At 46.2% G+C, this 467,461-nt stretch overlaps 5 protein-coding genes and 2 long non-coding RNA genes across 22 annotated transcripts; 2 read left to right on the top strand and 5 right to left on the bottom strand.

Moving 5' to 3' along the window:
• Positions 1–20,096: 20,096 nt before the first annotated feature.
• KANSL1 (KAT8 regulatory NSL complex subunit 1) lies at positions 20,097–242,238 on the top strand. Of its 10 annotated transcripts, none has more exons than XM_003942421.4 (16): positions 20,097–20,154; positions 21,713–21,847; positions 75,006–76,383; positions 158,303–158,444; positions 171,080–171,181; positions 189,780–189,898; positions 190,702–190,897; positions 214,341–214,512; positions 225,868–226,050; positions 226,532–226,720; positions 227,062–227,210; positions 232,298–232,419; positions 233,425–233,482; positions 233,693–233,805; positions 234,563–234,815; positions 235,157–242,238. In XM_003942421.4, exons 3-16 carry the CDS (start codon positions 75,095–75,097, stop codon positions 235,382–235,384), a joined length of 3,315 nt encoding a protein of 1,104 aa, XP_003942470.1. In that variant the 5' UTR covers positions 20,097–20,154; positions 21,713–21,847; positions 75,006–75,094; the 3' UTR covers positions 235,385–242,238. The 10 variants fall into 10 exon arrangements, with proteins under 10 accessions (XP_003942470.1, XP_010328571.1, XP_074244892.1 ...); XM_010330269.3 differs by having other exon boundaries at positions 232,295–232,419; XM_010330270.3 differs by lacking the exon at positions 20,097–20,154 and adding an exon at positions 20,586–20,688 and having other exon boundaries at positions 232,295–232,419.
• Positions 48,600–51,999, bottom strand: LOC120366834 (uncharacterized). The gene is made up of 2 exons (XR_005581367.1): positions 51,834–51,999; positions 48,600–48,960 (listed from the first exon to the last, which is right to left on the bottom strand). It is a non-coding gene; the product is annotated as an uncharacterized LOC120366834 (long non-coding RNA).
• LOC141581881 (uncharacterized) lies at positions 214,519–222,973 on the top strand. The gene is made up of 2 exons (XR_012514683.1): positions 214,519–214,825; positions 216,439–222,973. It is a non-coding gene; the product is annotated as an uncharacterized LOC141581881 (long non-coding RNA).
• A 101-nt stretch (positions 242,239–242,339) lies between the features above and the next one.
• Positions 242,340–365,762, bottom strand: MAPT (microtubule associated protein tau). Of its 5 annotated transcripts, XM_010330263.3 has the most exons (14): positions 365,534–365,759; positions 302,047–302,166; positions 293,130–293,216; positions 290,556–290,642; positions 286,448–286,513; positions 282,394–283,458; positions 279,187–279,242; positions 276,536–276,733; positions 275,049–275,175; positions 270,070–270,335; positions 255,626–255,718; positions 251,842–251,923; positions 248,515–248,627; positions 242,340–242,754 (listed from the first exon to the last, which is right to left on the bottom strand). In XM_010330263.3, exons 2-14 carry the CDS (start codon positions 302,147–302,149, stop codon positions 242,539–242,541), a joined length of 2,559 nt encoding a protein of 852 aa, XP_010328565.3. In that variant the 5' UTR covers positions 302,150–302,166; positions 365,534–365,759; the 3' UTR covers positions 242,340–242,538. The 5 variants fall into 5 exon arrangements, with proteins under 5 accessions (XP_010328565.3, XP_010328567.3, XP_010328566.1 ...); XM_010330265.3 differs by lacking the exon at positions 276,536–276,733 and having other exon boundaries at positions 365,534–365,752; XM_010330264.3 differs by lacking the exons at positions 290,556–290,642; positions 293,130–293,216 and having other exon boundaries at positions 365,534–365,762.
• STH (saitohin) lies at positions 259,238–269,671 on the bottom strand. The gene is given in 3 exon segments (XM_074388792.1): positions 259,238–267,117; positions 267,119–267,398; positions 267,400–269,671. Coding segments are annotated over 3 exon segments (453 nt in total). The 5' UTR covers positions 267,528–269,671; the 3' UTR covers positions 259,238–267,072.
• A 33,337-nt stretch (positions 365,763–399,099) lies between the features above and the next one.
• On the bottom strand, positions 399,100–401,258 carry SPPL2C (signal peptide peptidase like 2C). The gene has a single exon (XM_003942417.4). It carries the CDS (start codon positions 401,236–401,238, stop codon positions 399,181–399,183), a length of 2,058 nt encoding a protein of 685 aa, XP_003942466.1. The 5' UTR covers positions 401,239–401,258; the 3' UTR covers positions 399,100–399,180.
• Positions 401,259–411,646: 10,388 nt separating this feature from the next.
• Positions 411,647–463,335, bottom strand: CRHR1 (corticotropin releasing hormone receptor 1). Of its 3 annotated transcripts, XM_003942414.3 has the most exons (13): positions 462,983–463,335; positions 440,256–440,343; positions 430,713–430,832; positions 425,375–425,460; positions 418,164–418,270; positions 417,276–417,396; positions 416,927–417,080; positions 416,583–416,643; positions 414,199–414,271; positions 413,873–413,958; positions 413,579–413,714; positions 413,380–413,421; positions 411,647–412,843 (listed from the first exon to the last, which is right to left on the bottom strand). In XM_003942414.3, the coding sequence occupies exons 1-13, from the start codon at positions 463,061–463,063 to the stop codon at positions 412,703–412,705; spliced, it is 1,296 nt and encodes a 431-aa protein (XP_003942463.1). In that variant the 5' UTR covers positions 463,064–463,335; the 3' UTR covers positions 411,647–412,702. The 3 variants fall into 3 exon arrangements, with proteins under 3 accessions (XP_003942463.1, XP_010328563.1, XP_039332826.1); XM_010330261.3 differs by having other exon boundaries at positions 416,927–417,396; XM_039476892.2 differs by lacking the exons at positions 440,256–440,343; positions 462,983–463,335 and adding an exon at positions 426,293–426,445 and having other exon boundaries at positions 416,927–417,396; positions 430,713–430,796.
• Between the last annotated feature and the right edge of the window lie 4,126 nt (positions 463,336–467,461).

The following is a 467,461-nucleotide window of genomic DNA, read 5'->3' as shown; positions in this document are numbered from 1 at the left end:
TTTTTTTTTTTTTTTTTTTTTTTTTAAGACAGTCTCACTCTGCCCCCGGAGCCTGGGGTGCATTAGTATATTAGCTCACTGCAGCCTTGAAATCCTGGACTCAAGCAATCCTCCCACCTCAGCCTCTCAAGTAGCCAGGATGACAGGCATACACCACCACACCTGGCTCATTTTGTATTTTTAATCTTTGTAGAGACAGGGTATTACTATGTTGCCCAGGCTGATCTCAAACTCCTGGCCTCAAGTGATCCTCCCACCTAAGCTTCCCAAAGCACTAGGATTACAGGCGTGAGCCATCTCACCTAGCCCTCTCTTGCATTTTTAAATATATAGTCTATTGTAGGATAACATCGATGCCCAAGTTTTACAGAGGAAACTTTATCATCAATTATTTAGATCTGTTGTATAATCCTTTGTTGGGGCTTTGATCTATATACTGCTTCTATACTCTTCTGGCACTGAAATTGGAATATATTTTTCTTTTTTGAGTGACTAGAATTTGCTTTAAAGTAAGAAAATTATAAATCTTCAATTTTCTTTCAGTTCTTGCATTCTTTTTTTTTTTTTTTGAGACGGAGTTTCGCTCTTGTTACCCAGGCTGGAGTGCAATGGCGCGATCTCGGCTCACTGCAACCTCCGCCTCCTGGGTTCAGGCAATTCTCCTGCCTCAGCCTCCGGAGTAGCTGGGATTACAGGCACGCGCCACCATGCCCAGCTAATTTTTTGCACCTTTAGTAGAGACGGGGTTTCACCATGTTGACCAGGATGGTCTCGATCTCTTGACCTCGTGATCCACCCGCCTCGGCCTCCCAAAGTGCTGGGATTACAGCCTTGAGCCACCGCGCCCGGCAGTTCTTGCATTCTTATTAACAATTTCGGCCAGTCACGGTGGCTCAAGCCTGTAATCCCAGAGCTTTGGGAGGCCGAGGCGGGTGGATCACGAGGTCACGAGGTTGAAAGATCGAGACCATCCTGGTGAACATGGTGAAACCCCGTCTCCATTAAAAATACAAAAAATTAGCTGGGCATGGTGGCACGTGCCTGTAATCTCAGCTACTCAGGAGGCTGAGGCAGGAGAATTGCTTGAACGCAGGAGGCGGAGGTTGCGGTGAGCCAAGATCACGCCATTGCACTCCAGCCTGGGTAACAAAAAGTGGAACTCTGTCTCAAAAAAAAAAAAATTTCCTCTATCACAAGGATTTTTTTTTTTTTTTGAAGACAGAATCTTGCTCTGTTACTTAGGCTAGAATGCAGTGGCATGATCATGGCTCACTGCAGCCTCCATCTCCTAGGTTGAAGCAGTCCTCCCACCTCAGCCTCCCAAGTAGCTGAGACCAAGAGGCATGCCCCACCACTCCCGGCTAGTTTTTGTATTTTCATAGAGATAGGGTTTTGCCATGTTGCTCAGACTGGTCTTAAACTCATGGGCTCAAGCAGTTTGCCCACCCCAGGCTCAAGCAGTTTGCCCACCCCAGCCTCAAGCATTCTTTTTTTTTTTTTTTTTTTTTTTTTTTTTTGAGAAGGAGTTTTGCTCTTGTTACCCAGGCTGGAGTGCAATGGCACGATCTCGACTCACTGCAACCTCTGCCTCCTGGGTTCAGGCAATTCTCCTGCCTCAGCCTCCTGAGTAGCTGGGATTACAGGCACGTGCCACCATGCCCAGCTAATTTTTTGTATTTTTAGTAGAGACGGGGTTTCACCATGTTGACCAGGATGGTCTCGATCTCTTGACCTCGTGATCCATCCGCCTCGGCCTCCCAAAGTGCTGAGATTACAGGCTTGAGCCACCGCGCCCGGCCTCAAGCATTCTTTTAATATTCAACACTGTTAAAGAAAAATGTGGCCGGGCATGGGGGCTCACACCTGTAATCCCAGCACTTTGGGAGGCCAAGGCGGGCAGATCACAAGGTCAGGAGATTGAGACGACCATCCTGGCCAACATAGTGAAAACCTGGATCTATTAAAAATACAAAAATGAACTGGGCGTAGTGGTGCATGCCTGTAGTCTCAGCTACTGAGGAGGCTGAGGCAGAATAGTTTGAACCTGGGAGGCAGAGGTTGCAGTGAGCTGAGATCATGCCACTGCACTCCAGCCTGGTGACAAAGCAAGACTCTGCCTCAAAAAAAAAAAGAAGAAAAATGTAGGCCAGGTGTTGTGGCCCACACCTATAATCCCAACACTGGGTGGCCGAGATGAGTGGACTGCTTGAGTCCGAGTTAGAGAGCAGCCTGGGTAGCATAAAAAGACCCCATGTCTTTAAAAAAAAAAAGAAAAAAGAGAAAGAAAAATGTAGGCTGGGCACCGTGGCTCATGCCTGTAAAGTTAGCACTTTTGGAGGCTGAGGGTGATGAATCACTTGAGCTAAGGAGTTCGAGACCAGCCTGGGTAACAATAGTGAGACCCCATCTCTACAAAAAAAATATGTGTGTGTGTGTGTGTGTGTGTGTGTGTGTAAAAACTAGGCAGGCCTGGGGGAGTGCACCTCTGATTCCAGCTAGTTGGGAGGCTGAGGTGAGAGGATCACTTGAGCATTAGAAGTTGAGGCTGCAATGAGCCATGATGGGACTGCTGCATTCTAGCCTGGGTGGCAGAGCAAGACCCTCTCAAAGGAAAAATGTATTTATGACACTTGCTAAAGATCATAAGGCACAAAAGGGGGCCATGAGCATAGGTATAGGGCCTACCACAGTGGGGTCTTATGGTATGGGAGACAGACTGGACTCTGATTAAACAGGGACAAGTGGAGATTTATATCCAAGAAACAGTGGGGTCGGTCGATGGAAAATTACTAAAAGAAAACATCAAGGATAAGGGGTTTCTGGCTAAACTGACTTGATAGGATTATACCTGGAAACCAACTATGTTGTTAAGATATCAAAGATGGGAGATTTTTGCTAAAATGATTTAACAGGATTTTTTTTTTTTTTCAAACTGTATGCTACAAGGTCAGAGAGGGAAGCCCAAGATCAGGCCTAATCAGAAAGGATTCAGGAGCCTGCCTAAGTTTTGGTGAAAGGAGAGTCTTGTCAACATCATTGACACAATTTTCAATTGTATTTGAATCCCAAACAAGTTTAGGGGAAGGAAAAAACTGTATTAAAAAAATCAAGTTCCTGAAAATGCAAAATTAAGTTTGAATTAAAAAAAAAAAAAAAAAAAAGGAGCCGGGCGCGGTGGCTCAAGCCTGTAATCCCAGCACTTTGGGAGGCCGAGGCGGGTGGATCACGAGGTTGAGAGATCGAGACCATCCTGGTCAACAAGGTGAAACCCCGTCTCTACTAAAAATACAAAAAATTAGCTGGGCATGGTGGCACGTGCCTGTAATCCCAGCTACTCAGGAGGCTGAGGTAGGAGAATTGCCTGAACCCAGGAGGCGGAGGTTGCAGTGAGCCGAGATCGTGCCATTGCACTCCAGCCTGGGTAACAAGAGCGAAACTCCGTCTCAAAAAAAAAAAAAAAAAAGGAGTGCTTTGGGAGGCTGAAGCAGGAGGATCCTTTGAGGCCAGGATTTCAAGATAAGCCTGGGCAAGGTAGGGATACCCCATCTCTACCAAAAAAAAAACAAACAAACAAAAAAAAAAATTAGCAAGGCATGGTCAAACGTGCCTTTAATCCCAGCTACGTGAGAGGCTAAGGTGAGAGAATCATCTGAGCCGGGGAAGATTGAGGCTGCAGTGAGCCATGATTATGCCACTGCACTCCAGCCTGGGTAACAGAGCCAGCACTTTGGGATCATGAGGTCAGGAGTTCAAGACCATCCTGGCCAAGATGGTGAAACCCAGTCTGTACTAAAAATACAAAACTTGGCTGGGCAGGGTGGCAGTTACCTGTAATCCCAGCTACTCAAGAGGCTGAGGCAGAGAATTGCCTTAACCCGGGAGGCAGAGGTTGCAGTGAGCCGAGATCGCGCCACTGCACTCCAGCCTGGGTGACAGAGTGAAACTCTCTCTCTTCTCTCTCTCTCAAAAAAAAAAAAAAAAAAAAAAAGGTTTCCTGTGACCAATTTTGATAATATTTATTTTTAGCCAAGTTTATTGACCAAGAATGACCAGTTTAAATAAATCATGGTCCAGCCCAATTTTTTTTTTTTTTTTTTTTTTTTTGAGATGGAATTTCGTTCTTGTTACCCAGGCTGGAGTGCAATGGCGCGATCTCGGCTCGGCGCAATCTCGGCTCACCGCAACCACCGTCTCCTGGGTTCAGGCAATTCTCCTGCCTCAGCCTCCTGAGTAGCTGGGATTACAGGTACGCGCCACCATGCCCAGCTAATTTATTGTATTTTTATTGGAGATGGGGTTTCACCATGTTGACCAGGATGGTCTCGATCTCTTGACCTCGTGATCCACCCGCCTCGGTCTCCCAAAGTGCTGGGATTACAGGTGTGAGCCACCGCACCTGGCCCCAAATTTCTTCTTCTTCTTTTTTTTTTTTTTTTTTTTTTGAGACGGAGTTTCGCTCTTGTTACCCAGGCTGGAGTGCAATGGCGCGATCTCGGCTCACCGCAACCTCCGCCTCCTGGGTTCAGGCAATTCTCCTGCCTCAGCCTCCTGAGCAGCTGGGATTACAGGCATGTGCCACCATACCCAGCTCATTTTTTGGATTTTTAGTAGAAATGGGGTTTCACCATGTTGACCAGGATGGTCTCGATCTCTTGACCTCGTGATCCACCCGCCTCGGCCTCCCAAAGTGCTGGGATTACAGGCTTGAGCCACCGCACCGGGCCCAAATTTCTTCTTAAAATAACATTTTAAATGAATAAAGTAAAGGATGTATACTCAACAAGTTAGGAACAGAAGGAAACTTCCTCAATTTAAATAAAGAGCATCTATTAACAACCCACAGCTAATACTTTTTTTCTTTTTTCAGACAGGGTCTCATTCTGTCACCCAGACTGCAGTACAGTGGCTCGATTTCTGCTCACTGCAACCTCCGCTTCCCAGGCTCAAGCGATTCTCTTGCCTCAGCCTCCCAGATAGCTGGGATTAAAGTTGCACACCACTAGCACCGGTCTAATTTTCGTATTTTTAGTAGAGATGGGATTTCACCACGTTGGCCAAGCTAGTACTGAACTCCTGACCTCAAATGAACCACCCACCTTAGCCTCCCAAAGTGCTGGGATTACAAACTTCAGCCATGGCGCCTGGCCCTTCAGCTAATACTTAATGATAAAAGGCTAAGTTTTTGTCCTAAGATCAAGAAGAAGAAGAAATTCACTCTTGTCACTTCTATTCAGTATTATACTTAAATTTCTTTCTTTTTCTTTTTTTGAGAAGGTGTTTCCCTCTTGTTGCTCAGGCTGGAGTGCAATGGCACAATCTTGGCTCACTGCAACCTCCACATTCTGGGTTCAAGTGATTCTCCTGCCTCAGCCTCATGAGTGGCTGGGATTACAGGTGCCGTCACCATGCCCAACTTATTTTGTATTTTTTAGTAGAGATGGGGTTTCTCTGTGTTGGTCAGGCTCTAACTCCCTACCTCAGGTGATCCACCCACCTTGGCCTCCCACAGTGCTGGGATTACAGGCGTGAGCCATGTCGCCTGGCCTACACTTAAATTTCTAGCCAAGACAATTAGCAAGAAAAAGAAATAAAAGGCATACAGATTGGAAAGGAAGAAATAAAGCCATCTGTATTTGCATAATGACATGATCTTGTATGTAGGAAGTCTAAGGAATCCATAAAACTGTTAGAACAAGTAAACAAATTCAGCAAAGTTGCAGGTATGAGAGTGATATAAAAAAATTGGCAGGGCATAGTGGCTCACGCCTGTAAATCCAGCACTTTAGGAGGTCGAGGCAGGCAGATCACCTGAGGTCAGGAGTTTGAGACCAGCCTAGCCAACATGGCAAACCCCATCTCTGCTAAAAATACAAAAACTGCCAGGCATGGTGGCTCACGCCTGTAATCCAAGCACTTTGGAGGCCAAGGTGGGCAGATCACCTGAGGTTGGGAGTTCAAGACCAGCCTGACCAACGTGGTGAAACCCTATCTTTTTAAACAAAAAAAATAATTAATTAATTAATTAAATTTTTAAAAAAATTATCTGGGCATGGTGGTGGTAATCCCAGCTGCTTGGGAGGCTGAGGCAGAAGAATCACTTGAACCCTGTGAGGCAGAGGTTGCCATAAGCCAAGATTGCTCCATTGTACTCCAGCCTGGGAGAAAAGAGCGAAATTTCATCTCAAAAAAATACAAAATACAAAAATCAATTGTATTTATATACACTAACAATTAGCAAGCTGAAAATGAAACTAGGCAAATTCACTTTATAAAGACAGGAATAAATTTAACCAAAGTGCTAGACTTTTTTCTTATTTATCTTTTTGTTCCTAAAGAATCCACACCAGGGCCGGGCGTGGTGGCTCACGCCTGTAATCCCAGCACTTTGGGAGGCCGAGGCAGGTGGATCACAGGTCAAGAGATCGAGACCATCCCGGTCAACATGGTGAAACCCCCCCGTCTCTACTAAAAATAGAAAAAAATTAGCTGGGCATGGTGGCGCGGGCCTGTAAGCTCAGCTACTCAGGAGGCTGAGGCAGGAGAATTGCCTGAACCCAGGAGGTGGAGGTTGTGGTGAGCCGAGATCACATATTGCACTCCAGCCTGGGTAACAAGATCGAAACTCCGTCTCCAAAAAGAAACAATCCACACCAAAAACAAAATAAAGCAAAATCAGTAGTAATAAATTAATTTTGCAAAGTTGAAGGATACAAGAGCAACATATAGAAGTCAGTTATTTTTCTTTTTTTTAAGAGACAAGGTCGCACTATGCTGCCGAGGGTAGAATGCAGTGGTTTTTTACAGCCACAATCATAATGCACTTAGCCTCAAACTCATGGCCTCAAGCAATCTTCCTGACTCAGCCTCCCAAGTAACTGGGACTACAGGTGGTGCACCACCACACCTGGCTCAGTTGCATTTCTATACTCTAGAAATGAACAATCCCAAATGAAATTAATAAAATAATTCCATTTATAATAGCACCACGAAAAAAAAACCCTTAGGAATAAATTTAACCAAGGAAGTCCAAACTACAAAACATTGTTGAAAAAAAATTAATACAAACTTGAATACATGAAAAGACATTGTAGGCCGGACAAGGTGGCTCATGACCATAATCCCAACACTTTGGGAGGCGGAGATGAGCGGATCATGAGGTCAAGAGCTCAAGACCTGCCTGGCCAACACAGTGAAACTCAGTCTCTAGTAAAAATACAAAAAATTAGCTGCCTGTAATCTCAGCTACTCGGGAGGCTAAGGCATGAGAATCGCTTGAACCCGGTAGGCAGAGTTTACAGTAAGCCGAGATGGTGCTATTGCACTACAGACTGGCGACAATGCGAGACTCCATGTCATAAAAAAAAAAAAAAAGAAAAAAGACGTTGTGTGTTCATGGATTGAAAGACTTACTACTTACTGTTCATATAGCAATGCTTCCCAAATTGATCTACAGACTCAACACCATCTCTCTCAAAACCCAACTACCTTTTTTGCAAAACTGGACAACCTGATTCTAAAATTCACCTTAAATTGTAGCAAACTTCAAATAGTCAAAACAATCTTGAAAAATAAGAACAAATTGGAAGACTTACACTTCCTGATTCAAAATCTAATTCAAAGTAACAGTAATTGAGACCCTGAGCACTGGCATAAGAATTGACATATAGATCAATGGAATAGAATTGCAAGTCCAGAAATGAGTGCTAACCTTATGCTCAACTGATTTTTTTTTTTTTTTGAGACAGTGTCCCACTCTGTCACCCAGGCTGGAGTGTAGTGGCATGATCATGGCTCATTGTAGCCTCCACCTCCCAGTCGCAGGCGATCCACCTGCCTCAGCCTCCCAAGTGGCTAGGACCACAGGCTAGTGCTACATGCCTAGCTAATGTTTTTTTAAATTATTATTTTTAGAAATGGAGTGTCCCTCTATTGCCCAGGCTGGTTTCGAACTCCTGGGCTCAAATGATCCTCTTGAATTGGCCTCCAAAAGTGCTGGGATTACAGACGTAAACCACAGTGCCCAGCCAAGGTCAACTAATTATTAACAAATATGCCAAAACAATTCAATGAAGAAAAATGTAGGAAAAAAGAGTCTTTTTTCAAACAATGGTCCAGGGACAACACACAAAGAATGAAGTTGAACCCTCATCTCATACTACCTACAAAAATTAACCCAAAATAGGCCGGGCACAGTGGCTTATGCCTGTAATCCCAGCACTTTGGGAGGCCGAGGTGGGTGGATCACCTGAGGTTGGGAGTTTGAGACCAGCCTGGCCAACATGGTGAAACACTGTTTCTACTAAAAATACAAAAATAAGCTGGGCATGGTGGTGGATGCCTCTAATTCCAGGAGGCGGAGGTTACAGTAAGCCGAGATGGAGCACCGCAACCTGGGTGACAGAGTGAGACCCTGTCTCAAAAAAAAAAAAAAAAAAAAAGCCAAAATTAAAAAGTCAATAGGAAATTTGAAGGTTAGAGCTGGGCGCCGTGGCTCACACCTGTAATCCCAGCAGTTTGGGAGGCTAAGGTGGGCGGATCACCTGAAGTTGGGAGTTCAAGACCAGCCTGACCTACATGGTGAAACCCCATCTTTAAAACATCTTTAAAAAAATAATAATAATAAAATAAAAAATTAGGCCAGGCGCAGTGGCTCAAACCTGTAATCCCAGCACTTTGGGAGGCCGAGGCGAGTGGATCACGAGGTCAGGCGATCGAGACCATCCTGCTCAACATGGTGAAACCCCATCTCTACTAAAAATACAAAAAATTAGCGGGGCATGGTGGCGCGTGCCTGTAATCCCAGCTACTCAGGAGGCTGAGGCAGGAGAATTGCCTGAACCCAGGAAGCGGAGGTTGCGGTGAGCCGAGATCGCGCCGTTGCACTCCAGCCTGGGTAACAAGAGCGAAACTCTGTCTCAAAAAAAAAAAAAAAAAAAGAAAATTTAAAGGTTGAATGAATCTCCTAGAATGTAGTATTTAAATTCTTTCTTTCTTTTCTTTTGAGACAAGGTCTTGCTCTGTCTCCTAGGCTGCTGTGCTGTGGTACGATTCTGGCTCACCGAAAGCCTCAAATTCCTGGCCTCAAGCAATTCTCCCGTCTCAGCCTCTCTAAGTGCTGGATTATAAGCCTGAGCTACTGCACCTGGCCAGAATGTAGAATTTAAAAGGTTAATAAAAAATTGAAAAAATAAGAAAGTTGGAGGATTGAGACTGATTGAAGGCCGAGGCAGGAGGATAGCTTGAGCCCAGGAGCTTGAGCTTAGCCTGGGAAACACAGATTCCATCTCTACAAAACAAAAAACAAACAAAAAAAAAACACCTTTTTTTCTGTTTTGTCCTTTTCTTTTTTTTTTTTTTTGAGACGGAGTTTCGCTCTTATTACCCAGGCTGGAGTGCAATGGCGCGATCTCGGCTCACCGCAACCTCTGCCTCCTGGGTGCAGGCAATTCTCCTGCCTCAGCCTCCTGAGTAGCTGGGATTACAGGCACACGCCACCATGGCCAGCTAATTTTTTGCACCTTTAGTAGAGACGGGGTTTCACCATGTTGACCAGGATGGTCTCGATCTCTTGACCTCGTGATCCACCCGCCTCGGCCTCCCAAAGTGCTGGGATTACAGGCTTGAGCCACCGCGCCTGGCCTGTCCTTTTCTTTTTGAGATGAAGTTTTGCTCTTGTTGCCCAAGCTGGAGTGCAATGGCATAATCTCAGCTCACTGCAACCTCTGCCTCTCAGGTTCAAGTGATTCTCCTGCCTCAATTTCCCAAGTAGCTGGGATTTCAGGCACACGCCACCATGCCCGGCTAATTTTTTGTATTTTTAGTAGAAATGGGGTTTCACCATGTTAGCCAGGCTGGTCTCGAACTCCTGACTTCAGGTAATCTGCCCACCTCAGCCTCCCAAAGTGCTGGGATTACAGGCATGAGTCACCGTACCCAGCCGTTTTTTGAGACAGTCTTGCTCTATCATGCAGGCTGGAGTGCAGTGGCACTGTCTTGGTTCACTACAACCTCTGCCTCCCAGGTTCAAGCAATTCTTGTGCCTCAGCCTCCAGTGTAGCTGAGATTACAGGTGTGCGCCACCACACCCAGCTAAGTTTTGTATTTTTCAGTAGAGACGAGGGATGAGGCAGGTGATGGGGTATGGTGCAGAGGGGGCGACAGGTTTTACCATGTTGGCCAGGCTGGTCTTGAACTCCTGGTCTCAAGTGATCCACCTGCCTCAGCCTCCCAAAGTGCGGAATTACAGGTGTGAGCCACTGTGCCAGCCTTCTTTTTTTTTTTTTTTTTGAGACCAAATTTTGCTGTGTTGCCCAGGTTTGAATGCAGTGGCACAATTTCGGCTCACTGTGCAACATCTGCCTCCTGGGTTCCAGGGATTCTCTTGCCTCAGTCCCCCAAGTAGCTGGGATTACAGTTGCATACCATCACACCTGGCTAACTGTATTTTTAATAGAGGTAGGGTTTCACCATGTTGGCCAGGCTGCTCTCAAACTCCTGTCGTCAAGTGATCTACCTGCCGCAGCTTCCCAAAGTGCTCGGATTACAGGCCTGAGCCACTGCACCCAGCCACAACTCCAGATTGTGAGTTTCAGAGCCAGGCTAGATAGGATTCAGACTCAGATCTGTGGGATTTCTGCAGCTCAGGCTGTTAACCGGTGACTCGTGGTCATCTTTTGAAACTATTTCTGATGTCCCATAGACATTCCAAACATAAAATGTCAAAAGCTATACTTAGCCGGGCGCGGTGGCTCAAGCCTGTAATCCCAGCACTTTGGGAGGCCGAGGCGGGTGGATCACAAGGTCGAGAGATCGAGACCATCCTGGTCAACATGGTGAAACCCCGTCTCTACTAAAAATACAAAAAACTTGCTGGGCGTGGTGGCGCGTGCCTGTAATCCCAGCTACTTAGGAGGCTGAGGCAGGAGAATTGCCTGAGCCCAGGAGGCGGAGGTTGCGGTGAGCCGAGATCGCGCCATTGCACTGCAGCCTGGGTAACAAGAGCAAAACTCCGTCTCAAAAAAAAAAAAAAAAAAGCTATACTTGCCTCTCAAATCTTCTTTATACTCTCTGTGTGATAGCTACCCTCCTTCCCATTTTCCTTCCCTTCCATGGATCACTCAAAGCTGAAGACCTGCAAGTCATCTCAGCCTCCTGTCCTGTATCCCACGGACAGTCATCACGCCCTCTCAATTCTGGCTTATAAATACCCCGTGGGTTTGGCCTCTCCTCTCCATTCCTCACTGACTGTTTTATTTTAGGTCCTAATGATTTCTCGCCTGGTTTTCTGCAGCAGCCTCCTAACTGTTCTCCCTGACTCCAGTCTTGTCCTTTCTGTTCCATTTTTCATATTGCACTCAGGGTGATTTTTCTAAAATGTAAATGTGACTGTGTCTCTTGCAGGCTTAAAACCCCTCAAAGGTTCTTCGCCCCCTCAAGGGTGCAGCACACACCTCCCATCACAACATGCAAGGCGCTCTGCAAGTTGACCCCACCCTTCTTCTCCATCAGTGGTCCTCAGAGTGTGGCCCTCTGAACAGCACTTGCTGGCGGGCACCACTCTGACCTGCTACATCAAGATCTCTAGGCATGGAGCTTGGGAGACTGTAAATAAGGCCAGTCTTTTTGTTTGTTTGTTTGTTTGGAGACAGAGTCTTGTCCTGTCACCCAGGCTGGAGTGCAGTGGCCTGATCTTGGCTTACTGCAAGTTCCACCTCCCAGATTGAAGCCATTCTCTTGCCTCAGCCTCCTGAGCATCTGGGACTATAGGCATGTGCCACCATGCCCAACTAATTTTTGTATTTTTAGTAGAGATGGGGTCTCACCATGTTGGCCAGGCTAATCTCAAACTCCTGACCTCAAGTGACCTGCCCACCGACCTCCCAAAGTACTTGGATTACAGGCATGAGCCACCACGCCCAGCTAACGAGGCCAATTTTTATGCACATTTAGGTTTGAGAACCACATTGCAGTTAATCTCATCTGGTTTCCTTTCTTGAACTCCATGCTTTAGCCTCATTGAACCATCAGTTTCTGGAAAGTGGTATATTATCCCTCACCTTCTAGAATTTGCACATTATCTCTACCCTTAAATAGTGGCAATGGCTTTGTCTGCTTTTATCCACATTCCTCACCTCTGTGGAAACTTGAAGACAGGGGCACTGTCTTATTCATCTTTGCATCGTTTGGGTCTTAGCAGTACCTGACACACAGTAGGTGCTCAGTAACTGTTTTTCCTCTCTCTCTCTCTCTCTCTCTCTCTCTCTCTCTCTCTCTCTCTCTCTCTCTTTTTAGAGACAGGGTTGGCCAGGCATGGTGGCTCATGCCTGTAATCCAAGCACTTTGGAGGCCAAGGAGGGCGGATCACCTGAGGTCGGGAGTTCAAGACCAGTCTGACCAACATGGTGAAACCCCATCTTAAAAAAAAAAAAAAAAGACAGGGTCTTACTCTGTCACCCAGGCTGGAGTGCAGTGGCTAAATCATGGCTTATCTCAGCCTCAACCTCCTGGGCTCAAGCAATACTCCTGCCTCAGCCTCCCAAGTAGCTGGGACTACAGGCACACACCACCATGGCAGGCTAATTCTTAATTTTTTGCAGAGCAGGGTCTTGTTATGTTGCCCAGGCTGGTCTCCAAATCATGGCCTTAAGTGATCCTCCTACCTCAGCCTCTCAAAGAGCTGGGATTACAGGCATCAGCCACTGAACCTGGCCATTCAAGAACTATTTTCTTAAATTAGTTGAGATGAGCAGAAACCTAACTGCTAAAAGCAGGCAACATTCAGCTACCAGGATCTATGAGGGAAAACACAGTAAACTGTGCTATTAACTTAGGAATACCTAGAGTCAATGTATATTTACTTTCATTTTACTCTAGCCCCTCTGGTGTTCTGTCCGGTGATCTAACTAAATTGATGACAGTGGGAATGAAAGGAAATCATGTCTATGTATTATTGTAAAGGAAAACAAATGCAAATGAATGGGTACAGGGATAGTCTGTACAATTCAGGATCTTATCTCTTCATATATATGTATACACATGCATATACATGCATATAACATATAACATTAAAATATGTATGTACATACATGTATGTATACTTATATATGTATACATGTGTGTACATATATTTTTTTCTTTTTTTTTTTCTTTTTGAGACGGAGTCTCTCTCTGTCACCCAGGCTGGAGTGTGGTGCAGTGGTGTAATTTTGGCTCAATGCAAACCTCCACCTCCCAGATTCAAGCGATTCTCCTGCCTCAGCCTCCTGAGTAGCTGGAATTACAGGTGCCTACCACCTCGCCTTCCTAATTTTTTGTATTTTTAGTAGAAATGGGGTTTCATCATGTTGGCCAGGCTGGTTTCGAACTCCTGACCTTGGCCTCCCAAAGTGCTGGGATTACAGGCGTGAGCCACCGCACCTGGCCTTATTTATTTATTTTTTTGAGACGGCGTTTCACTCTTGTTGCCCAGGCTGGAATGCAATGGTGTGATCTTGGCTCACTGCAACCTCTGCCTCCCAGGTTCGAGTGATTCTCCTGCCTCAGTCTCCTAAGTACCTGGGACTACAGGCATGTGCCACCATGCCTGGCTAATTTTGTATTTTTAGTAGAAATGGGGTTTCTCCATGTTGGTCAGCCTGGTCTCGAACTCCTGACCTGAGGTGATCCACTTGCCTTGGCCTTCCAAAGTGCTGGGATTAGAGGTGTGAGCCACCACACCTGGCCTTATTTTCTTTCAAGACAGGATCTTACTCTGTCACCCAGGGTGAAGTGCAGTGGCACAATCTCATCTTATTGCAACCTCCACCTCGAGAGCTTAAGTGATCCTCCCACCTCAGCCTCCCAAGTAGCTGGGGCTACAGGCACCTGCCACCACACCTGGCTAATTTTCATATTTTTAGTAGAGATGAGGTTTCACAATGTTGGCCAGGTTGGTGTCGAACTCCTGACTTCAAGTCATCTGTCCTGCTCAGCCTCCCAAAGTGCTGGGATTACAGGCACGAGCCACCATGCACGGCCTTATATTTTAATCCAGAGGGCAGAGTCCTAAGGGCTGAACAACAACAGCATTAGCCAGTGTTTGTTGGGCACCTACCAAATGCAAGACTCCCGCCTGTGTTAACCTTTACAGTAACCCTGGGAGGGATAAATTATTATTGAGAAAACTGAGAGTATTTGTCCAAGATCCTACAGCTGCACCATGGTAAATCCACTGCTAGTGGAACTTCCTGTTAAGTGAGTTCCACGGCCCCAAACTGCATCCCCACCCCTGTTGCTCACAGATTGGTCACGATGGTGGCTTACAGTCACGGGCACAGGTTAATGGATTAACCATTATTTTTCATAATGATTCAGGGGTATCATCTTTGACTCAAAAACACAGCTGTTATTATCTTTGCTGGCTACAGTCCTCTGCTCTACCAGCTGAACTATCAAAGGGTGCACAGCTGTTATTAAATCACATTTTTTTTTTTTGAGATAGGGTCTCATTCTGTGGTCCAGGTTGAAGTAAAGTGGCTTGATGGAGGTTCACTAAAGCCTTGAACCCCTGGGGTCAAGCAATCCTCCCACCTCAGCCTCCCAAGTAGCTGAAACTACAGGCACGTACCACCATGCCTGGCTAATTTTTGTGTTTTTTGTAGAGATGGGGTTTCATCATGTTGCCAGGCTGATCTGTAACTCCTGGGCTCAAGCAGTCTGCCCATCTTGGTCTCCCAAAATGCTGGGATTTCAGGCTTGAACCACAAGATCTAAATGGTGGTCCTGGAGCAAGAAACTTGGAGACAGAATTTGTTTTCCAAATATAGGCCCATGATAACCTGAACTTCTGTCACCCTAATTCTCATCATAGTGTATTATAATTACTTTTTTTTTTTTTTTTTTTTTTTTGAGATGGAGTCTCGCTCTGTTGACCAGGCTGGAGTGCAATGGCGCTATCTCTGCTCACTACAACCTCCACCTCCTGGGTTCAAGCAATTCTCCTGCCCTAGCCTCCCAAGTAGCTGGGATTACAGGCGCTTGCCACCACGCCTGGCTAATTTTTGTATCTTTGGTAGAGACAGAGTTTCACCATGTTGGCCAGGCTGGTCTTGAACCACTGACCTCGTGATCTGCCTGCCTCAGCCTCCGAAAGTGCTGGGATTACAGGCATAAGCCACCACTCCCGGCCTGTGATTACCTGTTGAAGATGAAATTTGATTTTCCTTTTTGCTGTTACTTTTCCAGCACAGCACCTGATATGTGGAAGGCACTTCAAACTAGGGCCAACCTGGGGCTAGCTAACCTGTGACTGGTGCGAGCTCCTTAAATTCACCTGGTCAAGGGACACTTGTTCACAGGATCTCCTGGGGCTGTCAACACACACACACACACACACACACAAACAAAAAATTCACCTGGTCTGTCTAGTCACCAAGATTTCCTCTAAAATTCCACAAAGAATTCTATGTATGGAAATTTTTTTAAAATAAGGAAAGTTCAAGTTTACTTTAGATACTATAGTTTAGAATTTAAACTCCTAGCCGGGCGCGGTGGCTCAAGCCTGTAATCCCAGCACTTTGGGAGGCTGAGGCGGGTGGATCACGAGGTCAAGAGATCGAGACCATCTTGGTCAACATGGTGAAACCCCGTCTCTACTAAAAATACAAAAAATTAGCTGGGCATGGTGGTGCGTGCCTGTAATCCCAGCTACTCAGGAGGCTGAGGCAGGAGAATTGCCTGAACCTGGGAGGCGGAGGTTGCGGTGAGCCGAGATCGCGCCATTGCACTCCAGCCTGGGTAACAAGAGTGAAACTCCGTCTCAAAAAAAAAAAAAAAAAGAATTTAAACTCCTGTCCTTATTATGGAATGTCACATTAGATACCTCTGTGACTGACTGAAGAAAAAGAAACTGTAACTGATCTTATCCCCTTTAAATTAAAAAAGAAATCAGCTAACAATTATCCATTTAGTCTTCTGTGCATTGTGTGAAATAAAATATAGACCGCTAGAAGACAGTTTCTGCCCTCACGGAGCTTATGTGCTTTTTGTGGATTTCTTTTTTTTCTTTAGACAGGGTCTTTTTTTTTTTTTTTTTTTTTTTTGAGGCGGAGTTTCACTCGTTACCCAGGCTGGAGTGCAATGGCGCCATCTCGGCTCACCGCAACCTCCACCTCCCGGGTTCAGGCAATTCTCCTACCTCAGCCTCCTGAGTAGCTGGGATCACAGGCACGCACCACCATGCCCAGCTAATTTTTTGTATTTTTAGTAGAGACGGGGTTTCACCTCGTTGACCAGGATGGTCTCGATCTCTTGACCTCGTGATCCACCCGCCTCGGCCTCCCAAAGTGCTGGGATTACAGGCTTGAGCCACCGTGCCCGGCCTAGACAGGGTCTTACACTGTCACCCAGGTTGGAGTGCAGTGTTGAGATCTCGGCTCACTGCAACCTCTGCCTCCCAGGCTCAAGTGACCCTCACCTTAGTCTCCTGAATAGCTGGGACTACAGACATGCACCACCATGCCCAGCTAATATATTTGTGTGTGTTTTTGTAGAGACAAGGTCTTGCCGTGTTGCCCAGGCTGGTCTCAAACTCCTGGTCTCAAGTGATTCACCTGCCTTGGCTTCCCAAAGTGCTGGGATTAAGTCATGAGCCACTTCATCCAGCCAGTCAGGCACTTTTAAAATCCATCATATGTATTCACTAACTTAATCTTCACAACAACTCTAAGGGGTAGGAGCTATATTTTTGCTCCATTTTACAAATATGAAATAAGGAGCTGTGTTGAAGGTGTTTTCTGGGGTTGGGTTTTTTTTTATTTTTTTTATTTTTTTTTTGAGATGGAGTTTCACTCTTGTTGCCCAGGCTGGAGTGCAATGATGCGATCTTGGCTCATTGCAACCTCTGCCTCCCAGGTTCAAGCAATTCTCCTGCCTCAGCCTCCTGAGTAGCTGGGATTACAGGCATGCACCATCATACCCAGGTAATTTTGTATTTTTAGTAGAGATAGGGTTTCTCCATGTTCGTCAGGCTGGTCTCAAACTCCCAATCTCAGGTGATCCATCTGCCTCGGCCTCCCAAAGTGCTGGGATTACAGGCATCAGCTACCGTGCCTGGCCTTGGGGTTGATTTAAATAGAATTAATAAACTCAGAGAAAATTGATAAGGTTTTAATTGATAAGGTTTTCCTTTTATAATTTGTTTTTCTTCTTGGGAATGAATGATACTCCATCCTGGGTTCCTTTTCCTCATCATCTTAGATCTGTAATATACTTCAACCTTTCTCTTTTTCTTTTTTCTTTTTTTTTTTTTTTTGAGACAGAATCTCACTCCATCACCCAGGCTGGAGGGGAGTGGTGCAATCTTGACTCACTGCAACCTCCACCTCCCAGGTTCAAGTGATTGTCATGCCTCAGCCTCCCAAGTAGCTGGGATTACAGGTGCCCATCACCACACCTGACTAATTTTTGTATTTTTAGTAGAGATGGGGTTTCATCATGTTGGTCAGGCTAGTCTCAAACCCCTGACCTCAGGTGATCCACCTGCCTCGGCCTCCCAAAGTGCTGAGATTACAGGCATGAGCCACCGCGTCTGGCAATTTTTAAATTTTTTGTAGGGATGGGGTTTTGCTATGTTGCCAGGCTGGTCTCTAACTCCTGGCCTCAAGTGATCCACCTGCTTCAGCCTCCCAAAGTGGTGGGATTACAGGCGTGAGCCCGGCCCTTTCTCTTTTTTTCTTTGAAGGAAGACAAGATGTACCTATGCCTTCCAACCCTCACTCATATTCCCTGGCTTCTTGTATCACAGGGATGTGAGACACCTGTAGGCAGGATTGAGAAGCAGAGTGTTTGGAGCCTGGTGAAGGGAAGAGGGACGGGGATGAGGGGAAAGGCAGAGTCACAGCCCATGTGCAGGGCAAGGTTTCTTTTTCCTCTCTTCTTTTTTTCTTTAATTTTAAAAATTGTCTTTCCTTCCCCACTTTTTTGTTGTTTATTTAGGTCTCCCTCTGTCACCCACACTGGAGTGCAGTAGTGCAATCATAGCTCACTACAGCCTTGAACACCTAGGCTCAAGCCATCTTCCTGCTTCAGCCCAGGATAGGGTTCCTTAACCTGTGGTCCACAGACTAGGAAATACATGAACTTGGAATAGAAAAAATAATCTGCCTTTATTTTTGTGAAAGTTCACAGGAAATTGGCATTTCTTTCCTTTATGAATGGAGACAACAAACTATAGCAGTAATAGCAGTACCTGTGATATTGTCATGAATAGAAATCACAGATATTTTCATAGACTACAGTTGATCACTTCTCAGCTGATTGGCTAAGATCAAGTGTATGGTATAGTTGTTGCAGCCATCATAAAATAATATTTATGCTCATTTATGACCTCAAAATTATGGTGGTCATTAGGCCTGCTATTAGATTATTTAATACATTAATTAAAATATTACACTTCTAAAAAATATTTTGAAAATCGTATTTTAGTATAGTTGGTTTTCTTTGACTTTCTGTGTATGTTTGCTATATATCTAAAAATACTCTAAGGAGGGGTCTGTATGTGTCACCAGACTGTCAAAAGGGTCATCAGTGTTGTGAAAAAGGAACCTGATTTTTGGGCATTTTCTTGGCTTTCATTCTTATTGTCCCATGGTTAGCAGAGCCTAAAGAGGTAAGACACCTGTGAAGCTCTCACAGTTTGTTTGTTTTTGTTTTTTTCTTTTTTGAAACTGGGTCTTGCTCTGTTAACCAGGCTGGAGTGTGGTGGTGCGATCTCCGCTCGCTGCAGCCTCCGCCTCCTGGGTTCAAGCAATTCTCCCACATCAGCCTTCCCAGTAGCTGGGATTACAGAAGTGTGCCACCATGCTGGATAATTTTTTTTTTTTTTTTTGCATTTTTATTAGAGATAGGGTTTCACCATGTTGCCCAGTCTGGTCTTGAACTCCTGACCTCAGGTCATCTACCCACCTTGGCTTCCCAAAATGTTGGGATTACAGGTGTGAGCCACCGTGCCTGGCGTCTCTCATAGTTTTATTATTCTATTTTCCACAGACCCTTCCTCCCTTAATTTTCATGCCTCTTCAACATTCTGTGTCTCTTACTTCACTGACCTTCTTTTTCATCCTCCTGCCTTTTATTATGTGTGTCTTATTACACTTCTTTGGGAGTTTATCCTTTAGCATATCCATGTCATAGACCACTATCTTTAGGCAGGGAACCCTACATCTTCTTTAGTCCCGATTGTCTACCCTCTCTCAAGTCCCATAACTTCAGTTGCCTCTGGGACACCTTCACTGGTTTTTACAAAACCCTGTTACCTGGAACTGAACATATTAAAAACTAACGTTCCTCCCCAAATCTGAAGGTCGCGCCAATTTTTCTGGCCAATTGTCTCGTCTGTCCCCTGGTTTTGCGACCTTATTTTAACATTTAAATCAATTAATTTTTAAAAATTGGAATCTTGATGAATGGTACAGAAATCAATGGATACAAAGGATATGCCGCGAGATGTTAAGTTTTCCTTCCACTGCTTCCCCAGGCACTCAGTTCCCCTCCCGGGAAGTAACCACTGTTGCCAGCTCTTAAGAGTGATTTTTGATTCCTCCTACCAGCTCTATCTCAAGTCCTTCCCTGTCTGTGAGATGTGTGCTCTTTCCTTTCCAGGCCCTAGTGAACTGATAACTGGTTGAGTTTATATATTGAGTATATATATGTGTATATTTCATATACATATATAACATCTCTTCCTATGGCCTTCCGGCCTGGAGTTTTCATCACGTCGCTTCCTGGATGAAGGAACCTAGAGGGGTGAGGGGCAGGGGTTGGGGGTGATGGAGAAGAGGACCTAAAGGGGATTTAGGTAGAGGGTTCAGAGTGGCCGACTGGCGTGACGCTTTGCCGGGATAACTATTCCTCCCACCTCAGGCCTCCTTCCAGTTTTCTCATCCAAAAGCCTCTCGTTTCCAAGGGCCAAAGCAGAGACAGAGACAGCGAGATACACAGAGACAGAGACGCCAAGGCACCAGCATCCCTCTCCCCCTTCTGTCCCGCCCCATCGCTCTGACGGACACTACCCCTCAGCCAATGGCGCCCATGATATGCGCTGGAAGGGCCAATGAGCGCCAGAGGAGGGCGGAAGATTTCCCCGCCCCCACTTCTAGGCTTGGTTGAGCCGTGCAGGTAGGTCCGGGGCTGGGGGAGCTGCCGTTGGCACTGGTGCCCCTGGGGTTGGGGGCACGAGTGGGTAGGGGTGATGGTGAGGCAGAGGAGTCGGCCCCGACCGGGGGAGTCGGAGGGAGCGGCCCGGCTGGGAGGCCAGGGGCCGAGGGGCCCGGGGAGCGGGCGCCGCCAAGGGCCCTGGAAGCGGCGGGGCTGGGGGAGCGGGGACGCGTGTGTGGGGCACGGGGACCCCCGCCCGGCGCCCACTCGTAGGCCTGGGCCGCGGGCTGCGGGCAGAGTGGCCCTGGGGCCTGGCTGCCCGGGGGGCGGGCCGGGGCCGCGGCCGGGGGCGCGGAGCAGAGCTGGGGCGCCAGGCCGAGCCGAGGTGGGACGGACCGACGCTGAGAGGAAGGGAAGCGCATCCCGCGGGCCGCCCCTCCTGAGCGAGCCGGGCAACGGCCGCGGGCGCTCTTGCCCTGAGCCCACCTCGCGCTCCCCCCTCCCTAACAATGAGAATGGGGCAGAAGGAGGCGCCCCACTGCTGGGAGGTGAGAGGTAGGTTTGGGACTGGGGTCCGCCGTAGGGGGAGGTGCGATCTCGGGCTCTCGCCTCTCCGCTCCAGCTGGCTCTGGAGGTGGGGGCCCCGGTGGGGCTCTGAAGCCCGCCTGAGACTTGGGTCAAGAGTCAAACTGCCGCCCCCTCCCCCCCTCCTCCCCTAAAATCCGGTGAGCAGTAAGGAAAGTGATGCCAAGTCTTCGAAGCCGAAGTGACAAACGCATAGCAAGAACACATCCACTCCAGAGGTGTTTATTTTTTATTTTTTTTATTTTTATTTTTAAATAAGGGTACTTTTCGCCATTTATTTTTAACGAGGTGGGTGCTGTTATTTTTGTCCCTACGCGGGCAAGCCTCCATTTTAAGTGAAGCAGTAGTAACTGGTTAAGCTGGAATTGTATTCAGGCCTAGGACTTGAACAGGGATCCTATCAGAGGTCATTTAGTCCATCCTCCTGCCTCCAGGCAAATTTATCTTCCTCCCACCCTCAAAATTAAGTTGTTGGTTTTGTTTTTAATGATCTCTGGAGAAGAAAGGTCTTATTATTTGTTTCTAGTACTTTAGTCAAGAATAGCTTTTACTTTTCATGTGGAATTGACTCTGAAACTTAAGCATAATCTTGGGACAGTCAGGACGATCTGAGAGGTTTACTTTACTAAGTACAATTGAATGTTGCAAGGATCTTTTTTTAGATGTTAGTTAGCAAATCACCTTTCAATAGTGTTTATGAAGTACCCCGGGAAATTACTTTATTCTCTTTGGGATTTGGGATAATTGTTTGATAAGCGATTTTACATTATCTAAAATATGTGTTACATATTTATTTCTCTTTTTATGTAAAGTATGTTTCTACACATATATATGGAGACACACACACATTTGCCCTTTTCTAGAGGGGACCGTATTTTGTATACTTTTTTAGTGTGGTGAGGCAAATAGTACTTCAAAATCCCTGCCCAGGTAGCTTAAACTATTTGCATTTTCTTGATTATTTTTTAGTCTAAATGAAAGTCCTTTCTTTCAGATACCTTCTCAAAACAAGATTTTCCTACCTGCTCATACTTGGTGACTGAGGGAATTACTAAGACTTCTTGCTCATTTCTGACTGTTGTCTTAACTATATCCTGACACTATGAATCCTATTTGGATGCCTCCTAAGGTAAGATGTGTTATTTTTTTCATTACCAGCCTCATTTTATTCAGAATTGAGAATATAATTTTTGAATTTGCTGTTCTTCAGTGCCTTTACATGACATTTCTCTTGCCTCTTGTGTTTGCTTCCTAGGATTGATTGGCTATACCTTGATTGTCGCTTCTTGATTTTCTTTGTATTGCTACTGTACTTTGATTATTGGTGTGAACATTTTAATGAGTGTTCAAATTAACTTCCATTATAATGAAAGGCAGTGATCTTTTTAACTTTAAATTATGGCAACCTACATAGTTGTAAAATTCTGTTCTAATCTTAGGATGGGCTGGCAATTCAGACATCTAGGTACACTTTTCAAACAGGTACTTCAGAGTCACAGGTACTAGGGTGTGTCCCACTCTTGCAAATCAGTAGCTGATTCATGTGTTACAAAAGTTGTGTCATTAACCATTTGTTTACTCTGAAACTTCATGTGGTATATTGGAGCATTCTAAGCCCTGCTGGTTTACATGTATGACTCTTTCAGAGTCCTCCTGCTGCACCCTAGCCCTTTGTGTGACATTTCACACTTTTTCTCAACAGGTAGCACTTATGCCAAGTTTTATCTCGCAGGGTAAACCTCATTTGGACAGTGTGGACAGATGACCTTTAAATGAAAAAGCTCCCATGGATGTGGTGGTTCTCCAGTCTCTTTGGCTCCTCTAATCTCTTGTACCTAGATGGCCAAATAACTCTCGATTAGGACAAGCAAAGGGCAGAGCTTAAGAGTTAAGTAGGTGGCTTCTTTGATTTTCTTGTGAGTAAAAATACATTTAAAAGATGAAATTAAATAAAAACAAACAAAAAAGACGTAGGGAGGGAGGAAGGACAGAGAAGGATAAGGGGTCTTGGAAACCCTCCACCAGATTCGCCTTTCTTCAGAGTTAGGTACTAGCTTTGTTAAGATGGTTGTGTGCTAATCTGCTCTGTGGACTTCTAGATTAATGCAGAAGAGAAGTAAGACAATAATGTCATCTGTGTAACCTAAATAACTGGACTTGTGGGAAATCTTAGGTAATGTAGACTGAGTTCTCATCTTCATTTATGTTTCAGCTGCCATTGCTGGATAATGAGTGCTTATATTAATATACAGGAAGCCAAAGTGACACAGTTTTTCTGGCATTCTCCCTGTGGAGTTGTAGGGGTTGCATGGGGAACGCAACCGGAAGTCCTGAACCCATTAAAATTTGGAGGACCTGTGTAAGAGTGTTTCTACTTAGCAAGTGTTTAGCACCAGGACCTGGTGGACTCTGTCCTCTTTAGGAAGCAGGCAGGGGGATTGAGATCAATATACTGGATTTCATTTTATAGTTTCCTAATGAATGTGTTTGGTACACAAAGCCCTGCTTTTTAAGGTATTTCCAATGTTAAAGGTTTTACCTCTAAATCTCTCTGAACCTGGGTTATAATATAGTAACCTTGGAAGTTCTGCTAGAGGTCTGTGGCATGGCAGGAATACAGAAAGAAAGTCAGCTTCATACTATGTGAGTTACCACCTGTCACTACTTGAGAATGTAGTTAGGTGGCTGCCTTAATTTTATGTTCCTTACAATCCTTTGATTTTTGGGAAACATCTAAGTGTAAACCATTATCTTTTTGGTAATGTTTTCTTCCTATTTTTATTACTTAAAAACCTTAAAAATTATAGTGTTCGTCTGGTAGAAAAAAAGGTACTTTTTGTGGGGAGGATAGCACTGAGTTTGCAGGCTGGAAAATAAAAGTGGAGAGAGGGTACTTTATTCTCTTTTTCATTGGTGAATATTCTTAAAACATTTCTGAGATGTAGTTTCAGATTGGAGCTACTTAAGTAAAAAGAAATGATAGGTTAATTAAAGTGCATCTTTTGGAGCCCAAATGTTAACTCTCTATATATTTTGTTTCCAATTTTCTTACTGTAGAATGAGCTCTGTAGTTCTGTTAGGCATTGCTTAAATATTAGACTGAGTATGCGCTTGTTTCCATGTATATAGAAAATAGTGTCATACTGACTCTTCACAAACCAAAGTGTCAGAGGAAACAGAAGTAACAAGAATAACTCCAGACCAAAACTCCTCAATTTAAGGCACTCATCTTTTTTTTTTTTTTTTTTTTTTTTTTTTTTTTTTATTATTTTTTTTTTTTTTGAGACGGAGTTTCGCTCTTGTCACCCAGGCTGGAGTGCAATGGCGCGATCTCGGCTCACCGCAACCTCCGCCTCCTGGGTTCAGGCAATTCTCCTGCCTCAGCCTCCTGAGTAGCTGGGATTACAGGCACGCGCCACCATGCCCAGCTAATTTTTTGTATTTTTAGTAGAGACGGGGTTTCACCATGTTGACCAGGTTGGTCTCGATCTCTCGACCTTGTGATCCACCCGCCTCGGCCTCCCAAAGTGCTGGGATTACAGGCTTGAGCCACCGCGCCCGGCTAAGGCACTCATCTTAATTAGAAGTTCTCGCCGGGCGCGGTGGCTCAAGCCTGTAATCCCAGCACTTTGGGAGGCTGAGGCGGGTGGATCACGAGGTCGAGAGATCGAGACCATCCTGGTCAACATGGTGAAACCCCGTCTCTACTAAAAATACAAAAAAAAAAACCTAGCTGGGCATGGTGGCACATGCCGGTAATCTCAGCTACTCAGGAGGCTGAGGCAGGAGAATTGCCTGAGCCCAGGAGACGGAGGTTGCAGTGAGCTGAGATCGCGCCATTGCACTCCAGCCTGGGTAACAAGAGCGAAACTCCGTCTCAAAAAAAAAAAAAAGTTCTCATGGATATTATTATTTATCCCTTTTTCTCTGTATTAGGGGTCTGCTCCTTTTTAAAGCCTGAATATTTTTAGCTATGACTAAGCAATATCAATGATGTTGCTAAGTCTAGTTGTCACGGTTGGGGTTAAGGAATGGTGAGATGGGAGAGGAGTACGGAAAGGATGGAGAACTGAGTGTGTTGCAGAAAAAAGCAAAATGAAGATGAGGAGGAGAAAAAAGATACAGGGTCTTTAGTGTGTAGCAATGAGCCATCATCAGTTGTCTCAGGTAGTTCTTAGGAGCTGCCGGGTGCCTTGTGTTCTAGACTAAACTATGGTGAAATCAAGTAAAAACTGTTCTTGACCAGCAAAATGAGAGAATTAAAATGTAATTTTCTTGACCAGCAAACCGAGAGAATTAAAATGTAATTTAATATGATATGGAAAGATCTGCAAGATAGACAGTTAAGTGACAAAAGCAAGATGCAGAAATAGTATGTATGATATGTTATGATACCCTTTGTGTTTTCTGAAAAAGAAAAGGAGAAAAAGATAATTTGCATCAGTGTATATATGTTAAAAAAAAAAAAACCTTTAGAAGAATAAATAAGAAAATGGTGACATTGGTTACCTTTTAGATCTAGGAATTGGGCAGATAGAGGACAGAGTGGGAAGGAGACTTCTTTTTTTTTCTTTTTTTGAGACAGAGTTTTGCTCTTGTTGCCCAAGCTGGAGTGCAATGGTGCGATCTTGGCTCACTGCAACCTCTGCCTTCTGGGTTCAAACGATTCTCCTGCCTCAGCCTCCCAAGTAGCTAGTACTATAGGCATGCCCCACCACACCCAGCTAATTTTTATATTTTTTAAAGTAGAGACAGGGTTTCACCATGTTGGCCGGGATTCAATCTCTTGACCTCTTTGGCCTCGGCCTCCCAAAGTGCTGGGATTACAGGCGTGAGCCATTGCGCCTGGTGGGAAGGAGACTTCTCATTGCATTCTGTCTTTCTACACCTTCTGATGTTTGTATCAGATTTTAAAAATTAAATAGAAAATAAAAAAAAATTTAAAGAACAGAATCTCAATTCCTTCTCTTTCTGTATCTGGAAGTCAGAGAAATGTCAGGAGTTCTAATGGAGAGGGCAGTGTAGTTCTTGAACAGTGGTTGAGGGGATACATATGCAAAAGGTCCCATAATCTAGGACACGTGCTCTCTTGGGATCTTGAAGAATTTTGAATTCATAGATGTATATTTCTAGTATCGAACTGCAAAGTCAGGTATTAAAAAATTTAACTTGGGCCGGGCGCGGTGGCTCAAGCCTGTAATCCCAGCACTTTGGGAGGCCGAGGCGGGTGGATCATGAGGTCAAGAGATCTAGACCATCCTGGTCAACATGGTGAAACCCCGTCTCTACTAAAAATGCAAAAAAAAATTAGCTGGGCATGGTGGCACATTCCTGTAATCCCAGCTACTCAGGAGGCTGAGGCAGGAGAATTGCCTGAACCCAGGAGGCGGAGGTTGCGGTTAGCGGAGATCGCGCCATTGCACTCCAGCCTGAGTAACAAGAGCGAAACTCTGTCTCAAAAAAAAAAAAAAAATTTAACTTGGCCAGACACAATGGCTGATGCCTATAATCCTAGCACTTTGGGAGGCCGAAGTGGGCGGATCGTTGGAGCACACGAGTTTGAGATCAGCCTGGGCCACATGGCAAAACCCATCTCTACTAAAAATCCAAAAATATTAAAGCCGGGCACAATGGCTCAAGCCTGTAATCCCAGCACTTTGGGAGGCTGAGGCGGGTGGATCATGAGGTCGAGAGATCGAGACCATCCTGGTCAACATGGTGAAACCCCGTCTCTACTAAAAATACAAAAAATTAGCTGGGCATGGTGGCACATGCCTGAAATCCCAGCTACTCAGGAGGCTGAGGCAGGAGAATTGCCTGAACCCAGGAGGCGGAGGTTGCGGTGAGCCGAGATCGCGCCATTGCACTCCAGCCTGGGTAACAAGAGTGAAACTCCGCCTCAAAAAAAAAAAAAAAAAAATCAGCCCGGCGTGGTGGTGTGCAGCTATAGTCCCAGCTACTTGGAAGGCTGTGGTGGGAGGATGGCTCTAGCCTTGGAAGCAGAGCAGAGGTTACAGTGAGCTGTGATTGTGCTCCTGCCGTCCAGCTTGGGTGATAAAGCCAGACCTTGTCCCTTGTCTCATTTAAAGAAACCAATAATTTTCTCTTAAAGTTTTAGTTAAAAAAGGTTTTCATTGTATATTCCCTCAAGTTAACAATTAGGTACAATCTCAGCAGTCTTTTTTTTTTTTTTTTTTTTGAGATGGAGTCTCGCTTTGTTGCCCAGACTGGAATGCAGTGGTATGCTCTTGGCTCACTGCAACGTCTGCTTCCTGGGTTCAAGTGATTCTCCTGCCTCAGCCTCCCGAGTAGCTGGGATTACAGGCGCCTGCCACCATGCCTGGCTAATTTTTTTTATTTTTTATTTTTAGTTAGAGACAGGGTTTCACCAGGTTGGCCAGGCTGGTCTTTTTTTTTTTTGAGATGGAGTTTTGCTCTTGTAACCCAGGCTGGAGTGCAATGGTTCGATCTCGGCTCACTGCAGTCTCCGACTCCTGGGTTCAGGCAATTCTCCTGCCTCAGCCTCCTGAGTAGCTGGGATTACAGGCATGTGCTACCATGCCCAGCTAATGTTTTGTATCTTTATTAATAGAGATGGGGTTTCACCATGTTGATCGGGATGGTCTCGATCTCTTGACCTCGTGATCCACCCGCCTCGACCTCCCAAAGTGCTGGGATTACAGGCTTGAGCCACTGTACCCGTCCAGTTTTTTTTTTTAAAGACAAGCCCGGCATCAGGCTGGTCTTGAACTCCTGACCTCAGGCGATTTACCCGCCTTGGCCTCTGAAAATACTGGGATTACAGGCATAAACCACTGCGCCTGGCCTAATCTCAGCACTCTTGACTGTGTGACTTTGGGTGATTTTCTTAATCTCTCTGAAATTCAGGTTCGTCCTTCATACTGGAAATAATAACACGTACTTCAGAGGACTATTGTATCTGTAAAAGACATGGGCAGTATTTGGCTTAGTGAACTACTGTTCTTACCGTATTTTTTTTTTTTCTGTTTTCTTTTTTTTATTGAGATAGAGTCTTGCTCTTTCACTCAGGCTGGATTGCAGTGGCGCGATCTCGGCTCACTGCAATGTCCCTATCACGGGTTCAAGCAATTCTCCTGCCTCAGCCTCCCAAGTAGCTGGGATTACAGGTGCATGCTACCATGCCCAGCTAATGTTTGTATTTTTAGTAGAGACGAGGTTTCACTGTGTTGACCAGTGGTCTCAAACTCCTGGCCTCAAGTGATCCACCTGCCTTCATCTCCCAAAGTGCTGGGATTACAGGCATGAGCCACCGAACCCAGCCTAAATTTTGTGTTTTTAGTCGAGATAAGGCTATATCATCTTGCCCAGGCTGATCTCATCTTGCCCAGGCTGATCTCCCAACTCCTGACCTCAAGTGATCCGCCCACCTTAGCCTCCCAAAGTGCTGGGATTACAGGTGTGAGCCACTGTGCTTGGCCTCCCTGTGTATATTTCTCTGTGGCCATAATTTCCCCTTTGTAATAAGGACAACAGTCATTTGGGATTAGGGTCCTCCCTGATAATCTGATTTTAACTTTATGACCTCTTTAAATATCCTCTCTCTCTCTTTTTTTTTTTTTTAAGACGGTGTTTCACCATGTTGGTCAGGCTGGTCTTGAACTCCCGACCTCAGGTGATCTGCCTGCCTTGGCCTCCAAAGTGCTTGGATTACAGGCATGAGCCACCATGCCCGGCCAAGACAGAGTCGCTTTCTGTTGCCCAGGCTGGAGTACAGTGGTGTGATCTCAGCTCACTGCAACCTCCTCCTCTTAGTTCAAGTGATTCTTCTGCCTCAGCCTCCCAAGTAGCTGGGATTACAGGTGCTCGCCAACATGCCCAGCTAAGTTTTGCATTTTTAGTAGACACAGAGTTTCACTGTATTGGACAGGCTGGTCTCGAACTCCTGACCTCAAGTGAGCCACCACACCTGGCCTGAAGATGCCATCTCTAAGATCACATTCTGAGGTACTGAACCTTAGGAGTATTACATCTCTTTTTTTTTTGAGACAGGGTCTTCCTCTATCATCCAGGCTGGAGTGTGGTGGCATTTGGATCACTGCAACCTCCAACCTCCACTCCCTCAACCCAGGCTCAAGCAATCCTCTCACCTCAGCTTCCTGAGTAGCTGGGACTACAGATGCGCACCACCATGGCTGGATATTTTTTTGTATTTTTAGTAGAGACGGGGTCTTGCCATGTTGTCCAGGCTGATCTTGAACTCCTGAGCTCAAGCGATCCTGTGGCCTTGGCCTCCCAAAGTGCTAGGATTACAGGCATGAGCCACTGTGCCCAGGCCCCTGGAGTACTACATATCTTTTTTGGGGAACACAATTCAGCCTAGAACAGGTATATGTCATTTATCATGGGTACTAGACCCTCAACACCTACACATAGGAAATGAAAATTTTGGTGCAAATCGTTAGCATGACTTAGAGAAGTAGATTATTTCTTTCTTTCTTTTTTTTTTTTTTTTTTAAAGAGACGGCATTTCACCATGTTGGCCAGGCTGGTCTCGAACTCTTGACCTCAAGTGATCCACCTGCCTCAGCCTCCCAAAATGCTGGGATTACAGGTGTGAGCCACTGCTCCCAGCCCTTATTTCTTTAGCTTCCCGTGTATTTATCTTGAACAAGATTTTTGTTTTATCTTTGAAACTTTTTTTTTTTGAGACAGTCTCACTCTTTCGCCCAGGCTGGAGTGCAGAGGCACGATCTCAGCTCACTGCAACCTCTGCCTCTTGGGTTCAAGTGATTCTCCTGCTTCAGCTTCCCCAGTAGTTAGGATTATAGGCACTCGCCACCATGCCTGGCTAATTTTTGTAGTTTTAGTGGAGACAGGCTTTCACCATGCTGGCCAGGCTGGTCTCAAACTCCTGACCTCAGGTGATCTGCCCGCCTCAGCCTCCCAAAGTGTTGGGATTACAGGCGTGAGCCACCATGCCCAGCTCATACTCTTGGTTTTCTTTGCAGACTTTTTTCTTCTTTTGCTCCTAAAAACAGTAATATTTGCCTTCTCTTGACTCTTTTTCCTCTCACCCTGTGCAGTTTCTGAGGAACGCCTTAGATAAGTTTGTGCTTTACTTGCTGTCCATATGCTAATGATTTGCAAATGTGTTGTTTCCGGCTCTGACTAGTTTTATGATCGCCATTGTCATATACACAATTGCTTCCTGGACATCTCTACTTGGATGTCCTATGGACATTTTAAAATGATCTTATCCACTTCCCTAAATCCAACCTCTTCCTATATTTGTATCCTAGTGAGTGGTTTTATCACCCAGCCAGTGAGTCAAATCAGGGATTTGAGAGGCCTCTGGGTTCCTTGTGCCATTCTAGTCACCACATTCTTGAGATCCTAGCTCATAACGTTTTCCTAGTCATCCTACTTCTCCTGAGTCCAGACCTTCATCCCCATTTTGGCTACATGACCTTCAATTGCTTTGTAATCATTCTCCTTGATTGCTTTCTCTCTTCCAGGTTGTTGCCAGCATGATCGTTGTAAAATACATGTCCAAGTATATGATCATGTCCCTCTTCCACAATGGCTCTCCTAGCTTTGAGGACAGAGTTGAAATGTTTTGCCAGATCATCTCCTCCACTTTTTCCTGAGCATCCTGTACACAGTAGTACAGACTGCTTGTGCTCAGTTCTTTCTGTGGACCCTGTTTTTCCTTGTCTCTGGGTCTTCACACAAGCAGTTACCTTTGCTTAAAATGGACTTTACCCTGTTCTGGAAACTTAGTCCCCTAGTCTTTAATAACAGTAGTGGCTGGCCCAAGTATAATGGTGTTTACTATTAATTGATCACAGCCAGTTACGGGTTTTTTTGTTCTTTTCCACTTTCACTGCTTCACTTGATTAGCCTAAAAAAAAAAAAAAAAAAAAAAAGGCTGGATATGGTAGCACACACCTGTAATCCCAGCACTTTGGGAGGCCGAGGCGGGTGGATCATGAGGTCAAGAGATCAAGACCATCCTGGTCAACATGGTGAAACCCCGTCTCTACTAAAAATACAAAAAATTAGCTGGGCGTGGTGGCACATACCTGTAATCCCAGCTACTCAGGAGGCTGAGGCAGGAGAATTGCCTGAACCCAGGAGGCGGAGGTTGCGGTGAGCTCAGATTGCACCATTGCACTTCCAGCCTGGGTAACGAGCGAAACTCTATCTCAAAAAAAAAAAAAATAGTAATAACAGTAGCTGACACTGAATGCTTCCTCTGGACCCAGGTATTATCACTGAGTGTGTGTGTATGTGTGTGTGCATATGCAGACCTAGCACTTCTATTGTTCTACTGATTGCTGGTTTGCTCCACTTTGATCCCAGCTAGTCTCTAGGTTCTTTGAGAGGGAGGGCTGGCTCTTGTTTTTTTTTTTTTTTTTGAGATATAGTCTTGCTCTGTCACCCAGAGTGGAGTGCAGTGGTGTGATCTTGTCTTTTATCCTCACTGCTCGCTGTGTTTTTTTTTTTTTTTTTTTGAGATGGAGTTTTGCTCTTTGTTGCCCAGGCTGGACTGCAATGGCGTAATCTCAGCTCACTGCAACCTCCACCTCCTGGGTTCAAGTGATTCTCCTGCCTCAGGCTCCGGAGTAGCTGGGATTACAGGCACGTATCACCACACTTGGCTAATTTTTTGTATTTTTAGTAGAGATGGGGTTTCACCGTATTAGCCAGGATGGTCTTGATCTCCTGACCTCGTGATCTGCCTGCCTTGGCCTCCCAAAGTGCTGGGATTACAGGCGTGAGCCACTGTGCCTTGCCTGTTTTTTTTTTTTTTTTTTTTTTGAGACGGAGTTTCGCTCTTGTTACCCAGGCTGGAGTGCAATGGCACAATCTCGGCTCACCGCAACCTCCGCCTCCTGGGTTCAAGCATTTCTCCTGCCTCAGCCTCCTGAGTAGCTGGGATTACAGGCACACGCCACCATGCCCAGCTAATTTTTGTATTTTTAGTAGAGACGGGGTTTCACCATGTTGACCAGGATGGTCTTGATCTTTCGACCTTGTGATCCACCTGCCTCGGCCTCTCAAAGTGCTGGGATTACAGGCTTGAGCCACCGCGCCCGGCTCCTGTTTTTTTTTTTTTTGAAACAGACTTTTGCTCTTGTTGCCCAGGCTGGAATGCAGTGGTGCAATCTTGGCTCACTGCAACCTCCACCTCCCAGGTTTAAGCAATTCGCCTGCCTCAGCCTCCCAAGTAGCTGGGATTACAGGCGCCCGCCACCACACCTGGCTAATTTTTTGTATTTTTAGTAGAGATGGGGTTCCACCATGGGGTTTCGCCAGGTTGGTCTTGAACTCTGGACTTCAGGTGATCTACCTGCCTCAGCCTCCCAAAGTGCTGGGATTACAGGTGTGAGCCACTGCGCCCTGCATAGTTCCTGCACATTAGAAAATATTTGTCCCCCTTGACTTCTCCATCACAGCTCTGTTGAGTTTAGACACACAGTATTTTCAAATATAATTTGTATTTGTAGCAGCAGCTCAGAAGATGGGCAAGCTTACAGCTGTAGCCCATAGTTTATTTTTACTGGGCACTTGACAGTGGTGGTAATTTATTGGTCAGCAGGGGGAGCTGCAGTTGCTGATACTTAAATGATTCCATCTCTTCTGGCTTTCCACAAAAAGCTTATCAGCCAAGAGAAAGAAAAGCTTTACTGGCAAAGAACATGATCAGAGTTCATAAAGAAGAAATACGAATGACCAAAAAGCATATGAGAAACATTTTTATTTTGTAATCAAAGGAATGGAGATGAAATGACATATTAATTTTTACTTAATTAGATTTGCAGTTGACTGTGCTGTCAAAGATAGTGAGGGGACAATTTCTGAAACTGCTAGTGGAGTGTGCATTGCGCCTAACTTTTTGGAAGATATTTTGGCAACATATATTGAAAAAACTAAAAATGTTCTTTAATTGAGTAATTGTACATCTTGGAATGTATCCTAAGTGGGAAAAATTAAGGTATATAGAAAGATTTGTGAACAAAGGTATTTATTGTAGCATTATTCATACTAGTGAGAACTGAGAATAAACCTAAATGAGCAGCAAAGTTTATAGGAAAATTATGGTATATTTAAAGATGGATATTTACAACCATGAACTAGTATTTTAAAAGAATTTTTAATGTCTTAGGATATTGAGTCAATAATAAATGAAAAATTCAGGGTACGAAGCCGGGCGCAGTGGCTCAAGCCTGTAATCCCAGCACTTTGGGAGGCCGAGGCGGGTGGATTACGAGGTCGAGAGATCGAGACCATCCTGGTCAACATAGTGAAACCCCGTCTCTACTAAAAATACAAAAAACTAGCTGGGCGTGGTGGCGCATGCCTGTAATCCCAGCTACTTAGGAGGCTGAGGCAGGAGAATTGCCTGAGCCCAGGAGGCGGAGGTTGCGGTGAGCCGAGATCTCGCCATTGCACTCCAGCCTGGGTAACAAGAGCGAAACTCTGTCTAAAGATAAGGAATATATATATATATATATATATATATATATATATATATATATATGTATATATATATTCTTGTGTAATATATATGTATATATTACACACACATACATACCAAGGTAAAAGAATAGAAGGAAGAAGTATATACCGGGCGGGGCCGGGCACGGTGGCTCAAGCCTGTAATCTCAGCACTTTGGGAGGCCGAGACGGGTGGATCATGAGGTCAAGAGATCGAGACCATCCTAGTCAACGTGGTGAAACCCCGTCTCTACTTAAAATACAAAAAATTGGCCGGGCGCGGTGGCTCAAGCCTGTAATCCCAGCACTTTGGGAGGCCGAGGCGGGTGGATCACGAGGTCAAGAGATCGAGACCATCCTGGTCAATATGGTGAAACCCCGTCTCTACTAAAAATACAAAAAATTAGCTGGGCATGGTGGCGCGTGCCTGTAATCCGAGCTGCTCAGGAGGCTGAGGCAGGAGAATTGCCTGAACCCAGGAGGCGGAGGTTGCGGTGAGCCGAGATCGCGCCATTGCACTCCAGCCTGGGTAACAAGAGCGAAACTCCGTCTCAGAAAAAAAAAAAAAAAAAAAATACAAAAAATTAGCTGGGCATGGTAGCACGTACCTATAATCCCAGCTACTCAGGAGGCTGAGGCAGCAGAATTGCCTGAACCCAGGAGGCGGAGGTTGCGGTGAGCCGAGATCGCGCCGTTGCACTCTAGCCTGGGTAACGAGCGAAACTCCGTCTCAAAAAAAAAAAAAAAAAAAAGAAAAAAAAGAAAAAGATGTTACTCTTAGAAATTTAGGGCCTCACCTCAGATATCACTTCTATCCTGTAGGACCCCAGAATGGACCTAATATATATACATTTATCTAAGCCCTTGAATCTATTTTTAACTTACAGAATGTGATAATACGTTCCACAAGTTTCTTTTATCTGTTATAGAAAGAAATATTTTTAAAGCATAAAACATTACTATATTGAGATTTGGTGAATAAATTAGTATTTACCATATTGATATGTTTTTCTGATTTTGATCATATTGCCCCTTTGCTTTACTGTTTCTACAATTGAAGATGCTTGATTTTTTAATTTAATCTCCAGTGAAACATCCTTCCTGGATCTTTGTCAGCATTGCTTTCCCTTTCTGGATTTATGGTAACTACTCAGAACTGCATTTTAGTTATAACTACACTGTGATTTGGTAGAAGGATAAGAAAATATGTTCTATTCACAGCAAGCTTATCCAACCCATGACCCGTGGGCCACATGTAGCCCAGGACAGCTTTGAATGTGGCCTAACACATATCCACAAACTTCCTTAAAACATTATGAGATTTTTTTTTTGTGATTTTGTTTTTTAGCTCATCAGCTATTGTTAATTTAGTGTATTTTATGTTTGGTTCAAGACAGTTCTTTTTCTTCCAGTGTGGCTGAGGGAAGCCAAAAAATTGAACACCCTTGATTTACAGATTTTTTCTTGTTACCAATAGGATTTGGCCCACCTGCCTCTCCTTCCTCCCTCCCTTTTATTTCCCTCCCTCCCTCCCTCCCTCCCTCCTTCCTTCCTTCCTTCCTTCCCTCCTTCTGTCTCTCCTTCCCTCCTTCTCCCTTTTCCTTCCCCTCTCCCTCCCTCCCTCCTTCTCCCTCTCCCTCCCTCCTTCTCCCTCTCCCTCCTTCACCCTCTCCCTCCCTTCTTCTCCCTCTCCCTCCCTTCTTCTTCCTCTTTCTCCCTCTCCCTCTCCCTATTCCTCTCCCTTTCCTCTCCCGCTCCCTCTCCCTCTCCTTTTCTTTTCATTTTTGCATAGATCATTATATTGTTTTTAGGGAATATTCTATAATTATTCAAAAACTTCTTTTTTGACTGAAAGGCATGAGTCTTTTCAGTATAGCTTAGATTTTTTTTTTTTTCTGTAAATGCCTTACTTTTCATTTGTCCATGCTGTTGTATACCTGTCATTTCCTTGCATGTAATGTTTTAACCTCTTTTATCTCAGTGGGGTCTTAGAGGTAATCCAAGGTAAGAGTCGCCTTTTCAGTTAGGTCTGATGGTTGGAAAGCTTGAGTTGAGGCTGGGTGCAGTGGCTCATGCCTATAATTGCAGCACTTTGGAAGGCCGAGGCAAGCGATCACCTGAGCTCAGGAGTTCAAGACAAGCCTGGCCAACATGGTGAAACCCTGTCTCTACAAAAATTCAAAAACTAGCTGGGCATGATGGTGGTTGCCTGTAATCCCAGCTATGTGGGAGGCTGAAGCAGGAGAATCGCTTGAACCTGGGAGGCAGTGGTTACAGTGAGCTCAGATTGTGCCATTGCCCTCCAGCCTGGGCAAGACTCTGCCCCTCCCCCCAAAAAAAAAAACACCTTGAGTTGAATTGTGCCCTTCTGGAATTTCTACTTTGGGCCCAATTTTGTCTGCATAGGAACGGCTTAGAGCAAGTCTAGTTTGTCTTCTGCTGGTTAACCCTTCAGATATTTAGACAGCTTTTATACTTGCCAAAAGTGTTCTCTAAGCTGAATATAAATCCTAGTTTTTGCAAGTGTTTCTCATTTGATGCTTTTAGAAAGAAACCCTTTCCATCTCTCTATTCCCATTTTTTTTTTCAACTCGTGGTATTTTATTATTAGGAATCTCATCATTCCGTCTGCAAAATGGGAAATTCTCTGTATATTTTTTGTACAAATATACTAAAATGTTAAATGTAGCATTTCTAAAACATTGCCAGTCTCTTACCAAATATCAGTCTTCTGTTTATACTTCCTTTGGGGAGATATCTCAGCTCTAACCATAATTTTCTGTGTCTCAATTATGTTCAGTCTACAGTAAATGTTCTCATTCTGTGGTCACTCAGGTTTTTAAAAAAATAATCTTTTTTTCTTTTGAGACAGAGTCTTGCTCTGTTGCCCAGGCTAGAGTACAGTGGGACAATCTCAGCTCACTGCAACCTCTGCCTCTTAGGTTCAAGCGATTCTCCTGCCTCAGCCTCCCAAGTAGCTGGGATTATAGATGCCTGTCACCATGCCTAGCTAATTTTTTTTTTTTTTTTTTTTTGCATTTTTAGTAGAGATGGTGTTTCACCAATTTGGCCAGGCTGGTCTTGAACTCCTGACCTCATGATCCACCTGCCTTGGCCTCCCAAAGTGCTGGAATTACAGGTGTGAGTCACCGTGCCCAGCAAAAATAATCTTTAATTTAGAATCTTATCAAGAGTTTTGTTAAAGCTCACATAAATTATATTCACACATTTGTTTTCTTGGAGAATTTGGGTGAACTGGTGTGGTATGATTTCCCCTTTTAGAATCCATGTTGTCTTTTCCTCAGAAGGTTATTCATGCTGATGTGTGTCTTCTGAGCCCACCTTCTATTAGAGATTTGGCAGTTTGGGCAGTTTGAAGTTACAGCAAACTTGAGTAGATGGGAGTTACTTTGATGACAGCATTTTTTGTTTATTTTTGTCCAGCACATATTTATTGAGTGCCTAATAATGCCAGAAGTTGAGTAAGGAAAATGTTGATAAAGGAAAAGTGGATTCTGTCCTCCTGAGATTTAGAGAAGGTCACTCATATGACTGTTAGCTAAAATGTTCTGCCCTGCAGTTTCGTAATTTGTACTTAAATGCCTGAGAAACACAGAAAATGGGCTGGGTGTGGTGGTTTACGCCTGAAATCCCAGCACTTTGGGAGGCTGAGGGGGACAGATCACTTGAGGTCAGGAGTTTGAGACCAGCCTTTGCAACATAGTGAAACCCCATCTCTACTAAAAATACAAAATTTAGTGGGATGTTGTGGTGCATGCTTGAGATCCCAGCTACTTGGGTGGCTGAGGTGGGAGAATTGCTTGAACTTGGGAGGTTGAGGTTGCAGTGAGCCAAGATGGCGCCACTGCACTCCTGCCTGGGTAACAGAGTGAGGCTCTGTCTCAAAAACCAATAACAAAAAACCCATAGAGACTATTTTGGGTCTTCATTACTACCTGACATCTTACATATCAGTTTGAGGAATTTAGTATATTTAATGATGTATTTGATTCACTATTAGTGATTTGTATGCTTTAAAGAGTAATTTAGATAGCTTTTCCCTTCTGTCTTCCCCAGTAAATAACGATGCAAGTAAGAATTATGTAATCAGCTGTCTTGCTTTTTATCACTGTTTATATCCTGTCTATCAAGTGACCCATACATTTTTATTTGGCATCTAGCTTTTTATATATTTAAACTGTTTCTCCGGTGGCTTTGCATTTTCTTTTTTTTTCTTTGTTCTGAGACAGAATTTTGCTCTTGTTGCTCAGTGTGGAGTTCAATGGTGCAATTTCGGCTTACTGCAACCTCTGCCTCCCAGGTTCAAGTGATTCTTCTACCTCAGCCTCTGGAGGAGCTGTGACCACAGGCGTGCGCCACCACCTCAGGCTAATTTTTGTTTTGAGGCGGAGTCTTGGTCTCGTTGCCCAGCCTAGAGTGCACTGGCACAATCTTGGCTCATTGCAACCTCCGTATTTTTAGTAGAGACAGGGTTTCATCATGTTGGCCAGGCTGGTCTCAAACTCCTGACCTCGTGATCCACTCACCTTGGCCTCTGAAAGTGTTGGGATTACAGATGTGAGCCACTAGGCCTGGCTGGTTTAGAGAGAGTGTTTCACTATGTTGGCCAGACTGGTCTTGAACTCCTAGACCTCAAATGATCCACCCCTCTTGGCTTCCCAGAGTGCTGGGATTACAGGCGTGAGCCACTGCACCTGGCTTGTATTTTCTTGTAAGGTTTTTTTTTTTTAGATCGAGTTTTGCTCTTGTTGCCCAGGCTGGAATGCAATGGCATGATTTTGGCTCACTGCAATCTCTACCTCCCAGGTTCAAGTGATTCTCCTGCCTCAGGCTCCCAAGTAGCTGGGATAACAGGGATATGCCACCACACCTAGCTAATTTTGTATTTTTAGTAGAGACAGGGTTTCGCCATGTTGGTCAGGCTGGTCTTGAACTCCTGACCTCAGGTGATCCACCTCCTTCAGCTTCCCAAAGTGTGAGCCACCACGCCTGGCCTCTTGTAAGGTTTTAATTGTTGTTTTGGCTGCCTAGGTCTTAGTGTCCCTGACCACTTTATGGTCTTTTATTGTTTTTCCTCATTTGCATTGTTCTTCTATTTTGAGGAAAGTTTTTCATTCCACTTCCCCCTTTCTGTGCTAGTTAGCAATTTAAGATCTTTGGTTGAGGCTGGACATGGTGGATCACATTTGTAATCCCAGCACTTTGGGAGGCCACAGCTGGAGGATTGCTTGAGGCCAGCAGTTCTAGACCAGCCTGGGCAACATGGTGAAACCCCTGTCTCTACAAAATATAAAACAATTAGCTGAGGATGGTGGCGCATGCCTGTAGTCTTCAGTACTCAGGAAACTGAGGCAAGAGGATCACTTGATTGAGCCTAAGAGTTTGAGGTTACAGTGAGCTATGATCACACCACTACACTCCAGCAGCTTGAAGATAGAGTGAGACCCTGTCTCTAGAAAAATAAAAATTTTGGTTGTGCACCTGTTTTGATCTATTGCTTTGAGTAAAATATTTAAAAGTCCATATTTATGCTTTGTATGACACATTTGCTTTTTTTTATTTTTATTTTTACTTTTGAGACAGGGTCTTGCTCTGTTGCCCAGGCTGGAATGCAGTGTTGCAGTCATGGCTCACTGTAGCCTCAACCTCCTGACTCAAGTGATCCTCCCACTTCAGCTTCCCAGGTAGCTAGGAATAAAAGTGTGTGCCACCATGTCCAGCTAATTTTTAAATTTTTTTGTGTGGAAATGGAGTTTTACTGTGTTGCCCAGGTTGGTCTCAAATTCCTGGGCTCCAGTGATCCTCCCACCTCAGTCTCCCAAAGTGCTGGGATTACAGATGTGAGCCACTGTTCCCTTCTAGTTTTTTATTTTTTGTAGAGATGGGATCTCCTTACGTTGCCCAGCCTGGTCTTGAACCCCTGGGCTCAAGCAATCCTTTCTCCTTAGCCTCCCAATGTGCTGGGAGTATAGGTGTGAGCTACTGCACCTGATCCTAAACATTCTTGTGTAATTTTTTGTTTGGATACCTGTTTTCATTTCTCTTGGGTATATTCCTAAGACTGGAATTGCAGGGTGATATGGTAACTCTAACTTTTTGAGTAACCACCAAAACTATTTCCCAAGGCAGCTGCACCATTTTATATTTCTAGCAGCATATGAAGGTTCCAGTTTCTCCACAGTCTTGCCAACACTTTGTAATTGTCTCTTTTTTAATGTTTTGATTATAGCATCCTAGTGGATATCAATCAAGTGGTATATCATTGTGGTTTTGAATTGAATTTTCCTGATGACTAATTATAATAAGACCTCCCCCACCCCACCTCCTTCCTTCTTATTTTGGACAAAGTGTTGCTCTTTAGCTCAGGCTGTAGTGCAGTGGCCTGATTACAGCTCACTGCAGCTTCGACCTACTGGGCTCAAGTGATTCTCTCACCTCAGCATCCTGAGTAGCTGGGACTACAGGTGTGTACAACCACACTCAGGCATTTTTTTTTTTCTGAGACGGATTCTCACTCTGTCACCCAGGCTGGAGTTCAGTGGCATGACCTCGGCTTACTGCAGCCTCCGCCTCCTGGGTTCAAGTGATTCTTGTGCCTCAGCCTCCCAAGTAGCTGGGATTACAGGCACATGCCACCACGCCTGGCTAATTTTTGTATTTTTAGTAGAGACCGGGTTTCACCATGTTGGCCAGGTTGGTCTCAAACTCCTGACCTCAGGTGATCTGCCCACCTCAGCCTCCCAAAGTGCTAGGATCACAGGCATGCGCCACCATGCTCAGCTAATTTGTATTTTTTGTTGAGATGGGGTTTTGCCATGTTGCCCAGGCTGGTCTCAAACTCCTGAGGTCAGGCAATCCCCCCATGGCTTCCCAAAGTGTTGGGATTACAGGCCTGATCCCCTGTGTCCAACCCGATGAGATCTTTTCATGTGCTTATTGGCCATTCATATATCTTTGGAGAAATGTATATTTAAATTCTCTGTACATTTTAATTTTATTTTTATACATCTTTTTTTTTTTTGAGACGGAGTTTCACTCTTGTTACCCAGGCTGGAGTGCAATGGCGCGATCTCGGCTCACCACAACCTCCGCCTCCTGGGTTCAGGCAATTCTCCTGCCTCAGCCTCCTGAGTAGCTGGGATTACAGGCACACACCACCAGGTCCAGCTAATTTTTTGTATTTTTTAGTAGAGACGGGGTTTCACCATGTTGACCAGGATGGTCTCGATCTTTTGACCTCGTGATCCACCCGCCTCGGCCTCCCAAAGTGCTGGGATTACAGGCTTGAGCCACCGCGCCCGGCTTATACATTTTTTTTTTTTTTTTTTTTTTTTTTTTTTTTTGAGACGGAGTTTCGCCCTTGTTACCCAGGCTGGAGTGCAATGGCGCGATCTCGGCTCACCGCAACCTCTGCCTCCTGGGCTCAGGCAATTCTCCTGCCTCAGCCTCCTGAGTAGCTGGGATTACAGGCACGTGCCACCACGCCCAGCTAATTTTTTGCACTTTTAGAAGAGACGGGGTTTCACCATGTTGACCAGGATGGTCTCGATCTCTCGACCTCATGATCCACCCGCCTCGGCCTCCCAAAGTGCTGGGATTACAGGCTTGAGCCACCGCGCCCGGCTACATTTTTTTTTTTAAGACAAGGTATTGCTCTGTCACTGTGGCTAGAATGCAGTGGCCAATCATATTTTTATATATCCTCAAACTCCTGGACTCAAGGGATCCTTCTGCCTTAGGCTCTTGAATAGCTAGGACTACAGACATGTGCCACCATGCCTGGCTGATTTTTTTTTTTTTAAATAGAGATGGGGTGTCACCATGTTGGCCAGTCTGGTCTCGAACTGCTGACCTCAGGTGATCCACCCATCTTGGCCTCCCAAAGTGCTCGGATGGATTACAGGCATGAGCCACCGCACCTGGCCCTGGCTAATTTTTTTTTTTTTTTTAATTTATTTTGTAGAAACATGGTCTTGCTGTATTGCCTGGCTGGTCTCAAACTCCTTGCCTCAAGCAATCTTCTCCTTTTGGTGTGAGCCACTGTGCCTTTGCCCATTTTAAAATTGGATTCTCTTTTTATTGTTGAGTTGTAAGAGTTCTTTAAATATACTAGATACAAATCCCTTGTGAGATATGAGTTGCAAATATTTTCTCCCATCTTTGGATTGTGTTTTCAATTAATTGATGGTGTCCTTTAATGTACAAAATGTTATAATTTTGATTAAGTCCAATTTACTTGTTTTTTCTTTTCTTTTCTTTTTTTTTTTTTTGAGACGGAGTTTCGCTCTTGTTACCCAGGCTGGAGTGCAATGGCGCGATCTCGGCTCACCGCAACCTCTGCCTCCTGGGTTCAGGCAATTCTCCTACCTCAGCCTTCTGAGTAGCTGGGACTACAGGCACTGGCCACCATGCCCAGCTAATTTTTTGTATTTTTAGTAGAGACGGGGTTTCACCATGTTGACCAGAATGGTCTTGATCTCTTGACCTCGTGATCCACCCGCCTCAGCCTCCCAAAGTGCTGGGATTACAGGCTTGAGCCACCGCGCCCGGCCAGAAGTTTTTAATTATTTAAAGTATCAGTGAGTAGAAAGGATTTTTCTTAACTACCACATAGCTTATAAAGTGACCGAGTATTTTTTCCTTAGAGATTCTACAGTGTTTAACATTCATTAGGTATTCAGTATGTTTATGAATGAATATATATTAATCGTAGGGCTTTAATAGGGTCTTGTTTTACTGAAAATTGAAGAAAATCATTCAAATTTGGATTATAAGTATTTGTGTTATGTTATAAAAATTTAATGCCCTGGCCTAAATATTTACAATCATGGTCATATTTTGGTATTGCCACAGTAGGTATTCTGGGAAGTGTGAGTAGTTGTTTTTTTCTACCCTCTGTGCTGAAGGACTTTTTTTTTTTTTTTTTTTTTTTTTTTTTTTTTTTTGAGACAGAGTCCTGCTTTGTCACCCAGGCAGGAATGCAGTGGCATGATCTCAGCTCACTGTCACTGCAACTTCTAACTCCTGGTTCGAGCAGTTCTTCTGCCTCAGCCTCCCCAGTAGCTGGGACTACAGGCGCATGCCACCACGCCCAGCTAATTTTTTGTATTTTAGTAGAGACGGGATTTCACTGTGTTGCTCAGACTGGTGTTGAACTCTTGAGCTCACCCAGTCTGCCCGCGTTGGCTTCCCAAAGTGCTGGGATTACAGGGGTGAGCCACCGTGCCTGACCTGAAGAACTTCTTGTACTGCAGAAGATACAATTTCATTTAACTATTTTATTTTTTCCACTGGTGGTTAAAGTTGGTTCAATTGGGACATTTCAAATGTGATTGTGAGAATTAATTTGGAATATGGTTAGAAATACCGAATGTTAGATTCTAGATTTTTTGTCAGTCTAATTCAGAAACAAAAAACATTGTGGTTGAGAAAATCATACATGATTTCTTAGTAAGTTAATTACAAAGATAAGACAGGACCTTCAGCATTTTCTGAATTCCAGTCGTGTTCTCAGTAGCTGATGGTCTCTTTTATAATATTGTACCCATCACAAATTATACATTAGATTTTAGGTTTTATCTTATGTATAGGATTATATTCAGGGGTTATGGCCATGCATAGTTATCTATAAATGGTCTAAGTAAGTGCTTCTTTAGCTTTCCTTAAAGTACTTTTCAGGGTATACTGCTGTTTGGAGCAGTTTGTTACAAGCAGGACATATCTCGCTGAAGACTCCTTTTCTAGCTTGAAACAATGAATATTGCATTTTGCTCAATATACATTGAGTATCCCTTATCTGAAATGCTTGGGACCAGAAGTGTTTCAGATTTCAGATTTTTCAGATTTCGGGATGTTTGCATGTACATACTGTACTATCTTGGAGATGGGACCCAAATCTAAACATGAAATTCTGTGTTTCATATGTACATTATATACTACACATATCCTGAAGAGAAGTTCTTTTCTTTTTCAAGATGGAGTCTTGCTCTGTTACCTAGCCTGGAGTGCAGTGGTGTGATCTTGGCTTACTGCAACCTCTGCCTTGAACTTGGTTCTATGTACACTCAGAAACATACAGTTACAAACAGGGGAGTAATTGAAGCCACTGAATATATATATATACACATTCAGGAGAAGTTCAAGAATCCAAGAATTAGTTAAAAAGTAATATTCATGGCCGGGCGCGGTAACTCACGCCTGTAATCCTAGCACTTTGGGAGGCCAAGGTGGGTGGATCACGATGTCAATAGATCGAGACCATCCTGGTCAACATGGTGAAACCCCGTCTCTACTAAAAATACAAAAAATTAGCTGGGCATGGTGGCCCATGCCTGTAATCCCAGCTACTCGGGAGGCTGAGGCAGGAGAATTGCCTGAACCCAGGAGGCGGAGGTTGCGGTGAGCCGAGATCGCGCCATTGCACTCCAGCCTGGGTAACAAGAGCGAAACTCCGTCTCAAAAAAAAAAAAAAAGTAATATTCCACGCCCAGCGCGGGGGTTCAAGCCTGTAATCTCAGCACTTTGGGAGGCTGAGCTGGGTGGATCACCTGAGTTCAGGAGACCAACCTGGCCAGTTTGAGACCAGTTTGAGACCAGCCTGGCCAATGTGGTGAAACTCCATCTCTACCAAGAATACAAAAATTAGCCGGGTGTGGCGGTATACACCTGTAATCCTACTTACTTGGGAGGCTGAGGCAGGAGAATCACTTGAACCCAGGAGGTGGAGGTTACAGTGAGCTAAGATTGCATCATGCACTCCAGCCTGGGCAACAGAGTGAGACTCCGTCTAAAAAAAAAAAAAAAAAATAATAATAATAATAATGTTCCTTTCCAAGAATGGCATGCCCCTTCATTGGAGGAAACAGGTCTGCCATCTTCCAAAAATCCCTAGGTTTGCCATGCCATCAGAACAAGATTTTATAAGTTAATGATAACTTAGAATCAGCAAGTGTGTTTTGCCTTGTACACCTGTGCCTCCTTTTCTCTTTGAACACTTTTCCTTCTGACTCACTTTTATCAGGCCCTCCACAACTTGGCTGCTCACAGTTGCCTTGAAGTTCTGCATATTTACCTTTATGTTTCCTTTGGAAAAGAACTCAGGTAGTTTCTTGGTACATTTTGGGCAAATTCTGACATTCAACTTTATTATCTGATAAAAGGTTTAGGTCCTGCATAGATTGCTTCATTTGACATCACTTCATTTGTAAAATCAGTATATTAGAATACTCCTTCTATGTTTGGTCATTGAACTTTTGGGGTTCACCACACATTCTAGTTACTTGAGAATTTAAAAATATTCTAAACTGAAGTTAAAAGCTTTAGAATTAACTAAAATTCACCAAAATAATCTGTGTGTGTGTGTGTGTGTCTGTGTGTCTGTGTGTCTGTGTGTGTGTATGTAAACTCCTTGAGGAACTTTATTAAAATATTCATATAAAATCCTGGTTAAACTGCTTGCACTAGAAATCACTGCTAGTAGCTGCTATTAAATCCGCCACGGTGGAGAAGACGACCAACAATCTTGGGTGTTAGATTTTAACAATACCTAATGGCCTGAGAGAACCTGACTTGTTTAAGTGATATAATTGAATTCAGTTGAGCTTTAATGCTGTCTTCTGAATTATCCTAAAGAAAATTATTTCTAGACTTACTAGTGCATTTAGGTTTAACCTATTACAGTATTGTTCTCATTACTAACACAGTTAAATCATAAGGCTGCCTAAGAATTAGTTTTTCTTTTGTATGAGTTACTGGATCAGTTCTATGGTAAGATGGTAAAATACTATATTTATGTAAATCCTGGAGTTTGTATCAGTAGTATGAGGAGGAAAATTATCTTGTTAGGTTGGATTGAAATGGAGTGCTATGCATTCTTGTAATACTTTGCCATTTATGAAATGCTTTCAGATATCTTAAGTTGTTTAATCTTACTGAAAGTTTGTTTCTACTGGATTTAGTACATAAAAATACTGTATGATATTTTGAATCAGTTAAGGCCTCCATTTAATGAAAAAAATCTTGATTTCCGAGCTTTGTAGTCACTGTAATCATTGTGAGAATTTTCTTCTACTTGCATTTGGCCAAATCTTTATACTGTGAAATAAGCAGTATTGTTTAGGTTTAATGCCTTTCACATGTTTGCACATCCTGTTCAACAAGTGAGTAGCACTGGTGATAGAAGTGGGAAAAGTGAGAATTGAAGCCTGAAAGACCCTGATCCCAGCTTTGAGGCTTCAGCAGTCTCTTAACTGGCTTCTTTTTGTTGGCCTCATTTTCATGCTAATAAAACGTGGAGGCTGAACGTATTCCTTCTACATCTCAAATTTTTTGACTTAAATTTCTTAACTTTGGTTCAATTTACTCTGGCTTTCTATATAATATTTAGCTGGTTAAATATTAATGTGAGAACATGCCTCAGTTTCAGCTTAAAGATGTTTCTTTCATAATACAATTTTAATAATGGTTTTCAAATAGGTTGATGTGTTCATTTCTGTGATATTTAGAATAAATTCTTGAGCTTAATAGGTACTCACTAGATTTTTGTTGAATTAAATGCATTTTAAGTATTTAACGTGGCATTTGATTTATGATTATAAATAATCTTTCTCAGAATTAGAATATGTTTTTAGGGAGATCAGAGTATTTTTATGTATAGTGTTATCTAAGTTCATGAATGAAAACACTGTTTGCCAGAGTCTGTAGACAGGGATTTTTTTTTTTTTTTTTGAAATGGAGTTCTGCTCTGTCACTCAGGCTGGAGTGCAGTGGTGCTATCTTGGCTCACTACATTCTCCATCTCCTGGGTTCAAGCGATTCTCCTGCCTCAGCCTCCCAAGTAGTTAGGACTGTAGGCATGTGCCACAATACCGGGGTAATTTTTGTATTTTTAGTAGAGACTGGGTTTCAGCATGTTACCCAGGCTGGTCTCAGACTCTTGGCCTCAGGTGAGCCACCCTCTTTGGCCTCCTGAAGTGCTGGAATTACATGCATGAGTCACCCTGCCCAGGCTTTTTTTTTTTTTTTTTAATTAGGTCCAGGGATGTGGCTCATGCCTGTAATCCCAGTACTTTGGGAGGCCGAGGCGGGTGGATCATGAGGTCAGGAGTTCCAGACCAGCCTGGCCAACATGGTGAAACTCCATCTCTACTAAAAATCCAAAAAAATTTAGCCAGGCATGGTGGTGGGCACCTGTAATCTCAGCTACTCAGGAGGCTGAGATAGGAGAATCGGTTGAACTCAGGAAGTGGAGGTTGCAGTGAGCCAAGATAGTGCCACTGCACTCTAGCCTGGGAAGTAAGAGCAAAACTGTCTCAAAAAATAAATAAAAATTAGGTCCAAGTTCCAAGTAGATAGGTATTTGAAGTTTGAGTTAGGAAAGAGGTGCTGAGTTTTGGTTAACTCAGATTTTTAACCTTTAAAGTTTAGAACTGTATATAGCTTCATTTGCTAATAACAGTAATAGAAGAGGTAGGTGGTATTATCATCTCCATATTACAGAGCAGATTAAGTACTTTGCCCAAAGAAACACAAAGAATAAGTGAGGGAAGCAGGATTAAAATCTGGGGCGACCCTGGGTCCTGTGTGCTTAAGTATAACACTCTACCTTTTTCATTTATTCAGTCAGTTTTTATGATATGTCTCTTGTGCCAGGCTCTGGGCTAAGTCCTAGGTAACAAAAATGGGTCCTGGTGCTTTTGAAACCAAATGGCCTAGGCTTTATGACTTGTCCTTAGTTAATATATAACAGTTGGTTCTTTTTTAAGTGCAAAAAAGGGTATTCATTGTCCTTTTGAGATTAGTTTGGACATATACGATACTGAATTTGTGAGAGAATATTCTGTTTAGGAATTTCTGGCTTGTTTAGAAGGTCTGTGGTAGAGAAGGTAGAGAGTGCCTTTTGGAGTATGTTTATTATCTGTAGATGAGAGTTACAGATCTTAAATAAGAACAACCACAGTTCCTGCCTGCAAGGGCTTTCAGGCTAGCTTGAGGTGGCAAGACTGGTATATGAAAACAATCTCAGAGGAATTACAGAGAGCATTTAACCAGGGGTAATGTAGTGCCAACTCTGTACATTATTGGTTCTTTTTTTGAGACAGAGTCTCTCTCTGTCACCTAGGCTGGAGTGCAGCGGTGTTAGCTCACTGCAACCTCTGCCTTCTGGGCCCAAGTGATTCTCATGCCTCAGCCTCCTGAGTAGCTGGAACTACAGGCATGCACTACCATGCTTGGCTGATTTTTGTGTTTTTAGTAGAGGCAGGGTTTTGCCATTTGGCCAGGCTGATGTCGAATTCCTGGTCTCAGGTGATCTGCCTGCCCTAGCCTTCCAAAGTGCTGAGATTACAGGCGTGCGCCACCTTGCCCAGCCTACGTTATTGCTAAGTGAAATATGCAAATGATAACAGTGTGGTGGAATGTAAGAGGATAACATGAGTTGTAGGTGGATTGGAGAGAGGAATGAATAAGGAATGGTGGTGACGAGGGATGGTCTTGTTTTTCTAGGTAGCGAGAATATAGACAAAGATGGATAGGTACAGAGTTGTGTATAGAGGGAATACTTTCCTTTCCTTTCCTTCTTTCTTTCTCTCTCTTTTCCTTTTCTTTCCTCTCTCCATCCCTCCCTCCCTCCTTCCCACTCTCTCTCCCGTCCTTCCTGTCTGTTCTTTTTTCTTTCTTTCTTTTTTGTTTTTTGGAGACAGTCTCACTCTATTGCCCAAGCTGGAGTGCAGTGGCATGATCTCAGCTCATTGCAGCCTCCGCCTCCTGGGTCCAAGTGATTATCCTGCCTTAGCCTCCCCATTAGCTGGGGCTATAGGTGCCTACCACCACACCTGGCTAATTTTTGTATTTTTAGTAGAGACAGGGTTTCACTATATTGGCCAGGCTGGTCTTGAATTCCTGACTTCAGGTAATCCACCTGCCTCAGCCTCCCAAAGCACTGGGATTACAGGTGTGAGCCACCATGCCCGGCCTTCTTTCTTTTTTTTGAGACAGGTTGTTGCTTTGTTGTCTGGGTTGGAGTGTGGTGGCATGATCATGGTTCACTTCAGCCTTGACCTCCTGGGCTCAAGTGATCCTCCTGCCTCAGCCTCTGAGTAGCTTGGACTTAGAGGCGTATGCCACCACACCTGGCTAAAAATTTTTTTATTGCTTATTTTTTGAAGAGACGAGGTCTTGCTATTTTGTCTAGGCTGTTCTCAAACTCCTGGGCTCAAGCAATACTCTCACCTTGGCCTCTCAAAGTGCTGGGATTATAGGTGTCAGCCACCATGTGTGGCCACAGAATGTCTTTTCTGAAGAAGAAATAAGATAAGTTATATAAAATACCATTATCATAAAGCAATATACAAATACTAAAAAACATAAGAACTCAATCATTGTTTTTTGACTTCATGTATGAGGAACCTGACTCAAATTGGCTTAAATAATTAATACATGTTTAATGTTACATTATTCTAATGTGGCTGGAAATCCAGAAGTCATGCAAATTGTCAGACTGGTTGATACAGTGGCTTAATGCTATCATCAAGGACCAAGTTTCTTGCCAACTCTCTATTCCCTTTGAAGTTGGTGGCATCTTCAGGCTTGCTGCAAAGGTGACTGTAGCAGTTTGAGGTGTTACTGTCTGAGGAAGAGGGACTGTTTTTTCCTCCATCATCTTTAGGATTGAAGAACCTTTTCTCACAGTTCTCTTTTGGAGGCTGTCTGGGAGCTTCTACTCACATCTCATGGCCATTCCTTAGCAGGAATGGCAAAGAGAATGTCATTGGCAAAGAGAATGGGTTAAAACTAATTAGAACAGAGTGGCTATTGGAAAGTCAACCATGACTATTCCAAGAGTGATTTGAAATGTGATGGTGTTTTTATTTTTTATCACTTTTCATTTTGTGATGAGGTCTCACTCTCTCACCCAGGCTGAACTACAATGGCATGATCATGGTTCACTGCAGCCTTGACCTCCCAGGGTGAAGCAATCCTGCCTTAGCCTCTAGAGTAGCTGGGACTGCAGGCACGTGCCACCACACCTGGCTAATTTTATAATTTTTTGTAGAGATAGGGTCTCGCTATGTTGCCCAGGCTAGTCTCCAACTTCTGAGCTCAAGTGTTCCTCCCACCTTAGCCTCCCAAAGTCCTGGAATTACAGCAGTGAACTGCTGCACCAGGCCTTTTTCCTTAAATCTTTTTTTTTTTTTTTTTGAGATGGAGTTTCGCTCTTGTTACCCAGGCTGGAGTGCAATGGCGCGATCTCGGCTCACCGCAACCTCCGCCTCCTGGGCTCAGGCAATTCTCCTGCCTCAGCCTCCTAAGTAGCTGGGATTACAGGCACGCGCCACCACGCCCATCTAGTTTTCTTGTATTTTTAGTAGAGATGGGGTTTCACATGTTGACCAGGATGGTCTCGATCTCTCGACCTCGTGATCCACCCGCCTCGGCCTCCCAAAGTGCTGGGATTACAGGCTTGAGCCACCGCGCCCGGCCTGTCTTTAAATCTTTTTTTGTTTGTTGTTTTATTTTGTGTTGAGGCATTTTCAGTCAGCCTTTTGGACATCCACTTTTTTGGGGGGGAAATTAAAGAAAATTTATTTCTCTTTGTAAGATTTTTGTGCAGTGGCTCATGCCTGTAATGCCAGCACTCCAGTCCAGGAGTTCAAGACCAGCCTGGGCAACATAGGGACACTCTGTATCTACCAAAAAAAAAAAAAAAGGGAGACTGCAGTGAGTTGTGATTGCACCACTGCACTCCAGCCTGGGTGACAGAGAAGAGCCTGTCAAAAAAAAGAAAAAGAAAAATTGGTGCCTAGGAAGAAAGATGTGTGATTTTAAATAAATTATAAAACAGGCTGACTAAGTGCATATACCCTGTGAACGCCTGACTCTTGCACTAAGCAGTGAGAGAAAGGGGAAGCTGGAATTTATATTTTCCCCAAATACATGGTTTTAAAAATGAACATTTTCCATCTTTCTCCTAATCTATTGGGAAAAATGTATTTCATATAACCTTGTTTATTTGGTTGCCTAATTAAATCTGACAGTTGAGTCTTAAAAATTTGGAGCAGTAGTAAGATTATTTTGTTATGGTGTATCTGAATTTAATATTTAAGTACACACTGCAAAGGGCTTTGCCTTATTTGGTGTTTTTCATTCTGCTAATTTAGATTTCAGAAACCTCAGATTGGGGCTCTAGTTCGCCATCTATTGGTCCAATACCCTTCTGCTGTATTTTGGAATTAACTATTTATGTGTGTATGTGTGTACATTTAAAAAGTCAATTAAAGTTTTCCCCCAGGGTCGTAAATTAAAAATCCAAGACTAAGGACCTCTTTTGGATGTGTATACAAATATGTATGCATATATTAGTTTATTATTTGTGTAATTTGATCCTATGACTCTAAACTGCCTGCTTTTGATATTTGAGAACCATGGCTTGACAGTGTGATTTTAAGAGTATAAATGGAAACTCGCAGAAACCTAGGTGCAGATTTTGCAGGGGCAGGTGAGTTAGTGTAACTTTGTGGGAAGACTAAAACCGTTCTGTAACGACTGGGTGTTTTTTGATCAGCAGAAGTGACGTATAATGCCGGATATTGGTTCTGGTAAGCCACAAAAAAGTGTGAAGCATTTTGCGCCTTCCTTTTTGGTAGTAGAACATGATTTAATGATTTGAACCATTTTTTTCTTAAGTCATTTAAGCTAACTTTGATGAATCCTAGATTAGTCTTTTAAAAAGGTACTGTACTCATCTTTTGGCAGCTTTTTCTTTAAAGGATGGTAGAATTACACTTTGTGTAAGTGTGACACCTTGTATTACATTGTGTTTCTGAATTCTTTTAAGTCTAGGAAAGATTCCATTATTTTAAGGCCGTATTTTGGGAACGATATAAAATTCTGTACTGACAAACTGGTCATGAGAAATGATAAGGTGCCACCACTTTAAACCAACTCTGGTTACAAGGTGGGGAGTTGGCTTTTTGTTGTGAGATTTGTGTTTTTCTATGGAGTTCTTTGTTAAACTTTAGCATGGCAGTGAACTTCCTTTTGGTGGCGGCAGGAAGCATAAATACTCATTGTGTAATGCCATTTGCCTGTTTTGGCTGATCTGCCAAGCCATGACACCCCAAACAAAACGCGTGTTCACGAAAACTACAGTTCCCAGCGGGCTCGGCGCTGGCGGGGCCATCACCTCTCCTCTGGCTCCCGGCTGCCCCTTCCCGGGCTGGCCCGGCGCGGGCCCTGGTTCGCGCCTGCGCAATAACTACGTGCCCCCCCCCCCCCCCCCCGCCACTCTGGTAGCTGCGGAGCGCGGTGTTGGGGCTAGTGCCCAACAGTGCTGCAGTGTACGGAGGGAGGCTGGCTGCTAGGACAAAGGGCGAGTGGCGGAAGCCGCTGCGCTGGTCGGGGCGCTTTCTGCCCGTTTCAGCGTACGGTTAGCCCTGGAATAGAGTGGCGCCGACGGCCTTAGCCTCTTTACTACACAGTGCAAACAGTTCCTCGCTCAAGTCCTCTCGCACCGCGGCGCCGGCCCGCCCTGCCCCTCACAGCCGGCGCGCCGCACCGCCGGCCCCAGCACGGAGGGAATGTGACGGCGTCAGTGTGCCTCAGGTTAGCCTCACCTTGGCTGCAGCGAGGGCCGGCTCCCGCCTGCCGCAGTGCTGCGTGCCGTCGCCGCACGTCCGGGGCAGCTGGGGCCGGGCGCCGCGGCCTCCGCAGATGGAGGCACAAAAACAGCGGCCGCGGCGAGGAGCCATGACTGAGGCGGCGGCGGCCGCGCCTCCTGGCGGCCCGCGGGGGCGGCGTGGCGGGCGCCCCCTGGCGGCGCGCCGGGGTGGAGCGGCCCTTCGCCGCCGCAGCCGCAGCCGGCGGAGGCGCTGCTGTCCCTCCTCCCCGTGTCCCCGGCGCTCGCCCGCTCGCTCGCTCGCTCCATTCTCCCTCCGCTTCAGATTAAAGGGGGGGAGGGAAAAGGAGCTCGGCCGCCATTTTCCCAGTGCCGCCGCCACCGCCGCCACCGCTCGCCGAGCCGGCGGGAGAACCGAGCACCATAGCGAAGCCGACTCGTCTCGCCGCGGCGGCGCGAGGAGCGGCTGAAGCGCGCTCCCCGGCTAGAAAGAGGCGGCCGGGGGTGGCGGCCGGGGTGCGGGTTCGGGCTGCAGACGGCGGTGCTTGTTTGTGCGGGGCGGGGGGACGGCTTCACCCTCTGCCCCCGCCCGCCAGCCCGCCCTGCCTCCCGGCCGGGCTGCGGTCCCTGGCCGTGCCCGGGCCCCGCCGGAGCGGAGGAAGACCGAGAAAGGGCCCGAAAGAGAAGAAAAAGCAGCCGCTCCCCGCCGCCGCCTTCCCCTCCCCCTCCGCCTCGCCCCCCCCGCCCGGAAAGTCAGGGCGGCTCCGGGCGCCGGGGGGGAGGAGAGCGGCGGGCCCGGGCCGAAGCCGCAGCCGCGCGCCCCCGCCCGCTGGTGGCCCTCGGCGCCCAGGCCGGGGGGCTGTTTGCAAACTGCGCCCATTTTGTGGGGCTGAATCCGCCCGGGCTACGCTCTTCCATCACGTGGTAGGTGCTGCTGCTGCTCCTCTCCTCCTCCCGCTGCCCTTTCTCCTTCTCCTCTCTCTCCCTGTGGCTCCCATTTCTCTCTCTTTGTTAGTTGTTAACTAGAAAGGCAGGGCAGGGGAGAAAAAACCCCCGGAACTTTAAATGGCCTCTCCGAGCTTCCCCGCTGCGGGTCCGGGCTGGGAGTCGCCCCAAGGGCGGGGGTGTGCGGGGGCCCTTCCCCAGCAGCTGCCGCCTCGTTCGCCAGCTTTTCCTTTGGCGTTCTATTTAAAAAGGCGGCCTGGAGAACATGATTTATCCCCGTACAAGAACCCCCAAACAAACTCTGGCTCTCGCCTTGAACTTCTCTTGACTGCAAAAGGCCTTTCTCTCCTCGAAACACGTATCTTGCGCTTTGCATGGTTTGTATCACAACTCTGATTGTTTCATTTAATATTATTGTTGCCTGTAAATTCAGGTCACTTACGTTTTCAGATGTAGTCTCCCTCAGGCCGACGTGTTTTTTGTTTGTTTTGTGCTTTAACTAAAAAGGAAGAGGCATTTATTTGCTTTTAAGTGAGTTGGAATCTTACTGCCTTTTGGGGGGCCTGTTTTCCGGCTGACCGTCTTTTGATTCTTAGCAAATAGTTTAATTATTTTCCATACGGTAAACAGCCCTACTCTCTTGTTTTACTTAAAAATCCTCTTGTTTTCCAATGTTGGTATCCCAATGTGGATTTGAAGAGAAACATGTTACTTAACTATTGCTTATTGATTGCCTTAGGGGAGAAGGGGTGACATGATGGCGCCACTTTAAATTGCTCTCTTTCCTCTTCCTCGATCCCCCCCCCCCCTTTATCCTGGAGGTCACTGGAGCATTTTGTGACCTATTAATAAAACTACTTGAGGGTGTTAGCAGCACAACTCGTAGGGGCTGGAGTTTAGTGCCCCTAGGGTCGAGAGACCGACTCCCGCGGTCCCCAAAGTTCCCAGAAATCTCTCTAGTCCTCCAGCCTCGCCTCCCTACCCTCCATTCACAATCCTGGTGTTGCCATCTCCTTTGTCACGTGGCTAACAATCATTGTGTTTTTTTTGTTTGTTTTGGGGTGTGTGTTTATATTTTTAAATTGCAGCCCAGAGGAACCTTTCCTCTCCGCTTTGGAGAGATCAAAATGTTTTACGTGTTTTAGTTTTAGAGTCGGAGAACGTTTTAAAATAAACGATAAAATTACATAATCTTTGCCTTGCATAATCATGATATAGTTACAGATTGCTACTGAACTTCGTCTTCAAAGTCCTTTCAAGTATGGAAACTAGTACGTTAGAATATGTTTTCCATTTGTCAGGATGGTCTGTAATTTCTATTTTCTCTGCTTTTTGGGTCATTTAAAGGACCATTATTTACAAAGGCTTAAGTGGGTGTGTTTTCCCTTCCCCCTTTTCTATAGGCTGTACTTGGTTCCTTTTCTAGCATACTGTCTGACCAATTTAGAAAATTTCAGTTGTCTGCAGGCGTTGTCAGTTAAAACTATTGTTTTTTTTTTTAACCTTCTATCAACAGTGAATACTTTTGAGTAGTAATTGTTTTCTGCCTAATGCTAAGTGTGTTTCGTTAGCATTTCGGTTTTTGATCTAGAAATTTTTACTTTCAATCCTGTAGTTGTAGAAGTATGTTATTTCTGTTTCTTCATATCAGTTTTCCACATATTTGGGTAAATACCTGTTTTATAAAATACAAAGTACATTTCTGATTTTTCTACATAGTTTGCTAGACATTTTTTCCAATTTAAAAAAATCTATTGTGAATTAAACGTATTTTTTAAAAAATAAATATGAAATGTGATTCTTGAGTATGCATTGATCCTCTTACCATGCACATTGTCAATGGTTTGGACCATTTTCTTTGCTAACAGTTACATCATGTCATGTGATATGTGCAGTGTGATGTGTAGTTCTAAAAATAAGGCAAGGTAAAAATGCTCATCCCTTGGGAATTTAAAAAATGTATTATAAATGTGGAATAACTACCTACCCTCAGTCATGAAATTCAGAATTGGATTTCCACTAGGTGTATGCAACAAAGTGTGCGGTTCCTTTGATCTTTAACATAGTTGGCGTATTTGTTAGTAACTCATAATTTGAGGTGGTTGACTTTATTTCTTGAACAACTTGGAGAGAAACATTAAATGTTACAAAGGTTCTTAATGTCTGTATTATGGTGAAGATGGCTGTCACTCATGACCACCTCATTTGAGTATATGTAAGTGTCTGTGATTGTGAACAGTTAAAAGAATGATCAGTTAACAGTTACTAGAGCCTTTGTGATAGGGTGGAATTTTCGATCTTTCCATCTCTATGAATCTATTGAAGTAAAGTATTTTAGAAGTTTCCTTGCATCTTTTTTGAAAGCCGTATTCAGAACATTCGTATTTGACTTTGGTGCCTTAACAACGTGAGATGTTTAAGTTTTTGTCTGGTTTTCTTCCTGCCTACACACGTTATTTCTCTGGTTAAACCTGCAGAGCACTTTTTGTTAGGTGTTTCCTGTTGGAAAATTCTGGAAGTTAGAAAATGAGACCTTAGTTCACTTGTGAACTTATATTAAGGTGAGAAGAAAGTGAAGTAACTACTAAACTTTTTTCTTCACTGTCGCTAAGGCTACTCTTCCATCTCTAGTAATGCTACATTGTAACCAGCGTCTCTGCATCTTCTAAAGAGTTGGGTTGACCACAGATTTTAATTGTATTTTAAAGTGAATAGCAAGTTTTAGGTTTGTTCTGTTTAATATGACCTGATTCATGTAATCTGTAACCATAGGGTTGCTGTGGTTGTTTGAGAAGGTATTTTATTATTGAGTGGTTCTAATTTGGCCCCTTTGTGAATAGAGCTTAGTTACCTTGTTATATCAGACAAGCAATTTTTATTTATTTATTTATTTATTTTTTGACATGGCCTCGCTCTGTTGCCCAGGCTGGAGTGCAGTGGTGCCATTTTCGCTCATTGCAGCCTCTACCTCCCAGGTTCAAGCAATTCTCATGCCTCAGCCCCTGGAGAGGGTGGGGCTACAAGCATGTGCCACCACACCCAGCTATGATTTGTGTTTTTAGTAGAGATGGGGGTTTCACCATGTTGGCCAGGCTGGTCTGGAACTCCTGACCTCAAGTGATCTACCTGCCTTGGCCTCCTAAAGTGCTGGGATTACAGGCCTGAGCCACCATGCCTGGCCTAGACAAGCAATTTTTAAAATGTGCTTAAAAAAAAAAAAAAAAAAAAAAAACTAATCCACATTGGCTTTTCTAAACAATAGTCATAGTAAATGCTGTGTTTAAAGAATAATGCTTATTCCTTAAACTTTTTTTTCTTGGTGTCCGTTAAGACACAGAAGTAAGCGACTTCCTTTCTAGATAGGTGTATGTATTTTTAAGTTTATTGCCCCTTCCCACCCCCAACAAAGGAGATCTCCATTCCATCCCTTGAGTTTAGAGGGGAGGGACTTGGCTAAACTGAATATGTGGTTGTCTGTTGATTGCCCCAGAGTAAATCTCATTGAGTGGTTTAGAGATTTTGTTTCTTTTTCATTTTAGAGATGGGGTCTCAGGGTCTTGCTGTGATTCTCAGGCTGGAGTGCGTAGATGTAATCATTGTACACTACAGTTTAGAGTGCCTGAACTCCAAGGCTCAAGTGATCCTCCTGCCTTAGTCTCCTGAGTAGCTGAGTTATGTGAACATATAACCTTGCCTTTTTTTTTTTTTTTCCCTCCTCCACTCTGTTGCCCAGGCTGGAGTGCAGTGGGTGATCTTCGCTCACTGCAACCTCTGTCCCCAGGGTTCTAGTGATTCTCCTACCTCAGCCTCCCAAGTGGCTGGGATTACAGTTGCCCGCCACCATGTCTGGCTAATTTTTTTGTATTTTTAGTAGGGCGGTGTTTCAACTTGTTGGCCAGGCTGGTTTTTCCTGACTTCAGGTGATCCACCGGCCTCAGCCTCCCAAAGTGCTAGGATTAGTTGTGAGCCACCATGCCCAGCTCCTTGCCTGTCTTAGAGTTTTGAAGCAGCTTTTCATTGTACTCTTTCTTCATTTTATATACCTCAGTTGATTTGATTATTCTGTGCCTTGGGAAGCGTATTTTGCCTTAGTGCCCCTTTACTTGCTTACCTTAAGAAAGGAGTACAGGGCAGGTTCTTAAGTAAAATGGCCCCAAACACCTGGCTTGCCTACTGTGTCAGTGCAAAGAATACTTTGACCTTGTCTTTTTTCTTTTCTTTTTTTTTTTTTTTTTTTTTTGAGACAGAGTCTCACTCTGTCACCAGGCGCCAGGCTGGAGTGCAGTGGCACAATCTCGGCTCACTGCAACCTCCGCCTCCTGGGTTCAAGCAATTCTTCCGCCTCAGTCTCCCAAGTAGCTGGGACTACAGGCGCACGCCACAACGCCCAGCTAATTTTTTTATTTTTAGTAGAGACGGGGTTTCACCATGTTGGCCAGGATGGTCTCTTGACCTCGTGATCCGCCCGCCTTGGCCTCCCAAAGTGCTAGGAATACAGGCTTGAGCCACTGTGCCCAGCCGACCTTGTCTTTATTCTAAAATTGGACTTTATAACTGTTTTTTGGAAGTCTATATTAAGACTTTTCTCATGTTGCTGCTTCTGAAGATGTATGTTTAAATTATAGTTTGTATGCTAATAAATTGCATGTAAGTCTCTGGGCATACTAAAAGTTGTGCAGAATAATAGTTCATAACACAAGATAAGATTTCCTCATCAGTACTTCCCATTCCCTGAAATGTGAGCTCAAAACTCAGGTGAACCGGCCGGGCGCGATGGCTCAAGCCTGTAATCCCAGCACTTTGGGAGGCCGAGGCAGGTGGATCACGAGGTCAAGAGATCCAGACCATCCTGGTCAACATAGTGAAACCCCATCTCTAAAAATTAGCTGGGTGTGGTGGCGTGTGCCTGTAATCCCAGCTACTCAGGAGGCTGAGGCAGGAGAATTGCCTGAACCCAGGAGGCGGAGGTTGCGGTGAGCCGAGATTGCACCATTGCACTCCAGCCTGGGCAACAAGAGTGAAACACCATCTCAAAAAAAAAAAAAAAAAAAGAAAAGAAAACAACAACAACAACAACAAAAACTCAGGTGAACCACGCTGTGGCTGTAAAAGACAGTATGAATTAGAAAAGACAAATATCCACTGTACTAGAGTTCAGTGTTTGAAGGCTATCAGAAGACGTAGGAGATAAGTGATATTCTTGAGTGTCACTTGCAGATTGAGGGGAGAATTGTGGGTCATAGGAGATGACTAGTATGGTGGGGGGTAACTATTATTATTTGTTTCTTTGTTACGCCCATGCGCCTTTTAGGATGTAGAGCAAAATATATAGGAGCAGATAAGCCAAAAGGTATGATTTACCAAAATACCTGGACTCCAAAAAGAGCTGCAATATATATTTTTCTTTATGTATTAAGCATTTTTTGTCTTTGGTAGATTAAAGGGTTTTTTTTGTTTTGTTTTTTTTCTGCCCAGTATCACAGAAGGTAGAATAAAGTTGAAGCTAAAATAGTGTGTGTAGAAACTGACTTCACAAAAGTAGAAAACACAGCTCATATTTATGAATGAGAAACAAATGAGTTTGGGCAGTCTGAAAGAAAAAATTAAACATTTTATTCGAAGATTTTAAACCTTTATGCCAAGAGTTCCTTTAAGATGGAGGAAACCTTTTAAATGTTTGTTTCCCCATTTAATAGCACAATGTGGCAAAATAGTTTAATAAGTGTTATTTTCTGCAAGCCTTGCGTTTCCAAGATTTTAAGCTATTTCCATAGAGTGTTAACATTTGAAAGCTCTCTACTAGGAAATTATTTAGCTATGTATTTTATTGTTGTTGACTGTGAACTTGCCTGCCTTTTTTTTCCTGGTTGTAATTTTTTTTACAATTGAAGTTTCTTTCCAAGATTTTGAGAGTCAGGAGCTGTAAAGTGGAGGTAGATTGAGTGCAGTTTTATCTAAATGGTTTTTTTTTTTTTTTTTTTTTAACGGAGTTTCGCTCTTGTTACCCAGGCTGGAGTGCAATGGCGCGATCTCGGCTCACCGCCACCTCCACCTCCTGGGTTCAGGCAATTCTCCTGCCTCAGCCTCCTGAGTAGCTGGGATTACAGGCACGTGCCACCATGCCCAGCTCATTTTTTGTATTTTTAGTAGAGATGGGGTTTCACCATGTTGACCAGGATGGTCTCGATCTCTCAACCTCGTGATCCACCCGCCTCGGCCTCCCAAAGTGCTGGGATTACAAGCTTGAGCCACCGCGCCCGGCCTCTAAATGTTATTTTAAAACTCTGGTTCTTGTAACTTAAATCAGGAATCCAAAATGAGATCTCACTCTGAATTTTAATTGCAGCAGATTCTGCTCTTAGTTGGAAAAACTTGCTTGAGTGACATCAGACTTAATGGATTCCCTCACCTTTTAATTCCTTTTTTTTGAGACGGAGTCTCACTGTCAACAAGGCTGGAGTGCGATGGTGTGATCTCAGCTCACTGCAACCTCCACCTCCTGGGTTCAAGCGATTGTCTTGCCTCAGCCTCCGGAGTAGGTGGGGTTACAGGGGCCTGCCACCATGCCTGGCTAATTTTTGTATGTTTGGTAGAGATGGGGTTTCACCATGCTGGTCAGGCTGGTCTTGAACTCCCCACCTTGGGTGATCTGCCTGACTTGGCCTCCCAAAGGGCTGAGATAAAGGCGTGAGCCACTGTGCCTGGTCTAATTCCTTTTAAAAAGGGAACAGCTTAAAGCTGGGCGCGGTGGCTCAAGCCTGTAATCCCAGCACTTTGGGAGGCTGAGGCGGGTGGATCACGAGGTCAAGAGATCGAGACCATCCTGGTCAACACGGTGAAACCCTGTCTCTACTAAAAATACAAAACATTAGCTGGGCATGGTGGTGCGTGCCTGTAATCCCAGCTACTCAGGAGGCTGAGGCAGGAGAATTGCTTGAACCCAGGAGGCGGAGGTTGCGGTGAGCCGAGATCGCGCCATTGCACTCCAGCCTGGGTAACAAGAGCGAAACTCGGTCTCAAAAAAAAAAAAAAAAGGGAACAGCTTGAGGTTAGACTTGGTTAAAATCAGTTGGAGGGTAAGTATTGGGAAATAAAAAAGATGGATAACAGTTTTGTTGTTAGGATATTAAACCAAAAATTGCTAAGAACTTATATCTAGACTTTCCTCTTGCTGCTTGCTATTTGGACTTTGACTATTTGTTAGCACCTCCACCAGAGGGTGTGAAGGGAACAGGCAGAAAGCTAAGTACTGTAGTTATTTTCTGGTTTGCTACTATAGTAGACACACTTCATGGAAATACTAGCGTGGGCCGGTTGTGGTGGCTCACGCTTGTAATCCCAGCACTTTGGGAGGCCAAGGCAGGCAGATCACCTGAGGTCAGGAGTTCCAGACCAGCCTGGCTAACATGGTAAAACTCTGTCTCTACTGAAATAAATAAAAACAGAAAAAATTAGCTGGGTATGGTGGCACATGCCTGTAATCCCAACGACTCAGGAGGCTGAGGCAGGAGAATCACTTGAACCTGGATGACAGAAGTTGTAGTGAGCCAGCTTGGGTGACAGAGCGAGATTCCATCTCAGAAAAATAAAAAAATACTAGTCTGATAAGTCCAACTGTAAGGAAAGTTTCATTAAACTTTCCACATGTTACCATGGAGAACTGAAGATGTTTGAAGACCTTAAGCATGTATCCAGAAAATTGGACTGCGTTTTTTTGCACTTAATGATTTACCCCTTACCTGTTGCCTCCCAAGAGAATGAAAAATGGATGTTAGAGTTGATTTAACATGTTATTGGCATTGTAAAAATGTACTCTTAAAAGTCATTAATTCACTTTTCTCTGAAGGGATAAAGTGTGGGTTTCAGTGGGATCTCAGGAATTTGGCCATGGACCCTCCCAGAATAACCTGTTTGCTTTAGAATTTTTAAAATCTTCAAGAAGTCTCTGATTTTTAGGATTGTTCAGGAGCACTTAAACCATTAGGGCTTGTTGGAAAGAGGTAAGATAAAAAGTGCAATTTTTTTCCCTCTTTGTCTTTTGTGAGCAAGACTGGTAGGAAATTTGAATTCAGTGGTAGGATAGAAATAGGATAAACACCCTTAATAGTTTGATATGTAGACATCTTTCAGAAAACAAAGGTTTTTTGAGATGGTATCTTGCTGTGTTGCCCAGGCTGGTCTTGAACTCCTGGGCTCAAGCAATCCTCCCACTTTGGCTTCCAGAGTAGCTAGTGCTACAGGCATGAGCCATAGCGCCCAGCCTATCTGTGTGTGTGTGTGTGTGTGTGTGTGTGTGTGTGTGTATCTGTATCTATATATACATACACACATATATAAAAAACACAAATGGAATCATACTTGTTATATGGCTTGATCTTTTAAATTAGGGTGTTTTTTGTATTATAGTTCTTTAGTGAAAGCATTGTGTATACATCTTGGAGTACCTATGAGAATATTTCGGTTGAATAGATTTCTAGAAGTGCAATTGCTGGGTAAATGTTTGAGCAATTACATTTAAGATTTTGATAGCTATTGCCTTTATAATGCTTTTATAATATTGCCTTTACAATGCTATGTAACCAAATTTAATAATAGCTTAAAAAATGTAGTTAAAAAGTTTGCCAGTCTAGGTACAGGTGCTTGATCATGTAAATAACTGGAACTTGTGGTGGGTTCAGTTGATGCCTTTTCTTGTTAGGTGGTTGATCACATTAGACATTCCCATTTACATCCTAATGGATCTTCGTTTGATGGATTTAGCATAGAGTGCTTAGTTTACTTACTGTGTGTTGGTTCGCTGTCAGCCAGGCATTGTGCTGCATGTAGGGAACGGAGGTAAAACCAGCTATAACCCTCCTTTTAAGAAGTATATAGTCTAGGGAAGACAGAGACAGGCAAAATTGTGAATTTATATTATACCATAAGCAATAATCAGGGTGTCATGGGAGTGCAAGTAAGAGCCTAGAGGGAGGGACCCCATCTCAACCTGGAAGGAATGGGGAATACTTGAAAGAGCATGTGACTTTGAGCTAAACCTTGAAAGAGTAGCATGAATAAAGGTACAGGGGCATAGAAGAGCCAGGAAACATAAGTTTCAGGTGGCTGTAGTGAGGACAGGTTGGAGATGAGGTTGAATGTAAAAAGAGGGCAGATGATGGTGTGTGGGGAATTTGGATTCATCCTTACTCTGGAGTAACTGAAAGATTTTAAACATGGCCAGATTTATGTTCCTTCCCTCCTTTCCTTTTTTCTTCCCTTTGTAATAATCATTTTGGTAGTAGACGATAGATTATAGGCTTGCTGAGACAGGAAGAAGGAATAATAGTTGGGAGATTATTACTGCCTGAATTACCTGTAGTACATAATGAGGTTCCGCACTAGGGCAGTGGCACTAAAGATGGAATGAATGCACCTGTGATTCTGTGTGTTGCCAACTTTCACCCTCCGTGTGCTGACTCACCCTTCAAAATTCAGTCAGTATGACATCACTTTTCTAGAAGCCTTCCTTGACCCCTTCAGGTATTTCACCTGTACTTTATCAATCTAGACTACCTTCAGGTATTTCACAGTACTTTATCAATCTAGACTACCTTCACAACTAATTTATATTTTACTATCTTGTATCTGGCATTTAGTAGATGTTGAAGTGAAATATTTATGATAAAAGGTAAGTTGGTGATTTGAGGTCATGATTCATGTAGACCATGTTGAGGGGCAGGAGGAATTAGTTTTGCATTTGGTGTTGGGGCAGGGAATGGGTTTTGAATATGGCATGCTTGAAGTGGTTATGTATAGGCAATGCTGAATTCGATTTCTTTTATTTCTGTTTTTTTTTTTTTGGTTTTTTTTTTTTTTTTGAGATAGAGTCTCATTCTGTCACCCAACCTGGAGTGCAGTGGTGCAATCTTGGCTCACTGCAGCCTCTGCTTCCCAGATTCAAATGATTCTCGTACTTCAGCCTTCTGAGTAGCTGAGATTACAGGCATGCACCACCACACCCGGCTAATTTTTTGTATTTTTATTACAGTAGAGACGGGGTTTTGCTATGTTGGCCAGGCTGGTCTGGAACTGCTGACCTCAAGCGATCTGCCTGCCTTGCTGGCATTACAGGCGTAATTTACCGCGCCTGGCCCTACTCCTTCCCTCCCTCTTTCCCTCTTTTCTTCCTTCCCTTTCTTTACTGTTTTTTTTTTTTTTTTTTTCTTCTGTTTTTGAGACAGAATCTCATTCCATAATCCAGGTTGGAGTGCAGTGGAGTGATCACAGCTCACTGCAGCCTCCATCTGCCAGGCTCAAGTGAGCCTCCCGCTATGTCCAGCTGATTTTTATTTTTTAGATAGTGGGTCTCACTATGTCGTCTAGACTGGTCTCAAACTCCTCCTGGGCTCAGGTGATCCTCCTGCTTTGGCCTTCCAAGGTACTGGGATTGTAGGTGTGAGCCACCATCCTCGGCCGTCATTTTTTTAAAAAACAAATTAGTTTTTTTGTTTGGTTGGCTTTTTTAGATGGGGGCTTGTTGCCTAGGCTGGCCTTGAACTCCTTGGTTAAAGGCATCTTCCTGCCTCCTGAGTAACTGGGAATACAGGTGCCGACCACTGCTCCCAGATCCTACTCATTCTTTAGGTTTCAACTTAGATGTTCTTTTTTCTGAAAAGCCTTTTCTGACCCCACCTACTTCTTAGCCTATATGAAGATTGTCCCCCCCCTCCCCTAAATCTCACAGCAGTGTCTGACTTTACTGCTGCTTGTTATCCTTGTAGGTACTTACTGTGGTGCTTTGAATACTCCAGGCATTTTAATATTTATTGGAGATGCTCAGTAGGTAGTTGGTGTTCCTTCATTGACTTTCCTCTGAAGACTAAAATTCAGAATTTACTGTCAGGCAGTTACCAGTTTAAACCTTAAACTCTCAAGTGTAGTGGTTAAAAGCATTGGCTTTAGCATTATGGATCCTGCCCTGCAACTTTGTAGTTGCATGATCACTGGCAAATTACTTAACTTCTTTGAGCATCTATAAAATGAGGACAGTAGTGCTTAGCTTACATTGTTATTATGAAGATTAAATAGGAGAATATATGTAAGATATTTAGCATAGTGGCTGACATAGTAAAAGCCTAATTAATGTTAGTGAACAACATTTGTAGTAAACTATCCTGCACTCAGGAATAATTGTTTTAGTAATATAAAGCTTTTTCAGTTAAGAAGCTGTTTGGCCTAGGAAGTTGATGATCTTGTGGGGTGATACACGTTAATCTGTTTTATAGTAAAAATTTTGTCTCTCCCTCCCCATTGTCTTCCACAACAAATATACTTTTGTTTATATGTAAAATAAATACTTCCCAGTGTATTCCATAATGTAGCTTGCAGTACTTCATTACAGATCACTATGTAGCTGTTCTTTTCCTCTCTTTCTCTTGAGAAGCTGTACATATACCACCTGGTTCATGCAAGTTCTTCTGTGGATCATGCCCCACATTCTTCCCATTATTTTGATTGTGTCAGTTTTTTGATTTTGTATTTCCTCCTCTTTGTCTTAGTAAAATCTTATACTTGAGGGCAACTCTCACAAGGCCCTTTTGACTTCTCTAGTCCAGTCATTCAGTGCTTACAGTGCTTACTGTGTACCAAGCTCTGGATAAAGTTAGTGAGCATGCTGAAGAAGGATGCTGTTAAGGAAATTTGGTTGTCTCTGAAATAGTTTACAATTAGGGAAAATTCAGATAATTTGAATTGAATGACAGTGATTTTAAGTGTATTATACAATTCAAGCAGGAAGAAAGTGACATGAATTGGAAGAGTGTAAGAAGTTTTTGTGGAGATGCTGTGTATTGAAAAAATCAGTAAGTTTTGGGACCAAAAAGAATTGAAGAAGGACCTTCCAGGTCGAGGTAGTAACATAGACAAAGATATGGAGTTGGGAATCTGTGGGGAGTTCTGGGTCCATATCAACTGATGTACTTGCTCTGATGTTACTTTAAGTTTCATCTTCAAGAATTTGAACTCATTGAAAAGGTGTGAGGAACTCGTTCAGAGTAGGAAAGTGAGATGATAAAAAAGATAAAGGATAGTTTGGGGTACTGAGGTACTAGTCAGGAAGCTGTTGTAAACAGCAGCTGAGTAAGATGTAGGTTGGACTGAGTGTGTTAGGAATATAGAGAGGATATACCAAACCCGAAAAGCTTTTTGAGAAATGAAGGATTTCATCACAAAGGAGATTAAATTATGAAGGAAAAGAGAGCTAGCTTTCTTTCCACTCCTTACAAGCCATCACATTTTTGTTGATATCAAGTATTTGGCCTTTTTGTTAGATTTTAGCCCCTTCACGTTTCTGGATTTAAGCTTTGGTGGAGATTTTGACCATTATATTCTGATTGAAGTTTTCATTGCATCCTATCTGGATTATTATGGTAGTTTCTTCATTGGTCTTTGCCATCTATAGATGCCTTTTTGCTTTATTTTAATCCATCCTACCCAGTAAAGCACAGTCTGATTTGTTGTTCCCATTTAAAAAATGTTTAATGATATTCTGCTGTCCTTATTATATATATAGATGTATAATTTTTATTTTTCAGAGGAGACTTAATCTTGCTGTGTTGACCAGGCTGGCCTCAAACGCCTGTCCTCAAGCAGTCCTCTTGCCTTGGCCTCCAAAGGGCTGGGGTTGCATGTGTGAGCCACTGCACCTGACCTCTCCTGTCTTTTTGAGACATAGCCTCTGTCACCCAGGCTGGAGTGTAGTGGTGCAATCTCAGCTCATTGCAGCCTCTCACTTCCGGGTTCAAGTGATTCTTGTGCCTCAGCCTCCTGAGTAGCTGGGACTACAGGCGCTTGCCACTATGCTGGCTAATTTTTGAAATTTTTATTATTTATTTATTTATTTATTTACTTATTTATTTTTTTTGAGACAGAGTCCTGCTTGTGTCTCCCAGGCTGGAGTGCAATGGTGTGATCTTGACTCACTGCAGCCTCCACCTCCCCGGTTCAAGAAATTCGCCTACCATAGCCTCCTGAGTAGCTGGGATTACAGGTGCCGGCCACCATGCCCAGCTAATTTTTTTTTGTATTTTTAGTAGAGACAGGGTTTCACCACGTTGACCAGGTTGGTCTTGAACTCCTGACCTCAGGTGATCCACCTGCCTCAGCCTCCCAAAGTGCTGGGATTACAGGTGTGAGCCATTGTACCCAGCTGTTCCCTCTGCTATCCTTAAGTTTGAATGAAGGCTATTTAACTGCCCATTAACGATCTGGCTTCAAACTGCCTTTCCACCTTCTTTCTACTATTTCCTCTATTAAAATATGCCTTATATTAATATGCAGACTGTTCATTTTTCTTTCTTTCTTTTTTTCTTGAGATGGAGTCTTGCTCTTGTCACCTAGGCTGGAGTGCAGTGGCGTGATCTCGGCTCACTGCAACCTCTGGGTCCCAGGTTCAAGTGATTCTCCTGCCTCAGCCTCCCAAGTAGCTGAGATTACAGGCCCCTACCACCATGTCCTGCTAATTTTTTGTGTGTGCTTTTTTTTTTTTTTTTTTTGAGATGGAGTCTTGCTCTTGTCACCTAGGCTGGAGTGCAATGGCGCGATCTCGGCTCACCGCAACCTCCACCTCCTGGGTTCAGGCAATTCTCCTGCCTCAGTCTCCTGAGTAGCTGGGATTACAGGCATGCGCCACCACACCCAGCTAGTTTTTTTGTATTTTTAGTAGAGACGGGGTTTCACCATGTTGACCAGGATGGTCTCGATCTCTCGACCTCGTGATCCACCCGCCTCAGCCTCCCAAAGTGCTGGGATTACAGGCTTGAGCCACCGCGCCCGGCCTTTGTGTGTGTTTTTAGTAGAGATTGGGTTTCACTGTGTTGGCCAGGCTGGTCTCAAACTCCAGACCTCAAGTAATCCACCTGCCTGGGTCTCCCAAAGTGCTGGGATTACAGGTGTGAGCCACCAAGCTGGGCCCAAATTGTTCATTCCTTCTAACCTTCAGAATGTCCTGTTTTCCCACACAGCCTTGCCTTTTCTCAGGCTATTTCCTCTTAATAGAAGGCCACATTACCACTCTCTTGTCCTAGCCTTTTACATAATGACATTTTAGCTAATTTTCATTTTTCAGCTAAAATTGTGACAGCTTCATGGACACTTCCCTAATCATCCTTCTTCCTGTTTCTTTCCTTCCTTTGTGTAGTAATGAGGTAATGGTGAAGGAAGAGGTTAGTAGAAGCCACATTATGGGCAAACTTTTTTTCCCCATCTGATTTTTGCTTCTGTTTTCAGTGCAAGTGCGGTTGTGATACTTGGCTTGTCAGCCACCCAGATGACCTATCCCTTCCCCTTGGTTCTCTGCAGCTGAACATTTTTACAAGGTGGATGCTTCCAGGTTATTCTTGTATATCCGTAGTGTTGTCTTGGGAATTTACCAGGAACAAATGAGGTTTTCATTTGTGGGTGTGGAGTTCTGACTTGCAGTATTTGAAGCAGCTGGATATATGTGTGTATAATTTTTCTCTCTAGAAATGGTTCTCTATTGGGAGGTGTGATGTTTGACCCCCCTTCCCCACCCCCATATTTGACATGTCTGGAGACATTTTTGGTTGTCATAATTTTCACAAGGGTACTACTAGCATCTAGTGGGTGGAAACCAGAGATGTTGCTAAACATGCTACTGCTATGATAGCCCACCCCACCCCCCGCCATGACAGATTACTCATTGTGAGATGTCAGTAGTGCTGAGGTTGAGAAACTATCCTAGAAGTCTATTTTTGTTTCCCAAGTGCCACTTGTGTTAGGTAGAAGTTTGTCCTTGGACCGATAGTGCAATTTAGAATAATATAATTAATATAGGAAGGGACCCTAGAGGTCATGTATTTGAACTTAATTAGTAGATGTAATGGGAAAAGGTGCTTGTTAAATAAGTTAAACATAAGGTAAAGGTAAACATTTGTGTATTCAATATGATGGGGTACATTGTGAATCTCCATGCGGGAAGTTTTTCCCAAATGTGTTTGCTTGCTGAGTGCATTTAACATCTTCTAGTCCCTAAAATACTTCCTTGAAACTGAGAGAGAAATTACTAATTATCTAGCCCAACCTTTTATAGCTAAATGATCTTGAATAGGTAGGCTTTTCTTTTATCTGTTCAAGCTTACGGCAGAATCTTAATTTATTTGAGTGACAGCAGGTATAGCAGCTCCATCTCTATTTATCAAATAATAGTTTGCTTACTGGATGAACTAAAAATTGGGATATTTGGGGCTTGAATTTTTATTCTGAATGTACAGTCTGACTTTATCCTCACCAGTAAATTAGAAATTATAATCCTAGCCCTAATTCTACTACCCAGGTTGTTATGAGGATTAATCAGTTAATTATAGCTTTTAATGCTTTGTATTCTTTGAGGAAAGGTGATTTATTAAATAAGCTGTTGTGCTGTTCTTGTAGAACTGCTTACTTTTTTTTTTTCTTTAGCCCTGAGCTTGCTTCTCTTAAGAACTGCTTAAATTTGACAATCTTTACCTGCTTTACATTGTCGAAGATTGAAGCTTTTGGGATTTTGTAGGGATCAAGTGGTATAGGAATCATTGTTTTGCTCTTGAAGCTTTTGGGATTTTGTAGGGGTCAAGTGGTATAGGAATCATTGTTTTGCTCTGTATATTAAATTTAAGAATGTTACTATGATTTTGTTTTACTTGGACTTTTGGGCTCTTTAAGAATTTCCATCATTACTCTTATTTTTGCTTCTCTCCCTTTCATTGTACAAGCAATACAAGTTTATGGTGGAGACTTTACATAAGCCAAGAAACAGAAGACAAAAAAATCTTACTAATTACTTTTTAAAGCAAAAATGAGATGATACTGTGTTTTGTTTTGTAACTTTTTTTCATTTAATAATGAAGCAAGCACTTCTCCATGTTAGTAAATATAGCTCTGCAACACTTATGGTTGCACAGTATTCCATTGTATGAATATTTCGTAATTTAAGTGTTGGGTTTGGCATTTAGTTTCCTTTTTGTTATAAACAACATCATGAAATATTAAAAATAAGTCTAGACGTACAGGGGAAAGAGTTAAAAAAAAAAAGTACTAAACTTAGATGGTGGTTTATAAACCCAATTGTAGCTAATTGCAAACTAGGGTGCAATTAGTTGCAGTTGGTATGTGCTTTCTGTGTTGTGTGTGTGAGTCCTCAAGTCCAGTGACATTTTAGAGAATCATTTGCTGTATCATTTTTCCTGTGCATTAAAAAGCCATGGAAGTTTGTTACTTCTGTGTTAGCTTTTTGTCTCCAGTGTAATAGTGCAAATAATAATGGGTGGTTTGTGCCAGATACATGGCCAAGAAACTGGAAGTATTTTATTTAATCATCACAGCATCCTTGTGGGGAAGGCTCTATTATTTGTAGATGAGGAGACTTAAGGAACAGAATAGTTAAGTAACTTACAGGAGGTGGAGCTGAGATTTGCTCACTTGAGCCAGTGCTTCTCTTACTTAGAAATATCTTTGTGGGTGATGTTGAATCTCAGCATAGTATTTCAAGTCAGTAAGGGGAGAGGGGTATGGAGTTAAGTCTTATTTTTTTCCCACAATGGTATTTTTTCGGTATAGAAACCTAAAGACTTAGGAGTTAGGAATGGGAATTTGTTCTGAAAAAGTAGTCACTTGTTCCTCTTCTCTCTTCTGCATTCTCCCCCACCTCATTATTTAGATCATGGTTTTAGTAACTACACTGTGCTGTGTGTCCTATGGGGAGAGCGAGACCAAGGAGAGAGTGCAAATCAAACTACTGCCTTTGAAATGTATATGTTAATGTCATGTTCATAGACATCATTTCAGAGAAGTCTTGGAGTCGATGGTTTTTTGAGGCAGTCTCCCTCTAGCAGTCTTGGCTCGCCGCAACCTCTTGTCATCTGGGTTCAACCGATTTTGGTGACTCAGCCTCCTGAGTAGCTGGGATTACAGGCGCTTGCCACCATGCCCAGCTAATTTTTGTATTTTTTAGTAGAGATGGGGTTTCACCATGTTGACCAGGCTGATTTCAAACTCCTGAAGTTAGGTGATCTGCCTGCCTTGGCCTCCCAATGTGCTGGGATTACAATTGTGAGCCACCCCGCCCAGCCAGAATAGATCGGATTTAAGCTAACATTTTTCTTAAAGTTGTAAGCTTTAAACAATTGAATAATTCCAAAGTAAGTTTGGAAATTTTACTACTTAAGCACGTTCTGGTGTGATGTTAATTATGACCTTTTTTATGTGTGCTGGAGTGAGCCTGGATTTTCCTAAGTTTTATGTAAGTTGTATAACATCTGTGCCCTTGTCTGGCTCTTCGGAGGGAAGCTGTTTACTGCCATTGCTAAGTCTTACTGTAGTGGTGCAAGCCAGTAGGGTACAACTATCTTCACATGTTGTATTAATCATCTGGCACTGATAATATTCCTCCTTGCATTGCTCATAACAGCTACTTATTGACATTCAAAAGAGGAGGAGATTGAATTGATGCAAAATATCTGGTAGTGATTTTTGTTTGTCCATGAGAAAAACCCTTTGCATATTGGAAAACTGACTGAAAATATTTTGAACATACTGGCCCAGCTGTCAACTGATCTATAACACAGTGTTTAATAATATATTAAGATTTAGTATTATATTTAAAATTGGAAATGGGAAAAGACAGCATAGAATAATTTGTGCCACACAAAATGCCATATGCCAGAAAGTGCACAGGATAAAATTCTATAAGCCCTGAAAATCTAGTTCTTTTATAGAATGTTAGTTAAAATACAACCTTGGCCCAAGAAACCTTTGGTATTAATAATTATATGGGGCTAGGAGTGGTGGCTCATGCCTGTAATCCTAGCACTTCGGGAGGCTGAGGTGGGTAGATTACCTGAGATCAGGAGTTTGAGACCTGGCCAACATGGTGAAACTCTATCTTCAGTAAAAATAAAAAAATTACCTGGGCATGGTGGCCAATGCTTGAAGCCCCAGTTATTTGGGAGGCTGAGGCAGAAGAATCGCATGAACCTGGGTGGTAGAGGTTGCAGTGAGCTGAGATCACGCCACTGCACTCCAGCCTGGGTGGCAGAGTGAGACTCTGTCTCAAAAAACCAAAACATACAACCCCCCCCACCCCGACACACACACATACACAGCACTAGATAGATTTGACCTGTGTATTGGTGCTTTTATAAATAATGTTTTCTCATTTATTTTTTTTATGTTAATGGTCTGAATTGTCATGAAGATGCTTACTACCATCGTATGTTGGTATTGCTCCAAAGATAAAAATTTTGGGGCTGGGCACGGTAGCTCATGCCTGTGATCCCAGCACTTTGAGAGGCTGAGGTGGGTGGATCACCTGAGGTCAGGAGTTCAAGACCAGCCTGACAAATATGGAGAAACTACTGGAAAAAAAAAAAAAAAAAAAAAAAATTAGCCGGGCGTGGTGGCGCACACCTGTAGCCCCAGCTACTAGGGAGGCCCGGGCAGGAGAATTGCTTGAACCTGGGAGGTGGAGGTTGCAGTGAGCCAAGATCTCACTATTGCACTCCAGCCTGGGCAAAGAAAAAAAAAAAAATATATATATATATATATATATATATATATTTTTTTTTAAACTAAATTGGGGATTACCCTCTTTGGGGACAGAGAGGGGGGTGCTTAGTCCAGTGATTTCACAAGGATTTTGATCTCAGAACCCCTTTTTCACTATTAAAATTTGTTGAGAATCACAAAGAACTTGTTCTTCTTAGAAACTTTGAGAAATTTAAAAAATATTTAATAATCAATTCAGGCTGGGCATGGTGGCTCACATCTATAATCCCAGGACTTTGGGAGGCTGAAGCCAGGAGTTTGATACCAGCCTGTGCAATAAAATGCTATCCCATCTCTACAAAAATTTAAAAAATTAGCCAGGCATGGTAGCATGCACCTGTAACCCCAGCTACTGGGAGGCTGAAGCAGGAGGATCACTTGAGCCCAGGAGGATCACTTGAGCCCATGAGGTTGAGGCTTCGGTGAGTCATGATTGCCCCACTGCACTCTAGCTTGGGTGACAGAGCTAGACCCAGTTTCAAAATAACAAAAAAATGGTCTGTCTTGCACTTACTTTTACTCATGCATGATTTCCTAACATTCATTGGATATTTGTTTGTTCACTGAGTTATGCAGATCTTTCAAATGTTGACACATTACATACATTATATGGAATCAGAAATTCACAATATTGCAAATGTGTTAAATCAGAAATGGTTTTATAAATATTGGGAAGATGTTTAAGTTTTTTTTTTTTTTTTTTTTTGAGATGGAGTTTTGCTCTTGTTACCCAGGCTGGAGTGCAATGGCGCGATCTCGGCTCACCACAACCTCCGCCTCCTGGGTTCAGGCAATTCTCCTGTCTCAGCCTCCTGAGTAGCTGGGATTACAGGCACTCGCCACCAGGCCCAGCTAATGTTTTGTATTTTTAGTAGAGACGGGGTTTCACCATGTTGACTAGGATGGTTTCGATCTCTTGACCTCGTGATCCACCCGCCTCAGCCTCCCAAAGTGCTGGGATTACAGGCTTGAGCCACCGTGCCCGGCAAGTTCATTATTGTTGATGCAAGTTTTCAAAAACAGTAATTTTTACTTGAATATTCAGATTTTATTATTGGCAAGAAATATCATCACTGGTTTTCCTTGAAGTGTGGTGCCTGCTAGTGAAGCAGGTTTCAAATAATCATAGTTTGTCAGTCATTCTGCCAAGTAAAAATAGAGTTTCATGAACAAAGCTCTAATCTAGTTCATTTTGCAACTCAGTTGTACTTTGTTTTTTCCTGAACATTAATAAAGCAGCAGAGTGCTTTATGCATACTTTCCCTTTCATCATAAAGCATACTTTTTAAGGCTGGGTGCAGTGGCTCACGCCTATAATCCTAGCACTTTGGAGGCCGAGGTGTGTGGATCACCTGAGGTCAGGAGTGTAAGACCAGCTTGGCCATCACGGTGAAACCCCATCTTAGAATACTCTTTTTTTTTTTTTTTTTTTTTTTTTTTTTTTTTTTTGAGACGGAGTTTTGCTCTTGTTACCCAGGCTGGAGTGCAATGGCACGATCTCGGCTCACCGCAACCTCTGCCTCCTGGGTTCAGGCAATTCTCCTGCCTCAGCCTCCTGAGTAGCTGGGATTGCAGGCATGCGCCACCATGCCCAGCTAATTTTTTGTATTTTTAGTAGAGACGGGGTTTCACCATGTTGACCAGGATGGTCTCGATCTTTTGACCTTGTGATCCACCCGCCTCGACCTCCCAAAGTGCTGGGATTACAGGCTTGAGCCACCGCGCCCGGCCAGAATACTCTTTAAAAATGCACTAAAGGGTCAAGATAATTAATAATTTTTGCTGCTTCATCATGGACATCTTAAGTGGACACCCCCCACCAAAAAAAAAAAAAAAAAAAAGAAAACTAGTGGAGAATATAATGACTATTAATGTAGTTTGGTGCCTCTGCCTTGATTTCTGCTAATAATGTACCAGCAGGTTTGTTCACCTTTGTTTTTGTACTTTCATTACAAACGTAAAAAAAGGCAAATAATGTTCTAGTATTGCTATGAAAATACCTTTGATTTCACGAGCCTCCAGAATAGTCTGTGAGATCTCCAGAAGTCCAGAGACCACATTTTAAATAACAACTGGCTTAGTTCTTTATGTACGTTTCCCTTGGCTCCCAGACCAAATAGATCAAGGGGATCAAACAGAGGCAAATGACAGGTTTTTTAGCTTGGTTACTAAATAAAAGGAGTGCCATTACCTAAGATAATTAAACAGGTTGTGTGGTAGTGTGCTGGAAGAAGAAACTGAATTACGAGTTTTTGGGGGTTTGAGGAACATAGATACAGGAATCTTGATTAGCGCAGCACAATAGTTTTTCTAGGGTTAGGAAACCTCATCATACGGTTGTTGAGAGAGAAGAGGGCAGAAGGGACTTTGTGCAGCACCATTTAAGGGTCCAGGAGGAAGAGAAGACGGTAGTAGTACAAGGACATCTGGAAAGAATTAGAAGGTGGTTGGCATTGTCCAGTGCTTCAGAGAAGTCAGATAGAAAGGAGATTGGTACTTGACCATTAGATTTGATAAGAAGATTGCTGAGCCAGGCGCGGTGGCTCAAGCCTGTAATCCCAGCACTTTGGGAGGCCAAGGCGGGCGGATCACGAGGTCAAGAGATCGAGACCATCCTGGTCAACATGGTGAAACCCCGTCTCTACTAAAAATATAAAAAAATTAGCTGGGCATGGTGGCGCGTGCCTGTAATCCCAGCTACTCAGGAGGCTGAGGCAGGAGAATTGCCTGAATCCAGGAGGCGGAGGTTGCGGTGAGCCGAGATCGCGCCATTACACTCCAGCCTGAGTAACAAGAGCGAAACTCCGTCTCAAAAAAAAAAAAAGATTACTGGCGGCCTTTGCCAGAGCAGTAGGGGTTGAAATCCAGATTATGGAAGAGTGAAGAGTGCAGCGACAGTTACTTCTTAGAGAAGTTTGGGGTAAAGGGAAAGAGAGATGTTGGGCAATTGGTATGAGAAAGGAGCTGTACTGAGGACAGAAGATACTTGAGTCAGTTCTTGGGCCGAGAGGAAGGAGCCAGTAGAGAAGATATTGACGAGCACTTTGATCTGAAAGAAAACTGATGAAACAAGTTGGTATTATTAGATGTGGCACAGTTAGCTTTGTAGTATCATCTGTACTTCTAGAGAAGTGAGAAGCTGATGAAAACTGGATTCCCTGGCCAGAAAAATGTACTGACCTGTGATATTTGGCATCTGTTTTTTTTTTAGTGAACATGAGAGTTCCTTACTAATTTTTTTTTGTGTAATTATTTAGTTTCATATGTCTTGCTTTAAATCCATTCATTTCAACAAGTTTAAAGAAGGGTTTCTTTTAAATGCAGATGATTTAATTTTAACAATCCGTGATTCTCTCTTGAGTGGAACTTGTGTTTTGGCAACTTTCAATCTGTGGTAACAAATGGCAGAAGAAGGGTGCAGTTCTTCTTTGTCTTCTGCAGGGATTTTCCCTCCCCCCCTTTCTCCCAATGAAGGATACTTGGGTCACTAGAATAACTGTGGTACAGTTAGCTCTAGAAGCTCCAGAGTGTTTTCTTTCTGGAGGCAGAATTTAGACAACAGTCTCAAGTAGTGCTTGTGTTAAAAAATATGTGTGTTTTTAAATGTGCTTGTATTTCTAACTTCCTTTTCTCCTTTCTCTTCTAGTCTGTTCTCTGGGGAGGCAGTAAGGGGCCGTGGAGCTGGCCTCGGCCTCGGTATCGAGAGAGGCTGGACTTCCTGTCTCTCTGTGCTGAATGGCTGCGATGGCGCCCGCTCTCACTGACGCAGCAGCTGAAGCACACCACATCCGATTCAAACTGGCTCCCCCATCCTCTACCTTGTCCCCTGGCAGTGCCGAAAATAACGGCAACGCCAACATCCTTATTGCTGCCAACGGAACCAAAAGAAAAGCCATTGCTGCAGAGGATCCCAGCCTAGATTTCCGAAATAATCCTACCAAGGAAGACTTGGGAAAGCTGCAGCCACTGGTGGCATCTTATCTCTGCTCTGATGTGACATCTGTTCCCTCAAAGGAGTCTTTGAAGTTGCAAGGGGTCTTCAGCAAGCAGACAGTCCTTAAATCTCATCCTCTCATATCTCAGTCCTATGAACTCCGAGCTGAGCTGTTGGGGAGACAGCCAGTTTTGGAGTTTTCCTTAGAAAATCTTAGAACCATGAATACGAGTGGTCAGACAGCTCTGCCACAAGCACCTGTAAACGGGTTGGCTAAGAAATTGACTAAAAGTTCAACAAATTCTGATCATGACAATTCCACTTCCCTTAATGGGGGAAAACGGGCTCTCCCCTCATCTGCTCTTCAGGGGGGTGAAGTGGGAGGATCTGAATCTGGGGACTTGAAGGGGGGTATGACCAATTGCACTCTTCCACATAGAAGCCTTGATGTAGAACACACAACTTTATATAGCAATAATAGCACTGCAAACAAATCTTCTGTCAATTCCATGGAACAGCCGGCACTTCAAGGAAGCAGTAGGTTATCACCTGGTATAGACTCCAGCTCTAACTTGGGGGGTGTCAAATTGGAGGGTAAAAAGTCTCCCCTGTCTTCCATTCTTTTCAGTGCTTTAGATTCTGACACAAGGATAACAGCTTTACTGCGGCGACAGGCTGACATCGAGAGCCGTGCCCGCAGATTACAAAAGCGCTTACAGGTTGTGCAAGCCAAGCAGGTTGAAAGGCATATACAACATCAGCTGGGTGGATTTTTGGAGAAGACTTTGAGCAAACTGCCAAACTTGGAATCCTTGAGACCACGGAGCCAGTTGATGCTAACTCGAAAGGCTGAAGCTGCCTTGAAAAAAGCTGCCAGTGAGACTACCACTTCAGAGGGACTTAGCAACTTCCTGAAAAGCGATTCAATTTCAGAAGAATTGGAGCGATTTACAGCTAGTGGCATAGCCAACTTGAGGTGCAGTGAACAAGCATTTGATTCAGATGTCACTGACAGTAGTTCAGGAGGGGAATCTGATATTGAAGAGGAAGAACTGACCAGAGCTGATCCTGAGCAGCGCCATGTACCCCTGTGAGTAGACCTCATGCATGATAGCATTCTTGAGAAATGTTGGCACAAGGAAGAATGAATGAATCCCTGTTACGGAGAGAATGTGATTCTTAGTACATAGGTGTCTAGGTTCCATTTGTTTTTTTCCTAATTTTAGGTAGGTGAGTGTGTATACATGCTGATGTGAAGAAATGGAAGTTATTTTTGTTGTAGTGTTGGGTTGTTGTAGGCTAAATGGTGGTAATTTCCTTTTAAAGTCTTACTAAGGAAAAAACTAAGAGACATCCTATTTGTAAAATTGTACTAATACTACTTTAAGAGTGAATGATTAGAATTCCTTTGAAACTATATATAGGACATGATAAGTTAATGGTCTGATTGTTCAGATTTTGTTGTTTCCAGTAAGTGGGGACCAAGGTTTAGTTGACCTAGTTACCTTCGTAGGAAATTACAGTTGCTTTTGATTGAACTTTCAGCAGAGAACATACCCAGTTTTCAATTTTAACACTTGAGATTTTCTTACATTTTAAGGACTGACTGTTAGAAAATGCTTCAGGGCCAGGTGCAGTGACTGACTTTGGGAGGCCCAGGCGGGCGGATCTTGAAGTGAGGAGATGGAGACCATCTTGGCTAACGTGGTGAAACCCTGTCTCTACTAAAAATACAAAAAAAACTATCCAGGTGGGGCGGCCTGTGCCTGTAAACATCTGTAATCTTAGCTACTCGGGAGGCTGAGACAGGAAAATCTCATGAACTTGGGAGGCGGAGGTTGTAGTGAGCCCAGATCGCGCTACTGCACTCCAGCATGGGCAACAGAGTGACACTGTTTCAAAAAAAAAAAAAGAAAGAAAAAGAAATGCTTCAAAATATTTAATACATTGGCCTCTAAGCACAATCCACTTTCACAACCTCTCTTTATATAAAAGCCCATTTTAATAAAATTTGTCAGCTAAGTGAAGTATTGGTGTATTTGGAATAAATTTTTTTTTTTTTTTGAGACGGAGTTTTGCTCTCGTTACCCAGGCTGGAGTGCAGTGGCGCGATCTGGGCTCACCGCAACCTCCGCCTCCTGGGTTCAGGCAATTCTCCTGTCTCAGCCTCCTGAGTAGCTGGGATTACAGGCACGCGCCACCATGCCCAGCTAATTTTTTGTATTTTTAGTAGAGACGGGGTTTCACCATGCTGACCAGGATGGTCTCGATTTCTTGACCTCGTGATCCACTTGCCTCGGCCTCCCAAAGTGCTGGGATTACAGGCTTGAGCCACCACGCCTGGCCTTGGAATAAATTCTTACTGGTTTTTTTTGTTGTTGTGTTTGAGACAGAGTCTGGATCTGTCACCCAGGCTGGCGTGATTTCGTCTCATTGGAGCCTCAGCCTCTTGAGTTCAAGAGATTCTTACGCCTCAGCCTCCCAAGTAGCTGGGGTTACAGTCTCCCACCACCATACCAGGCTAATTTTTTTATTTTTTATTTTTATTTTATTTTATTTTATTTTTTTAGTGAAAGAGACAGGGTTGGTTTCACCAGGCTGGTCTTGAACTCCTGTCCTCGTGATCCGCCCACCTCATCTTACTGGTTTTTCTAAATCTGTTGGTTTGAGAAAATTTTACGTAAGCTTTTTATGGGTGGCAATCCAAATTGGCATGGTGGAGACAGAGGTGTTTGACTGTTGTCATTTCCAGTTGAGCATCTATGTACTTAAAGAAGTACTGTATTATAACATACTTAAATACGTATCTTAAATAAGTGCATTTATCTATTTAGGAATATCAGACTTGAGAGAGATAGCATGAGGAGTTGGAAAAGAGGGGCAGGAAAGTTGACTAGTAGATCCTCTTTGATTTCCTCTTTGTTGGAGGCTGGTTTACTAGAGAAGGGTGAAAAGGAGGGATATGCGGGAAGAATTGGTGTTTCCTTGACTGTATTAAAAGGTGACTAGGATTTTCACTGGAGTGTTTGGTTGTTGAGACAGCGATGATTGTAAACTGTAAATTTCCTGGTTTCTCAATTTTGTTTATGTTATCCAAATGGATAATATTGTGTATCTGAAATGAAACTTAGTTTTTTTGTTTCTGTTTTGAGGGAAGAAGTGGATAGTTTTTGCTGAATTTCTTCCTTTTAGACCTGGTTCCATTATCACTTGTTAGTTCACTGGGCTCAAGTCCACTTCTTTATTTAGATTTAAAGCAAATATGTTTCAGAGGCTTCTTCTGTAACCCATCTTTCTTTAAATGGATTAGTAGCTTCATTCAGCTTGCTAATGTTCGTGGCATTATGCCCACTAACTTTGCTGTTTAAATCACTGCTTTAAAAGTACCTTGGTTAATGTTAAATATTTTGTGCTTAAAGGTATAATAAACACTGTAGTTAAGGCATTTTAAATTGCATGAACTTATTTTGTGTATTTAACAGAAAAGTACCTGGACTCTATAAGCTTACTGTTTTCAGAATACATTGCTTTGAAAACATTTCTGTGTTTTGCTAATGTTTTGGGCAAGTGTTCCGATCCAATGAAGTAAAAATATGTGAGATAATTTTTATTATTTGACAGGATAATCTAGTGACTTGAAAAAACCTTGGTCAGTTTATTCACTACTTAGTTCTGAGCATTCTTCTCACATAATGGTGTGTGGTTTGGAAGGGTGTGAAGTGTGTAAGAACAGCCAAAGGATCGCTTTTAGGAAACATTTTTGGATCAGTTGAATCCTCTTGCAATTAAATTAACTGAATGATACTTTAAAAAGTTGAATTTTCATGCGTTAGATCATATTAAAGAAAATTTGGGGCCGGGTGTGGTGGCTCACGCCTGTAATCCCAGCACTTTGGGAGGCCAAGGCGGGCGGATCACGAGGTCAAGAGATCGAGCCCATCCTGACCAACATGGTTAAAACCCGCTACTAAAAATACAAAAAATTAGCTGGGTGTGGTGGTACACGACTGTAGTCCCAGCTACTCAGGAGGCTGAGGCAGGAGAGTTGCTTGAACCTGGGAGGCGGAGGTTGCAGTGAGCCGAGATTGTGCCACTGCACTCCAGCCCGGCGCCTCTGTCTCAAAAAAAAAAAAAAAAAAGAAAATTTGGATACTGAAAGTACTCTGAAGTAAATACTCTTATTGCACATTATAATTGTATTTAAACTAAAACCACCAATAAAGCATAAATAACATTCTTGTTGAGCAAGATCACCGGGTTGATGTTTAAGGCTGGTATTTATTTAGCCAAGTGTTTGTTGAACTTCAGAGTATTTTAAAGGTTTTCAGCAGTTGGCCAGACGATGAGAATGGAGGCATCGCTTTAATTTGGAAAGAAGAAAAAGTTGTTCTTTGATGCTGAGAAAATGAGTCCTAGAATGAATGAGTAGTTAGTTAATTGTTCAGGAACTTGACCCAGTTGATGAAGTTTGGCTTCCCCACAGCCTGCTTCCAGTAGCTGGTTTGTATTTTACTCTTTTGCCCAAGATACAGTGGTGGGCTAGGTTTCATCTAGGCAGCCCTGATGAAAATATTTAGTAGAGGGGACTGTTGGAATGAACTGTTTTTAAATGATATTGCTTAAATTACAAGTGGATGGTTCTGTGGAAATTACAGTCTCTTTCTTTATTAATAATTCAGTTGTTTTTTCTTTCCCACCTCCCAGAGGAGAAACAGTGATCTATGTTGTTGGCACATGCTAGCTATAGAATGATTAATTATTGTAAGTTGTTGAATGTTTAGCAAATTGTGTGTTTATCATTGTATTATACTTGACAGTAAATTATGTTGCTAAATCAGACTTTAGAGAGGGATTTTTTTTTGGTTAATTTTTATGGTTGACTGATTTTGTGTCTGGTTTAAAACTTATCCTTTTTGTATTAAACTCTGGAAAATCTTCATGAAATATTTCACGTATCTTCCTTCCTTGGTACAGTGGACATGTAACTGCTGCTTTAAAAATTCTGCAGTACCTTGGGTTTGATAAGATGTCACTAAACAATGATGTAAGTCATCACTGTGGAAGGTATAGGAATTTAAACTTTATCTCTTTGATTATGGGATTAAGAAAGAAGCTATATGCTTCCATAAATACCTTAATGTTTGATACTTAATTGTAGATGTAGAAATAAAAGCATTTAATTATCATATGTATGTAATATACTTGCTGAGTTGTGCTTACTCTTTTGTTGTTTTTTATATTCTCTGTTTTTTCGTCTGAGAGTTTTTTTTCCCCCTCTGTAATTTTGTTTAATTTCTGGACCCATTCCACATTTTGCTAAATTTGGTTTTCATTTTCTGGGCCCTGTGCTTATAAACTTCGATATAGCAAGTAGTTGTTAAAATAATTTTTTTTTTTCCAGAAATTCTCTTAATTGTGATCTTAAATCAGCAGTGTTCTGGGTACCTGGACCACATTATGTAGGTATCTCTCGCCTAAGTGTTTTTTTTTTTTTTCTTTTTCTTTTCTACCCAATGTTTTTTTTTTCCCCTCTCCTGTCCCAACTGTTACTCTAGGCTTATCTTGAGGTTCAGTATAAAAATAATCTTGTAAACAACATTTCATTGTGATTATTGAAATATTGTTGAGGATATTCTTTGTATTCTGCAATGCCTTCTTTATAAGGACCTCAGGGAGAAAGATGTGCAGCCAAGAATAATTGTGTATTTATCTAAACTTTTAGTCGATTTTCATTACCTGGGTGCTGTTTACTAGATTTCTGTTTTCCTATTGACATACGAAAGTTGAGAGCTAAGCTTGCGGATCTTTTTGATGTGTCTTTTTAGTAGCTTCATTTTGTTTCCCTATTTTTATGTTTTTATTGCTGGTTGAATTTATGCTAACCTGTGTTTTGTCTAACAGCCTCCTGAAGTCTGTTTCAGATCAGGGTTGGGTAAAAATAAACTAAGATGCTCAGTTCGGTGACACTAAAGCATTTACTTGAATTTTGGATGGTCTTGATTGTGATGAGTTTTCTCCCTCTGGGGAATTTTGTTTTTTGTTTTTTGAGACAGTCTTACTCCATTTCCCAGGCTGGAGTGCAGTGACGTGCTCTTGACTCACTGCAACCTTTGCCTCCGCAGGTCAAGCGATTCTTCTGCCTCAGCCTCTCGAGTAAGCTGGGATTACAGGCGCCCACTACCACACCTGGCTAATTTTGTATTTTTAGTAGAGACAGGATTTCACCATGTTGGCCAGGCTGGTCTCGAATTCCTGACCTCAGGTGATCCACCCGCTTCAGCCTCCCAAAGTGCTGGGAGATTATAGGCATGAGCCACGGTGCCTGGCCTTTCCTGAAGAATTTTATCTTTTTGGAGTTTATGAAGACCTCATGGTAAAATGAATTACTAGTGTGCTTAATAGGTTTTCCTTTTTAGATACTCTGGAATGTTCTATATTGTAGCTCTTGGCTCGGCACGAGTCAGGCGTGGTGGTGTACTCAGCTACTCTGGAGGTTGAGGCATGAAAATTACTAAAACCCAGGAGGCGGAAGTTGCAGTGAGCTGAGATTGCAGCACTGCACTCCATCGTAGGTGGCAGAGTGAAACTGTCTCTCAAAAAATAAAATATTGTAGGCCGGGCGTGGTGGCTCACGCCTGTAATCCAAGCACTTTGGAGGCCAAGGCTGGCAGATCACCTGGGGTCGGGAGTTCAAGACCAGCCTGACCAACATGGTGAAACCCCGTCTTTAAAATGAAATAAAATATTGTAACTCTTGAATGTATTAATTTATTAAGAATACACAGATGATGTTGCCAAAGTGGCAGTCAAATTGGTTTGTCATTTTTCTACTCATTATTTTTATGTATTTATATATATACTTGAGACAGTCTCGTTCTGTCACCCAGGCTAGAGGCAGTGTCGTGATCTTGGCTCACTGTGGTCTGTGCTTCCCAGGTCCAAGTGATCTTCCTGCCTCAGCCTCTTCAGTAGCTGGGACTACAGGTGCTCACCGTACACCTGGCTGTCATTTTTGTACTCTTTCTTTTCATAGACTGGTGGGTTGGGAGGAATATCAGCCAGGATACCTAAGTCTTCTCAGCCAACCCATTCTCTGCTAAAAACTAGCTATAGGACTAATTATGTAACCATTTTTTCTAATTAAAGTGAGGAAGGTGACCCTAGATGACCTTTAGGTCTCAAACTACTTTGAAATGTGACTGTTTAACATGAGTGGAACTATTCTCATCACCATTTTTTTGCATTGGGGGAAGCTGAGGCAAAGGACCTAGCAAGGCACTGGTATAACTTGAAGCAAAACAGGTTTCTTGACTTGTGACTTAAAGCTTTGACTCTTTTAATGCCTTAATTTCTTTGGTTTATTTGCATTTCATAGTCCATTAAAGTGATTATCTTATTTCTTGATGTATAGGATAGCAGTGTGGGAATAATTAATTACATTGTACAGAATTTACTTCAGAGCTGAGTAAACTTTCATCGCTGAACACCTTTGATTTAATGCCCCTTGGCTTTTCTACTAATCTGCACATGACGTCAAGTGGCAGAAATAGGAACTTGTGTTTTTTTCTTCTATTCCCTTCTCATTTTTTTCCTGATACGTAGGTAGTGGAAATTATTCTTAGTGCTTGTTGTGGGATTCTGAAGAAGGGAACTTAGTTAGGCCACAGCAATTTTGGGGTTACCCATTTACTGTAGATCTAGTTGCTACAGTGTTTTCTGCCACCTTGTGATGGGTGTTTTTGGTCTCTGAAATTGAATGTACTCTTTTTATGGTAGTGTTAAAGTAGTCATGTAATAAGAACTTATTTAATGAGTAAATGTGTAAGACACAAGAGATAACAGATGAATAAGCTAAGTGTCTAGCAAGAAGTTTAAAGAGTGAAGGGAGTGAAGAATGTGGTAAGACAAAGATGAATACCTAGAACAGTACCTGGCACTTAGTATATATTAGAAATGAGTCTTGAAGGATGGCAAAGATTTTGATAGACAGTTTTCTTTTGGTTGTGACCTACTAAGAGGTCAGTATAGGCAGAAGGTGGAAGGTACACAAAGAAAACAGGTTGAAAGGTATAGGGCTTTGGTGGCCCCATGGGAATGGGATATGTTGGAAGACATAGTATTATAGGTACAGGTGATAAATGTAATGTGAGAAGGAAAAAAGATAATTCCAGAAATGATGTAAGGTAAATTGAATGGGATTTAATAACAGTGATGGGTGGGGGCAATGATGGGAGGGATCATCACAGGTGATTGAAATTTCAAGCCTGGCTGACTATAGCAATAGATGGTTACCAGAAGCATTTTAGTACTCAGTTTGCAAAATTATCCTAAATAACTCATGAGTGTCTAGGTTCTTTACTAAAGTCTTAAAAATGAAGGAAATGTATTCCTTACTCCAGCAAGTGTTAAAAATGAGGAAATGGCTGGGTGCAATGGCTTGAGCCTGTAATTCCAGCTCTCAGGAGGCTGAGACAGGAGGATGGGTTAAACCTAGGAGTTCAAGGCTGGAGTAAGCTGTGGTCGTGCCACTAAACTCCAGCATGGGCAACAAAGTGAGACCCTGTCTCTGAAAAATAAACAATGAGGAAATAAGCTTCCAAATAATCTTCTATAAACAGGGAGGAGTTGATCTGTACAGAGACCTGAAAGCCTTACATTGGAGAAGTTTGGACTTGATTAATAATTCATTCCTTAAATCTACATTGAATGCCTGCTGGGTGTTGGGATGCTAGGGATACAGTGTTAAGAGAGATACAATCCTTGCCTTGCCCTCATGGGGAATATAGATTAGAGAGAGATTAATATTTAAACAGGTAATTATAGATGATATGTTTATGATTGTTGTAGGTGATACAGGAACAATGTTCAGAGTGATACGAAGGTTCCTATCAGATATATCTAGTCAGCATGTTGGGGAGATGTGATGGTGAGTCTTCTGAAGGAAGTGACATGTAAGCTGAGACCTGAAGAATAAGAAGGAATTGGTGGGTGAGAAGGGGGTTTTGCAACTGATTGAAGAAACAGGACATGCTAAGGTCCTGGAAATGGAAGTGGCTTGGCTCTCTGAAGGAATAGAGTAAGTATATTTTAAAGGAGAGTAGTGAGAAATGAGACCAGAGAGATAGCTAGTTGCCAGATCATACAGATGGCCTTGTTGATTATATAAAGCCATTGACATGGCTTACATGATTTGTATTTTTCAGACCCCCCTTGTGTGGAAAAGGGGAATAGAGGTGAATTTAGGCTAATGTGTAAGCGGAATGGTGTACTCAGCTTTTGGCAGAGAAGATTAAAAGAATTAGTTATTGGAAGTAGGAATGATGAAGACTTGTGACTGATTGCATGTGGTGAGTGAAAGGGAAGAGGTACCATGGGTGATTTCCAGATTTTTGTTGGGCGGGGTTAACTACATTGGATGGATATGTTAAGATGGAGAAGGAGCAAATGAGGTAGGCATTCATTAATTTTTATTTAAATATTTTCCTCTCTTGGGTATACCTAGAGAGTCCTTGGTAGAGAGCACCCTATTAGGCTCTGTCAGTGTGATAAAACAAATAGTTTTAACTAGAACAGGGAAAACTGTTGGGGCCCACATTCTGTTATAAATGGATGGAACTTTAATTCATTTCCCTGCCTTCTCACTAAATGTGGACCAAAATGGGTTAGATTATTTTGCAAGCTGGGTAGAATTTCATGCCTAAGGTCATGTCCTTTCATGTTTACCAGTGCATTATCTTTTTCCAGTTTTCTTTTTTTTTTTTTTTTTTTGAGACGGCGTTTCGCTCTTGTTACCCAGGCTGGAGTGCAATGGCGCGATCTCGGCTCACCGCAACCTCCGCCTCCTGGGTTCAGGCAATTCTCCTGCCTCAGCCTCTGGAGTAGCTGGGATGACAGGCACGCGCCACCATGCCCAGCTAATTTTTTGTATTTTTAATAGAGACGGGGTTTCACCATGTTGACCAGGATGGTCTCGATCTCTTGACCTTGTGATCCACCCGCCTCGGCTTCCCAAAGTGCTGGGATTACAGGCTTGAGCCACCGCGCCCGGCCTCTTTTTCCAGTTTTCTTTTGTGCATCTGGGAAAATTATGCTTACATGTCCAGAGTAAAGAAAACATTCAGTTGCTGTAGATTTGAAACTGAGGGGCTTTAGTATATAGTAAACATAAGAATAAATCTTATGAGTTTCGATTTTCATTAATTAAGGCTTTGTGGCAAGTGTACCCTGTTTGATTATGTATTTCTGTAAGTGTGAAGAAAGGTTTCTTGCACCATGGTAGACATAATTGCTTTGAAGTTATTTTAAGTCTGATGAAAGTTTCTGGAGAATCTGTTCTGCCAACAGAATATACTGAAAATTTGCTGTTAAATTGTGAATGTTGTGGTTTGCTCTGGCAGCGTATTTAGTAGCATTGTCGTAATCATGTATATTGTATTCAGAACTCAGGTAAGAGGAATTGTAGAGAAAATTGTTTTGTGGGTGAGGGGAATGGGGAGATTTGGGAATGGCAGGCAGAGAGAGGTATCATAGTCCGTTTTAAATCATGTTTTTATAAGTTGTTTTACTTAGGCCTAATAGAATAGAGGGCATGTGCCAGGGAATTGAATGTCCTTGTACATGAAGTGCCATTTCTTGCTTTCTCTTTAATCCCTGTTTCCTATTTGTTTCTCTGGTACTTGTGAGAGATATGTCCTGGGGAAATAGAAACAAGGTAGCAGAGTTTAGGGCTTTTGGGACTAAATTAATCTGAAACCTGGGAATCCAGGAAGATCTTGACTGAACTGATTTGGGTGAGCTAGGAAACAAAATTTTTAACCAGCTTTGCCTAATCAGACAACAGAGTTGAAACATCCTGATAGAGAAATAATAGTCTATATTTGTTGAATTGCTGTTAGCTCTTTAGTTATAAAGAGTTTTTTACAAATTAATTTATGTAATCCTCCAACAGTACAATGAGATAGATAATTTTAATTTTACAGACTCAAACTGAGGAATGTAAAGTTTAAGTAACTTAATGTCACATAGCTAATAAGAGATCAATTAATTTAGCCTCTTCATCCATCGCCTGGGCATAAGCACTATTTTAGTGGAAACAGAATCAAACTGTTCATTAGATTTGGTTGATGAAAAGAGGTCTACCAAACATTTGAAATATGGCATTTATGTTTATGTTCAAAAAGCTATTATAAATTAATTTGATAATACATATTTTTTGCGAAAGGTATAATGGCCATATGTGTATACCAAATATATCCTTAAGCCTATGATACCCTATTACTTATTTTCTTTTGTGGAGTAGAAGTTGGATGGTTTAGATGGGTATGGTGGCTCTCTCCTGTAATCCTAGCACTTTGGGAGGCTGAAGCAGGCAGGTCTCTTGGGCCCAGGAGTTGTAGATCAGCCTGGGCAACCTGGCAAAACCCCTTCTCTACAAAAAATAGTCATTTTGCTTCTGCCCAGCTGTTTATTCTACAAAAAATAATTAGCCAGTGGTGCAATCTTGGCTCACTGCAACCTCCACCTCCCAGTCTTAAAGCAACCCTCCCACCTCAGCCAACAAGATTGTACCACTGGATGCCTGAGCAGCAGAGTGAGACCTTGTCTCAAAAAAAAAAAAAAAAAAAAAAAAAAGTTGGATGGGTAGGGGAGGGACATTTTGCAGACATAACATCTAGGAAGTAGTTGGAGTTATTTTTTAAAAAAGAAGAAAATGGAATTAGTATTTATTGATCGATCATACCTTTCTGTATGTTAGGTGTTTTAGGTTTGGTGTCTTTAAATCTTCCATATGATGATGATGATATCCCCATTTTACAGTTGAGACCCAACATTATAGATATGAGAGGGATGATTTATATCGTATGTGGAAAAGCCCCATTAAAGTATTTCCCCAGTTGCTGGAAAAAGAAATCTTTTGAGATATGAAGATTTTTTATTTTTTATTATTTATTTATTTATTTATTTATTTATTTATTTATTTTGAGACGGAGTTTTGCTATTGTTACGCAGGCTGGAGTGCAATGGCGCGATCTCAGCTCACCGCAACCTCCGCCTCCTGGGTTCAGGCAATTCTCCTGCCTCAGCCTCCTGAGTAGCTGGGATTACAGGCACGTGCCACCATGCCCAGCTAATTTTTGTATCTTTAGTAGAGATGGGGTTTCACCATGTTGACCAGGATGGTCTCGATCTCTTGACCCCATCCGTGATCCACCCGCCTCGGCCTCCCAAAGTGCTGGGATTACAGGCTTGAGCCACCGTGCCCGGCCGAGATATGAAGATATTTTATGTTCTTTCTCCATTATTCTTAACCTTGTGAATTGTAAGCATGTACTTGGTGTTTAGTATTTTCTTCAAGAAAACTCTTGCTGGTAAATCTAGTTACCACAGAACCTGAAAGGATATTGAAAGAATAGTTGAAAATTGTCCTGATTGGTTTTCATCCACTCAGGCTGAATTTGTGTCATTTCAGTGTCTCAGTAGGTGGTTTGTGATTAACATTTCACATGTCATTTTTATTGATTTGGCAAGTACTAGAAAACTTGAGGGATGAACTAGAGGTTAATTTTTCTTAGCATTTGTGGTATTAGTACTAAAGGGAGGGTAATATAGTAGAATTCTGGACAACTGTTGAGAATTGTTAAATTTCTTCCTAGGCTTGAGTTCCTCACTTTTAAAATTAGGTTTATACCTTTTGGGAAAATGTTGCTTGTTGTTTTGTAGTGGGACCAGGCCTAGGTGGGAAAGGCTATTGTCATAGGCATGGGCGGGCCTTTTGTTTTGCTGAGGTATGGTGAGCAGCCTGGTGACCTTTCGTGTAGACCACATTGCATGCAATTTCCACGGAGTCCGGAGACTTAGTGACAAAGCTCCAACAGGCCCACTCACCTGCTGTTCTCATGAGTTAACCTGGGACCAGTGTGTGTTCCTGTAGTAACTGTTTTATTTTTTGTTGTGTTCACTTACTGCGGTGAAAAAAAATCTGAGTGTAAGGTTCTCAATGGACCTGGAAAGGGGTGAGTGTTGTAGTGAGAGACTGAAGACAAAGACCTTTAACAGATGGGTATCTTTTTCACTTAATAAAGCTGTTGTTAGAGTGTTATGCTTCAGAAATAAGTTTCTTGCCTGGGTGTGTTGGCTCACGCCTGTAATCTCAGAACTTTGGGAGGCCAAGGTGGGCGGATCACTTGAGCTCAGGAGTTTGAGACCAGCCTAGCCAACATGGTGAAACCTCGTCTCTACTAAAAATATAAAAATGAGCCAGGTGTGTGGTGGTAGGCGTCTGTAATCTCAGCTGTTCGGGAAGTTGAGGCACAAGAATCGCTTGAACCTGGGTGGTGGAGGTTTCAGTGAGCTGAGATTGTGCCAGTGCACTCCAGCCTGGGCGAGGAGCAAGACTCAGTCTCCAAAACAAAACAAAAAATACAGAAATTAGCAGGCATAGTGACACATGCCGGTAATCCCAGCTACTTGGGACTCAAGAATTGCTTGAACCTGGGAGGCAGAGGTTTCAGTGAGCAGAGATTGATCGTGCCACTGCACTCCAGCTGAGCAACTGAGCGACTCTGTCTCAAAAAAGAAAAGAAAAAATTCACTGGTGGAAAACAATCATTTATCCCAGTTTCCCTGCCTCCCCCCACCCCAAAAAAGGCAAAACCATAAAGTTTTTTATTCTTGCCTTTTTAAAAAGCAAAATAAAATGCTTTTATTCTTTCTCAGAAACAGTTGATTTAAAAACTATTACAGATTTACAAAGTTTATTTACATAGAACAAATGAGCTACTTAATACCTTTTGCCCTATCAAATCTCAAAGGCAGAATTTCAGTTACTCCTTTTTTGGTGCATAAACTTAGCATATTTGAATACTTCATTGATTCATTTAGTTACCTTTGTAGAATTTTACTCCAAGAACAAAAAGATCTGGGGTTTTTCTAAAATTTTCTTCAGATGTTGAGAGTTTTCAGCTGAATTGCTACAACTTTTCTGTCTCTGATTTCCAACTGCGTGAAAATGTTTTTCTTTTTAAATTGGCACTCTCCCAACAGATTCTTCCAGCGAGTATTCTTTGGGCACACCCTGTACATAGTGAATTTTTCAAGATCCTTATTCAAAGGGTGGGAGGACAGGCCAGTCTTCTCTTTGTGAGATGAAAACAGAATGAAGCTTGCTTAAGACTCTTTTTGCTTCTGCCCAGCTGTTTATGAAATCGATCTCATGCAGATACACTTAAGCATTACCAGAAGTAATTTGACTTAGTAGTGTAAGTAGAAAGTCTAGTTTTGTATTTGCAGGCAGTTTGTTTAGTGCAACAAGTGACTTCCCAATTGAAAATTCTTAATTTGTTTTCAATGATATCTTTTTTTTTTTTTTTTTTGAGACGGAGTTTCGCTCTTTTTACCCAGGCTGGAGTGCAGTGGCGCGATCTCGGCTCCCCGCAACCTCCGCCTCTTGGGTTCAGGCAATTCTCCTGCCTCAGCCTCCTGAGTAGCTGGGATTACAGGCACATGCCACCATGCCCAGCTAATTTTTTGTATTTTTAGTAGAGACGGGGTTTCACCATGTTGACCAGGATGGTCTCGATCTCTCAACCTCGTGATCCACCCGCCTCGGCCTTCCAAAGTGCTGGGATTACAAGCTTGAGTCACCGCGCCTGGCCTTCAATGATATCTTGATAGTAAGCAGGTCTCAGGTCCAAGAGTTGAGAAATGTGAGGTGACTTTGAAATTTTGAAGGTAATTGTACATTCAAGACATTAACATGATATGTATATATTTGGTTTTACGTTTTATTAGATGCTGAGAGTTGTCATTTACATAATGTCCAAAGCAGTGTTAGATGATTTAGGCTTCTATGGTTTACTGCTGGTATTACTAGATGAGATAAACGTCTTTAATTTCATTCTTGAATGTTAAGATTGGCTGACTAATTTATGGAAAGATAAGGTATAGAATTGCTCTTCAGTGTTTCCTAGCAGGCCAGCCTTCAAAGAGCTGTAGCTTATGTTTGTTCCTTTAATAAACAGTACTTCAACAGTGATCAGAGGAATTAGCATAGTTGGTAATCTGAATGGAAACTAAAATGTGTCATCGAGGATAGTCAAAAGTGTCCTTGTGGTAGTCCTAGAAAAGGAGTTCCAGAATTTTCCTAGCAAAGAAAAATGAATATAAAAATTTTCAAGGTTCTAATTATTTGGAGACTAGCCTTTCAGGATCATTTATCTTCAAGATTAACTTTGCCACCAAAGGGCAAGGAAACACTTCTCTGGTGTTTAGATCAGGAATGATGAAAACACTTAAGAAGCATTGAAAACTTGGTTCCTATCTTCAATGAATAATTTATGTGACTTTTTTTTTTTTTTTTTTTGAGATGGGGACTCCCTCTGTCACCCAGGCTGGAGTGCAGTGGTGCGATCTTCACTTACTGCAACCTCTGATTCCTGGGTTCAAGCAGTTCTCCTACCTCAGCGTCCTGAGTAGCTGGGATTACAGGTGTGGGCCACCGTGTCCGGCTAGCTTATGTATGTATGTATGTTTGTATGTATTTTTAGTGGACATGGGGTTTCACCAGGTTGCCCAGGCTGGTCTCGAACTCCTGACCTCAGGTGATTCACCTGCCTCAGCCTCCCAAAGTACTGGGATTTCAGGCATTAGCCACTGCACCTGGCCTTCCCTCTACTTACAGGTAGAAAAGGAAGCATTAGAATTAGACATTGTGGGCCGAGGTCCTTGGGAGGATCCCTTGAGCCCAGGAGTTCCAGGCCAGAATAGGCCACATAGTGGGACCCCGCCTCTATTTTGTTTTAATATTTTAAATAAAAATTAAAAAACAAGAATTAGGCATTGTGTACTCAGTATTAGATACCTGGTACAGGCATTAAATGCTGAAATCTTAGGAAGGAGTGATTACAAGGAAGGAGTGATTGTTGTGGGCTAAGGTAATAGGGAGACCTGGGAAGAGATGGATCTAGAGTTAGGATCAAGGTAAACACTTACGTTTCCAAGGGAAAATACGGTGTTTTAGATCCAAGTATGAGGTAACCCAGAGTGTGAGGCTGTTGTGTTGGGTAACTGAAGAGAACCATCTTCCAAAAATAAAATATTCAAGAAAGTAGAAGATGAGGTTGGAAGAGTAAATTTGGGTCACATTGCTTTTGAATACCAGGCTAGTTCCTTAATTTTATCCTTAGTGTGGAATCACTGAAGTGTACTGGCATGATTAAAGTGCTCATTTAAGAGTCGTTTGATGCTGTTGTGGGCTGGACGAATTGTAGATTCTGGAATGGTTTGTAGCAGGATGAGACTAAAAGCAAGGAGGCTATTGTGGTAGCACATCTATAAATAAAAGGTCTTGAACCTGGGCAGTGGACATGGAATGGAAAGAATCCAAATGTAAGATTGATGAAATAGAGAATTTTAGGGTTCACTTTGGAGATAAGCACACATTTATCTTTCACAGATGAGAAGAAACCTAGAGACAGATCAAGTGACTGTGCTGTGCTGTGACTGTTCTTTAGAATAAGAGTCAAGGCTCTAATAGAGGTCTTAAACTTCAAGTCTAACATCTTTCCATGATTATACCCTATAGATAACTTTGGTGACACCACTGGATTTACATCCTAGAAAATTGACAAAACGTGTATTTTTTTAACTCAAAAGATATTTTTTTTTTTTTTTTTTTTTGAGATGGAATCTGTCTCTGTCTCCTAGGCTAGAGTGCAGTGATGCAATCTCAGCTCGCTGCAACCTCTGCCTCCCTGGTTCAAGAATTTCTCCTACCTTAGCCTCCCAAGTAGTTGGGATTACTGGTGCACACCACCATGCCTGGCTGAAAATTTGCAAAATATTGATAGAAATAGGAAAGGGCAAGAAGTGTTGTCAGTGTTTGTGAAGCAGAACTGAGGGGATAACTTTTTTTTTTTTTTTTTTTTTGAGACAGCTTCACTCTTGTTACCCAGGCTGGAGTGCAGTGGTGCAATCTCAGCTCACCACAACCTTTGCCTCCTGGGTTCAAGCAATTCTCCTGGCTCAGCCTTCTGAGAAGCTGGGACTACCGGCATGCACCACCATGCCTGGCTAATTTTGTATTTTTAGTAGAGATGCGGTTTCTCCATGTCAGTCAGGCTGGTCTTGAACTCCCGACCTCAGGTGATCCGCCTGCCTCGGTATCCCAGAGTGCTGGGATTACAGATGTGAGCCACTGCACCTGGCTGAAAGGGCTTTTGTTGAAGAGGAATGCCCCTAAAAGGGGTGACTGTGTTTAGCTTTTATTTTGCTCTTTAAAGTTAAAATTTAATTTTAATTTATTTTTTCCCTCTAAGAGACAGGATCTCCTTCTGTCATCCAAGCTGGAGTACAGTGGCAGGATCGTAGCTGTAGCCTCAGCCACCCTTCTGGCTTCAAGTGATCCTCCTGTCTCAGCCTCTCAAAGTGCTGGGATTAACAGGCCATAATGCCTGGCCTCTTCAAGCTTTTTGTGTGTGATTTGTAAGATTGTAACTTTATTCTTCCCCACCCCCTCTTGGATAACCAGTTGTTATTAAACAATATATTGAGTAGACTGTTGTTTTTGTATTACCAGAAATGCCACTTTTATTATGAACTAAATCCATATATATGTTTCTTACTGTGTTTCATTGATCCACTGTAGTTTTTGCATCAGTACCCACTTTTCTAATTACTAAAGCTTTAAATGCTGTAATATATTCTTTATAGTAATACATACTAATTACCATAACTTTATCTGATAGGGTAATAACACTCTTATATGTAGATTTGTATATATTTGTGAGGGTAATATTCCTGCTCATTACTTTGCCCATATGAATTTTAGAATTTGTTTATCAGCTTTCTTTAAATCATGTTGGGATTTGGATTCAGATTGTGTTGAATGTATGCATTAGTTTGGAAACATGACATCTTGATGTTAGGTCTTTAAGAGTTTGATTTTTTTTTCTCTCTCTCTGAGGTTCTTTTTGTTGTTGTTGTTATTTTTTAATGTAAATAGAGATGAGGTCTTGCTATGTTGTCCAGGCTGATCTAAAACTCCTGATGTCAAGCAGTCTTCTCACCTTGGCCTCCCAAGTACTGGGATTACAGGTGAGCCACTGCACCTGACCAGACTCTTTATGGCCAGGTTATTTATGTCTAAAATAAAATGTTTCCTTTTCTTTCTATTGGCCTTACGTATTGTTCTGTTAGGCTTATTTCTTTGTATTTTATGGATTTTAATGCTATTAAGAATGGGATTATGTCTTGTTAGTATATGGGGAAACTATTTTTAATATGTTGATTTTGTGTTTGACCTTACTGAATTCTGTTACTGTTAACAGTTATTTCAGTTATTTCTATTTGATGTTACTAGATGGACAGTTACTTCATGACAGATAATGACCTTTTTGTGTTTATTTTTCAGTTGTAAGACTTTTTCTTATCTGAATGCATAAACTGGATCCCTCCAGTACATGGTTGAGTAGTACCAGAGGTAGGGTTCTTTGGTTCCTTACTAATTAGAGTAGTTGAGTTTTACCATTGAACATGATTTGTGCTATAGGTTATTGATAGCTGTCCTCTATTATACTAGGCACAGTTGTTTCAGTTTCTAACAAGGTGATTTTTTGTTACAATTAATGTGTTGAATTTTATCAAGGCATTTTCAGTATCTGGAGATAGTAATGTACATACACATAATGTTATATTTTTAAATATTATATGTATATTTCCTTTTGAGACTTTAATAGATTTCCTGATGTTGACTGACCCTTGAATTTATTCAGCAAATATTTACTGAATGCTTATTTTGTGCCAGGAGCTGTTCAGAGAATTGGAGATAGAGCAGTGAATAGGTGGATGAAAATCCGTGCAGTCTCTTGAGTTTACATTTCAGTATGGGGGTTCTCCTTATAAACACTATCAGGTAATTGACTATCTGGATGATCTGGAGTATTCTTTGTTATTGTTTTTTTGAGATGGAATCTCGCTCTCTTGCCCAGGCTGGAGTACAGTGATGCCATCTCAGCTCACTGCAACCTCTGCCTCCCGGGTTCAAGGAGTTCTCCTGCCTCAGCCTCCCAAGTAGCCGGGATTACAGGCATGCACCACCACGCCTGGCTAAGTTTGTATTTTTAGTAGAGATGGGGTTTCACCATGTTGGTCAGGCTGGTCTTGAACTTTTGACCTCACGTGATCCAACCACCTTGGCCTCCCAAAAATGTTGGGATTACAAGCATGGGCCACAGTGCCTGGCTATCTGCGTATTTTAAGCTACTTGGGAGGACAGGCTTTTTTCTGATATTTACAAGATTCACCCCCACCCCCCACCAGCATTTATTAACTTTCGTCATTTGAGTAATAGCTGTCACAAGAAAGGATTATTCTTAGAATATCTTTTCTTTTTAGAGAGAGAGTTTCATGTTGTCACCCAGGATGGGGGTCAGTGGCATGATCATAGCTTGACTGCAGCTACAGACTCCCGGGCTCAAGTGATCCTTCTGCATCAGCCTCCCAAAGTGTTGATATGACAGGCATGAGCCACTGTACCTAGCCTAGAATATCTTTAAATAGTTTTTTTTTTTTTTTTTTTTTTTTTAATAGACTGTAGGAACTAAACTATCTTATTCCCCTCTTCTATATTTATGTGGTTTTCCAGAAATGAAATTTTTAAGGCAAGATTTCTTTACAGAGACATTATTAACTTCTTGGGCCTAATAATTATTTGTTGTGGGAAGCTGTTCCGTGCACTGTAGGATGTCTAGTGGCATCTCTGGCCTCTATTCCCTAAATGCCAGTAGGACTTTCCCTCACCCTAGTTGAGACAACAAAATTTTTCCAGACTTTGTTAGATGTGCTATTTTGAGGGTTGAGGTAAGGTCAAAAGAATACCTGAGGCAGGGAGCAGTGGCTCACACGTATTTATGGCAGCAGAGGCCGAGGTGGGCCGATCACTTGAGGCCAGGAGTTTGAGACCGGCCTGGCCAACAAGGTGAAATCCTGTCTCTGTTAAAAATAAAAAAAATTCACTGGACATGGTTGAACATGCCTGTACTCCGAGCTACTTGGGAAGCTGATGTAAGATAATTGCTTGAACCTGGGAGGTAGAGGTGCCACTGCACTCCAGCCTGGGTGACAGCGAGATGATGTCTCAAAAAACAAAAACAAAAACCAAAAAAAACCAAGGCTGAGAACCACTAGATTAGAGGGGGAAATGATGCTACCATCAACTTTTCTGAATGCCAGGAGTGCCTTTGTATAGTTATTTCACTTAACATTTTATTTTATTTTATTTTTTTGAGATGGAGTTTCGCTTTTTTTGCCCAGGCTGGAAATACAATGGCGTGCTCTTGGCTCACTGCAGCCTCTGCCTCCCAGGTTCAAGCAATTCTCCTGCCTCAGCCTCCAGAGTAGCTGGGATTATAAGCACTGGTCACCATACCCCGCTAATTTTTGTGTTTTTAGTAGAGATGGGGTTTCTCCATGTTGGCCATAGTGGTCTTGAATTCCCGACTTCAGGTGATCCACCTGGATTACAGATGTGAGCCACTGTGCCCAGCCGGGCTTTTTCAGCTCTACTAGTTTTATAATTATTTGTGTCTACTAAGCCTGATCTCTCCCCACAATTAAAATGTGTTGATGAGCTATGTACCTGCAAGTATTTCTTTGTTTGCACTTTTTCACTAAACTAACTTAACAAGGGAACTGAATAATACTTAAGATAAAATATCCTTACAATATGACCAGGAAGTCAAGCCACAGAGGCTTCCTAGTTAGGAGTTTGACTTTCTTCCCCAAGCCCTTTAGATTTTAAAAAATATTGCTTTAATTTGTAATGTGTTATGTCAGATGTTCTCATGACCTGGTGTTTCTGTGTCAGCAGATATTTCCATACAGCCAACAATAAAGAAAGGGGTAGATGGAATGAGTTCCATAGTGATTTTAAGTATTCAGGTAATTTAAAATTGTCACTATGAATTTAAGCATCTGAATTTATTTATTTTACAAATACCATCTTGTTGTTCTGCTTTCTTTTCTTTTTTTCTTTCTTTCTTTCTTTCTTTTTTTTTTTTTTTTTTTTGAGACAGAGTTTCACTCTTGTTACCCAGGCTGGAGTGCAATGGCACGATCTTGGCTCACCACAACCTCCACCTCCTGTGTTCAGGCAATTCTCCTGCCTCAGCCTCCTGAGTAGCTGGGATTACAGGCATGCGCCACCGTGCCCAGCTAATGTTTTGTATTTTTAGTAGATACGGGGTTTTACCATGTTGACCAGGATGGTCTCGATTTCTTGACCTTGTGATCCACCCGCCTCGGCCTCCCAAAGTGCTGGGATTACAGGCTTGAGCCACCGCGCCCGGCCTGTTGTTTTGCTTTCTATCTTGCTAATCACTTTTTTAAAAGGGCTACTTGGGTTACGGTATAAAAATCAGTAACTTACGAAAATCTAGGTTGGTACCAGCAAATTGGCTTATTACTTGGTGTTTGCTTGTTGGACTTAAGAAAGAAAACAATTTACCACCTGGGTCAGTCTGACACCTGCTCTTTTCAGACCCTTTGGCATGATCTAAATAAATCTCTGAAATTCCCCCTCCCTCTTCCTCTCTCCTTTGTGTCTGTTGTCTTAGTATTAGTTTCACCTAAATTCAGTGCCTGTCATCCTGTAGAACAGTTGAGGCAAAATGAGGACATTAATTGGGGGAAATATGCTGCTTCAAAGGCATTTTTAGCAATAAAACTACAAAGAGCTTCATAGTTGTAATACAGCTCTTGATTCGTCTTCTAAAAGTATTCTGTAATTTTCTTGATAGTTTTAAGTTTTTATGAGTAAGCTAAGAAGTGAACGTTTGTCTGAAATACATGTTTTAAGTGAAAAATGTTATTTGTGTTTTGGAAGTAAGCTCTAAAATCTCAAAATTAGTAGGTAAGTGCAGGTAGAGCTAGTTTTTGTTTAAAATGTTTTTTGTGATACTTTGATGAACTTGTATATTGATCTGTTTGTCAGCAATGCTAATTCCCTCAGAATTCATAGTTTTCAATTTTTGTTTTCTTCTCTCTGTAAGTACCTTTGAGGAATCTCACCCAGTTAACATTTGTGGTTTTCAGATTGCGTGGTTCTCAAGTTTTTCTATACACTAGAATCACCCAGGTACTTTTTAAAAAATCCTGTGGTTGTACTACAGATGAGAAAAAATATACCCCCTGGGAGGGGACCCAAGCAACTGTTTGTATTTTTAAAGTTTACCAGGGGATTCCATGGTGTAGCCAAAGTCATAAATCACTGGGCTAGGATATTTTTGAGATTAGGGACCATTTAAAGAAAAACTGTAGACTTTCCTTCCAGAGATAAGGGTATAATGACTTCCTAAAGCCCCAGATTAAGAACCTCTGTTCTAGAAGTAGCCCTGACAGGCTAGATATAATTGGAAGCAATTGAGTTTAAGAAATTACGTAAGTTGCAGTGATGAGTATTCCTGGTTACTCACAAATATGTCATTTATCAATTTAAAAATTAATATGTATCAAGCACTCAGTGTGTTCCAGACATGACTTTAGTTACAAGGAATACAGCAGCCAAGAAGAAATTACTGTTTTTATAGAGTTTTATCCTAATAGGGAAGACAGATAACATGTGAGTAATGACCGAAGGCTAGTTAACAAGTGCTCTAAAGAGATGTAGAAAGGAAAGAGCCTAAGGAGATTGAAGGTGATGGTTGTGGGAGAGAGGTGGCTATATTAAATAGGGTGGTCAGGGAAAGCCTCTCTGAGGAGGTGACAGTTTGAACGAGATCTATATGAAGTGAGTGAGCAAGACCTGTGAAGATGTTGAGGAAGAGCAAGTGTAGAGAACACTTAATTGTAAAGGCCTTAAGATGGGAATGAACCCAGTGAATTGGATTTTCATCAGGAAGACCAGGGTGGCAGGAGCATGCATGGTGTTGATCCAGGTATGGAATGAGTGGTAGGAGATGAGATCAGGAAGCCCTGTAGGCTGATGTAAGCCTTGATGTATTTATTTTAATTTGGTAGAAATTTAATTATAACTCACTCTTAAATATTTAACTTAAAGCCTAAAATAATGTAGAAATAACCTTAGACTTGCATCTTTTTCAGAAATAGCTAGAAGGTTAGCACTCAGTATGTTGTGTTACTTCTCTGTGACGATCTGCAGTTGACTGGACTTACCTATGTTAGGGAACCATTCATGTCTTATAATACTGAACACAGAAGATGCTAATTTTTTTTTTTTTTTTTTTTTTTTTTGACAGAATAGGGATCTTGCAGTTAACTTAGCTGTTCTTTTTTGTTTTTGAGACAGAGTCTCAACCGTGTTGTCCAGGCTGGAGTTCAGTGGTGTAATCTCAGCTTGCTGCAACCTCTGCCTCCTGGGTTCAGGTGACTCTTCTGTCTCAGCCTCCCGAGTAGCTGCGATTACAATCGCATGCTGCCATGCCCGGCTAATTTTTGTCTTTTTAGTAGAGATGTTTCACTGTGTTCCCCAGGCTGGTCTCAAACTCCTGAGCTCAGGAAATCCACCCATCTCAGCCTCCCAAAGTGCTAGGATTACAGGCGTGAGCCACCACGCCCGGCCTAATTTAGCTGGTCTTAAATTTCTATTTATAAAAGTCATAATGCGTAATTTACTGTGGCATATTATGTGCTAGTAGTTATTTCTAGTTTTCCCAGGTAGGCAGTGGTTACATCTGTTTCACAAGATAAGGAAGGAAGCAGATATTTAACAACAATGGCAGAATCAGGATTTCAATCTAGTCTTTTTTGCTTTTCCCACTTTGCTATGCTGCCTTCTAGGTAATAAGATGGGGACAAATTTTTGAAGGCTTAATTTGTTGAGCCAGTGTCATTAGTCTTTAGGTAACATTTTAATACACAATAGGTGTGTCTTGGGCTTATTAACAGCGTTATGTAAAGGATTTTAGTTGTAGAAGTATTTTCTTTGAAACAGTAATACCTGTTTTTTTAATCTCTTGAGTCTAAAGTACTGTGGGAAATAAAGAGATGACTTGTAAGTAAATTCTGCCCACAGGCTTAGGGGATCTAAGATGATGTATAATTCACTGTGGTAAAAGATGCAAAACAACCATTTTCACAAAGTTCTGCTGAAGAATAATTTCTCGGTAAAGGGGAGACTTCTTAGAGGATAGGTGGAATTTAGTTCTAGATGATAGTGTGGGAAGCAAGGGAGATGTAGGTATTCAGAGAGGAAGAAGGAAGGACATTCTATATACAAATTGAGAAAAGGTTTGGAGTTAGACCAGTATAAGGAGCCACAATCATGGAATACAATTTGGAATCTAGTGTGGGAGAAAAATGACCAAGGATAATGACGAGTATACTCGTGAAGGAAGCCTTTGAGTATCAGGCTAAGGAATGTTGAGTTCTATTTTTTTGGTAAGGAAAGTGACTTAGAAATCACAGAGCGAGACTATCTTAAAAAAAAAAAAGGGTAAGTGAAGGAGGATGATGATTTGGGTTAGAAGAGGCTTTTAATGTTAAGCCATTCAGTGTGTGAACTCTTAAAAAAGACGTTATGTTAAATAATTGGTTCAGAGCTCTGATTTTTGAGATAGGAACGTTTCCTGTTTTGGATAAACAGTAAGTTACTTTGCCCTTGTTAATGGTTAGGGGTAGATTTTTTTCCCATGGTTTAATCAGGTGATAGTTATATATGTGAAAATATTAATTTTTTTTTTTGAGACCGAGTCTCACTGTGTCACCCAGGCTGGAGTGTAGTGGTGCGATCTTGGCTCACTGCAACCTCCACCTCCCAAGTTCAAGTGATTTCCCTGCCTCAGTTTCCTGGGTAGCTGGGAATAATGTTTTGTATTTCAGTAGAGACAGTTTCACCATGTTGGCCAGGATGGTCTTGAGCTCCTCTCCTTGTGATCCGCCTGCCTTGGTCTCCCAAAGTGTTGGGATTACAGGTGTGAGCCACGGCACCTGACCTAAAATTCCTTTTAATGTTTAAATTCTAATCCTTAAAATATGACACAACTGATTTATGTTCCTCCTCTCCCAGTTGTCTTCAAATAATGGGAGTGGCCCTTATTTTTAAAAACTGCTTTCTTTTAGGAGAGCAGTTGTTGAGAAAGAGAAGAATCATATAACGATGTAAAAAGGTTGTCTGGTACACTGTTTGCTAATGTCACAAGTGTTAAATAGAAATAAAGAAAATTTCCACCATAGTAGCTATTTATTGCTTACCTTGTGTCAAAACTATGTGCTAATCACATTTTATAAACCATCACCTTTAAAGCCTTGTAACTTTTCTATGAAGCAAGATGTTAGTGTCCCTACCTCCTCTGTTTTTACCATTGGAAAACCAAGTCCCAGAGCAAGTACACAAGTTCCACAGCTACCAAGGCCACAATTATTTCTACCCTAAACACAAAATGCTTTTCATAAGCATTTTGAAATATTTGTTAAGTTCATCAAGGCAGAGATAATGTAATCATAGTATCTTATCATTTGTGATCTTTCCTCCCTCCCCCCCCTTTCTCTCTGTCTCTGTCTCTCTCTCTCTCTCTCTCTCTCTCTCTCTCTCTCTCTCTCTGTCTCTCTCTCTCTCGTCTAGGGTAGAGGAGTTAGTGGTGTGATCTCTGCCAACTACCTACAGCCTCTGCCTCCTGGTCTGAGGCAATTCTTCTCAGCCTCCCGATTAGTTGGAACTACAGGTCTGTGTTACTGTATCTGGCTAATTTTTGTATTTTTTGTAGAGACAATGTCTTGCCCTATGCCCACACTGGTCTCGAACTTCTGAACTTAAGTGATCTGCCCCACTTTGGCTTTCCAAAGGGTTGAGATTACAGGCATGAGCCACCGCACCCAGTCCAGTTGAGGTTTTTCACCTCCTTCTCTTTGCAGCATGTTCAGAAATTTTAAACCAGTAATACGAAATACAGATACTCATTGATTTTGCTCTTGTATTTTAAGCATACTCACTTTTTAAATCAGATCATATATTGCATGCAAGTACTATAACTTTTCAAGATCATTCTTATTTGAAACAAAACATTTCTTAGTCAATTTATTGGACCTTTACCCCTTTTAAAATTTATTTTTTATATGATTTTTATGTATTTAGTTTTAGAGAGGAAGTCTCACTGTGTTGCTCAGGCTAGGCTCAGGCAGTTCTCCTGCCTCAGCCTCCTGAGGACGTGCACCACTGTGTGCTCAGCCAGATCTTCACCTTTTTCAAAAAAAAGAAGCATCTAAATGTGAAACCTTTTAGACCTGTCAACTTCTTGTGATAGAGAGATACAGAATTTTTCAGCTACTCTCTGCCTTTGGGGTAGCCCTACTCTGCAAGAGCAGTCTAAAATAAATATTTTTCAATTTAGGATCAGTACAGAGGAAAGAGCTCTGGACCGTCAAGACTGGGTACCAGCTTGGCCAGTTAGTCACTTTGTGACCTTGATTAAGCTATGTAACCTTTTAAAATTGATTCCTCTCTGTAAATAGAGCTGATAACATGGCTTGCCCTGTTTCCTGTGGTTTTTAAAGAGGATCAAATGAGTGCGTGAAAGTGTTTGTGACAACTAGATGCCTATTCAAATATGAGATGGTTGCATTCTCAGAAGGTTATAGATGAATGATGTATTTATTTTAGTGCTTTTCACATTCTAGTCTCAACTGAGTGCTTACTGAGGGGTTATATGGAGGTACACTGATTGTGTCTTTAGGACATGTCTTTACCTGCTAGAGTAAAGAACAAAAGAATGAGAAAAGAGGCTTTAGAAAAGCTACTATGGGCTGGCTCACGCCTGTAATCCTAGCAGTTTGGTGGGGGGCCAAGATGGGAGGATCACTTGAGGTCAGGAGTTTGAGACCAGCCTGGCCAACATGGTCTCTACTAAAAATACAAGAAGTAGCCAAGTGTGGTGGTGGGTACTTGGGTACTTGTAGTCCCAGCTACTCGGGAGGCTCAGGCAGGAGAATCCCTTGATCTCGGGAGGTGGAGGTTGCGGTGAACCAGGATCGCCCCACTGTACTCCAGCCTGGGTGACAGAGTCACTCTGTCTCAAAACAAACAAAAATCAAACACACACACACACAAGAAAAAACAAGGAAAAGCTAGTGTGGGTGGAGCCACCTCCGTGCCCATTTCTTAGAGCTTATGCTATTTTTAGGTGAGTTTTGTTTGATTTTCTGGTTCATAAGAGAAGGGCTTTTGTAAGCTGTTTTAGCTTGACAATTTTTGGGGGTTTTTTTTGTTCTTAAAAATAATCTTATAAAACTATTTAGTGCATGAAAATGTAGACTAAAGTAGCTGCTTAGCTCCTGAGAAAAGGCCGTATTTCCGTTTAGCACAACAGTGTTTTTCAGGAAGATAGCTTTTCTAGTTAGTTCTTTCTTCCCCAAAATTCTTGATGAAGAAGATTTGGGGAATTTAGAATAATCTTCAGATATTAAATTATCAAATTGGTTAAGTAGAGATTGAAAGTTTATTGCACAAATCAGTAGATTTGTTTTCCAGACAATCTTAGGAAATAGGGCCAAGCGGTGATATCCGTAGTTGAAATACGGGATGGGCCCATAGGGAAGGTGGTTGGAAAATGACAATAAGTGGTTGAACATGGGTTTAGAAGCATGGCATGCTCTGAAGTCATATTAGAAAAGTCCTTTGCTTTCATGCAAAACCAATCTCCATGGCTTTTCACTGTGTTGAGTGGGCAGAATATCAGAAGCAAGTTTTTGGATGAGATGATACAAATTATGTAGTACTTGTCTGTCAATCTTGAAAGAACTATTTGTGGCCAGATTCTCTCCTCTTACCACCAAATAAGGAGCATGACTTCATTGTCAATGTCAAGAATCAGAAACCCAATTTAGAATATCCAACTTCTGGTAAACTTTTAAAAATTAATATTTGCCTTGATACTTTATCATCTATTGTGTGGCATCCAACTAATGTGAGGCAATCTGGGGAGTTAGAAGTGCCTTCCATTTTGTGTGGAAAAGGTGTGGTCATAAATGTAGCTTGTAAAGGCTAATACTCTCTTTGCACATAGAAAGCTAAGGGCAGTGTCATTATCATTCCTTTGTGAGGAGGGATCTGTAAAAGCAAAATGATCACCAGTAGCTTATTCTAAAGGATCTTTATCGCATTCCATTTTTGAGATTTATTTTTTTACTGTATAGTATCCTGTGGGTATAATCTTTTTGTTGGAGAGGAATGTCTCTAATTTCGTATGGTACACCCTATGGGCAAATTGTCATATATAGGTTATGTACCTGGCAGTCTACACCTGCAATTCATGGCTGTTTATAAAATTTCACCAGAACATGTCCTTATGTCCTTTTATTTTTGTAAATGATTAGGAAAAATGTTGAGTCTGAGTATGTATTTTTCTATTAAGAGTTCATTTAGAAAGTCCCAGGAATTGGCAGCGTTGGTTCAACTTTCTGTGGTTTAAATTTGAATATGCAATTAGTTGCCTACTGGTATTTCAGAAGTTTGTTGTTACAGGCATCTTGTAGTGAGGAGGAAATGGAATTTCTTTTTCTATTTTAAATTAGCGTTCGTTCATTCAACAAACATTTCTTGATTATCCCTAGTATTTTGGCACATGATAGGAAGTCTAGAAGTGTGCAGTTTGCACCTGGCCTACAAGTAGTGGGAATTTTGAAAGTACACGGAACTTAGAAGGTATACCCTCTCTTCCTTCAAAATGACAGTAGTATAATTATATCCGTCCTTGCCCTAATTAAAATTGTTTTTTTTTCCCCCTGATGACAAAGTAATAAAAACTCCTTGTAAAAAACAAAGAGCCACAGACATATGAAACTGAAGTGTTTTACCGTTAATGTTACTTGGTCTGTTGTAATGCCACTAGAGAAAATATTCCCTTTGTTTGGGATAGTATGGGAAGCATGTCATTTAGAATTGGACTTCCAACTTCTAGCTCCATAATTTTACTAGCTCTGTGGTCCTGGGATATCAGTCAGTCAGTCTGGACCTCAGGTTTTCTCATCTCTTCTAATGGGAAGATAATGACTTGTACATAACTGCTGTATGAGTACATGGGTATTATATTTTTAGTGTATCTTAAGGCCTTTGAGGACTTTTTAGTTTAGGTGTATTTTAGCTGTGTGCATATATATGTCTTTACCGTATACTTAAGGAGTTTGATTTTTAGAAACTACATATTTGGCAATTTATTGGATTGAACACAGTATGAAAAGTGAATTCCTTTCCTATATACTAGTGCTATTCTTTTCATGGACTTTTCTGATGCTTGATGTTGGTGCACATAGAAAGCCTATGTGCTTTTTGTATTTATTTATATCTTATGAATCTAAGAATTTAAAAAAGTGAACAATTCAGAAGACTACAGATATATCTTGTTAGGTTGCTTTTCAAAAGGTTCCCGGTTGTAGTCATACCAGCAGTGTAACAGGCTTTTTTGGTTAACCACTCTCCAATTAACATAGAGAATGGTCTTTTAAAAATATTTGGGCCAGGCCTGTAATCTCAGCCCTTTGGGAGGCTGAGGCAGGCAGATCATGAGGTCTAGAGTTCAAGACCAGCCTGGCCAACATGGTGAAACCCTGTCTCTACTGAAAATACAAAAAATTAGCTGTGTGTGGTGGCAGGCACCTGTAATCACAACTACTTGGGAGGCTGAGGCAGGAGAACCGCTTGAATTCGGGAGGCAGAGGTCACAGTGAGCCGAGACCATGCCACTGCATTCCATCCTGGGCAACAGAGCGAGATCCCCCCGCCCCTCCCCCCCAATTTTTTTTGCTAAACTGATGGATAAAAAACACCATCTTTACTTAAATTTTCATTGGGAAAGTATTATTGAAGTCGAACATTCTCTTATGTTGTATTTTTTTTTTCTTTTTTCCTTTTCACATAGATCATAGGAAACAATTGTTTTGTTTTTGATACAGTTTTGCTCTGTTGCCCAGGGTAGAGTGCAGTGGCACAGTCATAGCTCATTACATCTTCAGCCTCAAGGGCTCAAGTGGTTCTCCCGAGTAGCTGGGACCTTTTTAAATTTTTTTCTAATAAGCCAGGAGTGTGCCCTCATGCCTGGCTTATTAAAAAAAAAAATTTTTTTTTTTGGTAGAAATGGGATTTTGCTATGTTGGTCTCAAACTCCTGGGCTCAAGCAATCCTCCTGCCTTGGCCTCCCAAAATGCTATGATTACAGACATGAGCCACTTGTGTCAGGCTCTTGTAATGTTTTTAAAAGTAATGCTTTTATGATTCGTTGAAGCACAGATATTTATCCTTTGGTAAAAATATTGGAGTCAGACTTGGCTAAGATACAAACTATAAATTGTTTAAATTTTTGTCTATTGCTGTTTAGCCTTTAGCTTTCTTTCTCAATCTAAAATAGTGGAAATCGTTTCATTATTCCAGAGACTAATAGGAGAATTTTAAATTTTCTTGTACATGTTTTTGTTTTTAGAAACTACCCTTTTACCAATATAGTGAAATCTTGTCTCTACTAAAATTAGCTGGGCATGGTGGCAGGAGCCTGTAGTCCCAGCTACTCAGGAGACTGGGGCAGGAGAATCCTTGAACCCAAGAGGTGGAGGTTGCAGTGAGCCAAGGTTATGCCACTGCACTCCAGCATGAGACTTGCCTCAAAAAAAAAAAAAAAAAAAAAAAAAAAAAGCCACCCATTTCATTCATCAAAGCATTTTTTGTTTGATGATGCAAGAAAGTCAGTCAGTCCTCTCTAACCCTCTTTCTCAAAACTACTTATTTTTGTATTGCTTTCTTTGGGACGTTGGAAGCTGCATAAAACGTACAGGGTAATTTTTAAAGACTGTCTTTCCAGAATATGAGTTGTCCAATTTTTACAATATTAATTCAGGGTAATATATGTGAGGATATTGTGTTATTGGGCATTTTGTACTTTTAAAAATTCCTTTCATGAGTGTATGCTCTCATTAGAGTTTTTATTGTTAGCAAATAGCAAAAATACTGACTTGCATCTTTTTTTCTTTTTCTTTTGAGACAGGATCTCACTTTGGTTGGAGTGTGGTCTTGGCTTACTGTACCCTTGACCTCCCAGGTTCAAAGGATCCTCTTGCTTCAAGCCCCCCAGATAGCTAGAACTACAGGCACACACTACTACACCCAGCTAATTTTTTTGTATTTTTTTTGTAGAGAGGGGGTTTTACCATGTTGCCCAGTCTAGTCTCTACTCTTGAGCTCAGGTGATCTCCCCACCTCAGCTTCCAGAAGTGCTAGGATTACAGGCAGAAGCCACCACGCCAAGCTCTAATTTGCATCTCTTACTGGGTCTCTTTTCTACTTGAAAAAATCTGGAATGAGGCTGGGTGTGGTGGATCACACCTGTAATTTCAGCACTTTGGGAGGTCGAGGCAGGTGGATCATGAGGTAAAGAGTTCGAGACCAACCTGGCCAACATGGTGAAACTCCATCTCTACTAAAAATACAAAAATTAGCTGGGCATGGTGGTTCGGGCTTGTAATTCTAGCTCCTTGGGAGGCCGAGGCAGGAGGAGCCCTTGAACCTGGGAAGTGGAGGTTGCAGTGAGCCGAGATCACTGCAACTCTAGTCTGGGCAACAGAGTGAGACGCTGTCTCAAAAAAATAAACAAAATCTAGAATAATTACAAATAATATTAGGAGACCATTTTTGATAAGCAATTGATAATTGAATATATATGTGCCTCCTATTCTCTTCAGTAGGCTGAGAAAATAATGACAGGACATAGATACTTTAAATTAAAACCATCCTGGCAATTTAAATGCCAGGATGAAATCTGTGAAAAGGTCTAATAGTGATTTTGAACATCTTAAAAATGTTAAATAAGATGATACTAAGTTAAAATCAGTGCTTAACTAGCTAGTAGCCACTAATGGTGGTGTGGTTACATTTCTCTTAGAATAAGTTTTTTGGGTTTGGTTTTTTTTTTTTTAAAAAAAAGAGTCTCACTCTGTCACCAGGCTGCAGTGCAGTGGCATGATCTCGGCTCACTGCAACCTCCGCCTCCCAGGTTTAAGCAATTCTCCTGCCTCAACCTCCCGAGTAGCTGGGACTACAGGCACATGCCACCATGCCCAGCTAATTTTTGTAATTTTAGTAGAGACAGTGTTTCACCATGTTGCCCAGGATGGTCTTGATCTCTTGACCTTGTGATCCGCCTGCCTTGGCCACCCAAAGTGCTGGAATTACAGGCTTGAGCCACTGCACCAGGCCTAGAATAAGATTTTTATTAGCTCTTGAGTTTGTTAAAATGTATTCCTACGTATATAAAATACCATGCTTTCTTTTGAGGTAGTAGTTCTATGGCATGAAAACTAAATCTAGCTAATCCATGTGCTTTAATGCAAATTACTTGATTTTTCTGTTTTACAAAAGGTAATGGTCTTAAGAGTCATAAAATTTTGTTATGCTTATTAAATAAACAATTTCTGTTAAATTTACATAAGCAATTACTGTGCCTTTTTTTTTTTTTTTTTTTTTTTTTGAGACAGTCTTGCTTGGTCACCCAGGCTGGAGTGCAGTGGTTCAATCTCAGCTCACTGCAATCTCTGCCTTCCTGGTTCAAGCAATTCTGCCTCAGACTCCCAAGTAGCTGGGATGCTGGGATTACAGGTGCCTGCCACCATGCCCGGTGAATTTTTTTTCTTTTTCTTTGTATTTGTATTTTTAGTAGAGAGGGGTTTCACCATGTTGGCCAGCCTAGTCTGGAACTCCTGATCTCAGGTGATCCACCTGCCTCGGCCTTCCAAAGTGCTGGGATTACAGACATGAACCACTGCACCTGGCCTGTTACTCATTTTGAAAGGACTTGGATAGTACCTGGGTTACCCTCTGTTTTATAGATGAGGAGAAAACTGAGGCCTGGGTGAATTTACTTGCTTGTTGTCTTACAACTTATTACTGGCAGACTAGGAACTAAAATTGTGAATGTAGTACAGACTCACTCATGTCTTTGTATAGTAACTCTCCCACCAAAGAGTTGTCCATACTTGGTTTGAATGGAAAATTCACCACTTCCTTGGACAATAGCAACTGTTAGAAAGCCTTTACTCATCTACGGGGAAAAAAATTATTTCCAAAACTTCTGTATTGGTGCTTATTTTGTACTCCCTCCCCCACATACCTTTTTGTAACTGCTCAAGTATTTGAAAACCACCATTTACCAGATAGTTGACTAGATTTATGGTATTTTATCAAATAAATTTTAAACATGGATCATCTTATTTAATGAATGTTGTATCCTTTGGTTTTTCTTTAAATATGTCTGGTTTGTTTTGACTGTTTTTAGGTCTGATGGACTATTCTTGTTACTTAGTATTTGAAGATACAAAGACTTTCTTTGATCTTTGTGTTTCTGTCTGGATTCCTCTGTGGAGACAACTATCTGTGGCTTGATTAGCATTAGAGTCTAGTAGTCCTGTCACCACTACTTTGTTGTTGTTGTTTTGTTTGTTCTTTGAGATGGAGTCTCGCTCTGTTGTTTAGGCTGGAGTGTAATGGCATGTTCTTGGCTCACTGCAACATCTGCCTCATGGTTTCAAGTGATTCTCCTGCCTCAGCCTTCCGAGTAGCTAGGATTACAAGTGTGCACTGTCATGCTCAGCTAATTTTTGTATTTTTATAGAGACGGGGTTTCACCGTGTTGGCCAGGCTGGTCTTGAACTCTTGACCTCAGGTGATCTGCCCTCCTCAGCCACCCAACGTGCTGGGATTACAGGTGTGAGCCACCATGCTGTATCACTACCACTTTTGGATGACAGTAATTATTGCTGTTTTATTTACTTTGGCAGTCTTATCTAGCCTACTTTCAAAATAAACATTTGTGTTTCTCATATATGATCTTCCTTTCTCAATTTGGTCTCTGCAATTGGCCTTCTGAACCCAACTCCAGAAATGTAGATTATTCATAAACTCTAGAGACTCTGCTTTAATATGTATTTTCGTTTGATTGGTTTGCTTGAATTTTCCTTAACTAGTTGTCGTCTTTTCAGAAGAGGATGGAACTGTGAGGACTTTCTGCTTGATGATCTAAAGTGATTTTATCTTCTCTCCAAATTTTAATTTTTTGGGGGGAGAGCATGGCGTGTCCATAAAGGGTCATGCAAAGTAATGATAGATTAAAAAAAAAAAAAAAAAACTTGGACCAGGCACAGTCGCTCACACCTGTAATTCCAGCACTTTGGGAGGCCAGGGCAGGCAGGTCATGAGGTCAGGAGTTCAAGACCATTCTGGCTTGATATGGTGAAACTCTGTCTCTATTAAAAATAAAAAAAACTTAAGAAGGGCTTGGTGGTATGTGCCTGTAATCCCAGCACTTCGGGAAGCCAGGGTGGGTGGATCACCTGAGGTCAGGAGTTCAAGACCAGCCTGACCAACATGATGATTCTCCTGCCTCAGCTTCCCGAGTAGCTGGGACTATAAGTGCCCACCACCACGTCCAGCTAATTTTGTTGAATTATGTTTTTTATATATTCTGGAGACAAGTGTTTTGTCAGTTGGATGATTTTTAGATATTTTCTTCCATTCTGTGGATTGTATTTTTGTTTTCTTGATTATTACTGTACAGAAGTTTTAATTTTTGATGTAATTCAGTTTATGTTTTTTTATTGTTTCTTTTGCTTTTTATGTCACAGAATAAGAAATCATCACCCAACCCAAGTTCATGAAGAATTTACTCCTGTGCTTCTTTCCATGAGTTTTATAGTTTTGGTGCTTACATTTAAGTGTAGGGGTTTGATCCTATGAGTTAATTTTCTATATGGTATGAGGTAGGAATCCAGTTTTATTTTGCATGTGAATAGTGGGTATTCATTTGTCTTTGTACTGTATTTATTAAAAAGACCTTTTTTTTCTCCATGGGTTTTACAATGTAAATTTGGTTGTAGAAACTTTGGGGCTTAACATTTTGGGTGGTTGTATAGGTTATATACTTTTCTTCTTTATGATATTCTTTATTTTCCAAATACCTGCAACAAAATTTTGGCAGCAAAAATACCTGTGTGTGTATGTATGCATGTATGTATGTATGTATATATGTATGTATATGTATATAGGCACACACCAGAGTATTAATAATGATTATTTCTGAGCGATGAGATGGGATAGAGGAAAGGGAAGGGATTACTTTCATTTATTATTTCTTACAGATTTTATTATGAGCTTTTTTGGGCTAGTCAAAAATAGAAAAATTTCTTGTCTCTTTGGATTATGCTAATTTACTTGAATTATTGTGGTGGCTTTTAGACCAGGACCTAAAAGTATTTTTTTTTTTTTTTTTTTTTTTAAACAATTTTTGTCTTTTTCCCTCCCTCCTTCCTTTTTCTTCTCTGAGTTTTTTCCCCCGCTTTATTCCTTCCTCTTTTTTTAAGAACAGTATATTGTGAGAATGCTTTCAGTTGCTGAGGGTTAACTTCCAAAGTCAGAAGGTGCTTTCATAGGAGAGGGAAGGAAACTAATGATCACTTAGTGCCTATTTTTGGTATTATGCTTTTATGTACTTAATAATCCTTCACATTTTTACAGATAGGAAACAGGAGTACTAGACACAATGAGTGATTTCCCGAGTTCACAAGGCATAGTAATTGGTTAAAAGCAAGAAGTAGAGTCAGGTTTATATCACTCTGAAGGCTGGGTTTAACACTGTTTCTCCATGCTGAGCAGTACATAATAAGCAATTCATTGAATGCTTGAGTACACGTGTGCACATTTAGATGGGTGAGTGGCACAGGTGGAGGGATCCTAGTGGAGAAATTGATGTTAAAAACAAAATAGTAATGGAAACCGGAAAATGAGTAACTTCAGCTTGAGGGAACTAGAAATTTTGAATTCAGTGAGAGCAGCAAGTATTACATTTCTCATGGTATTTAAAGCATGTTAGTCATATATACATTTATTTATTGATTGCTTATGAAAGATCTTAAAATTGGTTCCAAAATTTGGCCAAATGCCCTAAGAGGATAATGAGAAAATGTCAATACCATGTGTTCACATTAATAAAGGCTAAAAGGTTTTCTAAGCCTTTAATTTTCTAAGCCTTTAATAGACTTTGGTTTCCTGTGATGTCCTAGGTATTGTTCTAGGGTTACGGGGTTAGAGCAGCAATGAAAGACTTGCAGTTTTCCATTTTTCTGCCTTCCTTTTTAATGAATTGGCACTAGTTTCTTCCTCAAAACTCAGCACTTCTTAGCAAATTAGAAATTTGTAATGGTAATAGTCCTGTGTCTGATGCCTTTAGGATTGATTCATAAGCCACTGGGGATAGTTGAGTGAGAATAGGTTTAATGAATTCTATTACAGGATTCCTGGTTAGAGGTGAAATTTGTTTGTTATTTGTGTCCTGTATGTATGTTACTTCATGACTTTTCCTAATAGTGTGAACTATACCCATGTTGATGGGTTACAGTGATGATCCTTTGACTCCAGTACTTGCTGTCAGGTGTGACCTTTGGATCAGGTGAGGAATACTATCTCATCTTTGCATTTGACGTAATACTTTTAAAGTACTTTGAACGTTAGCCACATGTGTATTCACACTAGATGTGCTCTTGATTTACAGAACTGAAAGCTATTACAGGTGGAGTATCTATGATGTGAAATATCTGGGACCAGCAGTGTTTTGGATTTTGGAATCTTTGCATTATATAGTTATCCCTCAGTTTCCTTGGATGACTTGTTCCAGGAACTCCTGCAGATACCAAATCTGACAGTGCTTGAATCCCTGATGTAAGATGGGATAGTATTTATGTATAACCTTTGCACATCCTCTTGCATACTTTGTCATCTCTAGATTATTTCTAATAATATAGCATAAATGCTATGTAAATAGTTGTTATGTTTTGTTTAGGGAATAATGAGAAGATAAAGTCTGTACATACTCAGTAGAGACATTTAAAAAAAAATATTTTTGCTCTTTGATTGAATCCACAGACACCGAGGGTCAGTTGAACATCCCAAATCTGGAAACCCACAGTGCTCCAGTAAACATTTCCTAGAGTGTCATGTTCACATTCAGAAAGTTTCTGATTTTGGAACCTTTTTGGATGTTGGATTTGGGGTGCAGAACTTGTATTTGTATAGTGGAAAGGGATCAGGAGTCAAGACAGGAGTCAGGAAATTTGGCTTCTATTCTTGGCTAGCTTGACTGATGTAGGGCAGATCACTTCACTAGCCTAAGCTAAAGTTTGCTGCTGTTCACTTCTGAGGGCAGCTAGAGAGGCTTGAGAGCAAATTTTTAACACACTACGTACTTCAGACACTTCTTCATCTGAATTTTTTCTTTGAAGGATGATTCATTCTTATGAAACAGTTTTCAGAACAAAGATGAAAGTGACATCAAATTAAATGCACACTGTAAACTTTTATGATAGTTGTATCAAGGGGGATATATTTGTTTTTGCAATAAATACTGAGTGCCTGCTATATAGTAAGGATTTTTGCTGGACTCAGAATCATTTTCTAAGTTTGAGGTTGCTAACTAAATCAGATATATAAGTTGTATGTGATAAATACAGGGCAGAAATAGGTATGCACTCTAAAAGTAGTAATAGCTTCTGGTTTAAAGAAGTGGGAGATCATACCAAGTTGGATCTGGAAATATTTAAGAAAATGCTTTAACATGAAGTATTATTTTGATTATCATTTCCGAGAATGGGGATGGATAGAGAATAAGTGAGTTGGGTAGAAAGGGACAAGGTAAGAGGGCCAAGAGGCAGAATTAAAATTAAGCCGGAGGAATAAGTGTGAATGAAGTCTGGAAGAGGTAAACAATTTCGGGGAGAAGGATTTGATGTTCTTAGTGGTACTTGCTATTTCTGTGTTACACTGTACTCTAGCTTTGCCCTACACCCACCCCAAAGAACAGCAGAACCAAGTGTTTAAGAGAAGTGTTTTAATCTGGAAATAATTAAGGAATCATGATGTTTTTTGAGATTTAGCCGCTGTTTGTGGCGATGAATTCCCAACCGTGAAAGTAAAAATAACCGTGAACATTTTGTTTTGTTTTTTAATTTACATGCATTGCAGGAAATACCGATTTAGTAAAAGTTGGTTCATAATGGCAGTTAAATTGTACTTGTGTTTTGCCTTCTCGCTCAAAAGTGCTCTGTCTTTCTGGTTTTCTTCTTTTGGTTTTAATTTCGAACCCTGGGAAGAAGGGTACTATGTAAATTTAATAAAATGCTTTTTCCTCCCTTTTTGTTTTTTCCTGAATTTTTGTGGAACTTTCTGGAAACATGGAACCTAGGCAAGGCGGGTGATGGGAAAGGCCTGAGAAATGCCAGGAAGACATGAGGGAGGATTGGCCTTTGGGCATCCAGTCTATCTAATCCAGTCCACGTTATTTCATGTATGTTACCATTGAGGAAATCAGTTTAAATGTGAATGCTGATTATGCCAAATTTCTACTTTCTATGGATCATTTTACTCCTTAGCATTTGGAGGGAAAGACGTTTATTTGAGCAGAAGAGGGTAACAATGTGGTTCGTCTCTGTATACTACTATGTATATGTAAAATAAAACTTAATCCAAGCCTGTGGTGAAAGTACTCTGCCACGCTTCAGAGAAGTAAGACTTTTGGTCAAGGAAAGGGACATCAGCCTATATACCCTATATTCTTTAAAGAATGTATAGATTAGGAATTCTCATTTTAAAATTAAGGTCTTTTATGTGACCATTTACCATTGATTATTTTCCCAAATACATGATCCTTTTGGATTAGCATATAGAATTTTGACCCAGAGAGAGCATGCAGTGCCCAGCTTCTCAATGGTTAACAGCTGTTAAGCCTCGTGCATCTCATAGAATGTATGTGGGTGTTGAATGATTTTTTTTTAAGCTAGTGTGGGAACACTTGGTACCTTCTCAGTAGTTATGTGGATGTTTCTGTAGTTTCCCAAGCTAATGTGAGAGATCTTCAAAATGATGACATTTTATTGAAAGGAAATATATATGTTAAGAAATGGAAATGCTGAATAGAACCTAGCTTGCTCTACATGCTCTTTGGCAAATTGCTGGGTCACTCACACATTTTAAGATAACAGTATAGGCCAGGTGCAGTGGCTCATGCCTGTAATCCAGCACTTTGGAAGGCTGAGTCTTGAGTCCAGGAGGTCGAGACTAGCTAGCCTGGGCAACATACTGGGACCCTGTTGCTACCAAGGAGAAAAGAAAAGAAAAAAGGCCAGGCATGGTAGTGTACGCTTATAGTCCCAGGTACTTGAGGGGCTGAGGTGGGAGGATAGCTTGAACTAATGGTCAAGGCTGCAGTGAGCCATGATTGCAGCACTGTACTCCAGTCTGGGCAACAGAGTTGAGACTCTGTCTCAAAACAAACAAGCAAACAAAAACCAAACAGACGAAAAACAATGGTAATGTATAGTTTAGGGTAAAAAAGTCTTTTACCTTTAAAGTCTTGGAATAATTGAATATTTTAGAATGTCTGCATCAAACCTGTGGATCCTTCTTGGTTGTATCTCTTGTTAACATCTTGGATAAGATGGAGAGGTTTTTCGTGGACTAGTGTTAGTCAACATTCCACGCTATGTTTTATGTTGTATTGTGGAATGTTCAGACTTAGAAGTTCAGTGAACCTTCCCGTGGGTGCATTGCCCAACTAACTGTAACAGGCATCTTATTCAGAGCTATTCTGTTTTTATCTAGACCACTCCTTACTTGATTATTTTGAAGCCAGTTCTTTACAGTGTATTATTTCATCTATAAATATTTCAGAATCGATTTCCAAAAGATAGGCACTTTTTTTTTTTTTTTGCTGGCCTGTTTTTATTTTTTTATTTTTTTTTATTTTTATCTTTTAAGACGGAGTCTTGCTCTGTCACCCAGGCTGGAGTGCAGTGGCGCGATCTTGGCTCACTGCAGCCTCTGCCTCCCTGGTTCAAGTGATTCTTTTGCCTCTGCCTCCTGAGTAGCTGGGACTACAGGCGTCATGCCACCATGCTCAGCTAATTTTTTTTTTGTTGTTGTTGTATTTTTAGTAGAGACATGTTTTCACCATGTTGGCCAGGCTGGTCATGAACTCCTGACCTTGTGATCTGACCACCTCGGTCTCCCAAAGTGCTAGGATTACAGGCATGAGCCACCGCGCCAGGTCCTTTTTTTCTTTTTTCTTTCTTTCTTTCTTTCTTTTTTTTTTTTTTTGGCATTTCTCCCTGTGCTGCTTCAAAAAGATTTGTAGTGGAGGCTTTTTAGAGGGCATGAAAGAGTAGAAATGAAGCACAACTGACAGCGACTTCCAGAAGAGAGTATCGGGTAGATCCAGATCCATAAGGGGACAGCAGTGATGAGAATTCATTATCGGAAGATGTCATGCCTCAACCCCTACTGGTCTCTACAAGATTTCCAGACCGTCCTACACTTTCAATGTTAAAAGTGCCTCAGGGTTTAGTTCTCACTGTCCTTCTTTCTTTCTCCTCTCTTCTTCCTGCTCAGCCCTGTCTTTTTTTTTTTTTTTTTTTTTTGTGTGTGTGTGGCAGAGTCTTGCTCTGTCACCCAGGCTGGAGTGCAGTAGTGCGATCTAGGTTCACTGCAGCTTCCGCCTCCCAGATTCAAGTGATTCTCTTGCCTCAGCCTCCCAGGTTGCTGGGCCATCAGGTACATGCCACCATGCCAGGCTAATTTTTCTATTTTTTTAAGTAGGGGTGGGGGGGTGGGGTTTTACAATGTTGGCCAGGCTGGTCTTGAACTTGTGACCTCAAGTGATCCAGTGGCCTTGGGCTTCCAAAGTGCTGGGATTACAGGCATTAGCCACCATGCCTGGCTTCCTGTCTTTTAAGTATCATCCATATACCAGTACATAATTTATATTTTCAGTCCAGCTTTATCTTCTTTATGAAGTTCAGACTTATATCTGATTATGTTAATCTTGTAAACACATTATAAACATTTAATGTGTTTATAATGGAGCTCTTAATTCCTTCTGCTAAAACCCAGCTTATTCCACTGCACCCTTCCATCCCCATCCTTCCTCATTACAATGTGCAGTAAGTCTAGAAGTCTTTGTTCATTTCTGTCTTCCTGTCTGGTCACTCCCACTCCTACTCTTCTACAGTACTCTAAAATATATCTGGGATCTATTGATTTCACTGATCTTCACAGCCAACATTGTCTCTCCTTGAACCAATATAGTAACCTCATAATTGATAGTATGGACATTTTTCTCTAAAATCTGTTATTTTATATTGCAGCTGAAGTGGCCATTTAAAAATGTATCATATTATTTCTTCTCTTAAAAAACCCCTTTATGAGCCCCGCCCCCCACCTTTTTGGGAGACAAGGTTTTGCTCTGTTTCCCAGGCTGGAGTGCAGTGGTGCAGTAATGGCTGACTGTAGCCCCAGCCTCCCAGGCTCAAGCAATCCTTCCACTTCATCCTTCTTGGTAGTGGAGACCACAGGCTTGAACCACCTCATAAACAGCTAATTTTTTTTTTTTTGAGTGGAGATGGAGTCTCACTGTGATGCCCAGGCTGGTCTTCAACTCTGGAGCTCAAGCAATCCACCTGCCTCAGCCTCTCAAAGTGCTAGGATTACCAGCATGAACCACGATGCTCAGCCTCCCATTGCTTTTAGAATAAACTTCTTGCCATAGCCTTTAAGACCCTACATACCCTTATTCCTTCTTGTTTTTTTCAGCTTCATCTGTTACTATTCTTTGCCTTGTGATACTCTGGCCTCCTTGCCCTGAACCAGTCAAGATCTTCCCTACCTTAGAGGTCTTCCCCTTACTGTTCTTAGAACATTCTTTCCTCATGGCTGTCCTAGTCCCTTCCACAGGAAATGGGTCAAATACCTGTGATCTCTTTCTTATCTTTTCCAAGATGATTTCCCCCAATTATTTTGTCCTGTCATTTAGTTTTCATTATATATAGTACTAATCATAAATGATAATTATGTTGTACGTGTGTGTGTGTGTGTGTGTGTGTATATATATATATATATATATATATATATATATATTTATTTATTTATTTTGAGATGGAGTTTCGCTCTTGTTACCCAGGCTGGAGTGCCATGGTGCAGTCTCGGCTCACCGCAACCTCCGCCTCCTGGGTTCAGGTAATTCTCCTGCCTCAGCCTTTTGAGTAGCTGAGATTACAGGCATGCGCCACCATGCCCAGCTAATTTTTTGTATTTTTAGTAGAGACGGGGTTTCACCATGTTGACCAGGATGGTCTCGATCTCTTGACCTCGTGATCCACACGCCTCGGCCTCCCAAAGTGCTGGGATTACAGGCATGAGCCACCACCACAGCCTGTTGTTTATATATTTGTTTTTGTCTTTTGTAGACTAGAATATAAATAAGTGCTATATTATAGTACTTACTCTATAGCTCTAATGTGTTGACAGACCATGCATATTGTATGAATGAAGATAATAGGGAAGGTAGAAATTAATGATGAATTTTGTTTTTAATGTATGCGTCCTGTATTCTTTTTACCAATGATACTGGAGGATGTAGATGAAAGGATACTGGTCAGCTTTGTTAAATTAATTTGCGATTGAGAGTGAAGAAGACAGTTACCTGAATTTGTCCTTAAAATTTTTAGAATCAAATTTTTAACAACTGTTTTAGAATAAAGATACCTTTTTACTGTCATTGAGCTTTTATAAATCTGGAGCCATCTTACTGAGCTGAAAACTATACAAAAACACTAGGCTCTTGGGAGTAGAGAACAGGAAGATTGGATACCAGATTGTTTTGTTTCATTTATGTGGTTCCAAATTTCCTATTCTGTGTCCACTTCTCCATGCCTTGAATTGAGCTTCTTCCTTTCTCATATCTTCTTTTTTCCTTCTAGTTGTAATGAAGAATAATTTACCACCTCTCTCCTGAGAGTTACTTTAAAGGGCTAATTTCTGGTTATGTTTCACAGTAAAATTATTACAGCTGAGGTGGTATAATAGAATGAAAGGACCAGTGCCCTTGGGTGGGGAATTATTGGGGTATTCTTGGTATTATTTCCTTAGAACAGTCAGTGGTTGTGGTTCCAGTAAGGGATTAGGATCACATACTTGGGTTTGAATGTTGATTTTGCCCATTAAAAATTGAGCATCCTTTGACAAATCACTGCACCCATCCCACACCTGAGCCTTCTGTTGATGCCCAGCTGGGTCGTTGTGAGGACCTGATGTTAAAAATGTAAAAAGTGATCACCCTGGTACTTGGCATATTGTTGTTTTGAGCAAGTCATTTTCTCTCTTTAGGTTTCCATCTCCATCCATCCATCCATTCATTCATTCATTCATTCATTGATTCATTCAAGACAGAGTCTTGCTCTGTTATCCAAGCTGGAAGTCCAGTGGTATGATCATGGCTCTCTGCAGCCTCGACCTTCCAGCCTCAAGTGATCCTTCTGCTTCAGCCTCCCGAGTAGCTAGGACTACAGGCACATGCCACCATGCCCAGCTAATTTTTGAATTCTTTAAAGAGACAGGGTCTCACTGTATTACCTGATCTCAAGCTCTGGACTCAAGTGGTTCTTCCACCTCAGCCTTCCAAAATGTCGGGATTACAGGTGAGAGCCCCTGAACCTGGCCTCCATTTTCTTTATACATAAAATTAGAGTGATTGGTGTAGCAGTTCTCTAACATCAGTGGTCATCACAATCATCTGGAGTGCTGTTAAAACAGATTACTGGGCCCAGACTTGATAATTTATGATTCAGTGGGTCTGGAGTGGAGCCCTAGAATGTGGGCTTCTGACAGTTTCCCCAGTGATGCTGATGGTAACTATACCCTGAGAACCACTGGACTGAATAACTGGTTAATTGAGGGGCCCCTGCCAACACTAGGTTTTTACTGTTTTCTAACAGTAATCATAATAGGCAGTATTTGAGACTATGTGCCAGGCATTTTGCAAAGCACTTTATATACACTATCTCATTTGGTTCTCATGGTAATTAGTAGGTATTATCTTTCTTTAAAGGGTTAGATAAACTGTGGAAATTCACACAGCAATAAATAAATGGGAAGGTTGGAACTGCCTCGACCTTTCTCTTGACCAAGTGAATTGCTTCCTTTGATTTCTCAAGTTTTTAGGACTCCTGTATATTATTTTCTCAAGTTTTTAGAATTCCTTTATTTTTTACTTATTTGGCTTCTTAACAGTGTTGTTGTTGTTGCCACCATCTTTGTCTGAGAGTGCAAGCTGGAGACCGATTATTCAAAACTTAGTTTGTACTGCCTTATTTAGGCCCTTATTATTAATGTGTTTTAGCACTATCTTGCTTATCAGCTCTATCTCCTCAGTCAAATTTATAAGCTTCTTGAGGATGTGGAGCTTGTCTTTTGATTACTGTATAGTGCTCAGCAGAATACGGTTCACATTATAGTCATTCATATGATGAAGATGATGGATTGTCATAGTAATCATTTTGGCAGGTTCACATTAGGTACTCAGGTTACAGGTATAGGGTGTACAAGTTATTTTTGAATAATCATGACATGGCATTCAAGTTCTTTACCAGTTAGCAGCATTTGCACAATTAAGGTACGACAAACAGTAATTAAGTAATTAATTGGTGAGCTGAACTTTAATGTAAATTTGAAATGAAAAGGTTCTGTGTTCTGATTTCAGATTTTCAGAAACCAGATGTTTAGTGGAAATTGAATAGAGTATGTTGGCCTTAATACTGTGCTTTAAAATGCTATCCATGTTTTATTTGTATTCCCATCCACCCATTGGTTTGAACAGCCAATTTTATTCATTGTAGAAGGGACTTAAATATTAAAAAAAAGGTGAAATTTCTTTTCTAATACATCCTTGATCACGGATAGAAATTTTGTCACTTCTCTGATAGTTAAAAATAAAACGGTGGCAGTTTGAATATCTATAATGAGGTGAAGATCAGCTTGTGCTTCAAAACCAGGAACAGAGGGTTTCAGAGTATAAGTGAAAGAAACTGTGGCAGTCTTCCTCATGTGTTGGGAGAATAGGAACATTTGTCAGTTTGCTAAGGTTTTGTTTTATTCTTGTGCTTTATAGAATCTTAAAGAAATGTGTTTATTTTGCAGTGAGGACTGGTAATTTCATTCCTCTGTATCCCCGTAACTGGTACAATTAATGTGTTCAGAGTTAGCTATTGATAAGTGATGGCAGGGGGGAAAGGAGGGACAAACTGGATTGATATTTTCTATCTTCTATGTAGAGAGTTCCTTGGCTGGAGATACATTTATTTGTGCAGCAGTAATTGCTGTTCTATAGAGATCTAAGGCAGCATCACAGGGAGGAGCCATCTTGAATTGACTCTAGGTTTGTTGCTGTTGTAGTGTTAAGTTAAAAAATGCAAGCTCTGGAAAGAATGTGGTGGGGTGGGGTTAATGAAGGGTTTTTTTTTTTTTTTTTTTTTTTTTTTCCATTCTGTCCTTGACTGAGTATGTGTGAAACAACCTTTTATAATTCCAAACCAAGTTTTTTATCTGTGCTCCAAAATGCCCACTGTGACCGATGTGTTAACATGAAGGCTCAAGTTTGTTGACTTCGAAAATGTTGTTTCTTTAAAATATTTTTATTTAAATCCTCTACTTTAAGCTTTATTGCTGTAACTTGATGATTCTCAACTTGGGCTGCACATTCAAATCACCTGGGAAATATGTAAAGGAAAAAAATCCCAGGACCTACCTCCAATTAAATTGGGTCTCCTCCAGTGTTCATGTTTTAAAAGCCTCCTTATTTGATTCTTTTTTCTTTTTAAGACAGGACTCATTCTTTTGCCCAGGCTGGAGTTGAGTGGCACCATCTTGGCTCACTGCACCCTCTGTCTTCTGGGCACAAGTAATTCTTCCGTCTCAGCCTCCTGAGTATCTGGGACTCTACAGGCCCACATCACCATAGTTGGCTAATTTTTGTATTTTTTAGTAGAGATGGGATTTCACCATGTTGCTCAGGCTGGTCTTGAACTCCTGGGCTCAAATGATCTGCCTGCTTTGGCCTCCCAAAGTGCTGGGATTACAGGTGTGAGCCACTGTATGCAGCTCTCCCTAGATGATTCTGATGTCACTAATAGGGAGTACTGCCTTAAGTTGTGTTTTTGGAGAGTCCTATAAATTTCTTAGTAGAAAACAGGTCTGCCTCACCCCTACCCTCTCCCACAGGGGAAAGTTGAGACTGTCCAATCTGAATCTTATTCAAAAGCATAGAAATATAATTCTGTATTTTTGCAAGTACTTAGAGTAGGCTTTGAGTTATTTTTAAAATGATCTCCAATCTTCCCTTTAACAGACTTTGCTTGCTAAATATATTTTGTCTCTGTTTTAGAAACACTCCACACTCTGTGTGACTGATTTATCAGATTCCTGATGATGCCAGTACGACAAGGACCCAAGGACCTCTCTAGCTCTGTTTGGTGAGGCAGGTCTTTGTCAGTTGAAATAATCCTGTCAGATGGTGTAGCCAGTCTTGTAACTCACGACAAAGCACTGTTGCTCAGTTACTGTGATTTATTTTCCTTAATGAGCTCTGTGTGTGTGTGTGTGTGTGTGTGTGTACAATTTTCGGACAGGTAGTGCTTTGAGTTGTATTTGCAAGTTTAGTGAAACATGGATCTCATTTTTTTCTTAATTCCCTTTTCTTCTAAGGTGCTTAATTTTCATGATTGACATTGTACCAGTACTTGCAGCCAAAGTCAATGCCAATGTTGTGAATCTGTAGGGAAAGAAATAGGTCATTTATTAAATCAAGTAGAACATATTGCTGTTCTTTTGTTCCAGGACCTGAATAGGACAAACAGGGCTCCTGCTTTCATGGTGGTCAGATACATTCTCTGAGGGGATACACAGATCATTAGATTTTTTTTCTTTTCATCTCTACGTTCTAGTCCATTGGAAAACTTGGCTCCACCTTCAGATTACATTTCTGAAAACAAATAACACTCACCATTTTGACTGTTGTCATCACCCTAGTCCAAGCTATTATCATCCTTTGCCGGGACAACCTCTGCAGCCTCCCAATTAGTCTCCTTGCTTCTGAAGGTATTGGTCATCTATAGTGTGTTGATAAGACATCCATGTCCCTCCTTAAATTTCTTCAAAGGCTTCTTGTTACACACAGACTAAAATTCAGACTCCTTATCGTGAGCTTCAAGGCACTACAGGATCCAAGTTCTGTCTGCTTTTGTTTACGTCTTTGGTATTGTTTTTGGTACTGCTTTGGTACTGCTCGCCTTGCTCAACAAGCTAAGTGCATTTCTTCCTGTCTATTTTCTATTTCCTCTGCCTGGAAAGCTTTAATCTGGGTCTTCTGTCAGCTTGACTCGGTTCTTCACCCTGTTCAGGTCTCTACTACTTCTAAAAGATGTGTTATTGACTCTCACCTGTACAAGGACAACTTTACTCTCTGTTCTCTTACTGTGCTTTTTTTCTTTGTAATGCTTGTCATAGTGACATTTCTTATGTACACATACGTGCATGCACACACCTTTTTTTGGGCTTTATTCTCTTTTTACCTCTGGAATGTGAATTTCCTTCTGCTAGGAGCTTTGCCTTGTTTACTGCTCTAACAAAGACACCTTGAAGCATATTAGGCATCCAAAAAATACTTGAATCTAGTGAGAAAATTGTAACTGATGAGTACGGCAAGGCACAGGGTTCTGTGAGAGGGCCTCTCACTGAACTCCCCTTTGGTCTCTGCCAGTGTGGCTAGATCCACAGAAAAAGCAGAGGCTTTGAGTCTGTTGATTAGAGATACTGATGATACTGGCAGGGGCCAAGATCAAGCAGAACCTTTTGTGGGACATGTTAAGAATTAGGGAAGTGGCCAGGCACAGTGGTTCACACCTGTAACCTTAGGACTTTGGAAAGCCCAGGTAGGAGCATCACTTGAGCCCAGGAGTTTCAGATCCATCTGGGCAATATAGTATAGCGAGACCTTGACTCTACAAAAAATTAAAACCAAAACCAAAACATTTAGGAAAGGGGTTTTTGTCTTCGTAGTCATTGTGATGTTCTGTTTTAAATTCATTTGTATATGAGGATGAAATACTAGATTGCTCTCAAGTCTTATTAGGTGCTGCCACTGGTAACTGGTGTACAAAATGCTTTATAATAGTGAATAGTTTACGGAGAATTGTGTTCTGTTCAGTCATCAACACTTTATATTTTTATTTTTTGAGACAAGTTCTTGCTCTGTTGCCTAGGCTGGAGTGCAGTGGTGCGATCTCAGCTCACTGTAGCTTTGCTGTCCTGGGCTCAAGCACTCCTTCCACCTCAGCCTTCCAAGTAGCTGGGACTACAGGAGTGTGCCACCATACTCGGCTTTTGTATTTTTTGTATTTTTTGTATTTTTTTTTTTTTTTTTGTAGAGGCTAAGTTTTACCCTGTTGCCCAGGCTGGTCTTAAACTCCTGTGCTCAAAAGTGATCTACCCACTTTGGCCTCCCAAAGTGTTGGGATTGCAGGTGTGAGCCACCACGCCCATAAAACTTCTGAAAACTGTTTCTTTTTTAAGATGATGAATGTAGGTTTTCCAGCTCACTTTTTATTCTTTCTTCTCTTTCAGTTTGATTTATAAGTGAAATTTAATATCCCCATTGTTGGGAAAGGAAGATCCTGAAGAGAATGCAGAATGCAATTTCTTTTCAGAAAATTTTGCTACGCTTGGGCTTCTTACTCTTACTGTAATTGTGAGGGGGTGAAAATAGCCCTTTGAACTTTCTTATGTGGAAAGTGGTTATGGTCTGTAAGGACGTTTGTTTAAATATGATTGTTACTGGCTTCCATAATCCCCCATGTCATCTGACCTCTGATTAGACCCAGTCTGCCAGTCTGATGAGAGTCAGTTATAAATTACCTCTTTAAGTTCCTATGTATTCCCTGTTGTTCTTTATTAGCGCCATAATCCAGTTGGATGTTACTCATTACAGTTTGGCTGATGATCATGACCAAGTTTTGAAGAAGGAATTCCTTATTGGTGGCCAAATTTTGTTGAGCGGTACAGTCAGAAACATTTTCACATTATTATTTCCTATTTTAGGAGCTAAACATGCAAGCTGTTTATGTATTTGTTTTTAGGGTACTTAAATGTTTTCGAGGAAAGTGTTCTGGAAGACCTAGGCCTAAAACTCATTTAATGTGAAGTTGGGGAAATAGATTACAGTTCTTACTAAGAAAAAATACTCAGATTTTAAAGCCCCCGTTTGCCAAAATATACTAAAATAGTTTATCCCTTTGACATATTATCCAGAACCCAATATTCTTTACATGTTTGTCATAAACATTGACTGAGAAAATCAGTGTGGTCTAGTGGAAAGATGCAGACTTTGACTTTTTTTTTTTTTTTTGGAGACAGAGTTTCACTCATCACCCAGCTGGAGTGTAGTGGCGCAATCTCGGCCCATTGCACCGTCTATCTTCTGGGTTCAAGCAGTTCTCCTGCCTCAGCCTCCCAAGTAGCTGGGATTACAGGCGCCTGCCACCATGCCCAGCTAATTTTTGTATTTTTGGTAGAGACCAGGTCTCACCATGTTGGCCAGGCTGTTCTCAAACTCCTAACCTCAGGTAATCTGCCCACCTTGGCTTCCCAAAGTGCTGGGATTACAGGCATGATGTGCCTGGCCAACGTTTGCTTTTTCTTTTTCTTTTTTTTTTTTTTTTGAGACGGAGTTTTGCTCTTGTTACCCAGGCTGGAGTGCAATGGCGCGATCTCAGCTCACCGCAACCTCCATCTCCTGGGTTCAAGCAATTCTCCTGCCTCAGCCTCCTGAGTAGCTGGGACTACAGGTGTGCGCCACCATGTCCAGCTAATTTTTGTATTTTTAGTAGAGACTAGGTTTCACCGTGTTGACCAGGATGGTTTCAATCTCTTGACCTCGTGATCCACCCGTCTCGGCCTCCCAAAGTGTTGGGATTATAGGTGTGAGCCACCTTGCCTGGCCAATGTTTACCTTTTTAGCAGCTTTATTTGAGGTATATTTTAGAATGCAGTCTGTTGAGTTAGACCTGAGTTTGAATTCCTACTGGAACTGATTAGCTGTGTAACTTTGTCCAAATTGCCGCCTCTAATATGTAATAGATAACAATGTTTGCTTTATTGAGTTCTTATAAAGATTAGAAAATGATACATGTCAAGTACCAGGTCCTTCAGGTTTCAGTAAGAGGTAACTATTTTCAATATTACTAATACTAGCTTGTAGTATCTGTTTTTTGGGGGGTTTTAAAGCTTGAGAATGAAAATGAAATGGACAGTAATGATGGTAGAATCTGTTACTGCTGAACATAATCATACTAATTGATCTGAAAGGGCTCTCTGACATAAGAGTTGGCTTTGTTTTATTAATGAGCAAGGAGTCCTTATTCTGCCCATTTTATGTTTCCTTTGAATGTAGCTGTCTTGAATAAAGGATAACCAGATACTACCCTGTAGGTATGATTTGATATTGCTGGAGATAAGAGCCATACACCCCTCTGGTCTTGAGAGTGGTACTCCCTGTATGGACAGATGTATTTGGGAGCTAGACTCTAGATTTAGGGGGAGTGCCTTTATTTGTATGAAAATACAGGCATACCTCAGAGATTATCACAGGTTCGGTTCTGGATGACCGCAATATTGCAATAAAGTTAATATCACACTAAAGTGAGAGACATGGGTTTTTTCATTTCTTACTGCATATAAAAGTTACATTTACACTATACTGTAGTCTTTTAAGTATGCAATAGGCTTATGTCATAATAAACAATGGACTACCTTAATCTTAAAATATTTATTGCTAAAAAAAATACCAACGATCATCTGAGCGTTAATGAAGCGAGCCATAATCTTTTCTGCTGGTGGAAGGTCTTATCTCCATGTTGATGGCTGCTAGCTGACCAGGGTAGTGGTTGCTGAAGGTTAGGGTAGCTGTGGCAATTTCTTAAAATAAGACAACAGTGAAGTTTGTCATATTGATTGACTCTTTCATTGTTTTCTCTGTACCATGCAATGCTGTTTGACAGTGTTTTGCTCAAACAACAATTCTGGAATAAGTTTTGAATTTCAGAATTGAAGTCAATCCTCTCAGACCCTGCTGCTGCTTTATCAGCTAAGTTTATGTAATCTTCTATATCCTTTGTTCATAGCATCTTCACCAGAACTAGATACAATCTCAAGAAACCACTCTCTTTATTCATCCATAAGAAGCAACTCTGCATTTGTTTAAGTTTCATCACGAAATTGCAGCAGTTCAGTCACATCTTCAGGCTCTATTTCTAATTTTAGTTATCTGCTGTTTCTTCCACATCTGCAGTTCCTTTTCAACCGATGTCTTGAACCTCTCAGTTACGCATGAGGGTTGGAGTCAGCTTCTTCTAGACTCCTGTTGGGGTTAATGTTTCGAACTCTCATGAATCATGAGTGACTCAATAGAATGATGAATCCTTTCCAGAGTATTTTCAATTTACTTTGCCGAGATCCATCGTAAAAATCACTGTGACAGCTATAGCCTTACAGAATGTATTTTTTAAATTATAAGGCTTTAAGTGGAAATTATTGCTTGATCTGTGAGCTTCACAGTTGCTGTTAACAGGCATGAAAACAGGATTAATATCCTTGTACATCTCTTTCAGACCTCTTGGGCAATGGTGCGTTGTCAGTGAGCAGTATTATTTTGAAAGGAATCTTTCTGATCATGAGGTCTCCATAGTGAACTTAAAAGATTCAGTAAACCATGCTGTCAACAGATGTGCTGGCATCCTGGCTTTATAGAGCATAGGCAGCGTAAATGTAGCATAATTTGTTGTTACTTTTTTTTATTTTTTATAGAGACGGAGTCTTGTCTTGTTGCCCAGGCTGGTCTCCCACTGCTAGACTCAAGCAGTCCTCTCTCCTTGGCCTCCCAAAGTCCTGGGATTACAGGCATAAGCCACTGCACCTGGCTAATACAGTGTAATTCTTAAGAGCCCTAGATTTTCAGAATGGTAAGGAGCGGTGGCCTTCACCTTAAAGTCACCAGCTGCATTAGCTCCTAACGAGAGGCCGAACTTTGAAGCTTTGAAGTCAAGCATTCTCCTCTCTTTGAAGCCAAGATTTCTTCTTTCTCCTTTCTAGCCACAAAAGCTTTGCATTGCGTCTTCCAGTAGAAGGCTGTTTCCTCTACATTGCAGATATGTTTAGTGGAGCCATCTTCATCCATGTTCTTAGTTAGAACTTCTGGATAACTTGCCATCAGCCCTTGCTGCTTCACCTTGCACTTTTAAGTTATGGAGATGGCTTATTTCCTTAAACTTTGTAAACCAGCCTCTGTTACCTTCAAACTTTGCTTCTTCAGCTTCTTGACTTCTCTCAGTCTTCATAGACTTGAAGACAATTAGGGTCTTGCTCTGGATTAGGCTTTCAGCTTAACGGGATGTTATGGTTGGTCTTATCTATCCAGACCACTAAAACTTTATCCATATCAGCAATAAAGCTGCTTCTCTCTTACCATTTGTGTGTTCACTGGAGTAGCACTTTTTAAATTTTCTCCAAGAACTTTTTCTTTTTCTTTTTCTTTTTCTTTTTTTGAGACGGAGTTTCGCTCTTGTTACCCAGGCTGGAGTGCAATGGCGCGATCTCGGCTCACCGCAACCTCCGCCTCCTGGGTTCAGGCAATTCTCCTGCCTCAGCCTCCTGAGTAGCTGGGATTACAGGCACCCGCCACCATGCCCAGCTAATTTTTTGTATTTTTAGTAGAGACGGGGTTTCACCATGTTGACCAGGCTGGTCTCGATCTCTCGACCTCGTGATCCACCTGCCTCGGCCTCCCAAAGTGCTGGGATTACAGGCTTGAGCCACCGCGCCCGGCTCCAAGAACTTTTTCTTTGCACTTACAACTTGGCTAACTTGCGCAAGAGGCCTCACTTTCAGCCTGTGTTGACTTTCAACATACCTTTCTCTCAAGCCTAATCATTTCTCAGCCAGTTAATCACATGGTACTTTTGTTATAAATATGATTAAAAGGGTTTCGTATTTCCAGTATGAATACTTGTTCAAGTATTTACGGCTAAAGGCATCTTTGTCTTTATGATAGCAGCCTAAATATGCTTGTATCCTACCCATAGATAGGTTCTGTGGTATACTTTGTGACTGTGTTAGGGTCTAGAAAATAGATCAGGATGTCCCAAAGGCAGCAGCCTAGCCTCTCAAACTGTAGACATGTTTTTCTGATAGAGGTGCTTGAAGCCTGTAAGAGAGTCAAAGGAACTTCTATGTTTCCAGAATCAGTTACTGATTGGACAAAAATCGGTGCTTTATTTTTTAGACTGTAGATGCTAGCACCTGTATGTCACCTTTCGGAACCATTACATATGGCCCCCAACTTACTATAGTTCAAATTATGGGATTTCAACTTTATTATTGTGTGAAAACTAGAAACTGTACTTTTGAGTATCCACAACCATTGTTTTCACTTTCAGTACAGTCTTAAGTAAATGAGATATTCATACTTTATTATAAAATAGGCTTTGTATTAGATGATTTTGCACAACTGCAGGATAATGTGTTCTGCGCATATTAAGGTAGGCTCGCTTAAGCTATGATGTTCGGTAGGTTAGGTGCGTTAGATGCATTTTCAAGTTAAGATATTTTCAAATGATGATGGGTTTATTGGGACAAAACCCCCATTGTAAGTTGAGGAGGATGTGTACCCCATAGTTGATACATTCAGCAAATAATTACTAAGTACTGTTAAGGCCAGCCACTTCAGTTGCCACATTTAATTTTTAGTTGCGGTGGAGGGGGGCAGGTAAATACAATAACAAAGTAGAATGTATATTCTATTTGGTGGCAGTAAATACTATGGAGAAAAAAAATAAAGCAGATAAGAGAGGGATAAGGAGTACAGGGGGAAAGAATGTAATGACAAATAGGGTCATCAGGGAAGGCCTAACTGTGAAAGTGATATTTGTGTCAAGATGTGAAATCAGCTGTGTGCACATTTGTGTAAGATATTTTGGACAAAAAGAATAGTGCCACAACTTTGAAGAACAGAGACTGGAGTATTCACAGCAAGCAAGCCAGTGTAGCTTCAACAGCAAGTAGTGAACAGGACATAGGAAGTGAAGTAATAGACATAACAGGGAACTGAGGTAAGTGGAGACACGTTGTATGGAACCTAGTAGGCCTGTTGTGAGGATTGTAGCTCTTGCTCTAAGGTGGAAAGCCAGTTCCTACTTTGAGCAGAGGAGTGACATGATCTGATTTAGTTTGAGAGGAACACTGCAGTGGACAGAAGCACAAAAAAGTGTTAGGGGGCTACTACAGTTGGGTTTCAGTGGTAGTGGTAGAGTTTGTGAGAATTAAGGTTCAATTCTGGTTGTATTTTGAAGTTAGAGCAGGTAGGATTTGCTGATGGGCTGGATATATGGGTTATAAAAGAGGAAAGAATTTTTGGTTTCAGGAAGTGGGTGGAAGATACTGATCTTTACTGAGATGGGAAGATTGGGACAACTAGGTGGGAGCAGGAAAGAAGATCTGCATTCAGTTTATGTTACTATGACAAAGCTAATGCAAACATTCTTCTTTGACTTTAGCTGTGTTTTTTAGTATTGCATATTTTAAAACGTCATGGTGAATACATGTTTTATGTGTGTCAGAATTCAAAACAAAGCAAACCTGGATGTAAATGGACTTTGGTTAATAAGAATATATAAGTATTGGCACATTAAGTATCATAAATGTACAAAGGAAACAGAAGGGAGTGTATATGGGCACTCTGCTGTCTACTCAATTCATTAAACCTCATATTTAGAATATAGTCTATTACTTTGAAAAATCAATCATGTTAACTTCCACTGTCATGTTTTCTTTGACCATTGAGGTCATTTCTGGGGGTCTGTCTTACTTTGTGACAGTATGTTGACTTGCCTCTCCCTCCCACTTGTTTCTGACGTAATTTCATACCAAGTATATGTCCATAGTAGACCTCCTTCCATTCCTGGAAATGCACTACTTTAGAAAATTGTGCTGCTTTTACTTAGACTAAAAGACACAGGAGTCCCCTGTAACAAACAGCTTGAGTTCTTTCATTTCACTGAGGTTTGTACAGGGTTTCTGAAACTCTGTCCTGTTTGGAGATCTGCAGCTAACCTGATCCTAGAGTGAAACTCGCTTTGGCATTCAGATTTTGTCTATGTTGCTATACCTCAATAGTTTAAGATTCTTTCTTAACTTAACATGGCTCTATGAAAGAGGGATTGGATGTTTCAGTGTTTGGTTTTCGTAGCTATTAATTATCCCTTGTAGCCTTCCACTTAGAAGTGATACTTTCAGATTAAAATAGTTTAAGTTTTTCCCCTTCCGCCCCTCTCTCTTCTTTCTCAGAAATAAAGCTCTACATGTGTGTTAGTGTGTTTTAAGTATAATTTTAAATCTGTTTGTAGAACCACAGAAATAGATCCAAGAGGTAGGTAAGGCCTTAAATTGAATTTGGTGTTAAATAAGCTGGACTTTGACCCATAGGCAGTGAGTGAGGAGCACCTTGGGTATAAGACTGGAGGCAGAAGTACTAGGTATTTTACAGGCCAGGTGACTAAGGATGAATAAGGACATTTAGGTCAAGTGAAATAAAAAGAAAAAGACAGATGTGACATGTAATAAGACTTAATTATGGTAGGAACTTAGTGATTTTGAGCCTGACAGCCCGAGTAGGAAGGTTGACATTGACAATAGGCAGGTTTAGAGAAAGAGCTAGTTTTAAATGAAAGGTTGGAATTTGGACAAGTTGAATTTTAGATGATGAAGTGTAGTGGTTAAAATTGAGGACTCTGGGCCAGCTGTGGTAGCTCATACCTGTAATCCCAGCACTTTGGGAGGCTGAGGTGGGCAGATCACTTGAGGTCAGGAGTTTGAGACCAGCCTGGCTAACATAGTGAAGCCTTATCTCTGCTAAAAATGCAAAAATTAGCCGGATGTGGCGTGCACCTGTAATTCCAGCTACTTGGGAGGCTGAGGTGTGAGAATCGCTTGAACCTGGGAAGCAGAGGTTGCAGTTTGACAAGATTGCACTTGGGCAACTGAGCAAAACTCCCCATCTAAAAAAAAAAAAAAAAAAAAAGAAAAAAACATTGAGGACTCTGGAGCCAGATTACCTGTATACAAATGTAGATTTTACCTGTGCTTGCTTCTCTGACAAATGACCTAACCCCTTGGTGCCTTTTTTTTTCTCCGTCTGTAGTATGGGGATAGTAGGCACTGCTTCATAGGGTTGTCACAATGAATAAATGATGAAAAGTCAAGTAATGTAGCTCAGTGCCCAGAACAAAGGGAGCATTGTGTAAATGTTAGTTACTATATATAAGATCCAGCTGGAGAAAGCAAATTCAGTAGAAAATATTATGGCTGGTGATACACATTTGTTAGTCATAAGATTTTGGAGGTATATGGAATCTTTTACCACAATTTTTGTTTGCCCCTATTATTTTATCCATGAAATGTAGAAGAGATAATTAAACCTTGAGAAATGGATAAGACCCATGAGAAAGAATGCAGAATAGAAAAATTGGACTAGGAACTTAATCTAGAATTATTCCTAAATTTAGTGTAGGGCAATGGTTTTCCACCTCTGATAGAGGGAAGCGGTGCAGTGACTACTGGTTGTTTATCCATTGGCTTTTCTACTCTTCCATCCCTCCCCCACTAATGGAATCCCCAGTATTGTTTAACTATCCTCTAACTGTATAATTCAAAGAATGCTAAAGCCTCTCTCTGGGTTCAGCAAGGAAACTTCATCAGAACGTGATCTCTAGACCACTAGTAGTCTTTGGACTGTTACCTGGAAATCTGTTAGAAATGTAAATTCTGGGACCTATTTCAGATATCCTGAGTCAGAAACTCGGGTTGGGGCCCACCAATCAATGTTTAGCAAGCCCTGCATGCTTAAAGTTTGATCTCTAGTGTAGGGCTTCCAACTCAGATAACTTTAAAAGCATCTAATATAAATGAATTAAGCTTTCAGATTAGGGATGATTTTGAACTGTGCATCGCGTGCCACATCTGAAGGGATTGGCTGATGTTTAGCTAATAGTTATTAAGAGGCTTGTAGACCTGGTGCTTGTAGATCTAGTGTTTGTGTGCAGTAGATTTTAAAATGCTAGCAACTAATTGAAATTTTTTGACACACTTGTGAAGGGCAATGAAAGCTCAGTTACAAGCAAATAAAACTAACATTGGGAATGTGACCCTAAGTTAGTGATCTTTTATGTAAGAGTTTAAAAGCATTATGAATAAAGCTTGCTTCATATTACAGATTATTATCTTAGGTTAAATTTTCTACATGTGGATTTTTTTTTTTTTTTTGGGGGGGGGGCCATGGGTCAATGACAATTTTAAGGCTTTTGATAAATGTTATGTTCTCCAGAATGAAACTGCTGTTTTGTCAGCAGTGTTTTCCTGAAACCTTAGGATATAATAGTTTTTAAAGAATTTCCAATTTAATAGACAAAAAAGACATCCTTGGAATTTTTTATTTGATTTGATTTAGTAGTATATTTATTTTGTGTTTATTTGCCACTTAACATTTTCTGTATGAAGAAACTTGTGATTCTTTGTATCTTTTTGAGTTATTTGAAAGGGTTTTTTTTTTTTTGTATTTTAAAAGCATAATTGGTTAAAATGCAAATTGTTTTCCCTAGTTTTTTATTTTCCTTTTAATTTTTACGGTTTTTGAATGACAGAAGTTTTAAATTTCTTTAGTCAGATCCATCAGTCTTTGTAAAATACCCGTTTAAAAGCCTGGGCTTTTCCTTGGAATTAGATAGACTCTATGAACTAGTAACTCTCTGAAGATTTTTGGATGCTACCAGGCATGCATGTGGTTACTACCATGACCGTCATGAATAGGATAACCCCTCCTCCACCTGCCACTGCCACCATCACCAGTATCTATTTAACGGGCGTTTATTGAATGCTTAATGTATACATAAAAATGAAACTATTAAAATGGTGTGGATACATCAGTGAATAAAACAAAGATGAATTCCTCCTCTCTTGGAACTAAATCACTAGAAGGAAATTCAGTACACAAATTTACATCAGGTAGTAAGTACAGTATTGTAAGGGCAATTAAAACAGGATGTGGGGAGCCATTGGCTGAGGTGGCTGCAGCAGCAGTTTTACTATTTTGTGTTGGTTGAAGACTGTATCTTTGGATAGGGGACCTCTGGAAATAAAGGAGAAAGACCTAAGGGCATCTGGAGAAAGAAAATGTTCCAAGTCAAGGAAATCAGTTCAGTGGCCAGAAGTGGGATGCTTGAAATGTTCAAGGTAGAGCTGTTGAAGCAAAGAATATCATGAATGGAGAGATAGGAGGTGAGAAATAACCAGGAACTTCATGGGGACTATTGTTTTTACTCTGAGTTAAATGGGAAGATTCTGAGCATATCAGTGACATCATCTGATTAATTTTTAAAAGATGTTGGGTTTTCTTTTTTTTGTTTGTTGGTTTTTTTTTAGCATGGGGGAGATGGAGTCTTGCTCTGTCACCCAGGCTGGAGTTCAGTGGCGCAATCTTGGCTCACTGCAACCTCTGCCTTCTGGGTTCAAGCGATTGTCCTGCCTCACCCTCCTGAGTAGCTGGGACTCCAGGCATATGCCACCACATCTAGCTAATTTTTGTATTTTTAGTAGAGATGGGGTTTCACCATGTTGGCCAGGATGGTTTCATCTCGATCTCTTGACTTCGTGATCCTCCCACCTCAGCCTTCCAAAGTGCTGGGGTTACAGGTATGAGCCACCTCGCCTAGCTGTAGGCTGCTTTTTCAGAAGCGGTTGTTCTGAGGCAGAGGTGCAGCCTCTGGCCAACTTGGTGGTACTTGATGCTGTTTAAATGTGCTGATCTTCTGTCTACTTATGTCACATTACCATATGACATTATGAGAATAATTGTTTCATGGATTATCTGATGTAGTCTGTACTCCTTTCCTTGCCAGAAATGGTCAGTTAATACCATCTTCGATCATTTTTATCAGTGATAGCATCTTCTGTAGTATCTGTGGTACCACTACCCAACTTAACAACTACTATTATATCAAGTACTTACAAGATCACCCTCATCCTATCCTCCCCACTTCCTCCTATCCTTTATCATAAATTATCTTTTTTTGGTCTTTTTTAGTTTTATCGTATCCTTGTATTTGCCTAAAAAAAATTATGTGGAAGCTAGCAGATACAATCTTTGTGGTGGGGCAGAACTAAGGAAATTGAAAAACATACACACACAGCTTTGTTGTTGTTGTTGTTGTTTGTTTGTTTGTTTAAGATGGAGTCTTGCTCTGTTGCCCAGGTGGAATGCAGTGACACAGTCTCGACTCACTCCAACCCCTGCCTCCTGGGTTCAAGTGATCCTCCTGCCTTAGCCTCCCGAGAAGCTGGGATTACAGGCATGAGCCACTGCGCCCAGCCTCACACACAGCTTTTAAAGTTTCTCCAGGGAATCTCTTGGTTATTTTTGCTATCTTTAAACTTTACAAAAGTTATCTTACAGAGCTTGAATTTTCAGCGTAGTGTTGCTAAAATTTATCTCTGTTTGTTTGTGTAGTTATGTAGTTCATTTATTTTTACTTTTCTGTTGGGTTGGATATACCATTATTGATTCATTCTCTTCTTGATATGCATTTGGGTTTCCTCTCTAGGTTATTTCATCTTTGAAAAAATAATTTCCAGACTTATTTTAAACATTATTGAATATGCCTCCTGGCATATGTACACTAAAGTTTTTTGCGGGGGTATATACCCATGAATATATATACCCATGAATATACTATATCATACTGGATGGGTAAAGTATATGCAAACCTTCAATTTTATAGGATAATGGCTGTTTCTTTTATGTATTGCTGCTGGACAAACCATCTCAAACTGAATGACAGGAGACAATAGCGGTTTTATTCCCACAGATTCTGTGGGTTAGAATTCAGAGTAGGGTTGAAACGACTTGTCTCTGTTCCAGGGGCTCTGCTGGGAAGATTCAAAGGCTGGGGACTGAAACATCTGGGACTAAAGAAAGAGTCTATTTCTAAGATGGTTTCTTCACCCAGAAGTCTGGCAGCTTGTAAGGAATGGCTAGAAAGCTTTGCTTGGATGGTTTGCTTCGTCAAGTGCTGTGTGCACATGGCTCTTCAACACAGAAGTTTCAGGGTTATAATGTCTCTTACATAAAGTCTCTGTGCTCACTTGAAGCTGTATGCTCATTTATTATAACCTGACCTAGAAAGTCATCTAGTACCACATTCACCATATTCTGTTGACTGCAGTGGTCACAGGCTCCCTCAGATTCAAGGGGGAATTGACAGAGAAATCTGCCTCTTAGTGGGAGAAGTGCCAAAGAATTTGCAGCCCTTTTAAAAAACATTCCATCATATAAAATATTTTTTACTTGTAATAAATGTAACTTTATACTTTCTAAAAATGTAATTTTCAAATATTATTACAGTATTACTGTTAATTACTGAGATTATTTTGCCATTTGAAATATATTTTCATACTCTTTTGGAAGCTATAGACTTACGGATTTTTGTTGTTTGTTTAAAATAATTCCCTGATAACAAGCTGTGAAAGGGAAAAGTGATGCAACTTTTATTCACCATTGGAAAAGTTCTTGAGCTTTATTGGAAAACTGTTAAGAAATTGGAGGACTATAAATGAGGACCTTTTAGAGGTAAGGTTAAGATTGCATTACACTTACAAGTAAATGGAGCAACTGGAAGAGTGGACAGAGTCACAGGGTTAAAAATGAATTTGCTTACTATTCCTTCCGGATCCACTTTTAATGTTTTTGTGTCTTAATAGAAAACGTTATTTATGGTCTAATAATTTTTTTTTAAACTATATCTTTTTACTTTGTGGAACTTACGTACCAAGGTATTTTTAATAAAATCTAAATTACTGTTTAATTTTTGTGAAGTATAAAATCCTATCTCAGTTTGAAGTTGGGTTTAATTTTTACTCTGCCATCAGTCTTTGCAGGTCAGTTTGCCTTATTCTTAAGAGGCTTGGTTCCGGGGATTCTTGTCTTCTAGGATTTTATAGTTAGTAACATGAGTTATAAAACCAATCAGAAAATGTGCCATAAATGAAAACATTTCCATCATAGTTTCCAACTCTGAATGCTCCTTATCTCTGCTTTGCCACATTGTTAACTACTGTGGTGATAACTTATTCTCCAGTTTTATGTGGTATTTGCCTGGTATCTGTATGCAGCTTAAGCATTTTGTGGTCGTCCTCTATAATGACCCTAGAGATCCCTGGGGTAAACTTTAAAAGCGGTCTCTGTATGTTTTGCAAATGCCTTAGTATTTTCTGTAAAGATTGTATCTGTTGGCTTCTCTAAAACTGTTGGATTGTTTAAGCATACTTTTTGAGGAAAGTCAAAATGTCCTGTAAATAAGCTGTGTTTCATTCGTAAGGTCATAGTAAAGACTTGTTTTCTGAAAAGCCATATATGCATCATGTGATACATATTTAAAATTACCTTCACTCCTAGAATATGTACTTTCCTTGGGATTTCTATTTAGCTTTCAGGAGCAGTACAGTGGGGCAGGGAGAGGAGTAATGTAGAACTGTTGACACTTGATAGCTTTATACTATTTTCTCATCTGTAGTAAGGAGACAGAAAATCTGCTGCACTTCCTTTCTGCTCTTGAAAAATTCTTGCTTTATAGGCCCGGCGCAGTGGCTCACGTCTGTAATCCCAGCATTTTGGGAGGCGAAGTGGGTGGATCGCCTGAGGTCAGCAGTTTGAGACCAGCCTGGCCAACATGGTGAAACTCCGTTTCTACTAAAAATACAAAAAAATTACCTGGGCGTGATGATGGGCACCTGTGATCTCAGCTACTCAGAAGAGTGAAGCAGGAGACGGAGGTTGCAGTGAGCCGAGATGGCGCCATTGCGCTCCAGACTGGGTGACAAAAGCAAAACTTCCTCTCAAAAAAAAAATAAATAAATAAATAAAAATTCTTGCTTTACAAAAATACCTGTTTGCAAAAGAAGGAATGAAAAAAAAAAGGTCTTTAGTAAAAAATTTCAGTAAAATGGACCTAGATCTGGACAGATCTTTTGAGGGTGTCTAAAGAGGAGAAACTGTGAAAAGAAAAATTGTTCTAAACTTCATATTAACAGAAGCTTTCTGTGTGATATAATTCACAACCTCCTAAGAAGAAATGAAATAAACATTTCTGTCAAAATATACAGTTGTCTGATGAACCTTCCTTACTGAGAATAAGACTTCTGCTGGGAAACTAGTTACTGCCCCCCTTAGATGACTGTCGTAGTCTAATAACTTATAACAAAATATTGTTGTCCTTTTAAAAAATCTAGTTTAACGATTAGCCATTGCCATTTCTCTTGTTAGAGATATATTGATATATCTCTATCAAGAATGTATGTGTCTTTAAGTTAGTATGTTAGAGACCTCCTTTCTTGTTTAAAAGATTGTAATAAAATACTGACATGTGGTCCTAACTAAACTGCCTGAGAAAGATATTGTAAGCTGTTATCAGCAATATAGAACTCCTAGGGAGAACTTGTTAGTACTCTAAGAACATTAGAATAAAGTTTTTCTAGTTTCAGTTCTGCATGTTAGGAAATCTTTATCCTTCTTCCCCTTCAGATTGTTAAGAATAGATTATTTTGATACTTAAGCACTCCGATTCAGTTAGATGTTCTAGGTTTTTGTTTGTTTGTTTTTCGAGAGGGAGTCTCACTCTTGCCCAGCCTGGAGTGCAGTGCTTCGATCTCAGCTCACTGCACCCTCTGCCTCCCAGGTTCAAGTGATTCTCCTGTCTCAGCCTCCTGAGTAGCTGGGATTACAGGTGCCTGCCACCGTGCCCAGCTTAAGTTTTGTATTTTCAGTAGAGATGGGGTTTTACCATGTTGATCAGGCTGGTCTTGAACTCCTGACATCAGGTCATCCACCCTCCTTGGCCTCCCAGAGTGCTGGGATTACAGGCTTGAGCCACTGCGCCTGGCCTGATGTTCTGGTTTTAAATGTTGAGTTACTTAGTGTGTATTTCAAAGCTAATTCTGGGTTGCGGGCTCTTAACAGAAGACAAATTGGTAAGTACATAGTCTATAGTTCAGGAATTCATTGGCTTGAATATAAGTAACTTCATAAAGCTAATTAGACAGCTCACTTTGACACCAGTTCTCTTAACTTCCTGTTTATAATATGATGCTTAGGCACAAAGATAGGCAGAATTTTAGAGGTGAACGGAGCTTAGTGATATGAAAATCAGTTTTGCAAGCAAGAACACTTGAGGGCTATGCAAGTATGGAATAGATTAGTGACTTAATTTTAAATGGTGGAATCTTCATTATTTCATTGTAGATGTTGCTTGTGTATGTTTTCCTGTTATATAGTTCCTGCTTTTTTTTATTTCTAAGAATAGATCTTTAGGCATATATGTATTTTTATTGAGAGAAAATGTCAAACGTAGTAGTGATAGAACAGTCTTATTTCTTTTCTTTTTTTCTTTCTTTCTTTTTTTTTGGAGACGGAGTTTCGCTCTTGTTACCCAGGCTGGAGTGCAATGGCGCGATCTCAGCTCACCGCAACCTCCGCCTCCCGGGTTCAGGCAATTCTCCTGCCTCAGCCTCCTGAGTAGCTGGGATTATAGGCACGTGCCACCATGCCCAGCTAATTTTTTGTATTTTTGGTAGAGACAGGGTTTCACCATGTTGACCAGGATGGTCTCGATCTCTTGACCTCATGATCCACCCGCCTCGGCCTTCCAAAGTGCTGGGATTACAGGCATGAGCCACCGCGCCCGGCTACCAGGGTTTCTTAACCTCAGCTCTACTGATATTTTCTTGTAGGGGACTGTTCTATGTGTTGTAGTGTGGTTAGCTGCATCTCTGGCGTCTACCAAGCACCATCCCCCCACCGCCAGTTTTGACAACCAAAAATGTCTCCAGGCACTGCTAGTTTGTTTGTATTCTTTGTAATCTTTTCCCACTTTATTATTATTATTTACCCAAAGTTTTAAAGTGAGATCTTGACATTTTTTCCCACTTTATGTTTCAAATTACCTGTTGCGGTTTACCTTTTGATTTTTTTTTTTTTTTTTTTTTTTTTTTGGAGACAGGTTCTCACTCTTTCACCCATGTTGGAGTGCAGTGGTACCATCTCAGCTCATTGCAACCTCTGTCTCCTGGATTCAAGTGATTCTCCCACCTCAGCCTCCTTAATAGCTGAGATTGCAGGCATGTACCACCACGCCCTGCTAATTTTTATATTTTTAGTAGAGATGGGGTTTCACTATGTTGTCCAGGCTGGCCTCGAACTCCTAATCTCAGGTATCCAGCCCAAAGTGCTGGGATTCCAGGTATGAGCCACTGTACCCAGCCTAATTTATTTATTTATTTATTTTTGAGATGGAGTTTCACTCTTGTTACCCAGACTGGAGTGCAGTGGCGCGATCTCAGCTCACCGCAACCTCTGCCTCCTGGGTTCAAGCCATTCTCCTGCCTCAGCCTCCCGAGTAGCTGGGACTATAGGCGTGCGCCACCATGCCCAGCTAATTTTTTGTATTTTTAGTAGAGATGGGGTTTCACCATGCCAACCAGGATGGTCTCGATCTCTTGACCTCATGATCCACCTGCCTCAGCCTCCCAAAGTGCTGAGATTACAGGTGTGAGCCACTGCGCCCAGCCTAATTTTTTTTTTTTTTTTTTTTTTTTTGCGGAGTTTTGCTCTTGTTACCCAGGCTGGAGTGCAATGGCGCGATCTCGGCTCACCGCAACCTCCGCCTCCTGGGTTCAGGCAATTCTCCTGCCTCAGCCTCCCGAGCAGCTGGGATTACAGGCACGCGCCACCATGCCCAGCTAATTTTTTTGTATTTTTAGTAGAGACGGGGTTTCGCCATGTTGACCAGGATGGTCTCGATCTCTTCACCTCGTGATCCACCCGCCTCAGCCTCCCAAAGTGCTGGGATTACAGGCTTGAGCCACCGCGCCCGGCCTTTTTTTTTTTTTTAAATAGAGACTGGATTTTGCCATGTTGTCCAGGCTCAAACTCCTGGCCTCAAGTGATCTGACTACCTTGGCCTCCCAAAGTGCTGGGATTATAAGCATGAGCTACCAATCCTGGCCTGGATTCATTTTTCTTTTTTGAGACTAAGTTTCGCTCTTTTTGCCCAGGCTGAAGTACAGTGGCGTGGTCTTGGTTCACTGCAACCTTCACCTCCTGGGTTCAAGTGATTCTCCTACCTCAGTCTCCCAAGTAGCTAGGACTACAGGCACATGCCACCGTGCACAGCTAATTTTTGTATTTTTAGCAGAGATGTGGTTTCACCATGTTGGTCAGGCTGGTCTCGAACTCCTCACCTTAGGTGATCCACCCGCTTTGGCCTCCCAAAGCACTGGGAGTACAGGCATGAGCCACTGTGCTCAGCGAGGATCCATTCTTAATTACAAAAATAATGCATGCTCAGAACAATTTAAGACAATACCGAGGTCTTAAAAAAAAAAAAAAAAAAAAAAAAAAAGTTTATTCCCCTACATCAGTGATGGTGAATTGTGTTTCAAGTCTTACTTTATACTCACACATGCATTCATCTTTTGCATTTTTCTTTTTTTTGAAACCAAATTGTTAACATGCTTTGAAATTTGCTTTTCAAACACTCGAAGTATATTTTAGATACTATTTCAGGTTAATAAAGATCTAATCCATTTTCTGGTGTTTTTTTTTTTTTTTTTTTTTTTTTGAGGCAGTTTTATTTTGTTGTCCAGGCCGGAGTGCAGTGGTGCCATCTCAGCTCACTGCAACCTCCACCTCCCAGGTTCAAACGATTCTCCTGCCCCAGCCTCCCAAGTACCGGGATTACAGACTCACACTACCACACACAGCTAATTTTTATCTTTTTAGTAGAGACGGGGTTTTGCTATGTTGGCCAGGCTGATTTTGAACTCCTCACCTCAAGTGATCCACCCTTCTGGGCCTCCTAGAATGTTGGGCCTTCAATTTCTTTTGTTCTTTTTTTTTTTTTCGGAGATGGAGTCTTGCTTTGTTGCCCAGACTGGAGTACAGTGGCACGATCCACCCACCTTGGCCTCCCAAAGTGCTGGGATTACAGGCGTGAGCCACCGTGACTGGCATCTTTCTTAATGATTATAACACTCCTATAGAGGTGTTCAATAATATATTCAGCCATTCTCCCTTGGGAATATGATTGCTTTTTGTTACCTCAATAGTAAACATTATCATGTCGGTGTTCTTCTTTACGTGGGATTGAATCTTGAAAAGTAGATCAGAGTGTGAGAATCTTTAATTAGATAATTTTCCAAAATATAAAGTTTTCTGTTTTCTGCTTTTTTTCCTGTTTTGTAAGAATGCCTCTCAATGCAGTGATTATGCTGAAGTCTTTAACACACTTAAGATTTATTTTTGTGTGCAGTGTGAGATAGGAATTTCTTCTTCCTTTCTCCCAAATGTGTAGTTGTTATATCAGTATCAGTAATTAAATACAATATTCTTTCCTCTGAGAATTGCAGTGCCATTTTTGTTGCATATTAAGTCGCTATATATACTTGGATGTATATGTTGTATTTTGTGGTCTACTGATCTGTTTGTCTACTTTGGTTCAAATACCATCCATGTATATTGATTATACTTGTTGTGTAATGGAAATTTTAATAATTGGTGGGGTAGAGTCTTTCTTAATGTTCTCTCTCGGCTGGGCGTGGTGGCTCACGCCTGTAATCTCAGCACTTTGGGAGGTAGAGGCAGCCAGATTATCTGAGGTCAGGAGTTCAAGACCAGCCTGGCCAACATGGTGAAAACCCATCTCTACTAAAAATACAAAAAATAGCTGGGTGTTGCAGTGCATGCCTATAGTCCCAGCTGCTTGGGAGGCTGAGGTAAAGGTTTCAGTGAGCCAACATCATGCCACCACACTCTAGCCTGGGCGACAAAGCAAGATTCCATCTCCAAAATAAAATAAATTGTTTTTCAATGTTTTCTTGACAATTTTTGAGCACTCCTTCATATAAACTCAAATTATTTTGTCAAATTTATCATTATATATTGTATTCCATCTTTAAAATCCCCTAAGAAATGCATCAGACCTAAAGTAACTGGTCCAACTTAAATTAATAGTTTAAGGGAAAAGTTTCAATTATGATATGTAATTATCACAACCAAGAATGTGACATGTTCTTTGTATTTCCAGCTTATGTGTTTCATGACAGTTTTTGTTGGGTCCAGCCCTACAGGGTTCTGTGAGCCGCTCCCAGCTGGTGCAGAGACGAGAAATTGTAGACATAAAAGACACAAAACACAGAGACAGAGAAAAGAGAGTTTGGGCCCAGGGGTCCACTGCTACCCAAATCTTGGAGACCAGCAGTCGCCCAGAATGTCGGGATGCTCTTACTTTTATTAAGTTACAAATCAGGGTAGGTAGGGTGTGGCCTTGGTGGTCGAAGACTTGGGGTGGGGTAGATAAGGCGAGACAGTGATAGGGCCAAGTATATCACCTGTCATTCAGGTAGGGGCTTAGGAATTTCTGGCACTGGAATTGAGGTAAGGATCATAATGCATCAGCACCTTTTCCATACTTATCAAGAAAGAGCTAAAACATTAAGATTTATATTACTATTACTGATTATCTTTTCTAAGACAAAAGGAACCAGGTGCAGAAGTAGAACATAAGAGTAGACATGGAACATGACCACTGAAGTACAGCATCACAAAGAGACAGTTAAGCCCCTGGATGTCTTTGGGCCTACCTGACAGCTGTCAGGCCTTGCCACAAGAGCTTGGAGAGGTGGAGTTTTCTCCAGACTTCCTCAGGAATGAGTTGTCTCGGCTGTTTTGGACATCTTCCCTAGCTGAGTAAATAGCAGGCACTTTCACAGCGCTGGCGCTGCCACACAGCTGAGGCACCCTCCAGCAGCCCTTATGCGGGCGTGATACAGTGCTTAGAGCATTTTGCATTAGTGTCATTCATTTCACATCATCACCCCAGGTTCACACTTCCGACCTGATAGGCATTAGTAAAGGAATTAAGATCACATGTGAATAACTAATAACTACTTTGATTATATTTCTAATTACTTTCTTCTTCATTATTTATATGGAAGTAGGCTGAGGCCTTTTGCTCCTCCTTCGGTGCTTATGGGATCTTCAAACTACAGTTTTAATTATTTTTATGTTCTCTTCAGTTATGCATTGAATGCCTGTACCTAATGGCACTGCTATTTCTGTTACTAGTGCTGTTTCTACCTATTACTACTGCTTTGTATCCAGAATATAGCCTTTTATTTTCCTGACTGTGAATTTTTATTCATGCTCTATTCACTGCTTGACCTGCTTTCCCCACCTCCCACCTTAACCTTATTTTTCTCCTTCTTTCAGAACTCAGCACAAATACTTGTGATTCTTTCCTTGTCCACAGTATTCTTTACCAATGATTTTTCTAAATAGCATATATTTGAAAATCAAATACTCTTTTCATTTATTTCAGAGTCTTTTCACAGAAACTTAGTGAATTCAAAGTGTCATCTCCCCTCTGTCTCCAATTTGACATATTTTTGAGAAAATTGATTTGGCAGTAATACTCATAAATTTGTATATTCCAACTGTAATAAAAACTCTGGCCCAGACCACATATGTCAAGTCTTGGCTCTGCATGTTAGTAGTGTAACCTTAGACAAGTTATTTAGCTTTATTGTCTTAGTTTCCTTATTATAAAATGGGACAGTGATGATCAGAATACCCACCTGACAGGGTTTCAATGAGGATTACATGAATTAATGTCTGTAATGTGCCAGACCAGTGTTTTGCATGTAGTAAGCACTCCATTTGTGATTGGTATAATTTCTGTTATTTAAACTTCTCATGAGGAAAGATTAGTATAAGGAAGTAAAACATAAACCTTCTTATTATATGCCCATTGTGTTTTCTCTCATTAAACATTGTGCTTTCTCTCATTAAATTGAAAATCTAAGCCTTTAGCCTAACTATATTATCCTTATTCTTTAAGCACATACAGGATTTTTCCTGCATGCTAGGATTTTTTTTGAAGCCCAGTATTGCAAGAAAGCTTTTTAATGACTTGAGATGAACAGTTATTGTGGTCACTTGTTCCTGTCAGTAGTCCTAAATTTAGGATGAGTTTATCATCATCACTGGTTCACAGTTGAGGCATTACCGCAGAATAATTTTCCCAGTGAAGCAGTCTCCCTACTCACCCTCCCACTCCTCCACATGCACTTTGCTGTGCATGCTGGAACTTGATTCAGAACAAAAAGTGCTTGGGTCTCAGATTCCTGTTTCTCAAGTCTGTTTAAGGAGTATACTATTATCAAAGCAAGTATTTGCCATTAGATGGAAGGGCATAGAATACCTTGTGGTAACTGAGGTAGTACAACCAGGTATGGTAGTCAGAAGCTGGTAAGAGCAGCAGCAAATTCCCATTTGTTGAGCACTTTTTAGAATGGTAGACTGTAAAAATGTTATTTAAATAACACAGCAACCCTGGGAATGATATCTTCCAATTTTTAGGATGGTAAAAATGTTCACCTTTGTGCCCTCAGTAATTCTTTACTGCAAACCAACTTGACCTTTGAGGGCTATGTCATTAAAAGTTATTTCTTAAGGGTTTTTTGGGGGGAGTTGGTGGAAGAGGCAGATTTATGTAATATATAATGATGAGCATGACAAAATAATTTTGAACTTCATGTGGCAGAATTGAAGTCTCTCAGTAAAACTTAAGTATCTTACATGTATCCTATAATTCACAATTCTGTTGGTAAATGGTTTGCAAAAAGCATAGCAATTGAGATGTGAGAATTTTGTATTTTACCATGCGTAAAAGCGGAAACGTTTTTACTCTGGAACATCTGTAATACCCTCAGCAAGTTTTCATTCAGGTTGTGTATGGTTCCTGTTAAAAACAAGGATTCAACTGGGTGCGGTGGCTCACACCTGTAATCTCAGCACTTTAGAAGGCTGAGGCAGAAGAATCACTTGAACCCAGGCATTTGAGATGAGCCTGGGCAGCATTGTGAGAGACCCCATTTTCATGAAAAATAAAATAAGCTGGACATGGTGGCGCACATCTGAGGTCCCAACTACTGCAGACTGAGGTGGGAGGAGTTTCTTGAGCCCAGGTGAGTGAGTCTGTAGTGTGCTGTGATGGCACCACTGCCCTCCAGCCCAGGTACAGAGCAAGATCCTATCTTCGAAAAAAGAATAACACTCACATACCTTATTGGTAGTTTTCATTTTTGTAATATAGCTGTATTTTCCCTGATTTGTGTACATTTGGACTAAGAGTGTGGACTATAATTTCTTGACTCCTGCTTTCAATATTAGAGGCCAGAGTTAGTTTTATGAGGTCTGTTGGCACCAGATGAGAAAAGGGGTTAGCTTCAGTCTGGAATTACTTTGGTTTTTATCTGTTGCAAGGAAAAGTTAGGATCATAGTTCCAGCCTGTTATCCTCATTCCCTCTCACTCTTCCTGCTTCCTTCCCTCCCTTTGAACAAATACTTGAGTACCTGCCATTTGCTAGGCATTGTTCCCACCACCCAGAGATACTATGAACAAGACAAAAATTTCTGTTTTTCAGAGATGATTAGTGGGGGAAAGAGACAATTAGAAAGATAATTAAAAATATTTTTCATGAGGGTTCTATTAATAAAGCCAGGAGGTGGGAAAGAAAGGTGTGTAGGGGAGTGTTTGGAGAGGGGTTGCAATTTTTCTTTTTTTTTTTTTTTTTTGAGATGGAGTTTCGCTCTTGTTACCCAGGCTGGAGTGCAATGGCGCGATCTCGGCTCACCGCAACCTCCGCCTCCTGGGTTCAGGCAATTCTCCTGCCTCAGCCTCCCGAGTAGCTGGGATTACAGGCACGTGCCACCACGCCCAACTAACTTTTTGTATTTTTAGTAGAGACGGGGTTTCACCATGTTGACCAGGATGGTCTCCCTTGTGATCCACCCGCCTCGGCCTCCCAAAGTGCTGGGATTACAGGCGTGAGCCACCGCGCCCGGCGAGGGGTTGCAATTTTAAGAGGATAGTTAAGGGAAGGCCTTAATGAATTGTCCTATAAGGAAGTGACCTGAATAAGGTGAGGATATTTGCCTTGGAAATAGCAAATAATAGGTCCTGTGGTTTACAGCTGGCCTAACATGTTCAGCATATGGTAGTGATTGAGATATAATGAGCCAGGAGGAGAACAGGAGATGAGGCCAGAGAGATGGCAGGGATTGGGTGATAGAGGTTGTCTGTTTGAGGCCTTCTAGGGTCACTGTCAGGACTTGGGTTTTTAGAGGTGATAAACAATTAGACTGGATTTTGGGTAGAAGAGTGACATGGTCATACTTTTATACAATTAGGCTGGCTGCCATGTTCATAGTAATAGCCTGAATGTGGTCAAGGGCGAGACTTAGGAGACGGTTAGGAGGCTCTTGGACTCATCTTGAAAGTTTAAACCAACTAACAGTGAAGTGGCAAGAAGTGGTTGAGTACTGGATATGTTTGAAGGTAGTGCCAATAAGATTTGCCGATGGATCGGGTGTGTGTGTATGTGCATGTGTTTATGAGAGAGAGAGGTGGTAGGAGGTTGAAATTAAGGATTACATGAACCTGAAGGTTTTTGACCTGAACAGATCCATCTGGTTGAAGCTGGTTTGGGGTGACATATAGGAGTTGGGGAGGGGAAAGTATCAGCTTCATTTTGAACACGTAAAGTTTGAGATGGCTTTTTGACATTTAAATAGAAGTGTTGAGTAGGCAGGTAGAAATAGGAATCTGGTGTTGATCGGGGAGCAGTTTGAGCTAGAGGTAGGACTTCGAGAGTCAGAAACATAGTTGGATACTTTTAAAGCCATGAGTTTGGGTAAGATCACTTAGGGAGTAAGAGTAGGAAAGAATATTTAGTGATTGGGCATATTCAGTCTTACAAGGAATTCAGAAAGGCAAGAGAAAAGCCAGATTACTGTGTCTTAAAAGACAAATTAAGTATTTGAAGGAGAGAGTAATTACCTGTGTTAGATCCTGCTTATGGATCAAGGGTGGTAAGGACAAAAACTTGGACATTTGATTTAGTACAGTGGAGGTCATTGGTGACCTTGACTGGCAGTTTTGGTGCAGTAGTGGGGTTGAAAGCCTGTGTTGAAGAAATAATGGGAAGAGACGAATTAGAAATAATATTTGCCGTAAAATGAAATTGAGAAATGGGGCAGTAACGTTTCCTCTGGTTTCCTATTATTAGCAGACCACCTGATCTGTCCCCCTTGCTGTTGCTGGAGTGCTTCCCTGGTATTGAAGGAAATACTTCCCTTCTGTGGAGGCAAGGAATGAGCCTAAGATGCTCTTTATTGCTCTCTTGGAAACCAGGAAATGCCAAACTTGGGTTATCTTCTTTGAGTTGCATGCTGTTTATTAAATGCCTTTGTCACCGTGTTGTTCCTCTAGTCCTGGGGCCATTGACTAGTTTGCCTTCCCTTTTCTACCTTTCAGAATTTTCCTTTGATTGCCTCTTGTGTTATTTGCAGGATTTATAATTGTGCTTAGATCAGGGATGAGCTGGGAGAAAGAATGGAGTCTGTACCACCTTGCCCGTACCAGGACTTCTTCTGTTTATTTACTTTTGGTTTTGTTTCCATATCTCCTCAATTCCTTTTTACCGTATTTGTTTTTAAGAACTAATAAGTTTACTGACAAGTTCTCATTTTCTCGAAGATGTGTTCCTGTTTCTAAACTTCAGTGTCTTTAAGGACTATTTCTTAAAGTCTTGGCCAGGCGTGGTGGCTCACGCCCGTAATCCCAGTACTTTGGGAGACTGAGGTGAGTGCATCACTTGAAGTCAGAAGTTCAAGACTAGTCCGGCCAACATGGTGAAACCCTGTCTCTACTAAAAATACAAAAAAAATTAGTCGGGCATGGCAGCAGGTGCTTGTAATCTCAGTTACTCGAGAGGCTGAGGCAGGAGAATTGCTTGAACCTGGGAGGAAGAGGTTGCAGTGAGCAGAGATCGCACCATTGCCCTCCAGCCTGTGTGACAAGAGTGAAACTTCGTCTCCAAAAAAAAAAAAAAAAAAAAGGCACAGTAATTAGGCTAATATTTTGTTCGAAGCCTTCATGCTCAAATTTCATGTTCAGTCCTACAGCCAGTCAAGAACTGTAAGCCATTTCTGTACTTCTTTGTCATGCCATTTTTTCCCTCCCATAAGAACACTTCAGTTAGGTGTTTTAAAAATTTAAACATTTGAGAATTAAACAGGATAAGGCGTCAGCTAAATCTCTCATATTGTTTTTATTTCTTGGAAAATTTACTTGTAAACTACATGTGTGCAGACACCATTAAAAATTGTTTTACAGTTAAAACACATGGTAGTTCCCATAAGGAGGCATGGGAACTACTTGAAAACCAGTCATATATATTACATGACTTGGAAATCAGTTGATAATAAGATTTCAACTAGTTGATAATCTAGTTGAAAACCAGTCATATATATGACATGACTTGGAAATAATAGCACATACAAGTAACAAAAGAGGATCCAGCTAATTCTGAAGAATACAAAGTAGTGAATTATGAGGTATTATTCACAAGGAAAAACTTTCCTGGAGAGATGTGAGTTTTAGTGTTAGAAGATGCTTCTGAGTATTTTCAGAATATGATGATATATGCACCGGATATGATAAACAATTACATTTCTTTTATTGTGCTAGGCAGAGTATATAATATGTATATGTTTACCATGTTTGATGAAAAATCTGATGAGTATTGAAAGGAGTTTAAAGTACCTTAAATTATTATTTAAAGATTGAATGTGTTTTAAAAACATCTCAGTCTCAATATTAAACATGTAAAACTTTAACATAGTACAGAAAACAAAATTATCAAATTACTGATGGTAGTTTGTATATGTCTTTTATTTTGAGAAGAGTCTGGCTCTTTGACCCAGGCTAGAGTGCAGTGGTGTGGTCTTGGCTCACTGTAACCTCTGCCTCCTGAGTTCGAGCAATTCTCCTGCCTCAACCTCCCAAGTAGCTGGGACTATAGGCCCACGTCACCACACCTGGCAACATTTTTTGTATTTTTAGTAGAGACGGGGTTTCACTATGTTGGTCAGGCTGGTCTCAAACTCCTGAGCTCAAATGATCTGCCTACCTCAGCCTCCCAGAGTGTTGAGATTACAGGTGTGAGCCACCACGCCAGGCCTAGAAATGTCAATTTATCAAGTTCAAAAGTATGGGTATTGTGGTAAAGGTACAGTCAGCAAAATCCACAATGTAGGAAATTCTAGAGGACAGATAGCGCTGTCTTTTCCACAAACTGTGAGGAAGGAAGAGGAGGAGGAGGAGGAGGAAGAGGAGGAGGAGGAATATGTTAAAGGCTTGAAATGTATTAACCAGATGACCTGTGTGAATCTTATTTGACTCTGAGTTGGACAAAACAGCTGAGACAATACAGTAAATTTAACCAGTAACTGGATACTTAACATTAAGGCATTACTGTTTTTTAAATTATGAAATATATGTACATATTATGAAAGACCTTACATTTTAGAAACACACACTGAAATATTTAGAGGTAATTGGCTTCAAAAATAATTCATGGGGTGGGAAATAGATGTTACTAGATGAGGTAGGATTGGCCAAAAGTTGATAGTTGAAATTAGTTGATGGTTATGTGGGAGTTTATTATCTTTTAGCTTGAATTTGTAAATTTTCATTTAAACAAGGTCTGAGATAGATAAATAGAGCATGAGGGAAGAGGAGGATTGCTTATATTGTTTTATAAAGTTAGCATGGATTGCCAGGTTCTTTATGACCTGGCCCTAGGTACCTCTATCCATTGTCAAGTTGAATGCATTCCTTTCATTGTTCACTGTCAGAGCTCTAGTCACACAACCATTGTATACATGTCATTTCTTCTTTGTGACACACCTCAGTTCCACTTAGTATCTTCTGCTCCACATCTCCAACCCCTGTCAGTTTGTGCATCCAAGTCCTAATTTATGCTTTGGAGGTCTGTTTGAATGTTTGTATCACAAGTCTTTCTAGATATCCCAGGCTAAATCTGATATAATTAGGATCTCTTACCTTACATTTTATATGATTATTTGATTATTTACATCTGTCTTCCCCATTAAATTGTAAAATTGAGCCACAGTTCTTGTTTTTGTATCTCTAACCTAGTCTAATTCTTCGTAACTAATAGTTGCTTAAATATTTGTCAAATGGAAGGAAGGAGCATAGAGTGAGTTCGTGGTGGGCTAAATGCTTGACTGAAATAAACAATCAAAAACACACAATTTCATTTTAATGTTAGACGTAATCTGGTTTAAGCAGTAAGAACAAAAGTGCTGTGTTCAATTCCAAGAGTCTGTCAGGATGAATTGGCAGTTTAGGTAGAATTTGCTCTGGGGCTGGGCATGGTGGCTCCCACCATAACAGCACTTTGGAAGGCTGAGGTGGGCGGATCACTTCAGGTCAGGAGTTCGAGCCAGCCTGGCCAATATGGCGATACCCCATCTCCACTAACAATACAAAAATTAGCCAGGTGTGATGACAGGTGCCTGTAATTCCAGCTAATCAGGAGGCTGAGGTGAGAGATTCCCTTGAACCTGAGAGGCGGAGGTTGCAGTGAGCTGAGATCATGTCACTGCACTCCAGCCTGGTGACAGAGCAAGACTCCATCTCAAAAAAAAAAAAAAAAAAAAAAAGAATTGGCTCTGGTACATTTGTTTCACATTATTACAGATCTCTCTAGAAAGCTGACACAACCTGGTTCATGTGACAGATGACAATGGGTTAAGACAAAGTGTGTATCCAAGTTTTTTCCTAAGTTTTACTTTAAAACTAAAATGTTGGATATTTAACTCTGGCCAGTTTGGTTCTCTTCGTTTTTTCCCTCTTGTGCTTCATTACCTCCATCTTTTTTAAATTCGTGGGTAATGTCACTGATGATGCAATGTCTATTCTAAATAGACTACTTTCATTTTTCTGTTTAGAGTGGAACTTTTAGATGACTAAAGTTCAAAGCGCAGGAAGCTCTCAGAATATGGCTTGTTGCTAATTGAAAACACTTGTTTCTTGAATTTGTCTCTGAGAGTTTTTAATCTTTCATTCTGTTTTTCTTCCCTTTTTGTACCCTTTTGATAGAGAATTTAAATCCAAGGTTATATTAAATAAATTTTTATTTTTATCTAATGTACACATTTTAGGTTGCAGTTGGGATTACATCATTTTATGGCTATCACAACTTTGTGAAGCAGATATTGTTCTTATTTCCAGAGATCAGTTTTTATGTTTAGAATTGTATAAAGTAAGTAAACATGAGAACCTGTCTCCTGATCTTTCCTTTGTTTCAAACTGCTTTTGAGCTAGGTAGTGCCTACTTGTGAGTGGTTTTTTTGTTGTTTTTTCATGTGACTCGGCAATTTCACGATTTCTCATTACTATCCCACAGCGACCCTTACTCTTACCCTGGAAACTGTTAATCTGGCAGTTGTATGCTTTAGGATGATCTCATTTTTACTTGAATCTTTTGGTTTTTAAAAGTTTTCTAAGTAACCTGGAGATTTCAGAAGTTAGGTGTCTCAGAATTTCCTGAACACTTGGAAGTAGCACATAATTCTTTGTCAATTTATTTACCAGTTTTGGATTGAATGTAGCACTGTGTAGCTTGCTATGAACAGTCATTTTACTTGAATTGGCTAATAGAACCCTTGTTGCATTAAAAGGAAAGAATTGAGATAGGACTGAAATCAGAATCAAAGTTGAAATTAACCACCATGCAGGTTTTTCTGGCATATTTGTTGTTGCCTTAATGAGAGTTTTAAAAATTTATATTAATGGATCGGGGAAGAGAAGCATAATCCACCAGCGCTGTTCTACTGGATTTACATACAAATCTCCCATCTTGGAATAGAATTAGGTGACTTTATTAGAGGCACTAGGCCTAGTAGTCAACGTGTAGTGTTACATGTGGTTCAACGTCTAGCTTTTGGTGTTACTTCTAGAGTTGATCTATTGGTAATTCCGTTTAAATTTAATATTGACTATTAATAAGTTGACAGGGGTATAATATTAAAAAGTCTAATTTTTTTTACCCTATGTTAGCAGATATTTCATTTCTTAGCACTTTTATTTTAGCAAAGCTTGGCCTCCACATTTAAGAGAAGTTAAATCTCCTTACAAAGTACCTGGGTTGACCTGTTTGTCCTCTTCTAATGAAATATTTTCACTAATACCATTGTTCAAGATAACTTTAAAGAATTTAAAACAAAAATTAATCTTAAGCCAACATGTAAGCTGAACCCTGAATTTACAAGGAAAAAAAAAATACTTTCACTGTATGGTTTCAGAGTGTTTATGAAGAGCCTTTTTTTTTTTCTTTTTTTTTTTTTGATGGAGTTTCGCTCTTGTTACCCCGGCTGGAGGGCAGTGGCATGTGATCTCGGTCCACTCCAGTCTCTGCCTGCTGGTTCAAGCAGTTCTCCTTCAGCCTCCCATGTAGCTGGGATTACAGGCGTGCACCACCATGCCTGGCTAATTTTTGTATTTTTAGTAGAGAACAGGGTTTCACCATGTTGTCCAGGCTGGTCTCGAACTCCTGACCTCAAGTGATCTGCCTGCCAAAGTGCTGAGGTTACAGGTGTGAGTCACTGTGCCCGGCCTATAAAGAGCTTTGCTTTTTTGGGGGGAAAAATTTTTTTTTGTTTAAGTAAATATAATAAATATTATATATTCTAGAGTCAGCAGAACATTCTAAATTCTCTGGTAATAGTCTAACTTTGTAAAAAGAACTGTTAAAGTATAAGTTCATAGCTAATGAAATATTTTTACACAACAAATATTTCTTACGTAAACCAATACTAGTACATAGCTGGTTAACATTAAGATGTACTGTTTATGTGGTATCACAAAAGCAGATCTTGGTACTGCACTTAGGGAACCAAAAAATAATTCATTGTGTAACATTTTAATGAATTTTTACATAGCACATGCAGACAAAGCCAGTTTTACCAATAAAAAGTTTATAAAAGCAAGGAGCAAAATATGAATTGAAAAGAATTCCCACTCAGATTATAATTACAGTACGTATAGTGCATGTTTTTATATGGACTGGAATAAAGCACACAGTAAAATCCTAAGTTCTGAGGCATTTTAGTGTCCTATGTAGTCAAAACAAGTTATTTCACTAATAGCACAGATACAAGCAACAGGATAGAGTTGAAAGACTAGTCAGTGTTGGAATACACATGCTTTTCATCATTACTGGTAATGACTCTATATATTAGAACTAAGTCCTCATTGTATTTAAAGTATCATTCTACAACCTTAGCCCTGTGTTCTTTTTTGAAGTCTGCAGGGTATGTCACTAAAAGTGTCCCTAATTTCAATTAGTGTGCCTTGTTTTTGAGCTGTAAATTGTCAGAGGAATAAATTTACATTTTGAATATTAAAGAGGAAATCTGTTTTTACCTCTGATAGCTGAGTTTGTATGGCTTGTTTTTGTGGTTAAGGAACAAAAGACATGAAACTCTTATTGTGATACTGTTTTGTGGTGCTCTGCTCTGCCGCTGGAGTATGATAACATCTTCATAACTTACTCCATACTTGTTAACTGTATACCTCTCACTTTTAAAAATAGCTTAACTTTCTGCTCATATTGCTGCTATTTTGAACACGAGATGCTTTTTGGACACGAGTTGAAGTTTTCCATTTTTCACTGGATATGATCAGAGTTAGAGTGGCATTGTGGAATAACAGCATTGTAACAACTTTCTCCTGGAAATCACTTTCAGTTTCAAACCATAGTATAAAGATACACTTGTAAGATGAAACTTGTTCATAAATTGGGAATTGTTGGTGTTCCTTAGTGCTGCGTTGGCTTTCTTTAATTAGTGTATTAACCGTTCTCCAAAACATATTATCAGGAGACTCGTTTTGTATTGTTACTTAGGTAAATACCTGATTAGGGGATATAAGACTTTAATTAATATCCAAGGGCAAAAATGTATTATCAAAGTTCTTGTGAACTAAAATGTTTCAGGTAATTTTCTTTTCCTTTGGTATTTTAAAACAAAGGAACTGCATGATTCCTTAAACATAAGAATGCCCAGGATGAAAACTGTTTGAGGGGAGTTTATTGAGGGAAAGTAGTATGATTGACTGGTGTTGAGAATTGCAACTAAGGAGGCTGCCGGGGTTGCCCAGTAGTGATAGATGGGGACCTGGTGTGGTGGTAGCTTTAGGAATGAAAGGCATCTATGAAGCCAAAATATTTTGCAGGATAGAAAGGTGGCAAGCCTTGAAGAGTCAAAAAAGATGGGAATAAAACATGAGGGTTAACTAGTTTTATCTCTTTGTGGGTAGAGGGCATTTTTCTTGTTCAAGAATGATCCCTAGGTTATTACTGATCTCTTGAGATCATTTCCCTGATTTGGGGTAGAACTAAACCTGTAGCCAACATTGAAGCAGGTAACTGTACTTTAAAAGTATCTTTTGGCCGGGCGCGGTGGCTCAAGCCTGTAATCCCAGCACTTTGGGAGGCCGAGGCGGGTGGATCACGAGGTCAAGAGATCGAGACCATCCTGGTCAACATGGTGAAACCCCGTCTCTACTAAAAATACAAAAAATTAGCTGGGCATGATGGCGCGTGCCTGTAATCCCAGCTACTCTGGAGGCTGAGGCAGGAGAATTGCCTGAACCCAGGAGGCGGAGGTTGCGGTGAGCCGAGATCGCACCATTGCACTCCAGCCTGGGTAACAAGAGCGAAACTCCATCTAAAAAAAAAAAGTATCTTTTGCCGGGCACGGTGGCTCAAGCCTGTAATCCCAGCACTTTGGGAGGCCGAGGCGGGTGGATCACAAGGTCAAGAGATCGAGACCATCCTGGTCAACATGGTGAAACCCCGTCTCTACTAAAATACAAAAAAATCAGCTGGGCATGGTGGCGCGTGCCTGTAATCCCAGCTACTCAGGAGGCTGAGGCAGGAGAATTGCCTGAACCCAGGAGGTGGAGGTTACGGTGAGCCGAGATCGCACCATTGCACTCCAGCTTGGGTAACAAGAGCGAAAACTCCGTCTCAAAAAAAAAAAAAGTATCTTTTTATCTTGAAGTGGTTCCATCAAAATCAGGGAACTGTAAAAATGTCTTCTTTCTAAAGAAGAGAAATAATTGATAATACTTTATCACAGTGGTTGACTTGAATGGTTTATGTTTGCTTCATACAAAAGTTAAAATACCATTGCTATCCTTGGTCTTAATTATTATGGTATGATTATTCATTTCTTACCCTGTTGTGGTCAGATTTGTTCTTTTTTATTATTGACATTATGTTGTATTTTACTCTTATGGGAGACTGTGTTAAAGTTCACCTGTAGTCACTCACAAGTTTTAGTAGTGAGTGTGTGTATCCTGATAGGAAGTGGAACTGAGGGCAGTGAGACTGCTACAGCTTTCTGGAAAAATAGTTTTATGGTAGATTATGAAGTTTTTGATTATAGAATGCAGTAGACACCATGTACCCCAAGTCTGATATTTAAAGAATGTTAATGTTGCCACATTTCTCTTTTTTTTGCATGAGAAGTCAAACATTATGTTATAGATAGAGCTAAAATCCAACTTCTCCATCTCCTTTCCAGAGGTAATGAGGACCTTGATTGTAAATTTGTTGTATGTCAGTTCTATGCATTTTAAAATACATTCACTTAACTGTTTTGTTAGCAATCCTTATTAATGTTTATTTGTTTATTCTTTTTGTTTTCATTCAGATTTTGCATTCCATATTGTTGAGATTAGGTTGATACATACCATAATTAAATTGCATTTCATCAAATTCCTTTACTACTTGGGTGTACTTAATCTTGTTTAGTTTTTTTTTAAATAATTTTTTTCATTCAACAGTGTGTTCTGAGATTTAGTCATGTTGTTACATATAGTGGTAGTTAATTTTTATTGCTATAGAAGGCTCTATTAAATGAGTAAATTATAGTTTACCAGTTTCAGCAGAATTAAAATATAATTAATTATTAGCTATTACAGACTGTACTGCAGTGAACCTGTTTCCTCATGCACAGAAATGTGTAGTTTATGTTTTCAGAAACAATTTTATGGCCGTGCATAGGTGGCTCGTGTCTGTAATCCCAGCATTTTGGGAGGCCAAAGGTCAGGAGTTTGAGAGCATCCTGGACACTATAACAAGACCCCATCTCCTCAAAATTTTTTATTAAAATTTAGCCAGGTATGGTAGTATGCTCCTGATTCTAGCTGCTTGGGAGACTGAAGTGGGAGGATAGCTTAAGCATAGGTACTCCAGGTTACAGTGAGCTATGATTGTACCACCATAATCCAGCCTCAGTGATAGAGTGTGAGACCCTGCCTCTCAAAAGAAAGAAAAATGAAATAGAATATCATTATGGTTGGGTATCCACATCTTACACCTAGCCAAATATTTCCGAATTATTTTTCAAAGATAGTGGTGCCAGTTTTAACTGTTACCAGTGATGTCTGAATTGCTCTTTTCCATTTCTTACCACTTGTTGGCTTTATCGGGCTATGGCATTTTCCAGATCTAGGTTTGAAACACAATCTTAATGTTATACCTAATATTTATATTTTAACCAAATTTTAATGAGATGACACATTTGTGTATGTTTATTATTTGCCTTTTATGTGAATTTCCTTAATCTTTCTATTAAGATTGTCTTTTTTTCCTTTTAATCTATTTCTTAGAGTTCTGTTAGAATGCTTAATCTTCAGTTATATGTGTTAGATATCTTCTACCAAAATATAATTTGCCTTTTATTAGATTTTCTATTGTATGTTGAAAAGCAGGTTCCAAAGATGTTCTTTTAAGTTTTGGCTGTTTATATTTAGCAATTTGAAAAGCCAATTTTTAAAAAATTATGAAGAAGGAAACTAATTTTACTTTTTCCTTCTAAAGAACTGGTCAGTTTAGTACTATTTGTTGAATAGTTTAATCTTTTCCCAACTGATCTGGTTTTAAAAAATTTTCCCTGTGTCCTTTATATGTGTAGTTCTAAGTTTTGAGGCTCTATGTAGTTTTGCAGCAAATTTGGATATCTGATAATGTGAATTTGCATCATGCTTTCTTCTTTCAAATTTCTTGCTGTTGGTCCTTTATTCCATGTGAACTTTTGGATCTGTTTCTCAGCTTTCATTAAAAATACTGTAGGCAATTTGATTGGAATTTCTTTAAATTTATAGATGTTCATGAGAATTGCCATCCTAAAAAGTGTCCTGTTATTTGTATAGATCTTTATGCTTTCAGGCATTATTATTTTCTCTATAAAGATTTTTAATGTATCAGTTTTGTTGGTGTTATGAAAGATACTTTAAAAATGAATGTTTTCTATTTTTTTATTAGTTCCTAATATTCTTTACTGAACACTTTTGCTGAATTCTTTTTTTTTTTTTTTTTTTTTTTTTGAGATGGAGTTTTGCTCTTGTTACTCAGGCTGGAGTGCAATGGCACGATCTCGGCTCACCACAACCTCTGCCTCCTGGGTTCAGGCAATTCTCCTGCCTCAGCCTCCCGAGTAGCTGGGACTACAGGCACGCGCCACCATGCCCAGCTAATTTTTGTATTTTTAGTAGAGACGGGGTTTCACCATGTTGACCGGGATGGTCTCGATCTCTTGACCTTGTGATCCACCCATCTCGGCCTCCCAAAGTGCTGGGATTACAGGCGTGAGCCACCGCGCCCAGCCTCTTTTTTTCCTTTATTTTTGAATTCTTAGTTTTAATAATGGTTAGTGTCAGTTGGAGTTTCTGTATAGATTATTCTTAATATATGTTTTATTTTATCATGAACAATACTTTTATCTCCAGAGAAATTAATGCTGTTTTGAGAGAAACTGTGTGCCACAGGATCAGGATGCTAGAAGGCACTTCCACTTAGTTAATTTGGGAAATATCCATATGAAAATTTATAGTGCATCCTGGGGAGTAGGGAGTGTCTGTCTCTGTCTGTCTTGGGTTTTTCTTGACACTAGAGTTAGTCTCTGCAAGGGCCTTTATAAGTTTTATTCCACCCCCACCCCCAGCCTATCTGGTATACATATTACTGCTATTCTTGCATTTCACTCAATTTATTTCCTTTTAGGAGACGCAGGTCAGAATGGAGATGGGCTGCAGACCGGGCAGCTATTGTCAGCCGCTGGAACTGGCTTCAGGCTCATGTTTCTGACTTGGAATATCGAATACGTCAGCAAACAGACATTTACAAACAAATACGTGCTAATAAGGTAAGGGATAAGTGTCTGGTGTCCCTTCAGTACAACCGAAAACTATCATTAGCACTTTTCTCCCATCCCCTCCCACCTCTTTAGTAATCCCCTCCCCATAATCCTGTTCTTAAATATTTCAGGTAAATGGTTTAATGATCTGATATAGTGGTTTAATTTGTTTAAGAACCTGATGTGGCCATATGTGGTGGCTCACTTTTGCAATCTCAGCACTTAGGGAGGCCAAGGCAGGAGGATCACTTGAGCTCAGGAGTTCAAGACCAGCCTGGGCAACATAGTGAGACCTTGTCTTTACAAAAAATACAAAAATTAGCCAAGTGTGATTGCATGTGCATGTAGTCCCAGCTACTTAGAAGGTTGAAATGGGAGGATCGCTTGAGCCCATGAAGTGGAGGTTGCAGTGAGCTAAGATTGTTGTGGCACAACTAAGACTCTGTCTCATAAAAAGGAAAACATTATTAGAATATAATAGTGTTTAGTGTTAATTGAACATGCATTTAGAACAAGACAGTGTGGGTATCTGAGCTAACAGGAAACAAGAAAAACAGATGTAATGCAAGCAAGCCATTGATTTAACTGTCATATTTGTTAGATATGTGGAAAAGTACCTACTACTTATCAGCAGTGTTCTCTATAGTAGGATCACAATAGTGAAAAAAAATCCTACCTCACGAAGCTTACATTCTTGCAAAATATTTTTTTTTTTTTTTTTTTTTTGAGATGGAGTTTCGCTCTTGTTACCTAGGCTGGAGTGCAATGGCGCGATCTCGGCTCACCGCAACTTCCGCCTCCTGGGTTCAGGCAATTCTCCTGCCTCAGCCTCCCGACTAGCTGGGATTACAGGCGCGCGCCACCACGCCCAGCTAATTTTTTGTATTTTTAGTAGAGACGGGGTTTCACCATGTTGACCAGGATGGTCTCGATCTCTCGACCTCGTGATCCACCCGCCTCGGCCTCCCAAAGTGCTGGGATTACAGGCTTGAGCCACCGCGCCCGGCAAAATATTTTTTATATGAGCTTGGTGTGGCTGAGCTCTTATCTTTATCTAGACCCATGTCTACAAAAAGTCCATTGCTACTAAAAAATAAAGGTCAAAATGACCTTTTGACCTTAGTACTAGTCAGAGCCTTAAGAAAATTGCTTTACTGTTAACAGCATGCATTAAATTACTTAGTAAGCCAAAAGTTAAAGATTGATCAATTGATAAAATGAACAGAAATGGTCAGGGTTTGAAGTGAAAGTTCTGTGGGCTATCCTAATCATTTAAACTTTTGTTCCAGAAATTTCACTGGAGACTTCTAGCTTCTTTCCAGATTAGGGGGAGATACATATCTATCTCCAAAAGCTCAGTAGAGCATACTTTGAGGACAAAGTCCAGAGGACTCACTTTATTAATAATTTGTTCCCTTAGGGTAGTGTACAAATTAAATCCTGATTAACTTATTTAAAAATTAGCTAGAACGAAACTAATACACATTCTAGAGTTGGTGAATATTTTGCCTTCCCACTTCTTCACAAAGGAAATTTTAAAGTGAGATTTGTAGAACATGAACTGGAATGGTGGCTAAGAATAACTAAGAGGTGACTGGATATGCCTAAACTGAGGAGAAAAACACAGTCTTTATCAGAGACACCTCTTCAGTGTCTGTTTCTAGGTTTTTATAGCCAGTAGTTAAGTGGGAATTTCTATATTTGAGAACTAGAGTCTCTTAGTAACAACTGAGATTAGTACAATAGTAGTCATAAGTGTTGCTTCATCTTTTTATATACATTCATAAATATATATATATGTGGGTTTATATATGTGTGTATGTTATGTTATTTTAGTTGCCTGTTACAAAACTGCCACATTTCATAGAACTTAAGATGCTATTGATTGTAAGATGTACCATTATTTTAAGTACAACAAAGAAGAGATTTCAAACTAGGGCATAACAGCACTTGTAAGAGGCATCTTGATTTTAAAGTTGTTGACATGTGGAGAAAGTACCTCTTAGAATTGATGAAATACTATGTATCACTTCTCAGGAAACTTTGGAATTACACAGAAGTATAAAAGACATCCCCTGTCCCCCAACCCCCGACCCAAAAAAAAACCCAACAGCTCAAAATTATCTCACTACCAACATTATGGTACATTTTTCTAGCACAGAAATAATTTGTTTAAGCACAGTCATGTTATATATGTGACCTGAATATTTCCCAGTTGGTTTTTGGGAAACATTTTTATTGGCTACATGCTATTGCCTTTCCTTGTTGACTGTTTTAAGTTCTATGCTTACTATTAAAATTGTTGTATAAAGCATGCCATGATAAACATCTTTATCTTAGAGGAATGAATGCTCTATTATATTCTTAACGAATACTTTAGAGAAGTATTCTGGCAGTGTGTGTCAGTTTGTAGTCTAACTAGCTGTTTATGAGAAGATACTCTCACCCCATTTAGTTACCAGCTCATCACTCAGAAGTAATGACAGAGCAGTTTTTAGAAACTTTGAAAATATCTGAAAAATAATCTGGAGTTTTATATATCTAGTTGTATGTTGCTTAACAAAAGGGAAACTGAGGAATGTTTTGTTAGGTGATTTCATTGGTGTGTGAACATCATAGAGTGTACTTAATTAAATACAAGCTGCGTAGCAGACATGGTGGCTCACGCCTATAATCCTACCACTTTGGGAGGCTGAGGTGGCTGGATCACCTGAGGTCAGGAATTCAAGACTAGCCTGGCCAACATGGTAAAACCTGGTATCGACTAAAAATACAAAAAAATTAGCCAGTTGTGATGGCGGGCTACTGTAATCCCAGCTACCCAGGAGGCTGAGACAGGAGAATTACTTGAACCTGGGAGGTGGTGACTGCAGTAAGCCAAGGTTGCGTCATTGCACTCCAGCCTGAGGAAGACAGAGCGAGACTCCAGCTCAAATGAATAAATAAAAAGCTGAGGTAGTTTGGCTTACCATACACTTAGACAATATGGTGTAGCCTATTGCTCCTAGGCTGTAAACCGGTGCAGCATGCTGCTATACTGAATAATTTAGGCAATTATGGTAAAGATTTATATATTTGAACATATCTAAACATAGAAAAAGTACAGTAAAAAGATAGTTTAAAAGATAAAAATGGTACCCCTTTATAGGGCACTTACCATGAATGGAGCTTGTGGGACTGGAAATTGCTCTGGGTGCGTTGGTGGGTGAAGGGTGACTGAATGGTAAAGGCATGGGACATTACACTGCTATAAACTTTATAAATGGTGGCTACACTAAATTTATTTAAAAATTTTTTTCTTCAATAATAAATTATCCTTAGCTTACTGTAACTTTTTTGCTTTATGAACTTATAAATTTTTAAAACTTTTTGACTTTTGTAATAATAGCCTAAAACACAAACACATTGTAATGGTACAAAAGTATTTTCTTTATACCTTATTCTACAAGCTTCTTTTTGTCTTTAAAATTTCTCATTTTAAAATGAAAAGTTTTAATTTTTGTATTGTTTTGCTAAAAACTAAGACGAACACACACATTAATGTAGGCCCACACAGGGTCAGATTTATCAATATTACTGTCTCCCATCTTCAAAGCTTGTTCCACTGTAAGGTCTTCAGGGGCAACAACACATGCAGAGCTTTGTAACAGTGCCAACCGAAGGGCCTGCCTGAGGCTGTTTGACACTTTACTGGTTTTTAATGAGAAGTACACTCTAAAATAACGAAAATATAGTATAGTAAATACATAACACTTTATTATAACAGTAAGGTTTTTTTTTAAACAGTAACAGTTTTTTATAATCAACTATTATATTCTTACTGTACATAATTGTATGTGCCATACTTCTACGGGAATAGCAGCACCGTAGGTTTATTTACACCAGCATCACCACAAACAGCACGAGCAGTGCTTTGTGCCAAGACAGGAATTCTTTAGCTGTATTAAAATCTTACAAGACCATCCTTGTATATGGGATCTGTCATTGACCATTATGTTATTTGGCACATGAATGTATGTTGATTATCCAAGAGTTTCATCATTCAAAGCATATTGTATTAGGCATCACACTTGGACTTGGTAAATTTTTGCTTCTAGTCCTGACTTTGCTACCCGATGCTTACATGAAATTTGAGAAGAAAAGTTACTTAACATTTCTGAACTTCAGTTTCTTGGTCTGTAAAATACAACATAATAGACAATCTTTTACAGTACTTTTTTTTGGTTTGCAGTCTGAGTATAGAGCATCTATTACAGAGTTCTGATAGGAAGAATAAAACGAGGTTGATCCAATAAGTAATGCATCAGGAAAACTCACAGCATTACCTGTTGTGTTTAAACACTTCTTTCTCAACAATTGTCTTAGTTTCCTAGACTGCCATAGCAAAGTATCACAAATGGGGTGGCTTAAAAAATCGGAAATATGTTCTCCCATCGTTCTGGAGGCCAGAGGGTCAGCAGGGCCATGCTCTCTCTGGAGGTTCTAGGGAAGAATCCTTCCTTGTCTTTTTCTAGCGTCTGGTCTTTTGCTTGTCCTTGGTGTTCCTTGGCCTATAGCTGCATCACTGCAATTGCTGCCTCCGTCTTCACATTGACCATCTTTGTATCTGTGTCCAGATTTCCATGTTAGAAGGAAATGCATTTAGTCGTTATGTGACACTATAATAGAAATTTTTGAGCACTTGTGATACACCAGGTACTATGCTAAGCGTTTTACTCTCATCCACAATTTTTGAGATAAACAATGGAAGGTCAGTGCAGTCAAGTAGTATGTTCATAGTTATTATATATCCAAGTGAGTGCAGAGCTAAAATTTGAGTAGCAGGTTGCAGAGCTGTTGCTCAAGTTAGTAATCACTCTAAGTGCTTTTTTTTAAAAGTTATTGAAATGGAAGAAATTTTTTTCTGTGTTTTGGTTAAGTGGGTTGGTGTTCACGTTTTCAGTGCTGCACCAAGATTTGCCAGAGTTTGCCTGGGTTGTACAGGCCTTTTTTGGAGATGAATCTAGGTGAGAGGCTGAATCTTGGTGATATGCTGTTGAGTTATAATTTGTCTTTGGGTGGGAGACTGGAGGGATGCTATGTCTTTTCTTTTTCCTTCCTTCCTTCCTCTCTCCCTCCCTCCCTCTTTTTTTTTTTTTAATTTTTTTTGAGACAGAGTCTCCCTCTTTCCCCAGGCACCAGGCTGGGGTGAGTGACACCATCTGGGCTCACTGCAACCTCTGCCTCCCGGCTTCAAGCAATTGTGCCTCAGCCTCAGGAGTAACTGGGACTGCAGTCATGCGCCACCATGCCTAGCTAATTTTTTTTTTTTTTTTTTTTTTGAGACGGAGTTTCGCTCTTGTTACCCAGGCTGGAGTGCAATGGCGCGATCCCGGCTCACCGCAACCTCCACCTCCTGGGTTCAGGCAATTCTCCTGCCTCAGCCTCCTGAGTAGCTGGGATTACAGGCACGTGCCACCATGCCCAGCTAATTTTTTGTATTTTTAGTAGAGACGGGGTTTCACCATGTTGACCACGTTGGTCTCGATCTCCTGACCTCGTGATCCACCCGCCTCGGCCTCCCAATAATTTTTGTATTTTAGTAGAGACGGGATTTCACTGTGTTGGCCGGCATGGTCTTGATCTCGTGATCTGCCTGTGTTGGCCTCCCAAAGTGCTGGGATTATAGGTGTGAGCCACAGTGCCTGCCCGCGACCTCCCCCACCCCCCTTCTTTTTTTGGATACAGTTTCACTCTTGTTGTCCAGGCTGGAGTGCAGTGGTGCAATCACCACTCACTGCAACCTCTGCCTCCCAGGTTCAAGCGATTCTCCTGCCTCAGCCTCCCAAGTAGCCAGGATTACAGGTGCCCACCACCACACCTGGCTAATTTTTTGTATTTTTAGTAGAGACAGGGTTTTCCCATGTTGGCCAGGCTGGTCTTGAACTGCCTGCCTTTATCTCCTAAAGTGCTGGGATTATAGGTGTGCCAGCCTTTGCTTTTTCTTTTTTAAGGATTTACATTGTTGCATGTTAATATCAGTTTTCTTTAAGTGATGTATTCCCCCTCCCCCTGCAAAAAAAGGTAGCTGAAACTTCTACTAGGTGATTCTAGGATCCAGACACCAATTTCTGTTTTGTCAGAAGGTAGGTATTACCTTCAAAGCTCTGAAGTGGGTTGAGTCCCTTTTGGGAATAATGATTCTTGTTGCTCTTTGGGGAAAAAAATACAATTTATGGTAACTCCTCTGTACTGCTTCTGCCTACTGTTGTGTTCTCTTAATTATCATATTTTGTCAGCTTGTTTTTTTAAAGAGACTCTTCCTTGCCTTAGAAGAAGAAAACAATGTATGTACCTTGAGTATATATGCTAATTAAAGGTTTACTCATGTATGTTTGTTTAATGTTCAATCTTTAGAGGCTTGTAAAAGTCACAGCTAAATTTAAACTCAGGACTTTTTATCTGATTCCAAAGCATTTTTTCCCTAACATAACTCTGCTGTTGTGTCCTTCTCACCATTTCAGTGGAACATATTTATTGAAATTTCACACCTGTTAAATAAGGGAAAGCATAGGGACTAAACAGGTTTTAAGAGACAGGATCTTGCCCTGTTGCCCAGGCAGAGATGCAGTGGCCAGATTGTAGTTCACTGTAACCTGAAACTCCTGGGCTTAAACTATGCTCCTACCTTACCCTTGCAAATATGAGTCATGGGGACCATAGGCAAGGGCCACCATGCCTGGCTGATTTTTAAAAGTTTTTTTGTAAAGATGATGTCTCACTATGTTGCCCAGGCTAGTCCCAAAACTGTTGGCCTCTAGTGATTCTCCTTGCCTTGGCCTCCCAGAAGCACTGGCTTAACCCTTAGTGGTTTTTAAAAATCCCTTCTGACTATTCTTTGAGATTACACAGCTATAGCTGAGGATGGAAATGTTACTGAGGGTGGGTGGAAGAGCATTGAAACTTTTGAATAGAGAAGGAGCTGAATGGGAACCACAGAAGCTTAGAACACCTTTCTCTCCAAAATTTTTGTAAAGCTGTCAAGGTTTTCATCTTAATAGGGATTTAAAAGCATTGTAGACAGCCGTCGTGTCCAGGTAGCCCAGAGTAATTCTTGTGGAACTGATTTGCAGTGAGGTCACTGGTTTATCTTAAGATGCATAGGGAAGGTTCACCTGATAGAGTGATAAAGGAAGTGAGTGTGTGAAATTGCCCTTAGCTGTATTGCAAATACAGTTAAGAGAAGGTGGGTGCATCCACAGAGGAATCATTTAGGACAGGCATCCCCAAACTTTTTACACAGGGGGCCAGTTCACTGTCCCTCAGACCGTCGGAGGGCCACCACATACTGTGCTCCTCTCACTGAACACCAATGAAAGAGGTTCCCCTTCCTGAAGTGCAGCGGCGGGGCGGATAAATGGCCTCAGGGGGCCGCATGTGGCGCTTGGGCCCATAGTTTGGGGACGCCTGATTTAGGAGATATTAAGGCTGCATATAACTGTGACCCATTTCAGTTCCTTTGGTCCTTGTGTAAAGCAGCAGCTTGCTTCACGCTTGGAGTTTTCTAGGCCTGTGCAGCCTAAGCATGATTCTGGTTCTGAGTTGGGACAGGATGAAGGAAAAGGAGACTCTTGACCTTTTTCTTTGGCTTCTACAGGTTACTGTTTTCATAGTACAGCAGCCCTGTGTTTATTGCCCCAAGGCTAATGTAACTGCTATTCAACATTGATCCAGTTTAAACCTGGAATGTTAAGAAGGCCCACGTTGGGGTAGCCATGACAGGTGTAGAGTAGAACTTTATGAAGTTTTCTTAGCTAATTAGAGGATCCAGTGTTTAGTTTTGAATGCTGTAGTGAACTTACATATCTTGGGGGCAATGGACAATGTATGGATGACTTTTGGTTGCATCAGTGTAACACTTGAGCACATATTTTCAAAAATAGGCTTAATTAAAATTAACGTATATTCACATGCCCTCTGAACAAATTAAGAGTTCCATTCTTCTGGTTGTGGAAGCTAGAAACCTTGGCAGTGTCTCTGACTCTTTTCCCTCCTATCCTATAAGCACATTTACTTAGCTCGTTAATTCTGTTTTCAAATAGACATCCAGAGAGGGCACAGTGGCTCATGCCTGCATCCCAGCACTTTGGGAGGCCAGGGCGGGTAGATTGCTTGACTCCAAGAGTTTGCAACCATCCTGGGCAGTGTGGTAAAACCTCTTCTCTACTAAAAATACAAAAAAAAAGAAAAAAAAAAAAAGCCAGGCATCATGGTGGCATGTGCTTGTAATACCCCTCTCACTTCTATCTCTTTCTCCTGGGCTTGAGTGATCCTCCTTATACCTGGCTGCTGCTTATTATTTTGTGGAGATAGGGTTTTGCCATGTTGCCTAGGCTAGTCCTGAACTCTTGGCCTCAAGTGATCCTTTCTGTGTTAGCCTCCCAAAGTGCTGGAATTACAGGCATGAGCTGTCACGACCAGCCCACCATTTCCACTTCTTAATCCCCTCACTATCCCATATTTTGTCCTCTTTAGCATTTAATACCTTCGAATGTAGTACATAACATTTACCTATTTATATTGTTTTTCTTTGCCCCCAGTATTAGAATGTAGTAAGCACTCTGAAGGATGGGTTGGGGGAGAGGGATAGGTCTCCCATTCTTTCTTGTATCTTTAGCACCTAACAAATGTTGATGAGTGGATAAATGATTGATTTAAATGAACAAAAGAAAAATGAAATAGTAGTTAGACACGGCCTTTTGCCTCAGTTCTGCCATGTATTGGTCTGTAGAGGCATAAGCTTTGACTTACATCCTCTGTGGGTCTATAAAATGATGGTGATGAATAGAATGGTCTTTACGAAGTTTCGTTACGCTCTCTTAGGAGAAGGTGTCTTCATAGGCTTTCTGAGGGTTGCATTTAGAAATTATTCTGTAGTTTAAGAAAAAATTATTCTCTTTGGAAAATATTAACTGTGTCCTGAATTTCATATAACTGAAAAAGAAAAATTGAAGGAGTAATTTTATATCTAATTGTTGAATTTATTTATCTTCTGGCTATGATTATTATAAACTTAATATTTTCCAGTTAGGAAAAAATTTATACAACTCAACAAATAATTTGCTACGCATTTATTTTCTTGGTGCATGACTCTGCTAGGGGACACGGGGAATTTAAATATATTTGTATTTTGTCCACATCTTCAAGGAGCTAACATTAGTTAACAATTAAAGGCTGGGCATGGTGGCTCACACATGTAATCCCAGCACTTTGAGAGGCCAAGGCAGGCTGATTGCTTGAGTCCAGGAGTTTGAGACGATCCTGGGCAATATGGTGATATTCCATCTCTACTAAAAATGAGAAAAAGTTGAGTGTGGTGTCTTAAACCTGTAATTCCAGCACTTTGGGAGGTCAAGGCAAGTGGATTATATGAGTCCAAGAGTTTGAGACTAGCCTGAGCAACTTGGTGAAACCCCATCTCTACCCACTCCGAAAAAAAACCCAAAATTAACTGGTGTGGTTGCATGCACTTGTTATCCAGCTATTTATGGGGTTGAGGTGGGAGGATCACTTGAGCCCGGGAGGGGGAGGTTGCAGTGATTCATGACCATGCCATTGCCCTCCAGCCTGGGTGACAGACAGAGCTTGACCCTGTCTCAACAAACTGAGGCAATAATAAGTGAAATAAATAATGTGGCATAAGAGTCTGCTCTGGAAATGAGATTTAAATACGCAGAATGTAAGATAAAATCATCATGCTTTAGGAAGTCTGCCAGTGTGGATAAAGCCAGTAGGAACTCGTTAACCAGGGACATTTTCTTGGAAGGAGATGGAACTTGTTGAAAATCTCTTTGGGGCTGGGTGTAGTGGCTCATGCCTGTAATCCTAGCCCTTTGGGAGGGCCAGGCAGGCAGATCATCGGAGGTCAGGAGTTTGAGACCAGCCTGGCCAACAGGGTGAAACCCTGTCTCTATTATTTAAAAAAAAAAAAAAAATCTCTTTGGAAGGATAAATGCGATTTGGACTGATAAAATATAGAAGTTAGTATGAATAAAGACAATCAGCTCGTGTTTTAACTTTGTACTCTTAAACCCTACCTCCAGCAGCAACAACAGCTTCACATATATTGAAACATTTGTCTAGGCGATGATGAGATTGGTGTAACACGAACAAATATTTGGGGAGGCTGGGCATAGTGGCTCACGCCTGTAATCCTAGCACTTTGGGAGGCTGAGGCGGGCCGATCATGAGGTCAGGAGTTCATGACCAGCCAATATGGAGAAACTCCATCTCTACTAAAAATACGAAAATTAGCCAGCTGTGGTGGCAGGCACCCATAGTCCCATCTACTTGGGAGGCTGAGGCAGGAGAATCAGTTGAACCCAGGTGGCAGAGGTTGAAGTGAGCCAAGATCGTGCCACCGTACTCTAGCCTGCTTGATAGAGTGAGACTCCATCTCAAAAAAAAAGAGAAGTATTTGGGGAAAGGAGTTGGAAATCAGTTTTTTTTAAAGTTAGGAACAGATTATGGGAAAATTTGAATACCAAGATGAGTTTTGGCTTGCTTTATTTAGGAACCAGAAAGGCAGTTTGGGCTCTGAAGCAGGGACTAGCTATTGAATACAACGTTTTGAGAAGGCAGTAGTGTACAAGATAGCTGTCTTTTGCAAATAGTTTTTACTTTGACGTGCTAAAGTTTGTAAGGTATATTTTATGCTTTTGATTTAGGAAAGAAAATATTTTGAAGCACAAGTTCTTATAACCAGAGCAAATGTTTCTTGCTTAATGGTTAATGGCCTTTCTCTCTTTTCTGAGGAGATTCCAGTTCATTTTTAAAAAAAATTTTTTTAGATGGAGTTTCGCTCTTGTTGCCTAGGCTAGAGTGCAGTGGTGCAGTCTTGGCTCACTACATCCTCTGCCTTCTGAGTTCAAGTGATTCTCCTGAGTAACTGAGACTATAGGCATGTGCGATGATGCTGGCTAATTTTTGTGTTTTTGGTAGATACAGAGTTTTACCATGTTGGCCAGGTCTCGAACTCCTGACCTCAGGTGATCCACCCACCTCAGCCTCTTAAAGTGCTGAGATTACCGGTGTGAGCCACCACACCTGGCCTCTCCAGCTCATTTTTGATATAGGCTAAGTGTAGTCTTATTCCAGAATAGGTAGGCAGGGCTGCTTTTGCTTTCGGGAGAAAAGTAGGTACATACTTCTTTTTAAAAAACAAATAAAATTTCATTTTTTCTTTCTTAATATTTTCCCCCTTTTTTCTGTATCCCGTATTTCATGTTTGTTTTTTAGTTAGAAGAACCCCAGGGATGGATCATCTGGTTTAACGGCTCCTAAGAGTCTGTTGTATGGCCTAGAAAGCTCACACTAATACAGTCACAATCTCTAGGCCCCAAAATCTATCCTTAGGATGTTCTTTGAAGGATTGTGATGGAGAGCCCAAACTAATCAAGTCTAGTATTTTTCAACTTAAGAGTTTAGGGCCTACTAGGGGAGCTTTTAAAGAATAGTAGAATATTCAGCTCTGGGCATAGTGGTAGGCACCTGTCATTCCAGCTACTCCAGAGGCTGTGGGAAGAATAATCGAGCCCACTACTTTGAGATCAGCCTGGGTAACAGCTGTGGGGGGGGGGGGGGAGAGACTCACCTCCATGTACCCACCACGCCCTGCCCCCCTCCCACTCCCAAGGTAAAAGGGTACTGCCTGCCCCCCCGCCCCCCCCAAGAGGTACTGAGTAGATGTTGGACCTAAGCCATTATAGTTTGATAAGGTCCCCCAGGTGATTCTGATAAAACATTTCCATTAAGAGCTTCTTAATCTAGTTAGATACCTGTTTTCTAGACCAGAGAAAGAGACTGGGAAAGCTGATCACTTGCATCCTGGTCTTTCAGTTATGTAGTGTTATAGCCTTATTTTCGTCACCTCTTCTTGTATATATGGTGTGTGTAGAATTTTGTTGTTTTCATAAAATAACTTCTGCCTTTATCAAGCCAGGCTCATTATACCTACTATGGGGAGGACCTGTGGGTTCCTTTTTCATTTCTTTTTATGTTTTTAATTGTTTTCTGGAATGAATTTCCGAAGGTCTGAATTTAAAATTGTCAAGCAGGAACTTAATCTGATATATTTATGCTTATGAAAAACAGGTGCCTTTGCACCAGTTTTTAAGAAGGTCTTGGTTTCTGATAAATTGTAGGGGAGTGTTCCACCTTTGTTTCACTCAGTTTTGTTCAGGTATTGTTAGTGGAGCACATGATTAAGAATAGTAGCATTTTCAGCTTAGTAATTCATAAACCACATTTGTTGACTAGAAAAACTGCATTGCTGCTGTTAATCTCGTAGAGTCTAGTAATATGGTATAAAATGCCATAATCTGGTAGTGATTTCAGATCTGAAAGATGTGAATAAAAATGCTAAATGGCTGATGAGCCATGCGGTAGAGCAGTCAGGTGGAAGAGAGGGGATCTTGGGTCTGTCTCTTGTTGAAATTACTCTTTGGGAAAACAAAGCTGCTGCTGGTGTAGTTTGTTTACGAACCATAGGATAAGGAAGAGGGGACCTCTAGTACACACCACCAGTCCTTTTGAGACTAATTCCTAAATTAAATTTGAAATTAGTACTGCTCATTTATGCTGTTTTTCTCGTCTCTGTCCTGCAGGGGTTGATAGTTCTTGGAGAGGCACCCACCCCAGAGCATACAACAGACTTACTTCTTCCACTTTGTTCTGAGGTGAAGACAGATCATGGGACTGATAAATTGGTAAGTATAAATGATAGAAAGGATGAAATGCATGAGAATTCAGCGTGTTGCCTTAGCATACCGTTTATTCTCTGTGACTAGGATCCTTGCATTGGCAGAAGGAGGGGAACCCTATCTACTTTTATTACTTCTGGCATTTTAAGATCTGAATTCCTGAATAGGCAACCTAGTGCCCCTTTTGTAGCTGTGTAGCTGACCATAGGATTAAAAGTAGCTCCAACTCTCAAGATGCTACAGCCAGAGCAGGTAAGGCATTATGTAGTATCATTGGGAATCAAGAGACCTGGGTTTGGCTCTGACACCTTTGAGACTTAAGATAACCTTTCTGGGCCACTCTTATATACAGAGCCTTTTCATTAAAAGGTTAGACCAGAGGTTAAACTCACAAGAACACTGGAAATGATCCCTATGGGTGACTGACTCTTCTTCTGTAATGAGTATTAAACTGTCATTTTCTGTTTCCTTCTGTATCTTATATCTACTGTGATTCCTTCTCTTTCTTAGTTTCTCTCAATACTGTGGTTAATTTTAGAGCACTTGTTTATTTCTTTCACTTTTTTACTTTGTCTAAACGGTTACTGGGTTTAATGAATATTCATACTTCCTAAGTCTCCATAACTTAATTTGAAATTCCAAAGTCCCACAAGGGTAGTTTATTATTTTGATCATGCTTCAAATAATAAGGCTAGTACAAAGTGCTGGCTTTTTACATGGCGAGTTAAGCAAGCTGTTCTTGTATCTGCAAATAAACTAACTTTATAGTTGTCTTTTATTTATTTTTATCATTATTAGCAGGCACTCATGATGTGGTGGAAACTAACTTTTCTCTAAGGCAGATATTGGAGATGTTTAGACCTTGGAAAGATCTCTCACCTAATTTTGAAAGCCAGCCACGGTTGCTAGAGATAAATGTGAAGGCATGAGAAGATTGATAGTTCTTAACTGGAAAGTAGTTTTGAATAAGTTAAAGAGTAGAATGCCAAATTTTGCCACTATTCCAGTCTATAATGTAAGTTTATTGTATGGTATTTATAGAATTTTTTAAAAAGTTATCAGTGAAACTTTTAGTGAATGATCTAACCAGGGTAAAAATTATTAAGTGGGAAAGAAAACAGATAAATTGGTGGTATGGGTACAGGAAACATGAAACATGAGGCATATGTGATAGGGAGTAAGTTCTATATAGATATTTATATATTTGTATATAGAATTTAGGGATTCCAAACTTTTTTTGAGTGATCCTCCCTATAGTCATGTTTTCTCTCACCTCAGCACTTCTGAAGGATGGGGCATAACGGTCCCGCCTTGTGTTACTGATTTTCATTGTCTTAAAAAATCCACAAGCTGCCCATAAGTCGTGTGTATAGATAAATGCTTCTATGAAATAAGACTCCTTTTGAACAAAGAGGATGTGCCCTTGGAAATGGAGAATGTAAAAAGCGGTTGAGAGTTACTCTCTAGAGTTCTGAAACATGCTGTTTATCTTCCCCACTTTCTCATTCCCTTTCTTTAGCAAATAGCAGTTTGCTTTTCCCTGCTTAAGAAAAAGTAATGGGCAAAGAAGGACAAACTTGGAATCTGTGCATATTACTAGGTAAATTACTCAAGAATGTCAACAAAATTTCAGACAAAAAGTATTCCCAGGAGGAGATAAGAGCATTCCCAGTCCATGTGCCCCAGGGCTTCTAGAATTCAATAGTCACAGCTTCATGGGCTTGTATGTTATCAGAGGATGGAGTTCTGGACTGCCACGTAGGTAGAAATTGAAGGAGGGAATAGTGGCAAAGAGGAAGTTACGGGAGATGGGTAGGGCATAGGGCCACAGTCTGTTTGAACCCCTTAGGGATCTTTGTGCTCACCCCAGAACTGCGCATTTAGGGAAGATTTTGTAGGGCCTAGTGGAAAGCAACAGTTGGAATGCTGAAGGAGCTGAGCAGACAAGATAGTCGTTGCCTGATGCAGGAAAGACAGAATATGGAGTTTGAATTCTAACTAGACTTGAGGCTTTTCATCGAAAACAATAAAGGCTAATGCTTAAAGAGTTAAAGAATGTTTCCCAGAAGTAAGGCATTCAACATAGGATTAAGGAGGGAACCAAAATAGACCCCATTATACATTATGAAAACATAAAACTAACTCCACAAAATCAAGGTAACCAATCAGTAGTAGTATGCCTGTTAGAACAAAAATCAACACTCTTTAGGAAAAGCTAACTAAACCCAGAGTCTCTACAATATTGTCTCTGTACAATAGAACATTATTATATATATTAATAAACAGAAGAATATGATTCTTAGTCATGAGGGAAAAGAGAAAAAAATGGAAACTTTGGGAAGCCAAGGCAGGTGGATCACCAGAGGTCAGGAGTTCAAGACCAGTCTGGCCAACATGGTGAAACCTTGTCTCTACTAAAAATACAAAAATTAGGTGGGTGTGGTAGCAGGCGCCTGTAATCCCAGCTACTCAGTAGGCTGAAGCAGGAGAATTGCTTGAACCCAGAGGCAGAAGTTACGGTGAGCCAAGATCGTGGCACTGCACTCCAGCCTGGGCAACAGAGTGAGACTCCGTCTCAAAAAATAAATAAATAAAAAATCATGAAACTTTGAGAATAATAACCACAAGAACTACATTTTAGTCAAAGTCATGAACATCAAAGGTGAAGACAACCTTATTCCTGAGCTGTGATGCAGTCTAAAAAAATAGGGGGGGGCGGGGAAGAAAACCAGTGCCTAATAACATCACACTACTTGATGAAAGTGCTTTTCTTTTTTTTTTGGCCTGCAATTAGGAACAATATATATCCTAAAAGCATTGTAGGCTAGGCACAGTGGTTCATCCCTTTAATCCCAGCACTCTGGGAGGCCAAGGTGGGCAGATCGCGTGAGCCTCAGAGACCAGCTTGGGGAATGTGGCAAAACCCCACTCTACAAAAACATTCAAAAATGAGCCTGATGTGGGGGTGTGCACCTGTAGTCCCCACTACTTGCGAAGCTGAGGTGAGAGAATTGCTTGACCCAGGTGGTGGAGGTTGCACTGAGCTGAGATCATGCCACTGCCCTCCAGCCTGGGCGATAGAATGAGACCCTGCCTCCTCAAATAAAAACATTGTACTCTGTCTTGGCTACTGCAGTATAGCGAGAAAAGAGCAATGAAAGGAATGGAGGCCGGGCGTGGTGGCTCAAGCCTGTAATCCCAGCACTTTGGGAGGCCGAGGCGGGTGGATCACGAGGTCAAGAGATCGAGACCATCCTGGTCAACATGGTGAAACCCTGTCTCTACTAAAAATACAAAAAATTAGCTGGGCATGGTGGCGCGTGCCTGTAATCCCAGCTACTCAGGAGGCTGAGGCAGGAGAATTGCCTGAACCCAGGAGGCGGAGGTTGCGGTGAGCCGAGATCGTGCCATTGCACTCCAGCCTGGGTAACGAGCAAAACTCCGTCTCAAAAAAAAAAAAAAAAAGAAAGGAATGGAAATTGGAAAAGACAGGGCAAAACTGCCTGTATTTTCCAGTTATGATACACAGAAAACCCATGGAGTTGCCCAAACCTGTGAGAATTATAAATTTAGCCAAGGTCTCTGAGACGATACAGGGCCAATATATAAAAATCAATTCTCTTTTTATTTATTAGAGCAAACATTTGAAGAATCATCCTGAGAAACAGTTCCATTTTCAGTAGCATCAGGAAACATAGAATACTTAGGAATAAATCTGACAAAAGACATTAATGATTTTATTACTGAAACCATAAAACTTAAGAAGAAGATTACATAAGTGAATGGAGACATATCCTATATTTGGGTGTTAGAAAAGTCAATGTTAGACACATAGATTCAGTGCAAACCCAGTGAAAAATCCCAGCAAGGTTTGTTTTATTTTGTGTTGTTTTTGGTAACAAGCGAAAATTGATTTTCAAATAGAAGTATAAAGTACTTCCAATCGCCCTGTCACCCAGGCTGAAGTGCTGTGGCATGATCTGGGCTTATTGCACCCTCCATCTCCCAGGTTCAAGCAATTCTTCTTCCTCAGCTTCTCAAGTAGCCGGGATTACAGGTGTGTGCCACCACACCCAGTAGTTTTTGTAATTTTAGTAGAGATGGAATTTCATCATGTTGGCCAGGCTTGTCTCAAACTCCTGACCTCAAGTGATCTGCCTTCATCGGCATCCCAGAGTGTTGGGATTACAAGCGTGAGCCACTGCACCCAGCCAATAGATAAAACTTTTTTTCTTGAGATGGAGTTTTGCTCTTGTTGCCCAGGCTGGAGCGCAATGGCGTGATCTCCACTCTCTGCAGCCTCCGCCTCCCAGATTCAAACAATTCTCCTGCCTTAGCTTCCCAAGTACCTGGAATTACAGGCATGCACCACCACGCCTGGCTAATTTTGTATTCTTAGTAGAAAGGTTTCTCCATGTTGGTCAGGCTGGTCTTGAACTCCCGACCTGAGGTGATCCACCCACCTCAGCCTCCCAAAGTGGTGGGATTATAGGCATGAACCACTGCACCTAGCCCAAAACAATTTTTAAAAGCAAGAACCAAACTGGAGGAGTCACACTCTACTCACACTACCTGATTTCCAGGCTTCTTTAACACGTATAATATGCTTTTAACAATGTTTGATGAATAATGAAAGTTAGTAAAAGCTCATTGTTACTGTTCCAGACTCTGCACTTCATGTCTGAAAAACACTAAGTAGAACCAGGTATCTGTCTTTTCTTGAATGCTTCTTATTCGTCCAACAAGCATGTCATGGGAGTACTGGAGGAAGTCAGCCAAGGTAGCTTCCTGGGGAAGGATGTACTTTGTTCTGAGTCTTATGGACTTGCTGAAGGGTGGTGTAGGGAGTGAGTTCCAGCAGGGAGTAATGTGTAATGCAGCAGAGGCTTGAAAGAGCCTGGCATTATCGGGGAACTGCAAATACTTTGATGGAGTGTTGGATGTTTCAGTCAATTCAGAATGGATTCTGTATTTATTTTAAAAAGTGAGTACTTTATCCTGTAACTGATAGGAACCTGTAGACTAAGCAGATTTATGCATGAATGAAGTTTGTTTTATTAATGCTAGCTACATTTTTTTTCTTTTAAAATACGATTTTAGGCTGGGCATGGTGACCTAAAAATCCCGGCACTTTGGGAGGCTGAGGCAGTTGGATCGCATGAGGTCAGGAGTTCAAGACCAGCTTGACCACCATGGTGAAACCCTGTCTCTACTAAAAATACAAAAATTAGCCAGGCATGGTGGCACACGCCTGTAATCCCAGCTGCTTGGGAGGCTCAGGCACAAGAATCATTTGAACCCAGGAGGCGGAGGTTGCATTGAGCCAAGACTGGGCCACTGCACTCCAGCCTGGTCTACTGAGCAAGACTGTATCATTAATTAATTAATTAATTAATTAATTTATTTATTTTAGGCACAAAAATGTTAAAACAGTAGTACACAGAGTCTCCATATAATTTTCACCCAGCTTCCCCTAATGGTAACACATATTGCCACAGTAATCATTGTATGATGGTGAGAACCACAACATTAATATTGATTAACATCGTAATTAACATTGAACTAATACAAAGTAATAGACATACTTTATTTGAATTTTTGTGTTGTTTTCTTATTAACATCCTTTCTGTTGTCCAAATCTCTCATTGCTTTTACTTTTCACATGTTTAAGTGTCATTCAATATGTGAGAGTTCTCAGTTTTTTTGTCTTTAGTGACTCGGATACAAGAATTTCTGGTCAGTTATTTTGTATAGTGTTCCACAAATTGGTGTCTTCTCATTCTTAGAAGTTACGGATTTTTTTACAGAACGCCGCAGAAGATGCTGTACCCTTCTCTACACCACATCAGGGGGTTCATGATGTTGACTCGTCTTTCTAACAGTGATGATAGGTTTGTTCCCTTGGTTAAGGTGGTCCCTGATAGGTTTCTCCTCTGTAAAATTAGCAATTTTCCCTTTGTAGTAAATGACAATAGACAGGTTTATTTATTTTGAGATGGGGTTTCACTTTGTCACCCAGGCTGGAGTGCAATGGTGCAGTCACTTACTGCACTCTTCAACTCACCAGTAGTGATGATAGGTTTGTTCCCTTGGTTGAGGTGGTCCCTGACAGGTTTCTTCTCTGTAAAATTAGTAATTTTCCCTTGGTAATAAATGACAAGAAACAGATTTATTTATTTATTTTGAGGTAGGGTCTCTGTCACCCAGGCTAGAGTGCAATGGCACACTCACTTACTACACTCGAGCTCACTCTCAACCTCCCAAGTAGCTGGAATCACAGGCATGTGCTGCCACGTCTGGCTAATTTTGTTTTTTGTTTTTGTAGTGACAGGGTTTTCCCATTTTGCTCAGGCTGGAATAAATGACTGTCTTATAGCGAGACACTATGTAACCATTCTGTTGCTAATTATATTTTTACCTGCAGCAGTTATTGCTGTGTGCTGAAGGGTGATTGTTCTACTTTCTTTCTTTCTTTTTTATTTCTTAATATGTTCCTGGATTCATTTTATTTATTTATTTTTATTGCATGTTAGGTTTTGGGGTACATGTGAAGAACATGCTAGATTGTTGCATAGGTACACACGTGGCAGTATGATTTGCTGCCTTCCTCCCCTTCACCTATATCTGGCATTTCTCCCCCTGCTATCTCTCCCCAACTCCCCACCCCCTGCTGTCCCTCCCTTATTTCCCCCCAACAGACCCCAGTGTGTAGTGCTCCCCTCCCTGTGTTCATGTGTTCTCATTGTTCAACACCCGCCTGTGAGTGAGAACATGCGGTGTTTGATTTTCTGCTCTTGCGTCAGTTTGCTGAGAGTGATGAGTTTCCAGGTTCATCCATGTCCCTACAAAGGACACGAACTCATCGTTTTTGATGGCTGCATAATATTCCATGGTGTATATGTGCCACATTTTTCCTGTCCGGTCTGTCGTCAGTGGACATTTGGATTGGTTCCAGGTCTTTGCTATTGTAAACAGTGCTGCAGTGAACATTCGTGTGCATGTGTCCTTATAGTAGAACGATTTATAATCCTTTGGATATATACCCAGTAATGGAATTGCTGGGTCAAATGGAATTTCTGTGTCTAGGTTCTTGAGGACTCACCACACTGTCTTCCACAATGGTTGAACTAATTTACACTCCCACCAGCAGTGTAAAAGTGTTCCTATTTCTCCACATCCTCTCCGGCATCTGTTGTCTCCAGATTTTTTAGTGATCACCATTCTAACTGGAGTGAGATGGTATCTCAATGTAGTTTTGATTTGCATTTCTCTAATGCCCAGTGATGAGGATTTTTTCATATGTTTGTTGGCCTCATGTATGTCTTCTTTTGTAAAGTGTCTGTTCATATCCTTTGCCCACTTTTGAATGGGCTTGTTTGTTTTTTTCTTGTAAATCTGTTTTAGTCCTTTGTAAATTCTAGTTACCAGCCCTTTGTCAGATGGGTAGATTGCAAAAATTTTTTCCCATTCTGTTGGTTGCCGATTCACTCTAATGACTTTCTTTTGCCGTGCAGAAGCTGTGGAGTTTGATTAGGTCCCATTTGTCTATTTTGGCTTTTGTTGCCAATGCTTTTGGTGTTTTGGTCATGAAGTCCTTGCCTACGCCTATGTCCTGAATGGTTTTGCCTAGGTTTTCTTCTAGGGTTTTTATGGTGTTAGGTCTTATGTTTAAGTCTTTAATCCATCTGGAGTTAATTTTAGTGTAAGGTGTCAGGAAGGGGTCCAGTTTCTGCTTTCTGCACATAGCTAGCTGGTTTTCTCAACACCATTTATTAAACAGGGAATCCTTTCCCCATTGCTTGTTTTTGTCAGGATTTGTCAAAGATCGGATGGTTGTAGATATGTTGTGTTACCTTCGAGGCCTCTGTTCTGTTCCATTGGTCTATATCTCTGTTTTGGTACCAGTACCATGCTGTTTTGATTACTGTAGCCTTATAGTATAGTTTGAAGTCCGGTAGTGTGGTGCCTCCCGCTTTGTTCTTTTTGCTTAGAATTGACTTGGCTATGTGGGCTGTCTTTTGGTTCCATATGAAGTTTAATGTGTTTTTTTCCAGTTCTGTGAAGAAGGTCATTGGTAGCTTGATGGGGATAGCGTTGAATCTGTAAATTACTTTGGGCAGTATGGCCATTTTCACGATAATTGATTCTTCCTAACCATGAACATGGAATGTTTCTGCATCTGTTTGTCTCCTCTTTTACTTCGTTGAGCAGTGGCTTGTAGTTCTCCTTGAAGAGGTCCTTTAAGTTCCTTGTTAGTTGTATTCCTAGGTATTTTATTCTCTTTGTAGCACTTGTGAATGGCAGTTTGTTCTCGATTTGTCTCTCTTTAAGTCTGTTACTGGTGTATAGGAATGCTTGTGATTTTTGCACACTGATTTTGTATCCTGAGACTTTGCTGAAGTTGCTTATCAGTTTCAGGAGATTTTGGGCTGAGACGATGGGGTCTTCTAGATATACAGTCATGTCATCTGCAAATGATGACTGCAAATAGAGACAATTTGACTTCCTCCTTTCCTATTTGAATACCCTTTATTTCTTTTTCTTGCCTGATTGCTCTGGCTACAACTTCCAGTACTATATTGAATAGGAGTGGTGAGAGAGGGCATCCTTGTCTAGTGCCAGCTTTCAAAGGGAATGCTTCCAGTTTTTGCCCATTCTGTATGATATTGGCTGTTGGTTTGTCGTAAATAGATTTTATTATTTTGAGATACGTTCTGTCAATACCTAGTTTATTGAGGGTTTGTAGCATAAAGGGCTGTTGAATTTTGTCAAAGGCCTTCTCTGCATCAATCGAGGTAATCATGTGGTTTTTGTCTTTGGTTCTGTTTATGTGGTGAATTACGTTTATAGACTTGTGTATGTTGAACCAGCCTTGCATCCCCGGGATGAATCCTGCTTGATTATGGTGGATAAGCTTTTTGATGTGCTGTTGCAATCGGCTTGCCAGTATTCTGTTGAAGATTTTTGCATCTATGTTCATCTTGGATATTGGCCTGAAGTTTTCTTTTCTTGTTGAGTCTCTGCCAGGTTTTGGTATCAGGATGATGTTGGTCTTGTAAGATGATTTGGGAAGATTCCCTCTTTTTGGATTATTTGGAATAGTTTCAGAAGGAATGGTACCAGCTCCTCTTTGTATGTCTGGTAGAATTTGGCTGTGAACCCGTCTGGACCTGGGCTGGTTTTGGGTGGTAGGCTCTTAATTGCTGCCTCAACTTCAGACCTTTCGACTTCTTCCTGCTTGGGAGGAGGCAAGTGTCCAGGAATTTATCCATTTCTTCCAGGTTTACTAGTTTATGTGCATAGAGTTGTTTGTAATAGTCTCTTATGATGGTTTGTATTTCTGTGGAATCTGTGATGATATCCCTTTATTGTTTTTTATTGCATCAATTTGGTTATTCTCTCTTTTCTTTTTTGTTAATATGGCTAGTGGTCTCTTTTGTTGATCTTTTCGAAAAACCAGCTCCTGGATTTATTGGTTTTTTGAAGGGTTTTTTTGTGTCTGTATCTCCTTCAGTTCTGCTCTGATCTTAGTTATTTCTTGTCTTCTGCTAGGTTTTGAGTTTTTTTGATCTTGCTCCTCTAGCTCTTTCAATTTTGACTATAGGGTGTCGATTTTTGATCTCTCCTTGCTTCTCATGTGGGCATTTATTGCTATATAGTTTTCTCTAGAGACTGCTTTAAATGTGTCCCAGAGATTCTGGTATGTTGTGTCTTCATTCTCATTGGTTTTGAAGAACAACTTTATTTCTGCCTTCATTTCATTGTTTATCCAGTCAGCATTCAAGAGCCAGTTGTTCAGTTTCCATGAAGCTGTGCGGTTCTGAGTTAGTTTCTGAATTCTGAGTTCTAACTTGATTGCACTGTGGTCTGAGAGACTGTTTGTTATGATTTCCATTCTTTTGCATTTGCTGAGGAGTGATTTACTTCCAATTATGTGGTCAATTTTAGAGTAGGTGTGATGTGGTGCTCAGAAGAATGTATATTCTGTGGATTTGGGGTGGAGAGTTCTGTAAATGTCTGTTAGGTTTGCTTGTTCCAGGTCTGAGTTCAAGTCCTGGATATCCTTGTTAATTTTCTATCTGTTTGATCTGTCTAATATTGACAATGGGGTGTTAAAGTCTCCCACTGTTATTGTGTGGGAGTCTAAGTCTCTTTGTAAGTCATTAAGAACTTGCCTAATGTATCTGGGTGCTCCTGTATTGGGTGCGTATATATTTAGAATCGTTAGCTCTTCTTGTTGCATTGATCCATTTTCCATTATGTAATGTCCTTGTCTCTTTTGATCTTTGTTGCTTTAAAGTCTATTTTATCAGAGAGGAGAATTGCAACTCCTGCTTTTTTTTGGCTCTCCATTTGCTTGGTAAATCTTCCTCCATCCCTTTATTTTGATTTGAGCCTTTGTGTATCCTTGCATGTGAGATGAGTTTCCTGGATACAGCACACCGATGGGTTTTGGCTTTTTATCCAATTTGCCAGTCTGTGTCTTTTGATTGGGATATTTAGTCCATTTACATTTAGGGTTAATATTGTTATGTGTGAATTTGATACTGCCATTTTGATGCTAGCTGGCTGCTTTGCCCGTTAGTTGATGCAGATTCTTCATTGTGTTGATGCTCTTTACCATTTGGTATGTTTTGGAGTGGCTGGTACTGGTTGTTCCTTTCTATGTGTAAAGCCCCTTTCAGGAGCTCTTTCTTGTAAAGCAGGCCTGGTGGTAATAAAATCTCTGAGTGCTTGCTTGTTTGCAAAGGATTTTATTTTTCCTTCACTTATGAGGCTTTGTTTGGCTGGATATGAAATTCTGGGTTGAAAGTCTTTTCTTTAAGGATGTTGAATATTGGCCCCCACTCTCTTCTGGCTTGTAGGGTTTCTGCTGAGAGATCTGCTTTGAGTCTGATAGGCTTCCCTTTGTGAGTAACCCGACCTTTTCTCTGGCTGCTCTTAGCATTTTCTCCTTCATTTCAACCCTGGTGAATCTGACGATTATGTGCCTTGGGGTTGCTCTCCTTGAGGAATATCTTTGTGGTGTTCTCTGTATTTCCTGGACTTGAATATTGGTGATTGTTCTACTTTCTACCTGTATTAAATGGAATCCTGTTAGGAAGAGGTGCCTTTCCGCTCATTTATTTATTCATTCATGGACTCACTTGTTAATACAAGAATGGATCCATGGATGTTAATTTTATTTAATGGATAATAACCTATTATTGTTAGTTGCTCCATTTATCTCAACTTTGGGTACTGGATACTCTTTCGGATTGGCTCCTGTGTCCTGTTAGCATGTGTCGCTCACATTTTGAAATACTTTCTACCACCAGATGTTCCAGGTTCATCTTGTATTTTGTCTACTCCAGCTCAGGTTCCTTTTACTAGAAACTAAAATCTGAGTAATAGTTGTGCTCATTGTTACTTCAGGTCACTGCTTCTAGGATGTTGCAAAAGGCAAAGCTCCTGGAAGCGTGTCTGTGCTCATATTTGCATTCACACCTGTATTTCTTCCTGTGTGTGTGTGTGTGTGTGTGTGTGTGTGTGTGAAAAACCATAAGTTCATACCAGTTCAACACAGCAGCCTTCCCCCTTATTGATGTTTAATCCTAATACCTATATAGTCTCAAAATTGTTGTCTAGTACCCCTGAAAAACACATTGACTAACTAGAGTACAATATTTTTGTATAGTATGTTAACTGTCATACAGTCAAAATACAGTTTTCTGAAGTTACATAGATTAGTTATTTTCTTCCACCAAATCTATCAGTATGGTGATGTTATTTTGTAATACAGTTAGGTTCATTTGTTACTGCAGTAGTCCCCTGTGCACCCCATTGCTGGTTTTATTTTTGTATGTGAAACATTACTGTCGTTCTGAAAGCTGTACATTCTCTCTTCTTTATGTCCTGTTCTCACACTCAACCTCCTGTAGGTTAGCAGTTTCATACGTTTTTTATTATCTTTCCTGTTTTTTTTTTTTTTTTTTTTTTTGCGCAGCGATGAGCAGACGCATGTATATATATTTTTAAATCCTCTTGGGTAAATATTTTTTTAAATACTAGATTTAAAGTTAAGGAGGGTTTTGTTTAGCAAAAGCATTGCTTCTATGGCAATTAACAAGTAACTAATACATTATTTGTATGTTAGTTTCTGTTTATAAAATGATCTTGCTCCTTTACCCCTTCCTTACTCATTCTACTTTACGGAAGTAATGAGAAAAACAAGTGAACTATTAAATGAAGAGCTAATGCTGTCTCAGAAGAAAGGCATGCTAAAAATGTAAGCTATTGCTGTTTCTTTTTACATAGTCCAAGATACATCTTCATTCCATTGGTTTAAGCAGGAATACTCTTCCTTGAAGTTTGCAGTCACTAGCGACAGTGAGTGGTTAGTTGGCCTGACAGTAGGTTTTGGTATAGAAAGTAAAGGGACCAGGTGCGGTGGCTCAAGCTTGTAATCCCAGCACTTTGGGAGGCCGAGGCGGGTGGATCACGAGGTCAAGAGATCGAGACCATCCAGGTCAACATGGTGAAACCCTGTCTCTACTAAAAAAAATACAAAAAGTTAGCTGGGCATGGTGGCACATGCCTGTAATCCCAGCTACTCAGGAGGCTGAGATAGGAGAATTGCCTAAACCCAGGAGGCGGAGGTTGCGGTGAGCCGAGATCGCGCCATTGCACTCCAGCCTGGGTAACAAGAGCGAAACTCCTTCTCAAAAAAAAAAAAAAAAAAGAAAGTAAAGGGATAGGCCGGGCGCAGTGGCTCAAGCCTGTAATCCCAGCACTTTGGGAGGCCCAGGCCGGTGGATCATGAGGTCAAGAGATCGAGACCATCCTGGTCAACATGGTGAAACCCCGTCTCTACTAAAAATACAAAAAATTAGTTGGACATGGTGGCGCGTGCCTGTAATCCCAGCTACTCAGGAGGCTGAGGCAGGAGAATTGCCTGAACCCAGGAGGTGGAGGTTGCGGTGAGCCAAGATCGCACCATTGCACTCCAGCCTGGGTAACGAGCGAAACTCCGTCTCAAAAAAAAAGAAAGAAAGAAAGTAAAGGGATAGCTATTGGCTGAGAAATATTTGTTCTCCAGTGTTAGAAAACACTGACAAGTTAGGTCTTTTTTTTTTTTGAGATGGAGTTTTGGTCTTGTTGCCTAGCCTGGAGTGCAATGGCACGATCTCGGCTGACTACAACCTCCGCCTCCCAGGTTTAAGCGATTCTCCTGCCTCAGCCTCCCAACTAGCTTGGATTACAGGCGTGTATCACCATGCCTGGCTAATTTTGTATTTTTAGTAGAGACAGGGTTTTGCCATGTTGGACAGGCTGGTTTTGAACTCCTGACCTCAAGTGATCCACCCGGCCCGGCCAGACAAGTTAGGTCTTTTAGAATAAATTGGGCTTTTGGGTAAGTAAGTTAAATAATAAGAATTTAAAGAACGCTTTTTTGCAGTTGCCGTATTTCTTAAGTTTTAGATAGGTATTTTCAAGTGTTGGTAAACAAATCTTAGGTTTAGGAACCATTGGATTTATAACAGCATTATGCTAATCAAAAATTTTTTTAAAAAAGAGTTCAAAATTGTTCTCATGTAATTATATAGATTTTCTTTTATCCTCAACCTGCATAAATAGGAAAGTGAGGCACATAGCCCCACATATGCAGAAATTAAAGCCTAGGCAGTAACTTGGCGAAAATGGAATTTTTAGAACATTTTACTCCTTGTTTAGTACAATTTTATGGCCATGGTGCTAGCTAATGGAAATGGCTGGTATACTATTTATAGGCCAGCACTATTTTGGTGAATTTAAGCGAAACGCGAAACTATGCTCAGCATCATTGAAATGGGGGCAGGGTTGGGTTTGAGACATGAAATCATTCATACAAAGTCAAAAACTATTTTAAGCCAGGAATAAAAGCTGCATTCCTCTCATCCAGTTTGCCTTTTCTTTCCATTTTATGTTTGTCAGAAAGGGAAAACTAACCAAAACTGAACTGTTGACTTTTCTAGCCAAACAAATGTGATACATTTAAAAAATGATATTGCAAGCAAGTGTGACATGGCATTCATTAATTGAATAACTTAAGTAAAAATACATACATATTTGTAGGTAGAGTTTAATTTCGTGTGCTTTTAAGTGTATGGTTCTTTGTTTTTACCCTTTAACCCTCTCTGTTTTTTGGTAAAACACATCTAGTAGACATTGGTTCTTAGACCGTGGAAAAAACCACCCCTATGGAAACTATTTAGTCTTAACTTTTCATTCAAGACCTCATTGCCATGCTTACTTGGTCTGGCTCAGAGAGTGGAGTAATGAATCAGAAGCCTGCTTTATGTGATAAATTCGAATCTCATTGCTGTGCTAGTAATTTTATGGTGTATACCTGGCCCTTTTAATTAGGGGAAAAAACAATTCAGCAACTCGCCCTGCTATCTAACTGTTAAGATTGCTCCAACAGATAATCCCCTAGGGCCCTGCTTTGGAGAGGAGGGGATTACAGAGGCACTGTATCTACCACTTCAGCTTTTCTACTCTTTTCTTTCTGGCTGTGGGATGCATAAACCCTGAGTTCATGTGAACATCAAACAAAATTCAAATGGAAGCTTCAGTGATAATCCCTATTCTCTAGATAGGAGAGTCTTAAGTCCTTTCATCCTTTTTGCAATTGCCTATTGGATAACAGATATCTGAATCATGCTTTAGTTTTCTGAAAACACTAATGATGTAAGCCACTGCAGTAGTAAAAAGCTGAAATCCGTATGCGGATTTAATATTTCTGAAGTGTTTGTTAATGTTTCTCTACCCTATGTGTTTGCAGCCTTTTAGACTGCAGGATAGGAAATGTTCATTTTGTCTCAAGGAAGACTGCATGCATTTAAGGACCTAGGTGAAATTACCTCTGTTTGTGTGTTAGGTTTTTCTTTTTTCAAATGTGATACTATGATTGAGGTTTATATTTTAGGCCCTTTGCCTTGATGCTGGGTTGCTGGAGGTGTCCAAATGCCTGCTTTTGGATATTAGCTTGATTACAGAATTTCCGAAGGTCTTCTTCCTGAATATACAGTACTTCCTTGTGTGTGGCTGGGAATGTAGTCTAGCCACAATCCCTTTCTGAGGTTTATGCTCTTGATCTCTGTATACTTCTATGTGCTTGACAACATTTCTGGGTTAATAATGTGTTGCCTGTTGACTTCAGTTTTGATTTGGGGGCTGAATTACTCCAGGAAAATCCAGATTTCTCTAAAAAGATCGGTAACATTCATGTTAAAGATGAATAGCATTTATATACACCTGCAGGCATGAGAAATGAGACAGTCTGTGATAGCAGTAGTAGTTAGCTGTGGATGGTGACATTACTGGTCACCTTTAGACTAGTATCATATTCTTCTTTAGACTTTCTATAAGAAAGATAAATGTTTTAAAAGGAGACTTTGTTAGAGAATGGCAACATTTTATCTTGACAAGTATCCTTGCGGTTAAATCTCGTAATCTCTACCAGAAAAACTTAATCAAATAGAGAATCAACCCATTATTTAAACATAATGCGTTCTAAAACATGTAGATCACTGACATAATTTAATGCTGAAAGCTATATTTTAAGTGAATGTAAAATTGACAGAAGTTCTTAAGGTTGGTATCTTAGCAAAAAACTCACAGTAACAGCGTTTTTCTATTGAAAGGAAACTTCTTCATCTATATGAAAACTTCAGAAATCTAGAAAACCTGTAATGTGCCTGACGTTACACATCTGTTAGTTAATGCCAATCTGAATCTTAAAATTCTTTTTAGTTTTCTGGTTCTTTGTCAAATCATATTTGTTTAGCCTTTTTGAGGTTTCCCCTGTATAGTAAATCCTTACTAGCATTCAGGGGGGTATTTGGGGGTTTATGGGGTTTTTAAAAACATAAAACCATTACCTAAAATGTGAAGAAAATTGCAGATTAGTTTTACAACTGTAACACTCTTTGTCTTGTCATTATCTGTGTGTGTATATTTTTAGTCACTACAACTGTATTAAACTGTATTTTTTCTCTCTAAATCTCTTGCGTAAGAGAAGAAATACCCTTTATGGTTCTTTTTAATATTTTGATTTGGTGTACCACAACTTGTATCTATAGTTATAATACTTATAACTATTGAATGTATTTAGATTATTGATATCATTGCAGTGACCATCTTTGTGAATAAGGTTTTTGGGGGTATATTTGTCAAATTACTTCTTTAGGATAGATTTTTAAAAATTGGTTAGAATATTTTGTCAGAAGATAGGAATATCCTTATACTTAATGCTTAATACCGTGTTGCTTTCCAAGGGATATCTATATAGAGCTTAATTAAGGCAATGTGTCTATGCCAAATTTATAATTTTTGACAGCATTGACTAATAATTATTGAAGATATTTGTGATACCTTAGTAGATGTACAGGATATCCAACAAAGAAGACAGCGTTGTCTCAGCGTTCACTCATTGTAGCATACTTACATAACTTGTCTGTTTATATTGTTTGATCTGGATTTTAGGATAATTTGTATTGAAACTTTTAGATTATCCTCCCAGTCTCCTCTCCTCCTCTCACCCCCTCCCCCTCCCCCTCCCTCTTTTTCGAGAGTCTCTCTCTGTCTCCCAGGCTGCAGTTGCAGTGGCAGGATCTTGGCTCGCTGCAACCTCCGCGTCCTGGGTTCAAGTGATTCTTGTGCCTCAGCCTCCCAAAGAGTTGGGATTACAGACCTGTGCCACAATGCCCAGCTAATATTTTTTAGTAGAGATGGTGATTTCACCATGTTGGCCAGGCTGGTCTTGAACTCCTGACCTCAGGTGATTCACCTCCTTCAGGACCTGAAAATGCTGAGATTATAGGCGTGAGCCACTGTGCCCAGCTTCAATCTGTTCTTTTTCGATGCTTGTTCAGGGCTACTTTCAGGTTCAGTCTTTTGGTATTTTTCTCCTTGTGGGGAGCCGGCGGGGGTTTAAGGATAAAAAAAATCAGCAATGTTGAAAAGAATTTCAGCCTCAGAATATTTACCTTGAAATTTACTGGTAGCATTCATAGGAAGGAGAACTTGAGAATGTCCAGAGTCAGTTCAAGTGTAAGGAGACAGGTGTGTTGGCTCACATGCCTGTAATTCCAGCACTTTGGGAGGCCTGGGAGGGTGGATCATTTGAGGTTAGAAGTTCAAGACCAGTTACTCAAGAGGCCAAAGCAGTAGAATTGCTTGAACCTGGGAGGCGGGGGCTACGTGAACTGAGATCATGCCACTGTGCTCCAGCCTAGGCAAGAGAGCAAGACTTAATCTCTCAAAAAAAAAAAGTGTGAGGAGTCAAAGGCCCACATCCCTTCTGGAATATTTCAACAACTCCTGTAACTGAGGGATAGCTGCATCTGTTGCTTTATTGCCTTTACCTCAGAGTGCTGAATGACTGGCATTCAAACTACTCTATCCCTTTTGAGCCTAGTAAATATAATTTGTTTTGAATACTGAAAATCTTACTTTTGATATTCTTTCTCATATGTTATTTTATATTCTGAACATAGATATGATTTACATACTCTAAAGACACTAGTTACTCTCTGATAGCATCAGGTGATTAGATTCATTGAGATTTTATTAACTTTGTTTTCTGTCAGGGAAAAGTGTGTGTGTATATGTATTTATTTATTCATTGAGATGGCGTCTCACTCTGTCACCCCAGGCTAAAGTACAGTGGCATGATCACGGCTCACTGCAGCCCCTGCCTACTGGCTCAGGTGATCCTCCCATCTCAGCTTCCTTAGTAGCTGGAACTAAAGGCATGCACCACCGTGACCGGGTAATTTTGCGTTTTTTGGTGGAGATGGGGTTTTACCATGTTGCCCAGGCTGCTCTTGAACTCCTGGGCTCAAGAGATCCTCCCACCTCGGCTTCACAGTCATGAGCCATTATCCCTGGCCTGTCTGTATATGTTTAAACAAAGCGTAATTTTTAGAAAACAGCCTTCCAGGATACTCTGTTAGATTTGAGCAGATATTAACTACATTTAAATTTCCTCTTTGTCATCTTGATACTGATGTTAATATCTCCTTCTTGATCATTAATGGATGGCTTATGTTACTATGTAATTGTTTTGCCGAGCTGCTTTTTCATAGAATTGTTGAGGTCATTTTCCTGTGGATAGGTACTTATTTTTAGTCTGAAAATTATTTGGATTCCTCATTCCTCTTTTCCCCAAAGCAAAAGCTAATTCATATTCTCCTTCTCTCTGTCAATGTCTGTCTGTCTCTGTCTCCCTCTCCCCTCTCCCCACTCTCCCCTCTCTTCTGTTTTTTTTTTTTTTTTTTTTTTTTTTAAATTAGAGGAGTTGTCTTGCTGTGTTTCCCAGGCTGGTCTCAAAACTCCTGGTCTCAAGTGATCCTCCTGTCTTGGCCTCCCAAAGTGCTACAGTTATAGTTGTGAGCTGCCATACCTGGCCACTGATTCTCTTATTTTCTTTTTCCTCAGTCATTCAAGTTTTGTTTTTCAAATTGGTCTTCAGAAGTTTTAGGAGCTTTGTGCAAATGAAGTGGTGCTGCTCTTCAGACATGGGTGCTGTTGGTGCTGTTGGGTACTTGTTAATTTTTTTTTTTTCCTTTCTCTTACTCAGATTGAATCTGTTTCTCAGCCACTGGAAAACCATGGTGCCCCTATTATTGGTCATATTTCAGAGTCACTGTCTACCAAATCATGTGGAGCACTCAGACCTGTCAATGGAGTTATTAACACGTAAGTTTCAACTCTTCTACTTCTTACACTTAGTAGACTTGAAAAGGTGTTTTGGTGCTCTTAGTTCTCTTTAGCCAGGACTGACCCTGGTTTAAAGAAGCAGATATCTTATCACTTAGTAATGTTTTTAATCTTCACCATGTAGTGAAGCAAGTATATTTTAATTAATTTTGTATTTTCTTTTTACCTACTAAAATGTAATGGGCCTGGAGTACAATAAAAGACACTACAGTTATTATGAATTATTATTATTGTTCTAATCTTGCAGGAATTCCTCACAAGTGTTTATATTAACCTCTTCTGTTCTAGGACAGATTAGATCTCAAAAGGATATGTTTGTAAATCTGTATTGTGAAGCTTAAAGGAGATCCTGTACAAGTGAATGATGTGTACAACAGCCCTAAAATCCAAGTTTCATAGGAGAACTGATTGTAAGGAAGCCCATTAACATTTGCAGAATTCATCATTTTCTAACCACTTGTAGGTCTCAAGACTTTATTTAGTCATGCGTTTGTTGTAGAGAGCCTGATTACTGGAACTTGAGTTTATTTACTCACTTTTATACCTTTCAGACATGATGTAGTTAATGTGCACGAAGAGTCTTATACATAAGCACACACAGGTAGATGAGCAGACATCAGAAGGATACCTGCTTCTGCTCTAGAATGCTTGTTTGTGTCTGGACATTAGTAAATAGAGGAGGTTGAACCAGTATAAGAGGCTTTGTTTCTTTGTGTTTTCTTTTTGTTGTTTATTTTGTTTCTCTCTGTGTTCTGAAAATACTCTTCCTTCCCCTTGTGTAGTCTTCAGCCTGTCTTGGCAGACCACATTCCAGGTGACAGCTCTGATCCTGAGGAACAGTTACATAAAAAGCAACGACTGAATCTAATCTCTTCATCATCTGATGGCACCTGTGTGGCAGCCCGGACACGTCCTGTACTGAGCTGTAAGAAACGGAGGCTTGTTCGACCCAACAGCATCGTTCCTCTTTCCAAGAAGGTTGGTACTGATGAGAGCTGGTCATTGTCAAGCAGTAAACCAGATGCTAACATAGAGAGATTAGTCTTTTGCCAACTTTGGTGTTTTCTAAACTTGGCTAACTACCAAGGTCTTCGGGGGGTCGGGGGCGCTTTATAAAATACTAGGTTCCTGGGCCCTGTTTGCCCTGGAGTTGGGCATTGGAATCCTGTTTTTAGAAAACACAAAGCTCCTAGGGGACTCTCCAACCAGTTTTGAAAACCACTGGCTTGAGCCTTTTTTTTTTTTTTTTTTTTTTTTTTTTTTTTGATGGAGTCTGGCTCTTTTGCCAGGCTGGAGTGCAGTGGCGCGATCTTGGCATCTTGGCTCACTACAGTCTCCGCCTCCAATGTTCAAGCGATTCTCCTGCCTCAGACTCCCAAATAGCGGGTATTACAGGGGCACGCCACCACACCCAGCTAATATTTGTATTTTTAGTAGAGACGGGGTTTCACCATGTTGGCCAGGATGGTCTTGATCTTTTGATCTCATGATCTTCCTGCCTCATCCTCCCAAAGATCTGGGATTACAGGTGTGAGCCACAGCACCTGACCTGGTTTGATCTTTTTAATAGAGAAGGGAGAGACTGAAAGTTTAAGTACTGCCGTTAATACTTTGAAGGAAAATAGTGTACCCTCTCACTTGCACTGTTATTGCTGAAAATGGCAGTATAGAATGCTTTGCCCTGAAAAAGAATCTTGGCCATGTACAGTAGCTCATGCCTGTAATTCTAACAGTGTTGGAAGCTGAGGTGGGAGGATCACTAATACCAGGCTGGGCAATATAGTGAGATCCTCATCTCTACAAAATATTTAAAAATTAGCCAGGCATGGTGGTACATACCTGTAGTCCCAGCTACTCAGGAGGCTGAGGCAGGAGGATCTCTTGAACCCATGAGGTTGAGGCTGCTTTGAGTTGTGTTTGTTCCACTGTACTTCAAGCTTGGGTGACAGAGTGAGACCCTGCCTCAGAAAAAAAATGAATCTTCACAAAACTTTTAAAATTGTTGTTACTAAAAAAAAGTCTGTCTTCACAAAGGAAATGGAGATTAATTCACAACTGCAGGGAGTTTTAGATTGCTAACTCTTCAAATAGCAGAGTAGGCTTTATTCGAAAACTAATGAAATAATACTCCAATAAAATTAGTACTGTGCAGATATTAAGAGCATTATCTTTGAAGGTGATAAACTTGGATTTCAATCATGATACTATCACTTAGTAATTTTGTAATTTGGTGTATGTTAACCACCCCAATTCCCACTCCTCTTCAAAGCCTCAGAGATCTCATAGGGTTGTTTGAGGGTTAAATGAAATGTATGTAACTTGCTTACAGGATGTCTGGTTGATAAGTTCCTAGTACAAAGTGGCTGTTACTGTTACCACTTTTGTTGTTCATTCATTCATTGAACAAATGTTTATTGGCCTCTTGCAGTGAGCTAAATCTGTCTAGTCACTGGGAGTACAACACTATACAAAACCAACGAAAGTGCTTACCCTCATGAAATATTCTAGTTGGTAGAGAAAGAAAATAAATCAATAAATGAACTCTACAGTGTGTTCAATAGCATTAAATCTTGGAGAGAGGCTAGACACAGTGGCTCATACCTGTAATCCTGGCACTTTGAGAGACCAAGGTGGTAGGATCACTTGAGTTCACGAGCTTGAAACAAGCCTGGGTGACATGGTGAAATCCCGGGCCAAAAAAAAAAAAAAAAGCTAGCTGTGGTCGCAAGCACCTGTAGTCCATCTGCTTGGGAGGCTGAGGCAGGAGGATCATTTGAGCCCACCATGTCAAGGCTGCAGTAAGCCATGGTCACACCACTGCACTGCAGTCTGGGTGACAGAACGAGACTCTGTCTTAAAAAAGAAATCTTGGAGAGAGAAATGCAATAGAGGGGAATAGAGCGGGCTGGAGAGCTCAGATAAAGAAGTGATAAGGATTAGCCCTTTGAGGTATTCTAGAGCTTAGGTATTCCTTCTCATTCTGTGAAAGATGAAGAAAGGATTGGGAAGGAGTGACCAATAAAGTGGAAGAAAAACCAAGAGAGTATGTTACGTGAAAGGCAAGGGAAGAAAGTGTTCCAGAGAAGAGGGAGGGAGTGTCTGTGTCAGTTGCTGCAGACAGGACCAATAAGATGAAGGCTGAGAATTGAGATCATTGAATTTAGTGGGGCTGGGCTGTTGCAGACGTTGGTGAGCAGTTTTGGTAGAGTGAGAAGGGTGAATTAAAGCTTGGTGGGAGTGGATTCAGGAGGCAATGCCACAGAAGGAATTGAGGGAACCATTGTAGATAACACTTTCAAAGAATGTTGCCCTGAAAGAGAGCAGAGAATAGGGATTTTTCTTAAGGGAGCCACTAGCAACATATTTGCTAATGACAAAGAAGGGAGATGAGAAAATTGCTGGAACAATTAATATTTGCATGGTGAATCTTCAGTACTTTCCTTGTTTTGTTCTAGTATGCAGTTGTACTGTGTAAGTTTGCCATGATCTCTTTAGGAAAAAGAATTGTTAGGAATGAGTGTTAGGCAATACCATTTGTTCCTGCCCATTCGTCAGATTCTACCTGAAATACCAAAATAGCAGAAATAGAAAAGAAAGCTATTTGGCAGGTTTTTCATACTAACATTTCAGTCTCTCAGGTTTTTTACTGATAGTCGTATAAATCTGAAAGATTTTCAGAGGAGTTGATAACATGAATGTCAGAAAACAGTATATTACTGTCAAGTGTAGGAAAGGAGCTTTTTGTCAAATCCTTGATGAATTTAACACAGAATGCTTTTACATCTTAAAAAAAAAATTCATGAAAATATAGCATCTTCCCTCTGTTTCAGCAGTTTGCCAGCCACTGTGGTATGACATCTAGGAGTCTTATAAAAATTTTCTGAAGTAGGTGGTGGTCTCCTGGATTTTTTTTTTTTTAATCTGTGAAGTAGCAAACCTCCTTTTGATTGATGCCTAAGAACAAACGTAGTTTTGAATGTACATATAAAATTGTAAGATAGCTTAGGGAAGGGATAGGCTTCAAACTATCCTTTGGTTCCAATTCCAGTTTTTAAAACAGAAATCATCCTGACACAAAAGTAAGATACCTGAAAACTAAGACAAAGAAAGTAGTTGACTTTGGGAAATATACCATGTAGTAGATCTAGCAGAAAGCTGGAGTTTTCCCAGAGTTGGAGACACATACCATTCCTTCTGTCTTTGTTGCTTTCTGTGTCTCACGTGGCTTGTTGCTCACTATGTGCCCTCAGTGATATTTGCTGATGAGCAAGCATCTTGCCTTCTGTCATCTTGAATTGTGTCATTTTCCAGACAGATTTATTCAACAGCATTTTTGAGTGCTCACTGTTACTATTCAGGGCAGCCAGGTTGCAGTAGTAAGCGAAACAAAGCCCTTGCCTTCATGGAGCTTACTTTCTCATGAAAGAGCAGAGAAGTTAACAGGTTAATTATTTTCTGATGTTGTTACATGACAATGAGTTCACATTTATTGTGAATACAGAGTACAGAACTCACAAAACAAGTGATTAATATTTTATTTTTACCTACATCTTAAATGATCTCTACTACATGCCAGAACCAAATATAAAACTCACTTGAACTCATTCAGTTATTCTGTGTGTGTGTGTGTGTGTGTGTGTGTGTGTGTGTGTGTGTGTGTGTTCTTTCTTTTTTTTTTTTCTGAGATGGAGTCTTGCTCTGTAGCCTAGGCTGGATTGCAATGGCGCGATCTTGACTCAGTGCAACCTTTTCCTCCTGGGTTCAAGCAATTCTCCTGCCTCGGCCTCCCAGGTAGCTGGGATTACAGGCATCTGCCACCATGCCTGGTGGCATTTTTGTATTTTTAGTAGAGACAGGGTTTTACTGTGTTGGCCAGGCTGGTCTAGAAGTCCTAACCTCGTGATTCGCCCACCCCAGCCTCCCAAAGTGCTGGGATTACAGGTGTGAGCCACCGTGTCTGGCCAGTCTGTAACTATTATAATTGGGATGGATTGGCACAAGAGACCAGAGGAGGAAAGACAGAATAACAGTAGTAATCCAGGAGGAGATAATAGTCTAAAGGTGGAATATTTTAAATGTAATTGAAGGAATAATCACTAAGGTGTGTTAAGTGAATATCAGAGTAAGGCTCATGGAGAACATTATTATAAATCATAATTTATTATAATTTTATTATATATTATAGAATATATAATAATTTTATTATAAAATGACAGGTAATTACTAGTTGTGATTACTAAATAGCCTATATTGCTGTTTATTGTGTGTTTCATCACTTTAGGGGTCTCATATGGTAGATGTTAGTAATTAAGTGAATGAAGAAGCACTCCAGTGGAAAGTTCTTAGAATATGTGCCATTATGTTCATTTCCTGGCCCACTGCTTCTGTGTAGATGTTCATAATTTAACCTAAACATAAAATTTCAGGTCAATAAAATTCTTAAAATTGATAAAAAAAATTTTAAAATAGGGTTGCTTTATGTTTTTTAAGTAAAATTATTTTTATAATTAAATCATAACACAAAATTACTTTTAGCAAAAAGGAATGTAGTTTTGTTAATAATTTACTGCATTGTTCTCATTCTCAATTTACTGTGGTCCATGAGAAACTTACGTATAGTCTGGCAGTGGAAACCATCAGTGTTTAGAAATTAATGGTTGAAAAGGCTGGGGATTTTTTTGGTGCTAATAACCAATAGAATAGATAATGGCTACATTTATTACTAACATACCCTTGAAACTTTTTTATTGCCCTCAATGGCAGTTAAAAAATTTTTTTTTAAGTAACATTTTGTAACAAATAGTTGGACAGTGTTCTGGCATGATTGTAGAATTTTTTAGTCTGTGTTAGAGTGTAACATGGGGGATTGCCCTGGGCTAAATTTTAAAGTTGGCTTCCATAGAATTCCAAGTAGTCCTCTTCCTTTTCCTGTTGTATCACACTTGAAGAGTGGCACTTTTGTAGGTCATTCCCTTATGGCTATGTCCAGGTTTCCTGTAGACATCAGGGTAGGGATAAAGGTGTTGAGTTAATATATACTTCTAGGTTTCCTATTTTTGATTCCACCTATTTAAATCTCAGTTTCATGATATTGTGGTTGAGGAGTAATGAACTAGAATTACTATGAGTCAGTATTAAAAGTTAGTAACTTGGTAAGTCCTCCCTTGACAGAGTACAGTAGACCTTGGAGGCCCAACTTTTTAATACTAGATATTTGGAAGGGAGCAAGTGTGCCATGTAGAAAATTGTAGTGCCTCAGGACATAAGGCTAGTAAAAGAAGACTCAGAAATCACTCTGTGCTTGGAACAGTTGCCTCTAAAACTGTTATGAGTGTTTATATATACATTATTAAACACATGCAAAATAAATTTTGAAAGTCTGAAATAAAATAGAGTTGAAGCTCAAATGTTTTGTTTCTGCACTCTGATGGATCTTGGAGAGCCAGTTGTGGGATATGCTTGATTATTACAGAGTTGTCAAACCTATGAAAATCTTTCCAAATATTAATAGTGGATTAGTTAGATAATGAATATCAAATGCAGAAACAAAGACAAATGACTGTAACTTATCCTTGAGCGAAAATAATTGTTTTAGTGTTTTGGGTGAATATGCTGTGATTGACAGAGAATGGTGAAATAGAGTTTTACTTTGATATTAGAATTCTTCCCTAAGTATTAAATTGAGTATTTCTTGGGAATTCCTTCAAAGAGAATTGATAGCATTACAGTATTAATTAGGGAAACGGGAATTTCTTCATGTTTTATCTCTATTATTATTATTTTATAGAGGTCTCGGTTTTTTAATAAAAGTATGAACCAAGTCTTCTATTTTTCTATTTGTTAGAGTTTATGAGTGTTGTTGATGTGTCGATACTCATTTTAGTAATTGAACACTTTTCTGAACTCTTAACTTTAGTTGTGTTTTCAGTGACTAACTTTCCAGATAGGCTGTCTTATCAGTGGCAAACAGTTTGACACCTTTTTATATACTTCTCATTCCATTTCCTTGTCTAGATGCTTATTTTCCCTTCTTTCTTACATTATAATAAAACGTTTAACCTTTTGAATTTTCTTCTGAGTATAGTTTTGGATGGCATTCCAGAGCCTTTGGTGTACAAAGTGTGCTTACTGCTTATAGATTTGTAAATTGCCTTTAAATTTTTGAGTTATTTTCCCAAGAGTTAAGAATTAAGTTGCTAAAATTCTCAAATGGTTATTTTTTTGTATACCTTTAATTATTCATTACTAATTTGTATAGCATTTTGTTCAAAATGATGTTTCTGTAGTTCCTGCTTATGTTTGTGCTCTGTTTTGATATTTCAGATATTTCATTGCTGTCTAATAGACATATACAGTATTGTATAAAACCTTATATGTTTATATAATCATATTTTTAGTGACTTAACAGCATTAAAATATTGTACAAATTCTCCTCAGCTTACAGTGGAGTTATGTCCTCATAACTTCATCATAATTCAAAAGTGCGTTTAATACATCTAGCCTATCAAATATCATAGCTTAGCGTAGTCTAGCTGAAACATGCACAAAACACCTATATTAGGCCACAGTTGGTCAAAATCATGTAACAAAAGCCTATTTTATAATAAAGTGTTGAATATGTCATGTAATTTGACTATACTGAAGCCAAAAAACAGTGATGACATAGGTGCTCGAAGTATGATTTCTACTGAATGTGTATTGCTTTTGTGCCATCATAGAGTTGAGTCATAATTCAATTTTTGTTATTTGGGGACTGTCTGTATATTAATTCTGTCTCAGTAGCCTTAAATTCTACTTTTCTTGATACTAATGTTATAGTGTATGGATGTGTATTCTTTTGTTTTTCTTATCCAAATATTGTTTGTTGTGTGTGTTTGTGCGTTTAATCTCAGTTTATTTATTTATTTGAAACAGAGTCTTGCTCTGTCACCCAGGCTGGAATGCAGTTTCAGCTCACTGCAATCTCCTCCTCCCAGGTTCAAGCACCTCAGCCTTCCTAGTAGCTGGGACTACAGGCACCCACCACCATATCCGGCTAATTTTTTTTATTTTTAGTAGAGACAGGGTTTTGCCACATTGGCCAGGCTGATGTCAAACTCCTGACCTCAGGTGATCTGCCCACTTCAGCCTCCCAAAGTGCTGGGATTACGATGTGAACCACTGCGCCGGGCTCAGTTCTTTTATGTTTTTTATAAGTTCATAAAACCACCTTTTATTACATTTTGTTTGAGGCTTAAATGGAACTTAACTTTGGACTACAAATTTTAGTCAGTTGTTGTCTCTATTTTGTTTTCTTTATTTGTTTAGAGATAGGGTCTTGCTCTGTCATGCAGGTTGGAGTACAGTGGCACGATCATAGCTCGTTGTAACCTTGAACTCCTGGCTCAAATAATCCTCTTGCCTCAGTCTCTCAAGTAGCTAGGAATACAGGAACACACCACCATGCCCAGCTTTTTTTTTTTTTTTTTTTTTTTAATATATGTATTTTGTAGAAAGAAGGGTCCTGCTATGATGCCCAGGCTGATATCCAACTCCTGGGTTAAGTGCCTTCCACCTGTGACTCCTAATGTTCATAAGGCGCATTCAAAGTACCAGGCGTTGGCTCGGTGTGGTGGTTCATGCCTGTAGTCCCAGGACTTTGGGAGGCCAAGGCAGATCACCTGAGGTCAGGAGTTTAAGACCAGCCTGGCTAACATGGCAAAATGCTGTCTCTACTAAAAATACAATTATTAGCTGGGCGGGATAACACACACCTGTAATTCCAGCTACTTGGGAGGTTGAGACAGAAGAATCACTTGAACCCAGGAGGCAGAGGTTGCAGTGAGCCAAGATTGCACCACTGCACTCCAGCGTGGGTGACAGAGCAATACTCCGTCTCAAAAAAATTTTTTTAAATAATAATTTTTTAAAAAAGTGCTGGCTGTTAATGCCCTCAACTACTTGGGAGGCTGAGGGAGAAGGATGGCTTGAGACCAACCTGGGCAACATAGAACCTGTCCGAAAAAAAGGGTGTTGTGCCACTGATTTCTTTGTTGTCATAACTTTTTCATTTGCCTCTTTAAAGTTGTTTTTAAATTTACTGTCTTTACTATTTTTAAGTGTTCAGTGGTAATAAATACATTTATATTATCCTCTCAGTTCATTCCCACCCGCCTTTTCCTTCATCTGCTTTTAGCATTTTGGTTGTTTTTGTTTTTTTCCTTCTTATCTCAATAGGGAAGCAAACATTTTGGTTTTTATATGAAACATTTTAAAGGCAGATTTAGTTTTGTTTTTCAGAAAATATCCTGAAAGTCTTTTAATGAGATTTTATTATGTAGAGAATCATTTTTAGTTTTGTATTCAGTTTTGAAACTAGATATGCAGTTGTTATTTAAGCTTATTTTAATTATAACCGGGTTTCAGTTTTCAAAGACAGTTGGTTGTTTTGTTTTGTTTTGTGTTTTGAGATGGAGTCTTGCTCTTGTTGCCTAGGCTGGAGTGCGATGGCACCATCTCAGCTCACTAGAACCTCTGCCTCCCAGGTTCAAGCGATTCTCCTGCCTCAGCTTCCCAAGTAGCAAGTAACTAGGACTTAAACAGGCATGCACCATTACATTCGGCTAATTTTGTATTTTTAGTAGAGATGGGGTTTCTCCATGTTGGTCAGGCTGTTCTCAAACTCCCAACCTCAGGTGATCCGCCCACCTTGGCCTCCCAAAGTGCTGAGATTATCCTCACCTGGCCGAAAGAGATTTTTTCATACTGTCATATCCCTGTTTATTGAGTTCTTAATTTGATCTGTAATGATTTGGTGATTAGACTTTCATTTATGAGCAACACTTGGACTGTTTATCAAGTTCTTAGCTCATAACCCTTTTCCTTAATACTCTGTTCCACTGCCTTGGATGGGTTGGGGGAGGGGAGGGTCAGTGTTTGTTTTTATTTTTCATAGAGTAAGGCTAATGCCAATCCTATTTATATTGATAACCAGTTCTTCTCTGCACTGTTCAGTATGGTTGCCACTATCTACATGTACTTATTTTAATTTAATTTAAATAATATTAAAATTTCAGTTTCTCATTCATCCTAGCCACGTATCAAGTGTTCAGTAGCCACACGTGACTAGCCGATGCCTTGGGTAGTGCAAATAGGGAACATTCCATAATTGCAAAACTGCATTGGACAGTGTGCTTCAGCATTTATTTAGCTGTGTCAGATTTTCTTCTAATAGTTTTGATCTTGCTTCTCTTAGGTTTGTAGTTGCCTTTCTTTAAGTGTACCAATTATTTATAGGTTATTGTTTTCTATCTTTTGTATGTAGTTCTTACAGGTGTTAAAGAAAAAAATCAGTGACATTCGTTAAAGCACAGTAAGGCAGACTTCATTTCGGTGGGAAGGTGCTTTGGGGACCTATCATGATTGGCATAAGGACCACTGTGATGGAATTTCAAGCTATATTTTAGGATTATTAATTTGGCATTGAGTAAGAGAGATTGGGCTCTATTCCACATACAGCACGGGCAAGTTGGAATTTATAGTTGGTGATCAGGGAGGGGGGCCAGTGGATGGAAAATTACTAACAGGAAATCAGGGATAAGGAGGGATTGTGGCTAAACCAACCTAACAGGATTTCTGCTGAAGACAGGCCAGAGTAATCAGACATCACCTGGGGGATATTAGAAGGATGAGAGTGATCAGGCATTGAGGGTGCATTCTTGGAAAATGGACACAGCAGGGCCTAGAAGAAGGTTCTAAAGTTTGGTTAAGCAAAGAACCGTCAGTACTATCTGCTTCCTGACATTGTGATCATTAAATTAGACGTGGGGAGTGAGTAGTGCAGTTGGACACACATACAGTCTTGAGCTGTGTTAAAGATGTTTCAGTCAACAACAGACTTCATTTACAACTGTGATCTGTGAGATTATAATACATGTTATTACTAGACCTTTTCTAAGTTTAAATACAAAAATCCAGCAGTTGCCTACAGGATTAATTATAGTTACGTTCTCTCCATGTTGAAGCCTAGGAGCAATAGGCTGTCCCATGTAGCCTGGCTATGTGATTGATCTCCATTTGTGTAAGTATCATCTCCATTTGTATAAATATACCGTATGATGTTTATACAATGATGAAGTCACTTACTGGCGCATTTTTCAGAATATAATCCCCATCCTTAAGTGGTATATGACTATAATAGATACTCAGTTGTTAGCTGTTAACTCCTTTCTCTTTATTTCCAAATAAAGTTACATTCTAAGATTCTTGATGGACATGAATGTTAGGGAGAGGGACAACACTGTTTTGCTCAGTACCCTTGCCTTTGATCCATGACTCTTACTGATAATGATAGTTGAATCCATTTCTCAGTTCTCAAGTTGGAAGACACATTGATAAGATGCCGTGAATATTTAGCATACCTTGGTTCTGAATCGTTAACAACACGTGAGTTAAGAGTGCCAACCCTTCACACGGTTTAAAATTCATATGTAACTTTGGACTCCCACCAAAATTAAAACCTATTGACCAAAAGCCTCACCAATAGCACATCCAATTAACACACTTTGTATGTTATATGTATGATATACTGTTAGAATAAAGTGTGATAGACAGAAATGTTAAGAAAATCATTAACATATGGATTATCATAAAGGTCTTCATCCTTAACATCTTCATGTTGATGAGGCTAAAGAAGAGGGGTTGGTCTTGCTGTCTCATGGGTGGCAGAGGCAGAAGAAAATCCAAGAATAAATGGACCTGCACAAGTTGAAGAGTTAGCTGTATATGTAAAAGCTTTCCAGGGTTACTCTTCAAGTATAAAGAATGATGAAATAAACATTGGTGTATGTGCCACTCTGTTAATATCTTGACTTTTTTTTTTTTTAACTTGATCTGCATTCTAAAAATATAAGAAAATAAGTTTAAAAAAAAAAACTCTTGGCCAAATGCAGTGGCTCACACCTGTAATCCCAACACTTTGGAAGGCCAAGGTAGGAGCAAGCCAAGAGTTAGAGACAAGCCTGGGCAACATAACAAGACCCCATCTACAAAAAAAATTTCAAAAAATTAGCCGGGCATGATCACACTACTCGGGAGGCTAAAGCAAGAGGATGAACTCTTGATCCCAGGAGTTCAAGACTACAGTGAGCTATGATCATACCACTGTACTCCAGCCTGGGTGACAGAGTAAGACTCTTGTTTTTTGTTTTTTTTTTTTTTGTTTTTTTTTTTTCCTGAGACAGAGTCTTGCTCTGTAGCCCAGGCTTGAGTGCAGTGGCATGATGTTGGCTCACTGCAACCTCCAACTCCCAGGTTCAAGCCCACAATCACACCCAGCTAATTTTTATATTTTTAGTAGAGGTGAAGTTTCACCATGTTGGTCAGGCTGGTCTCTCAAACTCCTGACGACAGGTGATCCACCTACCTCAGCCTCCCAAAGTGCTGGGATTATAGGCTCGAGCCACTGTGCCTGGTTGACTCTTGTTTTTTTTATTCACCATTGTATGTTTTAAGATCTCTATGTTGATATACGTAATTTTATTTTAGGTTTTTGAGACAGGGTCTCACTCTGTCACCCAGGTTGGAGTGCAGTGGCACGACCTCAGCTCACTGCAACCTCTGCCTCCCAGGCTCAAGCAGTCATCCCACCTTAGCCTCCCAAGTAGCTGGGACCACAGCTGTGTACCACCATACCTGGCTAAGTTTTTTGGGTACACATCATTTCAGTTTGGTTTTTGTAACTAGTCTTCTAAAAAAGACTGTTTCATATGGGTGTGAGTGTATCCATATCCTATCTGTTGACTTCAGGGTTCTAAATTCAAGCCATATTTTAGGCTCATTAATTGTGCTCAAATCTTATGTATCCTTTGGTTTACTTTCTGTGGATTTGTTGTTTTTTTCTTGTTTTTTTATTTTGTTGTTTGTTTGTTTATACTCATGTATTTCTAGGATGGCTGGTTAGGTATTTTACACACAGGTTCATGATTTTTATTTCTTCTTGATTATTTCTTTTATCATTACAGAGTTTCCCTCTTGGTTTCGATTAGTGCTTTTAGTATAACTACCTTGCTTTGGTAAGTACTTGCTAGGTAGATCTTTTTTCATCCCTTAATTTTCAGCTCTCTATATCAGTTTTAGGTGTTTTTAAGAAGTGAGTTAAATCTCTTCACATTTACTCTGATTATTGTTACATACAAAATCATTTTCGCCATCATTTTTTGTTTAAACCTCTTTTATTTTCCTTTGTTTTATTCCTTATCTGCTGTCTGTTGGGTTGATTGGATTTTCTTTTTCTCTGGTTATACATTTCATTTTTGTTCATTTAGTAGTTTTTTTTTAAATATTAAAAAATGTATTTGAAGATTTCCCAAATTAGTATCTGTAGCTGCTTTTGGAATAGTAGGACTTTAAAATGTCTGTTTAAAAAATCCTGACTGCCAGGTGTCAGGATTTTTTGACATCCCAAAAAATGTCCACTAGCCTGGACGAAAAATAGAAAAATCAGCCAGGTGTGGTGGTGCATGCCTGTAATCCCAGCTACTCAGGTGGCTGAGGCACAAGGAAACAATTATTTTTAAGTCCTTGTCTGCCAACTCTGTAATCTGGATTACTGGATACTCTTGTGTGTTTAACCACTTTTCACGCAAAGTTGGCTATTATCTTTTAAAATATTGTTCTTGCCTCATTCTCCTTCTAGGGCTCTGATAACAGATTTTTATCATTATGCTCTCAGGCTCTTTACATTCTATGTATTTTTCATTATTTTTTTCTTCTGTTCCTGTTTATATAGCTACTATTAACTCATCTACCACCTCACTTCTGGTACAGTTTTGTGTCTAAAAATGATGTCAGTTCATCTTTTGAGCTTTTACGTTTCCATCTGGTTTGGTTTTTATGTATTTAAGAACATGGCCAGATGTGGTGACTCAGACCTGTAATCTCAACACTTTGGGAGGCTGAGGCAGGAAGACTTCTTGAGGTCAAGTGTTCGAGCCCAGCCTGGCTAACATAGTGGGACTCCATGTCAAAAAGAATTTTTTTAATTAGGCATGGTGGTCCATACCTGTAGTCCTAGCTACTTGGGAAGCTGAAATGGAGGATCACATGAAACCAGAGGGTTGAGGCTGTAGTGAGCTGTGATCATTTGTGACAGAGTAAGATCCTGTCTCTAAAAAAATAAAAAATTTTAAAGAACTTTTGTGATCTTTTCATTGATTTTTCTCCATACATTCCTAAACATAGGAAACAAGTATTTTTAAGTCCTTGTCTGCTAACTCTGTAATCTGGATTACTGGGTACTTTGTTTCTGTTGTCTGTTTTGTTTTTAGTTCATGTTGTTTATTGTATATTTAAAAAATTGTAGAGGCTATGGTATTTTTCTTTAGAAAGATTTTACCTTCTTCTGGTATTTATATAGAGAGTAGGGCCTGAAAACCTTAATCTACCTGGGCCCTGAGTTGAGTTGTGGCTGGGTTACAATTTTGTTAAAGTTCTGTGTACCTTTGGTTAATTTTTAGGGCAAAATCTTGTTTCTTTCTCATAATTCCAGCTGAGAACATGCGTTGATCAGTTTAGTGTCCTCCCTCCCCCCCTCCCTTCTCTCTCTTTCTTTCTCTTTTATTGAGCTGGAGTCTCACTCTTGCCTGGGCTAGAGTGCAGTGGCATGATCTTGGCTCATGCAAACCTCTGCCTTCCAAGTTCAAATGATTCTCCTGCCTCAGCCTTCCAAGTAGCTGGGACTACAGGCGCACACCACCATGCCCAGCTAATTTTTGTATTTTTATTAGAGACAGGGTTTCACCATGTTGGCCAGGCAGGTTTCGAACTCCTGACCTTAAGTGATCTGCCCGCCTTGGCTTCCCAAAGTGCTGGGATTACAGATGTGAGTCACCTCACCTGGATTTTTTTTTTTTTTTTTTTTGGTTGGGGGAGGCGGGAAGAGAGTCTCACTCTGCCACCCAGGTTGGAATGCAGTGGCACAATCTTGGCTCACTGCAACCTCTGCCTCCCAGGTTCAGGCAGTTCTCCTGCCTCAGTCTCCCGAGTAGCTGGGACTCCAGGTGCATACCATCACACTAAGGTTTGTATTTTTAGTAGAGATAGGATTTCACCTTGTTGGCCAGGCTGGTCTCAAACTCCTGACCTCAGGTGATCTGCCCACCTTGGCCTACCCAAAGTGCTGGGATTACAGGCGTGAGCCACTGCACCCAGCCCCTGTCTTCTCTTTTATTGAGAATTTGGCATTTCAAGTCTTTAGTGGTATCCCTTCACCCCTGTAAAACCACCAAAAGCTCTGGTCGTTTTTATTTTTTCTTTATTTTTTTTGAGATGGAGTCTCGCTTTGTTGCCAAGGCTGGAGTGCAGTGGCATGATCCTTAGCTCACTTAAACTTCCACCTACCAGGTTTAGGCGATTCACCTGCCTCAGGAAATACCTGGGATTACAGGAGCTTGCCACTACACCCAGCTAATTTTTGTGTTTTTAGTAGAGACGGGTTTTTGCCACATTGGCCAAGCAGGTCTTGAACTCCTGACCTCAGGTGATCCTCCTGCCTCAGCGTCCCAAAGTGCTGGGATTACAGGCGTGATCTACCACATCCAGCCTCTGCTCATTTTTCTGTCTCCAGCAGTGACCTTTACTAAGGCTCCAGATTGGAAGTGTCTTTTCCAGATCAGTTGCTATCCCAAGGAAGAAGCAGCTGCAGAATGTAAGCTTACTTCCGTGTTTCTTTTCCTCTCTGGAATCTTGGCTCCTCAATATTGTCAGCATGTCAGCATTTTTTTTATGTTTTGAGTTTGAGAGAGAGAATTTTTCTTATGTTTTGAGTTTGAGAGAGAGAATTTTTCTTATGTTTTGAGTTTGAGAGAGAGAGTGTGTGTGTGTTTTAAATCTGGCTTTTCCAGTTATTCTCAGTAAGAGTGTTGGTTTGATATCCACTATCCATATTATGTGATACAGTTGAGAAATCTTCATTTATCCCTTAGTTTCCCATGGCCTACTTTCTTTTAAAAATTGTATTTGTAAAGTATTATTTTCTTGCCTCTTGGCATATCTAACAATGTTTTATTCGATACTGAAAATCCAATTAATAATTTTCTCTGCTTGTAGCATGTAGGTTGTGCTGTCGTTCTTTAAAGAGGCTTTGTTTTGCTGGCATTTGTTAGGTCAGGTGAGGAGTAGGCCAGCTTAGTAGCAGGATCTTCTGTTTTTGAATGCTCAGTGCAACTTTGGCTGGTCACAATTTAAAAGCCTCCCAGCCTTGTGTTAGCTGTGGAAATGATTTCAGATCAGAGCTGCCTAATTGCTCTTCTCTGGCCTGATAGTTCACCCTATACATACACCTTTAACAAACACTTGGGGATCTCATGAAGATTTCTGGGCTCTTAATGTAGAGCTTCCTCCTGTCAAGAATTCTGCCTTGCAACTTTCAGTTTCATTAGTCTCTGAATTCTGATCTAGTGAGAGTTTGCTTCCTGAACTCAGTGAAGCTATTGTGCTCTGCTCCAGATCCCTCTCCCTGCTCTGCAGTCTAGAGTGTACTTCCAGGGAAAAATCCAAGGCAGTCTCAGAGGCCACCTCGTTTGTTTCTCAGTCTTATACTGCCTGTTGTCCAGTTTTCAGTTGATGACTGAGAGGTAAATCTGATCACTACTACTCCATCTTAGCTAGAAGCAGAAGTCCTGTGGTGTCATTATTTTCCTTTCCAAATTTTGTCATGTAATTATTCAGATACCAAGTTGAATGAATTTTACAGTGAACACCTATGTACCTGCTCCCTAGGTTCTACCACTAACATTTTACCATACATTCATCCTTCCATTTATTAATCCATCTTAATTTTTAGTGCATTTAAAATCTAGTGGTGTTTTTGTCCTTCATATTTCATGAAAATCAGTAGAGTCTTAAATAAATCAAGTTTTGAGTTTTGTGAGAAAGGTACAAGGTGGCCTTATTATGCTTGTATCGGAAGACATGTGATGTCTTAATTTCTTGTCTTATCAACCACTGGTGATCATTGCCTGGACCCATTGTTACATTGGGAGTTGAAGAATGGTGATATTCTACTTGCATTCTTTTTGTTTGTTTGTTTTATTAGCTAGAATATGTTTATAAGGGAGAAATTGTCCATTTCAACTATTTGTTTATCCTGAAGTACAGTTTGTACAGAAGAAAGCATGATTAGTATTTTTTTTATTTACCAGTTTTCTAATACTGTCTAAGGACAGTCAGTGAAGTTTTTCATGAAGGTGCTATGAGTCGTTGATTAAAACATGAGGTATTTCAAGCCATTATAGCCTTTTTTTTTTTTTTTGGATGCTCATGTTGTCTTTGAGAGCTTTCTCCTCACTATTAATTTTTGTTTTGATTTTTGTTTTCTATGTTTACTGTGACTCACCACTAATATTTAATGGGAGCTTGTGCTTTGCATTTTTCTAGAAGGGGTGACCATAATTTGAACCTCATGCTTCTCACTGATTTTGCCCTCACAGGAGACATTTGGCAATGTCTGTAGTCATTGCTGGTTTTCACACATGGGGAGAGAAGGGAGGCACATGCACCATGAGGCCAGAGATGTTGCTAGCTCTCTGTAGTACACAGGACAGTCCCCCACAACAAAGAAGTGCCAGCTGGTGAGGCAGCATGCATTATACTAATTTAGTTAACATTCATGTAGTGTTTTAACAGTTATGAAGTCATTTTATCTTTCCTACAATCCCATGAAATTGGTATTATCAGTCTTTTTTTTTTTTTAAGTGAGAAAAATTTAAGAATGTCACGTGACTTACCAAAGATCATATTATACCGTGTTAAGAAGGTAGAATTTTGAAATCAAGGTCTTAGATGGTAAATGTTCTATCATCAAGTTCTCCCTTTAAATATGAATAGCTATACTTGTAGTTTTATAAAAAGTGACAAGAGTCAAGAGCCAGATACTATCCTAAGTGATTTATCTTCAAGACAACTTTTATCACACACTCTCCTGTTAGTAAAGATGAAGGCCCAGTAACTTAGCTAAGGCCACACAACTAGTAAGTGGCAGAGTCAGAGTTCAAACCCAGGCATTCTGGCTCCGTAACTCCTACTGTTAGCCACTGTATATTACTTCACAATTTTTTTTTTTTTTTTTTAAGATTCGTATATATTTGTTTTTATATTTAAATCTTTGTTAGGGGCCAGGCACGGTGGCTCACGCCTGTAATCCGAGCACTTTGGGAGGTCAAGGCGGGTGGATTACCTGAGGTTAGGAATTTGAGCCCAGCCTGGCCAACATGTCGAAACCCTGTCTGTACTAAAAATACAAAAATTAGCCAGATGTGGTGGCAGGCGCCTGTAATCCCAGCTACTCGGGTGGCTGAGGCAGGAGAATCGCTTGAACTTGGGTGGCAGAGATTGCAGTGAGCCAAGATGGTGCCACTACATTCCAGCCTGGGCAACAGAAGGGAGACTCTGTCTTATAAAATACATCTTTATTGGGAATTATTTTTGGTGTGAGACAGAAATTCAGTCGTTTTCTTTTGTATGACCTCTTGGTTTTTCTGATTCATTTGTTGGAAAAGTAGTATCTCCTTTTTAAACTGATTTTAAAAGTATTATCTTAGTTAAATAATAAACTGTCATACATGCTTTGGTCAATTTTTGTTTTTATTTAATTTTTCTGTTTCTTAACAAAGGGCAGATTATTTTAATTACCGTAACAGTAAAACATGTAATAGGCCAGATCATTCCCCTGTATTTTTACTTATTAGAAATTTGAGGGGTGGGAGGAGAATGGTCCCTCACATTTATTCTTTCAGTTGTATTTTTAAGATTTGTTTAAATCCTCCTTGCCTTCCCTTCCCTGTAAAACTTATTAAGAGGCTACATTAATTTGTAGAATATCAGTATCTTTAAACTTTGTGCATAAATTTCTTGTTAAACTTAATCCAGGGCACTTTTTGTTGTTAGAGTTGAGGATAGAATAGTTTTTCACTTTTATTATTTATTTATTTTTGAGGTGGAGTTTTGCTTTTGTTGCTCAGGCTGGAGTGCAGTGGTGCAATCTCAGCTCACTACAACCTCTGCCTCCTGAGTAGGTGGGGTTACAGGTGACCACCACCACACCTGGCTAATTTCTTGTATTTTTAGTAGAGATGGGGTTTCACCATGTTGATCAGGCTGGTCTCAAACTCCTAACCTCAGATGATCCACCTACCTTGGCCTCCCAAAGTACTGGGATTACAGGCATAAGCCACCACGCCCAGCCTTTCACTGTATTTCTAAATAAAAGTTACTTTGAAGACTGACATTTAAAGAAAAAGATACAATGTAACAGAACGACCATGACATTAGTGGGTAAAGAGCCAAGTCCAGAGGCCTATGATCTGGAAGGTTGCCTGCTATATTGGAAAAATATAGCAAAGACTCAGAGTAACTGGTAATGTGAGCTAGGAGAGTAACAACAAATGAAGTCAGAGAGAGAGGTGACAGAGGCAACAAATGCTATATGACCTTGTGGGAACCATGCAAGAAGTTTGATTTTTATTCCTCTTGAGATGAGAAGTCATTTGGAAGATTATGAGAGTCTGTGATGTGATTGAAATTTTAAAACAAGATTATACTGATTAATGTGTTGATTCATTTGGAAGTAAGAGCCACTAGGAGGAGGACCAGTTAGGAGGCTTGAAGAAACCCATTTGAGGAAAAAATAGTGGCTTGGACTAGATTGATTGTAGTTGAGATAGTATGAAGTGGTTGGATTCTGCCAATAGAATTTCATGATTGGGGCCAGGTGCAGTGGCTCACACCTGTAATCCCAGCACTTTCAGAAGCTGATGTGGGTGGATTATCTGAGGTCAGGAGTTTGAGACCAACTTGGTCAACATGGTTGAAACCCCAGCTCTGCTGTTAGTGGTGCATGCCTGTTATCCTCACTGCTTAGGAGGCCGAGGTTGCAGTGAACCAAGATTGTGCCATTTCACTCCAGCCTGGGTGACAAGAGCCAAACTCAGTCTCAAAAAAAGAGGAAGACGAAAAGAATTTCATGATTGAATATAAGGAAAAAGGAGTTTAGCATGAGTCTGAGAGTCTTAGGATTTAGGACTGAGCCGTTATAAGATAGGGAAGAGCAGGAACTCAGTTTTGAACATGTTAACTCTGAGGTGCCTGTTCAGTCTAGGTGAGGTGCAATGGCCCACACCTAAAATCTCAGCAGTTTGGGAGGCCAAATTAGGAGTATTGCTTGAAGCCAGAAGTTCGAGACCAGCCTGGACAGCAAAGTGAGAGTCTCCTGTCTCTACAAAGTTAGTAAATTTTTTTTTTTTTAGTAGAAGGCTAAGTACAGACGTTGAGTGGGCAGTTAAATGTACAAGCCTGAAATTATGTTGCTTGATTTCTTAATACTGAATAATTTTGATATTCAGGTATAAATTCTTTTTTTTTTTTTTTTTTTTTTGAGACGGAGTTTCACTCTTGTTACCCAGGCTGGAGTGCAATGGCGCGATCTCGGCTCACTGCAACCTCCGCCTCCCGGGTTCAGGCAATTCTCCTGCCTCAGCCTCCTGAGTAGCTGGGATTACAGGCACGCGCCACCATGCCCAGCTAATTTTTTGTATTTTTTAGTAGAGACGGGGTTTCACCGTGTGACCAGGATGGTCTCGATCTCTTGACCTTGTGATCCACCCGCCTCAGCCTCCCAAAGTGCTGGGATTATAGGCGTGAGCCACCGCGCCCGGCCGGCAGGTATAAATTCTTTATGCTCATAATAAGTTTATATGTTATAAATTTTCTTTTTTTCTTTTTCTTTTTTTTTTTTTTTTTTTTTTTTGAGACGGAGTCTCGCTCTTGTTGCCCAGGCTGGAGTGCAATGGCACAATCTCGGCTCACCACAAACTCCATCTCCTGGGTTCAAGTGATTGTCCTGCCTCAGCCTCCCGAGTAGCTGGGATTACAGGCACCTGCCACCACTCCCAGCTAATTTTTTTTGTGTTTTTAGTAGAGACAGGGTTTCACCATATTGGCCAGGCTAGTCTCAAACTCCTGACCTCAGGCGATCCACCCGCCTCAGCCTCCCAAAGTGCTGGAATTACAGGCGTGAGACACAGTGCCTGGCCTGTTTGGTTTTCTCTTTTTTGTAGATGGTGTCTCTGTTGCCCAGGCAGGAGAGCAGTGGGACGATCTTGGCTCACTGCAACCTCCGCCTCTCAGGTTCGAGCAAATCTCCTGCCTCAGTCTCCTGACTAGCTGGGTCTACAGGCACCTGCTACCATGCCTGGCTAATTTTTGTGTTTTTAGTAGAGACAGAGTTTCACCATATTGGCCAGGCTAGTCTCAAACTCCTGACCTCAGGCGTGAGACACAGTGCCTGGCCTGTTTGGTTTTCTCTTTTTTGTAGATGGTGTCTCTGTTGCCCAGGCAGGAGTGCAGTGGGACGATCTTGGCTCACTGTAACCTCCGCCTCTCAGGTTCGAGCAAATCTCCTGCCTCAGTCTGCTGACTAGCTGGGCCTACAGGCACCTGCTACCATGCCTGGCTAATTTTTGTGTTTTTAGTAGAGACAGGGTTTCACCATATTGGCCAGGCTAGTCTCAAACTCCTGACCTCAGGCGTGAGACACAGTGCCTGGCCTGTTTGGTTTTCTCGTTTTTGTAGATGGTGTCTCTGTTGCCCAGGCAGGAGTGCAGTGGTTCGATCTTGGCTCACTGCAACCTCCGCCTCTCAGGTTCGAGCATATCTCCTGCCTCAGTCTCCTGACTAGCTGGGTCTACAGGCACCTGCCACCATGCCTGGCTAATTTTTGTGTTTTTAGTAGAGACAGGGTTTCACCATATTGGCCAAGCTGGTCTTGAACTCCTGACCTTGTGATCCGCCCATGTCAGCTACCCAAAGTGCTGGGATTACAGACGTGAGCCACTGTTGCCCAGCCTTTTTTAAAAATCTTTTTGAGACAAGATCTTACTCTTGCCCAGTCTAGAGTGTAGTGGTGTGATCATGTCTCACTGTAACTTGGAATTCCTGCGCTTAAATAATTCTTCTGCCCCAGCCTTCTGAGTAGCTGGGACTACAGGCATGTAATACCATGATTGGCTAAATTTTTATTTTTAATTTAATTTAAAGAGACGGAGTCTCACTATGTTGCCTAGGCTAGTCTCAGACTCCTGGCTTCAAGCGATCCCCCCTCCCACCTTAGTGTTTTGGGATTACAGACATGATGAGCCATCACACCTAGCCATATCTATTGACTTTTTTTTTTTTTTTTTTTTGAGACTTAGTCTTACTGTGTTGCCCAGGCTGTAGTGCAGTGGTGCGATATCAGCTCACTGCAACCTCTGCCTCCCAGGTTCAAGCAATTCTCTTGCCTCAGGAGCCTGTAATCCCAGCTACTCAGGAGGCTACCACCATGCCCAGCTAACGTTTGTATTTTTAGTAGAGACCGGGTTTCACCATATCGACTAGGCTAGGCTCAAACGCCTCACCTCAAGTCATCCCCCTACCTTGGCCTTCCAATATTGATTTTCACTTAAGGAATACACTTTAGCCATAAAATGGAATGTTGTTAATATCCCATATGGAGAGGTAGTTGATGTCATGGGTCAGTTTCTAGTCTCTTTATATTTTTTATTTGCTATACTTACTGGAATTAGGTAATCTCTTTTGAATATTGAAAGTTTTGGTGTAATTTTTAGATCCTAACCAATTTTCCTAAATCCTCCCACTCACCTACAGTATGATCTCATTTTCATCTCTACCTACTTATTTCTCTTTACCTCAAAATGTCATCCTCTCCAGAAAGTGAGCTGTGATTAAATAGGTACAGGGATTTTTCCCCCCCAAAACAGTACCGGTTAATGTTGTCTACACAAAAGTGGCATGCCTAGTTGGTATCACTCCCTTTCAGTGGTTTCTACTTCTGTGTGATTTGCCCATTCTAACCTTCAAAAGACCTTATTTGCATGTCACCTCTCTATGTGGCTGCAATAGAATACCGGCAGAATGTTTAGAGACCACATTATTTATATATATCTTTCTCTTATACATTATTTATATATATCTTTCTCTTATATCTTTCTCTTAAACAAATTCATAAAAGACTTTCAATATGTCTTTGCTGAAAATAAATGGAGCTATAGTTAAATGTTACAGTTTTTGCTGGTAGAGTTTTGATTCTTTTTGTCTTTGTTCTGCTGCTGAGCTTGCTCCTAGGATCCCTTCTTACAGTGCCATTGCCATTCAACATGCAAGTTTTTTCTTCCAGGGCTGTTTGTCCCGGTGACTCTATGAGTTAGGCTTGGCAAATGCCAGACTTGTTTATCCTAACACTAGAACGTAGGGATCCTGCATTCAGCATGACATGAAGTTTTCTCAAAGCATACTGTCAACGTTCAGGTTTTTTACAGAATTCAATCTTTTGAAGACTTAAATTAGTTCATACTTGACTCTGGACTTAGCTGGAGAGATTATCAATTATTCTGCCCACATATGCACAAAGGAAGTTTAATGGAAATAATTTCTGTCCCTTTGGAATTAATCTCACATGAAGAGTATGAAATTGAGCACTTGCTATACAAAATGTGCTTTCATTACTTAGGTTTGAGCTTTATAACAGTGGATTTTAGGCCAGGTTAAAGAGTAATTAATAAGTTACTTGTAAGTTAGAAGCTTCAGGGAAACTTGCCACCTGGCTTGAGACCATCTGAAAGTCTTTTGAAGAGGAGGTGTGAAAAGAAGAGAAGAGGTGTGGTTGGTAATTGAAGGCTCCCAGGTGGATAAAGTTGTTGAAGACAGCAGGTCATGTCCCACCTAGGAATCAGGAGCCAACTATTCACCTTAGCAGATGACCATCCAGGTCGTCAAATCATGCACATTTTTTACGTGTTCTCAGAAAGCACTGTTTTAGTATCTTTTTAAACTGTCAGAAGTTTGATACCTAGCTAAGCACTTAAGTAGTTAGATTTCATCAATGAAAAAGAAGCAGGTGTCCTTACTCACTTTGAAGGTCAGTGTGTTAGACAAATGGAAATCTTTTTTTTTTTTTTTTTTTTTTGAGATGGAGTTTTGCTCTTGTTACCCAGAGTGCAATGGCACGATCTTGGCTCACAGCAACCTCCACCTCCTGGGTTTAAGCAATTCTCCTGCCTCAGCCTCCCGAGTAGCTGGGACTACAGGCATGTGCCACCATGCCCAGCTAATTTTTGTATTTTTAGTAGAGACGGAGTTTCACCATGTTGACCGAGATGGTCTCGATCTCTTGACCTCGTGATCCAGCCGCCTCGGCCTCCCAAAGTGCTGGGATTACAGGCATGAGCCACCGCACCCAGCTGGAAATCTTTTAACAAACTAATCAAACATCCTTTTAGTAGTGTCATACAAGTATTGAGATAGGTCTTCTCAATCTTTGGGATAACAAACAGGGAGCTGGTTTTTTATCATATGTTGAATTGTCAGTTTTGTTTGGCTTTTTTCACAGGTTCACCGGAACAGCACAATCCGCTCTGGCTGTGATGTGAATCCCTCCTGTGCACTGTGTGGTTCAGGCAGCATCAACACCATGCCTCCTGAAATTCACTATGAAGCCCCTCTGTTGGAACGTCTTTCCCAGTTGGACTCTTGTATTCACCCTGTCCTAGCATTTCCAGATGGTAAGAAAGACCCCCGACTAGAAAGTCTAACGAAAGAAACTGGAGAAAACTCTAGGTGAAAGAAAATCAGGGAAGGTCCAGTTGCAACTCAGATACTTTCATGGTAAAATTTTCTGTCAACGAAGTCTTCTCTTAGAATTTTGCAAAAAGACTGCAACAGATCTCCCAAACCAAAAAGTGCCACTAAAAGATTGCAAATTAATATGAGATTTCCTTCTAACTCCTCAAGTAGCTAGGAGGGATCTGGGCTCAGTTGCCTCTAGTCACAGTAATCTGGTCCTTAATACCGTTCGTATATCTTTAAAGATATTTTGTCTGGGCTGGGCACGGTTGCTCATGCCTGTAATCCCAGCACTTTGGGAGGCCAAGGCAGGTGAATCACTTGAGGTCAGGTATTCTAGACAAGCCTGACCAATCTGATGAAACCCGTGTCTCTACTAAATAAAAAAATTAGCCGGTCTTGGTTGTTCATGCATGTAATCCCAGCTACTTGGGAGGCTGAGGCAGGAGAATCACTTGAACCCTTTAGGCAGAGGTTGCAGTGAGCTGAGATTGCGCCATTGCTCTCCAGCCTGGAAGACGGTGTTACTCTGTCTCAAAAAAACAAAAATGTTTTGTCTGTGTGCCGTGATATGAAATAGCGATGGACAGCATTGTTCTAGGAGAATATCTTCATACTGGCATTTGTGTGGTAACATAATCGCTTTGCAGGGTGTAGATAATCACAAATCTTCATTGTTAGCTTGTACTGTCTTTGTAAAGTTTGCCTACCTGTTAAATATGTGTGTCTTACAGCCTTCCTTTCCCACCTCCCTTCCCATACCTGCACCTCTCACACTTGACAAACGTAGAGCATTTCTCTTGGCCATATTGAGTCTCACCATGGGTCTTGCCCCAGAGTACAAAAATGTTGAGGCCAGATGTGGCGGCCCATGCCTGTAATCCCATCACTTTGGGAGGCCGAGGCAGGCAGATCACTTGAGGTCAGGAGTTCAAGACCAGCCTGGCCAACATGGTGAAACCCTTTCTCTGCTAAAAATATAAAAATTAGTCAGGTATGGTGGCACATGTCTGTAATCCCAGTTACTTCGGAGGCTGAGGCGGGAGAATCGCTTGAACCTGGGAGGCAGAGGTCTCAGTGAGCTGAGGTCATGCCACTGCACTCCAGCCTGGGTGACAGAGCAAGACTGGTTAAATAAAAAAGACTTGATTTTTAAAATCCAGTTCTCAGCGCCTGAAGGAGAATCTCCCAGGTATTAAATAAAAAAAAGTTTTGCGTTTAAAAAATGAAGGTAGAGATATCTCACTCAGTAGAGTTCTGTCAACCAAGTCGTCTCTTGGAATTTTGCAAAAAGACTGCAACAGATCTACCAAACCAGAGGGTGCCACTAAAAGATTGCAACTAGGAGACTTCCCTGTAACTATTCAAGTGGTTAGGATGGGTTTGTGCTCATTGCACAGTTCTGTTCCTTATCTGTCTCAGAATAAATAGTAAGAGAGTTAATAAATAAAGTCTGATTAGCTAAATAAGTTTAAAAGATTTTTTTTTCAATGAATGAAGCTAAATATATTTACATGTCAAAATTTTGATAAAAATCTTTTTGAAGCTTATGTAATATTCAAGCAAATATAATCTTTACAGCCATCTGAAGTTGATTTTTTTTTTTTTTTTTTTTTTTTGAGACGGAGTTTCGCTCTTGTTACCCAGGCTGGAGTGCAATGGCGCGATCTCGGCTCACCGCAGCCTCTGCCTCCTGGGTTCAGGCAATTCTCCTGCCTCAGCCTCCTGAGTAGCTGGGATTACAGGCATGTGCCACCATGCCCAGCTAATTTTTTTTTTTTTTAGTAGAGACGGGGTTTCACCATATTGACCAGGATGGTCTCGATCTCTTGACCTCGTGATCCACCCGCCTCGGCCTCCCAAAGTGCTGGGATTACAGGCTTGAGCCACCGTGCCCGGCTGAAGTTGATTTTTTTAAATTGCATTTCAATTAGGGGGTGCATGAGCAAAAACATTTTGAAACCACTATTCTAGATGGACTATAAGAAGCCAGCACTTTCATAATCTGTATTGGTTTCATTGAGTATTCACATAATCTCATGATCTTTTCCCAACCTACAGAAAGTAGGAATTTCCTCTCAAATCATTCATTCTGATTTGGTGGTGTGTGTTTGGTTTTTTTTTTTTTTTTTTTTTTTTTGGGTGGGGGGGAAACGAAGTCTCGCTCCCAGAGTGGAGTACGGTGACGTGATACTGGCTCACTGCAACTTCTGCCTCCCGGGCTCAAGTGATTCTCCTGCTTCAGCCTCCCAAGTGGCTGGGGCTACAGTTGCGCGCTACCATGCCCGGCTAATTTTTTTGTATTTTTAGTAGAGATGGGGTTTCACCATGTTGGCCAGGCTGGTCTCGAACTCCTAACTTCAGGTGATCTGCCCACCTCGACCTTCTAAAGTGCTGGGATTATAGGCATAAGTCACTGCACCTAGCCTACTGTGTTGTTTTATCTGTATGTTAATGAATTATGTTACAGCTGTTTTGCATATTTGCTTTCTGTTAAATTTTAGGGGCCAGGCACAGTGGCTCACACCTGTAATCCCAGCACTTTGGGAGGCCAAGATGGGTGGATGGCCTGAAGGCAGGAGTTTGAGACCAGGCTGGTCAACATGGCAAAACACCATCTCTACTAAAAATACAAAAATTAGCCACACCCAGTTAATTTTTGTGTTTTTAAATTTTGTATTTTCTGAGTAGCTGGCACGTGCCTGTCGTCCCAGCTACTCAGAATGCTGAGGTGGGAGGATCTGCTGAGCCCAGGAAGTCTTAACTGCAGTGAGCCATGATCGAGCTGCTGCACTCCAGCCAGGGCAACGGTAGTGAGATCCTGTCTCGGGTTGGGGGGAGATGTAATTTTCTTTAGGATAAGGGCTCCATGCTGTTCTTCATAATACCTCTCAGATAGACTGTTAAGTTTTTGATAGGAGAATAACTGAGATAGGAGTCTAAGGAATGAAAAGAATTAGATGGGATGTAAGATTTACTTGCTGGTATGAGAAAAAAACATAGAGGTGAGTGGGCCTATGAACTTACTTTTTTAAATTTATTTTTTAGAGACAGGGTCTTGCTCTGTGCGCTAAGCTGGAATGCAGTGGAGTGATGATGACTCTCACTGCAGCCTTGACTTCTGGGCTCAAGCGATCCTCCCACCTCAGCCTCCTAAGTATCTGGGACTACAAGTATGCACCACCACAACCAGCTTTTTTAAAAAATTTTTTTAATTTTTAAAGATGGGGTCTTACTATATATTGCCCAAGCTGGTTTTGAAATTCATAAACTCAGGTGATCTACTCATCTTCATCTTGGCCTCCCAGAGTGCTGGGATCACAGGTGTAAGCCACCATGCCTCGACTGAACTTTTTCTTCAAGGGGCCATATGGTAAATACCTTAGGCTTTTCAAGCCATGTAATTGATGTCGGTTCATGTCACAACTGCTCAACCCTGTCATTGTCACACAAAAGCAGCCATGGACAATATGTGAACAAATGGACCTGCTTGTGTTCCAACAAAAGTTTATTTATAAAAACAGTCATTGCCAACTCTTATCCTAGAGAGAATCTCTCTAATTGACAGTTGATCAAACATTAGCTAACTGTAATCCCCTGTTATGTATCTGTTCTTTAAATGATTGAATTTCTGGCCACCTATATCCAGTAGATACCAGAATTTTTGGCTTTTGTTACCAAAACCCCCTCTGACAGTGATAAGGATGTTGTGTATTATTCCTGCTGCCATGTGATTTCTTGTAAGAGAAAGGAAACAGAAAACCTGGAACACATGGATAGTCAGGAGTTGGTGGAGCAATAAATAAACCTGAACACAATGAGTGGAAAACCCTAAAACATTATCCTCTGTGCTTCAGATTCCAGAGCCACTGACTTTTACCTTCCCTTGGCATTTGATGCAACTGCAGTTATTATTTGTATAGTATTTTACAGTTTATAGTACTCTTCTCATATTTGTCCATTTGCTTTTTTCAGAAATCTTTTTTGTTTTTTTTTTTTTTGAGGTGGAGTCTCACTCTGTCACTCAGGCTGGAATGCAGTGGTATGATTTTGGCTCACTGCAGCAAGGATTTCCCAGGATCGGGTGATCCTCTGCTTCAGTTTCCTGAGTAACCAGAGTTCAGGTGCACAGCACCACATCTGGCTAATTTTTTGCATTTTTAGTAAAGAAGAGGTTTCACATGTTGCCCATGTTGGTCTCAAACTCTTGGGTTCAAGTGATCACCCACCTTGACTTCCCAACGTGCTGGGATTACAGGCATGAGCCACCATGCCCTGCCCAGAAATCTTGTAAGGTGTTACTTAGTTTTAGTGCTCAAAGAACAGGCTTGGTAAGCTTGTGGCTTATCTAAAACTAAATGGCTGATGAGTTTGAATGCCCTCACAGTTCAAACCCAGATCATCTGATGTCTGTCCTTCCTTTTGCTGTATTTCAAATTCCTTTCCAGACAGATTATTCAGAGAAACCAGATTTTTACCCTTTCTGGGATTCTGTCTACAGACAGAGCCACCAGGAAGACTTAGGAACATTTGTTGGGTTATTCTCTGAATTACTATGTTGAATCATATAGTCTCATATTTTAAGAAGGACAGGAAGCCCTGACACTTCAAGTGCCTGCTCATTGGATATTACCTGCTCAACACAACATCATTTTTTTGTCAACAGCATTACCACATACAGTTGCAGATAATCTCCCCAACCCTCAAATATACCCAGACCGTGTGTCTGTCAGTTCCTGTTCCATCATACAGCAGCTCTACTAAGAGATTGCATTTCCTCTGAACACTTTGTCCTGCTGACTGCATTACATCATAGATCTGACATGAATGCTGCCCTGCGGCATACCTTACACCTCCCACACCGTCATTCCAAGCAACTATAGGCAGCACTGAGGGGGAATGGAAAGAAAGATAGGGAACACTCCTTCTTTTCTAGTCTTTATGATTTTTATTTTCCTACCTCTAATCCTATTTTTCTATGTTTCACACACATACAAAGAGCTTCTAGCCATGGCCCTGGGGTTTGGATGAGAAAGTTGGTCATTAAATTCTCCTTAAAAGACTATGGAGGAAAAAAAAATACACACACACACACACCCACCCATGGAGGCCCTATGAACTATTTTATTTGCCTGTGGATTAATTACACTTCAGTGGGTTGATCTGAAGACCTGATTACCGTATCTAATAGTTTAATTTTGCTTAGATCCAAACAACTGCCACATTCAGAGTGCAGTCCATTTGGAAATTGGAAGACTCCCATGGTTGCAGAGATAGCCAACTCCAAAGGGCACCATTCACATAATATTCTTTGTAAATAATACCCCCCGAAGTATTGGGATTCCCTGTACATCACTGTAGAGTATAACAATAAGAGCAGCTTGGCATACTACTGTGTGGGTCAAGCACTTGTGTTGTAATATGCCTACTGGGCCACCCTTTACAACCTCTTCTCTAGAAGATGTTTAAAAGTGGCAGGATTTCCAACTTTTTTTTTTTTTCATAACAGGGTTAAAAATGATTTTGACTCATTAATTTCTGTGGATGGTTAGTTACATTTATATCAAATGTAAATGTAGAAATTGAATGTGATACTTTTCTCTGGCCCCATATGACAGATTTTTTTTTTTTTTTTTAAGTAGAGTTTTAATGCTGTTTCCTATCCAGTTTGTGTAGTTTGTTAGAATGACAACCAACTGCTGCTCTTCATCCTGGAGTTATGTCTCACACCTTGACTGTACCTCAACCACTCTCATTGTGTTTTGGTGATAGAAATTGAGAGACTGTTAGAGCCAACTCTGCCTGGCTGTGGAAGGTAGAGAGACTAGAGTATAATAACCTGTTAGTATTCCAAGAGGAGGGGGGCCTTTGCTTTCTTCATCATCTCAAGTAATAAGTCCGTTTAATCCTTAGTTGGAAATGCAGAGGATATATAACCTTGGGGAAAATCTTGTTAACTTTGTAAAAGGGGCTTAATAAGAGCACCACCTGCTGGCCATGAAGATCTATGGTATTTTGAGAGAGCTTGCCAAACCCAGCAACTTCCCAGCAGGAGGAAAAAGCATTACAAAACACCCTTAAAAAGTGCGCCTGAGAAAATGGTGGAAAGTAATGAGCCAGATAGCCAGGTGAATCATGGAATGTCACACCTTAGTGATCCTGAAGTCGTCAGGGTCTTCTCATTCGTCTTTCATTTTGTTTGAGGAGATAATAACTTAAGGATGACATTAGTAATTCGTCTTATTTTCCTGGTAAGGATCTACATCCTTTTCTCTAAAAATAGCAGTGCACCTATGTGGGTATGGAATATAGGAAGACCTCTAGCTGAATGGATCCCTGTAGTGTTCTCTTCCATTTCATGTCCCATTCTTTGCTTATTTTCAGGTCCCATATCCAGTCTGTTTCAGATTTTAAACTTTACAAAACCTAGATATTATCACCTATTAGTATGTGAACTCAGACCAGCAATTCCTGAGAGATCTTTTCTTTTCTTTTTTTTTTTTTTTTGTTGTTGACCAGGAGATTTAACTCCCCGAGCAATTAAAAGGCAACACAGCAAACTTGTATTTTTGTTGTTGTTGTTTTAAATTTTCCGCAAATGTCTAACAAAGTTTAGCAGCTGGAGTTCCTTAAACTGTTTATACTGGGTTTAAAGAGGAATTGCTCTTGATTCTGCTTTAATATGTCAACTCAACGGCACAAGGTAGTGTTACATGACTTGGGTTCTACAATATGCCAACTTGTATTGAAGAGCATTTAGTTGAGGGAAAGTATTTAGGAGTGGAGTTTCAATTGAAGTCACCTAGCAATCATACAATCTAGCGGTAACTAATAGATGTCTTTTCTTGTGCCTGCTCAAATTAATTGATAGTAACTGTCTAGAGTTATTTAATGTATTGTTTGGGAAGAATCTGAGGTCTCCAGTCAGCAGGAAAGACAGCTTGGAAAGACAGCTGTTTGGAGCAGAGGGTTAGAGAATGTATGCTAGAATGTTGCTAGCCCTAATCTAGCCCCACTGCCTCATTTCACAGGAGGTGGAACTAAAGCCCAGCTTAGTGATTGGTTCTTGCTTTCTCCTTCTACTTAGTGATAGAACCAGGACCTGAATCCAGGCCTACTTATTTCTAGTCATTGCTGATTTCACTATAACCAGTTCTCTCAAGTCCCTGTTCGTTTTTTTCCCTGGCTTCATTTTCAGGTTTGGGAGAACAATGGGGGAAAATAAAAGGAAAAAATAAAATCTGTGCTTTTGGAGTCCATTACATGTATACACAAAATATACACAGCCTTTGCCAAGTGGGAGAACTGTTCTGCTGACAAAGGGGTGTTGTGGGATGGACAGGAAGTGACTGTCTCTCCTTTCTTGAGTCTCTTTTATATATTCTAGCTCAGCCCAGCTTTCAGATTGTTCTACAGGGCTGAGTGCTTCCAGACAATGCTTTATTTCCTAGGATTTGGTATAGCTGAGTTTGTTTTTAAGTATGGGAAAGAATGAGGATGAAAAACATTTGAGAAGACAGCAGTGTCCTCAGAGATTGTGTCTTTACACTTGGACAGGTAGCAAATGTTTGTTTTCATTAAAACTTTAATAGTTTTCCTAATGTGTTTCACTGTCATAAAGCCCAGGAGAATATTCTTAGAGAAATTGTGGAGCTGAGGCTGCTCACCAACTGGGAAAAATCATTCCTGAGAATATTAGCCTTTTTTTCCCCCCCCACTCAGGAATATCTTTATTCCAGTTCTAGAAGGCCTAACATTCAGTGTCATGAAATCATCTGTACCATAGGCAGGCATGGCTCCATTTCTTTTAAACTGCAGAACTGACTTGAAAAATATCTTGTACTGTCTGTCTATTTATTGGGAATAATTTGAGAAATAACAGATTTTGCTACAGAATCTTCTCCATCCCCTGGGTCAGTGAGTAGCTTCAAGGTATATCGTCTAAGAGTATGAATTATTTAGGGTTGTATAATCCTGAGTTTGAATGTTGGTTGTTACTTGTTTAACTGTGTAACCTTGGACAGAGTTAATGTACCTTTCTGCATCTGTTTCCTATCGTTAAAATAAGCATAATGGTGCTTGGCTCATGGAACCGTTATGAAGATTAAGTGGCAGACACATGTTGATAAACACACAGTGTTTGCCAAATAATAATGGGTTCAGTAATGTTAATCTGGACCTCTCCTCCCTGCTTTCTTACCCCCAGTTCAGATTGAGCATATCCTCTATGCTACCTGGGAGCCAAAACCCCATAAGCTTTTAGAAAATATATTAGGCAATATAAATTTTTAATAATTCTAGAAGACATGCCATCATTGACTGGAATTTGTAATGATTTTTGAAAGATGGAAAAAAGACGAGATAACTATGGAGAAATAAATAGAAAAACAGCCCAAAGAATATGCCAGGAGTAAGTTACTGTGAGGTGGGAGCTGTTTAGAGGAGGTTTTTGACCCAGAATTAAAGGGCAGAAGGAGTAGTGATAGGACCTGGGCCTCCCAGGTTCAAGTGAGTCTCCTGTCTCAACCTTCTGAGTAGCTGAGATTACAGATACCCACCAGCATGCCTGGCAAATTTTTTTATTTTTAGTAGAGATGGGGTTTTACCACGTTGGCCAGGCTGGTCTCAAACTCCTGACCCTTGTGATCCGCCCACCTCAGTCTGGGTGATAAATCTGGACTCATTTTGGAATAGCTAGGTTAGATTTTCCTTTCCTGTCCTCTTACCCCACCGGTGCCTTCTTCCTTCAAGTAGTGGTGTTTCATTCTATTCTGAAGCAGTGGGGAGGGACTCTGGCTGGAACTTTTGAGCATGCCCCAGGTGGTTACTGATGAGCAGGAGGAACTGGGAAGTGAGGAAAAATGTGCTGGCCTTTAGATTTAAATATTCCTGGAAAGCTTTGCAGAAGCCTGAAAACAGATTCACACCTGTATCCATGGTGGTGAGCTGTCAGAATATTGAAAACATAAAAAGAAAAATATAAAAGTTATATCACCAGAGGTTCTAGTCAGAGTAATAGGCAAGAAGTAAAATAGAATACAGATAGGAACTGGGTGTGGTGGCTCATGGCTGTAATCCCAACACTTTGGGAGACTGAGGTGGGCGGATCACAAGGTCAGGAGTTTGAGACCAGCCTGGCCAACGTGGTAAAACCCCATCTCTACTAAAAATAAAAAAATTTGCCAGGCATGGTGGTGAGTGTCTGTACTCTCAGCTACTCAGGAGGTTGAGACAGGAGACTCACTTGAACCTGGGAGGCAGAGGTTGCAGTGAGCCGAGACCACACCATTGCACTCCAGCCTGGGTGACAAGAAGAAGACACCATCTCAAAAAAATAAAATAAAGCAGATCAGAAAGTAGATGATTTACTTAAGTCTGTAGAAAATCCTACTGAATAAACAAGAGAAGGCCTATAATGAAGTAATTTCACAGGCTACAAGGTTATTATATAGCAATTTTATTGTATTTCTATATACTAATAATGAAGAACTGGAAATGGAAATTTTAAAAGGTATTATCTTTCCATCTGAGACTTTGTCAGCCTGGCTTTCACTGTCCATATTTCTCTAAGTATTTGGTCAAAACCATTTAACAAGTCTCTTAGTTCTAAACTTTTCCTCATCTTCCTGTCTTCTTCTGAGCCTGCAGACTCTTCGTTTCTGCCCATCAGAAAACATTCATTCTTAGGAATAAACTTAACAAAGATTTAAGACCTGTATGTTGAAAATTACTGAACACTGCCGAGAGAAAATCAAGACAAACCTAAATGAAAGAGAGATACCACATCAGTAGATTGAAAGATTCAGTGTTGATGGCAGAACAGATGGAAGTTCTAAGCTGATCTATATAGAGTCAGTGTAATACCACAAGTTTTGTTGTTGTTTTTTGCAAAAGCTTAAAAGGCAAAAACCAACCGCTACCAAGTAAGAAAGAAAATGATTCCGTCTTAGACAACACCGGATATTAGAATACATGGAAGAATAGCTTTAAATGTTTAAGAGGAAAATGGTTTAAATCTAGAACTTCATTTCCTAAAGGAATTACTCAAGGATACATTCTTGAGGAAACTCTAAGAAAATGGAAAGATAAGAAACAGCATTTGGGAGGCCGAGGCGGGTGGATCACGAGGTCAAGAGATCGAGACCATCCTGGTCAACATGGTGAAACCCCGTCTCTACTAAAAATACAAAAAATTAGCTGGGCGTGGTGGCGCATGCCTGTAATCCCAGCTACTCAGGAGGCTGAGGCAGGAGAATTGCCTGAACCCAGGAGGCAGAGGTTGCGGTGAGCCGAGATCGTGCCATTGCACTCCAGCCTGGGTAACGAGAGCAAAACTCCGTCTCAAAAAAAAAAAAAAAAAAAAAAAAAAGAAACAGCATAGAAAATAATTCAGTTCAAAAGATACTGATTTGTGATATTGAACATTAACTAGTCAGCTAAAAATCCCCAATAATCTCATGATGGGAATTGGCTGGGCAGCAGTGGAAGGAAGGAGAGTGGTATGTAGTTCTTATTTGGAGAGAGGATATAGTACTCAGTACAGTGCCTGATAAGACAGACAGTGAATATTGTTGAATTGCATCCTAATTAACTCTATATTGATAGAAGTAGGCTTAAATATGGTTTTTTTTTTTGTTTTGTTTTGTTTTGTTTTGTTTTGTTTTTTTTGAGACGGAGTTTCGCTCTTGTTACCCAGGCTGGAGTGCAATGGCGCGATCTCGGCTCACCGCAACCTCCGCCTCCTGGGCTCAGGCAATTCTCCTGCCTCAGCCTCCTAAGTAGCTGGGATTACAGGCACGCGCCACCATGCCCAGCTAACTTTTTGTATTTTTAGTAGAGACGGGGTTTCACCTTGTTGACCAGGATGGTCTCGATCTCTCGACCTCGTGATCCACCCGCCTCGGCCTCCCAAAGTGCTGGGATTACAGGCTTGAGCCACCGCGCCCGGCCCTAAATATGTTTTTCAATCTCTAGAATAGAAACAGGATGTTAATTTTCAAACCAATAAAGTCAACAAACAAGGATACAAGAACAAAAACTCCCATCAACCAAAACAAAAAGGTGTTTTGTTTTGTGTCTTTCCCCTTGGGAATTGAAAGTAAAAAGCACAAGTGACCTGCTTGCAAATAGAAGAATGACCTTCAGTAATGTTCACATAAACAGATCTTCCATATGACAGCACTTCTCTGCCAAGTGTCAGGCCACTGGGCAAATTAAAGAAGGGTGGGGTGTAGGTCTTGAACACTAGAGAGGCCAGGTGTTTGGACTAACCTGTAGCATTTTGTTTCTTGCAGATGTTCCCACAAGCCTGCATTTCCAGAGCATGCTGAAATCTCAGTGGCAGAACAAGCCTTTTGACAAAATCAAACCTCCCAAAAAGTTATCGCTTAAGCACAGATCACCCATGCCGGGCAGTCTGCCAGATCCAGCTCGTAAGGACAGGCACAAATTGGTCAGCTCCTTCCTAACAACAGCCAGTAAGTGTCAGGGAGCCAGGAAGTTCCCCAGTGTCAGTGATTTTTCATTCCTTTTATATTCTCAAATGTGTAGTTTGCATGCATATTGGGGTTGGGAGAGGCAGTTGACTGATACAAACTCAGCTCACAGTGACTGCTGCTGCTTGTGTTGGATGCTCTCAGATGGACTTCGGGAGCTGTTGTAGACACCATGGATCTTGGGGCAAAACCCAAAATGCTCAGTGAACACCCAGCCATGGGATGACGTTGGGTTCATCTACGTGCAGGCTGTCTTCTGTATCCTGGTGTCATGTTTCTCTGGTTCTGGGCTCCTTGTGCCTATCCTAGCCATTCTGCTATTTACTAGAAATTACAGTCCTGAAGGACTGTCCTGCTGCCCTGGGTATACAGTATTGGCCTAGAGAGAACTCGAGAACTCGGAACTCAAACAAAATATTTGAGAGAACATATTTCACAGCTCTTTTTCTGTTCCCCTCTTCAGAGCTGTCCCATCACCAAACCCGGCCTGACAGGACCCACAGGCAGCACTTAGACGATGTGGGGGCCGTGCCCATGGTGGAGCGAGTGACAGCGCCAAAAGCAGAGCGCTTGCTCAACCCACCGCCACCCGTGCATGACCCAAATCACAGCAAAATGAGATTGCGAGACCATTCATCTGAGAGAAGTGAAGGTAGGGCCAGGCCCATGGCACCTCTACCTGCAACTGCTCCTGCTCAGGGCTTTCTGGGGCAGCTTAGGCTTCTCTTAATTGCCCCCAGCTTTGTCCTTCACTTTCTAGGAAGGCAGAGTAGAGGGATGCTACTGCTTCTAAATGCAGGTCACTTCTTAACTGCTACAGCAACTTCTGCCTTGCCCCTACTTCCCACAACTAGTGTGCTTCACCTTTTTATCCTCTAGGCGTAGAAAACATTTTTTGCCTTTAGTGTGTATTGCTGCCATTCCAGGCTTGTGTTAGAAGTAACGTTGGTTAAGATAACCATGTATTTCTCTCTTTTCTGTTGACTTCTGCAGTGTTGAAGCATCACACAGACATGAGCAGTTCGAGCTACTTGGCAGCCACCCACCATCCTCCACACAGTCCCTTGGTGCGACAGCTCTCCACCTCATCAGACTCCCCGGCACCCACTAGCTCTAGCTCACAGGTTACAGCCAGCACATCGGTAAGTACCTGTGTGGGGTTGGTCGGACAGCCCCTCTGCAGGTCACAACTCACTCAAGTGGCTCCAGAGGACAGTGTAGAGAGTGGGTTATAAAGACCAGGGCATTTATGAGAACTCAGCTCATCATTATGTATGTATGTATGTACCATTTTAAAGTCAAAGTCACGGTACTTGACCTCCTGTTGTTTTCCTTCAGTTGTTTTTCACAGTAGAGATGGATTTATGCTGAGCCATCCATAGAAAGCTTGATGCAGAGACAAACTCTTAAGGTGACCTGTGACTATTCAAGATCTGTTGGACTAAGTTTTACACAGGACTCAACAATTCCATGGCCCTAACCCTGTTGGCCCAAGAAGTGAACATGAGAGGAGGGGTAGAGGGGAGATTCCCATGGGCATTGGAAGCAGTGTTTGACTTCCTTGGTTTTACTCTCCGGGTGAGTGGAGGTGGAGGACTAAGAATAAACATTGGGCATGAGGATACCAGAGGGGAAGGGAAGGGAGAAGGCAGAGTCCGTGCTTTTTAGGTACACAGAGCAGGTAGATCCAACAGGCTCCATGGCAGAACACTTGGCATGCACACACCATATTTTACAGTACTACCACACTTCATCTGGAAGCAGTTTGCACAGCTATTCCAGATGCATTTCCTTTAATTTCATTCTAATATTTTAATTCCTCAAGTATGCCCTCTTGAACATATATACCTATAGCTGCTGTGTACCTACTGTAAGATTCTTTTGTATAATAATTATTATGATGGTAATGGTGATAGTAAAACTCCACAACTGGAATGTTTATTGAACACTTACTACATGCCAGTGCTCAGTGATTTACATGTGTTACGTGTTATAATGCCTTTTGAGATGTAGGTTGGTACTGTGGATTTCATTTTTTATGCATGAGAACTGTCAAGGCAGCTTGTGAGGGTTATAATTATGATTCAGACTCAGGCAGTCTGACTGCAGAGCCAGCTCTGTTGCCATTACACTACACAGGCTAAGCCTGAGTGAGTATAGGAGAGGCAAGCTAGGAAGTTCCTTCAGAGCCTAGATCAGGAAACTTCTAAGCTCACAAAATGTACTCACTAGGCTCCTGTGATCAGGTAGGAATTCACATTGTTCTCTCTTTGCTCTTACAAATCAATCTTTTCCAAATGGTCTCTTTGCTTTTCCTCCTCCTTTACCTCCTTCACCCACAGATTTTATCTAAATATGTGTGTGGCATTCCTTACATACTCAGTTATCCAGCAGCAAAGGGTTTCAGATAACCAAAGTTATATAAAAGAGAGTCTAAACTAATCCTGATAGAAAATCTGAACTCACAGATTCAGGACTTGGTGAGTACTTCAGTGTATTTCTGTGTCTGGAGAATTATAACTTAGGCCTGGATCACTTGAAATTTTTACTTACTATTTATTGAGTAAAAATCTTATGTATAGCACTATGCTAACCCCTGAGGCTCTCAAAAGACTCTGGATTTAATTTAAAAGAAAGAAAATAGGCCAGGCACAGTGGTGCACACCTGTAATCCCAGCACTTTGGGAGGCTGAGGTGGGTGGATCACTTGAAGTCAGGAGATTGAGACCAGCCTGGCCAATATGGTGAAACCCCGTCCCTACTAAAAATACAGAAATTGCTGGGTGTGGTGGCATGTGCCTGTAGTCCTAGCTATTCAGGAGGCTGAGGCAATAGAATCACTTGAACCCAGGAAGCAGAGGCCAGTGAGTGGAGAACATGCCATTGCACTCTAGCCTGGGCATTGCATCGAGACTCTGTCTCAAAAAAAAAAAAAAGAAAGAAAGAAGATAGGCCAAATACAGCAGGCTATCAGTATCTGTGGTGGAGATTGGTTCCAGGACCTCCCATAGATAGCAAAAATCTATAGTTGCTCAACATCCCTAATATAAAGTGGGATAGTATTTGCATATACCCTATGCATATGCTTTAAGTCCCATGTACTTTAAATCATCTCCAGATTACTGACAATACCTAATATAGTGTATGTGCTATATAAATAGTTGCTATGCTGTATTGTTCAGGGAATAATGACAAGAAAAATCTGTACATGTTCAGTACAGACAAAATTTTTTCCCCCAAATATTTTCAATCTATAATTGGTTGAACCAGTGGATACCGAGGGCCAACTCTCCTTAAAATCAAGTAAGGAAGCCAGAGGACACTGGAGAAATGGTAGAGGAGAAGAGGGAGTGTTTGTGTCAGTGCTTCCCACAAGCCTATAGCTGCATCAGAATCCCCTCAGCAGTTTAAAAAAAAAATAGAACCAATGGATACAGAGGGCCAGCTGTCCTTAAAATCAAGTAAAGAAGCCAGAGGACACTGGAGAAACAGTACAGGAGGAGAGGGAGTGTTTGTGTCAGTGCTTCCCACAAGCCTGTAGCTGCATCAGAATCCCCTCATCAGTTTTAAAAAAATAAAACCGGGCCGGGCGCGGTGGCTCAAGCCTGTAATCCCAGCACTTTGGGAGGCCGAGGCGGGCGGATCACGAGGTCGAGAGATCGAGACCATCCTGGTCAACATGGTGAAACCCCGTCTCTACTAAAAATACAAAAAACTAGCTGGGCGTGGTGGCGCTTGCCTATAATCCCAGCTACTTAGGAGGCTGAGGCAGGAGAATTGCCTGAACCCAGGAGGCGGAGGTTGTGGTGAGCCGAGATCGCGCCATTGCACTCCAGCCTGGGCAACAAGAATGAAACTCCGTCTCAAAAAAATAAATAAATAAATAAATAAAACCAGTCAAACACACACTTCTAAAGATCTGATCTGTTGCTGGGTGTGAGAGTGCAGGCCTATAGCCTCAGCTACTCAGGAAGATCTCTTCAGCCCAGGAGTTTGAGTCCAGCCTGGGCAACGTAGTGAGACCTCAACTATTAAACAAACAAACAAAAGATTTTGATTTTATAAAAGAGGGTGGGCGTCCTAGAACCCTTTTTTTTTTTTTTTTTTTTTTTTTTTAAATACTCTTAATCTTGCTTCTGATACACAGGCAAGTTTGGGAACCAGTTTGATTCTCATCACCTGCTCTCTACCTCAGGCTCTAAATAGGAGGAGAGTAGTTGATTTAGACCAAAAGAGTAGCTGACAGAATGGGGGGCGGTGGGTGTCTAGGTGGAGATTAAGTTACAGGGCCCATTGAACCATCCCACAACTTGCTCTAGTCTCTTTCTTGAAGGTACTAACAAGCCCAAGAAGATTCAGGGAAAGTATATACCTGTTTGTGCCAGCAGTTTCATTTATTGTTGAGCAAGATACTGGGAAGGCTCTCTCTCTTAAGGCTTTCTTAAGATGCAGTTCTTGTAGTGGGATGTATAATTTCAGCAGAACTGTGGCAGTGGCAGAGACCTTTTGAGTATGAGATCGCTAACCCTCAGCCACAGAACTCAAGACAGCCAAGATCCCCAAAAGTCTGTTCAACCATTTTGGTTAAGTAAATTTCTGAGGTCATTGACAGTCATCTGATTTGATAGAGAAAGAAATTGAAATGGTCATCTGCAGTTATAAATGACAGTGGCTGAAACTCTGGCCCAGGAAACACTGACTTTTAACATTCTCTGAGAATGTCCTAAGATGATAAGGAGGAATAAATGGTATCTCACCCTTCAGGAACAGAGGATAGAGTGGTTAGTTGTAGGGGACTCCTTCCTCCACTAACCCCTTCCCTGTGGGCTAACCACACTTGGTGGTTTAGGTGTAAATGCAGCCTCTTAGGTGTTTTTCAGCTGTTTGTTGCCATGGGAACGTGTTTGTTATCCCACTGTTTCCCTCTGGCCTCTCACAGCTCAGTTGCTGTGACTTAAAGCAGGATCACCAATAACCAGGCATCTGGGTCATTGGGTTGAAGCTGAGTAGTGACCATAGCAGCTGCTCACACTTAGGAGTCAGACTCCAACAGGATAGGATATTAGCTATCTGGGCAGCAGCAGTTAGCCTTTTTCTTCCATCTAAGAGACTAAGCCATTTACTTCAGTGGTCTCCCAACTACTGTAGAGGCCTGCCTCTCCCTCTGATACTGGATCCTTGGAAGTCTTATTTTTCTAAGAGTTTGGTCTTCTCAACTTCCTATAGAAGCAAATATCCTTTCTCCAGGAGTGTGAGGTATAGTCAGGTTCTCCTCTTCAGTTTCCCTCCATCTCCTTTGATACAGCTAGAAAGCTCTCAGCTCTATCCCCAAGAATAATTCCAAAGAGGGGAAATCACTTAAAGACTCAGCAGATGGTGGGTGCACATTTAGCTGAAGAGTTCAGATATTCAAGCAGGTGCATTCATGACAACAAAGGTTAGATGATTTATTGAGATGGGCCTATCCTTTGGACATCTTTCAGGATAAGATTTCAAGCACTGCTTTTAGGGGAGGGCCACTATGAGTCTGAGTCATAAATGGGGATAAAGGAGGGAAACTAGGATTTTTAAAGTAGAGGGGGTTAATAGAGGTCTATATGGAGTAGGAACCCCAACAGTTAAGATCCCAGGTACCCAACCCTATGAAATTTAACCAATCTCTTTACACGAGTCCATGAAGGAAGAGGGTGACCGGTGGGACTTATGAATGGGAATAACTCCTCACAACTTCCTAGTATTTCTCTGTGAGGTTTTTGCTGTTGTAGTCTGACTCCTAGGTGGGAGCAGCTGCTGTGGTCACTCAGCTTTTTTTTTTTTGAGACGGAGTTTTACTCTTGTTACCCAGGCTGGAGTGCAGTGGCACGATGTTGACTCACCGCAACCTCTGCCTCCTGGTTTCAAGCAATTCTCCTGCCTCAGCCTCCTGAGTAGCTGGGATTACAGGCATGTGCCACTATGCCCAGCTAATTCATTGTATTTTTAGTAGACACGGGGTTTCACCTTGTTGACCAGGATGGTCTCGATCTCTTGACCTCGTGATCCACCCGCCTCGGACTCCCAAAGTGCTGGGATTATAGGCGTGAGCCACCGCGCCTGGCCTGGTCACTCAGCTTTAACCCAAGGACCCAGATGCCTTGTTACTGGTGATCTTGCTTTATGTCTTGGATGAATGATTTGATGTCTATAAAATTGTGCCTCCCTTTTAAACTTAACTTTTATCTTACAGCAGCAGCCAGTAAGGAGGAGAAGGGGAGAGAGCTCATTCGATATTAACAACATTGTCATCCCAATGTCTGTTGCTGCAACAACCCGCGTAGAGAAACTGCAATACAAGGAAATCCTTACTCCCAGGTAGAAGCTTGGAATAGTTGGCTCCTCTCCCCATTCTTCCTGTTATTGCCTTTTCCCTCTTCTCTTCTGACCAGGCTTAGAGCCCTAGTCTTTTGTTCTCTCTTCTCATTAAAAGAAATTCTGCCGGGCGCGGTGGCTCACGCCTATAATCCCAGCACTTTGGGAGGCTGAGACGGGTGGATCATGAGGTCAAGAGATCGAGACCATCCTGGTCAACATGGTGAAACCCCGTCTCTACTAAAAATACAAAAATTAGCTGGGCATGGTGGCACACGCCTGTAGTCCCAGCTACTCGGGAGGCTGAGGCAGGAGAATTGCTTGAACCCAGGAGACGGAGGTTGCGGTGAGCCGAGATCGCGCCATTGCACTCCAGCCTGGTTAACAAGAGCGAAACTCCATCTCAAAAAAAAAAAAAAAGAAAGAAAGAAAGAAATTCTTTATCTGATAAGAGCGAAATTATTTCTGTATATAGTTCTCTCTCATTCCATTATAGGTATACACCAAACGAACCAGCAGTCACAACCTGGTAGGCTACTGACTTACTGGTCTAGGGACAGTTTTGTCAACACATACAGTATGTTTTATAATACTGAATTTGTTGTCAACATCAAAGCAGGATTTCATATAAAACTGTGTTTCCAGCTTTTACTGCCAAACAGAAAATGAGGCAGCCCTGGATATGCATTTCCATATGGGAGCAATCAGCTGGTCCTGAACAGTGGTGGTCCCCTTTAAACAGGTTTCTTTTCTTGAGTTTGTCACAGTGTCTCAGCCTCAGCCCACCCCAGGCCACTTCTCTAACTTCTGGCCTTCACAGGTATTTGAGTAGGTGGCTAATTTCACAGGCCTTCAGGGGTAAGGAGACAGCTGTGGTAGGGCAGAGCCTGCCCAGCAGAGAGCAGTGTCATGCAGGTGCAGGATTCTCATCCTTGCATGGACACTTTGACCCTGCCCTGGGTTGCAGCCTGCTTGCTATTTCATGATTGTCCGTTCTTGGTTTTGCAGCTGGCGGGAGGTTGATCTTCAGTCTCTGAAGGGGAGTGCTGATGAGGAGAATGAGGAGGTAATGGCATGGTCCTTCTCTTAGAAGAACACACGTGTACACGCGCGCACACACACTCCTCCCCCGCCCCCCCAGATGGTCTCAAGACCTTTGGGTGTCAAGTGCAAGCTCCTTGTATTCCTGTCGTGACTGGGAAGAGCCTAGAATGGGGTGGGACTGGTTCTTAACTCTAGGAGAAAAGAGGGGATTGATAAAGCTTCTCTGTTGCAGATTGAGGACCTGTCCGACGCAGCCTTCGCCGCCCTACATGCCAAATGTGAGGAGATGGAGAGGGCACGGTGGCTGTGGACCACAAGTGTGCCACCCCAGCGGCGAGGCAGCAGGTGATGGGGCAGGCATGGGTCCCCAGGGCCTGTGGAGTGAGGGTAGACAGGGAGTTCGGGCCCTACCTGAGTCTGTGGAATTGCTGCTGTCTCTTGGTTGGTCATCATATTCATCTACTGGCAGCGGGAAAGTGCTCAGAAGTTCCTTGGTGTTTGTTGGAACTAGTGGAGGTATAAGGAGCCAAGTGCTAGATCCTTGCTGAGGAGTCACCGTTCAATTCTGATAAATTCCCGTGATGTGTGCCAGTTGGGGGGTCATGGTAATTCAACCAGGGGAGCTTGGAAGGCCCCACTACAAGTTAACCTTCCTTTGGACAGTGGGCAGTGGCTTTGTGATGCCACTTGAAGGAACTGTCCCCCTTAGGTCCATCACTACCCAATCTCCATTTATTGTTAACAGTGGCAGAAACCCTCGGGATTCTCAAGTAGAAAGTTTTAGGGGCTCTTATTTTTACTTTTTTTTCTTTGACTACAGTTTTCAAAGTCTGCTAATCTCCCTAACCTCCTGAATTCAGTAGGCACTTTGATAGGGACTCTCCTTGGCATTGTTCAGCCATGGTTTTTTCTTGGGATGGTGGAAGTTTTATACCTACCCCTCCAGAGAGTAGTGGGAAGAATGGAATTGCTGGATCCTAAGGAAAATCTGTTAGTCTTCATTCACATCAGCCCCTTCAGTAGGGATGCTTTTTTCATGCCCTCTACCCCCATAAACAAACATATTTCCCAGGCACTCAGATTTGCATTCCTTGGTGTATAGGTCCTACAGGTCATCAGACGGCCGGACAACGCCCCAGCTGGGCAGTGCCAACCCCTCCACCCCCCAGCCTGCCTCCCCTGATGTCAGCAGTAGCCACTCTTTGTTGGAATACACCCATGGCCAGTCCCCTAGGAGCCCCATTAGCCCGGAACTGCACTCTGCACCCCTCACGCCTATGGCTCGGGACACTCCGAGACACTTAGCCAGTGAGGATACCCGTTGTTCCACGCCAGAGCTGGGGCTGGATGAACAGGTAAGGGACACAGCCTTTGTGTGGGGTTGGTGTGGTTAGAGATGGAACCAGGTAAGGACAGCACCTGCTAAAGAGGGATCTACATCATAAGCCATCTCCTCCTCCCTTTTGAAGGGACAAGGGGCTGCACTTAAATTGACCTCCTCAGCATCCAGTGGAACTGTACTGATCATTGTTAAAAAGGTTCCCACCCTATGAGGGGTGTTCCCCGACTACCTGGGGAACTCTAGATAATCTAGACTGGTCCTAGGCTCCAGGCCACAAGGTTTATGGCAGGGCCTTGGAGCAGGAAGCAGGCTGGCTGCAACTGGGTCCTCACAGAGCAACTTGTCTGCCTACAGTCTGTTCAGCCCTGGGAACGGCGGACCTTCCCCCTGGCGCACAGTCCCCAGGCAGAGTGTGAGGACCAGCTGGATGCACAGGAGCGAGCAGCCCGCTGTACTCGGCGCACCTCAGGCAGCAAGACTGGCCGGGAGACCGAGGCGGCACCCACCTCACCTCCCACCGTCCCCCTCAAGAGTCGGCATCTGGCAGTAGCAGCCACAGCTCAGCGCCCGACTCACAGATGAGCGGGAGACAAGAATCTAAACAGACTCACTAACTATTGGCATTAAAGCTTCAGAAATCTCTGCGTTTGATATTCAAACATCATATGCCGGAAATTTTCACAGTTTTTAGTGAACTTAAGGAACTTAGATCCTACTTTGGTATTTTTTTTTTCCTTGTTTTAATTTTTGCTTTTTTGTTTCCATGTTTTCTTGTCACACACCTGAGCACTTCCTCCCATTGGCAAACCAGAAGTTCAGGATGAGACCCTGCTGGCCTGGTCCTGGCATATCCTCTGCACTGTTGAATCACTGGACTTACTGATCTTAGATGACCACCCCCTCCTTCGTACCTGTGGGCAGGGCGGACCAGCCTGGCGGGCAGAGCGCTCCAGTTGAGCATGGCCTTCTTGAGCTAGGGTGGGATGGGGCAGGGTGCTCTGGGCTCTTACCTCTCCCCTTCCACCTGTGGCTTGACTCAGCTGTGGCCCTCCTGGCTGGGTCCCCCTTGGTTTTTCGTGCTGGAGCACCCCCACCAGCTGTTCTCACCAAGTGCTCAGCCAGCAGAGCAGCTTCCCCTAGACCTATTTTTGTTTCCTCTGCATTTGGTCTTCTCCGTTTTGACTCCTTAACTGCAGTAACCTGGCTGTGGCTGCTCAGGTTCTCCTCATCCTGCTCCTTGGCCCCCTTCCCTATCTGCTCCCCCATGCCACATACATACCCACAACCTGTCCTTCCAGTCAGAATGTCTTTACCATCTGTCCTGATCTTTGAAGGTAGGGCTAGGACTACTTAACCTCTAGTCTCACTCCTCCGAAAACTGGGGGTTGTGGGAAGTGAGCAGCCATCTCCCTGTGTGATTTTTTTTTTCTCTGATTGACGTTGCCATGTTTCCTTCACACCCAGATCCCTGTCGGTGTTGATTCCACTCAGTCTTTTCATGCTCCCCTTGCCTGTGGAACATTGTCTGGTCCTAGCTGTGGTTCCCATTGTCCCCTCTTCACCCTTCTCTGTTAACCTTGTGCCTGTCTCCTGTATGATCACATCACCAAAAAGGGGGAGGGGGGAGAAGACTTTTTTTTTTTTTTTGGCCATTTTGTAATCGTATAAAAATAGTAGACAACTGCTTAATGGTTGGGGTTTTTTCACAATTTTCAACATTAGTGATTTTTTTTTTCTGTTTGCAAGTTAAAGGGTTTGTCATTGTTTCTTTTTAAAAAATACAATAATGCACCATATCCCTATGCATAAAGTGCTTCTTCTATTTATAAGGTTGAGAATTCTGAATAACCCTTTTAGCATTGAAAAAAAGAAAAAGAAAAAAAAAACCTTGTATTTTGTAAATATTTTCTTTTCCTGCTTTGGAGCTGTGTAATGGCAGCGAAACATGTAGCTGTCTTTGTTCTATAGAAATGCTTTTCTTCAGAGAAGCTGATCTTTGTTAATGTCTTGATTCTGTTCGCAAAGCACAGACTAGTGCTTAAAAAAAAAAGAAGGAAAAATTGAAAAAAATAATAAAAAAAAGTTACAGAACATTGTGTACCAGGCCTTCCTGGGCTTACTGAACTGGGTGTGCATGGTAGCATTGGCAGCTTTGGAGCTGGCTCTCTGGCGCCATTCTTTGGGGTACTCTGACTTGCTTATTTATACCTTGGAAAATCTCCATTCTGTCTTGTGGGAACACTGCAGATTCATCTCGTGGCCACCAGAGAGAGGATGATGATGGCTTTTAACTGAGGGTAAGGAGTGCCAGGAGGAGAGGCGATCTGCACTGATTATCTCCATTTTCTTTTTGTTGCGTGAAAATGGTTAACCTACTGTCTCTTGATGTTCCTTCTAGTGCGGTCAGCCACCTAATATTGTGTATCTATTCTAAATTACTCTTTAAAGGAGATTTTGGTTCTCACCTTTAAATTTTTCTGAGGTTTGGTGGGGGTTGGTGAGATACCTAATTTGCATAGTGCCTGAATTGGTTCTTACCTGCTGAGATTATAGCATCTTTCTTCTGAGGAGGCCATGTGCTTGATTCTCTTTTTTGAGGTGGGGTTTTGCTCAGTTGCCCAGGCTTGAGTGCAGTGGCACAATCTTGGCTCACTGCAGCCTGGATCTGTTGGGCTTATGAGATCCTCCCACCTCAGCTTCCCCAGTAGTTAAGACTATAGACATGTGCCACCATGCCCAGCTAATAATTCTTTTTTTGGGAGGGGGGTGGGGGGGGGGGCAGAGACTATGTCTCACTTTGTAGCCGAGGCTGGTGGGTGCTTTTCTTTGTACAAGATGAATAAGTGGGCGCGGCTGGTTCTCTACTCTCTTCTTTGCATGGCAGTCAAGCGGAAACAGTGAGGCTCTCTTGTGGCTCTGAAAGCCATGCTTTCTAAGATAGCATTTCTCTCTCTTTTGCTGGCCTGTTGCTGCTTCTGTAGTTGCAGTTAAAATCTGCTGTACCTACTAAGCATCTGCCTGCAGTGGCAGACACATCAGAAGAGCAAGAAAAGTAATATTTTGAAACTGAGAATCTAAAGATTCAATGTCATGACCTTGGCATAGTTACTAAGGAATAATATGATGGATTACTGTTTTGTTTCTTTGTAACATTGTTAGGAAGATGCTATCTGGTATCCCTATCTTGGTTTAGTAGAAATATTCTTCAATCTATCATAAGGCACGAAAGGAAAGAAGGCAGCTCTAAACCTAGCAGGAATCTAAGCCATTTATTTAGCTAATTAATTGGCTTGGTGTTCTGCTCCAGCCCCAGGCCTCCAGACTAAATTTCCAGGGACGAAAGCTGTTACATCCTCATCCCCAACCTTCTCAGGTTTGCATACACTGGCTCGCAGCATTGTGAGGTCAGCCGCAAGGCACTGTATTGCCCTGTGACTTGGACTAGGATGGTTTGCCAGCACCACAATGAGAATCAACTGCAAATGAACAAGTCTGAGAACTCCCACCTTCAGCACTCCAGAGAGAGCTGTTAATCCTCATGTCCAGCTTTTAATAGTCATTTCCTGTTTTGAGCTAAGTTCTCTAAGGGTGGGTAGGAAAGAACTTAAAAAACATACATTCTGTATCACTTTCTTGTCCTTGGAGTCCATGAATGGAGACCTTATTTAATCAGAGTAATAACTTTATTTCCAAATTCACTTTTACAGCAACAGTCAGTGTAAATCATTTGTTAAAACACAATACACTATATGGACATTCACAGACAGGAAGCTAAGCTAAGATGATTTTATGTCCCTCCCCCCACCCTCAAAATTACCAAAGAAATCATGGGACTTGCAAGTGCCAGAAATTGTCCTGCTCAACACTGCAAACATTTATGGGGCTAAGTCTTATTAGGAGGTGAGACTCTAGGCCAGTGCCCAGGGTAACCCTTTTCAAAGCTGAAGATAAATCAGAAGTCTGAAGCCAAAGGTCTGTAGATGGGACACGATGGTGATCACCTCTGCCCTTGCCCCGACCTCATGGCTTTGCTTGGAGAACTAAGATGAGGAGGGTGAAGTGAGTGATCTCAGCTGCCAGAAGCACAGACTGTGTGTCTGGAGCCAGTGTGAGAGGTGGCACAGAGGTGTCAATGGCTTACAGGGAAGGATGCCATGGTCTTAAGGAGGCATGATTGTGGTCTTAGGACCCCCTAAAAGAGGGCAGTAGGCCAAAGCAACCAGATGTCCATATTCCTACACAAGCCTTTCTACCTGCACTTTGCTGGGGAGGGAATGGGGAACTAGCCAGCTGTCTGGGAAAGCCTGTTGGTGGAAAAGAGAAGCCCCAAGGACCTCTGACCCCATGGCAGCTCCCTCCCTCTAGAAAATGTGGTTGAAACCATGAAAAGGGTTACGAGGCAGTATAAGTGCTGCACCCCAAGATCTCCCTTTGCCCATGTTAACTATCTTACACATTCCTCCCCCCTCCCCCCATAGCACAACAAGCAATAGCAAACAGGATACAGTCTCACCATTAAAGTCAATTTAAATGGAACTATTGATAATTGAGTTGACAGCTTGAAGGAGCCAGGCATACAGCATATCCTATCTAGCCCACCCAAGGACGCTGGCTCTGCAGGTGGAAGAAATAAGGGGAAGGGAGGAGTGCCTAGCCCTGAGGGGGATTGTCCTCGTTTAAGGTCACAAGCCAGCGTGCCTTTGCAATTTATTTGCCAGCACTGATCACACTAAACCATGATCTTAGGCTGGACCCAACAGCCTGCCCCACAAGGGGAAGATTCCAGAGGCCTCCATATAAGGCCTACGGTGCTGAAGATGAAGAGCAGGGCATACGAACTTCAGGACGACGAACTGAGGTACGGGAAGAAACGCAGCCAAAACTGTTGGCAGTATTGAGGGGGGCATGTCTCTACCCACCACCAGATCTCTACCCCACAATTCCTCCTTTTTAGATCCCTTCGCTTATGAGAATTGTTGGGACTCAGCAAACTGCAGGGAGACTCCTGGTGGAGAGTTCTGGGCACAGAGACTTCTTTACAAGGAAAGCTCTAGCTGCACATGAAGCTGCCAGCCCTCATGGAGGCCCTGGGCTCCCAAGTCCCTCAGAGTTGCCTTTAACTGTACCCAAACCAGAAGTGGCAGAATTGGGCCCGAGGCTGCTGAGTTTCTTCAGGCAGCAATTTTCTGCAAAGGCGGCTTCCCTGTTTTCATGGGTGCAGATGGAGTTTGTGCAAGGTCAGCGGGCTGAGGGTGCTCTGGTCCAGGCTTTGGGAACAGTGTCTCCTGACTTGTCATCCTTCCTCGGGCAGGCAGCTCGGGCCTCTGGAGCAGATCCAGGACAATTCTTCCCAATCTCTGCTGTGGCCGCAGGGCCCTTGGTGGGAGGCTGGGCTGCCCCTTGGAGAGCAAGCTTGGAGAGGAACCAGTCTGAGGGGTGGACTGAGGCTCACGGAGCTTCTGGGGGCTGCAGATCCCCCCAACTGGCACTGGCTTCATTTTTCTTGTGATGCAGGAGGTGGGACTTCAGGCTTTGACCAGAGAGAACCATCTTCATGCTGCGAGCCAGGCCAGCCACGAGGCCTTCTCTCTGCCCTGACAGAGAGCAGTGAGGGGGAGTCGGGAGGGGGACACCATCGCTTCTGTCCTAATCCTGTGCTTCAGGCCTTCACAGCTGAAGGGCCTCCTTCGATGCTAGAATCTGGTCTCTGTTGGGTCCCAGATGCTGATGAAAGCCTTATCAAACTTGGGATGCCCCAGCAGGGTGGAGCCACACTGGCCTCCTGGAGCTGAGTCCCAGTATGGGGGTGAGAGACACCTTGTGAGGGTGGGTTAGAAACCTCTTTACAAGCATTTCAAGATACATGCGTCCTTTTTTTTTTTTTTTCTTTTCACTATCATAGTCACTCTGGTGAATCCAAGCATAAACAGACAAATCCAACTACAACGCAACAGGGTACAGACGGGGAGGGCAGGGCGACATCTATGTATATGTTCAGCTGCTCCAGCAGGACAGACAGCATGGCTTCCAGCTGGGACTGGGGGGGGAAGAACCATTTCCGAGGGGTCGTGTTCCCCTTTTTGGGGGTGTGGAGGGCTGATTCTATGCATGTGAAGCTGAGCAGCTGCTGGGCTGTCTGGGAGGCTGGCAGCCACAAGCTGGGGTAGAAGCGGGAGACAGCGGGACCGTGGGCCTGCCCTGGTGCCTTGCCCACCTGTCCTAGTGCCATCACTGACAACCAGGACACCTAGCCTCCTGCTGCCAGCTCAGCACAGGAAGGGGCCAGGCCCTCTGGGGGCAAAGGGCTCTCTCCATATCAACAAGGCAGAAACATCTAGGGTCACAGCTGAGCAGTGCCCTGGCTCACATCTGTGACAGGAGGAGAAGGCAGGGAACGGAATCAGTCATGAGATTCGTGGTGAGGGGCACACCAGTTGGATGACTGGCACTGAGAGTGAGAGGCTGGGGTTCCACTCTTGTGCCTGGACTTTGCCTTCCCTTAATTTTGCCCTCAGTATGGAGTAGGTACCTCCCACAGCCAACCAGGGTCATTACTGATAAGTGGGTGGTGAGGCTGGGAATTCGGGACATGGTGACATGATGCAGGGTACAGGCAGTGACTGGGCTCTCACGGCAGACAGTGGCACGGCGGGGCAGACGGGTGATGGCAGTGGCCATGGGAAGGACAGGAGGCTTGGGACCCACTTCCCAGACCCCTGTACACTCTAGAGATGCCAGTGGCCCAGGCTTGGAAACGGATGGACGTCTCCCAAGAGGCACAAGTCCTTACAAAGAGAACTGGTTAGCCCTAAAGTCCCAGGTCTGTGAGGTGGCCAAAATCGTGGCTGCAGTTCCAACCTTCAGAACTCAATAAAACAGGGTTTTGTGGAGCAGAGGGAAGTCCCTCAGCTCAACCCCCGCCCCCCCTACCCCCACAGAGAGGGAGGAAGAGGCCAGCGCCCTCAGACGGCAAGGTCAGTCTTCCCCAAAGGAAATCATCCATGGGGCACCACCCTCCGGCTGGCCTGCTTTCTCTTGCCTGCTGTCCCTTCTCCCACAGGCTGCCCAGCAGAGGGTGGCACACTGACCCGTAGCAGGCCCCAGCCACAAAGGACAGGCACCACTCCGTCTGAGATGCTGCAGGCATCGTGGCACGGAGGGGGGCAGCATCTCCTCTCCACCACGTGGCTTCCTCTCCCCTTTGCCCAGCCCCTGCCTCTGCCTCCCACCCCACCCCCCCATCACACTCACACAAGGCTGACATCATCTGCCTGTGGCTCCACAAACACACCAAGTTTCAAATCCTTTGTTGCTGCCACTGCCTCTGTAACACCCCCTGGATTGGGCCAGAGGTGGTGGACACCTCCAGTCCCTTGAAATCCCCCAGAAGCAGCTTTCAGAGCCTCTCCTCCTCCCTCTTCTACACAGGGAGGGGGGGAAATCAAAAGGAATTGCCCTAGGAAATGTTGGGTGTGGCCATGTTTTTGAGTGTTTTTCTTAAAAATATTAGCCCACCCATCAATTTGGAAATATGAAATTTGCTTTTATTCCCACCACTGATTTTGAAGTCCCGAGCCAAAGCCGAGCAACAAAAGCAGGTTAAGTGATTAACCGATTAACCGAACTGCAAGGAGCAGCTGGGGGCAGAGGGTGGGGGCCGGGTCATTATTCTTTTTTTTTCCACACACTCTCACTCACTCTCCTCTCCACGATTACTGACCGCCCCGGGGGCCTGATCACAAACCCTGCTTGGCCAGGGAGGCGGACACCTCGTCAGCTAGTGTGGCGAGCTGGGCCGAGTCTGCCATGTCAATGCTGCCGGTGGAGGAGACGTTGCTGAGGTGCCGTGGAGACGTGTCCCCAGACACCACTGGAGACTTGTACACGATTTCTGCCCCGTGGTCTGTCTTGGCTTTGGCGTTCTCACGGAAGGTCAGCTTGTGGGTTTCAATCTGCAAGGAGAAGAGGGAGGGAGGGATGGTGAGATAAAGTACCAGAGAAAGGGAGACAAGCCCTGCCAACTGTCTCGCCAGGTCTGGCCCACAGTGCCAAGGACTGGTTTTGTTTTTGTAACAGGGTCTTGCTCTGTCTCCCAGGCTGGAGTATAGTGGCGCAATCTCACCTCACTGCAGCCTCTACCTTCTGGGCTCAGGTGATTCTCCCACCTCAGTCTCCCGAGTAGCTGGGATTACAGGCATGCACAACCATGCCCAGCTAGTTTTTTGTATTTTTAACAGAGATGGTGTTTCACTATGTTGCCCAGGCTGGTCTCAAACTCCTGGACTCAAGTAATCCACCTGACTCGGCCTCCCAGAGTGCTGGCATTACAGGTGTGAGCCACCACACCTGGCCAGGAGCTGTTTTTAGTGTTTTCCAAATGGTAATACCTGTGCCCACTCCTCCCCTGACCTGCCTCCCAGGCACCCAGATACCCTCCCCAGAGACAGTGATCATTTTCCGTTCCTTGTGGATCCTCTAGAGATATTTCATATATAAACACATGTATGAGTGCATATATACACAGGCTGCTTAGTATTCCATCCCCGTGGATGTACCAAAAGGCATCTACTCTGTGGCTGGACGTTTAGGCTGCTCTTGCCTTTAGTGATTACAGGCAATGGTGTGTATGAACATGTCACACACATGTAAGTGGATCCTAGAAGTGGAGCTGTTAGGTCAAAAGGCATGCACATTTTGAGACATACCGCCAGATTGCAAAGGAAAATGTGGAAGGAGAAGCTGGAGAAAATCAAGGATGTCTCCCAGAGCTACCGATGCTCAGACATAAGCCACACACATTCCTCCTGCTTGCCAGTGACTGATGAGTTTGGAGGTGGCAGCAACTGTGGGCAGTGCTGGCAGGCAGGCCGCAAAACATGACGTGACAAAGGACTGTTGGTGGGTGGGTGGGTGTATGATTTAGGATGGGGATTGTCTAGTGACTTATCTATCCATCTATCCATCCATCCGTCTGTCTGTCTGTCATCCACCTATCTACTTGGAGATGGGGATCTCACTATATTGCCCAGGCTGGCATCAAATTCCTGGGCTCAAGCAATCTTCCCACCTTAACCTCCTGAGCAGCTGGGACTACAGGTTCATGCCATCATCATGCCTGGCTGAAGCCCTTTTGAAAGTAGACAAACATGACATAGCCAGGAGTCCCAAAGAATACCAGGAAACTCAGAAGCAGAAAGCATTCGCTGGAGAAGTGAGTAGTGCCTAATAATTCCTGATAACCCTGAAGTGGCCAACATTCTCACTCTTCTTTGAGCATCTGGTAAAACCAAACCTATGTGTGCAATGTCCACCTACGCTCACTCACACATTGCCATTTTCATATAATTTTAGGAATCCATGGATGTGGGGTGAAGGCATCCTAATGCAGGGGGCTTGAGTGGGCATAAAGAAAAACGAGGGTCCCATTTAAGCTAGATGCGTATTTTGTTCGTTTCGGGTCACTACTTTGAAAAAAGGATTTTTCTGTATTACTGTTTTTTTGTTTGTTTTTGGGACAAAGTTTCACTCTTGTCACCCAGGCTGGAGTACAATGGTGTGATCTTGGCTCACTGCAACCTCAGCCTCCTGGGATCACATGATTCTCTTGCTTCAGCCTTGTAGCTGGGATTACAGGCATGCATCACCACGCCCTGCTAATGTTTATATTTTCAGTAGAGACGGGGTTCTGCCGCGTTGGCCAAGCTGGTCTCAAACTCCTGATTTCAACTGATCCACTCACCTTGGCCTCCCAAAGTGCTGGGGTTACAGGCATGAGACACTGCCTGGCCTGTTACTGTATTTTCTTGGAAGACTATTTAATACAGGCTTTAATATTTGTGTTAATGTTTTTTGAAATGTTTTTAAAGAAAAAAGTGACATTCCTTGGAATGTCCAAAAATCCCACAAACTGAAAAGAACCCAGGAGGCTGGTGGTGTGCCCCACCGTTAGGAATTTTGCTCCGCACACGGGGAAAATAGGGACCGACACTGCAGGGATCCCCGGGACCAGGATGGGGTTTTCTGAGTAGGGGGCAGGACCCTGCCCATCCTTCCTGAGCCATCGCATGGACAAGTCAGAAGGAACCAAGAAGCTGAGACTCAACGTGTTCTTAGAGGACTGCAACACACCAGGAACCTTCCAGAACACTGTCTTTTTTGGGTCTTATAGCCACCCTGGGACATAGGTACAGCATTTCCATTCCATTTTGCTGCAGGAGAAACAGGCTGAGAGAAGATCTGTGGTTCTTGACTCCCCAAGCAGAGTCAAGCCCAGAGCTTTTCCTAACACAAAGAAGCTTTCAGAGACTGCCGGGGGCCTCCCTTCACCCAGGGAATCACCAATGCCCAGGCCCTATCCAGACCCACTCAGTCACACTGAGGTATCTTTAAAGTGCCCCGAGGCTAGGAGGTCCTGCCTTAGACCAGGGGAGGCCTGGGTGGTGGAAAAGCGGAGAACCTTACTGCTTCCCCAGATAACTGGGCCCAACCCTCATCCCTTGAGGCGGGCAGCCTCCTGGTCCATCTTTGTGTCTCATTTTGCATAGCGAGCCAGGCGCTGAAAAGTGTCCCTGTGTCCTGTGTTGGCAGAGGCATGACCCGAGAGCTTGCGGCCAGCTACGGGCCAGTGCCCTCTCCTGCCTCGGGGCCTGTCTGGAGGTGAGGTCTGCCCCAGGCCACAGTTTGCAGCATCTGCTGGAAGGCTGTATTAGCAAACGCTTCTCACAAAACTACATTGTTAGATATTTATCATGAACACAAAATGGGAGTGCCCATCTGTTCAGAACCAGATGCAGTGGCAAGAAGGCAAGAGGGGAGGGTGGGGACTGGCCAGGGCAGGGGCTCAGCTGCCACTCCACTGGCCTGGTGGAAAGATGGCCTGACTGCCACTTCCACCCAACTGGGCCACCTTGAGAAGCATACTTCCTCACGCCGAGTTGGGTTTCAGATCCTACACCCCTTCTGAGATATCCTTGCTATGGTTTGGCTGTGTCCCCACCCAAGTCTCAACTTGAATTGTAGTTCCCATAGTTCCTACATATTGTGGGTGGGACCCAGTGGGAGATAATTGAATCATGTGCGGGGTGGGGGGGTCTTTCCTGTGCTATTCTCGTGACAGTAAGTCTCCCGAGATCTGATGGTTTTATAAAGGGAGTCCCCCGCACAAGCTCCCTTCTCTTGTCTGCTGCCACATGAGACATGCCTTTCACCTTCCCCCACGATTGTAAGGCCTCCCCAGCCACGTGGAACTGAGTCCATCAGAACCCTTTCTTTTGTAAACTGCCCAGTGTTGGATGTGTCTTCATCAGCTGCGTGAAAACGGACTAATAGAATCCCTTTTCCCTCTAAAAATTCCCAGTCAGGTGCTGGGAGATCCTGAAGGTTAGAAGAAAGTGAGCCACTCCCAGCACTTCAGGCAGGGTATAGGCAGGAAACCCCAGAGGGTGCTTGGGCCACACTTCTGCAGAGGAGAAACAGCAGCTACCAGACCACATCCTGTGCCAGGCCCAGACAGAGCTCGCCCAGCGCCACGCATACCCTCACCGCACACGGACACCCACAGCAAGACCTGGAGACGGGAAGCTGCTGGGGACACCAAGGCCCAGCAGCCTGGTGTGGACACTTCCACGACAGAGAGCCAGAGCCTTTGCTGAACTCAGGATTTCAGCATCATGGTTTTGCTCTGAGTGCCTAGTAACCCATTTAGAAAATTAGGTTATGTTCCCATGACTTGTTCGTGGCACACCACAGCTGACTGGGGATGTCCACTTCCTTTTTTAGTTGCCTGCAAACATCAGGGCCTAGGACAGTGGTTCTTTTTTTTTTTTTTTTTTGAGATGGAGTTTCACTCTGTTGCCCAGGCTGGAGTGCAGTGGCATGATCTAGGCTCACTGCAACCTCCGCCTCCCAGGTTCAAGCGATTCTCATGCTTCAGCCTCCCCAGTAGCTGGGATTATAGCTGTGAACCATCACACCCAGCTGGCTTTTGTGTTTTTAGTGAAGTTGGGGCTTTACCATGTTGGGCAGGCTGGTCTTGAACTCCTGACTTCAAGTCATCTGCCCCCTCGACCTCCCAAGGCGCTGGGATTATAGGCATGAGCTACTGTGCCCGGCCAGTTCTCACTTTTGACTGCATTAAAGAATCACCTGGGAGCTTTAAAAACTCCAGTGACAGGTTGAGCACAGTGGCTCACACCTGTAATCCCAGCATCTTGGGAGGCTGAGGTGGGCACATCACTTGACCTCAGGAGTTCAAGACGAGCGTGGGCAACATGGTGAAATCCCATCTCCACAGGAAATACAAAACATTTAGCCAGATAGTGGCAGATGCCTATAGTTCCAGCTACTCGGGAGGCTAAGGTGGGAGGATTACCTGAGCCAGGGAGGCAAACACTGCAGTGAGCTGAGATCACGCCATGCACTCCAGCCTGGGCAACAGAATGGGACTGATACGGTTTGGCTGTGCCCCCACCTAAATCTTGAATTATAGCTCCCATAATTCCATGTGTTGTGGGAGGGACCCAGTGGGAAGTAACTGAATCATGGGTGTGGGTTTTCCCATGCTGTTTGCAGGATAGTGAATAAGTCTCATGAGGTCTAATGGTTTTATAAAGGGCAGTTCCCCTGCACACACTCCCTTGCCTGCCACCATGTAAGATGTGCCTTTGCTTCTCCTTTGCCTTCTGCCATGATTGTGAGGCCCCCTCAGCCATGTGGAACCATGAGTCCATTAAACCTTTTTCCTTTATAAATTACCAGTCTATTCGGGCGCAGTGGCTCATGCCTGTAATCCCAGCACTTTGGGAGGCTAAGGTGGGCAGATCACCTGAGGTCGGGAGTTAGAGACTAGCCTGACCAACATGAAGAAACCCCATGTCTACTAAAAATACAAAATTAGCCAGGTCTGGTGGTGCATGCCTGTAATCCCAGCTACTTGGGAGGTTGAGGCAAGAGAATCTCTTGTTGAATCCAGGAGGCAGAGGTTGTGGTGAACTGAGATCATGCCATTGCACTCCAGTCTGGGCAACAAGAACGAAACTGTCTCAAGAAAAAAAAAATTACCAGGTCTTGGGTATGTCTTCATTAGTAGCATGAGAGCAGACTAATACAGAGACCCTGCTTCAAATACATAAAAACAAAAACAGACCAGGCGCAGTGGCTCATGCCTGTAATCCCAGAACTTTGGGAGGCTGTGGTGGGAGGATCATGAGGTCAAGAGATTGCGACCATCCTGGTCAACATGGTGAGACCCTGTCTCTACTAAAAATACAAAAATTAACTGGGCCTGGTGGTACATACCTGTAGTCCCAGCTACTGGGGAGGCTGAGGCAGGAGAATCACTTGAACTGGAGAGGTGGAGGTTGCAGTGAGCCAAGATTGTGCCACTGCACTCCAGCCAGGGCGACAGAGTGAGACTCCATCTCAAAAATAAATAAATACATAATAAAATTAAATAAAACACTCCAGCAAGTGAGCTGCACCTGAGACCAATTGGTCAGCCTCTCCAGGTTGACCAGGTGTGAGATGTGCTAAAGCTCCCAGGTGATTGAGATGGGCGGGCAGTCGAGACCCACTGGATGCTGCTACGAGCCCACATCCAGCCAGTCAACACAGAAGCCTGTTTCCTCCTCTGGTAACTGGACCAGCCTTTGTCCACTCGACGTGATTGATGCCCATACCCAAGTGCAGCCTCTGATCCGCCCTGCCCCCTTTACCTTTTTATTCCCTCCACCAGGGACGTGTGTGATATTGTCCAGGGACCCGATCTTTGACTGGACTCTGTCCTTGAAGTCCAGCTTCTCAGATTTTACTTCCACCTGGCCACCTCCTGGAACAGAAGACACACAAGAGCATCTTGCCATCATCTTCTGTGGTTTCGTGGACTTAGCATCCATTACATGAGGACTGCAGTCTACAGGGCAAAATGCCAGGGGCTGCAGGAGCACAGCACAAGTTAGATGAGGTGCCGCTGCTCTGGAGGGAGAAGACAATGACGGGACTTTCGGGTTTGCAGCAGGACTTGAACCAGGGCCAAGAAAGTGGTTCCAAGTAGAGACCAGCCTTTAGGAGTAGATAAGACTCTCCTTTAGAATGGGTGTTTGGATACAAGTCCTTGCAAAGTGCCTGAAAATAGTTTGCTCCTGTCTAATCGAAGTGTGCATCAAATATTTACACTGTAAACTCTTCCTCTTGAGATATCACAAAGGTAAATGACAGCTTAGCCCAGGAGAAATTATTCTAAATTGTACATTGGTTGGCTTCCAGGAAATGATGTTTTTCTATATCAACATCCTGTAAAACACACAGCCCCACAGAACCTCGGAATTAAATTGAATGTCAAATGCACACTAAACAAGGTCGGGCATGGTGGCTCACGCCTGTAATCCCAGCACTTTGGGAGGCCTAGGCAGGTGGCTCACCTGAGGTCGGGAGTTTGAGACCAGCTTGACCAACATGGTGAAACCCCATCTCTACTAAAAATACAAAAATTACACTGGGCGCTGCACTGTGGGAGGCTGAGGTGAGCAGATCACCTGAGGTCAGCAGTTCAGGACCAGCCTGGCCAACATGGTGAAACCCCGTCTCTACTAAAAAAAAATACAAAAATTAGCCAGGCGTGGTAGTGGGTGCCTGTAATCCCAGCTACTTGGGAGGCTGAAACAGGAGAATCGCTTGGACCCAGGAGGTGGAGGTTGCAGTGAGCCAAGATCATACCATTGCACTGCAACCTGGGAATAGAGCAAGACTCCATCTCTAAATAAATAAATAAATAAATAAATAAATAAATAAATAAGGACCCTTCCTCCCTGCTGACCCTTGACATCATGCCCAAGCATGGACAAGGCATGGGGAAGAGATAGTCCACGGGACCTTCTGGGGAAAGATGAAGAAAGCAGCTCCCAGCTGCCCTCACAGCTAGGGTAGTGGTACCCGTTGTGGCATACTTTTTGCTGGGAGATGAAACTTCCCACAAAGTGTCCAAGGGGGCCAGAAAATAATGACATGTTCTAGACTGAGCTTCTCTTCCCACAGTAAGGATTCAAGTAAAAGCCAGCCCCTGAATAGGGCTTCAGGCAGAAATCCCTGCTCTGGACTCTCAGGTGGGTGACCGAATTGATAACTCTGTGTCCAATATGGTAGCCACTCTTCCTCAACTGCACCCGCCATGTTTCAAGGGCTCGATAGCCACATGGGGTTAGTGGTTACTGTCCTGGACAGCACAGATACAGAGTGTTTCCATTACTGCAGCAAGAGGTCTAGACAGCACTGATTTCTACAGTGTTGGGGGGAGGGGAGTAAACCTGGTTCCAGTAACATCATTTTCTTTTTTTTTTTTTTTTTTTTTGAGATGGAGTCTCACTCCCCACCCAGGCTGGAGTGCAGTGGCACAATCTCAGTTCCCTGTAGCCTCCGTCTCCTGAGTTCAAGTGATTCTCCTGCCTCAGCCTCCCTAGTAGCTGGGATTACAGGCACCCACCACCACGCCTGGCTAATTTTTGTATTTTTAGTAGAGACAGGGTTTCACCATGTTGGTCAGGCTAATCTTGAACTCCTGACCTCAGGCAATCCATCCACCTCGGTCTCCCAAGGTGCTGGGATTACAGACGTGAGACACCTCACCTGCCCAGAGCATCATTTTCTGTTTAAACAAAGGCACAGAGGGGACATGGCAGTGGCCCAGGGTTCCTGTGCTGCAGCTGCTGCTGACGGTAAAGTGTCCCCCATGTTGGCTGGGGACCAAGCTCACCCGTCCACACAGCTGTACCTCAAGCCTGAGAGGCCCTGTGGACAGCTTGCTGGGAGAACCATGGGTGAGGGCATAGGCCAGCATCTCACCTACCTCTTCACCTTAAATTTTTAAAATTTTTTTGGGTACATAGTAGGTATATGTATTTATGGGGTACATGAGATGTTTTGATAGAGACACACAATGTGTAATAGTCACATCACAGAAAATGGGCTATCCATCCCCTCAAACATTTGTTCTTTTTGTTACAAACAGGCCATTTATATTCTTTTAGTTATTTTTATTTTTGAGATGGAGTTTCACTCTGTCACTGAGGCTGGAGTGCAGTGGCAAGATCTTGGCTCACTACAACCTCTACCTCCTGAGTTCAAGAAATTCTCCTGTCTCAGCCTCCCGAGTAGCTGGGACTACAGGTGCCTGCCACCACGCCCAGCTAATTTTTATAATTTTGGTAGAGATGGGGTTTCACCATGTTGGCCTGACCCACAAGGTGGGTCTCAAACACCCACCTCAGCCTCACAAAGTGCTGAGATTACAGGTGTGAGCCATCACACCTGGCCATCTTTTGGTTATTTTTAAATGTACAATTAAATTATTATTGACTTTAGTCACCCTGTTGCAGTATCAAATACTAGGTCTTTTTTTGTGTGCTCATTAACCATCCCCACCACCCCCTCCCTATCCTTCTTCCCAGCCTCTGGTAGGCATCCTCCTATTCTCTATCTCCAAGAGTTCAACCGTGAACGTGCTGTCTTTCTGTGCCTGGCTTATTTCACTTAACTCCTGCCTCGCCTTGTCTTGGCCAGCATGGTCTGCGCAGGAGTGAGCTGGAGCGCCATGCATGCTGGGCTCCCACAAGTTCCACCCTCAACACTGTCCTTGGGCCGGGTGCAGTGGCTCACGCCTGTAATCCCAGCACTTTGGGAGGCTGAGGTGGGTGGATCACAAGGTCAGGAGATCGAGACCATCCTGGTCAACATGGTGAAACCCTGTCTCTACTAAAACTACAAAAATTAGCCGGGCGTGGTGGCAGATGCCTGTAATCCCAGCTACTTGGGAGGCTGAGGCAGGAGAATCACTTGAACCCGGGAGGCGGAGGTTGCAGTGAGCTGAGATTACGCCATTGCACTCCAGCCTGGGTGACAAGAGTCAAACTCCATCACAAAATAAATAAACAAACACACACTCTCCTTGATGGTCTACCCAACCGAAGTCAGACAGTTCCAGCCCCCACCAGCCCTCCTCCATCCCCCTGCACCTTCCCGTCCGAACCCTTGTCATCCACAGGGGCTACCTGGTTTATGATGGATGTTGCCTAATGAGCCACATTTGGAGGTCACTTTGCTCAGGTCAACTGGTTTGTAGACTATTTGCACCTGGAGATGAGAGAAGAGGAGCGAGAAGAGACAGAGGAAGACAGAGAGACAAAGAGGATAAAATGGAATTATTTTATTAAGGGTGTAACACAATGAGAAGCAGCTGTGGAAGCCCAGGCCCTGCTCGGACAGTGGTTCCCAGCTGCCATGAGGAGCGCGCCCTACTCAGGGTAGAAAAATGTGTTGTCGAAATTCTGCCAACCCTGCCCCAGGGGAGCTAGGTCTTCACAAAAGGACTGTGGGATTGGAGCATCTTCAATCCCTGCACAACAAAAGAGCCTCTGCGAAAAACAGAGACCCGTCATCATTGTACAAGGCCCAGACGTTTGTCTAGCAAACTTTTAAGTATAAAAAAGTCACTCCCTTGCCTGACATGAAATTGACAGACCACAATCAGACCTGAAGAAAAACGTGTTCACTACAATGAGCATGCACAGAATCTGAAAACTCCTGCTGGAAAGCAGGAGCGGTATCTGCTGGGCCTCGGAGAGGGGAGGTACAGCGAGGGTCAATGAGTGGACTTTATTCCAGGAAAAGCTTCCACGGACCCTGGAAAGCACTAGAGCGAAGACAAGCACTAGAGCAAGCAGGACCCAGCAGAATTCAGCAGCTCGGGTGAGAGCTGGTGGGCGCCAGCACGCTCAGTGTCCTGGTCTGTTCCATCTTTACCAACAGGAGCAAAGCGACACCAACAGGGTAGGCAGGCGGCACAGCAGAAATCAACACATGTAACGTCTCAGCAAGCTTGAGTGGACGCAGACACACAGGGGGAGGCCTGTGAATTCCAGGGCACTGCTCCCTTGGGGATCACGGGCCTGAGCTGCCAGCTGGTCTCATCCCAAGAACCAGCTGGGGGGCGGGGCGCACCCCATGGAGACTCCGCAGTGGCAGACAGACAGGTCCCCAGGAGATAGGCCTCTATGAAGCCATGGCTGTTCGAGGGGCCTAGGGGGCAGGTCACTGACATTCCTGAAGTCCCCAGGGCCTCCAGCAGTGGCCTTGCCTGGGGTTATCAGAAGGGGCACGGGGGCAGCCACCTCCCACCTAACCAGTCGGCTCCGGAGGAAACCTGCCCTGGAGCTTCCCCGGGAGACAGCTGGCTTCGTGGCTGGAGATGGGTTTATCAAGACCACCAAAAATCAAGCGGTGGGGGGAGGGGATGGTTTCTCCTTCTACTTGGGTCTCAACTGGAACCATCCCAAATTATTTTAGTTAATGTCAGCTGGCATCTGCTCTTTATGGATTGGTAGTTAACTGGGGCAGAAATGGCTGCAGCCGGTGTGTGTCAGGGCAGACATGATCTGAGTCAAGGATGTGGGAGGGTGGGGAGGATGGATGGCAGGCGCCTGGGGTAGAGAGAGCTGTGTGCTGAAGCTGGCGCCGAAGGGGTGGGCCAGGGCCAAGAAGTGGGAGGACACGCTGGTATGACCACGGCCTCCTGCCCTCTGTCCTCGGGGAGGAAACTCGTGAGGTGGGGGAGGGGAGCTGGGACAAGGACCAGGGAGCAGCCAGAAAAGAGAGGAGTGGATGGCAGTGGGAACCAGGGCGGTGGTCAGGATGCCCAGGGAGGGAGGACAGCAGGCCCTGCAGAGTTTCCAGGGCCCAGCCAGGGGCAGAAGGGCCCCAGATGGAGAAGGAGCAGGGCCGGCCAGCTGGGAAGTGGCCCCTGGGCTGAGGAGAGGATGGGGCCCAGGCCGGGGATCCAGCGGCCCCCCTACCCCAGACGCCGGGGGCTGGCATCTCTTCTCACTAGAAGGGCTTCCTGTGAAGGGGCTCAGAGGGCGGTGCTCAGCCCGGGACATCTGGTGGCTCTCTGCCAGGTCATGGGCTAGCCCTCAGACAAGCGTAGCACAGGATGGCCCTGTGGTATGGGGAGGGCCCCCAAGGAGGTCCCGGATGTCCTGGGTACTGTAGCGTCTTTGGGCATCGGCTGCCAGAGGGGTTGGCCACACAGCCCGTGCACTCTCCCCCCCCAGCTCCGCCTCAGCAGCACAACCTCCACCAGCCCATCGGACTCAGCCTTAACCAGAAAGCGCATGGCCTCCCTCCTCAGGCCGAGCCCACTTCAAGGAAGCCGAGATCCAGGATCAAAACTCAAAACAGCCAAAACAGCAACCCCAGGAAAAAGGGCTGGGGCGGCACACACCTCTTCGGTCCCCTCACACCGGACAAACGGGGGGTGGGGGGCAGGTTGGGGGGTGACAGGAGAGCAGGCGCGGGGACAGAGGAGACACTTAGCAGACACCGGTGAGGAAGCGTTAGTCAAGCCCATGCAGCAGCCGCAGGGCAAGCGCTGCCACTGTGGGACTGCCGGGGCCTGAGGGGCAGAAGCCGGGATCCAGGTGCTCAGGGCAGGAAGCAGCAGCTCACTGCAAGAATAAACCCTCTGGGCTGGATGCGGGCGCAGGCCCAGGCCAGGCATCTTCTGGTGAGAGCCCGCCCCCGGGCCACAGCCGTCTCCGGGAACTCCTGGCAGGGCCAGGTGGTTGCTCTCAAAAAACGCCTCCCTCGGGGTGGACCCTGCGGGTCTCATACTTCCAGCTCCCCAGGGCGTTAAAAGTTTGCTTATAGCTGACCAAGAGAGCTGGTGGGAGAGGGCCCATAGGTGCCCAGTGGACATGGACCAGCCAGAGGACGGGTCAGTGGAACTTGAGGATCTGAGTCCCGATTTTCAGGGAGACACTCCACGGAGGACATGGAGTCCCCGGGGACATGTAGAAGAGGCTAAATCTATTTATTTTAAAATTATTGTTTTCTGAGACAAAGTCTTACTCTGTTCCCAGGCTGAAGTGCAGTGATGTGAGCATGGCTCATCGCAACCTCCACCTCCTAGACTCAGGCGATCCTCCCACCTCAGCCTCCCAAGTAGCTGGGACTATAGGTGTGTACCACCACACCTGACTAATTTTTAATTTTTTGTAGAGACCGGGCCTCACTGTTTCCCAGGCTGGTCTTGAACTCCTGGGCTCAAGTGAACCTCCCACCTTTGTCTCCCAAAGTGTGGGGATTACAGGCGTGAGCCACCGCTCCTGGCCAGAGACAGCCAAATTTAAAAGGGCCAAAACCAGCATTTGTCTGCCAAACCTCAACGCAGGACAGAGGGACCTGTCACACTTTGGTCTGGCTCTCTGCATCTGGAGTCTCTACCTGAGGATGGTGCAGGCTGAACACACGGCTCTTCCCTTGAACATGCAGGAGGCACAGCTGAGCAGGACATAAGCCTTCAGTGTCCCCTCATCAGAACCAACAGGCCATCTGTCCACAGTGGAGCTGGAGCCACTCAACGTGAACCTGCCCAGGAGTTGGGGAGGTGGCAGCAGCCCTGGCTCAGGTGCCACCACCTTCAGCCCAACTTCCAATTGGGGTTCTTGGGGATAGGCTGGGTGGGAGTGGAGAGACACCTTGACGGGTCTCAGCAGGGGCAGGAGAGAGGGTCGGTCATCTGTCCTATTCTGCCCATGCAGCCTGGGGCACCCAGAAATGCTGGGACACCTACCCTCCCAGAACATAAGGGGCTTCTGGGCACAGTGGACATGTGGGGGGATGTGGAGAGCTGAGCCACATTCACCTGGGGGGCACGGCCAGATCCTGAGAGCCCAGAAAAGATTTATTCTGTGCAGTGTCTCGCAGGTCTACGCACTCATGCCACTTCCTAAAAAACCAAGCCACAGCACGGCGCATGGGACGTGTGAAGGTACTCACACTGCCGCCTCCCGGGACGTGTTTGATATTATCCTTTGAGCCACACTTGGACTGGACGTTGCTAAGATCCAGCTTCTTATTAATTATCTGCACCTTTGATAGCCAGAAAAAAGGATAAGTGAACGCCACCCAGGACCCACCTGCTTGCTTCCAAGGACGTCTCCACTTTCAGACTTGGCAGGGGCAGCCTGGGGAGTGGGAGAAGTTTGAGTCACACCCAGGGGAGCTGAAGGGACAGAAGAGAGGGCTGCCCCGAAGGTATTCCAGAACTGTCAGTGATTCCAAGCGGGCTTTAGGAAGCTGGGATTGCAGGATCTCAGGGGCAGTTACTCACTTCTCGGAAAGATGGCATCGTGAGGCCTGAACCCCAGAGGGGCACATGCTCCAACCTGGGTCTGGTGAAAACCGTGTTCGGCCACACTGCCAAGTAATAAGCAGCTCCCCGCATCTCCACTCACACCCAGCTAGACCCACCGGAACATTCCCAGAGAACTTCCCGCAGCTGTTCTCACGCTGTCAGGCATTGGAATCACCTGTGGATTTTTAAAATCTCGGGCCCCTGCTTGGACCTACAATTAGAATCTGGAGGCGTCTGGCTTCAGTCTCGCTAGTTTTGAAAAGCTTCCCTGGGGATTCTGATGCATAGCCAGGTTTGAGAGGCCCTGACCCTGCAGGCAGGACCCAGGTCGCTTTGTAGGGAAGGCAAACGCAGGGTGTCCCCTCTGTTCAAGGGCTCCGTCCCTGCAGGGGGCAATGCCGCCGCCGCCTCCTCTCGTCCACCCCCCAGCCCTTTCCACCTACAATCCCACCAGGCGCTTAACGGAAACTGAGCAAATGCTCCCGTGGGGCTTTTTCTCAGCTCTTCCATAAGCGGGGGTGACCTGGATGGGTCCCCCATGACTGCATTTCTGGAAGGTTCTTTCTGCAGACACCAGGGGAGTGTGAAAATATCAGTGTTTTAATAAGAAACGATTTTTACCAGTTTGCAAAAAACTACGAAATAGGCAACCGTGGTTTAGGGAGTTGAAAAACTGGACATTTTGTCTGCCAGATCAGTGGGAATCTTCCTCCCCTGGTGACCTTCCCCTCAGGAACTCTAACAGTGGAAACAGTGTGCTTTGGGTTTTTTTCCTTTTTGAGACAGGGTCTCGTTCTGTCACCCAGGCTGGAGTGCAGTGACGCCATCACGGCTCACTGCAGCCTGGACCTCCCCAGGCTCAGGTGATTCTCCCACTTCAGCCTGGCAAATCTATGTATTTTTTGTAGAGATAAGGTCTATTTGTTCATGATGGTCTAAAATTCCTGGGCTCAAGCAATCAGCCCACCTCGGCTTCCCAAAGTCCTGGGATTATAAGTGTGAGCCGCTGCACCTGTAATCTTAGCCCTTTGGTTTTTATTCATCTCAGATGTAAATAGTTGCCAATAATTCCCAGTGAAGGACCAGCTGTGCCAAGGCCATTTCTGAAATCTTGAAAACGGCATCGAGACCTCAGGGGCTCTTTTGAGAATGCCGGGTGGAGGCCAGTGCTCCGGAGGCCCCAGCAGCCAGGGCTGAGGCTGTGTCCGGGGTCAGGGCTCCAGCCTGGCTTCTGGTTCATCCCATTTTTCCCCTTAATTTTACTGGTCTGAATCTTAAATGTGAAACAATAGGTAACTAATCTCTTCATAATCTTTTATATTCCTTCAAAAAGACTTATTTTTCTTATAAAATATAATGATTTTGAAAAACAGCTCATCAAAGCAAAAATAAAACCGTTTTCTTCCCACCCCAGCAATCACAACTGCATTTTGCTGCATTTCCTTGAAGTCTCATTTATATATATATAACTATTCCTGTAGACCTATACAGGGCAGAATTACTGTGCACATGCAATTCTGTATCCTGCTCTAAGAAGTAATATATTCTAGGCCAGGTACAGTGGCTCATGCTTGAAATCCCAGCACTTTGGGAGGTGGAGGCAGGTGGATCACCTGAAACCAGGAGTTTGAGACCAGGCTGACCAACATGATGAAACCCTGTCTCTACTAAAAATACAAAAGTTAGCCAGGCATGGTAGCAAGCAACTGTAGTCCCAGCTACTTGGGAGGCGGAGGCTGCTGTGAGCCGAGATTGCGCCACTGCGCTCCAGTCTGGCGACAGAGAAGACTCCATCTCAAAGAAACAAAAACAACAACAAAAGAAGAAGTGCTATCCTATCCTAAGCATTCTCTATGGTCTACAGCAGGCGTCCCCAAACTAAGGCCCGCAGGCCGCATGCGGCCCCCTGAGGCCATTTATCTGGCCCCCTGCTGCACTTCAGGAAGGGGCACCTCTTTCATTGGTGGTCAGTGAGAGGAGCACAGTATGTGGTGACCCTCCAACGGTCTGAGGGACAGTGAACTGGCCTCCTGTGCAAAAAGTCTGGGGACGCCTGGTCTACGGTCATGAGAAGCACTATGTTTAATAACACATCCTGTTCCATTTTGTGAATATTATTCCCCTCTATCCAACACTTGTATTGATTCCACTTTGTACTCCAATCATACAAACAGTCCTGCAGGAGCTGGATTTGATGCAAAGAAAAAAAAATACAAACAGCCTCCCATGAACCTCTTTCTGAAAGGAGCTTTTTCCATACGATGAGTTATTTTCATAACACAGAGTCCTAGAATAGAATTTCTGGGTCAAAGTTATAAATATTCTAAAACCCCTCGGTGCAACTTTCCACATGGCTTTCTAAAAGGGTTGCATGCGCCTTGCCTGTGAACCCTGTGACAGAGCCAGCCTCGCCACACTGCTGCCAGCACCGGCTGTTTACAACATTGTTTTGCTTATTTCTTAGACCACAATAAAAGAAACTTCATTGTTGGCTTATTTTGTGTCTCTCTGATTATGACTGAAATTGCTCCTTTACCCCCTTTTTGCTGACAGGTGTATTTTTTCTAACATACACATATTTACATTTTATTTTTATTATTTTTTAATTATTATTTTTGGAGACAGAGTCTCGCTCTTGATGCCCAGGCTGGAGTGCAGTAGCACAATCTCAGCTCACTGCAACCTCCACCTCCCAGGTTCAAGTGATTCTCCTGCCTCAGCCTCCTGAGTAGCTGGGATTACAGGTGCCCACCACCATGTGGGGCTAATTTTCTTGTATTTTTAGTAGAGACAGGGTTTCACTATGTTAGTCAGGCTAGTCTTGAACTTCTGACCTCAGGTGATCCACCGGTCTTGGCCTCCCAAAGTGCTGGGATTACAGGCGTGAGCCAGGGCACCCCGTCTTACTTTTTATTATTTTTAAAACTAGAGATAGGGTCTCACTCTGTCACCCAGGCTGGAATGCAGTGGCGTCATTGTAGCTCATTGCAGCCTTAAACTCCTGGGCTCAAGCAATCTTCCTGCCTCTGTCTCCCAAGTAGCTGGGACTACTGGTATGTGCCACCATGCCCGGCTAATTTTTAAAAATTCCTTGTGGCGATAGGGTCTCGCTATGTCACCCAGGCCGGTCTCAAACTCCTGGGCTCAAGTGATTCTCCCACCTCAGCCTCAGAAAGCACTGGGATTACAGGCATGAACCACAGTGCTCAGCCTACATTTTAATTAATTAATTTTTTTTTATAAGTACGTTTTACTTATTTTTAATAATTACTTTTTTTTTTTTTTTTTTTTTTGAGACAGAGTTTCAGTCTTGTTGCCCAGGCTAGAGTGCAAGGGTGCAATCTCAGCTCACTGCAACCTCTGCCTCCTGGATTCAAGCGATTCTCCTGCCTCAACCTCCTGAATAGCTAGGACTACAAGCGCATGCCATCACGCTCAGCTAATTTTTTTTTTTTGTATTTTTAGCAGCAACGGAGTTTCATCATGTTGGCCAGGATGGTCTTGATCCCTTGACCTCATGATCCACCCAACTCAGCCTCCCAAAGTGTTGGGATTACAGGCATGAGCCACTGCGCCCAGCCTGTTTTATACATTTTTTATTTTAAATTTATATGGGTACCTAGTGGGTATATGTACTTGTGGGGTACACGAGATATTTAGATACAGACAATGTGTAATAATCACATCGGGGTGAGTGGGGCCTCCCTCACCTCAAGCATTTCTCGTTTCTTGTGTTATGAACATTCCAATTATACTCTTTCAGTTGTTTTCAGATGTAACAGAGATATAAACGTACTATAAAACTGCTGCTGACGGCAGTCACCCTGTTGTGCTATCCAATATGAGATCTAGTCATGGAACTATGTTCTGGTACCCATTAGCCATCCTTACTTCCTCCCCACTCCCTGCTCCCCTTCCCAGGCTCTGCTAACCATCCTTCTATCCTCTTTTTTTATTTTTTATTTTTTTTTTAAGACGGGGTTTCACCATGTTGGTCAGGCTGGTCTTGAACTCCCGACCTTAGGTGATCTGCCTGCCTTGGCCTCCTAAGTGCTTGGATTACAGGTGTGAGCCACTATGCCTGGCCCATCCTTCTATTCTCTATTTCCGTGAATTTTTAAAGTTTTAGCTCCCACAAATGAGTGAGAACATGTGAAGTCTGTCCTTCTGTGCCTGGCTTAGTTCACGTGATATAATGTCCTCCAGTTCCATCCGTGTGCTTTCAAACATCAGGATCTCATTCTTTTTCATGGCTGAATAGTACTCCATTGTATATATGTGCCACATTTTCCTTCTCCATTCGACTGCTGATGGACACGTGGGTTGCTTCCAAATCTTGCCTGTTGCGAATAGCGCAGCAAAGAACACAGGACTGCCTGTATCCCATTTTTAGATGCTCACATTTTTCTTTTGTAACAAGTCCTCCTCTGGTGTTTAAATGTACAAACCACTCCTCCTTTAGAGCTGGGCAAACCTCTGATGCCACATCAACTTTCTTGCCCACCATCCCCTCATTAAGGACAAGGAGGCCATTTGAAGTCCATGGAGGTTCTGCAACTTTCTGAGGTCAGACGCAGCCATGGAAGAATTTAGATCTGGGTGTTTCTGTAGCTGCAGGTTATGTATGTGAGAACAAAGTTGTCCTGGCTGTTCTTAAGGCAACATCCTCATAAACCTATAAAAACAAGACTTCTTTTGCTGAACACTGAAATTCTCTCCTGCCAGCAAGGAGGCACTGTGAAAATGCCTCAGCCCAGGCTGGAGCTGGGGGGAGGCGGCGGGACAGGCTCTCCAGTACTGCTTCTGGAGGAGTCCTTGTCACCCTTTGCCCAAGTCTTTGAATCAATTCACGCCACCCTCTAATTTTAAGGAATTCCACATAAACTCCTTCTTTGCAAATTATTTTTTAATTAAAAAAATTAGTTTTAATGGAGATGGGGTCTTGCTATGTTGCCCAGCCCAGGTCTCAAATTCCTTGGTTCAAGTGGTCCTCTGGCCTCAGCCTCTGAGTAGCCTTAGCACCTGTAGGCTTGATGATCATTTTTTATTCATAGCTTTTCATTGGATACGTCTTAGAAGATTTGCCTCCTTTCAAAAAGGAGTGGGAACAGCTTAGAATTAGAAAACACACACTCACAATAATAAAATAGGAAAATGTAAAGAATAACGTTAAAAGAAGGGGAGGGTGTCAACACTGACAACTACAAGAGTTATCATTACATTTAGCTTGGAGTTTCCTGGAGGCCAAGGCAAAAAGGGAAGCATGATGGGTTACGTAACTCTCCTTATCTGACAAAGAAAATGTACCAGTTTTTCAAGGAAGAGAACTTTGTTTTCTGTACTAATCCATAAAAGAAACTAAGCAAATGAATCAAAGGACATTAAACAATAATAACTCAGTATCTGCAACATACATAGAAATGTTTTTTTCCATGAGGCTTTTTCTTATTCTAACCCCACAAAAAAGGCAACAAGCCTTTGTGACATTTTGCAATAGACTCAAGGGTATTTACAAAGGGTATTTACAAAGCAGACTGGAACTACCGTCAATTGTCCCATTAAGTCAACACCCTTTATAGAATCTTAGATTTACAGAAGGGAGAGAAAAGGGGACTGGTGGTCATTATGAAATTAGAATCCTGAAATTTAATTTCTCAGAGTAACATACATATTACACTTCAGGTCTGGATAGACACTGACAAAATCCATCAAGGGAGAGAACAATGTGTTTCAAGCTCCCAGTCTGGATCCAGGGACCTCCTAGTCAGGGAAGAAAAGTCTGTGGTCAGAGTTTGACCCTGAAGGAGAGGCTGCGGTGAGGTGGGGCTGCGGAGCGGGGTGTGTCCACTTGGTTTAATCAATTTCCTGGAGCACCCAAAGCAGCCCCAAACTCTCGTTAGACCTTGATCTGGTTTTGTTTGGTTTCAGGTCTCTCAAGGCTGCTCCAAAGAACCCAGCCCTCCCTCCCTGGCCCCAAGCCTGCAGCCACCCAGCCCCATGCCTCACAGTTGGCTCCCAGGCTGGCCCAGGTTTGGCCTGCCTCCAGCACTGCCTGGTGCTTGCTGGGCTGGGCTTTGCCTCACCAGGCTCTGCAGGCCCAGTGCAATGCTCTGCTGGGAATTTAACCCGTGGTCGGCACTGGATGCCCACACACCCCTCCCTTCTCAAGTCAAGGTGATCAGCTTGGGAACTCACACAGGAAAACCTTTCTATGTCCTGTCAAATCAACCAGCCAAGGAAGAGATCAAATCACAGGGTGGAGTCACCTTCAGAATTATTTACACTGTCCTTCAAACAGTGATGAACTCAAGCTCCTTTAAAATGATTTGATTTATGGGCCGGGTGTGATGGCTCACGCCTATAATCCCAGCACTTTGGGAGGCCGAGGCAGGTGGATCACGAGGTCAAGAGATGGAGACCATCTTGGTCAACATAGCGAGACCCCGTCTCTACTAAAAATACAAAAATTAGCTGGGCATGGTGGTGCGTGCCTGTAGTCCCAGCTACTTGGGAGGCTGAGGCAGGAGAATTGCTTGAACCCAGGAGGCGGAGGTTGTGGTGAGCCGAGATTGTGCCATTGTACTCCAGCCTGTGTAACAAGAGTGAAACTCTGTCTCAAAAAAAAAAAAAAAAAAAAGATTTGATTTACACAAGGTTTTTCAGAAGCGCAGATTTATAGGGAGAGGTGCCTGGAGGGTCTCAGAGTTACAGAGCTGTCCTAGATAATGGTCCCAGCCTGGCTTTGCTCCCCACTCACTTGGGGCCTCTCAGCCCAAGCTCACCTGAGTCCCTGGCCCTGATCGAGAAGGAGAGGCAAACTATCCCACATACAAACTCACTGTATCATTTCACATAAATGTTCTACATAGATGCTTTTTCAAGTGACAACTGGGACTTTGTTATTAAATATAATGTATTAAGGACAGGTGTGGTGGCTCATGCCTGTAATTCCAGCACTTTGAGAGACCAAGGCAGGCAGATCAGGAGTTCGAGACAAACCTAGCCAACATGGTGAAATCCCGTCTCTAATAAAAATACAAAAATTGGCCGGGCATGGTAGCGCATGCCTGTACTCCCAGATATTGGGAGGCTCAGGCAGGAGAATTGCTTGAAATTGGGAGGTAAATGTTGCAGTGAGCTGAGATTGCGCCATTGCACTCCAGCCTGGACAACAGAGCCAGACTCTGTCTCAAAATAAATAAATAAATAAAATGTATTTTTAGACTACCCAGTTTTCTATAGTGGTCAGTGGTGTATGAGGAGGGAGGAAAGAGGGGTGAAAGGAGAGGGAAATATATCAGAGAGATGGGCAGAGGTGACTGGGTAGGGACAGAGCAAGGCTAGGGTAAGGGAGGCAGTTGAAGATGAGAGCAGACACTCACATACGCCCTTAAAAAGAGAAGGCCCGGGCCAGCGCAGTGGCTCACGCCTGTAATCCCAGCACTTTGGAAGGGCGAGGCGGGCAGATCATGAGGTCAGGAGATCGAGACCATCCTGGCTAACACAGTGAAACCCCATCTCTACTAAAAATACAAAAATTAGCGAGGCGTGGTGGCATGCTCCAGTAGTCCCAGCTACTTGGGAGGCTGAGGCAGGAGAATCACTTGAACCTGGGAGGTGGGGGTTGCAGTGAGCCAAGATCTCGCCACTGCACTCCAGCCTCGGTGACAGTGCAAGACTCTGTCCCCCATGCCCCACCCCCCAAAAAAGGCCAGGCATGGTGGCTCACACCTGTAATCCCAGCAATCTGGGAGCCTGAGGCAGGAGGATCCCTTGAGTCCAGGAGTTCAAGACCAGCCTGGGCAACACAGTGAAACTCCATCTCTACAAAAAATATAAACAATTAGTCGGGCACTGTCATACAAGCCTGTGGTCCCAACTACTCAGGAGGCTGAGGTTGAAAGATGGCTTGAGCTCGGGACTTTAAGGTTGCAGTGAGCTATCACACCATTGCACTCCAGCCTGGGCAACCCAGCAAGATCCTGTCTCAAAAAAGAAACAAATCAATACACAGAGAAGGAAGCAGCGACCCAGGCCCAGAACCAGAAAACATTTACAGCATTCTATTGCCATCTGGTGGCTATCTTGAATATTGCACCCCAAGGCTTTCAAAGCCCCGCTGCTCTGGTAGGTTTCTGTCCATCCTGGGCTTCCAGGCTCTGTGCTTTTCAGGTCTTCACATCCCAACTAGTGGCCTGGACATCCTCCAAGAATGTACCTTTAGCTCCATCTTCTCAAGCCAACCAGGCTGCCCCATGCACAGGCCCCTGAGCCCTTCCCTGGCCATGATTCTTGCACATCCCCTTCTCCCTGCTGGGAGCCCCAGTTCTCCAGATCCTGCAGCCTGGGCCCCACAGGAGCAACTTCTCTCTCGCCCTGCATGGCCCCTGTGACTTCCTGCTTCTTCAGATCTTCTCTGCGCTTCCCAGGGACACCCAAGAAGGGCTGCTGGGCCCTCACCCCACTTAACCCTCCCCAGCAGACGCCCACAGCCCCCCCGCTTCAACACTCCCACAGCCACTGCCAGCCTCTCTTTGGGGCCACTCTCCACTGCCCTCTGTCTTGTTGGGCAATGCCCAGCAGCCTGCAGCAGCCCCAACCTCTCTTCTGCCAGTGTGAACTCTCCCAGCGTTCAAGCTTCACACCCCTTAGTGCTGAACACATGGCCTTGGCTGCCCCAGCCGCCTCCAGTTCTAGCTTTCTTTTGCTTTTGCTCTAAAGATCTCCACGTTGCAGCCGTCCACTATCCTCCTTTGGCTCCTGCACCCAGCACTCTGGGTGGCGGCTGTCCTTTCCAAGGCCACTGACCAGGTCCCAGACAGGGGTCTGCCTCTCCTCTCTGGCTTCCTGACACTTGACATGGGGTGGGGAGGTGAACCTCGTAGTGTGGGCTGCTTCCTTGCATGCCCTTCCCTGGCCAAGCTCTCCATCTGACGTTCCTCCTGCTGCTGCCACTGGCTCTGTTTATCTGCTCACCTGTCCCTGTCCCCTGGCCTGGGCCCTGGGGGCAAAAGCTCTTAGCACAGAGCCTGGTGCTCAAAGGTGTCCCATTAAGTGCTGGCTGAATGAAAAGAAAAGAACAAAAGGAAGGAAGGAATTGGCTTTTTTTTTTTTTTTTAAATAGAGTCAGGGTCTCAAGCAGTGCAGTAGTGCGATCAGAGCTCACTGCAGCCTCAAACTCCTGGTCTCAAGCGATCCTCCCACATCAGCCTCCCAAAGTGCTGGGATTACAGGCGTGCGTCACCGTGCCCGGCCAGGAACCAGCTTCTGATGCTGTTCTATGTTCTGTTTTACTGGTTGTGTTTCCTTTTTTTTTTTTTTTTTTTTTTTTTTGAGTTAGGACTGCAAGTTTGTGTTTTCTGATTTACTTCTGCTCTTATCTTTGTTTTCAGATTCTTAATTTATTTTCTTGTATTCCTTTTCCCCATTAAGAACCTAATTTATATGCTGCAGTCATTTAATTTTTTAAATAACAAAAGTATTTAAAACTATGAAATCCTTCTAAGTACGATTTGGGTCACCTTAATATAATGTACAGGATTCATTTTACTTTACATTTTTTGATACAGGGGCTCGCCCAGGCTGGTGTTCAGTGGTGTGAACATGGCTTACTGCAACCTTGACCTCCTGGGCTCAAGTGGTCCTCCCACCTCAGCCTCTGGAGTAGTTGGAACCACAGGTGATACCCAGTTAATTTAAAAAAAAAAATTGTAGAGATGGGGTCTCCCTATGTTGTCCACGCTGATCTCGAACTCCTGGACTCAAGTGCTCTGCCTTGGCCTCCCAAGTGTTGGGATTAGGTGTGAGCCACCATACTTGGCCCCAACAAAATGTTTTAAAAGCTGGTCCTTTGTATCTTTTTCTGGACACACCCCACACTCCCACAGGCCAAACAGGGCAGGGATGAGCTTGGCAAGGGGCATGTGGGCCTCAGGGTCTGGCCTGGCTGGGTCTGAGCTGAATGAGGAGCCAGGCGCTTGTAATCTGCAAGTAGGGACAGAGTCAGGACCGAAAGTGGAAAATGAGTCACTGGATCAGGGTGCACAGGAGGGTGCACAGGAGGGCGCAGTGGCTGAGGCTGAGGGTAGGGTCAGCAGTAAGAACCCAGGCCACCAAGTCGTAGCCAGGCTGCACACTGGAGTCACCGGCGGGGGGAGGGGGCCCACCCTGAGACGATAACAGGCCCGGGGGAGGCTTGGGCACTGGGATGATGTTTAAAAGAATCCACCCACCCCCCAGGTGACCCCCTTTTGCAGTCAGGATGGAAAACTGCCGCCCACGACTCACCTCGGTGGCGGCGTCAGGCTTTACAGCTGTTCCCCCGGCTCCCCGCCCAGCTCTCCCTCCCGCCCTGCAATCTCTCCCTGTACCCAGCCAGCGCTCCAGTGTGGCCGCCGAATTCTCTGCATTTTCCTTTGAAAATAATTCCATCTGGGGCTCCTAAAGCAATAGATGTTCACTGCAGCAAATCCCGAAAACGGAGAAAAGCACAAAGGAGAAAACAGACGTTTCACATTTTTTCCCAGTGATTTACACCCATCTGCCGCGGCTTCAGCCTCTGCAGGTTCCCGAACAAGATGCGGCTCCTGCTCTCTTCCGTGTGAGCATCTGTTCCGGCAGGATCGAGTTATTCCTCAGACGCCACCAGCTTTCTCTCTTTTGTAGCCAAACTTTATTGAGCACTTACTGTATGCTGGGCACTGCATGAGGCCACAGGGACCCAGAGGTCTCAGCAAAACCTCGTGGAGCCTTCCGGCCCGTCCAGGAGGCGGCGGCGTGAGATCCTTCAATGGGTCATGTTAAAGGCCTGGTGCGCGGACTCCATCTGCCTTTTTCTTTGTCTTTTCTCCTGGAGATTCGTGTGTTGGTCTTTATTATGGCTGAGGTTTGTTTCAGACAATTTTTCTAGGCTTTAATGGCTTTTAAGGGAGGCTGGGACTGTGTCCTCTGCCACTTTTCCACACTTTGTCCCCCAGAATATCTCAGGAGAAGTAAAGTCACCTTTTCTCCTTTAACCCTTTAGTAGATCTGGACGTGCCGTCTCCGCCCCGCGTGGTGATGTCGTAGCCTGGACCTCGTCTGCTCCTTTCTACACTTGGCACGAGGTCGCCTGACTCTCACCCCTCATGGGCGGGGCGGGGGCAGAGCAGCACAGGGTGTGAGGGGCAGGTCTGGCCCTGAAAGGGGCCTTTGATGCAGTTATTGTCTCCGTTCAGCCCATTCCTGCTGCTCTCTTAAGAGCTTTAAGAACTGGGCTAAATGGTGCCCATACCTTCCAAGCCAACCTCAGATGAACTCAGGGCTGACAGGGGAGCCACCTCCCATGCCAAGCTAAGGGCTCTGTCTCTGGCAACCTGAATCATCCACTCACACAGAGGCTGAGTTAAATTAACCCCGCATTCAATGAGGGCCGGCTCTGCCCACCTTTGTGGGGGCTGCAAAAATGCATTTTGCAGGTAGCCGGCCTCTAACCCGGCCACAGTGGTGGGTGAGGGTCCACTGCAAACCACACGTGCCCGAGCAGGGACAAGCAGGACATTTCATTTAACTCAGATGGTTTGCCATCAGGAGGAGGTCCTGAGTGCTCTCTTCCTTCCCTCCCTCCTGTGTGCCAGAGGCCTCTGCCCTTGTCCCCACGGCCCTGCGGGAGCCACCGTCTTTCCGTTCCTCGATGGGAGGAGGTGCTCTGGGCCACAGCTGAGTGTTCCCCACCTCTGTGCACCGCCTGGCACGCAGGGGCACTCAGAGGAGGCTGAGTGCACAGAGGCAGGGTCCACACGTGTATCCCTTTAACCCGACCGTCCATTTCCATCATGGAGGGATAAGGCACCGCACCCACAAGCTTGGCGGGGCGGTGGGGGGAGGAGAGGGCTCCTGCATTGAAGCCTGGGCCAGGGAAGGTGGTGGGAGTGTCTGCCTGTGTGTGGGGCAGCTCTGTGGGCTGGGAGGAGCTGGGGGTTGCCACTCTCCTTTGGCTGTAACGAGTCACTGTACTCACTGGTCACAGCCACACAGTCTCCTTAGTGGTGGAGAATTGGCTGTGTAGAGTTTGTGTTTCCTTTTTCAGAACGAGGGAAAATGGTCCCGATGTGCCATGAAAACAGGGCACATGGGGACAGCCCTGGCGCTGAGGGAGAGGGGGCAGGTGAGGAAGCATCCCTCAGCGGAAGCCCTCTCCCCGGGGGGCCCTTTGCCCCACAAAGCTTTGAAGCTTCACACGGGTCAACTTCAAGTCAATGCCCTGAGTAGTGCACCCGGAGTCCCTTCTGGAAGGAGGTGGCGTCTTTGCAGACAGGAGCGAAGGCACATGCCTCGGGGGGAGTTCCCGTGGGCCCAGGACCAACCTGGGTGGTCCCAAGTTCTGTGTCCTGTCAGTGAGACCTGGCAGTGCTCTAAAAACCAGCCCCCAGCCTGGGGCAAAAAGACAAAGGACTTGACGGGTTCTGGGCCCCAAGAGGCTTGGACCTCACACGGGCCTGAGGATTGGGTAGACCAGTGAGGTAGGGTGCAGCTTTGAGCAAGGTGCCTGGTGTGCTGACGGCCACCCTCCCTCCACATGCCCCAGGCTCAGGTCCAAATGACCAGCAATTCCATGATGTGGAGTGCACCTGTGTGGCGGAGGCAGCTGTCCCACAGGCCCAGGGTTCTGGAAAGCCCCTTAGCTCCCTGAGGCCGGTGCACAGAAGGCCCAGCATCTGCGGTCTGAGTAAGCCAGTGTCCTCCGCACCCCTGGCCTCTTCTTTGCTCTTCCCCAGCATCCCCAGTACTGGGTGGCAAGAGGGGGTTCCTGGGCTGAACAGTGGTCTCCAAAAATTCATATATTGAAGCCCTAGCCCCCCGTACCTTAGAATGTGACTCTATTTGGAGATAGGGCCTGTAGGGAAGTGATTAAGTTAAAAGTGAGGTAATCAGAGTGGGCCCTAATCTATGGTGTCCTTATATGATCAGCACTCGAAGAGCCACCAGGAGAGGGGAGACCGTGGCAGAGCGGGGCAGAGACGGCCACCCATGGCCACCAAGGCCACCACGGCCACAGACAGGCCTTGGAAGAAACCCGCCTGCCCACACCTGGTGGGTGAGGAGGCGCACTGCTGTTCTTTCACTGTGGTGCTTTTCATGTCAACCTGAACACACCCAGACCAGGGGCACAGGGACAGGAGTGGGGAAACGGGTCCAGGCCAGGCCCCCGAAAGCCCGCGCTTCTCCACCTTTCCGAAGCTGGAGAGCTCCTGAGCACCTGTCTGCCCCAGAAGAATCAGCTGATCAAACAGAACCCCCAATCTCTCCAGAATCCAGGGGAATCTAACCTAAGCAGATGCCCCACGAGTGGAGATGCTCACCTGTGGGTGGCAGTGTGTTCTAACCAGGAGCCAGGTGGGGAACCGCTGTGGGTGCCCCGACTATGAGAGCCTCCAGCCATGGAGACACAGACCTGCCATCTCTGTCTGATTAATACGTGGTGAAGATGAAAGAGAAGAGCCAGACGTTCTCTTGCCTGAGCAGGGCACTCAATAAAGAGTTGACCTTCCTTGAAGAGGTCCGGAGGGACCTGTGGTATTATGTGGGAGTGGAGCCGAGCGCCCCCCGTACCTCCAGGCGCAGCACCCCCGCCCCCGCACCTCCAGGCGCAGCACCTCCACCCCGACCTCCAAGCGCAGCACCCCTGCACCTCCAGGCGCAGCCCCCGCCCCCCCGCACCTCCAGGCGCAGCCCCCCCCCGCACCTCCAGGCGCAGCCCCCGCCCCCCCGCACCTCCAGACGCAGCCCCCCCCCCGCACCTCCAGGCGCAGCTCCCCCCCGCACCTCCAGGCGCAGCACCTCCACCCTGACCTCCAAGCGCAGCACCCCTGCACCTCCAGGCGCAGCCCCCGCCCCCCCGCACCTCCAGGAGCAGCCCCCCCCCGCACCTCCAGGCGCAGCACCTCCACCCCGACCTCCAAGTGCAGCCCTCCCGCACTTCCAGGTGCAGCACCACCCCAACCGCGCCTCCAGGCGCAGCCCCCGCCCCCCGGGCCTCCAGGTGCAGCACCCCCGGACCTCCAGGCGCAGCCTTCCCTTGCCTCCACAGGCAGCCAGCCTCTCTTACCTTCCCGCCTCCCGGCTGGTGCTTCAGGTTCTCAGTGGAACCGATCTTGGACTTGACGTTCTTCAGGTCTGGCATGGGCACGGGGGCTGTCTGCAGGCGGCTCTTGGCGGAGGATGGCGACTTGGGTGGAGTACGGACCACCGCCACCTTCTTGGGCTCCCGGGTGGGTGGGGTTGGAAGGGATGGAGTGCGGGAGCGGCTGCCTGGAGTGCCTGGGGAGCCGGGGCTGCTGTAGCCGCTGCGATCCCCTGATTTCGGAGTTTCACCTGGGGAGGAAGGAAGGCAGTGAAGCCAGGACTCGGGTAGGTGGTGGTCAGAAAAGGCGCTGGGGGCTGCGGGTCCCGCTGGTCCATTCCCAGGCTCGCCGTTGGGTTAGGCAGGCCAGGGCCAGGTTGGAAGCGCAGTACAGCAGCAGAGGCGGATGCCAGCCCTGAAGCATCCCCTCCTTCCTGCCTTTTTGCTTAGGGACAGAGACGCCCCTTTCCCAGAAAACAACGGAAAATCATCAACCACCATCCAACACCCGCTCCCAGAGAGGCAGCCAACTTGGCCCCTCGGTCTTTGGGTCAAGAGACCGACTCCAGCAAGCTGTGTGGGTCTCAGGCAAGTCACTTCCACTTTCTGAGCTCAGAGATCTAAATTTGAAAATGGAAATAATTATAATCCCTGGGGCAAGGGTGGCTCCAGGTGGTGGTAGATACGCTTTGCAACCTCTAGTGCAATTCTTCAGGGCCTTGATCCTAAATAAGGGTGACACAGTGACGGGACCCAGCTGTGCCCTCCAACCTGGACACTTCTGACCCTTCCCCCCAGGGTGAATGTTCGCTGGTAGGCTAGTTCAGGGCTCCTGCCAGCTCCCTGGGTCCTGTGTGGGATCTGGGCTCCAGAACAGGATGCCTGCTCCACACCTGCCTGTCCCTAGCTGTCCACACAAGCCATGCCGCTTCACGCTGCTGTGCCTGTGGTGTGGGTCCCCCGTGCCATGCATGGCAGACGTCAGTGCCCCTTTCCAACAACCCGGAAGGGTGCTGGGGAGTCCCTCCCTCCTCTGGGCGTCTTTTCCCCCCAGGCTGGCTTCCGTCACTGCACATCCCAGGCCCCGTTACACCTCAGCACTGCGCTACTCTGTCTCATGGCTCCGTGTATTCCAAAGCGTGGCCCACGGAACCCTGTGTCAGATCTCCAGAGCTTTCAAGGAGGAAAGTGGGACTTGTAAAATGCAGATTTCTGGGCCCCACGGAGAATGGATAGAGCAGAATTTCTAGGGGTGGGGCTTGCAAAGCTCATTTTTCTCAAGCTTCCCGAAGACTGAAGTCTGTCTGAGAACCGCAAGCCTCACGCTGTGCCAAGGTGCGCTTAGCTCCCCTGCAGTTTGAGGACTGACTTTCCTGCGGGTCTCGAAGCCCCTGCCCCACCCCAGGCATCTGCCGTAACACACACCTGCTGGCCTGACCTGGAGAAGGGCAGCTCTTTGTTCAAAGCTCCTGTGTAGCCAATGGGCAGCTTGGCCAGTCACAAATAAGCACCAGTTCTTTTTTTTTTTTTTTTTTTTTGAGATGAAGTTTCACTCTTGTCACCCAGGCTGGAGTGCAATGGCGCGATGTCGGCTCACCACAACCTCCGCCTCCTGGGTTCAAGTGATTCTTCTCCTGCCTCGGCCTCCTGAGTAGCTGGGATTACAGGCGTGAGCCACCACACCTGGCTAACTTTTGTATTTTTAGTAGAGACTTATTTTAGTAGAGACTGTATTTTTGTATTTTCAGTAGAGACTTCTTTAGTAGAGGTTTTACTGTGTTGGCCAGGCTGGTCTTGAACTCCTGACCTCAGGTGACTTACTTGCCTTGGCCTCCCAAAGTTCTGGGATCATAGGCGTGAGCCACCACGCCTGGCCAGCATCAGTTTTTAGAATTTGATTTCCATGTCTTAAAAAAAAAATTTTTTTATACAGATGGGGGTCTCACTATGTTGCCCAGGTTGGCCTTGAACTTCTGGCCTCAAGCAATTCTCCCACCTCAGCCTCCCAAAGTGCTAGGATTACAGACGTGAGCCACTGCACCCTGCCGATTTCCATGTTTTGGATGTTCGTCAAGCTCTGTGGCAACAGGACAAACGAAGCCTCTTCTTTTGCACATAAGAAAACAACAGATGGGGCCTCGGCCTCCAAGGCCTCCAGGCTCAGCCTCTCTGCCTCCTCAGACCTCCCATCCTCCTGCCTCCCTGACTGCAGAGGCCCAGGGTGACCCGTGGGCTTGGTGTGCTAGCTCTGAATCCTTCTCATGCCTCTTACTTGCAGAGTGGTCTCCCAAAGGCTATATCCTCATCTGAAAAATAGGAAGACAGCTAGGCATGGTGGCTCACGCCTGTAATGCCACTGTCCCTGAAGTCAAGGAGAGCACACAGGATTAGAAAGCCCGTCAGACAAACACAGCTGCGCAAACTGCACACGGAAGAGAATTCAGACTGCTCCGTCTTCGGGCTTAATGTGTGAACCCTGCGTTTCAGAAGAGGGTCCTCCCGGCTCTGAAACACAAGCCAGGGAACAGCCACACACGCAAAGGGAGGCTGCCCCAGCAAAGCCGGCTCCCAATTGCCTCTCTCAGAGTGGGGCCCTGCGGGGGGTGCCTTTCTCTGTGCTTGCTTGGTCGATTAAAGAGAAAAATCCACAAAAGCTTCGTTATCATCAGGCTTAAAAGGAACCTTAATGAGTCCTTCACGTAGCAGGTGCCTACAGCTGGCCCAGCAGCGGCCCTATTCTGAAACAAGGTCGAGGGGGCTGAGGGGAGAAGGTCTCCCTACCTGCAGGCAGCCACCGAAGAGTAGGTAAGACCCAAAGGGAAATGCATAACCTTGTTTCAGGTCATTACAAAGTGCGAGTCTCCTGTAATCCCAGCACTTTGGGAGGCTGAGGTGGGTGGATCACTTGAGGTCAGGAGTACGAGACCAGCCTGGCCAACATGGTGAAACCTTATCTTTACTAAAAATACAAAAATTAGCTGGGCGTGGTGGCCCATGCCAGTAGTCCCAGCTACTTGGGAGGCTGAGGCGGAGAATTGCTTGAACCTGGGAAACAGAGGTTGCAGTGAGCCGAGATTGTGCCACTGTACTCCAGCCTGGGTGACACAGTAAGACTCCGTCTTAAAAAACAACAACAACAACAAAAAACAAAGTGTGAGTCAAGTGGCCCAATGTTAAGTGAAAACCAAAAACAAAAACAAAAAAACCCAGCAGGATCCAAACCCTACTTAAAATCCTGTGAAAACTCTGAGAATTATCTCTAGATCGTATGCATATGAGAAGAATAGGCCAGAAAACATGAGGCGAAAATACAAAACCAACAAACCTTAGTGAACAGCCACCTTGTGGGGACCACTGGACCGCACGTATGCATGAAATGCCACTGCAGAGACATAGCAGGTGGCGGGCAGGCTCTCGGCAGCTCCCTCAGGCCAGGAGAAGCAGAGTCGCCAAGATCCAGGCCAGGCTTTGGCCACAGCCCGCAGCAAGAGCCCCAGCTGCCTGCGCACTACCAAGGAGCCAGTGCAGGTCAGGGGCCCCCACATGGTGCAGAGTCTAACCCAGTGCCCAGAACACTTCACCCGGGCAGTGGGAGACGGAAGCACCTTGGGCAGGTTGTCCCTAATCCCAAGAGGATGATTTTTTTTTTTTTTTTTTTTTTTTTTAGACAAGAGTCTTGCTCTTGTCACCCAGGCTGGAGGAGTGCAATGGTGTGATCTGGGCTCACTGCAGCCTCCTCCTCCTGGGGGTTCAAGAGATTCTCCTACCTCACCCTCCTGATTAGCTGGGATTACAGGTGCCTACCACCTCACCTGGCTAATTTTTTTGTATTTGCAATAGAGATGGAGTTTCGCCATATTGGCCAGGCTGGTCTCGAACTCTTGATCTCAGGTGATCTGCTCACCTCAGTTTCCTAAAGTGCTGGGATTATAGGCATGAGCCATCACACCTGGCTATGACTGTTCTTAATAGCACCCCTGGCTGCAAAATATCTTGACGGTTGCCTTACTGGGTATTCCAAACCGACTGAGTTTTACTCACAGGAGCCCAGGGCAATGGGCCCAGCCTGCGACTGATCAGCTAAGACCCTCAGGGTTTGCAGTAGACTCCTAATGTCCCCAAGCAAGCTAAGTTGCCCAGGGATTGAGCCCTGAGTGACGTCACCCACTGTGACCCATCCAGGCTGCGGCTCTGTCTCCAGAGACATTTATCTCCAGAGTCTCATGTGGGGACTGAAATACGCCATGCGGGGGCTGCCTCTCTGGAACCCTGGACTTGGGACCAGAGAGGCTCCAAGAGCTGCTACTTAGTAGTCATGTGACCACGTTCTCCTGGGGCTTAAACGAGCTGGTTAGACTCAGTCCAGCAAACTCTGTGAGGCTCCAGTTCTTTCATTCCTTCTTTTCCTTTTTCTGTGTTTTTACCATTCTGCAGAATCAGCTTCAATTTCTTCACTGATAACAAGTAAGAATTCAGGCTGGGTGCGGTGGCTCACGCCTGTAATCCCAGCACTTTGGGAGGCCGAGGTGGGTGGACACCGGATGTCAGGAGTTCGAGACCAGCCTGGCCAACATGGTGAAACTCCTTCTCTACTAAAAATAGAAAAAAACTAGCCGAGTGTGGTGGCGGGCGCCTGTAATCCCAGCTACTAGGGAGGCTGAGGCAGGAGAACCTCTTGAACCTGGGAGGCAGAGGCTGCAGTGAAGTGAGCCGAGATCACACCACTGCACTCCAGCCTGGGTAACAAGAGTGAAACTCCATCTCAAAAAAAAAAAAAAAAGTAGGAATTCAACATCTGCCTCAGAAATCAAAAGGACTGAGAAGGAAATGAAGACTCCAGTGCTTAGTAAACTGCAAGGTGCTGACCAGCTGCCGGGGCTGTTCATTCTCAGTGGCCTAAAATGAGGGCTGCACCTATTGAGAGCGTCCGCTTCCTCTAAGATTCAAGAGAACACTCTTCTTACCAGAGCCAGGTGGTGTCTTTGGGGTGGGCGGGGTTTTTGCTGGAATCCTGGTGGCGTTGGCCTGGCCCTTCTGGCCTGGAGGGGCCGTTCCCCGGGGTGTGGCAATCTTCGTTTTACCATCAGCCCCCTGTAAATGAAACATGGTCGAGGGGTTTTTCACCACTGGGAAAAGTTACTGCCACCAAGAGTCAACACCAGCCCCACTCTGCCACCTTGACTCAAAGCGTGGCTAAGACTGGGGTGACCCTTTGCCTCCTAGATGCCACAGATGTCTTCTACCATCACAAGGACTTGCTGGGCACAAAAACCCACATCCCCATCCAAACTTCAAGTCCCCTGAGGACACTTCCTCCCAGAGGAACTGTGAGCATTAGTTACCAGCATGAGTTGTCCCTAGGCCAGCAGAGCTTATGGCAACAATCAGGTCACTCTCCACTCATGTCAGTCACTCATAGTGCAGGACATTAGTGCACTATGGATATGGAACATCCATTTTCTAACTCTTACTATGGATTTAACTGATGGTGGCTGGTTGCAGCAGAGGCCCTTGGAGACACTGTTGAACCTGACCAAGCATGCCAAAGAGAGCTAGGCCACGTTCTTTCATTCTCTCCCAAACAGCCCTAAGGCCTCAGGAACTGCTTGGGTGTGCTCAGAGAAGGTGAGTACCGAGGAGGTGAGTGCCAGCATCACTGACAAAGCCGCCAGACAGGGGAACAGGTGCTGGCGTGGCACGATCTACAGACTGAGGGCAGTCCCTGAGTTCGGCTACCCAGCAGATGACCCTTAGACATAACACAAACTCAGAAAGGAACCGACATCAACCAAGGACCACAAGCTAGTCCAGGGGGGGAGCAAGCCTGTGGGGCAGGTGTTACTGTGCCATGATGCTGGCTTACCCAGATGAGGACAATCTGGAAGCATTTCTGCCTACTAAAATCAGGAAGGGGCAAAGGAACCCAGTGACAGTAGCAATTTTGATTTTGATTTTTGAGACAGGGTCTTGCTGGGTTCAAGCGATACTTGTGCCTCCACCTCCTGAGTAGCTGAGATTACAGGTGTGCACCACCATGCCTGGTTAATTTTTGTATTTTTAGTAGAGAAAGGGTTTCGTCATGTTGGCCAGGCTGGTCTCAAACTTCCGACTTCAGGTGATACACCTGCCTCGGCCTCCCAAGGAACTAGGATTACAGGCGTGAGCCACCGTGCCCAGCCTGAGTAGCGGTTTTGAAACCAAGGTCCCGCTAGGTGTCTTAGCGGGTGCTGCCATGAGGGCCTGTGGGGTGCTGAGAGGTATGGCCTTGAGCTCTCTTTTTCCCTTTGTCCAGAATTCTAACTATTCCACATGGCGTTTCTATGTCAGAGCTCATTTGAAGAAAGGTCTTTGAGGCTAAAAAAAAAAAAATGAAACAAACGAACAAGCAAAAAACCCACATTTGCAAACCACAGCAGAGCAGCCTGGTTCTTTTCAAAGGTGGTTTCCTTACCTTGAATTTCATCTCCTTTGCTCCAGAACTGCCAGTTCGGGGAGTGACAGAAGAGACGCATTTAGGAGAGGAAGGTGGCTCTGGGCACACGGCAGGGCTGGAGGGTTGGATCAGAGGGTCTGAGCTACCAGGAGTGGGGTGTTTGGGGCTAAGGCAAGGCCTATTTTTCAAGGTTTTAGCAGAAGAACGTGTGGATGTCTTAAACATAAACATAAATAAAATCAAAATAAAAGTCAGCACACGGAGGAGGGAAACAAACTGAAAAAAGGACAGTAACTAAAAATAAATAAGGCAGGTAATGGTTGAAAGCAGTGATCCCCAGGCTGTTTGCGTCGTGTATCCTCAACATCCCTTCCGATTCGTAAGAACAGGAAAGTGATCGTCCTCCCCAATCATCGTTCTACATGACCGACTCACTCAGCTCGCATCTGACAGAGCTTTCAGAGGAGGACATGAAAAATGAGTGGAAGTTCTAGTATGCTCTTCCTCCAGCCCGTTAGATGTTATTGTGACCCTGAATTTGGAGACCACTGGTTTAAAGGTGCTTCACATGAATAAGCTGATGGAGATCATCTAGGTACATGAATCTTAGGATGTTATTCAAGAATATGTCCCCAAGTGTGTCGTGGGTCCGAAGCGTCCCACTTTCTACTCAATTCCAGGCAAGGCGCTTTTTTGTCTGCCCATTAACCCATGGCTTCTTCCACCACACTGACAGACTCATATACCTACAATCAGGAGTATGCCCGCCCCAAGCTGGAAAGATTCTATCTGACATCACTTAGGGTACACCCACCCCGATCACATGTGCTTTCTGATTAAAGTCTCAAATTAAACTAATATTAATACCATCAGGTGAATCCTAATCTGGCCAATATTAACTCTTTTTTTGGTTTGTTTGTTTTAGAGACAGGGTCTCCCTCTGTCGCTCTGGCTGGAGTGCAGTGGTGCCATCATGGCTCACTGCAGCCCCCACCTTTTGGGCTCAACTGATCCTCCCACCTCTGCCTGGCCAATTAAAAAAAATCTTTTTTAAGAGATGGGTTCTTGCTATGTTGACCTGGCTGGTCTACAACTCTTGGGCTCGGGAGATCCTCCCACCTTAGCCTCCCAAAGTGCTGGGATTACAGGCATGAGCCTCTGTGCCCAGCCTCCAGTCTTAACTCCTTTGCTTTTTTTCAGTCTGTCCGTGTAAACAACAATGCTAACTTTTGAACCCGTTCCACATGAAGAAGCACCAGGGGTAGGTGTCTGCATGCCTATCCCTGTGGAGAGGGAGGGGCCCTTGGAGCTGGGATGCAGGAGAGATGGTGACTGACGGCCACAGTTCGTCCTGCCCCGGGGGGATTTTGACAGGTGGGCATGGCCCTGGAGGAGAAGGGGGTGTTGGGAGTGGAAAAGTTCACAGTCTCAGGAAATAAAGCGAGGAGGCTAAGCCTCGAGGTGTTTCTGAGAGTTACTCAGAGCTCAGAGAAGGGTCCTGACCCAGACTTCACTGGGCTTCTTAGGGGTGTTATCTTATTACTTTCCAATTCCCCAATGAAGTGGCTGAGGCCCTCTGTGTGGCCAGGCTTGGCGAGGAGGAGAATCTATGAGTTGGGGCAGAAATGGGAGAGGAGGGACACAGGCTGGGGCCCCAGGGCTGATGACAAGAAGGCAAAGCTGGGGTGGGGGTACTGACGACCACTCCTTCCCTCACTGCCCACCTGTCCAAGGTCCGTCATAGACCTTTCCCTCCCTAGACTCTGAGCAACTCCAGGACAGGGATGTTGTACCCATGTGTACTGAATGAATGAATGAATGAAGGCAAGCATGCACGAGGCTGGTATTCCCTGCCCCCTGGTCCCAGCACTAAATGCGCACCAGGATTGACAAGCAGCTGCCACTATCACTTCAGAAACCCAGGGCAGCTCTCCAAATCCCTGCAGGGCCCTTTGCTGCCTCACTAGGTAAGGATGGGGAGCCCCGACTCTGCAGGCACTTCTGGAAGCAGCCCGCAACACACCAACACACCACCGAATGCCCAGAGCTACACGGCAACTGGAGATGCCCTAGGGGCTCCAGTACTGATTAAAAATCAGATGTTTCAGACAGAATTTATGTTGGAAATTTTAGATACCTTTTAAAAAAATAGGTCTTATCTAGCGTCATGATGGGATTTTCCAGGAAAAATGCCACTGTGCAATAATGGGAGCATTTCCCCAGACACCAAGTCATTGAGGGAGTAAGTGATTGGTGAAGTGCAATGCTGAGGAGGGGCAAGGATCTGGGAGCAGTTTATGCAGTGAGCAGATGGCTTCACTCACTGTCCTGGGGCTGGTTTTCAAACACACCTTCATTTACTGTCCCGGGGTTGGTTTTCAAACACACCTTCATTTACTATCAGGGTCTCACTGAAACTATGCTAAGGAAGCTGCGGTCAGGAGCATGACTTCATGAACCTGCCAACTGCTCTTCCCTGGGGTAAGCATCAAAACGAATAAATGCTGGACTGTTTAAAAGCCTGTACAATAATACAAAGCACTTTAAATGACGGTTGTACTTTAGTGACAAATGCTCCTCACATTATACATGAGAATGAGCTCGGACACAAAGCACAGCTTCTCTGTAAACGTGACCAGCCGCCGAGCTCCGTGGCGTCATCAGCTTACCTTGGCTTTTTTGTCATCGCCTCCAGTCCCGTCTTTGCTTTTACTGACCATGCGAGCTGATAAAATAGAAAATGAGAAGGCCTGTCACACTCCATTTTCACCGTTCACAGAAAGAGCCAGCGGTGGTGAAGTTGGATTTCTCCGGGTAGGTCCACGTTTTGTTTAGTTGGGTCTGGTGGAGGCCCAGGTAGCTCTCCTTTCCCTTGAATCTGCTAGGTCTCACATTGTTAGTATCAACACAGCACACTGGGGTCATTGATTAGAGCAACCTGGCAAGAGGGGGAAGCCGGTTGGCTGAGGGTGGGGCCATGCAGAAGGGATGCAACACAAACTGCCACGGGAACACGCTGGCACAGAGGCTATCTAAAGAAGGTGCAGGCTCCCTAACCCACTGGCTTCCCAACCTGCAGGCTCCTGCTCTGTTTCTGCCAGGGTCAGCCTCACCCCACTGGGGCCAGCCCCACTCCATGGATGGGCGTTTTAAAAGCCTAAGGGCCATGGATGTTGGTAGCTCAGTGAGGATCCAGTCTCCTGCGAGATTCAAGGACGGGGGGTGGGTGAGTGTTCTTCACCTGCAGCCTGCCTTGGCCTTGGTTCCCTGTGAGGTGCCTGCTCACCCTCTTGGCCGTGGGGACTGCCTGGAGCCACCCTGGCCTCCCCTGCCCATGCGGCCAGATTGCCAGCAGTCCTGATGCGCACCTTCCTGTCCATCTTATGCTGACCACCACATCCCCATCCTCATTCCTGGTCACCTGCCCCCAGAATAGGAGAGCCTGGCAGGGATGTCTTTATCCCCTAGTTACTGGTTGGACCCCCAGAGCCCACCCCTCACTATTGGGGGCTTCGGCCACCAGTCCCAGCTGCTCTCAGATGAGCCAAGCCCAGCCCTGAGCCAGGCCTGGGGGTTTCTTGCCACTTGCAGGCTTTCGAAGGGCACGAATCCTCACTGCTTTCCCCAATTAGCTACAAACCAGTTACCATCATATATTCCCACAGACAGCATCGGCTTTCATCACGCTCCTTGGTGAAACCAGTCCACTGACCTGTCTGCCAGCATCGGCACTGACTCACCCTTCTTCTCCTGACAGTCACTGCTGAAAACTGATGAGAGATTTTCTTCTTTGGTTTTGATATCATGCTCCCCCTGCCCCATGGACAATCGGGTCTCTCGGAGCTTCTCATTGGCTATTGTCACCTGGATTCCTAGAGGACCAGCAATGAGTATGCCCGGAGATTTTCCAACTATACCATGTGGTGGAATCACCGCTAACAGGCTCCCAGGCTTACCCCACAGCTGCGTCTGTAAGCCTAAGGTGGCACCCCGGAACCACTTTAACAGGAGCCCCAGGTGGAACTGACCCACATGTTCTTTCCTTAGCCCACATCAACCAGCACCATCCATGGCACACCAAAATCAACTGCTAGATTGGCATTTCCGAAGCTGTGGAAGCACTAAACAAGTCCTCTTCCAGGAAATGTTAGCAGAGAGAATCAAGTAAGTTAGGGAAACCCACTCTGTGACCTTCTCAGAGGGCCACAATGTCCATTAGCACATTAAAGGCTCTGACAAGTCCTGCAGCAGAAAAACCTATTTAACTTAGTCTGTTTTTTTCTCCCCAATCACTGGGCCATGAAATTTTTTTTTTTTTTTTTTTTTTTTTAAACCCAGACATACCTATAAACCTTCAGTAGACCAGTATTCAAGGAAACATCATTTTAGGAAATATGTAGTAGCCTGTCAAGTCAGTCATTTGTCCCCAACTGTTTTGGACTTTAGGATATAGGATTTTTTTCTGTCTTAACTTTATTTTTTGAGATGGAGTCTTACTCTGTCACCTAGGCTGGGTGCAGTGGTGTGATCTTGGCTCACTGTAACCTCTGCCTCCCAGTTCAAGCATTTCTCCTGCTTCAGCCTCTCCAATAGTGGGGACTACAGGTGCGTGCCACCACATCTAGCTAATTATTTGTATTTTTAGTAGAGACAGGGTCTCACCATGTTGGCCAGGCTGCTCTCAAATTCCTAACCTCAAGTGATCCACCTGTCTCAGCGTCCCGAAGTGGTGAGATTACAGGTGTGAGCCACCGTGCTCAGCCTCTGGCTTAACTTTTAAACACAGGCTTCTTTATAGTATTTCAAAGTTTTCTCTAAAAGTAAAATCTAATAGAAGTGTAACAGATGCTTGCAGCTGCAAGCTTCAGTATCATCCATTTCTGGGCTCTGCAAACAACTGAAATGTTAGCTAAGGGTCCCAAATGTATGAACAAGCCCGCCTTGTGGCTGTGAGGCCTCCCGTGGGACACCATCTCTCCTCTCCCCGATACTTGAGAATCTCACCCCACCAATCCCACCCTGCAGGGCTGCTGTGGTCGCGTTCCCAAGGGCTCAAGATGGGCCCCGCTCAGCACTTCCCGCCCCCACCGATGGCAGCAGGAGGATCCCCTCGTCCTCTGCTGAGGGAGGCGGAGTGGAGGCATGTGGACCAGGAAGATCTTGTCTCTGCTCCTTGTCTTCCTGCCACAGGCAGAGCGGGTGGGGGCAGGTGCTGGGCCAAAGGCACATCGTGGGCTCTGGGCCTCCTCTGGAGGCTGTGTCACCTGCTGTGTGTGTCGCCTGCTGTGTGTGCCCTGAGCATCTCTGCATTAGGAGTCCACACACTCCTGCACCTCCTGGGAGGTGCTGTGGGATGTGAGATGGGCGTGTCTTTCAGAGCCAACCTGCCTGGATCCCCAACCTGGCTCTGTCACTTACTACTCAGTGGTCTTCTGCAAGTTACTGTACTTCTCTGAGCCTCCGTTTCCTCATCTGCAAAGTGGGGCTAAGTATGCCTATGTGGGAGGGTTGGAGAGTTCTAGACAACGAGAGGGCAACTGTTATCCTCTTGCTGGAGGGCGCCTGCCAACCTCCTGGGGGCTCATGGGCCATAGTGGACAAATCAAGTGGCTAGAGTCAAACAAGGTGGAGCGCACGGGGCAGGGGTGCTGGTGACATGCAGAGTGGCGGGCAAGCGTGAGGGGCGCGTGCGGCCACAGCCTGGGTGGGAGGAGGCTGGGGGAGTACAGCAGCTGCGCCCAGTGTCGGTTTAGTGGCATCCTAGGAACGTTGGAAGCAGCAGGAGTCAGGAGGGCCAGAAGCTCAGTGGCAGTGCCCGCAGCCTGGGAGGCCCAGAAGGTCCCCAGGGAAGGACTGAGGAAGCTCAAGACACAGACCTTTGAGTTGAGGGACCCGACTGATGGGCTTCCCCTGCAGAGCAGCGGCAGGCTGCTTTTTAGACGGCTCTGGAAGGTCAGCCTCTTTTGTGTCCTCTCCCAAAGAGGGTCCCCGGGTCTCTGCCTCATCTCCAGGGGCCCCTGGAAATGCAGCCCTTTCCAAATCCTGCTCCGAGCACACCTGCTCCTTCTGCACATTGGCTGTGATTTCCACGTGGAACGTGAACTCGGGGGGCGCGTCCTGCCCTTCGGCCAGCCCTGCACTGGGCCGGTCAGGCTCTGAGGCCGGGGTCTCTGCAGAAACTGTAGAGAGGAAATCGACTGGGAGGGGGATGGCGCCTTCTGCTGGGAAGCCTGGGACACTGGTGGCTTCTCTGGTGAATGTCTGGGGAGGTGGCCCATCTTGGGCTGGGGAGACCTGGGAGGGAGGGGAGTCCTGTGGGGAGGACTCGTCGACGTCACGGTCTTCATCCACCTCCTTCTCGCCCCCTGGCCTCTCTTTGCTCCCGGCCCCCTTCAGTGGCAGCTCCTCCGGGTGCAGGTCTCCCAAAAACTGGCGCTTCCGCAGCTCAGGGGCATGGAGGCCACCCTTCGTGTCCTCAGGTCCTGTCCCCGAAGGCTGGTGTGGGGCCTCTCTGGGGCTCTCAGGCAGGAAGGGAGCCCCAGGCATGCCGGACACGAGTTGGTGGCTGAGGCTTGGGATGCCTGGCTCTCCGAGGAAGCCTTCCTGGACCACCTTACCGCTCTCAGGCTCCGTGTGGAGATGTGCAGGGGTGGCGGGCTTCGGAAAGGCTGGACCCTCCTTGGCCCAGTTCCCGCCTTTTGGTTTCCACTCTTGGGAGGGCTCCTGAGGGCCTCCTGTTGGAGGAGGCGCTGGGCAAACAGGACGGTGCTGAGGAAGGCTCTCGGTCAGCAGGACGGGAGCTTCTGGCTCTTTCTCCCCCAGGCATGGCCCAGAGACGCCAGGGGCCTCTCCGCAGGGTCCAGGCTGGACATGAGCACTAAGCTTATTGACCAGGGGCCTTTCAGGTGCCTTCCTCTGCTGGCCCGGAACGCTCAACTCCTCTGGTTTGAAGAGGCAGCGACAGCAAAAGGTTAGCAAGGGCACATCAATTGCTTAAGAGAGGGTGCATCATCCTGGACAAAATGACATTGAAAGGGCATCCCAGGCCCCCTAACAAAGAGATAGGAGCATAGCTTTGGGCTCATCTCATTGCCTTTGGTGCTGGGAATGACAGCTCTCCTGGTCAAGCTGCCACCAGCTTGCTGGGTGGTGCTGGGTGAGCCTCTGCCCTCTCTGGGACTCAGTCTCCTCATCTGTAAAGGGGGGTCTTGGACGTGGTGACCGCTGAGGCCCCTTCTGATGTGGGTGTTATTCCTCTGCCTGTCATGGGCTCCAGTTGGGCATAGAGCATGTCACACATCTGAAGCCAGCCTGGACTTAATCACTGTGAAAGCAGGAGAGCTACAGAAGCATCTCCAACTTTCTAGAAAATTTGAGCCTCCCAAAGATTCTAGCCTCTAGATGGTACCTGGCTTGGGTGTAGCGAGACTCCCCTTTCCTCTCCCTGTCTTTCACTGTTCCCCCTGCCACCTTTTTTTTTTGATATATGGTCTCGCTCTGTCACCCAGGTGGGAGTGCAGTGGTGCAGCTCAGTTTAAACTTCGGGGCTCAAACGATCATCCCATCTCAGCCTCCTGAGTAGCTGGACCCACAGATGCACACCACCATGTCTGGCTAATATTTTATTTTTTACTTCTGTAGAGAGGGGGTCTCCTTATGCTCAGGCTGGTCTTGAACTCCTGGGGTCAAGCAATTCTCCTGTCTTGGGGGTTACAGGCATGAGCCACCATACTTGACTTCTGCTCCCTTTTTTGGTAAATGAAAGGAGTGAAACTGGTGCCCACAAACTCTATCCCAAGCACAGCGTCTAACAGATTCGGAAAATCCAAAATGTGTGATCATCAAGAACGAAGTCTTTACCGATCAGCCTGCCACAAGACTCCTCGAAGAAGAAGTCCCATTCAGATCTACCCGGACCACTGACCGCAGACAAGCGCCCTGCACAGGTGAGGTCGGCCCGTTTGGGAGGAAGGGTTCTGCACGGAAGGCAGTGACGGCCCTCAGGACCACTGCTGTGCCCTGGTCACACAGCTTGCTGCACGACAACCCAGCTGATCAAGGGCACACTTCATTTTTTTCTGGTTCATTCATGTGACAATTCATTAATGTGGCTGCATGTTAAGAACAGGAGGATTGCACTCCTTGGTTCTCCTAATAAGCACCCTTGATGTTTTTTTAAACTCCCAACTCTTTGAATACCCCACCTTGTCCCAGTACAACAACCATGCAACTCACCAGCTCTGCTTTAAACAAAACCTGCAGCCCTGAAGGATTTGGGGGCTTGGAAAAGAAAGAGATTTGGATGAGGCGAGGGAGGAAGGTGTGGTCATGGACACACAGGGAACACGTGGGCCCGACCCAGTCGGAGGCAGGGTGGTTGCCATGGGCTCCTCCTTGACAGGCCCGGTCTCAGCGCAGCAGCACCTCCAGTCTGACACTGGCCACGCTCACAGCCCCTGTAATCCCTGTTCCTAGCATACATCACAGTGCCTGCCACACAGCAGGTGGTTAAATCAATGGATCCTGCGCAGATCAACTGGTGTCACTGCTTCTCACAGGCTCTGTCTGTGTCTTATGGGAGCCCTTGGTCAGTCTCCGAAAGGGCAGCACAGAGGCAACCCTGAGCCTGAGCGTCAGGACTGACCAGAGACAGGGACTTCCCCTATGCCACCCCGACAGGCCAGGTCTCCACTGCCTTCTAGAAGACGCTTTCCTCCTAGCGTTTACTAGAGTTGTCCCTTCTAACAGTTTTTGAAGCTCTTTGTTAACCTAACAACAAAAATGCACCTTTCTGTGTCCTGTTAGAAGAGAAATGTCACCTGCTATAGGCTATGACCTTTCTGGGAGCAGGAATGTGTAGTTAGGCCTCAAAATACCCTCAACAAGGCAGAGTCTCCTAGAATGAGACAACCTCAGAGGCAGCTCTAAACACTGGACAAATCCCATCCCTCGGGAGAAAAGAACAGCATCTTCCCCGCCCTTTTGCAATCTAGAAGCTTCCGCATTTTACAGTGGGCTCTCAAGTTCGTTCATCTCGCAGATGACAGAAGACAAGCTCAGCCCACATTACGTCAGTATCAGAGGTCTCCTATTTCCTAAAGTTAGGAATCTCTAGGATTTTTGAAGTTTTGAAGATACTTATGATAAATGATTATGCAAAGCTGTCTTTCTTGAACACAGCAGTTTGGTTCCTGAAAAGAAAATCATGAGGTTTGAAGGGTGCACAGAAGAAAGTTTACAAGCAATAGCTTGGGGGTGACATGGTTCAGCCTCACTCCTGGATTGGCCAGAGGGCAGCCTGCAGCGAGAACTACCCCCACACGTTTGAGTTTTTCTTTTTCTTTTTTTTTTTTTGAGATATAGTTTCACTCTTGTTGCTCAGGCTGGAGTGCAGTGGTGTGATCTCGGCTCACTGCCACCTCCCAGGTTCAGGTGACTGTCCTGCCTCAGCCTCCTGAGTAGCTGGGATTACAGGCACCCACCACCACATCCGGTTAATTTTTTTATTTTTAGTGAAACAGGATTTCACCATGTTGGCCAGGCTGGTCTCAAACTCCTGACCTCAGGTGATCTGCCCACCTGGGCCTCCCAAAGTGCTGGGATTACAGGCATGAGGCACCACACCCGGCCTTGAGTTTCTGTTAGACATTCATTCTCAACTCTCAGGATGGACAAGGCTAGCATCTTTCAGGACACTAAATGCCTTAGGAATTGCCCAGAAACGGTGTTAGAAAAAACAAAACAAAACAAAACAAAACACTAGGGCTCTTTCTAAATTTGAGCAGCCAACCTTTGATAAGAACCAACTCCCTAAAATCTCCTGGACTTGTGAATTAGGGCTCAGGTCCAAATGATCTTTTCAGGGCAAAGCCCACCCCAAGTTCCTCCTCCTAACCCCTAAGTTATGGTAGGCAATTCCAGTTCACTGACCTTGGGTCACGTGACCAGCGGCTTGGTCTTCCGGGGTGGGGGTATCTCCAATGCCTGCTTCTTCAGCTGGTGTATGTGTCAGCAAATGAAGGGGGATAAAAGCAAGACAGTTACTGTTTGCTAGAAACCAAGCTCTCTGTATCTTCTGGTATTTTTCCTAAAACGCTCAGGGAAGTCACGTCCCAAGAATACCAAGGTCCGACAGCTCTGACTTCTCTGCAGATACCACTGCAGATGCTGGTGATAAAAGTTCACTAAATAAAATGCACAAGACCCACATGCAGGCGTGGCCACAACCCGGCAGGAAAGACTTTTTCCATTTTGGGACTGGGGTCCTGAATGCCTCACTCAACAAGGACACACAGGATGAGTGAGGTCAGAGAAGCAGTTTGCTGCTGAGCCACTGTTGTGGAGGCTGTGTCTAAGCAGTGACTGTACCCAAAGTCCCAGCCAGTGCCCTAGGAGGGCGGGAAGTTCAAGGAAAGGCTTGGCCTGGGCTGTGGCGTCAGGGAGATGGGGTTCATATCCAGGCATCAGCATTCATTCAGCCTCTCTGAGCCTTCGTTTCCTCATCTAGAACCCCAAGATGAAGATATTAGTTTGTCTTATAGAAGGGCGGTGAGGGTTACCAAGAGAATTTGTGTGGACATGTTTAACCTCGTGCCTGGCACACGGTAGGTGCCCCTAACTATTGTGTTTCCTTCCTCCCAACTTCTGGGCAAATGCTTTTCACAGAATGTCCTGAACGGGTGCTACCTTGTGAGAGGGAGGTTGGCAGTACGGGTGAGCAGATTTGGGGGTGTCTTGGGCTCCTGTTTAGGAAGCCACAGCTCACCCCAAATAAGAAAGACAGAACGTTCCGGACCACATCAATAGCACCCAAATCAATATGCTTTAAAAACACCAATTTCTGCATCACGAACCATCAGGAATTGTCCAGAAGAAGAGTTTATAAGCCAAGTTGGGCACATTGACGTGCATTGACTTCAGGCCACCAGAAGCGCTAGCATTCCCTGGGGACAGTGTCAGAGGCCACTACTTCTGACAAATGCCTACACGCTGCTGGCCAGCCCATTGGTCTTATCTCCCAGGCCTGCGATGAGTCAGTCTCTGCATCTAAGACAGGAATGCCGGATCCCCAGCACCGGCCAGCACAGGCCTGGGTAAAGAGCTGAGGCATGGGAGAGGAAGGTTCTCGAGTTGCCTAGCAGCCACGTGGTAGCCTCAGAAACACCCAGGCCACTGGCAGTCCCAGGCAGCTGCTGAGGGGATGGGAGGGCAGGCAGCTGGCTCAGAGGGCTCCCATCGTTAGCACTAGTGTGACACAGACACCCTCAGGGTCCATCCGGCTGACAGTGCGCTGCCCACGAGGCCCAATGGGGACAGCACCTTGTCATGTGACAACATCGCTGAGCAAGTGTTGGCTCAACTGCCCAGGCACAGCTCCGAGTACGGATTCGGCCTGAGTTTCTGACAAGGTGATGGAAATGGCAGAAAGACTCAGAGCAACAGCAAGTCCAGCTAAATGCCAGAGTCCTTGAGACAGAGGACATGAGGAGGCTCCCTGGAAGTCCTCACTGCTATGGCACTGGCTGAGTTGCCTTGCCGTCACACACCAGTGCAGAGCTGCAGCAGCCAGCCCGGCGTGAGTCAGGAACTGGAGGCTGTGCAGCCTTGACCCCATCAAGGAGGGAGGGAGGGCATGGTGGAGGGAGGGAGGGCACGGTGGAGGGAGGGAGGGCACGGTGGAGGGAGGGAGGGAGGGCCCAGGGTGGAGGGAGGGAGGGCATAGTGGAGGGAGGGAAGGAGGGCCCGGGGTGGAGGGAGGGAGGGCACGGTGGAGGGACAGAAGGACACGGGGTGGAGGGAGGGAGGACACGGTGGAGGGAGCGAGGGCATGGCGGAGGTTGGGTGTCACATCACCGATGGCCTCTCTGTACCCTGGGAGTGTTTTACAAGAGCCAGGGGGGCCCTGTGCTCTCCAGCAAGGCAGGATCCTGCAGCGGGGTGGCCACACTGCACCGCGACTGGATGGGCCATGAGGAGTTTCACCGGCGCGCCAAGAACAGCAAACAGGATAGGCCAGACGAGGTGCCAACTGAGGTCTGTACTGGCGGTAGCTGAAGACACATGCACCCAACTCTAGAACCTCCCCGCCGCACGGAGGGCATAAAGGGGTCTTCCTTGGGGAGAGTGGCTTGGGGGTGACAAAAGCGGCTACCTGGCCATGCCCCATCACAGTCCCAGCACAACTGTTTCAAGGCAATATACTGGGACACCTGGTGTGTGTCCCCTCTGGTTAGGGACCTGGTGGACCCAGGTCAGGGCCCCACCAAGGAACACTAGAGGATGGAAGATGGGCTGGGCTTGCTTTGGGGGCAGAGCAGAGGACAGGCGCTGCAGCCCTGAGGCCCGCGCACGCACCCACAGTCTGCTCTGCTGGTGTGCTTCCCATGGACCCCATGTGGGGACAGGCCAGACAGAGGGCATGGGAGCCTCAGATCACGTCTAAGAGGTGGCCACCAGCAGGACCTCAAAGGGGAGGCTGCAGCCAGATCTTCAGACCCCCATGGGGCCGAGGAGAGAGGACACGGCCACCAGAATCCAGCGCAGAGGAAGGGCTCTTCAGGGGAGGCCAGCTGGAGATGATGGGCTGGGGGAAGAGTCTAGAAGAATTCAAATAGGGTCCCCATGAGGACAGAGAGAGAAAGAGTGTCTCCCTGACACCTCTGCAGCGAGTGTGAGGCAGCTCGCACCAGGACCAGCTCACTAACAACATTCCTGTGTCCCTCACCCATCCCCTCCCTGCCAGCCCCTCGGGGGAGCAGCCGCAACTCTGAATGGAGTTAGAAGCTTTGACTGTCACATGGGACTGGGCGGTCTACATGATTTGGCATTCGCACACTGTGTTTTGCCACTGTGGAGACTAAAGTACTTTCAATTACTTTGGAGTGATGGAAAAGTCGAGTTGTGTCGAGTTTTCATTCTGCGCAGGGGAGAGAGTTCCCCAGTGGAGTAACCGTGAGGGGAGGGGAGGAAAGTCAGGCTCCTGGTGATCTCATCCTGTGGGTCGTGCCACAGTCTTCAAACGTCCTTCACGCTCAAGGATGAGGCTCTTCCCCACCTTCAAGGACATCCCCTTCACCCATCTCAGGAGACCTCATCGATCAAGTCACAAAGCAGAAATGCACTCAGAAGGGGCCAGGGTGGGGCTGCTCTCAACACGCAGAGCCCTAGAGAATGCTGCAGGCTTCCCCAGTAGCTGCAGGGAGCACCATCTTTAGGAAACAAACCGCTTGCCTGGGCACATCTTCCCTGCACTCTATTGCTGGTGGAATCCTGTCTAGACCTCTTCTGCATTTCTTGTTGGGCAACTGGGCACCCTCCAAATCACCAAACCAATGGCTGGCATCTTTATGTAAGTGCAGGGAGGAAGACACGCAGGAAATGACTCCAGGAGCTCCAGGCTGGGTGGGCACTTCCTGGTGGGCTGAGCCACTCTTGGGTGACGGCGGCCTTGAGCCCAGCGCCCCGCCTCATCGGTTCCCCATCACCCGTGTTAACAAGGCATTCTCGTCATGCCTGTTCTACATGAATACATTTGAAAAGGAGACAGAGTCCCAGAAATGGGAGCTAGATCACGTGTCTCAGTGCCTCTGGGACCACCTCATTACGCTCACCAAAATGTGTGGTCCAGTCATCTGCATCCTCTGTGCACTCAGGTGATCTTGGGGTCTACCCCTTGGGTGGTGACCCTGCACCGGGCAGACTGAGCAGGAGGGTGGATTGACCTCAGGTGTCAAGAAGGCACGGGTCTGCCACCACCTGCCCCAGAAAATCCTGCAGAGAACTCTCTGGAACTGATGTGCTGACTGAGGCAAGATGAGGAGCGTCTAGAAGGAATCCAGAGGGCCCTAAGTGACCAGGGAGGTCACCAGGCACCGACACATCAAGCTACTCACAACCCAAGATTCTCAGAAGCCAGTATCCCCCCGTGTTCCTGCCTCACAGGGGGATAAACACACAAAGCGCCCTCACTCTGTTGCAGGTCAGCTGGGACACCCAGCAGGGTCTTGACTGCCCAGGGGTCTCTGGGGCTCACCCTCACCTGTGGTTCCTTCTGGGATCTCCGTGTGGGGTTGGGCAGCAGCCTGCTCGCCGGGAGCTCTCTCATCCACTAAGGGCGCTGTCACATCTGGAAACCACCGAGAACCACCTTAGAGGGGCCAGGACGAGCCACGCCTAGCCCCTCACCTTTGCTTCTTGTGCAGGAGCAATGCAGGGAGGGGGAGTGAGGAGGGAATCAGCCATTTGCGAGAAAGCAGCCCTGAAGCAGGGCTCGAAGCCCCTGCTGCCAGCTCCCCAGGAAGCAGGCTCACATGCTGCCTCATGGGACTGGCTCATGAACTGCCCGCTCACCCCACAGGAAAGCCTGGCAGCCCCGTGGAAATGCTGCCATGAAAGGGACTGCTAGGCATGGCCCCAGCCATTTTTAAAGAAAAAATATTGAAAACCAGATGATTGCTCACAGCTATTTGATCCTTAAGGTGAGAATAAAGACTAAGACAGCACAGGGACTCCAAGCTTAGGGTGGGGGGGTGGGGGCTATGGTTTTGCTATGAGGCTTTGGGTAAGTCCTTGGTCCATTTTGATTGGACAGTTTCCTCATTTGCAAAATGGGAGTGTCATCTCTAGGTGACTTCCGAGACTTCTACCAGCTCTAACCCTTATCTCCAATCCCCTGACCCACAGTCCAAAAGTGCAGAGTCCCCTATATGGCCATAAATAGGATCAGTCCTGTCCAGATTCAGGCATTTGACTGTCAGGTGGGTCCACCTTCACAGCAGAGGCAGGAGTGAAAGCTCTGCCACCAGGAGCTACTATCAATTTCTCATCAAGAAGAACACTTCCAAATCAGCGCTCCTCCTGAGCAACGCCCTGGCACACTCCCAGGCCATTCCGGGTACACATAAGGAGTTGTCAGCTTTGAAGGCTTTCCAAGTTCAATGAAGGGCATTTTAATTATGGTTGTCTTGGGTGCAGGTGGAGCAGCCAGGCAAGAGTCCAGCCCCAGCAGGGCTCCCTCCACCAGGGGCGGGAGCCAAGGCTCTGGAGTCTCACACCTGCACAGGGTCCAGGGAACATCAAGACTTGTCCGGGAGATTCTTCTTCCTGTTGAGGGAGAGCACTGAAAGCCAAGACTTGGGAAGCATGGCATGAGGCCTGGCATCGTTTGGTAGGACTTTCTGAGGATGGCAGGCAACTTGCAAAACCGTCCCGACAAGATAAGCAGGAAATGTCTTGCATCGCTGGCTCTAAGAAGGAGAGCCAAAAGAATTTGACCTGGATATTCTCACGAGGCTAAGAACCTCAGCGGTAAGACCCACGCCTGCTGTGTCCTCCAAAGATACAGCATTATACCAAGCAACGGGCAGGCACCTGACAGCCACTTTCCGAATTAATCCAAAGGTGGGTGCTTGGGGAGACACTGGGGCCAGTTTTTCACCCAGAGACCCAAGATCCAAATGAATGTGCAGAGCCTGAGAAGTGCTGAGAAAGGAACCTTGAACCTTCCTGGGGAGGATGGAGAGATAGAGGGGCAGATACTGCCAGCTGGTGACTGGAAAGCCATCATCAACATTCTTCTTTGATTTCTTCTGCTAAAGAGGCTGGAAGGCAAAATGCTCAATGTCTCAGCCTTGCTTGCAGCAAGGGATGGCCATAAGACCCAGCTCCGGCTGATGAGACGTAAGTAGAAGACTGCCATTTGCAAGAAAACTCCTGCTTTCCTAATAAAAAGGGGACACATTTGGTTTCAGGGCCCTTTTGGCCAGTTTACTTTGCAACTTGATCCTGCTTCAAAGGCAGCTGTGATGGCTGGAAGTGCAGCAGCCACTTTGTAACCATGAGGCAACAATCCAACCACTAAAGATGACAGAGGATAAAGACAGATAAAGATCATGACCCTTGAGGTCATGATCCTTGAGAAATGACCCTTGAGGTACTGCCCAAGTCCATGCATCTGATTATGTGAGACGAGTAAATCTCTTCATGTACATGCCACAGTTAGTGGGGGTTTCTGTTTCTTAGAGCGAAATAGTCTTGACTGATACAGATGGGAAGCAAGAGATGATGACCAAAATCGGGACTGAGGAGCATGACAGGAAGTATGTGAGGGGCAATAACCTAGATGCTGACTGTCCAGAAAGGACAGTTTAGGAGCAGGGCCAAAGTCCAGAGGCCCAGGCCACGCCTAGAGCCCACAAAATGAAGGTTACTACAGCAAGATCAGATGTGCACTGCCCTGCCCCTTCCCTCAGCCAAATGGCTGCTCTGGGACCTGCTGGCCCCTGAAGAAACAGAGAGGAGGGGGCTTTTGAAGGGGGTGTGGGAGGACAATCATATTGAGGGGTGCTTTATAAAGGTGTGTGTGGGACTCTGCAAGCACGGCTGCCTCCAGAGCACACATGGATGAAGGTGCCCACACTCAGCACCCGCAAGCAAGGCATCAAAGCAGGGCTCTGCTCCCGCCCACTGTCCTGCAAAGCACTCAAACAGTGAGCACATCTCTCAGCCAGGGGGAGGGAGCAGCAGATGCAGCCGGGAGGGAGGCTCAAAGCACAGCTAAGCGCAGGCTGGAGGCATGGAGGGGCGTCTGAAGGGAGCCATGGGGTGGGCCCACCTTCCGCCGTCGGAGTGCTCTTAGCATCAGAGGTTTCAGAGCCCGGTTCCTCAGATCCGTCCTCTGCAGGGGTCTGTAGGGGAGATTCTGGAACACACACAGTGAGCCCTCAGAACAGCGGCCTCTCCCAGGTGCATCCTTTTGATCTCAGGAGAAACTGGGGAGGCATGTCTGGTGGAGCTGAAAATCCTTCCGCGTGGAAACAGTTGGAACACGGCCTTGTGACACATCCACCAAGGGGACCAACCGTACCTCCCTCCCTGCCAACATGTCTGTGCCCCACATCAGGGACATCAGACAAGGACGCAGGTGATGTGCATTTGCTCCTGGGTGAGAGGAGAAAGTGTCGCTTCACCAGCTAGTGGTGCCACCTGAGGCAAAGGTTTATCTTCCACTGATCAACGGGCAGCAAATACCAGAAAGCTGAGCCACAAATGAACCTTCTGCTTTGTCATTGCTTTGTCACGAGTAGACACCTGGAAAAACACTCAGCGATCCAATCCCTTCTTTGGAAAAGGAATCAGCTTAGGGCACACGGCGCCTACTTCTAAGTGGATGTTGGGCTGTGTTTGGACTCCACCCAGCTCCCTTCATAGAAAGATCTCCAGTGACTGATGGACAAGTTGTGAGTTACATTTGAAATGGCAGCCATGGGTACCTACAAGAAAACTTTCCTTTCAGAGTCAGAAGCCTGGGCGAGGGAGGCCCAAATGACCACATGGTTGACAGTCACATTGTCAACCAAGAATATCCTTAGTAAGGCGGTTTTCGTTGGCTGAACAGAAATGAAAAAACTACCGTATCCTCTTGGAAGGACTCAACTGTCCCCTCCCCTATGGTACTTTGGCCACTGGGAGTCACTCTGCCCTGGTTATTTTATGGGCTTATCAACACTTCACGAAGTATTGGGGCTGAGCAGGCCAATGCCTTACACTACGGAAGGCGGAGACTTTTTAAAAGCCTGATATGTACACAGCTGAGTGCTAGGTACTGGGAAGGCACAAAATGCTCAGAAGACACAGCCTTCGCTCCTGGAGCACATGCTCTCCTGAGGGAGGATGGCCACACAGAGCAAAAGACTCCAGGGCAGGCCCAGGGCAGCCGATGGGCTCCTTCTGGAGGTTCCCCACCAGGAAGTGGGAGTTGCAGGACAGAGAGCACAGGACCAAGGGTCAAGATGGCTATGGGTGCAAGTCCCAGGTCCACTTCTTTCTAGTCAGGTGGCCTTGGACCTGCCTCTCAGGGCCTCTGTTTCCTCATCTGTAAAATGGCTGAGATGACCTCAACTCTACCCACCTCCTCCTAGAGCTTCTGGGAGGATCCTATGAGTGAATATTGGTAAAAGCACCTTCAAAGCATGAGGATTTACATGTGTGGACCTAGTCCTCTTTGATGTCAAGGAGCCAAGTGTTCATGTGGGCAACCTTGGGCTTCCCTTCAGCTCAGTCCCACCTGCGCTGTCCACGGGGAACCACTGTAGGAAGTCATGGCTCAAATCACGATGGCTGGGTGGGTGGATGGGTGGATGACTGGATGAGTGTATTACTGGATAGGTGACTGGATGGAGGGGTGAATTATTGAATGATTAGATGGATGTATAATTGGATGTATAATTATATGGATGGATATGTGAATTAATAATTATTAGGTGGATGTATGAATGTATTATTGGATGGAGGTATAATTGGATGTTTAATTATATGGATGGATGTATAATTGAATGGTTAGATGCATGTATGCATGTATAATTGGATCTATGACTGATTAGATGGATGGATAAATGGATGGATGGATGATGAATGGAGATGTATAGAAGTATAGATAATGTATGTTTGATTGAATGGATAATGGGATGGATGGAGGAAGGAATGGATTAATGATTAGATGACTGGATGAAAGGATGAATGATATACAGATGTATGGTTGGATGTATGTTTGATGGACGAATGATTGATGGATGGAAGCATGGACAGATAAATGGATAGATGGATGAGCTGGATGTATGATTGGATATATGTAAGATTGGATGGATTATAGGTTGGATGAAGGAAGGGATGGGTGGATGGATGGAGGGAAGAATGGATGACGTACAGATATATGATTGGATGGATATATAATTGGATGGATGATGGATGGGTAAAGGGATAAATGGATGGATGGATGGATGGTGTATAGATGATTGATATATGTATGATTGAGTGGCTGGAGGACGATATGGACAGATGAATAGATGGATGAATGGATGGATGTGATGGGAACATGTAAAGCTTCCATCAAAATTTTGGAGTTCTTCACCAGTACCTCTTAGTCATCTTCCCTCAGCATCTCTTATGCCTGGCACTGCACGCTCAGAAAAGCCTCTCGTCTTCCCCATGGTGTCTCAGCCATCACATCAATGATTCCTCAGTTCTCAGCTCAGTGAACTCACTCCCCTCCGTATGACAGAAATTCCTCACTCTTCATGCACATGGTGGCTGAATGGGTTCCCTCTGCTAACTGTCCTATTCATGGCTTAGACTCAAATCTGGAAGACTGGAAGATAGATCAGAGCCTCTAGAGTCAGGCAGATGGGGCCCAAATGCTGGCTTCACCACCTATTGACTGTGTGATGCTGAGCAAATTACCTAACTTCCCTCTGCCTCAGTTTTCTTCCCTGTAAAATGGGAATGGTAGTAGCTCCACTTGCTCACAGGGCTTCTGTCGGCATGAAACTGCTGAATGCTTACTTAAAGCACTTTGTACCATGCCTGGCACGCGAGAAGCCCCCAATAAGTGGCAGTGATTATTTTTAGTCATTATCATGTCACCTTGGTTGATGGGCCCAGTGTAGCACTGCTCACGCTCACTGGCAGGAATTTGAGTACTTTATTTAGTGCCGATGGTGATGACACAGATATCGACTGGGAATCCTGGAGGGCCCCTAGCAGGTAGCTGACCATTGTTCCAGCTGGACAAAGTGGCTCTGGTCATGTGAGGAAAAGTCAAGCATCACTTTGTAGCCACAGCCCACATGAGATTAATACTCCATCAAGCACATGGGGACTTCTAGTCTGGAAATTGCAAACACTCCCTCTGTGGCACAGACTGCTGAGGGTCCACCTGGTGTCCATTCTCTCCATCCTCCTTGGGAACAGATCCCTGATATATAGGACAGGGCTGTGCCCAGTTAAATGGCCACATCTTACAGCCTCCTGGGCAGGAAGGGGTGGCTGATGAGACCTAAGGGAAGTCATTGGATAGGAAGTCCAGGATGTCTGGATGGGAGGGTGGGAGGAGCTCAGCTGGGAGGGTCTCCCTTCGTGTCTGGCTCCCCTTCTTCATTTTCCAGCAGCCTTTCTGAACAGGAGACATCTTGAACATGGAAGTCACATGCTCAGAATGGTGTGGGAGGAACTGGCCAGGGTCATGAAGGACAAGTTGATGGTGCTGCCACCAACAGCAGTAGAGAAATGAGGAATGGCCCAGGATAGGGGAGGACGGAGGTTGGTTTTTACTTGTTAGGTTTTGGGTGTGGCTTGGGCATTTGATGGAGTTGCCCCTTGGGTGACAGGAGGGATCTGTTGAACTCCGAGGAAGGCACTCCACTTGGGGTGGGAGTAATTTAGAGTCAGTTTCATGATGGGGCTGGTTCTGTGCATGAAGCAGAATGAGAAGATGCAACAAAGGCAAGTGAAGTTCAGGTGCACGGTGAGACCAGACACCCCACAGCTTCTGTTAAAACGCTGTCCTGGACACCTGACCCTGGCTCTGCCCATCCCACAAAGAACAGCTAATCCTAAACCAGCTTCCAGCACGAACAGAGCTCTTGGTCCTGGAGCTTGCAAGAGCCTGCAAACTGCCTCAAGAAGGCTTCAGCCAAACGGCGAGGCAGCATCACGCTGACTGTCTCCTGGGTTCTGTTACGTTTCCGCCGCCTTGCCTGCCAGGGCACGGGAGCATTTACATGAGCGTAAAAGCGCTCCTTTCCCCAGCCCGTCCCCAGCCTGAGCCTACAGTCCTTATCATTTGCACTGACCTCCTTGTTAAATTCCTTGGAGGTAGTGAAGGAGGAGGAAGCCTTTTTTGCCCATCTTATCTGGAGGGCATAACAAGTTAACTCATCAACACCTTTTAATCCATCAGGGTGCATTATTTTATCAGGTAACCAACTTGCCTCCACTTTTTAGCTTTCCTGGGCGGGTGTCCAGCCACATTTCCCTCTTAGCATCCGCTTAGACACTCTCTGCTCTGCTACTGAATGTGCAGCTTCTTGTCTTCTGTCACTTATTTAAAATGTTGTTCGTAAAGTGACACCTTCTGCCAAATCAAACCTGTCGCTCCTGACACAGAAACAGCTTCTTGTAAGCCCTCAGCAGTGAGAATTAATTTGATGAGGACTATGAACACCTTAAGTATCACTTGCTTTCTTGGAAAGTATATTCTTTGTGTAAGCAAATTGTCTTCAAACGCTTTCCTTTCAGAGCAATTTCAAAAAAGTTGCTGCTTTAAATGCTGCATTTTTACATACAGTATATATAGTGCATATATATACACACACACATATGTTTTGGCACAGAACTCCTGATCATGTTTTATGTGAAAGCATTGAATCGTTTTAGCAAACATATTTTAGGCAACTCTGAAACACAAAATAACTTAGTGAACTTGTCCTTATTTTACACATTACATTTAGTTTTCTCTTCAGAAAATAAGAGTGGTAAAACTCACTTCCTTCCTGGTCTTTATTTTTGTTTTTTGAGACAGGGTCTCCCTCTGTTGCCCCGGTGGGAGTGCAGGGGTGCCATCACAGCCCCCTGCAGCCTCAAACTGCTGGGTTCAGGTGATCCTCCCAGCTCAGGCCCCCAAGGAGCTGGGACTACAGGAGAGCACCACCACACCTGAGTAATTTTTGTATTTTTTTTGTAGAGATGGGATTTCACCACGTTGCCCAGGCTGTTCCCAATTTCCTGGGCTCAAGCAATTCACTTGCCTCAGCCTTCCAAAGTGTTGGGATTATAGGCGTTAGCCACCACACCTGGTCTCCTGGAGTTTATTTTAAATAAACTTGTTATTTATTTATTCTTTTGAGACTCAGTCTCACTCTGTCGCCCAGGCTGGAGTGCAATGGCATGATCTTGGCTCACCGCAACCTCCACCTGCCAGGTTTAAGCAATTCTCCTGCCTCAGCCTCCTAAGTAGCTGGGATTACAGGTGTGTGCCACCATGCCTGACTAATTTTTGTATTTTTAACTAGAGATGGGGTTTCACCATGTTGGTCAGGCTGGTCTCGAACCCCTGACCTCGTGATCTGCCCGCTTCAGCCTCCCAAAGTGCTGGGATTACAGGCATGAGTCACCACGCCCGGCTATGAACTTGTTATTCTGGAACAGTTTTAGATTTACAGAAAACTTGTGAAATTAGTACAGAAAGTATATCCCACATCCAGTTCCCTTGCCGTGAACATCTTACATGATCACGGTACATCTGCTGCAGCATAATACATATTTTAAACTTTCTCTAAGCCAGGCTGCCCTGCCTCGAAATAGAATGTCATTTTTCACTGGCACAATTCATGGGAGGCATATGTTGTGATTCTAACTTAGATTCCACCAAGAGAGTTTAAAAACTGAAATTCCAAGGGGCCTTGTGGCAAGAGTGACAAGGGGGAAATATGGCCCATGCGGAGCTGTAGCCGTGGACCTGCTCCGGGAACCCACGGGCTGAGGATGAAGCTCCTTTGCCATCTGGGAAGCGGACGTGATCCACCCTCATGGGCTGTCGTGAGCATCAGTTGAGACCTCTGTGGTAAAAGCCTGTTGCCAACGGTAGAGTACTACAAAAATGTCCCAATTAGCATTCTGAGGTAGTTCCCTTATAAGTAGGGTGGCATTTACTACCACCCAAATCAGGACAATTGAAAGAGAAAGCAGCAATATATATTTTTTTATTTTTAAGAAGGAGTTAGCCGGGCCTGGTGGCTCATGCCTGTAATCCCTATACTTTGGGAGGCTGAGGTGGGCAGATCACAAGACCAGCCTGGCCAACATGGTGAATCCCTGTCTCTACTAACAATACAAAAAGTAAACAGGTGTGGTGGCACGTGCCTGTATGCCTATAGTCCCAGCTACTTGGAAGGCTGAGGCAGGAGAATTGCTTGAACCCGGGAGCCTGAGATTATGGTGAGCCGAGATCATACCACTGCACTCCAGCCTGGGCGACAGAGCAAGACTCCGTCTTAAAAAAAAAAAAAAAAAAAAAGAGAGAGAGAGAGAAGGAGTCTCATTCTGTCGCCCAGGCTGGAATGCAGTGGCGTGCTCTCGACTCACCGCAACCTCTGCCTCCCAGGTTCAAGTGATTCTCCTGCCCAAGTAGCTAGGATTATAGGTGCCCGCCAACATGCCCAGCTAATTTTTTGTATTTTTAGTAGAGATGGGGTTTCACCATGTTGGCCAAGCTGGTCTCCAACTCCTGATCTTGCGATCTGCCTGCCTCGGCCTCCCAAAGTTCTGGGATTACAAGCGTTAGCCATCACACTCAGCTGAAAGCAGCACTATTAGTGATGACACAGAACAGATGGGCTGGGATAGGCTGGGACACCCACGCCCCAGTCCTGGGCACCTGATGAGGGATCTCGATCTCTTTGTCAGGAAAAGAGGCAAAATGTGGCCCCCAATCCCAGTCTCCCCCAGTAGTACCAACTGCCAGGGGGCAGCTGGGAGAAAGTGGTTTCAACAGGCTAACCTTCGGAGTTGAGGTCTTGGGGGCTACCACCCCTCACTTAACACATCCTGAGCACCAGGGTGGAGAAGAGACAGGGAGGCAGGGTGGAGGGAAGGAGAGGGGGAAGGGACAGGAAACAGCAGAGAAAGAAAAAGATGGAGTGGGGAGAGAAGGAGAGGGAAACTGGGATAGGAGGTGGAAAAATGGAGTGGGGGGGACACACTGAGGAAGGGACTGAGAAGGTTTTATTTATTATTATGATTTGACATGGGGGTCTCGTTCTGTCACCCAGGCTGGAGTACAGTGGTGGGATCACAGCTCACTGCAACCTCCACCTCCTGGGCTCAAGCGATCCTCCTGCCTCAGCCTCTTGAGTAGCTGAGCCTATAGGCACATATCACCATGCCCAGCTAATTTTTAAAATTATGATCTGTAGAGATGGGGGTCTCACTATGTTGCCCAGGCTGGTCTGGAACTCCTGGGCTCACGAGATCCTCCTGCCACAGCCTCCTAAAGTGCTAGAATTACAGGCATGAGCCACTGTGCCTGACCTCTAAGTAGAATTCAAAGGAGAAAACAGATCTCCTAGCTTGGAGCCTCTCAGCTGCCCTCCCTGGGGAGCTGAATCTGGCAGCACTGGCAGGAGCTGTCAGAAAGCACATTTCCATCTTTCTATCACCACATGATGGCTGACCTGAGGCAGGGAGGCTGGGCTCGGCTGCATTCCCCCTCTCCCTCTCGCCTCCCCACCCTGAGCTTCTCAGACGCCTCTGAGCAATTCCCCCGCTCCTGAAGAGTGTGCCCATGTCTTCCTTCACCTCCCCTCACTTTCCTAATTCTCAGATTCCTCATAATCCAACACCTTCCCTGATTCCACAGATAGAAATCTGAAACGAGCCCCCCAACCAGTCCTGGGACTTCTCCAAGCTGGGACAGCCACTCCCTACGAGAGAAAGCCGGTCGTCCCAGCCTCCCACACTCAGGGGCCCTCCTGGCGACCCCACCCACTCCAGGGATCTTCCCAAACAGACATACCCAGCAGAGGTTACTTCCCACCTTGGAACTCCATGGCTTCCATCCACTACCCATACCCTGGGCTGCAATGTGGTTTCTTATTTTTAGCATTAAAAGAGAAAAGAAGACTGCCATTTTGCTTCCTTGGAAATGGGCATGGAGGCAGGGACTGAGCCCATCTTGCCCTCTGGCTGCACTGTGGGCTGTTCTGTGAGCACTCACTGCCAGCAACACCCGTGGAAAGAAGGGCTCCTTGCAGCACAGCTCGGCACCCTTGAACCAACCTAGCGCTCCAGCAGTGGGTAAAGGGCCAGCATGGAGAGACAGAGGAGGACTGTGTGCTCTGTGTGGGGTCCCCAACCATGTGGTCTGACAGTGAAATGAAACACATTTCATTTGGAAAGAGCGAAGAAGAGGCCGAGGCAGTTTGGCCAAAAGACGGTATTATAGAATATTTAGAAGCTGATGCAGTTTATTAATGTGGCTACAGTAAGAATCCCAGGGCTAACCAACTCTTGCTCAAGAGAGGCCAGGAAGGCCTGATCTAAGGAAGAGATAAAAAGCAATGTTTAAAGTCACATGTTTTACATGCTGAGCAATACCACTGATTGATAAGCTAACAGGTGTGTCTAAAGCCTCAAAAAGTACCCTGTATCGAGAGACTGACGAGCCCCTGCCACCTTTGTCTGTACATTCACTCATGTGGCTACCTCAAGGTAAATCTCATTTTTTTTTTTTTTTTTTTTTAAGACAGGGTCTTGCTCTGTTGCTCATGCTGGAGTGTAGTTCCATAATCACAGCTTACTACAACCTTGAACTCCTGGCTTCAAGTGACCCCCCTGCCTCAGCATCCCGAGTAGCTAGGACTATAGAGGTAAAACACATCACCCAGCTAATTTTTAATTTATTTTTTTAGAGATGGAGTCTTGCTGTGTTGCCCAGGCTGGTCGCAAACTCCTGGCCTCAAGGGATCCTCCTGCCTGAGCCCTCCAAAATCTGGGATTACAGGCATGAGCCACTGTGACTGGCCATAATCTCACTGCTTGAGTTATCTTGGTCCACTGAAATTAATGAGGCTTCACTCTACTGATAGTCTAAGACAACAATGTATTTAAAACTTCTTTACAGTTCTGGATGCAAACTGTTCCTGTCAGCCCTTGGCTGGCAGTGATCCTAAGTCTGCTGTGCATGGCTGTCCACTAACCTTTCAGGCCAGTGTCCGTGTCACCCTCTTGGTCTTGGTCCTCCAACCCATACGTCCCAGCGTGATCTTCCATCACATCAAACTCCTGGCGCGGCTCAGCCATCCTGGTTCAAGGCTCACCTGTGGAAAGAGAGGAGGATAAGTTCTGAGGAGTGCTGGGGGCCGAGTGGGGGTGTAGAGAGAGAGGAGCCCCACCTCCTAGTTCGTGACAGGCAGATCTCAGCCTCCCTGCCACCCACTCCAACAGCTGGATGCCCATCCTCATCCCGTGCTCCATACTCCTGCCCAGGTGTTATTTACATCTTTCGGCATGCTTAATTTACCAACACCACATCAGTTCAGGTTCAAAACTACCAGGTGAGGGCCAGGCATGGTGGCTCACGCCTATAATCCCAGCACTTTGGACGGCCAAGGTGGGTGGATCACCTGACGTCAGGAGTTCAAGACCAGCGTGGCCGGATGTGTGGTGGGCGCCTGTAATCCCAGCTTCTTGGGAGGCTGAGGCAGAATAGCTTGAACCTGGGAGGCGGTGGTTGCAGTGAGCTAAGATAGCACCACTGCACTCCAGCCTGGGTGACAGAGTGAGGCTGTCTCAAAACAATGGCAAAAACAAACAAACCCACCAGCTGAGGCAGGTGAGGCGGGCCTGACTTGTTATTCCCAGCTCTCCTTCCTCTTCATTAAAAAAAACCAATGCTGCTACCTAGCAGTTTGCTTTTTCTCTTTAATAGTGAGGGTAGGACTGAACAGGAGAGGGGTGGCATCATCAGGGGATGCCTGGTGAGGAAAATGAGGCATGGAGGTATGAAGGGATGGTTCAATCAGCTGGCAGCCGGCAGCAAAACCAACACTGGACCGATCGGGGGTGTCCTGACTCCTCCAGCTCCGAGCTTGCTGGCTTCCCTGGAGTCAGACTGTGGTCCCCACTCATTGTGCTGGCACCCATCAGGTCCCCCAGGTGTGCGTTCCAAGGGTGGCTCTCCCGGTGGGCTGAGAAGCACCGCACAGGGCCTGGTAGGGGCACGAGGCTTCGGATCTGAAAAGCAACATGCCCCTTTTCCCCCAAAAGCCCCAGCAGAGATGCAGCTTCAGCTCTGCAGAGGTAGCTAGAAACCGCCACTCACTCACACTTTGTCCTCATCTTTATTGTGAATTATTATTATTATTATTATTTTAAAAGTAACTCGTAACTTTGAATTTCTGAAATTTTTTTTTTTTGAGACAGAGTTTTGCTTTGTTGTCCAGGCTGGAGTCCAACGGCGTGATCTCTGCTGAATGCAGCCCAGGTAGGCCATCCAGTTCAGGTTGTCTCATTCAACCTGCAGGTAATGCTTTGCGAACACGAAGAAGTTTAATGAGCACGGTGGTTTGGTTCTTTGGATTTGATCGATTCCTTTCAATGACCAAGTTTCTCCTCTTGGGACATGGTGGACAGAGGTGTGAAAGTACAAGTAAAAATCGGATGTGCTGGCTTTTCTTACACATTTGCATATTCTCATATTCATAGCTCATGGCTATAGGAGGCCCGAATTTTTTTTTTTTTTTTTTTTTCTCCCCTGTGAACAATCCAGAACAAATACTTTGTGGCTTTTTTGCAGGGAGGAGGGATAGGGTCTCATGATGTTGCCCAGGCAGGTCTCAAACTCCTGGGCTAAAGTGATCCTCCCATTTCCGCCTCCCAAAGTGTTGGGATTACAGGCATAAGCTGCCACCATGCCTGACTCTATCCATATTTTGAGTAAAACAATACTTTGCTATTTATTGATGAGAAAAGTAAGACAATCTTATTATAGAAAATGTATTTATACAGAGCAAGATGGGAAGAGAAAATTATCCCTCTGCCCAGAAACGATTACTGCTGACAGCCTGCCATACCAGAATCTGACAGTCACAGACTCAGTTTTTGGAACTTTGGTCCATCATAAGTGACGTGAGACTCCAGGGCAGGCAGCACAAGCCATCTGGCTGAAGAATAAATTTGAACCCTTCTTCCCCTATGGGGGCTGTGTGGGATTGAGGCACTTAGCAGGGAATGAGCCCAATCCTCCCAGCTGCCTGCCCCTTCCCAACATGGCTGTGCTGTTCTCAGACCTCCCGGGGCACACAGTGACTCTGATGAAGAGGCAAAAATGCGACTGCTTTGTGAAGAATGGCCTTGAAGCAAAAGAGAACATTTTGATTTTGATCACATTTGAAAAGGAAGATACTTTGTGGTACCAGGGCTTGGCTTCTAATGAACGTATAACAGGAAAGATCAGACACTTGCGCAAACATGCCTGCTTTCATGAATCCATGGATTTACAAAGGGTTGGGAATGCATGTCAAGGATCTGTGATATTCCCTTCTAGCCTTTTATTCTGTGCATTAAAAAATATAGTTGCAATTATGCTACTTGCTTTTTTCACATAAGATTATAGCATGAGCATTCGTTGGTCACTGAAAGCCTTTGTAACCATCGGGGCAGTAACTCCCAAATGTTCCTTCCTACATAGGTACCATCTTTTCCTAACCATTCCCTAATGGTTAGCACTGAAATGGCCTCAGTTATTGCAATATTACAAATAATGTTGCACTAAATATCTTTTTGAAAAACTTTGTCCATAGAAAATTTTTTTTTTTGAGACAGAGTTTCACTCTTGCCACCCAGTCTGGAGTGCAGTGGCACAATCTTGGCTCATTGCAACCTCCGCCTCCTGGGTTCAAGTGATTCTCCTGCTTCAGCCTCCTGAGTAGCCAGGATTTACAGGTGCCAGCCACTACACCTGGCTAATTTTTGCAGTTTTTGTAGAGACGGGCTTTCACCATGTTGGCCAGGCTGGTCTTGAACTCCTGACCTCAGGTGATCTGCCTGCCTCAGCCTCCCAGAGTTTAGGGATTACAGGCCTGAGCCACCATGCCTGGCCAACCTCGTCCATAGAATTTTGATAAGCATCACCAATTGCTTATCGGGCTTGTTCCAGGTGGTATGGCTGTAGACACCAATGGCTTTTCAGATGCAGGGCAAGTGCGTATGAAGTGTGAATCTTGTCAACACTGCATTAATCATACACCTAAATAAGTGCCAAAAAATGTTTGTGCTTATAGATGAGAAATGATGTTTTACTAATGTAAACTATGAACTTGGGTGATAATGATATGTTAATGAGGATTCATCAGTCATAACAAGTGTAGCACTCAGATGCGGGATGTTGGCAGTGAGGGAGGCTGTGCGTGGGGGCCAGGGAACATAGGAGAAATCTCTGTACCTTCCACTGTTTTGCTGTGAACCTAAAAGTGCTATGAAAAAGTCGATTAAATAAAAATATATATCCTAGTGTTGTTTAAATATGTGATTTTTTTCTTTTTTTCTTTTTTTTCAAGGTAGAGTCTTGCTCTGTTGCCCAGGCTGGTCTGCAATGGCATAATCTCAGCTCACTGCGACCTCTGCCTTCCAGGTTCAAGTGATTCTCCTGCCTCAGCTACCCCAGTAGCTGGGATCACAGGCACACACCACCATGCCTAGCTAATTTTTTATTTTTAGTAGAGATGGGGTTTCACCATGCTGGCCAGGCTGGCCTCGAACTCATGACCTCAAGTGATCTGCCTGCCTTGGCCTCCCAAAGTGCTGGGATTAAAGGTGTGAGTCACTGTGCCTGGCCTGATGTTTGAATTACCAATGAGATTAGGATCTTTTTCCTTACTCTTTTTTTTTTTTGTTTTTTAAGCCCGGGTCTTACTATGTTGCCGAGGCTGGAGTACCGTGGTGTGATCTTGGCTCACTGCAGACTCTACCTCCTGGGCTCAAGTGATCCACCCACCTCAGCCTCCTGAGTAGCTGGGACTACAGGTGTGTGCCACCATCGCACCCGGCTAATTTGTATGTTTCTTTGTAGAGGCGGGGTTTCGCCATGTTGCTCAGGCTGACGCTGAACTCCTGGGCCGGTGGTGGATCCAAGTGATCTGCCTGCCTTGGCCTTCTAAACTGCTGGAGTTACAGGCATGAACCACTGCACCGACCCATCCTCATTTTTTTTTTTTTTTTAAACAGACTCTGTTGCCTAGGCTGGAGTGCAGTGGTGCAATCTCAGCTCACTGCAACCTCCGCCTCCCAGGTTTAATCGATTGTCCTGCCTCAGCCTGCTGAATAGCTGGGACTACAGGCATGTGTGTGCCACCAAGCTCAATTAATTTTTGTATTTTTAGTAGAGATGGGGTTTCACCATGTTGGCCAGGCTGGTCTTGATCTCCTGACCTTGTGATCCACCTGCCTCAGCCTCCCAAAGTGCTGGGATCACAGGCATGAGCCACTGTGCCTGGTCCTTCTGCTTCATTCTTTTTGCTTCTTTGTTCAGGTCTCAATACTCATTCTAATAACTTGTGTGGGCTCTTAATTTATGTGTAACGGTAACCCTGGATCGTATTTGTGGCAACTATCTTCTCCAGTTGGTTGCCTTTTATTTCGGTTTCTGATGCTTTTTGATGGGCAGGCTTTATTTTTTATAAAGTCAAATCTGTTTTCCTTTGTGATTTATTCCATTGCTCTATGGTATATAAAGATTAGCCATTTTCTTCTATGCTTTTAGTGGTCTAAGTATTTATATTTAATTTATTAATTCATCTGGAATATTTTTAGGTTTAAGACTGAGTGAGGCTGAAAACTTACCTCCCCAAATATAACAGCTAAAGTCCATGGACCGAGACCTATTCGTAGACCAACCTGCCCTCTTCCCCAGGTGAATGCACCATATACTCTGTCCCATTTATCTGTCCTGATTTAAACTCTGGATCTCAAACCTTTTTCTCTAGGTGGGCTCAGATATCATCTTCTTTTTCAAAATTATTTGATCTTCTCGTAAGTTTTGTCTTCTAGATGTACTTTAGAATTTTTTTTTTCCCTGCATATTCTCAAAGTTCCATTGGGATTTTGGCTGGAATTGTATTATATGCCAAAACTACAAAAATTACTCTCTTCATGATATTTAGTTTTCCCACCCAAGAGCACAGTATGTGTTCTCTGGTTCCTGAGTCTCTCAGTTGGGGGTGGAATGCAGTCTGGCACCCTTCTTGTTACGGCCACGTCTCCCTGGGCTTTATGCTGCTTTTTTGAACGGGCCTCTCCCTCTCAACACGCGGAGGATTAATTAACCAGGGCTCTGGAGTTCACAGCAGAGAAGTGGCTGGGGTGCCAATCATGGCTGGGGCGCCAGTGCTGGGGCTGGCACAGCGGTAGTGGTTCCATTGGAGGTTTCCAGGGAATGAACAGGAGAGCCACTTCCCAGGCCGTTTTTGATCAGACAGATGTGATCCCCTGTGGAAAACTTCCTGCTCCATGAACTTGTGAAAAGAAGCTGCTACTGCTCAAGATGAGTTTCACATGATGAGCCCATCTGCCCCGGTCCCTGTGTTTGAGGTCAGTTGTCCCCAATGCGATGGTTGCCTATATTTTAAATCTGTGGGTTCCGGAGGGAGCAGCTCCCTTTGGGGAGAGCGTCTGAAGGAGCCTGAGAAGTGTGAGAAGCCAGGGCCTGCCTGCTGGACAGCTCACTATGCTGTGTTCATCACCAAGTCCCAAAGCCCTCTGAGGTGCCCTGAAAAAGACAGGCTGGTGGTGAGGAAAGTTCTCTTCCTTTGGTCACTGAGTCCTGCCAGCCTGAGCCCACTGCCCAGGCACCGTGCCATCAGCTCATTCCTTTTCATAAAACCAGAGCAGGTCAAAGGTGCCATTTGGACAGCCAGGCTTGACCCAGACCTGGTCATGAGTGCTAACTCTAAGTAGACCTTGGCAACGTAAAATGCATCTCAACCGTTTTCAATGGGCAAATTAGGCATATGTTAAAATGGAAGGAGGCCGGGCACAGTGGCTCACACCTGTAATCCCAGCGCTTTGGAAGGCCAAGACAGGCAGATCGCCTGACATCAGGAGCTTGAGACCAGCCTGGTCAACATGGTGAAACCCCGTCTCTACTAAAAATACAAAAATTAGTTGGGTGTGATGGCATGCACCTGTAATCCTAGCTACTTGGCAGGCTGAGGCTGGAGAATCACTTGAACTCAGGAGGCAGGGGTTGCAGTGAGCTGAGATTGCCCCACTGCACTCTAGCCTGAGCAATAGAGTGAGACTTCTATCAAAAATAAAAAAAAAAAAAAAGAGTGTTTGTGCAATGTGAGCCATTCTTCCCTCTGCCTTATGTTGGATTCTCAGAGGTGGCTCCCAGCACGCTGTCTTAGGTCCCATGTGGGGCGGAGTTGCTCGTGCTGTGGCTGCCAACAGCCCTTCTCTGCACATCAACCCACACCAAGTCTGTGGTGATGGGATAAACCACTGGACGCGCTGGCTGCACCCATGCACCTGTAGGTGGGTGAGGTGGCTGGCTCGGACCCTGTCCACAGCAGAGGCAGCACCACAGAGGTGCCCTAGGTGAATCTGGCAGCAGCAGGCTGGGCCAACTGGACGGGTAGGGAATGGCCATCAGCAGGGAGGTGACTGCAGTGGTCCAAGCATGCAGTGAAAAGGCAGAGGAGATGAAAAGGAATGAACAGAGCCTAGAAGTGTATTTGAGAAAACACTAGACTGGCCTTCGAAATTGGGTTGAGGTCAGGGAGAGGGATTAGAATCTAGTATCACGCCACAGGTGGCTTGGATGGCTGGGAAACAGGGGGCGGGGGTCACAGTCAAAGGGAACACCCTCAGGGGGAAGTGCAGCTGGACAAGGGTGGGGTCTGTTTTTGGAAGAGCCGCTGCTTCAGAGAGGAGTCCTGCCCTCTTTTTCCCCTGACTGCATTTTACTAACTGGTGACTTATGTGACTTAACGAGCTCCAGAAAATGTGTTCTACTATGCCCTTTGGCTTCCATTATAATTTTTAATTGATTCATTTTTATATTATATTGTTTATTTTACTTCATATTATTTATTTATTTGGAGACAAGGTCTTGGTCTGTCACCCAGGCTGGGGTGCGGTGGCACAATCACAGCTCACTGTAGCCTCAACTTCCTGGATCAGGTGATCCTCCCGCCTCAGCCTCCTGAGTGGCTGGGATCACAGGTGTGCACCACCATGCCTGGCTAATTTTCTGTATTTTTTGTAGAGATGGCGTCTCACTGTGTTGCCCAGGCTGGTCATGAACTCCAGGGCTCAAGTGATCTGCCTGCCTTGGACTCCCAAAGTGATAAGATCACAGGTGTGAGTCACGGCACTCAGTCTCAATTTTTATTTTTTATGAACCTATATTTTTAATGGGTTTTTCAATGGAGAGGTATTCAACTTTAGCTTCAGGTCAAGATCAGCACATTGTTTCTGTAAAGGGCCAGAGAGTAAATACTGAAGGCTCTGCGGGCCACGCAGTCTCTGTTGTAACTGCTCAATGTGGTTGTAGCGGGAAAGCAGCCATCGAAGATAAATGAATGAGCGTGACTGTGTTCTGATAAAACATTATTTATAGATACGGGAATTTGAATTTCATATAACTTTCATGTGTCACGACACATCATTCTTATTTTATTTTTCAACCATTTAAAAATGTGAAAACCATTCTTAACTCAAGGACAGTTTCGGCCCTTGGGCCAGAGTTTTCAGACTCCTTTAGGCTTCTCCAGCATTTCTTCAATTGAAACAAAACAAAACAAAACAAAACTGCAAATCAGTCTTAGCAAGAATCATTGTATGCTCTGGTCACCTCTTATATTCTGTGTGGAGTTCTGCTTCTCTCTCTCTCTCTCTTTTTTTTTTTTTTTTTTTTAGTAGAGACAGGGTTTCACCATATTGGCCAGGCTGGTCTCGAACTCCTGACCTCAGATGATCCACCTGCCTCAGCCTCCCAAAGTGCTGAGATTACAGACATGAGCTACCATGCCCGGCCAAGTTCTGCTTTTCATGTCGGGTTTTCCTCAGTTGTTTCTAGAGGTTTCCATAGGTTCCAAGTCAGAAGCAGGAGAATCAAGGGTCATTCCCAGGATTTGAGGCAGTGCCCCACTGTTCTGGGGGCTAGGGATGCTTGTCCAGGGTGTTTCACAGCTGGGCTGCCTCATTCAGCTCCACGGAGCAGATGACAGGGCAATGGGTCTCACTGTCCTGGTTTCTAATAAAGATCCCTCCTCCTCTTCTGCCTCCCCCTCCACAACCCCTGCAGGACCACAGAGAGTCAGATACACCAACAAAAGGCTGATGAGTTAGTTATAGGGACTGATGCAGAAATCAACTCATCCTTAAAATACAGGCTACTATTTAGTATGCGAAATAAATAAACTGTGTGCCTCTCAAGGGTCAATATTTTCCTTTGGGGAAAAGCAGTGGAACGCATGGGAAGAATCTCTAAGCAGGGAAGCTCAGCCTCCACCCTGATCCCGGCACAGCAAACGCTCCTAGGTTTATGGACCTTCTGATTCTACTCGGCTGCAAGAGTCACAGCACCACATTGGCTGGCCTAGGTCGGCTGCCCCATGCTAATGCTTTGGAAACTACCTGCCATGCTAAGACTGACAGGCCCATTTTCAGGAGCAGCCTTGAGGCTCTACTTGACACAGGCAGAAAAGAGGACCCAGAAAGATGTCCCCGGAAAGCAAAATGAAGTCACTCTTCTTAGCCTTACAACAAACACTGAGCGTGAGAATGCCACCTTCGCCAGGTAGGACTTGCTGGATCACACAGTGCCATAACCCCAGGGCCTAGCAACAGGTGGCACACACCGGCACCTGGCAGAGGAGGGGCGCCTGCTCCATGCGGGTGCCTCACAGGCCTCTCCGTGACCCTTCATGGCAATCCTTGAGGTGGGTGTCATGGTCATCGTCATCAGCACTGTAGACATGATGATTCCCAGGAGTCTGGGAAGTTACCTGCCCCAGGTCACACAGCCAGTACGAGGCACACAGAAATGGAAAGTGACACTCTGCTGCCCCTCACTGCCTGCTCCTTCACCCTGGACTATAAAACATCCCCGCTTTCTACTTGAGATGTCAGGTACAGGTCTGGGGTATAGAGAAAGCAGTGGCCAGGTCTCGGACTCAGCAGCTGGGTGACCAGGCCACTCCTCTCAACCTTCAGGTTCTCTGCCCCTCAAGCCATGTGGTGACCCTGGGACTCCCTTCTTATGCTAACATTGTATTCTATGTGGGTCCAGAGGCCGAGTAGCTGGGACCACAGGTGTGCGCCACCATGCCTGGCTAATTTTTTTGTACTTTTTTGTAGAGATGGGGTTTCACTATGTTACCCAGGCGGGTCATGAACTCCAGGGCTCAAGCAATACACCTGCTTTGGCCTCCCGAAGTGCTGGGATCACAGGTGTGAGCCACAGTACCTGGTCTAAATTTTTATTTTTTATGAACCTTTATTTTTTATGTGTTTTTCCATGGAAAGGTAGACTATTTGAGCCTGTGTCTTCTAACTCGGGAGCCTGGGGCGGGGTGGTGGTTGGTGACAGGACAGGAGGAGGTCTCCAGCCCAGGCCAGGTCCTAGCCAAGGACCTGCCATCTTCCTTCCCCAGCCCTTTCTGACTCCTGCTGCCCACCTCCTCCAGAGCCAAGGGCAGGATGATTTCTCTGGAAGAACTGGACAAAGGTTATATAAATCAACAATCAACGGACAAATGGTGCAGCTGTGCCTATCGGCCTGGGACTCCCATGCAAAGACAGTGAATTGAAAAACACATAAACAAGCATGGCCCTGAGGTGGCTACGCAGCCTGGACCAGACATGTCATCACCCACAGACCACTGTAATCTAAGCGAGACACACAGACAGGAAAATAAACACACCAAGGCTGTGTTCCTCAGACCGCGTGCTGTCTTACTTTTCTAAATCCATCAGCCTTCCTCTCTCTCTTTCTTCCTTTCTCCTTTCCTCACTCCTGTTTTCCCAGGCAGTGACTTAGAGGCAGTGGGGTGGGAGGTAAGGAACACATTTTAGGGGAGGCGCTAAAATTGAGTTAAACCTGGACACGAAGATGGGACATTTTTTAGGGACCCTGAGAAAGGTACGGCCTCGCTGTGGTTTTGTAGCTAAATTGAGGCCCTGGGAGGGGAAGGGACTGGCTGAGTCACTCTTGGTGCCTTCTTCAGAATCACACCCTCCCAGCCCCAATTCATGCCTTGGAGGGAGACGCGGAAGCCTGGAGCGTGGGGCAGCTGGAGACAGGGAAAAGCATCTGCAGGGTTGAGAGAGAGAGGGGAACAAAGATGACAGTGCGGAGTAAAGGAGGACGAGGCTGGAGGGTGACGGGGTGCGGCAGGGGAGGGGTGAGCCACGGAATCACATCGGGACTCCAATCACTGCTGCCGCTACCCACAGGGTTCTCTCTTTTCAAACAACTGTTTTTTATTGACCTAAAATTCATGCAACACACGATGAATGATTTAAAATGAATGCTTCAGTGGCATTCGGTATATTCTTAATGTTATGCAGCTATCACCTCGATCTAGTTCCAAATGTCCTCACCACCCAGGCAGCGACTTAGCCCAAAAGAAAGGCTGGACCTTGCAGGCAGCTGCTCCCGCCTCTCCCCTCTACCAGGCCCCAGCTGCTCATCGACTTTCTGTCACTATGGATGTAGCTCTTCTGGATATTTCGTGTAAGAGAAGTCACACAGCACGTGGCCTTTGGTGACTGACTTCTTTCACTGTGAATCCACATGTTGGCAAGGCTCCATGCTTCGTTTCTTGGGTAAGGAGGGGGAGAGTCCACATGGGTCTATCCATTCACCCATTGATGGACACCATAATCTTTTAATAAATGAAACGTGCGGAGCTGGGTGGCTCATGCCTGTAATCCCAGCACTTCAGGAGGGTGAGTCAGGCAGATCACTTGAGGCCAGGAGTTAGAGACCATCCTGGCCAACATGGTGAAACCCCGTCTCTACTAAAAACACAAAAATTAGCTGGGCGTGGTGGCAGGTGCCTGTAACCCCAGCTACTCGGGAGGCTGAGGCATGAGAATCGCTTGAACCCAGGAGGCAGAGGTTGCAGTGAGCCTAGATGGTGCCACTGCACTCCAGCCTGGGCAACAGAATGAGACGGTCTCAACAAATAAAAATAAAAAAATTAAAAGCGTGAGAACTACACAATATGGACCTTTTTATTGTGACTTTTCTGACAACAATGGAGATGGGATGGAGGGAGAAGGGTGTGTGTGCAGGAAGGGGAGTGTGTGGCCGAGGAACGGGCCTGGTAGGGGCCCGGACAACCTCATTTTGCCCAGGCTGGGCCTCCAAGCACTGGCAGGCCCTCAGGGACAGGGATGTGCAGCTGAGACCCTGGGTCTCTTTTGCTCCCAAAGAATAGGGTTTTCCCAGCAGAGTTCACCCCTTCTGTGCAGCTTATGTGAAGGGACAGCTTTGGCTATCCCCTGAGGCACTGGAGGGTGGACAAGAAACCCCAGGCACCTTGTCCACCTCTGAGATGACCCTGGGGTGTCACTGGGGAATGCTGCTTGCTGTTTGGAACATGTCTGCCATTTTCCTGGACACCTACTTGTGACAGGGCATCCAGGCTCACTGTAACTGTGAGGGGCAGGATGGAGGCCCTGGGGGCTGGAGTAAAGGATCTGAGGGGTGGAAACTTGCCAAGGCCACCGAGGCCCTAGGGATCCAACTCCCCCCAACACACAGCCCCGCCCTCCAGGTAGGATTCCTGACAGCTTTGCCCCTCTGCTCCCCACGTCGTCTCCTCCTCCCCAACCAAATCTCTGCTTACAAAATCCAATTGGCTGCTCCCTTGAGAGAACTTCCCTGGGGACCTTAAAGCCCCAGCTTCTGCTCCTAGTCTGTCTGGCAGGTGTCTGGGTTTCCCACGATCCGGGGCTGTTTCTTCCTTGGAGGAGGCCAGGACCAGTCTGCCTTCCTTCACCTGCCACGGTCTTTCCCATTCCTTCTAACGTCCTTACTCAAGGAAGTACAGTTTGGCAATGATTACTCAGGTTTTAGAAAGCTCCTTAGATCAGGGTGGGGGACCAGTCAACACCCCTTGGCAGTTTTGGATTATTAATAACGGGTTTATTTCAGCCCTGAGGACAGAGAAGACCTCTGCAATACTTACAACCACCCTGTGAGAAGGAATGACTGCTCCCACTTTCTAGATGAGGAAACTGAAGGTCAGAGAGGCTCTGAAACCTCTTTAGGGTCACACAGCTAGTAAGCAGAGAGCGGGGCTTGAATTCTGACATTCTGAGGCTAAAACCCATCTCTATGCTACTGTATTAAACAGGTGCCTTCCCAGCAGATTATACCCTCTGGAAAAGGGGAGATGGCCGTCATGACCCAGGCCCTGCTAGAGTTCCGGGGCTCAGGGGAAGTCCGAGTCCGGCTGGTCTCCCACAACTGCGGGCGCACCAGGCTGGGACCCCGAACGCGCTTCCAGTCTAAATCTGACCTCGCTAGGGGGCGGCCGAGGAAGGTCCCGGGCTCCGCCGCCGCCGGGCACCCAGAGCCCGCGGTGACTCAGCGGAATCGCCCTGTCCCGCGGTTCTGGTTTGGGGAAAGCGTGGTCCCCCTTATGCTAATGGTTAAAAACCCAGACTGGAATCAGGTACAGGGATGGCTGCACAGCCTTGTGAATATACTGAAAACACTTTAAAAGAGTGACTTATGGCACACGAATTATATCTCAATAAAGCTATTGTTAAAAACAAAAATCCCCTAGCTGGATCTCTCACAGGTAACTGAAGGCCAAGCAGAGATAAACCTAGAATCCAAAAATAATCTTAACATGCACTTCATTCTCCAAGGTCATTTTTGGCATCTGCACCCCTGTCTTTCCTTTGCTGTGGTCTCCTGTTCTGCACCACCAGGAATTTTCCAGCACATTTAGGCGGAAAGCAGGATTTCTCATGATAGTAACTATGTTTGAAGCGTTTCCAGATACTGCCTCATTTAATTCACACAACAGACTATTATGCCAACATAATACAGCTGGAGAAACTGAGGCACAGGCAGTTTGAGTAAGTTACCCAAGGCCACACAGTAAGTCTGTAATGGAGTCAGGCTTCAAAACCCAGACACCCTGGCACCAGCAGCAGATAACTGAGATTAATTCAAGCTATGACTGGTAACTGCTTCAGAATATAAGGACCAGGGCCCAGCTGAACGAAAGCTCTTGTTTCCTGAGAGAACTTTCTTCTTACTGACAGTTTGTTTGAGAATGCTTACAGTCCAACTGTTTTGCTTTAAGGTATGAAGATAAGTGATAGGGCAGGCATGCTGGTCCTGGGCCTAGGAAAACCCTCTACTCCAGGAACAGGGAGCGTTTGCAACTAAAGGAAGAGAGAACCCCAGAGGGCCGGGCGCGGTGGCTCATGCCTGTAATCCCAGCACTTTGGGAGGCCAAGGTGGGTGGATCACTTCAGGCTAGGAGTTTGAGACCAGCATAACCAATGTGGAGAAATCCCGTCTCTACTGAAAGTACAAAAATTATCCAGGCATGTTGGTAAGCACCTGTAATCCCAGCTACTCAGAGGTGGAGGCAGGAGAATTGTTTGAATCTGGAAGGCAGAAGTTGCAGTGAGCCGAGATCACACCACTGCACTCCAGCCTGGGCGACAGAGTGAGACTCTTGTCTCAACAAAAAAATGACAACAACAAAAAAAACCCCTGGTAATTAAATGGTGAACTATGGTTAGCCCTAGGGAATGGGAGTGGGGCAGGGGGAGATCCATTTTTTGCTTATTCTATGCTATTTTGATTTATTTCAATGAGTATAGATAATTTGAAATTTAAAAGGAAAAGGATTTTTTAGAAGTGAGGTGATTTTGAGAGAATGTGGAGGGGTTAAGGGGAAAGTTGAGGAAAATGGAAGTGGAAAGTTGGAGCTTAGATGAGAATCTCTGTCTAAGTTGACTGGAGATCATCAAGTCAAACGTACTATAGATGAAGCAATAGCAGGCTGGGTGTGATGGCTCATGCCTGCAATACCAGCACACTGGGAGGCCAAGGTGGGCAAATCATCTGAGGTCAGGAGTTCCAGACCACACCCTGACCAACATGGTGAAACCCTGTCTCTACTAAAAAAACAAAAATTAGCTGGGTGTGGTGGTGGGCACCTGCAATCCCAGCTACTGGGGAAGCTGAGGCAGGAGAATCGCTTAAGCCCAGGAGGTGGAGGTTGCAGTGAGCCAAGATTGTGCCACCGTACTCCAGTCTGGGCGACAGAATGAGACTCTATCTGAAAACAAAGAAAAAGAAAAAGAAAGAGCTGAGAAGCCTTAATAAACACCCTTGTGAGGCTGAATCTTGGTGTCTTGGATGCTAAAGACACTCTTCTGTGACAGTTGGTCCCCAACTTTGAGCTTCTAAGAAGGAGCTGTGTCTCCTTTTGCGTTCCCTTCTCTCTCCTGCCCACCACAAGAGGTGCCCAGCATGCAGGCAGCCAGTGGGAGGTGCTCGGTAAGACTGGCACAGAGGAGCTCTGAAGTGTGAGCTTGTGGTCACATCACACCACAGAATGTTCTGGAACCAAATTGCGCTACTACTAATGAAAGACCCAGATTTCAAGCAGAACTGCCAAATTAAAGAGAGAGACGATAAGGAGCGTACAGAAAGGAAAGACTCATGCTGGCGAGAAGAAACTGAAATAATTCTGGGCCTCCATCCCAAGAGAATAATCACCGATTGTGTAAGGGCATGGATGAAGGCCGCTTCTTGGGAGGTGCTGCTGCTTTGTGCACACGGATGGCTGCGGCTGATGTCAGCTGGCTAATGCCCACCGTCATGAGAAAACTCCCAGATCGTGTCTGAGAGGTTCTGACCAAAGGTTTCTGGGTTTGTTGTTTGTTTTAACTAAAAGCTTCTCTCTGTTTAACTACTGGAATAGCCAATAGTGCTTCTAAAATCTGTCATACTTGGATGGACTTTGTTTTAGAAGTATAGTAGTTGTAAAAACTACCTCATTTTTGATACCTTTTTTTTTTTTTTTTTTTTTTTTTTTTTAAAGACAGAGTCTTGCTCTGTTCCCCAGGCTGGAGTGCAGTGGTGCAATCTCGGCTCACTGCAACCTGTGCCTCTTGGGTTCAAGCAATTCTTCTGCCTCAGCCTCCTGAGTAGCTGGGACCATAGGCGACAGCCACCATGCCCGGCTAATTTTTGTATTTGTAGTAAAGACAGGGTTTCACCATGGTGGCCAGGCCGATCTTGAACTCCCGACCTCAAGTGATCTGCCTGCCTCGGCCTCCCAAAGTGCTGGGATTACAAGTGTGAGCCACTGTGCCTGGCCTGATACTTTTTCTGATCGGGCGACAGCCTTTGGTAAAGATGGCAGCGGTTGTGAGCGACAAACTGATGGTGCTCCTGTCCCTCTCTGTGTGCACAAATGTCCCTGGTCACCACTTCAATCTACCTGAAATGAATCCCCCTGAACCCAGAGCCCCAAGTAGATGAGACTGAGTTTCCTCTGATGTCAGAGCCAAGAGCAGAAAAACTGCCTGTTTTGGGCAAACCATCTTATTCTTTAAAGGAGTAGTAGGGCTTGGAGAGAATGTGTTTTATAAAAGTGATTCATGGCCTTTATTTAAAAGTCAGATACAAATTATAAAAGGAAAAAGCAAAGGAATGGCTCTAACATCTTAGGGCACGTCCTCCAGACACCTCTCCTACGCGCACGCGGCATCTGCCCTGCGTGGCATCACGCTACATCAGTCGTTCTACAGCCTACTGTACCCCTAATGATGTGCCGGTATTAACAAGCTTTGACTTTTTTTTTTTTTTTGAAACGGAGTCTCCCTCTGTCACCCAGGCTGGAGTACGGTGGCGCAATCTTGGCTCACTGCAACCTCTTCCGCCTCCTGGGTTCTAGTGATTCTCCTACCTCAGCCCTCCTAAATAAGTGGCATTACAGGCATGCGCTACCACGCCTGGCTGATTTTGGAATTTTTAGTAGAGATGGGGTTTCACCATGCTGGTCAGGCTGGTCTCAAACTCCTGATCTCAAGTGATCCACCTGCCTCTGCCTCCCCAAGTGCTAGGATTACAGGCGTGAGCCACTACGTCCAGCTAATAAGCCTTATCTTTTGGTTGACGTCCAATAGGTATAACTTCTAGCATTGCTGTTGAGAAGGGGTCCCTACTTTCCAGCTCTAACAGGCAGCAAATGTCCACAAACCAACTCAACATTACCCTTAAATACGCTAGAGAGGGGAGGGACTGGCTTTGACATCTTCCCCTCCTTTTCTGCCATGTATACTCTTCCCTTAATAACAGGAGTAAATATTTCTCTAGCCAGGCACTGTTACACATTTATCTTGTTTAATCCTCACATCCACAGAGCTGTAAGGGACTGTTGTTAGCCTATTACCCCCATTTTACACCTGATGTACAGCTGCCAGGCCGAGGAAGGACACCCGTGGCATTGAATCTGCAGTCCCAGCCTTCAGGGGCACTGGGTGGTTTTCGAGACCTCCACCAACCAACCACGAAGCCTCACTTGAGCCCTAATGTGGGAGGAGCCACTCCAACGGCACCTTTGGGGGTACACAGGCCCTCTCTGCTTCATCTTACAGCCGGGAAAACTAAGGCCCAGAGAGGCTGAGGAACCTCAAGTGGATCCAGAGAGAGTGGGGACAGAGTCCGACAAGGGGTGATTTGCTGGAGAGTTCTGCTTTAGAATGGGAAGTCTAAAGGCCGGAGGGCTGGTGCGGCTGTCGCAGCAGCGTCACAGCCGCTCTCTGAGGATGAATGGGCCTCCTTACAGTCAGGCTGTTGCCTCAGCAGCACCTCTGGGTGCTACAAGGCTTCTCAGAGGCACCCTCGGGCCACTGGCCAAAGAGCACTGTGGGCTCTCGGAAGTACCTGCTCCTCCATCGGCGGCCACCTGGACTGATGAACGGCTCTTAGGTTGTTTCTGAAGGTACCTCAGCCTCACAGCAGGGGCTGGGGCAGCCGGCTCCACCCTGCACTGCCACCCGGGCCCAAAGCTGAGCGGGGAAGACACCCTGCTTGGCTTCTCCTGGGACCTGGGGCTCACCCATGAAGCCAGGCCTCATGATGTGGAGACGCCACTGCATATCTATCCCCAACAGGCGCACAAGAGGCCACTCGCCCCCAGCCCCTCTCCTGGAAGGCACCATGTCCAGCCTCGGGAATGGATGAGTGCCTGGACTCCCTGGGCCCCTGGGTTTGGAGGTGGAGGCTATGGCTTCAGGTCTTCCTGAGGAACACCTGTTCTTGGCTCGGTTCTCTCTGTGGATCTGGGTGGGAAAGGAACCTGGACAGGAGTCAGAAACCCTGGGCTTAGTAAGGGCTCCACTGGCTGGCTGGTGAGGCCGGGCCAGTCACTCGCCCTCTCTGAACTGCAGATTCTTCACTTGAAACATGGTGCTGATGACACTCCTGACTCACTGGGTGACTGTGTTACTGGAAAAAATGCATGGAAAGGTGACATTTTAACAAGCAGGGATGTTCTGGACAAACGTGAGGTGCTAAAGTCATGATGTGGGGGTGGAGAGAGACTCCTGACGATGGAGGAGAGGAGGCTGGACCCGGGGGAACAGCAGGAGCCAGGAGAAGAGCCTTTGTCTCAACCTCTGCCCTGATGGAGGTGGGGTGACAGCAGGAAGAGGTGACGGGCAGCTCTGAGCCAGCCTTGGAGAGGAGGGAGACAAAGGGCAACTTCTGGGAAGGTCTCGGAAGTGGCGGAGCGAAGGTGAACTTCCGAATGAGAACCAGAGTCTGTTCCCCGTTCCCTCCAGCGCTGGTACCCAGACAACGTGACAGGCGAGCACAGGGAAGATGAGGAAGGCGATCCGGGGGACAGAGGGCCTGGCACTTTCTGCACCGAAGTCTCAGTTTTCGGGAAACACGTCCAGGAGCAGTGGGGTAGGTGGGAGGGAGTTTGAAAGGCCACAGAAAATGGCCAGAAATGGGCTCTTTTTGCCTTGATATTTCACTAGATGGGGACAACAAGGAAGACAGCGAGGGAGAGGAAGAGTAGGAAGAAAAGGTCATCGTTTTTAAGATGTTTTCACTTCTAATTTTTGAGTCTGAGGGCACACTCTGAAAGGCGCAGGGGAGAGGAGGATGTTAATTCTGTTGGAAATCAGCAGTTGTCCACCAGTAACGAACGACCTGAGCTCAGCCCTGTCGTGGAGGGACGGAAGAGAAACTTTGTCTGTGGAACACATGTAAGAAGTGCCACACTGCCGGGCACAGTGGCTCACGCCTGTAATCCCAGCACTGTGGGAGGCTGAGGTGGGCAGATCACTCGAGGCCAGAGATTCAAGACCAACTTGGCCAACACAGCAAAACACCAACTCTACTAAAAACACAAAAAAATTAGCTGGATGTGGTGGCACACACCTGTAATCACAGCTACTCAAGAGGCTGAGGGACAAGAATCACTTGAACCTGGGAGGTGGAGGTTGTAGTGAGCCGAAATTGTGCCACTGCACTCCAGCCTGGGCAACAGAGCAAGATTCTGTCTCAAAAAAAGGGAAGTGCTGCAGCAGGGCAAGCATACCCATCTCGGGATTCTCTCTGACAGAGAGACAAAGTGCCCCCAGACACTTCTGCATGGTGGCATTGGGGCCAGAGATAAGCACACAGCAGGGCAGGGTGTCAGACCAGGCTGCCCAGAGTCCACTCCAAATCCTTGACTTAGGAGCTGTGTGACTTTGGGTAAGTCACTCAGCCTCCCACAGCCTTTGTATTATCTGCAAAATGTGGGGATTAGATGAGTTAATGCATGCCAAGTGTTCAGAACCGTCGTTGGCTATCCACGAACCCTACTTGCTTACCATCATTAAAACCTTATCACTCGTTAATTTAGCCAAGCCTTTCTGTCTTCTGTTTGTATTTTCAAACTGGACAGCTTTTCAGGGCAAAGGGCCCACCCCATTCTGGATCCTGGTATTGGGAGGGCTTTGCCTAGATTTGCGTTATAATAATGCCCCAGCCCCCATCTGAGTTTGAGAGGTGCCTAGAACTAGTTCCAGATTCGGAGTCCACCGGGGGGAAGCAATGCTGGGAAGCAAAAGAAAGACTGTGGAAGGCTCTAAAGGCTCTTGTTTGACAGTACCCATGACACGTGGTGCCCCTTGGCCCTCTCGATGCAGTCTCCGGCCAGGCAGGGCAGATGGCAGACCCTGTGAGATCATCCCCTGGTCCCGTGACACCCTGGGGACAGAGCCAAAACCGTGTCCTGGTGCACCCTGTGTGAAGCCAACTGCTTTGTAAGGAGGAAGAAACATACACGCTGGTCTAGGAGGTCCATGCATCATCAAGTGAAAACAGTAGTTACAGAAATGTGCGTGTACAGGTTTTTTATAAATAAGAAAATAATATATATGTGTAGTTAAAAAAAAAACACCCTAGAGCATATATGTCCAACAAGAGCTTTCTCTGAGAAGAAAAATACAATTAGGGAGATTTTCTCTTATTAGTGTCTACATTTTTCTCTCATTATACTGTTTTGTAGACATGGATTATGTTTACAATCATATAAAAAGCAATAAATATGTTCCCATTTTGACGAGACAAAATGCCCATGTAACAGTCACATTCCACCGAGGATCTGTCCCTCAGTGCCCTGTGGGTCTGGCTCAATTTAAATGGACACATCAGAATTTGGGTGGACAAAGCCAGAAGCACACACCTCGGTTCTGGGCTCCAAGAACACGATTTCAGAGAAAGCAGCCCCTCTCAATGCCAGATGTCCATTATCCAACAGAACGGCCAGAGAACAGCCTGGACATTTATGTCCACAAACAGAAATCAGTCACATACCTGGAAGGAAGGAGAGAAGGAGAGAGGGAGGGAAGGAGGGAAGGAAAGGAGGAAGGGAGGAAGGGAGAGAGGGAGGGAGAGAGGGAATGAGCACACAAAGGAGAAAAAGCTAGCAAGAAAGAAGCACAGAGAGTGTAGACACAGAAGTGCTGCTTGGAAAATGGCAAAACTCTACACCCCTGGGGTGGAAGCCAGAGGCAGGGGGAAGGAGGGGTACCTGAGAGTCATTAAGTGGGAGACCCAGGAAATGAGAAGTCAGACTCAGTGCTATGCCCTCCACACCTGCCTGTGTCCGAGAGGCTTCTAGGTCTTCCAAGAGCCTTAAGAAAAGACCATCAGAATCATCAAGGAAGACTAAAACCACTGAAGTGTAACTCAGAGTGGGAGAATTTTATGGAATGTGAATGATCATCTCAATAAAGATGTTTCTTAACTGTTGCAAAGGAGGCTCAAACTTAAATTTATTTTCTTTTGCTCAATCTAAAAGTAGAGATGGCCTTCAGTTTTCGCGTAGGTGGGAGCTGTGGCCTCCCAGCTGGCCTGCAGAGTCTGGTTTGGTCAGGCCTCAGCCTCCCCAGTCTCCCGTTTTCCAACCAGAGCCCTCTGGCTAGCCGGAACAAGGAAAAAGCAATTGACCCAAGGAACTCCTTGTACACAAGTCTCCTCTCTGCTTGCCAAACTGGCTTTGGTTCAAACCTCATCACTGGGGAGAGTTTGAATTAAAAAAACACCAAGGTGGCTTCCCATTGTTTATGCAACCTCAGAAGCTTTTGGAAAGGACTTTAAAGAAAAAAGTCCCTTGATAGCACCTAAAGTGGTTACCTAGCTATTCGGGAATCCCTCCAATGACAGGAAGCTCATGACCTCTTGAGGGCGCTCATTCTATTTTTGTCTTCTTTGATTGACAGAAACGTTTTCTGTCTATAGCTAGAGACTTTGGCAAATGGGTCCTGCTCAGTGCCCTGGAGCCACGCAGAACATGCCAGTCCTTCATCCAGGAGGCCCTTCACAGATTCAACCACGCCGCATCCCGTCATCTCTCCCTGCTGAACATGGCTGACTCCTCCAGCTGTTCCTTACCTGGGCCGAATGGGCTGCAGCCTTGGGTATCAGAACGAAACTCTAGGCTCCAGTAACCGCAATCATGACAATGACATCATTTGAGTGCTTACTCTGTGTAGCACTTGGAATAATTCATGAAATCCTCACTACACCCTACGGGGGAGATTCTTTCCGGATTCCCCAACTCACAGATGAGGACTCTGACGCACAGAGAGGTGAAGTAAATTGCCCAGGGACACACAGCCTCTCAGCTGTGAAGCCAGGAATCGGACAACACTGGGCAGGTTTAGGATGCAATGGCTATAGACGAAGCTAACATTTAAGCCAAAGACAGGAGGACATTCCATGGAAGATACCGAGACTAACACAGAAAACAGCTGTTTTCCAAAGCATCAAATCCATGCATTTGATATTGCAGGTCAAATGTGGTTCTGTTTACTTAGAAAATACCAAACCTCTTTGCTATAAAAATAGAAAGCTTATAGTATATAGGCTGTCTTTGTCCCCTTTAATAGATTTTACTACTCTCTTTTCTCTTTGAGTCCCCAGCACAATTCTAGGGCATTGTATCTGTGGTTCCAAAAGTAGGGGTGTGTGTGTGAGGGCGTTAGGTAATTATCTGATTTCTTCAAGCTACACAAACGATGAGCAAAAACAAGATAAAGTGAGTTAGGTCACTGAGTACACCTCTCTCCACAGAAAGAAAATAAGAATGTCAGAATCTGTAACATGCTCAGAGGGAACACAATATATCAAGAGAGCCCCCCAGCCAGCGCAGGCCATGCATGAAATCCTGGGTTCTCCTCAGACGTGGCCCCAGGGACACTGGGGAGAGGCTGTTCCAGCTCTGTGACTTGCTCCTTGAGGCTCAGGCTGAAGTCACATCACACACGTGATTATCTGTTACAGATCTGCAACCCATACTTCAACTCTTCAGTCCAAGAGAAAGAGCAGAGTAATTAGAAACCTCCTCCTAAAAGCCCATTTACGATTCAAGAGCACTGCAATTTCCTTTCCATTCTTGCGGCTTATCATTTACACAGCGTTTTCCAGGGAGCTAGGAAATGTGGATTTATAAGAAACATCCAAGGGACAACAAACATCTAAATACCCCGAGCCAGTGATTTAAAGGCTTGTGCTAGGTGAAAAAAAATACAAAATGAGATAAGATGCTGGAACACTGCTGCTAACGGAGCTGAGGAGGAGAATCTGGTAAGATATCAAGCGCAGTGTGACCAAGGTATTAGCCGATATGACCCCGGTTACTTGTATCCTAATTTAGTTACTCATCCCACCTCTTCCAGATCTTATTGTAAAATATTAATTATCAAATCTTCTCTTAAGACCGGGCGCAGTGGCTCACGTCACTTGGGGAGCATTGGGGAGACAAAGGTGGGAGAACTGCTTGAGCCCAGGAGTTTAAGCCCAGCTTGGACAACATGGCGAAACCCCATCTCTACAAAAAAAAATTCAAAAATTAGCTGGGGCGGGGCATGGTGGCTCACGCCTGTAATCCCAGCACTGTGAGAGGCTGAGGAAGGCAGATCAATTAAGGTCAGGAGTTTGAGACCAGACTGGCCAACATGGTGAAACCCCATCTCTACTAAAAATACAAAAATTAGGTGTGGTGGCATGCCCCTATAATCCCTGCTACTCAGGAGGCTGAGGACAAGAATCGCTTGTACCCAGGAGGCGGAGGTTGCAGTGAGCCGAGATTGCACCGCTGCACCCCAGCCTGGGCAACTGAGCAAGACTCTGTCTCAAAAAATAAAAAAATTAGCTGGGGTGGTGGCTCACGCCTGTAGTTCCAACTACCAGGGAAGCTGAGGTGGGAGGATCACCTGAGCCCAGAGATGTGGAGGCTGCAGTGAGCTGTGTTCACACCACTGCACTCCAGCCTGGGCCGCAGAGTGAGACCTTGTCTCAAGAGGGAAAAAAAAACTTAATTAAAAATACGAATTTTCATGGAAATTAGCCTTTCAGAAACAGGCCCTTCCTAATCCCAAACCTGTGAATATGTGACTATACATGACAAAGAGGAATTGGGGTTGTAGGCGGAATTAAGGTTGCGAGTCAGCTGACTCTAAAAGAGAGAGATCATCCCAGATTATCACAGTGAGCGTGAAGTAATCACGAGGGTCCTGACACGACATGTGGAAGAGGGAGGCGGAGAGCTGGTGTCAGAGCAAGGTGATGTGAGAGGGACTCATCCTGCCATTGCTGGCTTTGAAGATGGACAGTCAAGGAACGCAGGACACCTTCAGAAGCTGGCAAAGGCAAGAAAATGGATTCTCCCCTGGGCCCTCCAGAAAGGACTCAACCTTGCCAACACCTTGATTTCAGCCCAGTGACACCTATGGAGGGTTTCTGGCTTCCAGAACTACAGGTTAATACGTTTGTGTTGGTTTAAGCTACTCAATTTCTGATGACTTATCACAGCAGCAAATAGAAAACTAACACAGTTGCTGTCTACAGATGTCTTTAACGTGGACTAGCACTTTAATGACAACCCGATTTTGGGGAAAGAAAGAAAAGAAATGGACCTAGATGGCGGACCTGCCGTGTGGCCACATCGGGCAAGACCTGGGCCATTTACCACCCTTGGTCCCTCAGCCTGCCCAGTGAGGTGGGCATGGCAGCACCCACTTGCAGCTGATGGCTCTGAGAATGTCCAAGAGGCCAGGGTGCTTGTCTAAGGCTTCAGCTGGGAAAGTGGCAGGGCCGGGTTTGGAGCCGGGTTTGTTTGCCTCCAGAGTGCTATTAAGGGGCAGTCTCCCCTTCTTTATGCTCAAGCACGATGGTACAAAAGTCCACAGAGCCTGCGTTATCTGGTTGTACACACGGAGGGCCCCAGAATGACGGCAGCCTCCTCTCCCCACACTCTGCTGGGCTTTCCTGTCCCTTCTCTTTTTTTTCTTTGCTTCTTTCCTTCTTCCCTCCCTTCTTTTCTTTTCTCTTCCTTCCTTCCTCTCCCTCCTTCCCTCCCCTTTCTTCCTTTCGTTCTGTGCAGTGGTACAATTACAACTCACTGTAACCTCAAACTCCTGGGCTCAAGCAATCCTCCCACCTCACTCACCTCATCCTGGAGCTAGGACGACAGGTGCCCACCACCACACCCAGCTAATTCATGGTTTTTTTTTTTTTTTTTTTTTTTCAGATTTAGGGTCTCACTACATTGCCCAGGCTGGTCTCAAACTCCTGGCCTCAAGTGATTCTCCTGCCTCAGCCTCCCAAAGTGCTAGGACTGCAGGCATGAACGACTGTTCCTGGCTCCTCCCCTCCCTTCTCTCCCACGTTAGTAACTATCCACCTTCCTAGAGAAAGTGGGGCTGGAGGCTAGGGCAGAGGTGAGGGGGCCTCTCCTTTCACAGCTGTGGTACGTCTACAGCCCCAACCTCTGCACAGTGCCACAGTGGGGGTGCAAAGGAAGGAGGGCAATGTACACTGGCCTGCGCCGGAGGGGAGGCAGACTCCTCAAACGCCCCACACGGGTGAAAGCTAACTGACGAGCTCTCATTTCGCATACATATTTGCAGACTCTGAGTGGCCACGGGACGGGGAGTGGGGAGCTCCTTTACCACACTGAGCCATGAGTTAGATGGAAGAGCCATCCTCTCCCAGGTGGGGAGAGACGGAATGGGACTTCCCGCACTGCTGTGTGTCCCCAGGCACGCATGCCGTGTGTATTTGGGAGGCATATGCGGCTCTCACAGTCTCCTGCGTGTTCAGGAACACACCTGGGATTGGCCTGAAACAGAAGGCGGCTCTGGAAGATTTCCAGATGTGGGTTGATAATGAAGCCATCGGGGGTAGTGGGGGGACTCTGCCTGCTGAAAGGATCGAACCCAGTTAATTAAGAGCCATACTTTGTGCTTAAAGGGCACAAATTCAGACTCCTCCATTAGTCTCTTCAGTTAAGATCACTTTAAATCAAAATTGCCAAGCTGGGGCCACAGGAAGCATCTATTATTAACGAACAGAGAAAAGTGGACTCCTAAGTGATAGGCTCACAACATACTCGGGGGTGGATTTGGAAGCTGATTCAGATGCTTCTGCTGTGTAATAAAGCTTATTGCAGCTTTCCATGCTATCCTGCACAGAATGCATTATTGATGCTGTGCTTGGAGGCTCCGTGAGTGTCCCGTGGCCACGCATGTGCACATATGTCCTCTAATCCCACAGGCAGTCCCAGGATACCTGTGGGCAGGAGAGAGGGCCAGGCGGGGAGAGAATGACATAAACAGGATGGAGCGGCCCATTGTCCCAGCTCTGGCTGAGCGGCTGGGAAGACCCTGAGGACCAGGGCAGTGGGCAGATTGAGAAAGGCATGAACCAACCCCCATCAGGGACCTAGAAACAGGAGCAGAGGTGGGCCATGCCCTTGGATATATTCTGTCTGGCCAGGAACCTATGTATGCAAATACTGAAGGCCACGGGTAATTTCAGAGCAAAGCGACCCCTTGGTCAACACAAGGAACTCTGCCTACCTACCACACGTAGGGCTCCATGCTGTGCAAAGAAACAGACGGCAACGTGCTCTCTGCCCTCTGAGGGTTGGGTTTGGGAGTGGAGACAAAGAGATACACATGGTCCAAGGCCATGGGTAAGAAGAGAGAAAGCAGATTGTCCTGAGCCCCAAGTGTCTTGTGATTCTCTAAGTAAGGAATCAGTGCCGGAGACAGAGGCTGCTGGAGCTGAGAGGAGACGTAGTCGAGAAGTGGAGAAGGTGAACTTGAGCTAAGACTTGAAGGGAGGTCAGGTTTGAGGGATGAAGCTGCCTCCGCCATGCTAGAGAGAGGAGTGACAGGGCCATCATCAGGCCAAGGGGATGTTCCCAGGCAAAGGGACACCATTAGTCAAAGGGGATGGTAGAGACAAGACATTCTGAAGGAGCTGAATCAGAGAGGTTTGGGGCCAGGAGCCAGCATCATCACGGGGCCAGCTCCCTAAGGAACCACAGCACCACTGGCTCTGGCTCTGGCTCTGGCTCTGCCGGAAATTGGCAGCGGATGTGGAGCGTGCATCCTGAAGCTTTGCCTCTGGTGACAGCGGTGGAGCTGCTAATTCTTGGAGTCCAAATTCCTGCATCACCTCTTGAGTTCTGAGGGGGTGGGGAAGGTAAGTAAATGGACCCCAGCTGCGTGTCTACCTCTGACTGGCTTTCTGGGGTGAACCTTGGACCAAGAGTCCACGGAAAGTTATGTAATGAAGCTGCAAAGAGGCCCTGCCAGGACTTCATGAGGAAAAGTTGCTGTAGTCCAAAGCCTTGTGAGAGACATTAGGGGGCTGGGGAGGGGAGGAGGGAAGAGAGTAGTTGGGGTGGAGGCTGGGGAAAGAGCCAGCATCCCAGCCCCTGCAAGGGGCTGCCCAGACTCTCCGGAGGGAATGGGAAGGCCTCTTTGGAGGAACAATTCTCAGCACATGATTAGCTGTCAAAAGACAGCAGACCCTACCACGGTCAGTTTTCAAATTCTGGTGAGGGGCTCTTGGAAACAGCAGCTCTCTCCAGAGAGGGCTACCCAGGAAGGCTCGGACTAAAGGCAGTTACCTTCCCAGTGTCTTGGATGTCTTTCCAGCAAGAAAGAGACAAAACATCATAGAATTATCTAAACAGAAGCACTTCCTTTGCTTTTCCCAATTATTAACCCATGGGTGTTAAACTCAGTTTGATCAGAGGTCCTTCTAAGAGGGCAAAAAACTCAAAAAGGCCGTAAGTCCAGGGTCCACCTTCTGCTTAGCAAGGAAAAGATGATTCCACTTTGCAGACAAGGCAACGGAGAGGCAAGCATGGTGTGCAAAGTCACCCAGTGAATCAAGGGCAAAGGAAGACATGGAATTAGCTTCTGTCTTCCAGAGCGGAGCTCCATCCGCTGCACTGTCTCAGACAGCAGGGTTCAGAATTGTTAAGAAGCGATGACTTTGCATTGACCTCGTTATGCGCGCAAGTCCACGCTTGCTTCTGTGCTGACCGACGTCTCTAACTAGCCAGTGGCTGTCAGCTAGCAAAACCTCCAGTGACAGAGGAGTCGGCAGCATGTACGTTCTCAACCAAATGGCTGACAATACTGTTTGGGCAACTGTCCAGCCAAAATGTTTTTAAAGTTAAATTAAAACCCACACCATAAACAACTCTCTGGAAAAAAAAATACATACATGCCTAACTTTGATTCAACATACTCTAAATATCCTAAAGACCACTAACAATCAAAATTTATTTTAATTTATTTTTTACTTTTTTTTTAAGGTGGGTTTTGCTCCATCACCCAGGCTGGAGGGCAGTGGCGTGATAATAACTCACTGTAGTCTCAAAGTTCTGGCTCAAGCAATTCTCCCACCTCAGCCTCCCAAGTAACTAGGACTACAAGTGAATGCTAGCATGCCTGGCTAATTTTTAAAATTTATTGTAGAGATGAGGTCTCGAACTCCTGGCCTCAAGTGGTCCTACCTCCTCAGACTCCCAAGGTGCTGAGATTACAGGTGTGAGCCACCACACCTGGCCCATGGCCATAATTTAAAGAAACACATCAAGAGTGCAAGATATAAACAACATACGGAAGCCTCTTTCTTAATTCAGAGTAGATCAATTGCAGGTAGCTGGAAATGACCACATCATTCTTCTTAAAAAATCTACTAGAAGTTAACTCAAATCTTTCTCGTTTCAACCTTCTCAAATCTAACATTTTACTGCATATTTGTCATTTTTTTTAAGTAAATATGATGGCAAAAACTCATCCGAAAACATTTCAATGTGCAAGGACATGTGGAGCATTGAGAGGGTCAGAACTCAAACCCAGAGCAGCTTCTTCCTGTCTGGGAAGGTCAAGCAACTGGGGACCTAGCAGGTGGCCCAATCTTCCCTGAACAAACGGCATCATGTGGCACTGGGCCTCAGTTTCCCCAGTCCCAGAAGGACTGACAGAGATATTCTTTAGCACCACCAAGACAAGGGTCCGGAACGTACTGCAGGAGACCAGGTGGAGGGAGCAGCTGCCTCAGAACAGGTAATAAAGGGCTGGACTGTCTCTAGAGAGTTCAAAAACAATGCTGGGCATGGTGGTTCACACCTGTAATCCCAGCACTTTGGGAGGCTAAGGCAGGCAGATTGCTTGAGGTCAGGAGTTTGAGACCAGCCTGGGCAACACGGCGAAACCCTGTCTCTACAACAAATACAAAAAATTAGCCTGCCGTGGTGGCCCTACAATCCCAGCTACTCGGCAGGCTAAGGCACAAAAATCACTTGAACCGAGGAGGTGGAGGCTACAGTGAGCTGAGCTCACAGTCACTGCTCTCCAGCCTGGGTGACAGAGTGAGGCCCTGCCTCAAAAAAAAAAAAAAAAAGAAAAAAAGTTTTCAAAAAATCAACGAGTAGTCTGCTTTTTATTAGCATCACATGCCAGTAATCCCCAACAATGCCAGTGATAAAATACTCCTCCCTTAAAAAAATATTTTCCTGGTCTAAGATTTTTTTTTTTTTTGAGATGGAGTTTCACTCTTGTTGCCCAGGCTGGAGTGCAATGGTGTGATCTTAGCTCACTGCAATCTCTGCCTCCCAAGTTCAAGTGATTCTTAAACCCCTGAACTCAAGTGATATGCCTGCCTCAGCCTCCCAAAGCTCTGGGATTACGCGTATGAGCCACCACACCCAGCCTACTTGGAGGTTTTGTATTTAAAATTTAAAACAGTGAGCCAACATGTGAACCACAAAGCTCGATATTTTTGTTTGGTAAATACAAATTTTACTCATAGATGATGTATTTTGTTGAGTTTACTATTTTTGAGTGGAAATTTATTATTTTTAAATTGTGAATTATACTGTTGAAAAAAGTAATCAAGAAAATAAAGCTGTACATCAATGGTACAATACTGTAGTTGCTAAATTATAGGCAACCTTAGCAGATGCCTTTTATCAAAGTTCATTTAGTTACCGAACAATGACTTACATAAAATAATAGATCAGCCTGCAATCAAAGGATCAAAACTCAGAAAGATATAGGAAAACTATTTAATAAATATTTGTGCTTTTTTCCCTTTTTTGTAGCAAATATTTACTTTTTATTTGAAAAGAATCCTGGTGCAATGATAGTACAGAGTTCAATAACAGAAACGTTATCTGCATTTCTTTTCTGGCCATTATTACAGAATTTCATTACACGGTTAGTTCTGACAATAATTTTGTCACATAGAGGTGAGGCTGTTAAACAAAGGTCAGCGCTGGGTGTCAAATGGCTGGCTATGCCACTGTTCCATAACGTGGCACATGATGGCTGAGAACCCTCTTCAATATCAGTCAGTCTTGATCACCCATAGATCTGCAAGAGAGTGAGGATGACTTTTTCCCCCGACCATCAATTTCCCTGTTAATGTCAATGCCTGTTTCTCCCAGGACTGCTTAATGCAGCAGCTACAATGACGGTTAATTCTGGGATGTGAAGCTCAACAATACAAAGGTTTGCAGTGGCTTCTTGGGGCCCGGATGTGAAATCCAAGCAGGACCTGCAGAAGGTGGTGCTCCTGGTAGGTCTGGCCCCCGCTCAGCCCTGGAAACAGAGGCTGGACCTTGCAGCAGCGAGAGCATGTGGTTCCCGCAGCCATGACCTACTTCCTGGTCTACTAGTGGGGACTGGACAGCTGTGACAAAGCAAAAATAAGTGAACTGGGAGTAAACTCAGGCTAGAAAAATTTCTGAACAGTGTTCACCTTTTTTGGGGGCATGACTGGCAGGTGTCATGGATAGATGAAGGGTCTAATCTTAGAAATTAAAAAATTAAGCAGGAGGTAGTGAAAAGAACACAAGCTTTGGAGCTGGAAGATTTGGGTTCAAATTCTGTTTCTGTAACTTACTAGCTGTGTGGCCTGGGACAAGTGACTTAACCATTCTGAGTCTCAGTTTTCTTATTTGCAATGTGAGGATATAACCCCATCTCTTTGTGCTGTCCTACCATGAAGCAAAATATGTCTGTTTGTTCTCCAAGAACCTAGTATCATTTTAGCTCCCTCTCCTTTAGTTTTCCTTTCCTTTTATTTTTGGAGACAGAGTCTCACTCTGTCACCCAGGCTGGAGTGCAGTAGTGTGATCTCGGCTCACTGCAACCTCCACTTCCCAGGTTCAAGCGATTCTTGTGCCTCAGCCTCTTGAGGCATAAGCTGGTACCACAGGTACCACAGGTGCAGGCCATCATACCCGGCTAATTTTTGTTTTGTTTTGTTTTTGTAGAGACAGGGTTTCACCATGTTGGCCAGGCTAGTCTCGAACTCCTGGCCTCAAGTGATCCACCTGTCTTGGCCTCCCAAAAAATTACAGGCATGAGCCACCACACCCAGCTTCCTTTAGTTTTTGATAACAACATAAAATATTCTATAGGGACAGAGTCAAAGCATGGTGGGGCTTATGTACCCCTCCTCAGAGCTGGCTTGGTGGTCAGGCCCAGAAACTTTCCTGGAAATACAGAGTAGGCAAAACCTTACCCAGGAAAGAACTTAGCTTGCCAGAGGGTAGATACTGCAGAAACTGGGCTCCCATTATCCGGTTCCCCGGGAGCATTTTAAATAAACATGTGTAAGTTGTGGGTAATGAAGAATAAATCATTAGAACATTCTATATTTCAGAATTTGAAAACTGGATTACAGATGAAAGAGAATAACAAGGAAAGAAAGAAGGCCTAAGCTATGATTTAAAAGAACAACAAAAATGATTTTGTTTTTGCTTAGTGGTAGGGCCAGCATTTACTGAGCTCTTCTTGTATATTCCTACTAAACAGGACATGAGCCTGGTGGTGATGGCCATTTTTATTATCACCTGGGGAAAGACTACTCAGAGGAAAGCAGAGAGTCAAGACAGGGTACATTCCAGGTTCTTTGTGACATTATTTGAATGACTGGATCCAGCTATACTTAAGCTGGGTCTATTCCTGAATTTTTCAAATTTAGGAACCAATCAATTATATGAATAATCAGTTTATTTGGGCTTCTATTACTTGCAATTGAAAGACAAACACACCCTAACTAATCCTGAATTCATTAACTGCCTATTTGTGCCCCATCACCTAACGTGACTTTTCCTTGCATGTATAATGAGTATAATTACACCCTGCCCAGCTTTGGCCTGCCTCATATAAGGTGTATATCAGAGCTTGGTCGAAATGAAACACGAAATTTCATGAAATATGAAATTAACGTATTGTTACCTAGGAAAATATCCCTACCATCCTATCTTCTGGGGAGGCTTAGGGAGATTATTTTTTCATGGGTTTATTTATTAATTCAAAAAAAGTTTTAAATGTCAAGCACAAGGCAGATCAGTGATTCTCAAGTGGATAGAACAGAATTTCCTGCAGTGCTTTAAAAATATATCCACTGATGTCTGGCCCTACCCCAGGGATTTGGATCCAACTGGCCTGGGATGGGTGGGGTGTACACATGTGTGCGTGTTGGGGGGTGGGGGGGTGGTCTTGCCTTGTGGCTTTAAAAGCTCCTCTGGTGATTCTAATGCACAGTTAAGGTAGGTAGCCAGAGTGCAGGTGACCACAGCAGTGAGTGACATAGGTACAGTGATACGGTCCTTGCCCTTGTGAAGGTGCCTTGTGGGGAAGGCAGTTGAAAATCAAGTGAGACAAGTACCACAAAGTCATAGGAATGTAGATGGGGGCACCTGTGTAGTGTGCGGGTTGGAGAAAACTTCCCCAAGGAAGTGTTATTTCTGCTAAGACCTGAAGGATGGGCACAAGTTAGCAAGGTGAAAGGGAGGGGATAGGAAAGAACATTCCAGGGGAATAGTATACGACAAGGCCCCAACAGAAAACTGCAGAGAGTTTTCAAGGAATTAAAAGACGACTCCTAAGGCTAGAAGATGAGGTGATGCCAGATATGTGAAGCCACAGACATTTGGGTCTTGTTTGTCACTGCTGCATAAACCTGGCCTTGCTAACTGATACAAGTGGTTAGAATAGAAAGATGGGGGTGAGTCTTGGCTGGATTCTGGCAATAGGGGCATGTTGGGAGGAGATGGAGGTTGCCAAAGTGTTGAGGATGCTTTTAAAAAAATCTGGCTGGGAAAAGGAGGAGAGAGCTAGGGTAGTTGACTGAAGGGGGTAAGTTTTGTTTTGTTGTAAAGAGGGGAATTATTTAAACTTTTTAGATGCTGGCAAAGAAGACAGGGGAGGGGGAAAAAAAAAAAAAAGCTAAGCACTGTTCCTGAGATGGTGAGAGAAATGGAGGGATGGGATCCCGCTAAGGGTCAGGAAGGACTGGCCTTAGCACAGTTGTCCCAGATTGCTGCCAGAGAGGTGTCCAGAGAGGACTTTGGCCATGGACAGGACCATGCTGAATTAGCACACTTCAAATGCTGACTCTGGGCCTCCCATACTCAGGTTAGCAGAGCAAAGCACCTTGACCCTGGGAGTCTTGACTTCTGCTTCTTCCATCCTAACTCAACCACACCCCAGCAACTACATGCTTCCCCAATATCTAATGACCACTGTCCCACAACAGAAAAGAAATGAAATTGATAAATCACACTGGTCAGATTTCCAGACTTCCAATGGAGGGCTTGGGGTAGACTGGCCCTCCTTCTTCCTCCAATTTTTTGTTTTAAAAATTTTCAAACCTAAGAAAAGTTGCACAAATAATAAATACCATATTCCCTTCTCTAAGATTCACCAATCATTAACTTGGTAACATTTTCACTCTCTGCATATATAATTATATAAAAATATATGTATGTAGTATGTGTATATGTGTACACACACACACACACACACACACACACACATATACCACACACATGCTTTTTCCTGAGCTATGTGAGAATTCACTATAGACATCATGATACTGTACCCTTAAGAACTTTCCTGGGAGAAGTAATGTTTCTGCTGAAACCCAGATGATGAGAAGTTAGCAACGTGAAAGGGTAGGTATAGAAAAGCCTGTTTCCAAAGAACAAGTCCGTTCCCTCCAGAACCATCACACTACACACTCTGATATTATTATAAGTCCATATGTGAATTTCTCTAATTGTCCAATAATGTCTCTAATAGATTTTCAAATCTATTACCAGCTCATGCTGGTAACCCCAGCACTTTGGGAGGCCAAGGTGGGAGGACAGCTTGAGCCCAGGAGTTTGAGATCAGCCTGGGCAACATAGTAAACACCATCTCTAAAAATAAAAAATAAAAAAATTTAGCCAGCTGTGGCGGCATGCATCTGCGATCTCATCTACTTGGGAGGCTGAGATGGGAGGATCACTTGACCCTGGGAGGTCAAGTCTAAAGTGTGCCATGATCAGGCCACTGTCTTCCAGCCTGGGCAACAGAGTGAGACCCTGTCTAAAAGTAATAGATGAAAAAATAAATAAATAAAAATTTGATCCAGGGCTTAGTAAGGATTATATTTGGTTATGTCTGGTACTGTTTAGAAACACTTTTTTTTTTTTTTTTTTTTTTTTTTTTTGACACAGAGTCTCTCTATTGCCCAGACTGGAGTACAGCGGCATGATCTTGGCTCACTGCAACCTTCACCTCCTGGGTTCAAGCAATTCTTGTACCTCAGCATCCCAAGGAGCTGGGATTACAGGTGTGTGCCATCACACCTGGCTAATTTTTTAAAATTTTTAGTGAGATGGGGTTTCACTATGTTGGTCAGGCTGGTCTCGGACTCCTGGCTCAGCCGCCTAAGCCTCCCAAAGTGCTGGGATTACAGATGTGAGCCACCTCACCTGGCCTAAAAAGAATTTTCAATTCCAACTTTAAACTTAAATTTTTTCTTATTTTAAAAACAACATATGCACGTATTATCAAATACAGGAAAATACAAAGAGACAGAAGTACTTACTGATGATAATCCTGTCATTGGAGACATGACTGTGAATATGTTTGTATTTTGTTTGTATGAATATGTTTGTATTGTATTTTTTTCCTGTGAATTCTAAAACATAGTTAAGATTATGTTAAACATACAGTTATCATGCTTTTTTGTGTCAGAAGTGTTTTCTCACGGCATTTTAAACTCCATAGACATAATTTTCTAATGGCTACATACTATTCGACATAACCATTTTCAGAGGTCGAACATTTAGCTAGCTTCTGAGATTTCCTGTTATAAACAACACTTCGATGAATATCTTGGAATATAAATCCTTTGCATGTGACTATATCCTTAGGACAGATTCCTAGAAGTGAAATTCTGGATCAAAGAGTAGCAATATTTTGAAGGCTGTCTATGCATACCGACAAAACGCTTCCTGGCAATTTGTCCAGACTTTTACTCCCTGAGTGAACGCTGCCTTTGAAGTGGGGACAGAGACTGAAGTTAAGGACCAGGGGCACGGAGAAAGAAGAGTGAGGCCCTTGAGGGGAGGACTGATCACAAATCGTCCTGTGCAGTGCAAACCCAGGAGAGGAGCTGTAAAAACCACTGCATCCCGGGGCCGCCCATTCTACCTGGCCCAAGAAAGGCACTCAAGAAATGCTTTGCGGCGTGAATAAACAAATCCACAAACGTATATTTCTGAATTCCTATTATGTGTTGAACACAAGAGATATCGGGAAAGAGAAGGAAAAGCAAAGCAAGGGATCATGTGATAAAAAGGGACAGTAGCAGTGGGGTGGACAGAAGTCACAACTAAATTTACCCCATGTTCAACTCGGAGAGTTTTCATAGAATAGTCTGACCATTGCTTAGGCTGAGTGTCTATAGTTCTCCCTTCCCCGCAAGATAAAGCCCAACCTAATTCAGAACCAAGATCCAAGCAGCTCAGAAGATACGACAGGGAAAAATCCTGTTTAGATTAAGTACCACTTCTCAGCAATGCCCTGGAGACAGCAGCAATGTTACCTAAGAAAGCAGCTGGGCCTCTCACTGCTCAGCTAGAGATGAGGGCGGTGCCTCACCTCAGCAGTTTGCAGCAGACATGCGACAGGCCATTAGGATAGTTCCCATAAGCCTCTCCTGGTTGTCACCACGATTCCAAGGGGGCAGAAGCAGCCTTATTGACTGAGATGGGTGGCTATGGGTACACACGAGTATATGTGTGCAATGGAAATGGGTACTTGGGGCCCTTAGGGGTCCCAGGAGCTGTGTGGTCAGGGAGGGTAGGCATGACATCAGTCACCCCAGGGGAAAAGCTGGGTCCGTGAAGTCACGGAGTTCTGGGGCCTTTTTTCCCATGCTTTTGGCACTGTTTTTTTGCTTTGCTTTGTTTGCCTTCAAAGAGCAAGTGACGGCTGGACAGCAAAGAGGAGTGGAGGCCGGGAGAATGGGCAGCTAGCCCAGTGCTCTTCAATAGCTGGGAGTTGACCGGCATTCCTGCAATCCCTGTCGTCCCTGCTAATCATGAGGAACTGAGCAAAAGAGCCTTCAGAGTGACAGGTGACTTAAAGTGCACATGGCTCTACACTCACAATTGAAGCAGGCTTTGGAGACTGCAGATTCTGCAGACTTGCCCTGCTGGGGCGGCGAAGAGGCTGTGTTCTGGTTCTGCCATCTTGGACAGGGGTGGAGAGGCTGGAGGGCTGCCTTCTCTCCTCTTTGGGCAGCTCTGCCGGGGCCTGTCTCACACTTGTGAGCAGAGTTATGGCTGGATTCCAGGGGAGACAGAGCTTGGTTGTGAAATGCAAAATGAAGAGCTTGTGAAATGCACAAAGAATGTATTTAAGGATCTTTCATTTTAAATCAAACACTTATATAGCACTTACTACCTGCAAAGCTCCATTCTAAGCAACCCATCTTAATTCATTTAATTCTCTTCCCAACCCTAAGAAGCAGGTGTTACCATTGTTCCAGTCTTACAGATGAGGAAACTCAGGCACGGAGAGGTGGAGTGACTTGCCCAAATTCATGCAATTAGGACCTAGCAGAGCTGGGGTTTGAACCCCGACTGCCTGGCTCTAGAGTGTGTGCTCGAAACTTCACTGCCATATATGAGTGAAACTGCAGGATGGACGTTCTCAAAGCAAATAACCCTCCCAGAGATGAGTTAGGTTCCGTTTCCCCACTGGTTTCTGGTATTCAAGAAGGGAGCTATTACTAAAAGCTAAAGTGGGTAGGCTGAGGTCCCACATGAGGCTGATATTTGCTGAGTCACTGAATAGCTGCATGATGTGTAATGAGGTGAGAAAGATGGTAATGTGAAAGAATTTGATTACTTTTTACAGGAGGAACCCAGAGCCACACAGAGCCCTGACGGCTGGCTGGCTCTGGGCATTCTCCCAGTGTCCACAAGTAAATCAAGGACAGCCAGACCCCTTTGAGGGTACCTTCCTGGGGGCTGTTTCATGCCCTTCAGTTAGGAGTCAACCCTATGGGATCCTCTGGGCTAAACCAGCCATGAGGGGATACTGTTGACCCGGCAATGGCCAGCCCCAGGCTCCTCTGCTCTGTTAATCCCCAAAACGTCATCCAGACCCTGCATCCCCTTGTTCTGCAAACGGGTTTAGTTCTTTGATTCTCAAAAGCTCCCGGAGGACAGGAGTTTTGTCCGATTCACATTGAAATCAGCATCTACAGCATCCAGCAGGTGGAGAGAAGGGGAGACACTTAGCATGTATGATGCGCCTGCTCCTGGCCAGAAGTCCCACCCCTGCTACCTTACCTGATCTTCACAACACCCCTAGAGGGCATTCCTTGAAGGGGAAGATATTACTAGCCCCCACTTAGAGATAAGAACATGGGGTCCAAGAGGTTAAGGGGCTTGGCTCAAGGTCACCCAGCTAACGAGTGGCAGAAGGGGACATGAGATGAGTCCTACTAAAGAGTCCAGCCTCCGTCACTTGCCACAGGGCTCCCCGGAAGACGCTGGTGTTGCTCGGTCTCTCTGATTTGCCCTTTGCTGACTCCTTTGATTATTTTGCTTGACCTGAGTCCATTTCAGGATTTGGGACTGAGTTTAGTTTATGCCATTTTTTGTTTCTGGCTTCAGAGGTTTTTTCCTGATCGCTCCAGGGACCTGCCCTAGCCTGTCTGACTTCCCAGAGGAGATCCAGTCCTGATGTTGGCCCTATCTTTAGACCACATTTCCATCCCATTCTCAGTGAAAAACGCCGAGTCATGACAGAAGACAGCTAGTGCCGGGGAGAGGAGCCTTCAGGAAATGCCTGTCCTAGGCATCCTCTAAGAAAAATGTTTATGTCAAGGTGCCTCAACATAATAATACCTTTATTGCATATAGGTAGAATATAAAACTGACTTGTAAGACCACTGTGTGTGTGTGTTCTCCAACTAGCCTCCAGGGACGGGACTCTGTTCCTCAGCAGCCCAGTGTGTGGCACAACAGGCACAACATTTTCAAACTTTAAGGTATGAGTTGTTTGGACACTTTGGCTGGGTATTTTGATAAAACACCCCCAGTTAAAAGATGACAACCAACAAGCATCAAACCAAAACTACCCTCAAAGAGCAAAATATAAGGCCTTTGTAACAAGAGTCACAGAGTTACGGCTGGGCGCGGTGGCTCATGCCTGTAATCGCAGCACGTCAGGGCCGTCTCCACTAAAAATACAAAAATTAGCCACGTGTGGTGGCACATGCTTGTAATCCCAGCTACTTGGGAGGCTGAGGCAGGAGAATTGCTTGAACCTGGGAGGCAGAGGTTGTAGTGAGCCGAGATCATGCCACTGTACTCCAGCCTGAGTGACAGAGTGAGAATTTGTCTCAAAAAAACAAGCAAACAAACAAAACAAAAAAAAAACACCAGAGTCACAGAATCAGCCATTATATGGAACCAGAAAGAGGCCTCAGGGAGAATCTGTGAGGCGAGAACACTAGCTGAGGGTCATGGGCTTAGGGGCTTTGAACTTTGCTAAGGGAAATCTTCTAGTCCCCTGTTCTTCCCTTTCAGCAGGACAATTGTCAGAATACCCTCAAGACTTCCCTCTTTCCCCAAGGTTTCAACATCCTTGCCTCAAGAAGTTATTCCTGAAGTCTAGCTTGAATTCCTCCAGACAGAGTTTAAACCAAACAGCCCAGGAGCATGTTACAAGATTCCAAAGCTTCTAATTCAGTCACCATCACTTGAGAATGGGGATATCTCATAGAAATACAATTTCTGATTTATCTGGAAAAGTCAAGATGTTCTGGCCACACTGGGTCTGCACTCCTGTGAGGTGGTATCATTGGCTTGGGGTTCTCACCAGTGCCACCCTGCATGGGGGCACCGGGTGACATGATGCTCCACTGAGCTTTCCTTTCAGGCTGGGTGGCCAGAGGTCAGGCCCTGTGATTCCTCCAGGGAATGCTGTCCTGACCCAGGCCGGTGAGGCAAGAAGGGGCTGCGGCTTCCTGAGCTCTCCAAGCTGCTAGTGTGCACAGGGAATGCTAAGCAGCCTCTAGGCTCTGACCCGGTTTGTCTTCTAGGTTCCACTTGCTGCCAGGACATTGGGTGTGGGTCTGGAGAAGAGAATTCTTTTGCAAGGGATGTTGATGGTCCATTTTGAAAAAGAAAGCTTCCCACAGTCTGCTGTGCACCAGGCTTTCACCAGTGAGAAACACCCCAAATTTACACCCGAACCTAAAAGGAGAAGTGTATAAGGGCTCTTAGCCCGATTCTTTTAATGACAAGTCCTACTACCAGGACAACTAAGGGATGATCCCTAAACTTTCATTTAAAAGTCTGGGGAGGGAAAGAAGGAGTAAAAACTTTTGCAATCAGATTTTTCTCACCTTCACATTGATTCCTTATTAACTATTAATGACTTGTTTGTCGTGCTGTGTAACAATTGCACAAAGAGGCATGTGCTGGCCACCTCCATGTTCCTTACTAATGTAATAATTAGTAAGTATACACAGCATGGCAGGTGCTAAACAGCAGATGAGGGGCGAGGTGGGTGAAGGCGCCATGCCATGAGTTTGCAGCTAACAGAATCCCTCATGCTGCTGCCATCCTTCCTGGGCCTGGCAGCTGGATCCTGCAGAGGTGCCCACTCTCTTGGGGACTTCAGAAATGTCCTCTATGGGTTAGGGGTGGCTAAGGAGGGTGTATCTGCAGGATTCCAGGTGCTAGGAGGCGTGTAGAGGTGACAGGACCCATGCAGCCACCCCAGACCTTGCCAAGTGCTCCAGTCTGGCATCCGCAGAGGACAAGGGAGGATCAAGGGGCAGTGCTGGGCCACAGAGTTGGCACTGCCAGGCAGAAGGTGGGCGGCTCAGGAGAGGAGACCCCTTCAGGAAGCAATGCGGGGTCAGAGGTTCAAGGTTGAGGAGGAGGCTACCACAATTCCCAGTGTGGCCCTCAGGAGCTGAGGGACCACGGGAAGGTGGCCTAGCCACTCTGAGCCTGAGTTTCCCCAGGAGATAAAAATGGAGACAGTATCTGCAAACTCAACAGGGCATTATGGTGAAGAAATGGGAGGACCGAGGAACATGTCAGCTGTCACAGCCTCGACCACTGCCAACTCCAGCCAGGCAGCTGGTCCACATTGCTAAGCACCAGCTAGGTGACAGGAGGACAGAGGGCTCAGGGGGAAACCAAGTCCATCCCCCAAACCAAAAGAAAAACACAAACAAAAATAGGCACCGGAGCTGCCGGACGTGTGCAAAGCCTGTCTACATACTGCCTATGGACAGAGCCCAGGAAGAGCACCCTGGCTCCTGTGCTCCATGCCTACAGCTCATCTGGAAGGTTCCCTGTCTATGGCAGCCAGGTATGCAGGCCAGCCTGCAAAGGCCTAGTAACAGAGCTTATGCCTAAGATAGACCTTAGTAACTTTGCACTGCCAGACCCACCTGTTGCCCCTTTTAAGCCCTTCTTTTTTTGTTGTTGAGACATGATCTCATTCTGCCACTCATGCTGGAGTGCTGTGCTGCCAGCACAGCTCACCGCAATCTCAAACTCCTGGGCACAAGGGATCCTCCCACCTCAGCCTTCTGAGTAGCAGGGACTGCAGGTGCATGCCATCATGCCAAGTTGATTTATTTTTTGTAGAGATAAGTTCTCACTATGTTGCCCAGGCTGGTCTCAAACTCCTGGGCTCAAGTGATCCTCTGCCTTGGCCTCCCAAAGTGCTGGGATTACAGGCATGAGCCGCTGCGCCCACCCCCTTTAAGCCCTTCTGAGCTTTAAACCCCACTTGCCTCGACGCAGAGCCCAGCAGTGGGGAAGGTGGGAAGGGGAAGGTAGAAACAGGTAAAGGAGGCAGGGTCATTGGAGCCAGCTCTGGGTGTGAGCTCACCATCTTCCACAAGGCTGTTCTTGGACCCGGCCTCGGGAACTGACCACAGTTCTCCGTAGGGCAGGGGCAGGCATGGGGCCGGGATGAGGCTCTGACCTCTGCAGCGTGAGGAGGGCAGGGAGGAGGGCGAGTGGGCGCCCCTTCCTCTGTTCTCTGTAGTCCTGGATGCCTCGTGTAAGTGAGAGCACAGTCCCAAGAGGACCATCTCTAGAGGGGCACTGGGGCCCAGGGGAGGGAGCAGAGGCAGGTAGGGAGCAGGCAGGGCTGAGCGGCGCTGCAGCAACAGGCAGGGGCAGGGAGATGCAAAGACTCCTAGTCCCACAACGAGGTACCACACACAGATTGTATGGCTCATAAGCTACAATTTATTTCTTGCAGTTCTTTTTCTTTTCTTTTCTTTTTTCTTTTTTTGAGGAGGAGTCTCAGTCTGCTGCCCAGGCTAGAGTGCAGTGGGGCGATTTCAGCTCACTGCAACCTCTGCCTCCCGGGCTCAAGCAATTCTCCTGCCTCAGCTTCCCAAGGAGCTGGGATTACAGGCGTTCACCACCACATCCAGCTAATTTTTGTATTTTAGAAGAGACAGGGTTTCACCATGTTGGCCAGGCTGGTCTCAAACTCCTGACCTCAGGTGATCTGCTGGCCTTGGCCTCCCAAAATGTTGGGATTACAGGCGTGAGCCACTGTGCCCAGCCAGTGTGAGCCAATTAAATCTCCTTTCTTCATAAATGGCTCAGTCTCAGGTAGGTCTTTATAGTAATGTGAGAACGGACTAATACACTGTGAGTCCCTCTGTAACCCTGTAACCTGCCTCTGGTTCTACACCCTGCCCTACCTCACGACAGCAGGCAGGTTCCCCTTTGCTTCATAAACCACAATGGCAGCTTATCACAGCAGGTGCTCAGCAGGGTGGCTAGAGGCCAGTTGCTGGCTGTGCTCTCTGCTTTACACACATCACTGTTCTTCCTTACAGCAGCCCTGAAAGAGAGGTACTGTGATTCCAAACCAGGCTCAGACAGGCCCAGCTACTTATCCAAGCTCACACAGCTAGTAGGGGGCAGCCAAGATCCAACCCCAGCCAGCCCTCCTCCAAAGCCTGGGCCTTTCCACCACATCTTACAGGCTCTGCAGAGTGGCAGAAAGAGACAGGTAAAGGCATCTCATGTCCATTTCTGAAGTAAGGCATGATAACAATAAAATGGTTAAAACAACGGCTGGGGGGAACGCGTCAGTGGCTAAGCACAGACCAGCCAGGCGCAGGGAGAGATGGCCGATGACAAGCGCTCTAGCAGTGTTTGTGCTAGGAGTGAGGTGGACTGACTTTGGAAATGGAAAAGGAAGACAGTGAGAGAGGAAAGAGCCCAAGGGGACAGAAAAATGAAAGAGGCCGGCCGAACACAATGATTCACGCCTGTAATCCCAGCTACTCCAGAGGCTGAGACGTGAGAATCACTTGAAGCTAGGAGGTGAAGGTTGCAGTGACCCAAGAGCCTGGGGGACAGGGCAAGACTCTGTCTCAAAAAAAAAAAAAAGAAAAAAAAAAAAAGACACTGAAATCAGACTATTCTAGGATCCACAGGATTCGCATCATGGATAGACCAAAGGGGCTGGTGGTTGTATAGCCCCTTCCCATACAGCATTTGTCACAGGGAACTGCTCCCTCACGCTGGGCAAGAAAAACCTTATTAACCTCACTGATATTTTCCAGCAACCAATGTCGTTTCTGTTATTTAGCGCACGGAGGGAAGAGCAAATGGTCCTTTCATGGGCACCAGGAATGCCCGTGCCTCTTCTAGGAATTAGCGGACATCCTCTAGGAAACTTTGCATTCGTTTTTAATAAGGGGCAAAGACAATTCAGCCTGGCTGCTTTAGTGGAAGGAAATTTACCTGGACTCAGAGCCTTCTTTGAAAGATGCATGTTTGTTGTTTTTGCTTTTGTTTTGATTTATTTTTCTCCTTGAGGGCAAGTCCTAGCCACTAGGCATGCGGCAACCCTATCTTTTATGAGGGGTGACCACTGGATCTTCGTGTTGGTTACTCAGCACAGGTGGATGTGAACCCTCCAAGGCAGAGCTCACCCTCTGCAAAGTGGGATGATTTATCAGAGACAGTGAAGCAAGGGTCTCACAGGAGGAGATGGGCAGGAGGCTGCAGGGAAAGAGTTCTCGCTACGGAAGAAGTTGGGAATGTTCTGGAAAGCTGCTGCTGAGGGGACGTATGTGTAAACATATCATGTGTCCCCATGACCAGTCTGTCATCCAACAGGCCAAGCCTTCATTTCCTGGGATCCCAAACACTGATGCTTCCTGGCCATGCCTCTCCCACGAGATGACACCTCTGGCCAGGTGAGTCTGAGGGCCCATCTCCAGGTGGCCCAGACACTGGAGGGAGGCGATGTGGGGCAGAGAATGGGATCTGCGGGGGGAAGGACACCTACGCTAGCCCAGCTTTGCCATGAACCTGCTGTGTGACTCTGGGGAAGTAACTGTACATCTCTGGGCTTAGTTACCACATTTCTCAAGTGGCTCTGGTATCTGTTAAAATGCCAAACTCGTGGTCCTTAACACCTTGTAATGCTGGCACCTCTCTGCAGACTTTTCTCAATGTCACCACAGAAGCAGGGGAGGACTGGGGAGAAGGGAGGTCCTGCAGGGAGGAGAAAAGGGAAAGTGGGCGACTCCGCTGCAGGATGTCACCTGTTTGGGGGCTGTTCCCAACACTTTTACCTTTCTCTTTGGGCCCCTCCTTTCTCTTCCCTCTCAGTCCCTTTGTGAGATGGCTGATGGCAATCACTGGGAGTTGAGGTAACTGTCAGGAAGACAGACAGGGGGTTTGGGCAGCAGATGGGAAGCGGGGCCAGTTGGCCTCTCAGGGTTCTCCTACCTCATGGTTCTGGGAAGTTCAGAGTTCTGCAAGCTAGGTGATCCTTAATTAATAAACAGTGGGCAGGCTCAGGCAGTTGGAGTACAGTAGCACGATCTCAGCTCACTGTGACTCCATCTCCCAGGTTCAAGCGATTCTCCTGCCTCAGCCTCCCAAGTAGCTGGGATTACACGTGCCCGCTACCGGCTAATTTTTTGTATTTTTAGTAGAGATGGGGTTTTACTATGTTGATCAGGATGGTCTCAGACATCTGACCTAAGCCACCACACATGGCCAAGGAGCATTTTAAAAGAACCCTTCTTCCAGATATTCTCATGCTTTCCAAGCGTGTTGACGCCTGAGCATATACATGCATTTATCTTTTCAAAAAAGTAACTGGCTGGGCATGGCGGCTCATGTTGTAATCCCAGGCCTTTGGGAGGCTGAGGCAGGGGGATTGCTTCAGCCCAGGAGTTTGACTAGCCTGGGCAACATAGGAAGATCCCATCTCTATAAAAAAAAAAATAGCTGGGCATGGTGGCGTGTGTGCCTGTAGTCCCAGCTACTCAGGAGGCTGAGACGGGAGAACTGCTTGAGGCTGGGAGGTTGAGGCTGCAGTGAACCGTGATTGTGCCACTGCATTCCTGCCTGGGCAACAGAGAGAGACCCTGTCTCTCTCTCTCTCACTCACTCACACAGACACACACACGGTAAAAAGTAATATTTAAGCACGGTACTAAAAAATTAATAGTAGAAAAATGGAAATGACATCTCCCTCCACCCTGTTTCTCCCTCCAGAGGCCACCACTGAAACTGGATTCTCGTTCTTCCTTCCAGAGTTGGGCTCTGTCTGTGCGGACTCAGTTGCACTCACTGGCCTTCCTTGCACACAGAGGACGGTGCATAGTACCCGCCTTGCTCCTGTTTTTCTCACTGATCTGCAGGATCTGAGGGGCACCCACAGCAGCGCAGAGGGACAGCTCCATTCCTTCAGAGGTGCACCTATTTCATCAGTTCCATCCCAATGTTTTCCAGACTTCTGCATAACAGAGGTTTCACCACTGGGTCCCCCGTGGATGCTCCTGCTCACATGGAAAGGTTTCACTCTCGGAAGCTGCAGTGCTGTCAAAGGGCGTCTCACAGATGGGCCGCCTTCCGCTCCAGGGACTGTGGTCTTCCACTCCCACCCATGACGCGCAGCAGCCTGGCTGCCCACACCCTAAGATCGCTGAGCAGTAGTGTCTCGCTGTGGTTTTATCAGCAGTCCTTTTAAATTTTATTTTTTTCTTTCTGTTACTTGCTTGGCTGTAATCAGCAGTCTTTTTATTATGAGGGAGATCAAGCCCCTTTTCATGTTAAATCCCTCCTCCTTTTATGCTTTCCTGTGAGCTACCTGTTTTGCTCTTTTATCAGGCTAGGATATTTTGGGGCAATGCTGGGCTGTCCGAGGATCCCCTCCCGGTTCCAGGTGACTCAGGTTCCTTAAAGCTCCAACAGTGTGGATTCTGTGAGCCTCACAAAAGACCGAGGGTGGGGGCTCTCCAGGTGTCAGAGAGCCAATGGTGAGCGAGAGAACCCTCCCCTCCAGAGAAGCCTCATGCCCACTGATGCATGAGGCCTGGCATGGGGGCAGCCCTCCTTGTACAGGAAAATGGGCCACATTTGTCTTTAATGTTTGCTCCTTGTCCAAAGCATTTTAGAGTGTGATGGACATGAAATGATGGAGACAGTGTGCATCTACTTCCCTTGAAAGCTCCTCCAGGGAATTGGAGCCAGCACCTTCCTGCAGCATCTGCCCCTCCCTCCCTTTCAGGCCTGCAGTAACATCTCCTTCTGCAGAACCTGGGCCCCACCATCTTGCCATCAAAGGGTGGGGAGCCTGATGGGCTGTGGAATTCCCAAGGATGGCTCAGGTATCAGAAATGCACTGAAGAACCACCTGAGCTCACTCTGTTAATGGCCATATTTCACGTGGTTTATTTGGAAGGGTTGGTAACTGATATGTTAACAAACTCCATCTCAAATTCCCAGGTGTTGTAGAAGGGACCCAGTGGGAGGTAACCAAATCATGCAGGCAAGTCTTTCCTGTGCTGTTCTTGCAACAGTGAATAAGTCTAACAAGATTTGATGGTTTTAAAAGGAGGCGTTCCCCAGCACAAGCTCTCTTTGCCCACTGCTACCCAAGTAAGACGTGACTTGCTTCTCCTTGTCTTCTGCCATGATGGTGAGGCTTTTCCAGTCACGTGGAACTGTAAGTCCAGTTAAACCTCTTTCTTTTGTAAATTGCCCAGTCTCGGGTATGTCTTTGTCAGCAGCATGAAAACAGACTAATACAGTCACTTAACCTGGAGGTCCTGATTAATGGCTAATGCCTCGCCTCCACCCTTACACCTAGCTTGTTTTGTAGTAAGTGCTCAAATGACTACTGAAAGAATAAATCACAAACACCTGTCTGACTGCCCTCTCTTTTTTCCAGAGGTAGTAAAGTTCGAACTGGTTCGGTGGTATTGTGTTTACAAAGCCTACTTTCTGACAGCTCCAACCAGCTTTCTTGCAAATTGCAAAAGCCTCCTTCTTTGGGCCTGGGAACTAGCCCCAAATACAGGAGGCCTAGTTAAATTTGAATTTCAGGTGAACAACAAGTAATGTTGTTGGTGTGTCTCAAACAGTGCATGGGGCATACTTATTGTATTTGCTTCCAGGAAATGTCCACAAACTTGTGGAAATGTTTCCTGCTATAGGAAAATGACTACAAACTTGGTGGCATAAAACAACAGATACTAATTCCCTCACAGTTCTGAAGTCCAAAGTCCCAAATCAGGATCGCTGGGTTGAAGTTAAGGTGTCAGCAGGGCCACACTCCCTCCAGAGCTCTAAGAGAGAATCGGTTCCTGGCCTCTTCTGGCTGCTGGTGGCTGCCAGCAGTCCTTGGCTTGTGGCCACATCACTTTAATCTCTGCCTCCATCACCAACCAGATGGTCTTCAGTTCTGTGTTTTCTGTCTCCTTCTTCCTTCCTCTTACAAGGATGAGTGTGACTGCACTTAGGACTCGCCTAGACAATACAGGATAATTGCCCCACCTCAAACTCCTTAATTTAACCACATCTGTAAAGACCTCTTTTCCAAATACGATCACATTTACAGGTTCTAGAGATTAGGACCTGATATCTTTGGGGAACATTATGCAGCCTACGCCAATTATTTGCTATCTAAAATTCTAATTTACATAGATGCCTTGAGTTTTAATTTGCTAATTCTGACAGCCCTGCCCAGAACCACCTCTATTAGGAGACAGCAGGGATTTACGTGTTTTGCCTTCAATTGGTCACCACCCTTCCTTGTGTGGCGGGGAGAGGCCTACCCGTCCGCAGACCCAATCCTGTTCATCAAGATCCTTTGTCTTTGAAGTGGGGCTCATAGTTTACAGTCACATTCCAGTTGTCAGGACAATCTAAGGCATTTAGCTTAACTGTTGAACAGATTATGGCAAACCATTCGTGTATTCCCATTTTTAGCATTCAAAACTCCAAATGCAGACCTGTACCCCTCCACCCTCCAGGAAGGTGGAAAGATGAACACATAAACTTGTAAGTTATGCATCTGTTTCCCTTTCTGTTCTCAAGTCTCTTTAAGAAAGGCCTAACTTTGTTGTTGTTGTTGTTGTTGCTTGAGAAGAGGTCTCATTCTGACGCCCAGGCTGCAGTGCAGTGCTGCCATTGTGGCTTACTGCAGCCTCCATTTCCCAGGCTCAAGTGAGTCTCCTGCCTCAGCCTCCTGAGTAGCTGGGACTACAAGCACACACCACCATGACCAGCTAATTTTTTAAAGAAATGTTGTAGAGACAGGGTCTCCCTATGTTGCCCAGGCTTGTCTCGAACTCCTGGCTTCAAGTGATCCTTGCACCTTGGCCTCCTAAAGTTCTGGGATTCCAGGCGTGAGCCACTGTACCTGGCCCTGTTTTTGTTGTTCAAGACAGGTTCTTGCTATATAGCCCAGGCTGGTTTCAATCTCCTGGGCTCAAGAGATCCTCCTGCCTCAGATTCCAGAGTAGCTGTGTCTATAGGCGCAGCTGCTATGCCCAGAGTGCGACCTTAGGGTTTTTTTAGTCTGTATTGAACTCGTCCACTCATCCATTTATTCATTCACAAATCAATTACTGAGTACTTATTCTGTACCATGCGCTATGCCTGGCACAGAGGACACAAAGATGAATAAAGCATCTCCCCATGATGGGTGACTGAGGGAACCTGGATCCACAGGGAAGCCCAAAGAGTGGGACTAGACAACGCTGTGGAAATTAAACACAAATAACGGGCACCAGCGATGTGAAGGCAGCATAATTCCATTTGACGTGAAACTAGAAGGATAGAGACAAACTCATTTACCGATTATCTTTAAATTCTAGCAACTATTTTTAGTCTTTAGATGTGGGAAAAGTAACTTGTATTACAGGATGTGTTACCTAACCATGTCTGCTTTAATGACGGTGGTTTTCCTCCTCCTGTGTCTCCTGGATCCCTGGAAATGTGGGTGCACACAAGGCTTCCTCTGCCTCCTCCCACGGCCATATGAGCTGCTGCCTCCTAGGAGAACCTGGCAGGGCCGGCAGGGCCCCAGCTCCCCAGTTCAGCCCAGAAGGGGGTTGCTTGGACTCTTGAGATTTCTCCCTTCACCCGCTGCTGCCTCCTGCCCCCATGACTGCAGTGCGGTGAGCACTTTTTGGCACAAATTATGCCCCCCTGCAAATTTATCTTAGAGTTTTTTTTGTTTGTTTTTTTTTTTTTTTTTTTTTTTTTTTTTTTTTTGAGACGGAGTTTCACTCTCGTTACCCAGGCTGGAGTGCAATGGCGCTATCTCGGCTCACTGCAACCTCCGCCTCCTGGGTTCAGGCGATTCTCCTGCCTCAGCCTCCTGAGTAGCTGGGATTACAGGCATGTGCCACCATGCCCAGCTAATTTTTTTGTATTTTTGGTAGAGACGGGGTTTCACCATGTTGACCAGGATGGTCTCGATCTCTTGACCTCGTGATCCACCCGCCTCGGCCTCCCAAAGTGCTGGGATTACAGGCTTGAGCCACCGTGCCCGGCAGAGTTTTTTTTTTTTTTAAAGGAAAAAGCAATCTGTTCATTTATTTATCATATGGTATAAGTCCTCAAACTGAAATTCCAGGTCTCTGCCTTATGAAAAACAAAACAAAAATACTTTTTTCTTTGTCTTTGGAGGAGAAAAGCAGTGAGGCAATAGCAATTTAATAAAGGGTAGAACCCCTAGGCTAAAGCAGTGAATGGGAAAGACGGGAGGAGACCATGCTCCAGGGAGCAGAAGCCCAGCCGTGAGAAGTGCAAGTTCTGCGTTCAAATCTCCTACAGGCCTCACATTAGCCGTGGAACTTCTGGGCCACCTGACTTTCCTAAAGCCCGCTGAACCTCCCTGAATGTCAAATGTCCTAATCTGTAGAAGAGGGAAGGAATTTTTCACTCACAGGCTCATGTCAAGAATTAAATGAGATCATATAAACTGTAAAGTACCATCCACTTGTTAGTAATTTGGGGAGGGGAGACCTCCCAGCACCCAAAACCGCATCGCACGGGCTACCCAAGCATGAGGCCATGCCGCTGCCTGTGTGTTTCCAGTGCCCCCATGTCATTCCCTGTCTCAAATACCTACAGGTTGTTATCCAAATAAGAATACTAAAGTGATTCAGATTTTTTTCTTCTTAGGACAGTCTTACTCACTCTGTCGCCCAGGATGGAGTACAGTGGCATCATTTTGGCTCACTGCAACTACTGCCTCCCAGGTTCAAGAGATGTGCCATGTGCTGGAACCTCAGCCTCCCAGATAGCTGGGATCACAGGTAGCGTGCCACCAAGCCCAGCCAATTTTTTTTTTTTTTTTTTTTTTTTAAGATACAGTCTTGCTCTGTCACCCAGGCTGAAGTGCAGTGGCATGATCTCAGTTCACTGCAACCTCTGCCTTCTGGGTTTGAGTGATTTTCCTGCCTCAGCCTCCCTGGTAGCAGGGATTACAGGTGCATGCCATCACGCTCGGTTAATTTTTGTCTTCTTAGTAGAGACAGGTTTCTGCTATGTTGGTCAGGCTGGTCTCGAACTCCTGACCTCAGGTGATCCACCTGCCTTGGCCTCCCAAAGTGTTGGGATTACAGGCATGAACCACCCATACCCAGCCTAATTTTTTTGCATTTTTAGTAGATACAGGGTTTTGCTATTTGCCCAGGCTGGTCTTGAACTTCTGGCCTCAAATGATCTACCCACCTCAGCCTCCCAAAGTGCTGGGATTACAGGAGTGAGCACTGCGCCCAGCTGACTTAGATTTTTTTATTGGGACTGACCTTCTAATTAGTCCAGATTGGATCAATATTTGTGTATCCCAAAAGCCAGGTTATCCCAAGTGTTCATGGGGTCCAGGTGTCGATCATGTGGCCATCGCTTTAGACCATGAGCACCCTGCACCTGGGGTACAGATGTGACCAGTGTGCCCTTGGCTGCCCAATGGTCACAGAGAGATGCCCTCTGCCTGCTCCCAGTTTTGCACCCAGGGCTGTGTGCCAAGGTGCCCACACTCTGCAGCTTCCACAGGATCCATGGGGGCCTCTACAGGCCGTGCTCAGGGCCAGGCTGACGATGCTGTCTCCAGGTGGCCCCACCTTTCAGCTTCATGTGCTTTTAAGACTTTTCTTGAAGAATGACTCGGTACTCACCCTTAATACAATTTAGAGGCTGAAATGATCCCTGTGCCTGCTCCACCTGCTCCAAACCCCAACAAAACAGAAACTAGGGTGGAATCTCGCATATGGTATCTTCACTTTGTAGCTGGTGGATTTTCTAAAATGTGGAGAAGGTGGGAGGCAAGACCAGAACTGAGAAACGACTCTTGCTTTTAGTTAGAGGGAGGGTGGCTGTGGGAAGTGTATTTCAATGCCATAAAAGTACCCTGTGAAGTTGCAAATTCTAAGTAACTGGATATGCATAACCCCAGCCTCAGCTGTGTGAGCTTCTCCCGTCTCTGTTCCCCATCACTCCCCCTTTTCCTGGTCTCAGAGTATGAACCACTTTGGTGTAGACATGGGGAAAGTAAAGTAGATTTTTGAGGAAGGGGCATCAGGAAATGTAGCCCAATAGACTGGTAAATATAGACTGGGTCTCCCCACCTCCCCTTTCACTGTAACCCATTTTCTTTTTCTTTTTCTTTTTGAGACAGAGTCTTGCTCTGTCACCTAGGCTGGAGTGCAGTGGCACGATCTTGGCTCACTGTAACCTCTGCCTCTCAGGTTCAAGCGCTTCTCCTGCCTCAGCCTTCTGAGTAGCTGGGATTACAGGCGTGCGACACCACGCATGGCTACTTTTTGTATTTTTAGTAGAGATGGGGTTTCACCATGTTGGTCAGGCTGATCTCAAACTCCTGAACTCGTGATCCACCCACTTCAGCCTCCCAAAGGGCTGGGATTACAGGTGTGAGCCACCTTGCCCAGCTACTGTGAAAAACCCTTTTTCTTAACAGTAGAGGGCTTTGTCTGCCTTGATCAGGGAAACAGTCTCACTTTTAATTAAACTTTTCCCTGTAGACACTGTCTGGGAAGGCGAATGCCATCTTCCCGGGGCTTGCACACCGGGCTCCTCTCATCCACATCTTCTAGCCTCTAGCCACATGGACCCCTCTCTCTGGAAAGCATGTGTGGGGGCTGTGTGTGAACATTTTTCGTGCTTGACATGAGCTGGAAGAAAAATGAGCTTCTCCATTTGATAAGTGTGGACCTGCCCACAACACTAAATTTGGTTCTGCCGTCACCGGTGCCATGAAGCAGTAGCCTGGTTTAGAGGCTTGCCTTCAGTTTCAGATCATTTCTCCAGGCTCGTGTTACATATGACCCATTCACAGAGGCTGGAGGGCACAGCTTCTCCAGTCCTTAGCACTAAAGACATGTCTTTTGGCTCCTGTACAACTAGCATAGCGAGTGGATCCAGATGGGGGACGCTCTGAGGTTGCAGAGACAGGAAGGCAAGTGGGGAGGGCTTGGGTCTGGACAGAGGCGTGATCTGGCTCTCTCCCCAGCTGTGAAGTCTCTGAGCCTCAGTTTGCTTCTCTGCAAAATGAGGATAATAATCCCCACCTCGTTGGGACTGAGGATTAAATGAGGCAATGGTTTTTGAAGAATAATCCACTGCTGCTATTATTATCAGCATCTTCGTATGGCAAAACTCATTTGGACCAATGGGGAGTGTGTTAAGTTGGTCTGAAGTAGGGCAAAGGAACAATTATAGAATATTTTAAAGGAAATGTGGTTTTTATTATTTCCAAGTATATAGAGTACTGGAACTGGGTACTAGTAGGTGGAGGACTGACTTGATTTAAATAAGGAAAGCTCATTTGACATCGGCCTGTTTGATTTCTCAGCATCCAACTGTGTTAATCAAGAGGGTTTTGAGCTACATATGCACCCAGCTCTGTGACTGGTGATGCAAAGTCATGTAAGACACAGTCCTTGCCCTCATAGGATGTGCAGCTTGTGGGCAGATGAGTCCTACACAGGAAGCAGGGAAACCGAGGCACTGGGGAGCACGACGCTGCCACAGGTAAGAGGAAACGTGTAGTCTCTGGAGCTTGAGTGCCAAGGCTGGGGAAGGCTTCAGGGAGGACAGAGACTGAGGAAGGTCAGGGTGATTGAAATAGGGGGTGGGGCAGGAAGAGAGGGGCAAGGCTGTCATGGGTGAGCAAGGGGCAGAAAGAGCATGGTGTCTATGAAGGAGCCATGGGGCAGGCTGGCGGGAAGCGGGAGGTGGGACTGGGCAGGGAGGTGAGCCGAGGCGTGGGGACCTGGGCCAGCAGCTCAAGGCCAGCTTGGCTTAGCAGGTGATGCTCATGGCAGGACCACACTTGGAGAGGGCCAGGGCAGGTGACAGGGCTGCTCTGAGAAGAACTTGGCAATGGCATGCAAAACGGATTGGATATGAATTTTGGAACTGAAACAGGGAACAACTCATTACTGTTTCCATAAGGATCCGAGGGTGAGGTGATAAGGCCTAAACTCATTTTATTATGGTGAGAATGTGACTGGAAAGAGAGAGGGCAAACTGAGGTAATGCCTGGAAGAAACTGATGGGTCTGTTCCGGGAGGCAGAGGGAGGAGAAGAGCTTAAGGCTCCACGATTTGCCATACTGGGGACTAAAAGATGGCAGATTCCAGTGACCGAAGTGGAGCAGACCAGTCGGTAATGGGGGGCAGCATTTTACTAAAATGCAAGGCTATGGGGCCACTGGACACCCAGGACTGGCACCCAAGCCTGGCCACGCTGGAGAAAAGATGGGCCATTGTCAGGGTGGGGTTACACATATGCCCTGACCTCCCACTATCCACACTCCAGAGAAACCTCCATGCACAGGGTGAAGGCAAACTGACTGCAGCCCCACTCTGGCTCAGTTCACATTCCAGGTGCAAGCAGTTCAATTAACGAGCCTTCACTGTGCCTTTGCCACCAAACAGTCATCAGAATATTACACCATCCAAGTCAACGCCTGGCTTTAATTTAATCACTCTTGCCTTAATCGATTCCTGTCACATGCTAAACACTGTGAGCCGGGAGAGGCTGCTCCTAGGCATAATTAGAATATGAGATTCTGTACCAAGTCCCCGTCTGATTAGGAAAAAACTGAAAACTCCGGAAAAAACGGAAAAGCTCCCAGGAAATTCCATCCGAGGGTCATGACTTGAGCCAAGAAGGAAGTCCCAGCCCTTCCCCGGAGAAGTCAGCACTGGCAGGGGCTGGAAATCACTTGAGGTCATGCTCAAGGCACACCCACCCACTGTCTTGCACCCTGGTTTGGGTCTCCTTCCTTCTAAAGAAGGGGACAGACAAGATCAGTGCAGGCTGGACTGTGGCCACCCATGCATCCCTCCTGGGCACGGACCCTGCTGGCTGAGCCCTCACCCCAGGAACCAGCTGCACCGTCTGACTGGCGCTAAGGGAGCCAGGTGGCAGCAGCTATACTATTTCAGATCAGGCTAAAGTCAGCCCATGAAAGACTTCAGATCAGCACCTGACCTCGGCTCCCGGGAGGCATCCGCCATCTCTGCAGCAATTCTGAGAAGCTCAAAGGAATTCTCTTGTTTTATTTCAGTTCTATGACTGTGTGAAGAGAGGAGAGACCACAATATCGTCCATTCTGGGGGGAAGACAGCATAATCTCCATTTCACAGATGGAAATATGGAGGCACAGGAAATCTTAATCTTGACCGAAAATCTCTTAGGTGAAAAATGGGAAGTCTGCAATTAAATTCAGGGCTTGGTAATCCTAAGCAGCCAGAGATAACAGGGGCACACAAAATGAGGGAGTGGCTCGCTTCTGGAATTCAGTCTTGCTGGCAACAAATGATAAGATCTTTTTTAAGGTTTTTTTTTTTTTTTTAACTTGGCCCAGATTGTCAACTTATAGCATGAATCCTACTGATTAAAAGTTTTTTCTTGCATTTCTCATCAGCCATCACACATCGGTTCATGATTATTTATAGCACTTTAGTGACATTGAAAGGGATTTATTTCAATTTATTCAGTCTTTATTAACACTCCACAGGGAACAGAGTGCAGCCGCCGCTGGCCTTTTCTCAGGCGCGGCTGAGATGCTAAGAAGGGAGGAACTTCAGCACTGAAGGAAGAACTGAACCTGGTGGAGAGACGCCCAGGAGGCAAGCTATCCCCGAAGGATTATCCGGGAAAAATATTAAATAGGTTTTAAGAAGGTTCAGGTGAGTTTATGAATGATCACTCCATTATTCAAGCGGATTTAGGGATGTTCTGTAAAATCCTCCATTTCTAAGCCGGCCTCATGGAGAGCAGCAGCAGAGGAAGGCAGAGGCTGAGCTGCTGCACTGGGGATTGGGGCCAGCGTGGAATTTCCCTTGCTCACAGGGAAAAGACAAGACAGAAAACGGATGGTGGGAGGGCTGGCGACTCTTCCAAACGGCTATTCCTCATGTTTCCCGGCAATGAGCAGCTATGAAAGGGACAGGTTCATATGCATCTACACCATGATTTTGCTATGCCTCAATGTAACAGGAGGTTATAGACAACAGTTGTATTTGCATATATAACCTTTACTTGGCTTATTAACATATGCTGACTTAAATTCTGATGCCCTGTCAAAGCAGAAAGCTGCTCAGGTTTTCAGCAAGCCCAGTATAAAAAAATCCAGGCATGCAACAAATAAGTGGTGAATATTCACCTTTAGATACATGTAAACATAAACAGAATTAAAAAAAAAAATTTAGACACAGGGTCTTGCTGTGTTACCCAGGCTGGAGTGCTGTGGCACAATCATAGCTCACTGTAGCCTTGAACTCCTGGGCCCAAGCAATCCTCCTGCTTCAGCATCCCAAGTATCTAGGGCTACAGACACATGCCATCACACCCCACTGATTTTCACAGTTTTCTTTTGTAGAGACAGGGTCTTGCTTTGTTTTGGCCAGGCTAGTCTCAAACTCCTGGCTTCAAGTGATCCTCCGACACCAGCCTCCTAAAGTGCTGGGATTACAAGTGTGTGCCACTGAGCCTGGCCTCATTTTTATACACATAACCAAAGAGATTCATCAGGTTGTAACCTTCCCTTAGGCATTTAAGCATTTGGCTTTAGGTTATTAATTACCCAAGAAGTCTCTTTTTGAGGGATAGGCCGTGCAAGGGGGATGAGATAAGAAATAGTTTGGTGCCACTGTCCAATTAAGAACAGTGGGAAAGAGGCACTCCTGAAATGGCCTGCAAATCAATGGCAGAACTGGGTCCGATCCAGGACAACTCTGGTGACACATGGTTTAGAACACTGGCTCCAATTCAGGAGAAAGAGCTGTCCTTTACCCTGGGGGAGGAGCACCGTCCCATGGTTCCATGAGCGGGTCCTTCCTAGCACTTCATTTCTGGCATTCTGTGCCATCTGTAGATCACATGACAAGCAATTGTGGATCCAGGGGGTCTTCTAATATCCTTGCTATCCCGGGGAGGAGGACACAAGGATGAATGCGCATCCCTGGACTTTTTGTAGTAAAACTGCAGACTTAGATCCCAAGACAACATCACCGGCCTTCCCAGTAAAACAGAAAGCTGGGCCATAGGCTAGAAGGAAAACCAGCAGCTGAGACCAGAGATAATTATGTCCCTCTTCTCTTTGATGCCTGGATTTAGCAGTAGGGTGGACGGGGCCAAAGGAGAGGAATGAATGAAACATTATTATCAATGGCTTCGGATTTAATTCTCACTTGCTGACTTAAAACTGTTTTTAGTTGTTGGACATTGATCTGAGACTCTTACCTCAGGGGAGTTAATATAGCAAAGGGAATTTAAACTTATTTTCAGTCTGATGGGGAGGATTTTGTAATGCCCTCTTAAGTTGGGATTCTGTGTGAATGACTTCAAAGTGCTGTGCTAGTCCTGGCCGACAGGCAGAAGATGGGCGGGGAGAACGCCCACCTTTTACTTATCTAACAATCTCCCCAGCAGGTGTTCCCCTGATACCCTGTAAGAATAAGACAGGAAAGTCTGTAAATATGCAAGGCTGGGGCCACACAGCCTGATGTCTGCAGTCAGGACCATCTCTCATCACAGCCAAGCACTTACTAAAGGTCCTCCGCGCCCATTCAAGACCTTCCGGGTCTACCACACTTGCTATAATAATCACATACCCTAAATAAGTGACAAGCTGTAACCCCAGCACTTTGGGAGGCTGAGGTGGGTGGGTCACCTGGGTCAGAAGTTCAAGACCGGCCTGCCCAACATGGTGAAACCTTATCTCTAAAAAAATACAAAACTTAGCTGGGCATTATGGTGGGTGCCTGTAGTCCCAGCTACTGAGGAGGCTGAGACAGGAGAATTGCATGAACCCAGGAGACGAAGGTCGCAGTGAGCTGCGATCGTACGATTGTACTCCAGCCTGGGTGACAGAGTGAGACTCCATCTCAAAAAAAAAAAAAATAAAAAAAATAAGGTGCAAGCTTATGGAGTAGCGGTGCAGAGGGAAAGATAAAACTCTTCAAATAATTCACTGATTTTAAGAAAATTAAGATGAATGTTTTGGAAAGACTTCATAAAGGTGAGTACTATTTCCTACCAAATGGGGTTATAAAGACCCTGGAAAAAAAAGAAGTAAACTCCCTGAGGCATTCTGCATTCAGATGACTCCACAATATAAACCCCAAATCCAAACTGAAATCGTAAGACCCAGACGGTGTGTTATTAATGCGGCACAGGCAAAGGAGACAAGGAATTTCAACTGGGTGATCCAGACAGTAAGAAGAGCCAGAGCCCTGTGTCAAAAGACAGGTGAGCGAATAGTCACATTTATATAGTTTCAGTTAAAGTAAAATCTTGAAAATGCATGTGTATTATTTAAATGATTTTCTGATGTAATGTCTTTTTAAAACTGACATGCTGTTAGTCTTGATTTAACGGATAAGAAGGCTTCTTAGGTCTAATTTATTAATTCATAAATGACTATGCTTATTGGATACACGGAATTCCTAAGATTCAGTACACCACAAGTTTGCTTTATTTAACCTTTTTCTACTCCATTCTCAACTGACCACCCTGAAGCCTGTTTGCCAGTTTACCAATATCAGCACTCTGCTGAATTACTTCGTTTGTAAAATCTCTTCTTCACCTCCTTCGCCCTCCCTGACTGCCATTATTTTCTCGATCAGCCCTCATTTTTTGTTCAATGAGTAAACTGGAAAGATCTCTGAACCCGATGCACTAAGCCAGGTCACCCTTCCCAGGATGGCTGGAGAAAGGGCAGGTCAGTTTGGGCTGGTGGAGAGAATGCAGTCTATTCCTGGCATGGAGTGGATTTCAGAAAGGAAGAAGTGGGGACAGCAGATGACAAATCTCTGCTTGCCTGTGGCAAGAGTTCTGCGTGTACATTTAAACATGGGTGTGTGCAATTTTCAGAGGATCCGCTTCTGCCCAAACAAAGCTTGGTTGCAGGGCAGCTGGGCAGTTGCCCACTTTTCCTATCTTTATCCTTGCTCAGTGTAACAATGTATCTGTTCAACTAATTCCATCACCAGGGTCTTGGTAGACACCTCTGCTCATTTAGCCAATCCCAAGCACTCATCCACAGGACACTGCCGATGATGCCATTTACTGAGCAGTTACTATGTGCTCGGCCCTGGTAAGTATCGGGTTAGCTTGTTTAAACTCCATGGCAACCTGTGAGACAGGTACCATCATACCCCAAGTTACGGATGACAAAAAACTCTCCAAGCAGCTAAACAACATGGCTTAGGTCCCACAGTGAGCAGGGAGCTGGGACTTGTGCCCAGGAGGCCTGATCGGAGCCTACCTTCTTAACCATGAGGCGCGACTGCCTCAACATGCAGGACGCTGCCCTGCACTGGGGACCGGAGGGGGAACAGTTTCTGCCCTGGAGCTGTTCCCAAACCTTCCTTGAATGGCCTTTGCACAAAATGCATTTCTTGGGGACTCACTGACCTGGTGTTTGGATTTCTACTGGGTCCCTGCTTGGGCTCAGCATGAAGCTTGATAAAATATGAACAAAGCAAAGAAAATTAAGACAATATACCTGGAAGTCATTCGAGTTTGCATTTTGCTGAAGCCCATTCTATCTGCATGTACAGAAAGTTTCCTAACCGGGGAACCCAGAAAGCTCAAAACCTGTCCTGTGGGGTGACCAGCCTCAAACTCCTCACATGCAGTTGGGAGCCATCTGGACAGGCAGGGAACCAGGCAGAGGTGGCAGGAGCATGGCACCTAGGGAGAGGAATTCTCAGACAGCAACCCCTTTGGCAAGGCAACAGGAGTGAGACCGAGGATTCTCAGGTAGCCCCAAGGCACTGCAGCATAATGGAATATTTACTGCGAAGCCTCCCAGGCCCATCCTTGCCAAGAGATTCTTACATGAGGATTTACCTATGTCCACCAAACTCACCCCACACCCACAATCTCAAAGCTGGGCCTCCTCAGTGGGCGCCGACACTTTCACCTCTCTGAGGTACAGAATGTAAGATGGGGATCTGATGTCCCTAAAAATTCAGAGACTTGACCTTGGCCACACTGATTCTACATCTTGATCCCCATTCTTGATTTCCAGCCTTCCCTGGGTCAATCAAACCAGCCACCCCTTCATATGGCAGAGCAGTCCAGAAATCCTGGATTGGGGGAAGAGGTTTAAGGACCTTGGGAAGAGATATTTTCTTTTTGTTTTATAAACAGGGCACCAAGGTAGAGTGGAATGCCTTGCTCTCCGTGGCAGGGCCACACCAGAAATTGAGAGTTTTAACTCCACCTCTCTTTAACCTCTCTCTGGGCCACGCTCCAATTACAGACTCTTGTAAAAGCTCATTTGTGAGACAGTGGTTTAGGAATCAATATTCTACTGGGTCAATTTTTTTTTTTTTTTTTAAGAGATGGGGTTTCACCATGTTGGCCAGGCTGGTCTCGGACTCCTGACCTCAGGTGATCCACCCACCTCCGCCTCCCAAAGTGCTGGGATTACAGGTGTGAGCCACTGTGCCCAGTCTCTACTGGGTCAATATTATAGATCATATTTGGGTTCCCAGACTAGTCCACAATGGCCAAGTAAACCCACATGGGGCTGAGAGGGGAGGGAGCTAGAGTCAGGCACCCAGCTCCACCACCTACTGGCTCTGTGACCTTTAGCAAGTTACTACCCATCTCTGTGCTTCAGTTTCCCCATCATGGAGATAATGACAGCACCTGGTACATAGGAGCATTGTTGTGAGAATTAAATGAAATCATCTGAGACAAGTGTTTAGAACAGGGCCTCCTAGAAGACACTCAATGAATGTAATTAAGATAGCAGTGCCAGTGTCAACCCCAGCAGTGGTGACATTTGGGGCTGGATCATATTTTGATGTTGGAGACTGTCCTGTGCCTTGTAGGATGTTTAGCAGCAGCCCTGGCCTCTACTAGTGAGACAGATGTCTGTGGCACCCTCCCTGAGTTGTGAAAATGAAAACATCTCTCTAGACATCTCAGTGACCCGCAGCTGAGAACCATGGTTTTACAGGAAAACAGTGGAAAGTCCACGAGGGCTCCTCTCCCTGCTGCAGCCCAGCTGGTGAGGCTGGGGTCTTCTCTACCCGTCACCTGCTGAGGTGGCCCCCAAACACCAGCTCCAAGTCATCAGTGGAAGCACCGAATTCCTGGGCATGGCAAGTTAGGAGTGGCCAGGGGGAAGTTTCCTGGAGTGTGGAAGAGCTTCGGGGGTCTCTGAACATAGCGGTGAGGAAAGTGGTGGAGGACGGAGCACAGTCAAATAATGTGGTTTCTCACTTGCTTCCCACTGACCTACTGCACCAGGTGCCAAAAGATGCCAGGGCAGGGTCTTCCTTTCCTAGAGCAGAGTGTGGCCTCTCTCCTCTCCTCTCATCTTCACCTCTGGCCAATAAGAAGGAGGTGGGCCATGGGGACCAGGCTGAGGGAGTGCTGCCGTGGGGAGGCACCCCATGAGCACAGGCCGCTGTCTGAGCATCACTGGGACACAGGGCTGGGAGAGATTGAACTGGGTTTGTCCCCAAACCCTTCCTGCTGCCTTGACCATGAATAAAGCCCCCCATTCTGTTTTCTCTTCACCTATATTCCCCCATTTATCCTTCATGGATGAAATGCATTTGGTATAGACCAAATTCTTCTTGTATGTCTAGCACTGTATTAGGATCATATGGGTGTTTTTATTTGTTTTTGAGAGATTCTTTTTCAAGGAGAGAGTAAGGAAGATGCTAAATGAATATATCAGTAGAAGGCAAGATCCAGTTGGAAAATTATCACGTGTCCAGTTGGAAAAATAACACATGTTCCTACACATAGCCACAAAGCCACTCAAACCACACATAAATGCTGAGGGAATGTGGAATAAAACACAGTTGCTTAAAATTTTCAACAAATGGACTGCATTAATGGATGTTAAAAAGGCAGAAGGAAAACCACAATCTAATCACATGTCTAGGCTGGCATTGACCTCCAAGGGTCAAAGGGCACATTTAATAGAAAGGCCTCTTTTTCCAACTGGAATAAATCTGACCTTTCCTCAATCAAACCGATTCTAAGTTTTCCAGCAATTTATGGGCAGTATCCATTTCTTTCTTTCCTGTCAGAGGAGCAGTGCCTGATACTAGAAACCACTTAAAAGCCACGCCCTTCCAGGTCTGTGAGGGTAGGAACAGTCATGGACTGTCACTCATCCAAAAACCAGAGAAGCCAACAAGCCCCTTTCCCACATCCTCCAAAGGCGAACGCAAGAGCCAAGCCAGGTTATCTCTATTAAACGTCTGTTAGGGCGGCAAAGTTGGCCAAGGAGAATGGATCAGCTTCAAGGGTCACTCCCGACCGGAGAAGCCCGGGGTGGGGCGGGTATGTTGGGGGAGGAGACACACTTATCTGTTTATCTATTAATTTATTTAAGTAGATCGAGGATTTGGAGATGGAAAATAAACAATTGTTACACAGTAAATATAAGCAGTCATCACAAAACACAAAACGACACCCAGAATCAACCGCTGTAGGAAAGACATTTCCCCGCCTGCTGTATTCGGGTCAGTTAAGAAGGCGGGGGCATCAGACAGAACTCAAATTGGTCTTGTTGAGCCTGCAGCCTGAACGCTCAGAGGCGTGAGCTGGGCAGTCGCTTTCCCAGGTCCCATCATCCCTTCCAACCCAGACCATTCTGAGAGGGAGGATTGGAGTTACAGGTGTGTGAGCACCAGAGCGCGAGGGGAGCCGCTTGGAATGTAAGAGCTCCTGCCTGCTGGGGATGGGGAGGAGTCGTCGATGGCCTCGGGATCCCTGCCCAGACATTTCCAGAGGCGCGGCGGCTGGTTCAGCGCCCCGCCGTCACCGCGCAAACGCTGCATCCCTTGGGGTCCTGGGGCGAAGCCACTTCCTTAAAGCGCGCGCAGAGCCAGGATAGAGTTTCCCAATTGTCACACGAAGGACCGTCCCCCCGAGGTTCCTCCATTAACAGATCCCCCATCTTGACCACCGCAGTGGCCCCACTAAAGCGCCAACACATTTCAAAATGGAGCGAAATCGCAGAAGCGAGGACTGCGCTTTGTTCCCAGCGCTGAGCTAAACGCGCTCACCCTCACCGGTCTCCCTTCCCTCCAACGACGGGAGGTGACGCCTCTGCTCGAGAGAGGGCAACAGGCAGCTGTGACTGCGGGCTCCCTTTTTCCAGGGCCGCCCCAAGACCCTCGCTCCATCTGGAAAGAGAATCCCGCGCCCAGCTCTGTCTGGGGGCGAGGGAGGAGAGGAGATGCTTGAATCGGTCCCTAGCCGCTCTGCAACCCCTCGCGGCGGGCCCAGCCACGCAGGGAGCCTCGTAGCAACCTGGCTCCAGCCCTCGACGCCACAGTCGAGGAGGGTCGGCTTGGTCCTGGGCGGGCTCTCGTCCCCCCAAGCCAAGCCATTCCTCAGAAATTCAGATCAACCTGGGCGGCCCGCGTGGAGGATTCAGCCCCTAGATGCTCATTCGTTTCAGAAGTGCGCCCCCCGCACCAGTTTTCAGGGATATAATTAGCCAGAAAACCGCACGTACCAGGTTCATCACAGGAGGGCGAGGCTCATATTCGTTGGCCAGGAGTTCCCCCTGCTGCCCCAGACTCGGTTTTGGGGGTACGGTGAACTTGGACTCGGGTGAAAATCCCGCATTTCAGATAAATAATATTAACCAGTACAGCCATAATATTAATAAAAATACACCCTGGGCCACCTATCTGCGTGTCTGAGGCCGCCAGGGGCCAATTAGAGCCATAGGCGCAGGGAATTGGGGGCTTCCTCCTGTGTCCTCCAGGAGGCTGACTGGGCGCAGCCCCGCCTACCCCAGGGTCCCCAATCTCCTTGGGGAAGGGGTGGGGCCAGCCCCAAGGTCTCCTCTCCAGACGCCTGTGGTTCCTATGGCAATGCCCCGTCCGCGCCCCCTCAAGTGGGCTCAGAAAGATGGGTGTGGCCGCAGCATCAGGCACCTTATGTCCCCCTCCTCACATTCTCCCGCCAGGCGAAGCAACAGGGCGTAAAGCTGGAGGGGCCCCGCCGGGGCTCCCCACCCATCCCGGATGGGTAGCCAGCATCCCTCGCTGGCCAACCTGATGTGGGGTGGTCCTCAGGACACTAGGAGTATAGGGAGGGGCGTGATCCCACTACCACCGCCAGCAGTGCGCGAAGAGACTCGAATCCCACCCCTTCAGAAGCTTCCTGGCGCCGACAGACTCCGAGACGAGGCTGCGCGCAGTCACGCCCGTTCCAGGCGTGCCGGGGGCCTGGGGTTGACTCAGGTTCATCTACCCCAGCAAGCCTGGAGATCCAACAATGGGCTTGGAAATGAGGAGCGAAAAAAGGAGAGAGGTGTGTCGGGGTAGGAGGGAGGTTGTCTAAACACCCTCAGAATAAAAGCCAGAAACCAGGACTGAGAGCGCAGATCACGTAACCTCTACAGACAAAGCAAAGAGCCCCTGAAGGAGGTGCTGGGTGAACGCTCCCAGTGCTCATGCCCGCAGCAGCAAAACGCCAAGATTTTAGGGCCGACTGTCCCCCTCCCTTTAATGCCAGGCCCCGCCCTGTCCTCCAAAGCCTGGCCACCCGGTTTGGCATGGCACCATAAAGACGTGACACGCCGAAAAAAGATGGCACCTCGCGTTCCGAGGGGAAAAAAACGAGGATGGGGGCGGGAGTGGGAGGAGGCACAGACTATCCTCCCCCTTCCTCGCCCACCAGGTCCACACCCACTGCCGCAGTGAGGGGCGAGCCCTGCGCGTGAGCCCCGTGCCTCCGGCAGGGAGCGCACACGCCGGGAGCCCGGCGTGTCGAGCGCTGAGAAAGAAACCCGCCCCGAGATGCACCTGCAGCCCCTGCGCCCATCAGTGCAAGGCCGCAGCTGTGCCTGCCCGCGAGCGGGGATCGGCGACCGCCGAGTCCATCCGTGCCGCCAGGCCAGGTGACCCCTGCCTCTGCGAGCGTGTATACTGGGAGCCGCGCACTGCTCTCAGGAACGTCGCTGCTGGTGTCTCTGTGCCAGGCGTGCGCAGGGGGAAGGGCAGCTAAAGTGACAGCGCCTGGACCCCTCCTCATCTCCTCGATTCCTCCCAGCCCCCAAATGTCCCCTACGGGTTTCTGAAGGAGGAAATGGGGAGGGGGTCGGCCGCCATCTAAAAGCAGGGGCAGTGAAGGCCCTGTCGGAACCACCGCTCGGGAGGGGCAGGGAGGGGCATGCAGGGAATCATCTTTTCTAGAACCGGATCCGCATCTTCTTTAGGGCTGGCGGCGAAAAGCGGCAGGGACAGTGGATTTCAGGTTTGGTTTTGGGGGGTCGTTATTGGACCCCCTACACACACACACACACACACACACGCCCATTGCGGCGAGAGGCTGCGATCGAGAGTGAAGAGTAGCCCCCTCCCCCAAGTCAACGCCGCCGGGCCCCACCCTGCGAGCACAGCTTCCACCTGGGGTCGGCGCGAAGCGGGAGGTGCGGACCCTCCAGCACACACACTCCCGCGTGCATGCATCCCTTGCTCACGTCCCTTTCCAGGCCACCCTGGCCCCAGCCCCCGAGCAGCGGGAGCAGGGAGGGGCCCTGCGGTAGCCCCGACCGATGCCCGGCGCAAGAAGCCCGCGTCTGCGGCTGGGGAGGGCGAGGGGCGGCGGCGCGGGGGTGCGCAGGGGTGGACGGAGAGGCAGATTTCGGAGCCTCGGCGCTTACCTGATAGTCCACAGAGGCGAGGACGCGAGAGGACAGCGGAGGAGGAGAAGGTGGCTGTGGTGGCGGCGGCAGAAGGTGGGCGGTGGCAGCGGCGCTGCTGCTGGTGCCGGAGCTGGTGGGTGGCGGTGACTGCGAGGGCGCGCGCCGGTGAGAGGGCGCGTTCCCGAGGCCGGCGGGCGGCGCAGGCGCGAGCAGCGGGAGCACGAGCCTCCCCCGGGGAGGGGGCGGGCACCGTCCGCGGGCGCCTTCTCCTCCGGCCACCAGTAGGCGCGCGCGAGCGCCCCACCGCTCGGCCGTCCTGCGCCTACCGGCTCTCTCCTCTCGGCGCTGCCCTTTCCCGATCCTCTTCCCGCTACGCCTCAGGCCGCGGTGCTGACCGCAGCGCGCACGCGTGTTCCATGGCGCACGCGCACTCTCCGCCTCTTGTTGCTGTCGCCTTTGTCTCGTCGGAGGGGTCCCCTTTTTCGAGCCCTGAGGGGTCGGGGCAAGGCCAGGGGCTCCGCCCGTGGGTCTGCTGCCCCTTTCCTTTCAGCCAGCCTGGGGGGGTGTCCTCTTCTGGCGAGGTCCTGAGCGGGCTTCCACGTGGCCGGCCCCCCAGTCCGTCCACCCGACCCTTCGGGACCCGAAACCTCTCCCTGGCTGAGGTCGCTTTCCCCCGGGCTGCTTGCTTTCTCCTTGCTCTTTTCCCACCTTTTTTGTTACTGACCAAGGTGAAATTTCCTTAACAAATCCACTTAAAGCTAGCTAATCCAGTTACAGTGCAGTAGAACTGTACTTTTAAAGAAAGCATTTGAATCTGTGATGTATCTAACCGTGACGCTAGAAACAAAAAATCGTAAATAAGACGAAATTCAAAGAGTGCCTAGCACATCGCAGAGCATTTGCACACTCACAGTTACTTGTATCCTGTCTTTTGAAACACCTTCACCCTGTAAGTAGAGCTTGAAGTCTGAATGTTTAAGGGCCGGCTAGAGATTGTCCCCTGGAATATGCACCTCAACTTGAAACTGAGGTGGTCCTCATTCTGCTGGTCACTCAGGACCCAGGCTTTGGCCTTAGCTTGCAGTTTTCATTTCCCCAACGTCAAATTTAAGCACTGGCAGTGGGAGGATTTCTATGTATGGGGGTTTAGGGCAGCCATCTCCTCCTAGGGAGATGGGAGGTTGTCTTGAAGCACCAATTTGCATAGCTCTTAAAAACCAACATATGTTATCGATTAATAGAATAAGCAAGTAAAATGCTTTATTCACACTGAGTTTTTGGAACTGACCTTTTTTTTTTTTTTTTTTTTTTTTAATCCATATAAACTTTATTTTTAAACAGAGGGGCATATACCCAAAAAATTCGGGCTGAGAACCATCGTGAGAGCTTGCTCAAAGTGATCTGCCCTTCAGCTCTGACTTCAGAATGTCTCATGAGCCAAAGGCCTGGGGATGGAGCTTCTCCTTAATGGTGTACACCTTAGAAAGGTCAATGAAATTGACCTTTTCTTGGGACAAGGTCTTGCTCAGGCTGGAGTGCAGTGGCACAATCATAGCTTACTGCAAGCTTGAACTCCTGGACTCAAGCGATCTTAAATACTATACTATTATACTATTATAAATACTAGTTATTTATTTCATTATCATCTTTGTAATCAATGCTTTTGCTACACATTTTATTTCTATATTAAAATAAACTGTAGCAGTCAAATCAACACTCCTCTACTTTCAAATTTCACATTATTCCCCCCTCTAAGATAACAGTATAATTGAGAACTGACAGGGACCTAATGACACTGTGGTCCCCAGACACTGAATGGTCCCATTTGCCTAAAATGAAATAACGAATGTTAGAAACAATATTAAGCAGACCTGTCATTTTAACTGTATGTGATGCAGAGTTGAATGTTCATTCTAGGTAATTCAGTCACTGCAGGTAACTAATGGCTCACACTAATTCAGGCCAAGAAAATGCATTCCCTCTCTTTCTTCCTGTTCCTTCCTCTTGCTGAAATAGAAATCTCATGGTTGCATATGTTACACAAACAAGCCCACTTATGTAGGACCACAGAAGGCAGAATAGCAGAGGGGGAAAGAAAACTGGATTGAGTGCCAGGAGAGTTGGGTCCTCATCCTAGCCACCTTGTATGACCACAGACAAATTCATTCATTACCTTCTCTGGGCTTTCAGTTTCTTTATTTGATGGCGTTCCAGATGGGGTTAGGACTGAGATCCATGTATCTGTAGAATTCGGAGATTCTGCCACTAAATCTAAATCTATCAACAAAGCAAGCTAAACTGTTGTAATAAATAGGCCCCAAAACATAATGGTTCAAACCAACTCCTCCAGCAGTCTTGGGTGAGTGTTCCAGGTCGGTAGCCAGCCATCTCCGTGGAAGTTTTGGGACTCAGGCTCCTTCCATTTGCGGCTGCATCAGCCCTTAGGGACTTGTTGCATATACCAGCAAGAAGCTGGGAAGGATGTGGGACTGAGTATGGAGGGTGGTTGATCAAGGTGACCGGAACATGAGATTGGTTAAGGGGGACTGTGTTGATTTGGGAGCATTCTATCCCATAATACACAATTTAACATCCTGACAAAGATTCTCAGAGATTCTGTGAGCTCACTCTTAGAAGCATGAAAACAATAAAGGCCTGTACTAAATGGTGTAGAAAAGCCATTTCCCTGGTGGACAGTAGAGGAAGGTGTTACAAGATCAAGGGCAGTAGCCTGCTGGAGTAGACACACTGCAGAAAGTCCAGAAAACCCACCCAATGAACATGTGCCATAGGGAGGTGCAGAGGACAACCATTCTGAGGACATCAGAATGTCCTCATGGGAGGGATGCCAGCATCAATAAAAAATATAGGCTGGGTAGGGTGGCTCACACCTGTAATCTCAACACTTTGGGAGGCCAAGGTGGGAAGATCACTTGAGTCCAGGAGTTTGAGACTAACCTGGGCAATGTGGCAAAACCCTGTCTCTACAAAAAATACAAAAATTAATCAGGCCTGGTGCCACATACCTGTAGTCCCAGCTACTCAGGAGGCTGAGGCGGGACGATTGCTTGGGCCTGGGAGTCCGAGGCTGCAATGAGCCAAGATCACACTTACTGCACTCCAGCCTGGGAGAAAGAGCAAGACCCTGTCTCATGAATAAATAAATAAAGTAAATAAGTAAGTAAATAAATAAATAAATAAATTCAGACTTAGCCCTCCTCTATAGGCCAATACTGGATGGGAGAGGTTCTTATAGAATTAGGCTTACTGATAGCAGAGAGAATGACAGAACCCAAAACAACAGGTGGTTTGGCCCTTAACTCTCTGTGTAGGTATGGGGGTAATTTTTCCTGGCTGCAACCTTGTGCTTATCTCTGGAGGATCCTGGAGCCATAGTGCTGACCCTTGATCCATGCAGAATGGAATTTGCAAACCAGTTGTCAGTGTAATTCTGTACCGAGTCCAAAAAATACTACAGATATTCTGTACCAACTTGTCACCGTTGTTTAGTGAAAATGTACAAATTGATTATCTGCACCTGGTTTCTGTTAGGTTATCTTAGTGGAGCCTGATCGTGCAAGCTGGTTTTGGCTATGTGACCAGAAGGATATTAAAGACCACCTTAGCTGAGATTGTGATTTGCCTGAGACCAAGGCATTTTGCATGTATCTTGGTGGTTTATCATCCTAAGATCAAGTACATCCTGTGTGCCTGAAAGGAAGATGCACCAGGATGTCGTGGACAGCTCTGGCATCTGCCTTTATCCTGCGATATTATTTTCTTTAGTTTTATGAAAGCCCTATGTGAGTGTACTTTCTGGAGTCTTGTGATTCCTTTCACCATCTGCGGAGGCACAACTCGTGCACCATCAGAAGCCAGGCAAATGCACTGATCATAGTAACAGGCTTGGTTGGAGTGGCAGCCCAGGAGCCTGCTCTACAGTTATGGAAGTGGGGAACAGAGCACAGAGTCCATGGAGCAAAAGAGATGGGAGACTAAAAGGGGAACTGCTCACCCTGCACCATCAGAATAAATCATGATAAGTGATCGGGAAGCTAAGGCAGACACCCCAGTAAAAAGTCACGCTCCATTGCCAAGTTTTCAGACCTGAGGCAGTTTTCAGATCCAGAACCAGCTGACTGAAAAGAAGCCTGGCTCCTCATTAAGAAGGATTGTTCGGCACCATGGCAAATGGGGAAAGAGGAATAGCCAAATATTCTGAGGACTGTGAGACACAGTGTCTGAGTTGGCACTGATAACCAGAGACCTGAAGTATCATCATGGCCTTCATTAGAATGGAAGCATATGGAGAGCCGGCAATAATCGGAGTCCTGGCCAAGGTCTGGCTGACAATGAGTCCACTGGGTCCACAGACCTCATCCAGTCATCACCTCCATCTTCCCACATGAAAAATAGCGATAGAAATATTTGCCCCCCACCTGATCTACAGGTGGAGTGACAGCCCAGGAGCTTGATCTACAGAGAGTTGTGGAAGTGGGTAATAAAACACAGAGTCCCTGAGGGCAAAGAGAGATGGGAGACCAGAAAGGGGACTGCTCAACCTGCACCATCAAAAGAAACCAAAAATGAATGATTCCTGGAGTGTGTGTGATCCTTTCCTATACACATGCTGAATTGACTTGTGGAGTAAGAGCTGTAGTAGTCGAGAAGCCTCCAAACAGTCCCCTTCCACCCCAGGTCAACATAATAAATCAGAAACAGTATTGCATCCTGGGATGAAAGAGCTGAGGAGATTAATGCCACCCTTAGGGACCCGAAGGATGCAAGGGTAATAGTTACCGTCATATCTCTAGTATGGCTCATGTAGGAGAAGAGGTATTCTTTTTTTTTTTTTTCTTGAGATGGAGCCTTGCTCTGTCACCAGGCTGGAGTGCAGTGGCATGATCTCTGCTCAGTGCAACCTCTGACTCCCTGGTTCAGGCGATTTTCCTGCCTCAGCCTCCTGAACAGTTGGGATTACAGGCATGTGCCACCATGCCCAGCTAATTTTTGTACTTTTAGTGGAGATGGGGTTTCACTATCTTGGCCAGGACGGTATCAATTTCCTGACCTCATGATCCACCTGCCTTGGCCTCCGTAAGTGCTGGGACTACAGGCGTGAGCCACTGCACCGGCTGAGGAATTCTATGGAATTACACTAAACTACTGGAAACAATGGAGCGTAGCCCCCATTGCACCTGCCATGCCAGATATAGTATCTTTGCTAGAATAACAGTTTCAGACACATAGTTTGTGGCCATTGTTAAGAGAATTCATTCTTTTCTCTCCCTATCTGAAAAGAGGATTCAAAATAGTTCACATTCACATGGAATGGTCAGCAGTATACATTTACAATTTCCCCTCAGGGCTACATTAACTTTTTCACCTTCTGTCACGATCTGGTCTGTGCCAATTTTTCAGTATATTGACCTTCATCTCCAAATCACCCTGCATTATCTGTTTTGTGAGAATGGAGCTAGACACTTTAAGCATTTCTTGCTCGTGGTGAGCATTATGTTAAGCTTTGTTGTAGATGCCATAGAGTGACAAAGAAAAAAGAAAAGGCTTTCCAGCGGGGTGCAGTGGCTCACGTCTGTAATCCTAGCACTTTGGGAGGCCGAGGCAGGTGGATCACCTGAGGTCAGGAGTTTAAGACCAGCCTGGCCAACATAGTGAAACCTTGTCTCTACTAAAAATACAAAAATTTGCTGGGTGTGGTGGCAGGCACCTGAGGCAGGAGACCCGCTTGAACTTAGGAGGTGAAGGTTGTGGTGAGCCAAGATCACGCCACTGCACTCCAACCTGGCAGGATAGTGAGACTCCATCTCAAACAAACAAAAAACACACAGAAAGGAAAAGGTTTTTCTTGCTATTTCTGACATGCTTGGATTTTGCTTCTTCCTGCTTCTACTTTATGGTTGCCAGAGGCACAGGAGAGAGGGCCTCTGCCCCAGCTGCTTACTCAGAGTATGGGGTTCTTGGTGAGCTTCACAGCATTGACCTCAGCTAGGTGCCCAGCTCACTGAGGCTCTCCCGATAAGAGGGCTTCACACTGCTGTGCTAGGGATTAAGCTCCTGACACCCTGACTCCTCCGTGTATCCACCTGCCAGCGCTCACTCACCTGTATCCTGCAGGGTTGCTTCTTGGGGCAACCCTAATGCAGACATGGCACACCCCAGAACTTACTCTGCCCCAATGCAAGCAGGTTCCTGATGCCCTGATTACCTCTGTGCACTGGCCACAAGCATCTTTATAATTCCTCCTCTGTTGGAATCTCCACTTCTTTATATTAAACTTTTTCTGTCCAAATTACTTTGTGGCTTCTGTTTGTTGTTTGGACCCTGAATGATACAAAGTGATCTGGGTCATCTGGACATTTTGCAGAACATTGCCTTGATCTGTTTTGTGAATGACATCCTGCTAAATGGAGCAGAGGGGCAAAAAGTGGCTAGCCTGTTAAAGGCATTGGTAGGTTACGCACACTCCAGAGGGTGGGAGAGGAATACTACAGAGATTTAGGAGCCTGCACACCAAGAACAATTTTAAGGGTCCTATAGGCAGGGGCATGTCAGGAGAGTCCACCCAGAGTCAAAATCAAAGGACTGTATCTTGTATTTCCCAATATGAAGAAGACAGCACAAAACCTAGACGTTCTCTTTGGCTTCTGGGGATAGCATCTTCCATACCTGGGAATACCACCTTGACCCATGATAACCAGCTAACCTGAAAGGCTGTCAGCTTGAAGTGGGACCCAGAACAAGAAAGGGCTCTACAGCAGGCCCAGGCTGCAGTGCAAGTAGCCTTGCAGTTGGGCCATCAACCCAGCACACTCTATAGAGCAAAAGGCACGAGTGATGGGAAAAATGCTGTGTAGAGCTTGCAGCATGCCCCAGTGGGAGAATCACAGTGCAGGCTCCCGGTTCTGGAGCAACGCCATGCCATCTGCAGTGGAGGATCATATGCCTTTGGCAAAACAACTCCTGGCACGCTGCTGTGCCCTGGTAGAAATGGAGCGCCTGATGGTGGGATACCAAGTGACCTTGCACCTGGATCTGCCCTTCACTAACTGGGTTACATCAGATGAGTTAAATTATAAGGTTAGGCAAGCCCAGCAACAATCCACTGTTATGTGGAAGTTGTACATTTGGGATTGAGCGTGGACAGGACCCGGACCACAAGCAAGCTGAACATGCAGTCTATTCAGATCCCCAAGCCATCCACCACCAGAGTTGCACCAGAACCCTCCCTCCGCACCCACCTAAGGGTTCTCTTCTGACCAGCTGGTGGAAGAGGAAAGAACAAGCTTATGAATGACTTGGCTTGGTTTGTGGGTTCAGGCTGAAAATGACAGGAAATATACTACAGTCTCACTCAGGGCTGGCCTTGAAAGACAGTGGCAAGACAAAACATTCCTAATGGGCAGGGATTTGGTTGGTGTAGCTATTCACCCATTTTGTATGGACAGAGCAGAGCTCAACATGAGAATGTATACGAACTTCTGGGTAGTGATGAATGGCTTGGCCAGCTGATCGTAGACATGGAAAGAGAATGATTAGAAGATTGTAGACAAGGAGATCTGGGCAGAGGCATGTGGATGACATAGGCAAGAGTGCACCAAGGGCTGGTCCTGGTGGCTCATGCCTGTAATCCTAGCACTTTGGGAGGCTGAGGCAGGCAGATCACCTGAGGTCAGGAGTTCAAGAACAGCCTGGGTAACATGGTGAAACCCCATCTCTACTAAAAATACAAAAAATTAGCCGGGTATGGTGGTGCATACCTGTAATTCCAGCTACTCAGGAGGCTGAGGCAGAATAATCACTGGAACCTGGGAGCAGAGGTTGCAGTGAGCAGTGATCATGCCACTGCACTCCAGCCTGGGCAACAGAGTGAGACTCCATCTCAAAAAAAAAAAAAAATTGGATAATGATAATAAATGACCGTGTAACTGGTTTGGGTACTTATTATACTATGTTTTTTTATTATTATTATAGAGTGTACTTCTTCTACTTATTAAAAAAAATTAACTGTGAAACAGCCTCAGGCAGGGCCTTCAGGAAGGATTCCAGAAGAAGACATTGTGATCATAGGACATGACAGCTTCATGCGTGTTATTGTCTCTGAAGACCTTCCAGTGGGACAAGCTGTGCAGGTGGAAGACAGTGGTGATACTGATGACCCTGACCCTGTGCAGGACCAGGCTAATATGTGCATTAGTGTCTTAGTTTTTACCAAGAAAAGTGTAACAAGTAAAACAACCAAAAGAAATAGAAAAAAGCTTATAGGATAAGGACGTAAAGAAAAAATATTTTTGTATAGCTGAAAACGCATTTGTGTTTTAAGCTAAACATTACCACAAAACAGTCAAAAAGTTTTAGAAATTGAAGGATTTATAAAGCAAAAAAAGTTACAGTGTGCTAAGTTTAATTTGTTGTTGAAGAAAAATAATTGTAGTAAGTTTAGCGTAGCCTAGGTGTACACTGTTTATAAAGTCGACAGCATGTAAAGTGATGTCCTAGGCCTTCAAATTCACTCACCACTCACTTGCTGACTCGCCCAGAGAAACTTCCAGTTCTGCAAGCCCCATTCATGGTTAAGTTCCTAAACAGATGTACTGCTTTTCATCTATTAATTTATTTTTTTTTATTTTTTGAGACAGAGTCTCACTCTGTCTCCCAGGGTGGAGTGCAGTGGTGCAATCAAAGCTCACTGCAACCTTGAACTCCTGGGCAGCTGGGATTGCAGGTGCATGCCACCTTACCTGGCTAACTTTTGATTTTTTTTTTTTTTTTTTTGGTAGCAACAAGGTCTTGTTGTGTTGCCTAGGCTGGTCTTGAACTCCTGGGCTCAAGTGATCTTTTTGCCTGAGCATCCTAAAGTGCTGGGATTACTGGCATGAGCCACTGCGTTTATACTGTTTTATACCATTTTTACTGTACATATACTATGTTTAGACACATTTAGATGCACAAATACTTACTATTGTGTTGCCATTGCTGCAGTACTTAGTACAGTAATATGCTGTACAGATTTGTAGCCTAGGAGCAATAGGCTATACCATATAGCCCAGGAATTTAGCAGTGCCTAGTGCCATCTAGGCTGTGTAAGTACACTGACATTCACGTGAATAAATCACCTAATGAATGAACCAGTGCAGGCCCGACCACAGCCTCTGCTGACCACAGTCCCCCACGTGGTCAGGAGAGGCTGTGGTCGGGCCTGCATTGCAGCTGACTTTTCCTTCCACACAATCTTGCTTCCTTTCCCTCCCTCCACAGGTATTGATCCCACAGGCACTACCTAATAAATACCCTGCGTGCTAAACTCTGTCTCAGAGAACCCAGCCTGCTTCTTCATTAATGCTTTAACACCCAAATCTAGCAGTGGCCTTAGTAACTCTCCTAATTGCAAATTGTGGTAAATATAAATATTTGCGATATCTGTAACACATGTCCTATAATCTGAAAATATCTGTTAATGACAAAGTCACTCATATTGTTAATACTACATTCATTATTAAAATGCTATATTTCAGTAGAGGTTGTAAAAAATAAAGATAAACTTTTCCCTGCTAAGTTTGTGAATCTTCAGCTTAAGAACCTCTATGTTTTTTTCTATATAAAAAGGAGTTTAATAAATCTGCTTGATTGACCTGCATAAAGGCTACAATGGGATGAAATGAGCATTTCCTTAATGACTGCATCAATTAGTTTTAGGTTCAGCTTTGAGTAACAAAAGTGCAAAGCAACAGTTGTTTAAACAAGACATATTTGATTTCTCTCTTATGTAGAAGTCCAGAAGTAGGAGTCAAAGTCTGTTTTAGAAGCTCCATCAGGGAGCTCCTATCCAGCTATGTGGTTTCTCTACCATCTTTAGCATGCTGCCTCATAGTCCAAAACGACTGCCTGAGCTCCAGTCATCACATCTGCATTCTAGCCCCCAGAAAGAAGGAAGAGATGAGAAAGGGAACGACTTTACTTTAAGGACATTTCCTGGAAGTCACACATGACATCCTTGCTAACATCCTATTCGCCAGAAAATTTAGACATTACCAAACATAGTTGCCAGTGAGTCTGGAAAATGTATTTTTATTACAGGGTCTTGTGTCCAGCTAAATACCAGCTATAGGGGGAGAAGGGGACATTGGGGAACAGCCACAATAATGCTAAGAAGCCATCACAGTTGGTAATTCCTCCCAGTTATGATGAGCAACTTACTCTTTTCTCTTTGAAGTAGTTTCATGAAAATACTTTCATAAAAAGGCATTTTCTATTAAGACAGATGACAGCCTTCAAGAGCAACATTCCTTTATTTTCTATTGTAAATTCAGACACTGAATCCAGGGCATATTTAGACAGACTAACATGCATTTGTTCTGCCTAACTGTCTGCTAGGCAGGGTACTTTGATGAGACACAACAGTCCTCTCTCAAAGCCAATATTGGGAAATATCGATATAAAATACAGCTAAATTAGAAAGAGAGTATTAACATTACAGACAAATCCTTCACTCTACAAAATGAACCATTACCAGATTCCCCTAAGCATCGGTTCTCTTGTTGCAAATGAAATATGAGTTGATTTATGCACACATTTTCAACATCTTAATTATACAAAATGGGGCAGATCCATGCTTTCATTTCCCTGGACTTACCTGTCACTGATGATTGTTTAGATTCACATGTTCCTTTCTGTGTGTCTATTTTCTGGATGTCTCCTTCCTACCTGCCCTTCCCTCCATTACCCTGCCAGTGACAACTGCCCCTTGTCTAGGTTTCTTGGATTCTGGCAAGAAGCAGGTAGCTGCAGATGAGGGTTTGAGTTACCCATGACTCAGCAGCATGACTCTATTGTCAAAAAAGAAAGGATGATCCTGGGGTCCAGAAATAGGGACAAGGCATCCCAAATCCATGAGCTCACCTTCTCATCATATTTGGCATTGCACAGACACTGGATATCCCAGCATAGGGGATGACACATAATTTGAAGAGTGCCCCAAATATGAAACTTGCAAAAGATGAGCAGAAATCCCTTTCATGTAAACCATGCTATCAATGATGAAATCCTACTTTATGGGAGATATAATTGGAATTTTAAAAGTTGCAAAAATATTAAGATCTGAGTCGAATTTCATGACCTAGATAGAGTCTGGTATTGACACCTATTTTATTTAGATACAGGGTCTCACTCTGTCACCCAGGCTGAAGTGTAATGCTGTGATCCAGAGCTCACTTGCAGCCTTAAACTCCTGGTTCAAGCGATCCTCCCAACTCAACCACCAGAGTAGCTGGGACTACAGGCACGTACCATCATGTATAGATAATGTAAAACAAATTTTTTGTGGAGACAGGTTCTCACTGTGTTGCCTAGGCTGGTCTTGAACTCCTGGGTTCAAGCCATCCTCTTGCCTCAAACTCCCAAGTAGCTGGGACCACAGGCATAAGCCATTGTCCCTAGCTTGGACTTCATTTTTCATAAGCTACTCTTTATTCTAGATAAAAAGGATTAGCATCTCTTTTTCTAAGTAATACTAAGTACAACCACTCACTGTTGCTAGATTAGTGTTCTGATTTTTCTTTTAAATCAGAGAGGCAGACTGTTCATCTGTTCATCCATTCAACAGGCGTGCGAGTGTCCCTGTGCACTGTGAATACAATGATAACTAAGACCTCAAGTTGCTTACAGTGTAGTGATTTGCAGGCGAGTTATCAATTTATATTGATCTGGCCGGGTGCGGTGGCTCACACCTGCAATCCCAGCACTTTGGGAGGATGAGGTGGGCAGATCATCTGAGGTCAGGAGTCCGAGAACAGCCTGGCCAACATGGTGAAACTCCATCTCTGCTAAAAATACAAAAATTACCCGGGCATAGTGATGCACGCTTGTAATCCCAGCTACTTAGGAGGCTGAGGCAGGAGAATTGCTTGAATCCAGGAGGCAGAGGTTGGAGTGAGCTGAGATCATGCCACTGCATTCCAGCCTGGAGGACAGAGCAAGACTCTGTCTCAATAAATAAATAAATAAAAATTTATACTGATCTTAAGAATTTGGGTTAACCACTCTGAAAAGGCTGCATACTGTAGGATTCCAACCATATGACATTCTTGAAAAGGCAAAACTATGAAGACAGCAAAGAGATCAGTGGCTGCCGGGGGTTAGCGGGGAGGGAATAGGCAGAGCACGGGGGATTTTTAGGGCAGTGAGACTCTTCTGTATGATAGTATAATCATGGGTACATGTCATTGTATGTTTGTTAGAACTCGCAGAGTGTACAACAGCAAGAGTGAGCCTTTGTAAACTATGGACTTTGTGTGCTAATGACTTGTCAAGGTAGGTTCCTGGATTTTAAGAAATGTACCACTACGGGGGCGGGGGAGGATGTTGATAGCGTGGGAGGCTGTGCATGGGTGGAGCAGAGGGTGTACCAGAATTTTCTGTACTTTCTGCTCAATTTTGCTGTGAACTTAAAATTGCTCTTAAAAATAGTCTATGTTTCAAATGAAAAATGAAAAATAGGCGGGTGTGGTGGCTCATGCCTGTAATCCCAGCACTTTGGGAGGTTGAGGCGGCAGGTAGCTTGAGCTCAGGAGTTCGAGACCAGCCTGCACAACATGGCGAAACCCCGTCTCTGCAAAAAAATACAAAAATTATTTGGGTGTGGTGGCGTGGTGGTCCCAGCTACTCAAGAGTCTGAGGAAGGAGGATCACCTGAGCCCAGGAAGTCAAGACTGCAGTGAGCCAGGATTATGCCACTGCATCCCAGCCTGGGCAACAAAGTGAGAACCTGCCTCAAAAAAATAAAAATAAAAATAAAGCATAACTGGGGAAATGCACAAAAATTGGGGGTTAGATCCCCCCTGCAAAGCTTCAGATGATCACTTTCAACTATTGTGTGCACCATACATCCTTTAAAAATGAAATTCCTTATTTATTTATTTATTTTTTGAGACAGAGTCTTGCACTGTCGCCCGGGCTGGAGTGCAGTGGCATGATATCGGTTCCCTGTGACCTGCTTCCTGGGTTCAGGCGATTCTCCTTGCCTTAGCCTCCCAAGTAGCTGGAATTACAGGTGCCCGCCGCCACATCCAGCTAATTTTTTTGTATTTTTAGTAGAGATGAGGTTTCACTGTGTTGGCCAGGCTGGTCTAAAACTCCTGACCTTGTGATCCACCCTCCTCTGCCTCCCAAAGTGCTGGGATCACAGGCACTAGCCACCATGCCTGGCCCTAAAAATGAAATTCTAAGCAATAAATTATACACTTTGATGACAAAGGAAAGTCCCTGCTGAATTCAGTGGATCAGCTTGGAGATGACACTCTGAAGGAATTGTGTTCTATACATTTTTCCCCCATATGGGAAACTATCTGTGCTTTCAAATACAATGTTTTCTTTTTTAAAGAAATACACTAACACTCATGATTTCTAATATATGCTTTAAAATAGTAAATAAAACCTGTCAGTGCAGTGTCTGGTGTTTCAAATATGCAATTGCCTTAGAAGAATCCCTGCCCTGAGCAGCTCCAGGAGTTTACTCATCCCTCTGTTCTGGAAAATTGTGAAGCACCAGGCTGCCTAGAATGTTCTCTCAACACATTGCTGGGTGAGTTGCTACATTTCTGTCCACACTGGTGGGTCCAAGATACACCGATTTCCTGATGCTTCTCCACATGGGAATGAATGCAGAGTGTCAGTGCTGACAGCTGACACAGCAGAGAAAGCCTGGGGGCTCTGAGGCTTTGCTCTTGTCTGGCTTGCCTTGCATCAGGGAATGAGCTGATGTCACCCTCTGACAGGCTGTCCCTAGGCTGACACAGTGTTTGAGCACTGCTATGTAGCGTGGATGTATATGAGTTCACATACCTTTAGTCTTCAACTCATAGATATTTCTAAATTCACTCATGTCCTTCTCCGATATTCGAGGAGAAATGTCTGTAGAGAGAATAAAAATATTCTAGTAAAATGTTCTTATGCACATAGTAGTCATTGGATGTACGGAGAAGTTAGGAGTTCATATTTATGGTTTGGATCCTCATTATTCATGATTCTAATATTTGCAAACTTTTCTACTTGCTAAAAATGTAACCCCCAAATCAAGGCTCAGGGCACATTTGAATAGCCTGGGTTATTCATGGACACGTGCAGGGTGGCAAAGACTTTGCTTGCGTTCCCCACTGAACTCAAACAAAGCAGCACCCTGACTTTTTGTCCAGCTCCCATACCGTAACAAGTGTCCTTCTCATGGTGTATTTAGTGCCACATATTTTTTGCATTTTGTACTTTTCATCGGTGATTTCATTTTTTTTTTTGGTGGGGGGGAGCGGATGGAGTCTCACTCTGTCCCCCAGGCTGGAGTACAATGGCGTGATCTCGGTTCACTGCAACCTCCAACTCCTGAGTTCAAGCAGTTTTCCTGCCTCAGCCTCCAGAGTAGCTGGGATTACAATCGCCCACCACCATGCCTGGCTAATTTTTTTGTATTTTTAGTAGAGACAGGGTTTCACCATTTTGGCCAGCCTTGTCTTGAACTCCTGACCTCAGGTGATCTACCCACCTCGACTTCCTTCACAAGTGTAGGATTACAGGCATGAGCCACCGCCACAGCCAATTTCACTGTTTAAAATGGCCCTTCAACGCAGTGCTGAAGTGTTGTCTAGTGTGTCTATACTCAAGAAGTCTGTGGTTGGGGCAGACTTGGTGGCTCACCCCTGTAATCCCAGTACTTTGGGAGGCTGAGGTAGGAGAATCCCTTAAGGCCAGGAGTTGGAGGCCAGCCTGGGCAACATAGTGAGACATAGTCTATATATATTAAAAAAAAAGTATTATTTTAAAAATTTTAGTTTACATATTTTTTTGAGATGGAGTCTCTCTCTGTTGCCCAGGCTGGAGTGCAGTGGCAAGATCTTGGCTCACTGCAGCCTCCACCACCTGGGCTCAAGTGATTCTCCTGCCTCAGCCCCCCTAGTAGATGAGATTACAGGCATGTGCCACCATGCCTGGCTAATTTTTTGTATTTTAGTAGAGATGGGGTTTCACCATGTTGACCAGGCCGATCCCAAACTCCTGCCCTCAGATAATCCACCTGCCTCGGCCTCCCAAGGTTCTGGGATTACAGGTATGAGCCACTGGGCCCAACCAAAAAGAATTGTTTTAAATTCTTTAAGTTCTTTTAACTGAGTGTAGTGGCTCCCACTTATAGTCCCAGCTACTCAAGAGGCTGAGATGGGAGGATCTCTTGAGCCCAGGAGGTTGAGGCTGCAGTGAGCTGTAATTGCTACACTGCACTTCAGCCTGGGCAACAAAGTGAGATCTTGTTTCTAAAGGAAAGAAAAAAAAAGAAGTCTGTGATGTGCCTTATAGAGAATTAAATAAGCTTTATTCAGGCATGAGTTACAGTGCTGTTGGCTGTGAGTTCGATGTTAGTGAATGAACAGCATTTATTAAATAAGGTTTTAAAACAAAAATTCACATAAAAAGGCTATGTATTGATCAATTGGTGACAATGTTATCAGAGGCCGACAGGAACCTGACCCTGTATTTCCCCTGGGAGCCACAGTTCAGCTTTCATCCATCCACGTTCATGTAACTTCATGGGACGTGGCTGCTGCAGATAATTAGAATGGACCGTAGCTTGGTAACGAGGGGCAGAGCCCCTTGGCGGGGCAGATGTGGCCTCAGCCAGCTTGGTCTTGCTCCTCACCGGCCCTGCTTTGGTTGCTGCTGTCCTCACGCATCATGCTCTCTGCAGTTCGATGAATCACCAGCCTCTTTTGTGCCTTTCACAGGCCCGGATCATTCTCTCATCTCTGCCTGAGTGGTCCCTGTGTCTGCCAAGGCTCAGCTCAGGGGCTCCTTCTCTGGAGGCCTCCCCGCCCCTTTTAGGGTCAGGAGTTGCTCTGGGTGTCTCAGTCACCACAGTGGGGTGTGATCGCCTGTGAACATGCCTATGCCCACTCTCGTGTGGTGACCCAGAAGGCCTGGCCTGTATTTTACTCACCATTGTACCCTCCGTCGGTAACACAGTTGTATTAGTCTGTTCTCACACTGCTATAAAGATATTACCTGAGACTGAGTAATTTATAAACAAAAGAGATTTAATTGACCCACAGTTTGCATGACAGGAAAGGCTTTAGGAAACTCACAATCATGGTGGAAGGCGAAGGGGAAGCAAGGCACGTCTTACATGGTGGCAGGAGTCAGAGAGCGAAGCGGGAGCTGCCAAACACTTTTTTTTTTTTTGAGATAGGGTTCAAGTGCTTCTCCTGCCTCAGCCTCCCCAGTAGCTGGGATTACAGGCATGCGCCACCACCCCTGGCTAATTTTTGTGTTTTTAGTAGAGATGGGGTTTCACCATGTTAGCCAGGCTGGTCTCGAGCTCCTGACCTCAGGTAATCCACCTGCCTCGGCTTCCCAAAGTGCTGGGATTACAGGCGTGCACTACCATGCCTCGCCCTGGAACTGCCAAATACTTTAAAAACCATCAGTTCTTGTGAGAACTCCTCAGTCTCATGAGAACAGAATGGGAAACCATCTCCATGAGCCAGTCACCTCCTACCAGGTCCTGAACTCAGCACATGAGGATTACAATTCGAGATGAGATTTGGATGGGGACACAAAACCAAACCATATCAACAGCCCTGGACACACAGTAGGTTCTTTGTAAATAGCTGATGAATGGCTGGCAGACTGGGTGGATGAAAGAACAGCTGGGTGAACTATTTCTGAGAAACAGGTGCTATTGTGGAGCCTGGCATAGCCTGGGAGCTCAGTTTAATAGCAACCCAGAAGAGAGTTCAGTTAGCCAGGAGCTAAAACAGGTACAAACCTAAGACAAATAAAAGATATGCATAAACCCTTTTTAGAGGACTAGCGTAGAAAAGGGCATTCGGCCTGTCCCTTCTGGCTTTCAAAAAGTCCTGAATCATTGTTTAGACGGAACAGCCTTTTATTAAATAACACTCACTCCCTTTCAAGGTCACTGTCGAGCTTTATTGGATTTTGAGATGGACCAGAAGGAAACATGAAAGTCAAGGAGCAGGGGGCATCTCTTCCTTTTCCCCTCCCATCCCTGTCTTTTGATTACAACTGAACAAGAGGCAAGAGGCCAGTAAGAGATCAGCAAACCTAATAATCCCTCGGTAATGACTTTTTCTTGAGCTACAGGCTGATTCAAACTGAATTGAAGCTGTTAAATTCCTCTTGCCAACAGCAAGGATACAGCACGCACACGCACACACACACACACACACACACGCACACTTCCCTCCTATTCTTGGGTACATTACAGTTTTCTGAGTGTATATTGCTTGCTGTTTATCTTTTAATTTCTCCTCCCAAAATCCTTTACCAGCCCCTCTCCGTCTCTTATTTCTTAGGTCCTGTGATGGCTCTTTAGAAGGGAGGCACAGGGCCAGGCCAGGAAATGCCTTTTGGTGCGTTCGTGACCTCGCATGCTTTTCTCTTTCCTCCTCTTCCCAGCCATCCTCCCTGCCAGTGATTGTCCCCTCCCTCCTCCTGTCATAAAATCCTCACTCCGCTGTGTGTGTGTGTGTGTGTGTGTGTGTGTGTGTGTGTGTGTGTGAGATGACGTGAACAGTGAGAAAACGAACAGTGCAAGATCCCAAGCCCCAGTGTCTGAGAACTTCTGAACAGACTCTAGGGACTGTCCTGTTCAATCTGCTCATTTTACAGACAGGGAAACAGAGGCCCAAAAAGGAAAGGCCCTGGTGATTTAGTGGCAGAGTCAGATTTAAAGTCACCTTTGACGGTCCCAATTCGGGGCTCATTCCTCTGCACCAGAATAGTGCCTGCGCCCAACGTGGAAGTTCTGTTAGAGCAGAGTTCTCACCTGGGGAGATTTTGCCCGGGACAGTTGTTGATGTCTGGAGACATTTTTGGTTGTCACTGCTGGGAGATGGTGCTCCTGGCATTTGGAGAGTAAAAGCAGGGGTGACTGGTACCCGGTCCCTGGCCCCCTGCTCCCTCACTGTCCAAATGTGAACTTTGCATTATTCTGATCTAGAATTTCTAGACCATGGCACAATTTTAGACCACATAAATCTTTGTTTTTTAAATTAAAAAAATTTTTTTTAGAAACAAGGTCTTGCTCTGTACCCCAGGCTGGAGTGCAGTGGCAGGATCATAGCTCACTGCAGCCTTGAACGCCTGGGCTAGTGATCCTCCTATTTCAGCCTCTTGAGTAGCTAGAACTACAGGTGGACACCATCATGCCCGGTTAAATTTTTATTTTTATATTTCTTTGAGACAGATTTTCACTTTGTCACCCAGGCTGGAGTGCGGTGGCACAATATCAACTCACTGCAACCTGACCCCCCAAGCTCTAGTGATCTTCCTGCCTCAGTCTCCCGAGTAGCCAGGCCTAAAGGCTTGTGCCATCATGCCCACTAATTTTTTTGTATGGAGAGATAGGGTTTTACCATGTTGCTCAGGTTGGTCTCAGTCTTCTGAGCTCAAACGATCCTCCTGCCTTGACCTACCAAAGTGCTGGGATTACAGGCATGAACCACAGCATCCAACCTGTTATTTTTACTTTTGTAGAGAAGAGTCTCGCTATGTTGCCCAGGGTGGTCTCAGACTCCTGACATCGAGTGATCCTCCCGCTTTGGCCTCTCAAACCACTGGGATTGCACACGAGTCTCTGTGCCTGGCCGTGATCGTGGGGCTGTCCTGTGTGTTTGTAGGATGTGTAGCAGCACTCCCGATGTCTACCCACTAGATGCCACAGCACCTCTATCACTTTGGTCTAAATACCTACTCCTTATTCCTCAGTCCTGTCCAGGGCCTCTCTCATAATCGGTACTTAAACTTTTGAGTAATTGCTTTGGCTCTGGGCTCTCCTCAAAGATGCTGTTACCTGGACCTGGTATGAAGGTGGGATTCTGGCATGCAGCGTTGTGGGTACCATGAGGCCTGTGCTGGGCAACAGTGTAACCACCTCGCCTGCTGACTAGACAGAGCTGATTTCTCAAGACAGGGGAATTGTAATAGAGAAAGCTTAATTCGCACAGAGCCAGCTGTGTGGGAGACCGGAGTTTTATTATTACTCAAATCAATCTTCCCGAGCATTTGGGGATAAGAGTTTTAAGGACAACTTGGAGCGGGCGGGGGGGAAGCCAGTGAACCAGGAGGGCTGATTGGTTAGCTAGCAGATGAAATCATAGGGAATTGAAGCTGTACTCTTGTGCTGAGACCATTCTTGGGCAGGGGCCACAAGATCAGATGACCAGTTAATGATCTGGGTGATGCCAGCTGACCCATCAAGTTCAGGGTCTGCAAAATGTCTCAAGCACTGATCTTAGGAGCAGTTTAGGGAGGGTCGGAATCTTGTATCTTCCAGGTGCATGACTCCTAAACCATAATTTCTAATCTTGTGGCTAATATGTCAGTCCTACAAAGGCAGTCTAGTCCCCAGGCAAGAAGGAGGTTTCTTTAGGGAAGGGGCTTGTTATCATCTGTGTTTTAAACTGTAAACTATAATAACCTTCTTCCAAAGTTAGTTCAGCCCGTGCCCAGGAATGAATAAGGACAACTTGGAGGCTGGAAGCAAGATGGAGTTGGTTAGGTCAAATCTCTTTCACTGTCTTAGTTACAATTTTGCAATGGCGGTTTCGACAGGACCACTCTCCTTTCCTGGTGAGCACAAGGAACCCTGAATTTCCTGCATGCCCTGGGGTTGCCTGGGGTCATGTGACTACTTTAGACTGATGAGATGTGAAGGAAAGTGACAAATGTCACTTCCGGGCTGAAGCAGTTGCTTTCTCATTTGAGGCCCTCCAGAATTCTCCCCATCTGCTGGTAACTGCAGAGGCTCCCAGCTCCCCACTGATTCTCACAGAACACGTAGCGTGAACAGAAAGCAAACTTTTGTCAAGCCATTGAGATCCGGGCATTGTCCAGATGTTATTGCCCCATAATCTAGCTAATCCTGACAACAAGGTGCATGCACAGAAACTGGCCCATATTCAAAGAAAACATCTAATTCAAACCAGCGATTGGCATCTATTCAAATGCAAAGATTATATAGAATTAAAGAAAAGCTCACGAAGTTAATTGACATTTTATTGAGTTAAAAAATCAGCAAGCTAAAAAAAACCCAACTTGTTTGTGTAATGTTTGGGTTGTTTACAAATTCAGGAGGGTTGCACAGAGTGTGAGCACAGCGAGTGCCCTTCTTCTCGTGCTGTGTGATGGGGATTCACTCTCCCAAAGCCATAGAGGGGTTTTTGTGTCCAACAATAGCATCTTGGGACCCACGTGCTTTGCCTGTTCATCCACAATAACTTCTTTCTCTTACAAGTTAGGGCTGGTGACTTTGGGTTTGGAATATGGAAACAAAATTATGAATACACTAAAGAAGAAAAATTATGCTGAACGATGATAAACATAGGGGTGTATGCTTCTTTGAGGAAGACAAGCGTGAAAATCCGAACTAGATTGACCAGGTAGAGTGACCAGTGGCTGAAGGGAACCTTTTACAGAGAACTCCCTTAGCCCTAATTCCCCTGGTGCCCTGAAATGTTTACTTACGGGTCCCAAAATGCCCGAGGTAGTGGTGATGGGTAGACAAATGTAAGCTGGGATTCATGGCCACTGAAGATCAGTCACATGCAAAGATAAAGCATTTTATAGGTGAATGCACAAGAGGGAAAAGTTAGATTTAATATTAATATAGTTAAAAAATATCTATAAACTTGGCTGGGCATGGTAGCTCATGCCTGTAATCCCAGCACTTTGGAAGGTTGAGGCGGGCAGATCACGAGGTCAAGAGATTGAGACCATCCTGGCCAATGTGGTGAAACCCCGTCTCTACTAAAAATGCAAAAATTAGCTGGACGTGATGGTGTGCACCAGTAGTCCCAGCTACGTGGGAAGCTGAGGCAGGAGAGTTGCTTGAACTCAGGAGATGGAGGTTGCCGTGAGCTGGGATCCCGCCACTGCACTCCAACCTGGCACCTGGTGATGGAGCGAGATTCTGTCTTGAAAATAAATAAATAAACAAACAAACAAATAAATAAATAATATCTATAAACTTGAAGCCTTAAAAAAATATGTGAGTCTGGGCATGGTGGCTCACATCTGTAATCCCAACACTTTGGGAGGTCAAGGTGGGAGGATTGCTTGAGCCCAGAAGTTTGAGACTGGCCTGGGCAACATAGTGAGTCCTTGTCTCTACAAAAAAAAAAAAAAAAAAAAAAAAAAAAAAGTTAAATAAAAACAGAGGCACACCTGCCCAGGAGAACTGTTTGTTATCATATATATTTTTTTTCTGAACTGGTTTGCAAATACCAGATGGAAACCCCTCGTGTTGATTCCCTTATTGCCATGGCTACTTACTGACTACCTGGTAGTTAGGATTAGTTAGGTAGTTAGTACTTTTAGATTCCCTTATTGCCCTTGCTTCTTACTAACTAGCTGGTAGAACTGGGCAAAATGCTCAACCTCTCTATGCCCATTGCCTTGTTTGTAGAATGAGGGGCTAGAATAGAAGACCTCTAAGGGTCTTAGCTCTAAAAAATAACTATGATTCTTCGAGAAGCAGCATCCTGGAGAGAAGTGTGAGCCCATCTTTTGTATTCAAATGATCAATTTCTGAGACAATCAACCCCCAAATCTGACATTTTAAAATAAAAAATGACTTTCTTCCAGATAGGTCTGTTGCTGACAAAAATGATAACCTGGCAGCCGCAAGGTTCTGGTGCCTTAGAAGCGAATGCCTTGCAGGAGGGGCTGATGGAGGCGACACTTGCTCTTGAAGACAGCAGCTGGGTGGGGAGATGCAGCAGGTCTCTCTCCCAAGGCCTCACCTGTCTGCCGAGGAGCCTGTCTTCACGCACAAGGCCAGGCCATGGACTCGGGAAAGGAAAGTCAGTCTCAGGACCCCCAAATCACTAAGCCAAAGGGAAGTCAAGCTGGGAAGTGTGTCAGTCAAACCTGCCTTTCATTTCATTCCTAAATGAGATAGCTACAAAGATTTAAAAAAGAAAAGTTCCATATCCTCCTCACAATTTGTCCACAAGGAAATTCCTTGTGGGCCTCAAGATATTTACCCTCAAACAGTTCTGTGGAATTTCATCCCGGCAAGGTAAATTGATAGCTCATCTTCACAGCTATGGGACAAAGAACAGAACTCAAAGTTATCCCTTTGCTCACCCAAGACAAATGCATATCCAGTTGCTTCCTCTGCCCTATTTTTTATGTAAAAATGCAGATTCACCGAGCCACACTGAGGCACAGACAACTATTCCTCTATCCCCTCTCACATGCAAATTGTGTATTCAGTGAAAGGCTGATCAAAGACCCCAAAGAATGCAACTGTTTGTCTATTATCTACCTATGACCTGGAAGCCTCCTGCTTCGAGTTGTCCCGCCTCTCCGGATGGAACCAATGTGCATCTTACACATATTGACTGATGTCTCATGTATCCTTAAAACGTATAAAAGCGGGCCCCGACTGCCTTGGGCATGTGTCGGCAGCACCTCCTGAGGCTGTGTCACGGGTGCCTCCTTAATCTTGGCAAAATAAACTTTCTTTTTTTTTTTTTGAGACGGAGTTTCGCTCTTGTTACCCAGGCTGGAGTGCAATGGCGCAATCTTGGCTCACCGCAACCTCCACCTCCTGGGTTCAGGCAATTCTCCTGCCTCCGCCTCCTGAGTAGCTGGGATTACAGGCACGCGCCACCACGCTCAGCTAATTTTTTTTTTTGTATTTTTAGTAGAGACGGAGTTTCACCATGTTGACCAGGATGGTCTCGATCTCTTGACCTCGTGATCCATCCGCCTCGGCCTCCCAAAGTGCTGGGATTACAGGCTTGAGCCACCGCGCCCGGCCTCCAGAATAAACTTTCTAAATTGATTGAGACTTTTGGGTTCTCAGGCTGAACGTGGGGCAGTGTGGACACCTATTGTTTTGTCTGCCTGGGACTCTTTTCCCCTTTCTAGAACATAGATGTCCTTGTCTTTAGGAGAAATACCCTACGTGGTTCTGGTCAGGGTCTTCTGCTATGGGGCCCACCCCTCTGGCTGTGCAGGTGAGCCTGTGATCCAAGTTTGGCCGAGCCCTGGGATTTTTCTGGTTGGAACTGGAGGAAGAGGCTGCTTTCCTCTCCCATGGCCAAGCTGGAAAGGAGAGAACCCTCACTCTGCAGTGGCTGTGGTTCTAGCCTTGCGGAGAAAGCCCACCTGAGAGAAACAGAAACAGGAGGGAGAGATGCTCGCTGGGGTCCGAGTCATGGCGGGAGCTTTCTCTGCCTCCTCACCCTCTGCAGTTGGTTATGAACCAACAACACTCCTAACTATTTGCATCTGGTGAGTGTTAAGCTCTTGGTTAGACTTGTGGGAAGAAGAGAGAGGGAGCCATGCAAGCTGGTCAGGGGTTCAGCCTGGGAGAATCCAGCTGTGAGCAGGTGAATGGTGCCCAGATGTGGAAAGCGTGGCCAGGCCAAGAGACCACTGGGATAGCTCGTCACCCAGGCTGGAGTGCAGTAGTATGATCTCGGCTCACTGCTGCAACCCCCACCTCCTGGGTTCAAGCAATTCTCCTGCCTCAGTCTCCCAAGGAGCCGAGGTTACAGGCACCCACCAACATGCCTAGCTGACTTTTGTATTTCTTTTCTTTTCTTTTTTTTTTAGGAAAAGAGAATAGGGAGGAAAGGTAGGACAGAAGGAAAGATTAGATTTTTTTTTTATAATAAGAAAAAGAATAAAGAAGAGGAAGAAAGAGAAAGAGGAAGAGGGAGAGAGGATGGGGGTATTGCTTTATTGCCCGGGCTAGAATGCAATCTAAATATGGGTATGCCTGTAATTGTCCTTAATAATGGAGATATAAAAGAAAATGAGGGAAGAGAATAACAAACAAGGAGCCAACCAACATTTCGTTTAAACTTCTAAGTTGATATGATGTGGTACTGATAAGAGTGTATATTTTGTGTATTTAAAGTGGAGAGTTCTATAAATGTTAATTACGTTTACTTGTTCCAGATCTGAGTTCAAGTCCTGGATATCGTTGTTAATTTTCTGTCTCATTGATCTGTCTAATATTAATGTGGAAGTCTCCCGCTATTATTGTGTGGGAGTCTAAGTCTCTTTATTAGTCTTGTATGTCTGGGTATTCCTGTATTGGGTGCGTATATATTTAGGATCTTTAGCTCTTCTTGTTGTTGCATTGATCCTTTTATCATTATATAATGTCCTTCTTTGCTTCTTTGGATCTTTGTTGCTTTAACGACTATTTTATCAGAGGCAAAAATTGTAACTTCTGCTTTTTATTTATTTATGTTAGCTCTCTGGTTGGTAAATCTTTCTCCATCCCTTTTTTTGAGTCTGTATATCCTTGAATGTGAGATGGGTCTGGATGCAGCATACTGATGGGTTTAGTTTTTTATTCAAATTGCCTGTCTTTGGATTGGGGGATTTAGTCAATTTAAATTTAGAATTAATAATGATATATGTGAGTTTAATACCATTTAATATTAGCTGGCTATTTTGCCCATTAGTTGATGTAGATTCTTCATTATATTGATGCTCTTTTTGGTATTTTTTAGAAAGGCTGATACTGTCTGTTCCTTTCTATGTGTAGTGGTTCCTTCAGAAGCTCTTGCAAAGCAGGTCTGGTGGTGATGAAATCTCTGAGTGCTTGCTTGTTCGCAAAAAACTTTATTTTTCCTTCACTTATGAAGCTTAGTTTGGCTGGATGTGAAATTCTTGGTTGAAAGTAAGGATGTTGAATATTGGTCCCCACTCTCTTCTGGCTCGTAGGGTTTCTGCTGAGAGATCTGCTGTAAGTCTGCTAGGCTTCCCTTTGTGGGTAACCTGACCTTTCTCTCTGGCTGCCCTTAGTATTTTCTCCTTCATTTCAACCCTGGTGAATCTGACGATTATGTGCCTTGGAGTTGCTCTTCTTGAGGAGTATCTTTGTGGTGTTCTCTGTATTACCTGAAGTTGAATATTATCCTGCCTTACTAGGTTGGGAAAATTTTCCTGAATAATATCCTGAAGCGTATTTTCCAGCTTGGATTCATTCTCTTCGTCACATTCAGGTACACCTATCAAGCGTAGATTAGGTCTTTTCACATAGTCCCGTATTTCTTGGAGACTTTGCTCGTTCCTTTTTATCCTTTTTTTTCTAATCTTCTCTACTTGTTTTATTTCACTGAGTTGGTCTTCGACCTCTGATATCCTTTCTTCTGGTTGATCAATTCGGCTGTTAAAACTTGTGCATACTTCACGTAGTTCTCGTATTGTGTTTTTCAGCTCCATCAATTCACTTATTTTCCTCTCAAAATTGTGTATTCTTGTAAACATTTCGTCAAACCTTTTTTCAAAGTGCTTAGTTTCTTTGGATTGTATTAGAACAAGTTCTTTTAATTCACAGAAGTTTCTCATTATCCACATTTTGAAGCCTGCTTCTGTAATTGGAACACACTCGTTCTCCATCAAGCCTTGTTTCGTTGCTGATGAGGAACTGGGATCCCCTGCTGAGGGAGAGGCGTTCTGATCTTGGGTATTCTCAGCCCTTTTTTGTCTGTTTTCTTCCCTTCGTTGTAGATTTATCCATCTGTGGTCTTTATAATTACCGTCTTTGTAATTGGGTTTCTGAGTGGACGTCCAACTTATTGATTCTCAGCGCCGAAATCTGAGCAACCCACTGCGCCGACTAAATCAGTGGCGTTAAGATTGATGGTGCTTTTCTGACTCTGCACCAAGAACCAATGCTCCGAGGCGCCGGCAAAACCGCCTCGCCGGTCACAAGAGTCGCGCTGGCGACCCGTGGGGCTCCTCCGCTGGGAATCTCCTGGTGCGTGAGCAACAAGAATTCATGTGAAGATGTGGCGTCCTCTCGTTCTTTGCGCTTTTACTGGGAGCTACAATCTCGAGCTGCTAGTGATCAGCCATCTTGGATCTCTCTCCCCCTGTATTTCTAGTAGAGACAAGGTTTCACCATGTTGGCAGTGGGTCTTGAACTCCTGACCTCAGGTGATCCACCTACCTTGGCTTCCCAAAGTGCTGGGATTACAGGCGTGAGCCACCGTACCTGGCCTCTCCTCTGTCTCTCTCTCCCTCTCATAAGGGCCCATGGGATTGCATTTTAGGCCCTCAGATGATAGAGGATTATCTCCCATCTCAAGAGCCTTTACTTAGTCACCTCTGCAAAGTCCTCCCCCTTTGCTCCCTTTCATGTAAGGTAACGGTCACAAGTTTCAGATTTTTTTTTTTTGGGGGGTGGGACATTTTTCAATGTGTCACAACTGGCTTTAAGGATTAAGCAAGGTAGGTGGAGACCAGATCCCCTTGGTTCACGCTCTGAGGCTGCCCGGGGGATGGCCGGGAAGAGCACCTGGGCTGTGACGGGTGAGGGTTTTCAGGTGTGGCCCCTCCTGCCTGAGTGCACTAGAATCTGGGTCAAGTCAGGGACTGCAGGCAGGGCCAAGCCTGGGTCCAGGCTGGAGGAGGGACTGAGGGTTTTGCTCAGAGAATTTCTTTTCTCTCTGGACTCAGAGGCCTCCTGCTTTAAGACCCAGTACTGGGGGAACTTGGCGCTTCAGGAAGCGGCCTCCGTAAGGCAAATCAGAAAGCATCTCCTGTTTGTGAAGCGTTTCTGCATTCGTTCCCAGGTTCTTGGTTGCCTTGGCCTTGTCACTGGGTCTGCTGTGTGACCTTGGGCAGGTCACTTTCCCTCTCTGTCCTCAGTTCCAGAGGGTCACTGGAGGCTCTGCCAACACCATGATTCAGACCTCACTGCAATCCCCCCAACCCCGCCAATCTTTGCTGCCATTCAAGTCTTTGAAAGCCGGGGGAATTCTACTTCAAGCCATTCCTCAGAACAAGGTTTCAGGTCAGGCTCAGTGGCTCACACCTGTAATCCCAACACTTTGGGAGGCCAAGGTGGAAGGATTGTTTGAGGCCAGAAGACCAGCCTGGGCAACATAGCAAAGCCCGATCTCTACAAAAAATACACAAAGATTAGCCAGGTGTGGTGGCCTGTGCCTGTAGTTCTAGCTGCTGGGGAGGCTGAGGTGGGAGGATCACCTGAGCCTGGGAGGTTGAGGCTGCAGTAGGCTGTGATCATGCCACTGCACATGAGCCTGGGTGACAGAGAGAGAGAGACCCTGCCTCTAAAAGCAAACAACAACAACAACAACAACAGCAAAACCCAGAACAAAGTCTCAGGTTTTAGCAGCCCAGGGTTCTCCCAGTTGCAGTCCCCAACCTCTGCTTCCCTTCCAGGCCCTGTCCCCGAGATGTCTCTGAGAATGCTTCCTGTCCCCCTCCCTGGGCCCAGGAAGGAGGTGTTTAACCTGGATCGGCCTCCCATACCTGGGGAGGGCTCTAGACAAGGTCCCAGTAGCCACAAGGTGGGTCCCCAGAAGAGCTACCCCAAAGATAAAACTAAGCATCTGAAAAGTACAGCAAGGGTGGGTGGGGTTTTGTTTACAAACACAGCGAACAGTAATGGCATCCATGTCCAGAACCTGTTCTGTGTGTGTGGATGGGGAGCCGGGGTGCATGCTAACCCACACAGACAAGCACCGGGTCTGGACCTGGGGGAGGGGTTAGGGAGGGGACCTTATGGGGAGTCTCCCCCTCCCTGGAGTACAAATGGTCCAGGAACCAGGGGGCCTGAGGACACTTATTCACAGTGGCCTGATTCCATGGGGTGGGATAAGTGTCAGGGCAGGGACCGTCTTCGGGCATCAAGGACATTCAGTGATGCTGTTGTGGGCTATTTCATTTCAGGAAATGTCAAAATCCCCTTCTCCAGGGCACCTCACCCATCTGACAACCAAGATTCTAAAGCGTTAACCCTGAGCCCAATAGGGGCTCCAGAATTCTGCTCATTGCTAGTTTATTATACATATTTTAAATATCATTCCTGATTATAATTATTCCCAAATTCCCTGTGTGGGCCTGCCTGCTCGTATCTTCCTGGCCAGCAGGTGGCAGCACAGGAGCGTTCAAGATTCAGGGTTGCAGGAAAAAAGGCGCAAAATGTTTGCTCGTTCAGTGAAACTGCAAGGACCCCTCTTCCTGGCTCTGCGGTGGTACCCTGCTTGCCACCAGGCACTCAGGCACACACCGCATGCCAGTGAGCATGCGCAGGGGAGACCAAGGGAAGGGGATGACTCCACCTCTGGGAGCTCAGTTGGGGAAGACCGCATTTGGGGGTATGTTAAGTGCTATCCTGGAACCTTTTTCCCTAAACCTGGGTCACACGTAGTGAGATAATGCATTGATCTGCCCTGCTGTAAGTGCTTAGCCAGTGCTAGCTCTTCACACACATACCTCACCTCATTTAATCCTTACAAAAAACCATGGGGTGAGTCTTAGCAGCCCGTTTTACAGAAGAGAAACTTGAGGCTCAGAGGGTTGCTTTCTGTTGTCCAGTATCACATGGCAAGAAAAAGCAATGTGGGGCTTTGAACCCATGTCTCAAAGTCCAGCTGTGTTCTCCTGCGGGAGGGGATTGATGCTGACTCACAAACCTTTATCAAGCAGCACACACAGATACTTCTCAAAGGGAATGCGTGGCTATGCCTCCCAACGGGACACAGGACACAGGAGTGGGTAGATCCAGAGGTTTCCTGGGGCAGGTGTGATTTCAGAGTAACATGGATCAGAGACCAGGGTGTATGGAGGGGCGGATGTTGAGGGCGAGAGCTGGTCCCAGCTGCTAGGCTGGGAGGCAGGAGACCAGACTTGCATTTTGTTTCTGCTGTCCCATTGCTGTGTGACCTTGGGCAGGTCCCAGCCCTCTCTGGGCTTTTCTTTCCTCATCTGTGGATGAGAGCATCTCACAGGTCCTTGCTGGTTCCTACCGTCCCAGAAATCCAGAAGTTCCAGTACTAAACCCTCCCATGAATGAAAGAAAACCAAGGTCATGCCTCATGAAGCTGGGGCTGGGATTAGCCAAGGCCACAAAGAGAAATGCCGACTGACCCAAGTAAAACAGCCCGGCCCTGAGGCTGGGCCACCTGGGGCCCTGGGAGTGGCCTCGAGGAGGCTATTCCTGCCCTGGTCCCATCTGAGGGTTCACCTGTCACAGGTGGGGCTGTCTAACAAACAAGTGCTGCGGTGGTTAGCGGTGCAGTCAGGAGGGAGCGGCTTGCGGCAGGGAGAGCCAGCAGCCTGGGGTGCAGGCCTGTGCTGCCTCCGCCAGCCCACGGGACTGGAGCAAAGACCACTGCTGGGTGGAGATGGCCAGAGCCTGTGCCCCTGTCTTGCTCAGTTACTAACTGGCCCTTTGTGCCCCCTCCCCTGAGGAGCATGAGTGACCTGGGCTAGAAAGCTGAGGTACCTCCTTGGAGCAGCTGGGCAGCAAGGCCTGTCCTGAAGGGGGATCTGTCCCACCAGGAAGTGGGTAGGCCTTGGGGAAGGAGCCTTGACCACCCTGTCCTTCGGCATGGGAAATCCAGGGATCAGCACCTCCACTCCCGTAGGCCCAGAGAAGGCCTGGTGGGGAAGGCTGGATCTGTGGCGAACCACGTGTAGCAGATCAGAGCCCAGGTGTGTGTATGCACGCATGCGTAGGGTGTGCACAGGTGTGCACAAGGGTGTGTGCCGTGTTCAGTACAGGTGCATGGGTGTATGTGCACGGCATGGGGTGTGTGTGGGTGTGCAGATGCCTATGTGCCTGTGTGTGTGAATGTATACATGTGTGTGTATGCACATGTGCAGCATCCTGTGTCCCACTGGCATTCAGGCTGGGGCTTCCAGCTTTGGGCACCTCTGGCAGGTGGCCAGCCTGGTCTAGCTGCCTGGAGTTGGCCCTGTCCTCCGGGAAGAGGACCAGCAGAGTAAGGCAGGGCCCATGGGTAAGAGGAGGGCTCTGGGCAGGCGCAGGGACACTGGACCATAGTAGGGCACAGGAGTGTCAGCATGGCAAGATCTGGGAGCCTTGACTCTGTGCCAGGCTCAGCTCCTCACTCACATGGTTTATTACTTACCACAACCCTGGGGCAGGCAGTGTTATTGCACCCACTTCATCCTCAAAGTCTCACAGCTAGGAAGGGGGACATCCATCCAGCCAGCGCATTCATTCTACAGATGTTTTATTGAGCACTTACTACATGCCAGGTCCAGTGCATGATGAACAAAACAGGACAAAGTCTGCCTCAGAGGACATGCTAGAGAGTGGGGTTGGGGTTGAGGAGTGTGGCTGTAAGTGAAGCTTGTTGGTTGGTAAAGTTGCTTCAATTTCTCCTGCCCCAGGCCAGGATTGGCCAGGGGAGCGAGGTGGAGGTTGAGGCTCTGGGTGTCGTCAGGTGGGCCCAGGGCTCAGAGAAGGGAGCCTGCAGGGCCCCTGGCTAAGTGTGTGAGTCAGGATGAGAGGCAGGGCCTGCCCTGGGCCCCTGGCACCTTGCGGCCTTGGTTTCCCCTTGCCCCACTCCTCCTGGCCCGGCCAAGACAAGAGGCTGAAGCCAGACTCTAAAGGTGTTCAGCCAGGGGCAGGGTTCGGGATCCCTTACTGTGGCAGATGCCTGCTCCCACCCCAGACCTCTCAATGCAGAATCTGTGGGGTTGGCAATCCTGATTTCTGGGAGACACCCCAGTGATTCTGACCTGCAGCCATTTGGGTGCCTCTGTTAAATCCTCAAGCTGCCTCTAGACCCAGAGTCCTTGCCTAGCCCATCTGTGAAATGGGCAGCGTTGCTGCAGAATGGTCTTGGGAGGAACAAGAAAGGTCCTGCCTGTCGCCCGCCTCCAGCCGCACCCCCACACTCCGTTCCTGCGCAGGCGGAAGAGCTTGGAGGGTGTAGGGTGTATGGGCGACTCAGACAGTTTTTCCAGTTCACACGTAGAAGGTGGCTGTCCCTGTATCTTAGCTTGGGCTCCCTGGAATGAGCCTCAGGAGCGTGCTGGGTGGGAGGGGCTGGGCGGGAGGGGCTGGGCAGTGGTCTGAGGGGAGATGCCTGCAAAGGATGAGGGTTGCAGGAGGGTGAGGATGAAGCTGGGCCTCGGGGTCGGGCGGCTGGGTCCCCAGTGAGCCCTCGGGAGCTATAGAGCTGGGGCGCCCTTCGTGGAGGTGTCCCACGTTGGTCAGTCCTGGCTGTGGTCACACTGGGGACCCAGCAGGGAGAGGGGGTGGTGAAGCTTGGGCGACTGGGACGACTTCCCAGTGAGAGGCGGAGCTGAGAGTCACCTGGGCGCTGCGATGCCACTGCACCCTGGGCCTCTGTCCACCCCAGGCCTGGCCTTGGGATGCTGTGAGCACCCCGGTTCTGCTGCCCACGCACCTTGCAGCAAGCTGTGGCTGGGGAAGGGGGTGGAGGCAGCAGATGCAGGCCTGTGGGCCCTCACCTCCCCACCAGGTCCGGATGCCGGGAAGGGAGAGGGCTCCCCACCCAGACCCTCCCTGAGTCCCCACTCCTTGGAGGCAGGCATTGGCTTCCCTGCAGGCCTGCATCCTCAGGGCCCTCAGACTGGAGATTTCCAGGAGAGAGAAGTTCCTTCATCCTGACCTCCTGCTCTGGGGGAGGTGGGGGCGGGGGATGGGGCCCAGGAGGCCTCGGCTCTGTCCAGCCCTTCCCCTAGGGCCTGGCAGAGGGTATAGCTGCCCTCGGCAGGTCCAGTGACGCAGGCCAGCAGCAGGGAGGCTGCCCAGGCTGGGGCTAAGCCAGGGCCTGCGGAGGGCCCTCTGTCCAGGCCAGATGGCTGCTGCTCTGGTGGGAGGGGCTGCCAATACCTCCACAGTGGCCTGGCCGGGTCCTGTATGCTTCCCTTGCCCAGTGGGGCCTTCAGCTGCTGTGTGCTGAGGGGATGGACTCCCTCCCCGGCGAGCGGGGCTTTGAGATGCCCACCACCCACACTGCCTCACTGGGTCCTCTCTCCCCATCCAGGGCCTACCCAGGCCCGCTGAGTCTCACATCGACACTAACCAAGGCCCTCCAGGAGCCTGGAGGTGGCCTGGGCAGCGGGGCCCTCCCTCTTGACAGCCCCTCCTCTGCAGTTCAGGCTGGTCAACTCTTCATTCATCCATTCATTCCTCCAACAAACAGATCAAGTACCTGGGACACCCCCGGCCCTGTTCTGAGCCCCAAAACTACACAGATGAACAAGATGGGTGAGGCCCCGCCCTCCTAAAGCTGACCCTCTACTGGGGAAGACCAGAAAACTAAGAAACAGGGTGTCTGGCCATGTGATTGAGACAGGGATGCTTTAGGAAAGGCTGCAAAGAGGCGGAGCCAGCCAGGCCAAGTTCACAGGGGTGGTAAGGAAGGGCAGACAGATAGCTCCAAGTAGAGAGGAGAGCACGGGGATGTGGTGGGTCTGGTGTGTGCTTGTGGCGTTAGGGGGTTTGGTGGGGTGGAAGACGACCCTTGGGCTGAAACCCCAGCGCCTTGCAGGAGCTGGGTTTAACTCTGCGAGACCTCTACTAGGAGAGCAATATAAACGTAGCTCAAGTGTAGGGGATTCTTTATCCCAATTTCCTGACATAGGCCGACTCATTCCAACTTCCCAATAACCAGATGTTAGGTCCTATTATCCCATTTTACAGACAAGAAAACTGAGGCACCAAACAGCTAAGTCATTTGCTCAGTGACATAGTCAGTGATAGAGCTGGGATTTGTGGTAGGCAACCTGGCTGTAGAGCCCCAACCACTGAACCACACTGCCTCTTGGGATACACTTTCCTCCCCTCCAAAAATGCCTCCTCCAGGAAGCTTTCTCACCCCAGAGTTTGTCTGCTCCGATTAAGCAACATATAAACACCCTACATGGCCTAAAAGCCTGTAGGGTCCTTAGGCGGTCATCTTGTCCATGTCCCTGCCTCCAGATGGACATGTTATTATGAATTTCATTTTGCAGGTGAGACTACGGAGGCCCAAAGAAGCTTGAACATTGCCTAGAGTCAGTGAGGGAGGCCAGGGTCTCCCGAATTCTTCCACCCTGGCCTCAACCTCTCCAACTCCGCCTTCTCTTTGAGACAATTCTAAGGTTGTTCCACCCCTGCCCTTCCCCAGCTAGACAGAGGTCTTCCCTGTGCCCACCACACGACGGTGCACACAGCAGGGGCATACTCAATGTCTGAAGACGGAATGAGTGGTGCATACGGGAATGTGCCTGGGATTCTTGAGCAGAGATGTTTTGCAGAATGCATGTGAGCTGAGGAGTGAAGGATGCTTCGGAATTTTCTAGTGAGTTAGGGAGCCAGGTTGGAGTCTGGCATGGGAAGGCATCCCGGCTAGAGGGAACAGCATATGCAGAGAGGAGAGAACGGTCAGGGGAGATCAAGGTTCTGTGTGACCTGCGTGTGGAGAGAAGACAGGCAGTGAGCCTAGGGGGAGTGGCAGAGATGGGGTAGGGGGCTGTGTGCCAAGCTGAGAAGCTCCAGCTCTGGATTGGGAAGGGGTGGGGCAGGCAGGGAGAGGGGAACAGCCGCTCAGAGAGCCCTGGATGCGAATCCCAACCTTGCTGCGTGAACTTCTGCAAGTCATAGGCCCTCTTGGAGCCTCAGTTTCCCCCTCTTCGTGGTTTGGGGGTGGTGCCCGCTCCTAAGGACACTCTGAGCTCTGCACACACTTGTGCTGTGGTTGGTACTCTCTTGCACCCCGACAAACGAGAGGCTGCTCGGGTAGATACAGAATCTCTTTAATGCCCTGGTTGCTTGTTGCCAGGCACAGCCTTTGAGAGGCATGTGTCCCAGGGGCTTCTGTTCACAAGGGTGCCTGGGTTGACCTGCTCTTTCTTACTTTCAAACCCTTCCTCTTGTGGAGCCCCGCCCAGGGCAGGCTGCTGTCGTGGGCCTGGGCCTGGGCATGGACATGGCCCAGCTCTGAGTGTGGGGCCATCAGGGGCACGAGTGGAATCAGCATGGCCATTGGCATCAGTGGCATCAGCTCCTCCGAGGCCCCAGGAGGGATGGACGGCAGCTCATTAGGATCCAAGTTGGCATCACTCCAGCCCTCAGAGCTATCACTGTGGTCCTCAGGAGTGGTGGCTTCATTCTCTGATATGGTGACAATCTCAGCAGTGTCTTCTCCAGGGCTGCTGTCTAAGTCCCCCGCCCCTTGGCTGGTGTCCCTCTCAAGTATGCTGGCTGTGTGGGCATCTGCTGCACCCTCCTGCTTCTGCCTAGAGCCAGCTGAAGGGGCACAGCAGAGCCCAGGCATCTTGACTCTGCCCTGGCCGGTCCAGAAGAGGCTGAGCTCTCGGCGGCAGGCAGCCACAGCCAGGCTGGTGAGCAGGGTGCTGGACACTAGGTAGAGCAAGGCAGGCTGGCCCATCTGCATGAGGATCATGGCCATGAATGTGAGCAGCAGGCCCACGGCATAGGCCACGGTGCAGGCTGCAAAGTAGATCTGCCGGGAGCGGACTTGCACATCGAAGCGGCGACAGTAAGCCACCAGGAAGCCAGGGACCACGATGTCACCAAAGCCAAGGATGGAGAAGGGCTGGTCGCACAGGGTCAAGGTGGAGACTCTCAGCCGGGGCACTCTGAGCACCATGGGCAGCTTCTCGTGGCTCGAAGACTCTGCGGGGCCCGCGGCGACCTGCACCATGATGCTCTCACCAGTCTTGGTGAAGAAGGGGGTGATGAAGACAAAAAAGACGTCAAAGGCCAGCAGGGCCAGCAGGAAGGAGGAGCAGTTCTTGAGAGTGGGCAGCCGCACGCGGTGCAGGATGAACAGGCAGTAGGAAATGCCCAGTGCGTCCTGCAGGAGCCACGCCCAGGGGTCCTCGTTGCGGTAGGCCACCCAGAAAACGATCACCGTTGTGCATAGGCTCGCCAGCAGCAGCAGGGGCAGCGGCAGAGAAGCCCAGAGGCCATGCGGAGGCCTCTGGTGTTGCCGCAGGGGCAGACGGCGCACCAGGGGTGACAGGCAGCTGTAGAGGCCGGTGCCAGCACCCAGGCTGAAGATCCCAATCATGACGTAGACGAAGTAGTCATAGAAGAAGTAGAGCAGCAGCATGAGTGAGCAGGACACAGTGACCACCATGCCCGTCATGGCCGGCGTGAAGTCCACTGGGATGTCCCCATCATCTTCCTCCTGGGCTCCCTCAGCTGCTGCTGCTGCTTCTGGCGGTGGGCGGTGACCACCAGGCCCCCCTCCTCCTCGGGCACGGTGCCGCTGTAGCCTGTTGTCTTCAGTCAGGCCGGCCCAGTAGCCGCCTGCAGCCACCGTGCCCACAGCCAGGACAAAGATGACCAGCATGTTGTAGTCGATAATGGGCTCAGGGGGCGCATACATGGCCACGCAGACCACAGCCCCCCGTCGAGTGTGGCTGAGAATGTCCAGCATGTCGGCGTAGTGGAGTATAGCCACGGGGATGGTGAGGTCTGGCAGGGGCTGGCGGGGGTCCTGGGGCACCGGGGTGGTGTCTGAACACTGTTGGTCGCTGACCCGGCTCACAATGAGCAGTCCATGGGCACCTTGGCCCTGAGCCAGCCAGCCTTTGGTGTGGAAGCTGCAGTTGCCCCTCATGACCATGGCGGTAGTCTGGTGGAGGGGCCGCTGACTTGGGGAGCCGAGCTGGGCCTGGTGGAGGGAATCCTCACCCGGGCACCAGGTTACCTTGGTGCCGTCATACAGGGGCAGGAGCGGGGCGTGGTCCAGGTCCCGGGGGAGGGTGATGTAATCGGAGCTGAACAGGATACAGTAGTCCTTGCTCCAGTTCTCCGACACCACGTGGACCACGCCGTACTCTCCCCGGGCCACAGTGCTGATGAGGAGGAGGAAGCCCACGGCCGGGAGGAAGCCCAGGCACACCATCCTCCTCAGCTCCCACTGCAGTGTCCCAGGGCGGCAGCCCAATCCCCCTCCCAGGAGTGGGCGTGGTCCTTTGTCACAGAGCAGTCTGGCCACCTGTCCTGGAAACCAGGGCCACACCTACCTAGTCATAAAGCTGTGGGGTTCCCAGCCAGGGTCCCCAACCCTGCTGTGGGGCACAGGGTTCCTCCAGAATGATATCCCCAATCCTGGGAGATCACGGGAGAGATCATCTGGACCCTGCTCTCTGCCCAGACCCTAGTGGGGTTAGACCAGGTACTTTGAAACAAAAGGTATGAGGATGGGTCTGCAGGCCAGACAGGATTCCGAACCAACTTTGCCCCTTACCCGTGGGGGACCCAGGCCAATGTCATTCCTCTCTGGGCCTGTTTCTTTTGCTGTAAAGAAACAAGGACGTTGGGCCAGAGAGTTTTTAAGGTCCCATTGAGCACTGTATGAGCGCTTACTAGGTGCCAGGGGCCCTAGCTGTACCTACTGCACAGCTGCAAGGTGTCATCATAACTGCCCAGCCCCAGGCTGTCCCTCAAAATCGGTTCCCCTTTCTACCAGGCACATGACCAGAATTCATTGCCAACCCCACTTGCAGTTGGGAAAGGCCCACATGACAAAATTCTTGGCAGGAGAAATTGAGCAAAACTGATGTGAACTCTTTACATCAGGGGCGTAGGCTGCCAGACTGTGGGGCTCCTTGTTTACCTTGTTTCCCTTTCTCAGCAGTCAGAACAAGGACAGGCCTGTGATGCATCTGTCTACGGCGAGGAGGACAGTGTTGTAAGGAATGGAGAGGAAGAAAGTGAAGGGAGCCAGGTCCCTGGAGGTCCATGTGGCACAGTAGCCCAGGATGAGCACTGTGGCCTGTTACAAGATAGGGAGAGAAGCATGATCTTTCTAACGGCATTGGTTGGTTTATCATGGGTCTCTTTATTATAGATGCCTAATTTTACCTTAATACACCCACTTCATGGATGAATAAAACTGAGGCTTGGAGAAGCCCAAACTGAGACAGCAAAGAAGGCTGGGGCTCTCGTGCTTGTGGAATCGCTGGACCTTGATGTCTCCCAAATGTTTCATGCTGGATTCTGAGCCACTCTCCTGGCTGCAGCTCTGAGGCTGGGCAGACTTCCCACTGGAAAGAGAACTCGAACACTGGTAAGGGCTGATTTGAAGCCAGGAGCCAGGTTCTGGCTCCGCAGGTTTGCACCCAGCTCTGTGGTGTATACTCTCATACATCACCCAGGGCCTCCTGTGCAGGCTTCTGCAGGGCACGCGTGATGGAGGAGAGTTGAAGAACAAGGTTTTCAAAGTAGTTAGTGTGTGGGAGAGTAACCCTGGGGCCCCCAGAGCAGGGACCAGAAAGGAGGGATTTGGGGGCTGGAGCTTGGCAGTCCAGCTTCCATTGTCCTCACATTCTCCCCACTGGCCTGGCCTGTCACTCCAGTCTCTGCTTAGGTTGTCACACGATGTTCTCCTTGACTGTCTCTGTGTCTCTCCTCTTCTTATAAGGACATGGTCATGATGGATTAGGACCACCCTAATGACCCATCTTCACTTGATTATGTCCACAAAGACCCTATTTCCAATAAGGTCATATTGAGAGGTGCTGGGGATTAGGACTTCCACATGTCTTTTTTGGGGCACAATTGTGGGCAGCCCTACAACACACATGTAATTTTAACCTCTAAGGGGTAAGCATGCTGATTTTTTTTTTTTTTTGAGACAGGGTCTTGCTCCGTTGCTCAGGCTGGAGTGCAGTGGCACGATCTCAGCTCATTGCAACCTTCACCTCCTGGGTTCAAAAAATTCTCCCCCCTCAGCCTCGGAGTAGCTGGGATTACAGGCATGTGCTACCATGATCAGCTAATTTTGTGTTTTTAGTGCAGATGGGGTCTCATCCTTTCGCCCAGGCTGGTCTTGAACTCTTGGCCTTAAGTTATTCGTCCACTTCAGCCTCCCAAAGTGCTGGGATTACAGGCGTGAGCCACTGTGCCTGGCCAATCACTGATCTTTCTCAAGGCCTCTGCTTCTCCTTCTTCTTCTTCTTCTTTTTTTTTTTTTGAGATGAAGTCTTGCTCTGTCCCCCAGGCAGGCTGGAGTGCAGTGGTGCAAACTCGGCTCACTGCCACCTCCACCTCCCAAGTTCAAGCGATTCTCCTGCCTCAGCATCCCAAGTAGCTGGGATTACAGGTGCATGCCACCAGACCTGGCTAATTTTCATACTTTTGGTAGACATGGGGCTTCACCATGTTGGCTAGGCTGCTCTCGAACCCCTGACCTTATGTGATCCACCCATCTTGGCCCCCCAAAGTGCTGGGATTACAGGCGTGAGCTATTGTGCTTGTCAAGGCCTCTCCTATTACGTCTCTTGCAGCCTCACAGGGACGAAACATCTCCAGCATCAGCGGTGGATTCTTTGAAGTGGAGGGCGAGTTTAAAGGACCCTGTGAAGTGGTCAGCAAGCAGAACCTGTCTGAGATCCTGACAGTTCTCTCCACCCAATTATTTACACTCGTATCAGCCACACATAATTTGCCAATATTTTTGCCATTTGCTAAGTATCTTTCAAAGCATTTGACTGAATTTTCTTAAGAAACATCTCTCCTTGTTAGTGCACTTCTGATTCATCAGTAATGTAACATTTAGTTAGATTCCAACAATAATTACAATGACAAGTGAACTGTCAGAAACATGTCCGGGAACAAATACAAGTGACTGGCAAACAAACTGCCAGCCGGCATGAGGAGAAGCAGGCAGAGCCCAGGGGAGGAGGCTGCCAGCTGTCCCTTCTGAATGCTCCCATTTCAAAGGAGAGGTTGGCCGGGAGTGTGGTTAGGAGAGGAAGGCTCACCTGTAGGGTTCTTATCAGAGACTACAGCAGTGTCTGAACTGGGTGGAACTCTCTGAATCCAAGCATGTAAATGCTAGGCACAGCAGTGGAGGCAGGGCAAGCAGCCCCTGATGGAGGGCTGTGATAATAAAACTGTTTCTGGCCCCAGCCGTGAATGGGCAACCTAGACCTTCACTTGGGGCCCTGTCCTCCACACAGGGTCGTGGATCTTTTAAAAAACAAGAACTGGCTGGGCGCGGTGGCTCACCGCTGTAATCCAAGAACTTTGGGAGGCCGAGGTGGGTGGATCACCTGAGGTTGGGAGTTCGAGACCAGCCTGACCAACATGGAGTATGAAAGAAGCCAGGCGTGGTGGCGCAGGCCTGTAGTCCCAGCTACTCGGGAGGCTGGCAGGAGAATCATTCGGACCCGAGAGGCAGAGGTTTCGCTGAGCTGAGATTGCACCATTGCATTCCAGCCTGGGCAACAAGAGTGAAACTGTCTCAAAAAAACAAAAAAACTCACAAAAACAGAAAAAAACCCCAAGAACCAACACACCCACTTTGTCACAAAACCCAGACAATCACAAACTTTGTCGAGGACATAGGGAAATTGGGACCCTCATACTCTGCTGGTGGGAATGTAAAATTGTGCAGCCGCTGCAGGAAACAGTTTGGTGATTCCTAGGTAAGTTAAACAGTTACCTTATGACCAGCACTTATACTCCGGCATATATGTCCAAAACAATTGAAATCAGGTGTTTCAAACAAAAGTGTGTACACGAATGCTCATAGCAGGACCATTCATAATAACCCGAATAGGTGGAGAGAACCCCAATGCCCATCAGCTGATGAATGGAGAAAGTTCAGTCTCCCCAAGCAAGGGAATAGCATTCAGCCATAAGAAGGAATGACGTTTTCATACCTGCTACCATGTGGACGGACCTTGAAAACATTACGCTAAGAGGAAACATTATGCTAAGTGGAAGCACGTTATGTAAATGAAAGAAGCCAGACACAAAAGGACACATATTGTACGATTAACTCTGCTTATATCAAACAGTCAAAACAGGCAGCTCTATAGAGAGCAGGTTCATGGCGGGCAGAGGCCGGGGGAATGGGGAATGGGGAGTGACTGACGGGTATGGGGTTTCCATTTGGAGTGATGAAGAAGTTCCGGAACGTTTTCTATCTCAGTGGTGACAGTTGCACAACGCTGTGTATTTAAAGTCACTGAATTGCGCATTAACATGGTTGAAATGGGACTTTTTTTTTTTTTTTTGAGATGGAGTTTTGCTCTTGTCCCTCAAGCTGGAGTGCAGTGGCGCAATCTCAGCTGATTGCAACCTCCACCTCCCTCATTCAAGTGATTCTCCTGCCTCATCTTCCCAGGTAGCTACAATTACAGGCACGTGCTGTCAGACCCAGCTAATTTTTGTATTTTCGGCAGAGACAGGGTTTCACCATGTTGGCTAGGCTGGTCTCGAACTCCTGACCTCAAGTAATCCACCCACCTCAGCCTCCCAAAGTGCTGGGATTATAGGCATGAACCACTGCGCCCAGCCAAAATGGGACATTTTTGTGTATTTTACCACAATTTAAAAAATAAAACAAAACAAGGAGCAACTCCTGTTCCCTCCAGCTGCTCTCTCCACGGGATGGGTCTCATTTTAGTTCTTCCGGACTCCATCAGATCAGCACATGCCCCGACTTGGGGGTCTGCATGGATGCCTCAAGCAGAGCTTGCTCCTGCTCCTTCTCCCGGATCTACCTGTGGACTGGTTTCCTGAGGCCTAGAGAATTCTCAGAAGGCTCACTCTACCTGTAATAACCTAACCTGGGTTAGCCTAACTGACTCTATCTTAGCTGCAAGCCTGACAAGCTCTCTGGAGCCTGTCCCTCCTGCTGCAGCCCCTCAGGTGCATTGCTGGGCCACGCTGCACTCAAAGCTTTGAGTCATTACAAACACTGCATGTTCTCACTCATAGGCAGGTATTGAACAATGAGAACACATGGACACAGGGAGGGGAGCACTACACACTGGGGTCTGTTGCGGGAAATAGGGGAGCGACAGAGGGTGGTGGGGAGGTGGGGAGAGATAGCCTGGGGAGAAACGCCAGATATAGGTGAAGGGGAGGAAGACAGCAAATCACACTGCCATGTGTGTACCTATGCAACAATCTTGCATGTTCTTCACATGTACCCCAAAACCTAACATGCAATAAAAACAAAAAAGAGTGGTTCACACTGTTCACAGCGCCTGTAACCACTGTAACCGCATCCTGCTTGGTGAGTCTGACTGCTATTGTGAACACCTTCCTTGGTGATTGATTCTATGGAAAGTTCCCCCGTGACCCCCTTAGTGATTGTATGGAAATACCCTTAGCAACTGGGAACCTCCTGCCCCTTGGTTACCAGCCTTCTCCTACTAACTTGCTTGTTCTGTTTCTGTAAAATTCTGCTTCAGCTGCTCCCTCCTCTCCCTAAATCAAGGTATAAAGGGAAATCAAGCCTGTTCCTTGGGGCGAGAGATTTTGAGCGTTAGCTGATTGTCGGTCGTGGGCTGAATGAAGGACTCATAATTTGAACTCAGAGCGTGGCGTTTCCTTCTAGCTCGCTTGGTTACAGTGCACCAAGGTGCTGCCTAGGATCCCGCTCGCAGAAGGCTTTCGCAGGTCTGTCTGATCACCGCTTCCCCAGGTCCCCATCCCTGTACCCAACCCCATCCATCGGCCCTGGAATCACTCTTCCAGTGGCCACTTGGAGCCCTGGTCAGTGCCTTCACATGAGTGCCCCTTGGGGCCATGGCCTGCTTCCAGGCTGCAATCCTGCTCCAAGACTTCAGCGCTGCCACCCTTCCCACCTCCACGGGCCTCCAGATTCAACCCCTTTCCTGGAGGGTACCCTTGACCTCTGTGTCTTTGCTCCCTGCAAATTCCCCCCACTCCCCTCCTTACTGCCCCCTCAACTATGGCCTGGGCTCTTGGGGTGGCTGCCTAGAGCAGGCTACGGCAATGTCTCTGCCTTCCACTTGAGGACCTAAGTGCCCCTGGAACATTTATCTTTATCACACAGGGCAGCAGGGGCAGCAGACCCCGGGCAGCAGGTCCCAGGAAGGGTGGGAAAGGGCCCAGCTCACCTGCCCTTGCTGCCCTGCCCAGTACCTTCCCCACTGCATGTTCTAGAGTGGATCATCATCCATTCCCTCCCCGCTCCCCTGTGATGAGAGTGAGCCAGGCAGGCCACTGGTTGCTGCCCCCGTGGCCCCCACCCTAGCTGATGTCCACTGTGCCCCGACACACCCTCGCCCTAGCTGATGCCCACTGTGCCCCCATGCACCTCCACCCTAGCTGATGCCCACTGTGCCCCCACACACCCTCACCCTAGCTGATGCCCACTGTGCCCCCACACCCCCACCCTAGCTGATGCCCACTGTGCCCCCATGCACCCCCACCCTAGCTGATGCCCACTGTGCCCCCACATACCCTCACCCTAGCTGATGCCCACTGTGCCCCCACACACCCTCACCCTAGCTAATGCCCACTGTGCCCCCATGCACCCCCACCCTAGCTGATGCCCACTGTGCCCCCATGCACCCCCACCCTAGCTGATGCCCACTGTGCCCCCACATACCCTCACCCTAGCTGATGCCCACTGTGCCTCCACACACCCCCACCCTAGCTGATGCCTGCTGTGCCCCCACGCACCCCCACGCTAGCTGATGCTTACTGTGCCCCCATGCACCCTCACCCTAGCTTATGCCTGCTGTGCCCCCAACCTGGGCTCCTCAGGCACCTAAGAGGTCCTCACCCCTGCTTCTGCCCCCACCTGCCTTGGCCCAGTGGGCAGTGAGACTGGGCAGAGGGATGAATCCAGGACCCCTCGGAGAGACAGAAGCTGGTAGGGTTGCTGTCGGTGGCTAAAGGCGGTCTCCGGCATTATCTCCAATGACGGTCTCATTGGTGTTCCCAACATACAAATGTACGTGGTCCGGGCATTGCTTGAGTCTGGGCTGCCAGCAGGACCTGAAGGGGTTGGTGAGCTGAGGGCAGGCGTTGGGGGTGATGCTCTGAGGTAGAGCTGGGATGGAGCTGGGGTCGGGAGACTGGCAGCTAGAGCTGGCTCGGGGCTGGGTTTGGGGAGTGGGCTGCCTGGGGCCCACGCTCTGCTGGCTCCGATTCCTTTAGCGAGCTCATCTCTGAATGCTGTTTGACCACAGGCTGGGGATGGAAGGATTTCCCTGGGGAGGGGATTGGAAGGGGCAGTGGGTCTGGGAGGACAGACTCAGTAACAACTCCCACTGCCTAGGAGTTAAGCTTCCTGGAAGCCTAGTGTGGCCTCCCTGGCTTTTCATCCAGCCGTGGGTGCTATCAGGCAGGTATCTTAACCTCTCTGGGCTTTATTTGCCATATCTGTTAAATGGGGATAGCAGCCCTGGCTCATAGGGCAGTATAGAGTCAATGAGATTAACATGTGAGGGGCTTAGCAGCATGGAGGCCTGGTAAACAATCAATAATGACCAGTGTTGCTGTTAGCATAACTGTAGAAAGTGTTCCCCTCTGTGTTTGAGGCAAATGTGGGCAGCTGAGATTGAGGTCAGTTGGCAGTTTGGATAAGGAGGTTCTGAGATCGCCGTGGGCTGCAGGCCAGTGGCACTCTCCCTGGGGGGGTGCAGGGAGGCCCACCATGGCTGAGGGTGGCCCAGGCTGCGCTGTCTGAAGTTCAGCAGCATTTTAAGGAGTGGAGGATGTCGGGAAGCTGGGGAAGGAGATGCTGGATCCACGGAACCCCCATTGCTCCCACCCAGCTGGGCTCAGCTGCTGGACGTGGTGAAGCTATCTTTAGAGAGGTCCCATCTCCACGTGGGGCATGCCCCAGATCGGCTGAGGCCCTGAGGCCTCCTTGCTGCCGTCTTGCCACAGGGCTTTTCGTTGGTTCTAAGCCCCAAAGACTTCTGTTCACCGAGGGGTGAAAAGAGCACTTGGACCAGACCTTCAATTTCAGGGGAGCTGCCAGGCTTGTTTCTCTGGCTGCAAAATAGGTGAGTTACTACGTCTGTGGGCTGAGAATCAGAGGACAAATGGTGTAAAGGTGTCTGTGGATGGCAAAGTAATCTACAATCCCCACAGTGAAGGTATTATTCTGTGGATTCCTCCCTCCGAACACATGGTTTTCCCAGATCTGACTCCACATCTAGTCCTGGTCCCAGGACAGTTGAGCCATCAGTAGCAGGGGACCAGAGACGGAGGCCTGGAAGGGAGGCCGAGGACCGCTGGGCAGGGGCTGTGTTGTCACACTAAGGGACGGGAGAGGGCCGGAACGGCACCCAGGTGAGCAGGGCTTTTCCTCCACTGCTGTTCTGTGCCCATGAGGGAGGGTGTCAAGGAGAAATGGGCTTAGGTGGGGGCAGCATTTGGGTACCGCAGCCTTTGGGCATGGCAGGGAGAGAAATTCTTCCTGGCATGAGGTATTCTGGGTCTTGGAGGGCCCCCAGTGACCTCCCCACCATTGCAGCTTGGAGGACCCCAGTGGCTCCCCTACTTTGTGTAGTTGCATGTGTGTTTGTGGGCTCACCACATCCTGCCCACTCCTAGAGGGGCCTCCCTACCCCAAGTGGAACATGAGCAGAATGGCCCAGATGCCTGGTCTCAGGGCTGCCTTCTCTGAAGGGACCGAAGCCCAGAGCGGACGTCTGCCCTGGGAGGTAGAATTGTGGGCTTCTGGGCTGCAGGTTTTGAGGCTCAGATGTTCCCAGGTGTGCCCCGCAGCTGCTCTGCCCTCAGATTCCATCTGCCTGCCCAGTGGTTCCCTCCAGCTTCTCCTGTGACCCCTCGCCTTGTCTTCGAGCTGTCCTCTTGGTGGCTTTCCATAGCCAGAGACTCTGAGCTTTGGGCTTTCTTGGGGTCCCTGGGATCCCCCTGGGGTGGCTGCTCACCTCCCACTCATCCACCGCCCAGCACACTGCTGAGTGCACGGTAGGTGCCCAGAGGGTGCCTGGCAGCGAGATCAACCAGGAGGCCCATGCAGGAAAGCGGGGTGCGGCCTGGCTGGGCTTGTGCACACCTTGTCTGTGCTGTCTCCTCCCCGTCTCCCCAACCCCTGCCTTTTTGACTCCTCCACCCGGGGTGCGCCCTCCCATCCCATCCCCACCAGAGTTGTCTGGGGAAAGCCTTGCCTTCTCACCTTTCCCCGTTCACTGGGTGAAAGTCAGGAAGCTGTCTCTGTTGCGGCCACTAGAGACTCAGGTCACTTCTGGTCTCTCCAGGCAGCTTCTCTCCACTCCCCACCATACCTCCCCAAGCTGCTCTGGAACTCTTCAGCCTACCTCTGTCATGGTGTTCCCAGGGTCCCCCGCCCCATCTCTCTACTTCAGGGCACAGAGTTGGAGAAGCGGTGGAGCGGAGTACTCCATAGGGCCTTCGAGAATATCCTTAGCTACCCTCTGGCCCAGGCTCTCCCAGTGAGACCTGCCCTCTCTCAGCAGGAGCTTTGGGGCTCTTGGCACTGTGTCACCTGTCTGTTCCTGGCATCCTCACACCGTGAGCTCTTGTGTGTGCCTGGGTGCATGTGTGCATACACGCCCCCCACCCATGGGGCCCTCCTTCCTGGTTAGTGTTCCAGTGCCCCACCCATACCCCCTGCCCCTCCGATACAGACACACTGGCTTTCACCCACCTGCACATTGCTGTGCCTGGAACTCTCTGTGGCCATGCAGATGTGGGAATGCTCCCCTGGGAGCAGCCCTCAGCCCTCGGGATAAACACCCAGCTCCCTCGCCCCCTCGACTGGGATGAAGGAGGGCTTCCCCAGTAGAAGGGAGCTCCAGGCGCCCACAACAGTGCTGGAGTGTTGGTCCTGCACCAGAGGCCACTCAGGGTGGCAAGCCCTGCCCTAGTTGGGGGCACTGAAGTGGGCAGTCCAGGGGAGCCCAGGAGTGCGCTGCCCACCTCAGAGCAGCACTGGCAGGGGCTGGGGCATACCTGGCTCTTGCCCGAAGGCCACTGCGTCCGCCTCCACCCCCACCTTTGCTCGCCTTCCTTGCCTGGCTTCACTCCCTGTCGCCCTCCCTGTACTCCCCTTCCCTCAGGTTCACACAAGAAAGATCAGGGTCTCAGGGACGGCCTCTTGCGGGGCGCAGGTGGAGACAGCTATGCTCATGGCCTGTCCAGTGCCCAGCGTCCTAACTCCACTTCCCGCTTCTCAGCTCAGCTCCTGCCTGGGGCTGGGACACACTCGTGTCCCTTGTTCCAGCTGCTCCTTCCCCTCACCCATGCTCTCCCTCCTCTGCATCCCTCACCGGGGTCCTCCTCTCCCTCCAATTCACCTCCTCACAGTGAGTGTCCCTAACTAAGGGGCCCTGGCCAGAGCCACCTGCTCCTCGAAGCGCTCCCTCCTGCCTTCACCCTTCTCCCAGCCTTCAGGGGCTCTCCTGGCATCATCCTTGCTGGGGTTAGAGGTGGGCAGGCTTCCCAGCAACACAGCAGCCCCCGGAAGCTGGGAAATGGCCCCTCTTCTGTGACACACCCTCTCCATCCAGCCCCCTGTGGAGTCCAGGCTTCACAAATGCTGGTTGAAAAGATAAGTATTATTTATACCAGCCACCCACCTCACAGCCGACACCCTCATCTCCTAGTGCCCCCCAAACCCTGCTCTGGCTGTCCAGTCCCTCCGGACATGGGCAGCTCAGTGGGTGCTGGGCCAGTCACGCCTGGAGTGTAAGCACACGCTGTCCCAACAGCCACTTGGGCAAGGGCCTTCTCCTCGCTTGCTTAGCTAGTGGTCCTGCCCCAGAGGCCATCTGGGGCCACAAGCTCTGGCCCCGATGCCGGGGCTCAGACACGCCTGGCTCTTGCTCACAGGCCACTCTGATCCCTTCAGCCCCCATCTTCTCACAAAAGAGGAAACCCTGGGGCAGGGGGTGATGGTTGTGGGGTGAGGGTGAAGTGAGGGGAAGCTGGCCTGGCCTGCAGGGTAGTAAATGTTCAGGGTGAAGGCAGCGAGGCAGGGCATTGCTGGTGGCAGTGCCACAGTGCCGGTGAGGTTCTGGAGGCCTGGAGGGTGACTAGTGCTGTGGCCCCATGTCTGACGATGACACCTGACTTCTATCTCCAGGGCTCCTGAGCAAGGACCCTTGGTTCCCAGTGGTGTTGGAAGGCATCGTCGAGGTTCAGAGGCATCATCATGGTGAGTCAGAGGCTGTCACAAGTTGCCATGATGCCCTGGGACAGCGAACAGCCTCCCCACAGACGCCGAGGGCAGCCCCAGGCCCCAGTAGGCTGGCGTTGTGCTCTGGGAGAAGACAGCCTTGGAGGGACACGCGAGCTGCTGTGGGTGTCCCGCGCCACATGTCCATTCATCCCCACGTCCCTTCTCCAGGGAGGATCGGGCAGGGAAGCCAGAGGCCCCGGGCCCGGCCCAGTCCTGTAGACAACTTTCCACTCATGAGCTAGAGTACTGCACAGCTGCAGGGGGAGAGTGGAACCCCCAGGCTGTCAGTGCCAGCTGCTCCTGGGGGAGTGGGCATGAGATCTAACAGGTTGCCTCCACAGACAGGGTGGTCCAGGAGCCTGGCCGTCATGTCCCCAGCCACAGCTCTTGGGGGATTGCTCCGTGGCTTGCCAGCTCAGACTGCCGTGGACTGCTTGATGCTGTGAAAGCTGACACGGGTTGGGGAGGTGGGGATGGACATGGCGCGGGCCACCCGGGCGCGGATCGAGTGCTTGTCCTGCCACCGGTGCCACCTCTTCCGGATGGCAGAGCGGACCTGCGGTCACAGGGAAGAGCACAACATCAGCCTGGGGCTCAGGAGCCCCTCCCTCCTCTGGGCTGCCTCAGGCAGCTGTGCAGGCGAGCTGAGTACACGGAGGTCCTCAGGGGGGCAACACTCACACCCTTAACATGCTGCTTTGCATGCTTGTCGGAACGGGGTTCTAAAGTGCACCGGGGAAGGGGCATCCTTTTCCAGCTCTCATGAAGGCCTTTGCCCTGAAGGTTCCCTGCCCTCAACCCACACGTATCCCCTGCCCAGGGCTCCGCCCTTCCTGGTTCTCACAGGCTCATCAAGGAGACTGGAGTCCTGGGTTCTGGCCTGGTGCCAGCTGCCTCTGAGAGCAAAGGAGGGGCTGTCTTGTGGGAGTGGACAGGTGGGAGGGGCAGGCCTGGGGCTCCCAGCAGCATCCTCCTAGGAGGAGGAGGGAAGAGAGAGCCAGCCCTGGGAGGGGAGCAGAAGGCTCTAGACAATCTCCGGCCCCCACAGGGTTCGCCACCCTGAGCCCTGAGGCAGGTCCCTGTGGTCCTCACCTCACTGTTGAGGAAACAGTAGAACACAGACACAAAGAAGCCCTGGGGAGGAGAGAAGAGGCGTCAGAGCCTGGCTGCAGATGTCGCCCACCCAGCCTCTGGGCTGCCCCTTGCTTCTCCCTAGCCTCCTGCCCTCCAGGCCTCTGCTTGGGAGAATCCCCACCCAAGGAGGCACCAATGTGGCTCTCCAGGGCTGTACCTGGAAGGATTCCAGGAAGGAGTTGAAGTAGATGAAGACGACCCGGGATACCTCATCTTCCCCGGGATTGACGAAGAACAGCATGTACGTGATGCCCAGGAGGGGCAGCAGCACCAGAGTGGCCTTCACAGCCTTCCTGGGGTGGGGCAGGTGGGGAGGCTCGGAGTCACAGCCCACCCCAGGACAGAGCCAGGTCGGGGGAGGGAGTGGCAGGTCTCTGGCATGTGAGAGGCATGGGGAGCAGGGTTTCATCAGGAAGGACTGCCAGGCCTGGGGGAGGTGGCACCCGGTTACCTGTACTGAATGGTCTCAGATGTGGTGGATGCCCGGAGCTTGGTCATGAGGATGCGGACAATGTTGAAAAGGAAGATGAAATTGATCTGCAAGTTGAGCACACCAGTGGGCCGGAGTGTGCAAGAGGCTGGAATGCAGCCTTCTCAACTCTTGCCTCAGTGCTCCTGCTGTTCTCCCTCCTCCTCATGAGCACCTGCACATCCCCAGCCTATGCCCCCTGTTTGCGTGGCCCCCACCTCTAGGCAGAGGGGTCCTTTCTGTTCACAGTTAGCACTGACTGCCCCTCCCCACTGGGCTCTGTTTCCCGCCCCTACCCAGGTTCTTACCAGCAGGACCAAGATCATGGGGCCCTGGTAGATGTAGTCGGTGTACACCCCAGGCCTTTTGCCAAACCAGCACCTAGAAGGCCACAGAGGAAAAGGGAGGAGGGGTCATTTGCGTCCGCCTCGGTGGCATGGGGAGGGACAGTGCTTGGCCAGGACAGGACTGGGGCTGGAGGCCAGGAGGTAGACACCCCAATTCCAACCCTGGCAGAAGGTTAAGCCACTTGATTCCACTGCTATGCCTCAGTCGTCCCATCTGCAGAATGGACAGCATCCTCTGCGATGACATGCAAAGTTGGAAGCAAGCACAGGGGCAGGAGGGGGACAGTGCGAAAGACTGAGTGGCCGGGAATGAGCATCGGCCCAACACAGCCTGTGTCTTCAGCTCCCCTTCACAGTCCCCTAGCTGTGGCTGAGGCCCAGCATGGCCTCTGGGGGACTGCTGGTGGGAGTGGCACCACACCTGTCACCCAGTGGGCCTGAATCTGTCTAATCGCAGCCTAAACGACCTTGAGAGGACACGTGCACAGGTTCCAGCTGCTGCAGGAGGTGATCGCTTTGCTTTTTCCCGAGCATCCCTCCAGCAAGCTCCAGGGAGGCCTGGGGACCAGACAAACTGGAAGCCTTGTGGGTATGAACCCCCAGTGGCTAGATCTCATAAGCCAGAAATTGAGATATGTATATAAAACCTTGGGACTTTTTAAAGGTTGGCTACAAAATGAAGTTTTCAGAAAACACCATGCCAGCCAAACACAGCTTCTGAGGGCCAGTCCAGTCCTTGGACCTCTGGCCGGCAAGGTTTTCCTGCTTTCTCACACCCAGATCCTCTCTATTGCAGTGTTGGATTCTCACCACCAGGTGGGGCTTCAGAGCCGCTCAGACCCCCTTTCTCCTTTAGCTCAAACAGTTTTTGTTTTGCTTTGTTTTTTGAGATTTGTGGAGTCTCACTCTGTTGCCCAAGCTGGATGGTAGTGGTGCAGTTTCAGCTCACTGCAACCTCTGTCTCTTGAGTTCAAGAGATTCTCCTACCTCAGCCTCCCGAGTAGCTGGGACTACAGGCATGCAACAGCACACCCTGCTAATTTATGTATATTTTTTAAAAGTAGATGTGGGGTTTCACCATGTTGGCAAGGCTGGTCTGGAACTCCTGAGCTCAAATGATCTGCCCGCTTGGCCTCCCAAACTGTTGGGATTATAGGCATGAGCCACCTTACCTGGCCCCAAGCATTTTTTGAAACCAGTTTCCCCACCACCTCCTGTACTCACACACACACATCTGCAGGCGCCACCACTCAGGATTTACAGTGCTCCTGCTGTGGCACCCAGGCCTCCCATCCAGGCTGGGCCCCCACCTTTCCGGCTGTGCAAATGCAGTGAGAGCCAGCTGGGCCTGAGTCAGGAAGGAGTCACCCTCACAAACATGCAAGATAATCTTCCAGGCTCCTCGTCCAGCCCAGTGGTTCCCTCCGTGGGGGAGGAGAGGGCTTGTCACTGTGATGGAGGCCACTTGGACTCCAGGTCACACAGGTTTCTGGGAACACTTTGGCAACGAAGATCCTGGGGCTCCACTGCTATCCATGTCCACCTTTTCTGCCCCCCCGCCCCCGCAGTGGTTTTCAATTTTAGCTGCACATTAGAATCACCTGGGCAGTTTTCAAGAATTCTGGGTGCCAGGCCACACCCCAGACCAATTACAGCCAGCTCTCTGGGGGCGGAACCTGGGCACTGGTACTTTTTGAAGCATCCCAGGTGATTTTAATGCGAGCGAGACTGAGAAGCACTGCAGCAGAAATCAACTCTTCAGGCACAATTGAAAACTTCTGAGTCTGTTTCATAAGGAACCAAAGAACTTCAGAGCTGGAAGGAGCCTCTGAGATCATCCGGGTCCATTTCTATTAAATCGGCAGAATCTTTTATTAAGACGTCTTAATACAAATAGAACACATTTATACAGCATTTGCTCTATGTGCCAGGAACTATTCTAAATGCTTAATACAGATTAACTCATATCACCCCACAATAGCCCTTTGAGGCAATAGCATATCCATTTTACAAATGAGGAGACTGAGGCACGCCACAGTAATCAGGGCAAGGTCACACAACTATTTAATGATGGAGCCATGATTCTGAACCTGGGCAGTCTGGCTCCAGGCTGCTTCCTGTGAAGCAGACAGAGGAGGCTGGGTCCTGCCTGTCCAGCCCCACCTAGCCAGAGCACAGGCAGGGACCCTCCGATTGAGTGCAGCCCCCAAATCCCTCCCTTTATAGATGTAGAAAACCATGGTCCTGACAGGAAAGCTGGCATGGCCCAAGGCCCTTGGGGAATGTCACCAAGCTGGGCTGGGAGCCTAAACCTTGGGGTCAGGAAGTTAAAGAAGGTGACTTACTTCTCATTGTCGTAGTACAGCTTCCCAATGGCCCAAGCCACAATGATGGGGAACGGCACACCTGGGGGAGAGATGGGCTGTCACAGAGCCCTCATCAGGGGCTGGGAGGCTCCAGGGGCCCTGGGGCTACCCGGAGTGGATCTCAAACTCACAAGCCTCCTTCAAGGTGCTCCTACTGCCCACACCCCCAAGAGGAGCAGAGGGCTATGACATGCACCCCACCACCCCAACAAGGCCTCTATCCCTCAGGCCCCCCAGCCTGCTGGCCTGAGTCTGGGCAAGGGAGGGCAGCCCGGCGGCCGCCACTGCCCAGGCCTCGGGGCGGGGGGTGCTGCGCAGCTCACCCCAGCCGATGCAGATGAACACCCACTTTCGCAGCCGCTCAGTGGAGTAGGTGAGCACGACGGCTGTGTGCAGGTAGCAGCCCTCACCGAACATCCAGAAGAAGTTGGTCACGTGGAAGTAGTTGTAGGCAGCTGTCACCAACCTGCACCAGGCCTGCCACCCCACCCCCAACCGGAGATGATGATGGGGGCAGGGGCAGCACCAAGCCCTGGGCCTGGGCCTCCCCTGGGCAGGACAGGGCATACCTGGGATCCCACTCCTGTTCTGTGGGCCCCTCCTCTGCAGGGCAGGCCCACCTCTGACCTGGGCTTGGCCGGGCCTGCTCCCCACGTCCCCGCCAGGACATACCACGTTGCTCTGCTGGACCTCGGGGCTCATGGTGAGCTGGACCACGAACCAGGTGGCGTTGCGCAGAATGAAGGCGGAGATGAGGTTCCAGTGGATGATGTTTCTCAGGCACCGGATGCTCCTGGCACAGCAAGGCAGGCAGGTGATGGAGTGACAGGAGAGAGGATGAGGGGCAGGCTGTCCGCATCACCCTCGCCCAGAGGTGTACATGAGGAAACTGAGGCACAGGGTGAGGCAGCCTGGCCAAGTGACACGGGGAGGTGACAGCAAGGCTCTCCTGATGCCTCATGGAGCCCTTCCTGCCTGCAGCCCACCCAGACGTAAGCCCCACGCAGAGCCTGTCATGCAGCCTGTGCTCCATGGGCCGGGGCAGCTGGCTTCCTGGGGGTGCCTCCTTCCCCTGGGGATGCCTTCCACTCCCTGCCATTCCAGGACGGACAGTCACAGGGGTTAGCCCTGCTCCCAGCCTCCAGCCCTGATGCTCGGCTCCTGATCCCACCTGTCCCCATCCTCAGCTCTGCCACCTGCATCCTTGGCAGTAGTGATGGGGCCCAGGCACCTCTGAACCTGAAAAGGGGGCACCACTCCATGAAGCCTCCACCTCTAGGGCTCCATCCGCCTGGTCACCCCAGTGGGAGCAGCCCAGCCTGGGAGTGGGTGACACAAGACAAACTTTGTCCCTCCCCACCATTCTAGCAGCTACTGGGGAGGGGGAAGAGCGGCTCTGCCAGAGGTTCGCAGAGACCTGAGCCTCCTGGATAAGCCAGCCCCTGCACCCCTCCCAGCAACCCCCACCCCGACCCAGAGCTGCTCCTGTCTCTCGCTTCTCCGCCCTGTTCCTGCTCTAGGGCCTGGGGACAGGAGGAGGCACTGCTGGGGTCTTCTCACCTGAGCCGCAGAAAGAGGACAAAGGCCACCAAGAGGGCCACCAGGGAGATACAGTGGCCCAGGTAGTTGATGATGACTGCGACGTGGTAGTGCACCTTGCTCTTTTTCTGGAGCAGGAGAGAGGGGCAGAGGTGAGGCTCCTGCACAGCTCAGCCCTTTCGCCCACTGGATGTGAGCTGCTGTGGGAGGACATTGCCTGGGGGTGGCTGGGATGGAGCGGGGCATGATCTCAAGGGCCATCCCCACTTCCTGAGTGCCTGCTGCTGGTCAGGCTTCACGTGAGAGCAAAGCCATCCAGTTTGACGCTCTGTCTGTCCCTGAATCCTGTGCTCTGTTCACTACTGAGTGTTGTGTTGAACTGAATCTCCACATCACGCAGGATTCCCCACTCCACACGGACTCCCCTCCAAGCGCATGAGTGCATGTGGCCGGCTCACAGGGGTGCCCTCACGCCCACATCTACCCATGCTTCCGCCCGGTCAGAACACCAGGTGGACCTCTCAGCTGCAGAGACGCCGTTCTCCTGGGATTTCTCTTCACCCGTTTCTGAACCGAGTCACCATCTTCTCGGCGCCCCTAAACCCCTCCTGCTGCTATGCAGCCTGCTCCTGTGAGTGACAAGGGCCAGGCAGCTGCTTAGAAATCAGCAGAAACCACAGAAAATAGTCTCCATAACTCACTTCCCAGGGCCTTCCCCATCCCTGGACCAGCAGGATCTGTGCAGAGTCAGCCGGATCTTCTCCCGGGCTTGGAACACATTCCTCGTTTTATTTCTTAATGAATTAAATATACCGGTGAGGTCACTGCCCTCCTCTTTCCAGCAATCTTAAGTTCCAGGAGTGATGAAGCTTTCCCACTTAACAGAGGATTTTCAAATCTGTTATCGTCTTAAACTGCCAGGGCAACCCCGTCGGGAGCGGGAAGGGCATCTGGGCTTTATTTTGTAGGAACAGCACAGAGGCTTTGCAGATGCACCGGAGGTCGAGCAACGTCAAAACCACCTCCTGCCTGCATGTGGGAACTGGCAAGATGCGAAGGCTGAACCAGGTCCCCAGCCCATCACACAGGACTGGCCAGTCCCCGTGCCCAGCTCTCTGCAGATCCCTGCCCAAGAGCAAAGCCCCCACCCACACTCTTACAGGTCCCAAGAAGCAAGCAGGGCCTGAAAACGCAGAGCGTGACACGCAGTAGACCTCCGAAGCAGTGTGTGAGTGAAGGAAGGAGGGACAGGTGTTGGAAAGCAGGTGGCTTTGAGAAGGGAGGGGTCCCCGGCAGCACCTCCATTCCTCCCCATTTCCGGGCTCTGGGGTGGGGCTGACAGATGACGAGGCACAGAAATGGGTAAGTGCAAGTGCCGAGAAGCGGTGAGCTCACAACGGCCCTCATCATCCTCTCAGAGCCACCAAGGAGCTCCTGGCCCTTCACGAGCCTTCCTGTCAGAATTACAGAACCCGCGAAACCAGAGACCAAGTCCAGCCCTTTCTACCAGGCATCCCAGGAGGAGCCAAGGCCCTATGTCCAGCTCTGCTAGGCCACCAAGGCCCTTCTGAAGGGGCATCCTCACTGGGGAACCTCTCAGCTCCAGAGGCTCCTACAGAAACTGTTCCTGGAGCTGGTTTCCAGGCAGAGGCTTCCTGGAACACGGTAGGAAATCACATTAGCAACTCCAGCCTCCAAAGGGCTGGGATCCAGGGAGATGTGAACGAAGGCAGGAGAGAGAGAGACAGAGAGGGGAAGCGATGGGAGGGTACCCATCACCCACCCATGCAAGCGGGGAGGATCTCTAAGTACCTGGCGGCAGAGGCCCCAGTCCAGAGGCTCCGGAATATATGCACATATCACGGGCTGTCTGGAGCTGATATTTAATATCCTTTTATTAAATTTCCCACAAATCCATGCTGAGAAGCCCCTGGGTAATGACAGCATGCGTGGAGCCGTGTGTGGCACGACACCCCAGCCTTGTTCACAGGCCCAGGCTGGGTGGGACCAGCACAGCATGCAGGGAGACCCTTCACTGTCACCTGCCAGGGCCCTGCCTCGCTCCTGAGTCAGGCCACACCAGGCCCTTGGGTATGGAGTGGGGAGGAGTCATCTATTAAGCACCTGCTGTATGCCGAGCCCTGTGCCAGGAGCTCCGCAGACACCACTGCTTTTCTTTCCCACAGCTGCCCCTGGAGACTGCCCCTCTCATCCCCGTTCTTCCCATGGAAGAGGCTGAATACTCGGCCACGCCATGTATCTAGAACCTGAGTCTGCCTGGCATTGAAATTCCTCTTTTCCCTGTTTCCCTGGGACGTTTCTTTTTTGGGGGCGAGGGGAATGGAGTCTCGCTCTGTCACCCAGGCTGGAGTGGTGGGATCTTGGCTTACTGCAGTCTCTGCCTCCTGGGTTCAAGTGATTCTCCTGCCTCAGCCTCCCGAGCAGCTGGGATCACATGTATGTGCTACCACGCCTGGCTTAATTTTTGTGTTTCTGGTAGAGATGGAGTTTCACCGTGTTGCCCAGGCTGGTCTCACACTCTTGAGCTCAGGCAATCTGCCCGCCTCTGTCTCCCGAAGTGTGGGGATTACAGGTGTGCGCCATTGCACCCAGCCCCCTGGGACATTTCTTGGGGGACAAGCAGGAACTGAAAGTAGAGGCATCCTCTGGGGCGGTCTTGCTCCATTCTGGGCCCAGGAGCCTCAGGGGACCTCCTGTCGGGAGGATGGTGCCTACCAGGGCTTCTCTCCACAGAGCCTCAGAGGGAGAATCGGCCAAACCACTCCTGGGGGACAAAGACTCTGTGACTCCCTGGGCCAGGTTCAAGCCCTGTCTCTCATCGGCCACATCAGCATGACAAAACCTGAGAAGCAGCCTGAGAAGACAGCTGGAGAGACAGCCTGATAGATGGCTGCCAATGCCCTGAGACATACATCCTGCGACACCCAGACAGAAGCCAGTGACTGCGAAATCTCCAGTAACAACCAGAGCTCTGGCCGGCATTATCTAAAGAGACAGTAAGGCTTTGAGAGACTCCCAGGAACACCCTGAGAGGTAGCCAGTGACTCCTGGAGAGTCAGCACCCCCAGGGACAGCCAGTGACACCCTGACTGACGGCCACGATGACAGCAAAGCAGCTGGGATGTCCAAAGGACATCCCTAGCCACCCCTGGGGCCCTGACCAGCACTCCATCTCCATCCAGTCTGGAGACCTAAGACCAGCAGGCACCCCACCCTAAAGAGGCTGGCACAGCATGGCACTCGGCAGAGCCCACTCTACTGTACCCTCGGTGACCTGAATTGAATAAGCAATTAGTGCCCTGGACTCTCTGCAGGACACCACCTCGTCCCAGGCGCTGCAGTGCCAGACCCGTCCTGATGCCTCTCGGGTACAGTAGCAATGAGACCTCCCTTCCAAGTTCCCCCCGTGCTCCCTCCATTCTGGCACCTCCTCTCCACCGAGGCTTCCAGAGCTACTCCTCTGGCCCCGTAGCAGGCACTCACTCCAGCCCCTCGATCCTCGAAGGGCCCTGGCCCAGCGACTGCACACGGAGACGCTGGCAGTGATGGTGAGGAGAGTGGGCTATACGGCCTACCCCAGGCCCACAGAATCGGAGCTTTGTTTCAGGAAAAAGCACCTTCACAGTTCAGAAGCCCTGGTCCAACCACCGCTTGCCTCTCCCCACACAGTGAGCAGTGAACCCTGGCCCACAAATCCAGACCCCAGAATCCATTTCATGTCCCGCCAAGGTGTGGTCTCCCAGGCTGTGCCTGAGCCCCGGCTCCTGTGCTCAGCAGAGCGTGGGGAAAGGGGAGGGAGTGTGTGCAAGTGTCAGGGAGGGGGAGAGTCGGACGGTGGGGAAGGGAGAGAACATAGTGGAGGGAGAAGGTGCTGATACCGGGTAGGGGGGCATGTAGGGTGGTGCTGGGGGCTCAGTGCCATTCCAGGGCTAGCCACGCATGCAACAGGCTCCCCAGTTGGGTGCCTGTCCCTGGTGATGCCGGCTTTGGGCAGATCTCCCGGGGTGCCTGGCCTTGGGGTGCCCTCGCAAGTCCCATTTCACAGGCAGACTTCTGTGAATCCATTATCTGCAATACCCCAGGGCGCTGGAGCTTAATTAGGGCTTAGTCCAAGTCCAGAGCTGAGAAACCTGCCACTCAATTCATTGGATACTTTCTCTGCAGTTCCGGGAGGGGTCTGGCGAGGGTGGGGGTTGGCAGAAGGGGATGGCATTTTCGCTCATTAAATTAATTGATTACCCTGCGTGCTAGGCACCAGGCCAGCAGGGGCTGCTGGGGAAAGAGGTGGCAGAGCCAGGCAGGGGTGGGCTGGTGGGGGCGGGTCACTCCCCCAAGTATACACTAGGACGTTCCCTGACCTCACAGGGGAGATGAGGGATGGCGGGGCGGCAGGTGAATGGAACGTCCCCCATATGCCAAGATAGGCCAACACCACCCTCCCATCCCCAGGAGGCAGAGATCTGAACTCCTGGCTGTCACCTTAGGGAACTTGGTGCGGTTCAGCAGCCTGCTCAGGTCACGCAGCAGGTTCCCATTGAAACCCAACCCCGAAAGTTCCGTGCTGTGCCCACTGCAATGCAAAGAGGGGCTGATGAGAGTGGGCTCCTCACCCTCTTCTTTGTCCTAACCCTGCTGCTGGAGAGAGGGAGAGACCCCTGTCCTGGCAGGGGTGGGCGTTGCAGGCTGAGGTGGCTAACCTACTGCCCTTGGACCTCTGAAGGGGGCTGGAGAAAACGGGGGCTGCTGAGTGTCTCCATCAGCCAACTGAAAGCAGGAGAGACAGGTGACCCACAAAGACCCCACCCTGCTCCTCAGGAGAGCGGAGTGCCGGGTGTGAGGCCGGGACCAGCGGTGACAGACTATGGCCGGCGGCCTGGCCTTGGCTGGGCCTCCTCCCCGCCACCTTTCTGGCATGGTGTGTGGTCCTGAGCCGCCGACGGCACTGACGACAGCACTGACTCGCTTTCCTTTCCTCCCACCTCCTCTACTGTGTGCCAGGCTATGGGTCCCGCATCCCTGAACCGTCTTGCCCACTCCCGCCCCCCAGCCAAGGCCATCTCCTCTGGCCCAACTAAGTCTCCTAACCTGGAACCCTACTTCCTTCCCCCGGTCCAGGAGGAGCCCTCCTCCCAATCCCAGGGCTTTCCAGGTGAACTTTCTGGGTGGGGGCTTAGCAAGCTGGGGGCTTTCTCTACTCAGGTCAGATCATCAGGGGCCTGACCAACCCACCCTTGAGTGCCACCTGAAGGTCTGGCCTGTGGGATCTGAGATCCAGGCAGCCCCCGCCCTGCCAGAGCAGCACCGTGGAAGAACTCATCATTCTTTTACGCTAGGCACTGACCTATCTGCAGCTTCTGGAAGGAGACAGCAGAGTCCCGAATTAGCTCAGTGACTTGAGGCCTGGAGGCCAGGGGTGGGGCTAACCAACGCATGTGGGCCGGGGTGGGAGCTACAGGTGGAGAAAAGTGATTCTTTCTCCATTAACTTTGTTTCACGCCAGACACCCGGCAGTGGGCAAAGCAGAGCCTGAGCTTCAAAGCCCTGGGTTCCAGGCTGTGACTCACTCAGGCCACATGACCTTGTGTTACTCATTCCCCTTTTCTGGTCCCCAGTCTCCTTGTCTGTAATGTGAACGGTAACGCTAGATTAGAGTTTCTGGCTTTTGCCCCGTCAGAAGGCTCCCCGGGGGCACTCATTCAAGACACGGATTCCCAGGTCCTCCTTGGACAGTGTGTTTCTCAGGTGTTGGGTGTGGCCCTGGAGCCTGTATTTGGGCAAGTGAAGTACCCTGGGCGATTTCTTTTTTCTTTTTTTTTTTTGACAGAGTCTTGCTCTGTCACCTAGGCTGGAGTGCAGTGGCACGATCTTGGCTCACTACAACTTCCGCCTCCCAGGTTCAAGTGATTCTCCTGCCTCAGCCTCCTGAGTAGCTGGGACTATAGGCACTCACCACCACACCTGGCTAATTTTGTATTTTTAGTAGAGACGGGGTTTCACCATGTTGGCCAGGCTGGTCTCCAACTCCTGACCTCAGGTAATCTGCCTCTGGGTGATTCTTATAACCAGGCAGGTCTGGGAACCTCAAGATGGGAGGGAGAGTCTCCAAGGTCCCTTCCAGCTCTGATCTTTAGTTGATGGGTTCTTGCGACTGCCTAGGTTGGTGAGTCTCTTCCACACTCAGAAGTCTGGGTCCTCAGACAGCCCGGGGTATCCCCCCTTCTGCCCTTTGACCCCTGCCTTCCTTAGCACCCAGGGAGAAAGCGTCGGGTGGAAAAGGAGAGGGAGTGGGAGAGGCTGAGGGCAGCAGCAGCTCTAGGATAGATATATTTGTGTCTCTGCCAAATGTAACCCTTCAAAGATTATTCATTGCAGCATCATTTGTAATAACTGAAGACTAGGAATAAAGACTGGTTAAAATAAATTATGGTATATTTTGTGATATTATGCAAATGCAGAAAGAATGGAGATGCTCTTTATGTAGTGATGTGGAACCATCTCCAAGACAGATGATTATATGAGGAAAGCAAGGTGTAGACTAATATGCACCATTCGGGTAAAAACAAAAAAGAATACCTATATATAATTACTTGTAAAAGCAGAGAATGTCTCTGGAAGAACATTAGTGAAATTGGCAAAACGGTTGCCTCTGGCAGGGAATCCAGTGGCTGGGGATGGGGTGGGAGGGGACACTATATTCCCATTTGTACCTTCTGAATTCTGTGTAAGCAACATCTACTCAAAAACATTTAACATTTTAAAAGGTTTTCCAAGGGCTTTTTTGACCTGCACTGCTACCTACACCCCGTCCCTGGTTCCCATACAGCCCCATGGCTGGAACTGGATGCATCTCTCAGGCGCGAGTGGTGGAAAAGGGTGGGACTCCTGTGATCGAGTCTGGTCTCCCTTTGCACCCCCAGGACAGTCCCATGCCCAGTGCAAGCGGCTGCCCAATGAGCACGAGGAGAAGGAAGGAAGGAACAAGGACCCGTCTCATCGCCATCAGAGCCCGCCCAGTGCCCCACTTGCCTAGCTCACTCTCAATGGCTCATGGGCCATTTCCAAGCCAACGGCTCGAGCTCCCCAGTCGGCTTTGCTACGACAGGGCCTTGACATTAGCCTCTGGCTCCCTGACTCCAAGTAGCAGGCACAAAACTCTGCCGGAGACCCTTGACCCCCTTCCATATGGGCAGCCTCGCTTGGCTCAGCCTCACCTCCTCATTGAGGATCTCCTGGCACTCGGAGTAATTCACGCGGGCGGCCCAGCTGCCGTTGGCCAGGCACTCCCGGTAGCCATTGTCTGGAAAAGGAAGAGAGAGGCAGTGATGGCGGAGCAGCCTGGGCCCCCGTCTGACCATCCTGGCCCAGATGGATGAATAGGGGGATCTGAAGATGGCCAGCCGTCTCTGCATCCAACTAGGCCAGCACAGGCACCTGCTGGGTGGGGGCTGTGTGGAGTGAAGCTGGGGAGAGGAACTTCCTCACCCCACCTCCATCTTCCTGACGCTTTTTTTTTTTTTTTTTTTTTTTTTTTTTTTTTTTTTTGAGACAGAGTTTTGCTCTTGTTGCTCAGGCTGGAGTGCAATGGTGCCATCTCGGCTCACCACAACCTCCGGGTTCAACCGATTCTCCGGGTTCAGCCTGCGAGTGTCTGCGATTACAGGCATGCGCCACCACGCCCAGCTAATTTTTGTATTTTTAGTACAGATGGGGTTTCTCCATGTTGGTCAGGCTGGTCTTGAACTCCTGACCTCAGGTGATCTGCCTGCCTTGGCCTCCCAAAGTGCTGGGATTACAGGTGTGAGCCACCGTGCCTGGCCCTTCCTCCCTCTTTCTACTCATTGGCCTCCAGCAGGGGTTGGTGGCTCCCCCGATTCCCACCTGTGGGCCACGGCTCTGCCCACCCAAGCTGGCACGATCTTGCCCACAGGACTGCCCGGGGACAGGCTTGGCCAGCTCCCTGGGCTGTTTCCTTTTAGGTCCTTATGTGGTGGCAGATGACTAGGTAGGTGCTTTCCTGAGAAATCTCCTATTTGGGGGTCTTGTAAGACAGCAAAAAATGGTGAGACCTCATGAGGCAATTCTCATGAGGCTGGGCATGAGTGGTGGAAGGGTATGCGGTGACAACTCACATGGCAGGTGACATGACAGGCTTCTCATGGTCGAGCCATCTGATAGAGGTGGCTGTGGGAGGTCCTCACTGGCCGTGTTGCCCATGGGGGCTCAAAGTTCATGGGGCAGGTCTTGGGAAGGTCCCCAGGACAGCACTTCCCCACAGTGGGCCTCTGTTGGAAGGTCGTGTCGGGGGAACATCCATGGTGAGGTCTTTTCGACAGAAAATGACATGTGACAGGCATGTGTGGGGAGATCTCGTCACTCAGGTCTGCCACAGCTGCTCCTAGCCAGGCCCATGTCACTCAAGAAAGAAGGCAGGAGACATATGGGGGTTCATGCAGCCATCAGCCTGGACGGCGGCCCAGAACCTGTCACCTTCTAAGGAGATGGGGAGGGGCCCTGTGAGCTGAACTGACACCTGGCTTTAGGGTCCTGGGATGGGCAGAGCTGCCCAGCATGTTCCCCTTGCCCTCCTTCCTGCCTACCAGGCTCGAGCTCCGGGCTCTAGAAACCCAGCTGGGAAGGGACAGAGCAAGTTCTAAATTCCATCTCATCTTCTCTGCTGGCAGAGGTCGCCCCACCCCACCCTGTACCCAGCTCTGGCATCAGTAGCTCTAAACATGCTTCCTTGAGTTAATTCTGGCTCTGACTCCAGGCAGAACTGCTTGGCAGAGAAATGAAGCCCTGAGCATCGCCACTGGAGCCTCCCTTACCTCAGGCCTTCCTGTGGCTTCCAAGCTGCCAGAGTCCGTGTCCTTGAGTCTAGAGCCCCATGGGGCAGAACCCTGTGAGGGTCTAGAGGCTGGGGCCCTGGGGCCAGCTCAGCTGCTGCTGTGCTGCGTGAGTGACCTCCAGAACCTCCCTTCTCATTTATAAAAGGAGGGGCTGGAATGGCTGATCCCCAAGGGACCCTCCAGCCTGGGAGCTGCCTCTCTGCTGGTAGCATCAGGACAAGAAGGTGATGACAGGGAGCCTGTCCTGGCCTCCAGGGCTAAAAGGTAGACGTGGCCTCTCCTCTCTCGCTCCACTCCCCTCCCTGGTCCCTCTGCTGAGGAGTTGCTCAGCTGTAGCGACTAAATGGATTTTTAAAGCTCTTCCATGTCAGTGGACCGCAGTCTCAGGGAGCCTTGGGCCTTTGAGCAGAGTTGGTGAAGAGGCTGCTGACTCTCTCTTAATTGTCAAATGAGGGATGAGTTACCGGAGGGCTGAGGCTCAGCCGCTGGGTTTTCACAGAGGTCTAAGGGGAAGCAGAGGCGAGGAACCAGGGGAACCCATGGTCTCTGACATGGCTGGGAAGTCCCGGGACCAGAGGCTGCTCCAAAATATCTCCAAGGAAGGCAGCTTGGGGACAGAGATCTGGTTGGAAGGGGCCCGGGGCGGTGGGACGGGACTCAACTTCTTGAGTTAAGAGGCAGCACGGAGTAGTGCTAAGTGTGGGCCCTGGACCCAGACAGCCTAGGGTCAAATCCTGGCACTACCTTCTACTAGCTGTGTGACCTTGGGCATATCCCGAAATATGTCTGCTTCCTTCTCTGTAAGTTAGAACGTCTGAATCGCGGCTCCTACTTCAAGAGTTGAGTATTTTTAGTTAACATGCACAAGGTGCTTGGAACTGTACCTGGCATGTGATGTTGGCTGTTATTTTTATTATTATTGTCTTGGAGCTGTATTTATATAACCTTACACGAGACTCAGAACGTGTCACTTGTCCCCATCAAAGAGTACTGGTGGATGTCGTGGGAGGTGCCCCCTTTGCTTGACACCCTTACTCCCCTTGGCATGTGGGGGAGAGCCAGGAGTCCCGCCCAAGGCTGGGCCACCCAGATGGAGCAGGCTTTGATGGGGAGAAAGGAGCTGATCCGAAAGCAAGCAGGCCCAACAAGCGGGGAACGGTTGCCAGGGAAGATGCGACCTCATCTTTAATTGCTGAGCTGAGCAGTCCTCCCGAAGAATCACGGGAAAATGGATATTTTTGGAAATGCTTCCCGTCCCTTTGAAGATCGGATGCAGCAGGAGGGAGGGCATTAAGGAGAAGGCCTAGAAGTCCTGGCAGCAACTCATCAGTAAATGGATTAATTAGTGCCTAATGATGAGGTGCAGCTCTGGGCACCCACTTGCGACTGATTGCCTGGGTGTGCTCCGCCTCATCTGGCGCCAGGGGCACCTGGAAAGGGGTCTTCCAGCCCTGCCCTGACAGACCAACCCCATGTCAAGGGGCCATCACCCCAGCTCTTTCCTGGGATCACAGAGGGAAGTGTGGGGGAGCCTAGAGAGCACCACACCCAACCCTCCCGCCCATTCTGCAGGTGGAGAATCTGAGGCCCGGAGGGGGCCTATAAAAGGGCTCCTCAGCCAGCTGCAGTTGCAGCGGGGATGAGAAGGTAGAACTCCTGGCTGCCACCTCAGGCAGGACTGCAAGTGGGGAAGTGTGCGCCCAGGCCCTGAGGTTAAAATGCTTATTTGGGGCATGTCAAGTAAGCCTTTGGAATGGGAGTAGAGGGAGCTCATGGGGGGTGGCCAGGGTTGGCTGCAAAGGGCGACAGGGCCATGACCACAGAGCGCTTGGCAGGCCCCACCCAGGAGCTTGGGCTTGACCTCAGAGGCCACAGAAGGGTAAACTCCAAGTGAGGGAGTGACCGACTCAGATCTGAAACCTGAGGCTGGGCGGTCGCACTGGGGAATGAGGGCAGGAAGGGCCAGGCACAAGAATCACTCTGGAAGTGGAAATGACGGGAACCGATGCCTCCTCCAGGAAGTCCCTCTGATGCGCAGATGATGCCTCCTTCCTAGGGACTCTGGAAGGACTCAGCCCCCAGCATCATGAGAGCTCTCATCCCTGGGTTGTGACCCTGCCTCCAGGCTCTATGACAGGCGTCCCCAAACTACGGCCCCGCGGGTGGCACGCGGCCCCCTGAGGCCATTTATCCGGCCCCCCGCCGCACTTCAGGAAGGGGCACCTCTTTCATTGGTGGTCAGTGAGAGGAGCACAGTATGTGGCGGCCCTCCAATGGTCTGAGGGACAGTGAACTGGCTCCCTGTGTAAAAAGTTTGGGGATGCCTGCTCTATGATCTCCAATAGGTTATTAGCCTCTCTGTGCCCCAATTTCTTTATTATAAAATGGGCCTGACTAATATTGGGGGCTGGCCAACTGTGCCCTCCTTGGACTGACCTGGCCAAGAGGCCCTTCTCCTCTTCTTCTTTTTTGTACCTCCTCTCCTGGGTCTCCATGCCCCTCCCAGCATCTCTCCTCCCTCTCCTGGGTCCCTCCCCTGGCCAGGACATGGTACAGACACAGGTGGCTGCTTGATCTGGCTGCTCCAGCCTCCTGCCCTGCCCTGGCCTCCCAGGTCACTCCCTGGGGAGTCACTCCCTGGCTGTGTCTTCCCACTCCTCTGAGGTGGCCCCCAACCTTAACCCCCTTAATCCATCTGGTAGAGGAAAGAGGGCAGGAGAACAATTTGGAGTTTTGAGCTGGAAGACATCTTAGAAGCCAAGCCATCAGCCCTCTCCATCCGCAGATGAGGGGCTGGAGGGCCACAAGGGGGAAAAATGTGCTGGGCGGTCACACAGTGCGTCTCGGAGTAAACTACCTGGTGTCAGCGGTCACCCCTGTGCCCTCTTGGGGCTCTGAGTTCAAGACCACCAGGATCCAAGGGTGTACACAGGGGGCCCCAATTGCAGGGATCTGGACCCCACCCTCCCCTTGGGTAGATTAGGGCTCCTGGCCCGCAGCTGTTGCTCTCTTGAAAGCAGGGACCTGAGTCATTGACAGGGGAGAACAAATTAATTCTGAGAGTGGCAAGCAGAATAGCAGGGAGCTGCAAAGCCTGGCCGTGGGGGTTCCAGGCCTCCAGGGAGCCAGGTGTTTACATGAGGATCAAGTATCCGATGGACCCTGGGTCCATCCCGTCCTGTCCCCATCCCACCTACGGAGTCGAGCCTCTGCCTGTGCATCTAAAACTGTGTGTCCCCTGCCTCCTGGCTGGAGGGCCTGGGGTAGCCTCAGAACCTCTCGACTCAGGGTTCTTACCCACACAGCTGGAGCTCTGATGACTTCTGCCCTGCCTCATGGTATTACGGTAGGCTCAAACAGGCTAACGTGAAGTTTAACGGCAGCAGAAAGTGCCAGACAGACATGAATGCAAATTCCATTTTCACCCTTCACCGGCTGGTGACGGGGCAAGCTCCCTAACCTCCCTGAGCCCCGGGGGCCTTATAGAAGGCGTGACAGTGTCTTGCAGGGGTCTTGTGAGAATCACCAGTAATGAGAACAGGACACCCGGGAGAATAAAGCACTGACCTCTGGAAAACAGGGGCTATCCCCACAGGAGTTATTGCTGTAATTGTCATCATCATCCTCACTTCCCCCACCTCCAAGCTCTCCCCATCCTGTCCCACCTCCCAGCAGATGGCCCACCCTCCAACTTCTCCCTTACTTGTGGTGTTGTAGCGGACACCGTAGAAAAAGGCCGGGCAGGGCCGAACCACTAGCTGCCCTGCGGGGCTGCGGGGCCAGCAGGTGCCAATGAGGTCCACGGATGCGTTGCACTGCAGTCCTGGGGACAGAGACGGCTGGTGAGGCACAGCAAGATCCCCAGCCAAGGCCCCAGGCAGGCAGAGGACGTTCCAGAGTCCTGCCCACCTCCCCGGTGGTTCCCACTCACACACCAACGAGGGACAGGATGACAGCAATGACCTCAGTGCAGAAAAGAGCTCATCCTATGCAGAGAAGACATTAGGGGAAGAAATCTAAATCTGATGCTGTGATACTAGGGAGCCAGGATAGGTTCCAGAGCAGAGGAGGAGCAGAGATGGCTGGAGGTGGTGTTAAAAGCGAAGGTCCTGGCATTTAGAGGAAGCCTGGGCATGCTTCAGGTCCCCTGCTCTGCAGCCTGAGGACACTTCTCTTGGCCCCTCACAGGGTGACAGCCTGGAGCTCTGAAATGTCATAGGAACACTCTGGAATAGGTAGGCCCAGCCAACCACTGATCCAGCCCTTCACATGTCTCTGCAATCAAACCCTCTACCCTGGACCTGCCGGGAAGAACCAGCTAAATGAAGCTGGCCCTTCCTCCAGCTGGCCTGCTAACCACGCTGACTGACCATACATTGTGTGTACTTTGTTCCGTGCCGGGCCCTAAGACAGGACTGATGGAGAAGTGAGCTACGGAGGGGAAACGAGGGAGACGCCAACTGGGGGAGTGGAAAGGGCACTGAACTGGGAGTCTGGCCCAACAGCTTCAGAATGGGCCGTGCCACTAATTTGCTGTGTGACTGTAGGCGAGTCATTTGCCCTCTCTGGGCCTTAGTGTATTATCTTCCTCTGTAACAAAATAGTGGTTGAACCAGATCAGAAATTCTTAATCTCAGCTCACTAGAAACCTCAACAGTTCCCAGAGACCTTGAACGTAATGAAAATATTGGTGTATACATTCATGTTAACAGGGAAAGGGGCCCATGGCTTTCATTAGATTCTCAAAGGGGTCTGTGACTCAAAGAGATATAAAAAAACCAAACCAGAAAGAGGATGTCAAAGGCCCCTTCTAAATATTTGCTTTTTGGAGGGGGTTGGGGAGAGAAAGAGAGACAGAGACAAGCAGAGAGGAGAGGTGTATGATGTTGGGGCAGAGTTGAGGCCCCAGTGACACTTCAGGAGGGGAGGGGGATATGGCCTCCAGGAGATGGGGCTGGCACAGTCTCATCACCCCCCTGAGGCCGCCCCTTCTTTCTCTGCCTTTTAGTGCCTCCCTCTGAGTAAGGCTGGCACACCAGTCCGTTTGAGCCCCAGTGTCCCCAGGTTAATAACCTAGAATTGGCACAAGAGTGGACGGACAAGCCAGAGGAGGCCATGAACCATGAACACGTGTGGATCGGGGCAGCCTCTTCAGGCTTGGGCTGAGGCCTTAGCAGCTGCCAAGCCCTGGCTGGGGCCTGCCTGCCATCTTCTCCCCAAATTAGCTTGTCCCCAATCTCTCAGGAAGCAGTGCTGGGTTAAATTGGCTGCCTTTCCCTGCTGGACTCAGGGCAGTGCTGAGCAGCACTTGTACCAAATGCTGGCTTTTCTTTCTAATCAAAGCTATTCATAGGGCATTTGTGCAAATCAGGACTCAAGGGGCAGAGACCTTCAGGCCAAGTGGCTTAATTGAAAGAGAAAGAAATCTGGATTGGGGCTTAATGGACACGAGGTGACTTCGGGCCAGCCGGCTGGAGTGGGCCAAACCCAGGTGCTGGGCCACAGCGGAGTCTGTGAATGTCATCACGCAGCGGCAATGGAAGCCGAGGTGACAAAGCAGGGCCATCCGAGGCAAGGGCGTGCCAGGTTGGTATTTTAACCTGTCCCGGGACCTGCTGACGCTGCTGAGCCAGGGGATGGGGTAGAGCGGGAGAATGTGGCCGTGGAGAGGGGAGGAGCATATTAGGAGCCATGCCCTGCTGTTTCAAAGTTCTTCATCTATTTTGTTTGATCTTCATACATCTGGCAATGTCATTATTTCCTTTTTATAGATGAAGAAATTGAGGCCCAGGGAAGTTAGGTGACTTTTCCAAGGTCACAGGTCAATGGGTGAAAGAACCAAGATTCATAGGCAGGTATTTTGGACTCTAAATCTAGCGCTCTTTCCATTACACCACAGTGTGAGTCAATCACAGGGGGTGAGGGACAGTTAAGGGGGCAGCAGGAAGGGAGCAGCGTTTGCTGAGGGCTGACCGTGTGCAATGTCAGGCGGATGACATATGCTACCTTATTTAATGGCACCATTGTACCTTCCTAGCTTGCTCATTCACTCCTCACTCATTCATCTACAGAATCTAGTGAGCTAGGCTTAAACGGGATGCTCCATGTGACACATCTGGAATGAATGCACAGAACACAACCTCTCTGTCAGTTTGGCACCTGCCCTCCCTTCTTCCCTTCCCCTGCCAGCCCCCCAGATCTGCTTTTGGAAGGCATGGAGGGCAGGGAAGGACCGGGCACCAGTCGCAGCCAGGACCAGGCCAGAGCCAAGGCAGAAGTGGGCCACTCAGGATGGGCCTCCCGGCCTGGAGGACATGCACCGGCCTCTGCTGGCAGCTCTAAGGGCTCTCACCAAAGGCCTGACCCTTTCCACAGCTGGCCCGGGACGTGGAGACCCTCAACGGGTGAGCAGGTCAGAAGCCATTTGCCCCTCCTCCATGGTACGGTGCCCAACCACCTCCCATGCCACCGTGGGTGCTAATTCTCTCTGTTTTACAGATAAGAAAACAGGCCAAAGCGGTCAAAGGGCTTATTCCAAGACAATCAGTACCCAAAGATACTGAGACGGGAGTGGATTTTCAATGCTCGCCTTTTGATGCCAGCTCAGGGCGATGCCCACAGCTGCACAGCTGGCACCGATCTAGGCAGCTGCCCCTCGAGCGTAGAGCTGCGCCCCGACTCGGTGACTCCGGCACCGCAGCAGCACCGCGCCTCCCCCTCCCTCCTGGCCCCTGCGGCCCATAAGGATGCGTGGCGGGGGCGGCGCTGGAGACACAGCAGCGGACGCGACCTTTACGTTAAGGGCCCAGAAAATCCTGGAAGGAATTGAAAGTCAGTGTGAGACGGAAAGAAAGGGAGGGAGAAGCTGCAAGAACGGGGAGAAGCCAAATGAAAAGGGACGAGTGAAAGGTCGGCAAGACCGCCAGGGTCTAGGGCTGGAGGGGCGGGGGTTGGAGGGGGCGTGGCCAAACAGGGCGTGGTCATAAGCTCGAGGGCCAATCAGGAGCGGCGATTCGGCTCCCCAAGGCAACACCTGCAAGAGGTGCACTAGGGTTGGCCAAGTGTTTTTGGGGAGCAGATGGAGGAGAGGGAGGCTGGAGAGAAGAAAGGAGCAAAGGAAGTATAGAGGAAGAAGGGAGGGGACCTAGAGGCCAAGGGCAGGGAGGAGGCAGCAGGACAGGGCCTCAGGCGCCACACTCCTGGCCAGAAGGCACTGTCCATTGGACTTCCCAGCCCGGGACTGCCTTGTGGGCTCAGTGCCTTCCCACAACGTGCTCTGCCTCGGGGTGTTGGCAGCTCCCACACTAGATTTCAGAGGGCCGTCCTGCAGACACAGGGTCAGGAGGGAGGACAGTAGAGATCCCTTGGATCCAGCAGAGATAAGGCCTCAGAAGAAAAATGGTGCATAGGACTTGAGGGGGAGCATTTGTTGGACACTACTATAATATATACCAGGCACTGCGGAGGGTGCTTTGCATGATGCAATTCATGCCACTCATTTAAGCCACCCGACTACACTGAGGAGAAGAAAACAGATGGAGGAGGAGGGAGGTGGGAGGCCAAGTGGGCCAGGAGAGAGGTAGGGAGAGAGAGGAAAGAAGAGGGAGAAGACACTAAGGAAGAAATAGGGAGAGGCAGGCAGAGAGTCGGGGGACAGGCACACAGAAAGATCATTTCACGGGTGCTGGGGACAGAGAGGGTGTCTAGCCCCTAGTTGGGAAGAGGAGAAGCAGGAAATCAGTTCTGTGTCACTCAGCTTGGTGGCTGTAAGGACCTCAAGGACCTGTTGGACTCTGATTCTTGGGCCAGTGTCCCCTCCCTCCAGGTCCCAATGCCAAAAAGCCTGACCTCTTCTGCTCCCAATAGGTGGAGGTATTTTCCCACCCAGATGTCATAGTCCTGGGATGACGAGCAATTTGGTCCAGAGTAAGCCAACCTTGCAAATAGCCAAGCCAGTTTACCAGCCAGCTGTACAAAGGCAGAGGTGTTGTTAGGAGCCAGCGCCTCCGGACAGCTCCCTGTCCCGCAGCGCCTCTCCTGGTCAGTTAAGTAATGATGACTTTGCTCTTTAACAAGTACAGTCGGTTCTCCATAGCCATAAGCTTTGGGGAAAAGTGTATTGAACATGTACAGACTTTTTACTTGTCGTTATTCCCTAAACAGGACAGTGGATCAACTATTTATGTTTACATGACATTTACATTGTATTAGGTATTAGAAATAATCTAGAGATGATTTAAAGTATCCAGGAGGATGTGCATAGGTTACATGCAAATACTCTCCATTTTCTATCAGTGACTTGCTCATCCCTGCGTTTTGATATCCATGGGGAGTTCTGGAACCAGTCCCCCATGGATACTAAGAGACAGCTGTTATTTACTGACTACCTAAGAAATGTTCAAGGGGCTTGGGATGTAATAATGAATAAAATAAATGCCCCGCCCTCGTGGTGCTTACATTCTAGTGGGGAGACAGCAAACACACACACTCACACTCACACACACAGTTCTGTTAACCAGTGAGAAATACTATGGAGAAAAACTAAGCAGTGCGAAGAAATAAAGGCTGACAAGGGCACCATCTTGTCAAGGGTGGTGGCTTCTAAAGTGCTACCATTTAGGCAGAGACTGAAAGGAAGCAAGGGTGAGAACCTGGCGGGGGTGGGGTGGGAAGTGTTCTCAGCAGAGGCAGCTGCAAGTGCAAGAGCCCCAGAGCAGGTGTGTGCTTCTGTGTCTGACGTGTCAACGTCCTGTCTCTCCGTGGCTCACTCTCTCATTCACGGGGCAGGTAGATGCCTTCAGGGTCTTTCCTGGTTGGAGATGTGGGAGTGGAACCAGCCCACTCACCAGCCCTGGTCACCACAGGCTTTCAGGTGGGGGCTGGGCTGGGAGGAGTCAAGCGGGCTAAAGTAACGCAAAAACCGGCCCTATACCTTCCCCCTTCCCCACACATGCACAGAACAAATGCATGAGGACCGCACCCTGGTCAGAGTGCCTCAAATCCCTGCAAAAGGAGAGCTGAGGAGAGGGGGCAGTGTGGAGGGCTCCCACCTGCTGGGGAAGAAACCCTGCCAGGGCAGAGTCCTGGGAGGCCTGCTTTAATGAACAGGTAAGAACCCTTTGAACATGGCCTATTTAATGCTGTGTACGATCAGGCACTGGCTTCTTTCCCCAAGTGGGTTACACAGTTTCTCTCCCATCAGGCTCAGGGGCCACATGTGCTTGGCAGATCCACCCATGGTGGATAACTTCAGAGGGAAGCTGGAGCCTGGCTCTGCCCCAGTTATGTTGGCTCTCTCATCAGTGGCTTCTGGAGGTGGGCACTTGGCAGCAGCCCTGTGGCTGGGAAGCCCTTCCCCCCTATTTGGCTGAAACCCAGGAGCGGGGACTCAGCCCAGGCTGTCCAGAGGGGAAGCAGCCAGGTGGCCCAAGGGCAGCCTGTGAAACACACATTCTTGCCCAGTCAGAGGAATGTGCTGTGGGATGAATGGGCAGGGCCCGTGCCTGGACCACCTGGCATGGAGAGGGGGGCAGAGAATCCTGGTCTTTGCTCGGCCATTTCATGGTAGAGCTGCCTTCTCTTTGGCTGGGCAGAGAAGAAAGATGCCTGTGTAGGGTGGGTGACCCATCAGAACAAGTGGATGGCCCTCTTGCCCTGTGGTTTGTGGGCTCTTCAATTTTCCTTCCCAGTAGCTAGTACAGTGCCAGGCATATAAGAGGCACAGAGGAGAATATGGGGCCATGTGCAAACCCAGTGTGGATATGGAAAACTGCAGGGGTAACACTGTAGCCCTAGACTGCTGACCACACTGGGCTCTGAGCACCCTGGTTCTGAGTGGCCACATAACGTGGTGCCGATAGTAAAATCTGAACCCAGGCCCACATGGTTTATATCTTGCAGCCACTGCTTAGTGGGTTTGGGCAACTTGTTTAACTTCTCTGAGCCTTAACTTCCTCTACTGTAAAATGTGGATAAAAGTATTTCCTGACTATAGTATTGTATGATTGAATGAGATTAAAGCACTTGAAATGATACCCAACACATATCGGGCACTAAATAAATATTAACCCTTATTATTACTATTTGGGACAGAGTCTCCCTCTGTCACCCAGGCTGGAGTACAGTGGTGCAATCTCGGCTCATTGCAACCTCAGCCTCCTGGGCTCAGGAGATTCTCGTGCCTCAGCCTCCTGACTAACTGGGATTAGAGGCGTGTGCCACCATGCCCAGCTAATTGTTTTATTTTTTATTTTTAATAGAGACAGTGTTTCACCATGTTGGCTAGGCAGGTCTAGATCTCCTTACCTCAAGTGATCTGCCCACCTTGGCCTCCCAAAGTGCTGGGATTACAGGTGTGAGCCACCATGCCCAGCCTAGCTAATTATTATTATCCTTCACTGCCTTAAGACCAGAGATAGAACTGATGACCCCAGGTAATTGTCAACTCTGATTCTATTCATCTGTGATGTCACTAGTAAATAATTCTATTTTTTCCTGGCATTGTTACACTCATGCCATGATTTTATGAGTTGCCAAGTCTATGGCCTGCCACATGATGGGCCTCAGCCCTGGGGACCCACTCCTCTCCCAGCTCTTGGCATGAGGCACATGAAAGGCCCCCCAAAGACCCTGGCTCCGTGCCAGCCGCCCCAGCCAGACGCCTATCCATCTGTCTCGGCCCCTCCGCCCCACCCTCACCATCTGTCTCTACCAGTGCCCGTCGGTCTGGGTAGGTCTCCAAGTCAGAAGATAAATGGCCCGTTATCAGAGGCCATTGTGGAGGGTGATGGATTGCGTACCATGCAGCCAGGCAGGCTGGGCTGGAGGTGCGGGCACGAGGTACAAATCACCGTGGAATGAATGCTATTCATCATGGCCTGCTACCTGCAAGGACAAGTGACACCTTTGTGGGCTCAGGGATGTCACTCCTGACATAACAAACAGTTGATAGAGCCTGACCTGGCCTAAGGGCTGGCGGGCTGGGGAATAGAGCTTTTCTTCTCTGGCCCAGCCTCTGAGCAGGCCCCCTCCCTCCTCATCTCTCTCTCCTAGAACTCCAGACTCCTGCTCAAGGACTTACTTCCCCATTCCCCATCACAGCTGAACCAACTTTGCAGCCAGATGCTGAGGGCTCCCTGTACCTTCTCAGGATTCCCATTCCTCCCTCCTCACTCCTCCCTGGTCCTTCCGACAAACCCAACTACTGGTCCTTGCTCATCTCTTGCTGTAGCTCACAGCTCTGGCTCTTTCCTGCCAGTTTATACTAAGAGTGTCTCTTAATATTCACCTTGAAACTCCTTCAGGAAGCCTCTCTGGATTTGCACCACCCCTGCCTAGCCTCCCTGCTCCCTCCATCATTATGAGTAATCACTGGCAAGTTCCTTCCCTTCATTCCAGCTATATAGTAAGCCTTTTAAAAGCCTGCTGAGGTTGAGACAGGAGGATCACTTGAGCCTCTGGGCTGCAGTGAGCTCTGATTATGCCACTGCACTCCAGCCTGGGCAACAGAGACCCTGTCTCTACAAAACAATTTTTAAGAATTGCCAGATGTGGTGGTGTGCACATGTAATCCTAGCTGCTCAGGAGGCCAAGATGGGAGGATTTCTTGAGCCCAGAAGATCGAGGCTGCAGTAAGTTATGATTGCACCACTGCACTTCAGCCTAGGTGACAGAGTGAGACCCCATCTCTTACAAAACAAAACAAAACCAAACCTAGTATTGGCATGACACCGTACGGTTTACAGTTTGTGAAATATTGCCATAAAACTTACGAATTGAATCTCATTGAATCTCATAAGAGATCCTTGGGGCAGGTAACAGCCCCCTTGCCCCTCTATACCTGGGTAAAGTGAGGTGCAAGGGCAGTTGAGGGTATGCTCCATCCCTGTGGCTACCAGTACCCGCTCCAGGCAGGCCTGACCAGGCACCTTCTCTGAGCCAGCACAGGAACCCAGTATGCCTTCTGCAAGTCCAGGGCTTGTTTCTCTGCCACCAGGCTCTCCCTAGTGAAGGCACAGCTGGCCAGGAAGCAGCTGCCCCGAACTGTGGAGGCCTCCTGTCCCCACAGAGCCAGCTTCAGGAACGAATGCCTCCTGCCTTCCTGCAGACACTTGTCTGCTCTCCGCTAGCATGCGTCTTGCTCTCTGCCTCTTGGCACATGCATTTGTGGACTCGACTCCTGGACAAGACTGTGAGCCCCTCTTGTTTCCCCCAGTGCCCTGCACGGGGCCTGCTGTGTAGTAGGTGCTTCATGAAAGAGTTGGTGTGAATCAAGGAGAGGCTCAAAGACTTAAATGGAAGGTCCACAAGCCTCCTAAATACCCTCAGGTGCAGGGACCCTCTCCATTTTTGCCCGGCAGCAGCCATGCCCAGGACCACACCCACAGTTTTAAAAGACATGCTCTTTGGAGCCCAGAGACCTAGATTTGGGTCCCAGTCACTGCCATGTACTGGCTGTGTGGTACCATGGGGGTTATGTAACTCTTCCGTGCCTCAGTTTCCTCAACCATACAAATGTCGGGCTTTAAACTCTTGTGAGGACGAAATAAGATGACTATGCAAAAGCACTCTGTTTACGGTAAAGTGATGCAGACCCTGGTGATATTTGCAGCCATGCTGTCTTTTCTACTGGAGAGGGACAGAGCACGCTGTTACCACAACCGGAAGCCAGGCTGCCGGGCTCCACTCAGGGCTCCGGCGCTTCCTGGTTCTCTGCGCCTCCGTTTTCTTATGTGTAAAATAGGGACAACAGCACCTACTTTAGAGAGACATTGTGCAAATTGGGTTAATATAGCCCCAGTCCTTGATCCGTGCCTGGCACGTGTTGGCACGTGTAAAACTGCAAGTTTTACACTCTGGGCAGCTTTAGCCGCAGACTGTGGCAGCCTTTCTTCCTCCCCTGATGCCTCCCCGAGTCACAGCTCAGCAGCGAGGGCTGGGGTGTCTTTAGCTGTGCCCATCCTGAAGCAGGGAAGATAGCTACTCAGAATCCTTGCTGCAAGCTCCTCCTGGGTTCACAGGTGCTACTAACCAACTGCAGCTCCTTCCCACCAACCTTACACCCAACTGCGGGATCCTTCTCAACATGGCGCTCTGCGGAGACTGAAGAATTGCTTGGAGCCCTGGAGAGGATGAGACTCCGCAAATCCTGCCTTAGGGCATGGTTCTGTGTGCAGGTCCCGGGAGACCTGGGGTGGTGGCATTGTGGCGACCAGAAATCTTGCAGGAGGGGGTTGAAGGGACTCACCTGAGATGTTGCTGGCCAGGGACAGGCTCTCGCAGTGCTGGTCTTGGAGGGAGGCGGAGATGGGGTTCAGCCCCAGAAGGAGAAGGGCCTGCGGACACAGGAGGTGAAGGACACCTTAGGCAGGGGCCATGAGCCATGAGCCGTCTGTCCGGCCTGCAGCTGCCTGCTCCCCCTCCCACCCATTACCCAACCACTTGCTTCCCAGACACCCGCCCCTCATCTCCTCTCCCCTCCCTCCGGGTCCTCTTTGCCTGGAAGGTCTGGAGTTGCCGTGTTCGTGGAGGGGCCTGGCAGGGAATCTGACAGGAACAGGAACCCAGGCTCCTAGGGAAGAGGTGAATTTTGCCCCTAGGGACTACAGCGCTGCCAGAGGAAGCCCCCTCCATCCGCATGGGATCCTGAGCATGGTCCAACAGTGTACCTCCACATACACCTCTGCACGCCCCACACCCTCAGCGGCCCGTGGAGCATCACGGCTTCACTGATCCCCATAGGTGCACCCACTTCCCTCCCTTCCTCCAGAGCTGGCCTCTAGTTTTGTGAACAGCTTCCTCGGCCCTCATCCCCACCTGCCTAACTTTCCATCATCACAGATTGTGCCTCATCATTGATCATGCCCTTGGACATCTGCTTCGGCACTAAATTTTCCCTGGGGCTGGTGTGGCTGTGCCTATTTGCAGATGAGGAAACTGAGGCACAGAGAGGTTAAGGGATAAATGTGTCTGGAAAGATGGATGCCCTATTCTAGGGAAGACCTTTGCCCTTCAACCTCCCTGAAGGCTCCATGTCACTCTGATTGCAGAATTTCAGCCCATGTGGGAGGGGAGTGGTATAGGCCCTATACCTGGAGGGCCGCCCCGTCTCCCACTAAACCCACCCACAACCATCACATCACCCGCCTCCCTATAGGGTTAGAGTTGAGAGAGACCGAGTGTCCAGGGCCCCATTTCACTGTGTTGCCATGCACAGGTTACTTGACCTCTCTGCGTCCTTATCCGTAAAAATGGGCATAACTGTCCCACCTCCTTTCAAGCTTACATGACGTATGTATGTAGAAGTACTCACAGCACTGCATGCTCTGTGAGGGTAGGGATTTTCTTTTGTTCATTGCACTCAAATTTGCTGAAGAAATGAATGACAGATTGTGTTTCTGGTATACAATAGGCACTCAAGAAGGAGACGTTGACTGATCTGAACTTGGTGGTTTTTATTTAGTTGTTGGAGGAGAGATGGCTATTTCCCCTGGGATTTGATTCAAAAGGGGTTAAGAAGCATGAGTGAGGAGCAGGGAGAGGGAAGCGTTGTAACTGGCCCTCCCCTCTGTCTGCGGGGAGCTGGGTGCCGGGTTACCAGCGGAGTTCCCAGACAGGATGGTGAGCCCAAAGCCTGAAAGGCCTCAGGGGAGGCCACTCTCCTCATCACCACCTTCACTTCTCTGCTGTTTCTTCTTGGGGGTCCCCTCCTTTTGAGGCCCTCTGACCCCATGGCCAGGTGTCTCAGCCCCAGCCCCTTTCTATACCAACTGCAGATTTCACTATAGACCCTTAGCTCTGGAAGCCGGCTTAGGATTTCACAGCAGGAAAATGAGATTGGGAGAGAGGTAGGGGCTTGTCCCTCAGTGAGCAAGCTGCTAGGCTAGGGTGTAGGCTAGAAGCAGGGTGGTGGCCAGCCCAGGCAGCACGCAGCCTTCCTGCGAGGGGCTGGGACTCCACGTGGTGAGAGCAAAAGCGAAGGGAGCATCAAAAAACGTAGTAGTCAAGATATGGAATATTTTCACATAATTATATTTTAAATCAAAATTAACAATAGAAAATACATCGAGCAAATTATCAAAAACTTTTTAAAGGAAACATGGGCTCAGTAACAGTGCTGGGCCTTGCAGTAGTTTGGGATAAAAGGGGGAAAGGCCAGCAATGATATTAAAATATTACTATCATGGCTGAGTGCAGTGACTCAAGCCTTTAATCCCAGCACTTTGGGAGGCTGAGGTGGGTGGATCACTTGAGGTCAGGAGTTCAAGACCAGCCTGGCCAACATGGTGAAACCCCATCTGTATTAAAAATACAAAAATTAGCCGGGTGTGGTGGTGCGCACCTGTAATCCCAACTACTGAGAGGCTGAGGCAGGAGAACCGCTTGAACCCGGGAGGTTGAGGTTGCAGTGAGTCGAGATCATGCCACTGCACTCCAGCCTGCAGAGAAAGACTCAAAAAAGATATATCTATCATGATTACTGAGGTTGCTGGCACCTCCTCTCATGGGTGGGCTTGAGGAAATGCTTCACTTGCTTCACGGCAGGTGGGCCCTGCTCATGCGCAGTCTTCCATCTGCCCAAGCCAGACTCCATCCCTCCATCATTGCCCGTCCCGTACCCTCCAGGGCTGTCCATCCTCTCTTCCCTGGACCCCTCTTCACTGGCCCCTTTAGGATCTCGGGACCTTCCCCCAGTCCTTAGAAGCAAACTGACTCCATTTTCCATGTTCACCTGCCGGGAATGTTCTCCCTTATCCCACCCCACCCCACCCCACCCTACCCCACCCCACCAGGGCCACCCCTTTCATGGCACCCACTCCCTCCCACTGCTGTCCTGATGATAAAGGCAGACTCTGCTCCCCTCTCTCCCACCCACATTCCAAGGTCCAGGGGAATAGGGCCCACTCCTGGTCAGAGCCTGGTCCCCCCACCCATGACTCACCCACATGGTCCCCTGAGTCTGTGGTGACTGAGTTTGTAGTGGCTTTGTCCACTCAGTTCACTTGCTGGCATTCTCGTAGGGATCTCTCTGCCCTGGACCAAGCTCCAGGTTCTGAAGCACAACCCCAGCCCTGCACCCCCATCCTGTGCTCTGTACACGGGACACTCAGCAAGATGGCACTGGGGTTAGCCAACTCGATCCTGGGACTTAGGAGTGATGAAAACAAACTAATTTATTTCTCTGGCCTCAAGGAACTTCCAACATTTTATTAATCAGTAATTAAACTTCACAGTCTCCGGAGAGATGGAGAAATATCTTTACCCTCATTTACCAAGTGAAAACGCAGAAGTAGAGAGAGGAGGAGTTCACCAGGCCAGCCGGTGGCTCTTGCCAGCTAAGCAGAAAGCAAAGTGTCCTCATGACAAAGCTGCGCTGCCTGCTCAGCAATCGGCAGGGACCCAGACGCTGCCCTGTCCCCAGAGAGGGGCAGCTCCTTCTAGAAGAGGCTAGAAATCCTCGCTCCCTGTTTCCCACCCCATATCTCCCCATGCCACCTCCCAACACACACACACACACACACACACACACACACACTCTCTCTCTCTCTCTCTCTCTCTCTCTCTCTCTTTTTCTCTTGCTCTCTCTCTTTCTCTCTCTCTCTCTCTCTCTCTCTCTGTCTCTCTCAAACTGGGGCTCCCAGAGCCAGCTCAGCCACAGGCAAATTAAAGAAATTGGTGACACTGGCCAGGCGCGGTGGCTCACGCCTGTAATCCCAACACTTTGGGAGGCCGAGGCAGACAGATCATCTGAGGTCAGGAGTTTGAGAACAGCCTGGCCAACACGGTGAAACCTCAACTCTATTTAAAATACAAAAATTAGCTGGGTACCATGGCACACGCCTGTAGTCCCAGCTACTCAGGAAGCTGAGGTAGGAGAATTGCTTGAACCCAGGAGGTGGAGGTTGCAGTGAGCTGAGATGGTGCCACTGCACTCCAGCCTAGGTGACAGAGCAAGATTCCAGCTCAGAAACAAACAAACAAACAAACAAACAAAAAAAAAAAAAAAGAAAGAAAGGAAATAAACTGGAGACATCCCCTGTTTGACAGTATCAGCCCCGCCGCCTGACATTCCACTTATCCATCTAATCCTTGAGCTGTGCTTCGTGCTCCGGTCTTTATATCTCCTGCCTCGAGGGCACATCACCTTTTATTCCCATCCAATTACTTTCCGTCTCCCCATGTCCAGGTCCTCTGCCCATGCAGTCTGTGGCCCCCACCCTCGGTCACTTGGTCCACTCTGCATTCTTCAGAGACCACTTCCAGGACCCTTCGCTTGGCAACACCTGCCCAATCCTCCAAAACAAAGCAGCTCAGTTCTCCCTCCAGCGTACCCTTTTCCTGGTGCACTGTACACGCGCTGGATCCTGTGCTCATGGGGCTCATGAGTAGAGCCCTTGGACCAGCCCCGAGTGCAGGAAAACCACCTCGGCACAAAGCACTTAGGACCCAAGGCACTAATTAGATGGCAAATATACAGGCTAGAAGTTCTTACTCTCACATCTTAATATCCTGGCGTGCACAGAGGAGCAGAGCAAATCTTAATTCATCAGACAACCAAGCCAAATGCCAGGCAATGGGCTAGTCTGCCCTTGGCTGCCTAGAACCCCGACACTTCTGTCTCTCTCTTGAACGTGATGGTTCACAAAGCCATTTTCTACCAACAGACGCCTGGTGTTGCATTATGCAAATAAAAATGCTTCTTAAAATTCCCAGACCAACCTTCCTCTCCAGAAAGGTCTGCTCTGTAGCAGAATCTGTGCCTGCGCCACCTCTTGCTCTGTGGAAGGTTTGTGAGGGCTTCTGCCTGATTCCTGAATCACACTTCCATGAAAAGTCCACAGGTTTCCTGGATTTTTCCTCCCACCATCTGCTGGTCTCCTTTTCAAGGTCCACTGTGGTTTTCTGTCTCCAGCAACAGGCAATTACTGCAATGGCAGGGACAGGGCCCCAAAGTTTCAAGAATGTTGTTTGTTTTCTCTTAAAATGGAAAATTCTGTGTGTGTGTGTCTGTGTGTGTGTGTGTGTGTGTGTGTGTGTGTATTTATTTATTTTTTTGAGACAGAGAGTCTCGCTCTGTCACCCAGGCTAGGTTGCAGTGGTGCAATCTTAGCTCACTGCAACCTCCACCTCCCAGGTTCAAGCAGTTCTCCTGCCTCAGCTTCCCAAGTAGCTGGGATAACAGGCCTGCACCACCACACGTGGCTAAGTTTTGTGTTTTTAGTAGAGATGGGGTTTCACCATGTTGGCCAGGCTGATCTCAAACTTCTGACCTCAAGTGAACCACCCGCCTCGGCCTCCCAAAGTGCTAGAATTACAGGTGTGAGCCACCGCTCCCGGCAAAAAAAAAAAAAAAAAAAAAAAAAAAAATCTTAACCTGGGGAGCAGGCAGTGTGAAGATCTACAAATAAATGCAGCTGCTGTGTGATGAAAACCAGTTTCCTGGGGAGGGTTCTTGGCTTCCTTTACTTCTCACCAACAGCTAGCACCCCAAAAATGGTGAGAACTGTGGTCGGGACATATGGTAAATGGGGTGAAGTGGACATGTCACCTCTGAAATCAAACCAAAGTGCTTTCGGCCCCTCTCAGATGCCTCTTGCTCCTCCACTCCATCACCAGCCCCAGCCACTGGCTCTCCTTTCAGAACCAAGTTTTCAAGACTTCATGTGATTTACTATGTTTCTACTAGTAGAGAAAATCAAAACGGCACTGAAGCTGACGCTGGCAGAGCGTGAGGTTCACTCACTGGCTAGTGCCTCACTTCCATTCACCAGCCTGGCAGTCCCAAGGCTCCAAATAAAACTTGCACCTCGGCTACAAATCTCTCCACTCACCAAAGAGCCAAGCCTTCAAGGTTAAAGTCTGAGGCCAAGGGTGTGTGCGGCTCGATGATAGCATCTCGTAAAAGAATTTTCCAAAGATCTAGTGGGTCCCTGGCATGGAAGGGAAAGCAGATCAGGCAGATCTCCTGCTCCCCATTTTAAGTCTGGGGTAGTTGATGTGCCCAATGTCATAGAACTGTTTTTAGGAGGTAGGATTCAGTAAGCAGGTGCTCCTGCCTTTCAAAATGAACAGTAAGGAGAGTCGTGCCTTTTGGCTGGCCAGGCGCAGGTCAAGACAGGGCCTTGGCAGAAAGGTTGGGCAGGAGAGAGGGAGGTGGCGCAGAAGCCCGTGGAGGGGGTGGAGGGCCAGGCTGTGACGTGGCCTGCTCCAGCCTGCTGCAGCTGCTACCCACGCCCCCACCCCCAGGCCCAGCACAGAGCGGGGCTGGAATGAAGCTGCCATCCCAATTCCCAGTGTGATTTTGTCATAAAGGTTAATCACACCCAGAAAATGCTTATTAGAGACCATAAATAACCTTGTTGCCGCAGCTCAGTTTGGTCTTTAAGGCACAAAAGAGCAATTTCCTTTGATGTGATGATTTGGTAATTAACCTTTGGGGAGGGTCCTGAAGTGCCACTGGAGGGAGGCAGCCGTGGCATCTGAGGAACAGGGAGAAGGGAGCCTGCTTTCCTTCTCCTTTCACAGCTGGTACTGATGCTCAGCTTGGGAGAGTCCCCAGAGCCCCCAGGGGTCAGGGACCACGCTGGCCTTTGACAGAGCCACAGCTTGAGAGCAGATCTTCAGCATGATTCCTCACCCTTCTGCTGAGCCCCGTGGCAGTGCTGCCACTGAGCGTGTGGCTTTGGGTGAGTCACCTGACCCCTCTGGGACTCCACTTCCTCATCTGCAATGAGGGCAATGCGGTATGTGTTACCCACTTCACGGGGAGATGGGCCACTTGCGGGAACCCATGAGAGCTGCTTCTGCAATGTGATGTCCTTACCAGTCAGCGCAACTTGGCTGCTCCGGGCCCCAGCACGCGCCTCCATTGCAGAGGGCGGGCCTGGAGCAGCTTTCCTGATGTCCCTTCTGGGCCCTGGGGGAGGCCTCGCAGGCAGGACCTGCCTCTCCTTACCCTCCCTCAGTTCCTTCTGCCTTCCCAGGAAGCTTTCCTTTGGGAAGCAGTTTTTCCGCTTAAAAGGAAAGTTGCTTTTTGGGTTTGAAATCCACTAGATTGAGTGGTGTCTCCAACCCCCGTGCTGGTTTGGGATCCTTCATTCAGAGTCTAGGGCTAAGTACGTGATTTGGAAAAAAGGAAAGGAACTCAGAAGAGATGGGGAAGGACAGACAGACACACACATCCGTGATGATGGCAACACGAGGCGCAGACTGAGGCCAGGGGGCCGTGGAGTTTCAGATGGGGTCAGCACTGTGGCAGTGAGGGCGGGCTTCCTGGGGGAGGTGAGATGGAGGATGGGGCAGAGTGGATGGGGCTGTCAGAAGCAGAGAGAGGGCCTTCCAGGCAAGGGGAAGGTCCTGAGCTTGTGCAGGTGTGGCAGGCTGCCTGCAGAGAGGCTCAGACACTGGGCTGAGATGGATCCAGTCAGCCTGGAGCACCACCGCAGGTTCCCGAGCAGTGAATTCTCCCAACTTGTCACCCCCATCATCCCAGCCAGACAGCCTGACCGTTCCACGGAGGCAACTCTGCGGGTCAGGGCGGAACCAGGCCCTGTTGCCTTCCCTGGCCTGGGAGACTCTGGCAGAGGCTGACTCGGGGTCCAGAGATGCCCCGACTCCCTAGTGTGGCCAAGCTCATAGCTCTCCCTGGTGACCCCAGAGGCAAGGTCCCCAGCCCACACTTGCCATCTGCTGGCCAAGGGCCTGGGTCCTGGGGTCCTGCAGGCTCCACAGTCCCAGTCCCTAACCCTTCTGACTCTGCTTAGCATTGCATTGTGTTCAGGTGGAGCCTATTTTAAGCAAAGCCAAGAGAAGAAAATCTAAATTCGATAAAGAAATGAGGTCATATATGAAGATTTCACTCAAAAGCTGGGTCTCCCATTGCATTGAAATACTGGGATCTGGTTTGCAGAAATAAAGCATCTGTGCAATCAACCCTGCAGAAACATCTCTGTACCTATGGGGGATATATCTGTAGTTATGGACTAATGGAATACAAGAACAGGGGAGGCCCCACATGCAATTATGTGGTTTCTGCAGTATTTCTCGCCACAGAAATGCCAAGCGGAGGAGTGGGGGAGAGACATGCGAGACGTGTGCCAGCAGAGGGGCCCCCAGGGGGCGCCTTTTCCCATCCACCCAGAGGTGGAGACCAGCCAGATTCAAACTAGACTAGGGACAGAGGGCAGCGATGCCAGGGGTCCTTTCTCAGCCCTCTCGATGGCCCAGGCTTCTGCTCTGGAAGCAGCCTCTTCTCCCCATCCCACCTCAGGCCTGAGCCTCCTCCCACAGCCTCTTTCTGTGACAGGCACAGCCGGCCCCCATCTCAAGGCAAAGAGCCTGTGCTTTCCCCCAAAGTGGGTGAGCACTGAAAGATTATTCCAGGGAGGCGAGAAATAATTTATTGTTACATTTAATTAACTTAAATTGCTGTTGTACAGAGAAGAAAAAATGGAAAGGAAAATCTCCTGCCTACAGTTAACGGAGAGGGGGATGCCTGGGTGTTCCCCACCCCCGGCCTTCTCCCTGGGGCCCCCGGCTCAGGGTGCCCCTGCTCGCCTTCCCTGCTACTTCACGCCTCTGCTCCCTAATAAAGCCTTGCAGCAGGGCTAGAAACAGGGGTCAGCTGTCTCCTCCACCCCAGCGCAGCGAGAGCCGTGAGACCCCAGCTCCAGAGTCACACACGCCCCTCCAAGGTCTCAGATGTACTGTTTGTTTGGGTTATAAGCTCCCTGTGGGCAAGATCTGTGTTTTTTTTTTTTTTTTTTTTTTTTTTTTTTTTTTTGAGACAGGGTCTTGCTCTGTTGGCTAGGCTGGAGTGCAGTGGTGCAATCTCAGCTGACTGCAACCTCTGCCTCCTGGGTTCAAGAGATCCTCATGCCTTAGCCTCCTGAGTAGCTGGGATTACAGGTACCCACCACCACGCCTGGCTAATTTTTATATTTTTATTAAAGATACGGTTTTGCCATGTTGGTCAGGCTGGTCTCGAACTCCTGACCTAAGATGATCCACCTAACTCTGCCTCCCAAAGTGCTGGGATTACAGGCATGAGCCACTGTGCCCAGCCTGTGTTTGGCTATTTTTGTACCCTCACTGGGGCCTGATTCAGAGCAGGCCCCAACACATTTGTTGAATGCATAAATGACTGAGAGAATAAGTAAACAGACGGGTTTTCACTTTCTGCCCCCTTTGACCAAGAGATGGGGTCTCACGTTGATTCCCACCAGGACATTGTGACGGGCCTGCTCCCTTTTTGTCATTTTCCTCTCTGTTCCTCCTGCTCATTAGGAGCTCCCTCTCCTCTCCTCTCCCTGCTCCCGGCATCACCCTGCACCTTGGATTCCAGGAGGGTGTGCTAGAGGAGAAAGCACTCTGGGTGGGAAGCACAGAGCTGGAACTCCGTTCTGAATCTGCCAGACTTGCTCTGTGATGGTAGAGAAGTCATTTTCCCACCTCAGTTTCCTCATCTGTAAAATGGGGAGGTCACTGTGTTCTCTACATTCCTTTCCGGGTCTGAATATGCTCAGGCTCCAAGGACCTACGGAAGAGCAGAAATTCAAGTCTCTCAACTTGGGGATGGAGAGATCCTCGTCAGAATCTTTTATCTGCCCCTTCCTACCTGTGTGACCTTGGGAGAATCACTGAACTTCTCCGAGCCTCATTTTCCTCATCTGTAAATGGGGCTGATAGGGATAAAATATTCACACCCCAAAGCTCCTGGAGAGATTCAACAATGCCGTGCATGTAAAACAGCACAGGGCCGGCCTCACAGGAAGCGCACACGGCTGCCACTCGTTACTCAGCCTTGCGCGTTCTTCCTTCCTGACTTGGCCTTTCTCTCCAGAAGGGCCCCCTGCCCACTCAGGGCATGCACCCCACTTTCCAGCACCACTCTTTCCCAGAAGCCAGCAGCAGTCACTTCCAGAAGTGGAGTGTCCAACCTGGTGAATGATGCGGGTTTGCTGGGCATGGGGGTGGGGGTGCCCGGAGCACTGCGGACCTCCTGTCCTCCCCGTCTTCCCTCCATTTCTGCCTCTCCTGCATTCCTTGCTGCCCGTGTTGGTGTGATTTGCTCTTGGATTCACTCACGGATGATTTCTTACAGCTCATGCCTTCCTGGCCTCCTGCCTCTCTCCTCCCCAGCTTCCCCTCGCCCCGTGTTAACCACCCGACCCTTCTCAGTCTTCCCTGCCTTTCACTTTCCTCCCTCCCTTCTTTCCTTCCTTTTCTTTCTCTCTTCAGCTTTTACTGAAGGCTTTCGCAGTGCCAGGCCCTGTGAATCCTTCTTGACCCTGTGAGGCAGAGCCCTTACTCTCTCCCCACTGTTCAAGCGACAGACTGGGGCACCCGAGATGGTAACTTGCCCAGGGTTTGACCGCCGTAACTGGAGGGATTGGGATCGGAGCCGGGCTCCTGCCCCTGGCGGCACAGCCTGTTTCCCTGCCTGCCCTGCCTGCCTTCCCCTCCCTCATCCCTGTCGCAAAAGACATAGGGGTACAGGTTTCCTTTACCTTTCAAACTCTGGCTCCTGGCTGCAGCCCAGCTCCCTCAGAGCTGGCAGTGGGAATTGGGGGGTAGACACCAACAGGACCCTGTCAATGGGTAGGACTCAGGAAGGTTGGCTCTCACAGAAGAGGGGAGCCCAGCTCGGCATTCTGATCCAGCCCCTACTCTTGGGAGCTGTTAGCTGTAAGTGGCTCCCAGATACTGGGAAACCGTCCCTGAGGGGGTGGGAGGCAGAGCTGAGGTGTGGGGACAGCCGCAGAGACACCAGTTACGCAGGTGACACTATCAGCTGTGCTCTCGGCTCTGCGGCTCTCTGACAAGTGTAAAGTGAGGGGGATTTCAGTGTTGGCAGAGAAAAGATGTCCTTTCAGGAGCTGCGTTTTAAAGGGATTTAAAGAGGGCCAGGAAGGGAGAGTGAAACTGATGGCTGGAAATTAGGTTCTATTTTATTTAAAAATGCTAAAGACATTGGGGTTGTTTTTCCTAGAGAAACTACTGCCTTCCAAGGCTATAGGAGGTCAGTTTAAAGAAGGCTTGATGGACCACCAAATCCCACTGAGCAGGGATATTGAGGGCAGAAATAGGACAGACCATACAGTCCATAAAGCAGGAAATGGCCCTATCTTCTGACTCTTTGCCTATAAAGGCAGTGACTTAGACAAAATCAGAATTTCCCGACAGTGCTTGACACCTGACCTGGGAGACGGAAAATCCCATTTTTTACACCTCACCCCAAAACTTGGGGTTCAGTAGGCCTGTGGGAAGCTCAGGGGCCCTTCTATTTTTTTTTAAACGCTCTCCAGTGATTCTGAAGCGTCAACAGAATTGAGGATAACTCAGCTAGCCCAGAGATTGTCATCTGGAGGCCATTTTGCCTCCCGGGGGATGTTTGGTAATGTCTGAAGATATTCTTGGTCGCCATAATCAGGAAGGGGGACGTGCTACTGACATTTAATGGGTAAAGGCCAGGAATGCTGATCAACACCCTAAAATGCACAGGCCAGCCCCCACAGCGAAGGACTATCCAGCCCCAAATATCAATAGTGCCGAGGATGGGAAGCCCCAGGTTGGAAGGTTGCAATGCTCCGTCCCAGCTTGAAGACACTTGCCGGCCAGCCTGTTATGGGGGTGGGGTGGGGGAGGATGGTGGCTGTAAGGGGACCTTGGAAAGAGTGGGATTACAAGAGGGAGGTGCCTTCAGGGCAGGAGGATGCCTTGGATTGCACTCTTCCTGGCCAATGCCCTGTGCGACCTTGGACCAGTCAGTCTCCCACCTCCTGGCCTTAGTCTGAAGGCAGGGGACTGGTGGAAATGACCTTTCCTGGCCAGCTGGGTAGGTGGGAACTCCTTCCCCTCACTCACTGCTGTCCTGGCCCTGCTGCGTCAGTGTCTCCAGATGTCCTCCCGCAGCGTGTGCCCCGGAGATGCAGGAAGGTCTGCTTGCTGATGTGGCCAAAGTTGAGGAATGAGGCAGCCCAGAAAGAGCCTAAACCGCAGCCTCTTCCCAGAGCCAGCGAGCTGAGCTCACCCAGCCGAGGCTCCAGTAGAGCCTCCCCAGGGCCGGCACCTCAGAGGCAGGAGGCAGAGCCGGGTCCGGGACCCTGGAGAAGCTGGGTTCCTTTATCCTGGATGAGCGCAGGGACAAGGGGTAGAACCGGTGTGGGGCTAAGTCCTGTGAACTTAGGGGAACCCACACAGAGCAAGGCTGCCCTTGCCCCACTAGAGCCTGCCACCACTGATCATGGGTCCACAGTTCACCTTGGTGACAAGTGCAGACTGATGAGTGTGACAAGGAGGGAAAGGGGCCTACTCAGAACCTGCTACCAGGTAAGGAGTCTGAGCAAACCAGAGAGTTTACTCCTCCTGGATAAGGTTCTTCCTTCTTCCGTCGCCCAGTCTTGGCTGCCAGAAAGAGCCACCACATCACTCGCATCCACGCAACGGAGCTGCATAAGTGTGAGCAGCACAGCAGGAAGGCCAGGCTGTGTGAAGGGTGAACCAGAGGTCTGGGCCAGGCAGTGAATTCTGGCCCCCAAGGAGGGCTTTAGGCCCACGCTATTCAAAGGGTGGTGAGGACTGGTCCGACTGGTCAAGTTTGCCAACCATGAGCCGTTGGTTCCTGGTCTACGACTTGATAAGCACAAAAATGGAGAGTAAGCATTTGGAAACTTTGATGTGAATCCATCCCTGCTGGGACATCCAAGCATGCAGTCAATACACTCATCTTGACAAACAGGGTCTAGACCAACTTAGATGCTGTCGGACTTGCCAGGTGAATCACGTGGTGCAGGCTGTGCATCAGGACCACAGGCCAGTCTGCCATGGATTGGAAAAATCCATGCGGTCCTTCCCCACAGCTGGTTTGAGGGCCCTGCGTTAGCTGGAGGACACAGTGCAATGCCTGGCTCACCAGGGGAGGCCTCATGGAGGAGGCGGGTCTTGAGTGATGGTTGGGCTTAGTTTTGAGGGGAGTCCTGGCACAGACAGCAGAGGGTGAAGGAGGGACCCCACCCATGAAAGCAGCAGGTCCCATTGACCTTTGGTGGGGGCAGGCCCCCTGCGGCAGCACAGGCACTTCCTCCTTCATTCTGCATCGTGGTCCACTAAAGAGGACACAAAGACCCAGAGAGGTCGGACGATTTGCCCGAGGTCACCCAACCAGGAAGTGGCTGAGTCAGCCCCAACCTCAGGCTTCCTGCCCTGTCAGCTTTAGGGACAGTAGTCCTTCCTCCAGGGTGCACGTGAGCCCCATGTCGCCTAGCCCTCCCATTTCACAGCCTTGCAGCAGCTTCCAAGGTCAGGCCATGAGGAAGGACATCCCAGACTGCCTCCCCCCAACACCAACGCACAGGGAGCTGGAGGGGTTGGATGCTGACAAACCGGATCCCACGAAGGTACCAGGAATGCCAGTGCTCTCGGCACTCCTGCTTTGCCTGGCTATTCCTGCCTCATCACCAGGAGAACCAGGACAGCACCAGGGAGGGAACCCCAGGATGCCACTAGGGCTGCTTCCCCAGTCCCCGCTTAGGGACTGAAGTGCCTGGGACCTGCTCTCTGGAGGCCCCAGGTTCGGAGACCTTCTTGCCCTTTTGTTTCTAAGCCCAGCGCCACAATTCCCTTTAGCAACATCCCCACCATACCTGCCCAGAGCTGCTCATGAAGCAGAATGCTGCCTGTGCGTGCACGTGGACAACACCCCAGTGCTATGGGGACCGGGGGTGGACCACAGGGCAGTGCGGGAATCTTTTAATGTTACTAAGCCGTGCGGCAGCATAGCCCTTGATAAGCCGTTGAGTCACAAATCCACACGCGGAGGCATAGAGGGACCTATCTCTCTGGCTTGTCACTGTGTCTTCTGTCGCCATAGCACTTCCACACTCAGACACATGCTCATCGGGGAGCTGGAGCAGGGAGAGGCCCTCCATTTAGTTCAGCATCTATTGTGCACCTACTGTGTGTGCAGTTCTGGACTAAGTGCTGGGCACACAGAGTGTGTGTGTGTATGTGTATGTCGGTGTATATGTGTATGTGTGGTGTGTGTATATGTGTGTGTGTATATGTGTATGTGTGGTGTGTGTATATGTGTGTGTATGTGTGTGTATATGTGGGTGTGTATATGTGTATGTGTGTGTATGTGTGTGTGTATATATGTGTATGTGTGCATATGTGTATGTGTTGTGTGTGTATATGTGTGTGTATGTGTGTGCATATGTGTGCGTGTATGTGTATATGTGTGCGTGTATGTGTATGTGTTGTGTGTGTGTATGTGTGCGTGTATGTGTGTGCATGTGTGTGCATGTGTGTATGTGTGTGTATCTGTGTGCGTGTGTGTGTGTGTAAGGGAATCTTTCTAGTCTAGGCAGAGCTCATAATCTATGGTGGGAACAAGGGTCCAGTTAGATGTGGGTCACCAGGGGTCCGTGTAGAATCTGGTTAGGTGTTTTTGAGCCCCCTGTGGGGGGCACATCAAAGAGCTGGAAGACCTCATGTTGTGGGACAGCCCAGGATCCACCACGAGCCAGAGGCTCACACCAGAGGAACGGATGAGGTGAGAACAAAGGAACAACCAGTGAGAGACAGACTTAGACTGGAGGGCTTCCTGGAGGAGGAGGTGGGGACAGTTCAGAAAGACTTTGGTGGACATGCCAGGTAAAGACTGGCACAGAGAGACTTGGGGGCAGAAGCTCCTGTAAGAGAAGCATCAGAAATGAATATTCTATTCTGCTGGGGTTGGGGGGTGCAGGGTAGGAAGGAGAACAGTGAGACCGAGGCGGAGGGCCAGGGGTGAGAAGCAAGAGATTTGAGGTGCACCAGGTTCTTTCCCCTCTGGAAGGAGACAGGAGGACTCAATGGGGTCACTTGTGAGTCTTAGTGCAAAAGCAGCTCAGTAAATGGAGCACCTGGCCAGTAAACAGTGCAGCCGGCTGAGAATCTGGGTGGTGCGGGCAGGGGACAGGAGCAGAGTTGGGGGCAGAAAGAGGAAGGGGAAGGGTGTGGCTCAGACCAAGACCAAGCCCAGGACACAAGGACCAGCCTCCCTCCAAGGACCAGCCTCGCCCTGCCTGTCTGGGAAGATGAAGGAGTAGCTGAGCCTCTCGGGCTCCCAGCCAGGCACAGGCATCGAGGGATGCCGTGGAGGCTGTCCAACCTGCTATCGACTCGCCCGGCTAAGCCCGTGGCCCCCGGGTGCCAGCTGCTCCTCTGGAAGTCAGCCTCCAACCCTGGCCTTGAGGTGGCGTTGCACCTGCCGTGGGTCTGGCTGTGCTAACAGGAGAGGAAAGGTGGTTACCACACAGTGGCCTCTGATGGGAGTGGCAGGTGCCGGTGTTATTATGAACACTGCACAGTAGCTCACTCTCCAGGGTTCCAGCGTGTGTGTGTGTGTGTGTGTGTGTGTGTGTGTGTGTGTGTGTGTGTGACAGAGAGAGAGAGAGAGAGAGAGAGAGAGAGAGAGGGAGAAAATGCCCACTGAGAAACACAGGACCGCAGAGGCGACAGGTCCTGCCCCTTCTGCATCCTGCTTCTGGGGAGGGGCGCAGCCCTGGGGGTGGTGGGAGGGAGTGGGATCATGGGAGAGGCTCCCTCAGGGCACCCCTGCCCCTGGGGCTCTCCTGAAAGCTGAGGATGGCTTCAGGCACTCAGGCATGTGGATAGGGATGGGTAGGGGAATTCTTGTGAGGAACAGAGAGGAAGTTTCCGGGAAATGCCATTTCTGGCCCCAGAAGCTGGGCACAGGTGCTCTTGGGTGCTGGGGAGAAAGTAAAAAGCAAGAATGGCCAAGGCAGGCAGGCAGATCTTTTTCTTTTCCCTCCCTCTGCTTCTCTCACTGTCTGTCTCTCAGAATCTTCTATAAGAATGAAATCATCAGCTGGGTGCGGTGGCTCATGCCTGTGGCTGAGGTGGGTGGATCACCTGCAGTCAGGATTTTGAGACCAGCCTGGCCAACATGGTGAAACTCCATCTCTACCAAAAAATTAGCTGGGTGTGGTGATGAGCACCTGTAATTCTAGCTACTGAGGAGGCTGAGGCAGGGGAATCACCTGAACCTGGGAGGTGGAGGTTGCAGTGAGCCGAGATTGCCACCGCACTCCAGCCTGGGTGACACAGTGAGACTCCATCTCAAAAAGAAGAAAGAGAAGAAAAGAAATCACCCACCCGAGCAGGCCCCTGCGCATCCCACCAGGCCCTTGTTCTGACAGTGCAGTCAGGGTCCCCAGTGCAGGGGGCCCATACCTGTGAGGGTTGTGCCTCAGATGGTGCCTGGACTGTCCTGCAGCCGTTCCCCCAGGAAAACCACTCCTGGAGCCGGTTAGCCTTTCCAGCCACACAGCCCAGCCCCTCATGCTCCCGCCACACTCCTTCCCATGTCTGTGCACAGACTGCCCACTCAGCCTGGTACCTCTGGCCTCTGCTGAGCTCATTCTAGAAATGAGCCCTTCACACACCTTGCCAAGGAGGCTGGGAAAACAGGAAGGGAGAGATGAATGGATCACAGAGGCAGAAAACTCCCCAATGTAAATGGCAATGCTTCGACCACCTCTTGTCCTAGCCTTTCACCCCGCGCAGGTACCTTTCAGCTCTTTGGGCTTTTGTACCCACCGGGGATGATCAATAAGTTGTCCCAATTCTCCTAGAGGCCCTGACATCCCAGCACTCTAAAATTCAACGAAGGTTCCCACTGTGCTTCCTGGTAGCCCCCACTACCTCTTAAAACTCCAGTGTGTAGACTCTAAAGTATAGTGGTCAGCCTAGATCAAGCCCTGCCTCCCTGCTTCTGCAGCCACGGAAGTGGCTGGACCAGTCTAGCCAGTTTTCCCGGGCTCTGACCTAGGCACATTGGCTCCCAACCAGACTGACTGGGGCTTGGAAACCAGCTGACATGTGGAGGGGGCAGGTGCGTGCCCCACAAATCCCACCTCAAAGCACCTTGCTGAGGCTGCTCTCTGGGCCCAGGAGTGCCACGGGGGTGAGATGGCAAAATTGCCTGTGGTTAGAGGGCAGAAAACAGCCACAGACATATTAATTTTCCCAGAAACGGTTTTGTGGCGGCTGGATGGACAGTTGTCAAAGAACCTGTTTGGCTAAAGCATTTGAATCCGTGGTTCTACATGAAAGGGACCTGTCTTCCAGAGCCGGATTCTGACATGCACGGTTCACGATGCCCGCCGCCCTCCCTTCCTGCCATCCTTTCAATTTTGTTGAAGCGGATACCACGTACTCTGAAAACAAGTGATTAATAATCTGTGGTCTAATAGAATCCAGCTAGTTATTTTCAAAAATAATTGTTTGCATCAGTGAGTGAATCATTTTGCATTATCTTCCCTACAAATCTCTACTTTTATAGTCAGGTTTTTCCATGTCAGAGATGTTCAGGTCTGTCCCTGACCTTCGAGCACAGCTGATGGCTGGTAGCTGATCCCTTTTCCCCAGGGACTGTGAGAAGTGCTCTGAGGCAGGAGGAGATTGTACGTGCCAAGTACCCTTCCTCTACCCCCATCCCCTCACCACTCCTCCTTTTGATGGCCTTTCTTGGACTGAGGAAGTTGGTAAGTGACTGCTGTAGCTAATATTTATTATGCACTTACTGTGTGCCAGACACTGTGCAACTGTGTGTAATTTCACACCTGGCATCTCATGGTCATTATGATTATCGCATTAAGTAGCTATTATTTCCCCTGATTTAGACTGATGAAGAAACTGAGGTTCAGAGTGATAACTTGGCCACAGCTTCAGGGCAGATTCAGGATTCAAGCCCACATTTGCTTCATCTGCTGTTCCCACCAATAAAAGAAGATGCTGACTGCCACATTAGGTGGGGTGAGGGATGGTTGTCTGATTGCAACAAGTCCAAAGACAAGCATTTTAAAAGGATGCAGACTGGGCACAGTGGTTCATGCCTATAACCCAACACTTTGGGAGGCTGAGGTGGGAGGATCGCTTGAGCCCAGGAGTTCGAGACCAGCCTGGGCAATATGGCAAGACCCTGTGTCTACAAAAAAATTTAAAATTAGCTAGGTGTAGTTGGTGCATGCCTGTAGTCCCAGGTACTCAGGAGGCTGAGGTGGGAGGATCACTTGAGCCCAGGAGGTTGAGGCTGCAGTGAGCTGCGTTCACACCACTGCACTCCAGCCTAGGGAACAGAGTGAGACCCTGTCTTAAAAAAAAAAAAAAATTCCTAGGGACTCTGCTGACAGGGACCTCTGAATTTAGGTAGACAGGAATCATTCGTAATTAACAAATTCATTCGTTGACTATTAAAACTGCAGCTGAAATCTCGACCTGGCCTTACCTTCAAAATGGGCTCACGGTTCTTTTGTTGATACCGTGCGTGATTAGGGTAGAATCAGAGCTGGGAGAGATCACCCAACTCCCTCTTTTCACTGAGGAAGAAACAGCCCAGATCACTGCTAGCGACCTGCCCTCCTCCAGACACAGCAAAAGCACTGGAGTTTCACTGGCTGAAGCCCCACCCCCAAGGGATTCTCCAGATTGCTAGGGTGCTGCATTGGCTGGCTGTTGTTTTCTCTTTTCTAATAACCACAGTGGGCTTAAGGGGGAGTTCTAGTCCTTTCTGCATCAGAGATGGCTTTTATGCTAGGGTGGTTTGAGCATCTCTCAGCCTTCTGTTTTGACATGACATCCGCATCCTGTGGGAACAGAAACGGGTTCTTTCCAGTTGTACAATACCAAACAGAAGCAACAATAAAACCATCCATCCAGTCGACAAACATTTGTTAAACACCTACTATGTGCAACAATTGTGAGGCCCAGGGCCGCGAAGGGTAAAAGATGAACAATGTGTAATATATTACATGTCCAGGAGCTGCTAGCTGCTGTTCCTGCATTAACTTATTTCTGCTGAAAGTAGCCACCTTGCAACTTTTTCTGAAAGCAGACTATGCCAGGCGCTGTTCCAGACACTTTCCATGTATTAATTTCTGTTGTCCTTACCAACCTTCTGAGTTAGGCATTTCCCCCCATTTTACAGCTTGGGATGCTGAAGCCCAGAAAGAGTACTGAGGTCCAAGTACCATGTTCCAAGGTCCCTCAGCTTGGGCAGAGCTAGGAAGGGGCAGAGCTGGGAATCAAATCAGTGGCACCCCATTCTTCCCGTGTGAGGAGTATTTGAAACACAGACCTTTCCAAGAGACGAGAGAGGTAACAGAGAATCCGGTCTGATATCCCCGTTTACAGACAAACTATGACTCAGAGAGTGAAGGTGACCTACCTGATGTCACACAGCTGATTGGAGGCACGGCTGAGACCAGTCAGGTTCACTGACTCCCAGGCTGATGGTCTTTCCCCCTCAATAGCTGCTGAAATTATCAGCCCTGCACCTAACTGCTTCCTTCTGGGTCGCACCATGGCCAGAGCTCAGGCCCATGGCCTTGGCAGGTATCATGGACGCTTGGGGTGGTGGCACCTCTGACCCCCAAACTCCCTGTGTGCAGCTGAACTTGGCTGGAGGCCGATGCTCTGTGAGGAGCCAAATGTTAGAGAGGGTGAGAAATGGATTTTCCACTTAAGCTCGTCCTCACTGGCTCTGGGTGAGTGTTCTACTTTTCCGTTATCTACACACTCCTCTCTACAGCTGATCATTTCCAATCCAAGGGGCTTGGCCTGGCTTTTGGGCCCCTCCCTGACTTCGCCCCCGGTTTGTGGCCAGGCCAGTAGTTCCTGCAGACTGAAGCAGCCCACCGGCGCACGCTGGGCTCATCGTTTTGCATTCCTCATGGCTCCTGCCAAGGCTCCCCTCGAAAACCTGGCTCCATATCATTTAATCAAAGAAACAACTTGGAAATGGCCCAGATATGCACCCATATAGGGACGGCAAAGTCCATTCACTCACAGGCAACACGCAGACATATTCTCCGAAGGAAGCTCAGGATAATGTGAAACAGACTTGGGCTGTGACACTGGGGAGTGGACTGCCCAGCAGCCACAGCTGCGCCCAGACAGGTGCTTGAGAAGGGGACTTGTGGGGGGTATTTTTTAAATGAATTACACAACAGCTGGATTCAGAGAGTGAGGCTGCAATCATTTTTCCATTCTGGTTTTCAAACTTTGCCTATAGCTGCTAAGTTGGTTATATAAGAATAACAACAATAATAAAACCAGCTCCCTCCTGGGAGATCACTCTCCTGTTAGAACCCATGGAGAGGCCTTGCCTTCTGCACCCCTCACAGACACTGGGACCTGTGTTTAGAGTCACACTCCGCCTCCCTGCGAGGAGCTGCAGTGGGTGCGTGGGTGACTCCCAGGTGCTCAGGCCCCTGCCCCTTCAATGATGGAGACAATGTCTTGCCTGTCTTCTGACTTACGGCCACTTGCACACACATTGTTTCTCCCCACTCATAAACACACCGTCACACACCCTGTCTTTCCCCATTCACACACATTTCCCCCCAGGACTCTGGAACCGGTATAGTGTGAGGCCCACAATATAGGCCCCAGAGTGGACCCTTCCCAACACTGGCTGACTTGCTGGGGACAGCACTGGATTTGGGATGAACACTAAGTCCCTAGATTTGTACTCTCATGCTCGCAAAACTACCTGGGCTCTCATCTGGCTGAGATCTAGAGAGAGGTTTAAGGGGCTTAGAATATTTTCTGGTGATGGCTGGGCACCGTGGCTCGTGCCTGTAATCCTAGCATTTTGGGAGGCCGAGGCTGGCTGATTGCTTGAGCCCAGGAGTTTGAGACCAGCCTGGGCAATATGGTGAAATCCCATTTCTATAAAAAATACAAAAATTAGCTAGGTGTGGTGGTGCATGCCTATGGTCCCAGCTATTCTGGAGGTTGGGGTGGGAGGATTACTGGAGCCCAGGGAGGTTGAGGCTTCAGTGAGCTGAGGTCATGCCACTGCGCTCCAACCTGGGCGACAGAGTGAGACCCTGTCCCAAAAAAAGAAAAAAAAAAAGATATTTTCTGGTAAAAGCAAACAAAACAAAGCCTTATATCAGAGTGCCCAGGTTTGAATTCTGACTTCACTACTCACTGGCTGTGTGACCCTGAACCAGTTACTTGGCTTCTCTGTGTCTCAGGAATAATTTCTACCTTCTAGGGCTGTTAGGAGGACTCTATGACTTAATATTTGCAAAGCAGGTAGAATAATGCCCAGCGAATTGTACATACTACATAAATAAAAGAAAAAAAGCAACTATTTAATAGAAACCAGCTTTTGAAACCAGCATTCGCTGGCCATTCCCTGGCTGCGCCTCATTCATTTGGTATTTACTGAGTGCTTACTGAGTTTATTAGGCCAGTCATAAAGGGCACACGCCACACCATCTAGTAGGAATAACAGAAATAAAAAGACTTTTTTTTAAAAAAAGAAAAACAGGATCATTCTAAACAGAGATTTGCACACAACTCTAAGGAAGGCCAGAGAAAGAACATTATCTATTTCAGCGTAAACTTGAAAAAAACAAAAACAAAACAAAACAAAAAAAAACACCCACATTTCAATCCTTTGAATCCATTTAAAAGACTGAATTTGGTCTAACTGGTTTGCGCATTTAGACCAGGCTTCGATACACACAAGCCTTTTGGAAAATATTCCCATTCAGTGCCACCTATTCGACCTCTCTGGATGTTTTTCTTCCCCTTCCTCATCCGTCTGTCTCCTTGAACGCCCAGAAAATAATCTCTGAGTTCATCTCCAGCCCTCAGTTAACAGACGGGGGAGGCGATGTGGGTTCACTGAGACCAACCCTCAGTCATTTTAATAATCAATTTATAAATATTTGGGGAGAGGTAGGATTAGAGAAAAATCTCAGTAACTTGTAACGTGTCAACTAACGTCTCATTAAAAAATCTTGGTGCTTTAACTCAAACCACTTCGTAAGCCGGTATACGTACACTTGGTTTAATAACTGATGGAAAAATGAAATTCTGCCAATCCGCACCCCTCCCCCAAATCCACCGAATTCTCTTTAATGCAATCGCTTTGAATGCCCTGAACCGGGTCAGGCTGGCGTCTACGTTTGTGGCAGAAGCGGACCCTGTGGGGTCCCAAGCCCCGGGCGAGTTGGTGCCCAGGCGGGCGCGGCACGGGGTTTCCCGGCAGCCGCGCAGAGGCCCACCCGCCACTCTGGCCGGCTGCAGCGGGCGCGCCTACACCTTGCAAGACCAGAGCGCTGTGGAAAGCGTTCGGGGCTGTAAGCGACGCCTGGCACCAGCGGCAGGCCGGACTGCCGGCCTCCCGGCCCTTCCCGGGCGCACATTACCCGCGGGCCGCCCCCGCCGCCCACGAACTTCAGCTGGCAGACGCTGGACGTACGGTCTGGCGAGTTTCCTAAACTCCAGCGCCCGATCCGCGTCGTGGGGTCGGCTGCGCAGCGCGGGGATCTCGGTGCCCAGGCTCGGAGAGCGAGTGTCGCGCTCTCGGGCCGCGGCGGGGGAATGGGAACGCCGCCGGAGGCACCGTCTCCTCCCCCGAGACTGCGATATTGATCAAGGGCTCGCAGGCGCGGGCGGCATTAATCTCCCTGGACTCGCAGCTTGCCGCGGAGGAGAAGGAGCAGGACGCGCTCCCGGGACTGGGGCGGGGGCGGGCGGAGTCGGGGAGCTATGAGGGGGTGCTGGGGAGAGGCGGGGAACCCCGCTTCGGAGTCTCCCGTCCCGGGGCCGGGGTCTGCAGGGAGGGCGTGGGAGGCGGAACCCAGCGTCTGCCCCAAAGCCTAGAGCAATTGTTGGCGCGGAGACTGCTACCCGGGTGGGCGGACCCCTCCTCCGCCAACATCCCGGCGGCTCCGCCACGATTTCTTTTCTCACCTGAGTCTCCCCCTGCCCACCAAACCCTGGCTCCAAAGGTCCAGAGAGTTAGACTGCCCCAGAGCCCAGCCTTCCCAGACCTGACCGCAGCTCTCCTGGCGCCCCCGCCCCCGTCGCACCCAAAGCCGGGCCCCGTCCCGCATCCGCCCTGGGCTGGGGGCGCCCGCGCTGGAGGGCGGGCCGGCGGGCTCTTACCTTGACAAGCCGGAGCTGCGGGTGCCGTCCCATCGTCAGGCTCGCTCGGTTACCGTCCTGAACGCCCGGGTCCCCAGGCATCCCAGAGAGGCCGGTTGGGTGCTGCGGGCTCGGGCAGCACGCGGTGGGCGGCCGGACTCCTCGGTGGCTGCCAGGTGCGGAGGTGCCCGCTCCGTGCCTCCCGGCCCCGCGGCCCGGCCCGGCCGGCTCTCGCTCGCCCCTTCCCGGGGAAGTCTGGCCGCCGTTTTCCGATTCAGCCCGGCCGGAGGCCGCCTCTTGCCCGCCTCGCCCCTGCCGCCTCCCCCACGGTCCGCGCCGCTCCTCGCCTCGGCTCCCCGCCCCCTCGCCAGCTCGTCCCCTCCCCTCCCTCCCCCTCCCCTTCCCCCTCCCTCTCCCTCTCCCCTCCCCTCCTCTCCCCTCCCCTCCCCTTCCCTTCCCTTTGGTCCCTCCTCCGCGCCTCGCCCCTCGGCTCCCTCCCCGCTCCCTCCCCTTCCCCCGGCCCGCTGCCTGAGCCCCGCCGCCAGGATCCCCTTTCCCTACGCCCGGGTTTGCGGCAGTCCTCGGGGCGCGCTGGCGGCGGTGGCTGCCGCCGCAGCCCGGGAAGAAGCCGGGGATGGGGGAGGGGGCAGCGGGAGAGGATGCAGCTTCCCGCCTCCCGCCCGGCAGAGGTCCGGGCCTCGGATGTCCAGGGAAGCCGGGGGCACTTGGGCGGGGGTGCTCAGGTGAATTTATGAGGGCGAGGCTGTTGGTGGCCGTGGAACAGGGCGGTCCCCATTGAGCGAAGCCGCCGCGGAACCCGGGGAAGCTGCGACCTGCGTTTGGGCAGTTCCCGCCCTGCAGCGGGCTAGCGGGAGCTCCTCGCCTCCCCCACTCCAGCCGCGTCGGGCGCCGGGCCAGACTCCAAGCACCTTTGGCATTGACGTGCCTGGTGCGCACTGAGACGCGAACGAGCCCTGAACGCTGGATGAGCCCTTATTCATTTGTTCGTTCCTGCCTTCATTCGTTCATCTTACAAACTGAGTGCCTGCTCACTTTGGTACAGGCAAGGGGCCAGATCTGGGAACCTTTTGGACCTGGGAGCCCCAAGATGAAAGGGAGACGGCGGTGCCCCTCAGGACAAGCGGGCACTGAACGCAGCCTTGGGGAAAGCCGAGTGCCGATTGCGCTGCAGCGCGGCGAACGGGGCTAGGAGCCCGTGGGCAGGGCATGGGGAGGCCACAGCGCCCCCTCCCGGCCGAGCCCTCAGGGCAGCGTTGGGGCTCCGGCCAGACTCCGGGGTCGTCTTCTGGATTGGCTCACGAGTTCCCCATCCCAGGAAGCAACTCCCAGCCCTTCCGGATGAACAGAACTTTTGACGTCCTCTTCCCTCTTTCTCTCTCCTATCAGAGCTGATAAGGGAGAAGAGGAGTCACTGGGAGGTAGAGAAATCTTCACCCGCAGAGCCTAGGCTGCCTGGCCTATGCAACCTCTATTATAGGGTACACCAAAGCACCTGGGGCACTGGCAACCGGCTTTGAAATCAAACTGAACCCACCTGCCCTGCATCCTGCGCACTGCTGTGCCCACCCTACTACTCCCTCCCGCCCACTTCTCAGCACACTGGGCAAGAGCCAGCATGTTCATGGTCCACTGGCCTTCATTTGGGGCTGGAGTCATTTTAGGAGGTCATATGATCCAACATAGGGTTTACTGGTGAGAAAATGGAGGCACGCAGAGGGTGGTGACCTGTCCAAAGTCCTACAGCTGGTAAGCCTAGTCCTCCCTCTCCTGATTCCCAGCTCACAGCACGTGGAGGGCTGGGCCCTGAAGGGGCCTGGGGCTCTGAAGTGGGGAGCGGCATTGCCCAGGAAGCCAGCTGCTCACATGGCTTAGCCACACACCTGGCACTTTCTAGGTGAGGCACACAGTCCCAAGTCTTGCAAAACCCGCATGGTTGTGCCGAGCTGGGCACTGACTCACCCCAGCCAACCCCAGATGGGATGGACGTGTTAAGTGGATGGCCAACGAACTGGTCTCAACAACAGGTGCAGGGCAGTCTGATGTCATGCAGGTTCTGGAGTCAGACGGCCTGACTTTGAATCTTGGCTTTTCCACTTACGAGCTGTATAGTTAGATAATTATTTAACAATGCCTCAATTTTCTCACCTATATAATCGGGGTAGAAACGCTACTTCTGAGAACGGTTGGGGAGTTAGAAGGAGCTGATATTTGTAAAGAGCTTGGAACGGAGCCTGGCAGATAGCAAGAACTTAATGAGGGTTAGCTGTAGTCACCAATACTATCATCATCATCATCATCATCATCAACATCAACATCATCATCAGATGGAGTGGACTGGATGCTCAAGTGTGAGGGGCAGCTTGGTCCCTCTCTCGAGGTAATTCTTTGTGGGCAGCAGAATTCTTGATCAGAAAGTCACCAGCAGCAGTAGATTTGGGAATCAGAGAAGAAGCCGGTTGGTCCTCTGGGAGCTTTGTCCAGGCCCGGCCAAGGCCCCGCTCCCTCCCTGGCCCCACCTTGGAGCACACTCTCTAGGGACTAGACAGTTCCAGCTTCTGTGTTTCTCTCTGCTTAATAAACACCATCAAATTTTGCCTCTCGGAGCCCCATTATCCTCTCCTTGACATGATCTTTAAATATGCTAATGCCATCGATTGGCCTGCAATCAAGTCTGGCTTTTTTGCCCAGGAGTCAGACCTTCTCGATTTCTGAAGTGGCGTCTACAGACAGCACATTTCATCCTGTCTGTGTTGATTTCACTGACTTACCCTCCATCCCACCACATCCCACCACAGCTGCAGACTGGCAGATAGGGGGAGGGAGGCTTCTGCCTAATTCCTCGACCTACTTATTTATAGTTTTGGCCTTGACAGCCTCAGGGGGGTTATGAGAGTTTGGTGCTTAACAGTCCCTCTGTAAAAAGGTTCAATATCCCGTTTCATTTGTCCTGAAGCTACTTTCTTTCACCTTCAAGGGCCTGGCTCTCATCCCCTGGGCTTGGTGAAGATGCTAGTGTCTGCCCTGTCCCTCCTTCCCATATCCTGCCTCCCCTCTCAGCCCCAGCCAAAGCAGCCCCTGCACACCCTCCTCAGGACAGGCTCCTACTCCATTCCAGCATTCTTTTCCCAGCCTGATCTTCCCCAAGCTCTCTTCTCATCCCATCCCCCCTTTGCCCTCTCCCCTTCCTGTCCAGGCCTGCAGCAGAATCGGCTTTCATTCATTTAATCTGCCAGATTTGGAAGAAAGGAGAAATGTGAGGATTCCAAACAGGAATAAAAGACAATTGCTTGTCCTTCCAAACAGTAGGAGAGACAGATTTGATGTAATGATCGGTGAGACCCAGGTGGGGAGGGCTGAAGAGACACCTCCTGCCTGTGAGGTTCCGCTGGCTTAACCATCCCAGGAAGGTTGATGGTCTGGAACCATAATTCTCAGACAACTGTGGCAGAGGACTGGTTCTGTATTTTTATATTTCTAATCTGTCACAGGCCAATATGATTGCAAAACACTGCAGGAATGAATTATTAGAAAAATACAATAAAAGGCAAGTTGTGGTGGTTCCCACCTGTAATTTCAACATTTTGGGAGGCCGGGGCAGGCAGATTACTTGAGGTCAGGAGTACAAGACCAGCTTGGCCAACATGGTGAAACCACATCTCCACTAAAAATACAAAAATTGCCTGGCATGGTGGTGTCCGCCTGTAATCCCAGCTACTTGGGAGGCTGATGCAGGAGAATCACTGGAACCCGGGAGGCAGAGGTTGCGCTGAACCCAGATCTTGCCACTGCACTCCAGCCTGGGCAACAGAACGAGACTCTGTCTTAAAAAAAAAAAAAAAAAAAACAGAAAGAAAAAGAAAAGAAAAAAAGAAACATACAATTAAAAAAAAAAAAAAAAGAAAATGAAAGCCCAGTTTTAAACACAAGCACATCATATGGATATAAAACTATTCTGTCAAATGGCTTAAAAATGTGTAAATGTGGCTGGGTACAGTGGCTCACACCTGTAATTCCAGCACTTTGGGAGGCTGAGGTGGGTGGATCACCTGAAGTCAGGAGTTTGAGACCAGCCTGATCAACATGGTGAAACCCTGGCTCTACTAGAAATATAAAAATTAGCCAAGCATGGTGGCACACATCTGTAATCCCAGCTACTCAGGAGGCTGAGGCAGAAGAATTGCTTGAACCCCGTAGGTAGAGGTTGCAGTAAGCCGAGATCGCGCCATTGAACTCCAGCCTGGATGATGAGAGTAAAATTTCATCTCAAAACAACAACAACAACAACAACAACAACAACAACAACAAAAACATGTCTAAATGCTTACTCTCCATTTCTGCACTTAGCTGGTCATAACCCAGCAACATGTAGTTTGCAGACAGGTGCCGGTCTGTAGATCATGCTTAGAGTAGCACTGGTCTAAAAAGTTTGTAACATGAGGCTGGGAAAGTGGCCTCTTTAAAATCCCATGAACATTGGGG

This window comes from Saimiri boliviensis, chromosome 17, assembly GCF_048565385.1.
Source record: "Saimiri boliviensis isolate mSaiBol1 chromosome 17, mSaiBol1.pri, whole genome shotgun sequence".
NCBI lineage: Eukaryota > Metazoa > Chordata > Mammalia > Primates > Cebidae > Saimiri > Saimiri boliviensis.
Note: the sequence above shows the minus strand (reverse complement) of the source record. Positions and strands in the feature narration are given on the sequence as shown.

Excerpts from the sequence above, each read along its gene's own strand:
- KANSL1 (XM_010330269.3), top strand. The coding sequence starts at position 75,095 with ATGGCTGCGATGGCGCCCGCTCTCACTGACGCAGCAGCTGAAGCACAC. Across the intron at positions 189,899-190,701 it reads GTCAATGGAGTTATTAACAC|TCTTCAGCCTGTCTTGGCAG; the intron begins GTAAGTTTCAAC and ends CCCCTTGTGTAG. Across the intron at positions 232,420-233,424 it reads AAGGAAATCCTTACTCCCAG|CTGGCGGGAGGTTGATCTTC; the intron begins GTAGAAGCTTGG and ends TTGGTTTTGCAG.
- MAPT (XM_010330263.3), bottom strand. The coding sequence starts at position 302,149 with ATGGCTGAGCCGCGCCAGGAGTTTGATGTGATGGAAGATCACGCTGGG. Across the intron at positions 293,217-302,046 it reads CACGGACACTGGCCTGAAAG|AATCTCCCCTACAGACCCCT; the intron begins GTTAGTGGACAG and ends TGTGTGTTCCAG. Across the intron at positions 275,176-276,535 it reads CAAAGGAGATGAAATTCAAG|GGGGCTGATGGTAAAACGAA; the intron begins GTAAGGAAACCA and ends TTTCATTTACAG.
- SPPL2C (XM_003942417.4), bottom strand. The coding sequence starts at position 401,238 with ATGGTGTGCCTGGGCTTCCTCCCGGCCGTGGGCTTCCTCCTCCTCATC.
- CRHR1 (XM_010330261.3), bottom strand. The coding sequence starts at position 463,063 with ATGCCTGGGGACCCGGGCGTTCAGGACGGTAACCGAGCGAGCCTGACG. Across the intron at positions 440,344-462,982 it reads CGCAGCTCCGGCTTGTCAAG|GCCCTTCTCCTTCTGGGGCT; the intron begins GTAAGAGCCCGC and ends CTGTGTCCGCAG. Across the intron at positions 413,422-413,578 it reads CCTTCCTGGAATCCTTCCAG|GGCTTCTTTGTGTCTGTGTT; the intron begins GTACAGCCCTGG and ends TCTCCTCCCCAG.